General features: G+C 44.5%; 9 protein-coding genes and 3 long non-coding RNA genes across 54 annotated transcripts; 8 read left to right on the forward strand and 4 right to left on the reverse strand.

Moving 5' to 3' along the window:
* Positions 1-334: 334 nt before the first annotated feature.
* CCR8 (C-C motif chemokine receptor 8) lies at positions 335-99791 on the reverse strand. Of its 14 annotated transcripts, XM_064496706.1 has the most exons (13): positions 99648-99791; positions 97391-97497; positions 43707-43928; positions 43281-43401; positions 41953-42048; positions 40510-40624; positions 22384-22554; positions 17520-17654; positions 12828-16070; positions 8769-8888; positions 7986-8080; positions 7352-7459; positions 335-3559 (listed from the first exon to the last, which is right to left on the reverse strand). In XM_064496706.1, the coding sequence occupies exon 13, from the start codon at positions 3527-3529 to the stop codon at positions 2465-2467; it is 1065 nt and encodes a 354-aa protein (XP_064352776.1). In that variant the 5' UTR covers positions 3530-3559; positions 7352-7459; positions 7986-8080; positions 8769-8888; positions 12828-16070; positions 17520-17654; positions 22384-22554; positions 40510-40624; positions 41953-42048; positions 43281-43401; positions 43707-43928; positions 97391-97497; positions 99648-99791; the 3' UTR covers positions 335-2464. The 14 variants fall into 14 exon arrangements, with proteins under 14 accessions (XP_064352776.1, XP_064352783.1, XP_064352778.1 ...); XM_064496713.1 differs by lacking the exons at positions 7352-7459; positions 7986-8080 and having other exon boundaries at positions 12828-12871; positions 99648-99786; XM_064496708.1 differs by lacking the exons at positions 7352-7459; positions 7986-8080 and having other exon boundaries at positions 12828-12980; positions 99648-99786.
* On the forward strand, positions 48125-61701 carry CX3CR1 (C-X3-C motif chemokine receptor 1). Of its 2 annotated transcripts, none has more exons than XM_010974799.3 (2): positions 48125-48754; positions 58737-61701. In XM_010974799.3, the coding sequence occupies exon 2, from the start codon at positions 58746-58748 to the stop codon at positions 59820-59822; it is 1077 nt and encodes a 358-aa protein (XP_010973101.1). In that variant the 5' UTR covers positions 48125-48754; positions 58737-58745; the 3' UTR covers positions 59823-61701. The 2 variants fall into 2 exon arrangements, with proteins under 2 accessions (XP_010973101.1, XP_064352770.1); XM_064496700.1 differs by lacking the exon at positions 48125-48754 and adding an exon at positions 54485-54650.
* A 13837-nt stretch (positions 99792-113628) lies between the features above and the next one.
* XIRP1 (xin actin binding repeat containing 1) lies at positions 113629-122162 on the forward strand. Of its 3 annotated transcripts, XM_031469988.2 has the most exons (3): positions 113629-113690; positions 116630-119984; positions 120412-120475. In XM_031469988.2, exons 2-3 carry the CDS (start codon positions 116634-116636, stop codon positions 120418-120420), a joined length of 3360 nt encoding a protein of 1119 aa, XP_031325848.2. In that variant the 5' UTR covers positions 113629-113690; positions 116630-116633; the 3' UTR covers positions 120421-120475. The 3 variants fall into 3 exon arrangements, with proteins under 3 accessions (XP_031325848.2, XP_010973107.3, XP_010973108.3); XM_010974805.3 differs by having other exon boundaries at positions 116630-122162; XM_010974806.3 differs by having other exon boundaries at positions 113632-113690; positions 116633-122162.
* Positions 122163-125795: 3633 nt separating this feature from the next.
* Positions 125796-145171, reverse strand: LOC116158193 (uncharacterized). 5 transcript variants are annotated; one of them, XR_010384933.1, is made up of 6 exons: positions 144981-145171; positions 144457-144694; positions 132192-133961; positions 128357-128697; positions 127473-127921; positions 125796-126508 (listed from the first exon to the last, which is right to left on the reverse strand). It is a non-coding gene; the product is annotated as an uncharacterized LOC116158193 (long non-coding RNA). The 5 variants fall into 5 exon arrangements; XR_010384935.1 differs by lacking the exon at positions 125796-126508 and having other exon boundaries at positions 127644-127921; positions 132192-132497; positions 133793-133961; XR_004142367.2 differs by lacking the exons at positions 125796-126508; positions 132192-133961 and having other exon boundaries at positions 127644-127921.
* On the forward strand, positions 144195-157295 carry CSRNP1 (cysteine and serine rich nuclear protein 1). Of its 6 annotated transcripts, none has more exons than XM_031470000.2 (5): positions 144195-144303; positions 151873-152124; positions 154000-154259; positions 154725-155039; positions 155147-157295. In XM_031470000.2, exons 2-5 carry the CDS (start codon positions 151911-151913, stop codon positions 156125-156127), a joined length of 1770 nt encoding a protein of 589 aa, XP_031325860.1. In that variant the 5' UTR covers positions 144195-144303; positions 151873-151910; the 3' UTR covers positions 156128-157295. The 6 variants fall into 6 exon arrangements, with proteins under 6 accessions (XP_031325860.1, XP_031325858.1, XP_064352799.1 ...); XM_031469998.2 differs by lacking the exon at positions 144195-144303 and adding an exon at positions 145360-145505; XM_064496729.1 differs by lacking the exon at positions 144195-144303 and adding an exon at positions 148812-149325.
* Positions 157296-159176: 1881 nt separating this feature from the next.
* Positions 159177-191267, reverse strand: TTC21A (tetratricopeptide repeat domain 21A). 15 transcript variants are annotated; one of them, XM_064496719.1, is made up of 31 exons: positions 191035-191267; positions 189614-189743; positions 188726-188836; positions 187849-188015; positions 186186-186308; positions 184186-184343; positions 180294-180378; positions 178484-178582; positions 177321-177513; positions 173792-173889; positions 173420-173620; positions 172627-172756; positions 170750-170907; positions 170342-170557; positions 167977-168215; positions 167107-167179; positions 166902-167012; positions 166480-166618; positions 166198-166301; positions 164794-164982; positions 163793-163903; positions 163056-163137; positions 162099-162249; positions 161710-161871; positions 161380-161563; positions 161008-161281; positions 160528-160648; positions 160320-160387; positions 160136-160234; positions 159838-159866; positions 159177-159367 (listed from the first exon to the last, which is right to left on the reverse strand). In XM_064496719.1, exons 1-31 carry the CDS (start codon positions 191059-191061, stop codon positions 159344-159346), a joined length of 4056 nt encoding a protein of 1351 aa, XP_064352789.1. In that variant the 5' UTR covers positions 191062-191267; the 3' UTR covers positions 159177-159343. The 15 variants fall into 15 exon arrangements, 14 of the variants coding, with proteins under 14 accessions (XP_064352789.1, XP_064352790.1, XP_064352786.1 ...); XM_064496721.1 differs by having other exon boundaries at positions 159206-159367; positions 160351-160387; positions 161057-161281; XR_010384932.1 differs by having other exon boundaries at positions 159352-159367; positions 160351-160387.
* On the forward strand, positions 191260-201941 carry GORASP1 (golgi reassembly stacking protein 1). 3 transcript variants are annotated; one of them, XM_031470005.2, is made up of 9 exons: positions 191262-191424; positions 195276-195356; positions 195923-196126; positions 197342-197428; positions 197578-197708; positions 197946-198168; positions 198898-199048; positions 199461-199613; positions 199855-201941. In XM_031470005.2, the coding sequence occupies exons 1-9, from the start codon at positions 191362-191364 to the stop codon at positions 200106-200108; spliced, it is 1347 nt and encodes a 448-aa protein (XP_031325865.2). In that variant the 5' UTR covers positions 191262-191361; the 3' UTR covers positions 200109-201941. The 3 variants fall into 3 exon arrangements, with proteins under 3 accessions (XP_031325867.2, XP_031325865.2, XP_031325866.2); XM_031470006.2 differs by lacking the exon at positions 191262-191424 and adding an exon at positions 191652-191953; XM_031470007.2 differs by lacking the exon at positions 199855-201941 and having other exon boundaries at positions 191260-191424; positions 199142-199604.
* On the reverse strand, positions 201942-240272 carry WDR48 (WD repeat domain 48). 2 transcript variants are annotated; one of them, XM_031469997.2, is made up of 20 exons: positions 240207-240272; positions 229729-229869; positions 227764-227842; positions 226971-227053; positions 226724-226853; positions 224690-224778; positions 224192-224293; positions 219996-220220; positions 218248-218322; positions 217255-217357; positions 216319-216416; positions 215097-215204; positions 214688-214784; positions 211968-212063; positions 209695-209800; positions 208679-208766; positions 207900-207935; positions 206184-206260; positions 204564-204756; positions 201942-203946 (listed from the first exon to the last, which is right to left on the reverse strand). In XM_031469997.2, the coding sequence occupies exons 1-20, from the start codon at positions 240252-240254 to the stop codon at positions 203851-203853; spliced, it is 2070 nt and encodes a 689-aa protein (XP_031325857.1). In that variant the 5' UTR covers positions 240255-240272; the 3' UTR covers positions 201942-203850. The 2 variants fall into 2 exon arrangements, with proteins under 2 accessions (XP_031325857.1, XP_010973113.1); XM_010974811.3 differs by lacking the exon at positions 207900-207935.
* Positions 240273-240311: 39 nt separating this feature from the next.
* Positions 240312-363971, forward strand: SCN11A (sodium voltage-gated channel alpha subunit 11). The gene is made up of 32 exons (XM_064496730.1): positions 240312-240393; positions 241514-241752; positions 244771-244888; positions 271168-271322; positions 286194-287653; positions 289243-289377; positions 296534-296807; positions 300160-300278; positions 301521-301619; positions 304775-304903; positions 306169-306263; positions 309971-310147; positions 310912-310975; positions 313199-313340; positions 313954-314151; positions 315042-315215; positions 317839-317968; positions 318997-319235; positions 322720-322908; positions 324943-325290; positions 326526-326957; positions 334607-334720; positions 335431-335545; positions 338199-338353; positions 341959-342132; positions 346594-346695; positions 347174-347443; positions 348138-348191; positions 350787-350928; positions 355938-356038; positions 358318-358588; positions 361503-363971. Exons 5-32 carry the CDS (start codon positions 287583-287585, stop codon positions 362525-362527), a joined length of 5538 nt encoding a protein of 1845 aa, XP_064352800.1. The 5' UTR covers positions 240312-240393; positions 241514-241752; positions 244771-244888; positions 271168-271322; positions 286194-287582; the 3' UTR covers positions 362528-363971.
* Positions 363972-365253: 1282 nt separating this feature from the next.
* LOC116158195 (uncharacterized) lies at positions 365254-370140 on the forward strand. The gene is made up of 3 exons (XR_004142369.2): positions 365254-365284; positions 365846-366064; positions 370023-370140. It is a non-coding gene; the product is annotated as an uncharacterized LOC116158195 (long non-coding RNA).
* A 17933-nt stretch (positions 370141-388073) lies between these two features.
* Positions 388074-389435, forward strand: LOC135323317 (uncharacterized). Its single transcript, XR_010384719.1, has 3 exons — positions 388074-388178; positions 389005-389174; positions 389303-389435. It is a non-coding gene; the product is annotated as an uncharacterized LOC135323317 (long non-coding RNA).
* A 17300-nt stretch (positions 389436-406735) lies between these two features.
* SCN10A (sodium voltage-gated channel alpha subunit 10) lies at positions 406736-483089 on the forward strand. The gene is made up of 27 exons (XM_031469976.2): positions 406736-407416; positions 408805-408923; positions 412620-412700; positions 425884-426012; positions 426615-426706; positions 429191-429382; positions 429815-429881; positions 433314-433455; positions 434071-434268; positions 434963-435133; positions 437696-437989; positions 440415-440523; positions 446456-446694; positions 449279-449452; positions 456133-456492; positions 457823-458269; positions 459634-459774; positions 461394-461517; positions 462425-462579; positions 465639-465812; positions 469633-469755; positions 471024-471308; positions 472076-472129; positions 472927-473064; positions 473307-473411; positions 478943-479213; positions 481882-483089. The coding sequence occupies exons 1-27, from the start codon at positions 407147-407149 to the stop codon at positions 483087-483089; spliced, it is 5862 nt and encodes a 1953-aa protein (XP_031325836.2). The 5' UTR covers positions 406736-407146.
* Positions 483090-501841: the final 18752 nt, after the last annotated feature.

Raw genomic sequence — 501841 nt, forward strand, 5'->3', positions numbered from 1 at the left:
AAAAGCCTCAATTAAATTTTACAAGAGAGAAACTTTAAATATAGGAAGATAGTTGGTTTAAAGTAAAAGAAGATAGAGAAACACAGACATCAATCAAGAGAAAGCTGATGTGGCTGTGTAATGCCAGTCATAGCAGACCAGAAGACAAGAAGTATTACTGGAGGAAAAAAGACATTTCATATTGACAAAAGAGTCAATTCAATAGAAAGGCATACAATCCTATATTTGTATGCACCTAATTACACAGCTTTAGGATACAGATAGCAAAAATTAACAGAATTAAAATGAAAAATAGACAAAATCAGTTACAATTAGAGATTTTAATATACCTCTCTGAGTCACTCGGAATAAGCAAACAGAAAAAATCAGCAAGAATATGGAAGACTCGAACAATCTGATTAACCATCTACAGCCAACAACTGTACAATATATGCATTCTTTTCAAGTATATATGGTACATCTACCATCATAAACCACATGCTGGGTCATAAAACAATTCTCAATACATTTCAAAAACTGAACACATATGTGTGTTCTCTGAGAACAGTGGAGGCAAACTAGAAATTAAAAGATAAAGATAACTAGAAATCCCCAAATGTTTGGAAAATTTTAATTAATTTCTAAAACAACTCCTGATTCAAAGAAGAGTTCACAATAGAAAATAATTTAATTGAAAACTAATGAAAATGTGTTACATCAAAATGTACGGGATGCAGTCAGAGCAGTGCTGAGAGGGAGTTTTGAAGCTTTAAAGACATGTTTCAGGAATGGACAAAGGTTGTCAATCAAGAATCTAAGATTCCATTTTTAAGAAGCTAGAATAAAACAGTAAATTAAACCCAAAGAAAGCAGGTAAGATAAAGATCAGGGCAGAAATCAATGAAAAGACATAAGCAGAGAATCAATAAAGCCAAAAGCTTGTTGTTTGAAAAGATTAGTAAAACTGATGAACCCCGTAAGACTGATCAAGGAAAAAAAAGAGAAAATACAAATTACCAATATCAAGTATGAAAAGAGACATTACTTCAGAGCCTTATGATATAAAAAAGACTATAAAGTAGCAGATTAGCACAAGGAAATATATTCAATATCTTGTAATAAACTATAATGGAAAAAGAATAGGAAATAAAAGACTATAAAAAGATATTAGGAACAACTTTATTCTAATACGTGTGACAATTTAGATAAAATGGGAAAATCCTTAAAAATCACAACTTTCCAAAACAGAGACAAGCAAAAGTAAAAAACTCTGAGTAATTTCTGTGAAAGAAATTGAATAAATAATTTGAAATCTTCCTGTAGAGAAACCCAGATGAATTATAATGAATTGATAATGAATTTTATCAAGCATTTGAGGAAGAAATAATACCCAATATTTTATACAAACTCTTTCAGAGATTAGTATAAAAAGTAGTAGAAAAAGGGGTACTTCCCAACATATTTTTGGAGACCAAACCTGGCCAGGACATTATAAGAAAGGAAAATTACAGGACAATATCTCTCATGAACACAGATATGAAAATTTTAAGAGAATTCAATTCTTTATTAAAATGATCATGACCACGAGGAAAATACGGGTTGATTTAAAATAAGAAAACCAAACAATGGAGTTCACCAAATTAACAGAAAAATGGAGGAAAACTTCATGATCACCTCAGTAGATAAGGAAAAAACATCTGATAAAACTTAAACTGGTATATGATAAAGACACCAAGAACTAAGGGGAAAAAAATCCCCATAGTTAAGGTTACAATGGATAGTGAAATATATACATTCTTTTCAGAAAATAGTAAAAGTCTTTGAGAGTTGAGAAGATTAACTTGCAAGAGTAAGTATTCATTTAACATCATGTAATAGGTCTTGTATCTGTGACACAAAAAATACTGTAAACCATATCAGTAAACAAAGAATGCTGTAACCAAGTCATCAGCGGCTGCCGCCACCCTCCCAGGGAAGACAAGCCTGCAGTCCGGCCTCTGCAGCCACTCACAATGGTGCATTCTGAGCGGACTCAGAAAAATAAAGGACAAGATAATGGCCCTAGATAGCTAGATGCTTGTCAAAGGAATGAATTCAATGAGCCCAAATGTTTGCTTCCTCCCATATATAGAAAAGTACTAAATTCTTTAACTTGAGATGCCTGGTTTTCTTTAGATAACAAGTAATCTTTTATTGTTCGAACTACCTGGTCTTTGTTGTAAAGCTCCTATATATCCTAGCTCCTCCCCTACCTCTTCAAGCAGTCCCTCAGAGCGATCTGAGAGGCTGTTGTCCTGGCTGGAGTCCTACCGCCAAATAAAACATAACTTTTAACTTGTAGGCTGCGCATTTATTTCAGTCAACATGTCTATAACCGATTTTCTAAGAGTATCACTCATGTAGCCTCAGACTCCAATGTGAATCATTTTTGTCTCCCGGAGGAGGTCTGGTGACAGAGGCAGTGGTCTGCTTTAACGCATCGTCCTCACAAAATGTAGTCCACACTGGAGGAACGGGAGAAGTACTGGCAGGAAGATGACCTCTCCCAGGCCTCCCCAGAGATTTTTCTCCCTGTGTAGATGAAGATGTGGCTGCGAATTTTCTGAAAGATTTCTGAGAGGTGTTTCTTGAACTTCTCACCCATGAAAGCATAGATAATAGGGTTGACACAGCAGTGGGTGAAGGAAATGGTTTCTGTGACATGGGTGGCATAAACCAGCCGCTGGCTCATGACACATCCATCCAAGATGCGCATGCTGTGCAGGGAAGAAAGGAAGAGGACCGCATTGAAGGGGACCCAGAAGAGCAAAGAGGCCACCACCACGATGAGCACGAGCTTGACGGCCTTGGTCTTGTGATGGTTCTGACACCTCTTCAGCTGGTACAGGATGCTAATGTAGCAGAACAGAAGGATGGTGAACGGGATCAACAGGCCTAAGATGTTCATTTCAAAGTGGATGAAGAGCTTCCACTTCAAAGTCTGTTGATCATAAAAGGAGTAACACTGTAGAGTGCCATCTTCAGAGGCCACTTGGTAAAATACTAGGAGTGGGCTGGTAGCCAAGAGAGCAGTCAGCCACACTGCCAGACTCAGGGCTGTGCCTATCCTGGCTGTCCTCACCTTTATGGCGTGTACGGCGTGGACCACAGCCAGGTACCTGTCCACACTCATGAGGGTGATGAAGAACATGCTGCTGAAGAAGCCAATGTAATAAAAGCCAGAGACCGCCTTGCACATCACAGTCCCAAACACCCACTGGTCTAGCTGATAGTGCGTCTGAAACGGGAAGGAGAAGACAAAAAGCAAGTCGGACAGGGCCAGGTTCAAGAGGTACACATCCGTGATGCTCCTTAGCTTCTTGCAGGCGACAAGGACCAGGATGACCAGGCTGTTTCCCAGAAGACCGAATACAAACAGGAGACAGTAGAAGACGGCCAGAAGCAACTTGCTGTCTCTCTGGGTAAGTTCCCCATCGCAGGGGCTTGAGATGATATCAGGATAGTAGTAGTCAGTTACTGTTGTCACATTGGGCTCCAGTGTAGAATCCATCCAAGCAGAAGGGTCTGGTCACAAAGGTACCTAAGAGAGATTCATTTCTTCAAAATATTTTTATTTAAAAATATGGACTGAGGGGGAGAGAAACAGCTTAGTGGTAGAGAGCATGCTAAGCATGCATGAGGTCCTGGGTTCAATCCTTAGTACCACCATTTAAAATATATATATATATTTTTAAATAAATAAATAAATATGAACTGAATTGGGCCCCCCACTCCAAACCCCTGTTATGGACTAAATGTTTGTGTCCTAAAATTTGTCTATTGAGACCCTACCCCTGCCCACTGTGATGGTATTAGGAGGTGAGAACTGACTAGATTAGATGAGGTCATGAGGATGGGGCTCTCATGAATGGGGTGAGTGCCCTCGTGAGAATCACAAGAGAGCTTGCTTCCTCTCTGTGTTTTAACGTTTGTGAGGATACAGTGAGAAGTCAGCAGTTTGCAACCTGAAAGTGGGCTCGCACCAGAGCCTGACTGTGCTGGCACCGTGATCTTGGACCTCCCAGTCTGCAGAACAGTGAGAAATAAATTTTTGTTGTGTATCAGTTACCCAGTCCATGGTATTCTGTTATAGGAACCCAAATTGACCAAGAAACCCTCAATGTCACTATATTTGGAGACGGGCCATTAAGGAGGTAATTTCGGTTAAATGAGATCATTGGGTGGGGCCCTCATCCAATCAGACTGGTGTCCTTGTAGGAAGAGGACAAAATAAGAAGGTGGCCCAAGGGTCTCACCAGGAATCCAATTTATCAGCACCTTGCTCTTGGACTTCTAGCCTCCGAAACAGGGAGAAAATAAATTTCTGTCATTTAAGCCACCTAGCCTGTGGCATTTTGTTATGACAGCCCACACAGGCTGATACAGGCTATATGGGACCTCTGTGACTTTTCTACCCAAATTTTCTGTGACTCTAATGCTTCTCTAAAAAGTCTAATATGGATCAAGAGAATAGAATAGAGAGCCCAGAAATAAACCCGCAAATTTTCGGTCAATTTATCTTTGACAAAGGAGGCAAGAACATACAATGGAGTAAAGACAGCCTCTTCAGCAAATGGTGTTGGGAAAACTGGACAGCTATATGTAAATCAATGAAGTCAGAACACTCCCCCACACAATACACAAAAATAAACTCAAAAAGGCTTAAAGACTTAAACATAAGACAAGACACGATAAACCTCTCAGAAGAAAATATAGGCAAAACATTCTCTGACATAAATCTCAGCCATGTTCTCCTATGGCAGTCTACCCAGGCAATAGAAATAAAAGCAAAAATTAACAAATAGGACCTAATTAAACTTATAAGCTTTTGCACAGCAAATGAAACCATAAGCAAAACAAAAAGACAACCTAAAGAATGGAAGAAAATATTTGCAAAAGATGAGACTGACAAAGGCTTAATTTCCAGATTATATAAACAGCTCATACAGCTTAATCAGAAAAAAACAACCCCATCCAAAAATGGGCAGAAGACCTAAAAAAGCAATTCTCCAATGAAGACATACAAATGGCCAATAAGGCACATGAAAAAATGCTCAACATCGCTAATTATCAGAGAAATGCAAATCAAAACTACAATGAGGTATCCCCTCATACCAGTCAGAATGGCCACCATTACAAAGTCCACAAACAATAAATGCTGGACAGGCTGTGGAGAAAAGGGAACCCTCCTACACTGTTGGCAGAGATGTAGTTTGGTGCAGCTGTTATGGAAAACGATATGGAGATTCCTCAAAAAAGTAAAAATAGACTTACCATATGATCCAGGAATCCCGTTCCTGGGCATATATCTGGAGGGAACTCTAATTCTAAAAGATACATGCATCCCAGTGTTCACAGCAGCACTATGTACAATAGCCTAGACATGAAGCAACCTAAATGTACATCAACACATGACTGGATAAAGAAGCTGTGGTATATTTATACAATGGAATACTACTCAGCCATAAAAAAGAATACAATAATGCCATATTCAGCAACATGGATAGACCTGGAGATTGTCATTCTAAGTGAAGTAAGTTAGAAAGAGAAAAAAAAAAATACCATATGATAGCACTTATATGTGGAATCTAAAAAAAATTGACCCAAATGAACTTATTTACAAAACAGAAACAGATTCACAGACATAGAAAACAAACTTGTGGTTACTGGGGGGAAGCAGGTGGGAAGGGATAAATTGGGAGTTTGAGATTTGCAGATACTGACTACTATATATAAAATAGACAAGTTTATACTGTATAGCACAGGGAACTGTATTCAATATCTTGTAGTAACTTATGGTGAAAAGGAATATGAAAACAAATATGTGTATGTTCATGTATGACTGAAGCATTCTGCTGTACACCAGAAATTGGCACAACATTGTAAACGGACTATATTTCAAATTAAAAAGAAGTCATTCATCATTTCATTGTTAAGAGCGCCCCCTGGTGTGATTGTACAATCATGTTTATGAGAAATTTAGGCACTATTTTTTTTAATTTTTAAAAATACTTATTGAATACTGTTCTTTTTTTATTGAAGTATAGTTATTTACAATATTATATTATTTTCAGTTGTACAGATAAATGATTCAGAATTTTTTGTGGATTATACTCCACTGTAAGTTAATACAAGATGACGGCTGTAGTTTCCTGTGCTATACAGTATATTCTTGTTGCTTATCTATTTTAGACACAGTTTTTAACATCTCATTGTGCTATTAGATAGGCCTTCTTTTTATACTATATTGACCTGGTCAGTATGCTGTGTAACTACCTAGAAATATGAATTTAATTTTTTTCCTTGCCCTTATTCATGATTGTATCTGGAATCAGTTGTTAGCTTGAAAGTAGAATTTGAGAATACTAATACTCCTTCAGTTCAAGTTGATGACCAATAATATACCCTTCGGTCAACATGAAATTATACACTGAGATAAAATTGTACAGGATAATCAAATTCTTCGGTGGTAATAACTTTGTTAAGTGGCAAACTGCTGTGAACACTTTCTTTTTGGTAAACTCATGGGCATTTTAATGATTCAACATGAGAATACAGACATTAAAAAATAAATAAATAAAGTCTATTAGCTTTTTTTTTTGTTAAAAACTGCTCAGGCTAACACCGAGCGGTTGGGTTGGATAAGAAAAGCCAAAATTTGCAAAGAAAACTTAAACACCTATAGTTCCACCTCCCAGAATTAGCAACTGCTACCATATTGACACGTTTGCTTTTGGTTCATTTTCTTTCCCATTCCTTCCACTCTTCCTCCCTCCCTCCCTCCTTCCTTCCTTCTGCAATAGAGATAAAGCGGAAGTTCCCTTGACAACACAATTTATCCCCACACCCCAGGGAATTCTGTAGTTTAGCAATTACAACCCACTTGGTAAGTATCATTCCAAATGGTTTCCCCCTTTACCTCTGCACATTTACGTGTCTCCAGAAACAATATATAATACTGTTTTGTGTTCGCTTTTAACTTACATAAATGGCCTAATATCACATCTCTCATTTTATATCTTGCTTTTGTTCTCCCAGCCTGCTGCTTCAGAAATAGAGTCACATGATACTAAAAAGTTGAGTTCAGGCCTTTAACTGCTATCATAAGCTCCATAAATACCTAATTTAAACACGCAACAGAAAGCATGGTTCCATTTCATACAAGCAACAAAAATTACTAAATTCCCAAGAATAAGCCCGATAAAAACAGCAGTTCAATTATGCAAAATATTATAAAAACTTTGTTAAAGGACATAAAGGAAGACACAACTAAAATGAATATATATTATATTTATGGAAAGGAAGACTCAACATTTAAAACAGGATCACTTGCCTCAAACTGATAAACACATAGTCAAGGCAATTTCAGTCTAGACATCTTATTTTTCCAAGGCACTGGACTGTTGAATGTTCAGACATCTCTATCCACTATGCCACCATTCTATAATTTAAAATGCCAAGCAAGTTAGCCATTTTTTATTCATTAATTTAATTTATTTATTTAATGGAGGCACTGGGGATTGAACCCAGTACCTCCTGCATACTAAGCGTGCACTCTACCACTGAGCTATACCCCTCCACCAAGTTAGCCCTTTTCAAATATATCAATTTCATTTAAGTATGTACTTAAAGTAGGTTTTTAAAACCAGTTTCTGAAGTACGGAGGTGGGCCTTTTTTTTTCTTTTTGTGGCCAGCATTTTCAAAACAAGTCTCCCCTCCTACATCTTCCTTCCTACTTGTCTTTTACAGTTATTTTTTAAAACAAGTTTCAGCTCAACTTTCTTCTGCCCTGCTCTCCTAATATCCTGGAATAAGCAGAGGTCTTCAACTCATTCTCTTCCCCAAATCCTTCTTACAGACCCCCGATCCACACGTCCCCTGTCCTCTTTTATCATTACAACCTGTGGACAGTATCAACAATCGCTCCCATTTATTACAAGTAGACCAGGAATTTTAGACGCATCACCTCATTTATTCCTCTTGAATCCCTGTGAAGCAGGCAGTAATATTTCCTATTTCTGGAGTTGCAATTATACCTGAATCTCAGCTTCTGTCCAGTGCCTAAAATTACACAGAAAGTGAGGCAACAGAGCTAGTACGTGACAAACACACCTGTTACTCCAAATCCTTGTTCTTTTCTATATTTGTTTGGGGATGGGAAAAAAAAAAAAACCACAAAGAAAAAAGCTCCAATCTTTTGGAATCTAGACCACTTAACTTCTAGATTACTTTATAGCAGAGTAAACCTGGGCTGGGTTTTCAAACTGAGTTTCAGGCTCTCCTCCTATAAAAAGGGACTTAAAAATGCTTTTCAGGCTTTGTTGGCACATGCCTGGGATCATTTAAGTTAGCATCTAGTCAGGGCTAAACATGTGCTTGCCAGCTTTGTTTCTTGAGAATAGCCAAGTGTCTTCCCGTGATCTCCGAGAAGCACAGAGACAGATTCCCCCCAGACGCCTGGTGACGGGAGAGATCTTTTCTGATCTATCTTCCCACTCTTGGAGGAGCTTTGACACCCTCCTAGCATCCACCAGAGAGAATGGCATGGCTTGCTTTTCTCTGCCAGAGCCAGGGGCAGCCACTAAGACATATGCAGGGTTTGCAGACTCTGGGGGTATGCAAAGGAAAAAAGTCACCTCTTGTGCCAGACTTCTGAAATATTGGCTTTCCCTTTGCCTCTCCTCCAAGGACATAAAAGTGTCCCTGCTTCTTATGTCCTTCTTCCCCAAGGATGTTTATGAATACATACCTTAATGAGAGCCTTCCTTCTGGAGGTTTTCAGTGTTGCTCATTCCTTTCTCTCAGAGTCTGCACTGTCGTGTGTGCACAGCTCAGTGGAGAACAGATCCTCTGTAGGTATCTTATCTGCCTGTGGTGAGTGACAGAATGGGGGTTGGTCTACTACTGCACCTGAAAGCGATTTTAAAAGTTAAAAAAAAAAGATCTCATCTAAACAGTACACTAGTGGAAGAGGGAAAAGGTGCAGAGCAAGAGAGGGGTAGCGAATTAAGAGGTGCGAACTATTTGGTATAAAATAAGCTACAAGGATATAATGTACAACATGGGGAATACAGCCAATATTTTATAATCATTGTAATGGAGTATGACCTTTAAAATTTGTGAGTCACCATATTGTACACCTGTGACTTACACAATATTGTACAACTACACTTCAATTTTAAAAATGCTTTAAAAATCATGTATAGTGAAAACACATGCACAAAAAAACACAAAAAAATTAAAATTAAAAGCAAAATAATTGATCACACCAGAAAACACACACAGATGGCAAATTAGCATATGAAAAGCACGCTCAACACATTCTCTCCTTAGGGAATGGTAAATTAAACCAACAGTGAGTTACCACTACACACTTGTTAGAATGGCTAAAATCAAAATACCCAATGCTGGAGAGGAGGTAGAGTAAAAGGAACTCTCATTTATTGCTGGTGGGAATGCAAATGGGTACAACCACTTTGGAAGACAGTTTGGTAGTATTCTTATAAAGCTAGAATAGGCTTACCATATAATCCAGTAATCACACTCCTGAGTATTTACCCAAATGAATTGAAAACATAGCCACATACAGACCGGAGCATAAATATTTATAACAGCTTATTTATAAAGGCCAAAACCTGGAACTGATCAAGATGTCCTTCAATAGATGAGTGGATAAACAAACCAAGGTCATGTATACAATGGCATGTTATTCCCTGATTTTAAAAAACCAGCTATCAAGCCACAAGAAGACACCTTAAGTGTACATTGCTAAGTGAAAGAAGCCTGTCTGAAAAGGCTACATGCTATATGATTCCAACTATAGGATATTTTGGAAAAGGCAAAACTATAGAGACAGTAAATGATCCAGTGGTTGCCTGGGGTTCAGGAGGAAGGGGGCTGGTTCTTCCAATTCAAGAACATGAGATATCTTTCTTTCTTTGAGCCATCTTCAATTTCCTTCATCAATGTTTTATAGTTTTCAGAGTATAGGTCTTTTATCTCCTTAGTTAAGTTTATTCCTAGGTGGGTTTTTTAAAAATATACAATTTTAAATGGGATTTTTTTGTTTTTACTGTCTCTTTCTGAGATTTCATTTTTAATGTGTAGAAATGCAGGAGATTTCTTCTTTACAGTGACGAGAACAGGCGTTTCAGGAACAGAATAGTGAAGTGATGAACACATGGTTTATTTCTGCTGGTTGAGACCAGGCCAGTGGGGTAAGTTCGGTTCCCTGCATAGAGGTCAGTCAATCTCTTGTCTCAATTACAAGAGTCAAGGACCTAATTGAGCCTGACAAAACCAGACCCACTTGATCAACTTACCACAAAGCCACAGGCACCCTTACTGCGGGGTTCAGGCCATCCCAAGAAGGCAGCAGAGATGGGGCCCATCCCTGGTTTATGCAGTCTAATAGATGACAAGTGACAAACTCTCCCCACCTGCCAATCAAAGGAGCTCATCATCCTCCAATGAGGAGGTGGGACCAGAGCTGTTCTTTCTACTACTGCTCCTGGAGGGATGTGGAAATGCCTCATGGAAACACAGGAAGCAAGGTAAGCATTCACACAAGCAGATGACACACCTTTCACTACACTTCAACTTCTTTCTTTAGATGCAGTTTAGAATGGTATGTATTCCTCTAAGTCTTGTTTCACGTCCTCCAAGTCTAATCTCTTTTGCCTAACAATTTTTCTCTCTTTGAAATATCTGTTCACTATTTACAATAGCCAAGACATGGAAGCAATCTAAATGTCCATCGACAGATGATTGGATTAAAAAGCTATAGGATGGTATACACACACACACACACACACACACACACACACACTATGGAATACTACTTGGCCATAAAAAGAATACAATAATGCCATTTGCTGCAACATGGATGGACCTAGAGATTGTCATTCTAAGTGAAGTAAGCCAGAAAGATAAAGAAAGATACCATATGATAGCACTTATATGTGGATGGAATCTAAAAAAAAAAAAAAAGACATAAATGAACTTATTTACAAAACAGAAAGAGACTCATAGACATAGAGAACAAACTTATGGTTACCCGGGGGGAAGGGGTTGGGAAGGGATAAACTGGGAATTTGGGATTAACAGATACACACTACTACATATAAATCTGAGAAACAACAAGTTTCTACTATAGAGCACAGGGAACTATATTCAGTATCTTATAGTAACCAATGATGGAAAAGAATATGAAAAGGAATATATGTATGTACATGTATGACTGAACTGCTAGGCTGTACACCAGAAATTGATGCAATATTGTAAACTGACTATACACCAATTAAAAAAAAAAAAGAAAAGGGAAAAAAAAGAAGAAGAAGAAAAAGAAATATCCGCTGGTGGTTGAGTTCATACCTGCCTAGGTAACTCCCCTCACCCGCATAATTCATGCGCTGACGCAGTTTGGGTAAAACCTCAGATCGTCTATTAGGGTTTTAAATTTGATAAGCAAAGATCAATGGTTCACAGACAGTGAGACTCAGGGCCCAGAGATACTGCTGATTCATGTCACTACGGCGGAAACTACCACACCAGTTTCACCCAAAGTCGTTTAAGGAGCCATGCACCCCTTCCCAGCTCGGCTGAGCAGGCCTAAGGGACTAAGTAGAATTCCCACAAACCCAATTTCCAGGTTGGGCTAGAATTACAGCACAGGACTTGGCAGAGAAGTCCTTACTTTGTGCAAGGTAGCTGAGTAGGGGATGGAGGGAGGTCAGAGGAGTGGGCTGGCTTCTGTCTTGAACATTTCCTCAACTCCACAATGCTGAGCCACTTGGGAGAGGCTGAGTTTTACTCAGAAACCTGACTTGTCAGGGGCAAGGCAGTCAGCAGAGGTGATTCTGGGGCTGATTTATACCCCAAGGAGTCTTTATTGTGAGGCCCTTGAGATCCTTTTATCTGCTGCTCCTCCATACTAGGTTCAGTGTCTGGTACCCTGCCACTTCTCAATTAATTGTTGAATGGTATATGAGGCACAATGAAGATGTGGGAGGCAGGTGTAGAGCTGGGGAGAGGACTGCACAGCCTGAGCTGAAGGATGCCCCTTGTTGTGGCTCCTGGACAATTGCACAGGGCTGGCATGGGCCCCTGTAGACCTGTGTCTGCCCCTTGCCCTGGGTCACAGTTTACTGAGGCTGAGCCTCTCCAGGGTTCTCAAGGAGAATCCTTCCTGGCCTCGTCCAGCTCCTGGCGGCTGCCCTGGCAATCCTAGTCTATGGTTACATCATGCCTATCTCTGCCTTTATCTTCACATCCCTTTCTCTTCTGTGGACTATCACAATCTCCCACTGTTTCTATCTTATAAACACTCTTGAGATTGCATTTAGGGTCCACCCAGATAATTCACGATAATCTCCCTCTCATAAGATCCTTGACTGAATCACATCTGCAAAGACTTTTTTTCCAAATAAGGTTACATTTACAAATTCCAGGGATTAGGACTTGATATTTTGGGGTGACCTTTATCCAAGCTACTACATTCTGGCTCTTAAGACACAGACTGTGATGTAGTTAAAGAGAAGCCTTGGGGGGAGAGATGAATTAGAAGTTTGGGATTAACGTACACACACTACTATATATAAAACAGATAAACAACAAGGACCTACTGTATAGCACAGGGAATTATATTCAATATGTTGTAATAACCTATAATGGAAAATAATCTGAAAAAGAATATATATATTTATCAGTGAATCACTTTGCTGTACACCTGAAACTAACACAACAGTATAAATCAACTATATGTCAATAAAAAAAAAACAAAAACAGAAAGAGAAGCTTGGTTCCTCACCTTTGGGCACACAGCAGGGATACCAGCACCTCAGAGGAAGGCGGCTAGACCAAACAACACAGCCAAAGTCATGTAAGACCCTCAGAATCAATGGTCTCTCCAAGTCTACTTTCTCCTGCACAGAAACTTTCACTGCATCCTGGAAAGAATGCCCTCAGGGCCAGACATGTTTTAAAGCATATTTTTCATAACATTTGCAACTTCTATTATTGATACAATTCCCAAGTCTTTGGGGAGAGTCTTAATTGAAATCCATTACTTTTTTTTTTTTTTTTTAGCTAGTCTCCAAAACTTAGAAAACTCTATGAATAGTTCCAGTAATCACCACATGTGAAGCTTAATTTTATGCATCAATTTGGCTAGGCCATGATCCCCAGATATTTAGTCAGATATTCTGCGAAGGTATTTTTATATATGAGATTAACATTTACATCAGTGGACTTGGGGTAAAGCAGATTATGTCATAATGTGGGAGGGCCTCATCCAATCAGTTGAAGGTCTTAATTAAAAAAAGACTGACTTCCCAGGAAGTAGAGGGAATTCTGCCACCAAACTGCTTTTGAATTCAAACTCCAACTTCCCTGGGTATCCAAGATGCTGGCCTACCCTGAAGATTTTGGGCTTGTCCAGCCTCCAAAGTCACATTAGCCAATTCCTTAAAATAAATCTCTCTCTTTGTATATCTATTCATCCAGTTGGTTCTGTTTCTCTGGAGAACCCTAATATACCAGGAAAACCATAAAACAAACACCATCATAATTAGTGGGGTCAATAAACAGGCTAGATTAGAAAGGAGTAGTTTTGAGTCTCTTAGTATTGGGTTACACATCTTATGATGAAATGCACCATTACTTTGAATCACCAGCAATCCCTCTAAAGAAACAGCTCCAGCTCAGCCCTGTAGCTGGTCTGACAACTAAAGAATGCTGCAGAGCTCAGAGTACTCTCTTCACAGAGCATATCGACTTTTCTGGTTGGGGTATCTAGGAATTTCGTAGTCTTAAGGTGCAAGACTTTCAGCACCTCAACATTGTGTGGAATGTGAGATGGTGCTTGCACCTCCAGCTTCTATGATATGAGCATATGTGCTTTACATAGTGAGTTTGGGGCCAATATATCCTAATTTTTTGCAATTTCAGAGACCTAGCCTGTCAGCCACATCCTACAGTTTGGTGGGACGTGACTTGCTGGAATTCGGAGCACAGGGTTGATACCTCCAAGTACTTCCTATCAGTGATTTTTTAAAATATCTAAATTATACTGGCATAATGGGGTGCTGTATCCTAAGATTTTTTGAAATAATTACGAGAAAAACTTTGAAGAACTGGCATTTAAATATTTCAAGCTATTTCATTTCTAGAATTAATGACTCCTTTCAGTAATTCATTTTTTCATTAATTTTATAAATACTTATCCAGTGCTTAGCATGTGAGAGTCTGTGCTGGACCATAAGGATCCAGGGGTGGATGACATAGCCAGGGCTCCTGTCCTGTAGCGGGACGGGCAGTGGTGGCAGAAAGGCAAACAGCTAATCATGTGAATGTTTGATATTAACTGTGATAAGCTGACTAGGCAGTGCTGGTACTAAGGATGCTTAGAACGAGTGGGTTCCTGTCTGATATGCGTGTATGTCTGTGTGGGGGTGACCGGGGAAGGTCTCCTTATCGGCTTGAAGCAAAGTCAACAGCTGAGCAGTTGTCACTAGGTGAAGGGTGAGGGTAGAAGGAAGAGTATTTTTTTTAAAGACCCTAAAGCAAGAAGAAGCATGAGAACTTCAGGTGAAGAGGGCAGACTGAACATAAAGGTCTAGTTTTGCTCCCTTGGGAAACACTCTGAAACAACAATGCCTTTTTGTTTTATTTTTAATTAAGGCATAAAGTCACAAGAATGGAAAAAAATTCGAAGTCGTCAACAACAGCAAAAGTTTAGAACCAGGAAGGTAGATGGACATGTGCTAACTGACTTGGCAAACCCCAGAAGGCAAATGCTAAGCTAGGAGCTGGTCCAGTTTATTTTACGGAGTTTTCAGAAGGCTCTGGAAGGGACTGGACCCAGTGTCTCTGAAAGGTGCCTTCAAGGAGATGAGGGGATAGTTTTAAAGAGGGGAATTGGTACAAAGCTGTTTAAGAAACGGTTTCCATCCCTGGGTTCCCTTCCCTATTGTGTGCAGCAGGCAGCTGCCCCTCCTTCACCCCAGAGAAGACTGGGATTCTCTGGAGAAGGGATTAAGTGACCACATGCACACACAACCAAGGCCCCTCTTGCTTGCATCCTTCACTCAGAAAACCAGCAGTCAAAAGGAGACTGGGAGATCTCCAGCATAGAATCTGACTGGTCTGAGAGGAAACAGGCAAAGCCACTGGCATTATGGATCTCCCTGCCCCAGAGTCCAAACCGGCAATATTTAGTGAAGCTCACAGCTAACAAACCCCTGCCAAGTGCTCAGAGCTTCCAACAGAGTACTGAGAACCCCAAGACATGAAAGGACAGCCTCCGGTGTGAAAGACAGAGATCAAATGGACTGACAGGAAGCAAGGATTTCGAGGAATCAGAGGCTAGGCAGAGAGAAGAAAACTTCAAAAATATAAATGCTACTGTCCTCAGATAAAAAGAGAAGATATAGGACATGCCTGAAACAAGAACTGAATGCTAGCAAAAGGAACATTTATAGTACAAAAAGAGCTCCGGACATTAAAAGCCTGTCAGATTTTAAAAATCAACAGGGGTTTAGAAAGTGAAGTTAAGGCCATCTCTGGTTTAAAAAAAAAGACAAAATATGGAAAAATGAGAGAGAGGACCATTCCTAGGGTCCAACATCTACGTTTTAGGAATTCGACAAAGAGCACAGAGAAAATCAAAAGAGAAGGAATTATCCAATAAATAATTCAAGAAAATTTCCCAGAATGAAATGTCACCAGCTCCCAGATGGAAAGGGCTCATTGTGTGCCAAGTACAATGAATGGAAATGGACCCAAATTAAGGTGGGGGAGGATTTCACGATCACACGAGCTGATACATTTAACTGGCTTCAGCTGAGCTTCTGTCTCTTACAACTGAAAGAATTCTGATCAATACCCTGACCTAGAGGTGATCGGATTCCACTGTGGTAGGTGTTTGCTTCGTTTGCTGTCATTGCTGTTTCTGTGTCCATCCAGTGTCCACTGTCCTTCTTTTAGTATGAAAACTCTCCTTTTTCTTTAGGGGGCCAGGAGACTCTGAATTGTTGGGCCCCAGTTCCTTCACCTCAGAAAGAAAAAACAGATTGATAAAGGAAGCTCCAAAAGTCTTTACGAAGTGCTGAGCTGGGGACTGACTCGAGCTGAAGTGGGCTCACTGCACTGCCATCAGTGGGGACAGGAGGAGCCGGGGGTGTCTGGGCAGAGCAGCAAACTACTGTCGCTATTATGCAGACTGTGGGATGGGCACAGATTGGGAGATAACGTGTTGGGCTGATGTCTCTGGCAAAGCAGTTTAACCATGGGATTCACAGGAACGAAATGATGCGCAACCATGGGTACCCTACTTTATCTGTGCTTCCAAGGAAATCTATCTGGTGAAGAGATCTGGCCTGACCTTATGTCAGAGATGCAATCATGCAGTCCCCACATGTGTGTCAGCACAGGGTTGGAGCTCCTCTAAAGTCAGGAAAGATGGGAGGACATTTTCCTAAATGTGAGTTGTCTTCCTAGACTTCTGAGACCCTTGGACAGCTGGTTTCCCCAGAGCCTCCTCTGCTATCAGAAACCACTCCATCTCCTCTGGCTGAATAGGCTAGCCCTGTCTTGCTTTAAGATCTTATAATAACCGCATCTAAGGCAGCTACCTTGCAAAACGATGTCTGTTCTCCACCTTGGCAAATATTAAATCACAGCACCTTCTATATCCTTTCCCTTAAAATGAAAAGATTACGTTGACATCGACTCTCAGTGTAAAGGTAGAAATTCCTACCGTCACAGATACTTATCACAGAGCATTGGGCAGAAAATGACCCAAACTCTTTCTTTATAAACAGGAGTATTTTAGTCCAGAGAGGTAAAAGAACACCCCCCAAAACATGCCGTAAGTTGGTGGCAGAGTCAGAACCGAAAAAAACCCAGGTCTTCTGAAGCACAGCCCAGGGTTCTGTTCACATGATGCTATATTTTTTAAATTCTCATATGACAATATTACAGAGTTGTAGATAAAAACTTGGGGGAGTCTTTTTGGATTTTCTACATTTTCCAGCTATAAGTCCACCAATGATTTGCAGGATACAAAAGCATTTACTTAACAAAAAGTGGTAGACAGAAGCCTGAGTTTAATAAAAGCATATATGTTGTTGATAATAAAGCCGGCTTATCAGAAAATATTTTGGCCATCTATATCATTTAATTCCCCACGTAAATTACTCTGCCACCAAAAGCTGCAATAAACAGATTTTGTTTCTTACCGCTAAATATTTATTTCCTGTGCACGAGTGGTCAGGAACATTGCCTGTATACAATCAAAGGTATAACCACAATATTGCTTTGAAGGGTTGAACATGGAGACAAGTGTGCGGTTAATAGCATAATATTTGTATTTTTAGTTGAAACTTATGCTACATTGTAGGCAAGAAGAACTGATTAGATCTCAGCCTTTTACATGGTCTTTTATTTTCCCAGAATTTATCTTCTACTAACATTTTTTTTTTCCAAGGCTACAAATACTTACTGAGGACCTTGCATATTCCCAGAACTCCTCTAGTCATTGGAAGAGATGAAAAAGTGAAATTACAGGAATTCCCCGCTGAAGAGGCTTAGCAACCAACGGTATGTTCATCACAGGAGTCCCAGGAGGTAATGCTCTCTGAAGAATGACGAATAATGAAAGGAAAAAAATCATTGTGAAAACTACGTAGAAACCCAGAAAAATCTCTAAGATCAAAAAAACCAGAATAAGGTGGCAATATATACTAAGATTATCTGTGCCAAGACACAGATGCATGTGATCACATTCCAGAATGAAACAGGCATAAATGAAAACAGTCAGATATCAGACTATTCCTCTTTATTTTGAAAGTTGCCTTTGATAATGACATGTTTTTTTCAATAGTAAGTTTTTAGGGAATAGAAAATGGCAATCAGTGACAAATTCAAAGCAGAGAAGTTTCCATTTTGTAGACGATTTTCTGATTAAATCGTAGATTAATTTACTAGTCCACACCTGGAATTCTCTCCCAATGACTTGGAGAGCAAAAGGCATCTGCGTGACAAAAAGCGGTACACGGGGAGTCTGAGATGAACATTATTAATCATACTCTGGGCAGAAAAAGCTTCCTCTACCTCTTATATTCAGTAATTGGGGGTCTGTGAATTAAACTGACAAAAGACAGATTAACAGGAGAAAAGACATAATTTTTACTAATGTCCGGGCGCATGGGAGTTCACAGAAAAAGACTGAAACTCAAAGAAGCAGTTAGACTTGGGGGCTTACATACCATTTTAACAAAGGAAAGGAGGATTGGGCTTCAAGGGGTGATAAATCATGGGGAAGTGACAAGGAAACATATGAGAGAACTAATGGAAGTAAGGTCTGTTTATGCAAACTCATCTTGGTGTCAACATCTCATCTTTGATAATAAGAGTCACTTTCCTTTTCCTGGTACGGGGTGGCCACATTTTATCCCTGCTTTTGGGACATTTATCCCCTGCTTTTGGGACATTTATCCCCTGCTTTTGGCAGGTGAGGGAAGGGCAGAGAACTCTTTCTGCACTGGTTGATTCTCAACTGCCTTTAGCTCAAAATAATCCTTATGCCAAAGTGGTGCATTTTGACTTCACATAATAATGATACTCTCCATCGTGTGAGTACCCTTTGTGGGCCAGCCATTGCTCATATATTGGCCCCCGGTGGGGTTATGGGAGCGTCCTGGGCTCCTCTCTTAAGCTGTAGTGGCCTGAGGTTGGGTCTGTCCTAGGTCTGAGTACCAGCTCTCAGGCAGTGGGCATTTCCACCTCTGGGGAAACCTGTGCTCAGGCTGTGTTGACTTAGGGTGGGCACCTTTGTACATCTGTACCTATTGGTATTGTCTGATCTATTGATTCCAACTTCTGAGGGAGAAACCTAGAGACCAGGGTGTCTGGTAACAACAGTATGCTTCAGAGCTCATGGGCATCTGAACAACTCTTAAGGCAATGCTAGGAGGACTTCCATCTCTACCCCAGGAAAACACTCCCAAGTTAAGGTTGAAGGTAGAGCGTTAAGATCCTTCTCTTGGAGGTGGAGGGTATAGCTCAGTGGTAGAGCGTGTGCTTAGCATGCATGAGGTTCTGGGTTCAATCCCTAGTACCTTCATTAAAAAAAAAAAATCTAATTATCTCCCCTCCAAAAAAGAAAAAGCAGTGCGATGTAAAATTTAGTTTTAAAAAATTATGCTTCTCCTTTTCTCTCCTGACACTATTCATCCCTGTTCCCTGCATACAAAAAGAGTTTGTGAAATAATCTATTATTCCTCTTTTTCTCCCCTGTATTATTTGAGCTTGGTTCAGAATATCCATTTTGAAACCAGGCTTGGGGACACCTCTGTCCTGGTTTCCTTAGTGACCAGAAGACACAGGAGCATCAGTATAATCACCACCAAACTGTCTTCTTTTTAGCTACTCCTAGGTCCCCACAAAGCCACAGCTCCTAAAAAAGACCCTGAACCAGCCACATGAACATTCCACTTACACTCGATCCAGTTTCCAGATCAACTCTGCAGGTATTTTAGACAATTTCTCCAAGACCTGCACGGCTCCCAAGAGGCAGAACTGGTACCAGTCCAGGTTATAACGTCCACTCGGACGCGGGGGCCCTCTCCCTTACCTCCGTCAATCCCCATCAGACACAGAGTGAGCTACCTAAGGCTACTCAAAGCCATCGTGGCAGGCAGAATCAACATCCTTCACATCTGGGCTGCCAGAAGCTCTTGCTTCTCATGGTAGATCTTGTCCACATCCACCATCCTGTTCTTTGGGCTGTCCTCCCCACCAGACTCTACTCCCATCTTGGTTTTTTTTTGTTTTGTTTTGTTGGTCTCCACCCACTACATCCAAGGCAGTGCCTGGCATGAGGTAGGTCTCAGAAAACTCAGGATGAGTTAACCCAACAGCTCAGAAGAGGACATAAATGCCACCGTCTCTGCTGGTCAGTTTTTGTCAGGGTCACATACCCAGGAATTTGTGGCACCTGAAGGCTTTGGAGTCACACAGACCTCGGTGAAATCCCAGTCCTGCTGCTTATTTGATGGGTGACCTTGAGTGTTTTATTTCACCTCTGTAGACCTCATCATTCTCATCTGTACACATGGGGTGATGATCCTTTCCTCAAAGGGTTAAGAAGATAAGCAATTTCCTCTCAAGGTCTCCAGCACCAAGCATGTGTTAATAACTACACTTTATATTTCTAACCACCAAAGTGATCCTTATCATTTCACATTTGTGGGTTTTCATTTGCTAGACAGGGAAGTACTTTTTAAACTTACTATTTTGAGATAATACCCAGAAAAGAAAAATTGCAAGAATATACAAAGAACTCTCCCAGATTGACCAAGTGTGAACACTCTTTCTCACTCTACGTATGTGATAGATACAACTTTTTTTTCTGAATCAATAGAGGAAAATTATAGGCATCATATTCCTCTATCCTTAAACCCCTCAGTGTAAATGTCCGAAAGACAAGGACATTCTCTTATGTCACAAGGGCACCATTATCAGGGTCAAATTTAACATTGACCCAATATTACTCTCTAAGACGTCTATTTTATAACCTCACCAACTATCTCAGTCACGTCCTTTACAGCCCCTGGTTCAGGATCCAACCCAGGATCACACATTGATGGTGCTGTCAAGTCCTTTTACTCACCTTTGATCTGTAACTATGCCTCTGCCTCCGTTTTTTTTTTTTTTTTTTTAAGACATTGACATTTTTAAAAGAACTCAGACCAGCTACTTCTCAGAACGTCCCTCAGTTTGGATTTTTCTGATATTTCCTTGTGATTTTAGCAGACACATCATGGAAAAGGTGAGTCCTTCTCAGGGGACATGATGTCAGTGAGCCCCAGGGTTGGTGATATTACCCTTGTTCACTTGATTAACATGTCTGTCAGTGGTAAAGTTGCTTTTTTCCCCCTTTGTTATTAATAAGCTGTTTGTGAGACATTCTTTGAGACAACGTAAATATCCCATTTCCCATCAAACTCTCAGGGGCGCTGATCTGGAAGCTTTTGTGGAAAAAGTTCTCTTGGAGATGCCACACTGAAAAATGTCTGTCCTACCTTGTTTCAAGAGGCATGAATTCTCATTTTTACCAATTTCCTGTGTGGGAGTATTGTGGTTAGTGACTGGGGAGGGGTGGGCGAGTTGGAGCCTTGTGATCCGGGAGCTCTCCATCCTGCACCAGCACCAGAGAAAGGGTGGGGCCGGGGGAGGCCAGGAGAGGAGCCCCCAGCAGCAGAGTGGAGGCAGAGTTAGAGACAGCTAGTGCCAACACGGCAGAGTGGGCCTCAGGTTCATGAATGCAAAGGCTTTCTTCCTCTGCCCCTACAGTCGCACTCTCCATCCACTCCTTGTGAGTGTGTGAGAGCTCATGTGATCCGGGGGCTTTAGCAGACATGCACACAGCACTAAAGATTCCTGGGGCAGGAGGTGGGGTGGTCAATGTAAGAGCCATGCTTCACTCTCTGCCTAGGGAATCCTTAGGCCAAGTCCCTGTCAAGTGAACAGAGAGAGGATCAAATCTGCAGTTTTCTGAACAGTATGGGAGAATCTGGGAGTCAGAGATTGTTAGAGATGGAGGCTGTGAAGGGTTTATCTTAGCATTCATAACCTTTCAGGAAGCTAGGGTCATTGCCAAATGAAAACTAGAGTACAACCCCACCAATGAAGACAGAGGTAAAATCCTACACAAAATAGCAGCACACGGAATCCAACAATGTACAATTTGTACATCTTGACCAAGTTGGATTCTTCCCAGGAATGAAAGGGTCCTTCATCATTAGGAAAAATTATAAGCATAATTCACCACATTAATAGATTAATGGAAAAAATCAGATGATCCCATGGTCATCTCAATAGATGCAGGAACACTGATAAAATTCAGCATGCATATAAAGCAAGTGAAACTCTCCAACTCTCCTGATGGGAGCGTCAACTGTTGCAGCCACTTTGGAAAATGGGGTGGCGTTTTCTGCTGAAGTGGAACATGCACATAGTTTATGGTTTATCAGTTTACCCCTAGGTCTATTATCTAACATATATATTTCACAAAAGACATGTATTAGAATAGCCATAGCCGCACTGTTCATAATAGACTCCTGGGAACTACCTAAATGCCCATCAATAGCAGGATAAAGAGATTCCAGTACATTCACACCATGGAATACACTATAGCAATGAGAACAGATGATCTACAATTGCACAAAAAGAGTATAGATGAATCCCACTAACATAATGTTGCACAGAACACTTCAGACACACAGACAGCATACTATAACCCCACTTATACAAGGGACTAAAAAACGGGTAAAACTAACCTATGGTATCAGAAAATTGGTTACCTCCATGGATTGAGGGATAAGATGGAAAGGTGGCCTCTCAGGAGCTGGCGACAAGCTTTCTCTTGATCTGGGTGCTGGTCACACGATGGCTTCAGTTTGTGGAAATTCATATGTTTATGATACAGGCATTTTCCACGTATGTTCTTCGTTCCACGTCTGTTCCACTTCATTCTTAAGAGAAAAAAGAAATCAGTATCTCTTCATGAAAAAGAATTCTTAAAGATGAGACTTCTTTAACTTGCAAATATAGCTACAAAAACCTACATCAAGAGGCATCATCAATGAGGAAATGTCAAAACAAATCCCTCTGAAATTAGGAGTAAGAAATGTATGCCTTCTCTAGCTATCTGGATTGTGGTGGTGGTTTCACAGGTGTGAACATCTGTCAAAACTCATCAAATTGTACATATGAAGTATGTGTAGTTTACTGTACAGGAACCACACCACAATAAAGTTGTCACACACACAAAAAATATGCCTTCTCTATCACGACTTCTGCCTGCTACTGGAGATACTAACCTGCATAATAAGCCAAGTAATAAATGGCATACGGGTCAGCGAAGAAGAAAGCAAGAGATCACCATTTACAGAGGAAGGGATGTGGGGGAGAAAAACCCAAATGAATCTGTAAGTGAAGGAAATCCAAAAGAATCTACAGACAAAATATTAAAGTTAGCAAGAGAGTTTAATAAAGATGCTGAATGGAAAGCTGGTAACACATGATTCCACTGCATTTCTATGTCTCAGCAACAAACGTATAAAATATCATTCTTCAAAAACAAAGATTTATTGTATTATAGAATTTGTAAATATAAAATTTTGGTACATAAATCTCACAAAATGAACAAGAACCTTTATAGAGAAAAAAACTTTATTAGATTAAAAAAACTTTATTAGAAGACATTATTAATAAAATTTATTAAAAGAATTTCTAAATAGCTGTAGAGAAATTTCATGTTCACATTTTAGAAGATGAAATATCAAACGATGTGAGTTCTCCCCTGAATTGATTTAAGGATTCCATATAATTATAAAAAAAAAATCCTCACAGTATTTTTTGTGATTGACAAAACAATTCCAAAATTTATTTAGAAATTTATAAACAGTCAAGAAACTGCTAAAAAAGATAAGAGGGTCTCACAATAACTGATAACTAGTAATTATTATAAAGCTGAAACCTGTGAGAAACAGACACAGCATTTTTTAAAAACAGGTAAAAGAAACTGAAGAATTGTGCTCTACACTGGAATTTGACAGAACATTGTAAAATGATTATAAATCAATAAAAAAAAAACCCAAAAAACAGATAAAAGATCTGAATAGGCTCTTTTCAAAAAAAAAAGAAAGAAAATTCAAATGACCGATAAACAGAGGAAAAGGTGCTTAACCTCTTTAGCAGTCAGGGAAATCAAAATTGAAAACATACTGGGGTGCTATTTTACACTCCCAAGATCATCAAACATTTCAGTCTGACGTTACTAGGTGTTGGCAAGGATTCTGTAGCTTTGGGAACGCTCCAGTAGAACTAACTGGTGGAAGTGTAAGTTTGTTCATACCTCTGGGAAAGAGTTTGTCCTATCTAGTAAAATTGAGTATAGGCATCCTCTAGGACCGAGCAACTCCATGGATGGACATGGGTGAGACTGGTCACTGCAGCATTGTTCGTATCAGCAAAGTTCTCAAGACAAACCAAACATCCACTGGCAATGTAATGGCTAAACAAATTGGGATAATTGTACAAGGGAATATGCCACAGTGAAAATGAAAACATCGCACTGCACTCCTCGACGCGGATGTTGAGCTCATGAAGCAAGGTGCAACATAATACATGCAGTATCACTCCATTTACACATGCGGTAAAACTGCAAGGGAAAAAACAGGAAGGCTTCATACCAAAGTCTGGCCAGCTCATCTCTGAGTAGGGGCGAGAAGGGGATGTATTTGGGGAGAGGCACCCAGAAGACAGAAGGTATTTTGATGTTCTGTTTCTTAACTTGGATGATGAGTATATCGGTGTTTATCTGATCATTATTTTTTTTAATATACATTTACATTTTCATGTTGAAATATTTAATACATAGTATGATTTAAAAATTAAATAACAAGTAGAAACAAAAAGGAATTGGACTGGATAATATTTATGAACTTCTTCAGCTCTCATTCATTCATAGGAGAAATACTTTGGGAGCACTGGGCTAGGTCCTGGGGCTTCCAAGAAAAATGAGAGACAAGCTGTCCTCTACCTGTTACTATGCAGTCCCGGGGGCCTGCTGAGGCCTCACACCTCTCTGGCACCGGTCAATTCTCGGCTTCAATGCGTCACTCCAAGCCTCCACTTTGTGCAAAACACAGCCCATTCACCGCAACACACACACACACACACACACACACACACACACACACACACACCCAGCCAACCACCAAACAAAATACAAAAAGCAATCCATTCCAACCAAGAATTTAGAAATTTTACTGTACCACCTCTTACAAGATTCTGGTATTCTTTCCTCCTCTCTCTCTTCTTCCAATTTCTCTCCCTACCTTGGTCCTCCTCATTCTCAGGACCAACACAAACTCCTCCTTTTGCACAATAGGTTGTTCCCTTTGCTCCCCCATTGCTCAGGTATGCCCCTCAAGTGATGTACGTAGCTCTTCCGGACAAACCCAGTGGCCGCCCTAGAAGACATTTGATTCGATTTTCTCCACCTCGTTACAAGGCTCAGTGCATTCACTACTGGGACAGAGGAGCCCACCCAGGGCTTCAGGAGCAAACGCAGGCTCTGCTTGGGTCTTCAGGGTGAGAATGTGGAGGTGGCTCAGGAGGGAGCTGACTTAATGGATGGGTATGCCTTCAAGCAGAGAGTGGAACATTATTAAAAGAAAAGCATTTTTCTGGGAGGCTCAGAGCCTGGGTTCTTGTCCCAGGTGAGCCACCATGTTGCCCTAGAATTCTAGGAAAGTCACTGAATCTTTTTGAGTTTTAGTCTAGGGCTTCCACACTTTAATGTGCACACGAATCACCTGGGAATCGTCTTAAACTGCAGGTCATGATTCAGCAGTTCTGAGCCTGGGATTCTGTAGTGTCTAACCAGCCCCCAGGCAATGCCAGTGCTGCTGTCTGCAGATCACATCTAGACAAGGGATTAGGATCTTCATCTGTAAAATGGGCACAAAGCCTCCATGAGGATGCTGTGACTTTACGACATAATATGTGTGACTGTGCTTGGGAAAATTTAGTGCTCCTTAAAATTGTGATGGGTTGTTATTATTGTGGAGCTGGGATGTTACAAGTCTTGTCCAATAAACTGGGAGTGGGATCCCCTATATCTTCACTGCCTGACACCTGAAAGATGGTCATACCCATCAGAAGTGTCAACTGTGCCAACATGAAAAGATGCTCAGTATCGTTAATTATTAGGGAAATGCAAATCAAAACTACAATGAGGTATCACCTCACACTGGTCAGAATGGCCATCATTCAAAAGTTCACTAATGATAAATGCTGGAGAGGCTGTGGAGAAAAGGGAGCCCTCCTCCACTGCTGGTGGGAATGCAGCTTGGTGCAGCCATTATGGAAAACAGTATGGAGATTCCTCAGAAGACTAAAAATAGATTTACAATATGATCCAGCAATCCCACTCCTTGGTTATATCAGGAGAAAACTCTAATTCGAAAAGATACATGCACCCCAATATTCATAGAAGCACTATTTACAATACCCAAGACATGGAAGCAACCTAAATGTCCATTGACAGATGACTGGGTAAAGAAAATGTGGTATATATACACAATGGAATACTACTCAGCCATAAAAGAATGGAATATGCCATCTTCAGCAACATGGATGGACCTAGAGATGATCATACTAAGTGAAGTAAGTCAGAAAGAGAAAGACAAATATCGCATGGTATCACTTATATGCGGAATCTAAAATATGATACAAATGAACTTATTCACAAAACAGAAACAGACTCACAGACATAGAAAATACATTCATGGTTACCAAAGAGGGAAAGCAGGTGGGGAAGGGATAAATGAAGAGTTTGGGATTAGCAGATACAAACTACTATATACAAAATAGATAAACAACAAGTTTATACTGTAGAGCATAGGAAACTATTTTCAATATCTTGCAATAATCTATAAGGGAAAAGAAATAGAATTAGATATATGTATATGAATAGATTTATATACATATGTATAATTGTCACTTTGCTGTACACCTGAAACACATTATAAATCAACTATATATTTCAATTTAAAAAAAATAAAAAAAGAAGTGTCAACTGTGCCAGGAGGACATACCAGCCCTCAATGGAGAGGTCCCTGGAGAGAGCAAATCAAAGATGTGACATGCTGGCTGGCAGATCTGCATGAGGGCCCAGTGACTTCCAGAGCTAATAGGGTGGAGAAAGAACCTGCAGAGACAGGAAGTCCTGCAGGACAGCAAGGCAACACACACACACACACACACACACACACACACACACACACACACACACACACTGTCTCAAACCACAGAGGGGCTCTTCTGTTAGTTTCACATTTTCTTTAAAGGCCAGAAGCCAATTAACCGTTGGTAGATCCACAGAGAGCTTTGAACACAGCCTGGTAAAATTAGAGCAGGTGCGCAGAGGGGCAGATGGTGGGGTGGAGCAGGTGAGCTCAGGACCACTTTGGTACTGGACTCGGGACAGGGCTGCTCCACAGCCCACGCACCTTCTCACCCGCCAGGCCCTGGGCCTCCACTTTCCACACTGGCATGTTGCTCTTAGATGCTGCTCATCCTTGAGTAGGCAGCAGTGTGAACCACTCGACGGAAAGCATTTTAAGTGGCTTGCCCAAGTCACAGTGGAGTTCCTGGCAGAGCTGACTTGCAATGCTCCCACTCCAGGTTGCCCATCAGAAATGCATGGGTGGGTTATCTGGGCTCTGCTTAGGGAGTACGAGAAATTGCTAGCCCCTGGAGTGAGGAATAATGGAAAAGGAACTCATTCGTTCATCACCTGTGCTGTTATCAGGTACAGGCTATATGTTAACTACTGTATCCTCACAGCTTCATGAGGACGATATTTCTGTGAATCCAATAACATCTCTAAAGGCTCTTGTATGGTGTATCACACAGAAGAAAGTGCCCACAGATGTTTGATTATCTCCCCTACTGCCCCATTTTACAGATCATGCAACCCAAGAAAGTTAACCAAAGTCACACAGCTAAGCGGAGAAGCAACCTCAGGTCCACCAGGCTCCACGTTCTGTTACCATTGCAGTGCACTGCCCGAGAAGTTGCTGGAAAGGGAACAGGGTGGGCTCTGGTGTAAGACAGAGGACTCTCATTTAAGGGTCATTTCGCAAGGCACTTGGACAAGGTGTTTCTAATATGTATCTGTGATACCCTTAGGAGTCTTTCCATGTTTTGGTTTTTTTTTCCAGAATCTTTCCATCTTTAGGTAAGAAAAGTGCACTGGATTGGAGAGTATCTTCCCCCAAATTCATGATCTTCCCCAAATCCCAGAATGTGATCTTATTTAGAAATAGGACCATTGCATGTGTTGTTAGTTACGATGAGGTCATACTTGAGTAGGGTGGTGTCCTTAGAAGAAGAAGAAGAGGACAGACACAGGGAAGATTCCGTGATGACGGAGGCCGAGATTGGAGTGATGCATCTACAAGCCAAGCAAAACCAAGGATTGCCAGAAACCACCGGAAACTAAGAGGAAGACATGGAACAGACTCTCCCCCAGAGGCTTCAGAGACAGCACGGCCCTGTCAACACCTTAATTTTGGACTCTGGCCCCCAGAGCTGTGAGAGAATAAATTTCTGTTGTTTTAAGCCGCCCGTTTTGTTTTCAGCAATTTGTCAGAGCAGTCCTGGGAAAGTAATACATAAAGCACTGAAGAACTTTACAGGGTGACTGTTCTCAAAGTATTGCCATCAACACCTTGTGGCAAATGAAAAACAGTACTTTTTAAACTGTGAGACTTGAGGAAGGCTTCACGTACCAAGGGCATTTCAGTCAGCGTGTTCGTGCAGAATGTCCACCGCAGATGCGTAGATGTCTCTCAAGCCTACGCACCCACTTGTACCCTTCCTCCCCTCCTGCACAGACGATTCAGAGCAACTACAACCCATTCAGTGGGGCCTTTCTGGATGTGATGAGGGTGGAAGGGCAGCTTTATCAGCAGCCACTTCCTACAATGGCATGAGGTACCAGGGTGTAGGCGGGGTGATACTTCCTTGGCGTTTTTAATCTCACCTGGAGAGAATTAAATGAATCATCCTTTGTCCATGCAGGCATTAACTCCTCAGCCACATTTATCGTCTATAAATCAATAACTTTGTGAAATAAATAACAATTACGATTCTTATTATTATCAGTGCTTCTCAATCTTAGCAGTTTATAGAATTATAGGGGAGTTTTAAAAATATCAGTGTCAGGGTCCCACTACAGACCAACGAAATCTGAATCTCTGAGGGTTTTTTTTTGCACATTTCCCCATGTGATTCTAATGTGCAGCCAAGGCGGAGACCCGCTGTTCTGGGTCTCTGCTACTGGCAATGTGGTCCATGCACCAAAGTGCTGCCATCACCTGGGGGCTACTTAGAAATGCATAATCCTGGCCGCACTCTAGATCCCACTCTGCATTTTGACAAGAGCCCAGGTGATCTATGTGCACATGAAATTTGCAAGCCCTGAACTAGACTATCCTTTCCTTCTATTGTCTCGAGTGAGAAGAGTCCCTTTGGCACCCAACACTGAGCCGTCAACAAGCATGTGGCGTCCAGCTTTTCTCAGAGACGGTATTCAAACTATTTCATGGGGATGCTGGCCACAGACAGCTGGGACGGCAGTAATGGTGAGCCCTGGATGAATGTCAATTCTAGTCTTACTATTAATATTCTAGTTCTCAGAGCTTTCTGTCTTGGCTACTCTAATTGTATCTCCACCTCTGGGGCCTCTCTGGGGGAGACGCTGCAGCAGGCACAGTTGGGGTGGCTCCTCAGTTCCCAATAGCCCCCTTGCTTTGAAAACAGCAATCAGCACACAGGCGCTGCACCCTCACTGGCTGGGGGTGGAGACCGGGGGGAACCGAGGGTGCCAGTGAACCAACCTCTCTTTCAGGTTCTGAATAAACCTTAGAAATATGTACAGAATTTTTAAATAGGGTCATTTTGGCACATTTGGGCAAAGCTAGAATGGAGGACATAGGTTTATTGAGTGAATGAACCCAGGAGGACAGTAGCAGAAAGTGACCTTTTTCTCTCCCACCACTACCCCTGCAGACACATACTGCTGACTGTTGACGCATCCTGCTCTACACGGATGACTGCTCAGGCAGAACCCACAACTTTCTGAGTCACACTTCGGTGTTAATACTTCTTTTTTAGGTATTTTTAAGAGTTCAGTCCAATCAAATATCATTGATCTCTTATCCATTTAACCTTTCCTGGCCCTGCAGCCTGGGCCTCCCTGGGCTGAGGAAACTGCCCTGGGGAATGGGGAGAGGATGGCTTTGCCTCCTCATCCTTCCGTTTCTTCTCCCCACTCACTCTGCTGCCCTCCCTCCTCTAGGGCTGGGTTGGGACGGGAGGCAGGGTGGGAGGCAGAGGGTGTATCGGGTTGCTCTGGTAACAGCCTGGCAGGGATGCCCTCTGTGTGGCAGTGCCCAAGGCTGCGTCTTTCCCATGGAGCATCTTTGTGGATGTCTCAGAAAAGGTCCCCCCGAGCTCCAGGCCCAGATGGTGAGGGCCCAGCCCATGTCCTTCAGTTTTAAGAAATAAGCCCACAGCGGAGGTGGACCCAGACCGGGAGGGGAGTTTTCACATAAGTGTTAATGCTCTGCCTTTGGCTCCCTCCTTCCTGGCACTCCTGCCCCCATAGTTTCCAGTTTCTCTGGAAGTCCTGAGCTCTGACCTGTCTCTCAGCCCAGAATACACGATGCCAGCATGACAGGAGCAGGCACAGCCCCCGGGTCCTCATGCCTACCCAAGAAGGAGGGCCTTGGTCTGGAGACTGGGGAGCAGAGGAGAAAGTGTGGGCATGACTTCCACTTGTGGAAGCATATGGGCTTGAGGCCCAGAAGATGCCATGTGCAATTATAATTTTGCAGAAAACAAGGAATCCAGGGAAGGGATGATTTTTGAGTACTGGTGTGGTTTTCATGCTCTGCCAAGAAAACCAGTTCCTAAAGGCAATACATCTCAGCGTCCACCTTCGTGGCTCACTCCCAGAACCAACCAATGCAAACTGGGTTCCCAGTAGCGACTCTGAGAGGGAGGTGAGGGTGAAGGGAGTTGGATGCCCTCAGGGACAGCATCTGAGGAAGGACGGGAAGGGGATAAGAACTGGGGAGACAAAGAGGTCGAGCCCTGAAGGCCTCAGCTCACCCCCCAGGGAGCTCAGAAACTGGAATGACCCTTCTGAGATGGCTCAGTTTGGGTTGAGAGAGTTGGGCCTTTACAGCCTGGAGTTGACCAGTCACTGGACACAGGCTGCCTCAAAAAGGAGCCGGACTTCTGGCTCAATGGCTACCTTCAGCCATAGCATTTCCTAAGGGGGCTGATAGCAGAGGGCCATCTGCCAGCTGTGCTCCCCAAAGCTGGGGGAAGGTGTCTGAAGGGAGACAAGGAGACAGGGGGCACATCCCAAGGTCCACCACACCCTTCCCACCTGAGTCAGCCGGTCTCCTCCACCAGACGACAAGCTCCTTACAGAAGACGGCAAAGGGAACGGCTCAGAGACCACCCTCACCTCTCACAATGGACCCCATCACTAGTAAGCCTCGGACCACATTTGTTGATCGGTGGACCAGTTGCAGAACAGAACTTCCTCTGACTTCAGTGAGCCTGCATTCTAAGAAAATCAGCATGGCGTTAGCATGCAGGCAGGAGTCTTTGTCAAACACAGAAGATCAGTATGACTGTACCTTTGAAGTGCTGGGGCCAATTCTTCTGGCTGAGCTGGCTTGTGGGCTTGGTTTCTCAGGATAAGAAACTGAAGGAGAGCGCAGGAGAGGAATAGGAGGAGGATGGCTGAGGTCCACAGAGGTGAATGTGGTAGGCAGGGAGATAGATAGGGAGCAAAGAGATAGGGAGGCACCAGTGAAAACTCAACCAGCATTGAAAACAGTACCAAGGTCTGTGGGAGCAGAAAGGAGGCTGATTCAACGAAGCCACCTCTTGAACCTCCCGCCATCTCTCTTTCTTTCCCACTCGCCCACCTGAACCTCAACTCTCATAAACCCACCTTCTTCCTGTGCACACAGCAGCTCCTGGTTGAAACACACATTACCTCCTACCTGGCTGCACTTCCGTTCCTGACAACAAGCCTCATTCAGGCTTTCCACATTTTCAGGTGATTTCTATTCAATGTCCCTGGTCAACTCAGCCTCTCAGCTTCCGAAACAACAATTTCACACAGATACTCTGTCCGCATTCTCAGCCAATGGCCTTGCTTCTGATTTCACTGAAAAACCAGAATCGACCAGAGGAGCTGTTTCACACACTGCCAGCCCTTAGTCAATTTCAGTCCCTGTCAGGAGGCCCTGGGCTCAGCCCAAGCCCGTGGAACTCGCCTCTGTTCTGCCAACCCCACCAGGTACAGTTGTTCATTCCCACAGCTTTAACACCACCAACAGGCTGGTGATGCCCACGCTCCCCTAGTCTAGTCTGTGTTTCGTCCTGGAACTGGATTTGTACACACAGCAGCCTACTCGGCAATTCCATTTGAGGCATCTGAGTGTAATATATCCCAAATAAAACTCTTGATCCATGTTCCACAAACCTGGCCCTCCGCCTGGGATTTGCCTTTCAACAAATGACATTTACATCCCCAGCTGCTCAGGCCCCAAACCTAACTCATCAGCTCCTCTCTTTGCCTCATGCCACACATCCAATCCATTAGCACGTCTTGTTGCTTCTACTTTCAAAATATATCCAAATCCACCAGCATCTCTCACTCGAACTCTAGCAATAGCTTCTTCACTCTCCCCAGTCACTCATTCCTTGACAGTCCCCACCCTGGTGACCCTGTCTACTTTCTGGTCTGTCCTGCACAGGCTGTTTCACGGGGAGGTGGCGTCAGGCAGAGGTGAGGGGACACACACCGGAGCCAGACGGCCTGCTTCAAAACCCTACCTATTATTAGCCATGTGCCCTTGGGCAAAATTACTCAGCCTCCCTGTCCCTCACATTCCTCACTTGTAAAGTGGGAATAACAAATATGGATTTGCCTCTTGGAGCTTTTAAGAGAATTAAAGGGAGCCCTCTTCCCTCATAGCTCAAAACTGCAATCATTTACTAAGCACCTGTGAGAATCCAGTCTTTCTGCTCAGCACAGTTGCTCAAAGTGGATACACATATACCCGGTGACAAGTGGCAGTGGGCCAGGGGCACTCTAAGCCACAAGGCAAATTAAAAAAAAAAAAAAGATTTTGCATAGAGTTGACAATGGAGAAAGACATTTTCAGGAAAAGGGACCACTTGCGTAAAGGCGTGGAAAAAATAACAGCAAGGATTCAGCACTTAGAGTGCCAGGCATTATTCTAGGAGTTTTACAAATACCAACTTATTTAACTTTCTAACAGGTCTATGGAGCAAATGCATTACTTCCCCTCACTTTATAAATAAGGAATGTGAGGCAGAGGAGGCTGAGTAACTGGCTGAGGTCACCTGGCTAATCTAGACAGGATTCTGAACCAGGCAGCGTGGCCCCTGCGTGTGTGCTTCTAACCTCCACCTTACACCGCCCTGTAGTGGAGCAGCTGCCCAAGGACGGGCCTGAAAGGACACAGGTTTCACCGGAAATGAGCAACTGGAACAAGATGAATGGGCAAGAAACGAGGTGGGAATGAAGAATCAAGGCTTCGGGTGCCACTTGAATCCCAGCTCTGCCACGTCCCACCTGTGGGGCCTTGGAAGCCAGTACACGTGGTCCTCACCTGTAAAGTGAGTTCGCACCTGTATCGGAGTCTATCAGTACAGGAAAAGCACTCGCTTCTTACCCTTCCTTCTTCTTTAGGACTGTCTTCCTATAAAGAAGTTAAAGTGGCCTGCTTAAATGCATCTACACTTCTGCTGCAGGGAAGGTGCAATGAGTGTGCTTTTCCCTATTCCTCTCACTAAAGACAATGAAAACTCCTGGGCACTGCATATATCATCTAAAACGTGGGGTGAAAAATGCAGACCAGGTAGGCACTTGGGACCCAAGGTGTAACAAAGCAGTGGGAGAAGCAGCCAGTTGCCTGGAAACTCCAAGAGGAGCAGACTTTTTTGGACTCCCCACCTGGACAAAGGCAGTGTAGTTAGCAAGACGGAAAAGGTTTAGATAATAACCTCTCTAATCTGACCAATACCTGCAGAAAAAAACTGTGGCCCAGTCTCCATCCACTCCAGCAACGGTAGGGTCTTAAGGGGGGCCTAGGCGTTCACACATTCGAGGCTATAATGAAGCACTCCGACCTCCTTCTGACCGCCCCCTCCCCAAGCCCCCAGGGTGATGGCAGAGAAGCTGGTGGAGAGGCAGGACTTCTGTAATAACAGTAGCCCAGCAGTAATGAGGCCAGCATCTGTGGTGTCAGTGGAGGCCACACAGGGAGCAGTATCTAGGCATTCCTGCCCCGCCCGGCCAGGGTGGTCTCAGTGGAGACCTTGAGGAAAGCCAGAGCTCCCACCCCCACCCAAAGCCAATGAGGAGCCCAAGTAGACCTGGCCGTCTGCCCCCACCTGGCAGTAAGGAGGCAGCATTTTCCTCCCACTGCCAGGGCAGTCTCAGAGGAAACCAGCTGAAACGGAGATTTAAATAAGGACCACATTCCCACAACATAGTATCCAAAATGCCCATATTTCAATAGAAAATCATTTGTCCTAACAAGAACCAGGAAAATTTTAACCTGAATTAAAAAGGCAATGAATAGACACCAGGACTAAGATTACAGAGGTATTCGAATTACCTGTCAAAGATTTTTAAAGCATCCATCATAAAAATGCTTAAATGAGCATTACTTGAAAGAAATGAAAAAAATAAAAGCCTCATCAAAGAAGTGGAGGATATCAGAGGAACCAAGCGGAAATTCTAGAAGTGAAAAAATACAACAACAAATTAAAAAACTCAATGGATGAGTATTGAGGAGGCACAGGAAAGAATGAGTGAACTCGAGGACAGAACAAAAGAAACTGCCCACAACAGAGAGGAAATAGAAAAAAAAAGAACAGAACCTCAGGCAACAGTGGGACTATAACAAAATATTTCACATTTGTGCCATCAGAGTCTCGGAAGGAGAGGAGAAAGGGCACAGGGAAACTGAAAACGTATTTGATGTAATAACATCTGGGAACTTCTCAAACTGGCAAAAGACACAAACCTGTAGATTCAAGAAGGTAAGTGAATCCCACACAAGATAAAACCAAAGAAACCCAAACCAGGATGATACCTCACAGCTACACTCCTAAAAATTAAAGACAAAGAACTAACCTTGAACTCGGTAAGAGAGAAATGACACTTTACCCACAGTGGAAAAACAATCTGAATGACAGGGAATTTCTCCGCAGATACCATGGAGGCCAGAAAGAAGTGGCACAACATTTTTCAAGTGTTAAAATCAAGTCATAAAAATGAAGAAAGAGGACTAAGAGAATTTTTCACCAGCAGAACTGCCCTAAAAGAATGACTAAAGGAAGGTCTCTAAAAGGAGAAACCTTGAGATGTCTGAAAGGAAGAAAAAGAGAGAGAGTAAAAATACGGTTAAATACATATTCCTTCTCCACTTGAGTTTTCTAGGTTGTTTGATGGTTGAAGCAAAATTGTAACACTGCCCAATGTCCTTCTAAATGTATATAGAGGAATGTTTAAGGCCATTGTATTATAAACAAGGAGAGTCAAAGGAGGTGATTTCAACACTTCACTTGAACCAGCAAAACGCTGATACCAGTAGATTCTATCACCTGGTATAAACATTTAATCAGCTATACAACAAGATATACTCAAAACCTCTACAATATAAATCAAAACAGAATTCTAAAAAATGCTCAATTAACCCATAGAAGATGGGTAAAAGAAAACAGGGAAACAAAATAAATGAAACAAGCAGAAAACAAAAAATAAAGTGTTTAATAAACCAAACACTTAGCCCTTAAAATATCAACAGTTATATTGGATGTAAATGGTTTAAGTACATCGATTAACAGATAAGCTAAAAAAAATGACCAAACTATATGCTGTCTGTAGGAAACTCACTTCAAGCATAGGTAGGGTGAAAAAAAAAAAAAAAAAAGGATGGATTAAAAGTAAGCTATGCAGACACTAATCAGAAGAAAGCAGACAGGCTTCATTAATACCGGATAAAATAGACTTCTGAGCAAAGGAAACCACCAGAGACAGAGAGGGCCTTCACATAATGATGGAAGAGTCAGTCCTCCGAGAAAACATGCCATTTATAAGTGTGTATGTACTAATCAACAGAGCTGCAAAATGTGAGAGCAAAACCTGACAGAACTAAAGGAGAAAAAGACACATCAACAATTATAACCGAATGGGGGCCGGGGTGGGGGTATCTCAGTGGTAAAGTGTATGCTTGGCATGCACGAGGTCCTGGGTTCAATCCCCAGTGCCTCCGTGAAGGGGAAAAAAAACATTTTAAAAAGCCAATTATAATTGTGGACTTTAACAGCCCTCCCTCCATGATAGATACACAACTAGACAGGAAATCAGGATAGAGGAGAAATCAACCCCACCATTAACTAACAGGATCTAATTGGCATTTATAGAGCACCCGCCAATGGCAGAAAACACATTCTTTTGAAGTGTTCAAAGATCAAATACTAATAGAGACCATATCCTGGGCCATACAATAAACCTCGACAAGTTTAAAAGAATTTAAATAATACAGAGTGTATTCTCTGACCATAATGAAACCTAACTAGAAATTAATAGCAGAAAAAGAAAAATTTCCAAACACCTGGAAAGTAAACAACACACCTCTAAATAACCCATGGGTCAAAGAGAAAATCTCAAGGGAAATTACACACACACACACACACACACACACACACACACACACACACACAGAGTCAGTACCATTTCATGCTAACTGCATGATTTGCAAAGGCTCAACATTGTTCTTGTAAATAATACGGATCATAGCTAATTCATAGACCACTACAAAGCCGTACACTACATGCACGGTCACACACACTGTCCTCACCAGACTCTAAGAAGGATGGGTTACTAATGTTATTCCCACTTTGTTAAGGAGGAAGCAGAAGCTTAAATCCGCTAAGTAACTTGTGGTAGGTCACAGCTCTAATCAATGGCGAGATCAGCTCAAGCCCAGGTACCATTCTCTAGGGAACCTGCTGCAGATTAGAACCCTGACCCTAGCCAACTCTTTTACAGCGAAGTCATATCTCAACCCTCTTCCCAAAACACTGCCCACTGTCTGGGGTGGAACAGGCATTCTCTCCAGCCCCCGATAACTGCCAGGAGATGGGAAATTCAAAGAAGTGAGGGGAGGGCTACAAAGTCCATCAAATGCGCAGGAGAGGGCTAGAAATCTGAGGTCATAAACGCTAATACCTGTCTAGGTATGAGTCAGAGGGTTCACTGAGAACGTCAAAGCAGTTTTATTTCCAGATAAACATCAGAACAGAAATAAAAATAGCTATCTGACCTATGAAATACATAAAGGTTAGCTCATATACTTTTTCTGAGGTGGAGGGGAGAAGCGGTAGGCAGGGGATTTTTAAATTGTAATTAGTTTTTATTTTTAGCTCAGTAATATAAGCCAAAAAATTAAACAGTGCTCAAAGATTATAGCAAAACATAGCTATCCCCTGTCCCGAACCCCTGTGCTAGTCCCACACTCCAGAAAAGATCAGCCAGAATACTTCTGGTTGTTTTTCCCCTCTGGTATTTACCATCCAAATTTCTAAATAGTAGGCTCATCCTACTATTTCTCAATTCACAACTTCTACTTTCTACTGATTCATTGTTGGGATGGTTGAGGACTTAGTTCTCTTACCCTTCCCCCCTCTAACCTCACATAACATATAATTATGTTACAATTACAACATAAAAAGTGTTGTTTACTGGTGGGAAATGGAGTGGGAAGGGATAAATTGGGAGTTCAAGATTGGCAGATACTAACTACTATACATAAAGTAGATATACAAGTTTCTTCTGTATAGCACAGGGAACTATATTCAATATCTTGTAGTAACCTATAATGAAAAAGGCTATAAAAAGGAATAAATGTGTATATATGTACACCTGAAACATGCTGTATACCAGAAACTGACACAATATTGCAAACCGACCATACTTTCAAAAAAAAAAAAAGCATTGTTACATTTCTTTTCTTAAACCATTTTTTTGTTTTTCCTTTATTGGCTATCTTGCTTTTATTCATTTGCTTGGTCTTCTACATGCCTACATTTTCAAATGTTCCTATCAATTAGCTATTATGCATTAAAATGGCACTAATGAGGAAATTTTCAATGACATTTAAAAATTCCTAGGACTTAGAAGTCTGTATACAGTGTGTTGTCAACTTTGAGGGGAAAAATAGCCACAAAAAATACACTGGATGGTGTAAGATCAAATGCAAAACAAAAATAGAGGGTTAATTCTCCTGGTTGCAAGTAAGGGAAGAGACTTTCCTCCTTTCTCCATTTTGTTTCAGAATTTCTTTGTCCTTTTCAAATGTATTTAAGTCTTTATAATGACCAGTCTCACAACTGAAGATTACTTCCTCAAGGACCTGGGGACGATCTTTCTGATTTCAGCCATCTTTCTGAAATGCAAACTGTCTCCCAGTTTCTGTCAGAGGATAAGAACCTCCTAATTTGGTGGTCCCTTATTCCAATTTGCAATGAGAAGTTTGTTTCTCCTCTGGATAAAACCAACACAAGGGGTCTCCCCAGTTACTCTGGGAAATTTGCAATGAACTACGTGTGATACAAGGTGCTACTGAGCCCTTTTACTAGAGGACTAGTTATTGTTCACCTTGAGAACGTGTATGTAAGGTGCTATACTGCTTGGCTATGTAAAGGGTGGGATTGCTTTCCTTCTTTGCAGTCTCTTAGTGGATTCCCTGTGATGCAATCATATTCTGGTTTAATATAGTTTATTCAATAATAAAACTGTTTTCTTCCTCTGCTACCTTTGTGGAGTGGTTTTCTGGGTTGGGAGAAGATTCTGCTTTTTTAAACTATATTCTGTCTGCAACCGAGACCCCATGGGTCCTTCCCAGGACAGACCCCTTGCCCGAGGTTCTCTGCTTTAGCTCCTCTCTGAAGTACCTAAACAACACTATCCGATGCACAATTCCTGAGCTGTTTTACAGATGCTAAAACTCACACCAAATGGAAGAGGTTAACTGCTTGATGTAGCCCCCAGACCTACTGGAGCCTGATTGATAACATTTACATTCCCCTGCCTCAACCCGCCCATCTCTGACACCGCCCTGTTACCTCACCATCAACCGGTCAGAGAACTGTGCATGACCTGGTCACCCCCTCCCGGTACCTCTACTTGTCTGTTCATTTGTAAATAGCCCTTTACAAATAAACCATCTGTTTCCATAGAGATTCCACACTGGGCCCAGCTTCCTTGCCTCCCCTGGACTGCTCAGCACTGCCGGCCTTCTGAACATTGGCTGCTTCCTGGCCAGACTGCCCCAGCGGGGACACATGCAGTGTCCACCATTGAAAAGCCTAGGCCTCCACCTCCGAGCCCCAGTTCCTAGTCCTGCTGATGTCTCAGCCTCCCAAGGGACGAGGGGAAGGCCATAGGGCATCCCTCGTCATCCCCACAGCACCGGGAGACGTGACGGCTCTGGTTCTAGGTCTGATCTGCCTGCATTCACGGAGCCTCCAGCTTTCCCAGCAGCTGCCCGGAGAGTCCAGGTCCCACAACCCAGAAATACAGGAAGGTGAGTGCCCCACAGGGGAGATGTTGACCAAAGAGACACAGGAGAAGAGAAAGAGCTGGGGATTAAATGGCTTGCTCTCTGTCCCTGACTGCTCCAAGAGGCAGCGGTCCCCTGGGTCTTCAGCAGAGGTCCCGCGTGACCAGGTGACCAGCCGTACCCTCTCATGTAACTGCGGCCAGCTCAGGAATAAACCATCTTTCCTTTCCCAGCCTCACTTCCCTTTTTCCTTCACTTTGTTCCCTTGAATTCCACATCCCAGCACGGCATTACTGCACAGGCTTTGCCTCAGCCTCTGTTTTCTGGGCAAGGAGCTAAGACAGGCATTGAGGGGGCTGCCTTTCGGGGAATCTGGCTTTGTGTCTGCTTCAGACAAAGCTCCCACCCTTCCCACCCCAGACCTAGTCTCCATCTTCCTCACTGCAGGGGCACCAGGCTTCCAGCCAGAGGGGCCATGGCGTGCCCCAGATGATGCAGGCTCGGCCTCCGTCACCTTTCTGGATTTGCATAAGTCATTTTCTTAAAAAGGTGTTTTAAAATAATTATCCAGCACCTTAGCTGTTCTGTACCAGGAGGATGCCTCTACATTTTCTCACCGCTTGTATTACCTGGAAATTCTCCTTCCTTCTCCTTTATTATTATTATTTTTTTAATTTATTTTGGGGGGGCAATTAGTTTTATTTGTTTCTTTCTTTTTTTAATGGAGGTACCAGGGATTGAACCCAGGACCTCATGAATGCGGAGCAGGCGCTCTACCACTGAGCTGTGCCCTGCCCCTCTCCTTTATTTTTTTCTCTCTTCCTCTTTCTTTTCCTCGGCCCACTGTCTTTCACCGCTCCCAGGATTTGACAGAGGTGTGTCTCTGGGAAGCCTCCAGACTGAGTCTCTGGGATTCAAAGTTCTGCACCCCTCAGCCCCAGCTCAGGGCTCCTTGTAGTGCATTTACAAGAGATTCTGATAAACCTGCTAGAACTGGGTCGTCAGGCAAAGAGCGGGCAAGTGCATCCTCGGAGGACGTGGCCCTGCCTTCCCATTGTGCAGGGTGGGAACCGGGCAGGCACGCGTGGGCTCAGCCCTCCAGCCAGCCAGCGCTGCTTCTCACACACAGCTGGAGGGAGGGCTGAAGGAAAGACTCGAAAGCAGTTTTGAAATGGCTGCCCGTGGCCACAGTCAGTCAACCGACCTGTGGCTCCGACTTACCCTGCAGAGAAAGTGCAGTGTGTGCCCTCTGGTCACCGCGAGGCTCCAAGGGCCATCATGGGTGAGACCCAGCATCAGCCTGTGTGCTGCACACCTACTGCTCAGAACCGGCCACCTGGCAATGGAGGGTCAGAGAAAAAGCAGGTGTGAACAGAGACACAGGAATGAGCAGTTTCATGAATCTTCTGTGTGCAGCTGCCTGCCTTTCTGAGGGCCTTCCTGACTGTTCCTCCAGCCCAGGTGTCACTGGAATGGGTATCCTTCCGGGGCCTGGTCACCCATCTTTGGGATGGGGGTCCCAGGTGCACAACTGAATTCGAGGTGCTTTGAAAGTGGTTCAAGCAGCTTTTCCATGGGGGCCTCCAGCAAAAACTCCAGACAGGACAGGGGCGGGTCTTGGCTCCTGTGCCTGGCTGCCTTGCCCCTTGCTGTGAACAGGAGTGGACCCTGGATGTTCCAAGGGCCCCGGAGAGCCGGCTGGCGGACCGCACAACCTCAGGCTTCTCCTCCCCGCCAGACTTTTCAACGTCTGTGTGCCTCCTCTCCTACCCCATCTCCCCCCTCCCTCTGTCCTCAGCAGATCCTCTGTTTACTCTGAAGCTTCACCATTTTCCTTGTTTGTGGCAAACCTGACCATGTTCCTGTGGTGTCTGAGTGTTTCGGTGCCAGGAAGAAGCCTAGCCAAGCAGGACTTGTGGTTAAAAGACGTGCATGAATTCAGGCCTGCCTGCAAAGGCTCCCAGCTGACAGCAGGGGTGGGAGGGCGCTCGGTGAATTAATTGTTCTCCTGAACCTTCCCTCAGGGCACCCCCTCAGCCTTCTCTCACTGATGTCCTTTCAAGTCATTTTCTCTCCAGAAGCCCCGGGTTCCCTCATTCATGCTCCTGCCTGTCAAACTTATTTCCCGCCAGCCTGTCTGTCTGTCTGTCTGTCTGTCTGTCTCTGCACCTGCTTCCTTCCCCTGGAGATAGGGGAGATAGGGCGAGGTGAGATGGGCGCCTCGGAACAACATGGGCCCCCAGGTCTGGGCCTGGAGAGGAGGGAGGGAGGGGCTCCTGCTTCCCAAGTCCCCGGCCTTGCCAGGCTTCTGGACCCTTCTGAGCAGAACAGCTCTCACTCGTCCACCGGGTTGGAAGGAGCCCCAGGCTTGAGGAGTGCCCCCGACCCCTGCACTCAGTGCCTGCAACCACCAGCAGTCTGGCCCCCGACCTACTGTGGGGGCCCCAAGACAAGCACAAACACTGAGATTTTAGCGCTTGGATACTGCCTCCCAAGAAGCATGGGAGCCCCCAAAGTACGGGGCAGAGCTGGGCTTGACTGGATGGCCACAGCCTGGCTGAGATGGACGCTGGAAGTGCGGTGGGGAGGGGGCGCTCGGTGAGGCCGAAGCCCAGGGTGTGGGAACCCGCCAGATCCAGCTTCCAGTGCCTGTCAGGCACTTACCATGTGGTGACCTTGGGCAATGGCCGTCCCCTCCGAGCTGGGGTTGTCCTCCACAGCGTGAGGGTGAGGGGGCTCCATCGGTGGCGGGGGGCTGCCCTGGGAAGTGATGACAATATCATAAAGGGCCCAGCACTGGGTGGACGCGAGGCAAATGGCCACTTCTCCCTTAATTGTGTGGGCAGTCGGCGACAGATCCTCACTGAGGGGACCATGTTGGCACCAGGACACAGCAGTGGACGGACACAGCCCCGGGCCTCATGAGGCTCCTTTTAATAGACAGACAGACATCAGACACACTCCACACCCAAGAGGGTGGTGGTGACATGTGATGGGTCCTGTGAAGAGGAAATAATGGACTGAGAGAAGGGACAGGGTTGGGGGCCTAATAAAGCTGAGTGGGTCAGGGAGGCCTCTGTACAGGACCCAGTTGCCATCTGAAGAGACAACCGAAGAGGGAGAGGTGGGGGCCGGGGGAAGGGCCAAGACTAGAAAAAGACTCAAGAATCTTAGGAACTGAAGTGAGTTCATAGTGGCTGGAACGCAGTGTAACATAAATTTATATATATATAGATATAGATATAGATATAGATATAGATATATATATAGATATAGATATAGATATCTATATCTATATATATATATTTATATTTTAAGTATTCTTTCTTTTTTGTTTTTTTTTGGGGGGGTATGTGGAATAATTAGGCTTATTTATTTACTCATTTTAACAGAGGTACTGGGGATTGAACCCAGGACCTCACGCGTGCTAAGCACACGCTCTACCACTGAGCTACACCCTCCCCTGTGTAACATGAGTTTAAACCAGGGATACTGCCAAGGTAAGAAGGGTAGTTCACGTATAAAACAAGAATTTCCCCTGCTCTCCTGTCACCAGGCTGCAGGGACTTGTCAGTTTGCCTACTTGGCAGAGAGACAAAGCCTTCAGATCACCTCTCCCTGACCCCCACTTCACCAATGGCTGCCTCTAACACCTCCCAGAGAGTGGGACAGCTCTGAGGGGTGTCTGGCTTCCAATATCTGTCATAAGCAAATTCACCAGGACCAGAAGCTTTAGATCAGTGCCATCCAATAGTGTCCAATAGCAATAGCCACCCACACAATCTTCCAGTCATGATTTTAAAAGTAAAGAGAAGCAGGTAAAATTAATGTTAATAAAATATTACATTAAACCCAATACTTCTAAAATATTATCATTTCAAAAGTAATTAACATGAAAATTAGGCATGAGATATGGTACATTCTTTTTTTCATGCTAAGTCTTCCAAAAGCTGGTAGTTTCTATCTACACCCCATTGGCAATTGACACTAACCAGACTTCCTGGGCCCCGAGCTCCTTGCGGCCCGTGGACACTGCATCGGATGGTGCGGCTCTAGACATGGCAGTATCGAAACCACAGGAGAGACCGGCCCACCAGCACAGGTTCCTGTCACCTGCCAGAGAAGCTTTAGAAGAAGACTCAGGGAGGCAGCCAGCACTTACAGCAACCTGTATGGAATTACAAGGCGCTCCCTACTCCAGAGAGATGCAGCCAGGTTCACTGGTGAGGAACTGGCCTGCAGCACAGCCTAGACCTCAGTTCCCTCTTGCAGGGCACCCATCAAACACCCCTCCCGGGGGCCCTGAGTTGGCCCTCATTTATCCTCCCAGCATTTTCTATCTCCCCAAAGAATTGGGTGAAACTGGTCTTTTTTTTTTTTTTTTTTTTTTTTTTTTAAGCTTCCTCCTGTATTATTACCTGCAGGTGCTGAACCAGGACATCAGAGCCAGTGTGATGTGGCAGAAAGAACACTGCCCAGGGCATCAGAGAAGACAGAATCCGTTCCTGCCCATCTTTTATCCGACCTGCGTTCACATGTCAGTACAGTGTAAGAGGCAGGTAAGAGCTCAACTCTAAATTTAGTCAGGCTGCAGCTCCAGTTTCTGGACTGGGCATTTTTCCGTGGCTTTGCATCCTCATCTGTAAAATGGGAACCACACCAGTCTGAGTGTTAAACAAGGTAACAATTGCAAAGCGCCTAGCACAGAGCTTGGCACACGATAAACGTTAATAACTAGGATGATTTACTGTCATGTCTTACCTGTTACTATCCCTGCTCCCCTGTTTCCTTGGGTGCAAAGTGGGGATAATCATGCTTCATGAACCCGCTTTATAGGGCTCTGTGAGGCCTATGAGAAACGATGAATGTGAAAGCACCCTGTAAAACTGGGAAGCCCTTTATCAAGTCCAAACAGGACCCGTCAGTCCCACAGCCTAGCTGAGGGTCTGACTTTAAACAGCCTTTACAAATTCAGAGTTGGGAAGGGGAGTCTGCGTGATACCTGTAGCTCCAACCCTGGATGAGGCGAGGCTGGAAAGCCCAGTTTCAGCACTCTTTTCTGACTTCAGCTCTGTTTTGTCATCTCTGTGAAGGGCTGAGAACACCAAGTTCGCAGGTCAACGGGTTGAGGGTCAAATGAACCCTGGACAGTGGTGTGCTTGGCACAGGGCCTGCCCGACTCAGGGCAGCGGAGGGGACCTTGCTGCCCACACCTGCCTCAGCCAGGTCGGGGCCAGCAGTTCATCTCACAACCACAAGAGGGAGCCCTAAGGCTTCCGTTTAGAAAATGGTTCACCACCAACAACAACCCTGGCCTTTCCCCAGATCCCCCTTGTCTGCTGCTTTCCCAGGGCCGGGACGAAAGCCTTTCAGGAAGGGGTGATGTTTGTCCACCCTGAGTCTGCCCAGAGGCATCTGCTTTGGGGTCAGCAAACAGCTAGACACTGCATGTATGTAAATTTCTGACCTGAGGTGGACTTCCTGCTCGCCTCCTCAACCTTCCAGCTGAGTAGCCTTGGAATTACTTCTCTAACTTCCTTGGGCCTCCGTTTCCTACCCTAAAAGGGAGCCGGCACCTGTGGGAGAGCTTTGTAAACTGTGCCCTGAGCTGCCTGCCCATGCACATCATGGCCGTCCTTTCCACTGTCCCCATTATGGGATTGCCTAAGACAGGAAAAGAGGACAAACTCCCCTGCTGGCTGCCTGACTGGGAGGTTCCTACCTGAACATCAGAGATGCTCAGACACAGCCACTCCACAACAACAAAATGACCATCTACCAAGACAGTGCTTGGTGGACTGAGGCAACACAGACCGCTCCCCCTTCCTTCTGATAACTGCTTATTGCTCAGTGTTCCCTGAGCTGTCTGGTTTTGCAATCTTGAAGTGTAGAAGCCAAATTGGGACCAAGACTGTGGAGGAACATGGTAGAGACCCTGCCCCGTTCATTTTTATGTCGCAAGCAACTAGCCCCATGCACAGGGCAATGGCATGCAGTAGGTGCTTACTAAACACCTGGTGGGTGACAGAGCGAACAATGAGTCAGGCTGATGAGGCGCATTATACGTACAAGCGTGCAGCGCTGCATGGTGGCTGCTACAGAAACAGCTTAAGCGTTAGTGTGCAAGCAATGACTTGTTTTGGAATATTAGAGCTCTTTTGCTTTAGTTTGCAGTGAGCTTGTAGGACTTCTGCTTCATCCTACTGAGATTTAGAAATAATTCAACCCAAATGAGACTCCTGGAGGAGAATGACAGTTTCTTTTTAAAATTTTTTTCCCAGTATTTCTCTATTTCCAGCTTTACTGAGTATAATTGACTAAGCACAGGCAGCCGAGCATGAAGATGAGAGATAAAGGAACGGATCTGACACCAAGTCAGGCTTGTTCTTCTCTGGTACAGTTCCCCGCTGCCAAAGTCCATCCTACAGTCTTGTGGGAAAACGGACACTCCAGCTACTTCCTGCTGAACAAGGGCGATGGGGGGACGGTGCTGGGGTGGAGTGCAACTGATCAACTTAGGACTGGAAGTATTGCCGAGTCCCAGGCTGGGCATGAACAGTTTGCATTATGAGGACACATCCCTTTTTTATGACCCTGTTGCAGCACTCAGACAAGCACCTGAACGCACTCATGAACTCCAGCACTTTGGATGAGGATGCCCAGATGCTCTGCTCTGTGCTATCTCTGTCTCCTGAAAGTGGGGTTATTTCCCCTTTGACCACATTCTGAGATCACCTGCTTAAAGCACTTCCTTTCCAACCAGTGGCTGTCACCAGTAGTGAAACACAAGAGAAGAGCAAAAGCCATCATTCCTTATCTGGTAGGAGGCTGGGCTCGAAACAGCAACTTAAGATCCTCTCATGGCGCACAAGATCAAGTCTGATTTTCTTCATCCCATCCCCTTTCTGGAGGAGTGAGTTTCACTCAGGTATGGTAAACCCACGATCGTCTCTGGGCTAATTTATCAGAGGGTGTTCAGCAGTACTTCCTACAGTCCTGTCCCCTTAGCTGCAAGTTAATGCCAGGGTCCTTATTCTCGCCAGGTTTTGAGAAGGACTTGATCCCCAGGCTGGTAGGGGTGCAGGACCACCTCAGGGGGAGGTGGACCTATTGGAAGCAAACTCATGAACAGAAGCTTAGAGAGTCCCTAAAGTCTTAACATAGTTGGCAACTGCTAGGTCCTTTAAGACATCTACAGATTCTCCTGCTCGGGCAGACAGGTGGAATGACCTATCAAACAACATTTCAGGAGGGCCTAATTTAAGCCTGCTTCTGGGAGCCATGCTGATCTGTAGCAGGGCAACTGGCAAGGCCTTATCCCAAGTTAAATTAGTCTACTAACATATTTTAACAACACTCTTTTGAAAGAAAAATACCACGTGGTATCACTTACTGTGGGATCTAAAAAAATGACACAAATGAACTTATTTACAAAACAGAATCAGACTCACAGACACAGAAAACAAACTTATGGTTACCAGGGGGGGAAGGAGGTGGGAAGGGATAAACTGGGAGTTTGAGATTTGCACATACTAACTTCTATATGTAAGACAGAAGTTATACTGTAGAGCACAGGGAACTATATTCAATATCTGATAGTAACCAACAATGAGAAAGAATATGAAAATGAATATATGTATGTATACGTATGACAGAACTATTATGCTGTACATAAGAAACTGACACAACATTGTGAACTGACTATACTTCAATTAAACAACAAAAGTTAAAAACAAAAAACCCCAAATGCTCTTTTTCAGTATGTGATTCATTGTCTCAGTTTTTCTTGTTGATTGTGGTCTCCAGGGTGAATGCAGTCACCAGTCAACATGCGATGCTTTGGACACCAGCCGGGTTACACAGAAGACAGAAGCAGGCCCAACGTCACTTTGAAGGGCGTTAGGCAATCCAGCTGGGGGAACAATTTCCTTAAGGAAGGCTGTAACTATGTCAGAGGCTTTTTTCTGTTGGGATGGGTTATGCTTCCACCCATCCTGAAACGGTGTCCACTAACACTAACAAGTATCAGAAGTTTCCCGTAGGCTTTTGAGTAAAGTGGGTTTGCTAATCCTCAGTGAGGCAGGCTCTTCCATTTTGAGTTCCCATTGTTGGGGTGGGGGCAGGTCTAGCACCAGTCTTTGGATTATTTTTAGCACAAATTTTAGCCTGGCCAAAGGCAGGGAAAGGTGGCCTGACTCGGAGGCCGGGGGAGACCAAGAATGGAAACTGGGCAGTGGACGTCCTCAAACGCCAGCAGGCCACCCAGCCTGCGGCTCTGCAGTCCCACCCGCAGCTCGTCCTGGCCAGCGCAGCAGGTCTGCGTTGGACATGAGGAGGAGGTGAGGAGGGAGCATGCAGTGGGCACCCTCTCAGGACCACAGCAACTAGAGCCAGGGGCGCACTGGGCACAGGCTACAAGAAGGGCAGTGGGGAGCCAGGGAGGGCCTTGGGGGACTCACTGACCACTCAATAAACACGTGTACTGAGGGCCCACCAGTCACAGACCCTGGCCAGGCCCTGGGATAAGGACGGACCAGAAGGAGTCCTCACCTTGAACATGACTCGGGCAGGTAAAGAAGTGGTAAGAAGGCAGTGCGGCTGTGGTTTGAGATTCGAGTTGCAGTCAGAGAACACAGGCTGGGGCAGGGATCAGGAGCTAGATGTCAGGACCTAGCTGGGCGCCACATCCCAGGGAGCAGCCTGGGCCACTTCGTGGGTGAAGCCGGTGTCCATCGGAGACGTAACTGGGGCTTGACTGCAGGGTATAGGGAACCACCAAATGCCTTGAAGGAGGGACGGGAGGGGAAACGTAATTATTAAGCAACTACCAGGGGACCAAGCATTCACTAGAAGTTTTCTGTGCCAATACTTCTCAGACTCCATGTGTTTACCAATCTCCTAAGAATTTCATTAAAATGCAGTCTAACTCGCGGGGTCTAGGGCAGGGCCCAAGGTGTTGCATTTCTAATAAGCTCCCAGCTGAGATCGCACTTGGAGGAGAAGAGCTGTAGGTCATTTATTCTGCAGCTCAATGCTATCCAGTGAGTGTTACTGGCTCCCTTTTATGGGCAGGAAGACTGAAGCTCAATTTCTGGGCTTGCCTGAAGACACCATTAATGAGAGTTGCATTGTTCCCTGTCCTCTACCCACATCGGGGGAGATAACACACAGCCCTCAAATTACCACTCCCACCAAGCCCCTCTTGCTCTGCCCCCGGGCTGCGGTCTTCCAGGTCTGTGACTTCAGACCCTCCTGTTGTCAGCTGGCCTCCAGCCTGGAGCTTCTGAGCTTGGCTGCGGCAGCATCTACAGACAGTCTACCTCACAGGAAACCAGATACTATTGGCTAACTTTGCAAATAAAGATGCTCTTGGAGGAAGGGAAAGGGAAATACTCCCTGGCAGAGTCTGCGAGGGACAGGGCAGCTGACTGGCACCTCCTGAGGTCCCCTTCCCAGGTCCTGCCAGGTAGGAGCAGAGGACCGAGTCGGCACCTGTGGGTGTGCTGGGTGGGGCCCTGTGGTCAGATGTCAAAGTGAGTTAGTGATGCTGGCTTGTTTTACATGCCATCAAGGGAGATGATTGTCCTGGGGATGTTACACCCTAAAAGTCCAAGGGGCTTGTGGGGGGGGCAGTGAGTGATAAGATCATTTATGGTGATACGCTTGACATGACAGAATATGATTAGAAACGTTAGCGATTACATTTCAGGGACAGGGAGAAATGCTCACTTTGATATTAACTAAAGCAAGCATCATTTAAAATTGCATCTGGATGATACTGAGGAATTATTGTTAACGTCTTAAGATGAGAAATAGTAATGAACTTACTGTTATTTTTTTTAATAATTTTATTTTTGTCTTTCTTATTCTTTTAGAAACACATTTAAACTATTTATGGGTGAAACATTATGACATCTGGATTTAGTTTTAAACTATCCAACAGGGCATGCAGTGGGGAGTAGACGAAATGCGGGTCGTGAGTTGCTAAGTGTTGAAGCTTGAGGGTGGGTGCGTGGGGGTCTCTGCTTTTGTGTAGGTTTGGAAATTGTATAATGAAAGTTATTAAAATAATGTTTGCAATTTTAATATAAATATACTCAATCAGAATATAAAGATATGCATAAAGATTGGGTGGAAAAAGCTAAAAGCTCACTGTGGTTGATTCTGGGAAGTTGATTGAAGATAGTTTTGAGGGTTTTTTTTCATTTTTCTTCCATGCTTTCTTGTGCTTTTTTTTTATAATGAGCATCTATTCCATTTATAATGAAAAAATTTTTTCTCTTTTTTAAAAATGTTTTTTATTGGGGGGGGTAGTAATTAGGTTTATTTATTTATTTATTTTATGGAGGTACTAGGGATTGAACCCAGGACCTCGTGCATGCTAAGCACACACTCTACCACTGAGCTATACCCTCTGCCCTATAATGAAAATTATTTTAATAACAAATTGCTGACGTAACTTTATATTCAACATTAATAATGCTGTTATATAGTCATTGTGAGGACGTTCGGGTCAGAAGGTTTGTGTCATTGGAAAACACAATTTTCAGACAGAAATTATGAGTGGACGACAGACACGTGGGTGCAAGATGGAGGGAAGTACCTCCGGGGCTACGTCTGGCTGAGACCTGTCCTTTCTCATTGCTTGACCTGCATCTGGCCGTCACCCCCTCACAGGACTCTGCAGTGTCTGCTCTGTGTGTTCACAGCCCAGCCCAGAGAACGGTGGGGAATTTTAGGATTTCTCTCCCCCAAAAAGAGGTTCTTTTTCTTTTTCAAATACTTGAGATAGAAAACTTGAGGTAGAAAAAACTTGAACGCAAAGGAAAGAAGAAGACTGGACTGTGAGTAGAAGCAGGCGTGAAGACTTCCCTGTGAGCCAGGGCTTCTGGAGGGCACCTGGGCTCTGAGCCTTGGACCACCGGTGGGAGTGGGTGGCGCCCAGATGGGTTCCCATCCTTCACCTTCACCTCTTGGTTTGGCTTTATTTTCACAAAGGGATGGAGGGCAGGAAACAGTGTCAGCACATATTTGGTGCTCAGGAAACAGTGCATGCTGTCATTACGGGAAACTGAGGCTCAGAAAGCGTATGCATCTTAAGATTACTGACCACTTTCAAATGGGGTTGTGAGGGGCAGGAGAAGAAGGGACATGCCAGAGCTGACCCAATTCAGGACCAACTTCCATCCCCCACCTCCCACCTCCCCAGCAGGCACCCTATTCCCACCCTGACCGGGCTGCGGAAGAACAGCCATATCACCTGTGGTCCCACAACAGAGCCTTTGGCCTCAAAGGACCCCTTTCCTGGGATCTGGGACATTCAACTGCTCCTCCCCAGCCTGGAATGGAGTCCTCAGCTACCCCCGTTTTAATCAGGCTCAGACTTTCTCCCTCGAAGGAGACAGTCAGAGCCAGCACCTGCAGCCGACGGGCTAGACAGGGAGGGGCGCTTCTGGGACGGGTCAGAGTCAGGAGGCGCCAGAGCCAAGAGGGCAGACACCAGGTCTTTGCCAGCTTTTCTGGGAACCTGTTCTGATTCCTGGCAGCACAGTCCAGGGATTCCAAGGACTTGAGCTCTCTTGTGTCACTCTGCCCAGGAGAGCCAAGGGAGGTCAAGGCATCTAGCTGACTCCTGCTACTGCTTGCCTTCCCTGGGCTCAGGATGCTCTGACCGCCCCGAGGGCTGGAATCCCCCGTTCTCTGGCCACAGTGGGCACTTCAACCACCTCATCTTTTTGTCTGGCCAAAGTGCAACTATTTTGGATTATGAATCTTGGTAGGGAAGAAAACCTATATCACATCTCTTTAGAGATCTTCCCAGGCACTCTTTGTCCTTTTCCTTACACCTGAGTTCACTGGAAAACATAGCACTCTCAAAGAGCAATGTGCAGGTGGACAGCTTATAAATATCTCCCACTTAACCACCACCTAGGCAGCAGGAGTGAACCGGGCCAGCCCCTGGCAGCCTCCCTCAGGTCCCTTCCTGACCACCTCTCTGCCCTCCCAGAAGTCACCCCAATCCTGACTTTAATGATCCTTGCTCCCTTCCTTGTCTTTGTAGTTTTACTACCCAGAAAGGCATCCCCAAACAATACGGATGATCTTTGCCTGTTTCTGACCTTCATGTACATGGATTCATATAGTAGGTCTGCTTTTTTGGTTTGCATTTTTTTAAATGCAACCATGTTGTAGGAGATATAGATGCACACACACAAAAAGGTTCATGACAGTGTCGCTCACAGTGGCCCCAAATGAAAGCCCCCCCCACCCAGGGATGCATCAGCAGAGCATAGCTAATAATCATGGGACACTCACACAGTGCAATGATAGTCAGCAATGACAGTGGACAGACCGCAGCCACAGAAATAGTATAGGTGAGACATTCACAGAAATGCCGAGATGAATTTACAGATAAATGCAAAATCGGTCCATAGCCACATCAGTTATCAGATGCACCTCCACCAGACACAATTTCTGTTTCCGTGAACAAGAATGATCGCGCTGCCTGGGTTGCCTACACCTCACAGGATTGTAAATTAGCTCAATGAAAGGGGGAGATGGCCCCAAATGGTGTGCTAGACAGGACACCCAGTAAAGGGTTTTTTGTTTGTTTGTTTTTGCCATTTAAAGTCTTTTGTGGGGGAGGGTATAGCTCAAGTGGTAGACAGCATGTTTAGCATGCATGAGGTCCTGGGTTCAATCCCCAGTACCTCCTCTAAATAAATAAATACATAAATAGATAAATAAATAGACCTAATCACCTCCCCCCACAAAAGAAAATAAATTAAAAAAATTTTAAATTGAAATAAATAAAGTCTTTTGTAATTTTTCTTTATAGTTCTTCAGTGTGGAATCCGAGGCCCCCCCTGTTTACCCCTCTTCTGTCTTTTCTCTGCATCCTTTCCTGAGCCTTCCAATCAGCTTAAACTGAACTTTCCTGAAAGTTCTGGGAACAGGTTGGCCTCCCCTAACCCCACCACTCTCACTTCCTTCTGTTTCTGTATATTCTCTGCACCCCCTTCTACCTGGCTGTGGCCCCAGGAATCCTCCCTATGCTCAGACCCTCAGTGCCTTTGGCTTCAAACCACAACCCTCCCCGATTTCCACCGCCACCTTTGTCTACCTGGGAGACCCTCCCAGCCTTTAAGACTCAGCTTCACTGGTCTAATCCTTGGGTTTCCCACAACTTTTCTTATATTCTGTCACTAAACAATACTAAAAATGTACAGAGATAGTATCTTAGACACTTTTACCTCCACAGAATTGAACACAATGCCTAGTGTTGGGGAAACAGAATGAAAAACAAAATCTCCAACCTAGAAAATCCTCTCCACAACAGCAGAGATAGTAAAGAAAGAGGACCCTTTTATTATTAAATAGGCATTAAACGTGATGTGCATCACAGGCCACCTGCTAAGAGATTGTCAAGACACAAAAAACCTGACCCTTGTACATAACTAGATACAAGCCCTTACACACACGTTCTCAAGATAAGTAATAACTAGTCCCCAAGTAAGGGAATGTGTCACACAGAGTTCATCCCAAATCTCCCACTGTCACGGGGGTCACCATCTGTATTAGCTGATTGGCTTCATCCAAAAGAGAAACGATTTTCTCGTCTCTTTATGATCGGAGGTAGTTGTGCGATTTGGAGCCAGGTTCCTGCCCAAGCAGGCTACTGCCCTCCCACAGGAGCCCAGGGCACCTCGATGTTTGCAACTCGAAGCGATGGCTCCCTGGTCCTGGAGAGCAACAGTCCTGGGTCCTGAAGTTGACGGGAGAACCTGTCACACTCTCAAAAGGATAGATACCCACATTTCAAAGAGGGGAGAAGATCCTCACAGTTATATGTTTTCTAAAGTAAATGCTCTAGGAAAAAGGAGGCAAGGGGACTCTCTTCCCTTACTTTCAACAGGGAGAACTGAGCCTCTTATTTTTAATTTTTAGTTGTCCTTATATCAGCATGGGGTGAAGACACATAACGGATACTGGCTTAATCAACAATTAATTAATAAGGTCCATCTCTTTTTCAACTATTAAAAAAGAAAAGCCAAAAGCATTTCCTCTCTAAATGATCACAGTTTACTCTGGCAGAGATAAATAAATACCATAAAATTCTCTGAGGAGGAAGAAAGGGCAGGAAGGCGTGTGAAGCTGAGAACAAGGGCAGGTTCTGTGAAGGGGTGGCTCACGCAAGAGCAGAGGGACCTCACCCAGTGTAGTTCTCTCCCGTGGCTGGCCTTCGTTTGGGGGGTGTGTCTGGCCCATATAAATTGCTGGTCAGTGGGTCATACGATTTGTTTGAGGCGAACACGTTGCTGTAGGAATAGCGACTCGGTCTATTCACTTGCACGGGGGGACAGAGTACAAGCTGTGAAATGTGCCCTGCTAGCTCCTTAGCGTGGAATTCAAGACCCCTCCACCTGCCCCTCTTCTGCCTTCTCAGCCTTAGCTCTCTCTGCATCCTAAGGAGGGTCTCTTATAAAAATAGCTGTCATGGTAAATGGGAAAACCATCAGGACCTTAAAACTCAGGGGCTCAAGCAGCCAGGGGGTGTGGGCTTGGGGCCAGACTGAGCATATTCTTCCTACATAGCCTAACGTGAAGTTCAAGACTTTGTCAGGATGCAAAATCACCTACTGGCTCTCTGTCTGCAAACAGAACCTCATTGAATGCTGGCCACCCGTGAGCCCAGAAGTTTCATGTTTCCCGGGCAGGCTGCTGGGCAGCCAGTCTGTGGACACGAGGCCACACTCCCCTGACCCAGGACTCACGCTGCTCTTTAAGACTACTTCCTTCTGTTTGGTCCTTGTCAAAAAAAAAAACAAAAAAAACTGAGCATCCAAACCTGGCCAGACCCTTAGAGATGGTCTGGTCCAGGGTTTTCATGACACACATCAAGAAGCTGAGGCAGAGCTGGGAGTGAGCTGCCTGGGTCCTGCCAGCCGTCCTCGGCGGGTGTGGACCGTCATGAAGGACGCGGCTCTGAAGCACATCACTGGATACTTGAAGGCAGGCGACAAGCCAACCCATTAGCCTTCAGCTTTTTCTTCTCCAGAGAAAACAGCTCTCTGATGAGAGCTAGATTCTGGGCATCTGGCAGTGAGGACCACCTAGTCGTGGCTGGAGAGGCAAATAGCAATCCGCTCTCCCGGCCCCATCTCCTGCCTGCTGTTTCACAGAGGGTCAGCCTACTGGGTTCTGAGTCTAGAAGGAGAAGCCCGGGAAGAGTGTCCAGGGTCACATCATGAATCTTATCCTTTTCAGGAGGGGTCACCTCTACTTTTTCCCACTCTCATTCTAGAGCAGTGGCCTACAGTAACCTGAGGGATTCCCCTCCAAGAGGAAAAGCACGGCACGGGGTAGGTTGCATGGCTTTGTGGAGAGACGTATCTAGATTGAAATCCTGGCTCTGTGGCTCCCTCGGACAAGTCACCCAAATCTCTCCGTGCTGCTGTTGGTTATTTTGCAAGGGAGGTAGTCATTTCCCTTGTGAGGTGTGGCAAGAATTAAATGGGATCTTGTGTGTGGAGCGTGACACTTAGCAGGTACTGGGGAACGGGAGCCCCTCTCCTTCTAAACAGGGCTGTCCAAGGAGGACCTCAGGTTCTGGAACCGCAAAAGCACAGTGGCTCCCCTATGGGGAAAGTTGGCATCTGGGCTCAAGAAATTCCCGAGTCTCGTTTGGTCCAAAGGGGAAAAAAATTAAGCTTTACAATATTCTTGGCAAAAGACTGAACCTCAAACCTGGTCTGTAATCAAGGACCTAAAAAAGCCATAAAAAGAGATCAAGTAAGGTAAGAAAACAAACAAAAGAAGACACACCAGATTTAGAAAACAGAAAGCAGGATGTGAAGCCCTTTTGACTCCTTTTTTAGAGGAAGCCCCTCTTCTGGGGGGGAAGAAACATGAAAATGATGTCGGGGAGAAGAAAGTGGATGGGGGCCACCTAGTGAGAGGGGAAGTGTAGAAAAGGGAAGCTGCTTGGAAACAGTGGGTAATGATGACAAAAAAAAAAAAATTAAAAAATAAGTGAGCAGTCCTGAGAAAAGGAAGTGGCCAGAGGAAGTGGAACAGGGTCGGCAGGACAGGCAACCGGGTGTTTTTTTTAAAAGCGGGGGTCGACAAAATTCATTTCTACTTGGGTTTAAGACGCACGTGCACCCAAAGCTGAGCTTCGAGGTTCAGCTCAGACCCTCTCAGCTCAGCACCATTTAGTGAAACGCTGGCTTATCAGAACAGAGGGTGGGGAGGCCCGAGGACAGCTGGGAGGTAGGTGTGAGGTGTAGCCTCAGCTGATGGGACCTGTGTTAGACACCCATACTCCTCCCGTATATATGAGACCTGCAAAGGGGGAACAGCTGTAATACAAAGTTGGAAAAAATTGCCGACACTGTCCACATCTGGGCCTGAGCTGAGCCCTGCCATGTGCCAGCTGTGTGGCCTGCAGCCAGTTCCTTACTCTCTCTGAGTACCTCCACTTGCCCATAAAGCAAAGATTGTAATCCTCTTATGTGCTGGCTACCATTTATTGAGTGTGCACAACTTGCTGCCAGTTACTATTTTAGGCTATTTGCTTATTTATTTTGATTTTTTGTATAACTCATATTATAGAAATGTATTACGTCTTAAATTTCAAGTCAATTCATGAAAACTTTTTCTAAAATAGGTAATATGTGTACGTGACAAAAAAAAAAAAAATCCACAGGTTTGCAGTGAAAACTGTCTCCCTTCCCCTGGAACTCACATCCTGATATCCTGGGACATCTTGGCCTTCTCTGCACTCTTGTCCCAACCTTCCCTGTCTGCCCGTCATGCGTAACCCCGGAGCCCTTCATTAGGGCAGTGAATTAAATACAGGACTCTCCTTTCAGAATTGCAGAGATTAAATAAATAATAACATGGAATGTTTAGTAATGAGCCTGACAGCTTAACAAAAGCTCAGTAAAAGTTGGCTTACTTCCCATTTTTCACCTCAAAAAAAAAATCTTAAAACAAAACATTTTGGGGTTGGTGGGTATAGCTCAGTGGTAGAGCACATGCTTAGCATGCATTGGGGTTCAATCCCCAGTACCTCCATTTAAAAAGAAAATAAAAGAAAAAGAAAATATTTTTATTCCAGGGAAAAAAACCTTTATAGACCAAATTCCCACAATGCCTAGAGTGGGAGTGAAACATGAGGGTCCACAGGCAGCCTGGATGATTCCTGAGGCCCAACGTGCTTCTGTGTCCTCATCTGATGCATTTATTAAGCACCTGCTCTATGCAACGCACTGTACCAGGTGCTCCTCTCAGAACAGTGCTGATAGAAGGCATGAGAATGGATCCCGATCTTACACATGAGGAATGTCAGGCTCAGAGGCTCCAAGTTCACCCAAGGTCACTGGGCCAGGAGGGCAGATGTGGTTTGCAATCTCAAGAGGGCCTGAGCCTGCAGCCCATCCTCTTCCTGCCCACCTCCCTGCTTTTCCCCCTCAATGATCCAGGGACACCTGCCCAAAGGTTTGTAGGAGGTCCCTGTGTGTAAGGCACTGTGCCTAGAGTAGAAATGGAAATCAAAGCCATGTCATGCAGATTTGGCAAAATAAGCCCACCCAAAAGCACAAAGTCCTCGGACAGAATACAGATCCAAAGAGATGCAAAAGAAAGAGATCTTGGCCTCCCCTCAAGGTCAGCTCTACCAGCTCAGTTCATGAGGGAGGGGGTGGGGAGGGAAGGATGCCAGCCCCAGGGGCCCTAACTTAGGACCACCGGGGCTTGACTGTTCACCTTCCTTCACAGCTGCCTGCCTGGGAAGAGGGCTTCAGCAATAAGCCACTCGCACCAAGCCTCCTTGCCTCCCCACATCTCAGCTGAGCCATTTGAAACTGACATTTGTGTCGCTTGAAAATGGTTGCCTATCAGCCATTTTATATGGTTCAACCTAACCATCATTGATCAAGGTCATAGCCAGAGGCTCCTCTCCAAGATAAGGGCCTTGCAGCCAAAAACAAAGCACATGCTTCCCTGGGGTCGAGAGCTCCGTCCCAGCCTGAGACAGCCCAGGTCAAAAAGGCTTGATCCACTTCACCTGGAAGAGTCTGGGTAAGAGGCAGAGGTGGGTCAGGACCCCAGACGGAGGCTGGGAAAGGAGCAGCAAAATCCTGGCTGGGTGGGCCCTCGGCTCGGCAGAGACACCATCTCAATGCAAACAGCACGAAAAGGATGTAGCCGGGTGTGGAAACTCCCTTGGTTAAAGAAGCATGAGCTTTGGTTTTCGTTGTGCTGGGTGTGGGGCAGTGACAACCAGGAGGTGTGCTCTGAGGTTTCTGAGGGCCCGTCTTGTGGTATCACAAGGAGTGTGGGGTGGGACGGGTGCCAGGGAAGCAGGGTGAAAGGGCTGCCTTTGCAGCCTCTGGAGTGAGGAGGGACTGAGTCCTGGCTGGGAGAAGAGGGGATGGACAAAAGGCACTTCCCAACCTGTGCAGAATAGTCTTGACTTTCCATTTTTGTCCAGAAGGAAATAAGAAAGGAACAGTGGGGGAGGCCAGTCCACAGTGATGTGCAGGGCTGCTAATTATCAGGTTAAAGCAGCCTAGCTGATCACAGTCTTCCATCTGGGAGCCATCCACCCTTTCGTGACTGCAGGAGCCCGGATGATGGAGACACGTCCTCTGCACGTGGACTTGACGGATGACCGACCGTCCGGGTTGGCTTACAACTGACGGGTTTCCAACATGTGAGACTTTCAGTGCTAAAACCAGAAAAGTCCTGGGCAAAGCAAGGCAAGGCAGTCACCCTAGAGTGCCTGACTCTATGTCTTATCCCTTAAAGAAGAGAAAGACTTAAGTTGATTCCAAGAGGAAGAGGAAGAGAAATGTCTCTCAAAAACAAAGACGAGGCTTCTGGGTGCCCAGGGCTCTGTAGTGTCTGAGACCTCTCTCTTCAGTATTGGCTTCATGCAGGAGAAATTAGGGACCAGAGGGTGGAGAGAAGGGAGTAAAGGCAGGGTGTGTAAAACTGCTTTGGGGAAGTTTGGCCTGGAAGTGCGAATTACGGTGGCTCTGCCCCCACCCCTTCCCTCTCCTTCCCGCCCGAGGTCCTCTCTCCCCACCCTAGTCAAGTTAGCTACCTTTCAGATAGACTTTAGAAAATGAAAGGAAAAAAAATCTATCTCAAGCCTCAAAAGGCTTAGATTTGAACACTAACTGAGCCATTTACTGCTTAGTTTCTGGCAAGTCGCTGAGCCTCTGAGAGACTGGCTTCCTGTCCGTCAGAGGGGTCTGTCACAGCCTCCATCAGAGAGACTGTTGTGGGGATTAAACAAGATGGCAGACGTGACACTGGGAAATGTACTGGTCAGACATCCAACCAACGTCTGCTTCTTGCCGTCGGCCTATGTAAAGGGCAGACTTCCCACTTTGTTTCTCGGAGAACTAATGCGTTACTTGTCTTCCTTCCTGACCCAGGTGCTCACCATGCCTACCAGCTTCCCTGAATCAAGTTTCGAAACCTTGACGTATGATGACTTTGCTGAAGCCTGTGATATGGGGGACATCGTGGCCTTTGGAAAAGTCTTCCTGGCCGTGCTCTACTCCGTTGTCTTTGCCTGTGGCCTGGTGGGAAACCTGCTGGTGGTGTTTGCCCTCACCAACAGCCGGAAGCCTAAGAGCATCACCGACATTTACCTCCTGAACCTGGCCTTGTCCGACCTGCTCTTTGTAGCCACCTTGCCCTTCTGGACTCACTATCTGATAAACGAGCAAGGCCTTCACAACAGCACGTGCAAACTCACCACTGCCTTCTTCTTTGTCGGGTTTTTTGGAGGCATATTCTTCATCACCATCATCAGCATTGACAGGTACCTGGCCATCGTCCTGGCCGCCAACTCCATGAACAACCGGACCGTGCAGCATGGTGTCATCATCAGCCTCGGTGTCTGGGCAGCAGCCATCCTGGTGGCCACACCCCAGTTCATGTTCACCAAACGAATAGAAAACGAGTGCTTCAGTGACTACCCTGAGGTCCTGCAGGATATCTGGCCCGTGCTCTGTAACCTGGAAACAAATGTTCTCGGCTTCCTGCTCCCCCTGCTCATCATGAGTTACTGTTACTTCAGAATCATCCAGACACTGTTCTCATGCAAGAACCACAAGAAAATGAAAGCCGTGAAGCTAATCCTTCTGGTGGTCATGGTGTTTTTCCTTTTCTGGACACCCTACAACGTCATGATCTTCTTAGAGACGCTCAACCTCTTTGACTTCTTTCCCTCCTGTGCCATAAAGAGGGATCTGAGGTTGGCCCTCAGTATGACTGAGACAATCGCATTCACCCACTGTTGCCTCAATCCTCTTATCTATGCATTCGCTGGAGAGAAGTTCAGAAGATACCCTTATTACCTGTATCGGAAATGCCTGGCTGTCCTGTGTTGCCATCCCGGTCACGTCACTTTCTCCCCCTCCCTGTCTGAATCCCAAAGGAGCAGGAGGGAAAGTGTTCTCAGCAGCAATTTTACTCATTACACCAGTGATGGAGATGCATCCATCATTCTTTGAAGGGATCCCCGAAGCCCTGTCCTTCCAGCAGGCCGGGAGTTCCTAAGTCTGACACTGAATAACGAGGACAGATTTTTAAAATTTCTTACATGCAAGAAATGACGGACCCAATGTCCCCAAAACAAGAGGATTGTGCTCAAAATGTGAACAATAGGCACATCTCTTACTGTAAATATCTGGATTTTTGGTTTACAAATGACAAAAATTCAACTCAGACTAATTTAACCCAAAAGGAGGCGGTATCGTTCACTTTGTGGTGAGGGTAAGGGGGTGGCAAGTCCTCAGAGTGAGTGAAAACTAGAGCTGGAATCTAGCTAGGATTTCCTCTCTCTGACTCTCAAATATGAGTGGGGACAGAGCTCCCAGATTCATATATCACAGCTTTGTCCATCAGAGAGGGACTGAGACCCAGTCCCCTCTGGTCCCAAGGTCAAAACTCCCAGGGAAGGGCTGTGATTGGCAAAGTTTTTATCAAACGCTCATCCCTGGACCAGGCAGCGGTACCCACAGGGCAGGGATAAATAAGATAGCAGCTTCTGTTCAAACTTGTGGCTAGAGGTACAGGAAGATGTATTTCCAAGAAGCTAGCAGAGTGGGTGCTGCTTTGATCAGACAGAACAAGAGCTGTCCACCAACTTTACCATTTGTCTGGTCCAGCCTCCCTGCGATCATACCAGCCAGCACACACTGTCAGCCTTTTCTTCATTAAACCCCCTTCTGTCAGGTCCCTAAACCTACAATGGTTTCCTAGTACCCACTGCATCAAGTCCACGTTCAAATACCTGGCCTCTGAGAGCCTCCATCATGAGGTCCCACCAACAGATTCCCCAGTGCCTCTCCTTCCTAAAGGACTCCAGCTGCTCTGTCAGCCAGGTCTCTTCCACTCGGCCTCATGCATTGCCACCTGCCCCCGGGCCCAGGGAGATAAACAGGAGAAACACTGGCCCAAACTGAGAAGGCATGGTTTCCAATCCCAACTCTATCACTTGCCCCTTGGGTAATTTGGAGCCAGCTGAGCTTCAGGGTCCTCACCTGTAGAATGGAGATAAGAGCACTGTTCACATAGGAAGCACCCCTTCCAGCATGAGGAGCCAGCCTCCAACTCTTGCAGATCCCAACCCTCTCGTCTGGTTCCCAGACTTCAGCTCTTCCCCCACGTAGCACCGTGCTTCAATGGTGCTGTTGACAGAGCTTGGAGGAGCCTCTCGGGCTCTGCTGCATGATGTAGCCCCGAAACAGAGGAGGCTGGTTCCTACGGTGGCTCTCAGTGGATGCTCCTAGATGCACAGATTGACAGTCCTCCCTGACCCAACCCTCCCAGACTGCCTGGATACCGCCTCCCAATCGCCTGGTGACAACCCCTGTCCATCTGGAGAGAACCTCCATCATTCATGCCACTGCCAGCCTGGAGAACCAGGGTCCCAGGAGAAGCTTCCTTTTCTCAGTAAACATTTGGAATGGTCTAAAACTTTAAAGCTTGAAAAACAATTGCAGTGATGCTAAAGAAGACGTCATCTGTGATCTATCCACACAATATTTTCATGTGCCCATTAGACATGGTTCACACCATCACGTGTTTCGAGTTGCAATCATAATATACAGTTATATCATCTACTTTTTTCCCTCTTAACATGAGGCCACAAATAACTCTCTCTGTTTCTCTAAGTTTTGTAATGATCTCTGCCAGGTTGTGTACTCATCGAAGGCATCTGACTCATCGCTACATTTCTCACTCCTTGGCAGTCAGTATGTTTGTTTACCCAGTGAGAGAATGAATCATGTTCCATCGAGATCATGTCCTGTAATTTACTCTCCATTACCTTGTTAACAGACATTCTACTTGTTTCCAATATTTAGCAAATACATATTTTAACAGCAATTTTTTCTGTGTCATTTCCTTTCTCCTCTTCAATTATTTCCTTTGGATAAATTCCTTGCCATGAAGATAGCTGGGTCAAAGGGCACAGGCACTTTTTAGCTTTCGACACATACATGTGAAACTATGTGTATGTTATATGCAACATGGGAGCGCAGATCCAGAGCTGCTCCAGGGTGAGTGAGAACAGGCCTCTGCCCTCAACGCTCAAGCAGTGCTTAACATTTAAATGCAGAACTTAGAAATTTTCAAAAAAGCATACTTGGCATTAACTGGTAACACAAGGGCAGTGACATCTGACCTGAGTCTTTAATGGTCTTGAGATACCTGACTTGAGCCTTAAGGCCTTAAGAGAAAAGCCTGAGAATATTGAAAGGCACTGGGAGCAGCGTGTGGAGAGGGAATCCCCTCAAACAGCCAATGGAGGAGGGCATTCTCAGGGGGTTCACAGTTTGCTGCACTATTACCCTGATTCTTGTTCCAACTGTTGAATCATAAAGGTTTTAATTAAACTTTTAGCTTCTTTCTGGACTCCCAAGAAAAGAGGAAAAAAATATTTTGGCTTGAGAAACAAAGAAGAGAGACAAACGCTTTCCTTTCTAGAATAAAATTAGATTTGTATCCTAAGAAATGTTCATTCATTCATTTTGCTGAATAACACAGAACAGGGAGAAAATAAGGAAGTTCACTGAAAACCCTTAGAAATGATGTTGTTATCTAAATAAAGGAAGGCACATTTGAAAAGGACAGTTGGTATTAAGGGCACAACTGGATCACACCCACCACGGCTTGTGGGCTCTGGGCTTCCCAAAAGCAGAAGGAAACTCCAAAGGCAGAGAGAGAGCTTTGACTGAGTCCCAACATATTAACTCTGTGACTTTGGGCAAGGTGTTTTGACACCTCTGAGGCTCAGTTTCCTCATCTGGAGAAGAATAAAAATAGTGCTCACATCCTAGGATTATTATGAGGATTTAGTAAGATTACCTCTACAAAGCTCACAGCAAAGCAAAGCAAGCTCAAGTAAATGTGCCAACTCTTCTGATCCTTTTTTGTTTTTATTGGATTGAACCTTTCCTAGTGAGGAAACTCATACTGTTTTGCCCTTGCTGTCTTGCTTTTTCAGTCCCATAATCACAGAATTATGGGTGATCAGAGATAGCTGGATCCAAACCCACGCTTTGCAGGTAAGGGAAAGGAGGCCCAGAGAGGGTCAGAGGCTGGCCCGAGATCACACAGTGAGTTCATGAAAGAGGGAGATCCTTTGACTCTCAGTCTACTGATTCTTTCCTCTTCTTGATAAAAATATAGACCAATCCCTATGGTGACTATAGTTAACAATATGTGTTGTATATTTGAAAGTTGCTAAGAGAGTAGATTTTAAAAGTTCTCACCACACATAAAATATTGTAACTATGTGAAGTGATGGATGTGTTAACTAACCTTATTGTGATAATCATTTTATACACATATAAAATTATATGTAGAAAACCCTAAAGACTCCATCAAAAACCTGTTAGAACTAATAAATTCAGTAAAGTTGCAGGATACAAAATCAATACACAAAAATCTGTTGTGATTCTTTACAAAATAATAAGCCATCTGGAAGAGAAATTAAGAAAACAATTCCATGAATAGCTGCATCAAAAAGAATACAATACTTAGGAATAAATTTGCCAAGCAGGTAATACACCTGTGTATTGAAAACTACAAGATGCTAATGAAAGAAATTGAGAAAGACACAAATAAATGGAAAGCTATTCCATGCTCATATATTGGAAGAATTAATATTGTTAAAATGTCTGCACTATCTAGGCAATATATAGATTCAAAGTAATCCCTACCAAAGTTCCTTTTCACGAAATAAAACAAACTCCTAGAATTTGTATGGAACCACAAAAGACCCTCAAATAGCCAAAACAATCTTGGAAAAGAGAGACAAAGCTAGAGGCATCATGCTCCCTGACTTTAAACTATATTACAAAGTGATAGTAGTTAAAACACTGTTGAATTGGCATAAAAACAGACACATAGATCAATGCATCAGAATAGAGAGCCCAGAAATAAACTGACATATATGTGGCCAATTAACAAAGAAGCCAAAAATACACAATGGTGTATTTTTGTCTCTTCAATAAATGGTGTTAGGGAAACTGGACAGCTACATGCAAAATAATGAAATTGGACCACTATCTTATACCATGTGCAAAAATTAACTCAAAATGGATGTATGACCTGAAACCATAAAACTCCTAGAAGAAAACAACAAGCAGTATGACTATGTGAAGACCCTGGCAATGATTTTTTGAATCTGACAACAAAAGCAACAAAAACAAAAATAAACAAGTGGATGACATCAAACTAAAAAGCTTCTGCACAGCAAAGGGAACCAGTAACAAAATGAAAAGTCAACCTACTGACTAGGAGAAAGTAACTGCAAATTATACATCTGATAAGGGGCTAATATCCAAAATACAGAGAAAACTCATACAACTCAATAGCAAACAAGCAAAACCTAAACAATCTAATTTTTAAATGGGCAGAAGATCTGAATAGACACAATTCTAAAGAAGACAAACAGATAGCCAACAGGTACATGAAAAGACGCTTTAACATCATTAATCATCAGGGAAATGCAAACAAAACCCACAAATATCATCTTACACCTATTAGAAAAGGTGTTATCAAAAATACAAGAAGTTATCAAAAGACAAGGTGTTGGCAAGGATGTGGAGAAAAGGGAACCCTTGTGCGTTGGTGGTGGGAATGTAAACTGGTGCAACCTCTTTGGAAAACAGTATAGAAGTTCCTCAAAAAATTAAAACTAGAGCTACCATATGATATAGTGATTCCACTTCTGGCTATTTATCTGAAAATTTTTTTAAACAATAATTCAAGAATACACACACACATATACACATGTTCATTGCAGCATTTACAATAGCCCAGATATGGAAACAACCTAAGTGTCCATTGATGAATGAATGGATAAAGAAATTGTGGTAAATATACACAGTGGAATACTATGCAATCATGAAAAAGAATGAAATCCTATCATTTGTGACACCATAGACAGACCTTGAGGGCATTGTGCGAAGTGGAATATGTCAAGCAGAGAAATACAAACACCATACCATCTCTCTTATATGTGGAATTTAAACAACAACAACAACAACAACAACAACAACAAAAATGAAGCTCATAGATTCAGAGAACAGACGTGGTTGCAAGAGGTGGGGTTAAGGAGTGGGAGAAATGGATGAACTTTTTAAATTTTTAAATAAATTGAATTAAAAATTTAAAAAACAAAAATAAAATCACTATGTTGTACACCTTAAACTTATACAATGTCATATGTCAATTATGTCTCAATAAAACTGGGGGAAAAGTACAGATCAGTCCTGCCTCTAAGAACAGAGAACATAGGGAGGTAATGGAAAAACCGCCAAAAGAGGATCTGCAGACAAATGATTTAGGCAGAAAGGAAAGTTCTACCCTCCAGAATGCAGAGTTTCACAGAATCAGTCTGCTCATGGTTGACAGGTGCAGCCTGGGTGGTTCAGCCTTTGACGACAGCTGTTCTGTGACATCAGTATCTCTAATGAAAGATGGTGAACAGACAGGGACCCACCAGCCAAGGGCACCAGAATTCCCAGAGGCAAATGCTATGGGCCGGCCCCAGCAGGACCTGGGTGGGTGGACCAAGCCTTAGGGAAAGAGGCCACTGCAGAGGGAAGGCCACATTCTGCGGCTGCCCTAGTGCTCCGGGAAATGCCGGGTCTCTTCCAAATAATCCTATTCACTTTAGGCTGATTCTGTGCTCATTAAATGACCATCTGAAGGAGAAGACGACTTCCCAGGGATCTTGCCATCAAGAAAGATGGAGAATACATGCTTTTGGTTACTGGGAAGCGCAATCATTCCTTATAATCCACTGCATTTGGCATGCCGATAGGGTCTGGTGGGCTTTTCATCATCCCTCTCCGTGGGACGCTCACTGTCCCTCAGGCCCAGTGGGAGAATTCTCCTCTGGCCTCAAAAGGCTGACAACCACACTGGGGAATTTGGCAACCTAACTCTGAGAGGTCCACCTTGGGTACCACCTGGCCCTTAGACGATGTCCCATTAGTGCCCTCAAAATTGGAGCAATCTGTCTCAACTCAGAAACAAATTTTCTTTCCCACCTGCAACCCACTCTCCCAGCCCATGGGGACCACTTCAGTTTCAACAAGACCTGTAATACTGTTTGCTTAACTTACTGAGTTTGCAACTGCATTCTGGGCTACCCAAGAGCAGTATCATCCAAGAGCAACTGAGAGAAGTCAGTCTCTGCAAATGTGGAAACACCTGGTCTCTCTTCAAGATGCCCTCCATCCACAGGAGGGCCAAGATGTCTTCCTGAGGACATAAGGTGCCATGTCTCTATTTCTGTTATATGAGGCGTGCTGTTAGGCAACAAAGTTCCTCCACAGACACACCCTAGACAGCGCTAGAAACCACAGACACACTCAGCAGAAAAATTACTGTTTTACCCCATGACCCCTCATTTATTTGGGTAGAAACAAAAATAAAATTTCAATTTGCATTTCTCTGACTACAAGGTAAGACTGTTCAGTTTTCAAAGTGCTTGTTCTATACTCTTTATGTCTTTTTCTGATTATCAAAGAGATGCACAGTCTTAGAAAACACCAAAAATAAAGAAATGTATAAAAGTTTTAAATTACACAATATTCCACTTCCTGTAGATAACCACTCTTTGACACTGAGGTAGTTTTCCACCATGTCTTTCTCTGAAGATACGATTTTTTTAATAAAAAGATTTGAGATCCTAATGGTTTTAGATAGTTGTTTTTTCCACTTAACATTATTGCATAGACACTTTCCCATGTATTAAAGTCAAACATGATTTTTAATGATTGCACAGGAGTCTTTATGTACTTTATCTAGCCAAGCCCCTACTGGTTTACATGGATCTAGAAAGGAAAAATCCAGATTTTTTCCTCCTTCTGTGTAGGGAAAACTCCAATTCTTCCGCACTGTGTTTGCCACCTGTGTGTCTCCTCTACCGCTCACACAGAACATTTCATTTCTGACACCTCTGATCACCCAGTGTGTGGGGAGCTTCCTCCACATCAAACAATTCTCTGTGACACCAGCTGGGTGTCCTACAATCTAACTCCATTCTGACACTATCTGCCTGGAGATCTCTCCCCAGAGATAACATCAGATCCCATGAGTTAAGGACTCAGTTCCTCAAGACTGCTCCCACCCAACATCAGATGCTGATCACAAGTAGTAGGTTCCCAGGTTACCCACAACTCCTGTCTGAGCTGATTACAAACTGGAGATTCCCACGACTCCTTCTTTGGTAGGATTAATTTGCCAGAGCAGCTCAAAGGACTCAGAAAGCATGTCTGTTTACCCGTTTATTAAAGAATGTGATAAAGGACACAGATGAACAGGCAGATGATGGGATACAGATGGTAAGGTTTTTTTCAAAACTGATTCTGCACCAGACTGCTTCTCACCACTCCCACCACTGTCCTCCCTCCAACACATCACCTCCTTTCTCCTTCCTTCCTAGACAACTCCACTCTCCTCCACTGCCCATTCCCTGCACCACCCCCAGGGAGTCCTCTTAATATCCAGTCAGATCATGGCACTTCTCCATTCCCAGACTAGCCAGTGGCTCCCACCTCCCTGAAAATGAACCCAAGCTCTCTACTGGGATCTACGAGACCCTATGTGATCCTGCCCTCACCTCCCGTCCCGAGTCTCGTATCCCAAGACTGGCCTCCCATACTCAATTTCGCCACCCAGGCCTCTTAGCTCTTCCTGAAACAGGCTGAGCTCTTCTCTTCCACAGGCCATCTGCACTTGCTTCTTTCTCTGCCTGGGCCCCCCTTCCCCCCCTTTTTTTTTTGATGTAGGGAGCTCTTTTATCAGAACTATGCATGGCCCAGCCTCCAGCTTCACTCAACCTCTGCTTCAATATCATCTCTGCAGACAGACCTTCACAAATCGCGCCACCTAAAACACAGACCCCACCCCCACCTCATTCCCTACCCCTATTCCTGGCTCTATTTCTTTTCTTATCCCTTATCTCTTCCTGCCATTATATTACATGTTTGTCTGTTTCTTTTTTCTCTTCCCCATTGCCATGTAAGGACCAGACTCACAGCACCGCAAATGTACCGGACATGTAGTAGGAACAAACATTTACCGACTAAATTAATATATTTCTGTGTGAATTGCCTCCTGGTGTCTTTTGCACATGTTGGTATGTTTGACATTTTAAAATTAATTTTTAAAGACAAACGAACTTATTTATAAAACAGAAACAGACTCATAGACATAGAAAACAAACATATGGTTACCAGGGGAGGAAGTGGGTGGGAAGGGATAAATTGGGAGTCGAGATTTGCAGATACTAACTAATCTATATAAAACAGATAAACAACAAGTTTATACTGTATAGCACAGGGAACCATATTCAATATCTTTTAGTAACCTACGGTGAAGAAGAATATGAGAACGAATGTATGTATGTTCCTATATGACTAAAGTATTGTGCTGTACCCCAGAAAGTGACACAACATTGTAAACTGACTGTACTTCAATAATAATATACTTAAACATTTTTTTAAATAAAATTGATTTTTAAGAGCTGACTGTAGAGGAAATAAAATAATCTTTTGTCTGTCATACATAATAAGTATTTTTCCTGTCATTTTCTACTTTTCTGTTTCATAAAACAGAACTCACAGCAGTTTCTCTTTAAAAGTGACTCTACCTTGTAGTAAATGCAGGTCCCTCCCCAGTTCTGTTGGTTGCTTTTGGTCTTAGTGGGTAACATTATCGAACATTTTCATTTTTACCTATGTGTTCACTAGCACTTTAACAAAACACTGGAAGCGGCTGCCCAGAGGCTGCTAGCCAGGTGCTATTTAATCCTGAAAGTCAGGGACATGACTTAGCTACGACATATTTACTGCAGTCGTTAATGTGAACTGTTCGGAAGGAGCAGAAATGACACTGCATAAACTCCTCATTACTCAAACCACAGGCAGCTATTCACAGGCTGGGGAAATCATAGGCAGCTGAATCTGATGCCAGTTCTTTGGGTATGTATCACATTCAATTTGGCTACTCCCTAGAGGCATCCAGGTGTCTTATCTGAAGAGGCATGAACCAGTAAGATGGCCCAGAGCCTTAGAGAAGCGCGGGGTTTTGAAAATGCTTGGTCTAGGGATGACACAATGGCCACAACGAAGAACTGAGATTATGTCTGAAATCTCCTGTGCTTTTACTGGCCAAAGAGGAGGTTTGAAAACACTATGTGCAGACCCTATATATGGCATCAGAACAATCTTAGGAAAATAAGGAGCCCAGGTTATCAAGCTTGGTCTTTCGGGAAGTTCTATTCCACTCACCCTGGTCACCACTGGTCACTCTCAGGCTAAGGGAACACCTGCCCCACAGGCTCCCGCTTTCTTCCAAGTATTACAGATCTGCCAGCCCCTGAGCCTGGCATCTATGACTTCACAGGGCCTTCAGCAAGGCCAGAAGGACGCCGAGACCATCCTGCCACTCTCTTGTTCATGAAGGTCTACCTTCCCCCTACAGTGAGCCTGGACTCGGAAGCTAGGCATCCCTGCTCTGAGAGTGCCGGTCTTTGGAAATTACTTAATTGCCTTGGGCCTTTTATTCATCATAAAAATGGGGTGGTGATATTCATATTCAGAGGAGAAAATGAGAGATTGCAGTCAAAGCAGCTCCCACTGTGTCTAGCACAAGGCAGGAGCTCAACCCAGGTTCGCATCCCTTGTCCTCTGTCTGCTGCCCCAGAGTTTAAGGACGCCTCCTCCCAAGCCCTGCTGGCCTTAATTCCAGTGTCTGGAAACCTGCCCGTGAGCCCTTCAGTTATATTCCCTCTTCATGAGTGGAATGGGGTGAAGGTTCATTAGCTTGAGATCTCACATGCCCAGGTATCCCAAGTAACTATGGTGATTCCCAAAGTGTCAGAGCGGCATATGCAGATTTGGACCCAACATGGGCCCTAAGTAGAACCTGAACCTTTATATACATTTTCATGAACCCAGTTTTGCTTACCAGAATATGGAGGGTGTAGAGAGTGAGGATGCAAGAAGTGGTCTTCTGTTTTGTAGTTAACACGAGTGAAATATATGCCTCGGAAATATATGACTTCTGTGCTTAGTGACATGCGCTGGGTGATGTCAGCAGCTGCTATTCAGAATGTGCAAAATATGAATAAAGAAGTAAAGGTTTACTGAGGTAAAATTAATGGAGCAGTGGGGAGGGTATAGTTCAAGCAGTAGAGCGCATGCTCAGCATGTACAAGGTCCTGGGTTCAATTCCCAGTACCTCCATTAAAAAAAATAATTAAATAAATAAGCCTAATTACCTCTCCCCACCCCAAAAAAATTACTGGAGCAAGAAAAAATAGTGATTAACCAATTAAAAAATGGGCAAGGACCTGAATAGACACTGTTCCAAAGAAGACACACAAGTGGCCAACAACATAAAATGGTGCTCAACATCACAAACCATCTGGGAAATGCAAATCAAAACCACAATGAAATATCACTGCACACATGTTACAGTGGTTATTATCGAAAGACAAGAGATAAATGCTGACAAGGATGTGGAGAAAAAGGAACCCTTGTGCAGTGTTGCTGATAAAGTAACTGGGTACAATCATCACGGAAAACAATCGGAGGTTCCTCAAAAAATTAAAACTAGAACTACCATCTGATCCAACAACTCCACTTCTGTGTATGTGTGTAAAGGAAATGAAATCAGTTTCTTGAAGAATTCTGTACCTCCATGTTCACTGCAGCATTATTTACAATAGCCAAGATGTGGAAACAACTCACTGTCCATCAATGGATGAATGGATAAAGAAGATATGGTATATACAGTCTATGGAATATTATTCAACCATAAAAAGGAAGATCCTGACATTTGCAACCATATGGGTGAAGCTTGAGGGCGTTATGCTAAGTGAAGTCAGTCAGACAGAGAAAGACAAATACTGTATGATCTCACTTACATGTGGAATCTAAAAAAGCTGAATTCAGAGAAACTGAGAGTAGAATTGTGTTTACCAGGGCCTGTTGGGGGTAGGAAATGGGGTGATGTTGCTCAAAGGGTACAAGCTTCCTGTTGTAAGATGAGTAAGTTCTGAGGATCTCACGTACAGCCTGGTGACCATAGTTAACAATACTGTACTGTATACTTGAACGTTGCTAAGAGAATAGACCTTAAATGTTCTCACCACCCACACAAAAAGGTATTTATGTGAGGTGATGGATGTGTTAACAAATCTAATTGCAGTAATCATTTTGCAATATACACGTATATCATGTCATCATGTCGTACATCTTAAACTTACACAATCTTGTATGTAAAATTTATATCTCAATAAAGCTAGGGGAAAAAAATTAAAACAGAGACTAAGTTTCCACATTTGGCTGAATAGGAGGCAACCTGAAGCTGGAGAAGTAGCTACAGTTTGCAGTGCGTCGATGCTTGCAAGCTGTATTTAAACATATCTAAAGAAGGGTGCATTTCTTCTGTATTTATGACCGAATTTTTGAGGACAGATCATTTGCATGAATTAAATTTATTTATTAAATCAAAACCCGGAATTTGCTACCTTTTTCCCCTAATAACAGGATGGTAAAGAAGGAAGGCATAAGGCACGTGGTACTTTGGGCTGCCCACCCTGGACTTCCGTGTGCAGAATTCACAAAGCCTCCCACTGCCCACCAGACGGCCCCCTCCCATCTACACACCAGCCACTGAGCTTCTCGGATGACCTGAAGTAACAGAACCCTTATACCAACTATCCCAGGTACGTGCGTACGCGCGCACGCACACACACACACACACACCCCTTCCTTGGGGCAAAAAGAGGGGCCAGCTCTGTAGAGGACAGCAGTTGTAGCTTAACAACCCAGAAATGTGTATTTTGTGTCTGCAGAAGAGGAAGAAGGAAGCCCCAGGAGAACTCGGGGGCCGCTGGGAGAAGCCACCAGCCAGTAGAGAAGGTTGGTGACTGCTTGAAAGAGCAGTGATCGTGAAGGCTCAGAAGGGTCCTGATGACGTGTGGGCAAAGGCCCCCAGCTCTCAGGTGGACCCTTCCCCCAAGCAGCCCACCCAGCCCAGGCAGGCCAAGCACACGCCCCCTGGCGTGCGGCCACCCAAAGGCCCTGCTCCTGGGGTGAACCTGACTTCTTTAGTGATGCGCCCTCCCTCCTGTCTCCTTTTCTCTCCTCGTTCCAGAGCATCGCTGTCCCTGTATCCACTCGTCACACTGCGTCCTAGTTTCTATTACCTCCCTGTCTCCCAGGTCCCTCCATCTGTGATCAGAAGAGTGGGGCTTCTGCACTCAGAGGCAGATCCACACTTGCGTCTCAGCCCAGCACTTCCCAGCCCCAGATGTGGGCTGTTCCCTGGTCAGCAGGCTGTTGTGTTCTTGGAAGGACTGGTGTGTAGATGTGGGAGCTACTTCTGGGCAGAGGTTCCTGGGCCCCGAGATGTGAAAGGCGTGGAGGAGAAGCAGGTGGCGTCAGGCCCCAGCTCTTCCTGGGAACCTCCCAGACCCTTTGAGGAGCAAGATCATCTCCCCAGATCCACACAGAAGCCACCAAGGCTGCAGCTGTTTGGAGCCTCCAAGTGCACCCCTGACAGCTCCCCAGGAGACGTGGATGCTGGGCAGGAGACAGCTGATGTATGACCAACATGGGGGATGCCATCAGAGAGCACAAACTTGTCCCTGACACCTGTAAGCTGCCCCTGTGACTCCAGAAAGTCACAGGGAGATGTCCTCACCCAGGGGACCCCTGGGCCCCAGACAACAGAGGGTTGTGTTCACTGAGTCTCATATGTTTCCTGGGCCACACTAGCCAAGTGACCATGAGTTCATCTCCGAACTTGTCTCAGACTCAGCTGCCTCATGAATGAAATGGTAACAGAGCAGCATTGTGGTTAAACAGGTGGGTTCAAGTCTCAGCTCCTCCACATACTGGCTTTAAAACTTGAAGGAATTCACTGTCTCTCTCTGTGCCTTGGTTTTCTCAGGCGTTAAAATAAACATAACACTAGTACTTAGTGTTAGAGTTTCTGCTACTTCAGGGGGTCACAGAAGCAGATGCTAAGACAGGAAGGGATTAGACGCAAGAATGATGTGTTAGGGAAAATGCCTGTGAGGGAGGTGGGGGAGACATGGGGGACTGGGAGAGCCTTCGGAGATGCAGGTGTGTCTCCTGAGCTGGAGAGAGGGAAGGACAGTTTTGGCAAAGCCACTGGGGTGTCATGGAGCCAAAGTCACTACCAGAGGAATCCTGGGAGGTGGACCTGCCCTGTGTTCCTGCCACACTCATCACTGGAGGGGGCACCACACAGAGCACGGCGGTCAATTCATGTCGTAAGAATTTAAGAACTGCTTGATTCTGATGAAGGTGCTTAAAACAGAGCTGGATTGAATCACCACAAATGTCCCCAACTTCCAGCCCTCTGGGACCCTTTCCTTCTTCCCACTATCCTGTGCTCCCTCTACTGAAATGGCCCCCCTGGTTTCATTCTTTTTTCTTTCTTCTTTTATCTTTTTCCTTTTCTCTTTAAAGTCCCTTCCCAGTTCTGCCCTTCAGACACAAGCCCCAGCCAGAAACGCTGCAGAGGGTCAGGGGAGAGGAATGGCAGGAAGGGCTCGGAGGGTCCTGATGGGAAGGGGGAAGGCTTGGACAGGCTGCCCCGCGCCCCTTCCTCCCCTTAGACACAGTGTGGTCCAGGGGGAGGCTGCCCCCAGAACGGCAGCCACACCCCCACACGGAGCACTGGCACCTGGATTACTTCCCTTAGGGAGAAAATCAGCACCCAGCCCTCACCTGCCAGTCCTTCAGCCGAGAAGGGAGGGAAGCTGGGCGCCTTCAGTCCCCTCGCTCCTCCTCCCGGCAGGATGAAGTTCTATTTTAGTTCCTACTGCCTGTTGTTAGTCACCAGTGCGATGGGGTGACATTTGTCTCCATTGTCAGGGGGAAGCTGAGGAAGCCAATACTTCTCCTTTGGGCTGGAAGTTGCAAAACCCTTCCTCAATCCCCGGCATGTTAAATCCTGCTTCTGTTTTCACAGCTAGGGGCAAAATCCAAATAGTATCTTTCTAAAACTAGACGAAAGAAGCCATGACTTAGCCTGAAATGAGTCTAAGACCCTCGGAGGAGAGGACTGAGAAGGGCTATTCCAGCAGGGGCACCTCTGTAATGGACGGCTTTCAGTCTGCAGGACAAGCTGACACCCTCCTTCGTGTTTCTAATTCAAGGAACCCAGCTGGGGTGGAGTAGTCTGGGACTGATGCATACACAAAGAGTGGCATCACCCCACTTCAGGAAATGCCAGCGTCTTAGTACAAACCAACTCAAAGAAGGGAACTACCATTTGCGTGTCTGCTACACAGAGGCTCTAAAGTACGTACTGGTGGCGAGGCTGTCTGCAGCCCTCCACAGCCACTGGCCTGATCAGTACTCACCACAGGGCAGCCCCCAAAGTCTAAGAAATCACACACAGTGTCCTTCCAAGTCAGAGTCACACCATCGTGCAGGTTGTTACCTGCCAGAGGCTAAGAAACAGGGTTTGGGGTAGAACATCAGGTTGACAAAGTCAAGTGTGTGATCTGTGATCTTTCTCTGAGCTGCTTTCCCTCTTGACCTGTTCCTGCCCCAGCCCTCCAGGCAAGGAGCCTTTCTGGCTGAGCTGACCTGAAACACACCCTGGGTGTGCGCTGCTGCTGTCAGTGGAGGAGGGGGACAGTGAGCAGCAGAGAGACGAGCAAGAACCCAGGTTCTCACAAGGAGGGGGAAGTTCAGGCAGGGTGGCTCCTTGGAACCTGCTGGCTGACCCGCCTGCCACCCAGAACTGACTGTGACAGAATTTTATTTCCATCTTTATAAAGGATCTCCCATTTTGTGGATGGAGATTGTTTCCCTTAAAAGCTGTCCTTACAGACACCACCTGGAGAGGCCCAAGAGTTAAGGGTAACTCTAGGGTTAACCTAGCGCACGCTCTGCCTGAGGGCTTTAAAGGTCAGTATCCTTGTGAACCGGCCCCTCCTCAAAACCCAGCCACCGGCCAGTTGCCTTTAACCACAACTCTTCTTTCTAAGGCCATGTCTGAAAGGCTATACGGTACAGCAGTGGCAAGTGAGGGCTCCAGAGAGACACAGCCTGGTGCAAATCCCAGCTTTTCACCCACCAGCTGTGAGATACGGGGCAAGGTCTTAACACCTTTGGACTCCGTTTCTTCCTCTATAATGAGAACGACGCTAATAGCTCACCTCATAATTAACTGAATTAAAAAATTAAATGAATTCATATCTGTGAAGTTCTTAGACCCGGACCTGGCCCAGAGCCAATGCTCCATGAATATTATTAGTTGTGGAGGTGGTGGCAGTGATCATTATGGGATGTGTCCCAGTAGCAGAAAGCGGTCAGGCTGGGAACTGAAGCCACACTCTTCAAGCCACACTCCACAAGCCACACTCTTTCCAGGAAGCTGTATTTAATTTGGGAACTTCCATTCCTTAAAGTTCACAACTAAACCTTAGGCACTCAAAAGAAATCCTCTCTCATGTTGTTAGCGTGTAACTAGAGGTTTTTAAGTCATGGTAACCTTCCTTTTCAGCCCACTGGTTGGTGTTGCCCGGGCCTCACCTGGGCTGAAAGCACTCAGCTGTCTCCTCCTCAGACAAGAATTAATGTTCTACCCACGGAAATAGGAAGATAATGTCAGAGGAACTCAGGGAAAATGCACTTAAAATTTTTTCACCTTCAAATTCTGAAAAAGTTAAATGAACCGTTTGAAGCAGCCTAGAAACTGACTGCTGGAATATTTAACTAGATTAAGTTAGAAGTAAGAAAATTTCTTTCATCTTTCCCCCCCAACTTTTTATTTTGAAAAATTTCAAAGCTAGGAAGTTAAATGGGTACTACAATAAACATCATACGACCTTTATCTGGATTCACCAGTTTTAACCACCTGCCACATCTGTCCAGTCTCTACGGAGACAGAGGAGAGAGTGAAAGAGGCACCTATCGGATGCCCAAGTCAGGTGCCAACTGTCCATTTTTCTAAGTCAAAGAGCCAGTGTTTTCCCTATTGCCTGTGTGTACTCTTTATATCTTAAGACTATACTAAGACTAGTAACCATAAATTTGGCAAATATTTTTGTTCCATTTTCTGTTTTCACTTTTTTTTTGTTGTTTATCATAAATGTTAACATCCAAACTCTTAATTTTCAGTTCGATAAATCGGTTAATTACTTCCTTTGTGAGTTCTTTTATGTCAGAAAGTCAGGAAGGACCTTGATGTACTCTAAGCTGTCCAGAACTTGGAGGGACCCCAGTGGGGAATCCATCATATTCCACACCTCTGGCCCCAGAGATCGGAGTAAACAGCTGCTCCGAGATGGCAAAGTAAGAGTCAATTCCAGGACATTGTGGGAACTGCTGGGAAGCAGGTACTCCCTCTCTTCCTCTGCTGGGGAGCCTCAGCTGGTGGGATGGCAATCTGGACAGGTTCATCACTGTCTTGCTACCATTAGGGAAGAATCTGCTAGACAATCAGGCCAACACAAAGAAAAGCAGAACCAAAAGATGATGAAAAGAGAGACACTGCTGATGACTTAGCTTTAGAATCTGGATCCCATCACACCCAAACTTTTGGCCTTTTCATTACATAAGCCAGTAAATTCCCTTTTTTATTTACTTCAATTAGATTTAGGTTTTCATCACTTGCAACTTAAAGAATTGAGCAATAAAGATCAAGGGGTGTAATCTCACCCTGAGATCGCTCTTACAGAGACTAGGACTCTCCCACCACCTCTGCCTCAAAGACCTCTGTCCAAGCTATACACACACTCTCCCTAGAGGGACTCTGCCATTGTCCAGTTCAGCGTGGCTCCCGGATGGTCTCTGGATGATCGCTACTTGGCGGGGGACCAAGAAGGACAGCAAGACAGAGGATGACAGGATAGAAGGATTGGAAGAGTAAAGAAGCCCATTTCTCCTACCCACACCTTGGTCTGGTCTCAGCCTGGGACTCAGTGTGGTGGCTCTGCATCCAAATATGTCTGTCTTCAAACAGCTGTTTCTTCTATAACCTGAATAAATTTCTTCACTTGTATTGTTTCAGCATTCTCAAGAGTAAACGGGGCCAACAGTACCTACTTCTGAGAGAACATCGTGAACATTAAATGAGATAAATTATGTTACGTGAAAGCATGCTTTAGCCTTAGTCTTAGAGTTCTCAGAGAGACAGAATCAAATAGGAGATACAGATATACAGATATATAGCTAGATTAGTTTTTATATATATGAGAGATTTATTTTAAGGAAATGGTTCATGTGATTGTAGGAGCTAGCAAGTCTGAAATCTGCTGTGTCTAGAGACAAAATTCCCTCTTCCTTGGGGGACCTCAGAATTCTCACTTAAGGACTTCAACTGATTGGATGAGGCCCACCCACATTATGGAGAGTGATCTTCTTTAAGCAAAGCCTATTGATTTGAAAGTTAATAACATTTTAAAATGAAACAACTTCACAGCAACACCTAGATAGGTGTTTGACCAAACAACTGGATACTGTAGCCTAGCCAAGTTGACATATAAAATTAACTATCATGGAACCTAATACAACATATATATTCCAATATAGGTTAGTTGATTTTAAGTGCATTCAGTTTATCCCAACAAACTCAGCAGCAGTCTTAGGGGTTGCTTTGAAGTTTAGTTTAATCATTATTTGGTAATTAACAACACAGCACTTTACAGTTGGTAGAGTGCTTTATTATATGGGGTGCCTTTGCAGAAGACTGGGTGCCTGGGGTGTGGCAGGAAGGATTACTGGCCTCATTTTATAGACGAAAACCGCGAGTTCTAGCAAGAGGCAAGCCCATAAAGAACTCACTATAGTCTCCAGTGGGAAGTGCTCTGACAGAGGTGGACGCAGGGTTGCACAGAACCCCCCGTGTTCTTGCTTTGCTTGCTTCGGCTTCAGTAAAGAAGCTTGGATGTTTGATGTCCATCCAACTCCCTTTATTATCTGTCTCTTGGACTATTTTAATAATTACCTCGAATCTAAAGATTACTTAATTAATTTTCGTTTTCCTACCAGATAAGGAGTACCCTTTGTCCTTTATTATGGGGCCCTTGAGATGGCCCAGGTGGTCCCCAAAGCCCAGAATTTTAAACTCCTTCCTGCCTGGAGGTCCCTTATCTGACCTGCTAGCCACTAAAGCAGGGGTCACAGACCCAAATGCCAACAAAGGCCAGGTAAGCGACTTATGGGAGTGAGGAAATTGGGGGGAGAAGGGGGCTGGGTCTTCAGTAAACTGGAGTAGGCGTGTCCCATCATAAGGAAGCAGCTGCCACTCATCTGTGGGACCCAGCGATTTTTTTCAGGATTGCATTTCCAAAAATTTTAGTATCTGGAAACAGGGATTTTTTTTTTTTTTTAGCAAGAAATATCCTGATTTGAATTGGCAGCCGATTCAAATTATTTTTTTAAAATACTGGGAGGGCCAAATAAAACACATCTTCAGATAATCAATCCTGCCCAGTGGTTAAAAGAGAAAATAAAACCTGCCTTCCCATGACTAGCTTGGCACAGATGCTATGTGTCCACTCACAAATGAGGGAGGCAAGAATGACTACGTTTGCCTATTTCTTGAGTGCAAGACAAGAGGAGGATCTCGCCTGGGAAATCTGGAAGCAGAGAAAATGGGGAGCTGGCTTCCCAACATTTCTACCAGCCTCTCCACGGCAGAGCTTGCTTAACTGTGTTCTACTCCCCTGAACAACTTTAAACGTCAAGTTGCTCTCACGTATTAGTCACTTTTCTCCTAGCTGGTGGAACCTCGCCCAGGAAGGTGCAGCTCAAGTCCTTCCAACCAAGAGTCTTTGCATCTAGAAGCAAGGATGCTTCACCCAGGCAGCCACACTAACCCAGGCGAGGAGGGGCGAGCACCAACCCTGCGGGGGGCGGGGGTGCCACGGGGTGTGTTCTTCTCACTTCTCAGATGAAGACACCCACTTGCTGCTGGGGTCTCAGTAGATATACGGCCCTTGGCAGGAAGCAGAACCACTCCCTCCCTCAGCTCCTTTTCAAAGAAATGTAACCCATATTCTTCAAGACAGAGGACATTGCCCTGCGGTATCACTGAGTTTTCTGGCCAGTAAGTCCTAAGGTCAACAGCTTTTCCATTTGTTTTGCTCATTTCTCTCCACTACAGGTTCTGTGATCCTCACACACCCATTACTTGCATGCCATGAAGTCACACTCCCTGCCTGGAGAGAGAAGAGAACTCTGAGAACGCAGTTGTCCACCTCTCATCCCTCGACATCCCCGCCTCTCAGAGTGCTGGGCCCTATCACCAAATCCTAGACCAGAGTTCCCTGTTTCAACAGGCATGTGTTTTACATAATCATTCGCATGGATCCCACGTAGCCTGGACGCAGAGCTAGTGAAAGACCCTGCCTTCAGTGAATTCACTGTCTACTGGGGGAAACTGACATAAAAGATGAGTTTCCATCTGGATGACCCTTAGCCCTCCAACTGGAGGGGGATCGGGGAACCTGGAGTGGGGAAGAGGTTCCTGCCAGACAACACCAAGGGAAATTAACAGAGGGGATTTGTAAGGTAAATCAAGTGGGTGTAGCAGACAGAAACTCTTCTAGCATAAAGTCAAAAAATTATACTAGCCTGGGAGATTATCAAGTATGTATGAATCTTTTTGAGTAGTGACAGAAGATCAGTCTAAGCAGTGAGATGTCCGAGTTTTAAAGAAGAAAGGTAGAATGCCGAAAAGGAAAGCCTTCCTCCCCTCGTCCTTCAATATGTAAAGCCTCTCCCTGCCCCCACTTCCCAATGGTCTAGGGAAGGGGAGGGGAGAAAGGAGCTGTGATGAAACTAGTCAAAGTCTGTGCAATTTCCAAAGATGGAAAAGGAGTCTGAAGGCTAGCAATTTCCAGGTAAAGAATCATAACCCAGGTAAAGAGGGAATCTAGGTACTTTGGGGACTCCAGGCTTTAACCTTTCTAACGCTGAAACAAGCCCTGCCCTCCCACCCCCATACCCCGTGGTGTTAGTGGAGACCAAATGGGAGCCTGGACTTCCACTCCCACCAGGAAGTAACGAGGCCCCCTCCCGCCTCCCCAACACTGGGGTGGTGTCCATGGAGGCCAACCGGAGAGCCAGGACTTTGACCTCTGCCTGGTGATGAGGCCACTCACTCCCCGCTGTGTCAGTGGAGGTCACCTGGGGAGCAGTAACGAGGCACTCCCATCTCTTCTACTCCTTCTGGACAAAGAGGTATCAGTGGAGGCTGGGTGGGAGCAGAAACCCCATCAACACTCATCAGAACCAAGGAGTTTCCCTCCTCAGGTGTCAACAAGAGGGACACCTGGGCTTCTACCTTCACCAGCAATAATGAGGCAACACCACCCCTTCTCTTGTTTGAGGGGTGTCAAAGGAAGTCAGCCAAAATAGAAGGTTTCTGTAAGATCCAGAGTCTTATAACAGAGTACCCAAACCCTCCAGGTTTCAATTAAAAACCATTCATCTCACCAAAAACCGGGAAAATCTCAACTGAACAAAAAGAGTATTGATGGATGCCAACACCAAGATGCCAAAGAGCTCAGAATTATTAGATGATGGTTCAAAGCAACCATCACAAAAATGCTACAAGAAGCAATTACAAATGTACTTGAAACCAAAGGAAAAATAGAAAGCCTCAGCAAGCAAATATCAAGTCTCAGTAAATATATAAAAGTTGTAAAGAAGATCTAAGTGGAAATTTTTGAATTGAAAAATACATTAACCAAAACAAAAACTCAGTAGGTGAGCTAAACAGAAAAATGGAAGGGACAAAGGGAAAGAATCAGTGAACTTGAAGATTAAACAACAAAGAGAAAATAAACTGGAAAAAAAAAAAAAAAGAGTCCCAGGGACATTCAAGTTATAATAAGAGATCTAACATTCACGTCTTCTTCCCCAAAAGGAAAGAAGAAAGGGGACAAATATGAAAAAGTACTTGAAGAAATAATGGCTGAAAGCTTTCCAAATTTGGCACAAGATACAAACCTATAGATTTAAGAAGCTGAGTAATAAAAACCGACAACATAACGCCATTTGCAGCAACATGGATGCTCCTGGAGAATGTCATTCTAAGTGAAGTAAGCCAGAAAGAGAAAGAAAAATACCATATGAGATCGCTCATGTGTGGAATCTAAAAAACAAAAACAAACAAACAAACAAACAAACAGAAAAACAAAGTGTAAATACAGGACAGAAATAGACTCATAGACATAGAATACAGACTTGTGGTTGCCAGGGGGGTGGAGGGTGGGAAGGGATAGACTGGGATTTCAAAATTGTAGAATAGATAGACGAGATTATACTATATAGCACAGGGAAGTATACACAAAATCTTATGTTAGCTCACAGAGAAAATAATGGGACAATGAGTGTGTATATGCCCATGTATGACTGAAAAATTGTGCTGACACTGGAATTTGACACAACATTGTAAAATGATTATAAATCAATAAAAAATGTTGTTAAAAAAAAAAGAAGCTGAGTAAACCCCAAATGGGAGACACCAAAGAAATTCACACCAACACATGATAGTCAAACACATGATAGCCAAACAAAACTAAAGACAAAGAAAACAATCTTGAAAGCAGCAAAAGAGAGCTAGAGCTGACAACTTACTGATGAGAAAAAGAATTCAAATGCCCATGGATCTCTCATCAGAAACCAAAGAGCAGAAGGAAAGTGCTGAAAGACTCTGGACCCAGAATCCTACACCCACTGAAAATATCCTTCAGAAATGAAGAGGAAATCAAGACATTGTCAAGTGAAGATAACCTGAGAGACTACGCTGCCTGCAGACCTACCCTAAAGAATGACTAAAGGAGGTTCCCTAAAGAGAAAAGAAGCAATGAAAGAAAAAACTTGGGAACATCAAGATGGAAGGAAAAATATACTAAGCAAAAATTGGGGTCAATATATTTTCCTTATCTTCTCGAGTTTTCTGAATTATGTTTGATAACTGAAACAAAAATTGTAACACTGCCTCATGTGGTTCTCAATGTTTGTAGAAGAAATATTTAAGACAATTACATTACAAACCGGGAAGGGTAAGGGATGTAAAGAGAGGCAAAGTTTCTACACTTCAAACTGGTAAATGTCAACACTGGTAGACTGATACCTTAGATGTATCAGGTGACCCCTAAAGCAGCCACTGAAGAAGCTTTACCAAAGGATAACCTCAAAAGCACTATGAATAAATCAAAATTAATTTCTATAAAGTGTTCAAGTAACCAATTTCCACAGGAAGATAGTGAACAGAAAACAGAAACAAAGGAGAAAGAAAACAAGATAAAATTGCAGACCTAAGTCCTGACCTATCAATAATTATATTAAACGAAAATGGTCTAAAAACATGAATTAAAACACAAAGACTGGCAGAGAGGATTTTAAAACTTGACTAAATTATATGCTGTCTACAAGAAACTCACTTCAAATATAACCTAAGTCTCACACCTTCTACAAAGCTTAACTCAAAATAGATCACAAACTTAAATGTAAAACATGAAACCATAAAGCTTTTAGGAAAAAAGCCTAGGATAATATTTTCAGGATCTAGGGCTAAGCAAAGAGTTCTCAAATTTGACACCAAAAATACAACCCATGAAACGAAAAATCAATCCTACACATTGGACATCATCAAAATTTTAAATTTTGCCCTGTGAAAGACACTGTTAAGGATAAACCAGTCTACACAGTGGTAGAAAATATTTGCAAACAGCATATCCAGCAAAGGATTAGTATCAATAATATGTTTTTTAAGCTCTAAAAACTTAACACTAAAAAAGTAAAGAATCCAATCAGAAAATGGGCAGAACACATGAACAGACATTTCACCAAAGACAAACAGAGGACAAATAAGCACATGAAAAGATGTTCCATACTGTTAGCCAATAGGAAAAATACAAATAAAAGCCACCGTGAGGTGCTACTATATATCTATCAGAATGGCTAAAATAAAAAACGGAGACACCAAATGCTGGCAAGGATGTGGAGAAACTGGAACACCCGTGCATTTCTGGTGGGTACATTCTAAAAAACAGTTTGCAATTTCTTTAAAAACTAAATATGCAACTACCATATGGCCCAGTAATTGTACTCTTGTGAATTTATCCCAGAGAAATGAAAACTTATGTTACAAAATATCTGTATACAAACGTTTACAGCAGATGTATTAGTGATCACCAAAAACTGGAAACAACCCAGGTGTCTTTCAACAGAGGAATGGTTAAACCAACTGTGGTACCTCAATACCACAGAATACTACTCAGCAATAAAATGAACAAACTACTGATACATGCAACAACCTGGATGAATTCCCAGAGAACTACGCTGAGTGAAAAAAAAAAAAATTCAGTACCAAAAGGTCACATACTCTATGATTCCACCATATACCAACATTCTGGAAATGACAAAATTATAGTAACGGGTAACAGATTAGTGGTTTCTGGGGTTAAGGAAGAGGTGTGGCTCGTAAAAGGCAACATCAGGGATCCTTGCAGTGATGAAAATACTTTGTATCCTGTCTCCTTGGCTGTTGCCGTTTGGGGAAATCCGGTAAAGGGTAATGATCTCTCTGCATCATTTTTTATAACTGCCTGTGAATCAACTGTTACCTCCAAATAAAAACTTCAATTAAAAATACTAAAAAAGGAAACTGACAGGAAAAAAATTGTGAAACATTAATTTTTAAAAATGTCTCTTGATACCACTTCCCCCTTCTGTACCACAACCCCATTTCCCTGTTCTCCTTCACAGAAAAACTCTTTAAAAAAAAAAAAAGTTTTCTTCTCTGCTTATTGACTTCAATTCCTCTCTCTCCATTTTTTTTTTGAAATGAACTCCAATCAAATTTTTGCCCCCATGGTTTCACCAAAATAGCCCTGGCCGAGGTCATTTACAACATTGCTAATCTCCATGGTCAAGGCTCAGCCTTACCTTCACCTACAAACAGCATTTGGCACAACTGAGGAGCTCTCTGCTCCTGGACACACTCTTCTGCCTTGCTTCCAGAACTCTTCATTCTTTTGGTTTTTCTCTTCTCTCACTGGATGCACTTTCTCCATTTCCATTTCTGGCTCTTTGTCACCACAATCTCCTAATGTTTTAGCATTCCAGGGCTCTGTCCTCAATCTTTCCATAGTCTATCTCTATTCACTCCCTAGATGCTCATCCAGCCTCATGGATGTAAATATTATCCATCTACTGATGACTCTGTTATTTATGGTCTCAGCCTGGATGTTTCTCCCAAACTGCAGGTTTGTATGTCCAGTTGTTCCCCTAATATCCCCCTCTGTTGGTACATTAATAAATATCTCAAAATATGGTGAATAAAACTGACCTCCTGACTTGCACTCAAAACCAGCTCCTTCTCAATATTCCCCATCTTGGCTTAAGGCATCTCGAGCCTTCTAGTCGCCCCACCCCCAAGCTTGGAGCATCCTAGACTCGTCTCTTCCTGTCACTCCTCCCATTTAATCCATCAGTAAATCTTTCTCATTGTACCATCAAACTATGCCAAGAATCCAACACTGTATCCTGACCCTTAGCCATAACGGCTGAGAGCCACAAAGGATTTGGTGTGAACTCAGTCGGCCTCCCTCCTCCCTGTGGGTAACTGGGCTGCCTCCTATAGGCAGGGGTCTGCCTGAATCCCAGCCCCCAGTCTGTGACTTGCTTCCTGCTCCAAGGTCCTCGGAGGCTTTGGTGTACTTGCATCAAGATCTGCCTCCTCCTACCTTCTCCATCTCTGTTCTTCGGGCTTCAGAGCTGGTGCAGGAAATGCATGTGACCCAACCTGGGCCAATGATTGAGAAAAGGGTCCTGTCTTCCCACAGGAGTTTACTCAGCTGACAGCACTACATCTAGAGAGGCCTGTGGCCATATGTGCCACAATTTAGGAAGAGGTGGCCTGGGAATGAAGGCGATTTAGAAGAAAGCAGGGCCAAGGAATGGAGAGACAAATTCCTGATGGAGTGTTGGAATTCCTGGATCCAGCTGCACCTGAAGCCAGACTAAAGCCTGGACTTCTCAGTTATGTGAGCAATTAATTCTTTCCCATCCCTACAGTTTGAATTTAGTTTCTATCCCTTGCAACCAAGGGTTCTAACTAATTCACTCTCTCCCCGTCTCTCGCTCTAAAAATTTGTCTAGGCATTTTCAATGACTGATAGAACCAGGTTGTTTGCCCTGGGCCATCAGCACAACACATGTTGCAGCTGGAAAAATTCATAATATCAAGAGGTCCAGGTTATACAGATTCAGCACCCATTTCCAAAATCTGCATGCTGTTATTTCTTAAATAGGTTATTCATTTATTCAGCAAATATTTTTTAAAAACCTACTATGTGCCACATACTCCTCTAGGTGCTGAGGATACATCACTGAAAAAAAGCAAGCAAAACTCCTTGCATTCATACAACTTATACTCTAATAATAATATAATCAGAAATTGATTTACTATATTACAAGCAGAGTTGATCTTCATCAGGCATGTGCTGGCAAGTCAGAGCAGTTGAAATATGCCCCCTAGCTTCCCTGGCCCTTCCCAGAAACACCATCTCCCGCACCATCTTCCTATGATCCAGTGACCACAGGGTTAATGCCCTGCCCAGGAGGTGTCTCTAGGATCTATGTCCAATTCCACTCCCTATACTTATGGTATGGGTTGTTCAATATTTTGGCTATCACTCCTGCTAAGAAGATGCTCAGTGCTATGAAAAAGAAAAATGGAGCAAGACAATGGGGTAAGCGCTGCAATTTTTTAATAGGATGGTCGGAGTGAGTTGCGTTGAGAATGTGGCATTTGAGTAGAGACCTGAAAGAAGGTAGGGAAAGAGCCATGCAGTTATATGGGAGGGAAGTCAGAGGAAGAGCCAAGAGGGGCGGAGTAGGAGATGAGATCACAGAGGTGATGGGGTTCCAGGTCCCACTGGACTCGTAGGTCATTGAAAGGACTTGGAAATTTACTCTTCTGAATGCAGTAGGCGTCCTCAGAGGGCGCTCAGCAAAGCCAGGACATGATGGTATAGATACGGATATGGATATAGATATGGATAACTTCAATGCGATGGAATTTATATACCACACAGCTCACTCACTTAAAGTGTGTACCTCATCGCTGTAGACTATATTCACAGAGTTGTGCCAACATCGCCAGAGTCAATTTTAGAACCTCTTCATCACCTCAGAAAGAAACTCCTTCCCCTTTTGATAGCACTTCCCAACCTTCTCACCAACCTCCATGCCAGGCCTAAGTGACCACTAACCCACTTTCTGTCTCTGTATATTTGGCTGTTCTGGAGAGTTCATATAAATGGGATCATATAATCTGTGTTCTTTTGCAACTGGCTTCTTTCACGCAGCCATGTTTTCAAGGTTTACCCACGTTGTAGCACACAGCATCAGTGCTTCATTCCTTCTTAGGACCAAATAATTTTCCATTGTGTGGATATACTACATTTTATCTGTTCATCAGTGAATGGGCTTTTGGGTTGTTTCCACTTTCTGACTATCATGAATAATGCTGCTATGAACATTCATACACAAATTTTTATTTGAACATGTATTTTCATTTCTCTTGTGTATATGCCTAGGAATGCAATTGCTGGGTCAGATGGTAACTTTATGTCTAATTTTTTAATGCAACTGCCAGACTGTTTTCCAAAAGTGGCTGCACTGTTTTACACACCCACGAGCAATGTTTGAGGGTTATTCCTCCTCATTCTCGCTAACACATATTATCTTATTTTTATTCTGTTCATCACAGAACAGATGGGTGTGAAGTGTTATCATGCTGTGGTTTCGATTTGCATTTCCCTGATGACTAATGATGTTGATTATCTTTTCATGTGCTTAGTGGCCATTTGCACGTCTCCTCTGGAGAAATGTCTATTTAGATCCTTTGTCTATTTTTTAATTAGGTTATTTGTCTTTTTATTATTGAGTTGTAAGCATTCTTGCTATTTGTTTTTCTTTTTTTAATGGAGGTACTGGGCATTGAACCCAGCACCTTGTGTATGCTAAGCATGCACTCTACCACTGAGTTATACCTCTACCACCTAAGCATTCTTTATACATCCCAGATTTGCAAATATTTTCCCCCATTCTGTGGGTTCTTTTTGCTTTCCTGATAGTGTCTTTTGAAGCACAAAAGTTTCTTTTTTTTTATTAAGTCCTAGTGATCAACCTTTTTCCTTTGTTGCTTATGCTTTTGGTGTCATAGCAAAGAATCCATTGCCACATCCAAGGTCATGAAGATGTACACGTAGGTTTTCTTTTAAGAGTTTATAATTGTGGCTTTTATATTTAGGTCTTTGATCCATTTTGACTTAATTTTCATACATGATGTGAGATAGGAGACCCAGCTTCATCCTTTTACTTGTGGCTATCTGGTTGTCTCAACATCATTTGTTGAAAAGACTATTCCATCCCCATTGAATGGTCTTGGGACCCTTGTCAAAATTCAAGTAACTAGAGAAACATGGGTTTACTTATGAACTCACAATTCTATCCCATTGATCTCTATGTCTGTCCTTATGCCAGTACCACATTGTCTTGCCTTGTGCAGTAAGTTTTTGGAATTGGAAAGTGTGAGTCTTCCAACTTTTTCTTCTTTTTCAAGATTGTTTTGGCTATTTAAGGTTTCTTGAGCTTCCACATGAATTTTAGGATCAGCTTGTCAATTTCTATAAAGAAGCCAGCTGGGATTCTGATAGGGACTGTATTAAATCTATAGATCAATTTGGGGAGTACTGCTATCTTAACTATAATACTCTGTCTTCTGACCTATGAACATGGGATCCTTTCCCATTTTTGTAGGTCTTCTTTAATTTCTTTCAACAATGTTTTGTAGTTTTCAGAATATGTTTTAGATTTCCTTTGTTAAATCTATTCACTAAGCATTTACTTGTCTTGAATCTATCATGAATAAAACTGTTTAATTTCATTTTTGGATTATTAATTGCAAGTGTATAGAAATACAGTTGATTTTTATATATTGATCTCATATCCTGCAACCTTGCTGAACTCATCAATTAGTTCTAATAGTTTTTTTTCAGAATTTCTTAGGATTTTCTATATATAAGATCATGACATCCACTAGCAGGGTGTATGTATCTTTTTTAATTAATTCTTATTTTGTGGTTGATTTTATTTCTTTGATAACTATGTAAGTTTAAAAAGCTAAAGCTCCACACATTCTTAGAAACAATGAACAGTACATATATGTAAATTTTAAAAACATGTGCAGTATATTGTGTCTATGTATTTACATACAATATACTGTATATGTGCATTCTGATTGTAACAATTCTACCTATTAAAACTGAAAAATGGAAAGACAAGATCATGACATCCACAAATAGGGACAGTTTTATTTCTTCCTTTCCAATCTTAATGCCTTTTATTTCACTTTCTTGCCTGATTTATCTTTTAACAAGTGCCTCTGGCTGCCTTGTCGAGAATACACCAAATCAGGGTCAAGAGTGGATGGAGTTAAGAGTCCAGGTGAGAAAGGGCTGTGCCTTGGACCAGGTGGTAGCAGAAGGAAGGTCACAAAGCAGCTCAGGGTGTTTCTCTTTTGTTCTTCTCTTCTTTATCTCTTTTTTGTCCTACTGACCATCTTGGTGATTTTTTTTTTTTTTGTCTCAACCAACAGCAAAGGCAGTACCAACTTTCTTAAAATCCTCTTGTGTTTGAAAAAAAAAAATCTGCATGAAGGAAGCAGATACCAGACAGGAGACTAGAGAGACCCAAATCCTACGTGTCCCATTTCTGCAAGAACAGACTATACAAGACCGACTGGACTGAAGGTCTATTTTTATGAGAAGAGAAAAGAGAAGTATTCATCAGTAGGTCTCAGAAATGCTGCAACCCTCAGCAAGTAGCTAAAGATAACCCAGGCCAGGAACTCTGTGCCAAGACTTGGGGGGCCCTCAGTGCTCTGGGTACACAAGCTCATTCAGGCTTCTCCAGTGATTGACCATCCCAAGATGCCACCAAGTTCATCTTGGGGAAGTTCGCTTAACCAGCCTTCCCCAGGAGCTTACTTCTCCCTGAAAGTAGCAACACAGGAAACCTCCCCAAAAGTCCCCCTCACCCAAACCCTCCAAGCCAGACATGATCTCTCCCTCTTGGGAAGCAGGACCCTGGAGTTTTCATCTGGGCTGGACCTAACGTAAGACCAGGGAGGTACTTAGGGCACTTGCACAACTCTGAGACTAAGGGCCTCCTTAAATTGTGCACCATAGGGCCCTTGCGCACCTTTCCCTAGTGCCAGCTATGGTTCTAATCCCAGGTCTGCCACTGACAAACTATGTGGACAGAGACAAATCCCTTGTCCTCTCCGGGCCTCAGTTTACTCATCTGAGAAATCAAAGTGCTGGACTTAGATCAGTGTTTCTGTACAATGCCCACAAACCCAAACAGATCCTTAACGTTCAGATCCACAAAACCCTTTCCAAATGTCCTCATTTCTTAAAATCTATAAGCCAGTAAAAAAAGAAAAACTGCCCTATAAGAGTTTAATATGTGACTACAGAATGGAGCAGATGTGTTCAGGGTCCCTCCATATGACCCAATCTTCTTAGAGAAACTGCTTCATCTTATCTCCAGCCTGCAGGGCCCTCCCCGGGAACTGTTGTAATTCTGCTCCCTACTCTGACCGAAGGCGATTGGCCCAGACCTCAGACCCAAGGTAAACCAATCTAGATTGAGACAGGCAGATTAGTCCTCTCAAAGCTTGGGCATTGTAGAGATTCTGCAGCCAAGAACGGTGTGCAGTCCAGTGGAGGAGCTAGACAAACTGAGCCTAGGGGCCACTGGGCCCACACGCAAGCAGAGCAAGCTACTGAAAAGGAAGAGGAGGAAGCAGAGAGAAGCAGCGATGAGTAAGTCCTGTGGCTCATGAGAAATGAGAAACAGCTTGGCTCTTGAGAGATGCAGAGTGCTCTCATGTTTTACTTCCCTGTTCTGGCACCAACATGAGGCATGAACTATCCTTGCATTCTTTTTTTTTTTTAATTTATAATCATTTTACAATGTTCTGTCAAATTCCAGTGTAGAGCACAATTTTTCAGTTATACATGAACATATATATATATTCATTGTCACATTTTTTCTCTGTGAGTTACCATAAGATCTTGTGTATATTTCCCTGTGCTATACAGTATAATCTTGTTTATCTATTCTACAATTTTGAAATCCCGTCTATCCCTTCCCACTCTCCGCCCCCTTGGCAACTACAAGTTTGTATTCTATGTCTATGAGTCTGTTTCTGTTTTGTGTTTATGCTTTGTTTGTTTGTTTGTTTGTTTGTTTTAGATTCCACATATGAGTGATCTCATATGGTATTTTTCTTTCTCTTTCTGGCTTACTTCACTTAGAATGACATTCTCCAGGAGCATCCATGTTGCTGCAAATGGCGTTATGTTGTCGGTTTTTATGGCTGAGTAGTATTCCATTGTATAAATATACCACCTCTTCTTTATCCAGTCACCTGTTGATGGACATTTAGGCTGTTTCCAATTTTTGGCTATTGTAAATAGTGCTGCTATGAACATTGGGGTGCAGGTGTCATCCTGAAGTAGGGTTCCTTCTGGATACAAGCCCAGGAGTGGGATTCCTGGGTCATACGGTAAGTCTATTCCTAGTCTTTTGAGGAATCTCCACACTGTTTTCCATAGTGGCTGCACCAAACTGCATTCCCACCAGCAGTGTAGGAGGGTTCCCCTTTCTCCACAGCCTCTCCAGCATTTGTCGTTTGTGGATTTTTGAATGATGGCCATTCTGACTGGTGTGAGGTGATACCTCATTGTAGTTTTGATTTGGATTTCTCTGATAATTAGTGATATTGAGCATTTTTTCATGTGCCTTTTGATCATTTGTATGTCTTCCTTGGAGAATTGCTTGTTTAGGTCTTCTGCCCATTTTTGGATTGGGTTGTTTATTTTTTTTTTCTTATTGAGTCGTATGAGCTGCTTATATATTCTGGAGATTAAGCCTTTGTCGGTTTCATTTGCAAAAATTTTCTCCCATTCCGTAGGTGGTCTTCTTGTTTTACCTCTGGTTTCCTTTGCTGTGCAGAAGCTTGTAAGTTTCATTAGGTCCCATTTGTTTATTCTTGCTTTTAGTTCTTCTAGGAGAAAATTTTTGAAATGTATGTCAGATAATGTTTTGCCTGTTTTCCTCTAGGAGGTTTATTGTATCTTGTCTTATGTTTAAGTCTTTGATCTATTTTGAGTTTATTTTTGCGTAGGTGTAAGGGAGTGTTCTAGCTTCATTGTTTTACATGCTGCTGTCCAGTTTTCCCAACACCATTTGCTGAAGAGACTGTCTTTATTCCATTGTATATTCTTGCCTCCTTTGTCGAAGATTAGTTCACCAAAAGTTTGTGGGTTCATTTCTGGGATCTCAATTCTGTTCCATTGGTCTATATGTCTGTTTTTGTACTAATACCGTGCTGTCTTGATGACTGTAGCTCTATAGTATTGTCTGAAGTCTGGGAGAGTTGTTCCTCCAGCCTCTTTCTTTCTCTTCAGTAAGGCTTTGGCAACTCTAGGTCTTTGATGGTTCCATATAAATTTTATTATGATTTGTTCTAGTTCTGTGAAATATGTCCTGGGTAATTTGATAGGGATTGCATTAAATCTGTAGATTGCCTTGGGCAGTGTGACCATTTTAACAATATTGATTCTTCTAATCCAAGAGCATGGGATATGTTTCCATTTTTTAAGTCTTCTTTAATTTCCTTCATCAATGGTTTATAGTCTTTTGTGTATAATTCTTTCACCTCCTTGGTTAGATTTATTCCTAGGTATTTTATTACTTTGGGTGCTATTTTAAAGGGGATTGTTTCTTTACTTTCTTTTTCTGTTGATTCATTGTTAGTGTAAAGAAATGCAGCTGATTTTTGAATGTTAATCTTGTAACCTGCTACCTTGCTGAATTCTTCTATCAGCTCTAGTAGTTTTTGTGTGGACCTTTTAGGGCCTTCTATATATAGTAACTGTCGTCAGTATATAGTGACACTTTTACCTCTTCTTTTCCAATTTGGATCCCTTTTATTTCTCTCTCTTGCCTGATTGCTGTGGCTAGGACTTCCAACACTATGTTGAATAGGAGTGGTGATAGTGGGAATCCTTGTCTTGTCCCAGATTTTAGTGGGAAGCTTTTGAGTTTTTCACCATTGAGTACTATGCTGGGTGTAGGTTTGTCATATATAGCTTTTATTATGTTGAGATATGTTCCCTCTGTACCCACTTTGGTGAGAGTTTTTATCATAAATGGGTGTTGAATTTTATCAAATGCTTTTTCTGCATCTATTGAGATGATCATGTGGTTTTTGTCCTTTCTCTTGCTGATGTGATATATTACATTGATTGATTTGCGTATGTTGAACCTCCCTTGTGTCCCTGGGGTGAACCCCACTTGGTCATGATGTATAATCTTTTTTATGTTTTGTTGGATTCTATTTGCTCATATTTTGGTGACGATTTTGGCATCTATGTTCATCAGTGATATTGGCCTATAATTATCTTTTTTGGTAGTGTCTTTGCCTGATTTTGGTATCAGGGTGATGGTGACTTCATAGAATGAGTTTGGGAGTATCCCTCCTTTTCAATCTTCTGGAAGAGTTTGAGAAGGACTGGTATGTTTGGTAGAATTCCCTGGTGAAGCCGTCTGGTCCTGGACTTTTATTTGTAGGGAGGTTTTTTATTGCTATTTCGATTTCATTTCTAGTGATCGGTTTCTTCAAGTGGTCAGTTTCTTCTTGGTTCAGTCCTGTTGGACAGTATGTTCCCAGAAACTTGTCCATCTCCTCTAGGTTATCCAGTTTGGTTCCACATAGTTTTTCATAGTATTCTCATATGATATACTGTATTTCTATTTTATTTGTTGTAATTTCTCCATTTTCCTTTCTTATTTTGCTAATTTGTGTTCTCTCTTTTTTCTTTGTTGTGAGTTTGGCCAGAGGTTTGTCAATTTTATTTACTTTTTCAAAAAACCAGCTTTTCGTTTGATTTTTTTCTATGGTTTTTTTAATCTCTATTTTATTTATTTCCTCCCTAATCTTTATAATTTCCTTCCTTCTGCTGCCTTTTGGGGTTTTTTGTTCTTCTTCTTCTAGTTCTTCCAGCTGGTGGGTTAAATTGTTTATTTGAGATTGTTCTTCTTTTTTGAGGAAGGCCTGTATCACTATAAACATCCCTCTTAGCACTGCCTTTTCTGTGTCCCATAAATTTTGTGTGGTTGTGCTTTCAGTTTCATTTGTCTCAAGGTATTATTTAATTTCAGCTTTGATTTCCTCATTGACCCATTGGTTTTTTTAATAGCATATTGTTTGATCTCCATGGTTTCCTTTTTTTCTCCTTTGTTTCTCTGTTGTTGATTTCCAGTTTCATGGCACTGTGGTCAGTAAAGATGCTTGAGATAACTTCTATCTTCTTAAAATTGTTGAGGTTTCTTTTGTGCCCAAGTACATGATCAATCCTAGAAAATGTTCCATGTGCACTTGAAAAGAATGTATAACCTATTTTTGGGGGGTGTAATGCTCTGAAAATATCCACCAAATCTAATTCTTCTATTGTATTATTTAATTTCTCTATTGCCTTATTTATTTTCTGTCTGGAAGATCTGTCTAGTGATGTTAATGCAGTGTTAAAATCTCCAACTATGATTGTATTCCCACCAATATCCCCCTTTATCTCTGTTAGTAATTGTTTTATGTACTTAGGTGCTCCTATATTGGGTGCATATATATTAATGAGTGTAATATCCTCATCTTGTATCACCCCTTTAATCATTATAAAATGTCCTTCTTTATCTTTCTTCATGACCTTTGTTTTAAAGTCTATTTTGTCTGAAATCAGTACTACAACACCTGCTCTTTTGGCTTTTCCATTTGGAATATCCTTTTCCATCCTTTCACTCTCAATCTATATGTGTCCTTCTCCCTAAAGTGGGTCTCTTGTATGCAGCATATTGAAGGTTCTTGCTTTATTATCCAGTCTGCCACTCTATGTCTTTTGATTGGAGCATTTAGTCCATTAACGTTTACAGTAATTAATGATAGATGTGTGTTTATTGCCATTTTCAACTTTTCTTTGCAGTCGAATTGGTATTTCCTCTTTGTTCCTTTCTTCTTTCTTTTGTGGTTTGGTAATTTTCCTTTGTATTATCTTGGATTTTACTTAGTTTTTGTGACTCCCTTGTAAGTTTTTGGCTTGTGGTTACCCTTTTTTGTAAGTCTGTTAGCCCATTGCTATATCTCGAACCCATCCTACCAAAAACAATTTAAAAAAGAAAGAAAAAAATACTCTATATTTTCTTGCTTCCCTCTCCCACTCTTAATGATTTCAATGTCTTCTTTTACAATTTCATGTTTATTTTATTTGTAATTCATGAGTTATCACCTTTCCAGTTGTGAGTTTCTCATTTCTGTAGCATCCTGCTTCTTTTCTATTTAGAGTAGACCTTTCAGTATTTCTTTTAGCATGGGTTTAGTGTTGCTAAACTCTTTTAGTTTTTGCTTGTCTGTGAAATTCTTTATCTCTCCTTCTATCCTAAAGGATAACCTTGCTGGATAAAGTATCCTAGGCTGCATCTTCTTTTCATTCAGGACTTTGAATATATCTTGCCACTCCCTTCTGGCCTGTAGTGTTTGTGTAGAGAAATCAGCTGAGAGCCTTATGGGGGTTCCCTTGTAACTAACTCTTTGCTTTTCTCTTGCTGCCTTTAGGATCATTTCTTTATCCTTGACTCTGGCCATCTTGATGATGATATGTCTTGCTGTGCGTCTGTTTGGGTTCTCCCTGTTTGGGACCCTTTGAACTTCCTGTATTTGGATATCTGATTCCTTCTTTAAGTCTGGGAAGTTTTCAGTCATGATTTCTTCAAAAACCTTTTCGATCCCCTTTGATCTTTCTTCCCCTTCTGGGACCCCTATTAGGCGAAGATTGACACGCTTTATATTATCCCACAGGTCCCTTATGTTGCTTTCATTTGTTTTTATTTGTTTATCTTGCAGTTGTTTTGATTGGGTGCTTTCTGTTGTCCTGTCTTCAAGGTCACTAATTCGTTCCTCTGCATTATCTAGTCTGCTTTGCACAGCCTTTAGCTTCATTCTCATCTCAGCCAATGAGTTTACCAATTCTACTTGGCTCTTCTTTATAGCTTCGATTTCATTTTTGACATATTTTATATCTCTAAACACTATCTCTTTTAGTTCCTTCAATACTTTGATCACTCCTTTTTTGAAATCTTGATCCAGTAGGCTATCGATGTCTATTTCATTGGTCATTCTTTCAGGGTATTTCTCTTGTTCTTTTAATTGGGAATGGTTTCTCTACTTCTTCATCTTGCTCATATCTCTCTGGCACTGTAGCTTATGGAGTATCAGTTATCTATTGTGGTCCTTAAAGGAGTTTGTTTATTTATTTATCTAATGCCTATGTAGGAATAAAACAGATTTTTGGTGTCTTTGTCTTTTGAAGAGGACAACATTCTGTCAGAGTTCCACAGGTGCTCTGGTTGGCTGAGTGGGTCCATGGATGTGAGTCTTGGTGTATCTGTGGGAGAGGGTGAGCTACGAGCGTCCTACTACTCCGGCATCTTGGCCTCATCTCTATCCTTGCATTCTTGAGTTGTATCCTTACACAAACCACAGCCAAAGGAACTGTGACTTTAGTAGAGGAAAGGACAGATTCTTCAACAAATGTAATTGACTCCCATGCTTGGGAGAAGATTGAGGGAGATTCTGCCTCATACTGTAAAGAAAAACTTCCAGAAGGGTTTTTCTCCCCCCCAAATAATGTTTAAAAAGAGAACTTAAAATGCATATTCCTTCCTTCCCTCCTTCGGAATAAGTTAGTTTTCTCTTCCTTTCCCTTCCCCTCTCCTCTCCTCTCCTCCCTGTCTCTTCCCTCTGCTTCTTTTAGGGGTGGTTGCAGCCACAAAGGTAGCAGCAGAGGGCTTGGGAGCCAAGGAGGTGACCAGCATGGTAGACATTACTTACCAACAGTGAGACTGAGTACATAAATAACCATACAGAAGATAATGAAAGCTCTTCCTGTTGTCAGAGAGGGATTTACATATATGGAAAGGGGAAAGGCTAAAAATAACCATCAATGGAACTGGAGGTACCAGGGCAAATGCATGGGCCTTTAAAATCTATTGAGATAGATACAGAAATAGTTGTTATGTAGAGTACACACACACAGCACACATGTATGTGTACATGCAGACATGTCCTAAGTCTGCATACAGAGAAGGCCTACAATTGATGACACCACAGAATCAACAAGCAACTGAATATCCAGACTTTAGTTTCCAAACATCGTTCTTCACTCCAGGACTCCTTGGAGAAATAGTCGATTCCAAGGCTGAGGCAGGGAAATTACAAGATGAGCCTGGAACATTTTCTTATGCCAGAAAGTAAAGAATCATTCCAAAAATTATGGGGACATAGCTAAAAGTCACAGGAGCCAATTTTGATGAGGTTCTCCTGCTAGCCAAATCTGAAATGATTTGATATAATGATAATAATGGATTAAATCTATTGAATAAAATAGGAATCCATGAGCCTAAACTGATATAAGTAAATGAAGGAAAAGGGACATCTCTTCTTTATAGTAGAATTGTAATCAAGCAGGACTTTATCCTGGGACAGACCTGCCCCCACCATGCCCTCCACCTGCCTCTTGCCTGTAGAAACACTTTAGTCTCCTAGACTTCCCCAAGTTCCAAAAAAGTGCATTTAATCCAAGAAGTGAGAACATGTAGAAAGAAAGGAAAACAGTCAGGCAAGACAAAAAAATAATACTAGTTTAGCCATTAAACAAAGTCAAAGACCTTTAGTTCCCCATCAAGGACTACAGATAATATTCTGAGCCACATCCTTGAGCTCTTTTACAGATACTGAAAACTCCACCAGGTGGAAGAAGTTAACTGTATGCTGACCACAAGCATGGAGACCCCAGACCAGTTAGAACCAAAAACTTTTACGTTGACTCCCAATTATCTCACCACCAACCAATCAGAAGAACGTCGCTGAGCTGATCACACACGCCACAACTCTCCTCCCTCCGCCTGTCTTTAAAAACCTTTCCCTGAAAGCCTTTGGGGAGTTCAGGTCTTTTGAGCACTAGCTGCCCTGGACTCCTTGCTTGGCTCCTGCAATTAATGCTGCACTTTCCTTCACCACAACCCCGGGTCAGTAGGTTGGCTTTACTGCACGTGGGCAAACAGACCCAAGTTTAGTTCAGTAGCAGAATGCCAACTAATTAGTGTAGCAGGAGTGGTGGTAACAGAAAATGGCCATTTGGTAACCACCGTTAATGGTGGTTAATTCAGGCAGGAATCATCAATGGCTATTAAATCAAATGAATGGAGGTTTAATGAAACACAGGACATTGGCATAGTTTGAGAGTACATTTCACACAAAATACTTACCAATTACAAACAGGACAATAAGGACTTAACTGTGGGGAAAGCTGGCAGACGCCAGACCAAGTGATGGAGACGAACCTTACCAGCAGTAGAACAGGTCGACATCATGAGCCTCCTGACGCGATGCAGCGAGGAGAGCGTAGCACCGCTTCTGTGTATTCCTCCCAAGGACGCATGTCTGAGTCCCGCCCTGAGGAAGCATCAGTGGAACCAGGCTGAGCTCTAGCCCACAGAACCAAAGACCTGTACTCCTTAAAACTATGGAGGTTGTGAAGATGGGGAGAGACTAGGAATCTGTTCCTTACTGAAGGAGACAAAAGAGATGTGATGATCAAGTGCAAAGTGTGATCCTGGACCAAACAGGAAAGGGACGTTGTGGAGATAATTGGTGAAATCTGAATAATGTCAGTGTTATACCAGTGCTGATTTCTGATTCTCTGATTTGGAGGGTTGTATGCAGGTTATGTAGAAGGGTGGCCTTGGTTTGGGAAGATACACAATGGAGATTTGGGGACTTTAGGGCATCATGTTGCAAATTATGTTTATATATTTTGTATTTTAAATAACATTTAAGTAAATTTTATGTATTTTGCCTGTTTATTGATTATCATTAGTATTCCCAGAAAGAGATTCTGCAATTTTATCTCTCAGTCCTACTATTGATTTTTTTTTCAATTTAACTAATGTTTATAATTTCCTAGAACTCTTTTTTGCAATTTTTCAATAACCATCTGCTCTTGTTTTACTAACAAAATATGCTCTCAATCCGTCCTTCTGATCTGGACGTTGCCAGCTGAGAATTCCACAGGTACCTCAACATCAGCCTGCTCAAAATCAGCTCTCCATCTTTGCCTACAAGCCTGTGGACCCCGCAGTCTTGCAGGCCAGCAGTAGCTGTTCTCTCTGAGTGGTATGGGGAGCCACTGAAGTGTTCTGAGCAGAGAAGGAACATCATAAAATTTGCCTTTCAATGAATATATGTATATTCATGTGTGACTGAAGCATTGTGCTGTACACCAGAAACTGACACAACATTGTAAACTGACTATACCTCAATAAAAAAATCTTTTTTTTCCTTTCCAAAGAATCACCCTAGCTCCATTGAGAATAGACCGTAGGAAGGTCACAGAAGAAACAGCCCAGTTAGAAGCGGAGTGAAAAACTACCCTGGTTTCCCCCAGAGCTGGGGGGTTCTGAGACGGGACTTTTACTGTGAAAACTGAAAACTGGGAAAGCACAAGGCAAACTGGGAGGAGCTGGTTATCCCAGTTAGGAGGTTATTCCAGAAGGTCCAGGTGTGAAATAATTGTAGCCTGTGGGCCAGGTGGAGGTGATTACCAGATGTCACATTCTGGATATCTACAGATATATAGTATACAATGTATGAGATGTGTCATGTGAGGAAAAAGGATTCTCATGTCCTCGGAGCACTGGGGGACCTGACTTATCATTTACTGGGGGAGGGGGAGGACTGGGGGAGGAGCTACTTGGTGGGGGATGGAACTCAGAAGCTCAGCTTTGAACTTGCTAAGCGTGAGGTACCTATTTGACATCTGAAGGGAGATATTAGATTGGCATTTAAATACACGAGTCTTGAGATCAGAGGGGAGAAGTTAGGGATGTAGATACTGTATACAGATGGCCTCTAAAGAGACAAAAGAAGTTCATGATGAGTGTCGATTAAAAAGAGAAAAGGTTCATGGTCTGAGTCCCGGAGACAAGATTTGTTTTGGTAGAATGATGAGAGTAAAATCTTGATTAAGAGAGAATAGGAGATGAAGAACCGGAGGCAGCAAGTGTAGGCAGGATTTCCAAGAAGTTTCTCCGCAAAGGGAGGAAGGAAGAAAGGCAGTAGCCAGAGGTGGAAGCAGAGGATTATTTACTGTCTTTTAAGATGTGAAAAATAACAGCATGTTTGCAGGTAGATGGGAGTGATCCAGTGGGAGGCAGGACTTGGGGGAAGATGATGCTGGAGAGAGTGGGGAAGCTACGTCCTTAAGGAGGAGAGAAGGGATGGGTGGGACAGGGCGTGGTGGAAGGAGCTGGGCTTAGTAGGGACAATTGCTCCATATATAACAGGGAGGAAGACAGAGTACACAGCACCAGATCGAGTAATTGGATAGATCAGGTGATGGGAACTTTGGAGAATTCTCTTCTGACTCTTTTAATTCTCAGGGAAGTCGAGGTAATCAGCTGGGGGTGAAGTTGGGGAAGGCCACATGGGAGGCCCAAAAAGAGAGGCAGAGATAGAAAATCATCATCTAAAGGAAGAAGGGAGTGAGTGAATAGGGAAAAGAAGGATGACTACCGAACAGCCCTCACTGGGGTTTCAGGACTCACGTAGATTTAGAGACCAGTCGGTGCTTTCTCACTTTCAGTTCCCCGAATTATATATATATTTTTTCCTGTTTGTTCATCTTGATCCTTCTCAGTTTTGCTGTTGATTCTGCAGAAATGTCTGGTGCCTAGTGGTTGTCCACTCATAAGTAATTGAGGGTCTGGATTAATTCGGTGACTGAAGACATGCTCCTCGGACGGAAAGCACCCTCCACGTGCCGAGTAGACTACATGGAAAAGGTCCACAACCAGACACTTCTTGTGGCCAAGTTTCAGAACCAGGAACGAAGAGGCTTTGGTGTGAAAACACAACTGGTAGCAGTAGTCAAAGCTGTCACCTGCAAAAGAAGGAACACTGGAAGGTCATCAGCAACCCCAGGGACTAGAAGACAAAAACCAAGGCTTCAAAGTTCTAGAGTTCCAGACCCAGGCTCATTACCAACGCAGCAGGAGGGTAGAATAAACACACCATCCATTTATTCAGGATGTATTCCAACAGAAGAAGGGAATAAACAGAGAAAGAAAAAGGCAAGAGCTGGTGAATCCATCTTAGAAGAACAATAAAGGGAAATTCTAGGCCAGAGGTTTACTCCCCTTTCTCTTCCCACATGGCTTGAAGTATTGGAAAGAAAGGCATGCTTACTTCCTTATGAATTTTTCACACCAAACCTCTTCCTTTTTCATTTCATCAAAAATATTTAGATTTAACTATTTATAACCAGTTTCATTGTTCACCATGGCTCTATAAATAAACACCTCTTTATTCCCAAAGTTGGCTTCATTTTCATTTATTTTTCATTTGGCTGAATTATATGGCATAATTTCTCAGGTTACACATTTTCTTCAACCTAACTCTAAAACAATGCTCAGCTGATTTCTTTTGTTTTTTTTGTTTTTTTTTTAAGGGGGCAGGTAAGTCGGTTTACTTATTTATTTACTTTTAATGGAGGTACTTGGGCTTGAACCCAGGACCTCATGCATGTGAAGCATGGGCTCTACCACTTGAGCTATACTCTCCCCCTGATTTCTATTATTAAATTAAAAGAGGGTTTATTTCCCTGGCTGTTCAGTAGAATTCATACAAATGCACACTCCAGGAACTAAACGTGGTCAGTAGTATCGAATTCCATGAGCTATGCCCAGACGGAGCACTCATCTTAACGGCAACCATAAATGTCCTAACACTGAGTACTGAACACTGAAGCCGAAACCCCAATCGTAGCCCAACTCTAATCCTAGACTAAACAAAAGAAAGCTCTCAGGCTCACCCTAATCCCAATACCCAACCCCAGCCTAAATCTTACCCTAAACCTTCATCCACATGCTGTACTTTTAAAACATGAGATTTTGGCCCCTGTGCAAAGTGGTTTATCAAAATAGTGAGTACAGGAGGAATCTCCTTCCACGTTCCCCGTTGCCGGCCCCTGCTCCAGCCCCCTGGCCTCCCGCTATCCCCTCACTTCCTTCAGGTCTTTACTCAGACGCCACCATCCACACAGCACCGAGGGCCACCTGTCCCCACCAGAGACCACCCTCACTTCTGCAAGTTCAGGGGTCTCCCCCAAACCTCCCTGAGGTTTGATAATTTCCTAGAAGGACTCACAGAACTCCCTGAAAGCAGACTGAGCCACGGCTATGGTTTATCAGGGAAGGGATACAGGTGGAACTCAGCCACGGGAAGGGCACAGGGCAGAGTCCAGGAGGGGCCTAAACAGAAGCTCCCTGCCGTCTCCCTGTGGAGCCACGGCTGCTGCGTGACCTCCTCCCAGTCACAAAATGTTACAATACACACACGGTGCTGCCAACCAGGGAAGGTCACTCGAGCCTTTGGTGTCCGGAATATTTAGTAGGTTCTGGTCACATGCTGCCCATGTAGCTGACCTGCCGTCCCCAGCCCTTTCCGGAGGAGCTGGAGGTCAGAAGCCCCCATCTTAAGTCACACTGCTTAGGCTGTCCAGTGGCCAAACTCCCCAGGCAAACAAAGACATGCCCTACAGGGGCCTAGAGACACCAACCAGGAGCCAAAAGAAAAGCCAGACCCCGCTCTGGGTAAGGCGAATTCTTCAGCGTGACTTTCCCTATAGTTTAAACATGCAACTTCCGCTCCAAGAATCCACGTCACCACTTAACACCATCAGGCGCAAAGTTCATTTGACCTGTTTGTGCGACGTCTCTCCTCTCCATTAGGAATGTATGTTACGGAGGATGGGGGGGGGGGTTGTCTGCTTTATTCACTGCTATATCACCTGCTCCCAGTACCATCTGATACTGGAACACTGACCACATACGGCAAGTTAGCACGCGAAGAGTGACTAGCCCAAACTGAGATAACGCATTAAGTGTAAACTACACGCTGAATTTTAAAGGCATCGTGTTAAAAAAAAAAAAAAGGAATGTAAAGTATTTCATAAATACTGTATTATATTGGTTACAAGTTGAAACATATTAAAAGAGGGTTTATATCCCTGGCTGTTCAGTAGAATTCATACAAATGCACACTCCAGGAACTAAACGTGGGTTTACACTGGGTTACAAAAATACATTATTGAAATGTATTTCACCTGTTTCCATTTTGTAAACTTATTTAATGTGGATACTAGAAAATGTAAAATTACATATGTGGCTCAAATCTGAGGCTTGCAATAAATGTATATACATATATGTTTCTATTTCATCACTGATTTAGAAGAGATGTCCGCAAACATCTTCTGTAAAGGATCAAATAGTAAATATTTTAGGCTTTGTGGGCTGTATGGTGTCTGTTCAACTCTGCCAGGGTAGCATGAAAACAGCCATAGAGAATATTTTTTAAAATAGGTGCTCCAACAAAGGTTTATTTATAAAAACAGGCAGCTGCATCATTTGGCCTTTGGGCCACAGGACCCCAGATCCAGATCATTGTTTAGTCAGTAGAAAATATTCAATAGGTATTTGTTGGGCGAATGAATAGAAGGCTAATAGGACAGCACAGTGAGCTGGGCGGCACTGTTAGATAATGTCAGAGGTAATCAATGGCCAGAATACGTAGGGGTATTGCCCATGAATTTTATTGTAAGTACCTGGAGGAATGTAAGCAGGGTTGTGATAAAATCTATCAGAGCTATTATCTCTGTGATAGATGACATCCAGTCCTGCCCCTTCACCCCTTTCAAACTCATCCACCCAACTACTGAGAATGTTGGTGGCTGAAAGCTCTCAGCTGAGTGTCCCTCCAATGGCTGCTCAGGGCCAAAGAAAACTGCCTTGCCGAAGGTTGCACCCACTTCCAGGAGCCAATCACAGTCAGTGACTCCCCAACCAAGGGACATAAAGGCCTGGCCCTCCCGCCCCACATGCAGACAACTCGGAAGAGCTGCTCCAGCCCCAGAGCTCCTCACAGGATTGGCAGCTGTGACCCCTGTTGTGGCTGCAAACTTTGTTGCAACTGCAACTTTTGTTGCAACTGCAACCTTTGTTGCAACTGCACTGCTATTCAGCTGTGGACTCCACTCCTCACAGGAGTCCCTCTCCTCTCCTCAACCCCAGGGCTTGATCCTGTGAGTACTCCCCAGAAAACTTCCTGCCGGCAAATCTGCAACTCAGCACCTGAGTCTTAGGGAATCTGACCTGAGAAAGCTGATACCAGAAGCAGACTCTGGAAACAGGATTTGGGAGCTGGTCATCTGAGCTAGCTGGCAGTGAGAACCCCGTTGCCTAGCCCCTGGCAAGCTGCGGCAGTGCAATTGTCAAAACTGTCACTGGTGGAGAACTGCGATGCTACATGGAGGAAGAGGATTCCCTAGTGGTTGCAATGGAGCAGGACTTTAGAGGGCATGTATAGTAATTAGAGGGACAGCAGAAATGCATTTGGCTGCTGCTGAGACACTGAAACATCAGAGAAAGGCAATGCCAAGAGTGAAGGCCAGAGGGCAGCATATAGTAATCTCATCTCCTGCACCCCAGAGGGCAGAAAAGGCTGCAGGGCCAGGGTAGACAGCGAGCCCAGTAAGCAGGCCTTTGCATCAACCCAGACAAGGGGTGCGGCTGGCCTGGCCCAGGATGCCACGGGCACCCCTGGGAAGCGGTCAGAACCTGGGTGCACTCTGAAGATAAACCCAACATAATTTGCTTTGGTATTTGCATCAGTTTCTTCTTACTGTATAACAAATTTTCACCAATTTACTGGCTTAAAACAACACAGATTATTCTCTTACAGTTCTGAAGGTCAGAAATCCGAAGAGTCTTGGTGCTAAAATCAAGATGTCAGGGCTGCTTCCTTCTGGAGGTGCTTGGGGGAGAGTCTGTTCCCTTGCCTTTTCCAGCTTCTGGAGGCTGCTTGACTGGGGTATTGGCTTGTGGCCCCTTCCTCCATCTTCAAAGTGCATGACCCCACTTTTTTCTTCCATTCTCTCATCTCCTTTTTCTGACTTTGGCCCTTCCTGTCTTCCCTGTGGTTATATGGGGGCCACTTTGATAATCCAGGATAATCTCCCCATTCCAGCATCCTTACTTTAATCACACCTGTCCCTTTTGCCTTGTCAGGTAACATGTTCACAGGTTCCAGGGACGTGGATGCAGATGTCTTTGGAGGACCATTATTCAGCCTACCATGAGGCGGGAGGTGCTAGAAAGAGAAAAGCCAAGAATGGCCTCAACGTTTGGGGGCTCAAGCATCTGGAGGGAGGAGCAGTTATGACCCAAGATGGGAAAGACATGGGCTCCGAGATTCAGCGGGGTCCCGCCGCTTCTCCTCCCAAAGGCTTCTCTGTGGTAAAAGATACACTTCAGAAAAAGGCAAACTCATGACTCTCAGCACAGCTGTTAAAATGAACACCTGTTGAGGAATTTATTTTACTCATATGATCTGGGAAAACTGGGCAGACATTATAACCGATTCCAAGGAAAACTCAAAACAGCAAAAGGAATTTTGAGATGCATTGCACACAGGGACAAAACTGAACAGGACTAGAACCTGAAGACCCACAAAGCTGTGTTGCAGATGGTGCACAATTTTTCTATTGCAACACAGAATTTTTTCCTACACCTGGTTCTCCTGTCACAGTGCTCAAGCATGTAAGTCCCAGGGAGGATGGGTTGAGTTTCTCGTAGCAGGAGAATAAGCCTGGATGTCTGCTAGCAAGATCCAACAAGAGAGGGGCAGAAAGCAAAACAAAAATGACACATTTCAGCACAGACCTGTTGCACTGGATACATTATGATACTTTTTAACTGGTTAGTCCTCCTTTGTAGAGAAGCTGTTCTAGACTAACGTTTGTGTCCTCCCCTAAATTTGTATGTTGAAGCCCTAACCCCCAATGTGATGGTCTTCGGACGTGGGGCCTTCGGGAGGTGATGAGGTTTAGCTGAGGTCATGGGGATGGGACCCCATTGATTAGGATTAGGACCCAGTGAGGTCACAGTGAGAAGGCTGACATTTGCGACCTAGGAAGCCGCTTTCACCAAAGAACCAAATCAACAGACACCTTGATCTTGGGCTTCCAGCCTCCAGAACTGTGAGAAGCAAATTCCTGTAGTTTAAGCCTCCTGTCTAAGGTATTTCATGATGGCAGCCCAGCTGACTAATACAGAAGATGTTGATTTTTTTTTTCGGTCCAGTCACTGTGTAATCAGCCCCCTGATAACATTTACATTCCACTCAAATGCAATTACACCAGACAATGAAAACAAACATCACACATCCACTCTCTAAGCCATTAATGCTTTGGAACCAAGAAAGCATTCCTTCTGTGCAGCTGCTCCCCAGCACACATCAGCCCTTTGCTATTGTTGACTAAATGTTTATATGAAAAAGTAATCAATTTAGCAGTATCATCTACTACATGTTCTCTTTTTTCCCATCCCTTCTTCCAGTCCAATTAACAAGCATGGGAAGTGCGGGGGGAAAGGAGTGAACTTTTTGCTCTGCATTGATACTGGCAGAGCGGGAAGATAAACTCCAGGACCAGAGAGAAAATCTCAGGCAGTCACCTACACTCTCGTGGTCAAAAGAAGAATACATTGGGGAGAAAAAACTTTCCTCTAACAACTTAGGTTCAGTGGTTGGGGGCCTGTGAATTAACTAACACCAGGCAGATTAACAGGAGAGAAGACAAGTTTATTCATCAGGGAGCCTTCAGATGAATGGGCTCCCAAGACATCCAAAGATGGAGGTTTATAAACCTACTTAAGAAAGAGGAAGAGAGGCGGGAGAAAGGGCTTCTGTGGAAGAATAAATGGGAAGTAGGACAGTTTCAGATAAAGTCTGTTTAAGCAATTACTCATCCTTATGATAATGGTAGTCTTCTTTCTGGCTGTAAACCTGCCAGAGAGAGGACTTATAGCAACCATATTTTCCAGGAGATCCTGCTTAAGTCAGCAAAAGAAGCTGAGATAAGGTTTTTTTCTGTGGCTGCTGTTGGTTCAGATGTTTTTGGCTTAAGATAATCTTTATGCCGTTGAGGTACATTTTGAATCCCTGCAAGTGCAAAACTATTCTTCATGTAACAGGATTTTTCAAAGGGCATTTTCTCTCTCAAAACTCCAGAGGTAAGAAAAAATGCACCCAAGTGCCCCACAATCTGGAGTGAAGCATAAGACTTACAGAAAGATGGCAACCAAATTGGTTCTTGACCTTTTGCCCATCACCCACCACCAGGCAAGGGACTGGGACCAGGAGTGCAACTGGAAAGAGGGTTACTGGAAGGAAAGGATTGTTCTTCCTCCTGCCTCAAGTCTGATAGGGGGGGCTTCAAGGGAGCCTGGTCTGAGTTCCCAGGAGCTGACTAGGGTGCAGGCATGAAGAGGTCTGCTAAGGTTTGTCAGGAGGCCACTTGAGAGGATGCCAGCAGGGCAGAAGGGGAGATGTCATAAACAGTCAACCCAAGGTTATGTCACTCTTGTCAGGGAATGGTGCGCCCCTGGGTGGAGTCTCCAACGCACTGGCAGAGAAGCCCACAAGAGGAAGAGCCAGCCTCTGGGCATCTGACACCCCCCAACCCCACCACCAGAGGGTGCTACCCACACTTTTTTTCCCCTTGGTCTCTCCTCTCCTCACCCAAAATGAGTCCAGAGTAACATCATAAATAGGTGAAGGGCAAAGAGGACTGAGAACAGGGAGACAGATTTGTGGGGAAGACAGCCACACCTCCCTCCCCACTGAGTTTCCAAGCTGAGCCAGGGCAGCCTGCCAGGGCCCCACCAGCTCACCTCCACTGCCTGCCCAATTTGCCCATCAAGGGTTCTGACCCTTCTAGAGCCTAGGCTCAGAAGTAGGGCAGGAGAAGAGGTAAAAGGTGGGAGCTGGGTTGCCTTTTATGACCCAGCCTCAGAAGTCATGACGTATCCTCCCACTATGGTCACCAGCCTGCCTGGATTCAAGGGGTGGCACAGAGACTCCTTCCTCTCAATTGGAGGAAGGTCAAACTCACACTCTAAGAAGTTCATATGGGATGGGAGATAGTGCACCAGTCATCTTTGGAAAATATGTACAATCTGTCCCATGAATAAGCAAACACATCACGGAGTGGTGGACCCAGTACATGAACTCGAGTTCTATTCAGTATGCTTTGTTCAAAGAAGGAGGAATATATGTCACACATTCTAGAAAGTTTCTCCTGCAACTTGGAGAAGATAAAGCTTTGGAATTTAGAGGGCTGACTGACAGGTATGAAAATAATTCACTTGTATTATCTGCCTCTTTAAATAAAATGTGTGTGCCATGAGGAGAGATGATAGATTGATAGATAGATAGATAGATAGATAGATAGATAGATAGATAGACAGATAGATAAAATCTCCAGTGCTTAGCCCAGAGCCCAGTACATAGTAGCTGTGCAAAAAATTCTTGTAGAATAAATAAATGAAATGATGAAACACAGTACTTGGTCCTGTGAGATGGTGTTACTTGATGGGGTGCTGCCACCTTCTGGTCACTGGGGGTATGACCAGTCATTTCTAAAGCTGTTTTCCCACCTGTCTTTGGAAAGATTCTGCCGCCCACCCCCATCTCTTGCTAGATGTTCCTGATGACTGATTGATTTCTTTTCTTAATAGTGGCATTGACTTTATTGTGTTTGGGAGGCCTGGAAGGGTGATTTGGGTTTTAACAGCAATCCTGACTCTTGTGTTGATTCCATTTGACTCATGAGAACCATGAGGACCAGAGGAGTTATTTATCATGCTCACCTGGACCCTACCTCAGCCCTCCACAGCCTGGCATTGCTTCCTCCACCTCACTGTGTCTGTTCTGGCCAAAGTTCTCAAGGGAGCCCTTGTGAAACACTTTCCCACTCATCTCACTCTGTGCAGCACCGGACACTGTCAGTCTCTTCCCTCCTCAAAATATGCTCTTCCTTCAGCATCTTCCCCTATGAACTCCTCTTCTGACGTTTCCCCTGCTTCCCTGCCAGCTGCTTCTCTTCTGCCACTAGTCCACAGCCCACCTTCTCCAGGGCTGTCCTGTACCAGCTTCTCCTCACAGACCCTGGGAGATCGCCTCCCTCGCAGCCCCGATTTCTGTCTGCACACAAATGGGCAACCAGTTCTCTGTTGCCAGCCCAGTCTTCTCTCCCAGCTCCAGATCATCAGGCCCCCTGAAGACTGGCTCTGCCTGCCGACCCTGCACCTCATGTATATCTCGTCCAAAGTCAACCTGTCCTCTCCCTCCTCTGCCAACCACCCTCACTCCCATCGCTCAGCCCAGGGAATGGCATCCCTACCCACTCACCTCCCCAAGCCAGACAGCCAGGCACCACCCCAAGAGCACCCTCTCCTCACGGCAAGTCCAGTCCCTGGTTAAAACCCTTCGGGTTGGAGCCCAAATTCCTTGCCTGGAATCAACAGCTTGGCTCCGACTACCGCCCAAGACAAACCTCCACCCTCTGCTCATCCACCCTGCCCTCAAGTGACACTGCACATGTCACACCAGACACACCTGTGTGCCTCTACCCACTCTCTTCCCTCTGCCAGGAATACCCTTCTCTCAGCTGCCCATGTCCAAAGCATCCCATCCCCATTTTACAGACAGGGAAACTGAGGCTCAGAGAGCTGACCCAATTTGTCTAGGGTTGTAGAGCTGGGAAGTGGTGGCATTGGGGTTCCGAAGGAGGATGGCCTGAAACCAGCTCCTTTCACAGCTCCAACGCATCCAGGCTCTGCTGTGAGCCTCGGTTCCCCCAAGTGTAAAATGGGAAGAATGCAAGACTATGGGCTCTTCCTTCTCTGACTTTCCCTAATCAGGATTTCTTGATTTGGAGATGTTCGGAGGCCCTCTGGCGGTGACCTGGGGGTACTGAGCACGGCGGCCGAGCATCCCCCAGCCAGCCACTTGGTAGGGAATGCCTGGGCCAAGCTCCAGGCTGACAGGTTGACTATCGCAAGTGGACAGACAAGGTCTCCTGCCCTCCTCCCTTAGCTGCTCCAGTTTCCATTCTGTATTAGTTTTCTGTAGCCACGCAGTGAAATATCACAAACTTAGCAGTTTAACAATACCCATTTGTTAGCCTATAGTTCTGTAGGTCAGAAGTCTGACACAGCAGGGTTGGCTTGTCTGCTCAGGGAATCATAAGGCTGAAACACAGAACACAGAGGATTTTTAGGCCAGTGAAACTATTCTGAAAGATTCCACAATGATGGGTACAAGTCATACATTTGTCCAAACCCACAGAATGTACAACGCCAAAAATGAACCCTAATGTAAACTATCAACTTTGGGTGACAATGATGTGTCAGTGTAGGTTTATCAGTTACAACAAATCTACCATCTGTCAGGGAATCTTGATAGTGGAGGAGTCTGTGCATTGTGCGGGGATGGGAACTCTGCACTTTGTCCTCAATTTTGCTGCAAACCTAAAACTACTCCACAAAAATTAAGTCTATTAAAAAAAAAAAAACCACTGGATTTTGAAGACTCAATTCAAAATAAAGAATGTAAAAATATCTCATTAATTTTATCAATTCATGAACATACGGTAATATTTTGGAAATCTGAGTCAAATGAAATAAAATATATTATTAACTTTAATGTCATCCCCCCTTTTTTTTAATGTGGCTACTAGAAAATTTTAATTGACTTCTGTGGCTTGTGACTTCTGTGTTTTTCTGTTGGACAGCACTGGTCTAAATCTTCAAAGTAACCCGATGACATAGGTGATTATCATTTCACTGATGGGAGAACTTACAGTAGCAGATGCTGCCAGTGTCCCCAGATCCCTTCACAGGGGTCACCTGCAGCTTCAAGGGACAGTCCCTGTGCAGGCTCAGAGTCCTCAAACACATGCATCTTTCTGCCTGAGGGGCAGACCAGAAGTACAGGGAGCTGGTGCTTCTGGAACCAGCCCTCAACCAGAGAGGGTGAGGATGGGTGGATAAACACCCCAGCTCCCTCACTCCAGTGAGGCGTGTTCTACACTAGCTCTCCGAGGGTCCCCAGTGGGATCCAGCCCCAGCTGTCCACAGAAGTAACCTGCTTTCCTCCTGCACCCTCTTCACTTCTTTACTCCCCCACCATCTTCCTTCCCTCCCAGTGAAATCACCTGCACCCAGATGCTCCTTTCAGGTCTGCTCTTGGCAGATCCCAAACTAAGACACTAGACTACAGAGAGCTGGAAGACTCTCAGAGGTCATATAAATAGGAAGAGACAGGCTGGCAATTTGATCCCAACAGCCTGACACCAGATCCCACATTCAAAAAACACGTCTTGCTGCCCCGTGCACCACAGCCATGACATTCCTTGGGCAGGAGGGTGAGACTCTCCCCTCAAATCTGCCCACTTTTGAGCTGACCCATGAGCAGAGCAGAAAGTCCTTCCCTAAGTTCAGATGATTTTGTCAAGAGGCTGAGTAGACCTGTCTCCCACAGACCTGGAACAGACCCAGCCTGGCCTGCCCAGAGCTGTCCCCTGGCACGAGTGCCTGCTTCCCAGCTGGAGGGAAGCCAGAACTGCCAGCCAGTGCCTTGAGGGCATTCATTTTTGGACCAAGAGGACACACTGGGATCTGAGACCCAGGGAAGCTGGGAGTGGCAGGGATCCAGGGAAAAACTTACCAAGTTTACTTATTTATTGAGCTTATATATGCTGGGCACTGTTTCAAATGTGCTGTGTGTGTGTGTGTGTGTGTGTGTGTGTATAATAAACATATATTCCTCACAGCAACCCATTGAGGTATGCACTATTGTTGTCCGCATTTTATAGGTGAGGAAACTGAGGAACAGAGAGGGTAAGTAACTTGCCAAGGTCACACAGCTAATAAGTGTCACAGGTAGGATTCACACTCAGGCAGTCTGGCTCTTAACCATCCCTGCATCCTGCGTCTCCTGAAGCTTCAGGTGAGTCTACTGCCAGCTACTCATTCTGAGTTCTGCCACCAAGCGCCAGTTCTTTGGGGAGACAGGGATGAACTTCTGACCAATCTCCAGCTTTAGCTGAGACCCACTTATAGGGAAGAGTTGGCAGGGGAAGGTGCCCCCAAGACTGGGAAGCAGTAAGCTCTAGAAGGAGGGACCGTAATCGCTGGAAAACAACACCCTTCCCTCTCTGCCCCCGTCTCCAGGGCCCCTCTGCCTTTCCACAGAAATCAATTAATCAGCACAGCCACTTGACCTCAGTGTAATTACTCATCCCCAGCCTCGTTCCCAAAATGATTTGAGAGGGCTTAAAAAAGATAAATGCACAGCATCTTCTACAAAGATACTCTGATAAATAACACCTGGTTACTGCCTCAGTGGCCTTGTCGCTCACTGACACCTTGATGATGTGACGCTGTCAGATCATTACACATAGGGTGACCAGCTCATCCTGGCTTTCTTAGAGCCTTCTCAGGTTTAAAACGGAAAGTCCCTTGTTCTGAGAAACTCCTCAGAGACAGACAACAGGGACAGCTGGTCACCCTCATTACACACAACGCAGCCCACGAAGTCTACTTGCTAGAAGACTAAAAATTTAGCTCAGAGCTTCCTCAGAGCCAGGGCAAAGAGGGAAACACCATCCATTATGGGATTTTCAGTGTCTGTAATGGTCCTATCAAATAGAACTTTCCACCATGATGGAAATGCTCTTCACTGTCCAATATAGTTGTTACTAGGCACATGTTTCTACAGAGCATTTAAACTGTGGCTAGTGTGATAGAGGAATAGAATTTTAAATTTGATGTTATTTTAATCCGTTTAAATGAAAACAGTTACATGCGGCTAGTGGCCACTGTACTGGACAGCACAGTTGTATTCGATAAAAACAAACCAGGTGGTCGGGGAAAGCCTCTTTCTTAATAATGAAGCCTGAAACATTTCTACCACAAGTTATCACGCTGGAGATGAATACAAAGGGGGTTCCGCCGGGCACTTTTCTTACGTATGTAACCACAGCAGGCCCTTCTATAGCATGTGCTCTGTGCCACGCACTCTCAGAAAACCTTCTCATACATGAATTCATTCAATTCTCAAAGCCACACTAGAAGGCAGGCACTAAGACTTCTCTTTCCTGGCCTGAGAGGAAGCGTGTCTCCCTGCCCCTCCCAGGGACAGCCAAGCAGCCCGGGGAGTAGACAGAGGGATAGGAGGGAGGGCAGGAAAAGCAGGAAGAGGGAGGAAGCCAGGGAGAGGGGGCCCCCAGACACCCCCCTCTCCCTACCCCCAGGCCAACACTGCCTGTCTGATGGTGACTCATGGAAAGAGTGAGCTGTGCCTGGCATCACTCCCTGGCACCAGGGGACACTCAGGATGTCAGAAGGAAGACCCTGTTCCGTCAGGTGACGGAATGCACCTGCATGGCCTTTGACACAGAGCCTGGGCAGTGCCTCCTTCACATGTGCCCTGCAAGGTCCCCTGACGCCCCTCACCATGCTGCCCTTCCCGGCCTAAATGCCAGGGTCTCTTGAGCCTACTGAGCCCCATGGACTGCGCAGCAGGCTTGAACCCCCCCGCCTCCATCTGTGACTGGGAAGCTGATGACTCCAGGGTCAGAAATAACCCCGCAGTCAGCTCCCTGTGTGCCACCCCTCCCCTCCCGTCCCTTCCCAGAAAGTCTGGGCCTTGAGTCAGAGGGAAGAGCCCGAAAGTAAGCAAGGACCCAGATAATCTGCCGTGAATGCCACAGTGGAATTCTCTGATAAATCAGGGACCTAAAGAAGAATAGAGGCCTGGCAGGGGGTGGAGTGGGGGGTGGGCAGAGTATAGCTCAGTGGTAGAGTGCATGATGGTTCAATCCCCAGTACCTCAGTCAAATAACAAACAAATAAACAAACAAATAAGCAAAACAAACCTAATTACCTCCCCAATCCAAAAAAAAAAAAAAAGAATGTAGGTCTAGAAACTCAGATGTCTTTGCCCCAAACCAAGCTGCACTCAGAGCTGAACACACCTGTGCTTCGGAGGACAGGAGGGATGGGGGGGATGGGGGGGATGGGGGGGATGTCTTTAGTGCAGATGGAGTGCGGAAGAAGGAGGGCTGGGCCTTGCTCTCAGAGGTACCCAGGCCAGGAACCGAGGGGCCCAGGTCTGCCCTCAGGGGGCCTCCAGTCTCCTGGTAAGGTGGACACACACATTGCAGGTCAGGAATAGTCAGAGGCCAGTAAGGAGTAGGGAGGTGGGGGCTCACAGGATCGGGGGCAGGGCTACACAGGTGTCAGATGCCCCTCATCATTCACTCCCTCAAAATAGTCTGGGATGTCCGCACCCCACACCCCAGTGGCTGAGTCACTGACCTCCATCCTCAGATCAGACTCGGATGAATGAAGCTCTCCCCCTCACTCTGCTCCCCCTCCTCAGCAGAAAGGACATGTAACCGATGCCCCGGATGGACAAGTAACTTCCACAGGCCCTAAAAATAACTGAACCACTTCATACTCTGAACTTAGCCTCCCCTACCCGCCCCTACCTTGGCCCACCCCCTAGCCAGCCAGATAAAAGCAGCTGCCCGAGCTGGCAGGGGACAGAGACCCAGAGCCAGGGCAGCGAGAAAGCATCTGACAGAGTCAGCAGAGCAAGACTCGCCTCCAACAAGAGGAACGACAGACCCTTAGGCCAAACCTGCCACAGACCCCAAGCCCCCAACAGACAAGCAGGACCCTCAGGTGAGTAACCTGCCCCTGTGTCTCTTCATGGCAGGGCTGGCTCTCCAGGCGGGGATCCCCTCCGGACCCGCTCGGGGTAGCGTGTTTTAGGGGAGGCTGACGGGGGGAAGGGGGTACCGAGTATCTGGAGGCAGGGGAGTGGAGGGGCCTGATACAAAGATTCCACGAGAAGTTAAGGGAGAGTTACATGAGCCCCTGAGAGCTCTCAGAGTGGCTGCCACAGGCCTGAGGCCTGCAGAGGGACAGGTTCTAGCCGGCCTGGCATAATACAGAAAGGCTTTCAGGAAGAAATGGCCTGGAGTTGTGACTTTTAAAATACAGGTATGGAGCTCCTCAGGCTCCATGGCTTCTTCCCAGGGAAGCCCCAGCTAGGCCCAGTGTCTGGGAGAAAGCGGACAGAGGACGGGGGGAGGACGTGGGGGTTGGAGGGTGGTAAGCAGGCCCGACTCTGCACTGCCAGGACAAGCCCCGTGCCCCACTGTTGTGGGTGAAAGTCCTGGCATATCTGGCCCCAGGAATGTCCCCCCAGGGCTGGCCTGAGCCCAGCTCCCCACATACCATGGCCTTGGGCCTGCGATGGCATACAGACCACCGTCTTGCCCAGTGGGAAAGCCCTTGGGGAAGACCTGCGGGGCACAAGGTGGGGAGACTAGATCTGAGTCTGGTGGCTGGGCCAAGAACGAGCAGACCTGGAGGCAAAAGCGGGGGTCGCCCTGAGAGGCTGGCCCAGCCCTAGGAGGACAAGCTCTGGGACACTCCTTAGGGCTCAGGCCCTTGCCCTAAGTCTGGTTCCAGTTCTGAATTCTGCCCTTGCCTTGCCCCTGTCCCTGCCCCTGAGAAACTGAAGCCCCAGGGGTCCCAGGCCAGGCAGGGGTGGGCTGGGAAGGTCTTGCCACTGCTTGGCAGAGTCTCCTGGGTCAGCTCCTTCCCCTCTTGGGGCCTGTTTCCCCATCTGAACCCTGAGGGGGTTGGGCTCAGAGATCTCGGAGGGTCCTCAGGGCTGCCATCCCTGGACTCCGTGACTCTGATGACTTGTGACCACAGCAGGGATTCTGGAGATTCCTGGGGGCGGGGGTGGGGTGGAGCTGGTGGCCTGTACATGCCATCTGCTCAGGCCACACTGGTGACAGGACAGGAAGGACATGGGGACAGTCAAAGTTTGCCTTTGGCAGGGGGCCCTCAACAGAACTCGGAAACTCAAGGAACCACCTAGAACTTGTGATGAGACTCAGGCTGCTGGCTTTAGAGTTCACACTCCTTGGGGCTCTGATGCCTTTGGTGGACATGCTGGGGTGGAGGTGAGGCAAGCAGGGCTCAGTTTCCCCCTCTTCTGAGGTAGCCATGAGGAGGAAGGCCTTCCCCCACCCCCAGGTCCCTTCGGCCAGGGGAGGGTTCTTCCGGCAGGTCAGGGGCCTGACACCAGCTCAGGAGGCAGAGGGCAGGGTCAGGGAGCCTGGGTCAGAGAAGGAGATGAGGTGGGTAGGGTGCCCAGGGTCCCACTGGCTGAGTCTGACCTCCCTCCCGAGCCCAGAGCTGCTGTGCTGAGGCCAGGACCTCGGCTATATTTAGCACTGAGTGTGGAGCAGAGCAGTGGGTCAGGGGCAGCAAGAGGGGAGGACATGCTTCTCATTCTTTCCCTACTGGCCTCTGGGGACTGTTAGTACACCTGTCACAAGACAGATAAGACACAGAAGACAGAGACCAGAGAAGGGCTTGAGCAGAGGGAGGCCGTGGGGTGGGGGGAGGCAGTGTTTTCGTGGAAGCTGGACACAGAGGGAGGAAAAAGAGGGGCGCAGAAGACTGGCCAGCTGCACACAGTTGGGGATGAGGCTCCCTGAGCAAGGGGGTGGGGCCATCCCTGAAGGAAGGCCCTCGGTCCCTCTGCCTCCCCTCCTTGTAGGTGTCACCCTCACACCCTCTTGGGGTGCCTGCTGGGGAACAGACGGACACCACAGCTACTCAGAAAGCATCACACTCCCTACCTATAAGGTGTAGGAACCCCGAGCCAGCACTGCCTGCCGCTCATTCACCAAGATCTGACTCTGGGCCTCAGTTTCCTCATCTTTTTTTTTTTTTTAATTGAAGTCAATTACAATGTGTCAATCTCTGGTGGTTTCCTCATCTTTTTTTTTAATATATATATATATATAAACATTTTTTATTTCCTCATCTTTAATTAAGAGTGGTCAGGCCAGAAGAAACTTGAGGTGCCTCTAGCTCAGATCTTCTGAGTCTTGGCACAGAAAACCCCTACCTAGAATTCAGAATCAGGCTCTGCCTAACCAGGAGATACCTGGTGAACAGCTGGCCCTCCCTCAGACTTGACTGCTTCCACTATAGCACGGGTTGCTGGCCCCTGCTTTGCCTCCCTGGGTTGGAGGGTGAATGGAGAGCCAGGAACTAAAGGCTGGGCAGGTTCCCGGGTGAAAGTGACAAGCACGCCCTCTGGTGTTAAGAAAGGAATTTCCTCTCCATGGGAAATAGTCACCAGTCTAGGGACCCACCTGTCACTGGCTGGAGATCCCTTAAGTCAGAATTCCCCCAGGCCACTCTCCTGGAAGTCTGCCAGGGAAAAACTGATTTTAGCAAAGGCAGGCGAGGATGGGGCATGTCCAGCTTGCCCACTGGAGGTTTGGGCATCCCTTGTGGGGCTGAAGGACAGAGCTTCAGACAGCAGTATCCTGCTTGCTCCCTAGGAACCCAGGTGATTCTGGGGAAGTAGGGACCAGCCTGATGGATGACTCCATATGCCCTAAGTTCAAGACTTGTCACACATCAACCATGCTGGTGGCAGGGTGAGACCCAGGTGAGGTCTGGAAAGGGAGGAGGTCTCTAAGCACATGCCCCTGGGCCCTGCCTCCTGCCATTTCTCCGAGCAAACAGCCCCCATCTCACCTAAGGCCCCCAGCCCCATCCTCATCTCTGCCCCCTCTCCTCAGAAGGATGGCCGACGCCCAGACACAGGTGGCCCCCACATCAACCGTCCCAGTGGCAACTGCAGAGGACCTGCCCCTCCCTCCACCACCTGCCCTGGAGGATCGGCCAACCCCGCCACCCAAAGAGTCCTTCTCCAAGTTCCACCAGCAGCGGCAAGCTAGCGAGCTCCGCCGCCTCTACAAGCACATCCACCCTGAGCTCCGCAAGAATCTGGCAGAGGCTGTGGCTGAAGACCTGGCTGAAGTCCTGGGTTCTGAGGAGCCCACCGAGGGTGACGTCCAGTGCATGCGTTGGATCTTTGAGAACTGGCGGCTGGATGCCATTGGGGACCGTGAGAAGCCACCTGCCAAGGAGCCCGTGCCTGGAGGCAGTGTGCAGGCCACCTCCCGGAAGTTTGAGGAAGGCTCCTTTGCCAACAGTATAGACCAGGAGCCAGCCGGACCCCGGCCATCCAGAGGGGACGTTCGTGCAGCCCGCTGGCTGTTTGAGACAAAGCCTCTGGATGAGCTGACAGGCCAGGCCAAGACAGCGGAGGCTACAGTGAGGGAGCCTGCAGCCAGCGGAGATGTCCAGGGTACCAGGATGCTCTTTGAAACACGACCGCTAGACCGCCTGGGCTCCCGCCCCTCTACCCAGGAGCAGAGCCCCTTGGAGCTGCGTTCGGAGATCCAGGAGCTGAAGGGCGATGTGAAAAAGACTGTGAAGCTGTTTCAAACGGAGCCGCTGTGTGCCATCCAGGATGCAGAGGGCACCATCCATGAGGTCAAGGCCGCCTGCCGAGAGGAGATCCAAAGCAATGCGGTGAGGTCTGCCCGTTGGCTCTTCGAGACCCAACCTCTGGATGCCATCAACCGGGATCCTAGCCAGGTGCGGGTGATCCGAGGGATCTCCCTGGAGGAGGCTGCCCGGCCCGATGTCAGCGCTACTCGCTGGATCTTTGAGACACAGCCCCTGGATGCCATCCGGGAGATCTTGGTGGACGAGAAGGACTTCCAGCCATCCCCAGACCTTATCCCTCCTGGCCCAGATGTACAGCAGCAGCGGCATCTGTTTGAGACCCGAGCATTAGACACTCTAAAGGGGGAAGAAGAGTCTGGAGCAGAGGCCCCACCCAAAGAGGAAGTGGTTCCTGGTGATGTCCGCTCCACCCTATGGCTATTTGAGACAAAGCCCCTGGACACACTCAAAGACAAAGTCCAAGTGGGTCACCTGCAGCGGGTGGGTTCCCCGGAAGGTGAGGGGTTCATGTATGAACATCTACCCAGTGATAGCTCCTCAGCACTGTCCCTCTCTCAGAGTGCCCCCCAGAAGGATGGGGTGAAGGGAGATGTGAAGGCCTTCAAGAACCTTTTTGAGACCCTTCCCCTGGACAGCATTGGGCAGGGTGAAGCTTTGGCCCATGGGAATGTAAGCAGAGCAGAAGGAACTGATTCTGCCGGGCAGTCTCAGGACACAGGATCCCCAGTTTACGCCATGCAGGATGGCAAAGGCCACCTCCATGCCCTGACTTCTGTCAGCAGAGAGCAGGTAGTTGGAGGTGATGTGCAGGGCTACAGGTGGATGTTTGAGACACAGCCCCTGGACCAACTAGGAAGAAGCCCCAGTACTGTTGACGTGGTACGCGGCATCACCCGACAGGAAGTAGTGGCTGGAGATGTGGGCACTGCCCGGTGGCTCTTTGAGACCCAGCCCCTGGAGGTAATCCACCAACAGGAGCAGCAGGAACGGCGGGAAGAAGAAGGAAAGCCTCAGGGAGGCCCTCAGCCTGATGCATCCCCCAAGGGTGATGTGCAGACCATCCGATGGTTGTTTGAGACATGCCCGATGAGTGAGTTGGCCGAGAAGCAGGGGTCAGAGGTCACAGATCCCACAACGAGGGCCAAGGCACAGTCCTGCACCTGGATGTTCACACCCCAAACCCCGGACAGGCCAGAAGGCTCCAGGGAGCAGCACCTTCGGGTTAGCCAGGTCCAGATGGGGGAAAGACAGACAGACAGGCATGTCTTTGAGACTGAGCCTCTGCAGGCCTCAGGCCGTCCCTGTGGAAGACGGCTTGTGCGCTACTGCAGCAGAGTGGACATCCCTTCAGGGCAGGTGTCTCGTCAGAAGGAGGTTTTCCAGGCCCTGGAGGCAGGCAAGAGGGAAGATCAGGAGTCCAGGGTAATCCCTGAGCCCATCCCAGCGGGCTCTGTGCACAAGTTCACCTGGCTCTTTGAGAACTGCCCCATGGGATCCCTGGCAGCTGAAAGCATCCGAGGCGGCAACCTCCAGGAAGAGCAGCCCATGGGCCCCTCAGGTGACGGGGCGCTGGAGAGGCAGGAGACTGCAGCTGAGGGGACCCTGCGGACTCTGCACGCCACGCCTGGCATCCTGCACCACGGAGGCATCCTCATGGAGGCCCGAGGGCCAGGGGAGCTCTGCCTTGCCAAGTACGTGCTCCCAGGCCCAGGGCAGGGGGGCCCCCATGTACGGAAGGAGGAGCTGGTGTCTGGAGAGCTTCCCAGGATCATCCGCCAAGTGCTGCGCAGGCCAGATGTGGACCAGCAAGGGCTGCTGGTGCAGGAGGACCCAGTGGGCCAGCTTCGACTCAAGCCACTGAAGCTGCCAGCACCAGGCAGCAATGGAAATGTGGAAGACATGGATCCTGAGTTCCAGCAGTTGCTGGCTTGTGGCCTTGGGACCTCGGTGGCAAGGACAGGGCTACTGATGCAGGAGACAGAGCAGGGCCTGGTTGCACTGACGGCCTACTCCCTGCAGCCCCGGTTAACCAGCAGGGCCCCCGAGAGGAGCAGTGTGCAGCTGCTGGCCAGCTGCATAGACAAAGGAGACCTCAGTAGCCTGCACAGTCTGCGGTGGGAGCCACCAGCTGACTCAAGTCCAGTGCTGGCCAGTGAAGGTACCCAGAGGCTGCCCCTGACTGACAGCATCATCCATGTTCCCCCACTGGACACAAACATGGGAATGGGGCATCTGAGAGGGCCAGGGGTCACCCCCTGTCCCCCACAGGCCACTAAGGCAGTCCCTCAGGCTGGAGAAGAAAAGCAGGAAAGGAGGTGCACTGGGCAGAAAGGCATGGCAGCTTTGGGAAAGTTGAACGGAGCCACGACTATGCCCCCAGAGACCGGGGCCCCAGACCTCCAGGCCGCCATGCAGAGTCTGCGGATGGCAACAACTGAAACCCAAAGCCTGCACCAGCAAGTTCAGAGCAAGAACAAGCAGGGCTCCGCCCTTGGAGCCGCCTCTATGCCCTTCCAGGGTGGGTTTCTGCAAGCACCGGCCACGGCCATTGGGACTGCCCAGAACAACATCAGGCCTCTGGCTGGAGGCGACCCCAGGATCCCAGCAGCCCCCAGAAAGGTCAGTGGGGAACAGAAAGCACTGCCTAGAGGGCTGTCTGGGGGGTGGGTAACTATTCAGGATGGCATCTACACTGCTCACCCCGTGAGGACCTCTGACCCGCCCGGGGGTATCCGAGCTTCTGAGAGAGAACCCCTGCCAAGGAGCAGGGAGTCTGCCCCCTCAGCCCAGGCTCTCGGCCCACTCCCGGAAGACCCAGGTCAGGGTCTTGGGCCTGGGCAAGAGGAGCCTGGGGGCCACACACAGAAGGCCTGGGGGCCTCCAGAGAAGGTGATGGCAGGACTTGGCCCAGGGGGCCTCCAAGCTGCAGAGAACACCTTGAAGGCTGCCCCTTTAGCCCACCACATTCTGGCCTCTGGGCCTCAGGCTGCAGGTGCCAACATGCATTCCCATAATGCTTCTGTTCCTCCTCCTCCTCCTCTCCCAGCTGCTGTGACAGGACCTGATTTCCCAGCACAAGGCGGCCATGATGAGGACACCACCCACCAGGCCTCCAAGCCCCAGCAGGACCCTCTTCTCCACTCCCACAGCAGCCCTGCTGGCCAAAGAAGTCCTGGGGAATCACAGGCAAAGACCCTGAAACTGGAGCCCACCACACCCCCAAGGAAGAAGCCCCAGCTGCCCCCTAAACCTGCACACCTAAGCCAGATCCCCCTTCCTCACTGGTTATCCAAGCCCTCAGCCCTCTCTCCCAGCTCCTCTAAGGAAATAGGACAAGGAAAACACAAACAGGGTGAAGCTGGTACAGCCAACCATGATCCTCAGCCAACCAAAGTCCCCACTATTGCAGGCCAGGGCCCAGTATCTCTGGCTGGATGCTCCACTGGACAGAGCCATCCCAGCCCCCAACATGGCCCTAGCATTATGGCTTCCAGGCCCACCAAGAGTCAGGCTCCAGGCAGCAGTGACCAGAGCCCCAAGCCCCACAAGCTCTTAGCTCTCAGCAGTGACCTCACCTCACTGCAACAGGGCCCCAGCTTCCCAGAAGAGAAGTGCATGGATGGTTCCCAGCAAGGGGCCCCTGAGAGCCCCAAGATTCTGCAGGGAAGCCAGCAAGAGCTCCAGGGCCTCCTGAGCCAGGTGCAGGCCCTGGAGAAGGAGGCTGAAAGCACTGTGGACGTGCAGGCGCTGAGAAGGCTCTTTGAGGCTGTGTCCCAGCTGAGAAGGGCCCCCCAGGCTCCTGCTGTTCCCTGCAAGCCTGAGGTCTCAGTGGAGCAGGCCTTTGGGGAGCTGACAAAAGTCAGCACAGAGGTTGCCCGGCTGAAGGAACAGACCCTAGCCAGGCTGATGGACATTGAGGAGGCTGTGCACAAGGCCCTCAGCTCCATGTCTAGCCTCCAGCCAGGGGCTAACACCAGAGGTCATTCCCAGGCGACCCCAAAGGACCACGGTGCCCGCAAGATCAGTGTTACAGATAGCAGTAGAGACAAACCTGACTATACAGGCCAGGAGATCAGGGTTCAAACTGCAGTCAAGAGCCAAAAGGAGGTGACATGCCATTCTGAGGTCCAGCATCAAGCCAAGGTCAGAAATCACACAGAAGCCAGAAGTCAAGCAGCCCTGACCACCGCTCGCACCAGAAGTCTGGAGACACTGAGAGAAGATTCCGGCCTCCCTCGAGTGTTACCTCCCAGCAGAGATTCACCCTCCTCCTCAAGCTTCATTTCCATCCAGTCAGCCACAAGGAAGCTTCCAGAAGCTCCCAGCCCCAGAGGCAGCCCGGAAATATCAGTGAAAAGTGCACACCTCACCCAGGTTGTGGGCCAGGCTCAGCTTTACCAGAAGGGTGTCCAGGACAAGGCTGGGAAAAAAGAGGTCACCCAGTGCTCTGGACAGCCCGAGCCTGTCCCTACCTCAGCCAGCTCCCTGCCCACCAGGCGGCAGAAGAGCGTTCTGGAGCTGCAGACCAGGCCGGGAGGCTCCCAGTGCCACGGAGCCACAAGAACGGTGACTGAACAGTACGAGAGTGTGGACCAGTGCGGGAACACGGCGCTCACATCACCCACCATGGTCACTGAGCCTACAGAGTCCCTGAGGGGCCCAGGCCCCCACCCCGGACTCCATGCCTCCCCCTTGATGCGACAGTTCCTGCGCAGCCCCGCCGGGCTCAGCGGGGGCCTGGCAGAAGCCGGGATGGTGCGCGTGCCCTGTGGCCACTCGCAGCCAGCGGCCCAGTGAGCCGCTCCGCCTCCCGCCACGGCCTTCCACCCATCCCCAGCGCCTGAGGACGGAGGTGGGTCCCTACCTCTCACACAGATGAGAGGACCAAGAAGAAAGGGCAGCTTCCGAGACTTGTGGGCAGTGTCCCTTTTGTCGGCGGGTTTCTTGAAAAAGGGGGAAGGAAAAGTTGAGATGGCGCGCCTGAGGAGCCGGAGCACAGGAGCTCGCGGCGACGTCATACGTGCAGACGCATGCGCTCCTTGCACAGGCTTGGCCCGCGCGGCGACACGAGCGCACCCGCAGGAAGGAGCCCCCCCACCCCCGCGAGTGACCCTCTACTTCAGCCTTTATTTCTTTTATTATGAGTCTAATGTTCTCAGTCTTCTGCCCCTTCACTGCTGGAGAGGATAGGGCTGGTTGGATCCAGGCCCCTTCATCACTATCTCCAATGTCCAGCGGCTCATCCTGGCAGCCCAAAGATCACAGGGAAAAGGCCAGCGATCAGCAGTGTCCCTAGAAGCTAAAGGTACTGCCTCTCCACTCCTACTGCCCCTCACTTTGCACCCCAAATGGGAAGGATAGAGTCTGAATAAACCCAAGTTTTAGTCTCTCCTCTTCGTGTCTATTTGTGCGGATGTCCCAGAGTCTGGGTCCTCACTGTGGGGGAAAAACAGCCACACCTCCAGGTGCTCCTTTTTCCCAGCCGCAAAAGTGTTGGAAGGCTCTAAAAAGCCACACCTTCTACCATCTTGCTGGGAACCAGAAAGGCCTGCCCATCCCCTGTTCTCCTTGCTCCCCAAGCCCCATACATACACACACTGCTGCCTCTCTATCTCTGATTTCCCTCCTGGAGGTTCTCAGGCAGCATCCTGGAGTGAAATCTGAACAGATTCCTGCTCCAGAGTGGACGAATGGCCCAGCCAGGCCTGGGAAGGAGGGAGGGTGACAAGCCAATAGAACTCCAGTAGCCAAGATGGCTGGACCACTTCCTTCGGGTCTGGCCAGGTGCAATGTGCAGAGCAGGGGTTCCTGGGAAGGGAAGAGCATAGATCCTGGCCTAGGAAGTCAGAATGACTTGGTGAAGGGTCCTTTCAACACTCTCAAAAATTATTGAGCGCCTGCTGCATGCCAGGCCTGTAATAGGCAGCAGGGACCCAGAGGTGAGGTCTAATGGGGTCATGCTCTCAGGGACCTGACTTTCTAGGATGAAAAGGCAGAGAGACCATGAGTAAACAGGAAAAATCCGATCAGGAATAACGGCTGTACACCTGACTAGGTACATCTGCCACTCTAGGGTAGGGGTCTTAAAACATGATGATGTGACAGTGATGGGGGTTGCCTTAGAGAATGTGACCAAGGCAGACCTCTGCAAAGGGAAAAAAAAAAATTCACCTAAGATCTGAATAACAAAGAGCCAGTTATGGGAAAAATTAGGGGGAAGTCCCTGCTAGGCAGCGGGACAAGCACCTGCAAAAACCCAGAGGTGGGAGTAAGTGTAGTTCCTGGATTTCTTAGATACCCTTCCATATAAGAAGGGGGTTTACCAACTACGACTGTCCACTCCTCTCACACATACACACATCCTGTCCCCCACAAGGTTAGGTGGGAACATGCCCACACTTTGCTTCAGTTGAACAGGTAGGCTTCCATCCCACCAGCAGCCAAGGGCTCAGCCCTCCATCCCCCTCCCAGGCCCCTAATTGCCTGCTCCACTGACATTCCCCTAGGGCAGCAGAGTCTGAGCTGGAAGCAGCCTGTCCCCTGGAAGACTGTGGTGTGTGAGAGCAATTAAGATAGCAAATCTACCTACCTGGGCTTGTTACACACCTTGCTATCACCCCCTCACCACATGTCCCTGCCCTCTGTGGAATCTCACTTGATTACAGGGCCCAGCAGCTTATAGCATGACTGTTCCCAGTGTTCTCATTTGTAAAGTGGGCACAATTATAGTGCCTACTATTGTGAAGATTACGTGAACTAATATGTGTAAAGTGTTTGGAGCTAAGCCCAGCATCTGGAACTCAAGGATGTTCACTTTTAGTATTGTAATTATTAGTTTTACTGTATCTCTTTTCTCACCTCCAGGTGGAGTCCCTGTCTTGGTCATCTCAGTGTCCTTACTGCTTATCACAAGTGCCTAGAAGCACTGCATAAATGTCAAATAAATGAACCCATAGATAAGTAAAATGATGGAGTGAATTCACTGATTCAGCTAACTAACATTTATTGAGCACCTACTTCGTGACAGGTTCCATCCAGGGTGCTGAGAATAGAGATGAACATGGCAGAATTTATTCCTGACCTCATGGAACTTAAAGAGGACAGTATATTATAAGCAGATAAGTTTAGAAGGGAGCGATAATGCAAAGGAAACAAAAACAAGGTCAGTCCACGAGAAAAGGGTTGGCAGTTACTTTAGCTTTGGTGGGTGGATAAGGCATCCCTGGGGAAGTGACCTGAATGACAAAGGAGCCAGTACTAACGCCTGGAGGTGGCGGCCTAGGAGGAAGAGTGGGGAGAGGTTGGTGTGCGGATGCTGAGCGCGCCAGCAGGCAACTCGCACCAGGGAGAGCAGCGGCCGCTTGGTGACGCCTCGCCCAGTGCCCTGTACACCTGCTGTCACACCTACCTCTAAGGCCTAGGTGCTGCCTCTCCTCCAGCCGGGGAAGGGGTGGGCCTTGAAGCTGCGGCGGGAGGCGGAGCGTGCGACGCCCAGACTCCGCCCCGGAGCCGGGGGGGGGAGGGGGGCGTGTTCCCGTCCTCCGTCGCCAAGGTGACGATGACGTCACAGGGGCCGCAGGGTTCGGAACATTTCGGGCGGCGGCAGCTGTTGCTAAGAAACGCGGGACAGGCGCGCAGCCAGCGGCCGGCTCCGCGAGGCAGACGCCGGACGCCAGTACGCGCCGTCCTGGCCGGCCCTTGCTCGGAGCCTCCCTCCCGGATTCCAGAAGGATGCCGGTTCCGGCCCTCACCCTTGTCGCGGCCTCGCCCGGCACCGTCCTGCCTGCCGGGCGCCTTCTCCCTTCTCCTAAATTTCTGTCACTGCCTCTGCGTCCCAAGTGTGTCTACCAGTCCTGGCCGCAGGTCATCATCCACTCCCCTTTCCTGGACCACTGCCATAGCCTCCTAAGTGGCCTTCCTCCCTTTGCCCTGTCTTTACAGTCTGTCATCCACCTGGCACCTAAAGACGGTGAAGAGTTTACCAGACCAAGTCACTTGTGTATAATACCCTTCACCGTCTTCCCAGCCCACCCAGTCTGAAATCTAAATCTTCTCAGCGGCCTGTATGACTAGAATGACTTGCCTCTACCTTCCTCTCCAACTTCTTTGCCCCACTCTCCTCACCCACATCCCTCTAGTTACACTGGCCTCCCAGATCTTCACTGAACGCACCAAGCTGATTCCTGTTTCAGCGCCTTTGCACTTGCTGTACCCTCTGCCTGGAAGTCTTTTCTCCCAGATCTTTAGTGGCTGGGTTCCTTCTCACTCAGATTCCAGTTCAAAGCCTATCTCTCTAGAAAGGCCTTTCCTGATGCATACCTTCCCTGCCTCGCCCACCTATCCCAGCACTACCCCCACCCACCCCAATCAAAAAGAAACCTTCCTCCAAGTTATCGTGCTGTTTTTTGTTTTCCTGAGGGAGGACCTATCACAATATGAAATTATTTCGCTCACGTATTTGCTTGTTTATTGTCAGTGTCTGTATACTATTCTTGCATAGCAAACTACCTCAGATTTAGTGGTTTAAACCATTTTATGATGCTCATGAATTCTGTGGGTCAGGAATTTGGACAGAACACAGCAGGGATGGCTTGTCTCTGTGCCATGATGTGTGGGGCCTCTGCTGGGAAATCCCAAAGGCTGGGGATAATCCGACAGCTAGGGCCTGCAAACATCTGAGGACTCACTCACTCAAATGTCTGGCGGTTGATGCTGGCTATTGGCTGGGATCTCAGCTGGGCTGTCAGCCAGAACACATACGCAAGGCCTCTCCGTGTGGCCCGGGCCTCCTCACAGTATGGCAGTCTCAGGGTGGTTGGACTTCCTGCATTTCATCTCAAGGCTCCAAAGGCATGTGTCCCAACTAACAAGGCAGAAACTGTATCGCCTTTTATGATCTAGCCTCAGAAGTCATGCAAAATCACTTCTGCTGCATTCTGTTGGTTACAAGTGACGTACAAGTCTGTGTAGTTTGACTGGAAGGAGAATTAAGGACACCACCTTTTGATGAGAAAGAGGCAACATTCTGGAAGAACATGTAGCCGTCTTTGGAAAGTGCCATTTCCACAGCCAAGTCTTCCCCCACCAGAATATTATCTCCATGCCAACGGCTGCTCACTTGTTTACTGTTGCATCTCCAGTGCCTAGTATGGTACAGAAGCACATAGTAGGGCTCAAGCCATGATTTAGAGTGAGTAAATGAAGGTTTGTCTTTTAAGAAGTCATCTGAGCCCCGCTCTTCTCCCTGTAAGTATAATTCCCATGCCAGCCCTTGATTTTGGTCTGGCTTGCTTTGGAGGAAGCCCAGTATTTGCACTGGAAGGTGGGAGTCAAGTATAGTTTTTGTTTGTTTTTTGTTTTCTGGCGGGGAGTGGAAGGTAGGGGAGAAAGGGCAATTATTGGAGACTGAGAAATGTGTAGCCAAATGAGGTTCTGGAACAGTGTTCTACTGTAAGGGGTGTTGAAAACCCAGTCTGTTTTTTCTCATTCTGAACTCTGGAAATGCCCAGGTGAGGACTGTGGTTTTGTCCTCTGGGCCATGGGGTGCAGGAAAGCAGCCTGGTGGGAATGGAGCTTTGGAGAGGTGCCTCGGGCAGCAGAGAGGGGGTTGGAATAGCTCGTAGGAGCCACTGCAGAGATCTGGGCAAGAGGTGGCCCTGAAGCCGCTCACATGCCTATTAAGGTACTCAAACTCTCCCTGCTTTGTTATTGGTGAAGGATCTTCCATTTGATCTTCCCAAAGTCCTGAAGCCTGAAGTTTCTCCTCTTGTTTTCTCCTTTTCCATGAGGGGCAAACCAGAGAAGTCAGCCCAGGTTTCTCCTGGCCCTACCCCCTCACATCTATCTGTGGCTTCCCCCTTCCCCTCCCTTCCATCTCCGCTGTTGCTCGGAAAGGGTTTGGATGTCATATTTCAGCAACAGTCATCCCAATGCCCTTCCCACCTCCAGTGCCACCCTCAACTGTCAGTCCTCCAGTCCAGCCCTGCAGTGGCTCCTCACCACCTCCGCCATAAAATCCACACTCCTCAGGTCATTCAAGGCCTTTCTTGTGCAACTGTAACCTGTGTTTATAGCCTCTCTTGCTCCATTCCCCCAAGAGAATCATACCTTCCAGGTCCTTTAGTGTTGCATCCAGGCCACGTCATACCACCCTGGTTTTGTGAGGGCCACCTTACCCACTGGGCACAGCAGGTGGGGATGGAGCCTCCAGCCCACAATACTTCAGGGGTCCATGAAAATATTTTAACTTCTCTTACAACAAGAAGAAAAAAAAAGAACTTTTAGGCAGAAGAAAATGCTTTAATTTATAACATGAACATATTCCTCTTTATACCATCACAGTTGTAAGATATTTTAAAATATTTTTTTATGGAGGAAGAAGCCCATGTAGGCCAAAGGGCCTAGGGCTTACAAAAGTCATAATGCAGCTCCCCTTTTAACCCCCTTGTCATTTTTGGAAAGCTTGGTGTTGAAGACTCAGCTCTGAGGCAACCTCTTCAAGGAAGCAAAAGCCATAGAGAGTGTCCTTTTCTGACCTCTCAACCTTATGCAGTTTCCTAATTTGGAAAACAAAATATTCGGTTTTGTGCGTCGTCCCCCTCCCCTACTTCCCGTTAGTACCTGCAAGTCAGTAGCCCTTGTACACACACGCACACCCCCTTTTCCTCCATCCTGGGAGTACCCGCTCCCCACCTGTGGCAGAGTTGCCAAATTAGACGACCATCTAATTCCCAAAGAAAACTGGCAGGCAGAGGCTCAGCCTAGCGGCACCCGGCAATTGCCCCCTAGTCCCAAATCAGTAGCCAGGGGCGCTGGGGTCCGCGTCCCGGGGGAGGTGTGTGCCGGGCTGCGGGCCTCGGGGGCGGGGCCTCGGGTCCGCGGCCAGCTCCACCCCTCCCCATCCGAAGGAGGAAGCTGGCCCCCGTCCCCCCTCCCCCGCCCCGATGCACCCTCTTCCTCCTCCTCTCCCGCCTCCCCGTTAGTTTTCTTACGAAAAAGTGCTGCTGAGAATTCCCAGAAGGTTCCGGATGTGAAGTCACCGGCGTGAGGTCACCGAGCCTGGTTCCAGGAATCTGAAGCTTGTGGGGGAGGAAGGAAAGCGTCGAAAACAGGGGAGCCAGAGGAGCGAGAGGAGCCGTGGGTGTTGGCGGCGGGGCCGCCTGGCTGGGCTGAGTCCCACGCTCGTCTCCTGCCTCGTCTTCTGACCCCAGGAGAAGGTCCAAGGGAAAAGATGCTTCACTACTCCCACAGAGTAGAAATGCCATGTGAAACCAACATACTGATCCAAAAGGAGTACTCATCCACTGTTGGCGACTGGAGTGAAGTGAAGAACCTGGCAACAGGATCAGGCTTTTAAATGTACATACTCTTTGACCTAACGATTGCGCATATAGGGATTTGTCCCACAGACAAGAATACAAGGATTAATGTGAATACAAGGATAAATGCAGAAAGTGGACAGCATTGTTTGAAATACTGAAGATTGGAAACCCTCCTAAATGTCCATCTGTAGGGAACTAGTGAAATAAATGACAAGGTCCTCTGTGCCCTGGGATACTCTGCCTTATAGAAAAGAATGAGGCAGTTGTTTATGGACCAAATGTCCAGGATATAGTGTTAGGTGAACAAAACCAAGGAGCATCCTCTAAACTCCTGTCTGTGCTCCCCGTTGTGGTGATTTCTTAAAGACAGCTATTCATTTAACAAATATATATTGAGCGCCTACCAAGTACTAGCCATGTTGCAGATCCTGGGGATGTAGCAGTGAGCAAATCAGACTAAGGCTCTGATTTGTGCAGTTCATGGGAGGTGGGGGTAACAAATGAAATGCATTGGGTGTGGATAAGCACCATAAAGGAAAATGAGGAGAAAACACAGTTCAGAAAATGTTGGACACTGTGCTACTTTAGATGATGGTCAGGGAAGTCTTCTTGAACATGTTAGCATTTGAGCAGAGAATGGGATGAGAGAATTTCAGATATCTGTCAGGCAGAGAAAGTGCAAAGGCCCTGAGGCTGGATTTTACTTGAAGCATGAAGAGCAGTGAGGAGACCACTGTGGCTGAAGCAGAATGGGCAAGGGGCCGAGTGGTAGAAGGGACTATGGCCAGGTTGGGAAGGTAAGGGAGGGAAGCCACATAGGACCTTGCAGGGGCTTTGGTTTTTAGAGTGAGATGGGAAGCCAGCGGAAGATCTTGAGCAAAGGTGTGACATAATCTGACTTAGGTTCTAACAAATCACTCTAGTTGCTGAGTGGAGACAGACAACAGAGGCAGAAGGGTGGACTCAGGGAGCTCAGGGAGGAGGCTATTGCCTCCTGGTGAGACACAAGAGTGATTGGACCAGGGCGGTAGAAAGTGTCAAGCAGTGATGTGCTTCTAGATAAATTTTGATTGTAGAGCTGACAGAATTTGCTGAGAGGCCAGATGTGAGTGTGAGAGAAAGAGGAGTCAAGAGTGACTGTTTAAGGGAAGACTTGTGCACTGTCAGTGGGAAAGTAAATTGGTGCAGTCACTGTAGAAAACAATAAGGAGGTTTCCCAAAAAACTAAAAATAGATTTACCATAGGACCCAGCAGTTCCACTCCTGAGTATATATCAAAAAAAAAAAAAAAAAAAAACATTAATTCAAAAGGTCCATGCACCCCAATGTTTACAGCAGCATTATTTACAATAACCAGTATATGGAGGCAAACTAAGTGTCCATCAACAGATGAACAGATAAAGAAGATGCGGTGTACATATACAATGGAATAGTCCTCAGCCAAAAAAAAAAAAACAAAAGAATGAAACTTTGCCATTTGCAGCAACATGGATGGACTTGGAGGGTATTATGCTAAGTGAAATGTCAGAGAAAGACAAATACTGTATGTTCTCATTTATACATAGAATCTAAAAAATACAACAAACTAGTGAATGTAACAAAAAAGAAACAGATTCACGGATAGTAGAAAACAAACTAGTGGTTACCAGTGGGGAGATCAAAATGAGGAAGGGAAATATAGTGGTAGGGGATTAAGAGGTACAAACTATCAGGTATAAAACAAGCTACAAGGGTACACTGTACAGCACAGGGAATAGAGCCAACATTTTATAACAACTATAAATGGAGCATAACCTTTAAAAATTGTGAATCACTATACTGTATACTTGTAATTTATATAATAGTGTACATCACCTATACTTCAATAAAATAAATAATTTAATTTAATTTAAAAAGAGTAACTGTGTAACTACAAGCTTGGAGTTATCATTTACCAAGATAAGGAAGACTGTGGAGGAGCAGGCTTTTTAGAGAGTGGGGTGGGACTTAGTAGTCTGAGCTGCTAATTATGTAGGTCAGGAGTTCAGGGGTCATAGAAATAAGAGAGATGTTTGGAATTTGTAGCAGAGAAGGTCCCAGAGGGAAACAGCTGGCACACTTGGATTGAGAAATTTGAGGAGGGTTTAATAAAAGGACTCTTTACAGAAGCGTAGCAGGGTATAAAGAAACCATGAGGAACAATGTAGGACCCCAGGGTTAGCAATGGGGGCTTAACCATCTATAGTTCTGAAGGGGTGTAAGGAGGGAGTTGCTGGAACCTGGGCTAAGTGGAGAGGACAATAACCAAGCCTGGGTGATTTTGTCCAAGGAAGATTTATTTTTGATAGAAAAGTCTGGAGGTTGCCAACTGACAGGCGCTGAGGCCTTTGGTGGATGAGTGCAGCCAGTCCAGGGCAGCCCTACAGGGAAAACATACATCCTGACCTCTTCCTCCCTTCCTCCCTTCCTCCCTCCCTCCCTCCAAGCTCAGCTCATGTCTCTGTGGGCCCCATGGGAAGCGGGAGGGCAAGGGAGCCCACGGAGGCGGCTCACACAGGTCAGTCCCCAGGCACAAAGCTGAAAGGAGACAGTGGGAGTGGGTCTGGGGCGGAGAATAGAAGATGCCCAAGGCAAGGGTCAGCAGTGAGGATGATGTGCAAAGCCATGGCTGGAGAAGGGGCCACTTAGAGAGTGAGCAGAGGTAGAAAAGGGGCAGAGGTCACTGCTCTGGGTCCCTCTGATGTTTAGAGATTGGGAGATAAAGTAGAACCAGGATAGGTTCCTCCAGAGGAGCAGTGGGTGAGACAGGAGAGCAAAGGGAGCCATGCCCACGACCACGGGACACAGCATGTCCAGAAGGAGAGAGGGAGGGAGAGGGCGGGCTGGGACACATGCTCCCAGTAGGTCACGTAGGATGAGGGATACGTGCGTGGTGTGTGTGTGTGTGTGTGTGTGTGAGAGAGAGAGAGAGAGAGAAAGTTAGAGAGAGAGAGAGAGAGAACAAGGTGCATACACTGTTTCTGCAAAGAGATACCTAGGGTAAGCAGAAGGAAAGGAGACAGCTTTTCCTTTGCTTCCATTGTGGATATTTGTAATCATGCACACATAAGAATTTTATCAAAGGGAAGACCATATAGTTTTTTTTTTTTTTAAGACTCTCCCATGGCTGGAGAGATACAATTTTACAGAAAGAGCAGATCCACAGTTTTCCCTAACAAACTGGAAGACATGCGTGGGGTGGCACTGCGGCTTGAGGAGGACAACTGATGCAGTCTGACTGAGAGTGCTGCTGGAAGAATCTCTTCCTTGAGTCAATCCAGCCAATGGCTTTAGGAGCAGTGGCCTCAGAAATCCATCTTGGACTGTGTCCTGTGATGTGCTATAATCTTCCTGAGTTACTTGCCCCAACTCTGCCCAATCTAAGACCTCAGGAAAACTTAATTATTTGCATCTTAATATCTTTTAAAATAATTGTACATGTCATGCTTTATGTATTTTTAATCTTGTATATATAAAAAACTAATACCCTTTCTTGGATGAAATCACACAAACTTGGATGGTGTCCTCTTGGAAGAGACTGATCCTCATAGTTTTCTTTCTGATGAAGCTGTGCCTTGGACACGGTATTTCTTCTCCGCAGAGCAAAGAATCCTTTGGATTAGAAACTTTTCTCTTTTTTTTTCAGTTAAGAATCAGCTCCAAGTGGAAATTATTTCAGGATTGTGCACTGATTCTTATCTTTGTTGCTGATCATGAGGATGGGGATCTAGTTAAGCATCCCAGTGGAACCAGCCTCTCAGGAGCCTCAGACCAATTTGAGGAAGCTTTTTACCTAGAGATGGAGGGAGGGGAGTGGGAGGGAGGCTGGTGGAGGCAGCATTAGGTAACTCATGTGCCCTCCTTCCTGGGGCTCCTTCCTTGGGCTCAGAGGGGCCACTCCCAGTCTAACAGACCTGAGACTTTTCTGACTCAAAGTTCCCCCAAAGGGAAGGACCAGAGAGGGAAGGGAGTCACCAGCCCATCTCCCCTCCTGGGGACTGACTATGACATGTTAAGTCTGGGCCCCACTTCCCTCTCCATCTCTCACTCCCAGAATAACTCAAACTTCTCAATATGTCCTAAGCCTTTGAGTCTCTCTGTTTCTGTCATGCTAAAAAGAAGATTCCATGAGAGCAGAGCCCTTGTCTGTGTTATTTGTCATTAGTGATCAGAGACCAGAACAGTGTTTTGTACATAGTTTGGCAAACAGCACGAATGAATGCCCGAAATGACTGTTCTGCAGCTCAACCTATCTTTCAAGAAAGACTCTCCTGATCATCCCTCACTACACACACTGTCTCCATCATCTCCTAAGAACCTGCTTCCTGGGGTAGGCAGTCTCCACCCAGCAGTGCCCTGGAGCCGGCACAAACTGCCTGGAGAGCACATCTCTTCCCAGTGGGTTGAAATCAGCCATGGTGGGAAAATTTACACCATGCAAGTTGGCGAACACTGCAAATCATGACTTTTTTTTTTTCCCAGAGGAGAACTGGTTGTTAAATGTTTACCAACATACTGCAACTGCCTCCAGCCCCGTTTCTTGCCACCTACAAGCTCTATGACTCAGACAAGTCACTCAATCACTCTCAGCTTCAGTTCTCCGTAAGGTGGAGATAGTCTCTGCCTAGTAGGAATGTCTGGAGGATTAAGTGTGACTATAGCCCTGTAAGGTGTTTAGTACAATGTTTGGCTTCTAGTAAATACACAATACACTTTAATATGGTTCCAGTTATCTATCGCTGCATCTCAAACCACCTCCAAATTTTAATGGTTTAATACACAACCTTCATTTTGCTAATGAATCTATGATATGGGCAGAACTTAGTAAAGCTAGCTCACAATCAGAGAGGCACGAAGGCTGGGGACTGCAATCATCTGAAACCTTGAAACCTTGCTCACTCATACTTCTGACTTTTAATGCTGGCTGTCAACTGAGAACTTAGCTGGGCTATTTTTTTTTTTTTTAATTTGTACTTTTAGTGGAGGTACTGGGGATTGAACCCAGGACCCTGTGCATGCTAAGCATGTGCTCTACCACTGAGCTATACCCCCTCCCCCCAGGCTGGGACTATTGATCAGCACATTTACCTGTGGCTTCTTGTAACCTGGGCTTCTCCCAGTATGGTGGCTGGGTTTCCAGGGTGAGTGTTCCAAGAAAACTCCAGGCAGTAGCTATATCACCTTTCCCAGCTTACCTTGGAAATTACACAGCATCACTTCTCCTACATTTTGCTCATTGTAAGTCTCTAAGGCTGGCCTATAGTCAAGGGGAGAGGAATTAGATTCCCTGTTTTGATAAGAAGAATGTGAAAGGATTTGCAACTATATTTTTAACCCATCACAACTATTATTACTGTGGCCCTTAGTAGACTCTAGCTTCTAGTAAGTGGACTATCTCACTCCCTATCTATAAGCTCCATGTGGGAGGGCAAGGTTTCACTGGATTCATTAAGGTCCCTCCCCTTCATCGCTCCCAGTGACCCTAGGGCCCTGTCTGCCGCAGAGCTCAGTAAACAGTATAGAAGTGAATTTCCTCTTGCAGGAGCTGGCCCTGGATGTGGTGCTCCAGTTCCACAGGATGGTATCACTTTTGGTCCCACAGAAACTGAGGTGAGGGAGCTGGGCAGATGGTTTTCCAGCAGGACCACCACCTCAGCAGGTTCTACTCATCCTGGGGTTGTGGGTGACCTCGAGGGTAAATTTATAGCTTAAACTCCCTCACAGGCCTGCTCTGAAGATAGGATGGCCAGATCACTGTCTGGGAGTCAGATCATGGGCTCATGATACAACTTCTGCCTGGGTCTTAGGTGTCCCAGTCTGTCAAATGGGAATAAGGAAAGGTCTGTGGGTAGAACATTTGGAACAGATCGCCATATTATTTAGAAAGCTGGACTAGAAGGCAATTTCTTCTGGAAATGGATCACAGGGTCACAAGCTTCTCTCATAAGAAAAAGGAAAAGGTAAAGCAGAGAGAAATCTCCCTTCTTCTATAGGACATGAATCCATCTCACAGTGTCTTTGAGATCCACAGAGCTGGAGTCTAATCCCAGAAAGAAGCAAGTGTGTGTTTATACGGGATGTTGGGAGGGGTTATCCAGGAAAGACCCCGAAAAGCTTTCATTTCAGTGGTGGGAGCAGGGAGTGGGAGGACACAAGGGCTGGAGAACAAGCGGGGATGGGCTCAGGGGAATGAGGATGCATAGAGGTCGGACCCAGCCCCTCAACTGGCCGCAGTCCCAACCAGCCTCAGCTGCCGCTTCTCTTACTTCTCTTCTGCCCCAGTTTATGTGAGCAGGCTCCTCTCCTCTCACAGAGGGTCTTCCAGGTAAGTCTAAGAAGGGTCGAGGCCCCTGAATGCCATGCCTTGGTGAGAGAGTCCTGGTCAGACCCTCCAGTACAGCTCCCACGAGAATCAGGACCCCTGCCTGTGCTGAGAGCGTCACAGGGAACTCCAGGGCCAACTGGGCTGCCTCTGACCACAAAGTGGCCCTGGGCATATCAGGTCCCCTACTCTGAGCCTCAGTCTTCTCATCTGTAAAATGACCAGAGTTGTCTAGAGCAGTTTTCCCTAAAGTGGCGTTCATGAATCTCATGGGATATTTCAGAGTTCATCTCTCACAGAAGTGGACCCTGAGACAAAGATCTGAATGCAAATGTTTCACTTGGGAAGTGACCCCAGGAAGTACTAGTAGAGAGAAGGGAAGGAGGGGAAGGGTGTGTTGATGAGTATTTGCCACTCTGGGAGACTGGGCCTCAGTCCTCCTGAGACCTCTGGGATGCTGTGCGGAACATGCCTCAGAGTGCCCCGCCCCGGCCCACTGCAGGTTAAGGGCTGCATCCGGTCATCAGCTCCCTGGCCCTCCCAGTTTACACTGTGTGCCAGGTGAACATGGTCCTGTGGCCAAAGAACTGCCCCAGGCTGGGAGTCGCATGTGTTTGCAGTGAGAAGCCATCAGCACATGTGAGAACTGTGAGTCGGAGGGGACGTGAGCAAGGCATGCTACACAAACAAGCAGTTTTGTTCATGTACATTTCATAAGTGTGAGGTCAGTAATCATTTCCACAGAAATCCCATTGCCTCTGCAGTCTTCATCCTGGTCTGGTAGGTGCACCTCTGCCACCAAGAGTGAGTCAGGCCAGTTCAGCTCAGCTCATAGTAAAGAGAATGCCACTGACTGTCGTTCAACTTGCTAAAAGATTTTCACATCCTTTTCTTGTGATTGTTTATGTGTGTCATAGTTCCATTTTATTGTTCCTGTAGTATTCTAGTATGGCTCCAAATCATAAAGATGAATCAGTAGTTCAAAAGAGGTTCATTAAAGTGTAAAAGTGGTATTGAAAATATTAACAAAAACACTGCAATATACAACGTGATCACATATGCCCAGGGTAAATAAGTATGTAGAATGAGATAATTTTACACAAGGAGAAAAAAAAAGTGTGACTCAGAAAGACAGATATGGGAAGGAATATCTAAAAATGGAATTTTGTTAGTTGGTAATCATTTCCTCTAGTCCCAGAGGCATCATCTCTTATGAAACTTTGTCAAATACTGGCAGGAAGCCCACTGAGACTTTTGCATCATCTCACATCAGGTCCTGTAAGCTTGTTAGAAACCTGATCACATCTTTCCATAACATGGGCAAAATAATAATGTCCAGTGTGCTCAAGATACATTTGTCACAAAAGGCAGAGAAAAGATCAAACCCAGAGAAGCATCATTAAAACTACCCAACTTACAGTGAAAACTAGTTCTAGCTGTAACTTGTAAATTGAGTCAGAGGCTACCGTGGAAAGCAGAGCAAGCTCCTGGAAAAATTACTTGATCAAACAACACTTCTGGATGTCACATAAAATCAGTGGCACGTAGTATAAAAGAGCAGTGGCTGTCCTGAGTGAGTGCTAGCAGACAACTGGCCTTATTGTTGCATACAAACCACTTGTGGCAAGCCTTGTTCATTGTTGATCCAGAATTTATTCCATCCCTTCTTTCTTGGTAACAGATTCCTGATTTTGATCCATGCACCAAAGTCTCCAGTCTCAGGCAATCAATTGCAAGTGGTCTAAATCAATCACGACCAGTCTATTTCCCACTTTCCCAGTCTCCCTTGCTGCTATAGGAGATCCAGTTCTGACCAATGAAATATGATGAAAAGTCTGCTGAGGGCACTTCTATGAAAATACATTTTTTTAAGAAAATGGGCATACATGCTGGTACTCCTTTTTCCCCTTCTTCCTAACTTAACCATGGTCGTGATGCCTGGAGCTGGGCAGCCATGTTGCAGACATGAAGCAAGCAGCTCAAAGGAAAGGCTGAGAGGATTCTAGAGACACCAGCACTGACATTATTGAATGTCAGTGGCTTCCTACTTCCAGCCTTCTGGTTACAGTACAGAAGTAAACTGGGCTGGATCCTCTATGACTAGTAATTGAAAGCATTCCTAATGGGTTACCTCTGATGAGTCAGCTCTCCGCATATTTTCCAAAAACACACGAGGGCAATGTACCTGATGACTTCTTGCTCTATTTATCACTAATGCTTTTACAAGCTTCTAGTAGGGTTCAGCCATGGGGAGCCCCAGTAGGGAAAGGAGAGGGAACAGAGAGAGATGAAAGCATTTAGTCCTTTGGTCTCCTGCCTGTGTGTCTCCATGGGTTGAATGTATCCTCCAAAGGAGGCCACTGGTCCTCCTGAGGCAGCCATCCCACTCAGTTCTCCTCCTTCTAGTGACCCTCCCTTCCCCTTTTCCCTTCAGGCCTATTGGTGGTAACAGCTCTGCTGCTGCTTATCCAGGTTATTGTACCATCCCTTGGGGTGCCCCTACACCCACAGGTTTGTAAACAGTCCCTTTGTAAATAAGCTTTCCTAAAATGATTCTATTTTGAGTATGCCATTATCTGTTGGTACACTGACTAATCAACCAGCATCAGGTTTAAAAGAAAACACACACACACACACACACACACACACACACACACACACACACACACACACACACAAACTTGCATCTGAACGCTAACCACACACCACTGTATTCACAAAGACCAGCTGTCAGGCAACAATCTGGCTCCTGATCTGGATATGTGAAGAAACAAACAGCAAGAAGAGTCAATGCCCTCCATTCACGGCCTCTCCGACTATGCCTTTTCAGAACACTGTGCAGAGAAATGGACAGCAAGTAAAAGACACTGTTGAACAAAGGAGGCTGGGTGTTGAGGGAAAGATATTCACATGAGGTTTTGAAATAAGAGATGAGATACAGCACCCCTTTGTGGCTCCAAGGGCCCTTCGCTGTAGGTGGCTTGCTCACTCAAGAACCATCTCAGTGACACATTCAGTATCCTGATTACCCTGGCCCTTTGGCTTCAGGGCAAGACCATCACCATTTTTCATGTTGAGGGTATCAAGAATCTGAAGACCAAACAGTGGTGCCAAGGCTCAGCCTGTGAGAATATGACTCTTTCCCTACATTTGAAGGTCTCTTGGCAGAGAAATACATCAATATAAAGGCAACCACTAGAAAAATTAAAAACAGACTATAAACCTTCAAATCATCAGACAAAAATACAAACACATGCATGCGAGCACACATGCATATCATAAGAAAAATAGACATGTAAAACATAGAAAACTGAGGAAGCATTAAAATAGAAAACATAGCAGAAGGTAAGATGACAGAAGTAAGGCCAATATATGCTACGTCAACAAATGTAAATAGGTTAAACCCATCCTTGTAATAGAAAAAAATCTCACATCAGATGAGAAAATAATGTTGTATGTTGTATAGAAGAGATATATCTTTACCAAAATAACTCAGAAAAGTTAAAAATAAAATATAAACCAAGATATACAAGAAAATACTGAGCTGGGGCTGCAATGTTACCATCAATCAAGGTCAAATTCAAAATAAAAATGTTAAATGAGACAAACGGAAGTTAAACAGGAGAGAAAGCAGTATCCACATTAAGAATCTAGTCTTACAAATCTCTATGCCCCAAATGGCACAGTTTCAAAATCAAGAATAAGATATGAGAGCTAAGAATAATGTATGTAAAGAAAATTCAAGTAAAATTGGACAAGACATGAGTACATTTTAATTGACCTCATCAACTCATGACCTATTTAGAAACAAAAGATAAGGAGGAATGTAAAGAATCATAATAGCAATTAAATATCACAGAACAGGAGGTGCAAAGATCTTAAATAAAAGACTAGCAAATAAAATCAACAATACCCTCAAAAGATTATTTATCATATCCAAGTAAGTTCCTTCTAGTAATGCAGGCGGTTCAATATTAGGAAATCTCTAATAAAATTGACCCTGTTAATAGATCAAAGGAGAGCTATGTAATGTCTTCTCAATAGATGCCAAAAAGACATTTGACAAATATCCCACATCCATTCCTGCTTAAAACAAACAAAACCACAACAGAAAGGCAAAGTTATGTATAGATGATTTGACTGAAAAATGCACAACTGTTACAGACAATAGGAGAATTCAGGATGGTGGCAGTTTACAAAGGTTAATGTACAAAACTCAGTAGCCTTCCTTTACATTAAAAAAATACAACTTAACAAAAATATTATAGAAACTGCAGTTACAATAGCAATCAAAAGATAAAATATTCAGAACAATATTTAAAAGACATATAAAGGCCTTTATGAATACTGTAATTATACAGGGAACATTCTACACTGTACTTTCGAAGAGAAGGGTGCAATATTATAAAACTGTCAATGCTCAATTAATATATCAATTCAATGTGACTCTAATTAAAATACTCGTAGGATTTTTGTGTCAGGTGGGGAGCTTACCAAAAAATGATATGAAACTCAAACTGGGAATTCAATAAGGAGCCTGAAAAGAAAAGTAACATGATGGGCCTACACCTATCAGATGATAAAACACGTTATGAAATTGTAATGTGTAAAGCAATTTGGTACCCAAAGAGGAAACAGACAACCCAGTCGACCAGAATGGAAAACCAGAAATAGATCCCACTACACATGAGAATTCAATTTCTGTTTAAGATGACATTTAAATTAAAAGAGAAAGGTGGGAGGAAAGTTAACTGATCATTTGAAAGAAAAAATAAAGTGGAAATCCTATACCATTCCTTAAGTCAAATAAATTCCGAATAGATAAAGGATTTATATATTAAAAATAAAACCATAAAACTTTAGAGAAAAGAGTAGGTGGATTTGTTTGTAATATTTATGATAGGGAATGCAGCACACGAAGCCAGGATCCCTAAGTTAAATACTGAAGAAATTTGACTACATAAAAATTTAAAACTTCTGTATGATAAAACATATTATCAACCAGGGTAAAAAACAAACCAGATTAAGTGCCACATGTGTGATAGTCAGAAGGGTTCACTTCCCTAATCCTCAAAGACCTAAAACAACACAATACAAGATAAATAAAGAGTATAATTCAGGGGTTTAGAGGGAACCACAAATGGCTTATAAGAGCCTCAGCTCCACTCATAATTAGAGCAATGCAATTAAAACAGTAAGATCTCTTCTTGGCTTCTCCTATCAGATTGGCAGAGGTCAGTAAGTTTGATAACATTCAGTGCCAGGGAGGCTACTGGGAAAAAGGCAAGCTCAAATACTATTGGTTGAAACTGAAAATGGCACAACTTTTGGGAGGGTGATTTGGCAGATACCGTTAAAATCCTTTGACCCAGAACTCAACCGCTCAGATTTTCAATCGACAGGTCTACACTAAGAAGTCTTCACTTTAGATAAACAAGGATGTTCAAGAAATGTGCTTGAAGACAGTTCCCTCTCCTGCGTTTTGCTTTCCACAGACTTAAGTCAGTGGGTCTCAATCTTTGATGTGCATCGGAATGAATGGAGGGCTTGTTAGAACACAGGTCGCTGGGCCCCGCTGCCAGACTTTCTGATTCAGTGGGTCTCGGGAGGACCCAAGAATCTGCATTTCTAACAAGTTCTCAGGTGATGCTGATGCTACTGGTCTGGGAGCCACACCTTTAGCCTGTTTCAGGGACTAGGGTGGGTGGTGAGATGGGGGCTTGGAGAGGTGAGTTCCTTTGAGGGAAAGGAGGAAGAGGCACGGTGGAGAGGTACAGGACTCTCCCCAGGACTGGGAAGAGGAGGAGGGTAGAGTGGGATTGTCCCCAGAGGGATGTTTGAGCCTCCTAAGGGGATAAGACCTTAGTCCCTGTTCCCAGCATCACTAAAGACTCCTCCCTTCCCTCCCCACAACCAAGGGTGGCTCAGAAACAGCAGAGCCCACCACCTACTCTTGGTGAATCCACAGGCATTTACAAGGGCATGTTATCACGAGCAGACAACCTGGACAGAGAGCCAGGCCATCCTAGACAGAGGAAGCCGTCCCCATTCCTCAGACAAACCCCGGAGGCAGCACATGGGAGGCTGACGGAGGTTGGAGGTCTTCTGGGGACTTAGCTGTTTTGATTTGATTTTGAAAAATAGTTTCTTTTCAACACAGGATGCTGGGAAAACTAGATATTCACATGCAAAGGAATGAAGCTGAACTTTGACCTTATATCATATACAAAAATTAACTCTGAATCATTCAAAGATGTAAATGTCAGAGCTAAAACCATGCAAAACCACGCAAGAAGTATGAACGTCCCTGCAACTAAGAATCATGGTGGAATAAAATTCTTACACTAATTTTTCTTAAGTGGAGAGAAACCCAAACTGCTGAACTTGACCTTTCAGCCTCAGGTATCCCTCACTGGTCAGGAGGCAGACTTACTGGTGGAAGCCTGAGAACAGTGGCATCCTTTTCACAGTTATAGCACCATGATTGTCACCCCCTACTCCCCTCCTTTTATCAAGGTAAGACTTACATACAGTGAACAAATCTTAAGTATAGGAGTTGAATTTTTACATATGTAGTGTCCAAGCACTGTCCAGAACAAGACATGGAACGTCTCCAGCACCCCAGAAGGCTTTTGTCACCTTTCCCAGCCGATACTCCTGAAGGTAATGTTATCTATCACTATGCATTTGTTCCACCTGTTTTTAAACTTCATATAAATAAATGGAATCATAGTTATTCTTCTTTTGTGCATGGATTCTTTTAATCAACATAATGTTTTTTAAGATTTATCCCTGTCATTGTATAAGGCAATCATTTGTCCTTTTTCATTCCTGTATAATATTCCATTATATGATTAAATCACAATTGTTTTCACTCACCTATTAGACATTTGGGGTGTTTCCAGTTTTAGGCTGTTATAAAGCTGCTTGTGTCTTTCAGTGGACATAGGCACATTTTTCTCTTTGGAATATACTGAGTAGAATTACAACATTATAGTTTGGCCTTGGTAGGTACTGCCAAATTATTTTCCAAACTATCAATTCACCCTCCCACCTACAATGTATGATAAAATCTGGCGAATTCTCAATCTTGCCACATTTTGTTCCTTAAAAGAAATTGTTCTTTTAATTTTAGTCATTTAGATGGAAATGCATCATTAATTTTTAATTTTTAAAATGGTTTATTTAAAACTAGTAGTAATTTTTTATGTACCTAAAAGTGGGTGGTCTGTGGACACTGAATGTTTGAGAAACTCATCAGACTCTCCTAAGTATTCAGAAATTCCCTGAGGATGTGTGGGTGTGTTTTTGCCTATGTATGTGCCATAGTCACAGATCGATGCTGCTCCAGACCCCACCCTCCTTGCCTTGGAACAGACCCTTCGTTTCCCCACCAACAGGAAGAGCTTAGTTGGGATCCCAGAGGAAGATGTTTCCCATCACCAGCAACATCTGGGGAACATCTGGTAAGCCCATCCCAGGACAGGGTGATGCTTGTCTAGAGAAAACACATCATTTCTTTGATTTTTTTTTTACTTGCCTATATTTGCCCTTATTCTTTCCTTCTCTTCCTGCCTCCCAAACCCCATCACCCACTGGGCTCCCTGCTCTAAGCACCCCCTCCAGCTCTAGCCAATTCCCTGCCCTGGATTCTGTCCTGTCTGGTTTCCCTCATACACAGCCCAGCAGGATGCAAACCGAGGCAGCCTGAGAGACCCTCATAAACTCCAGTGCTTAACCCTGCCCAGTTCCCTCATTAGCAGGCAGCATCTTCTAGAAACTAACTCAAGGAATGTTGAAGGTGGGGTGGGGTTCACTGGTCCAGCGTTCCCATTTTACAAATTGGAAGACTTAAGAGAGAGAGAGAAAGACAGAGAAAACTAAAACTTCACTGTAGGTCCCAGAGACTCGCTCTTTCTCCTGGGGACCTAGCTAGCAGATTAGAGGCAGGAAGGAGGAGGCAGTGGAAGAAATGATTCCATGGGACCAGTTAGGTCTGCAACCAGCAGCCACAGGGGACAGCACAGCTGAGTATTTGACGGGGGGGGGGGTGAGAGTGCGTGGGTGGCCACCAGCCTCACAGCCCTTAAGGGCTGAGTCACCTCTAGCAACGGACACTCAGCTCTGTAGACCTTAAACACACTCTTGAGCTGTCTCAGCCACACCCATGGCTTCACCGGCTGTATGCTGATGACCCTGCCATCTCCACTTCCAGCCCTGCCCTTTCCTTGAGCGTCAGCTGCCTTGTACATATGTACTAGGCAGACTTAATTTATTCAGTACATTCTTAACCAGCACAGAGGATAACCAGACACAGCCTCTGCCGTCCCAGTGCTCACGGACGACTCACAAAGAAATGCACAAGGAAACCATACAACTAAGTAGGTGCAAGGCAGGTACAGGCTGGAGATAAGCATCTTTGGAAGTTTAAACCAGGATGAGCAGGACACACCCCAAGAACTGACTGCTGGCAATCAGGGCTGGCGTGCAGTTATCAAGGGTGTGGGGTAGGAGGGCAGAGGTAAGGGTGGAAGAAACTTAAGGCGGTACAGAACAGAATACTCCGTGTGCAAATTAAAACCACGTGCAGTTGTACAATGTTAAAGCACAATGTACAAATAAAAAGATCTGCACACATTAAAGATGTTAAAACGGAAGAGCAGGAAAGGGAGTGGGGGATGGGAGTTTGAAGAGCGGGAGGTGAGGCCGAAAAGGTGGGGAAGGGATAGATTATTCTGGCTTTGTAGGCTCCACGGAGTTAAGACTTCATTCTAAGGGCTCTGGGAAGCTTAGCTTCAGCTGTCTGTCCAGACACCACCCCCTGCAGGCCCCCCAGGTACACATTCAAAGCTTTCTGGAGGGACAGGAGCTGTAGCGTCCCCCAACCTGCATTTCTCCTATGGTTCTTCCTTGGAAAGGTAAGGGGCAGGCAGACCCCTCCTGGTCCCCCTCTACATACACACCCGTGGCCAAAGAGGGGCCCTCACCACTATCTCTACCCTAGATGCCATCCACGCAGGATAGGTCACCTCCAACCCCCACCTGGAGTTAGGTAGAAAGGAAATCCCGAGGGCTGGGCTAGTCACAGACAGCATTCATCTAGGACAGTCAGAGAAGAACCCAGAATGCAGCGGGAGCTCGGCTGGGAGGGGGAGGATCAGACTCCCACGAAGGCTCCCTGGAGGAGGCAGTGCAAGCTGAGACCTTAAAGGCGATGGGATTCTGCTAAGCGGCGACAGGGCAAGAAGGTACCCCAGACGAGAGAACAGCAGCAAAGGTGTGAGGGTAGAAACGCTCAGGGGACACGGGACACATGGTGGGTAGGATCTGACCAGCCGTTGGGTAGAGGGGGAAGGGTGGGGGTGTGGGGTGGGGGAGGGTGGGAGTGGGGAGGGGAGGGGGGGTTGCTCCTGGGCCAGAACTCACTGACCTGCCGGCGCATGCACACACTTTCCCCGGCGCAGTAATACAGTGAGAGTTGGCCTCTAGTCAGGAAGGCCTTGGCGGGAGCAGAGAAGGCAGTGGGCCATTTTAAGTGGCCAGGGTCTGGCTCAGAAGAATCCAGCCGTTTTCTTCTTTTTTAGGGGAAGGATGGTGTGGTGGTGCGGAGTGATGGGAGTAAGCTGGTTCCAGGAACCCCAAGCTCAAGGCTTCTGTAGAGTCTGGCCCTTGGGTAGAGGTGAAGGTCAGACTCAAGGAGGACCTCCTCCCCCTACCCCCTCCCTGAATCCCCACCCCCCACCTCTGGTTCATCTCTTGTCAGAGTTTACTTTCCTGGAGGATCTGGGAGTGGGTGGTGCGGCGCTGGCGGAGGAAGGAACGTTTTGTTGGGATTATAGTACACTGTCTCGGACGGGGTGAGGGTTAGGGCGTGCAGGAGGCCTCGGCTCTGCCACTGTCTCGCCGGGGGGCCTGACGGACGCTCCGCGCTGCTCCGGGCGTCAGTCTACCCACCTGTAAACAGGGGCCATGAGGTGAGGGGGGCGAAGTTTGCGACCCTGTTCTGCCGGCCCTGAGCGTCGGCGACTCTCGGAAGGTGCGCGGGAGAGCACCGGGGAGGGCGGCGGAGGGGCGCGGGAGGGTGCTGGGGGCGGAGAGGCCTCGGCGCTGGCGCGGGGTCAGAGTCCGCCCGGAGGCCCTGCGGTCGCTGCGCCGGCTGGGGCGGAGGAGGGGGCGGTGCCTCCGGGGCGGGGCGGGGCGGGGCGGGGCGGGGCGGCGGGCGGGAGGTCCGGCGTGCGTCAGCGCCGTGAGCCCCAGAGTTTTCCACTGACGAGGAGGGCGGAGCGACGGGCGGGGCCGGGAGCAGCCAGTCTCCCGCCGCCGCCGCCGCTGCCGGACGCTCGGAGCGAGGGGCTGCTGGGCCGACGGCTGCCGGCCCGGCGAGCGAGCGAGCGAGCGAGCGCGGGGTCGCGGCGCGGGGGGCGTCCCCGGCCGGGACGCGGATCGCTGCGCTGCCCTTGGCGAGTGTGGGGATCTCAGGTAAGCACCGGCGGCTCCGGGCCCGCGGGACAGGACTTTGAGGAGGGGGCGTCCCGCGCTGGGGGCTCTGCTCTCCAGCCCCTGCCGTTTGCCCCCTATCACTCTTCGTGGGCGATGGGGCCGGGCAGCCCGGCCCCGGACTGCGCGCCATGGCCAGAGTCCGGGCAAGCAGCCCGGGAGGCGACAGTCGCGGGTTTTCCGGTCCCCTCCCCCGCCCCGCCTTCGGGACCCCGAGAGGTCCGAGCACCCCGAGCGCCGGACAAGTGGCGGCCGAGTCGGGATTGCGCGCGGGTGGCGGGGTGGCAGCGGGCGCGTGTCCTCGGGTGAGTTCCCTTTTGACCTAGTTGCCTGAGAACTTTTCAGAAGTTCCTCGCGTGGCCGGAGCAGGTGACATTTGTCGCCTTCCTCCTCGGGCTCCCCCCGGGGGCGGGTGCCGGGGCTGCGGCGAGTGCCCGGCGCCGGTCAGGGAGGGAGTGGAGGGATGAGCGAGGAGTGAGGCTCCGTGAGTCATGGACCCCAGGAGGGAGGGAGGGAGGAGGAGGGATTGTGTCGTACGCTCACCTGTTTGTCAGTCACCGTCACACGCAGAGGCCACCGCTGTGAGTCACGGGCGCAGCTACACCGGCCACCCGCGGGCACACGTAGGCTTCTCCCACGCGCGGCCCCCTCCCCAGCACGTACGTCCTCCCTGTCCTCAGTTTCCCCTCCCCGGGGGCCCTTTCATCGGCACGCGCAGTAGAGATGCCCAACCACAGCAGCCGTCACACACTTAGTCACTCCTGCTCCCTGGCACAGTCACACACAGCCCACACTCCTGACACGGGAGGGTCCCTCTTCGGTTCTACTGCCCACCCGACACCTCCACTCAGATGTCTCATAGTCCCGCGAGGTGGAACTCATCACTAGCCCCCAAATCCTTGACATCACTGCCCTCTTCTGTCCCTATATCCAGAGGTCACCAAGTTCCTTTCCCCTTTCTCCTAAGCCTTTGGCCTGTCATCTCTCACCTAGCTCTGGCAGCTCGGTCCAACCGGTCACACCCCCTCCTGTCCCAGTGCTGAGCCATCTTTTTAAAATGCAAATCTGGTCTTGTCACTCCCTACTTAACCCTTCTGTGGCTTCCTGTGCCCTCAGGGTAAAGCCTGCTTCGTCAGCGCTGGCTCCTGAAAAAACCCCTTCCCCCTCACCTCTCTGGCTCTCCCTTCTCAAGTCCCTCGCACCTGCTGTGTCCCTCTCTCTCTTTCTAGAACTTTTCGCACATCCCATCCTTTCCTCTGAGAGACCAGTCTTCACCCCCAGCTGTACCCCTCCTGCCCTCCATCCCAGCAGTCAACAAGATTCCTAACTCTGATTATACTCCTCCCCACTAAACTCAAAGCTTCAGGGTGGCTGCAGGAATGTATGTCTTGCTCCATGTGTGCCCAGGTGTCTGACACAGGGCTTGGCATATCATGGGCCCTCAATAAATGTTTGTTGGGAATGAATGAATGAATGGAAGTGAAGGAGTCTTGGTGGGGGAAGTAGTGGCTGTCAGGTGCAATTTCCCTTCTGCAGGAGCAATTGCCTTATGTAGCCAGCAAACATTTGGCACCTCTCCAGTGCCAGGCCCTGGACGCCAAGGCTGAGGAACTGTCCCCTCCCCCAGGGATCACTTTCAGAGGGAGGGGTGGGGGAGGGGTGTGCCAAGGCTTCCTATCTGCCCTCTCTGGGCTGCCCTGGCTGTTTTTCTAGCCAGCCCCCATGCCCACCCCACCTTCTCCCAGGAAGGAGTTCCTCGGGTCCGAGGTCATGTGACCCCAGGTGTCGGGGGGGGGGGGGGGGGAGGGGGGACTGACCTGGCCAAGGCCTGGGGCTGTGAGGTTAAAGGACACATTCTTCAGGTTCCTGAAAGGGAGTGGAGGCAGCTGAAGGTGCCCCACTTCCCAATAGCAGCTCTGACTGGGTGCTGGGGCTTTGGGACTGCTGAGGTTGAAGAGGAGTTGGTGTGACAATTCAGAGGCCTGAGGATCTCCGCACCCAAATAGCCTTTACTTGCTTGGTGTCTAGGATGAGGTGGCCTTCCCTGAGTTCACAGAGTGTGGTCTGAGGGTGTAGACAGTGGTGGTGAGTTGGATGTGGGGGTCACCCCCTCATCACAGGCTGTCAGCTCCTGTGTGTGGTGGCAGTAGGGCGGCCTGATTCTCAGGGCTCAGGCAGATCCCGGAAGAAGCCTGGTTCTCCTTGATTCAGGGCCTGTCTCCGGGGCTCCTCGGGGGTGTGGTATTTCTGTCTGAGCCAGCTCCTGGGAATTGCTTTTCTTTCCTCCAGGACCCTCGGAGGGGGCTGTGCTCACCCTGGGAACAGTGCCACTGTCAGGAATCTTGATTCCTGGGTAGCTGCTGAGGGCCCCTCCCCCACCCTCTGACTCACTGTCTGACACTTTTCTTGGACTCTTTCACTATCTTTCATTCCTTTTCTGACTTGGCCTCTCCTTGTCTCTGGCTGAGGCTTTTTGTCTCATCTGCCTCTGCCTCTCTCAGCCTCTGGATTCCCAGGTGGGACAGCCAAGCACAAGACCCAGGGGCTCCTCCTCCTCCCCCAGCATCAGGGAGGAGGTAATTTCTCACTTCCAGTTCTGCAGATTTTGCTAGGGGCTCATCACTAGAACCTGCATCATGGCTGTGGCTTCCCTGTGTCCCGGTTTCCCTGTCTACAGCCTTGGAGTTTATAACCCCCTCACCTTAAGCTCTCACTCTGTAGACATCCCTGAGGCAAAGCCAGGGTGTCTGGCTTGAACCTGCATCCTAAGATACCTGTGTTGGCACCTGCTTGCAGCCTGAGCTTCCTGCTCCTGCCCTGAGGGCTGCCCCCTTCTGGGTACTCTTCTTGCTGAAACCTTCTGGCACAGGCTGGGGGATGAGCATGTGCCCTGCCTCCAAACTAACTGTGAAGGAGCAGGAGAAGGGCACACTGACCAATGGCCCCCAGAGCCTGGTGTGCCTAAATCTTATCTCTGTTTATACCTGATCTGCAGTGCCAGCCTGCCTACCCTTGATGGTCCTCAGGTGCTTTGTCTGTGCCAGACTCCATTCCAGGCACAGGCACAGTGACAGCCAGGCAGAAAGGCCCTCAGCCTGGTGTGAGGAAGATGAGCTGTGAGGCCGTTGCAGGAAGGGGCCATAAGGGCTGTGATCGGGGAATCCCAGGGCCCAGGGGAGCCCAGAGAGGCATGTAGTGGGGAGGAGTGAGGGTTTCAGGGAGGTCTTCTTGAAGATGACTTCTAAGGGGGGGGGGGTGAGGCAGGGTTCCAGCTTGTGCAGAGGCCAAGGGTTGAGCAGGTCATGGCCATCAGGACAACTGCAAGTTCAGCTGGAGTGTAAAGTGAGGGGGTCGGGAGAGCCTTGCATGATGAGTCTGGAGGGGAGGCAGCAGCCAGATGTGCTTTAGCTTCTCTTGGAATTCTGGGCTTGATCCTGAGGGCAAGCTCCCCTAAGGGGAGCTGAGGAGTGATTCTAAGCCTGAGAGTGGCAGGTAGATATGTGGTTTAATAAGATCACTTTGGCTGCAGGGTAAAGAATGGCTGTGGGGAGAGGACGAGAGCAGAGGCAGGGGACATGGGTAGTAGCTGTGGGACAGAGACATAGGGGTAATAAAGCTGCAGAATTGAAGGTGACATATGTAAATGCATAAAGTATATGAGTCCTGTGTGTACAGTGAGATGAATTTTTACAGTTTTAGACACCCACGGAACTACCACCCGGATCAACATAGAACATTTCCAGAGCCCCCCAGAAGATTCCCTTCCGACTGTCCCCAGTGCATGCCCTTCACAGCTGTCGGGGTAACCACAATTCTGACTTGTATTGTCACTGATTGGATTCGCCTTTTCTTAAACTTCATTCACGTGTATTCTTGTGTCTGGCTTCTGTCACTCAGCATAGTATCACAGAGAGTCATCTGCGTTGTGTGTATCCAGAAGCTCGTTCTTTTTTCACAGTGTAGAATGACACATTCACTAAGCAGTTACCACTGTTCTAAGAACTTGACATGTATGGGTTCATGTTTACCTCCCAACCCTATAAGGTTGTAAGACAAAGAATTGAAGACACAGGGGAATTAAGAAACTTGCCCAGGGTCATCCAATGAATTGAGAGCCAAGCCAAGGTTCAAATGGCAGCAGTCTGATTCTGGAGTCAAGTTTCTTAATGCTGGGTGGCCTCCATGATTCCTGCCAAGTCTGTGCCTGGCCCTGTGTGGATTAAATGAGCTAATGTGTGCTTCCAGGACCCGGTGATTGGATGTGGATGGAGGGAGACAGGAAGGGGTTGAGGATGACTGCAGGTTTCTGGCTTGAGTAACTGGGTGGGTGGCAGTGCTGTTACTAAGATAGGGAACACAGGAAGAGGAACAGATGGCATGGGGGGTGGGGAACAGAGACAAGGGGTTCGATTTGAGGCCTGCAGAATTTTGTTTCTAAGGGATGACCAGGCAGAGACCAAGTGGGCATCTGGTTTGGGGGAGTCTCAGGCATGTGATTAGGGAGGCATTCAGCATCCTGTGCACAGCATCTGGAGTTTAGGAAAGGATGGGGTCTCCCAGCAGGATTGTGGTGGGGACGAGATGTGTGGGTGTGGTTTGTCCAAGCGTGTTTGTGCGTCTCAGTGCCTCTGTGCTCTGTCTGCATGTGTGTATATGTGTGCCTGCCTCTGGGCCATGCATTCCCCCATCTCCTGGGAGAGACTTCAAGGTCAGCTGAGAGCTGGGTTGTTTTTGTTTGTGGTTTGACCCTGGGGTGGGGGGTGCCAAGCCTGAGAAACTGCTGAGAAGCCCCCGGAAACACCTGTGTGTCCTCTTCCCCTGGGCCCAGCGTTATTGGAGGATTGGCAAGCCAGGGAGCTTCTCTGGCTGCTCTTGTCCCTGTGGGGAGAGGCTGTCCCTGGGGTGAATTCCATCCAGTAAGTCGATTGACAGCATACCACCCCGGTTTGGGATCCAAGGACTTTGTGGGAGGATAGGCAAGGAGGGATAGGGGTGTTTAGAAAGGACACCTGAGGAGGGGAGATGGCCAGCCTTCTTGTTGGTTTTTCCTGTTCTCTCTCATTTCCTGTGATGGCAGTGGGGGAGGGGCTCCCAAGCACTGGGGCCTCTGCATCGTTTCCCCTTCCTCCTGGTGACCTCCTGGGGCCCAGCCCTGAGTGCCGCAGGACCACAGAGAGACAAGGTAGCTGTGCTCAACCCTAAGGACCGAGTCCTTTGGGGATTCCCAAGCAGTGGGAGGGGCTATTATTTGCTGCAGCATTTAGTGGAAGGAACCCCAAGTCCCCTCCACTCGGAGGAGGCCAGCCGGGCTGTGCGAGTCTCTGGTTGTATTCCCATGGAAGGCTGAGACCCTTAAAGGGAAGACACAGCAAGCAGTGTGTCCTGGGGTCACCCAGCTACAGACAGGAGAGAGTGAGAAATCATCTTGGCCGGTCAGTTTCACTAGAAGAAGGTTTGTTGTGTTTTTTTTTTTTTTTTAAGAGAAAAAATAATTTCCGTAGGAAGTTTGTAATTCAAACTAACAGGGTTAGATATTGGGAGTGGAGGGCAAGGTGAAGGTGAATTTCGAAGATCAAACAGGAGATACTAAAGAGACACGAAGCCCAGGTGGCTCTGGTCCCACAGTCAGGCCTGGAGGCAGGGGACTTCTGTGTGTGGGGGTTTCTGAGGGAAAGTCTGAGCAGCAACTTCACTGGAGAGGAAGGGCTCAGGAAAGTTCTGCGTCTGGGAATCAGGGCCGGTGTCAAAGCCAGCCTGTTCCCTGACGTGCCCTGGTCAGCCTGGCCCTGAGCAAGGGCCCGCCGCTGGTGTGTGCAGGGTGGCTGGTGTGTGCAGGGTGGCGTATCTGTGGGTGTGCGGGGGGCAGGAGGAGGAGGAAGCCGAGTCACCGTATGAGGGCTGTGCAGGCTGTTGGCGCGCAGACGGCCTCACACACACAAAGGCACACAGATGCAGCCGTGTGAATCACCCAGCCCGTGAGTCAGCCCCCAGGATTCCTGTCGGGGAATGAGTGAGGCCAGGCTGAGGTCTGTCGGTCCATCTGTCGGTCTGGTGTATGCAAGCGTGTAGGTGGGTTGGAGGGGGTTGTGGGGAAGGTGCCTGGCGCTGTCCCAGGAAGGCTTTGGAGCAGAGGTGGCTAGAGTCTGCAAGTGCCAGAATGTGGATTTGGACCTTTGTGCTCTGTCTTGTGCAAAGAAGGAAGCCTCCTGGAGATGGGGCCTGGCATGCAGAGCTCTCCAGGGAGGCCTGGGCCACCTTGGAGGGTGGGAGGGAGAGGTGACAGCAGGGGCTGGGCGCCCACCTCCTGTCCTCAGGCCTGCCATCTAGAGCTTACCCTTTCCCATTCCAGGCTGTGTGTGCCCAGACCCCAGAGCACCCCTCGCCACCATGACCGGGCTGCTGAAGAGGAAGTTTGACCAGCTGGATGAGGACGCCTCCTCGCTCTGCTCGTCCTCCTCCTCTTCGTCCTTCTCCGGCCACCACTCTCCCTCCTGCTCCCCGAGCTCGTCAGCCTCCCCCGCCTGGGACTCCGACGAGGAGAGCCCCTGGGATCAGATGCCCCCACCCGATCGTGACTTCTGTGGCCCGCGAAGTTTTACCCGTGAGTCCCTCTGCCCCTGGGGACCCTGTCACACACCTCCTTCCTTCCTGAGGCCGAAATCAGGAGGCCCCGTCAAAGTCGTCCCAGCCTCTGGAGGTCGTGTCCCCATGGCTTTAACTCCCCTACTTGGCTCTCCACTTCCTCCACTTCCGTCGCATGGGTCACTCAGGAATGCCCCCTGTCCAGAAGCACTTGGGCCCAACTCAGTTCACCTTTGACCTTGGGACTCTCCAGCTTCGAAGTCATCTGTTCAGGGCAGGGCTGCTCAGTGGCCCTGGGGCCTTCCCGCCTGGTTCCGTCTTTTAGTTCTAGTTTCGTTTCTCCAGCTGGAAGGAACCCTTTCCTCTACCAGCTGAGCTGCCCGAGTCCCACGCCTCATGCTTCTCCGCGTTGGGGCCTGTCAGGCTAGTCCCTTGCCTGTCGAAATGCTGTTCGGCTTTGCCTGAATGCAATGAAAAGGTTTTTCCCTAGTTATTTTTCCAGCTTGCATAATTCTGATTCCAAACTGACAAAAGATGGCCCTAGAGTAGTGTTTCTCAACCTTGTTTTTCATTATTGCACCCCCAATTTCAAGGAGCCCAATTAGACATTTTTTCCCTAATCATCCCCACCGTGACATCTTAATATTATGGATATGTCTGTTTATGTACTATATGCATATCTGTGCATTATACGTAGAAAAGAGTAATTTTTAGCAGATAGAATGTAACAGTACGTTAACTGACTAAACTACTATGGGTTTTCTCTGGAAATATAAGGATGTTTAATACTATAAAATCTAATCATATAGTTTACTGTGACTGTGTCAGAGGAGGGAAAATAGGAGAGCTGCTGTAGATACTGAAAGAATATTTTATAAAATGCAACATTCCGTCTAGATAAGACCCTCGCTAGGATAGGAAGAAGAGAATTCTATGCTAAATGGTTAAAAAAAAAAAAAAAGAAGAAGAAGATATGTCTCAACCCCAAAACTGGCATTGTGATTAATGAGGAAATACTGGAAGCAGTGCCACTAAGTCAGGAACAAGATGAAGACACTGTCACCACTGTTAGTTAACCTTGTTCAGGAAGTGCTGGCCAATTCAGTTAGCAGAGAGGATGAGAATTAAATATATTGGGTGAGGACAGGCAGAATTGCCATCATTTGCACATGGTTGACTACCATGTGGTGAATTTAAGTATATGTATACAGGAAACCTAGTAAAGGGAATTCCTTCAAGTAGCTGGATATAATATTAAGTTTAAATATATGGAATTGCCAAGATTTGATTATTTTATGGTAATTTCTTATGGCTCAACCTAATAAAAATCAACAAATACCAATATGCGTATTGAATAAACCAATACATAGCTTACTAATCAATATACTTAATAACTTATAAAGGGTAGACCTTTCAAGGCCTGTTGCAAAATGCAGAAGCCATAAAGGAAAAGAGCAATATATCTTTGATTACATAAACCTTAGAAATTATTTTGTAAAAGGCCATGAGCAAAAATAAAAGACTGAAATATTTGTGTAGATAGGTTAGACACATGATTACCATGTCTAATGTAAAAGCACCTACAAATCCATTTTTTTAAACTATAGAAAACTGTACAAGGGAACTGTAAATGGCTACTAAAGATGGGAAAGATGTTTAATCTTACACATGCTCTCATTTGGACTGATAAATAGCAATAAGCCAGTGCTGACAAAGGGTGATACTGGATTTTATCAGCTCCATTCTCAGCCAGGTTGGCTCCTAAACTCAGGTCCATTTCTTTTTTGGGAGGTGGGTGGGGTGGAAGGAGAGATATAGTTCAGCATCATCTTCTAGGGGCCAGGCCCTGCCTCACAGAGAACTAATGCCTGCCCCTCCCCTGCCTGCCCTCCAGCCCTGTCCATCCTGAAGCGGGCTCCCCGGAAGCGCCCAGGCCGCGTAGCCTTCGATGGCATCACCGTCTTCTACTTCCCTCGGTGCCAGGGCTTCACTAGTGTGCCTAGCCGTGGCGGCTGCACTCTGGGTATGGCCCCTCGCCACAGTGCCTGCCGCCGCTTCTCGTTGGCTGAGTTTACGCAGGAGCAAGCCCGGGCACGGCATGAGAAGCTGCGCCTGCGCTTGAAGGAAGAGAAGCTGGAGGTGCTACGATGGAAGGTGGGGAGACTCTCCGTGGCCCACGCCCCGGGGCAGCTCTGAAGTCCTGGCCTGGGTGGGGGGAATGGGCACAGGCGTGGGGAGGTGGATGCTGATTTGCTCGTTGTGTATGTGGGGAAAGAGGTCTGGGGGGGCTGTGATTGGCTTGATCAGGGTCTGCTGCTGAATTATCTGCAGACAGATGTGTTTGCTTGCTGCAGGGCAGGGGGTGTAGTGCCCGAATCTGTCTGACCTCACTGGGGATGGGGAGTGGATAGGACTTGGGGGTTGGTGTATCTGTCTGGCTGTGGGAGGGGGTATGTCCATGAACTGGGGAGTGACAGAACGGGAAATCTCTTTGCAAATGCCCCGAGGGTGTGCTTTTGGCTCTTCGTTTTGCCATGGCATCCACAAGTCCCCAACCTGGGGGGCATTTAAGTGACCGATGGCGTGCCTCTCAAATCCCTCCTGTCTCCCTGGACACAGCTTTCAGAGGCTGGGGTACCCAAGACGGAGGCCGGCCTGCCGCTTACAGTGGATGCCATAGACGATGCCTCTGTGGAGGAGGACTTGGCAGTGGCCGTGGCAGGCGGCCGGTTGGAGGAAATGACCTTTCTACAGCCCTACCCAGCCCGGCAGCGGCGGGCTCTGCTGCGGACTGCGGGTGTGCGGAGGATCGATCGTGAGGAGAAGCGAGAGCTCCAGGCTCTGCGCCAGTCCCGGGAGGACTGCGGCTGTCGCTGTGACAGGGTCTGTGATCCTGAGACCTGCAGCTGCAGCCTGGCGGGCATCAAGTGTCAGGTACGGGGGCCGGGCTGGGCTGGGCTGGGAGGGTGAGCCTGAGTTGGGGGCTTCTCCGAGCTCCACTGGATCCTCACCCTACCCCCACACCTTTGCTGTCTTTGCAGATGGACCACACAGCATTCCCCTGTGGCTGCTGCAGGGAGGGCTGTGAGAACCCCAAGGGCCGTGTGGAATTTAACCAGGCTCGAGTTCAGACCCATTTTATCCACACGCTTACCCGCCTACAGCTAGAGCAGGGAGCCGAGAGCCTTGGGGAGCTGGAGGCCTCAGCCCAGGGTGGTGTACCCAGCCCTGGGGAGCAGGCCTTGGCCTCCACATTCCCGCTGGCCAAGCCCCCCGTGAGCAGTGAGCTGGGAGACAACAGCTGCAGCAGCGACATGACCGATTCGTCCACAGCCTCGGGCACCAGCGAGGCCCCTGATGGCCCTGCCCACCCGGCCCTGCCCGGCCCTGGCTTCCAGCCCGGTGTGGACGACGACAACCTGGCTCGGATCCTGAGCTTCAGTGACTCTGACCTGGGCGGAGAGGAGGAGGAGGAGGAGGAAGGGGGTGTGGGCGGCCTGGACAACCTCAGCTGCTTCCACCCAGCTGACATCTTTGGTACCAGTGACCCCGCTGGCCTGGCCAGCTGGACCCATAGCTATTCCAGCTCCAGCCTTACATCAGGCATCCTGGATGAGAACGCCAACCTGGACGCCAGCTGCTTCCTCAACAGTGGCCTTGAAGGGTCAGGGGAAGGCAGCCTCCCTGGCCCCCCAGTGCCAACCAGCACGGATGCCCACCAGAGCAGCTCAGTGGACCTCAGCTTGTCTTCCTGTGACTCCTTTGAGCTGCTCCAGGCCTTGCCGGACTATAGTCTGGGGCCCCACTACACCTCCCGGAAGGTGTCTGACAGCCTTGACCACCTTGAGGTGCCCCACTTTGCCTTGCCTGCCTTTTCTCCCCCCGGGGATGCCAGTACTTGCTTCCTGGAGTCCATCATGGGCTTGTCTGAGCCAGCTGCGGAGGCCCTGGCTCCCTTTGTGGACAGCCAATTGTTTGAGGACACTGCCCCGGCCTCACTGGTGGAGCCTGTGCCGGTGTGAGGGCTACAGTGCCTTTTTCCGGCGCCAAGAGTCCTGTTGCTGCTTCATTGTAATTTGGGGGCTCCCTGAGGTCTTTCTGTATGTATTGGCCGGCTCCCATGTGGGCACTCCTAATTTTCGTGCAACACTCTGGATTGATTTATTTATTTTTGTAACTTTCTGTGCTGAGGGGGGTGGGGGGGGTCCCCTTTTGGCTGCCCAGCCCCCCTTGCCCACACCATCTCCTCCATTTCTACGGCACGGGCCAGGAAGAAATGTGGCTCCCCTGGAGCTTTGTAGACTCCTCTTCTGTCTTGTATAATGTTCCTCAGCCCAAAGACAGCCAGACGGGGCTGAAATCAGCCACTTCTTATGGCTTCTCCTGCCACCCTGAGCCCTAGACCCATGGGTGGCTGAATCTTCTGGACTGTGAAAACTGTAATTTATTTCCATAATTTATTTGGAGATTAGGTGGTTTTGGCCTCTCCTCTCTGACTGGTGGGCAATGCTGGGCTTAGGGTGGGGCACAGACCCCCTGTGAGTCTTTTTGCCTTGTAGTCCTGCAGCCCTGCCCTGCCCGGGCTTTGGGGTAGACCAGGCGTGGATTTGAGCCCTCTGTCTAATATGGCAGCTTCCTGGCTCTGGATGGCTGAGCAGGCAGGGGCTGGCCCGGGACAGTGTCTGGGCAGGGGGAGGGGCTGGGCTGACCAACCGTGACCAAACCCTCTTCTGCCCCATGCAGCCCCCTCTGCTTCCTGTCCTCGGCCCTGCCTCCCTCCTTCCCCACCAAAGTCCACAGCCTTTATCCTGAGCCCATCAACGCAGGAGGGGGAAGCAGGAGGCCCAGAGAAGGTAAGGGGCTGCCTCAGGGCCCATCGCACACCCCTCAGGGCCTTCTGGGCACTGCACTCCAGCCTGGTCCACCTGCCTGCACCCTAAGGCCAGATGGCCGGGGCGAAGGGTGACTATGGCTTTTATGCCATTTGTTTGCTGATGTTGAATTTTGCATCATAATTTCTATATTGTCCCTGAGTATTAGAACTATAATTTATTCATTTTTCTGTGTCTGTGCCAAGAAGCCCAGGCTCTGGGCCTGCCCTCTTGCCCAGGAGGCCTTGCCAGCCTGTGAGCTTGTGGGAACACCTTGTACCTGAGTTTACAGGTACCAATAAAGAGACTCTATTTTTAACTGTGGTCTGCGTTTGTGGATCTGGGAACACATTTTTGGGACTGGGAGCACGGGTACACCCTCCGGAGGCAGTGGGGAGAGACGGAGAGGCAGCGGAGAGGGAGAGGGAGACAGGCCCTGCAGGGCAGTACAGACACTAAGGCTGTGTTGGGGACAGAAGTGGGGGACACAACACATTGGGCCTCTTCCCATGCCAGTCAGTTAACTTGGAGACAGGAAGCCAGCTAGAAGAGGCTGGCCAGGCAGATGGAGCCGTTTTCCCCTTGGATGAACCCATCTCCAGTGGTCACCTGGGCAGAGGTAGGGAGCAGCAGCAGGGCAGTCTTCTGGGACAGGGCTACCTGCTTGGGATGGGTGAGGGCATACTTGCTGCTCACCCACACTGAGCTGGGTCCTGGCCCTAGGATGAAGTCATACCCTCTCGGTGGGGGCGGGCAGTGGGATTGTGGCTGGTGGAGGCCTTGTGTGGGACTGAGTGGCTGAGGTCCCTGGGGACTTGAGCACCGGAAGCAGCAGAACCTCATCCATCTGCACCAACCAGACCTGTCTGACCTGTCCCTGGCAGCTCGGGCCAAAGGCCAGAAGAGCAGGCTGCACCCTGCCCTGGGGAGCCCCAGTCTAGGGGCCTGTGGAGCAAGGTCGACCTCCCCTCTAGGAATGGTCGTGATTTATACAAGCACTGGGAGGGGGCACCAAAAAGAGACCTGACTTGGGTCTCCATTTCTTGCTCTAATTACCTGCCTCTGGCCTGTGCTGGGCTCCCCTCATTTCTTCTCTATGGATTACTGGTTAAGAGCAGAGATCCAGAGTGCTGGGGTTCAAATCCCAGCTCTTCTACTAACTAGTGAGGTGACTTGTGCAAATTACATCCCCTCTCTGTTCCTGAGTGTCCCCAATATTGTCCAAATAATCACACTGCTCACCTCATGTGCTTGCTCAGTTCATACGCACCCAGCACTCAGAGGAGGCCCTGGAATGTGCAAGCCTCATGTGCATGTTTGAGGCTTAAGTTGTTTTCCTGTGTCTGCCTCTGTTTCTATATGTTTTATCCTCCTCTTTGGCAGTTCTGTCACCCTTTAGGTATCTATCTCTTGCCATGGTCACATGGCCATATCGTCAGTGGCCATTAGAGAGCTCAGGGCTTGGAGTCTGGCCTGTGGTGGGGCAGCCTGTCCCTGTAACCAGCTTGGGTGGGGACAGCCGGGTCTTAGGCTTCTCAGGGTGGAGTACCTCGGTGCATCAAGCTGCCTTGTGTCCCATCACACTGATCCCTGGGAACTCTTTTGCAGAGATTGCTCCAGCATGCATATTCCAAAACCAGCCTGGGGATCTGGGCGGCAGCCCCCCACAGCTCCAATACCCTAGCAGGAAGCCCCTGCAGGCTCCCAACCCAAGGACACAGCCCGTGGCTGGACTAAGCCTGTCCGCTCCCCATCTAGGGCCACAGGATCACTTCTTGTTTTTTGTTTTTTTTTTCTCTCAACAGAACCCACTCTAAGAAACTAGGCTGTAAAGCAGGTCATAATTAAGGCAGCTGGCTTCCCATAGGAATGATGGGAGTTACCTGGGGAAAGAGTTCCAGATCATTGACTCATACCAAGAGGCCATGTACCTGATCAGCAATATGTTACAAAAACACAGCTCGCAGCCATCAAGGACAACTCGGGCTAGAAGGGATCCTTACCCGTTCACTGTCACCAAACCTTCGTCACTGGACAACTTTGCCACATCTGCGTTCTACTCATACTAAGTATTTTACTTTGTATCAGTTTTATCAATATGCTTAAAAGTTAGAACCATTCTATGCCACAACACCCACGAATTCTCAAGTTTGTTGTGCTATTTTTCTCTGTTATATAAAGAAGATACTTAAACACACAGTTATTAAACTTAAAAATGTTTGCTGGATATCACTGGCAGGGATTTGTCATGATTGGGAACACACAGACCTAGTCTAATTTCCTGCCATAGAGGGGGACACAGACCCAGAGGGGAAGGTCACCTGGGGAGACTCTAGGCCTCCCAATTCAGAGTTCCTTCCCATGAGATCAGACTGGCCCATTACTGCCATCCTGAAAAACAGGAAGAGAGGTATTGGGAACACAGCAAAGGTGACTGCTGTCACCCTCTTGTCAGTGACAATCAACATTATTCATCTAACTAGGGACCACTGGTTTTGTCCCCTTAGGTTTTAAAAGGGTTTCTGGAGGATGAATTAGTTGGTCACTGTCTTTTACAAAAGCTGAAATGAGAACTAGTTTTCCTTGGGATGTATGTTCCTGCCCAAAGCAAGAATAATCAGGTTTGTCCCAAACTGATAAGGACCAGCAGAGGCCCGCTTAAGACATGGGGAGGAGGAGACAGAATGTATGGACAGAGTAGGACTTCTGGGCCACTGCCAGGAAGGATGCAGTGGGCAGCTTGGCAGGGAGAAGCGGTTGCTTCTTTAATCCAGGATTCTGGGGACCAGACAGGAGAGGGGAGGCATTTATGGGCTGACATAAAAATATTAAAATAGCTGTAGGGTATTTTTTTTAATCACCTCTTTGTTCCTCTCTGCTCCCTGAGAGTCTGGGATAGAAGGGGGGCCCATTAGAAGTTGTCCAATAAGCCCAGCAGAAGCTAAGGTGGCTGATCTCTTTCTTCCCCAGAGCAAAACTGCTTCTTGTGCCTTAAAAACACAAAGCCTTGGGGTGCCCCTTAGACCAGATGAGGCATGATTCAAATTAACCACACACAATAAAGAAATGGGGAAGACTATGTTATTCTCTGAACCTCTCTCCCCTGACCCACTTCCCACTCCTCCATGAAACTTCTGTAGGTTGATGGCTTCTACCCACCCTGGTTCCCACTGACCACATCTATGGCCGCAGAGACCCTTGGGCCTTTTCCAGAATTTCTTCTCTGATTTTGGGGTAGTGGGGGTGCTCCCTGAGGACCTGGGACAGAGAGAGAAGGGGTGTGAAACATCAGGCAGGGGGCCCCGCCGCTGCACCAAGCCCCCCGCCACTGCCAGCAGCTCACATTGTGGCAGACTTCGATGGCCTCCACGAACCTCTTGTCCTTCAAGTAGTTGAAAGCGAGTCTGAAGCCTGTCCCGGGGCAGGGAGAATACAGATAAGGGCTGGCACCTGGATGACCCGAAAACTCCTCGGGTTCCCACAACAGTCAGAACACAGGCTTTGTGCCCACCTCCCTCCTGTACCAGGTACACCTGGCCTGGCTGCCTTACCAATGGTGGGGTTGGCGTGATGGCTGTACTTCCAGGCCAGCTCGTAGTTGGTGGCTGCATCCTTGTAGGACTGCTCCCTTTCCATGATGAAGCCCATGTACTCGTAGGCCTTGCAGCAGGACTGCAGGGAAAGCCGGTCAGAGCCTCCGCGGAGGGGAAGCCACATCCCGTCCCAGCGCTGGGGTGGGACACAGTGGGAGCCAGGGATGGGCAGTGGGCTGCATTAGCCCAAACCACTAGGAGACCCCAGCAGCACCTCGCATTCTTGGCGAGGGGTGACCATGAGCCCCCTTCTCAGTTATTCTGAAACTAGTGTGTCCCGTTCTGACCTGCCAAAGCCTCTCCAGGCTCCACCCACCCCTCCCGGCAGGCCCCTCGACCTTGAGGCCCTTTCCCATTTCTCTTCCCCTTTCCCTGTCCCTGGTCGGGGGCTACCTTGCTCCCCATGCTCTGAGGTGCATGTGCCCCGGCTTGTCCCACCTCTTTCATCCCCAAAGCCCACTCGTCCCGATGGCGGCGCACTCCTCGCCTTGTTGTACTGCACGCAGCGCCGCAGCAGCTCCGAGGCCAGGTCGAACTTGCTGCCCTGGCAGTAGATGTCGGCCAGCAGGAGCCAGCTCTTCTCCAGGTCCTCAGCCTCGGCCAGTGCCCACGGAGCCTTGGCCAGACGCTTCAACTGCGTGCGCGCCTTGGGGACCTGCTTCAGCAGCATGTAGGCCTGCGCCATGGCCAGCAGAGCGGGGACGCTGTCCTTCTGTGGGGGTGGGAAGCAGGCGTTGTCGCGCCGGGCCCTGGGACCCTCCCCGCCTGCCTGCCCTCCTGCCTGCCCTCCCTTCCCAGTAGCCCGCGCACCTCGGCCTGGGCCATCTCAATGAAGGTGCCCAGGGCCGCCTCCACATTAGCCTTCTCCCTGGTGGCCAGCAGGCACAGGCTCTGCAGCAGCCGCAGCTGGGTCTGGCCCCAGGCGGAGTGCGGGTAGAACTCCCGCAGCAGCTTCTCTGCGGTGCGCACGCCGTGCTGCTCCCATTCCTTCCTGCTGGTGGAGCCGCAGGCATCAGACGCTGAGCTGGAGGGCGTCAGCCTGCCGTTGTGACCCTCACCGGGCCTCGACCCAGAGGCCATAGGCTCTCCGTGCCTCCCCCAGGGTCCCGCCCCTGCCTCGCCGCCCAGCCAGGCCCTCACTTGCTCTCAGCCACCAGGTTCTCGAAAGCTTCTCCACCCACGATCTCGTTGTCTGGGTTCAAACAGATCTGCACCATGTAATAGGTGGCGCTCTGGCCCCAAGTGCTGTCCCTGCGCGCTTTGTTCAGGAACTTCAGGGCTTCATTGGGCTGCCCTAGGTACCTGTGGTGGACGAGAGAAGCACCAAGAATCAGATAGGGAATCTGGCCTGGAGACTGCAGGGACATACAAGGCTCACTCTGGGAATCTGCATAAAGCAGGGGCAGGATCGCTGGTCTCCCTACTTCCAGATCTGGAAACTGAGTTTCTGCTTCCCTAGCAAAGCCCTGTACGTCTGTTAGGGAGAGCCTCCTGCGCATAACTGCAGACACCGCCCCCCTACAACCCACCAGCAGTAGATGCCCCTGCAGTAGTTGAACCCTGGCTCCCAAGGCACCCGGCTGGACATCTTCTTGGCCAATTCAAAGAAGGCAGGGGCATCTTCAAGTTTGCCACTTCTTCGCAGCAGATCGATTAGTTTGTTCAATACAGGAAAATTGTCTAAAAGAAGAGAGCAGAAATCTCCAGGCTGTGATAACCAATTGCTAATTCAGGCAGGGTGCTCTGTGACCTGGCAGGGAGAGGGGAGGGAGGACCAGGAGACACTACTCATCTGAACTGAGCAGGGATATCCCAGCAGCTCCAGTGTCTCCACTGGTCTCCAGTGAGACACAATGAAGTAAGTACTCTTATTGTCCCCATTTTACAGATGAGGCGACTGAGGAACAAAGAAGTGCAGCAATCTGCCAAAGGTTACATAGCTGGTAAGTGAAAGACCAGGATTCTTACCTAGCTGGTCTGGCTCCAGGACCCACACTGCTAACGGCTACAATCTGCTGGGCCTCTGGGCGACTCTGCTGTGGGCCTGACTGGGGCTCCAGCCTGAGTCTCCTGTTCGGCCCAAGCCTTCTCCAGCAAGAAAAGGTGGTTTTATGCTGCAGTGAGTGGGAATGGAGCTGTATATCGAGGTAAATTTCTAGCCACCTTCAGGTGGCTGTGACCTCAAAAAGGGACTTCTGTTGAGCCCCAGTGTCTGTGATTTGGGGACAGACAGGCTGTCTCGGGTCCAGTGCCAACTGCTGCCCTGCCTGAGACCAGGAACTGGCCCCTTGGACTTGGGAAGGGCCAGCATGTTCCACTGGGACTTTATCAGCTTCCTGCCTCTCTGGGAACAATCAGAGAGGAAGGGGCTTCCCTGCCCGGTCAGGAAGGAGGGGAGAGGGCCCACCCTTCTAGGAGAGAGCAGCCCTGGCTTGGTGGGAACTGACACAGGCAGTCTCAGTGGGCAGCTCCAGGCAGGCAGTTACCTGGCGCTTTCTCCAGGACTTGGTGGTAGAGATTGATGGCAGCTTCATATTTCTGTTTTCTAAACATCAGGTCAGCCATCATCTATCAGAAAAACCCACAATGCTGGGACAGCCACTTGCATGGGCGTGTTGGGGAGGCTGTGGGGAGCAGTAAGGAGGGAAAGTGGGAGAGGACTTCCTTCCTGTCACCTCTCTGGGCACTGGGAGAAGCTGCCACAGGAGAAGCCCAAGAGGCGGGGCGGCCCTGGGGAAGGGGAAGGTGGGTGAGGATGGAAGTGGGAAGGAAAAGCCAGGGGTAGACACCCACGGAACCGGTCCCTCCGCCCCCATCTGAGAACTGCCAGCTCCAGGTGATGAGGTGGAATGGGGATTCTCCACCTCCGCTGGGGCAGCCCTGGAGGTGGTCTGGGTGACCAGGGAGAGAGAGGTGGCACTGGGGAGGGCTGTTCCCACACACTTCCCGAAGCCCCAGGAACCTGGCCCACCCGTGCCTTCACCCGTGGGTGTGGTTTCCCCTGGAGTGAATCAGCCTCCCCACCTTCCCTCAGAGTGGCCTGGGAGGTCGATGCTGCCCCCTGCTGCCAGCCCACCCCTCCTGTCTGAAGGACAGCAGGTCCAGTGCTGAGTCCACTTTTGGGGGCAGGTCAGCCAGGCATCTGGGGTTATGGGGCTAGGAAGTAGCCGGCATGTGGTCACAGGGCTGGGGAGGGCAGGGAAGAGGTCCCGGAGCCTCTCACCACAGAGGCCATCTCATGGTTGTTCTCGGTCTGCAGGAGGATGGCGCACTGCTGCTCGCACAAGTCCAGGTGCCCCTGCAGGAGGTAGAGCCGTGCCAGCTCCAGCTCCACCTGGACAAGATTGGATATGATAACTAAGCAATGAGCATCATGGGAAAACTTGGGGACTGATGCCTTGTTCCTGCATCAGCTCTGCCTTCCAAATATGTCTTTGATCTGCTAGGAAAATGTCTCTGGTCCTCCTAGTCTCCCACCCAATACTCCAGTCACACCAGGCCTTTTACTAACCTCTGACAGTCAGGATCTGGTTAACTCATACTCATCCTTCAGCTTTAGCTCTGACCTCACCTCCTCCAGGAGGCCCTCTGAGACCAGACTCTGGGACAGGTGCCCCTCTTCTGAGTTCCTATAGTGCCCTGAGCCCCCTGCGGGTATCACATGGTATTAGAACTGTGTATGTACTTGTTTGTACCCTGTGCCTGAGGGCAGCCTGTGGGCAAGGAGTAGGTACAGGGCCTAGCACAGTACCTGGCACACACCGGGAACCTGTTCAGTGAGAGCATATTAAATACACGAGTGGGTCTGTCACTAAGCTCTTCATCTACTCCTTAGCGTGAACTCCAGCTACCTGAAGCCACACCTGCTGAGCAACGCCAAACCTCCTTGGAAGCTTAGCCTGGGCTTCACACCCAAAGAGCCCCTGCCAACTACCCTCTCATCGTCTCTCCACCTATAAGGGGGACCTGAAAACGCCAGACTAACCTGCAGTGTCTTTCAGTAATGCCTTCCCTGCTCCACCCACCACGTATGGCTGTCCAAAGATGGGCTTCCAGCCTTGCTCTGAGGGCTGCAGTGGGTGGGGGCCCAGGGGTCCCTGCCCCTTGCACCTGCAGCTCCTCAGGGAGACACAGAGAGGGAGCTGGCCTCCACTCCTGGACAGGGAGCTCTGCAAGGCTCTGTGCCCCAAGAGACGGAACAGGGTCTCACTCTAATGATCCCACCTTATTGTCAGTGGGCGAGTAGGAGAGGGCGTCCTTGTAAGACCGCACTGCCTTGGTGAACTCCTTCTCGGCCAGGTAGTACTCCCCAAACTGGATGCAGATGGAGGCTGCTAGTTGCTTCTGGGAGGGGATCATTTCCGGTTGCTCCAGGGGGACACGCTTCAAGATCCGAGACTGGAGGTCCATGGCCTTGGGAAACCAGCAAACTCAGCATCAGAAACCTGGAGCCTGATGTGCCAGATCTCAGGCCAATTCACAGTAAGTCCCCAAGCTCTCATCTCAGGGCCAGCCGTCTTAGAAGGGGCATCTCAAGGGCGCTTGAGCAAATGTAGGTCACTCCGGACAGGCGAGACCACTGGCTGAGTACTCAGGAGGCGAGCTGGCACTGCCTCTGGGGCAGGAGCAGAAGCAAAGGCACTTGAACAAAACACTCTATTGTACTCAACTTGTTTACCTGTTTCCATCACACCTTGGCACTCATTGCGTCTAATTTGCTTCAGCTGTCCTACAGGCTAGACCAAGCACACAGTAGGTACTCAACACAGGCTGCATTTTGATGGGTGTATTCATTCTGAATAATGCCCTGCTTGGGATCTGAGGCAGCCCCCACCAATGTGCACGACATACAATGATCCAGTGAGTAAACAGAGAGCATCAGGGCAAGAGGAAATGATGATGCCAGCGTTAAGTTTTGGGAAGCGGGCACAAGTCTGCCCTTGGTTCACCGAGGGCCAAACAGAGGAATGGAAAGCCAGTGGGAAACAAAAGAATACGTCATCTCAAGCAGAGATGTTCTCCAACCACAGAACACACCCCAGGGGTAAGTGCCAGGCCACATGCTCAGATAGAGGAGTGAGGAGGGCGTGGCAAGAATGGCCAGGAGTCTCCCATCAGGGGCAGCCCAGTGGGGAGAGTGTGGGTTGGGACAAGCCAGACCCAGTTCAAATCTCAGTCCCACCACTTACTAGCAGTGACTTTGGGTATATTTCTTAACTTCTTTGAGCCTTACCTGTCAAATAGAATGTCACAGAGCTCATCTCAAAGAGCTACTGTGAGAATTAAATAAGAAAACAAAAAGCCGAGTACAGAACTCAGCACAGAGCATTCAGTGCAAGGGAGCTGCTGGCATTGTCTGTTACCATCAGCATCAGCATCCTTGAGGACAAAGGCACTGTCTGACCCCCTGCCTTCTCCAGCCCAGCTCAGCTGGGCTCAGAGGACTTGAGTGCACCATCAGTAAAAGAGCAAGGGCGGGGGAATGAATGGAAGGTGGAGGGCAGAGTGGTAACCTAGATCCTCTTTTGAGGACCAGGCCTGGAGCCTTCCAGTCCTATCTATTCTATCCTATCTTCAGCTCCCATCAGGAAATAGCAGATAAAGAGCTTGCATCTACTTGTCAATTACCTTGTTCAAAGTTTCTACCACATCTTCTTTTTTATGGCTCTTGTAAACCTTTGCCAGCAAAAGTAAGCACTTGACATCATTCATCATGGATGGGATGTCTTTGACTGCAAAATGGAAACTCAAATTAGTGCTTTCTGGCCCCTGGGAAGCGGGGGATGGACCAAGGAGGGGGGCTAGGTTCAGAGCCCGTCCCCTGCACCATTCTGCAGGAGAAGAGGGTGTGGGCCGAGGGCAGTCTGTCTGCTCCGAATGCTAGGGGACTGAGTTACAGTGCTGCCTCACCAAAGTCATGATCCAGTGCCTGCTTCAGAATTTTTTCTGCTTTGTTGAACTTCTTCAGCTTCAGAAGCAGTTCAGCCAGATCACAGCACAGAAAGTCCTGTCCACTAATCTTCTGAGCAGCCTCATAATAATTAATTGCCTTGGTGCCAACAGGAAATGTCGGCATCAGGGCTGGTTATACGCTTGAGCACCGCACACTGCGTGCCCCTCCAGAACACAGAAGCCTCTGAGGTGAAGGCCTCCTGGCTGGCACATGACTCAAACCTCAGCCTCAGTACGTGGGGGTGGGGGGTGGGGAGTTGCTGAGTTTTCCCCTTGGCACCCAGTTCAGCAGGGTCTCCCCTCCCATGCAGCCCCTCACCCATGCACCCTCCTCCATCTTCCCTGCTGGGCTGGCCCTCCCCACCCGAGTCCAGCCTGACCTTGGTGTACTGGTGGGTCTTCACGTAAGCTTGCCCAATCCTGCTGACCAGCGATGCATCGTGTGGGTTCTTTCTGTAGGCTTCGTTGTAGACCTCCAGGGCCTTCTCAGGCTATGGGGGAAAGGGTCAGGGGTCTCTCTCGTCTCTCTCATGGGAGAAGTGAGACTGGGGGTCCACTTGGCAAGGCCATGAGGCCTTCACTCACCTCCTGAATGTTCATGAAAGCATCACCCAGTAGCAGACTGGTGTGGGGGCTGGGCAGATGTTCACAGAGCTCCCTGCAAAAGTAAGCACCTGCACTTAGACCTGTGTGTCCTTCCTATTCCTGAATCCACTGCCTCCTCTTTCCCGTTCATTCTGGCTGACATTCATTCATTCATTCAGTCACTCATTATCCAATACTTATTAGCTCATATGAGGCAGGTGCTGGAGCCCTTCGTCCGGGCTCCCCTCATCTGTCATCTGGACCACTGCCAGCACTTCCACCCATTCCTCTGACCTCCGCTCCCAGCCCCTCAACCCTCTTCACGAGGCAGCCTGCTCTTTCTAAACCTCCAGTGTGACTGTCACCCCACTGTTTATTGGTTTCCCACTGCTCTTGGCATCACCTCCCCAATGCCCCAGACAGCACTCCCCTTCCACCTGACCTGCAGAGATGGAGTTTTGCCTGAGAAAGGGGACAGGGAAGGGACCCTTGAGGTCCCAATGTCAAGTCGGAGAGGCAGCAGCTTGGGGCTATCCACCCGTGCTCTCCATCCTCCTTTGCTCACATCGGTCACATCTGAGTTGCTGAACATTTCCTCAAGGAGTAGTGGGGCCAGGGGCCAGGGCAGAACCATGGTTCCCCCAGGATGTGAGACATGGTGGCATGGGCAAGCATGACTCAGGGCAGATGCAGCCCTGTATCCTCACAACTCAGCAGCAAGGCGACAGGACCGACCCATCACGCTCAAATTCTAACCCATGGGAAAGTCCATACTTTCCTCAAACACACTCTGAAGACCCAGATTGCAGGGGACAATCTGGAGAAAACACTCCCTAAGACGCTCCTGGGGCGGAGGCTGTCAGAGCTCACCGGTAGCACCCGATGTAGAGGCGGACGTCCTTGCGCGTCTGCAGGTAGATGCTGGCCATCTTCTCCTTGGCCTCCGTGTAGCAGGGCTGCTTGGGTGTGACGTTCCTCAGCACGCTCAGCGCCAGGTCCACGTCCCCCTTGCTCAGGGCCAAGTCCACGTTGGCGATGGTGATGCGGATCTCCTCTGGCGTACCGCTGAACTCGTTGATGGCGTCCTGCATGATCTTGGTGGCCTCGTGCTAAGACATGGGGAGCCAACAGACCTCCATCTGCCGTCACCCACCACATGTGGCCTGACAACACTTAAAACCTCTTCTGGGAAGCTTAAAGCCGCCCTCCCGTTTCCACTCTTGCCCCCAGAGAGACACGGGACACGGAGACAGCTGGGAGCTATCCTGCAACACAGAAGCCAAGACACAATGGCCCACCTCCACCTCAGAGCGGCAGGAAGGAGAGAGAGCCCTTGCGTGTCCATGGCCACTGTTCCTGGAGGGTGGGGTCAGCTGGGGTGCACCAAAGCCCTGACTGTGAGCACCTGCCCTGGGCATCCCAAAGTCTGTTGTCAATTCAGCAAGGGCAAGCCTACTTCCTAGGTTTCTCAAGGGACTGCATTTTATAATTTTATAATGCTATCATTGTTTCCTGGGGCTGCTTTCTTTAACTCTGCCAGCTGACCTATCATCTTTCCCTGTTTTACTAGGACCCCTCTGTTGATCTCTTATGCTCTACTTTGAGCTGGTTTTACAAGATTCCATGTTCTTTTTATTTTCCTTGAGTGCAGAAAAGTTTCCTGAAAAAATATTTCTTCTATTTTTTATAGTATTCTTTCTCCCAAAGTGTAATTTCTACTTGTCTTTTTCTTGTTATTTCTCTTTCCTTTCTCTCTCTTCTCTTGCCTTCCTCCCCTCCACCCTCCCTTCTTTTTCCTCTCTTTCATTTCTCCCATCCCTCCCTCCCTCCCTCCCTTTCTCATAACCATCTATAGTTCCATGTTGGACCCCTTCCCATCACCACTCATCCTCTAAGGGGAACAGCTCCATCTAACCCTGCCCTTTTCTCAAGAACCAGGCTGGGGAGAGAGCGCCCTGGCACAGCGGCCCTGGGAGCACATCTTCCCTTAGCTTTCTGTGGGTCCTCCCTTTGGCGGTGAGAAGCTGGGCTCAGGATGGACCCCATGGCTCCCAGGGAAGGCCACAGCTCACAGATCTGTTATTTTAGCAAAGCAAGCTGCAAAACTGGTTTTCAGGTTACTTCCCTCCTTTCTTTCCTCTGGCCCATCTCTTCTAGACAGGGGCCCAGGGCAGAGAAAACCACGGACACATTTCAACAGGGAGTTCCTGGTCAGTAACCCTCCCTGGAGCTGGGTTCCTTTAGGGATGCCCCTGTTTTTCCTGGTGTGACCACATCTCCAGTTCAGAGTTTCAAGCAAATGCAGGAACCTCACTCCCCCTCACTGCACCCTGACTTCTCTCTCTTCCCCTGATGGGAACTTGTGAAAGGATAGGACTCTTGCTGGCCTGTTCTCCTTTACCCCCAGGCCCCACCGCAGCGCCTGGCATAGATAGCAGGCCCTCAATCAACAGCTGAATACATTTTGTTACAGATGGAGATTCCTTCTCTACTCTTAATTCTTGTGTTCTTTTTTTGACAGATTTAAAGGAGGAAAGTACAATAAACAGGCTTTCACACTCCCATCTTTGCCATTTTTAACTTTAAGGAGAAAAGGCCACATGGGCTGGTTTCTTCTCTATGCCAGGATCATCACAGGAGAAAGTCCAATGTCCCAGGAGCTCTGCTGGCAAACACCCTCCCGGTGAGCAGGTGAGCAGGTGAGGCCAGTGAGGCCAAGGGAGTACGTGGAATCCAGCTCCCCTAGGCTTTGCCCCTGACTCTGTGTTCCCCATTGCTCCTGTGTACCAGCATAGGATGCCCAGGTGCTCCCCGCCTTTGCTCAGCCATTCCATCCAAGGCCCCAGGGCTGCCTCATACAGTTGAGCAGGCTGTACACTGCAAAATTCCAAGGGGACACAACCGGCATCCACTGGAACAGTGTATTGCCCAACCTGCACAACCATCTGTGGTGGCCCTGATGGGCCTGTGTGCTCTGCCTCCCTGAGATCCTCATGCGGACAGTGGGGTAGGCAGGGGACAGATCATGCAGGGCTCAGCAGGGCGTGGACTTGATCTTGAGGTCAATGGGAGTCACTGAAGCCTTTTAGGCAGGGGAGAAATAGGCTCCCAAATGAATAAAGACTCAAATAAAGCACAAGGAGACATCAGCCAGAATCAAAGAGCCTGGTTCCCAGGCCCACTCTGGACCTCCAGCCTGCCCGAGCACCAAGGAAGAGAGTGTGGCATTTCCTACCAGTTCCCCATTCATCCGGAGGGCATCTGCCAGTTCCAGTAGGATGGATACCCGCTCACTGGGCCGCACCGAGGGCCCACGGAACTTCTTGCTTTCTTCCATCTTCTGAGTTGGTAATTTTACGATCATCTTCAGTGCCTTTATGGCTTCTGGGTAGTCCCCAGACTTGTTGAGGGCCCTGGCCTTGATGAAATGGTAGAGGGGGTGGTCTCGGACCTAGAGGAACAGAGCAGAGGTGGGGCTCCAGCACCCAGAGGACAGAAAGCCACAGGGGCCCACAGAGCCTGTGCAGCAGAAGGGACTGGGGGATACAGGCAGCTTCTAGGGCTGCTTTCCCAAGGCAAGTGAAGGCTGCAGCTAACTGAGCTGTGTGACGCTGAGTGGGTGACAGGGCAGAGGGGTTTGCACCTGGAAGTTGTGGCTGATGCCCAGCTCCAAGCAGTGGGAGCACATGGCAAAGTTGCCCTGAGCCAGGTAGATCTGGGCCATGAGGAGGTGGGCGTCCACGAAGGTGGGGTCCAGCTCTAGGCAACGCTGCAGGATGCTCTGGGCATTCTCCAACTCTCCTAGAAACAATAAACAAAGCTCTACATCCAGGGATGCTTGGGGACTCTCAGGACTGGATATGTAAAGGCAGAATAAATTTTACATGTCCTTTTCCCCAGAAATACCCAAGTTGGGCATTTTATCCAGCTCTGTTCTGCTCCACTTAAGAGGTCTCTTCCTAAAATTAGAACTGCACAGTTTTTGCCTTGACCCAGACAAAAGCCAGGAAACTCAAGCCTTGGTGTGACCCCTCCCTTCTCCCTGTACCCTCAGGGAGATGGCTAAGTCACTGCACTGCTCCATCTGGAAGCTCGGGGAAACACTTAAGTCTCGATTCCCACCCCTAAGAGCAGAACAAAACCTAATAATAATAGCAACTATAATAGCCACAACCGAAGAAACACCTGCTCTGTGCCAACACAGGCAAAGCACTTCAGAAAGGCTAGTTTAATACCTGCCTGTCACTCACTGCAGGCTTGGTATTACCATGCTTGTCTTTTACACGTAGGACTGAAACTTCAGTGATGTAAGTTACTCTCTTAGAAGGGACAAACTCAGCAGTTAAATCCAGGGCCACTGGCTTCTGAAGCTGAGCTCTGAATGCCTGGGCACCATGGGCTGAGAAGCCCCCCCTGCAGCCTGGCTGGCCCTTCGCAGGCAGCAGTGGCAGCCCAGGGGTCAGGTCCAGTGAGGTGGTGGGAAAGCCCTCCTCTCTCTGCAGTCCGGTCCCTCAACAGCTCCTGCTCGGGGTCTATAAACCGGGCACTGGCTTCTGGGTCCCAGACTCCCTGCTCCTTCCTTGTGTACTGCAGAAATGTGAAGATGTCACCATGGCAACCTAAGCAGCTGGAGACCTTGCTTTGTCCCTAAAGCTGCTGGCAGCTGGCGGCACCCCTGTGGGGTTGGGGGGATGGAGGGTGGTGGCAGGGGTTCTGTCCTTGCCTTGTACCCAGGAGACCTTGAAGCTGTGGGTAAACCTGGCACCCAGATGGATACTGGGAGGACTGAGGGTGAAGACAGGGGAGCTCTTAGCAGAGGGCAACCCACACAGAGCCAGAGCACATAGGCACGCCACAGCATTCTGGATTCTTTGGAAGCCTCTGGACAACAGAGATCAGCTTGGCTTTCAGGCAGACAGGGGTAAAAGGCCGAAGGGAGAGAGTATTTCAGAGGGTAACAGGAACCCATGGAAGGCTCCCCTCTCCTTCTCTCTCTGGGATCTGGGCCTTGATATGAGAGGGTGGACGGGTACCATTCTGGCTGCTGGAGGCTCTGAAAGTCGAATGGTACAGGGTCTCACTTCCCCATGAGACCTTCCTGACCACCTTTTAAAAACTGCAACCCTGTCACCCCCGCACCCCTTCCTCACTTTACTTTTCTCTAGTGCAAGACTACGTTTATTGTCTATGTCCCCTACATCCTTACATGGAGGATGCAAACTCCATGATGAACTTCTTGCCTGTTGTGAGTACTGTTGTAGCCCAGGATTAGAGCAGTGCCTGCACCTAACGCAAGTTCAGTGATTATTACCTGGCACAGATCAAGTCAGCAATCAGCAAAAGGGCTGAGTGGGACAGACCCCTGCTGGTGGGGAGTCAGGACGGAGTCTTGGGGATTGGAGGCTGGAAGGAGTGGGCAGGTCTGGTGAGGGTGAGGGTGTGTGCGTGGAGTAGCCCAGGCATGAAGCCTGTGGACGCTAACCCAGGGGCCCCACTGGCCACGAGGGCCCACAGGCTCACCTGAGAGATACTTGACCTGGGCCATGACATACAGCGGGTCGATCAGAGCTGGTGCTGCCTTGACTACAGGATTCAGGATCGCAGCAACTTGTTTAAGAAGCGGAGACACGATCTGGCCTGGCAACCGGGGCTGTAGGAACACGGGGGTCTGGCTGCATGGTTTCCACTATGCCAAGAGAGACTCTTGGAGCACTCAGAAAACAGCAAAGGAATTTTACTTTATTCCACACATATTCATCATCCACTCTGTACCATCTCTCGTACATTTGCTAGAACATAAGCTCCAGAGAATGAGGACTTCCTTTTGTTCACTGTGTGTCCCCACTACCTGCATGGCGTCTGGCACATGGTACTGCACTCAATAAATATTTGTGGAAAGACTCATTATAAGGCACTAGGGGGATATTAAGGCCTGTAAGATACGACCCTTGCCCACAAGGAATCTCAACTGGCTGGGAAAGCAGGACAAACAAGTAAAGACCAATATATTTCTTAGAAGACGTCTGGGAAAAAGGGAGCCCAGGTCTTCTTTAGGATAAATGCAGGGGCCTGGGCCAGTGCCCTGCTCCTTCACGGCGGGCCCTGAACCACAAGCATCAGCATCACCTGGGAGATGGAGGGCTCGCACGCTGCTTCCCAGAAGCTTGGCGCGCTGCACCTGTGAGTGTGGAGAGCACTGGGCTCCCCAGCCACCTGAGGCTCAGAGCAGCCAGGTGTCTGGCAAGGTGAGGTCCTGCCTCTGTCCAGACCTCTCCTCCAGACCCCTCCCCATGAAGAAGTACCTTCCTCTAACCTGCTTGGGGCAGAAGAACAAGTACTCCTTGGCGATGCAGACCAGGAAGAAGGGGTCGAGCCTTTCGAAGTACTCAGGGCCCAGGGGGAGGGCCTGCATGTTGGAGAAGTGCAGCTCGGCTGCCTCCTTCAGCAGCGCTGTGGTCTCCTGCTCCCCCTTGTGCTTCCTGGACGCCAGGAGGGCTTGGAGGAAAACCAGCACCTGTGGGAGGCAGGCCCTGGTCTTGCAAGCCACGCCCACTGGGCAGAGTCAGCAGGCCCGCAGGGCGAGGGAGACGCCTAGGCCGTCTTGGCTGCTCTACTGGAAGCTGGGGTTGGGAGGAGGGAGGGCGACACGATCCTGGAGCAACCCAGGCCCCCAGAGAGCTCTGACCTCAGACTTCCCAAGGGACTGCTGCACCTCCTTCAGGAATTCCAGCTGGTGCTCGGCCTCCTCCAGGTGGCCCTCTAAGATCTGGCCCCAGATGATCCCTGGGAAGGGGACAGAAGAAGGATGAGCATCCAGCTCTGAAGCAGAGCCAGCAGTCCAGCAGGCCAAGGTGCAGGGATGAGACAGCGGACGGCAGGGGAACTTCCAACATCTTCATAAAGTTAAAGAGTAATAAATGCTTATAGTAAAGAATTCAAATAGTACAGGGAACTATATTCAATACCTTGTAATGGTTTGTAGTGAAAAAGAATATCAAAAGGAACACACACATATATGTATGTGTATATATATATGTGTGTGTATATATATTTATATATATATATATGAATCACTGTACTGTACACCAGAAATACATTGTAAATTGACTATACGTCAATTAAAAAAAAAGAATTCAAATTATAAGGCAAGAAAAACACCCCTAACTCACGCTCTGGCTTTAACCGTGTCTCTCTCTAGAGGAACACTATTAACAGTTTGAAGATATATTCCTTCAAACATCTTTCAAGGCATTTCACATTATCAGTGTTTACCACATTTTCCCATCTGTTCATACAAATCTACCCCATGCTCTTTAATGATTTAATATTCCACTGTGGATGTAACCATTTATTTAACTATTGCCCTTTTGAAGGCCTCCTCATTTCATATTTGGTTTGTCTTGCAATGCCATGGTCAGCATTTTTGTGTGTTCTGCATCCTGAAATAGAGTAGGCGGGTCAAAGGGCCCGCGTATCTAAAACGTTGCTACGTGAGGTCAGCTTGCCCTCCAAGGATATTTGAATTAATCTTACTGCCGAGAATTTGAAAGTGTCCTTTCTTTTCCCACAACCTCACAAACACGTTTTACTCTTTACCACTCTAAAAAGTGAGTAGTAACTCATTTTAATTCATTTTACTTTTTATTTATTAGGGAGAATGAGCATCTTTTCATATACTTAATAGCCTTTTCTTTTCTACTGTGAATTTCCTGTTCATAGCCTTTTTTTTTATTCTGTTCTTTTTTTTTCTGTTCTGTTCCTAGCCTTTGGCTGATTTTCTCTGGACTGATTTCTTTCTCTCTTTCTCTATACATATATATACACACACACATGTATTTTCTTTATATATATGTATATTATATAATAAACATTTAATATTTTATATGTAAATATATAAATGTATTATATATATTTATAAATGTTTATATTCTCTTTATATATACCTTTTATTGCAAACATTTTCCATTAGTTTGCCATTTACCTTTTAACTATTTTTACAGTATATTTTGCCATCCATTGGTTTTACATTTGACATAGTCAAATTAGTAAAATATTTTCCTTTACAGCCTCTGAGTTTGTGGTCAGGCTTAGAATCCCCCAGGGACACCAAGTCCAATTTAATGTTTATGTTTAAATGCCTAATTCATCTGGAACTGATTTTTGAGTATGGTGTAAGAAGGGCATTTACCTTCATGCTTTTCAGAAGGATAGCCAGGTGTCCGACTACGAGTTGTTGGAACTCCATTGGTTTGAAATGTCATTTTTATCATAAGACCTGTTTCTGTCCCATTTATCTATTTGTTTATTCCAGCGTTGACCTCAAACTGACTTCACTACTCTTGTGATATGTTTTGCTGTTGGGGAGGACAAATCCCTTCTGCCCCCACTGTTCTTCTTTTATAAGATACATTCCTTGGCCATTTTGATGCATTTATTCCTGTCTTCCTAATCACCACCTTGGTTTTCGATTGTATCCGTCCCACTATTTGGCTCATCTATGGAATTTTTTACTTTGCAGTCTCATTTTTAATCTCCAGCCACTCTTTTTTGTGCTCTGTATATTTTCATAGACGCGTGTTCCTTCCACACTGACATCACAGCCTCTCGAGCCAGCCAGCGTGGGAGGTTTTTCAGGGGAGGGGGGCCTTTTCTGTATCTGGCCTTAACTTTGCTCCTCAGATGGCCACTGCTTTGCATGTTCCACTCGGCCCCTCTCTCAAACTGCCAGCAGATTTATAAATGGACTAGAGTGATGAGTATTAGCAACCGGGCCAGATTTCCCAAACTATTAAGGTCACTGGTTTCCTCAGCCAGGCCAGATAAGATGGGTGAGCCGCGGATCCCCTCCATGCCTGGGCTGGAGTGTGTGAGGCAGACGTTCTGACCAGTGGACTTCCCTCCTGGCTGGCCAGCTGGGGCTCTCCCTTGAATGAGGAAGTGGCGAAGGTCTCAGCCTGGTGGAGGAGTGTTTCGGGGGATTTTGCCTCTGTGTCTTTTTGTTCTTCAAGTCCCTGATGGCGGTGGAACGTCATCAGGGGCTCTGTTCTGCTGCCTCCTGCCCCATCACCCATAAGAGTCCCCTTGGCCCCATCCTCTGACCTGCAATAACTCTCCTGTTGTCTCGTGAACTGCCCCACAGCGTGTTCTGCTCCCAGTCTCTGGGGACCCTGAGCTTATGTTTTCCAGTTTTTGTTTTTCCTGGAGCCCTTTGGGGGAAAGCTGATCTACTCATTTCTTTAGCTGACCCAGCTCTGCCCATGCTGGCTTATAAGTTTCTAGCCCTGCTTGAGGTTTCCATGTGTTGGGTGCAATCTGCTTTATCTCTTCAGGAAATGCAAAGTTCTTCAAAGTTTTTGGTGCACTGAAGGTACCTTGTCCTCTTCCTGGGGCTGCAGTGGGGACTTATTAACTTTTTAAAACGTCATCCATCACTTTGGTGGGATTTGGGGAGGGAGGAAAAGGCAATGACTGAGGAGTCAGCCTGACGTGCTGAACCAGGAATCAAGACCAAACACTCTGCTGCACAGATGGGGAGCCTGGAGCATCGAGAGAAGTCACTTTTGCAAAAAGACCCAACTCCTCAGAGCCAGGACAAGAAGCTGGCCTGCCTGGAGCACTGATCATAAGGCTACCTCCATGAAAATCAAACACTGCTGGTTCAGGATTTACCAGAGACCACAGATTTGAGGGCTGTGTGTAAAAATGAAAATTGGACTCTGGAAAATTCATTTGACATTTATATAAAGTGAGGGGTGGGTGGGGGAAGCATTGGGACAGACAGGGAAGTAAAACTCTCAAAACTACTAACTCTGATGGCCTTTCAGCTCAGAGGCCTGCAGAGGGAAACTCTACAGAGGTGAGGCTAGAGGCTTTGGGGAGAGGGTGCCCTGGGAGCAGGACTATCTCCAACATTGGCCTGTGAGGCCTGAGAAGAGGCAGAGCTGACCAAGCGTGACGGGCAGGCCATCGGTCTTCTGGGGGCTCAGAGTGTGGATACTGGAGGTCTGGTGTAGATCATAATGGCCTTGAGCACTTTCAAGAATTCCTGTGCTTCTTACGTCTATACTTGTAGATTTGTGGAAAGACACCCCATCATACAATGCGCCCCCAAACTCACACACTCTCTTAGGAGAATGCTTTCTAGCCTCTCATCTGGACCCATGGAGGCCACCCTGCTTGGATCCTGTCCCCTACCCTGCCCAGCCTGCACAGACCTGTCAAGGCGGCCACACTGCTCACATCCAGTTTCATGGCCTCCGAGTACCACAGAGCCGCCTCCCTCACTTGGTCCTGCAGGATGAGGAGATAGCCCAGCTCGGTGGCCACGTGGGCGTAGGAGGATGTGGCCTTGAAGTTTCGCTCAATGAAGCTACACACTAGCTGCAGAATCGTCTGGTGCCTCCCACACTGCAAAGGACAGAGACAGGAATGGGAAACCAGTCAGTCCAGCCTGTCTGAGCAAGGCCACGTCACCAATGGGGGGCACTTTGGCAGGCCTGAGGGGGTTCCCAAGAGGTACCCTAGTTTGGTCAGCTGGGTCCGAGTAGCTGTTTAGCTCTCCAAGATCCCCCACTGGGCACATCTGTGGAAGCTGCCTCCAGCCACGGGGTCCTCCAAGGGGCCCATCCCTTGTCTGGCCATAGTCATTGGTCTGAGTCACCAGGAGGATCTTCACAAATTGAAGCTGGGTGCGAGAAGCTCTTCATGTCCCACTGGTGGGGAGTGGCCCTGAAGGCTTCAAGCAGCCACATTCCCTGCCATGTGTGGAAAGTGAGGCAGAGAGAATCAGACACAGATGTGGAGGGAGAGGTGATGTCCCAGTGGCTTCGACTCCCAGACCTGCCCTTGTTCTTATGGCAATTCCTTCCAGTAAATCTTGCTCTGGGGCTGAAGTGTCAGATAGAGACAGACGGTTTGGCAGACTGGTCTGTCTGCACTTTGCCTGGTGTTTGAGAGGCCTAGGCAGGCCAGCCTTCCCAGCTCACTTCCACAGAGAGAATATGGGAGTCCGGTGCCCCAGCACCCCTAGGCTGGAGCCGGGCGTGGCTCTGCTGGACCACAGCTGTGACACTGCCCTCCTTCCTCAAACATGGCGCCTCCGACTCTGAAAGGGCTTCTAGACCTCATCTCCTGGCTCTTCATAGCATCTCTGAGGGGCATGTGGACACAGGATACAGAGTCCACAAGATACAGTTATTGACCAGGGGCCAGCAGGGGCCCTGGGGTCTGGGCCATCAGCCTCAGAGGCCAAGTTTGAGCTAGAGAGTGGAGGGGCAGGGTCCTCAGGGAGCTTCTGATGAGGGGTGGGGGCCCCCAGGTCTCCCCAAGGAACTCAACGAGAGGCTCTAGTTCAGAAACCAGGAAGGAACCTTCTTACCAGTCTGCCCACTACAAGAATTTTTTTAAGATGGAGGCTTGGATTTTGGGGCTCTCTTGTCTCCAGCGCCTTAATCAGATTTCTAATGTGCTCGGCAGCCTGCAGGGACAAAACAGACAATATCAAAGGCAGTATGTACCATAGAATTGGTTATTAACCCTAGCTTCCCACAAGCAGCAGCTGGGAGATTTTAAAAACACCTGGGCCCATATGCCAGCCCCAGAAATACAGATTCAACTGGCCTCGGGGGGGGGGGCGGCTTCAGGATGACGTTGGAGCCCCATAGGTGGAGCTTTCAGGAACGTTATTCCCCCAAGAGCTGGCACTGCCCCTCTGTTCATGAATGCGTGAAGAGCAGTTACCCTTTTGGACGCACCAAGCTGGGGCAGGAGCCAACTGTCACTGTGCCCACAGCACAGCCTACTAAGCTGGCTGCAAAACACCTGGGCTGGCCCCCGGAGCCAGTGGTCAGGGCAGGTCCCTGGCCCCAAACCTCTGCTCCGTTTTGACGTGAGTCACCACATCGGTGCCTCTCTGTCATTCTGGCGAATCCTCCCAAGGGCCCTGTAAGTCAGTGTAACAACCCGCATTTTCCAGTCCGGCAGAGGAAGGGTCAGAAGGGTTAGGTAAATCGCCTGAGGTTACCCAGCCAACTAGGTGGCTGACTTGAGTCCAAAGCCTGTGTTCTTTCCAGTGGCCTCACCTGCCTGCTCTCTCTGCAGGGGTAGGGAGCTCTTAGTTCCCAGATGCAAAGAAGTGTCACAGGAAAGACCTGGATCGGGTGGAGCCTCTCCGCTCAGCAAGCTGAGTACTGAGCAGCAAGGCCGGGCAAGGGGAGCAGAGTCCAGGGATTGAGGTCGGGGGACGAAGGAGGGGCATTAACTACTAACTCCGCCCTTGGGACTAACCCTCAGGCCAAGCCTTAGGAAGGCCTGCCCAGGGCTCTGGGATCTCAGGGAGCTGAGGACAGGCCTGTTCTCTTATTCCTCCCCAGAGACAGTGTCAGGGCTTTTTGAGGGTTCCTCCCAAAGACGGACAGTGCCCTGCACCTCACCCCACCCTGCAAAATCCACAATCTCAGAGCTGGGCAGAAGGAACCAGAAACATCCTCTTCCCACCATGACCCCCGAAGAGCCTCTTGATTTTTCACACTTTCCACAGAGGTGATATATTTATTCAGAAGGCAATGCTTTGGCTGAAAACAAAGACTCTTTTTGCAAATCAGAACCTGTCTGGGCATTGAGGTTTTCACTGAGAATTCTAGGTCTTGCCAACTGCATCTGAGGGCTGTTAGGGGTTTCTTTGGAAAACGACAAGGCTTAGGAGTAAGTTTGGGGCCAGGTACTGCCTGGTCAATAACTGAGCAACTCCAATCATTCCCTTAAAAGAAAAAAAAGGGCATTTCCAGAAATCTGAAGCAGAATTGTGACGTCTATCAGTTAACATGGAGCCAATTATTTTAGTGTAGCGGGCACTGTTCCAAGTTGTCCCACCTGTCATCTCATTCAGTCCTTATAACAACCTCACAGAGTGGGTGGAATGATCTGCATTTTACAATTGCAGATCTGGGCTCATCCAGGTGAAGATACCTGCCCAACCGGGGTCACATAGCCTCACTACCTGCCTTTGGAACCGTGTGGCTCAAAGGCCAAACAGGAGGAGACCTCCTTGGCCGGCAGTGTGGGGGAGTGAGAGGGAGCTGAGACCCAGGAAGGGCCCTCCAAGGCCAAGGGGATGGAGGTGCTACGAGGGGTTCCTCCTTGGCTGTGTTTGTTCCCAGGCTCAGCTTCTGAGTCTCGAAAGCACTTACCGTGGTGATGTTTCCTTCTCTTGCAAGCTCATGCAGAGCTAGAATTTGGCAGGCATCAATATTGCTTTCATCCTTTTCTAGGATTCTGAAACAGGGAGAGGAGCCACATGAATTGAAGGTTTTCCTAGGCAAGGCTAGGATGGTGTGGTGGCAACTTCTAATTGTCTTCTTTTTGTTTTAACTGGATGAAAGATTTGTTAAACTCTGTAGTGCTTTACAATTTTCAAGTTTCACCCACATGATTTCATATAATCCCATACTACCTCCTTTTTCTCCTCCCACACCTGTATTGCCCCTCCCCCTCTAACTGTCTTCTAATAGCTGTTCGCCCCTTCTCCTTTTAATAATAGAACCCCCAAACTGGTGGGACACATGGCTACCAGAATAAAGACTCCATTGCCCAGCTTCCCTTTGTAGGTGTGATCATGTGATTAAGTTCTGGCCAATAGGATGTAAGTGAAAGTGCCCAGTGTGTGTCCAGTGGTGCCCCCTTTTATGCTCTTTTATGCTTCCATTTATTCTCTTCTCTCCTTCCTGAAGGCTGGAATGCAATATCCTAGGAATAAGAGAGTGTGAGACAGAAAGGGTCTGGGACCCTCCAGAGGTAAGCTGTTATCCCAGCCCTGGCCCAGCACCCAAACTTTTCCCTGAGAGAGGGGTAACCTCTTGCCATTTAAGTCATGTATTTTGGGGTGTCTTTGTGACAGTAGCCCATTTATAACCCAACGAACACAGGCATGACCATGACACCATGGTCTGGGGGGTGGCCAGAGCACTGCTTAGGGGAGGAGGGTGGGCAGTCTGAAGCTGTAAGATGGAAAAGGAACCTTAGTTTCCATCATGTGTCATTGTGAATCTGCAGCTTCTGATCACACAATGGAGTTTTCAATATTCTGTATCTTTATAGGAAATCTCATACTTTTCAGCCTGGTCAGGGAAAGGCCCTTCTTCTTAACAGAGGGTTACTCTAATTGACGTGTAAAATTCCAACATGATTAGACACAGTCAACATTCAGAGTTCTAAGCATTTATGATAATTTTGAAGGCACTGTGAAGCTCATACTTTGGAAATTAAAAAAAAAACACTTTTAAATGACATATAGAGCAAAATAGAATCAGAATGGATATTAGAAAATTCTTAGAGCCAAATGATACTGAAGACACTACACATGCAAATGTGTAGGTACCATTAGATGGGACCTCAAGGGCCATCCAGAGACTTCAATGCTTATATCCTAAAGAAGACTGAGAATGGATGGGCGGGCATCCAGCTTGAGAGTCAGAAAATAACAGCAGAGTCACTCCACAGGAAGTAGTTGGCAGAAAATAATAAAGAACAGAAACGAACAAATTAGAAAACAAAGATATAACAGCATCAACAAAACTCAAAGCTGGTTCTTTAACAAGACTGACAAAAGAGACGAATGATTTCTGTACTGGTGAAGAAAAACAAGGGAGAAGGGAAAAATAAGCAATATTAGGGATGAAAAGAGAAAGACACATAGAGAGAGCAGAGATTTCAAGGACGTTAAATTTTAAGTTAAAGGGGGAACTCTGAGCTGTGAAAGCCTCCGTTGGGCCTTGAACTCAATTTGCTGGCACAACATCGTCTCCCTGCAGGTGGGGGCGGCAAGGCCTGGGAGAGGGAGGACAAGCACACCCACCGATGGGCATGGCCTTCAGCCAGGTGCCTCCAGGTACCCTGTGGGCCCCAGGCGGGGCCTCCAAGGCAAGCTCTTGACCCAACTCCTGCCAAGGCGTAAACTGTGAGGGAGGGAGTCTGATGGCCCAGGGCTGACACAGGCTGGAATCGCTTCCAGTCTCCTACAGCACCCCTCAGATTCCAGGTCTCGTCAGAGGAGTTATCATCCCTCCGCACCGAAGGAAGACGTTTGTTTGTGTTTCGGTTTTTTTCCATACCACTTAGTAACAATTTGCAGTGGTGACTTGTCGTCACTCAGAAGAAAAAACATAGTCCATTGACTCTTTTTAGGAAGAAAATCAGTACTATACATTTGAGGGTTACTGGGATAAAAAATAGTTAAAGCTTTAGAGTTTAAAGAGATAAACTTTAGTTATCCAGAAAATTCCATTTTCAAAAAACCCTCCATCCCTCCTCCAAAGCCATCTTCATCTCTATTCACAACCAAAATGCTTCAAGATCACCCTCTACTTGGCGTCTGGCTTCCAAAAGTCCCAGTTTCTCCTGAACCCTCTGCTATCTTCCTGATGCACCCAGCCTGCAACTAAAGTCTTCTCTCGGCCAGTGATGACTTTTGTCCCCTGAAGTTTGTAGTCCATCACACCCATAGTTTTTTTAACTGTGTTTTATTTATATATTTATGTGTGTATATATTTATTTCTTAAATTGAAGTATAGTTGATTTACAATGTTGTGTTAGTTTCAGGTGTACAGCAAAGTGATTCAGTTATACCTATGTATTTCAGAATCTTTTCCATTATAGTTTATTACGAGATACTGAATATAGTTCCCTGTGCTATATACAGTAGGACCCTGTTGTTTATATGTTTTATATGTAGTAGTTTGTATCTGCTAATCCCAAACTCCTACTTTATCCCCAACCCCATTTTCCCTTTGGTAACTATAAATTTGTTTTCTGTGAATTTGTTTGTTTTATAAATAAGTTCATTTGCATCATTTTTTAGATTCCACATATAAGTGATATCATATAATATTTTTCTTTCTCTGTCTGACTTATTTCACTTAGTATGATAATCTCTAGGTCCTTCCATGTTGCTGCCAATGGCAGTATTTCATTTTTTTTTTTTTAATGGAGGTACTGGGGATTGAACCCAGCACCTTGTGCATGCTAAACATGCACTCTGTCACTGAGTTATAACTGCCCCCTGCCCATTTCATTCTTTTTTGTGGCTGAGTAATATTCCATTGTGTATATATACATCACATCTTCATCCAGTCATCTGTTGATGGACATTTAGGTTGCTTTCATATCTTAGCTATTGTAAATAGTGTTGCTATGAACACTGGGGTGCATGTATCTTTTCAAATTAGGGTTTTCTCTGGATATATGCCCAGGAGTGGGATTGCTAGACCATATGGTAACTCTATTTTTAGTTTTTTAAGGAACCGCCATACTGTTTTGCATAGTAGCTGCACCAATTTACATTCCTACCAACAGTGTGGGAGGGTTCCCTTTTCTCCACAGCCTCTCCAGCATTTATCATTTGTGGACTTTGGAATGATGGCCATTCTGACTGGTGTGAGATGATACATCATTGTAATTTTGATTTGCATTTCTGTAGTAATTAGTGATGCTGAACATCTTTTCACGTGTCTGTTGGCCATCTGTATGTCTTCAGAGAAATGTTTATTCAGGTCTTCTGCCCATTTTTTGATTGACACCCATACTTTTAAAAATTAAATAATACAATAATCCCTTTCTCCCTTTACTCTCCCCTCCCCTGCACTCCTCAAAGACAACTGCTTTCCAGCCTGTAACTCTTGTTGCTTTGGGTTCCTTTGGTAGTTCCCTCCATCTCTCTCTTAAACACTATGCTTATACCTCTCAATATGCCTATTTCTTTTTTTTTTCATATTTATTGATCCTAATTTTATTTTATGCTAAATATTTATTTATTTATTTGATACCCCTATTTCCTGACTCTGCCATCGCAGGCCTCTGCTGCTGGCTTCCTGCTACAACGGGTTCTCGTTCACATCCATTCTCCCTCTCCTGTCCCTCCCAGTATGATCATATCACTATTCCTAACTCCTCTGGTGACAACACTGACTTTTATGTCTCGTTTCATCAACTGCACAGTATCTCCCATCCCCCACCTGGTAAGATGGGAACCTATTAGCCCCCTAGGCTGGCAAAGGAAGGAAGCAGCAGGTGGGCCCCGTCCCTCACCTGTGTCCCATTTCTACCGTCTGGTCCCAGTCCTGCCGAGCCAAGAACAGCCGCATCTTTAGGACCAAGGCGGGCAGGAAGCTCCCCGAGATGACAGTGATCTGGTTCACCACCTCCAGAGCCCCTGAGTAATTCTGCAGCATCATGAAGTAAGTTGCCTGTCAAAAGCCAACAAGAAGAGCCCTGTCAGTGCCCAAAAAGGATTGGGGGTTGGGTGGGCAGTGTCAGTGTTCCCACCAGGACAGGAGCAGGGCCTGATACACGGGCAGGAAGTCATCACTCTGAGTGACAAATCAGGGTCCACGGAGGTCTTGGGTTCCTGCACAGGCAAGGCAGGGGCTCCAGCAGACAGCTGAGCCCCAAGCCCACCTAGGATAAAGCAAGGCTATTGGGGGGATGGGGAGCAGGGAGAGCCACCTCTGGCGGGGAAGATGGGGTTGCTGGGAAATTTCCAAGTCCACAACAAGACCCTCATCCCATTTGCTTTTCTGAAGTTCACTGAAAACTCTCATCGAGGCCAGTGCAGCAACTCGGAGTCAGTTAGGGTTTGCAGGTAACCCCCTCCCCGCCATAGCAAAGCTGCAATACTTCCCCCCAACCCCGTCAAGGCCCACCCGGCTGGGGTCATGGCCCTTGCAGGCAGCCAGCCAGCAGGCTCTCCTGGGTGACTCATGACACAGATGCCTGAGGGGCAGAGGACAGTGTTCACAAAAGGCTTGAAACTGGACTCTGAAAGGATGGTTTAAGCCTTACAGTCAGCTTCCATTAAGAGACATTAAAAACCAGAGTAAGATTCTTCTCAATAAAGATTTATGCACAGAGGTGTTTACTGTAGCACTTTCTACGTGTGGGACTGAAAACAATTTCAATATCTAAAGGGCAGGCGGTTAGGCTGGCAAGTCACATTAGGCCCTCACAGCAGGAGACCGGCTTCATATAGAAAGTTCAAAATGGCATGTGCTTATGACAGCACCTGACACGAAGAGAAAGAAACTAAACTGTAGGACACCCCCGTGATTACAACTAGATGAAATAACCACACTATCTCCCATCCACGGTGCGGCTGTGTGTGAGCTCCTTCTGGACCAGGGGAGTTGGCAGTTTCTGGGATCACCCGTGGCTAAAGGGAGCTGCCTGGTACCAAGTCACACCCCTCCCCCAGGGCACCCACAGCCAGCATCTTGCCTGTGAGGGCGTCAGTGAAGGGCCATCCCAGCACCACAATTCCAAGAAGAGTTGGCTGCGGCCTCTGCTGGGACTGCTTCACTGCCCAGACTCTCCCTCCACCCAGTCCTACTCCTTTCCCTTTCCCCACAGGTGTTGGTCCCAAGAGCACAACCTGCTAAGCCTCCTGCATGATAACCTCACAGCCTCTGCTTCCCAGAAAACCACCTAAGCACACCCTGAACCAATGCGGAGAAGAAAGACTCCGAAACAGTGCCCTCCAATATTAACAGGGGTTATTAGGGGGCAGTAGGGCTAAGGGTGCCATTTTAATTCATCTTTTGACTTTTTTAGACTTCTGGGTTTTTTTTTTTATGAGTACATATTCATATTGTATGAAAGTTACATACAAACAGAAGTGAATAAGTGGATGGTTTTTCTCTCATAGATTGATTCAATGAGGGTCATATCAGAAAAAAGGAACTTACTTTAAATTAAGATCAGAAAATACAAGACCTCCCTTCTCTTACGGCCAAGTATGTGGATTTAACAAGTGAGATGAGAGAGTATGAAAGAAGGATGCAGAGAAAAGGGGCAGTGGGTGAAACCAGTAGGCAAAGAGGGAAAGCCCCCAAGAGCCCAGAAAGCCCAGCCCCCGAGAAGACCCCACACAGAAGAGGATGGAAACTCCAACAGGGCAGGATGCAGGGAGGACTGGAGTGGGCCCGGGGCTGCTCTGTGACCCTGACTGTCTCGGGATCCACCAGGTGGGAGGCGTGGAGACTGAAGTCCCAGGGTGGGGACACTACCACTCCATCCCCTGCACCAATGCCCACCTTTCCCATCAGCCCCAGCACATCGTTGGTGTCCTGAATTCCTTGCTCCAGGTACTTGATAGACTTCTTCACTGTGTGAGGCTTGTCCGAACTGAGGTCCACCCAGCCTCTGAGCACACAGCCCTGGCATAAGAACAAGAGGAAATATGACGTCCTCCTTACGCCTGCCTCTCCTGCCTCCTGTCCTGCCCTTTGTCACTCCACTCCCCGAGGCCCTGCCAGTAACCAATGCTCCCAGATCCTAGGGCAGCCCTGCTCTCTCACTGCCAGGCATTTGTACCTCATGTTCCTTCACCTGGGATGCCCTGCCCAGCACATGCCGCCGCAAACCAAATCCTGTCATTTGATTAACTACCACAGTCTTTCAAACTCAGCCTAGGGCCCCTCCTATAGGAGGCCGTCTTTGACCTTCCTTGACCTTCCAGGCTGGGGCTGGGCCCTCCCCATGACCCGCCATAGTTCTCTGGACCCTTACAGAGATGGTACCACCTGTCTTGTCATTGCCAGTTTACTTTACATTGGGGTCAAGAGGTCAACGCAGGGCACCAGGGCAGGGCTGCCCCGGCTCTCTCCACAGTTTAGACCAGTGCAAGTCCCGGCCTGTCCAGGAAGCCGGGAATGCCCTGTGGGTGGGCAAATGGCCTACCAGACTCCTCTGTCTTCATCCTTCACCGCCTCTCCCGGCAGAGGCAGGTGCAGGTGCAACAGGTGCAGCAGGCCAGGCCTGGGAGGTAGGATCAGAGGGGCCTCGGAAGACCCTGCCCTCAACCATCCCTCATGGCCTGGAGCATGTTTCTCAACTCTTTTCCATTACTGCCCTCCTAAGGAGCCTTTTTAGACATTCCTCCCCTAATCGTTCCCCCTCTTCTCCTAGAAATGTTAATAACACAGATACATGCTTTCTGTGCTGTATGTATATCTGTGTTTTACATATAAGATTTTTTCACCCCCTCCTCCAAGAACCAATTTTCACCCCCTTGGCAGGGGTGTGGGGATGGGATGTGATATGTCTTCTGCTGAGATGTATGCCCTAGAGAGGCTTCAAATTCTACCATTAGTACAATTCTACCACATAAGAGATCTACTGTATATGACTCCACCACATATGAGATCTACTGCAGTGCACTCCACTGGTACCGAGAACATCACTGCATGAAGGGAATGCAGGCCCAGTGGAGCCAGTTCATCTAGTTTTTAAAAAGAACCAGGACATCTGGAATTTTAGGCAAAAATCTGATTTCTAAAGGTCAGCAACTAATTCAAGATTCTAAAAATATATAGTGCAGACTTTATTTTCTTAGTGTGGGAGTTTATTTTTGCAAACACTGATGAATATGGCTAATTTTTCACTGTTTCTCTAACTTAAAATATCTTTACTCCAGTTTGAGATCGAATAAAACTGCTTTGAGCATCTGTGTAAAACAGACACACACGTATATATATATAGAGAGTGCAGGCCATAAAACACCTATCCACAGATCATACTGTATGGAAAAAGGCCAGTGTGTACTCGGCCAAACCCAGCCAACGTGGGTCTTGTCGGTGCCTAGGTGTGGCCCTCCCCCAGCCCCAGGGCCCTCCGTGGGGCTAAGGGCCACCCTTTATGATGTGTTTGGAGGCTGCTTTCTTTGGCTGTTACCCCTACAATGCCTGTGGCAGGTACCTCTCTGGAGCTGCTGGAGATCTTCAGCATGCGGTCAGTGTACTCCTTGGCCTTGTCATGGTAGCCTATGAGCCAGAGGAAGAGGCCGGCATAGTACAGGGCAGTTCTGCTGGCTGTCTTGCGGGTTTCCTTCAGGCTGCTCTCCAGCTCCTGAATCTCTTTTTGGTCTGGGAATCCCAGAGAGGAGGAAGTAGGCAAGTTAGGGTGAGGAAGTCTGTCTGGTCCTGCAGGGGACACTGAGGGCCCAGGGAACTGCCCCTGGACAGTCTGGGCCTCCCTGTACACATGTAGCCAACTACCCCACAGCCCAGGGCCTGGGAACCAGCAACACTAGCTCCTGCGATGTCAGGGGCTGCCCATGCCTGGACTTGGGTTTGCTGGCTGGGATTTACCTTTTCTCCTCTCGGCTCAGCAGTTTGCTAAGCAGACAGATCAAACCTGAATCCCCACCTCAGGCCCAGAGTCTATTTTGGGTAGTGAAACAGTCTGTCCACAGTCTCTTGGAATCTCTCCCTGACTCCAGAGGGGTGGAGATTAGGGGTAGAATTATTTCTATCAGCTTAATTTTTCTTGACAATATCCTGGCAAAGGAAAGCAGGGTGTCTCCCCAGTCTTTGGGATCTGGAAGGAGGCCCCCCGCTCTCTGTTATGCTCTCTGCCTGTGGCTCCCATTCAATTGGGCCCAGGCATGGGGTCTTTTCTGAGGTCTCTGGGGTGGGGAGGGGAGCGCAGCCACTCCTCACTACTGGCCAACAGCATCTGCAGTCATAACTGCACACACATCCTGAAGTAGCCTTCAGCGGGGCTATGTCTCTGGGGTGGGGTGGGCTCTGTTTTCTCTGCTAAGCCAGGCCCAGCGGAGCGTGGCTGCACTCACCAATGGTTTTGCAGCACTTGTGAGCATAAATAAGGGCCATGATGGAGCACAGGGACACATCTGGGTGATTCCGGATGCTCTCCAGGCTGCTGATGGCATCCTGGATGCGCTCTGTGGAGAGAGCCCACATGGTTATGCTCTTGGTCTCCATGCTCAGAGGGCAGGAGGCTCCATGGCAGACACAGGCTGACCCAAGACTTGGACTAATGGGTCCAAAAGGTCCCAAATGGCTCAAATTCCCTGAAGACTGAAGCTTCCTGAAAGGGCTGCTAGCACCATGGTCCGGGCTGCCAGGGGATGGAGGGCTTGGAGCTGAGAGATGTACCTGTGAGTACTTGCAGGGATACCTGTGGGTCGGTTCTGAAGAACGACCTCTGGGCATTCCAAGCCAGCTGCTCAGAGCCACCATTTACCTTTCTCCTTCCATGTCCACTAACACTGGCCATGGACAGCTCAGCTGCCTGCCACCCCCAGGACTACCTTCTGAATGTCAGTGAGTCAGCACCTGCATGGGCCCCACTCCTCTCTCTGCTCCTGTCCCATATCTGCCTGGATTCACACCCATCACTTCCCCTTTTTCTGCACTACTGGCTCTCTGTTTCCAAGCCTGGGATTGATTCAGTAACTGCAGTCATCTCTCCACCAACTCATTTTACACACAGGGAAACTCAGGGGCAGAGCAGGGGTAGTGAGCTCTCTAAGGTCTCAAAAGTCAACTAGATATGGATCACACAGCCTTCTGTGGATTAACCTGGGAATCTAGCCACTGAGTGTAAGACTGTTTCCATGGGAACACAGCTAGGGTAGAAGGAGACATCCAGGTGGAGTCAGCAAGTCAGTGCTGGGCTAGCGCCTTGGGTTAGGAGGCCAACACTGATAAGCCCTTACCTTCCCCGAGGACTCCATAGGCTTTAAAGAACTGCAGCACGGGGTCATTGCTGAATTTTTCCAGGCCCATGGCTGCGCCTTGCTGCACATGGCGAAAGTACTTTTCTCGGCTGTAGTAAATGATCCCAGCCTGCGAGGAGAAAGACATAGTTGCGATAGCCCCAGTTCCTTCTCTGTCTCTGTTCTGACCTGCCCTCTCCCCTATTCTCTGATCCTCCTCAGCTCTGTAAAGAGAAGAGAAAGACTATTCAGGCCTCATCCTGCTTTTCCTCAGCCCCAGGAACAACTCCAGAAGTTTCCCTGGGAAGGAGTCTGGAGATGTTTGTTTTGGAATTATCCAGATTCTGGTTCAAAGGTGATGGAGAATTCAACACAGGTTTTGCCTTAGGAAGGAAATAAGGGGAAAGAGAGAGGACCAATAATGAGAATCATTGCACCAGTAGTTTAAGAGTTACAAGTTATTGTGGGCTAATCACCCATTGGAAACTGTATCAAGGGCTTTACACACATTATCTTATGCATTATCCTCTCCATATCCTTCAGAGTTAAGGAAGCCAAAGCCCATGCAGACAGTGGCTTGCCAAAGGTCATGCAACAATAGGGGCTGAGATTTCCAAGCAAAGTCTCACTTCCCCTAAGGTTTGTGGGTGCTGGGGTTGGGGATAGATGTGGTTGGATTGTAAACTGCCTTGTGGGCCATATGAAAGGGCTCAGACATCATCCTGAGGCTAACAGGAAGCAGTTGGAATGGTTTTGAGTGTGGAGGCAGTAGGGGTATGGGTGTGTTCAGAGGGGTGTTCTTGCAAAAACCTCTCTGGCTGCTGTGTGTGTGTTGGGGTGTTTGGTAGTGGTGGGGCGGGGTCTGCAGGTGAAGACAGCTGAAGCAGAGAAACCAGTTAGGAGGGGAACTGTCGCAGGTGCCCAGGGAGGATATGGTGGTGATCCTGGGCTATGAGATAAAGTGGGTGATCTCAGGAGGACATTTAGGAGCTGACATTTCCTGCCGATAGACAGCATCTGGAGATGGGTATGGGGAAGAGTAATGGCTGGGGGATCAAACGGTGGTGCCATCCACTGGGGTGAAGGATACGAAAGAGGCACAGGCAGAGAGGGGAGATAATGGCAAGATGGTGGAGGTGGGTTTTGGATGCTTTGGTCTGGGGAAGCTTGGAACGGACTGGGTGGGGATGACGACTGGGGGCTCAGGGTTCACACAGAACACTAGAGAGGATGCAATTGCCAGGGAGAGTGAGGCGAGAAGGGACCAAGACCGCTTGCAGCGGCCGGGGACAGCAAAAGGCGGGCAGAGGGGACAGCAGGAGCGGTCAGAGTGGTGGCAGGAGAGCTGCAGGGCGCGGGGGTCACCGGACAGGGTCGAAGAGTCCCGGAGGGAGCAGCTGGGCAGTGCCTGGGCCACGCACCATAAGGGAGGAGTCATTGCTGCCCATCTCCGGGCGTCCCGGCTCGTCCGAGTCTAGGTCTGGTGGTGCCGCGCGGAGCGGGATTCCCAAGTTAGGGTCCTGGGCACGCCTCTCGCGGCCGGAAGTTGGAGGCGCGCGCGTCCTTGGAAACGGAACTGCCACCAGCTGTCCAGAGCGTCTCTGTAAAGGGTGGGCGTGGCCATGCGCTCACGTGACAAGGCGAGGGTAATCGAGCGCCGAGAGGGCGAGTCCGCGCTGGTGGCGCTGGGTCGGCCTCCCCGCTAGGCGCCGCGGTCCCGGGCACAGGTGCCGGAGCCGGCGGTGACCATGGGCCTGGGCGCCAGTGCCGAGCACCCTGCGGGCGGTGCCGAGGGCTTCCACCTGCACGGGGTGAGTCGTCCCCGCGGCGCCAGTGACCTTGGCCTGGCGCCGGCACCGACGAGCTGGGACTCCCGATTGCCGGCCGGGGGGCGACAGTGGCGGGGTCCCGGCCCTAGTGCGGCCGCCGGGGGAGACGGTGGTGCCACTTTCCGGTGGAAGCCACGGGCGAGAGGCGGTCCCGCGGCACTTCTGGGCCCCGGCCCGTCTGTGGCCGCTGTCGGCCCGGTGCCAGCCCCGAGTGCCAGCTCTGCAGGAAGCGGAGCGTTTCCTGGTCAGGTTGGGCCGCCCCGGAATGGCACTTATCCCGGGTGAAGAGTGAGTGCACCAGGTCCAGTCGATACGCCTTTATGCACTTGAGTCACATTTATGATCGCCTGCTGTGCACCGCGCTCCGCACTGGGCCTGGGGAGAGAGCCGACAACGCTCAAGTCCCGGCCTTGGATCCAGGGGGTCGGGGTAGCCAAGTGGACGCCACCTTTTAGGGGAGCCCGCTGGCGCGTATCCCGCCCATCGTGAGGTCGATAGCATCTGGAGATGGGTATGGGGAAGAGTAATGGCTGGGGGATCAAATGGTGGTGCCATCCGCTGGGGTGAGGTAGAGGATCAGGGAGAACCATCCAGAGAAAATGGGAGCAGGAGAGCCAAGAGAGTGCGATAGAGGGTTCGGAAAGAGAGTTTGCATCAAGGGGAGGGTCCCTAGGTGGAACATTGCGGAGAAGCGCGGTAAAGGTCTGCGGCTGAGAATGTGCCCTCGGTGTCGCCACAGAGAGGTCTAGGTGAGCAATCCCGGGGAAAGTGGAGATGCAGTGGGTTCCTAGAGTACGAAGGTGAGGAGAGGGGCCTGCGTCCAGATGGAGATTTGGGGTGCTTTGTACTGCTGAGAAGGAGGGCCTATAACGTAGATGAGAGGGGCTGGAAGGTCTCTGCCCCTAGAGCCAGGACTCCTTTTTCTCTTTTGCATGGTGGATGGCTGCAGAGATGGGCATAGATAGGCTGTCAATTTGGTGCCTGGCTGTTGAGTGGTCTCTGTATTGTGATGGGAGGCTCTGTTACCAACCAGGAGATGGAGGCTGAGGAGCTAAAGAAGGGGTTTTCTAAAAGGAAAGCCAGGATGGCTTCAGAACCCAGAGGTGACAGGATTTGTGCTCCGTGATGGACTTTCCCTAGTGGACATCATGGAGAGGCACCAGACAGCAAAGGTGGACAGGGGAATGCATGCGGCGGAGAATGTTTTCCAGGAAGGCAAATTGAGGATATTGACAAGGCTTGGGGACCATGGTGGGAGTGAAGACAGGAAGGGCCTGTTGGAGGGGGACAGAGAGGAGAGATTGAGGGATTGGAGGTCTTCGTTCACAGAACAGTGATTTTTGAGCACATACTCGGTGGTGGGCAGCGTTCTAGGCCCCGGAGATAAAGCAGTGAACAGAACAGACACTGTCCCTATTCTCATTTGGATGCTGGCAGGGAGGAAAGGGAGGCAGACAAGAAATAGAAATATATGGTAGGTGGTGATCATTGCTAGGGAGAAAAATAAAGCAGGTAGGGGGAATCCAGAGTGATGAGTGGGTGCTGTTTTGGATAGAGGGGTCAGGAAAGGCCTCTGATCAAGTAACATTTGAACAGACACATTGCAAGGAAGAAAGGAGTGGACAGTACAGATATTTGGGGGAAGAGCATACTGGGCAGAGGGAGGCCCTGAGGTGCAACTGTGTTTTCTGTGCTTGAGGAGAAGCAGGGACGTGGGGCTGGTGTGCTTAGATGGCGTGGCCCCTCTGAGGAGAGTGGTAAAGGACGAGGCCAGGTTGTGTTGGGCCTTGCGTGCTGTTCTGAGGATTTAAGATTTTATTCCAAGATGTGGAGTCATTGGAAGGTTTTAAGTGGAAGTATGACATTACCTACTTAACGTTTTTAAAAACCAAAGAACACGTGTGCTGCCTTCTGTAAATATTGGCGTTCCCACTGTGTCCCAGGCATGCTGGCGACGTCCCTTCCCTCAGCAAACTTAGAACAGTGGAGGATTCACCAGGAAACGGCTGTTCCTGGGGGCTGTGGGCAGGAGCAGGCTCTGGATCATATTTCCTGGGGTCAGATTGTTGTTGAATAACTGAGTACTTTTCCTCCTGTGTCTGTTGGGGTTAGTGAGAGGGTAAAATGACAGAAGAAGCAGGTGGTGCAGGCTCTGGCGCCCAGCCAACCCTCAGGAAGTGTAAGCTGCTGTCCTTGTTAATCAGGTGCCCTGATGGGGAACTCTAGGGGAGTGCTATGAAAGCAGCATGTGTTGTGGGGCTGCGGGGTTGGGTGTAATGGGAGCCCCCATGGGATAGCCAGACAGAGGGCGGTGCTGGTTGGAGGCCTGTGTGTGCAAGGAGGCAGTGGCATAGGTGATTTCTGCTGTGGAGACAAGAGTGGGCGATGACAAGGCCCACGACAAGAGTAGTGGAGTAGGGCCAGACCGAGGACTAGGCCACAGGAGAGGGTAGGCAGAGGCGCTGGATGGGCTGGGAGAGGGCCGGGCATGTGCTCTGGACTCCGAGCTTCTGGACCTCATTAATGACAGGGTGACTGACACACGGCACTGAGGAGGGTAGAGAGCTAGCAGGGAGCGTCTCCCTGCTAGCTCTCTCTGATTAACTGTCCTCTGATTTTCAAAAGACACCTCATCCCGGCTTCCCTGGAAGAGACAGGGCAGGCTCTGAGCAGCTGCCCTCCGGGCCAGGCCACCTAGGGCTGGAGTTGGTTTTTGAACTCATTCTCAGTGGAAGCCGTGACAGCTTCTGGAGATGGCAGGGAGGGGCTCTGTTGCTGACACTGCTAGAAGGAGTCCCGATTCCAGGGGCAAATTGGCCTCTCCTTCTGTCTGGGGACTCCAAGACTGGAGGGGCTGGTGGTTGGCAGAAGCCATGGGCCCTTCCCCTCAAGGAGGCATCCAGAACCTGAGGCCACATGAGCCCTGTGCCCTGTGGGCCGGGGCCTGGCTGAGACCTGACCGGCAGGGCATCAAATGCTCACAGCCAAAGGCCTGAGGGTGTGGGGCCCACCTTCAGTCCAGACCTGAGGATAAAGACCACATTGTCTGAGCAGGGCTCTGTGAATGGGGCCTTTGAGATGGAGTTCCACCATGGCTACAAGCCTGGTTGTTGTGCTTTTGGAGACAGCAGTGAGTTTGGGAGTTGAGGGCAGGGCAGAGAGCACCCTTGGGCCAGGAATGGCTCCTGGAGGAGCCGTCCTGTGTAGGATGAGGTTAGATTGTGAGGGGGACTTGGCGCTACTTCCGGGCTGCAAGCTCCGTGGCTCAGACTCATTCCAGACCCTGGGGTCTGCTTTCCTTAGCCTCCCCGCCTCAATAGCTCCCATCACCTGCAGGCCTGAGCTTGAATCTGTTACCACAGGGTCTGGGGCCCTCTGGGATCTGGCCCCAGGCTGCCTTCCCCATTCGGTCTTTCTGGGCACAGCCCTGGTTCTGTCCATTGGGGTACTCCCTTCCTGTCCTCATCTAAAGCTTTCTGGTCAACCCCTCTGGCTTTCTAGCGGCCCCTGACCAGCCCCCCGGGGGAGTATCTGCGTTGCCCTGTCTCTGTGTGGCCTACTGCCCTGGGCTGTCCTTGGAGGCATCTCTGGAAGCATGGTCTGTGGAACAGGTTCAGGAAAGAGTCATTTTCCAAAAGAGGAAAACTTGTGCCAGGGAAGGTAGTGAGAGGATGGAGTGAACTTTGACCACACCCACATGTGGCCTCCTCAGAACAGTTCATGCCAGTGTATGTGTCTAGATGTATGCCAATGTATGTCTAGAATTTGAGGGCTGGGGGCTCCTGGGAGAGTCTTGGGCTGGGTGCAGTGACTGTGGCCTCTGCCCGTTGCAGGTGCAGGAGAACTCCCCTGCCCAGCAGGCAGGCCTGGAGCCCTACTTTGACTTCATCATCACCATCGGGCACTTGCGGCTGGTGAGGAGCCCCTGTCCTGCCTCTGCTTTGCTTGTGTGTGTGCATGTGTTTCCTTCTGTCCCTCAGGGGGCCCCAGCACCCTTTTCTGCTGGAGGGAGGCCGAGCCCCATGTCCCCTTCTCCCAGGGCATCACTGAGCCTGACTGGGGTCCGGCCTGGAGCTCAGCTCCTGGGCCCTTGGGAGTGGACTGGAGGCAGATGGACTCTTGGAACTGGCTGCAAGGCCTATGGGGCCTGCCAAGAGGGGCCTGAGAGGTGTGGGGACTCTGAGACGGGCAGTGCCTCAGTGCTCTAGACCCAGGGGCTCTTGGGTTATGTTGTGTTTTCTGGCAGGGGACTGAGGGAGGAAGGTTTAGCAGGGCTTAGGGGTGCTGGGGGTCACAGTGGCCACAGGCCCAGGCCCGACCTGTGGACCGGGGGCCCAGCCACTGCCCCGGCCCAGCCCTGCATCAGGCCCTGCAGGGGCAGCTGGCCACCAACGTCCTCACCCCATCTCAGACCCACACTCGTCTGGGGGGCCTGGCTGGGTGCGGGGGTGCCCTGGAGTCAGCCCCGCTGCCCCTGCAGAACAAGGAGAATGACACGCTCAAGGCCCTGCTGAAGGCCAACGTGGAGAAGCCCGTGAAGCTGGAGGTGTTCAACATGAAGACTATGAAGGTGCGCGAGGTGGAGGTGGTGCCCAGCAACATGTGGGGCGGCCAGGGCCTGCTGGGCGCCAGCGTGCGCTTCTGCAGCTTCCGCAGGGCCAGCGAGCACGTGTGGCACGTGCTGGTGAGTGGGGGCGGGGCACGTGGGGGTGGGGCGGGGTGGCACCTGGGAGAGGCCAACAGCCAACAGGTCTGTTAAGAGGGTTGGGAGGGGCAGGTGTGGTCTCACCTGCTCCAGTGTCCCAGAGAGGACAACTCACTGTCCCCTGAACAGTGCACGCTGCTTCTTGTTTGCCCTGTGACTCTGGGCCGTTTCTTGCCCTCTAGAGCTTGGTTTCTTCTTTTGGATGGTGGGGGTGCCACCTCCTGGAAGCATGCTTGTGCTGCCAGAATGCTGCTACTGCTGCTAGGAGTCTTTATCTGTAGTGTGCTTTCTGGTATATTCTATGGTAGACCAGTATCATGGTTCTTTGGGCAGGTCCCCCGAGAGCACCTTTGGGCACTGGGCTGGTGCCTGGGGCCTGAACCTTAATGAAGCTCCATGACTGGGTTGTCCCAGATGTGTCTGTTAGTGTCTGTTCATCGCACATTCACTGATGGTCCCCTAAGTTCTCGAATGGTCAGTCCCAAGGCTTGGTGAACAGAGGATGCCCTGAGCTGGAAATTGATTTGGTTTCTAGCCCTCACTATTGCTTGCTGACTTCTTGCCAGAGACTTCTCAGCCTTTTCAGCCTGCCTCAATTTGTCCATGAGTGCAGTGGGAGTGATGATGTAAATCCCTTTACATTTCCCTGGGAGACTGGGAGTGGTGGAGCTTCCCAAGGGAGAAGGCAATCCTCGTACCCACTTCTCACTGTCCTCGCCTCCAGCCTCACCCGGGGGTCTTCAGCCATATGCCTGCGGCAGTAACAGCAATGCAGTTGGGTACTTACTGTGGGCCAAGGTGTGGCTTTCATTCTGGACATATATACATATATTTTTTTAATCTTCTCAGCAACCCTGTGAGTAAGTACTATGTATCCCACTTATAGTTGTGGGGAAACGGAGGCTGAGGGGTTAAGTGTTTGTCCACAGCACCCCAGCGAGCAGCTGGTGAAAGCTGGAGTTTGAGCCAGGTCGAGTCCGGAGCTCAGCACCATGACACAGTGCTGCCCTCTGCTGGACAGGCTGTGGACCTGGGGGAGGCTGAGGAATTACGCGCTAGTGGGAGAGTCAGAGTTTGAGATCCTGGCCTAGGGACAGAGGACAGGTGTCTTATTTACCACCTGGGGAGGCAGCTCCCCCAGCCCCTGTCCCCCAGCAAGGCTGATGATTTAATTGTTCTTGATTCTTTCCTCAGGATGTGGAACCCTCTTCACCTGCCTCCCTTGCTGGCCTGCGCCCCTACACAGACTATGTGATTGGCTCAGACCAGATCCTCCAGGAGGTGAGGAACCTGTGGCTGGCCCCCTCAGTCCCTGGCCCCTTGGATGGGGCATGGAGAGATGGGTACTGTCTATGAGAACTGTCTTGTTTTGCTGAGGCTTCCAACCCCAGTGTCGGGAGCAGGGCTCAGGCGCCATGTGTCTGTTGTAGTCTGAGGACTTCTTCTCGCTCATTGAGTCCCACGAGGGGAAGCCCTTGAAGCTGATGATTTATAACTCCGAGTCCGACTCCTGCCGGGAGGTGACTGTCACTCCCAATGCAGCTTGGGGTGGAGAGGGCAGGTACTTCCTGGGGTTGGAGGGCTGCAGGGTGGGGCCCTGGTGGGGCTGTGGTGGGCCTGGCCATTGGGCATGGACCTTGAATCCCACAGTAGGGGTGGAGGGCTGGGTCCTGGGCCCAGGGGTCCTGAGGTTGACTGGTGGTCTGGGAGGCCCCTCACTGCCAGTGGGTTGGGGTGGCAGTGATAGAAAGGGCTGTAGGACAAGCCCCTGGAGCGAATGTTTTCTGGCCTTTGGCAGTCTGGGGTGCGGTATTGGCTACGGGTATCTGCACCGGATCCCAACCCAGCCCCCAAGCTACCACAAGAAGCTAACTGGTGCCCCACCACCTGGTGCCCCGCCACCTGGGACCCAACCACCTGGGACCCAACCACCTGGGACCCCACCACCTGGACCCACCCCGCAGGACTCTCCTGCCCCTCCTGGCCTGGAGGCAGGCTCCAAGCAGGGTGACTACGTAGAGGTACATGGGGAGCACCTGCCAGCTGGGGGAAGAGGGAGCTTCATCTGGGCAGAGGAGCCTACAGCTGGGAAGAGAGAAGACTCTGGAGGCTGCCTCACCAGGGGCCTGTCTTTGGAGCCCTTGGGAGGCCCAGCTGCTTATGGGAACCAGTGGGAGCAGATATACCCCTCCTGGGACAGCTGAAACCTACTTTGGTTCTCCTGCCACTTGGGTCTGGAGATGAGGGCACTGGTGAGGTGCTGGTTGTTATTTTCATTTCACGAGTGGGAAACTGAGTTTCAGAGGTGGGCAGAGCCTTGTTCTCTGCCTCCGTGTCTTTGGTAAAGTTGGGCCAGGGTCTGGGTGTCCAGGGGTGGTCTGTCTGGCCAGGTCTCAGCCTGGTCATGGCTGTTGAACAGGTCCCTTAAGTCCCCCCTGAGCACTGGGCTGGTGCCTGGGGTCTGCACGGAGGGTACCGGAGGACTGCTCCCCAGGCATGGACTCTCCCTGTGGGCCCCTGGGGCTGTTCAATAGAGTGGACAGAGTGCCCCCAACTGTATCAGCACCACATGGGAGGTCAGCCAGGCCCCTCTTGCCTGATTTCACACCCATTGTAGAGGAAGCAACACCACGGCTGTGTGCTCCCTCCAGCTGAGTGGTGCTCTGGGGTGGGTGTGGGCTGGGGGTGACGTGAGACTACACTGTCTCGATTGGCCCCTCCTGTTCCTCTTTTCCCCTGGCTCCCCGCAGGCCCTACTGCAGGCACCTGGTTCCTCCACGGAGGAACAGCTTCCTGGGCCTGAGAGTCCCAGCCATGGTGCTCTAGACCTTGGCGATCTTGCACGTTCCATGGAGATTCCTCTCCAGCCTCCGCCTCCAGTGCAGAGAGTCATGGACCCAGGTACTGAGCAGGCCGAGAGGAGGCTGAGGGGCCCTGGGCTCAGGGCTGGACTTGGCCGGATCCGCTGAGCCCTCCTATCTCTTACCTGCCAAGATGGTTGCAGATGATCTGACCAGTGTATGGATGGGGAGACTGCCATCCAGACAAGAGAGGCGGCCTGCTTAAGGTCACACAGCACACTGGGCACAGAGTGGGGTCTGGGCCCTCTGCCATTGGGCTATCCCCATGATACCCAGCCTCTTTGTTTCCTCAGAAACGAGCAGTGGGAAACCTCTGGGGTTGTGTGGGGGCATTGCCATGGGCTGAGGAGATTACAGTCCCCTGATGCCCCGGGAGCAGGGCAGAGTGCAGGGTGCTGGCCTTCCCACGGTGAGGGATTTGTGCTGGCAGAGAACTGCGCCCCCTCCCCTAGGCTTCCTGGACGTGTCGGGCATCTCCCTCTTGGACAGCAGCAACACCAGCGTCTGGCCCAGCCTGCCCTCCTCCACAGAGCTGACCTCCACAGCGGTCTCAGCCTCAGGCCCGGAGGACGTCTGCTCCAGCAGCGGTTCTCACGAGCATGGCGGTGAGTGGCCGGCACCTTCTGAAACCTTCTGGGAAGGACCCCGGGTTGTGGGGAAGGCTGCCCTGACTCTCAGTGGGGTTAGAGACGGGCCTGCGGTGGAATACAGCTACATCAAGGCATCTGTACACTAGCTCTCCCACCCCCCATCAATGCCAGGGGTGGGAGCTGCAGTGGGGTTACTGGCCCAGGCCACACTGGCCCTGTTCTGCAGGCCTCCTCAGCCCCACCCTGTGTGTTTCAGGTGAGGCCACATGGTCTGGGTCAGAGTTTGAGGTCTCCTTCCCAGACAGCCCAGGCGCCCAGGTGCCGCTGGACCACCTGCCTCAGCTGACACTTCCCGACAGCCTCACCTCTGCAGCCTCACCAGAAGACGGGCTGTCTGCCGAGCTGCTCGAAGCTCAGGCTGAGGAGGAGCCCGCACGCACAGAGAGCCCAGATTCTGTGGCAGAGGCTGAGGGGGCAGCCAGCCAGGCCCAGCTCTCCACCCCTCAATGAAACCCTGCACTGTGACACGGTGGGCTTTGATGGCATTTCATGAGGCCTGGCAGCAGGGAAGCAGCTCGCGCCACACTGTGCGGCCCAGCCCCCTGCGTTAAGCTCCCCAGGCTGCGGCTGCGAGGCCGTGCAGGGGCTGCTGCTGGCAGGGGGTTTGTGTCCACTCAGACTCTACTGGTCTCCAGCAGATGACCTTCCAGCATTATTTTGCCTGATGGTCCTGGCTTTGGGGTATTGGGCACTTGTTTGAGAATCTCAAACAAGTGCTTTTGGGGTGCTAGGGGGCTGGGAGCAACTCCCAGAGTAAGTTAGTTTTCCAGGAGCTAGGGTAGGAAAGGATTCTTTGTGCTTGGGTGGGGCATGGAGCCTCAGTGGGAGAGTAAAAGAGGGCCTTGAGGAAGGGCATCTTTTGGCCATGGACCCTCAGGTCCAGTGCTTGCTCCTGCTCTGGTCACTACGGCTGCATGGGAGGTGGCAGAGTCCAGGCTGGACCAGGTGTGAAGATGGGGTAAGGGAGGAAGGGGTTGGTGTGGGGTGTTTGCCTGGTTGCTTTGTAGGGCTTGCCTTGATTCTTCCTGCGTAGCTCAGCCAGCCTGAGCTGTAATGGAAGGCACCCCCAAGCCCTGGGAACCTCTGTGGCCCCATCCCTCCGCTACACTGCACAGTTGGCTCAGGCTGACTGCAGATTCCAGTTGCGGTTGGAGGAGAAAACTTGCCAACGTCTCCTGAGGGAGGAGGGCTGGAAATTCTAGGCCCTTTAGCAGAGACTCACCTGCGCCTGGACTGCAATGCTGCTTCTTCCCCAGGGTTTGCATCCCTCAGACCTAGTATCCCCAGCTGTGATTCCTGTCTGCTCCCAAACTTGGTTGTAACCATCTCTTCTAAATATACAAGTCAGCCAGCCAGCCCCAGTGGTGAATAAAAGTTACAAACTTAAGTTCCCCATCCTAAGCAGACGCTCAAAGCCAGTCCTCCTGACAGGGCCTCTTTACAAAGAACTCCTACCCCAAAGGGGACGCAGGGCCTGGACAAGAGCGGGTGAAAGCACTTTCCCACAGCAATGGGGAAGCCTTTCCCTTCACCTCCAGTGCTGCGGAAAGCTAAGATTAGGTTGGGTCTTCTGCTCTGCCTGGTTCCTGCAGGAAGAGGAGGCTCCAACCAAGGATGGCCCCTCACCAAAGTCCTCTCCTCTTTGGCTAGAGTCCCTCACCTTCCCACACCCCTTGCTGATTACCATGAAAGCTGCCCTTGGCCTTGCCTTCTAGCCTTGGCCCAGTCAAATGTCCCAACTTTACCAGTTGTTTTGGAATGTCTACACTTACAGGGAATTCAGAGCTCTGTTAGGCTCATAGGACAAGGACTGCTGTGGGGGGCAAAGACCAAGTATATGGAAGGAGGGCACCAAATTAGCCAACACTTCAAGTTTCTAGCACTGTGACTGCATTTAAAAAGCAAGCCTTTGTCAAGTCTACCAGAGCAGCTGATAAGCCTGCAGAACAGAGAGGCATTGTGTCCAAGCCAGTGCCGGAGCCTGGTTCCTGGATTGTCTGGGAGCCCGGTGTCTGTCTGCAGGAATCCAGGAAGCAGAATGGAATCACCACGGGACTGTTCTGAGGCCAGCTTCCCTTCACTGACCCAGAGTCACTCTCCCCCAAGAGACCTGGTTCTTTCCTCCCTCACTTTTACACCCGCCCTTCCCTAAATTGGGGGATAAAATGGATACCAATGCTAATTATTTCCAGGGTAAACCAGAAGTTTCTTACTTTCTCTGTAACCTGCTATGAAGGAAAATGACAAATGAAAAAATAAATAAATGTGTACTACACTCTGAAATATTTTAACTAAAGCCTTTATTCTATACAACTGTGAAATACAGATTTTTACCCTTTTGGCATTGCAGACTGTCAGATTTTCTGGAAACTATTACTGGTTTGACTGGAACAACAACAAAAAAAAATCACAACCATGCTTGGGGGACAGAACTATGACAGAAAGGGAGCGTGGCCACCCTCAGGATCAGCACACAGGCAGCATGGCCCGGCCAGACCCATTCCTTCAGCCCAAGGGCCCCTCATGCAAACACAACTCAGGGCTGGTAAATGAGGTGTTTTTTTTTTTTTTTCTTTTTTTGCCATTAGTTCACAACTATTGCTAAAAAATGTGCACCAAAAGTACACTGTTGTATTCAACAGATAGAAAGTATTTTTAAAAAAAGAAGCCGGTTGCTCTCTGCGTAAGGGAGAAAGACTCACTGGAAATGTGGTGTGTCTTTGCTCACTTCATCGAAGTGCTGGAGGCAATGACTTGTCCACTTTCCAAAGGAGGCTGACCAGCAGTGAGGGAACCCTGTCTCTACGGTTGTGCGGATCAGAGTATCTCAAATAGTAAGGTCTGGACCCAGGTCAGCTGCCTCCAGCTGAACCTGTAAAGATGTAGAAAAGGGAAAGCCTGCCCCACCCCCTCCTTCCCCAGTCCCTGCTGTTGTAGGGACAGGCTGCACACAAGCTGGGGAGGCAACTGGTCTGGAATAAACTGCCCTCTGAAGGCACTTGTGCTTCTGGCTTCATACAGGAGGCTTGTCTTATGTAGTTTTACGGGGGTGGGCCATTGTTCTCTCCCAAATACAAATGACCTTGGGGAGAATCCAAAGTATTTTTTTCTGCCAAAAGTTGAAGTGTTTATACCCAATAAGTTATATTCTGTACAAGATCCAAATGATTCTATGAAAGCTTTAGATTGTTAGAAAGAACAGTGAAAAGAAATCTGGATACAGGTACAACAACAACAAAAACCTGCATATAAAACTGGAAAAAATAAACATGTACACTTTCAGAATATGAATATCAAATCAACCCACTATGAAATCCTTTCAGTCTGACACCATAAATATTAGGTAGCATTTCAATGAAATTAAAATTTCACCATGGTCTTAAGTTTGGATGGTATCAAGCTGCTCACCAGAGCAAGAGCCTGTGATGTCACCTGGCTCTGCCCATAAATAAAACGACACAGTGGAGGAAGGAGTCACACAGCCGCACCTCCCTGTGGCTGCCACAGCCTGGGCACTGTTGGGGGCGGCATCGCTGGGCGTGCTCTAGTCTGGCAGTCCAAGTGCTACGATCCCGCACCTGGAATTCCAACGGGTCTTCCTACAAGAACATATCTGAGATACAATATTAAAAAGAAGCCCAACAATAATCATTTATTATTAAATGGGCTGGCTCTCGAATTGTGCAGCAGTAAATTCCTATTAAAAATAACTGTCTTAAACGGCAAAAACAACTTTTTTTTTTAATGACAAACTTGGAAAAAGCCTTCATAGATACTGCATGAATGGAATGTACTCTTAGAAAAGCTAGAGTGTATGGGTTCAGAGTTGAAACACAGTGATAGATGTGGCCCTACCAGTGTGTCTCTAACAAGTGCTAACAGATCAAGATAAGGTCCTTTGAAACAAAAGGAGGAAGCAAAGTCTGTCCTGGCCTGTCGTCAGTTCTCTGTACATCACAAGACACAGTCTGCTCGGGCACTCTGCCTTCCTGGGGACAGCTTAATCTACACATGGAGACTGGTTTCTATATTACATCTCGATTAGTCACTTCAATTAAAAAGAATCTCGGTCCATATCACAACGGCCGTTAGAAGTCTTGTTCCCGCTGGGGCTCAGTGGGCTTCCTAGGACTACTCTTGGGGCCATAGAGGAAGGTCAGTAAATGAATAGCCAGAAGTGTTTGCCCACCCTTCACGTGGACTTCTGACGGTAATGGAGGGTGAGGTCACCACCACTCTTCCATATGAAGTGTTTCACTGTTCGAAGGTCCATATTTGGATCCAAAACCTGATTAGCAAAAAATAAATAATAAAAAAGGTATCTAAGAGCCAACAGTTATTGTTAACTCTGGCACTCTCCTCACCTATGCCTGGTGGCCTGCTCCTGTTGACACAGCTGCCTTGCACTCAGGCATGAACCTGGGTGCAGTGAGACGTGCAGCTTGTGTGGCTAAGCCAGACACACCGTGTTCAGCCATTCCTCTGAAGAAATGCACTGAATGCATCCTCATTTACAACATCTCCACCACTACTCCACCCACCACCACTTCAGAACTTCAAAACTAACACGGCAGACACTGTTCTGCAAATCAAGACGAGCATGCGTTTTTCTTGTCAGGCAAAAAATGTCACCAGCACATCCACAATGGTCTGTGTGTACACTGAAATCTCCATGTCCCTTTCCTGAAAACTGCCCTGGGGTAAATAGAAGCTTTATGGTGGGCTGAAGAGCCCCTCAAGAAGGGGCCTCACAAATGGGTGGGAAAGACCCAGTGCTCCTTATAGTCTCTCTAAAAGCAGAAACCCCCCAGAGGCAACAGACTTGGAAACCACAATCCCACTACATGATGAAATTCTGAGAACCAGCGCTGGAAAAAATGGGGCAGTGTCCTCAAGTCCACTTACCTGATCCTGGCACAGAAGTTCAATTTTCTCCTCTGCCAACACAGCAATATCCTCTTCTTTTTCCTGTTCTCCTGGTTTTTCATTATTAGAAGAGCTAGTGGTTTGAGACTCATTATCCAAATTGATGATTTTCTCATAGACATGTTCCATTACTTTCCGGACTTGAAGCATGTCACTAGCAGAAAGTCTGTCTCTGTAAAAAGCAAGGGCAGATTGTGATATCAGGAAATCACTGGATACTATCTTTTCCATATTCTTTGGTGTTAACATTTGATAAAGATAAAACATACCACAGAAACATAAACCATTAAATGTTCTCAGTCACTGCTTCAATCCATTATTAGAACTGCCAACAGGTTTTCTATAGTGTCCTAAGACACAAGTTACGTGCAACTAAGTGAGATTAAATACACATTCTTAAACCCTACATATACATACAGAATAGGCTTCTGGGTTTTATTCCCTTAAAGACTTTCCCAGAGCACGGGCAAACTAAACGCTCCTGGAAGGGAAGGCAGCCCCCAGTGCTTACCAGGCTCCGATCATGCATGTGCTCATTTCTCACAGGGCTTTCTCCTACACCTAAGACCTTCAGTTTCAAATGCCTGCTTGATCTCCAGACCAACAAACCCAAAAGCTGGCTGGGCATCTCCAGCTGGATGTCCCAAGGGCATCTCAAACTCTACATGTCCAAAACTAGATTCAGCAACTTCCTTACCCCTCAACCTACTTCCCTATTTTTTGACATCAGTTAACAAAGTAGCTCAAGCTCAGGAAAGCCACCTTGAACTTCAGTCATTAAATCTATTTGAAGTGATACTTGGAATTTGCTTTAAAATAATCCCGTGTGTGCATGTGAGTGTTTGTGTGTGTAGGTAGGTGGGCTCAGTGGGAGGGAAGGTAGGTAGAGGTATAGATGAAACAAAATGTTTAGCCATATGTTGATAATTACTTAAGCTGTTTGATGGGATAATGGGGGTTCATTCTCCCATTCTCTTTTTTTGCATACATTTGTACATTTCCCTAACAGAAGGTTTTCAAGTCTGGTTGACTTTACTTGCTGGGATACACATCAATGAAACTTTTCCTTTCCTTTCTGACTGCCTTCCTTTCGGCCACCCCTCCACCCTATGCTGCAGCTACATAGGTCCTCGCTAACTTATCTTATGCATGCTCCTCCTTCCATATCCCCGATCAAACCATTTTCTAGACCTGGAATATTTCTCTTTTGAAGTTCTATCCATCCTTACACGTCTAGTTCAAATTCCATGTCCTTCAAAAAACTTTTCTGGAAAGCACCAGCCAAAAATTTATTTCTTTCTCCCTACTTTCATCATTCTCTAAGTATTCATAAAAACAGAGTTATTATACACAGACTGTGTCCTAACTTACGCATTATGACAAGAGACAAAATCTATGTCTTATTTATTTTGAACATCTGTAACCAGCCACAGTAGGTACTTGGTAAATGGTTAAATTATATAAACTTTCAATATTATGAACTTAGCCTTAGATCTTGTACTTGTCTCCTCTGCTATAAAAGCAACTATAGGGAATTTAAACAAATCTCTCTGGTAATTAATTAGATCAAGGTTATCACATGACACTCCATTTACTTACTTTTTTAAGGTTTTTGCTCCTGAAGATGCATGAGGTTGGAGGTAGAAAGGAATTTTGTTGAATTTGGGCATATTTTTCTGAAATATTAAAGTGAAAAAAGTGTAATAGTTTCTATTAGCTGATAAAATAAAATGATGTCAATAGGAAAATATGATTTACAAGTTAAGTTATTTTACAATTAAAAGTGACTTTCTATTAAATTTATAGTAAGCTATCAAATTATCTACATCAGCCTTAGAGAACAGAAAAGTATAATGTTTCATTTTGTAGTAAAAGATAACATAAAGACAATTATATGCATTGTCAGTCAATATGAAATTGCAGCATCGCTATTCTCAAGTAACAATTCAAAGTATTAAAGGGAAACAAACTTTATGAATTAAATGAATTATTTAAGCCATACAAACCAAAAATCTCCATTGTACAATAAATGCCCAAATAAAAAAGTAATTGTCTTAGAGAAACCCAGAACATTCACTTTTGAGCAAAACCATACTCTACACTGGTGAGGCCCATTATCCAAAACTGAAAAGGCCAATCAAGTCCTCTCCCACTTTCTTCCCTCTGACATCAGAGTGAGGTCTGAAGTTTAAACAAGAGTAGAAACTTCAACCAACCATCTAGATGTCTACCATGAAGTAAACAACATAGTTAGATGAAGGATAAAATTAACTGGTCATCTTTTCTCTGGGTGTTAATCTCCTCTGAGCCTCCACGTCATATCCTGTCTTTGAATGTCTCCTCTGAGGAATAAGCCACAGGCCTAAAGTCAACAATGCATCCTAGGTGAGTTTTACACTCAAAGGAAGTAGTGGTTTATGGGCGACTCGGACTTAGAGAAGACTATAGAATATCCATCAGGTGTCAGACTGGTTTTAAGTTCTTGGAGGTGTATCTGGGACAGAAAACAAATTTTCTGAAGGTTCTAGAGATTAAATCTCTTTTCATATGGCTTTAGAAATTTAAAAGATAGGTCAACAGCACAAAAGAGAGTCTAGAAACAGACCCGTGTGTACACAGAAATTTAGTATATGATAAAGACAGCATTTCTAATTAGAAGGAAAAGGGCAAATTATTCAGTAAACTGTTGGCACACTGGCTATCCATTTGGAGAAAGTTAGCATCCAACTTTACACCAATCATAATGAATTCTAATAGATTAAAGACCTAGATGTAAACCATTATCATAAATATACTAGAAGAGAATACAAGAGAACATTTTTGTTACTTTGGAGTAGGAAATACCTAAGCAAGACATGAAACTCAGAGCCATAAAAGATCAATCTGGTCATATAAAAATTGAAAACATTTTGCCTGACAAAAGACACTATAAACAAAGTAAAAATTCAATTGAGAGGCAGGACAGTAGTCAAAGGGTTAATATTCAATACAAAGAACTCCTACAAATCAATAAGAAGGATAAATAACCCAACAGAAAACTGAGTAAAGAATACAGACAATTCACAAAAGAAATATAAATGGCCAATATGAAAAGGTGCTTAACCTCATTACACACACACAAAAATAACAACCCCAAAACACACATTAAAACAATGAGATAATATCTGCCTATCTTTCAGCAAAGATTTTAAGTATCCAGCGTTGGTGAGGGTGTGGGGTACTGGGTACTCATATACTGTTGGTGAGAGTGGAAACTGATACAGCCTTTCTGGAGGGCAATTTGGCAATATCTATCGAAATTTAAAATGTGCATACCCTTTGATCCAGCAATTCCACTTCTAGGAATTTATCCTAAAAAGTACACAAAGATATATGTACAAGGGTGTTCACTGAAGCATTGTTTGTAATAGAAAACATTGGATACAACCTAAACGTCCATTAATAGGAACTGGTTAAATAAATCATGGTACATTTATACAATGGAATACTATGCAGTCATTAAAAAGGAATGATCCATATACAAACATGAAAAAAAAGTTCAAGATGTTTTTTAAGTGGAAAAAAAAAAAAACCCCAAAAAACCAAGTTGCAGAACAGTATAATATACATAATATAATATATATTATATATTTATTAAATACATGTATTAAAAATCTATATATAATAGATTTTGTACAAAATAAAATGAGCTATACACACACACATATATACACACATTAATAATATATGCTTGTGTAGGCATAGAAAAAGGTACTAGAAGCTACATATTAAACTATTAATAGTTATTACTTCTAGGGAGAACAGGGAGTGAGTAGAATAGAAGGAGTGATTGGGAAAGGGATGGGAATTTCACCTTATTCATTTTTTTTCTTTGATAAGCATATATTATTTATATGATTAAAAGTAAAGATAAATATAATCATGAATACTTCTTCTGCAACTTTGGAACTGCAGGGAAGCAGAAGAGGATTCCACTTGGCAGCCTAGTTTTCATTAGAACTAGAACTCCAACTAGAACAGTCTAAAGCAGTTCTTAATTTTCTTCATGGTTTGGAAAAAAATAAAAGGGCAAAATGGGAGTGGAGGACACTTACATCCACAGTGATGTCAATTACCCATTGTGGCACCGTCTCATTAAGAAGCATGGACTCAGTCTCACCCCCGGAGTCTCGGCAGAGCAGCCTAAACATAATTCATCAGGTAGTAAGTGACACAAACACAGATAACAAAGTCACTGTCAGCCAACATTGGAGGGAGGGACCCTTACAGAGTTCATTTAGGATAACCCCCACCTGACAGCTGAGGAAACAAAGCACAACCAGGCAGAATGACTCACTGTGTTAAGAGAGCGAGCAAGGCCCTAACACCCAGGCCCCCGATTCTGAGGCCAGGCATACAGTGCAGCTGCCTCTCTGAGGCCCTGGGTGATGACAGGAAACCTGGGTGGAGGCAAAGCACTCAAGAAAGGTCGCCCGCCAGTGCTACAGTGCAGGGCACAGGCCTCCACACGTAATGGGTCAGGATATTTTTGGTAACCACACTCTCAGGAAACCACCATAAAGGAAGAGAATCCTGGCCTCAAGGGCAAGACAAACATTTTTCGTACTTCTGGCCCTATAGACGACTCTAGAAGGCTCTCCCCTATGACTCTCCCTGGGCCCTGCTGGCAACCTGGACGGGAAGCCAGTCCAGCTCTTGCCTGTAGGGCCTCACAAGGACTGCCTCGCACCTCAGGCTGGTCTACCGTTGGGCACAACAGTTCCCAGGAGCAGCCCAACCCATCTTACCTGGCCCAGCCTGAGGGAAATTATCTACTCTGATGCTGTCCTGTGGGTGGGGACTTCTGGTGATTCTATCTTTTCCCTGACCCTGGCAGTTATGCTGGCTGTGAAAAAATGAGTTTCTTGCAGTAACTGCTAAGAAGCTGCTTTGAGGCAAGGTTCAATTAGAATGTGACCCAACAGCATCAGACACTTAACTGTTTCATGAAGCTAAAAATGCTTCCAAACCCCTGACACCCCTAGAAGTTGATGATAAACAATGTGTAACATCTGCTTGAATCAATACTTCTTGGCAAACAGGATGCATTCTTAGCCTTCATGACCCATACCTGAACAGGGTGCGACCTCCAGCTTCACCGAAGATCACAGGGGTGTGTGGGGGCACTTGAAAATAGCCATTTCCCTTCTGAACTCGGTTCTCCTGCTCCCCATTTACTAGGAAAAGGTACAGATGGTGTCAGTACCCAGAGTTAGTGCTAAAAACACAGATTCTAAATATTTTGTTTCCACAGAGTTCAACCACTGCAAGATTTTTAAAATCAAAAGCCCTGTAAGTCAGCCAGAGTCAGAAACAAAGGCCAAAAAAAAAAAAAAAAAAAGCTGAATTCCTGAAAATAAGAAATACTGCAACTTGCGATGCACCTCTTAAGAAATGACTACATTTTAGAGGATTTTAATAGAAGAGATCAATGTTTGAGATTTGAAACAAAAACATAACCATTTCAGCCACAGGGATGTCTAGGGCAGCCTCTTTATAAACGATGATCTGCTTCTTTTGGGGCGGTCGGTGGGGGGAGTTGCATCAAATACCAAGCTCAGAAAAGTTTCTTGTGCCAGAAAAAAAAAATTGTGTTTACTGGCAGCCATAACTAATGGCAGAGGTGTCAGTAAAAAATAAAAATCTCAAAGCAGTCATTATCTCATTTTTACTGTTCTGTAGATTTCATTCCACTCTGCTGCCTTTGTAATCTCGTGAACCAAGTGCAGGGGACCCCCCAACTCAAGCACCAATTTGTTCACATTTCCCTAATGAATCTGGAAACAACCTCACTGTCTGAAATCCCTCCTACAGCACTCTCAGAACCTCTCTCATAGCACCAACCCTCTCATCTCAATGCTTGATGTAAGCGGCCCTTTGCCCAACTGGAAAGCCAGTCTCTGAAGGATGGGGTCCTTGCCCATTTATCTTTTTTACCCCCACCTGCAACTCACTACAGGACTCTGAATACTTGAGCAGCTCATCAAGTACAATCTAAGCAACTCTTGAGTATCCACTGAGTACGGGGCAGGAGTAGCAGATTACTGGACAGGTACGGCATGTGGTGTCCTGAACTCTGCCTGGGATCTTGGGTGGGCCCTGCCCTGCCTTTACTACGGCAGTTTGATTTTAAGGATGATTTGGGGTTTCCCGTGACTTCTTCCTTATTCCCTGAACCAAAGCCTGGATCCAAGAGGTGCTGTTTTTTGATTATTTAATCTATTGGCTACTTGGGCCTCTGAGGGCACCCTGTCATGTTACAGATGGAGAAAAACAAACCAAGAACAGGAAATGACATGCCCATAGCTATACAGCTGATAAATGGCAGAGCCCATACCAGAATCTAGCCCTCTCAATCCTCTGTGAAGAGACCTTACCATTGAGTTTCTCTGGCTCACAGTCTGCAGTACAATTCTGAAGGGAAATGAGGTGGGCCAGGTGACATAAAAGAAAAGCCATCACGGGAGGGGTCAGTGTTCTCTCTCTGAGATCAGGAGACTGGCTTTCAAAGAGCCATGTCATCCTTGCAAAAGAGATTTCAACTACAAAAATCATTATGGATGAATCAGTCAGCCAGAACAAAGTCTCTGGCAGGAGGTCCTTGTCACTGTCACAGGTGGGCAATCAATCTTCAGCAGAATAAGTCCTCGGTGGGTGGGACTCAAGGACTCTTCAACCAGCTGTAGGTAACATATGACTTCTGAACTTTTAAGTTTTTTTCCCCCCCGTTCTTTAATCAAACTGAGCCAAACTCATACGTTCAAAATTCTCCTCTGCTGCCCAGAGAAAGGTACTGCCACTGCCTGTGGTACACACAGCTTTTGAATGTCCTCAATGACATGAATTCTTTATACATACTCATTTACCTACCCTGACAATTCTGAGTTGGGGATCTGATTTTTTGAAACATTCAGAGCCAACATCAGGTAGATTATAGAGTAGGTGATATCTACATTTCAGGCCAATGTGAAGTATGACCACACAAGGACAAATCTGGCTTTCTGATGCAGCTCGTTAGCTAGCCTGGAGGTAAATCCAGCAGGTCCACCTTTGGAATAAGCTGGCTAAGCTGCCTTCTTCTAAGGACAAAGGTCATCTGAATACATAAGGTTTATTCTATACGTCCTGTGTAGTCTCACTAATTAAAAGCTCTCTTGGAATCTCAGTCAAGACTGGATGTATGTTCTTACTTTAGGAAGGGAGGGCTTAATAAACTGGAAACACCACAAATACTGTGTCACACTTTAGCAAATGCTTAAAAATTTTTTAAACATTCTCAGGATAATAATAAACATTACTTCTAAGTAATTTTTAAATCAATTATTGTGATATAAAAACACGAACCATGGTTTACTTCATTTTCTTCTTCGTCCATTGGATTCACATGTGTTCTAGGCCAATATTCTAGAAGTGCCTGGAGTAGAAGTCCACCTAAGTTCACTGCAAAAGAGTTATTAAAAAAAGGAAAGGAATGGAAAAAAGAATTATTAGCTTTAACCTAAAAATAGAGGGAAAGAAATAAAAATTAAAAGTTTCCACATACTCTTTTTTGCGGGGGTGTAATTAGGTTTATTTATTTATTTATTTTACTGGAGGTACTAGGGATTGAACCCAGGACCTCGTGCATGCTAAGCATGCTCTCTACCACTTAAGCTATACCATCCCTCTAAAAGTTTCACGTATTCTGATGTTACGTTCTTAACCCAATGCCAATGATGTTTAAAAGACTTCAGAGATTTTATGTTTATTAAATTTTATCTTAGAATGTTTAAAGCAGTGATAACATGGAGCAAACATATATTCCATTTGGTTGTTCAGATGTAGTCATTATTTAAAAATGAACAAACAAAAATAGCAATTATATTCTTTAAAGAGCTATTTCCATATAAAGCCACTAAACTACATTTATATACATCAGGTATTTCTACATGCTACATTCTTAGAATACAGATCAAAGACATAATTGACAAAATAAAGTAGACTCTTAAGAAGACAAGTCTCTTCTCACTGCACACAAAAATTAACTCAACATGAATTAAAGACTTGGATGTAAGACCCGAAACCACAAAACTCCTAGAAGAAAATGTGGATGGTAAGCTTGCTGACATTAGTCTTGACAATGGTTTTTTTGGATCTTAAACCAAAGGCAAAAGCAATGAAGGCAAAAATAAACAAGGAGGACTACATCAAACTAAAAAGCTTCTGCACAGCAAAGGAAATCATCAAGAAAATGAAAAGGCAGCTTACTGAATGGGAGAAAATATTTGCAAATCATTTATCTAAGAAGGGTTATAATATCCAAAATATATAAAGAACTCCTACAACTCAATAGCAAAAAACTTACAAATCCAATTAAAAAACAGGCAGAAGATCTGAATAGACATTTTTCCAAAGAAGACAAACAGATAGATAGCCAACAGGTACATGAAAAGATGCTCAACATCACTAATCACCAGGGAAACGCAAATCAAAACCACAATGAGATATTCCCTCACACCTGTTAGAATGGCTTTTATCAAAGAGGTAAGAAATAACGAATGTTGGAGAGTATGTGGAGAAAAGGGAATCTGTTGCACTGTTGATGGGAATGTAAACTGGTGCAGCCACTGTGGAAAACAGTATGGTGGTTCCTCAAAAATAAAACTATCATATAATCTAGTAATTCCACTTCTGAGTATTTATCTAAAGAAAATGAGAACACTAATTCAAAATACTATATACACCTCCATGTTCACTGCAGCATAATTTATAATAACCAAGATATTAGAAACAACCTTATTGTCTACTGATGGATGAATGGATAAAGAAAATGTCACACACAGAGAGAAATATTATTCACTTATAAAAAAGAATGAAGTCTTGCCATGTGTGACAGTAGGGATGAACCTTAAAGGTACTATGTTAAGTGAAATAAGTCGACGTTAGAAAGACAAGTATCATATGATCTCACTTATATGTGGAATCTAAAAGCAAAAAAAGCAAAAAAAAAAACCCCAGAAAAACTCAAGCTCATAGATATAGAGACCAGATTGATGTCTGCCAGAGATGGGGCCTAGGGTGATAGGCAAAATGCGTGAAGGGGGTCAAAAGGTACAAACTTTCAGTTATAAAATAGATAAGTCAGGGGGATGTAATATACAGCATGGGTGACCATAGTTAATAACACTATATTGCATATTTGAAAGTTGCTAAGAGAGTAAATCATAAAAATTCTCATCAAGAAAAAAAAATTTTCCTAACTATATATGGTAATGAATGCTAACTAGACTTACTGTAGTGATTATTTTGCAATATATACAAATACTGAATCATTATGTTGTACATCTGAAACTAGCACATATCAATTACACTTCAATACATTTTTTTTTAAATTGGGGAAACTATTTTCCAGCTTCACTTTTCTTAACTGAACAGATTTCCAGAGTGGTTTAAGGGTAGAAAGTTTGCTGCATATTTAATTGTTAAAGGTAAATCACGATTGTGAGAAAAATAAAGATCCCCAAAACATTTAAAATGGAATAGTATTTTCCATTTCCATATGAGAGAATATATGGATTTCTTTCCCCACCCCACCCCCAACTATGACTCCAAGTATGGCCACTTGAGCTCTATGTGGAACCCTTAGGCTCCAACATCCAGGTAGAGAAACACTAAAAGAGAGAGAGAAACACTAAAAGAGAGAGAGAAACACAAAGTGATGGCCCGCACAAGATTTACTAAATAACCGTGGCAAATTTTAATTATGTACAAGGACACAGTTAAGTGAAGAGAAAAGAGACCCAGACTCTATTTCTTTGCATTTTTCCATAAACCATATACGTATAGAGAGGAGCACTGGGGAAGAAGGAAACAGTTGAGGGGTTGGCTCTCTGTAGGCTGGAGGAAGCAGAATTAGGACTACTTCCCTTTTTCTGTCTTCAGAGAATATATAGATTTCTTGAAAAATGATTTTTTTAAACCCCAAATATTATTTAAAAAAAAAAAAGATGAACACATAGCAAAAAAACAGCAAAGATACACCTTCTGTTTTGGAAGGAGGAAGTGAAGGAAGGACACAAACTCACACTTTGGATCTGAGCCATCGGGGCTGCTGAAGCCAGCATCTTTTGCAGAAACCCAAGCAGCAAAACAGTCACTCTCATCCAAAGTAATTGTCAACATCTATCAAGAGAAAAAATTGTTAGTGGCATTCCATTTGAATACATTCTTGAAATAAGTCTCTAAACCCCCCCTTATTTATTTGTACTATTTGACTGAAGTGCGAAGCCACAGATTCAGAACCAAAATGTGTTTCATGTGATTCAATGCAACTACAATTTAATATATTGGGATACAAAGAGGCATTAAAACTGCATAAGATTTTTTTCCTTTCACACCTAAATGTAGGTCTGTGTAACTATTAATACTTGATTATGAGCTATATTAGAAATTTTCAACTATCCCAAACTGCACAAGTATCAATTGCTAACTTACCCCAGTTTTTAAGTCTACTGAGAACCAATTTGGTACGTATACCATCTTAAATCTTTTCTTAATTTCATCTTCAAAATCCACTTTACCCAGATCTTCAACTTTACATGCCTGTACATCAAAAAGAAAGTAAGATAATTATCAATATTAAGTGGTCTACTGATTTGATTCTGACTTAGCTACTCAAAATTTTATAGATCTGTCTAAATAATATGGACTCTAAAATACATTTTAAGAAGAATGTGGTCAAATATTTTTATCTTAAAGCATTTACCCTCAAATAACTACCTCCTATTAAAGTTTTAAATTAAACACAAAATGTTCTTTTTTTGGAAACTGTAATTTTGCTGAAATTGATATACCACATGTATCTGGAAGCAAAAAAATCTTCAAGGAATAAATAACAATTTCTAAGCACTTTAAGAGAATTGTGACGCTACCTTCAGACAACAGCTATAACATAGGCAGCAATTTTAAGTTTCTCTTTCTTGACCATTGTAATCTTTCTTATTCATTCCCTAAATATGTATGCTTCCCAAAAGTATGCCATGAACTTTTCTTGGTGCCACAGAACATTTCCAATCCCAGTACATCTCAATCTTGAACTGTATCACAGAATGCTCCCTCCACCTCTTCATCCTAACAGCAACCTGGCTCTTTCCTGATGGTCCTACCTCGTTAGTCATCTTCTCAAAGGGTGACTTTGTATACTTATTCTTCCTTCATCCCCCAAATATCTGGCAACGTCTAGAGACGTTTTTGGTTGTCACAAATTAAGTGGGAGGCGGGGATGAAGGTGGTTACTTGTATCTACGGGGTACAGGCTAAGCGATGTTCCTAAACATTCTACAATGCACAGAACAAACCCCGCTCCCCTCTCCTACCCACAACAAGGACTTATCAGGCCTAAAATGTCAATAGTGTCAAGGATGACAAACTCCGACATATTCATTTTAAGGGAAGGCAGCATAACACAGTTTTATAATACACTAAATAGAGAACATGGTTCCATTCAAATTATAGGTAACTAAAAAGATAAACCAAGTTCTCATCTAATATTCACATAAAAAAGTATCCACCCCAAAATTAGGCTGCAATTAAATCTTTATATATTTACTATCCTGGTTATTATACACACACACATATACAACACACACAAATTACAATAAAAAATAAAGGGATATATAATCCAGTAACCTATATTTAATTACAAAAAGATACTCACCTTCAATACATCCCAATATGCCACATTATTATTGGTGTCTTTGGTTAATATATGCCTCTTATCATTAAGAATGTGACACTGAATAATACTAGCACCCCCTAAAAAAAAAAATCCACACAATTAGCAAACCAATCCTACACTTAACATTAGTGCAGTACTGTGAATTTAACTGGCATGTAACAGAATGTAAACCATACTAGCCTCCAGAAAGAAGGTAAATCAGAAGACTATATAATTATATCTAAGTTATATATATATAAAATAATAATATATATTTTTATATATATATAAAAATTTAATATATATAAAAATTATGTCTAAGGCAATTGACTCTTTACTTCAAGGGACTACAAGTAGAAAATTGTTAAGGGCAAACAGTTTTATCCACTGAAAAAAGTCCAAATGATGACAGGAAATCTCTGAATTAGTCCCATCTCTTACCAGTTTTTGCTTTCTATCTTCCTTCTCTTTTTTCCTTCTCATTTATGTCTACTAAATGGACATCCTGTCCTAAATGCACTGACATCTAACTACAGATAAATGTGTCATTCAATACTCTAATTCCAGACTGTGACATTGAAGTCAGAGCTGCCACTCCCAGTTGTAACGTGCAGAATTCTAGGACCAGATCTGACCCTTTCTCGTTGTGCCAAAAGACAACATCAAACTTTACACCTTTTACAAAGACTTTTACCAAGACCATGATTATCCTAATGCTGGGCAAAAAGGTTAACTCAAGAAAGCTCAACTTTTAAAGTCACTAAAAAGCATTAAAATTTTTTTTCTTCTATTAAAAATATACCAATATACTATTAGTCTTTTGTTGACATCAGAATTACACTTAAAAGAAGGTCATCTCCTTTATTTTTGTCAGTCTCTTAGTAACTATAATTAACCTCGATAAAAGGTACAATCCCTCCCAATACCCTTACTTACCTTTAATAACCTGGTCAGACTGTGTACAAAGGGGTGTTATAGGATTTGTACAGTCGTTGTCATAATCTCCAGAGGCTCTAAAATTATGAATTCCCTTCAATATCTAAAGGAATAAAATTAATTATTTAATCATTATATACTTTATAAGCTTTGCCAATTTGTTCAAAGTGGCAAGAAAAACAAAGAACAAATGAGAAAAACCCAACAATAACAACATTAATCAAAAAAATAGTCACAAAGTACAACTATCTACCGTGATTGAAAAAATATAAAAAAATATTAAAAAGGGAATATTGTCTTTTTGGAGAGAACACTAGGCATTCTTTCAGGTAAAGCTATATTTATCTCAAACTGGCACAATGAAATTTAGAGAGGATATATAGCTTTTCTTTTAATTACAGGTACAGAGAAAGACAACCTGATTGGTATATAAACAGAAATGAATGCAAACACTTTCTCTTCTGCTTTTCATAAGAAGTCTGTTAAGCAAGAAAATGTAAAATCTTTAAGATTTAAAAATTAATAGTACTTTTGATGACTTCTCTCTATTTCTATCCCTGTTCTTTATGCTACGAAGAAAAAGGAAATGAATTTGAAAAAACAATTTTCTGCTTTCTCTTATGTTTAGAAAAACAGAATCCTAATGAGTCTCCCTGCCGTGCTGGTACTCGGCCTGCCTCTTTTCAAATGCAGCTTCGTGAGGTCAGAAGCTGTACTAGTCTTCGCTGGCTTTATCAAGGAACAGTGCCTATTGTGAGCACATCAAACGTATATCTTGGCTCCTGACAAAGAAGTCAGAAGCTGCATTTTGACTAAGACCTTAATTTTTGTACAATTCTTAGGATTATACCTGCATTCGCTGGGGCTTTTAGATCTTTGCCACAGCCCAAAACCATGCTGAAAGTCAGGCTTATACTGAGCATTTGCCACTGGTACCTAGCAGGCCTGTCATAACAAACCATGTTTAAAATCCTCTGCTAGTGGTTCACTTACCCATTTATTTACTGTAGACTTCGTTGTTGCAACCCAGATTGCAGGAGGGGGATCAGCTGATCTATCAAGCTCCATCTGAAACAAACCACAAAAATACTGCTTTGTGGAATATTCGCTCTTTGACATTTGTGTGTTGACTATACCATGGCATGTGTTAACAGCCAGGGATGCACAGAAAAATGAGAGTCTCTTTGCTAAAGGAACTCATAGCCATATAAACGTGTAATAGAGGTGACTTTTACCAAAGACAGTAGCTTAGAGTTTTAAGAGTGGTTAATTTAAGGGTTCTAAATGGGTACAGTGAAAAGGATGACTTACCATAACTTTTTGGCTTTGCCATCCTTTTGTTTTGTTTTTATGCTTTTAGTAACAAGGAAATATGTTTCTTTTTTCTTTGAAAATGTTTGTAGCAAAAAAGAAAGAAAGAAAAAAACCCCCTCAAAACCCAAAACCATTCTAACAATAAAGCAAAAGTAAAAAGTACCAATAAAATTCACCCCCCCCACCTTGTCTCAGGAACACAACTGCACCCTGTAGACAGTTTATTATGTCCTCCTGTATTTTTAATATACTATCAATATAAAATATACATATACCCATGTATATATCACACAGATGGAATCACTCTGCACTTGCCCACCATTCCTCCTGCAACAGGAAACTGCAGGTTTGGAGACATGGGGACAGGGCTGAACCACTGGCAAGAAGGAATCCTCTTCAGTTCAAAGGGATGTTCCTTGTAACATGGTTATGTCTACGCTAAATTCTTCTAGTCTTTTTCTCCACAACCAAGAGATCCTGGCAGCTGCAGGAGTCAAGACACAGTGTTTCTCCGCCACACTTATCTCTCCCCACCAGCGTGCTTCCTGCACACATGCTGTGTCTGTGTGACTGCAGCTTCAACTCTCCTGTTTCTCTAAAGGATTATTGCTTGCGTCTATTAGGTTGTGTCATCTCTTTTAAATAACTTACTTGGCCAAGTTTATGTGAGCTCTTAGACCACAGGCATCCTCTCAATGCCTCATTTGACCTCCACTCCCCTTTAGCCCTTCCTTCTACACTGTGGTCTGGGTTTCAGATGTCACTTAGTTTCGTAGATGATGGGTATCTGCAGTTGTTTCTTGCTTTCCTTGTTTTCAGATGATTTCTGAGAAGAGTGAATACCGCTGTCTTCATGCCTCCATTTTAAATCTGGAAATCTCCTCACTGTTGTTTTAATGTACAGTTCTGTGGATATCAGTGAGACTGAACATCTCGTCAGATGATGACTGGCCAAGTTTTAGTCTAGGCTTCATTTTTAGGAAGTGTCAACATGGATGGCTTCTCAAGTACCCTTTTACCCACCTCCCAGGACTACTGTGAGGCAGCAGTGGTTTGGAATATGAACCAGCTCGTTCTCCCTTCTTCAGGAGCAGTCCTTCACATCCTCTTGAGGCAGTGGACACATTTCTGCTTTGCTGTCTGCTCACAGACACCTGAACTCCTCACACTCCTGCTCTAAGGCCAGGTTAGAAGAGCCAGGGAGCTCAGGAACACTGTGGGGCCACCTCACTAGGATTTGCCAGTGGGGGAGCCATCCATCCCTGATGTACCCAAGAAGTCAACATTTCTTCTACAGGTGACTAATAATTATGTTAAAGTATCTCTCTTACAACCCCACAGTTGACTTGTGTTTTTAATATTGATTTAGCTGTATTTGGCTAGCACATGTAACAATCTTAATTGTAAAACTAAAATATATGACATACCTTGAGAACTGGTGCTTTTTCTTCACAAATCAGCACCCGAATGTCAGGGTTTCTTAGGTCTGTACAATAAATCTTCCTGTCCCTTCCTCCAGAGTAAACGTGTGTGAAGGCGTCATTGACCTGCAGAGCCCAAACACCTTCGTCATGGACTCGGTACGTTGCTATACATCTCTGCTGGCCAAGGGACCAAAGGCGAATTGTCCCATCAGAACTGCCAGAAAGGCACTGGGAACAAAGAAAGCTAAGGTTAGAAACCTGCCCAGAAGTTCCTGCTTTCTTGTGTTTTGCACTTGGCTTCTCTCTTGACTCCATGTCGTCAACACAGCTCTAACAACCTGTACTCCTGCCTCCGATAAAGATTTCTGACAAGCATGTACCACAGACTGAAATGACCAAAGGCAACAGCGTAGGCTCAAGGAGGGGAAACCTCTGAGCCAACCTCCTTTATGCTCTGTATCTGGCCACCAGCAGCATCAGCATCCCTTGGGAACATTTTAAAAATGTAAATTCCTGGGTTCCATTCCAGACCTATTGAGGCAGAAACTCTGGCAGGGGTCCAGCAATCTGTGGAGATTCTGACACTCTCTCCAGGTATGCCAAGTCTGACAGGCAGTGCACTAGACCACAAACCTTCTGGAGCTCTGAGTCACAACTCTGTCTCATTCCCTCCCTCACGGCTCTGGATTCCTGATGGCCTGCCAGGTCTCTTAGGTTACTGACAAAAGCCAAAAGCAAAATCCAGGCTTACCACTCACTCTCTGTGACCTTGAGTACTTCCCTTATAAGCCTCAAGTTCAACATCCATTAGTACAAAGCGTGGACCCTCAGCATTCAGAGTTAACCCTGACAATTTTGACAGCTTCTACAGGCTCAGCAGCGTTAACTACATGGAAGTCTCCGGCTCACAGTCAGGACTGAGCACACTGTGAGTCTGACAGAGACAGACGGAATCCGCCACCCCACATTCACATTCAGCATACCTGGTGTTCCCTACCAGTTACTCTGGTGACTTGAAGAAGAGGACAAAAACTTATTTCTTTGGGGAAAACATGGCCCCGAGGAGAAAGCAACTGCTGGTGTTGGCATATGAAATTAAGTGGGCAAAGATTTTCAAAGGAGAGAAGACAGTTGAGGGGTTTGGAGATCTGGACAGTGTTTGAACAGATGAGGCCTTCAGGAATATTAAGGATTTACTGGCCTGCTCTGTGACTTGAAGGTGCCTTCAAAACTCTGGCCATGTTTAATTAAACAAACACTTACTAACAGACTCCACCACAAGCTGTCAGGATCATCAGTGTTTTAATCACCTATTACAACTAGTTCACAAGAGAACCAAGAGACTAACCAATGAAGAATCTGTCAGGAGTAAGGTCACAATCAGATCTTCATCATGTGTGCAGGAGCACTGTGGCAGGCTGATGGGGAGAAGGCAGGAGCTCTCCATTCCAGGAAGAGATGCTACTCTGTGGTGGCAAAGCTATGAGTAAAGCTATGCTCACTCAGACCCTAGACCATGTAGCTACAGGGAGTAGGGTCTGAGAACTTTAGAACAAGGAAGGCAAAGATGATGGGCTGGAAGTCCTCACAGCCTGGGTGACTTGCAACAATACAGAGCTAAGTCCCAAACCCAGAATACATAGCTGAAAGTGGATGAAGAAACACAGAGTATATCAGAGTTCTGTATCAATATTGATACAGAACACAAAATAACCTTTGATGGTAGTCAGTATTCTAAGACTGCTAAAAATCAGGCCCACAAATAGATGGTAATCACTTTTAAAACATAATGTTGGCGAACATCTTCGCAGCATTTGGTAGTATAGTTGAAGTATGTGTCTATTTTATAGGCTTTCTAGTGCCTGATATTCTGTAGGAGCTAGAGGAATCATCAAAACATTTCCCACCCCCTCCACCCTTCCACTGGATAAACGTGAAGACCCCTTCATTATGGGGTGGCTTTTGGGACTAAGACAGAATGCCCTAAAAGGTTCTGCTAAGTCATATGTAGGGGAACAGACTCTACAGCCTGATCAGGTGCTCTGTGTTTCTGCCAACAGAGATGAGTGGTACCAGGGTATTGGGGCCAGGATGCTGTCAATGTACACAAAGTGTTTGGGATGGTCACTCATACACGACTGTAAATGCCAATAGTGAGCAGCCCAGTGGGCAAATCAGGGGCAAGGAGTGGCCTAATGCTTAGAGACCCCCAGACCCAAAGCTAGGATCAGCAGGACTTGTCCCACCAAGGAAAATATTGTGAGTGACACACAAGGACGTGACTGACTCAGGGCAAGATGGTAGGTTGCTCCAGCTCCTCTAGCAACAGCCCAAGCAGGTACTGGCTCAGCCCGGTAAAGCTGGCACCAAGCAAAACAACTACAACGGTGACAGACCTCAAAGAGTAGGATTTGCTAAGTATCTTACTACGACAAAGGAAGTGAGGCAATAGGCTGACACCCATGGGATTCACTGGCCTATTATACGTATCTGATCACAAGTCAGATACGATGCCATCAGAGACCCTACATGAGAAGCTTGCAGGCAACTCTGCAGGATGCAATATATACTCTGGCCCAGTAACTGATAACTATCTCTTCTGTATTACAAGACTTTCAGAATAAGTAAGTAAAAATTTCTTTCTCCCTCCTCTCTTTTTCCCAATTGAGTAGTTACTATTTTCTTGATCAATTCCCTAATGTAAAAATGCCCTGTTATTATTGGTGGTTAAATTTACATTTAGTCTCTAGTTGCCAGTAGGGAAAATGAATGGAGGAGGAAACAGAGGAGGAAAAAGGTAAAAGCATATTCATAATTGTATGTACAGGAAACAAGGCATGGAGTGTAGCAGACAGGAGGAGATTTAAGAAAGCCCACCAGGCCCACAGCCCACTTCTGGAAACCATCTTGTCTACAGCCCCTTCTTAAGGGCAGTCCCATGGAGATGGTATGACACAGATCAACCCTGGACACAGCTAACAGAATATGGCATGGATGACCATCTCATGTGCAGTGTAGCAGCTACTACAAAACAGTGAGGAACTGACTGCACTGGGCTTTTTAGACTCAAATGAAAATGCTGCTGCAAGGAAACTCAGGAGCTTTAGAAAATGCTGTGGCTTACAGATAAGAATATACCTCTTACTTCCACTCCTCTCACCAACCATACTAACTAAATACTATGATTCCCACTTTGCAGATGAGCAATCTATGGACAAGTAAAGAAGAGTCCTCTCCTCAAGGCCACACAATACATTAACATCAAGACCCGCCCACATCTCCAAAGACCCCTATGGGCATCTTTAAGCCTCTCTGCCTGGTTCTGAGAAATGATTTCCTTCCTTTAGCTAGTTTTTCAAACTTTCCTTTCACCTCTGGAGACAAAGGCTTCTCTAACTCATGTGTGAGGCAATTTCCATGCTGTACTTTCCACAGGAGTAACGGGCTGACAGCGTTTTTCATCTCATCACATCCCTACCCTCCTTCTTCTAACCCCATCACAATCAATTCCAAGTATCCCTGTCCTATGAAAAGAATGGCAGGGGCACATGTTAGAGGTGTGTCATAACATTAAATGGTGCTCAGTTTTTGTTTTTTATTATCTACACTGATGAAAGATAATTTTGTCTACTGCTACACAACAGATAGAACTGTGATTTATAATTCACAAATTATGTGGCCAACAGAGTGCTAATACATGTTCAAACATGACTTGAATGTTTTTCTTTGAAATGTTGGCTCTAAGTACTGTTTTAGACAACTAAACTTATAGACCATATCTACATAGTCAACAGACAAGATCTGCCCCGAAACCAGACCCACTGAGGAAATCTTCCATTTACTACACTGCCAGAAAGCACTCAATACCAGTTTCCTTCTGCTTTACACAAAGGAACATTTTAAATTATTTTAGTCCATACATATCATAATTGCACATACTCACCTGCATAAAGAATTATTCTTAGGAAATTCCTTATTTTAGGAAATTCCTTTGTTTAAAAGTGATGTAAACAGAGTAATTTCAAAATGTGGATTATTATATGTGCAACTGAGTATTTTAAGGATTTAAAAATTAGACCACAGTTTATGTGTGGCTTTTGGTTCAATCAACTGTGCAGCAATATAGAAAGTGGGGGAATTTCTGCCATATTAAATTTTTGACAAGGTCAGTAGGTAAGTGCTCATTTAACACTGCCTACCTGTGTGCCATCTCTGTTCAACAGCAATGCTTTCACATTATCTGTGTGCCCTTTCAGCTTCATCAGTTTTGCACATGTTCTTGGATCCCATACTCTTAACACCTGTGAGTTTTAACAAAGTATCACACAAACTGAGCATATACATGATCAAATTTAAATAACAGATGGCTTTTATAAATCAAATGACAACTATTAGACTCTGAAAGGGAAGTAATACTTCTGCCAATAGACAGTGTCCAAGGGTCCTAACTTTTTCAGGTAGGAAGAAGCGTTTTTAATGTCCAAAAATGCACAGGCCACCCCTCCACGCCATCCTCCACACCCATCACCACACATGACAGTAATTATACAGTTGTACTCTCATTTGTTCAAATGAAACCTTTCTTTTAGCATCTACCAAGCAAAAACACTGTCTATGTATTTTATAATTACGTAGATCAAACTATTTTGGTTTCTTTGTTTTCTAGTGTTAAAATACACCCTTTAAGCTCCTCTTACCTTCTCAGTGGACCCTGATACAATGATTGTTCCCAGTTGATTCATTGCCAGGCTATAAATGGAATCTTTGTTTCCACTTAAAGAAGAAGCTATTAAAAATAAATGGAGCTAAATGTTAAAGTCATCAGCTGCTGAGCAGCTAGTCAGCACAAACTGCAAGTTTATTATTTGATTTAGAAAATCTTATCTTTATGAGTATTTCTAAGGAAAAGAAATCTATCTATAATGGGGATAATTCTAGATAATATTATTGTTAACCAAACTTACATCTCTTCTGGATTTGAGAATACACATGTGCTCAATAAATATTTGTTAAATTCAATTGCACTGCCATTTAAAAACAATCCACGTAAGTCATGTATTTTTAAAGATACACATGTGCCAATAAATATGAAAACTATGGCTAAATGCACTATTTACAAGAAAACACAAATCAAAATAAAAATACAAGTTTCACCTACCAAATCAGATTAAAAAAACAAAGCAATACTTAATTCTTAAAAAATAGTTAAAATGGCACTCTCATCTATTACTTGTGGAAGGATAATTTGGTACAACACCTCTGGAAGGAAATTAGACAATGTATAGCAAGAATCATATTCACGCCCTTTGATTCAGAACTCAATACCACTGAAGTATGTATATAAAACTCTACATAGCATGATTCTAATTTTACAACAAAGAATAAGTACAAACAAACAAACATGTTAAAGAGTAAAGGAAAGTACATGTATTTAGAAAAGTAACTGCTTGTATTAAGTCCTCAATAAATGTTAGCTATTATTATTATTCCCATAATTATAAAAAATTGATTTGATATCTTCTCTAAACAAGTCTAAGCAAAACATATCTGTTGCAGAATCTATAACCACTAAGCCTGATCTCTGACCCTGGCACAATCCTGCTTTTTTGTTTTGTTTTGTTTTGTTCTCTCTTACTAGTGTCTCTTTCAGGCAGGCCTTACATCTAGAGAGAACTAAATGATGTATTGTGACAGCCCCCAGTAGGCACCAGCTGCTGAATCTCTGAGATTGTGTACAGGTGAAAAATCATGGAGAACAAGGTGTTCAGACTTTCATGTATTTCTTGAGAAAAAGGGCAAAATAACATTCAAGATATTATAAACCCCAGTCTCCCAACCTGCCCTTCGTGGCATATACTAGGTTATATTAGAACCGTTAGTTAATGTCAATGTGAGTATTCCACAGAGTCATGACAAACTGGACCTATTATGTAGGGATCTAGATAGTTCAGGCCCATATCCTGAACACAGACCTTTTAGGCCAGGCTTAGCTGAACATGTGCTCTTAAAGTCTCTACCAACACCTGGCCCAGAGAACTCCAGTAGGCTGGGCCAAGTGTGAGGCCGAGTTTCAAGTCTAGACCTGTCTCGGTCTAACTGGGTAATCTGAGATCTCCTAGCTGATGAGGTAGCCATGCTATTAAGGTGCTGTGAATGTCTCTGAATTGCCTCTAGAAGCACCCTGGCCTCCCTGAATTCTTCTGTGATTGGCTCAATTCCTTAGGGCTGCTCTGAGATGCTCCCATAATATTGGCACTAAAAATCTTTCTTTGGGTGTTTTCCAACTTGGCTATTAACTCAAAGGCTCCTAGTATATAGTAGCACTTTTAAAAGTCAAAAGTTGCCTACTTTGCCAGGTAATCACCACTTCTATCAATAATATCTGTCTAGAATGTGGCTTTGGGTTAGGCAAAACTGTGGGGGATACAAAATAGTAATAAGACAGACACTTCTGCCCTGTAGGAGCTTACACTTTAGCTAGGGAGCTAATACATGCACATTTTCAAAAATAACCAGGTTATACCTGGAGAAGTTACCCTTTTTAGACTATAGTGAGGAACTAGCTCCTTGTTGTTCAATCATACTCTTGGGGGCTAGAACGCTGTAGGTAGAAGCACTCTCAAAATATGAACCACTGTCTTGATGCAAACTTATCAAAGATGTTTTATAATCCATTCTTTATTTATGTCAATTTGGATCACTTTCAATGAAATATTCTTCAAACACCTTACTTGTGACAGTGTTATTTGAGGCAGTCAATGCTGTCAGAGTATTCACATCCCACAGGAATATTTGTCTGTCCAACCCAGCCGATGCTACCAGTTCTTTATCCTTGGCATAAGCTAAGGCCTTTACGTAATCCTGTAACAGAACACAAATACTATAATCTACTCTGTAGATATAATCAAGTGAGCCACATAAAATACTGAGATCCCAGTATTACATTAAAGATATTGCAAACTATGTTAACTGTTTTACCTTATGTGTCCTTAATGTTGACATGCAAAATCCCTTATGTGCATTCCATACTTTTACTGTCGTGTCAGAAGAAGCAGATATTACTAGAAGAGGCAAAGAATTAATAAACCCCTTAGTAGTGTGACTTATCACCATTTTAAAGACTTAAAACAATGTAACATTGTCTCAAACTCTCATACATACATACAAAATGGTCATACATAAATATATATTTGAGTATTTATAATTTATTTATAATATTCCTAACATTAATTCAAACATTTTAATATTCATACACATACGTACACATATAGCTAAAAGCTCTTTCTAGAAACCTATTGTATTTTGTCTCAAATATTTTTTGAAATAGGAAGGGAAAACGTTTTTAATGTTCCAGTTGAAGGCACAACTAATTTGAGAAAAATTGCTCTAACACAGACTGCAAAACCAGTAAGTTGATCTTACCATAATAACAAAAAGATACTAATAAGGCTAAAAGAAGAATACATACTGTACGAGTCTATTTATATACAGTGCAAATGCAGGCAAACTAACCAAGAGTGTTTAGAAGACATGAGAGCGGTTATCTTGGGGCAAGGAGTAGTGACTGAAAGGGCAGCATAAAGAGGTTCTGATAATCTGTTTCTTAATACGGGTGTTCACGTTGTAAAATTTTATTAAGCTGTACTCTCAAAGTTTGTGTGCTTTTCTGTATATATGCTATACTCCAATAAAACACTCACATGAAAAATAAAAAAAAAATCAAATTGAATTAAAAACTTCCAGAAGCCCAATAATCCAAAGAAATACTTACATGTTTTCCCATTACAACAGAGAACAATGTCATTTACCCAATCAGTATGGTGTTCCATAGATGCTATATATGGATCTTGCTGAAATTAAAAATCATAAGAATGTCATTAGAGGATAAAATATATTACCAGATATAGATAGAAGTTTAGGTTCTTCAATTAATGTGATACATTGCTCTAAGGTCTTAAAACCGACAACTGAATTCAGAGTAGAATTTCATCGAACAATTGATGCTTCCAATATGACAGATGCAAATGGAAGTTTTGTTTCAGGACAGTTTTATTATGGACGAAAGTCTAGGTTTCCAGGACAAATGCTTAATTTTTAATGCCTTGAGTTAGTAAAGGTAACAAGACCTGGACTACACATTGTGTATGAAACAGGAAAGGGTTTACTAGAAAGGACAGGACAGGAACAAATCTTCAGGCTGGGGGGATATGAATCAGCAGTGATAAAGGCTCAGAGCAGACAGCAGGGGCAGAAAGGAAGCTGATGAGAGCGGTGAGAAGCCTCTAATGGTTGCAGAGGGAGATGCACACTTCTGCTCTTAGCTTCTTATTGCTGTTTCTACCTGTGAACTTAATGTTTTCTTCACAGTATCTACAGTCCTTCTGAGAAGAATGGAAGCCAAGGGCTAAAGGATCACCATTTCAGTTCTGTAACTCAAGATTTTTCTATTCCTGTCACTTGGCTTAACTACCAGGAGAGGCCTTTTAAAGAAGAGTATTTAGTTACCTCCTACATCTAAGACAGGCACATTCAAAATGCTTCATGGCAAAGAGAACAGCTCTCTACAAGTCTATTTGAGAAATGATGCTATTCAATCTTGTCATAAAATGAAGACCAGAAAAAGAGATGTCTGAAAGCAGGATAGGCAGCTTTCTAGATTCTTTCAGGTTAGCTCTTGTGAGTGCTTTCCTTAATTTGTTTGAAATACTGTAAATGCCCAGAAAGGTGACTTTCCAATTCAAATATAAGTTCCAAAAAGCATTTCAGAGCCATAGTTTTCTTACTTTCCATGTTTTAAACATTATGCCACTACTGTTTCCACTGCTTAAAGAATTCAAAGCCCACTGGACTAAAGTCCATTTAAAGAAACCATCCAGCAACTGTGCAAAGTAGTGGTTCTTTTTTAGACTGAACATCAGACTTGTAGAGCTTGCTAAAGACACAGACTTTTAAAACAAGGTCTAGCATCAGGGTTTCAAGGTTAGATTGGGTTCTAACTCTCTGTCACTAAGTAGCTATTTAACCATGGGTTTCTCTGAACCTGTTTTCCCATCTATGAAACTGGATCATAAGGATTATTTTGAGAATTAAAACCATACTGGACATAAAAGTGCTAAGAGTGTCTGGTACATAGCTAGGAGTTCAAGAAATGCTCCTTCTTCCCTGAATCTTCCTTTCTCTTGTCATTCATGATACAGGCAGTCAAACAAAATACAAAGAGAGTTCCTTTCCACTTGACTGGGGATTTATCTTTACATATACTTAAGTCCTGCTCCCTGTTTCCATATTTTTTACACCAACTTTATACTACATAATAAGGCCCTATGGGTTTTGTGGGCACTCTAATCACCTTTAAATAAAAGTTCAAGATTAATTATAAATGTAAAAGCATATACAGTCTTTTTTTAGTACCACTGGAAAGGGTTGCCATGAAGCTTTTTGGGCACACATTTAAAACAGAAAAACTGTTGAAAAAAATCCCCCTACCAGATGAATCTCTTTGTTCCTTTGTAGCAAAGAACTCTTACTGCAAACCTAGTTTACGGAGTCCCTGCCTTAGCTAAAACACTTCTGAAACTCTCCTAGGAGTGTTTTCGCAGAGGCTTACTGAATTCTGAGTGTACCACATACCTCAGTGCTCAAAGAAATTAAATCTGAAACTGTGAAAGGCATTGTATTAGACAGACCAAAACTTACTGAGTAGAGATTTAAAATATAGACTCAATCCCTGTCTTACCTTGTGCTGACTGACACTCCATATTCTTATGATGGAGTCTCGACCAGCCGTGAAAAGTCTGTTTAGCGCTGGGTCCAGCTGCAGGGCATTGACTCCATTTCGGTTGTACTTCTCCACCTCATCGCGAATAACATAGGAGACCTGACAAATATGTCAAGATTGGCTGTTCATGAAGTTATAAAACATGCAATAATAAAATGTAGCCTACTAGTGGCCCATTTGAAATTCAAAATCCCATGTTTTCCAATACAAAACTTATTCCCCAATCCAATAAAAATTTTTGTTTACTCCATAGAGACTGAAGGGCTGAGGAGAAAACAAGGGTGACAGTCATAACAGCCTTGCCCAAGACAAGCAAGTTTGAGGCTAAACTACTACAAATGCCTCCGAACTGGACTCCTCTCCCATCCTTGCTTGTCTTTAATCCATCTTCCACAAAGCAGCTGGATGAATCTTTAAAAAACAGAAACAGGAATGTCTTTAAAAATTGTAAATAGTGATGTTGTCATCGTCCCCATCCTCCTCCATCAAAAAGCCTGTCTGGCTGCTGACTCTGCTAGACTCACAATCTGATTTAAATCCTCAACAGGGCCTCCAGCCCTCTCCTGACACTCATCTTTGCTCACTGCTTCCCATCCTTGCACACACTGTGCCTCTGAAACGGCACATGCGCTGGTCCCCTCGTCTGGAAGCTCTTCCTCCCACTCTGTCTGGCTAACTCCTACTGCAGTCTTTAGATTTGTTGAAAAGATGCTTCCTCAAAAAGGCCTTCTCTGATCTGCCAAAGCAAAATGAGATTTTGTGCTCCAATAACACACTAAACTTTTCCTTCAGGGTGCTTTCCCCTACTTTGTTATTGTCGGTAATCTCTGTCTGCTCCACTTGAAAACTCAAGAGGACCAACCAAAAGCAATTATAATTAAGAAAAACTCAACAAGCTGACTGGCAGCCAAAACCAAAACTTTTCTATTCTAATAAAATAATCAGGATATAATGGGGGGGGGGGAGAATTAAAAACAGCAACAAAAATAAATATCTAGAAATACACTTTGTAAAGAAGATACACAATCAAGGGGACAAGGTACATAAAAGAAAAACCTGAATAAAGGAGACATGCCATATTGGGGCACAGAAAATTCAAAATAAACATTTTTTTCCCCTAAATTTGTGAATTCAACCCAACTTTAGTTAGAGTCTCACTGGATTTCTTTCTAGAAGTTGACCAAATATATAGTACAATCTTTGAGGGAATACCCAGTCATTTTTTTAAATGAAAGGATAATTTTAAAGATCTTAAAAGGTATTATAAGGTTACCAGAATTACAATGGAGGACCACAACAGGAATACATAAAAGGATCAACAGAATAAAACAGAATTTGGAAACATTTTCCCATGATACATTTTTTATTTTGATATAAACAGCATGTCAAATCAATGAGGGCATAATAAATTATTTAATAAATTATTTAGGAGCATCTAGTTATTCTACTGGGAAAAATTATATCCTTTCTCCAAATCGTAAACCAAAATGAATTTTCATATGAACCAAAGATCAAAATTTAATACTCTAATCATACAAATACTTTAAAAAAGACAGACAAGTATTTACATAGTCTCTACATAGAGAAGGCTTTGGTAACTTGACAAGAAAGTGATCTTTATGAAGGAAAAGAGCAAAGTTGATCTGACCAAACACAAGCCAAAACTCTCTGTACATACACAAATGTTCACTGCAGCATTATTCACAATAGCCAAAAAGTGGAAACAACTCAAATGGCCATCAACTGACAAAGGATAAACAAACTGTGGTATACTCACACAATGGAATATTACTCAGCCATAAAAGGAGTGATACGCTGATAAATGCCACAACATGGATGAATCTTAAAACAATATGCTATGTAAAAGAAGCATGTTACAAAAGGCCACATATTTTATGATTCTATCTATATGAAATGTCCAGAATAAGTAAATCCACAGAGATAGAAAGTAGATTAATGGTTACCAGGCTTGGAGGAGAGGAGAATAGGGAATGACTACTACTGGTATGGGATTTCTTTTTTGGGGTGATGAAGATGTTCTGGAATTAGGTGATTAACACACTTTGTAAAAAGCATCAGTGAATTGTACACGTTAACAGGGTGAATTTGTGTGAATTTTATCTCATTAAAGCTGTTATTTAAAACAAAACCAACTTCTGAACGTCAAAAAATAATGCAAGGTTACAAGGGAAACATCTAACTGGGAAAAAAAAATGAAGTAAATACAAAAGACAAAAGTTTGCTCTGACAACACACAAAGATTTCTTAGAAAACACTAAGAAAAACTTAGTCAAACTCTCCAACAGAAAGAGGAACAAAGATTATGAAGAGGAAATTTTTTTAAAAGAAAAGAAAATGGCCAACAAACACATAAATAATCAGACATAGAAAGGGTCAGAGTTGTAAACACAAAGGCAAGGATGTTATCTTAACCAAGCCTTTTGTATGCAAGTAACTGTAACTGAAATCTACTCAAACTAGCTTAATTTTTTTTTTAAAGGAGAATTTAACAAGGATATCTCACAAAGCCCAAGGGCAGGAAATACTGTCATGACTCATAAGGGACATTTTAAAAATAAAATCATGACATTTCTTTGCTGAAGCTTTTCACTGCTCTTAGAGTCAAGTCCAAATTCCTCATAGGCTTTGGTTCTGCCCTGCATCCTCACACTAACCTCCCCTACCCTCTTTCATGACAATCACACCAAACTCCTTTCTGTTCCCTAAACACATCAAGCTCTTTTCCATCCTAGGGTCTCCAATTTACTCTTCCCTGCGCCAAGAGGATTCCTCACCTCTCCAATCTCCACAGCAATACTCTTCCCCCAGCATTTATTTTGTCTGGCTCACCCTCACCCTCCAGGTCTTAATAGAAAAGTCACTTCCTCTAAAAGCCCTTCCCCATTTCCTTCCCCTACTCATATCTTTTACAGTTCTCTCACCACACTCCATGGTTATCTTTTTTGTAGTATCTTCTCCATTAGAATAAAAGCTACAAGAGGGCAAGGAAGTTGTCTGCCTTGTCCCTCCCACCACTGTACCCTAATTATAGTATCTGGCATATAATAAACATTTCATAAATATTTCTTGCGTGAATCTGATATTGAAAAGCCATCAGGAAACAAGCTGGTTTCAATGCCAATTTTAGTCTCTCTCAATGTCTCTTTCTCTGGGGCTTCAAGGCCCCCTTATCTGTTGTTTCTACTAGACAGCTACAGCATTTCTTTGAATATTGTGTTATTCTACAACTTTCTGGTTTATCCATTTAGACACTGCCTATCTGCTCAAGCTATACTAGATTAGGATGTCTCTCTGACACTTCCCTCAATAACTTCCCCTCTCTCTTCTAATATAGATAGATCTATCACTATTTTGGTTAAATAAATAATCAATGCTACACTGACTGTAACTGCTGTCTACTGTCTAGCCAAGTACTATATTACGAACACATTTTCCTCCTCAGAGAGCCCTTTGTTTTCCCTAGAGTTCCTTCTTTTCTTCAATGATTTCCTTTACTTTAACTTCAATTTTCTTTAATTGCTGGACCATATTAGACAGTCCAGCAAGAACTCATTTCTACCCTCCTTTTCCCAGAAGGCTTCCCCTTCAGAATCCTTCATGTTCTCACTCCAATCTGGGCTTGCTGCCCTCTCAGTCTGTTAGCACAGTTGTCACCTCTCGTGTGTCCCTTTACTGCTTTACTAGGGTAGAGCCATTGTTTCCTGAATTCCAGTGTCTCCATTCTTTGTTCACTTCTCAGTTTGGCAGCAGTACATTCCCAGGACCTTAAGAAACTAACCTGAAGAAGGTACATGGAGGGGAGTTAGCCCTTGCATGTCTGAAAAGGTCTTTACCTTTACACTTGACTTGGCAGAATAAAGAAGTCCATGCAGAAAAAACTTAGCTTTTGGGGGGAGGGTATAGCTCACTGGTAAAGTGCATGCCTAGCATGAGCGAGGTCCTGGTTCAATCCCCAGTATCTCTATTAAAAATAAATAAACCTAATCATCTCCCCTCCAAAAACAAAAAACAAAATAGAAAAAGCTCAGCTTTTGAAGGCTTTACTCAAACTTCCTCTAGCATCAGTGCCGCCACTGAATTCAGTGCCATTCTGTTTCATTCATCTATAAGGTGATCCCATTTTTATTTTCTCCTGCACCATCACCTACACACCCTTCCCCAAGATTTTAGGATCTTCTTTTTACTTGGTGAGTTTTTTTGGGGGGGCGGGAGTTCTTTATCATTATCATTTTTGGTCATTTTATCATTAATTTTGCTATGCATTTTGAAAGGTCTTTCAATCTAGAAACTTGCAGCTGAGGGAAATCTTCTTGTATCAATTCATTAATAACTGTTTTCTTTGCTCCTTCTTAACTCTTATCAGTCATGTGTTGGAACTTTCAAACTGATTCTTCATCTTTTACTCATTCTGTATTATCTATCTCTGTCCTTTTGCTTACTTTTGTAAAACTTATTTTCCTTTTCCTTTACTATTTCATAATTCTATTAATTTTTAAAGTAAATTTTAGTATGATGGACAAAATAACAGTATCTTCAATAAGGAAATGGCTAGATCAATTACAGTACATCCATTCTACATGATTATTAGAGAATGAACTACATACAATGGTATATTCCAAGACATAACTACATTAACAACTTGTTAAAGAAACAAAAATTTGGTTGTAGACAGAAGAAAAATAGGATTCAAGCCTTTCAACAAATACTGATTAAGCATCCCCAGTTGCCAGGCTCTATTCTAAATGCTGAGGATACAATAGTGAGCACAGAGGCCCTCCTGGAGCTTTTATTATAGTGGGGGAAAGAACATAACTAGGAGTGACAGCAAGTTTTTTTCCTTCTTCTCAAGATACAGGCGAGTTTTGCAGGCAGAAGATATGGAAGTAAAAGAAAAAGAAAAGTCGAAGGTGCTGGAGACAGAACCAATAGATGAGTGAACAAAGTTCTGGAAAAACTTCATTTAGGCAAAGTTAAGAGTACAGGCAAAGCCAGAGGAGATGAAGATATACCTGTTTTGATTTGCTTTAAAAAAATTTTTTTTAAAAGGAAGAAGGAGAAGGTACTATAGGGAATCTGCAAAGCATGGGAAGCCAGACCTTCAGCATGAAGCATGTACTTGGAAGAGACAATTAAAGGGATTCTGACAGGGAGAAAAATAACAGGGCAGTCCCCCAGCAGCAAATATCCAGTTAGGTTACACTGGGACAGCCTGCTTTCAAGCTCATCCAGCTTAGTGGTTGAATTCAGCTCCCTGTAGTTGTAGTTGTAGGTTTGAGGGCCCTGTTTCCTTGCTGGCTGTCAGCTAGGGCTCGATCCTTGCTCCCAGAGGCTGCCTGCAATCCCTCTCATGCTTTCTATGTGCTCTCTCTTGCAACAGACGGTCCCTCTCATGCCTCATATCTCTCTGATTTCTGTCTCCAGTGAGAAAGTTCACTGCTCTTAAGGGCTCATGTGATTAAACTGGGCCCACTGGGATAATCCAGGATAATCCCCCTATTTTAAGGTCTGTAACCTTAATTACACCTGCAAAATCTTTTTTTTAATCATATAACCATAACATATTCACAAATTCCAGGGATTAGGGCATGGGCATTTTGGTATGGGGGGGCATTCTGCCCACCATAGTAACTAAACAATTTTTTGTATGAAAACAAATGTGGATCTATTATGGAATGAGTCCAAAATCACAATATTTTTAAGAAAAGAAGGGAGACTTAAAAACATTTCAGCCTCACAAAGGGGACACTCTGGGTTATTTCCACAGGCTTTCCGGAGGTGTGCATTAACTCATTAACTCGTCCCCACATGGGTGTCTAACAGACATCTTAATCACGGCACATCCCAAACTGAGCTCCTGATAGTCCTCTCCCAATAAGCTTTTCCTGCAGTCTTCCTTGCTGATGGAGTTAATAGCAACTCCATTCTTCCAGTAGCTCAGGCCCAAAACCTTAATGCCATTCTTACTTCAACTTCTCTCATCCCACAACCTGTCAGCAAGTCTTGTCATCCAGAACTCAACCACTTGTCACCACCCTGGGTGGGGCCACTATCATATAGCATCTGGATTTCTTACATAGCTACTGGTCTCTTTGCTCTGCCCTTGCTCACCTGCAGTCAGGTGATCCTAAAAAAAAAACATTTTTTCTGCTCAAAATTCACCAGCGGCTTCTCATCTCACTCAAGAGTAAAAGCCAAAGCCCGTACTAGGGCCTACGGGACTCTACATGATCTGGCCTGCAGTGACCTCTCTGATTTCATCTCCTACTCCTCTTCCCATCACTCACTCATGGAAGCCACAAAGGCATCTTCATTGTTCCACAAACAGGCAGATACATTCCCACCTCAGCACTTTTGCATTTGATATTCTCACTGGAATGCTCTTCTCCCAGATGGCGATCTTGTTTCCTCATTTTCTTCAGGTCCTGACTCAAAAGTCAGCCTCTCAATAAGGCCTTCTCTGGCAACAGCTAAAAATTCTCTTCCCCAGCCTCTGCTGCCTATCAGTATCTAATCATTTTTTGACCTCTAAAGGTTATTTTCCCCCAATGTTTTATTATGAAAAATTTAGAGCATATACAAAAGTTGAAAGAATTACACAGCAAACATCCATGTACTCACCACGTATATTCTACAACGAACATTTTCTATACTTGCTTATTGCATACCCATCCATCCATTTGATCCATGTTATTTTTTGATGGCTTTCAAAGTAAGTTGCACATCATAAATAACATTTCCCCTTAAGTACTTCAGCATGTATATCATTGACCAGAGTTCATTATTTATTTATGCCTTTCTTAAAGGTAAAATTTACATACAGTGAAATGTAAAAAATTTAATATACATAGATAATTCTGACAAATACACCCGTGTAATACAAAACCCTACCTAGAGATACAAAACATCAAGAACCTTAGAAAGTTCTCTCATCCTCTTCCCAATCTCTATACCCTACCCCTTGACAATCTAGAACCGACTTTTTTCACCATAGATTAGTTCTACCATAGATTAGTTCTGCCATAGATCTAAGAGTCTGGAAATAGAAGTAGACAACTTGTAGGCAGCCCAATGGTAAAGATGACTTTATATCACTTCTTAGGGTAGAGAGTCATAGTGAGTCTGCTGGTTCAAGATTTGCATGAAACTAGCACCACCTCTTGAGTTATCATTCACAAGAGCCAATACATATCTTTATTATGTGAACCTGGTTATGGTGGATTTGTGGTCATTTCCAACCAAAAGAATCCTCCAGTTATGAAAGACTAAGTATTTCTATTCTTGAACTAACACCGAGTAGTAGGGCATGGTTACTACTCCCAAACCAGGAATACTAGTGACTTTGGTCCAACTCCATCCCAACAGTTCTGAAGCAAGAAAGGAAAGAGGCCACAGTTGAGTCAAAGATGGAGACACAGGAGTTGACTAACAGACCCAGATTGTTGGAAAACCATAACGCTAAAGGGATTGCCAGGGAATGAAAAGACTTTCTCTGATATCTTGATTACCAGGAGAAAAGCTGCATTATATACCTAAATTCACACAATTGTCTGATCATGTTTCTGACAAACACAAATCCACCCCACCTCCTTATACTCACCTCCAGCCTCCTTAGAAGTTGAAGACGGAAGGACATGTGCTCATTCTTCATTATGTCTATAATTGATAAGTAGTATGTTTGGACCCTTCTCCACTGGTTATTTATCAATATTATAAGTCTCAAGGGTTCTTTCTAGCCTACTATTTGATAATAGAGCTCAGGGCTACTGCCTCTTGGTACAAGACACAGAGAGCCAAACAGCAAAATATATATCTGTGTAGCCACATATATTTTTTCCAAAATGGATTTATTTATAAGCGTGAAGAATATTGTAAAAAGTTAAAAAAAAAAGGTTTATGTAGTTTAAAGTAAAAGATACCCTCTTTCCTGCCTTACCTATAATCACACAATCTAATAACCCAGAAATAATCACTATTGATATCCTTCCAGACTTTGAAAAGGCATTACTTCCTTTGTGGAAATGGGACTATGCTATGTTAATTTCCTATTTTGACTTCTGGGTATCTTTCCTTTTTAATAATATAGATCTAGCTTATCTTTCTAACTGCAAATTAATCTATTATATAAACGTACCTAACTTATCTACCACTTGACTTCTGATGAAGAACATTCCTATAATAAACACCCATGTATAACGAGAGAAAGATAAATGCATATGTACTTTTGTAAAACAATTTTTTTAGATAAGGAATTGCTGGGTCAAGAACGTGTATTTAAAATTTTGACAAACAGCAAGACGTGAAACTGAATACCATGACTCTATTCAGAATAAAAAAATCAAATAAGCCTGGTACACAAAGAGGTACAGAACATTAGTTTTCAACCAGTGACAACTCTGCCCTCCAGGGGACATTTGAAAATGTCTAGTCAATTCTGGTTGTCACAACTGGGAAGGTGCCAACGTCTAGTGGGAAGGTAAGATGATGCAAAACAACAGCCCTCCCACCATCAAGAATAGTCTGGCCCAAAATGCCAAAAGTGCTCAGAACAAAAAACTCTGGTCCAGGATTATATATCACTGTCCACGATAGTTTTCTCTGAAGAGTTAAGGACAATTATCATTTATACTTTTGTATTGTTTGGGGGGGGGTTGCACTGCAAGTTTAAAAAACACTGCCATAACGAAAGTTCTCCCTCATGTTGAGGTAAAATCAATCTCTATGGCTTCCCATATTAGTTCTATTCCTTAGAGATCAATTCTGAAACCAGCTAACAAGACTCAATAAATCTTCCCTTCAGCAGGCTGGTCTTAAGACAGTTCTTCTGAATGCTCTTCCTAAGAAATAGCTTCAAGTCACTTCACCAATCTAATTGCTACACCTATTAAGAACAAGGTGCTCAGTACTGATCCCCAAACTCTAGTTTTTCACTCTGATCAGTGAAGAGTGAAATTGTCATCACCCTCATTCTGCATACAATGGCTCACATTCAGCTTATTAAAATACTCAGTTTTTCCACACATGCTGCAGCTAATTTACATTTTCCCCATCCTGTACTTTTAAACTGCCTTTTAAGTCTAAAGGCAAAAAAACTAAGACTAACTCTTCTTACTACCTACCACTCTAGCGTCTAGAATACAATTAAGTTATGATTTTGAGTTACATTTTAGTCAGGAACAGACATTTTCACCACCTGACTTGGATGCTGGGATTACTTAATCTCCTCACTGATGCACTTAAAGTCACCTAACAGAGTAAGCTATTTTAGATTTTTATTCATGTCACTCAATTCAACAAACATCTAGTGAGTGCTTAGTACACTGTACTGATCAATGAGATCAATTAAAAAAAAAATGAACTGGCCAGAAGACTTTATAACCCACAGCCAAGTCCTGGGTTTTACCTCAATGGAGGAATTCCTTGTCTTGACTACCTAGTAAACACTCACTGATTTCAACGTGTAAAACTACATACAATGCTGTGTTTTATAAAGAAAGCCTGGGTGTTACTGATTCCTACACTCTCAATTCTTTGCACATTTTAGAGCCTAAACTAAGTACTCAGTAAATGTTTAATGAATAAGTGCACCATACTATCACCACGACATACAATATACATGCAAATAAACACCTGTAATAGGGTTTTTCTCCCTGTATCGCTGAAAATAATAGGCAGCAATAACTCCTAAATGTATCCAAAACAAAAATGGATTCACGAAGGCATAAAGCACACCCATAAGGGTTATGATAACTCTTTACCTATGGATAATACATTAGAGAAACAAAAAGATTCAAGGATGCACACTGAAGATGGAAAAACGGTGAAGACGAAATTAAATTCCAAGAGAATGAAAATAACAATTCCCCCACTAGCACCAGCACACTCCCACGTCGTTTCCACCTCACCCGCGAGCAAGCTCCAGCATAAAAGAAGGCCGGGGCTTCCACGTGCAGAACACACCGCAGGAACCCCACAGGGCTCAGTCGCCCCACCACGCCCCCGCACTGGCCCACCCACGCCGCGCCAAGCGAGAAAGCGCCTGGAGGCCTCCGCTCCGACGAGGCTAGTGCCGAGCGCTTTGGAGACAGCAAGGGAAGGGGGAGGTAGGTGGGAGGGGAACGAGCCCAGCCCGACCCCGCAAACCCAAGTCTACGAGAAAGCGGGCAAACTGCAACGCCGGGCTCCCAACCGCGAGCCCGAGGGTCGCAAGACTGGGCCCAACAGGTCCAGTCGGCCGCCCTCCCGCCCCTTCCTCAAGCCGTTAACGCCGCGGCCCCACCCCTCGCCGCCGGCCGCGCCCCGTCCCGCTCGCGCCAAGCCGCTACCCTGGTCGACCACTGCCCGAGGCATCTACTCGCTCGAGGTGGGCCTGGGGCTGCCAGCCACGCCCGGGAGGTCGAGGAGCCGGGCTTCGCTACCTGCACTTTCCTCCGCCCTGCCGTGTTCTGCCGGTGATGAGCCGCCATCTTGCATGTTGACACTCCTACGTCACTTCCGAAAGTGGCTCAGACCGGGCGGATGTCCCGCCTCTTCCTCGTTGGCCAAGGGCAGGTGGTGTGAGGCCCAAGGGCTGTCTGTCGCTGTGGCCGGAGGCCTTGTGGTGAGGTAAAAACACGTGAAAACTGTTGCTTGCATATAATGCTGGCGGAGAGAGAGCCGATTTTTGAGCCGAGGGAGTAACCAGAATCCACTTCTGTTTGGGCCTGAACCCTGGCTTGCGCTGTTCTCCTAGCGTCTCCTCCTGAGGCCCAAGCGGACAAAGGAAAAGCGCTGACAGAATTAATAATGTTAGATACTGGCGTCTTGGACGCCAGCCCGACAAACTTTATTAGGCAGCCAAGGGAATCCCCATGAATTTGCCAGAAGTACTTAAAATTGCGGCGAATTTTAAATTGGCCTGGAAGGAGGAGAAATGGAAGGGTTTGCAAAGGAGGTAGCCCCGATGTTCAGGAGGAGCGAAGTATCCACATAAATAAATGGATGTTATAGGAAGGAGAAAAAAACCCCACACTAGTTAAAATTGTTTACAGAGGCAGTTTTCTAAGTTCCAGGTCCTTAAGGAGTTGGGACTCACTCCCATGTCGTTTATCTGATACCTGGTTTAGTTCATCTCTCTCTTTTTAAAGAAATTTAATTATTCTTTTTGAGCATTTTTTTTTATAAGTTCACATTTTCATTTTTTGGGAGTAGGGAAAGAGGTAATTAGGTTCGTTTGTTTGTTTATTTACTTATTTATTTAGTAAAGTTAGATTTATTTAGAGAGATACATACTGCTTAGAGTGTAGGCTGTTCCAAAGGCAAGATAAAGGCCACGAGGTGATGCATTCCATAGACTGAGTGAAGTTGGCGAGGCAGCCAGGTTATTATTTATTTTTAACCGGAGGTGCTAGGGGCTGAACCCAGAACCTTGTGCATGCTAGGCATGGGCTCTACCACTGAGCTATACCTCCCCGGCTAAATCATCTCTTATACTGGGGCAGTTAGACCTTTCTGGATGAAGGTTTGGCTTGAGGAAGTTTTCCTGACTCTAATTATAGGTCTTGGGTTACAAGGTCCAAGGTTAATTTTTTGGCCAGTTGATCAAGGACTTGGAAAGAGCAAGACTGGAGAACTGGTGACAAGGGGAACTTGGGAAGGGATAGGGTGGTGGACTTTGCAGAATGAATCTTAAGAATCATGGATGAAATGAACCGTTTTGTGGATTAAACTCAGCCTCCTTTTCCAGGCTCAGTGCTTGCTAGTGGAATCATGAATGAAGTGGCGGTGAAAACAAGATTGGAGCTATACATAGATCACCAAGCCACTGCTGAGTGTTCAGGTTGCTCGCAGCAGTGACCAGACCTGAGTTGGTGATGTACCTCATGCTCCAGGAGGCTCAGGCAACCACTTGGAGGCGAGTGGCTTTCATTGGCCCACCTTGATCACTGTGGAATCCGTATTTGTCCTCTCTGAGATACACTTAGAGTAAGTTTAGGTTTGCTTTCCCTTCTTGCTGTGCTCTGTCAGCACCACCTTCTGGGGACTTACTGAATGCTCCTTACACTGACATTGTGTCTGGCTCTATATTGCTCCTGACCAAGAAGCTCACTCTACTGAAAGAAGCAATGCAATGGGCTATTGCCCACAGAATTGATTGGTCTAATTGAATAGTCTATCACCAAGAAGCACCTGGTCTTATTGAAGATGTAGTTATGGTGCTTTCTGGGAGATAACCATTTTTGATGCTGTCTTACAGGATACAGTATGTGCTTTGAACTAGTGTCCAATATTTGGTGCTCTTCCTGTTCCTTTTATCTGTTGCTGTATAACCACCCAAAACTTAGTTGTTTAAGACAACTTCAACATTTACTTTGCTCACAAATCTGTAATTTATGTAGGGCTTAGTGGGGACAGTTTATCTCAGCTCCACTTTCCACTTGACGCCAGTTGGAGTAACTAAAAGTTGGGACCTGCAATCATCTGAAGGCCCACTCCTTAACATGCCTGGTGACTGATGCTGAATCTGAGGCCAGAACACCTACTCATGGCCTTTCCACTGTGCTGTTTGCTTCCTCCGCATGGTAGCTAGGTTCCAAGGGCAGGCATCCCAAAAGAGAGAAATCCACGTGGAACCTGTAATGTCTTTTTTTTTTTTTTTTTTTAAGTAGTAATGCTTTTTCTAAACTAATAATGGAAGTCCTGTTGGTGTCACTTCAGGCCACATTCAGTTCATTAGGACTTAGTCACTAAGGCTGCTTATATCTAAGGAGACTCCTTTTTTTCTTTAATGGGAGAAATGTGAAAGACTCTGTGGATATGTTTTGAAAGTACTACACTTCCATAGGTAAAATTAGTGGATTTATAAACAAAGGGAAATTATACCCAATGACCCCCCCCACTTTATTTTTTTCAACTGTTATTCTCTGAGATTCTGGGCTTTGCTGGTTTAAAGGTTAGCCATAAAAGGAAATCTACCAACAAAGTTGAACAATGGTTCCATTAATTTGGAGCTGGGACTGCCATCTCACCATTTTGTATGTCTTGTGTCACTGACTAGGCAAGAGGAAGAGAAGAACAAGGTTATGATTTTGGTGGGAGTAATTAACCCTGATCATTAAGTAGAAATAAGTTTGTTGATATAGCTTTAAACAGGCCTATCAAATAGATCCCTTAGAAATGAAGGTGTTGGTTGAAGGTAAAGGGAAAACAGAGCAGCTGGTGGAAAAGAAGTCATGGAGAGAAGTGAAGTCCTCATGATCAGGGGAAGAAACAAAAGCAGTCATCTTTCCTTTCTTGGTGTGTCATGTATACTTTTAAATGTTTTAACTTTTATTTTCTTTCTTTACTCTTTATTTCACTATTATATGTGGGGTATACTATTGTTGGTGAACTTCATTATTTAGTCCATAAGTTGCAGAGGAATAAATGTCAGCTAGAGGTTCTAGACTTAGAAATGGGTGATAGATGTGGTAACTGCTGAAATACTGAGTTGACTCTCTTGGAGGGTGACAGAATTGAGGGCATCTTTGACCATGTAAATGATAGTTGCAGTATTTTAAGTGGCAACTTTTTTTTTTGAAGTGTAAGCATTGAGAGCAGTGGTTATATTGGTGCTGGACAGCCAGAGGTTTGAATTTATGTTTGACGTTTTTGTGGTTTTGTTTTCTGCTGTCCATCATTCTCTTTCTGTGTTTGGGGAATTCCCCACTGTGTGTCTCAGTGGTGGTGAGCACTGCTTACAGAAAATGAAAAAAGACAGTTACTCAGTTTTTCTAGCCTTCTTATAGCGAGAGTGTGTGCATGTGACCTTGACTTGATTAATCAGATGACATCCTGACTGTCACTTGATGAGAAGCTCTGAGCCAGCACTGTTCAGTTAAACTGCTCCCAGATTCCTGCCACTACAGAAACTGTGTAAGATAATAAATGTTTACTGTTACCGGATAATTGTGGGTTCATTTGTTATGCAGCAGCAGATAACTAATCACTCTCCCTTCTCCACCAGAAGAGGAAACATCACAGCACTTTCACAACTTTACAAAGATATTCTATCAGCTTCTTCAGTCTCCATTTAATTCTTTGTCTTCTCTCCTGTAATTGTCAGGAGGCTTATTCTGGCAGAATTCCTCCATCAATCTCTCAATTTCCTACACAGGAAGATTGGCATCTTTATTCAAATTTAAGAAGCCTTGACACCTACTATATTGTTCTCAGATTTTGAGTCTGTTTAAAGTCCTACACAACATGAAAACTTTAGTATCCTGAAAAAAAATCAACACACATATTAAATTAAAATACAATCAATTTAAAAAGTAAGTAAGAGTTCTGGAAGACTTCTACTTCCAAATAAACCAGACTTCTTAAATCTTGCTCTGGAGGTTGACCCTTTGCTCTGCGAGTTACTTGAACAAGTTAATTAATTTCTGGCATCTTCAATTTTTTAATGTGTAAAATGGAATAGCAACAGTAACCTATTTCATATAGTTTTAAAAAATTTTTTTATTGAAGTATAGTCAGTTTACGATGTCTTAATTTCTGCTATACAGTATAGTGATTCGGTTATCCATATATATATTCTTTTCCATATTTTTTCATTATAGACTATTACAAGGTATTAAATATAGTTCCCTGTACTATTCAGTGGGACCTTGCTGTTTATCTATTTTATATATAGTATTTAGTATCTGCAAATTCCAAACTCCCAATTTATCTCTCCACCCCTCTTTCCCTCCTAGTAACCACAAGTTTGTTTTCTGTGTATGTAATCATGTGGTGCTTATAAAATAATCTTAGCACAGTACTTAGTAGGTAGGAAATATTCAGTATATTTTAGGTATCATTTTTAATGATCACCTTGCTCAGGAAACATTGCCAAGGTATTATAACACTGCCAAAGTGCTGTAATTTCCTAGGGTAGATGTCCTTCTAAGTTTTATGTAATGTAGCCTGTATCACTTTTTAAAGTTTGAAATTTCATCTTTTGTTCTTGCTTCTTGTTTTCAGCAGCCTAGAAAAAGATTCATGAAGTGATAAGGCCTTTTAACAGATTGTCCACATGCTGAAATACATGTTTTCTGGCTCCGTGATCAATCCATTTTCTGGTGGAAGTGATGGTGATCTGGTATGTACCATACCTCAAACTTACCCTAGACCGCCACTGGGTGGGAGACGTGAATGTTTTCATGTTTTTTGTTTTGATTGTTTAAGAGGAATTAATATGGTTTGAAAATTTATTTAAAAACATGCAATCATGTAGAGTCTTGGTTTGCAACTACTACTGTCTGCTAAGGCTTAAATGCATTGATTTGGGTATTTTAAAGGTGAATTTTAAAAAGAATAGAATTTTAAGCCTCATGTAGGTAATGCAGAAGTGATAAATAAACTTTTTCATGCAAGCCTGTCATGATACCAACCAGATTTCATGGAGAAATTGAAAAGCTGGATAATTTCCATATAATTCTTCGATGATTCCCTAAAACAGTGCTTCCCTAGAGAAATTGGGTGTTATATGGTAGATTACAAGAGCATAATTAAATAAGTATGTATAAGTGAAGCAGTATTATATAAACATAGAGGCTCAGAATGCTTAAGATGCTTATGTCAAAAGTTATATGCTATTTTGTGTCTTGTCAGCAAATCCTGAGGTTTAATTACAGTCTTGTAGAAGGCATGGTACTAAATGACTCATTACTCAACATTAACTTATTTCTCAACACACTAGGAAATAAATATCCTTTAGTTCTTTTTGTCTCTTTCTGTCTGTATTTTTACATGCCAACATTAGAAATGCAAACCAGTCTTTTCCATTCCAAAAATGTTTTGACCTCTATCTCGCTTTCCCACTGGAGGGCAGTAGAGAACCATCCAGGCCATCCCTGATTTTGAACCTCACTGACTCTAGTGTGACAAGTCAGACCTTAAAATTCTTAATACATATTTCCTCCTGATAAAATGTCATAATCAAAATGCCTTTTCAGGAAGCCTGTTCACTCCTATAAAAAACACATAATTGATTGTGAGAATAAAAATAAAACAAACTGTGTGCATTTATAAATATTTACTAAATAGGCAAAAAAAGAAAATTAAAACTACATCGCAAATGTTGTTTTTTGTGGTGGGATTTTTTTTGTATAGGAGCTGAACTGACTGAGGCTTCCTAATATACTAGTCCAAAAAAGTACAGTGGGTGTGATTCTTACTCCAAGACTCTGATAATATATCATGTTAGATTATTAAAATTAAATTAATTATAATTTTGAGCTTCTCGATGGCCAAAATGATTGGAAAGTCAACCTCAGTCATTGGTAAGACTCCCCTGACTACCTTGATCCACCGTAAGGTCACTCGTAGATCCCATGGGTCGTACACTGGGAGGCACAACGGTCCTCAGGCCACAGTGGTTAGGGCTGAGGTATCCAGTGAGCTTTGAAAGTGGCCAGGCCTCTGTTCTGTACCTCCATTGTGACTGGGGTTTTTTGTTACAGTTGAAAATCCCAGTCCCTAGGGCCCCACCTCCGTAAGATTTCCAGCCACCATTGACCAGTTTCTGTCACCAACCAGGATGCTTTTAACAGTGGTCACAAGTCTTCACTGCTTGCAGAACATTTCCTCCTGCATTCAGTGACTACTTCTTGGCTCTACAAAGAGAATGCATTTTTCCCCTGGACACCCTTTCCCACCTAGACTCCTAGCTTAATCTCTTCAGTGAGCTTGGACTTTCACTAAAGGCAAAGCCAGAGGTAGATTTAGGCCCACCATTATGAACTGTTCTTGAGATCAGCAAGCACTATAGACTGGCAACCATCAGCAGAAGGTGGAGGAGGGAAAATTGCAGCAAAAACAAAATACCCACTAATGTCTCAACAAATTACCCTGTGCAGAAGCTGGAACCCAAGACAATTCTTTTCCTAGTGATCTTCCTATAGAAACCACAGGTATTCTTTGTGCCTCCAAACACCTTTAAACTGCATTCAGAATTAGGGTTGTGAGTCTGGTAATCTTCCTTTGATAATTTGTTGTACATGAATGCCTGCAGAAGCCTTTGAATGGTGAATGCTGTGGGAGGAGCTGTTTCCATGGTAACTTTTCAATGCACCCCTTTTCTTGCACTTCAATTAGATCTTCATTGCTGAGCTGCTGTGAATGAGTAGGTAACAGCTCAGTTAAGGCCAGAGGAGATGTGAACTACAGCCTTTCTAGAAACAGTGCATTCTGAATCCACTGAGTTGTACTACACTTGTCTTGCCCCATCTCTTCATGGTAGCCCCATCATGGGAAAATATATTTGCAGCACACATGACAAGGGACCAATTTCCTTCATATACAAAGAGAACTTACAAGTTAATATGAGCAATACCAAAACAATAGAAAAAAGTGAGCAAAGGACACAAATAGGCAGCTTACAGAAAAAGAAAATTAATGGCTTATATTGTATGAAAATGGTTTTTAATCTTATTCATGATGAAGGAAATGCATATTTAAATTAGATTCCATTTTTCACCTACCAGATTGGAAGAGATCTAAAAGTTTGATAACGTACTCTGTTCAAAGAATGTGGAAGACCCATCATTTTATAGTGGGCTTTTAGTGGGAGGGTAAATTGGTATAATCTCTTTGGAGAGTGATTTAGCAGTTTCTTTTCTAGAAATTCATCCTATAAGTATAATTACATTTGACTTAAAAATACAAGTAAAAGACTATTGAAGCATTGTTGGTGCAAATCGAGTGGGACAGATTAAGCAAGTTATTGATACATCCAGACAGTTGTTCACACTAGACAATGAGAGACAAAAATAAAGTTGGGTTTTCCTCAAATCCCAGAGTTGTATGTTCAACCTATTTGCTAAACATTGTTAAAGGGTAACTCAAAAAAAAAAAAAAAAAAAGAAAGAAAGGAAAAGGAAAATCATGACTCTCATACAGATGTAAAATGAACAAGTGTTAAAGATTTCATTTTGCTCGTAGTGAAGGAACTGTTGTTGAACCTAATTTTGTGTGCTCAACACACAGTGAGGCCAGACAAATCAAAACATTGGCATTTGGAGCAGAGAAAGGTTTATTGCAAGGGCCAAGCAAGGATATCAGGTGTTTAGTGCTCAAAAGACCTGAATTCGCTGATGGCTTTCAGGCAAGGGTTTTTCAAGACAGTGTTAGGGGAGAGGGTCATAGGATGCCCGATCAGCTTATGGACCTTCTTCTGATTGGTTGGTAGTAAGGTTACATGGTGATGTTTCCTGAGTCTCAACCTCTGGTTCCAACCAGACTGGGGTCTGTGTGCTTATGATCTGCATGTAGTCACCATCCTCTACCTGGGTGAGGGTCTTAGTGTCTGCAGAATAACTCAAAAGATATGCATCAGATTGTTGTCTGTATCCAGTCAGGGGGTCCTGTGATTCTATTGTCCTAATCTTTAACTGCTTGAGCCTGCCCCTTGGAACATCGGGAAGGCCTAGGAGACTGAGGCCTTTTTTCTACAAATAAGAAACGGGGACACAGAAAGACTTTTGTACTTAGGAGGGCCCCGCAGGGTCCTGCTAAGTTTCAGAACTAGGCAGATATCATAACTGGCTCAAAGGACAAGTCAAAGAAGTACAGATTTATGTGCTGTAAGGAATGTTGAAATCAGTGTGCAAACAGGGGCCAAACTGGTTTTTCACAGGTTGGGGAGGTTGTCTCTGCACCTGACAGAATTGATTTGCATGTCTATAGACAGGAGTTATTTTGCCTTGTTTTCAGTTATCTGTAATTTGCAGAGTTGTAAGATAGCTTTCATAGAAACAGAATCAGTAATGCTGCAGGGTTGACCAAAGTGTGTAGTGTTCCATTGAAGCTATTTTCTATATAAGATATAAGTGATAAATGCAAGGAGTCTAACAGTGTAAAATCCTGTGGTCCCAATTACATACATTAAAAAAAAAGGATGTTCAAGTATATGTACATCAGTATGGCATTGGTGGTATAGTGGTGAGCATAGCCGCCTTCCAAGTATATGTATGTGTGTACATACATATGTTCACATACACATTGACTATTCCTTGGTGGAGACAGAAGAAATTAGTAATTGTGTCTGGCACTCTGGAGGGGACTGAAAGTTGGGAATGAAAGGGAAATCTGTTTTTCATTCTATACACTTTTATACTGCTTGATTTCTTTTGTTTTGCCATGAACTTTTTTTTTTAAGGAAAAGGAAATCTTTCATAAACTTAGTGTGACAAATAATAAAGCAATGAATTATATAAATCAAGCATTGCAGAAAATACAAGAAGAAATGGATAGAAATGCAGTTGCCATGGGAGGAGAGCCCTTAGGAGACCTCTTTCAGGTCTTGGCAATTGAGCAGGCAAAAAAAATCATTAAGGCTGTAATATGCCGTTTTTAACATGTGCTGCCTATTAAGAACAATGAGGGAGCTTAGAAGAGCTTTTTTATTTCAAACATATGCAAGAGTAGACAGACCAAGCTAATGAACCCACATGACCCACCACCCAACTTCAACAGTTACCAGTTTATGACCAACTTTCCTCTCTTCTGTATTATATGAAAGCAAATCCCAGGAATTGTATCATTTAACCTATAAACATTTCCTCCAGTGAGTATCTCTAAAATATAAGGAATCTTTTTAAAAAACATAACCACAATACCATTATCACTTTTTTAAAATTAAAAATTCATAGGCACAATATCATTATTCCACCTAAAAAAAGCAGTAATACTTTAACTTCATCAAAGATTCAGTATTAAAATTTCCAATTATTTTATAAAGATCATTTTTACAAATAGTTGTGTTTGAATTAGGATTTGAATAAGGTCCATGCATTTTGCTTAGGTGATGTGTCTTTCAAGTCTCTTATTATAATCTATACATTACCTGGGAATTTGTAGAAATAATGTAGTCCAGGCTTCATCCTGACAATATTGAATTTTGCCTGAGCCCTGTGCTCCTGGAAAACGGTGACAGTTAAAGAAGTACACACACGCACACACACATGCACATGCACATGCACATAGAGCCTCTTCTGTGTTTTGGAAAAAACTGCAAAGAATAATCATCTTCCATGTGACTTAGGTAAGACTCATGTGTGCCCCCTTGTTTACCTATGACAAGACTAGACACAGACTCTCTAAGTTCCCATTTTTGGCCTCATAAATGATTAACTGAACTGCTTATCCCCATTGACCAATCAGAACAAAATTCTTGTTGACCAAATATTGGTTAAGATTCTGTCCTTCCAGGTCCCTGAGCCCACCCCCAGGCTGAGCCAGCACACAGCTCCTTGTGAACTAAAAAAGAATGAAGAATGTCCCTCACCATCTGCTTCTACAAGGGTTAAGTCACAGCCCACTGCAGTCACCTACCTATAATGCGCCCTGCAGGGAATTAGGATGAAAAACCAAAATGAGGCATTCTGTTCTTTGAATAAACATAACTGGGCCCCTAGATAGTTAAGATGCATATCTCAGGAAGAAATTCAGCGATCTCAGATTCTTGCATCTTCTTATATATGCAAAAGCACTGAAATCATTAACTTGATTTTGTTTGTGATTAGCACTAATCTTTTAGAGAGATGTATGGTTGACTACATATATTTTCTAGCCAAAAAATTTAGAAAAATACTGGCTCCTCCCCTACCTCTTTGGAGCAGAGCTACTGAGTGGCAGGCTCCCAGCCTATAGTTCTCAGTGAGACCGTGAAGAAAACTTAAACTCACAAATCTCATATTGTGCATTTTTCTTAAAGTCAGTATCCTTAACAACCTCTCCTGAGAAAAGGCTGGCTTCAGGGTACAACATTCTCTGATCTACTCCCATCAGGTCATTGTTGAGGCCCAGGGCAGGCTATCCCAAAATACACCCCAAATGGCATATTGATTATTTTGAATTAAACTTACCTAAGGAATGGCCAGGGCAAAAGGGACACTGACCCTCCTCTCTGTCTCCCTAAAAACAGGAAATAATTATCCTTATGAAAGTTTCCCTCTCTGTACCAGTAGGTAGAAAGGGAATCCTTATCATTAGAAAGAGAGAATTTAGGACTGAGAAGCCTATGCAAACAAACTTTGTTACTTCACTAATTTACTACCCAAACCCAAACTATGCTTAAATTCCTTACTCATTAAGGCCCCAAAGCCCAAGTTTCTTTGTCCTGTCAAATCCTCACAAATGTATTATTTCTCTTTAAAAAATATCAAAGCTGCCTGCTTTGGCCACTTCTTAGATCCCATTTCTATGAGACCTCCACGTGCACAAATTATAACTGGTTTCTTTTTCTCCTGTTAATCTGTCTTGTGTCAATTTTAGTATTAGTCCAGGTACAGGGACTCAAAAGGGGTAGTGGGGGAAATTTCCCTCTTCCCAGCATCACTCTTTCACCCCATTTTCCCACACCTGGTTCTTTCTAGACTTGTTTACTCTCCTCTATAAAAGAAAAACTCTTTTTGCCTAACCCTTGAGATCTTATGGTCAGAGCATCTCCCTATTCTAATAGTTCTCCTCCCCTTAGTGCAAAGGTCTCTCCCACCCACCTTTGCAATAATCCTTTTTTTAAAAAAAATTTTGTGTGTGTATTTGTACTGAAGTATAATCACTTTACAATGTTGTGTCAATTTCTGGTGTACAGCATAATGCTTCATTCTTATATTCATTTTCATGTTCTTTTTCACCATAAGTTACTACAAGATACTGTAGTAACTGTGGTATACAGTATGAACTTGTTTATCTATTTTATTTATATTAGTATCTGCAAATCTCTTAACTCCCAATTTATCCCTTCCCACCTCCTTCCCTCCCTGGTAACTATAAGTTTGTTTTCTATGTCTTTGAGTCTGTTTCTGTTTTGTAAATAAGTTCGATTGTCTTTTTTTTTTAAGATTCCTCATATAAGTGATATCATATGGTATTTTTCTTTCTTTTTCTGGCTTTCTTCACTTTGAATGACATTTTCCAGGTCCATCTATGTTGCTGCAAATGGCATTATTGTATTCTTTTTCAAGGCTGAGTATTCCATTGTATAAATATATCACAACTTCTTTATCCATTCCTCTGTTGATGGACATTTAGGTTGTTTCCATGTATTGGCTATTGTATATAGTGCTGTTATGAACATTGGGGTGCATGTATCTTTTTGAAACACAGTTCTCTCCAGGTATATGCCCAGGAGTGGGAATGCTGGATCATATGATAAGTCTATTTTTATTCTTTTTAGGAATCTCTATATTGTTTTCCATAATGGCTACACCAAACTACATTCCTACCAGCAGAGTAGGAGGGGTCCCTTTTATCCACAGCCTTTCCAGCATTTATCATTTGTGGACTTTTGAATGATGGCCATTCTGACTGGTGTGAGGTGATACCTTATTGTAGTTTTGATTTGCGTTTCTCTGGTAATTAGTGATATTGAGCTTTTTTTTTTTCAATGTGCCTTTTGGCCATTTGTATGTCTTCATTGGAGAACTGTTTATTTAAGTCTAATGCCCATTTTTGGATTGGGTTGTATGTTTGTTTTCTTCTTAAGTTGTATGAGCTGTTTATATACTGGAAATTATGCCCTTGTCAGTCTCGTCTTTTGCAAATATTTTTTCCCATTCTGTAGGTAGTCTTTTTGTTTGCTTATGGTTTCCTTTGCTGTGAAAAAGCTTATAAGTTTAATTAGGTCTCATTGGTTTATTTTTGTTTTTATTTCTATTGCCTGGGTAGACTGCCCTAGGAGAACATTGCTAAGATTTATGTGAGATAATGTTTTGCCTATGTTTTCTTCTAAGAGGTTTATAGTGTCTTATGTTTAAGTCTTTAAGCCATTTTGAGTTTATTTTTGTGTATGGTATGAGGGAGTATTCTAACTTCATTGATTTACATGCAGTTGTCCAGTTATCCCAGTACCACTTGCTGAAGAGACTACAGTAATCCTTTACATAAAGTCTCTCTTTACTAAATCTGGATTTATCTTTTTATTTGACAAGCCCCAGAAATTTTGATATATTTTTCACCAGTTGATTATAATATGAAATGAGATTTGAGAACCTCTCCTTAGAGGATGTGAACAATACAATTACTAGGATAATCTAATACATATGTAACTGTGTTAGTCTGTGTTCCTCCAGAAGGCAGATTCTGTGTGAGGTCTTAGTGCAACTGGTTTATTTAGGAAGTAATCTCAGGAAGCACAAGGAAAAGAGCATGGATAGTAAGACAGAAAGGAGGAAAACCCCAGCCAGAATTAAATGAGCATGTTTCCTCTGTGGGTAACTGAAGCTTAGTTCCTCTGGGGATTCTCTGAGGAACATATGGTATGCACCTTAACTTTGATCTATGAAGGGACAGCAAAGATGGGGTATTTGTCCAATTTCTCCTGTCCCTCCTTGAGTGAGAATTATTTCTAAGGGTCTGAAGTCCCAAACCCTGCTGGATAGCTTCAGTAGAGAAGCAAGGATATATAGGTCCATGAAGGGACTGTCAGCACACTGTCCCCTACAGCTGCAGGCAAATTCAGAGAGGGCCAAGGGGCTATGGAGCTGGGATCAAGACATGTGCTGCCAAATTGAATTTTACACCTACAGAGAACATCCTTTTTCGTAATTCTTGCAAGTGCCACTTGAACAACAAAAGTTAATTACAAAGAATCCCTCTATAAATTCCCCCAAATAGAATTAACTAAGTTTTGTTGAACACTTACTGTGTGTTTTACATGAATTATCATAATTTAACTCTCAAGGCAACCATCTGAGGTAGGTATTATTATTATCTCAATTTTACAAATGAAGAAATTGAACCTTAAATTAAATACTCTGCCTAAGGTCATAGCTAGAAAAAGACGGAGCAGGAATTTAAACCCTAGCGTTCTAACTCAAGAATGCAAGCTGCTAACCACTATGGGATGTGCTTCCCCACAGCCTTTAATCATAATGTGGCTTTCCCACATGTTAATAATAACAATGATATAAATGATCCACCAATAAATATGCCAACCATTTGGGAATTAAAGAATTTCTCTACAGAGAAAAATAGAAGCAATGATAAGAAAAACCCTACATGGCAAAATTTATGAGTTATTGTTAAAGCTGTGATAAAAAAGAATATCGTTATAAATAACAGTGATGTTATATGAATTAAACATTCTACTCAAAAGTTTAGGAAAAGAACAAATTAACCTTAGACGTAAGGAAGTAAGAAATTAATACAAATGACAAAAGAGAGGACTTCTAATTCGGGTCAAGATGAAATAACAGGAAATGAATGTAATCTCTTGCGTGAACAATCAAAAAACAGACAAAACATTAAACAGTGGTTTTTAAGATACTCAGTGTCAGGCAACAAAGGACAGGAATCCCTGATGGGAAACAGGAATTGAGCCTTTCTTTGAATTTCCAGGTATTGGTACAGGAGGGGAACCCAGGTAGAGCCGCAGACTCCTTGAGTTGAGGAGAAGAAACTTATAGTTTGAAGGAGAATAAGACAGCAAGAGTTCTCAGGACAGGCTCCCAAAGAGGGGAGAACTGCACACAGAGAGAAACCAGAGGCTTGTAGAGGATTCTCTTCAAGTATTCAGCAGAATACTGATCAGCGAATGTATGTGAAAAAACAACCCGAGGCCAGGGAAAGAAGTACCAAAGAGGAGGAGAGGTAACAATGCCCAGTGCTCAAACAGAGCCAGGAACAGTGTGTGTTCCCACCAGCCAGACTAAGAAACTTCAAAGTTCAGCGGGCACTGGGTAGACTACATAGAAGAATCTTTCCTCAGTAATGACAGGAAATAATTAGCCCTAAAATGAACACTGTTAAAGTCCCACCTAACAAATCTTAAAAGCGAGACCCAAAAGGATCAAACTCTTTCCAGGTTACTTAACAGTGTCTCAAAACAAAACACAGGGATATTTATAGAGAGATAAATTTCCGTACTTTGTTAGGTAAATTCTACCATATCTGCCATCCTATAAAATGTCATCAGGCAATGCAAAGAAGTAGGAAGATATGACCCATAATGAGAAGACAAATTACTCAGTTGAAATCACCCAGAATGGGCACAGACATTTGAATGAGCAGAAAGGGTATTAAAAGTTATTGACAGTGTACATATATTCAAAAAGTTAAGTGAAGGCATGGAAGAAATTTTTTTAAAAGATGTAAACAGAGCTTTGAGAGTAATGTAGGAGGATTGTAGAACAACTTCAAGCAGCCTAATATAAGTATAGTTGGAGTCCCCAAAGGAGAGGAAAGAGGCAAAGACAGAAAGACTATTTAAAGAAATGATGGCTGGAAATTTCCCAAATTTGATGGAAACTGTAAACCTATATATTGAAGAAAGTCCACAAGTACTCAAGCACAAGAAACATGAAGAAAACAACACTAAGGCACATCATAATCATATTGCTTAAAACCAGTGATAAAGAGAAAATCTTAAGAACAGCCAGAGAAAAAAAGGCATGCTACATTTAGAGAAACAAGGATTAGAATAACTTCAGGCTTCTTGTTGTAAACAATGCAAGTGAGAAGATAATGGGGCAATACCTTTAAAGAACTAAAAGAAAAAAAACCCTATCAACCGAGAAATCTATACCCAGTAAGAATCTTTCAAAACTGAAAGTGAAATAAAGATGTTTTCAGACTTATACAGGCCAAAAGAATTAATCACTACTGCGTAACACAAATGTTAAAAGATGTCCTTCAGGTAGAAGGAAAGTAATATGATAGAAATCTGAATCTATACAAGAGAATGAAAACCACTAGAATGGGATTCTTTTAATGCTTGGTTTGGGTGCACATCTCTGAGCTGACGTGGGTGCTCAGGCAATGCTTCATACTTACAGCTTCATCAGGATGATTACCCTTGAGCAATTGAAGCTATTTTATCCAGCGGTGCCTGGGAATTAGTCTGCCTTCCCTACCCTGGTAGCCCATAGCCAATGTAAAAGCCCTTTCCTTTGGCTCAACGCGGGAAAATTCTCTGGTACAATTTACCCCTCAGAGCTCCCCGTGGGATCAGGACAAAGCTAGGCTTCACCTGAAACCACATTCTTGCACAGCTCCAATCCCTTCCCTATTCTGCCTCCCTCACTCCCTTATAAGACTCTCCTGAGAGTGCTCTAAAAATATATCACGATATATGAACCTCTGTCTCAAGCTCTACTTCTGGGAAACCTGGCCTAGGAGAGGCACAGAGTATCAAGTTGTCTGTACCCAATGTAAATACTGGCCAAAAAACATTTATATCAATGGAGCCTCACAGTAATGTGGTGGACAGGATGATCATCCTGTGGATGTAATTTAGTTCTCTTTTTCAGCCACTCTGTTGCTTACTCAGATTTATGAATAAAGTGGCCATGACATTAGGAATGCAGGCCATGCTTGGGCTCAACAGCATGGACTTTCTTACACTAAGGTTGATCTGTCTACCACTACTGTTGAGTGCACAGTATGCCAACAGCAAAGGTCAATTCCGAGTCCTTCATATGGCTTCATTTCCTTGGGGACCAGCCTACCACCTGGTGGTAGGTCAGGTACATTGGAGCCCTTCCATCATTAAGTGGGCAGCAGTTTGCCCTCATTGATTTTTTCTGAACATAGTTTATTTTTCTTTGTCCGTTAGCTTCTGCCAGCACCATTATCCAGGGACTTATGTCATTCCCATTCATCATCACACAACATTGCTTCCATCCAAAGAACTGTTATCATAAGCAACTGCAGCAAGAGATTCAACTAGTCTTTCCATGTGTCCCCAAATCTAGAAGCAGTTGGCCTAATGAAATGTTGGAATAATCTGCTGAAGACTCCACTGTGGCACCTTACCAAGTTGGGGTGTTGTCTTATAGAATATGATTTGAACCAACAAATACATTGCATCTCTCATGGCAAGAGCACATAGATTGGGAACAAAGGGATAAAAGTGACAGGGACTTCTCACAGCTAGTAACCTATGTGGAAGAGTTTGGCTTCTCATCTCTGTGACCTTGGCTTCTCTTATCTAGAAGTCTTTATTCCCAAAAGTGAAATGCTTCCATCAGGATAAACAACAATGATTCTATTGATGTGGGGGAATTTATATACTATGGAGACAGATAAGGCTGTGTCTGGAATCAGAGGATTCATTCACTTCTTAGTATTTGCATTTCAATCAGAGAGAAGAGAACCTAGGCTCTGTCTTTGTTAGGGTCTCATGGTAGGGTGCCCAGGGTTTCATGGGTTCACTCTTTGTTGGCTAATTTAAAGCACAAGAGTAGGAAATAGGGCACGGGAAGGGAGAAGCAGGTCACTCAAGTGGTCAGTTACCTAGGTTCTCTGGGGCTCTCTGAAAGAGGGAACTTCATGGGTGGTGGTAGCCTATCTGGTTGTTATCTGGTTATCTGGTTGTTTTGCCAGTAGCTGTGTCATACAACTGGCAATATGCTTATTCAAGATGTATATCTTTTGAAATGGATGCCTCAGCGATCAAAATCCTAATGCCAGGCACTTAGACTACAATTAAAAAGCCTAATGTCGGACACTTAGACTATCGTCTTGTGTTAGGCAGAAGCACAAAGTCGTTTCAGAGAGTTAAGTGTGGGTAGAAGGATGAGGGTGAATGCTGAGTAGCCAAAGGGGTGGCCTGTGCGGATCCTGTGCTTGTTTATGCCCCGCCCTGATTGACTGGGATTCCCCGCTGCAGGCTGCGTTTTCCAGAATCTCTTGTCAGCTGGCTTCTGGCTGGGGTCAGCACTACCAGGAAACTGGAGAAAAAAGAAAGGAAGAAGCCAAGGAATTTTTTCCTTTCTGTCCTGAGCATCATCTCTGGTAAGGGCTGTGTCTCCACCATAGGTCAACTATGGCACATACAGAGTTTTATGCATGTGAAAGTTTGTGTGTGTGCTAAGACTTTGAAATGTGTCTCTAGGCCACTGTGCTTGCTATAGCTCCAGGAGAAGGAATGGAGACACTATTAATGATGTAGTCTATTAAGGGTGGTTTTCTCCAAGTGGTTAGCATTATTGATGACTTTTCCTCATTTGGTTATTTTTAAAACAGAAAAAGAAATATGTTCTCTCACCTTCATTAATGCTCTTTGATGAATAGTGCAAACTATCACCTGGTATTTATTTTCATGAACCCCTAATTGCAGCTAATCAAGCATTTACCTTGCATTTACAAGCTCTTGCTGCAGGGGCATTTTAAGGCATCTGTAGTAAAGAAATATAAGTGTAGTGGATCACAGAAATGAAAAGAGAAAAAGAAATGAGTGTCATCACTTACTGCTTAAGCATGATTCCTTTTTTTCTAGCCACATGGAGATCAAGAAGAGAAAATAACATCTAAATAGAATTTATGAAGCAGGGAAGCTGTTGGCAAGGAGTAAAATAAAAACACCATAGCATTTTCATGTAAAGAAACTATCAAGTACAACTTATTTTATTCAACAAATAGAATTATATATTATTTAACTGATAAATCTCAAAGCCCAAATCAAATATTATTTTCTTTTCCAAAATGTTTTTATTTCTATTTTAAGGATAAAAATTTCCTTGTCTAGATCATTCTGACTTGCCTTTGCCGTTCAGAATATTGGTAGAACATAAAACAATTTTTAGACTTAATTGTAATCTTAGTGACCATCAAGTGCAACCCTCTCCATTTAATAGGAAATTGAAACCAAATGACTTGGTTTGGTGAGTAATTGGCAAAACCAGAACCATAAACCATCCTCTTGACTCTACCTTTTTTGCTTCCTATAAATATTAGTGGTTCTTAAACAGTGGTTTTCTCAAACTACAGGTACCCTTGTTCAACATTCTTGTAATTCTCTTATGTTCCCTCCTCCAGTTGAAAACCAACATTTTATAATCTTCCATTTCTCAAATCAAAATGTAAAAATCCCAAGTTAACTATGATGGTAGTCTCTGCATCGTAAGATTAAGCTGCTATCTCTTATGAACAAATCAATCCCATTTTCCAGATTCTATTCTTTTTTTCCACAGAAAAATACATATGCAAGATATAGAAATAACTTGATCATCTCCATGTTAATCTGAAACAAATTGGATCATAGCTGCATGATAGGGGCTATAGATAACTTGAAATACCTTTTCTTAAGAAAACTTGTATTTATCTGTTTCTTTTCATTCATTTCCTAAGTTTACATTCATGCCCCAGGCTCTGTGATGGGCTCCAGAGGCACAGATCCTGCTGTTCATTCAGGAGCTTATATATGCAGAGGTTTTCAAATGGGGGTCAAGAAAAAAACACTAAAACTTCTACTTGTATTATCTTCTTTCAATTTTCAGTTTTTATCTTTAACAAAACTATGCATGATTAGAATCAAAGAGTCAAATAGCTCCGCTGGGCTTCTTGGAAAAATTGTTACTGAACCAAACTTGGGTTCATTCATCCATGTGCAGGAAAGCCAACCTGTTGACATAGAGTTGCAGAAAAGAAAGTGCAGCATTTACTACAAAGCTCAGCAAGGAGTATGGATGGCTAATGCTCAAAAGATTCAAGTTCCCCAATGACTTTCAGGGGAAGGCTTTTAAAAGATAAGATGAAGGAGAAGGTCACAGTGTGCCTGATCAGCTCATGGATGTTTTTCTGATTAAGTGGTGCTGAGGCAATTGGGAGTCAACATCACAGCCTAGTTCCAACCAGTCTGGGGTCTACATGCTGGCTCTCAGCATGCAGTTAACTCCTTCCCCCTGGTGGGGGTTTTAATATCTGCAAAACAGCTCAAGGATATGGCTCAGAATATTATCTACAGTCCATGAGAGCACTTAAAGATCTTTGATTTTGTTTTATGATTATTTTTTCCTTTTCTGTTCAATTCAGTTTTTTTCCTTTCCTCTGGAGTTTTAATTGTCTTGTTTGTTTTATTTGCTTAGGTCTGCTTAACACAAAGTCAATCCAAACACTCCATTCATTGTCTGAGTCAGCAGTTCTCAAACTTTCTGGTCTCAGGATCTTTCCACTGTTAATATTATAGATGATCCCAAAGAGTTTTTGTTTATGTGGATCATATCTATTGACATGTACCATAGTAGAAATCAAAACTGAAAAAATATTTAAATATTTATTTATTTATACATTAGAACAGTAATAAACCCATTTCATATTAATAATAACATGTTTATGAAATGTAACTATATTTTATAAAACAAAACAACTTTAATAAGAAGAGTGATACTGTTTTACATATTTCCAAGTCCCTTTAATGTTGGGCTTATTAGTAGATAGCTGGGTTCTTATTTCTGCTTTTGCATTCCATCTGTTATATATATGTTCTGTATTATGTGGCCTCTGGAAAACTTCACTGTATGCTTATGAGACAATGAGATATGTGAAAATGCATACTATTGACCTTGCAGATTGCCTGACAGGGTCTTGAGGACCCCCTAGGGTCACTGGACCTCACTTTGAGAATTACTGATCTAAATATATTTAGATACAACAGGTGTTCTAACAATTTAATCTTTTAGAAAATTGCTTTGAATCCTTCTGACTGGTCCAGTGTGGACTGGTTTCCCTCTATATCTGGTGCCCAGCTATTATCCTGGGATTTCCCTTTACCAAAATCCAAGGGATTCTCTTCACTTCTCTCCTGTTCTGTATCCTCTGCTTCCTAGATTCCAAGAATTTCTCTATCTTGCTTTGGTAGAGTACATTTTGCAGTAGCCTTCTGTGAAATGATTTCATGGAAGATAACGCTTTTCCAAATCTTGCATGTCTGAAAATGACTTTATTCTTATTCTCATACTTCATTGAGAACTTGGCTGAATTTATAATAACTTGAAAATGATTTTTCCATCATTATTTTGAATGCATTAATCCATTATTTTAGCTTCCTATGTTGCTGTTGAGAAGTCAAAAGCTATGTTGATTCCTGGTCCTATTTATTTTACTTTAGAGAACCTTGTTCTCAGTGTTCTGAAGCTTCACAATGATAAATCCTGGTGTGAGCTCACTGTGCTGGCATTTTCTGAGTCCTTAATTTCAGAAATTCTGTCTTTCTGTGATATTGTGATATAATAAATATATATTTGATCTTCATCTCTGTTTCCTGGCTCAGAGCTTTTAAAACCTTTGGAAATTCTTGAACAGTAGGGTTGAGAGGAACATCTTTTGTTATTTGTAACAAATCCTTTTCAACCATATCTTAGTTTGTGCTGATGTAGAGACTCTTGAAAGATGAGGGCTGATTGCCAGAGGAAACCAACCATGTGATTATAGGGTTGGAACTTTCAGTCTCAACCCCTCAACTTCCTCAGAGGGGAGAGGGACTGGGAATTGAGTTAATTACTAATGACCAATGACCAATTGTTTAATTAGTGCCTATATAATGGAACCGCCATGAAAACCTAAATGAAGGGGTTTGGAAAGCTTACTCATTGGTAAAGCTGAGTGGGTGGTGCACCCCAAACTCCATGGAAACAGAAATTCCTTGGGATCCTTGTGGACCCCACTCTATGTACCTCTTCATCTGGCTGCTCATTTGTATCCTTTGTAATATCCTTTGTAATACACCAGTAATATTAAGGAAAGTGTTTTCCTGAGTTCTTTGAGTCATTATAGCAAACTGTCTACTCTGAGAAGAGGGTTGTGCAAACCTCCAGTTTGTAACCATATCAGATAGAAGGATGGGTAACCTGGGGACCTCTTCTTTGTGACTGGCGTCTGAAGTGGGGCGAAGTCCTGTGGGATTGAGCCCTTAACCTGTGGGGTCTCTACTGACCCTAAGTACTTAGTGTCAGAATTGCTTGATGTGATGAAAAAACACACACATTTGATGTCAGAAGTGTTGGGAGCGTGGAAAAACACTTTTCCCTTTATTTTCCTTTCTGTGAAATATTCTTGAATTTTTCCTTTGTTGATAGTCTCACATAAATCTTTTCTCTTTCTGAAACTACTGTTCAGATCTTGGGCCTTCTGGGCTGGTTTACTAATCATCCTCCCCTTCCATTTTTTAGAAATATCTAGTGTATTTTTGTTCTACTTTTTAAAGATTTTCTCAATTTTATTTTTCAATTCTTCTATTGAATTAAATTTTTTATCTTCTAATTGCATTAAAGTCCTCTGAATGTTTCTTTTTAAAATAGTGTATTTATATTGTTCCTTGGCTACAATATCTTCTCCTAGTGTTCTGATGATATTGATGACTTTTTTTTCCTGTTTTCTTCTCCCTTCAGAATCTCTCTTTCCTCTAGTTTTTTTATTTTTTATTTTTGTCTCTATCTCTCATGTTGAAAACTCTCTCTAGATGTCTGGTGATTCTTGGTTGGTTATATAATGGTGGGCCATGAAAACCCTTGATCAGACATTTCAAATGTGGGCTTCACTGGAGGATTATATGGCTGGGTCATTTGTCAAGGAAACCTCAATGTTGGTATCATTAAATCTTTCTTATTGGGCTGATCAGATTCCCCAGAGAAGCCTCTTTCAATCTCCTGCCTAGAGGGTTGTAAAGGAAAAACATTCCTTGCTATGGTCTAAATGCTTGTGTTTCTCAAATTCATACTTTGAAATTTTAGCTCCCAGTGTGATGGTATAAGGAGACTAGGGCCTTTAGGAGGTGATTAGGGCAGGGCCCTCATAAATAAGATTAATGCCCTTATAAACGAGGCCCAGGGGAGCACCTTTGTCTCTTCTGCCATGTAAGGGTACAATAAGTCTGGCCTGGAAGAGGACTCTTAGCAGAACCCAATCATGCTGGTTCTCTGGTCTCCAGCCTCCAGAATTGTGAGAAATAAATTTCTGTTGTGTAAGCCACCCAATCTGGTATTTAGTTATAGCAAAACAAGACTAATCACTCTTCTTTTTCCTTTGCTATTCTTGATTCTGGTCACCAAGTGTGTGGGTTTTTTTTTTTTTTTTCCACATCAAGCAATTTTCCAGCTCTTTGCTGGAACTGACTGAATGTCCTATGACTTAACTGAATTCTAACGCTATCTACCTGGAGATCGTGTCAGATCACACAGGTTAAGGGTTCAGTCCCATAAGACTTCCTGTATTAAGACTCCAGTGATAAGTCCAGGTTGTCCAGGTTCTGACATGCTATAAATTGAAGGTTTCCACAACCCCCTCCTCAGGTTTGATTAATTTGCTAAAGCAGCTCAGAGAATTTAAGAAAACAGTTTACTTACCATTACCAATGGAAGAGATGCATTGGACAAAGTATGGCAGAAGGGGTGTGGAGCTCCATGTTCTCTTGAGGTGCACTCCTTCCCAGCAATTCTAGGTTGTTAACAACCTGGCAATCCTCTGAACCTTGTCTTTTTGAGTTTGTATGGAGACTTCATTATGTAAGCATGACTGATTGAATTATTGGTCATCAGTGATTAACTCGACCTCAAGTCCCTCTTTGCTATATGGACGTCAGGGGGTGAGGATGAAAGTTCCAACTCTCTAGGTGCTCCCTGGCAACCAGCCCCTATCCTGAGGCTATCTAGGGGCTTTCCAAAAATCACCTCATTAACATAAACTCAAGTGTGATTGAAAGGAACTTGTTAGGAATGATAAAAGATATCCCTTTCACCTATAGGGTTAATAGCTCCCTTTGGAACTATTTTGGGAACCAAGGACAAAAGACCAAATATTATAGTTAAAGATGCTACCATCACTCTTTGTCACTTAGGAAATTACAAGTGTTTGAGGAGATCTGTGTCAGGAACAGGACAAAGGTCAAATACATGTTTCTTATTATAAATCACAGTCTCACAAGAGTATAGATCTGGCTACCAGTGTTCTGGAGCACCACAGAAGAAGCCCACTAGAAATCTTAGCATTCAGCAAGTAAATATTCAGTCCTTCTAATTTGAGGATGGTGCCTATTACAGGTACTATCAGTCCACCCAGTACCCCTCAAATATTTTTTTTAATTTTAAAATTTTAAGTAAACTTTATTTTCTAAGGTTCACAGCAAAATTAAGCAGAAGGTACCCAAATACCTTTTGCCCCCACACAAGCATAGCTTCTTCCACTATCAACATCCCAAACCAGCATGGTACATCTGTTAAATCAATGAACCTACACTGACATATCATTATCACCCAAAGTCCATAGTTAACACTAGGGTTCACTCTTGGTAATGTACATTCTATGGATTTTGACAAATGTATAATGTCATGTATTCAACGTTATAGTATCATACAGAATAGTTTCACTGCCATACAGATACTCTGTGCTGGATCTAGTCATCCCTCCCTGACTCCTAACCCCTTGCAAACACTGGTATTTTTACTGTCTTCATAGTTTCACCTTTTCCAGGTTGTCATATAGTTGGAATTGTATAGTTTGTAGCCTTTTAGATTGGCTTCTTTCACTTAGTAATATGCCTTTATATTTCCTCCATGTCTTTTCATGGCTTTATAGTTTATTTCTTTTTAAATACTGCATAATATTCCATTGCCTAGATGTACCACAGTTTATTTATCCATTCACCCACTAAAGGACATCTTGGTTACTTCGAAGTTTTTATGGTCCTTTTTGCCCATGGGCTTTTGCTTGAATGAATCATCCCAGCTGGTGAAACTCAGCTCTCTTTTTACTTCACAAAAATATTCCATTTACACAAAGTATCTGTGAGTAAGGAAAATTTATCGTAGCACTGGTCATGGGGCATATTACAGACAAAATAAACTTACAAGTACACATTTCACAATATTTGTATCTCATTTAGACTTCTTTGTACCTTACTGGTTAATAATCATTGGTCAGATTTCAAAACTTACTGCATACTACAGTAATCAAAATATTGTGCTAATGGTAGAAGGATGGGCATAGAGATGAATGGAATAGAATTGAAAGTCCATAAGTAAATCCATATATCTGTGATCAGCTGATTTTTGACAAGGATACCAAGAGTATTCATTGAGGGAAAAAAATGACCTTTTCAACAAATGCTGCTGGAACAGCTCAATAGCCCCATGCAAAATAAGGAAATTGGACTCCCTACCTCATGCCTTTTATAAAAATTAATTCAAAATGGATCAAAGGCCTAAATGGAAGTAGTGAAACTATAAAACTCTTAGAGAGTAGCATATCTATAAATCTTCATGACCTTGGACTGGGCAATGATTTCTTAAGTATGACACCAAAATCACAAATAATAAAAAGAAAAATAGGTAAATCGGATTTCCTCAAAATTAAAACTTTGTGCATTAAAGGACACTACCAAGAAAGTGAAAAGGCAACTCATAGAATGGGGAAAATATTGTAAATCATAGGATCTGATAAGGGTCTCATATCCAGCTAAACAACAAAGAGACAAACAGCTCAGTAGCATTTCTTCTAGGAAGATATACATGTAGGGGAAGAAAAGTAATTTTCCCTCTATGCTTCTAGGTTTTTTCTGACACCCTCTCCCATCCCTCCCATCCCCCTGGCAATAAGACAGATTAACAGGAGAAAAACAAATTTAATTAAGTATATATGTATGAGAACTCCACAAATATATGAGACTCAAAGAAGTCACCAAAGGAAGAAGCTCTTATATCTTTTAGACAAAGAAACAATATATCTTTGAAGAATTGACAAGACAAAGGGGTTTGGCCTAAGGGTAGTGAAATGGTGAAGAAGTAACAAGGTTTGTTATAGAGCCCCCTTGGCCCTAAGTTCCCTGTCTTGGGTGTTAAGGATGTCTTCTACCCTCCTGGTACATGGAGAGTACCTTTCACCTGAGAGATTTATCTCCTGCTTTCAGGGGGACAGAGGAGGGTCAGAGTGTCCTTCTTGCACTGGCTGTTTTTCAGATACCTTTAATTCAACATAATCAGTATGCCAAAGTGACATATTTTGGGGTGACATATTCTGAGCCGACATATTCTGAGCCCCTACATACAAATGGCCAATAAACACATGATAATGCTCAACATCGTTAGTCATTAAAGAAATGCAAATCGAGACTGCAATGAGATACCGCTTTATATCCACTTGAATGGCTATAATCCTAGTGCACAACATTGTAAATATACTTAAAGCCATTGACTGTACACTTTAAAATGATTTAAATGGTGAACTTTACGTCATTAAAAAACTAAGTTCGGGAGGCTGATGTAACCTTGGGTCATTTGACATGAGCATGGTGTTTATTCATTCATTTAATAAATGTTTAGTGAGTATCTTCAGTGTGCTAGGTAGTGAAACGCACATACTAACAAGGTTAAATCATGACTGTTGTACCCAAAAAAGGTTTAGTCTAGAGGAGGAAGTGACTATTAAATAATTAAGTTGCATATGGTAAGTGTTGTAATAGAACCGAGTAAAACTTATCCAAGCACAGAAGAAAGGGCGAACAACTTTGGGGAGATTGAGAAAGCCTTTCTAGAGGAGACATTTGAACTTAATCTTGAAGGAGAACAGTTTGCCAAGTGGAGAAGTGGGTGAGCAGTATAAGGAATATGTGCAAAGTCAGACTTAAAAGGATGAACCATATTCCAAGAATGAATTTCCCAATTACTGTGCAAGCCTTGAAGACTTGTAGAGCCAGACCTCACCCAGTCCAGGCCAAACCAGACACAAATCCAGAATCTCTCAACAGGAAGAAGGGCTTTTAAGCCTTGCCAGACCTTGCAAAGCTCTTCTGACCTGTTTAGAGCTAAGCTAATGTATCCAAGTGATTGGACTGCAATGCATTGGTCCCAAGAGTCAGTTACAGTGTCAGTAATAGTAAAATTGGAAGTGAAGCTTAATTTCAGTAGATGGCAGTAGTGACAAAGCAGATATTTGTATTTCTTTTCAGTTATTTTAGCTTTAGGTGTTGACCACAGCTTTAGGGCTTAAGTGCACTGGGTCTGGAAGCCAGGGCCTGTAGGGACCTTAGTCAATCCTCAGCCAGCATCACAAAGTTTACAGTTGACCACCTTCATCAGTGGTAGTCTCATCACACTTTCCCCAGTGGAGTCTTTTCACCCAGAAACTACAATACTAATTCCTGTTTTTGAGTGCAAGGGAACCTCATTCCCAGAGTACTTACTGCTGGAGTACCCATAATTACAAGTTGGGAAGTAAAGTCCATCATAATATGAAATGTTCACTATTAAATCAATCCATATAAAGATAGTCCCCATTCACACCTCCTCTGGTTTAACACTGGTATCTACCCCCCACCCAACATAACTGTCAGATGTTGTCACTGTGATTACCATGCCAACCAATTGCAAAGTGAAATTGCCAGTCTTGCAAAAGATGCAGGATTTCATAAAAATAATGAAAGTGATGGTAGAGGACTGATTCAATAATTGTCAGAAAACCTCCAAGAAATGATAATGTGGCAGAGTTTGTCTGGTTACAACTGAAAAAGAGAAAATCACCAAAGATGATGATATAATAGAGGTTTCAGAAGGAGATGATTGGAAATTCAAAAGGTTCAGAGAAGTCCTGGGGAAAAGTGATGAACCCCTTGACTATTTTGCAAAATTTGCTTCTTAAAAACCTTTCTGTGACGGTCAAATGAAAAGTGATTGATGTCATATTTTGCTGTGTTACAATTTTTTTTTCAGGAAAAAAGCATTCCCCAAACGAGTCTTAAATCATTTTTCTGTTCTAAGAATTAGTCCATTTTTTGCAGTTACAATCAAAATGTAATCCAATATAAAAATAAATTTACTATCATAATTTTTAGTTCTTTTTAAGATGAAATCCCAATTCACACTCCTTCTACTCCCTCCCACACTATTTGTTCTAAAATGTTGCTTCTCATTTAAGTGGATTCACTTAAAGTGACCTTTCCCCAGGGTTAATTATCCTCAGAAACTTTTCTTCTAAGAACTCCTTAATTCTACCCCATATGAGCTTATAAGGTGCACATGTTCCATTGCAATGTGATTATGCAGCTTCCTCCATCACCAGAAATAGAATCTGTTTCTCTAACTCTTATATCTGGGCTTGGCTATGTCTTGCTTTGACCAGTAGGACATTGGTAAATGTGATACAAATAGAGGTTTAAGAAATGTTTGCACACTGGGGCTTTCTTTCCCTTGCTGAGCTGGAAATCTGAGACCACCATGTGAACAAGCTTCAAGCTAGCCTCCCAGCAAATAAAAGGCCATCCTCACCTCAGCTGATAGCCAAACAGTTGCCAGATATATGAGTGACATAATAGTGTCAAACAGATGATCTGAGATCATCCAGCATCCAGCCAACCCAACAGTTGATGATAGCAAGCCCAGGAAAGGTCAGTCAAACCAGCCTGAGAGATAAAGAGGTGCCCCAGGAGAACTGAATTTTCCTTTCCTCTTCTCATTGCAGCCCATTCTCTGGGGCTGGTGGGCCAAGTGCAGCATTATCCACTGCTCCTGAGAATCAACCAAACTCTCCCTGTCCTTGGAAATCAAGAAAAAGCACCGGATGAGAGTCAGGTGCCAGCTGGGCTGTGTGATGCTTGACAAGTCACTTAACCTATCTGTGGATTGGTCACCTAATCTCAAAAGTAGTGACTATGCCACTCTGATGGGGTTTCTGTAAGGAGTAAGTGAGATTAAAGGTGTGAGAGTTTTAGCAGGACACAATGACTGTAAAGGTTTTTTTTTTTTTTTTAACTATTTAAAAGGTATCAGGTAGAAGGTAAAGGAATTCCTCCTTTCATTGAATCATGTAGACTGTGTGAGCAGGAGAGGGATGTAATGGGAAGTTGAATGTCAAGAAGGGGAAGATCAACCAGCCAGAGGGATGCAGATGGTCTGTAAGACAGATACAGAAGTCAGTAGTCATATTTAGTAAAACTATAGGCTGAGGGGAGAGCTGTCTGCTGTCTATCAATGTTTTGAGGCAAAAATCACAGCACGTTCTTGACGAAGATTGAGTACTGAGCTCCATGAATGATTTGGCCACAGCCAGTCCTGGATGGGTTGAAATCTAGGTCTTTATTCTGTTACTTAACTATGATGAGTCAGTTCATCAGGCCTTCGGTGAAAAGCTTCACTGTTAGAGCATGTGTGAATTGCAAAGGCTGTGTTGGACTTGGTTTCATCACTTAAGGATCTTGGGGAGAACAGAACTGTGAAACAACTGGAGATTATTTTGCAGTCTAAACCACAGACCGCAAGTTCAACTGCTTACCGGGACCCAGCAGGTGATGTATCTAAGGAAGCATGCCAGTTGTAAGAAAACAATTGCATGGATGGAATCTAAATGACATTGGACCTTAATGTGAAAATATCAGGAATGGTGAAGACAGAGCAAACAGAGCTTGAGTCATGTCAAAGGGGCAGTAGCCCCAGCTCAGCTTCCAAGTTGCTCGGAAAGAATGCAGACTTAGAATTGCCAGATGATCTGGTTTGGTTTAAAGAAGAAAGAAATCTAGATGTTTACATGGAATTTCTCAATTTTTTACAGCTCTTTAATAAAATGGCAAAACATGGATCTGCAGCTTTCTTTGTGACCTCTGCAAACACGGGGTGATGGGTGGAAAGCTGGGGAAGTTCAGAGAAGAGATAAGAGAGGGTGGCAGTGAGCCTGGACTCCTGGGCCTGAGTGATGGACACTTCCTGTCAGGAGGGCTGGTCATCGGCTCTCTGTGGATGGAGGACAGGATGTAGAGGTGCGTCTTCCTAGCACACTCCTGTAGCCCAGGGACTGGCTCTGACTTGGTCTGCTCCCTGCACATAGCAGCGATTTCCTTGAGGGAAACAGTGGGCACATGGAGAGAAGAGTCTTTCCTTTGTTTATTTTTTACAAAACAATGTGGAATTGTCAAAGTGATTCAAGGCAACATTTTCTAACATTTGGAGAGTAGAAAATAAAAAGTGAGAGCTCTCCTCCCATCTCTCTCCTCCTCTCCATTTCCATTTCTAAGAAGTAATCACTGATAACATTTTTTGTCTATTATTCCAGAAACTTTCTAAGCATATAAAACCCTACACATGATTTCTTTTTTTTTTTTTTCTAGGAGGCAGAGGAGAAATGTGATAGGCCACTGAACAGAGAGCACAGTCCCATCTCTGTGTCTTTATGTCTATAGTGTCTCCTGCTTGGAAGGCCTCTCTCCTCTTCTCCTTGCGTGAATGCCTTTAAAGGCAGCGCAGTGCAGAACACATACCCCAAGTCAGACTTTCTGGCTCCACATCCTGGCTCTCCCATTTACTAGCTCAGTTTCTAGCTGAAATTACTCATGCCATGATTTTCTCGTCTATGAAAAGGGCACTGAAAGTAGAATCTGTCTCAAAGGGTTGTTATTATATTGAAATTAAATGTGTTAAGATATATGAAGGGCTTGGGGCAAGATTTGGCACAGATCAAGTGGTGTATGGGTGTTTACTATTATTATTGTTCTCAAAGGTCTAGCATTTGTTTCCTTTCTACTACGAAACCTTTCTCAATCATCCCTAGTTCTTGCTCCTCTCTCCTTCTCCACCTTACCTCCTTTAGGACTAATTATGCCACCAAATTTTCTCAACATGGGTCATATGTGCCTGCGCATTGTTGACCTGTCGAGGGCAGGTGTCATGCCTCTCACTTCTTTGTGTCTTTGCAGAGGCATTGCATGAACAGAGGTGGGGCAGGAATGTAGGTGCGAGGACCTCCAGGTCTGTGTCCTGCTTGCTGGCTTTCACTGAGAGGTCAGGGAGCTCAAGACCCAGCTGCCCCTCCCCTTGGTGCTGAAGGGGAGAGGGGAATCGAGTGCTTCCCTTGCTTTGAGCTCCTCTTTATATTCCCCACAAGATGCCTTGCCAAAAGTTAGAGCAGTTTTAGAAACTCTCTGCTAGTAACAGGGCCCTAAGGGTGACAATGCTCGGCACTTTTCCTCTCCCCAGGGAGCCTCTGAGATCATCTCAGTAAAACTTTAATGCCTGGAAGTCAATTAGAGTGGAGAATTCTCCTGTAATCAAAAGAGGCAAGGCTTTTATTGGAAAGGTGAAAACAAGAGGGGAAGGATGGCAGCTGTGTGAGGCTCTGCAGAGCTAATGGCTTGGGCTGGGAAAATTATTTCAGCAGAGTCAGACCATATCTACCAGGCTTCAAGGCAAAAGGAGGGGCTGTGGCGTGGGCAGAGAGGGGAAACAGGCTATAGGTGGCCTTCATTATTATCCTTAAAGTGTGCTGAAGGGTTCTCAGAGCAGGTTTACGCCTTTGCTTTCCTAGATCATCCAACAGATCCATGCAGTAAGAATTGCTCTCCATCTCTCATTTTAGAGAGGAGGCCCAGAACTTCAGAGAGTTTAATATCACACTGGAATTAACACCCTAGCCTGTCCACTTCTTTCAGAAAGCAGACCTGGCTAAAGTGAGGAGTGTGGATGAGTAGGGAGGAAACCCTGCTCTAAGCACATTCTCCAAAAGTGGCACCTCCTTGGTTCCTGGTAAGAGAATTCTGAAAAGCTGTTAGAGGAAGTCATGTCAAATTTGTGACTTCAATATTAGTGGACAGATGCATGGGTTGTATGTGTCTGTTCCATTTACTGCTGCATAACAAATCACCCCAAAACTGATTGTCCTCCAACAACCATCTTATATTCACAGATCCTGTGAGTCGGGAATTCAGGCAGGGCAACAATGAGGATGGCTTGTCTGCTTCATGATGTCTGGGGCCTCAGCTGAAAGGACATGTATTCCCTGCTTGACAGGGTTCACTTGACAGCTGGAGGCTGGAATCTTCTGGTCTTTGCATTTTTAAGGTAAGACTCAGTAAAGCTGATCAATTAGCATTCACTAAAATGTCAGTGCACAGAATGAGTTTGATGGTTTTCATAGGTTGACCAACTTGGGGGTGAAGTTAGAGTCTTTCAGATGACATGGGCAGATAGCTGCCTCCTTCATGTGAGGCCTGGTCTTGGGAGGCAACTTTTGAGTCTCAGAGTTGGGGAGATCACTTCCTTCTTCAGTAGTCAACCCACATTCCTTCATGAGTCTCTGGGAGAGTTCAGGCGTTGGAGAGACCCTGTCATGTAAGGAAAAAGCCATAAGCTAGGGATATGGACCCCAGGCACGCCTGTACCACTAGCCAGCCCAGCAGAGTGACAGTGATCCCTGTAAAACAGGAGGGGTGTGTGTGTGTGTGTGTGTGTGTGTGTGTGTGTGTGTGTGTATCAGAAAGAAAGAGAAAGAGAAAGAGAGAGAGAGAGAAATGCTTGCACCTTGACAATGATTAGTAGCCTTGGTCAATTTCCTTTACATCTTTAGCTGGAACTTCCATTAATTCCTTTTCCTTCAATTGGTCATGTCGCCCATTCATTAACTCTGGTGGGTCCCTTTGTACATTCTGAACTCCAAGCAGGAATCTATGAAGAGTTTGAAAAACAGGGCAGAAGCAGGGTCTGTCCAGCCAAACTCTTCCTTGAATGGGGAACATCTAGCCCCACTGAAGTCTATTCTACACATCTGGAACCACTCCCTTGGACCCATTTGTACCTCTCAGAACCTCACCACTCCACTTCAGCCCTACCTATTCTCCACTTTCTCTCTGCTGGTCGGGTCCATCTGACACACCTACTGGCTGTATCTGCACTTCCTTCTGGCATCTGTGTGGACAGTGTGGGAGCCAGCCACCAGATAGCCTCTAGTCATTCTTGCCCCCTGGGATCACGCCCCTGTGTAGTCTCCTCTCACACTGAATAGGGCTGAGCTGTGTAATCAAGAGGAAACTGTGGGAATAACAAAGTGTGACTTCTGAGGCTAGGCCATAAGAGAGATTGTGGCTTTTCCTTACTTTCTTACATCATTTATTCTGGGTAAGGCAGCTGTCATGTGTGTGGACACTCAAGCAGACTGTGGAAAGATCCAGGTAGTGGGGAATCGAAGTTTCCCACCAACAGCCAGCACAACCTGCCAGCCAGTGAGTGAGCCACCTGTGAAGCAGATCCTCCAGCCCCAGTCAAGACTTTGGATGACAACAGCCCATGTCTTGGCTGCAGCCTCATGAGAGACCATGAGCTAGAAGCACCTAGTAAGCCACATTTGAATTCCTGACCAACAGAAACTGTGAGATAATAACAGTTGACTGTTATTTTAAGCCTCTAAGTTTTATGGTCATTTCTCATGTAGCAGTAGATGACTAATACAGACTATTAAATGATGTCTATCTCGCCCACAGTTTTTCCCATCTTAGCAAATGGCAGCTCCATCTACTTCAGCAGTCTACCTAGATCCTTCTCTTCCCCTCACATCCCACATCAGCAAGTCCTTTAAGACAGCTTTTCCTGAAAACTGCATTATAAGTCTGTCTGCTCTTCTCTACCTTCACTGCCATGGCCACTGTCACCTCTTGCCTGGACTCCTGGAGCAGTGTTTTCATTCATTTTTCTATTTCTACACTTGTCTCCTGCAGTCAGTTCTCAAGACAACTAGCCGGAAAGATATATTTTTTAAAAATCAGCTTACATCACTCCTCTGTTCAGGCCCTCTGGTGGCTAATGCCACATCATAAAGCAAACTCCTCACTGCGGCCCAGAGACACTCCATGATTCAGTTCTTGCCTAGCTCTCTGCCCTCATCTCCTAACCACTTTCTTGCTCCCTCACTTGGCTGTAGCCGCATTGGCCTTCCTTACTGCTCCTTGACTATCCCACCTCAATAAATTTGCATTTGCTGTTACCTTCCTAGAATGCTCCTCCCCAGGTCTTCATCTGCCTTGTTCCCACATTTTATTGAAGGCTCAGCATAAATTTCACCTCCTTAGAAAGGCCTTTCTCAACAATTCAATATAAACACTTCCCTTTCCCATCTACTCCCTTGCTCTCACCACTGAGGTACCATATCAGTTCTTGCGTTGCAAACAACGGAAACTGACTCTTTCCTATTTAAAATAGCAATGGTGGAAAGATGGGAGAAGAGTTCATTTGATTGAAGGCAATGTTGAAGAGCCAGGAAAAGCCAGATAACAGGCGGCTCTGAACATCTCTAGCTGGACATGGTACCATTCCAATGGGGGGACTTCAGTTGAAGAATGAGTAAGCCCAACTTGGGGAGTGCAGTCTGAGAGCTCTTATTAAAAAAGACCTGCTGGTCACAGAGCAGGACTACTCTGGGATTCCTCCTATGGCCTGGTGGTCAAGGAGCCGACACAGGCAGGAGGAAAGAAGAGCTTGGAGAAGGATGACTCGTGTAGAAACCTTCCCGAAGTAATTAGACTAAAAAGAATTAGAAATGTGATGAGCAGGACTTCATTTTACCCCATTCTCCTGGGAACAAATCAATGAACTGATCATTATCTTCACCAGAGGCCCATTTAGAAACAGAACATAGAAAAAGCACATAGAACCAAAGGACATGTAATGTGTAAATATATCTCTAAGTAATTTCTGTCTTTAACTTCCTGGTGGGTGAAACCCAACACAAGCTTAGCTTAAGCAGAAAGTGGCTTTGTTTTTTAAATAGAGAGAAATCATTCTTCCATGAAACCACTGGTCATTCATAATGGCCAAAGGCTAGAACCAGAAAATTCAGAGTCCTTAGTAACTCAGAGGGGTTCTACTCTATTTCTCACAACCCCCCTGTGAGCTAGGAGCTATTATTAACTCATAGGTGAGGAAACTGAGGCATAGAGAGGTTAAGTAATTGCCTTTTCTTGCTCCTAGAATAGATGGGTTATCATTTGTCTGAGCCTAGCCCTTGGGGGTTTCAGGATTTCCTTGCTCATTCTTCCATTACTTCCTTTCTCCATTCGAGTGAGACTCAAGCTCCCAGCACAGGGGAGGGCAGGCTGTAGAGGACCCAGTGTCCACTGAAACTATCTTATAGGGCACAGCAGTGCCCTTCTCAGTCCGCAGTGTTTCTGCTTCTTGGGAGTCCTCAAGTGGGGGAGTCCAGTGTCCTGTGCTCTTTGTCTGAGGCCTGACCACTCTGGACAAAGTGACACAGAGAAAAGAGCATCAGCTTTCATGGAGGAGAAATCACTGAGACCATGTAATCCGGGGGCCTTAGGCCCACAGGCTGCAAGAGCCACTCAGGTACTAAGTGCCTTGAGCAAAATAAGCGGGACAAGAGGCATGTAAGGGCTGCGGCTGATGGCCTCATCTAAAACAACCTGGCTTCTGCTCAGCGCTGGCTTATTCTGCCATGTTGGACTGGTACCCAACGTTGTCAGATTTTCTGATTTTTCAAGAGAAGCCAGACCTTTTTTTCTCCTACTTCATGAGATTATTCTGACAATTAAATGAAGTAATCCAGCTAAAGTACTTGGAACATGCATGTGGTATGTTGAGGAAGGTCTCAGTAAGTGTTGGTTCTGTCATTATTATTGCACTTCATGGATATGGAAGCCAAGGCCCAGAAGGGACTCCACAGGTTCACAGTGGTAGATACTACAGGTTGGCCCACCCAGGCTTCTGACCCTGGGCTGGGGCTCTTCCTTCCTGGTTTCCCTCTCCTGCCCCAACTCTGTCCTGGGCCATCAACCACCTTCATTGTGTAGCATGACACATTTAGGTAACCACATGCTACTTGCCACTGTATTTCTGCTGATTTCCTATTTTTAGAGAAATCTCCTTCCCTGAATAAACGAAACCTTTCTTTAAATTTGTTTCAGCAGACAACCCGCAAAGTTCTTTCTTCTGCCTTTAAGTTCATATAGGACTATCAGCTTTGAAGCACCTCCCTCCCTATTTTACTAACTCCAAGGGCCTATATTGTACAAACTCAGACTTCTCTATTTAAGCCAGGGGCTCACCTACTGTTTACCCAGGGCCATTAAACCATTAAGAAAAATGCTGCTTCGTGGGCTAGGACGATTTATGCACTTTGTTGAGAGTGAAGCTAATTTCCTCTTGCTCTGTGGAAAATGCTGTTTACACTCATTAAAGGTTCCGGGACTTCTGCATCCTGAGCTCATCCAGGTGTGGTCCCAACAGAGCAGGCAACAGGACTACCATTTCCCCCTGAGCACTCGGCTTTTTGGCCCTAACAGCTCCAAACAGGACCTAGTATTGGCCTCAGTCTCTACTTTTGACCTATACTTATTCTTGTGGTTCTGAGCTAATGCCACCTCACTTTCTCTCCCTGTCAGATTCATCTCCCTCACTAGAACGTCTCAGGTTGAATGGGAGCACTCTCTGCCCCTCTTGGTTTTTGAACTGGAATTCTCCCTGTGGATTGCCCTGTTGCCTCCTTCTTTGCCTTGCGGAAGGCCACCATGGCACTTGACCCCCCCCAAATCTGCCATAGTCAGATGGCCTGCTGCCCTTTCCAGAGATGAAGAGTATAAGAAGAGAACCTGAAGACCTATCTCTAAAGATACCACATGGTGCTGGGCCCGGTAGCCACTGGTTTCCCCTGGTTTTCAAGTTTGCCACTTTTTCCTCAGCTGGCAGAGCTGTATTTCCTATTGGAGCCAACTGTAAGCCATTTTCCAGGTCTGTTTTTCTGAACTACTTCTGGGAAATGTAATTTTGGTGGAAGGGGAGACAGCTGCACTCTTTGCATTTGCCCATCAGGTCAGGAAGTGACATTCTTGGATAATAAGAATTTCCATAATAGATGGAAGGTCCAACTCCAGAGAAGGCTTGTGGTTGATGAGATTAAGGTTTTTCTGAATGAGAAGATAAGGAGCCACATAAAGTGAACTGTAACGTTGGAAATTGTGACGCACGCAGACAGATGTAGGGAGAAGGGTGGAAGTAGACAAAGGAAGACCAGAGATCGATCAGTGTCAAGTTTTGTTCCTCCCTGCTAGACACAATCACCTACCAGAAACGCAGAAAACCCCCATAACTCTCCTGGGTTCAGAGACACCTGAAGACTCTCACACGTCTCTCCTTGTCCTCTTGCCTTTCCCATGGTGTTCAGTTTGTAGTCTCCATACTGCAGACTTGGAGAGGGAAGTGGCCTGCCTGGGCTCCTGCTGTCAGCACATGTAGTAGCTGCATCTCCTGATTCCCCTTAATGACTGAGATCACTGTACACAGTTGACTGCACTGGTTCTGGGTATTTTGTTGCACTGCTCACCCATTAACTTCTCTCCTTGGAAAGATGTTTAAAAAACCACTTTGCCTCTGGAAGTGGGCTATTGGCATGCTGCAGGCCTGGGTTAAATCTCAGGGTGACCACAGAACAGCTTTCTTATTGAGGAAAGAGGCCAAGTGGTGAGGTTAGTGCCATGCTGAGGAGGATCTTAAATGTTTGCTGGGGAATTCTTGAAGAGATTTTGTAGTGAATTGGGAGACTTCCGTTTTTTTAGCTAAGCGATAACCTGCCCATATATGAATTTTTGACTGTGTAGAGAATCGATCAGAGAAGACAAGGGCTGGAGGGGTCTATTATAATGGTCCATATGCCAGAGGACGGGAGCAGGATTGGCACTGGTGATGGAGAAAAAAAGTTAGAAGAGATTTCAGAGGAGCTATATGCAGACTTAGCAGAGAAGTATTTTATGAACGGTGAAGTTTAAAAGGTTGATGGAAGTCCGTTGAAAATTTTATTAGTTATGTGTTTATTTTTATGTGTTGAAGTCCCTGCCTGTCATGGTCTCACATGAATGACATGGTGGAGGTCTGCTGAAAATGGATATGGAAATGATAGTGTCTCGAGTACTCAAAAGGTTCAGAAAGCTCTGATTCTCAAAACCTGGGAGCAGCACACCCTGCTGTGCCTTTGTGGTCCCAGGAAGCAGTTCTGGCCTCACTGAAGAAAGCTTGCAGTATCTCCCATGCCTCATTATCAAAATGGAAACAGAGAGGCTGAATAAGGAAGATAAAAGTTATATCCACAAGGAATTGCAGGACTCTACAACTTTATATCTCAAAAATCTAAGATTCATTCACTCATTAATTCATCCACTCATTCATTCATCCACTCATTCATTCAACAAATACCATCAAGTGCCTACGAAGTATCAGGCACCGTGCCTGATTATGGAAATTTAATGGTGAGCAAAACCAGGAATGGTCAGAGCCCTCGTGCAATTTACATAATCTGGAGGGAAAGACAGATGTTAACCAATCTCATAAACAAATGGAAAACTGCCATTGGGATAAGTTCTAGGGGGAGACTCCCAGTGCTCTAAGGTCTGAGAGTGGGAGGATTTGGCCCAATCAGGGAGGTCTGTGAAGGTTTTCTCAAGAAAATATCTTAGACTGGAAGGAGTTCAGGTGAGCTAAGAGGGTGGGAAAGAGGGTTCTGAGGTTGGGGTGGGGGAACAGCGTGTGCAAAAATCCTGTAGAGACTTGGAGAGCAGTAAGGACAGAAAGAAAGCTGTTGTGGCCAGAGTGGAAAGGGCAAGGGGAAGAATGAAGGGACAGGAGGCTGGAGAGGGCAGGGCCAGACCCCACCAGGCCTGTGAGCCACGATGATAAGGGGCTTGTCTTTATCCTTGCTCATTGTGTTTAAAGTCTGATCACATCATGTTGTCTTCACTGTATTACTTTTTTTAGGATTACTTTCTATTTATGGCAAGTATTACTGGTTTCTAATGGATAATGGTGACATACAGATTCTTTAGAAAAATATATTTAAGATGGAAAGCTGACTTGAGTTAAGTAAAAATAGTAAGCTAATTGTTATATGGGTGGCAGGCAGAACTGGCAAGAATCACAAACGTGGCACAGAGAACTCTTGTGGAAGGACAGTGGATGCTGGAGGGAGCAGGCCTGGTTTGAAATCCTGGCCCCTGCACCACCAGCTCTGTGACCTGGGCACTGAGCACCAGTTTTCTTTTCTGTAAAATAGGGATGATAATACCTGCTTTGTGTGAGTGGCTGCGATGAGTAATGAAACATTGTAGAAGGTTCTCACAGTGCCTGGCACATCACAGACAATCAGAGAATGTTCTTCGAAGGAGAAAAAGTTTTCTGGAAGCATCCAGGATGGTGATGGTGGGGAGAGGCTGAGGGCAGTTTGACTATTCACATATTCCTGGAAAGAAGTGACACATTGTGACACAGGGTGGTAGCAAGAAGAGGAAAGACTGGAGAGAAGGTAACACTGGAGTTATGTCTTTAAAAAATGGCCAATCTGCTTGTTAATCAATATGTAGAGAGAAAAAACACCCTGCATCCCAAGTGGAAGATACAGTGAGTACAGGTGCAGAAGTGCAATCATCGGCACGTTCAAGGGAGTGGAGATGATCCAATTTGGGTTAGAGTGGGAAATGAGTCCAGAAAGGCAGGTGAGGGTAGAGTCATACTGTGCAGCTTTATCTGAAGGGTAGGTAACTATGACCAAAACAAGACTGAGCGAAAAGAAAAATAACACTAACAATAGTAATGGCTCACATCTGTGGAGCACTTATGATGTGTCAGGCAATGTTCTAAATATTTTTCAAATATTAACTCTTCATTCTCATATCAATCTCATGACCTCATGTCAATGACTGTTTTCTCTAATTTACAGATGAGGAAACTGAGGCACAGAGAGGTTAAGATGCTTGTTCAAGATTATGTAACTCAATCAGTAGCTAATGGGGAGTCCTCCAGGCCTTCTGAGCAGCTCTGGTCTCCGAAGTGGCATGTGCAGGGTGGATGGAGGGCAGGAGGATTGGGAGGCAGGCTGGCCAGAGAGGCAACTGTGGTAACATTTCAGATAACTTATAAGAACCAGTCTAGGCTGGTGGAAATTCAGAGTGGAGCAGAAACCCACTCTTCTTTTTTTTCTGTTTTTATTTTTTAGTAACTACTATGTACTCAGCAACAATTCAATAATTCCTTTTGTTGTCTCTGTTATTGAACAGAAATGCTTTATGGATCTAAATTCACCATAGGACATCTTATCTCTGAAGAGAAACTTTTAAGGGAGCTTATATCTCATTCCTGGTTTAGGAACCACTGCTCTGAAATGATCCACACTCTGAACAGATATTAAATATCTCCCTGGCTACTCCTAGTCATACATGTAATGATAAATCACTACCTTCTGAGGAGCAAGGCTCTTGGTAAGTAAAAAGCCTGGATTTGGGTAGAGAGCCTGGAGAAAGCTGAATTGCTCAGCATGAAGAGCAGGAAGAGCTGATCCTGGTGCAAATGAGACAGGGAGATAGGAGAACCAGGGAGATCGTGTGAGATGGGGGATTTGGGGAAGGTGACCAAAGAGCTGTTCAGATCAGGAGTGTGCAATCTTTGATGTGAAATGGCTTGTTTTCCTGTTACATAAAACCCCTGCCCTCGTCTCTCCAGGCCTTCAGTCAAGTCCCCTGCATTCAAAAATGTCTTACATGAAGTGTGAGTGGATGGTTTTGAGTGTGTGAAAATGGAAACAATCCTCATAAATATGGGAACTTGGTTTATGATAGTATATGTATTTCTGTTGTTTAACTTTCAGTATTTCTGTTTTCTTTTAGTTATATCTCATAACAAGCATATAACTGGACTTTTTACTTTAAATCTAATACAATGTTATTTGAAACTGGAGAGTTCAGCCTATTTGCCTTTATAGTGGTTACTGATAGACTGATATATTTCTACTAATTTATTATGTTTCTTTTTATATTGCACTTTCTGTTTTCTTATTTTTTAAACCAACTCTATTGTCTTTTTTTAAAAAAGAAAAAATTGTGGTAAAATACACATAACAAAATTTATCATCTTTTTTATTATGTAAGTTTCAGGTGTACAGCATTATAATTCAACATTTGTATACAGTACAAAGTGATCACAAGTTTAGTTACCACCCATCATGACACAGTTGACCCCTCTCACTCATTTCACCCACCCCCAATCCCCTTCCCCTCTGGTAACTATTAATCTGTTCTCTGTATCTGTGAGTTTGGTTTTGTTTTATTTTGTTTGCTCAATTTTTTGTTTGTTTCTTTCTGTTTTTAGATTCCACATATGAATGAAATCATATAGTATTTGTCTTTATCCATCTGACTTATTTCACTTAGCATCATGCCTTCAAAGTCCATTCATGTTGTTGCAAATGGCGGGGTCTTCTTATTTTTTTATGGCTGAGTAGTGTTCCATTGTATATGTACCACATCCTTATCCAGTCATCTATTGATGGGCTCTTAGGTTGTTTACATATCTTGGCTATTATAAATAAAAGTTATAAGTTGCACTTTCTGTGTCTATTTCTTTAGCAAGTTATTTTAACATTCCTACACTAGTCTGAAGTTAACATTTTAATCCCCGTGCTGAATTAGACAATGATCGTCTCCCAGTTATCCAATGTTTTACTTCTAGCCTTCCTTTTCACCCCTCAAATTAGGCATTATTATTATTATTATCATCATCATTATTATCATTAGCGTTATTATTAATTTCAGAGTCAGTGTTTGCTTAGTTAAGCCACATATTAATATATTTTTACTTATCATTTTTACATGTGTCTTAGCCTTTCTATCTGGGAAAAATTTTCTTCAGCTTGAAGTGTATTTTTTAGGATTTTCTTTAGGGAGGATCTTTTTATGATAAACTTTTCTTAGTTTTTGTCTGAAATTGTCTGTATTTCACTGTTGTTCTTGAAAGATAGTTTTACCAGCATAGAATTTTAGGTTGACAGGTTTTTGTTTTTTTTCTCACTCTCAGTGCATTAGGCATTTTATTCTGTTCCCTTCTGTATTCCTTTATTGCTGCTGAGGTGTCAGCCATCAATTCAGTTGTCCATTCATTGGTACATGATCTGTTTTTTCTCTGTGGCAGCTTTCAAAACCTAGTTGCCTTGGATGTTGTAAAGGTTTTTTTTAAAAGATTTAAAAATCTTTCTTTGGATTTATTGAGCTTCTTGGACTCAAATATTGTGTTTTTCTAACAATTTTGGGAATTTCTCCGTTATTATAATGCACTTTGTTGTCTTTTTATCTTTGTCTCTATTATTTCTTTTTGGAACTTTGATTGGAATTAGGATGTGTAACTTCCAAATAAGTTGAGGAGAAAATGATGGTAAGAAAAAGAAAAGGAGTAAAGAATGGAGATTGTTGGACATTATGCAAAGTGAAATAAGCCAGTCACAAAAAGACAAATGCTGTATGATTCTACTTATATGAGGTACCTATGAGTAGTGAATTTAGAGACAGAAAGTAGAATGGTGGTTGGCAGGACTGGAGGGAGGGGAGAATAGGGAGATGTTTAATGGGTACAGAGTTTCAGTTTTGCGAGATGAAAAGAATTCTGAAGGTTGGTCTCACAACAATGTGAATGCTTAACACTATTGAAATTTGTATTTAAAAGATGGTAAATTTTCATTCACAATAGCCAAAATACAGAAATAACCTAAGTGCCCATTTAATTGGACTAATATTAGACTTTCTTGATCTATCTTCCATGTCTCTTAACTCCTCTTTTTGTTTTGCATCATTTTGTGTTCCTGTGCTGCACTTTGGTTTAATTTCTTTATATTTACCTTCCATTTAAAAATTTGTCTCTGCTTGTGTGTCTAATCTGCTATTTAACCTACATATTCATTTCTACTTGCAGTTGCTAAATATTTTAAATCCTAGTCATTCTATTTGTTTCACTTTAAAATTTGCCAAGATCATTCTTTACAGTCTCTTGTTCCCTCATATGCTTTCTGTTAGTTCTTAAATTTTCTGTCTGATAATTCCAGTACCTGAAATCTTTGTGTTGTCCATTGTTTTGACTGGCTCTCACAAATGGTGACTTATTTCCTTCTATGTTTTATGATTTTGATTGTGAACTGCTAATTTTTATTAAAACTTTATTTGTGGGAATTGCTTGAGGTCGGGATAAAAGTTGAATTTCTCCAGAAAGGATTTGTTTTTGTGTCTGCTAGCCTCTTTCTAGAGGCAAATTTTATCTCTTGCTCACCTTATTTTGTAGGTATGGCCCTTTGATGCTCCAGTTTTACACAGTGGACTCCTCTTAAACATCCCACTTTAGAGGGCCCCAGACCTTCTGTCCTGCTCCACACTCTGTGTGGTCATCTAAATGGACGCATAAGGTCTTGAGGGTGTGGCAGAGACCCTTCCAGTAAAAGGTAGTGCCAACACTCTCTTCCATCCAAGGCCTTCTATTATCTCTTTACCTCTAAAGTTCTCAGAGCTTTTTAAATGTTTTAATTCTTCATCTTTTAATATTTTATCCAATATTTTAGTTGTTTCAATTGCAAGAATTATTTAAGGTATCTAACTCTCTATACTGATGGAAATGTCACTCCAGGGTCATCTTGAAGCTTCACATTTTCTTTATATAAAAGCCATTATCTCATACTCCTTTCTTTGTTAGCATTTTGATTTGAGATATGTATATATGTATACATATAGTTTCAGTACTGACTCCTGACTTTAAGAAGAACCTGTGAGCCTCTAATTAACAGGCTTGTGAAAAAGTTTTTTTCTCTTGAGAGTACATTTATTTACACAAAAGCTTCATGGAAAGGAATATAGCAATTAATTTTTTGTGTGTGTGATAAAACTGAAGGTTGAGAATAGTCTTTAAACATAAAATTAAATATAAATTTATATGAGTGTTTAGGAAAAGGAACATGGCCTTCAAACTTCTACCTGTGCTATGTCTTAAAACTCTCTTTTTCTAGTTCTGTAATCATAAAAGTGTCTTTTGCTAATGTTTGTTAAACTGTCTCATAGACACGTGGACTTCCACATTTGAATGTCATCTGCCATATCATGTAACTGTAACTCTCCAGGTCTTGCTAATAACTGTCGTATAAGCATTACTTGTGAAATCCAGGTCTGTAACAGTTCTATATGTTTCTTAATTTCTTTCTTTGTTGATGGTGTCAGATTCACTTTGCCTCTTCTGTCTTTGACCATGGAAATATTAATTTATTCCCAGACTATAACACATTCTTTGTCATAAAGTGAATGTTTGAAAGGTTTTTTTTTTCTATGCAGCCCACAGTGAGTTCAATATGCTTGTATATACCCTCTCAACTGAGTGAAGATAGAAGCTGTGTTTTACTCATTTCTGTGTCTAAGTGCTTTATAATTTAGTAGGAACTCATGAATATGATGAATAGAATAGAAACATAAGAAGAAAAACAGAGTCAAAATCCAAGTTTTTGAATAGTAATTAAATCTGCTATTGAGGCCACTTGGCTTTCTTTAGGGTGCGAGACATCTGAGTGGGGCCCAGCAGCGGCAAAGCTGGTGTTCAAAGCCTGGGGAATCTTGAGGTGATCTCCTGCCACTCAGCCCACCCCTCTGATTCTCTCTCTCTTAGGCCACCTGTCTGCCAACAGCCCCAGCCAAAGGGGCATCGGAGTGTTGGTAAATGGGCCTTGGCCACTGCAGGGGGCTGGGGAGGGAGGTTGGCCCAATACCTGTCATCTCTGCATGATGGCTTTGTGGTCCTGGAGAAGCTACAAGTCTGAGACTGCTCCCACCTCCCCTCCTCATTCAGGCAGGCCCAGCATTTTGTTCCCTCCAATTAACTGTACATAATAACAAGGAGTGAAACCAAGTGATTTAAGTAATAATTTATCATATTCAGTTCACCATTAACAGCCATCTAGTGTTTCCTTTGCCCTTTTAAATGAGTCTTTGTTCTGATGCTCAGCTCTTTTGTGTATTCCATAAGCTTTTAGCGAGTGTTTTCCCTCCCTCCCTCCACTTTTCCTCCCTCCTCCTGCCTTCTTGAGCTTTGAAGCACTGGTGTCTTTCTGGAAGCAGCTGAGCCACCTCTCCTCTAGCATCCTTATCCCATTTAATAGGGAGCTTAAGTGTTAATTTATGAGCATGAACTCCAAGCTGGGTGCTGAGAGGTGCAAGGGAAGAGGGTACTGTCTTTACCCTGGACCAGCTTTCAGCCTAACTGGGGAGATGAGACTTATCCAACACGAAGCAGTCAGAGGAGGACGGAGGGGACAGTATTTGTCAGTGTCAGCACAGTAAGGCTGTGAGAAAAGCTCCCTGGATGAAAGGACTGAAACTGAGTTCTGAATGTCATTGTGGATTTGGGGAGGCAGTAGAGGAGAGGGCAGCCTACGCAGGGGCCCTGTGGGCACACAGGTGTGGATTTGGGCAATCTGGCATGAGGGCAGGTAAGGTGAGGTCAGGGATGTGAACCTTATCCAGGCTAGTGCTTGTTAGGGGCCTTTTGTCTGCCTGCTTGCTAGTTTATCTTATCTTTGGGATCACCTGACCTGTGAGCCTTCTTTCCTTAACCCCAAGGTTTCTAGGGTGTGGACAGCCCAACCTTGCAGAGGAAGTCAGGCAGTGGCCCCAGTGAAGTTTTAGGTCTTCTGGGTCTATTTACTTTCAGTGCTGTATTCTGCTGGGCTGTATGTAGTTGCATGTGTGTGTGTGTGTGTGTGTGTGTGTGTGTGTGTGTTTGTGTGTGTGTGTCTGTGTGTGTCTGTGTGTGTGTATGAGTGATCGAGTGCATATGAATGCACACCTTGACTCTCAGGGACTCTCATCACACACTTGTGTTTCTGGATTTGAGGCTGGAGTGGTAATAACAGAACTGGGGCAGCAGGGACCATAGCATTGAGTCACTGAGGCTATAAGACCCTGGGTCCCCAAGAGGCCCTGATAGCAGGCAGATCTGTCTCTACCTGCAGCCTGGTCAGCTCCCCGATGGTGGAGTTTGGGGCTCAGGATGGGGAGATAGGGAAGCCTGGACCTTCAGAGGGGCTGGGGGAGCACCCAGTGCAGATCCCTCCTCTTGAGCAAGGTCCCAGGGCTCGGAGGGCACATTTAAGATCCCATGGTCAGTGTGCCCATAGCCCAGCACGATGACCCCTTTTCAGAAGGAAACAATGTGCTGGGGGAGGGGTCCCACTGGACTTCCAAGGAGCCAAGGCACTAAGAGGCAGCACTGCCCAAGACACAGATCATCCCAGAGAGTGAGCTGAGGAGGGAGAAACTGTGGACAGACCTCAGAGGTCTGACTCTCCAGGCATCTAGGAGCCTGTACTCATGTTCTCACTTCAAGGTGTCTCTTGGCTAAAATGTCTTAAAAATGAGGCCTCAGAGGGAAGAAAAAATTAAGATTTCTGGTATTTATTTTAATTTCTAAAATTAAATGTAAAATTGAGACCAAATAAAAGAAGACAACATTCCCTTTAATTCAAAATTATGGGAATCCAATGAAGTGGAGACATATTTCTTTACTAAAATTTCTTTTGGGGAAAGCATATTATTTATTTGAAAAAAATACTCAGATAAATTGCTTGAGATGGCAGTTAAGACCCCAAGGGCAGGCATGTAAAAAAATAGAGAGGGGCATCTTTGAAGCTGTTACACTCAGACATCTAAAGAAGTTTTTCTCATTTCTGAGAGGAAAGGCAGTAGGAAATTTAGATGAATAGAAAGAATTGAGGGTCCAGTGGTGTCAGGGAAGGCCAAGAGAGCTCCTCCAGGGCCAGAAGCAAGGGGCGGCAGGAGTGGACACAGGTGACAGCAGAGGGACAGGCAGCTAACACAGGCACTACAGATAAAAGGACACATTCTTTTAATGTAATAGATGGCCACAGGTTCAAGCACGCCTGGGGGTTTTGGTTGAGCCACCTTACATGGAGGTAGCCAGGGAGGTTTTGTGCTCGTGGAGAGAGAACTGAGTCTCAGCCAGTTTAGGGTTTTGACTTGAAGCAGTTAACCTGGGGCCACGTGGTGAACTGAGGAGGAAGGTCTTCCGATTTCTGTGACGCCCAGTCATTCTATTTCTGAACTTGAGCCTCAGCAGATATTGTATCTCTTCCAGGTACATTGTGAATTCATTTCCAGAAGACTTTGAATTTGCTGTAGAAATAGCAACATCCACTTTCTGCCTCATCAGGAAAAAGCAGAGAAAGAAAGCTGACATGTCATCTCAGGGGACACTGAACTGCATCCCCTGGACCACCTTCAGCCTCCAAGGGATGTTGGGGAGGGGGCAGAGAGGGAGGATGGGAAGGAGGAGGTCAGGACAGCAGCTTCACAGTCAGTTCAGATGTGTTTCTTCCTGTCACTATAGCTCAACTCCCTTCCTCTGTGTTCCCTAAGGAGTGACTGTGCAGATATCTGATGTCACTGCAAGCCACTGAGTTTTTGTTCAAAACCTAGACCCATTCCTCCCTTTTACAAGCTTGGTGGTGCTGCTTCTTTAAGACTTTATGTTGTCTTTTCCTCTTCCCTTCCTCCCCAACAAGAGCAAACGGAGAAGAATGAAGCCAGGGTAAATTGAAAAATGTTTGAAACCTATTAAGCGTGGCTACAAGTTTATTGTAATTCTTAAGTTAATTATATCCTTTTTGACTTCCAGCCAGTCCCTTCATTGGCCTTCCTTATAGACTTGGCCACCTATCCCAGCCTCAGGCTGGCGGCGTGCCTATCTGCCTGCCTTGTTCCTTCCCTCCCTCCTCCCCACCACCTCTTCCCTCCTCCCTCCTGCACAAGTAAGTCAGCAATCCTCTGTAGCTACGACCTCCTAGAGCTTAAATGTGGTTGTGGCTGTGGTGGGTATAAAGAATTTGGAGTGTGTGTGTATTTGTACGCATGTGAAGGATAGGGACATGGTAGTTAGTGGAAGATGCCATATATAAATGCTAACTCTTACTGCAGACACATGCATTTATTTCAGCTTGTACCTTACAAAGTGTTATCTCCTGAATATTTTAATCTCACGAATCCTTTGTGCAGTAGGTTTTATCAGTTTCTGGATGAAGAAACTGAGGCTCAGAGAAGTTTTACAAAAAGATTGATCACAGATCTATTAGGTGGCAGAACAAGATGGGATTCAGACCAAGTCTTTGATTCTAAGATGTGTGTGTGTATGTGTTTCCTCTCTACACTATACTGGTTCTCAAATAATAATAGAGCTGTACTTTTGTATAACTTGAGTTTCTCTCTGCTCCATGCTCTGAAGGCCTCTGTTTGCATCTTGCTTTCAACTCCCTGATGCTCTCTTTCTTGCTTTATAGTTCTGTGTACACCTTTCTTTGTCATAAAGAGACTGCAGGCTACTCAAAGGTTCAGGTCTTGTTTTGGTATTGCTCTGCAGTAGTGGAGGTTCAATGTCATCTTTGCTAAATCAACAGATGGGAGGCGTGGCTGCTGCTGAAGCCGCTGCCCCATACTTGGCCACTGATGCTGAAGTTGATCAGCGTATCAGATGGTGGTGAGACTGGCAAGGTCTTGCTGCCTGCAGCACTTGAGGGAAGCGGCGATGCTGTATGGCTTGAGGTATGCAAATGTGGGTGCTCTGGTGTTGGCATATCTTCCAAGGAGGATCCAGCACAGGTGCTCTGCTCCATCTTTCAAATGCATGTTTGCCTTCCCTAAGTTCTCCATAGGAGAGGGGAGTCTGGGGAAAGTCCTGAACGCAAACCCCAAATGGCTTAGGCAGCCTGTGTTTTTGTATTACTCTTTGTCACTTCAGTCCTTACATTTCGAATCATTTTCACTTGCTTGAAGATGGAGCTGGAAAGATTCTTTTAAACTTCAGAGTGGGAAGTCTGAATCTGACTTAATAGCTTAGGAAAATAATATTTGCAAAGAGTTTATATTAAAAAAAGGTCAGGCCTCTTAAGATAATGGATTTAGAGGCCTCCTTTACCTCTTCAAATGCACACATTTTTATCCATGTAAAAAATGCTTATTAACTCTAAGTATTTCGCTTATTCTTTGATCTTCCCTTATTCCGAGAGTCACCCTGAAATCAGACAAAGGTTTAGAATTTCTGATCACTGCCTTAAAAAGTCAGGTCATATACGCTGTGCCAGGCCTGGTTCTAATCCCATCCGATGTCTGTGATTTCATCCTTTCCATGGGGTCCAGATGTTGAGTCAGTAGGGGGAGAAAAGCAACCAGGCCTTTTCTCTGTTAAATTAAGGTACTTATATCTAGTGCTTGCAAAGTGTTTTTACAGCTGTTATCACATTTGCTTCTTAAGACTAAGGTGATTTGAAAGATTATCCCATTTTATAGGAAGAAAATTAAGGTTCAGAGAAATTGAATGATCCTTCCAATATCACACAGCTTACAGTGGTAGAGCCCAGTTCTTTTGACTAGTATTCAGTGCCCTTTCTGGCAGGACCAAAATCTGCCTGTGATTCCAATCCGACACTCCTTTAAATACCTACTTCCTACCTCCTGACTTCTTATAAACACACGTCCTCTGTCTTTTACCTCAGTTGGCTTTCAGCTAGCCTCTGGAAGGTGACGTGGTTGAGAATTTCTTATGCTTACACTGCCCAGAGAAATTTCAATTTTCCCCAAGAATTAACAAAACAGAAGCCTACATGGGAGAGTTTTGGGTATGGTGACAGGTCCATTGCAATGTTGCTTTGGTGGCCAAGGGGTCTTCTTAGTGTCCCTTACGACAAACACATAAGCAAACATGTATTTTCATAGGTCTGAACCCAAGTGTTGATGGCATAAGAAAAAAGCAAGGAGGAGGAAATGAATGGGTGCTTTGTGAACAGTTTCACATTGTGGACCTTGGGAGGTCCTGGGGGGCAGGACCCTAGGGGGCCCCGAGTTAGGCAGCCTGCAGACTAAGCTGAATACAGAAACAGCATGGCTTTTCAGATAGACTTTTCTGTATTTTCGCACCCACTTGGATGAGACCAAAGGAAAAAAAAAACAACCTGTTTCTTTATTAATGATGCTTTCTGCAGAGTTAGATTAAGCACTGATTAAAGGCAGATGCTTCCAAAGTATAAATGTAAGTACCATCTCAGTCACTTCTCCAGTTACAGGGTTTCCTACACGATTCTTTAAAATCACTTTGGCTCTCTTCCCATCTGCCCTCCTCCGTGCTCTCCACCCAGCTTTGGAGCCGCCCCTCCTAGAAGGGCTTCAACTGCCAGGAGCAGGAGCTCGGACTCCGTGAGGGACTTGCTCTGCGGAGAGTTTCACGAGGTACACCCAGGGCTGCTGCCTGGAGCCATCTTACCAGAAGGCAGGTAAGTCCTCTGGGCTGGGGGCACCCCTGTTCTTCTGTCCTTCCAAGGCTGGACCTGCCACTATGGAACTTGCTCTGTTTTTTCATTTGGATGGAGTACAGGCCTTTTGTAACCTTTTCCTGTTCAAATAAGAGGCAGAGAGCAGGTACAAGATATGTGGCTCAGGTGATGAGGTGGTTTTCCTCCTTTCAAATGCATGAAGGCATGGAGACCAGATGGCTGGCCTGATAGGTGCTCGCAACCCTGGACTTTGTGTCAGGAATTGCACTTTTCTAGAAATGATGTGCTCAACTCTTGTCTCCATCGGAGGCTGTAGTGCAAATCCTCCAAATATTTTCTGAATTCCCTGTGGCCAGTTAACTTAATCAGAAATTTATGTATGCAAGGGTTTTTGTTTGTTTGTTTCTTGTTTTGTTTTTCTGAAGAGCTAGCAACCTAATCTTGGGATTGGCTTTGGACTGAGATCAAATTGTGTTAAAGTCTGTTCATGTTCCTTTGCTTTCTGATTTTCTTTTGGGATCTATGAAGGAGGAAGAGTATATATATATATATTTTTGTAACCCACATTAACAAGCATGGCTATGTGTCACCAAAATTAGGAACGTGTTATACAAACCAGCACCCAAAAATGGATGAAGGATTTGGATGGATGGATGCCCCTTCCTGTAGGATGCATCCACCATTGGGCTGTCTGGCTTGGGTGAGTGGGAGGGTGACATGGTGGGGCCAGTGGAATGCCTGTGGGAGTGACATGTGGATGGGGAGGTGGCAGCGACGCTGATGTCGAGGGAAGAACATCACCCCCACCGAGGGTGCCATCAACCCAGCCCAGCCCTGCTGGAAGCTGTGTGGCTTTCTCCTCCGGACTCCCTCCTCTCACCTCCGTGGGATGTCTTAGCTTGAGTATGAAGAACTAGGCATGTAGGTGGAATTGCATGGTGGTGATTGTTTGGGGTTGAGATGCTCCAGCACTCACAGGATCATAGGCAAGTGTCTCCATTTCTCTAAGCCCTAGTGTTTCTCTTCTGTAAAATATGGGTGATGTAATAATATCTACCCTGTAGCTTTCTTGGGAAATTGTGAAAGATAATCCATTTAAAGCGTTTGACTCTGCTTAGCCCATAGCTCAGAACTCTCACTAACCTCAGCATGGACCTTGGGCATTTTGGCTTGTGACGGCCGGATCCATGCTAAAACGTTTTGGCTGTGCAGGTATAATCCTTTTGTGACTTTCCTCACCGGTTAGGGTAAAGTGTAAGGGTCAGGTTGTCTAGTTTGGCTCCTTGCTTGGAGGAAAAACTAGAGCAAAACACTAGTAAAAGGAAGATGTAGGGTTAATTTACCTCTGCCTCTTAGGAGAAGAATTAACCTTAATTCCAGTTGAGTATTTCCTTTCAGAAATCCCCCAAGGATAATATTTATCTCATGAGATTACTCTGAGGATTAAATGAGATAATATATATCAACACACTCAAGATTTTGCCTGGAACAGGGTAGACACCGTTAAATGACATCTATTATTGTGAAAAAGTTTGTGATTAATTAATCACAAGGTAAAATTGCATATGCATCACAAATGACAGTTATATAAACATATTCACGAAAAGACTATGGAAAAGTACACCAGAATGTTGTAACATGAATGTGTTAGGTAGCTTTGTTTTGTGGGTGATCATTTCCTTTTCTTGTTTTCTAAACTTTATTTAATAAATGATTCTATCAGCCAGGGCCCTGGCAGGAAACATGTGATGCATTCAAACTGGGCATTTTGAGGATGTTGTATTGAAGGATATTTTACAAAAGTTGAAGCACAGTTACAGTAACAGAAATAAATGAGAGTGCTATTCTCAGGGGTTGTGGGAGTGGGGTGCCATTACATCCCACATGTGAAGGGGCAGGGGAGGGAGCTACTAAAGAACTGGAGAGAAAGCTGTGTGGACGGGCCATCTGACAGGAGCTGTGGCACAAGGCCACCATCAGGAAGAGAGATGGGAAAGAGATCCCTGACCTCACTCCCCACCATTCTCTGGGTCTCTTTCTGGTGCCTCCCATCAGCCAAATTCAACCAGAAGCCAGAGTTCAAGGGGCCCCAGTGAGGCGTCCATGTGAATCAGCTTCACAGGCACTCATGGAGAAGGATGGTGAAGAGATCTGGAGGGCAAACTGAAGGTGGCCAGCACAGTAAGGTTATGTAACTTTTGTAATTATAGATAAAGTCATAAATACGAAACAAAAGCCCTTTGCTACGCTCAGTGCTTTCATACATGCATACACCTCCCTCTCTCCTCCCAGCTCAGTGACTTCCAGTCTTCATAACCATGCCCTTCTTTGCACCACAGCACTCAGTGCTTCCCTAGTGCAGCCACACCCATTGTGTGGTTTCATCCATCCTCCCTGATTTACCTGATTCCCCATAAGTGTTTGTTTTCTGTCTGTTCAGTGGGAAGTGGACCCGGGAGACTGCTGAGCCCAAGCCAGTCCTCAGAGAAGCATGGTAACAGGTAGTTTCCCCACCTCCCTTGCAAGTCTAGCCCATCACTCCATGTCTCCATGATTTCCAGTGTCAAATCATAATTCACATGCCACTGGCCTCCTGGCTTAGGACTGCAAATAGCTTGTTTCCTTTATGACTCAAAGAGATTTAGAACCTGTCATTATATCTGATATTTTGACTCTCTACTTTTTTTTATTTAACCGGAGGTACTGGGGATTGAACCCTGGATCTCGTGCATGCTAAGCACACACTCTACCATTGAGCTATATCCCCACCCCTCAACTCTACTTTGAATCAGAGGATGTTCTGAGCCTTTGAAGGATTTTTACAATCCTTTTGCAGTCCTATAAATGTGACATGTACATGCAGGTAACTCAAATAGCTCAGATGGGGAAAATGTTGGGAAGGATATAACATAAAAAATAAAATATCTCCATCTTCACCTATATGCCCAGTCCCATTTTAACCATTTGAGTTTTCTTTCTTCTGGTCATTGTCTTGCTAACTCTACATGATTCTTTTATACTTCTATTTATTGATTTGTCAAGTTTAAGTAGAAGTTACTGAATTGTCTGTATGTGAGATGAGTTTAGCTTATTGACAGCAATCTTTCTGCCCTCCTCATGATTTCTTCCAGTTTTTGTTGCTTATACTTCAAATTTGGTTTTGCACTTGATTACCTTATAATTTTAACAGATAGACTTACACCTGTATTGCTTGATCCATTGAACTTCCATAAAATGTCTTGATTCTCCAAGTGTTTAAGATGAGGAAATTGATGCCTCTGAACTTCCCTTAATCTTTTCTCTCCAACTCTGGCTTGCAAAACAAAATTTTATAACATTTATAACAGTTGAAGTATACTCTGTAATTATAATTAATTCTTTATCTATCAGATGATTGTTAAAAATCAAAAACTAATATATAACCTTTATGATACAATGGCTTTGTAGCTACTAGTCTCTAAAACCAAGTACTATATTTGGACCCATAAACAAGGGGATGGATTCTGATGTCAGTGACCTTCTGCTGCATAAGGGAGAATGTTCTAAGTGTGAGGGTCAAGTGGACTCTCTTCTTTTCCTCTTCTTATATTCCATCAACTGCTCAGATTGTTTAGTTGGCTTCATATGTAAAACATGACTTTCTGAAGAACATTTTGTTTTCATGGAATTTCCAATTACCTTTCTTTTTTCACCTGTTAAGAAATCAGTTTCTTTGTTACAGAAAATTTACTTTATTCTTGAAGAATTTTTCTTGGGGCTTTCTGACTTCTAATTCTACTTGGATCAATTGCTTTTCAGGACAGTTGAGGTGCTGTCACCCTGGAATATTTTTAGTGCACTCTTGGATTGGGTACACTATGTCTTGGATTCCATGCATTCTCCATTTTTTGGATTCCCTTATCATTGTTTAGGAGCATATGCGCAAATAATTTTTTTGTAAAGAGACATTTAGTGTCTGAAAAATTTGCCTTCATATGTGAGTAATAGTGAGGCTTAGGAAATAATTGCACTTAGCCAATTTAATTGTGTAACTAATTTTCCAAGCAATGCAATTATTTTCTGTACAGAAATTTTCAGAATTAAGTATTTATGTATAAATTTCACAGTGAAGATTTGAATATTTCCAAATGTTATCATTTACAATATGTGCCATATTGATGCTTATTACTTCATTAATTTAATTTTGCATGTGCAGCCTCTATTTCCACAGTCCAGTTTTCCCGAGTCTACTTTTATTAAAAAAAATTTTGATTCTTCTATCAATTTTTTTCACTTAATTGGAAAATTTTACTCCATGTGATTTTATTTTGTCAGATTCGAGTTGATAATTTTATAAAGTCCTCGTTTCCCTGGGTCAATTTTTGCTGTTTTCAGTGTTACCTTTAAGGTGTGGTTCTTTAGTTATGACATCATCTATAACAAATTTTTGATGTGTGCAGTTTCGGGGGTTGTCAGTTTTATTTTGCGTTATTTATTTTTATCGAGTCTCTTCAAGAACCCAGGCAGAATACCCCAGGGTCAGAACAGCAGGGTCAGAGTGTCCAGTTTCTTTTCTAGTGGTCTCATTATTGTGGCAGCAGCCCTCCACTGGATTCCTTGCTGCAACTTAGCATAAAGTCCAGTTTTTACTATTCAGGTTCTTTCTAGGCTCATCCGTTTTAAAGGATCAGCTAACATTTCTATGCTGCTTACTGAAAAAGACTTCATCCTTGTCTTAAATGTCTTTTATGAGATCTAGAGCCAAATACAACAGAGTCTCATTATACCCTCACTTCATTTATACAAATTTAATTATATATGTTTAAGAGAGAGAGAAAGAGAGGAGTGAAGTGGAGTGGGAGCAGAATGGAGGAGAGGGGAATGGAAAGCGAGTAATTTACATAGTATGGCCAATTCCATCATCCAGGCTCATCCATTAAGAGCTTGACCCTGAATGAATGCAGGATAGAATGCACTGAATCTGCTGTCCCATATTTGATTTCTGTTGACTTGCGGCTCACACATTGCGACTATCTCATTACCCTTAGTGCGTTTAAAGACACATATATTGCCTTTATTATAGCCCTTAAACACAGTCCAGCTACTTTGAGGCTTCACTAAAGAAAGAGTGACTGGTTCTGGCACTGGAAGAAAAGTTGGCTGTATTGAATTTGTTGACCAGTTTGTTGGGATGCCTCTTCAGTATGGTGCCTTCCTGAGGGATTTGCAAGAGAAGTTTTGATTATGTTTTTGTTTCTGTTTTTTTCTTACATGCTGCTTTCAGAGTCTAACATGTATAAGCTGTGATTTCTCATATTTACGTGCCTCCTGGTTCTCTCCACTTGCAGATTCCATCAGCAGCTTCAACTCCATGTGTTTTAAACTGAATCCCTTCCCCCAGAGCTTCCTCCTTCCCTAGTGCTTTCTATCTGAGTGAGTGGCACAACTGCTGACCCACTTGCCCAAGCTGGGAGTCTTGGCTCCTTCCTATCCCTCAGATCCCTCCCTTCTCGTGAATCCCACTCATGAAGGCTGTTTTTTAGTGGGTCTCAAATCTGTCCACTCCATTAGGTTGTCCTCCGTGATTATGATTTTTTGCAACTATTTCCAAGCTCATTTCTCCTGTTGTAGCCTCCTCAACTCCTTCATTCCCCTATCCCAAGCCCTACCCATTCGCACCAGTAAGTGGGATATTTAAAAAATGATAATGTTACCCCTCTCTAATAATAATAATAATAGTAATAACCCACCCTTTAGCAATTTCTTACTACCCTCAGGGTGTAGTGCATTGTCTTTGCTAGGGATTACAAGCCCCCATATGCTCTCATGCTGACTGGAGCCTTATCTGGACATTCTGCTCCACAAAATCTCCATTTTGGGCAAACAAAACCTGTTGATGGACACCACGTTCTTTTTCACCCATGGATCCTTGTACATGTTCTTTGCTCCCTCTGCAACACTCTAATGTCCCCTTTTTTTCTTCTCTAAGTCTTACATCTCCTTTAGGTCTCAGCTGAGACATTAAAGCTTTGGCAAGCCATCCCTGATTCCACAAAACTGGTTAGATGCTTATCCTATGCACAGACATAGCACCCTCTATTTCTTCCTATAGTAACGTTTGTCTTACTCTATTGTAACTTCCTGTCTTTTATCTGTCTTCTCCACTATATCAGGGCAGCATAGCTGTAGGGCCCAGAGAAGTAACTATGGTTTTTTCACCCATTAGTGCCTGGTAGCGCTGTGCCTAGAACAGACACTGAGCACATGGTTGTTGAATGAATAAAACCAGTCGCATGTTGGATTCCCCATTGTAATTCTCCAGAGTGGTTTGGGAGTCAATCCTAGATTGGCATTCAGTAAATTAGAAAGGAAGAGGACTCCTGGCATGGGGAATAAATGCATTCAACTTCAACATTACTGCTTTTTCTCAGAGTCTAGTTTTAAACCTGAGACTGTAGAGAAAGTCCTTGTAGAAAGGAAAGGGGTAGAGACTGGGAGAACTACTATCCCATGATAGAGTGACCATATTAGCCTTGGCAAATCCTTTCTGCTTTCTTGGGGTCTCACTTCTGCCAGGTCTGGGTCTCATAAGTAAGGGAGCTAGCATAGGATCATAGATGCTAATGTAAATGTTCATTTTATGTTTATGGATCTTTTGTTTCCGTTCCATCACATTTTAAGAACTTTGCTGACCAAAGTTGAGGAAAGACTCATGCACTCATAGTTTTGATTTTACAACCCACAGCTATGGCTCACTTGATTCCCTATTTCTTCCCCTTCTGGTCACATTGTGGCCATTTGTCTGCCATCTGCAGGTCCCATTTTATATTTCAGCTTGTTCAGCCTTATTGTCTTGCTCAATGCTTGGGTCTCAGTTTTAGAGACTGAACTTCTTCTGCATATTGACCTTGAACTCAACTTCCCACCTATACCCAGGTCTTCCAGGAATGATGCCCTGCTTTGGTCTTGCCAATGCCCAAAGTTCGTGCTATATCCACAGTGGTGGCCACCTCTTCTGACTTTCCCCATAGCTAATGAGCTCCCAAGCTCCCTCACCTCAGTCTCAACTCTTTTAGACTCCATGATATTGTCCTTGGAGAGTGGAATCCCAGGGCAGACAGTGTGATTTCTACCACCCAGAGCTCTCTGAGGGTCTGCTGGTTGTCTCTGCCCCAAGGGAGAAGATGGACGAGAGGTGCTACCCAGTGATCTTCCCAGATGCACGGAATTTCCGCCCCTTCACTCCTGACTCTCTGGCTGCAATTGAGAAGCAGATCGCCATCCAAAACGAGGAAAAGAAGTCCAAAGACCAGAAATCAGCAGAACCCCAGCTTCGACCTCAGCTTGACCTAAAGGTCTCCAGAAAGTTGCCCAAGCTCTATGGAGATATTCCCCCTGAGCTGATAGCAAAACCCCTGGAAGACCTGGACCCATTCTACAGAAATCATAAGGTACCTCTGTGGGGAGTTTGGGGTGTTCTAACCATGTTCTAACCACCGATTATAACTGGTGTTACAAGAATCTCCAAATACTGATCTTGGGGTATAGAGAGGTCAGACCCAGCTTCTCCTTTGCTATCATCCCCTGTCATTGCTTTCATAATTCTTAGAACAGCTTTCAGTACTAATTTTCTCTCTGTAATAATGTGTGTCTTGGAGAAGAAGATGAGGACTAGGAGCAGCAGAGAGATTAAAAGGAGAACAGATAAAACATAAAATGGTGTCAGGAAGGAGGATTGGACTAGCAGTCAGAAAAGTTGGGTGTAGTCCATTTCAAGTGATTGGATTTATAACTTTGGGTGAACCACTTCACTAATTCTCACTTTTCTAATCAGTAACATGGGAATAATGCCTGCTTTCCCTACATTACAGTATAGACATATTGTGGAGGTACTTTATAAAGTATAAAGCATTATACTGATATGAAAGACTAATATCACTGTCCATGAATGTCTGTTTCAGGAACAAGCATTTACCTTGAAAAACTCGTAGACAATAGGCTTTTTAGGCTATTAAATGAGATTTATGAAGTTTAAAGTCCTAGACCAACACTTGACACACAAGAGGAGCTCAATGAATGAAGTTTAAAAATATTGTAATCAAGTGGGCATGTGCAGATTATATGTAAACCACATGCCAATGTGTGACAGGCTTGCTGTTTTATCTACTTGGATGTAGGGAAATTCTCATAAAAGTTCTTCAGAGGGGCTCCTGGGTGAAGAAATGTGAGCTCAGGCTCTCCTGATAGCTGTTTGAAAGGCTGAGATAGTGAGAACAGCCCTTTACAGACCATCCCCTTTCAAGAAAGACTCAGAAGACCGAACCATCATCATCTTACTATGTGATCCAGCAGGGAATGGAAAACCTACTTAGCCAGACTGAGGACAGAGAGGAAGGAGGCTGGGGAGTCTGGGGCAAGTTTTGGAAGATATGGGATACCCAGAACATCCTTCGCTGGCACCAGTGGGAAACTGACCTCTCCAAAGAAAGATTGCCTGGTTTGTATGTCATTGAATTAGACCAAGCCAAATAGGGACTGTGTGTATAGAGGGAAGTGGGGGATGACTGGGAAGGACAAGAAAGGGGAAAAGAGATGAAGGAGCAAAAACACTCCAATGCTTCTCCTTTTCCTAATGCCCCAGATTCCAGGGGCTTCTTGGAGGCAGAGCTTTTAGAGGTGAGTTAACTCTTAGAGGCTTCCTTCTGCCTCATGGTTGGGCAGGAGACCCACAAGGCAGGCAGCCTAGTGCATTGTGGATAGTCCTGGGAGGACAGTCTCTTTTCCAACCAGGGTGGATGTTCTAGGACCACCTCTTCTCAGCCTGGGTTCTCCCTTTAAATTAGGAGACATGATACTTGTTCAGAGCTCTGCATACCCATGACCTCGCATGGCCAGTGCTCTAGCAGTTATGTGAGCTGTGTGTAGTGTCGTTAGCACCTTACAGATGAGGAAACCAAAGCCTAGTTGGGAGTGGCTTACACCCAGTCAAACAGCCAATCAGTGGTGGAGCTGGACTCAAACCCAAGGATTCTTTCTGCAGTCGCAGTTCACTTCCTTTCTTTCCAAATTTCCATTTTTGAAGCGCTACAAGGAAAGGGGTGGAGAAGTGTCAGCAAGCAGACAGGAGGAGCTGATACCTATCATTTAGATCATTAAAACCCTGGCAAGTGTAGTTAAATACACCATTAGTTGAAATATTGAAAGCAGTCAGAGGAGGCATTAATAAAATATCAAAATCAAAGGGCACAGAAGCAGAGCCATATCATGCTCCCTATTAATCTGGGGTGACCTCTGTCAAGGAGAAGTTTGCTGTCTGCCCTAAAATCGTCTTTCTAGCCAAAGGAAGGGCATAGGATTCCCAAAGTGAGTCTTGGGCCCCTGGGCTCATAGCTTTTAAAGAACCCTGTGGCCCACTTCATTTTGTTATGGAGGCAAAGGAAAATATCCTAGTTCACATTTTCCCTGCAGCCAGGTGGCCAGCAGACAAGCAAAGTCCAGCAACTCAGTGAAGGAAGGTTTGAGGCCTGGCAGTGACTGAAGTTCTGGTACCTCAGCCAAGGCTGCAGCTGCCCCACTGCTTCTGTGCCTGGGTGACAGGACCTGTCTCTCCTGTCTGAGAACATGCTGGATTCTGTGTCAAACATTACTTTTTGCAAATCTGAAAGGACCACAGACACAGGAGATAGGAACGACCCTAGTTCTGTGAAGATTTTTGTAACTAGCAGCCTTAGGGATGCATAAGGAGACAGCCAGATGACAGTTCAATGGAAAGGGGGAGATCTGAGGGTTGATGTTAGAAGTCTGTGAGGGCTAGGTTGTTGTCCAGGGGCAGCTCATGCCCAGAGCCCAGGAAGACATGCAAGGAGGAAATGGCACAAGTTTGGTGTTCTTCATTGGGGCCCAATTAGACACTTTGGGTGGTCAGTGCACCATTTGGCAGGTCTGTCCTGGGTTTGGCATCCCTGGATGTACCCACCAAAGGCCAGTAGATCCTCCAGTGTTTGTGACAGACAACCAAAAACACCCACACACATTTCTAGATGCCTTTTGTGGGGCCTCCCCTTCTGGTTGAAAACTACAGGCAAATTTGCCTATGTCCAGTGGGGAATGGGAGAGCAAGTCTGGGAACCTTGATGACTTTTTTTATTGAAGATCCTCAAGGTTAGAATTGATAGGCAGACTGTTTCACGTAGAACTGCCCAGGCATAACAATATGGACTCTCTAGTTCCCTCACTATTCTAAGATTCATTACAAAGTCTTTATTAGTAATCAAAATAATTTTTAAAAATCTGCCAAATGTGAATGTTCAATTCTACTTCTGTCTCTTTAACTTCTCTTCTAGTCCTTGTCTTCATAAATATCTGCCATGGAGTACAGTACAAAGGGTTTTGTTTGCCACAGTTATTACTCTTCACCCCTACTTTTTTATTTGCAGGGCCCATGTGCTTCATTTCTGGGGCCTCTTGAGTATTCACTGGGTGAACAGTCCACAGCTCAACAGTTATTTTGGGAGTGAGGGCTGCCTTTCAATAGATCAGAGTCATGGGACTCTTGAGTCCCAACACTTACCTTGGGACTCTGGGTGAGACCTAAGCCACTTGGGGGTTCTGTTGGCTTCCATAGTAACAGTGGTCAGAAACTACCTCTGGCTTCAGAAGACAGCTCTCCAATCAGAAGTCATAGTCATCATAATGACACACTACGCTTCAACCTGTGGTCCCACCGTATTTTCTCTAAATGAACTCGTGGTAAATATTGTTTTGTCATTGCATGTAATTCCTATTGTGTTTGTTTTTTTGCAGACATTTATGGTGTTGAACAAAAAGAGAACAATCTACCGCTTCAGTGCCAAACGAGCCTTGTTCATTTTGGGACCTTTCAATTCAATCAGAAGTTTAGCCATTAGAATCTCAGTCCATTCATATCCTTTTGTTGCTTCTTTTACTAAGTCCAGGTCAGGTGAAGCGTGCACAAGCCCCAGGGTGTTCACATGTTTGTTGAGTGGAAACAGCTCATTCTTACAACAAGTACGGTTGAGTGCCCCTGCTGCTCGGCAGGGCTGTGCTGATGCTGGTTGTGAACAAGGCGTGGCCCCCAGCTGGGACCCTGTGGCCTCAGAGAGAGACAGGTCAAAAGGCAGGCAGTTTCTTTAGTGAGATGAACAATCTGGAAGTGGGAGTGAGGAGAGGTACTGCTGTGCTTTGGAGACATCAAGGATGGCTTCCTGGAGAAAGAAAGATCTAGGTTGAGACCCAAATGAAGATTGAAAACTGTCAACCTGTATACCATGTTTAGCCAATAAATGTGTTAGAACTACAGTCTTTAAAAATATTTTGAAACAGTTTCTAGTGTTAAAAATCTAGATTTCCAGCTTCTCTTGAAATATGGAACCTCTGGCAAGGCTAGGCCTGTATTCCTGCCTGGCAAGAATGGGTGCGGTGAGAAATGGCCGCCTCTTTTAGAGGATGTGCAAGCTCCATTTCACCACATCTCCACCCTCCCTGTGACCCAGCATCAGTCCATTTCTCCCATTTCTGTGATTTATCAGATTCCTGAGACTTTAAGTTTGCAACCGCAATCTTAGAGGATAGAGACAGGTAGGAAGTCTTAGGCATTTCTTTTGTGTGCAGAAGGTGGGAGACAGTAGGCAGTTTTAGACTGGGGGAAGTGAAAAAGACATGGGTTGGTAGACATAATGGAGTACTCAGGAGAACAGGAAGGAACAACTATTTTAAGTTGGGTTCCCTAGAAGCAGAGCCTGAGATGAGATTTATTTAAGTGATTTAGTAGTGGGTTTGGGGGGTGGTGCTCTCTGGAGAAGGAAAAAGGGAAGCAGCATGGAGCAAAAGGAGGAGCCAAGCAAGGGCAGGGTCTCAGCTGAGCATGCATCAGGCATCAACCTAAGCCCATGGGGAGCCCTGGAGCCGCCCGGCTTGAAAGCCAGAGGCCAGAGTGTGTAGCCCTCCGGGGTTAGGAGACTGTCATGTAGCCAAGGACAGTTCTTCAAGGGCGGAAACAGCTGTGAGTTGTTCTTAGCCAACACTCACAGAAGACAGATGCTTCTGCAGAAAAGGGGCCCTGCAGGGACACCCACAGCCTCCACTACAATGACTAATGACACGTGCCATCCTGCAGTTTACCTGCCTTAACAGACCCCGGTCACATTATTCAGCATGTTCATCATCTGCACCGTCATCATCAACTGCGTGTTTATGGCCTCAGCTCGCGGGGACAGCAGCAATGTAAATATTGAAAGCGCTGAGTAAGTGTTTGTCCTGCACTCACCTGTCCTACGTTTTTAAATGAACAGACCCGAAAGAATTGTGATTACATCAGAGTTTAGCTGTAGAGAAGAAAACGTGACCCGTGATCCCAATTCCCCAACACAAATGCTGGCAGAGTCAGTTTCATTTTTGTGTGTATATATTTACAACTGTCTTTAGAAAGGCCTTTTAAGAAATAAACAGCACACATTCAAATTTTATGTCTAGTTTTAAGTGGTTTTCTTTGTGCTTATATAGGCTTTATAGGAGTCAGTGTTGATGCCTAAACAATATTTTATCTGATGACTGAACCATAATTTACTTATGGGATCCTGTGGCCTCAGAAGGAGATAAGTCAAAAGGCAGGCAGTTACCACTCTTATATTTTACTACTATAAATAGCATTGCAACAAGCATCATTTGGCATAAAGCTTTTAAAAAATCATTATTTTCTTAGAATGGAATCTTAGAAAAGGGTTTACTAGCTGGATACCCATGGCCCTGACTAGATACCCTAACTGTGGTTGAACTGACAGTTACACACTCCAGAGGGCCTGATTTGCCTGGCGGGTTGAGATCTCCCTATCACGGAGCTTCCAAGCCCTGCTTCCCGCTGGTGGGCATGGTTGTACTCCACATCAGATGTCATCTTGGTCTGCATGTCCCACCAGTGGTCAGGCTTCTGCTGGAATAGAGAGAATGGTAGGAGTGGGAGATGGAAGGTTAAGATGGCCAGCCAGAAATTGCAGTCAGAGTTGGCTGACTCATTTGTTTGAGATCTAGATGAAGACTTGCAGAATCCCACACATCTGCAATTACAGACTTTTTTCAAGATACCTATAATTTTATCAGTTATATCTGAATTTAAAAGACGGCATTTCAGGGCAGACATTAGTTAATCTGCTGTGTTTATTTGTCACCTAAAAAGTGAGCAGCTTAGAAAAAGGCTGAAGCAGAAGTAGCTCTTACCTGCAGCAGCCTCATGACCATTTCTGCTCTTGAACGTGGCTGCTGTGGGATTTTTCAAGTTCCCAAGACCTTAATTCTTTAGTTTTGAGAGCTAACAATGGCTGGATACTCTACCAGAAAAGGTCTACTTCCTTTACTCTGGACTAACAGATTGTTTGAATTGTTTTTGTCCTAAATGTGGAACCTGTGTGTGTGTGATGACCCAGCATTTTTTATTGGGATCATAACAAGAGAGATAGAGTATTGTTTTTTGCTTTTTTGGAGAAGGAGGAAGGAGAAGAAGGGAAATAAATTAGAGGACAGACAATGAAGGACTAAAGGAAGAAAATGGGAATCATTTTTTAAAATTGTGATAAAACACACATTACATAAAATTTACCATCTTAATAATTTTTATGTGCACACATCAGCGGTATTAAGTATATTTACATAGTTGTGCACCATTACCAGTTTCCACCTCCACAACTCTTTCATCTTGCAAAACTGAAACTCTGTACCCATTAAACAATAACTGCCCATTCTTCCCCCACCTCCAGTCCCCCGGCAACCACCATTCTACTTTCTATGTATTCAGTTACTCTAAGTGCTTCATGTAAGTGGAATCATAAAATATTTGTTTTTGCATAACTAATTTATTTTCCTTAGCATATGGCCTCAAGGTTTATCCACACTGTAGCATGTGACAGAATTTTCTTCCTTTTCAAGGTTGAATAATATTCCATTGCATGTATATACCACATTTTATTCATCTATTCATATATCCATGGACATTTGGGTTGCTTCTCTCTCTTGGCTATTGTGAATAGTGCTGCTATGAAAATGGGTGTGCAAATATCTCTTCAAGACTGTGCTTTCTGTTCTTTGTATATATAGCCAGAAGTGGGATTGCTGGATCATATGGTAATTCTATCTTTAATCTTTTCAAGAATTCCCAATTTCTTTTCATGGCAGTTGCACCATTTTACGATTCCACCAGTAGTACATAGGATTTCAATCTCTCCACATTCTCACCAATACTTGTTATTTTCCAGTTTTTTAAAAGTATAGTGATAGCTCATTGTAGCTTTGATTTGCATTTCTCTGATAATTAGTGATAATGAGCATCTTTTCATATGCTTGTTGGCCATTTGTATATCATCTTTGGAGAAATGTCTATTCAAGTCATTTGGCCATTTTTAAGTTGAATTATTTAATTTTTTGTTGTTGAGTTGTAGGGGTTCTTTATATATCCTGAATATTAACCTCTCATCAGACATATGATTTGCAGATATTTTCTTCTATGAGTCTTACAGCTTCAGGTCTTACATTTAGTTCTAATCCATTTTGAGTTAATTTTTGTACGTGGTATAAGGGAAGGGTCCAACTTCATTCTTTTGCATGTGACTATTGAGCTTTCCCAACACCATTTGTTGAAAAGACTGTCCTTTTCCCACTGAATAGTCTTGTTATTCTTGTTGAAAGTCATTTGACTGTACATGTGAAGGCTTATTTCTGGGCTCTCTGTTCTATTCCAGTGGTCTGTATGTCTGCCTTTATGCCAGTACCACACTGTTTTGATTACTGTAGCTTTGTGATAAATTTTGATATAAGAATTTTGATTTAATTTTTTTCAACATTGTCTTGGCTATTCAGGGTCCTTTGAAATTCCATATGAATTTTAGGACAGATTTTTCAATTTCTACAAAAAAATTCCACTGGGATTTTGATAGGGATTGCATTGAATCTTTAGGTCACCTTGAGTAACATAAACATTTTAACAATATTATCTTCCACTCCATGAGCATGAGATGTAGAAAGATCTGGTTTTTAGCCTTGTCATTTACTCTTTTTGTTCCTTTGCCATTGTCCCATTGTGTACATCAGAGAGACAACTCTAGAATAACGGTGACAAACTGCAGCCCCCAGTCCTAGGGACCCCTGTTGGCTAAAACTACTCTCAAGAATATAGCTATGAAGCAAAGCATTGAAAATCAGCTTTACAACTTTATCCATGGGACTGTTTCTCAGAAATCCCAAATACCAGAACTTACTTGAGGACCTTACCTTTCTGAATTCTGGTATGTTAAGACCAGAATGTTAAATGTCACACAGTAAAACTTCATGAAGATCAGATCAGATAGATGGGCTCTCTGTTTTTCACATCTCTTATCATATTTCTTCTTGTTCTGAATGATTTGCTTTGTAGGTATGTCTTCATGGGGATTTATATATTTGAAGCATTAATTAAAATATTGGCAAGAGGTTTTATTCTGGATGAGTTTTCTTTCCTTCGAGATCCATGGAACTGGCTGGACTCCATTGTCATTGCAACAGCGTAAGAATGTTAAAAGACTTTTACTGAAGAGACTTGGGGTAGGAAAGAAGCCCTTTGGCTTTTGATGGGGCTCTATGTGGATCCACATGAGTGGCTGAGTGCAGCCAGGTAAAGCCTAGAACTCTTGAGTGCAGCATTGGTTGTTACTAAACTGTACCATGTAGCCAACTGGCCAGAGGCCTTCACACAGACAAATCCATTTCTAGGCCAACATTCATGGTCTTATTTCTTCAGCCATTCACTCATCAAACACTGTCCTGTCATGGGCCAGATTCTCTGCAAGATACAGGGGTTATGATAATGACAAAAAATCATGCATGGTTCCACCCCCTTGAAGCTCATAGTCCAGAGAAGAAGTGAGGCAATAAGTGACCATTGTAACCTGCTACAGTGAGTGCTAGGATAGGAGCTGTGCATGTACCTGACAGTCAGTGTGTAGGAGGAACCAGGGAGTCTAAGATGTCTTTGTCTGCTACAAGGTCACAAAGAGTTTCTCTCATGTTTTCTTCTAGAGATGCTATCATTTTGGCTCTTATGTTTAATTAAGTCCAGATCCATTTTGTTTCAATTATTGCATATGGCATGAGGTGAGAGTTGAAGTTCTTCCTGAAGGAACTCAATTTGGCATCTGAATGATGAGATGCCAAATTTATGAGTCAGCAAAATAAAGAGCAAGAGGAGCAGTGGCCCATTGACAGCACAATAATAGTAAACCTAACATTGTTTAATTTGTGGCAGCCATTATTTTAAGCACTTTGCATATATTTACCTATTTAATATTCACGAAAGCTCTTTGATGTAAGTGCTGTTAATTTCAGAGTTTACCATTTGAAGTTCAACGGTTGTTGAAAGGTGGTGCAGTGCAGTGGTGAAGATGGTGAGCCCTGGAACCAGATGGCCTAGGTTCCTCCTGGGCTTTGCCGCATGGTGAGACCTTAGGAAAGTACACTGGGCCTAGAACTAGGTAGCAAGTCATAAACATTTAAGTTGATTTCTGTTATCCATGGATGTAGCCACAATTGTGGTGACTATTTCAAGGAATCTTCATCTATGTCCAAGTATAAAGATGAGCTGAGAAGAGATTCCTGTGCAATCTAGAGTCCATAGCAACAGAGAGTGGTATTGCCAAGTCCTAAGATAAAGGTGGGGCTGGGAGGTGAGGTTGCGAATTTCCCTCTGGGGGACACAGGCCCCAGGCTGTGCTTCCTTGACGCCTTCATGGAGATGTTCACAGAACTAAGCAAGCCCTGTGCTTTGTCTTGTAGGTTTATATCATATTTGCCGAATATCAAGGTCAGTGTGTCATCCCTGCGTACCTTCCGAGTATTCAGAGCTTTGAAAGCAATTTCAGTAGTTTCAGGTAAGACACCCGAACTTTCAACACTGGTTCTTAGCAGAAGAGAATGTTTATTTTATTATAGTTAAAGTTTTTCAATATGTCATACAAACAACAAACTAACAAACAAACCCTGCTTTATTCATTTATTTGCTCTTTCAACAGCTATGTATTGAGCACCTAGAATGTCCAGGCGCTGTGCTGGCTGCTTGGGATATAGCAGGGAGCAAACAAAGATCCTTGCCCTCACGGAGTTTACATTCTAGGTGGGGAGCTGGGAGACAGACTTAAGCTGTAACTAAGTAAATTGTATAGCATGCTAGAAAGTGATATGTGCCATGGAGAAATAAAATGGAAAAGTAAACAACATAGGGACTCTTGAAAGTTACAGTGGTTCAGGGAGGCAGGTTGCAGTTTTCAGTGGAGTGGTCAGGATAGGTGTTATTGAGAAGGTGAGATGTGAGCAGATTTGAAGGTGGTAAGGGAGTTTCAGAAGCAGATATGTGAGAAAGAGTGTTCTGAGCATAGGAGGCAGCCAGTTCAAAGACAGAAGAATTAAAAAAGCTGTGGATGGGGCTGGAGCAGACAGAGCAAGGAGCCCGGTGGTGGAGGCAGGACCACAGAGGTGAAGGGGAGGCATAGAAGCACCAGGAGGACTCGGGCTTTGCTCTGAGAGAAATGGGAGCCAAATGAGGGCTTTAGCAGAAGAATCACATGGTCTGACTCAGGTTTTAAAAGGATTACTCTGGCTGTTGTGTGGGGAACAGAATGTGGGGGAGCAAAGGTAGGAGCAGGAAGACCTGATAGGAGGCATGGTGGTCACTATGGAAACGTGCTGCTCACGTCTCCTGCCTCAGGGAGCACAACTGACTAATGGTCGCAGCTGCCTCCACTCTGGATTCATCACTGCAATCATGGTCATACCAAGATCATGCTTTCCCTGCATGTGGGGAGGACAAGTACTGGCCCCACCCTGAAGGGTATGGGACTCCTCTGTGGGGGTACTTTGGCTCGGGAGCTCCCCAGCAACCTGGTTGAGGCTTTCTCACAGTAGCACTACAGTCTGAGGCTCTTCCTGTCTACCCTGCTTCCTTCCTCCTCTCCTTTCCCAGGTGTCAGCCCTGTGTCACGATCTGAGGCTCTTCTGGCCTCCTCTACTCCCTCCCCTTTATTCTTCACAGGCATTTCCCCAAGAAATGTCTTGTACATCGGTCCCAGAGAATCTGCTTCTCAGGGGAACCAGACTGACACCCACGACTACTGCCATAGTCCAAGCAAGAGGTGGTGGTGCTCTCAGATCCGGCGGTGGAAGAGGAGTTGGTGGACAGTGGTCAGATTTTGTATAAATTTGAAGGAGGAAACAATAGGATTTCCTGACAGGAAATGATTGTATACATTATGTGAGCAAAAGAAGAGTCAAGGATGAGTCAAGGTTTTTGTCTGAGTGACTAGAAAGATGGAAAAGTAGTCAGTGAGAGAAGCAGGCCTTGGAAGTCAGATTAGGAGTTAGCTTCGGACAAGTTCCATTTGAGATGGCTCTGAGACATACAAGTCAGAGTATCCAAGAGGCAATTAGATATACGAGTCTGGAGTCCCAGGGCTGCAGATATAATTTTTGGAGATTACATGACTATAGATGCTATTTAGAGCCACGAAATCTGATAAAATCACCCAAAAAATGAGCACTGATGGAAGTAGAAGAGGACCAAGGGCTGAGTCCCTGGGTATTGCAACCTTAAAGGGCAGGGGAGAAAGGGAAACAGCAACGGAGACGACTAGGAGCCACTTGTAAAGTTGGAAGGAGAGCAAAGGTGGTCTTCCAGAAGCCAGGCAAGGAAGGGGCTGTGTGGATCAGGATGAAGCCAAGGATGGGTTGTGAATATGAATTCCAGTTTATCAAAAATGAGGTTATTATGGCACACTCTTCTCCTTCCCCTTTCCTCTCTTTCCCTTACAAAAATTTTTTAATTAAAAAATGTTCCCTCCCTGGACTACATTCTCCCCCCTTCTTTTTGTCTTCCCTTCTAGTCTCTTCCATCAAAACCCCAGGCAATTTGGATCCTTTCAATCAGAGGGAGTAGGTTATTTTTGGAAACTCCAGAAGAACAACTGCATAATGATAAAGAAACTGGCAGTCAGAGGACCCTTTATATAGAATTTGTCCCTCTTCTTCTTTCTCTTCCTTTTTGGCAAGGTGGACCTTGGTTTCCCAGGTGGACTTAGAGGCTTTCTGCCTGAGCTGAGTCCCTCGTATTTCATGCGGGTAAAATATACATCCAGGCAGTAACTTTACAGCTTCCATGTTCCCTTCTTTATCTCTAAATGAGCGAACATAGTCTCCATTTTGACTCATGAAACACATGAGATCACTTGATGCTTTTTGGAAGTAAGGGTATGAGGAACAATCTTTTATGGGACTATGTAAAAATTATTCAGGAATCGCAACCATCTTTCATATAAATCATCTCGCTTTGTAGAAGACTTAAGCCTCTCGTGATAGGTAAAAATCAGGCTTAGATGAGGTTAAGAGTGTTTTTGTGTTTGGTGCCCCTGACCGTGCAGGGAAAGCGTGATCTTGATATGGACACGAATGCAGTGGTGAAACCAGGGAATGTCCCAGCTTGGCCCAAATGTCATTCTCATGGGGCATCACCCTTGGCAGGAAGGTCATCAACTGTGGGCTTGGGGATGGATGCTGCTCTGTGTTCTCAAGTCTACCATTCATGGTTTACGCTGATCAACTGAAACTTTGTCACTTAGTGTCATGCCCCACATTACAGACCTCATCTGGTGGTGGATCTCTCCAGCCGCATTGAGAGCAGAGCCGGTGACTTGGTGGGGCTGACTTGTCCTGGCTCCCCGGCACTGTGCACGTCTTTTTCTAATGCCACATCTAGGGATGTCATGTTGGTAGCTTGAAACCAGCTGGGGGAGAAGGGTGTATGGAGGGAGAAGGATCTACACTGTGGATTCAGCAAACAAGGACATCTGTAAATGCTACAAATGAGGACTTTCCTTGCACCCCCCTCCTCCCCGCAGACAGCTGATTTTAAACATTTACCAGCATACTACAAGACTGTGTCCTTTTTATCTTGTAACTTTGGCAGCCTAACAGTGTACCATGGTCACAATAGGTGCTTAGTAAGTATCTCTTGAACGAATGAAAAAAAAATCCTTATTGTAAGTAATAATCTGAGTTTTTTTTCCTCGGACATTCTTATTATTTGGGTTCAGACAAAGTTCCTCCTTCCAACTCCCTACCCCCACCCCCCCAATTTAGCTATAGCTCATGGTGCCTGTTGTACCTTGTAGTAGGTAGTAGCCATGAAATGTACAGCTCTAGTGCCTTCTCTAGGGAGGCCTCACTTTGGCCTTAACTCTGCCTGTGACCCCCCAGCTGTGGGGGGGCCGGCACAACTGTAACCAAGTTCTGTCTTGTGTCTGTGTGGCATGTGTGGCTCATAGTCTTCTCACCTGCTCTTCAGAGCAGCCTTTTGGCAGACTTGGGGCAGGACAAAGAGACTGAGTCCTAGACTGGTGGCCCACTCTGATGACACACAGCTTCTCAGGCACAGGGTTAGAACTAGGACTTATGGCATCAGAGTCCCAGGTCAGGCCAGTCTCCAGTTCCTGCCCCAGTGAGACAACTTTCGAGGCCACACTGTTTCATCTCTGCTCCTTGTCTGCATCTGGTGTGAGTGTGTGTCCTCCACACCTGTCCTCCTCCTCAGGTCTGAAGGTCATTGTTGGGGCCTTGCTGCGCTCTGTGAAGAAACTTGTCGATGTGATGATCCTGACTCTCTTTTGCCTCAGCATCTTCGCCCTGGTAGGTCAGCAGCTCTTCATGGGAAATCTGAACCGGAAATGTGTCAGGAAAGGCATGAAGGACTGTGACTCTAACAGTAAAGGTAAACACCTCACCTTTCAGTTCTTGCTCTGTGCATGGTTAGCTTTTATTTATCCCCACTCATACTAGCTACAGATCTGCATTAAAGAGTCTCTTAAGAGCAAAGGGTGACTTGATCCCTCCAGGGTTCTCATGCAGGCAAATGCATTTCTGTAAGAAATTCTTAGCCTCATTTTTTAGCCTCATTCCCTGGGTTTCCATGGAGAAGGAAAAGCCTGAAGCCACATTCAGAAGAGGGTGTCACCTTCCATCTCTGCCCCTTCATTGTCATGTTTTGCAGAAGTCTTCAGAATGTCTGGATTTGGCCAAAGGGAACCAGCAACTTCCCAGCCCTGTTCTCAAAATATTTTCTCCAATGATATCACTTCTTTTATGTTGCCCCCTCTCTGCACTGAGGTCGACCCTATCTCAGTTTCATGTGTCCTGAGTCTCATGTGGCTACACTTTCTCCATATCTGTCTTGGCTTGTGAGTGTCTCATGGGCTGACCTTGTGTCCAGCTTCCCCCAGTGGGTGGTCTCTGGTTCAGTTTTATGTCCTGAGAGGCAGAGTGGTGCTGGTCTCACTGCTTCCTCCTCCTTCTTCTTTTCCCTTCTTTCCTCTTGCTCCTTTCTGAGGGCTTAGGCTCCAGTTCCTCTCTGGACACCCACTTTGATCATTTTGGAGGATTCTGAACCATCTGTTTCAAGTATAATCTGGCATATTTGCTATTCTCTTTTCTTTCAGTGTTTTTTTTTAAATCTGAATATGATTCTTTCCTTCTCAGAATATTGCTTTGAAAAGAAAGATTCCACTGAATTCAGAATGTGTGGTCTCTGGATGGGTAACGGGTAAGATGTTTATAATATATATTAAATAAAAATATGTATATTTTTCTCCTAAGCAGAATACAGCTAGACCTTTTGACATGATATGGAAAACAGTCTTATGGAAGCGGTGGCGGTAGTTCTCAAACACTGCTGATTATTTCATGTGTCTAAGCAAGTTTAGATGGGCATTACTAAATTAAAAATTATTTTCAAGAGTTTAGAGAGGATTTCTCCCCTAAATTATGTTGAATTTCTGTTTGATAAGAAGCCTACTGAAAATTATAGTGATATTTCAACTTTATGGAGTAAATATTCAAGACTATCAAAGGTAAGAAATGAGGCTGTAACTGAAAGCCCCATTTAGACCTAGTTCCTGTTCAGTGGCATGGCTCTGATGCAAGACCACATGTGCACTTCCGTTTGTTGGTCTGTGACCGCTACCGCCTCTAATTATGCACACTGTTGTATGTGTGTTCATACACATTCACCTCAATAGCTAGTAGCCCCCTGGCCCTTTGGGATACCCTTCCATACCCTTCCCTCTTCCAGGATATCAGTGCTCTCTGTGGTGAGATTCAGTGTAGATTTGTTGAGTGTATTTCAAATTAAGATAATATGCTAGTCACTCTGATGAAATCGACTACAGTCATTCCTTAAAACAAGTATCAAGAGCCAATAGTGTGCCAAGCTCTGTGTTAGGCCCGAGGAATCCGAGTACAAACAATGGAGTGCTGCCCTCTTGAAACTGACATCTTTCAGGGAAGAGAGATGTACAGTAAACCCTTGAAAGTGTGATGAGTGTTACAAGAGAGACATGTAGATAGTGAGGGAGATAACAGGGATGTAACCCTATCTATAAAATGAGGGAAGTCTTCTCTAATGCCACTTGTGGTGGTCACAGGTTTGGGTTAGGTCAAACTCCCAGCACTTATTAGGCGTTAATCTAACACAAGGTTTACTGAGCTCTCTAGAATGACCCTTGACAGGACACACTGCACCTACAGTGTTTTCATTCAGTGAGGGCCCAGCAGCTGTCACAACAGTGCTTCTGTCATCCATCATCCATGCAGAGCCAGTATGGTTACTGTAAGCAAAATCTAAGGTGGGTAGGCCTCCTAAGCAGACAGATGCAGAAGCCTTGGTTTCCAACCGATCTTGATAATGTTCTCATCTGTCTAAGATTGTGTGCCAATCACAGCTCTCTCAGTATAGGTATAGTCTCAAAGCTCAGGAGTTTTATAATAAACCTGCTCCTAATACATGACCTTCCACATTGATCATAACACAGTAGTCTCTAAGGAGATGGCAGATCTGAGGTCACCTTCCCAGGCAGGCTTTTGTCTATTCAGGGCCAAGTCCTGGTTTTCAACCTTTGCCCACTGCCTCCTTCCCTGAGGACTGGCTGACAGGTGACTACAGGGTGGATCTGAAGCATGTGTGGGAGGTTCTTGTAGATGAGGAGATAGAGCAGACAATTCCAGACAGTACAGATAGCAAGGGTGAAGGCCTTGGGATATGGGGACATGTCAGGGATAGTAAGAAGCCCAGCAGCAGACAGGAGCCAACCACGCAGGACATGGTAGCCCATCACTGTCAGAGATGTTGACCTCGATCATAAAGGAATCAAGACCTGAGCAGATTAGGTATTTTTCAAAGTCACTTATGGCTGCTGCTTGGAGAACAGATGAATAGAGTAGATTAGACAGCCACTTAGGAGGTTCTTTTAATACAGATAAGAGTCACAAAGCTGTTTAGCAGAGATGAAGAGAAATGGATGGATGGATCCCAAAGACATTTGGAGGCAGAAAGAACAAGACTTGTGGGTTAAAGAGGGGGTGTTGGCATGTATATGTGTGTGCAAATGTACGTGTAGGTTAGTCGTCAGAAGTGCAGTGGAGAGAAAAGTATTATCCATGTTTCTGGTGTGAGTGACTGGTGATACCTTTGCTGAGATAGGAACGCTGGAGGAGAGACATAACCACCTGTATCCAGAGAAGGAGACAGAACAAAACAAGCTTGTATTTTGAATGGTGACCAGGAAATGAGGGAAATCAAGTGTGGCTATAGGCTGGAAGGCTTGGAAGACGGTGGATGGCCACTCTACAAATATTCTCTTCACCAAGGACTTTCGGGTGTGAGCCCATGGTTCTTGGAAGAATCAGTGCCTTAGACGGTGGAGGGAAGGGGGAACCTGGGCAGCAGGGTATGTAATTCTTTCTCTGTTCCTTTGTTCCCAATATCTAGAACTTGTTCTGAACAATTTGAATGCAGGCACACCACGACAAATCCTGACTATAATTACACGAATTTTGACAACTTTGGCTGGTCTTTTCTTGCCATGTTCCGGCTTATGACCCAAGATTCCTGGGAGAAGCTTTATCAACAGGTTATCTATTTATTCATTCTCTCTCTGTCCCTCCCCTCCCTGCTCGTCTCCCTCCCTGCTTCCCTCTCCCCTCTGCATCGCTTATCTGTCCCTCTTTATCATTTTTATAACCTACCATCTCTCCTTCACCTTTGTCATCTATTTCTTGTCTTTAACAGTACTGTTAAATTCTGTTTTAGAAATTCCATTAGAAACACCAAAAAAAACCATGAATGTGATATTTGGAAGAAGAGTCCAAAAAAAAAAATCTCCTCTTCCTAGAAATATCACTCTTCTCCAGATTCCCCACTGATGAAAGTTCCACCACTAGTGCTTCAGTTTTCATGCACATTGCTATTTCTCTTGCCTTTTTTATTTAAAAAAAATGCAAATACCCTTGAGAAGTTCACAGTAAAGTCACTAGGACTTCCACATGAATGTACAGATGGCTTGCTGAGGGATAGGGCATCATGTGTTCCTGGGTGACTGGGGAGGCAGTAGATGATGCTGTGGACAGCTGAGCCAGCAGGTGCTGGGGAGAGACCAATCGCTACTGTATAATCTCTGCTCAGGATGAAGTCGCCCCTCTGCAGAGGAGGGCTTCAGATGCAAGCGTGTGCTCTGTCCTTTGCAGACCTTGCGTACCTCGGGGCTCTACTCAGTCTTCTTCTTTGTGGTGGTCATCTTCCTGGGCTCTTTCTACCTGGTTAACTTAACCCTGGCTGTTGTCACCATGGCTTACGAGGAACAGAACAAGAACGTAGCTGCTGAGACGGAAGCCAAGGAGAGGATGTTCCAGGAAGCTCAGCAGCTGTTAAAGGAGGAGAAGGAGGTAGGGGCACGTGGTGTCAGACAGTGGGTCTGCTGTAGGGACCCCAGAGGCCATAGAGTCTGATATCCAAAGTTTCTGTACGAGGCCTGGCCTCAGTGCTTTCCCTAACGGCACTTTTCTGAGAGTTTAAGCCCCTTGCAGACTGATTCTGCTGCTGTTTCTCATTAAGATGTCCAGGCACAGGGCTCTTGAGAACAGGGACCCTTGATCTTGATGATCTTTGAGCTTCTAAAACCTGAGCCTTCAAAGACAGATTCCCAAATTGCTGGCTAGAGGATAAAATATGGGTTGATGGAAATTAAGACTCTGCTCCAATCTTTCTTGTGGGAATCTGGAGATGTTCATGTTCAGGGACTTGAGAATTTGGGAGAGCAATCATAGTGGCTGTAGAGATAACAGTTGTGATCATCTCTCCCTTCTTATAATTCCTGTTACATTTACAATCCATTTTTACTATTTCCCTGGCATCTTTACATTTTTTTCAATTCTAAGATTCTAAAATTCAGTTCTAAGATTTCAGGGCGGGGAACCATGTTTTATACTTTTTCTCATCCTCCACAGAGTTTTTTCAGGAGGAAACCCATCCTGAATGCTTAATATCTGCATCATTGAGTGCCTAGCACATGCTGGACCCTGTGCTAAAAGTTAGTGATACAGAGATATGGAAGAGTCAGCCCTGCCTTTGAGAGCTGCCACCTCGTGGGCAAACAGGACATGTTCCCCAAGATAAACTAGGACAAAGCTAGCATATTCCTATTGGGTGATGAGCAATAGAAATGGTCTGATGCTACCAGAAGAGAGGAGAGAATGCTCACCAAGGTCGAGGTCATTTGCAGTGTTCCATAGGGAGGTGGAATCTGTCCATTAATTGTTTTTGTTCACTTTCTCAGGCTCTGGTTGCCATGGGAATTGACAGAAGTTCACTTAATTCCCTTGAAGCGTCATCTTTTTCCCCAAAGAAGAGAAAGCTATTTGGTAATAAGAGAAGAAAATCCTTCTTTTTGAGAGAGTCTGGGAAAGACCAGGTTTCAGGATCAGATTCTGATGAAGATTCTTCAAAAAAGGCAAGTTTTGGCCAAAGGATTAGTGATACTTTAGCACTGTTCATGGGGGACAGGTCAAGTTGTCAATCTGATTGAAAGGATTCATTCATTCATTCACTCATTTATCCATTCATTCATTTGCACATACTTCCCTGCATCCATGTGTCTATTCAGTTATCCATTTATTTACAAATATCTGTTTAAAGTATTGACAGTGTTTACATCTACTTGGCACCAAGATAGGTACTGGGGATACATGAGATATACAGACATCTAATGAAGACACACTGATCAAGAGGCAGTTACTGTCCAACATATTGACTGACATGATGGTCACTGAGGGAGAGCAGAGGAGGAGCAACGTTTTAAGAGCAATGTTTGTTCCTCCAAAGCAAACCCTGAGACATTAGAGTGCAAGTAGATTATTTGGGAAGTGATCTCAGGAAACACTGAGAGGGGAGGAGACAAGTGATAATGGAAGAGAAGGTGCCCAATTAAGATGTATTATTAAGCCAGTTACCACTGAAGGTAATTGGAGCTTACTCTCCCTGAAGTGAGGGCACTAGAGTATTTATGCACCAACTTTGGTCCATCATTGATTCAGGACTCCTAGGGTCAGGAAACAATAATTTTTCTATTGTGTGTTAGGGGAAAAGTGTTTGGGTTGCCAGAGAAAGCCTGAGGACATATGGATGGGGCCAGCAATAGCACTAGCTTCAGACTTGGTGGAGGCTGGGGAAAGAGCAGTGGATCAGGAAAGAGCTCCCCGAGGAAGCAGCGTATAACTGAAAGGATGAATTAACCAGGTAAAAGGAAGCATGAAGCACCACAGGGAGAGAGAACAGCACGTGCATAGGCCTGGATGCAAAGGAGAGCAGAAGAACATGACCCAGGAGAAAACGTGCGAGAGAGAGAGAGAGAGAGAGAGTGAGTGAGAGTGAGTGTGTGTGTGTGTGTGTGTGTGTGTGAGATGAGGTTGGGGGGTTGGCAAGAGGCTCTAATGGTAAGATAGGGGCCATTGCAAAAGGCCCTGAAGCCAAGCTCAGGAGTTCATTCTTTATACTGAGAGAGAGAGGGGTAAGAAATATGGAAAGGTTTTAAGCAAAAGGGTGTTACGACCAGATTTATATTTTGGAAATCCTGGGTATGTTGAAGAGAGGGGATTGAAGGAGGGCGAGTCTGGAGGCAACCAATTAAGAAGTGGTTGCGGTGATACAAGTCAGAGGTGAAACTGGTTTAAAACAATGGATAGGGCAGTGAGGCTGAAGAGAGATGAACTGGTTGCAGTGATCTACAGAAGACAAGATTTAGCAATTGACTAGATGCAGAGGGTGGGAATGACACTGGTGTATGGCTTGGGCAGCCAACTTGACGGTAGGTAATTTACCGAGATGGAAGAGGAGTATGTTCTGGGGATGGGGAGGATGGCAAGTCCAGCTTCGCACATGCCAGTTTTGTGGTGGCTGTGGGGCATCCAGGCCAAGACACTGAGGAGGCAGCGGGATATGCAGAAATGAAGCTATGAAAGGATGTGCAGTAGGGGAAAAATGCTTATTCTTGTCATTGAAGTGGGGGATGTTGGAACCTGTTTTAACTGGGGAGAGAGAAATCAGAAGAGAGGAAGACGCTGGAGATATGGATCAGGGAATGATGGCCTGTGTCACTTTCCTGAGGCAGGAGGGAGATGATGTAGGCAGAAAGCGGGTGTGCATGCCTGAGAATGGAGTGGGGAGAGGGAGTTCAGGGGCCTTTGTAGACGTGGATGGACAAACCTCACCCTCTACTGTGAGCAGCTCTCCGGTGGAGTGACAGGGAAAGATCTTATGGTTTAGGGGCTTCTTTGCTGTCAGACTGCAGCATATTGAAGAGACTGCATATATGTTTTTAACATTTTGAAAGTTTTTCCTCATTTCACAAAATAGACAAAGACCCAGACATCTAATATAAAGTGTCTTTTCCCTTAACTAGGCCATAAAATATCTGTACCAAGGCTACAGGCTACCTTTGAAACAGCTTTCCACAAAGGGACAGTTCTCCCTGGTTGGTCAGAACTTAAGGGGAATAAGTCATTAAAAATGCCTGAGTTTTCTGCGTAGCTGAAGGTTTATGTCCTTTAGTCCCTAGAGGCTTTAGAATTGTAGGTAAGAATCAGTTAACTCTCAGACACTGAGAGAGTACTTGAAGTTTAGTATATAGATTTGAGGATATTTATTTTGACTATTCTTTTTTAGTTACTGATTTTTTCACAATCTTTTTAGGCAGCCACTCAAAGCATTCACTGTCTGGCCCCAATCCACCTTTCTAAATTTATCTCCCACTTCACCCCTTGCAGACATTGTTTCTAAACTACTCTTTTCATTGCTTTCACACCCTGAACCATTGCTTATTAGTTTTTGTAAAATTTTGTTTGCTCTTTGTTGACAATGAATAAAACACAGAAGCATGCGTACATAAGAAATATGAATGTTCAAACCGTATTTCTCTTATCTATTAAATGTGAATTAAGAAAACTGAACATTTGGCATGCCACGAAGTTGAAGTGAGGAGAACATCTTCACTGCATGTGGCATTGGAACAGAGTAGTTTGTCAAGTTTTGAGGAGAGGATGCCCCTTCCCTTAGAAGGGCCACGCCTTCTCTTATAGTCACACCTCCTAGAGCAAACCAAACGACTGTCCCAGAATCTGTCAATGGACTACAGTGATGAGCACGGAGACCCCTTCCAAAGGCAGAGAGCTCTGAGTGCCGTCAGCATCCTCACTATCACCATGCATGGTAAGTTTTGCCTCCCAGGCCAAGGGGGAGCCTAACTGCAATGATGTCCTTCCCTTCTTCCTCTCTCCAGCCCCCGAGAAACCTCCTGCAGCCCACTGTACTTCCTGCTAAGTGTGACTTCCCATGCTTCTTTGGAGCATGTGAGCAAAATGGCTTGGAAGAAGTGGACCTATCCTGTGGGTCCACCCTTAGCTGACACTTGGGTAGTGGTGGGACCAAGAGTACCACTGGGATTTCCTGATCAGGCCAGGCCATCACAGGAGTTCTCAGTGACAGTGATGGTCAGCCAAAAAAGAGAAGACATAGAAGTTTCCAGGAGGTGACAGTTGTCATTGAAGTTAGAGTAGGAATCTGGCATGGACAATAGAAGACTTGTGTAGACAGGCTGGAACCATCTGATGGACCTGATTAACAACAGCAGCTAACAAGGACTCAACTAAGGGGTTGGTGTTTAACGGCAAGACTCAAGTCCCAGCAAGGATAGGGTTAAATAGATTCTTAGCACTTTTGAGCCCATTATATCACCTCATTTGTCCTGTGTAAGTCCCTGAAATTGTGGGGAAGTTAGGGGTGCAGCTGCTTTCTGGCCTGAACTCAACCAGCTGATAGAGTGCCTTTTGTTTCATTGCTTACAGATACCCCTGCCTGAATGTCTCCTTGTGCCCGGAGCCCTGGTAGCTTCCTGTGGTGTGGTACAGCCATCACCATGGTCTGCCTTGAGTGAACATAACTTGGGCTGTGTTTATCTCTCTTATGGGTTCACAGCCAGTCAGTGTTGACTTCCCCATCTATATCTCTCACAGTGCAGCCCAGCTCCCAGATGCTCATTATAAGTATAAAGACTTGATGAACTTGCCACATGGAAGTTGTATGTAGGAAGCCTGTCAGCTATACCACTCAGTGCCCTTCTTGACTGATCACGTTGTAGTGATGCTAGGGAAGAGGGAGGAAGCAGTGCACTCAGGCACAGAGGAGCCAGACTGGTTCAGAGCTAGCTCCTCAAGTGCTCTTTCATTCTCCTTCTCCAGAACAAGAAAAATCACAGGAGCCTTGCCTCTCGTGTGGAGAAAACCTGGCATCCAAATACCTCGTGTGGGACTGTAGCCCCCGGTGGCTGTGCATTAAGAAGGCCCTGAGGACTGTGATGACCGACCCCTTTACTGAGCTGGCCATCACCATCTGCATCATAATCAACACTGTCTTCTTGGCCATGGAACATTACAAAATGGACCCGGGTTTTGAGAAAATGTTGTCCACGGGGAATTTGGTAACTTCAGGCTTTTTAAAATATAAAACATTCAGAACTTTGAATATATCTTGCCACTGCCTTCTGGCCTGTAGTGTTTGTGTAGAGATTTCAAACTTTGAATTATAATTCTTGTTAAGCCTAAACATTTTGTGAGTGGCCTAACCTAACATAGGTCTTTGGTCCCCTTAAGTGGAGTAGAGGGAAGAGATGACTGTTAGAATTTTATTTTTACCCAGTTCAGTAATTTTCCATGGGCCTGTGTTGGCCCTCTAATATTAAAGAGTCATCCTGTGGCGAGCCAGAAGCAAGGAGACTTGTTAAAGGTCAACTATTTCAGATAATCAAGAAAATATTGACCATATTCAGAGACCCATGACGATGAGTACCATGAGCCCCAGTGACACTGATGACATCATTTGTCACAAAATAATGTGAATGCCATTACTACGTGTTACTCCCCTGGAAAGAGTCCCCTAGAAGCAGTAAGAGGTTTACTTTTCTAGAAGTGGGGGTTTGAGGCCTGTGGGGTGGGGTGAGGTTTCAGACTTGAGCCTGCTTCGATATATTTCTCATTGGATGGATCTAGTCTCAGTTAAATTGGGGAAACTAAAATAGGGTAACAGACTTTTCAAGAACTGTTCGCTTTAATCTATAGTTCCCGCAGAAGACATTTCCCCCAAGGGAAAATTAGTCTCCCAAATATCAGAAATAACAAGTAATTACCCAGTGAATGTTCTACCCTAATTTTCTAATGAGTTAATTAGCTAAAAATCTTACCAGAATATCTAGCCCTTTCTTTAAAGTTTCATTTTTCTGATTTAAAAGGCAGTGCTTGTTTTTTTAAATTATTTTAAAAATAAGGAAAAATACAGATAAGGGAAATACAAAGAAGAAACTCGTTTCCTGTGGTCTTACTAGCAAAGATGATCATTTTTTAGCATTGCAGAGTATTTTCAGGCAGTATGTATATATGTATGCATTTTTTTTAAAGTTTTTTTTTTTTTTACATTGACAAGAACCCATTGTATCTATTGAATCAGAAGCTGATCCACAGAGCTACTTTCATGCATCAGTTTTAGGATGGTGTAGAACTGTAGATAGGTGCATGTCACCCTTGGTTCCACATCCCTCCCAGGAGGAGCAGGACATATTGGGATTGCAGTATAAAGACCAGGTTGGGTCTCCTTACAGACAGTCTGCATTTAATTTCCTTTCTCCATGCTGCCTTTGGGAAGAAGTACCCTGTGGGTGTACATTGGTCAGATTCAATTCCATGTTGCACCATAAACCTAACACATGCAGTACCTTCAAACAGGCGGGGGTCTTCTGGGCTCCAGGCAAGTGTGTTCAGCTCTCTCCTGTTGAGGTATCCCAGAATGGCCTCTCCGTGTTGTTTCACTTGGAGGCACAATGCTGTGCCCTCAGGGCCACTGTCCCAACCTCAACAAGTTCGGCAGACCCATCTTTTATCACCTTCTGGTAGATGGAGTTACTGGATAAGTTCCAGAGAATAACCAAAGAACCCAGAGACATCCCCCTGGGCAGGGCTTCCAAATTGCAGAGGTGGTCTATCCAGTCACTTCGTCTGCTGGTCCAACTGTGGGAAATGACCAAAGCGCCCTCTCAGATTTCCCACTGACCAGGCGTCCTGGGTGCTGAGGCGAAGTTGTATTTTGCAGTTGAAACTGACTAATTAAGTGACATTCTTCTTCACCCTCTCCAGATACAGAAGGAGGCATAGGGACATTTGGTATCTGAGGACACAGGCAGCAGCTGGGGTCCTGAAAACTGAAGAGTAACACACAGAGCTGCTTACATAGCCTATGCTTCCACACCATGTGCCCCATTCTCTAGACATGCACTAAAAAGTAGCAGCCACCTCATCTGTTGTGCCCCCGTAGTGGTGGTGGATGGAGGCCTTGGAGCCCTGAGCTCCAGAGAACACATTCAGACCTCCCTCTTCTGATGAGTGCATCAGGATTAAGCTGGTCTGTGGAGATCTATGGACTAGATTTAAGAATGGACTCTGCAGACTTTGGGATTGTTTGAATCAGGGGAGTATGTTGAGCTCTCTAGAAGCTATAAATAGCAGTTGAGTTGGATTGCAAAACCAATGGTCCCAAAGCATCTGGGGATGCTGTAGGGCTAAGATACCTAAAGCCTAAAGGAGACAGGAGGAGGAAGAGCGAGTCAAAAGGGGATAGGGATCAGTCCAGCCCAATTAACCGGAACAGGGAACTCCATGTGCTTTTAGGCACAGATTGTGGCATTGGGCAGGGGTAGGCAGCAGTGTTTAAAGGGAAAGTTTAAAGCTTTGAATTTTCTTTGCCACCCTTGATTTCTTTTTATTTGCCTATCCTGGATTTATCTTTGCCCAACCTTTTATTTAGCTTGTGCCATTTTATTTTACAGATATGTTTTATAAATAGTAAGTCATTGAATTATTTATAAAACTACATCATCTGTTACTTTTAATAAGGAGATGTAATCATTTATGGGTTGTTGTTGCTTTTTCTAGAACTGAAGAGGAGAGTCTTATAACTGACAACATTTTTAAAGGCTTTAACCTTTTAATATTATCATATTATTGTCATACTATCATTTTTCTCATTTCTGTTTAATTTGTGTGTGTGTGATAGAGAATGTGTTATTTGCTATGAAGAAATGCTTTGCTTTATCTTCTGCAAAGATAACAGATTCAACATTTTGCAAATTTCTTAAGCCTGAATTTATCTAATTGTTAAAGACAAAAAACTAATTTTTCCCAAGGAAAACACATAGTTTAGTACTTTTTAAACGCTTGCCCTTCCTTTTAATTCTTTGATATTTTGTTCTGGCATGATGTGCCATGCATTCTAATGAGTTTTTAGGATTATATTCTGACTCACTAATCCTCTTTTCAACCATAGCCAATCTAGGATTTATCCTATGTATTAGGTTGCTCAAAGACATTTTTCTGTCCTTGGTACTATTTTTCAGTTCTCTGCTCTGGGCCCTTTTTAAATTTTTTTCTGATCAAGCGGTGTTGAGATTGAGTGATTAGGTGAACTCTTCCTGGATTCTGGTTTATGGACAGTATTTAAATTTAGTTTCAGGGCTGTTATGTACACCCCCTGTTTTGAAGTTTTTGTTAGTATTTTGAAGAGAATTCAGAAGAGGAATTGCTTGACACTTTCTATTATTCTTCCATCTACCAAGAAGCCAATTTTGCTTCATTTTCAACAAAATGGGAAATAATATTTATTCTCCATCCTGATGTTTGTGAGCTTGGTGACACTGGAGTGGCACCGTAGAAAGGGGATGGAGAGAGGAGCAAAGGTAGAGTGAGGTTCATGCTATAGTGGTAAATGGTTCTTTTTCATGAATTTCAGGGTGTATTGTATCAAGCATAAGAATACATTTTATTTCTTTGTAACCTCTGTAATTCCCTTGGACTGTTCTTAAAAGTGTATCTGCAAGAAGAGGTAACTTCCTGTTCTCATTTTTCTTTGTCTCACTGTAGGTTTTTACTGGCATTTTCATGGCTGAAATGTGCCTAAAAATCATCGCACTAGATCCCTACCATTACTTTCGCCGAGGCTGGAACATTTTTGATAGCATTGTTGCTCTTCTGAGTTTTATAGACGCGATGTTAGCTAGTACAGCTGCAAGGAAACGAAGTTGGATGTTATTCCTTCGTTCCTTAAGAGTGGTAAGGCACTACTTTCTTATCTTACTGAATAACTTAGCTGCCAGGATTTGGAGAGTCTTGAGTAAGTTCAGTGGTTATTTTGGATAAAACTTTACCATCTTATCTTAACCTGAGAACCAAAACTGCACTCCTCCCACCCAGGTCTTTAATAACCCTTTTGAGTCCCAGGGTGTCTTCTACCAGCTGAACCCCTACTTTTTCCACCTGCCTTCTGTAACACACAAGATAACCCTTCAGGCAACCCGATGCAAAGTTGTGTCTTTCAGTGTCAGGACTATGCTCCTTGCTTTGTGTACAACCCCTCCAGTTATCTCTTCCCCAATGGAGCCCTGAGCTAGGCACCCTCTCGGCGGGGTTCATCAAGGGGTGTAGCCTACAGAAGCCTACGAGGGGAACCAGTGCTGCCAGCAGATACTGTCTCTTAAGGTCCCTCCTCACTGCTGCCACTGTCATGTTCCTGTTCTGCAATCTTTGCACTCCATCTGTTAACCTTTGGAAGCATCAGGGCAACCTTTGCGAGTACCTGCTGTGAGCTGACACAAGGGGAGGCTCAAAGATGAGGAAAGCACTGCCTTCAAGGAGTTTGCAGTCTAGGGAAGATACAAGACAGGCCCAGAAATGACCATGAGGCACAGTAGAGTATGGCAGACCCCGCAAGAGGTATGGATAGAAAGCTACAGAGAAATCACATCTGAGAGGGGACTGGGGAAACTGTGAAAGGTGGCCTTTTGTCCTCTTTCAAAGATTTACTTTTTTTTTTTCTAATGTGGATAGGATTTCTAAGCCTGTAGAATAATCACTTATTTGATTCAGTTACCTAAGCATATATTTTATACTTGGCATATGTTAGAAAATCACACTGCTTAAAGTCAGGCATAATTAGGCTGTTCCCTAAACTTTTATTGGTGCTTAGGTGAGCAAAATTACATTTGTATTACTATTGTTTAGGCTCATTACAGCCATGCTCTGAGGCAAGGAACTCTGGTGTTATCTGTGTATGAGAACAGAACTATGATTTCTCCCTGAGATGCCCACCGCTCTCCTCTGAGTAGACAGTGGTGGTCCTTCTCTTATGATATAAGTCTTACTGACCTGGAATATTTCTAGCCCTAAATAGTTGATATTTAACAGGAGTATACTTTGGGGTGAAACCACGGTTTACATTGGAAGTTAATATCAGAAAGAATCTATGAAACTAGTTGTTGTGTTTTTTCCTAAGGTTATTGTCTCCTATGAGGTCTGTCAGTTTCCATGGAGAAAATTTCTCCTTGGAAGAAGAGCATGTCTTGAGTAGCTGAGTGCCTTTTCTCTCTTAGGTACAAAACATCATGTTACTCTCATTATTGTTACAAAGTCTATATTCAAACTTGTAACCTTAATTATATAATCCAAGAGTTAGCAAACTTTGTCTGTAAAAGGCCAGATCGTAAATATTTTCAGCCTTACAGGCCACATGTTCTCTGTTGAAACCATTCAGTTTTGCCATTGTTGCACGAAAGTAGCTGTAGACATCAGAGAATAAATGTGTTCCAATAAAACTTTATTTATGGACATGGAAATTTGAACTTCATATAATTTTCATGTGTAATGAAATATTTTTCTTTTGATTATTTCCAATCATTTAAAAATGTAAAAAACACTCCTACCTGTCAGACCATATAAAAACAGCCAGTAGGTTGGATTTGACACTGGGGCCAGAGTTTTTGACCCTTGGTATATTATATAGGGTTCCAAAACATTCATTTTATTTAATAAATATGTATGCTGAATTCCACCGTTATGATCCTAAAGTGTTTATCATTAAAAAATTAGACCAAACTATTCCATTTTTAAAACAAAAAGTAGATACAGGTGAATATTATATTAGGACATGGTGTTGGTGACAATGTTTAAGATGAATTTGGCTTTGAAAAGATTTTTGATAGTCATAAATGCTGTGTTTTGGGAACATGTCATTTGAATTATAGCTGAGCAGATGGAATTTGTCCTTAACTGGCTTTTCTTCCACTTTTTGTTTATTGTCTGTTTTTACAGCTGAGGGTCTTCAAGTTAGCCAAATCCTGGCCAACTTTAAACACACTGATTAAGATAATTGGCCATTCTGTTGGGGCCCTTGGAAACCTGACTGTGGTCTTGGGCATTGTGGTCTTCATTTTCTCAGTAGTTGGCATGCAGCTTTTTGGCTCTCAATTCAGTTATAAAAAGAGTAATTCGGAAGAACCCCGACGCTGGCACATGGGGGATTTCTACCACTCCTTTCTGGTGGTATTCCGCATCCTGTGTGGGGAATGGATCGAAAACATGTGGGAATGTATGCAAGAAGCTGATCGATACCTGTGCGTTATTGTCTTTCTGCTGATCATGGTGATGGGAAAACTCGTGGTGAGTGTCTTAGTTTTGTTGTTGTTGCTGTAGTTAATACATGAACTAAAAAATGCATTATCTTCTTTTGCAGCACTTCACTAGTGAAAATTGTTATTCTAAATATGGAACTATAAATTTATTGTATGTAAAAATCTGCATTTGAATTTGGTTTGAGGGAACTACAGTAAACATGAAACAAAACCTTATCACGTAGTACTCATGAAGACTAATGCCCCAATGTCTATTCTACGCTAGGTAATTATTCAAAAACCATTGATTTGCTGATTTGCTGAGGTAGGGGTTTTTGACTGAATTTGGTCAGTAAAATGTAAAGAGATGTCCCCTGAGGAAGGTTTCTTGTTCTTTAAAAGAAGATGATGATGGAGGAGAAGGAGGAGAAGGGATAAGGGGGGAAAATGGTCCTTTTTACCTCCTCTGGGCCTTTTATGACTGTGGTTCCTGGTAGAACTGCAGCCATTATGGGACCATTAGAAGAACCAAACTAAGACGAAGTCAACACTGAAGAACATAGAGGGAAGGTGGAACAAACCTATCGTCAGGTCATAATTGGTCCCCTGTTTTAGTGTCAATCATCTTGTCATGTTACATTTTCTTATTGTGTAAGCTGTGCTAAGTCTGTTACTTGCAGCTGGAAATGTGGATATTTATGGAGAGGCTAACTAGGCGTACACCAGTGAGGGTGTGAGGAGACAGGAGACAGACAGGGATACCTGAGCACAAGATCTTCAGAATCAAGTTGGGGCTATAATGCAAATCTATCCATACATAATAGCTTTATCCTAAGTACCTTATAAGTGTTGTTGATAGACAGTAAGAGATACAAGAGATCAGAAGATCAGATATCACCCAAGGGAGTGGAAAGGGAGCACTAGGAAGACATGGTACTTGAGAAGGGCACTTAAGTAGCAAAGAGGACTTAGCAAATAGAGGCTCTCTGTACTCCTTAACTTCAGTTTTTCTTCAGTCTTATCTTGATGTCTCTAAACTTCCTCAGTCTTCTGTCCTCTTTATTTATTTTATAGATGAACTTTCTTGGAAGACAGAAGGACAGAGAACTCTTATTTGACTTTGTTTTGGGTCTTGGGGAAAAGTTCTGGAAACCTACTTATTCTTTCCTTTGCTAATTTTTTTTTTTAATAGTGGAGGTACAATTGAACCCAGGACCTTGTGCATGCTAAGCATACACTCTACCACTGAGCTATAACCCACCCCTCTCCTTTGCCCCTTCCCAGGTACTCAACCTCTTCATTGCCTTGCTGCTAAATTCCTTCAGCAATGAGGAGAGAGATGGCCACTTGGAAGGAGAGGCCAGGAAAACCAAAGTACAGTTAGCCCTGGATAGGTTCCGCCGGGCTTTTTGTTTTGTGATACATACTCTTGAGCATTTTTGTCGCAAGCAGTACAGGAGGCAGCATTTACCAAGGCAAAAAGAGGTGACAGGAGGCCTTGCTGCAGAGAACAAAGACGTCATTCCCCTGGTTACAGAGATTAAAAGGGGCCCAGAGACCCAGGAGGAGTTTGGGGTACTGACTTATGCACCAAAGACCTTGAGTATCGGACATGATCGGACTTGGTTGGCCCCACTTGCAGAGGAAGAAGATAATGCTGAATCTCCTGATGAAGATAAGACACAGTGTGTCACACAACCTGAGGCTGGAAAACAGGTATGAAGGTTCACACGTAGACTTAGATGTTGTCTAAAGCTAGAGTTGCCATGGGGCACCGGGTTGACTGCCCTGTTCTGAGCACTGTGCAGAGATGATAAGGGTATAAAATGTACCCTTAGTTTGTTGAGTGGCTGCCCCTCAAGACCAATATACACATCCCAGGGCTGGTTCTAATCATGGTCGTGCACATGTGGTACAGATGGGAGGTGTCAGGGAGATTCAGAGGGGAGCAAGATCAGAGTGGGCTGGGGCAACAGGGGAAACAAGTGCCTTTGGTTGAGCCCTGAAAGAAGAAATATAGAGTTTGAATTGGCTGAAAGGTGAGGAAAGGGAATGTGGAAGGTTAAAAGAGTAGCATAGCGAAAGAGACAGTGGTGGGAAAAAAACTTAGAGTCTCTGCAGGGACCAGTGAGGGGCTCATGGGTGAGAAGTGGTGAGAGATGAGGGCTGTCAGGGAGTGGCAGGTGATGGATGTCCTAAATGGACACCTACAGACTTCATTCTGGATGCAGCAGGGCTGTTTGTATATTCCTGAGGTTTCCATAATGGTTGTAACATACTGCATTCCCACCCACCAGCAATGTACAGGAGTTCCATTACTCCATATCCTTGCCAATGTTTGATGTCATCAAACATTATGTTTTAAATCCCTTTTAAAATTTTAACCACTGTAATAGGTTTGTAGTGGTACCCCACTGTGGTTTTAATTTTTATTTCAATGACAAATAGTGATATTGCATAATATCTTCATTGGTGATGTATCTATTGCTCACTTTTATTGAGGGATTTGTTTTCTTATTATTGAGTTGTAAGAGTTTATTACATATTCTGAATATGTGTAAGTCCTTATTCTGATATGTATATTGCATATATTTTCTGTCTGTAGTTCACCTTTAATTTTCTTAATGGTATCTTTCAATGAGCAGAAATTTTCAATTTTGATGAAATATAATTTATCAGTATTACCACTATGGTTCATGTGTTTTGTTTCCATTCCAAAAAGTATTTAAAAAACCTAAAGTTTCAAATGTTTTCTTTGAGGATTTTATAGGCTTAATTCTGAGGTTCAAGTCCATAATGCATTCCAGTTTAATTTTTATAAATGGTATGAGTTGAGTCATTTTTTCCCTGTATATATATTTAGTAATTCTAGTACATTATATTGAAAAGACTATTCTTATCCCAATGAATCAACTTATTATCTTTGTTAAAAATCAATTGTATGTACAAAAACTACTAGAATTAATCAAAGAATTCAGCAAGGTTGCAGGTTACAAGATTAACTTTCAAAAATCAGCTGCATTTCTTTACACTAATGATGAATCAACAAAGAATTGAAAAGAAAGTAAAGAAACAATCCCCTTTAAAATAGCACCCAACATAATAAAATACCTAGGAATAAATCTACCCAAGGAGGTGAAAGACTTAAATACGGAGAACTATAAAACATTGATGAAGGAAATTAAAGAAGACTTTAAAAAATGGAAAGATATCCCATGCTCCTGGATTGGAAGAATCAATATTGTTAAAATGGTCATATTTAATGCCCAAGGTAATCTACAAACTTAATGCAATACCTATCAAATTACCCAGGACATATTTCACAGAACTAGAACAAATCATAATAAAATTTATATGGAATCACAAAAGACCTAGAATTGCCAAAACATTACTGCAGAAAAAGAAAGAGGCTGGAGGAATAACCCTCTGAGACTTCAAATACTACATAGCTACAGTAATCAAAACAGCATGATATTGGTACAAAAACAGACATATGGACCAGTGGAACAGAATAGAGAGCCCAGAAATGAACCCACAAGCTTTTGGTCAACTAATCTTTGACAAAGGAGGCGAGAATATACAATGAAATAAAGACAGTCTCTTCAGCAAATGGTGTTGAGAAAACTGGACAGCAGCATGTAAATCAATGAAGCTAGAACATTCCCTTACACCATACACAAAAATAAACTCAAAATGGATCAGACTTAAACATAAGACAAGATACAATAAACCTTCTAGAAGAAAACATAGGCAAAACATTATCTCACATACATCTCAAAAATGTTCTTCTAGGGCAGTGTACCCAAGCAATAGAAATAAAAGCAAGAATAAACAAATGGGACCTAATTAAACTTACAAGCTTTTGCACAGCAAAGGAAACCATAAGCAAAACAAAACGACAGCCTATGGAATGGGAGAAAATATTTGCAAAAGATGAAACTGACAAAGGCTTGATCTCCAGAATATATAAGCAGCTCACATGACTTAATAAGAAAAAAACAGACAAGCCAATCCCAAAATGGGCAGAAGACCTAAACAAGCAATTCTGCAGTGAAGACCTACAAATGACCAACAGGCACGTGAAAAAATGCTCAGTATCACTAATTATCAGAGAAATGCAAATCAAAACTACAATGAGGTATCACCTCACACCAGTCAGAATGGCCATCATTCAAAAGTCCACAAATGACAAATGCTGGAGAGGCTGTGGAGAAAAGGGAACCTTCCTACGTTGCTGGTGGAAATGCAGTTTGGTGCATCCACCGTGGAAAACAGTATGGAGATTCCTCAAAAGACTAGGAATAGACTTACCATATGACCCAGTAATCCTACTCCTGGGCACATATCCAGAAGGAACTCTACTTCAAAAAGACACCTGCACCCCAGTGTTCATAGCAGCACTATTTACAATAGCCAAGACATGGAAACAGCCTAAATGTCCATCGACAGAGGAATGGATAAAGAAGTGGTATATTTATACAATGGAATACTATTCAGCCATAAAAATGACAACATAATGCCATTTGCAGCAACATGGATGTCCCTGGAGGATGTCATTCTAAGTGAAGTAAGCCAGAAGGAGGAAGAAAAATACCATATGAGATCGCTCATATGTGGAATCTGAAAGAAAGAGAGAAAGAAAGGAAGGAAGCAAGGAAGGAAGACAGGAAGGAAGGAAGACAGGAAGACAAAAGAAAAGAGAAGAAAAGAAAAGAAAAAGACAAATGAACATAAATACAACAGAGAAACAGAGTCATAGGCATAGAATATAAACTTGTGGTTGCCAGGGGATTGCGGGGTGGGAAGGGACAAATTGGAGTTTGAAATTTGTAGATACTGACAGGTATATATAGAATAGATGAACAAGATTATACTATATAGCACAGAGAAATAGATACAAGATCTTGTGGTAGCTCATGGTAAAAAAGTATGCGACAATGAATATATGTATGTTCACGTATAACTGAAAAATTGTGTTCTACACTGGAAATTGACACAACATTGTAAACTGACTATAACTCAATAAAATAAAATTAACAAATCAATTGTGTGTGTGTATATATATAGATATATACCTTTTTATGAACTCTTAATTCTGTTTAATTGATCTGTGTATCTATTTTATAGCCATACTGCACTGTCTTTATTACTGTAGATTTATAATAATTTTTTAAAGCAAGTTACATAACTTCACTCTTTATCAGATTTATTTTGGCTATTGGGCTGTTGTAGTCCTTTGCATTTCCTTATGCATTTTACATTCAGCTTGCCAACTTTTCATAGGAAAGACTGCTGGGATTTTGTTTAGAATTGCATTGAATATATAGATCTTTTTGTAGATAATTGGCATCTTAACAATATTGTATGTTCCGATTCATGAACGTGTATAGTTCTCCACCTATGCAGATTTTCTTTGATTTCTCTTAACAATGTTTTGTAGTTTACAGTGTAGAAGTCTTGACGTATTTGGTTAAATTTACCCCTAAGTAGTTAATGTCTTTATGATATCTTAAATGGTAATTTTTAGAATTTCAATTACCAAATGTTCATAATTAGTTCACAGAAATGTAATTGGCTTTTGTATTTTGACCTTGTGTCCTGCAACCTTGGTGAACTGACTTGATAATTCCAAAAGCTTTTTTTATAGATGCCTTAGAATTTTCTATGCATATAATTATTTCATCTTCAAAGATAATTTTACTTTTTAAAACAATTTTCTTTTTCCTTGCCTTATTACATTGGTTAGGGCCATCAGTTTAGTGTTGACTAGGAGTCATGAGAGTGTATATATTGCCTGGCTCCTGATCTTAGGTGGAAACATAAAGCCTTTCCCCATTAAGATCTTAGTTGAGGAAGTTCCCTTTATTCCTGGTTTGTTAGGAGGTTTTTTTTTTTTAAACCATTAATACATATTGAACTTTCTGAAATGCATTTCCTATATTTATTGGTATAATCATAGGGTTTTTTTTTCTCATTTATTTATTTTTAGTAGAATTGAGAGTTGGGGCAATCTTAATTTTTTTATGTATTTATATATGGTATATATATATATGGTCTGTCTATGTATATAGATAGTAAACCCATATAAATTATACATATAAATATAAATCAATAGAAAATAAATCGAAGGCTACACATAAATACAGAAAATGTAAATTACCAATAGGATATTCAGTCTCACTAATAGTTTCTTGTTTATTTTGAATGTTAAATCAACTGCGCTTTCCTTGGATTATCCCTACTCAGTTAAAGTATATTATCCTTTTATATATATTTGGATTCAGTTTATTAATATTTTGTTAATAATTTTGCATCTCTAGGTTTTTCCCTTGTAATGTGTCTGCCTGGATTTGGTATCACGTTAATATGGACCTCATTAAATGAGTTGAGAAGTCTTCCTCCTCTTCTTTTTCTTTTTCCCCCAGCTTTATTGAGATATAACCACCATAGGACCTTGTGTACATTTAAAGTGTACAACACAATTTAGTACATATATCTATTACAATATGATTACCACTGTAGCAGCAGCATTAGTAACATCTCCATCATGTCACATAATTATCATTTCTTTCTTTGTGGTGAGAACATTTAAGGTTCACTATATTAGCAACTTCAAGTATATAATACAGTATTGTTTACAATAATCACAATGCTGTACATTAGATTCCCTGACTTATTCATCTTTTAATTGGAAGTTTGTACTTTTAACTAACATCTCCCCAATTCCCCCACTTTCCAGCCCCTGGTAACCATGATTCTACTCTCTGTTTTTCCAAATTCTGATATTTTAAGATTCCACATATAAATATCATAAAGTATTTATCTTTCTCAGTCTGACTTATTTCACTTGAACATAATGTCCTCAAGGTCCATCCAAATAATGTTACAAACTATAATTGAGATTTAATATTGTTTGGAAAATTCTCAGTTATTATTGTTTCAAATATTTGTTCTGTTCTTTTCTTTCTTCTCCTTCTGCTATTCCCATTATAAGTATATTATATCTTTGTAGTTTCCCTACAGGTCTTTGGTATTCAGTTCTGTTTTGTTCTGTGTTTTTTCTCTTTGCTTTTCAGTTTTAAAGGTTTCTATTGAGCTGGCCTTGAGTGCAAAGATTCTTTCCTCACCGGTGTCCACTCTACTAATAAGCCTGCTAATGGCATTCATTAGCTCTGTTAGAGTGTTTTTGATCTCTAGCATTTCTTTTTTATTCTTTCTGAGAATTTCTGTCTGTCTGTTTAAATTGCTTGTATATTCTTGCATGCTTACATTATCCAGTAGAGCCTTTAACATTTTAATCATAGTTATTTTAAATTCCTAAAGTGGTAATTCCAACATCTCTGCCATATTGAGTCTAGTTCTGAAGCTTTCTCTGCCTCTTCAAACTGCATTTTTTGCCTTTTGGTATGTTTTTAAATTTTTTCTTCATTGTCAGACTTGATGTACTGGATAGATGGAATGGCTGCAGATAGGCCTTTGGTAATGTATTGGTAAGGTGTGGGGAGAATGGAAGAGTTCTGTAGTCCTATGTTTAGGTTTCAGTCTTTTAGTCACTTGTGCTTCTGGACTGTGAACTCCACAGTGTTGCTCAGTACCCCCCTCCCACCCACCACCTTAGGTGGGACAGAATGGCTAGAGTGACCTGGAGTTGGATATTTCCCTCCCTCCATGTGGAAACCTAAAGCTGGCTGCAACTGGGTATTTCCATCACCCAGGTCAGACCCTGATAAAACCCCAGCAGGTTAGGCACTAGTTAACTAGTTTCTTTGGAGGGCAGACCTTGTTAAGAACAGAACGCTCTCCCATTTTTTGAAGCGATTCCTTTTCTACTCCCCTTTACAGAAGCACGAGGGGATTTTTCTCTGATATTCGCTGTGAGAACCTGGTAGAGCTCCAAGAAGTAAAACCCACAAAACTGTGGTGGCCTCCTGAGGGCTGGGTCCCCTGGAGCTTTTTTATCTCTTAGACTTGTGCATACTGAGCCACTGGCAATTTGTCAATAATAGTTCAGGTTTCCCTATCCTGACACTGGTTCCCACAGCTGGTTTTGCTCTTGGGTTTCTGCTCCAGTAAGTTGTGATTCTCTGTACTTGCTTGTCTGTCTTTCCAGCTTGGGAGACAGCAGTTTGCCCTGGATCTCACTTCTCTTATGAATCTAAGATTTGTTGATTTTCCAGTTGTTCCAGCATTTACATCTTAAGGTAGAGTGGAGACCTACATGTCTTCTTACATGTCAGACCAGAAACTGGAAGTCTCTATGGGAAGATTTTAAATTACAAATCCAATCTCTTTATTTGTTATATGGCTATTTAGATTTCCTATTTCTTCTTGAGTCTGTTTTGGTAGTTTTTGTATTTCTAGGAATATGTCCATTTCATTGAAATTATCTAATTTGTTGACATACAGTTATTCATAGTATTTCCTTAAAGTCTTCTTGATTCCTGTAAGGTTGATAGTAATATCCCTTCTTTCATTCCTGATTTTAGTAATTTGATCTTCTCTCATGGTCAGTTTTGTTAGTTTTGTCAACTTTTGTTGATCTTTTAGAATAATCAACTCTTGGTTTTGTTGATTTTGTCTATCTATTTTATTTTATTAATTTCTGCTCATGCTTTTTTCTACTTGCTTTGAGTTTAGTTTTCTCTTCCTTTTCCAGTGACTTAAGATAGAAGTTTAGGCTATTGATTTGAGATGTTTCTTTTATTAAATTACAGCTATTTATAGCTATAAATTTCCCTCTAGGCACTGTTAGCTGCATTCAACAAATTTTGGCATATTGTATTTTCATTTCCATTTATCTTAAAATCTTTTCTAATTTCTTTTGTGATTTATATGACCTGTTGTCTATTTAAGAATATTTTAATTTCCACATATTTGTGAATTCTTCAAATTTTTGTTGTTGTTGTTCATTTCTAATTTTAATTCATTGTGATCAGAGAACATACTCTGTACAATTTCAATCCTTTCAGATTTATTGAGGCTCCCTTATGGCCTAGCATGTTGTCTATATTGGAAGTATTTTATGTGCACTTGAGAAGAATGTGTATTCTGCTGTTTGGGGTTGAGTGTGAGTGAGGATACAGTAAGTTTCACCTCTTAATTATCTAGTGAATTTGGTACCCAAACCATATTGTTTTGGTTATATTACTTATGAGTAAGTTTTTTTTATCTGTTTTGTATAGCCGTTTTCCCAGAATTATTATATGTTCAGTTTTTCCGGGAGCATTTTTAAAAAGTAAAAAGAAAAAGATTAATAATGTCACAATTTTCATAACAAACAGAAAACCAAAAGGAATTTAAACTTGTTTCATCTCAAGTGAGATGTCCAGGAGGAATATTAATTCTATTCTGGGTTTCTCTGTCAGGCTTATGAACTACATCAGAAGAACAAGGAGTCCACCAGTCCAGGAGCTCAAAGTGTAGAAATTGATGTATTCTCTGAAGATGATCCTTATCTGTCAATACAGAATCCCCAAAAGGTAATTTCCCCAAGGTATTCCCAGACGAAACATGGCTCATCCATAACCTTCTCTAAGATAGTCACTATGGGAAAATATCAAGATTTGTGCAGAGCAAACTGCCAGAATTAGATGTTAAGTACAGCTCTAGGCCAGAGTTTCTCAGCCTCTCTACTGTGACATTTGGATAATTCCTTATTGTGGTGGACTATTCTGTGTGTTGAGAGTGACTAGTAGCACCTTGGCCTCTACCCACTAGATGCCCATAGTATCCCCCCCCCCAATTTTAAAAATTTTAAAAGTGTCTTTAAACATTGTCAGAATGTCTCCTGGAGGTCAAGATTCCTCCTGCAGGAAAACCACTGGTCTAGGCCTATTATTCTGGGAGTTGAGGTAGCTGATAATTTCAGTCTCAGTAAAGTGGCCTCCTCTTCTTCACCTGGCTTCTGTATTTAAGATTAGTGGATCAGAGGTAGGATTTGGATAGAAGGAAGTTGAGATCTTCATGTGCCTTGCCTTTCATCAGCCAAGCAAGAGCAGTTAGAGAATTCTCTCCTGAACTCAGGGCTGGTCAGAGCATTAGGAAAGGATCTAACAAGAGGGATGCTTTCTAGACAACCCTCATAAGCTAGTTTCATGCCTAAAAAGTCACAAAATGAAGTATTAGGTACTACCATGGTGAGGGAGGGTGTTGGTAAATGATTCCTCCTTTCCTTTGTTCTGCTGTACAGAAGTCTGATGATACCAGTGTCCTCTCAGAATGTAGCACCATTGATCCACAGGATCCTTTCAGGCAGATATCTGACATGGTTTCCAAGAAGGAACCAGAGAGATGTTTGCCCAAAGGTAAGTGGCAGTATTTCTACATTCAGTTAATGGAATATTTGGATGGTATTCTGTTATTCTTTGAAGCTGTATAGTTTTGATAGATACCTTCTTTCTACTTCTCCTGGAGACAAAAAAAAAAAAAATAAAAAAATAAAGGCCTCCCCTGGATTATCAGGTCCAGGCAAAAAGGATTTTAGGAAATTCTTGATTCAAGTGGGCTCAACTTATACAGCCCCAAAACCAGGGTAGAAACTCTAGAAATTTTCCCTGGAAAACCTACTGGCCAATATTGCTGCCACTTTTTGTAGTCCCCAGGACATCAATTGTCAGGATGTACTTGAGGTCACAGACCAGGAGAATTTGACCATAAGTCTGGGGTTGGCTGGAGTTCCTACCAGGCCCTCAACTCATCCCTCAAGATTTTTCTCTGGGAGAAGGGGTCCAAGATGGTGATGTAGGAAGACTCTGAGCTCACCTCCTCCCATGGACACACCAAATCTACACCTACATATAGATAAGTTCCTCCTGAAAAAGAAGTGTAGGCTGATTGAACAGCTATTACATATAGAAGGACCACATAGAAGCAGGGCGGAAATATGGAGACATGGTATCCATGGGAACACCACCCCCAGTGTAGTGATGTGCAACAGGAAGGGATATTACTAAGGGGCCTGAGTACTGGCTCCCACCTTAGGACACAGCAAAAGATGTCCTAAATGACATCTAGCCTATACTGGAAGGAAATCCATGTACTAACCCTAGAGCTTCTGCCAAATGGGCAGGGAACTGCTGGAGCCCTCTGTGGGGTCCGAGGTACCAGCAAGAGCCTTTGTTTGCTTCCCCCCAGAACTTCGCCCGGCCCTCACTCACTCCAGCTCTGTGTATGCCACCAAGGCAGCCTTGGGCTCAGCACTCCCCAGGGACTGCCCTTAGCCTAGGCCTGCCCAGCCTCAGCAGTCCCACCAAGGTGACCTCAGTGCTCCACAGAGACTGACCCCAGCTCAAGCCCACTCTAACCCTAGCTGCTCTGCCTATGTGGCCTTGGGTTGTAGTGCCCCAGGCATGCTCCAGCCCCAGTTGCCCTGCTAAAGCTGTTAGGCATAAGCAGTCTACACAGGGGACACACCCACACAAGTCCACTCCTTCAGGGCCAGGATAGGTAGCTGTTTCACCTAATTCATAGAAGCAAAAACTAAAAGTCAAACAAAATGAGGAGGCAGAAGAATATATTCCAAATGAAAGAACAAAATGAAACCCCAGAAAAAAAACCCTAAAGAAACAGAGGTAAGTAATTTCCCTGATAAAGAGTTCATAGATATGATCATAAGAATTCTCACCAAACTAGGGAGAAAGATGGAGAACTTAATTCCAGGAAGAACTTTAACAAAGACTTAGAAAATGTAGGAAAAATACACTAGAGGGAATTAACAATGGATTAGAGGACACAGAAGAACAAATTAGTGGTCTTGAAGACAGGGCAGTGGAAATCACTAATCAGAACAGCAGAAAGAAGAAAGAATTTTTAAAAATGTGAAGCGTTTAAGGGACCCCTGGGACAACATCAAACGTACTAACATTGGCATTATAGGGGCCTCAGAAGGAGAAGAAAGAGAAAAGGGACAGAAATGTCATGTGAAGAAATAATGGCCAAAAACTTCCCTAATCTAGGGAAGAAAACAGACATCCACGTCCAGGGAGCATAGTGATTCCTAAACAAGATGAACCCAAAGAGATCCACCTCAACACACATTATAATTAAAATGTCAAAAATTAAAGATAGAGAATCTTAAAAGCAGCTGGAGAAAAACAATCAGTCATATACAAGAGAACCTGGTACAATAAATTCAGACTAGCTTTACAGATGGTTATCCACTACCTTTACTATATGTTTGCCTTTACCAGTGAGGTTTTTCTTCCATAATTTTCTTGTTTCTAGTTATATAGCCTTTTCTTTTTTGTTTAAATAAGTTCTTTAACATTTCTTGTAAGGTTGGTGTAGTGGTGATGAACTCCTTTAGCTTTTGCTTGTCTGAGAAACCCTCTCTCCTTCAATTCTGAATGTTCGCCTGCCAGACAGAGTATTCTTGGTTGTAAGTTTTTTCTTTCAGCATTCTGAATATATTATACCAGTCCCTCTGCTCTATAAAGTTTCTGCTGAAAACTCACCAATAGTCTTATGGAGGTTCTCCCTATAATGCTAATGTTAGTATGCTTGATGTTGTCCCAGGGGTCTCTTAAACACTCCACATTTAAAAAATTCTTTCTTCTTTTTTGCTGTTCTGATTGGGTGATTTCCACTGCTCTGTCTTCCAGACTGCTGTTCTGTTCCTATGCATCCTCTAATCTGTTGTTAATTCCCTCTAGGGCATTTTTAATGTCAATTATTTGTCAGTTATGATTGGTTCTTTTTAATATTTTCTGTAGTTTCTGTGTCTTTGTTGAAGTTTTCACTGAGTCAGACCTGGCACATTATGACTCCTACTCTGCTCTATTGGCCAAATTTTGTCACATGGCTGAGCCCAGATTCCCAGGGTTGGGAAAACGACACCACTTCTTTAGCTGGAGGATTTGTGAAGTCACGTGGTGTGTACAGGTAGGGGTGTGGAGTTGGGCTATGAGTGCAGATTTACTACAGACACTAATGATGATGTGCTGGTCTAATTCCTTGCAGGCCTGAATTGCTGCTTTCCATGCTGTGCTATGGACAAGAGAAAGTCCCCTTGGATCATTTGGTGGAACCTACGGAAAACCTGCTACCAAATAGTGAAACACAGCTGGTTTGAGAGCTTTATTATCTTTGTGATTCTGCTGAGCAGTGGGGCACTGGTAAATTATCATGGTTTTTTGGGGACACTGGGGATCAAGTCAGCTGGGAGGCTTCATTCTGACTTGGCCCCTCATGGGGCTGTGAATGTGGGGAGACCAGGCAGAAGTGGGATCTCTGTTAGTGGATCCACTTAGGCAACAGGATTTTACACAAGTTCTGGAGGCATGCTACAACTGGGAAGTCCCCCAGCCAAAGATGCTATATCTGTGGGAAGCATGACCCACATCAGCACTTTAAAGTGGCTGTTGGAGCCTAGCCCTGGACTCCAGATCTGTCCATTATTCCTGGAGGATTTCTAGAAATTTTCACCATATCCTACATGTTTCCTCCTCTAGACAGCAATGTTCTTACTCTCTCTTTTCCTGAAGACCATAGTGCTGCTTTCTAAAAGGTAAAACATTAGATTTGAAGGCTGCAGGGACCAGATTAGGATATAAGTTACCTTGTTATTTTTTCCACTCATGATCCCTTGAGGGGCAGGACAAAGAGATATTGCTTTCTGTGCGTGACAGATCCTTCCAAAACTGAGGTGTGGTGTGATTTCCAGTGAGGCTTAGAAATAACTGAATCCATCAGCCTTCCTGGCCATATAGTCGTAAACTCCTTTCTGCTCGTTCTCCTTACCTTTTGGTCCTTCTTTCCCCTTCTGCACACACACACCCCCACTTTGAACAACAGTATCATCTCTCTTATCACCTACATGTTTCTCTCTCTCTCCCTCCCATTATGTCTTGTGTCTCCTCTTAAAATGGCCATAAGATAAAACTAAATTCCCTTACTATTTTGTCATGTCAAGTGAATAGAATACTGATTCCCCCTTATTGATTTAGAGTCACAGAACATTTCACAAGAAGTTGCTAGCAGGGGCCCTTTTTCTCTCCCTCCTCTTTGGAGACGGCCCTCACTGTGTCTATGGAGTGTGTACCTACTTTTACTTTAACCTGAGCACCCGATTCCCACACCTCTTTCCTTGCCTTTCTCTTGCCTTACACTCTATGCAGTATGTATCTCTCTAAATAAATCTACCTTTACTCAAAAAAAAAAAAAAGTTGCTAGCAGGGACAATGAAATGTCTTGCTTCTGCACCCCTGCCTTCCTGGTAAGTGCTTTATACCTTTGTAACTCTAGGTGAAAGGAGATGGGCACATACTGGGGCCCACCAGAGCCTGTGATCAACAGACATCCTCGTTTACCTACTTCTGCAATGTAAATTATTCCTGAAACAAAAAAGCAAGTTTCTCTAAAACTATCCCAGAGAACTCCCTTGATTAATTTTTATTGGTAACCCTCAGTCTAGGATTCCCTGTAATCTTCTGGTCATTACATTTCTCTAGCTGTCTACTCTTTCAAGTGATAGGGTTCTTGCATTTATTCCACAAATGGTAATTGTTTACCATGCCCTGTACCAGTCAGTGTGAAAGCAGTGGTGTTGTCAAAAGGTCACAGACACATGCCGCATGGCACCCCATGAGAAAGCATATAATCAGAGAAGTAGCAGAGGTCACACAATCCTCCTGGCTCTTATCTGCCTTCAGATGAGGCAAGCACAGGCTGGGCAGAGTGAGACTGAACACACAATGTAGAGGGTTTCAAGAGTGGGAACCAGGCCCTGTTTCATTGTACATATTTGTAGAGAAAAGGAGACAAAAAACATCCAGTCCCCTGCCACCAAATGTGGTAAATGGACCGGCAGCCCCAGTGCCACCTGGTAGCTTGTTAAAAATGTACAGTCATGGGCCCACCCCAGACCTGCTGAATCAGAACCTGGGTGATTTGGGGCTCATTAGAGGTTGCAAAACTCTGATTTGGGCAACTAGGTAATAATAAGAACTTCCTGGATTAGGAAATAGCCTAGTTATAAATGTATTATAACTAGTTATAGTGTGGGAGCCTCCAAAGCTCAGTTGCTAACATCAGCTCTTCCACTGAGCAAACTCAGATGTGCTGTGACAGCCTGTTGCTATGTTTCCAAAATTAGAGAGGAAATGAGCTTCCAACACCATTCAGATTTGTCTCTCCTAAAGAGAATCTAAAAAACAAAAACAAAAAACAAACAAACAAACAAAAACAAAGCATAAATACAGGACAGAAATAGACTCACAGACAGAGAATACAGACTTGTGGTTGCCAGGGGGGTGGAGGGTGGGAAGGGATAGAGTGGGATTTCAAAATTGTAGAATAGATAAACAAGATTACACTGTATAGCACAGGGAAATATACACAAAATGTTATGATAACTCACAGAGAAAAAAATGTGACAATGAGTGTGTATATGTCCATGAATGACTGAAAAATTGTGCTGAACACTGGAATTTGACACAACATTGTAAAATGATTATAAATCAATAAAAAATGTTAAAAAAAAAAAAAAAAAAGAGGCGAAAAGACAACCCCTGACCTGAGTGAGTTGGGAGGCTAGTAAGGAAGACAGGTGGCGTCTAGGCAGTAATAGCCCGGGGCCATAGTGATACACTCAGAGAAGCAGTGGGGGACATGGGGCCATGCAGGATGGCGTCTAACCCGTTCCTGTGGAAGGACAGTTTCCTATAGAAGATGTGAGCTAAACTGCAATCTAAAGGCAGGCGAGGAGCCAGTGGGGGAGATTAAGGGTCTTCTTCAGTCAAAAGCCCACTTGGGGGTTGGAAGTGAGACTGTTTTATTCTTTTGCAGTATTTTTCCCTAGGGTCATGGGGTTGTGGGACATCCTTAGTCCCTGACAGCAGGGCTGATTTCTTTCTTGCCTTCAGAGTTTGCCCTAATGTCTTGGCAAGTTTAGTGCCCAGGCCCCTTCTCTCCTTTATTTCATCCTCAGTAACACTGTAAATGCCAAAGGGACAGCTTATACCCTAAGTCATATAGACCCTGAGGAACCACACACATGAACACATACACACACTTTGGGTGAGAGAAATGTTTGTATGTATGTGGAAAAGGATCTCTCCAAAAGCTAGGTTGTCTTATTTTTGTAATCACCCTTAATGAAGGTTTAATAGTGAAAATAATTTATACTGGGAGCTCTAGCCCAATGCTTCTCAAACTGTTACATATCGTGGTCCACATACAAAATGATCAGATCTGTAGGAAACACTGGGGTAAGTGGATAATGCTGTCTGTGGTGGACGATGATGAGCCTTAGGGTTGGCAGGATCTAGAGTGTGGGCTAAGGCATTTGAACTTGATGTTATAAGCAATGGAGGGCCACAGAATAGAGCCACTTAGGTAACTGGGAGGATGAAAGAGAGGGTATATGCCACTGGGAGGTTCTGGAAAAATTTACAAGATATTGTTGGCAAGAGTTGAAAGGATTAGAAAGACCAGTAAGTAGTGTGGTTGTCCATTAGGAAGATTATTATTATTTTTAATTCTAGAGGTTAGTGATGAGAGCCTGGGAAACTATAGTGGCAGCAGAAATCTAGAAATAGGATTTTCATTCTTCTGGTTTTACTTAATGAATTGTTTCCATTGGAAAAATTCAGCATTAATACTTTTTAAGTAAAACCTCATCACCAAGAGAGATACTAGTTTATTCAAATAAGGAAGAAAAATAATAAGTAAAGCCAGCAGGGAATTCAACCTGGCCTGTGGCTGTGCCTTATCATTTCAGGTATTTGAAGATATTCACCTTAATGGAAAACCTCAAATCGAAGCATTGCTTCATTGTACTGACAATATTTTCACATACATTTTTATCTTGGAGATGGGTCTGAAATGGGTGGCCTTTGGATTTGGGAAATATTTCACCAGTGCCTGGTGCTGGCTCGATTTCATCATTGTGATTGTAAGTTTACCATCTCTGTGTCTCAGGTAGGCAGTGGGTGCGGGGTGGGAAGGGATCGGGGAGAGGATCATGTGGGAGCTGCTTTTCCTGTGTGCCTCATATGAGTGCCTCTCCAGAATAGTTTTCTTCATATTTATCCATCAGCAATCCAGCCTTCCCTGTGTCCCATTCCTCATGCTTCATACACTCACCACCCCAACCCTTTCCATGATAGTCCTCATCCACTTCTTTCCATAAGCACTGCTTATGTCTGATGTACACCCAGAGTAACTTTACATATCCTTGAGTTTTCCTTCTCCTCCCAACTTTTCATTTCCTTTCAAGACTTCTCAAAGCAGGTTAGCAGCCAACAGACTAGACTGGTCTCCATCTTGATTATAAAGCAACAAAAAGATTATTCAAATACATTTTTTTTTGCATTTAATCTGTACAACAGTGTTTCAAGTTAAGCAGAGTTATACCTACCATATTACATACACACCTACCATATTACAGACAAGGAAACCTGAAACTCAGAGAGTTAGCAACTTGTTTCAGGTGAAATTGGAATTCACACCTCACTCTGTATGACGCTAAGGCCAGTAGTCATCATAGTAGATCGCATTTTTCAACTGCTTTCTCTATAGCATGTACTCTGCCATGTGCCTATGCATTCTCTATTTTAATTATCACAGCCATTTCATATGGTAGGTAAACTAAGTAAAAGAGAGGCTAAGAAACATGTTCAAGATTGTCCAGCTAGAAGTGATGGAGATGAGACTCAAACCTAGTAAGCCTCACTCCAAAGCCCTTGATTTAAATATCTATATCCTTTTTCTCCAGGAGCTAATTAGACTTTGTCTGTGCTATTTAAGGAAGTAGATATAACAAGTGCATAGCATAAGCCATGTGGTCAGCACACCACATGGAGAGCCATAATGCTGTTGGAGGGCACAAATAGGCCATGTGGTTTAGGCATTTTAGAAAGGTGTCAGTGCCATGGGAGCTCCAACACAAGCATCCCCATGTTCATTGTGTGGCACCCTGTCAGTTTCCAAAGTGCTAATTACTGCGCACCAATTGTCTTATTAGATTATAGTGAAAACTCCATAAGGTGATGGACAGATTGGTGTGTCTATTCTAGGGACGTGGTTTACTGGCCTAAATTTAGGAGACTGGTCCTCAAGTTCCTTTGTTTGCTCTCTTTCTGTGTAACCTCAAGCAAAGTGCTTAAGGTTTTGACGTAAGTTTCCATATGAATAAAAATGAGAATGTGGGCTATAAATTACCCAAGTTTGACTAGATACAAAATAGATAACATAAATCTAACAATAACTATTTAAAATATCAAAACAGTAGCCCGATACTACACTGTCAAAAAGGGCACAGGCCCAGGTGGTTTCACAGACAAGTTTTACCGAACTTCCAAGGAACAGTGTTACAGACTGAATGTTTGTGTCCTCTAGAAATTCATATGTTAAAACCTAACCTCCAGTATGTTGGTGTTTGGAGGTGGGCCATTTGATTAAGACAAGAAGGCATTCACAGACCCTCACAAATGGGGTTAGTGATCTTGTAAGAGACCCCACAGAGCTTCCTCACCCCTTCTACCATGTGAAGACTTAGCAAGAAGATGGCTTTAGTGAACCAGGAAGCAGGCCCTCAACCAGACACTGCCAGCACCTTGCTCTTGGGATTCCCAGCCTCCAGACTGTGAGAAATGATACTCTGCATAAGTTTATACATCCAGGCTATGGTATTCTGTTATAGCAGCCTGAACTAAGACAAGCAGTTAACTCCAACCTTATTTAAATTGTTACAAAGAACAGAAAAATAGAGGAGGCTTGCAAACTTACGTAATGGGACTAGCAAAACCTTGATAATGGTGAATGGAACAAAAATGAGTAGAACAAGAAAAGAAATAATCTTATAATGAGATAGCTTTGTAAATCCCAAAGAAAGCACTCAGAGTGTGGTGCACCATTACTGTTGTTAGACTTAGCATCCAACAGACCCAATTCCACCTGAAAGAAGTTGATCCCCTGTGCTCAGGCTTCCTTATCTACAACGTGGTGGTGATGTGTAACACTGCTTGATTCAGAACATTACTGTGCTGATTAAATGAGAGAGAATGTATGTGAATAATCCTTTTATGTTGCTTATTAGTTGAGATTGCATAAAATGATCTTTATAATTTTGGAGTAGAAAAATGTAAAACATAACCACAAAAACTGTATATATAAGTTCAACTATATTAAAGTGTAAACCTTTGTTTTTCTATTCAGCAGTACTATAATTAGAGGTAAAGACAGGCTAGGCCCTGAAGAGAGTATTTGTCATATACATAACAGATAATTATAATCTACAGTATATAAATACTCCCTACAGATCAACCAGAAAAAGACAACCCAGTGTAAGAATGACGAGGATGCAAACAGGCAATTCACAGAAATTCGATTTTCTAATAAATGTGTGAAGAACATATGCATACTAGTTATATCACAAGCTAGCACAGAACTGCATATTAAAATGAGAGACTTCTTTTTACTCATCAGATAGACAAAAAATTTTTAATTGGATAATATCTAATACAAGAAGGATTTAGAAAAATGGAATCTCTTATTACTGCTAATTATTGTTATAGTCAGTTTGGGGAAAGTTTTGCACTATTAAGTAAAATTACAAATGAGCCCAGTTTGCAATCCAGAAATACCACTTCTAGTTATACATCTAAGGAAAACTCTCATGTGTGTACCCAGGAAAAATGCACACGTCCATTCAGTTTGCTGTTGTCCATAGTAGCGAAGAAATGGAAATAACTTAGATATTCACCAAAGGGGAATGGATCCATAAAATATGAATGTTTATATACAGTAATATTTCATAACAGTTAAAAAGAATATATATCAACATGATAAATCTCAAAAACATAATGCAGAGTGATAAATCAAGTCAGGTAGAAATAAAACTAGCAGAAGACTTCCCACCCTGAATAATGTTGTAGAGTGGGAAAGAGTGTGGATGTTTTTGTATCTGCCTGTCTCATCAATGCCTCAGAACTGGAACAGAAACCAGGGGTGAGGTTCCTGATGAAAGTGTACAGTGTCCTTCTAGAAACACTTCTTTCCCACCCATGGTAACAGTCACTTGGTAAAGTCAGAACTGCTAAGCTTTGCCGTTCTTTACCCTCTGGCTAGGAACAAAGAAGGAGTATTTGGAAAAGCTGCTTAAGTAACTCTCCCTACAGACAATACTGTCACAAACCAAAGAACAAAAAAAGCCTGTTTGGAAAAAAATAATAATAAATAAAAACACTTTGAATTGGTGGTGATTTTTAAAAGTTGATTACAAATTTTTAAATCTGGCTATTCTGTCATATTCACTCAATTTCTCTCAGTTTGCAAATATTTTACTACCACAGTGAGATTGGCAGGATTAGTAGGGAGTATTTTTAGATAATAGTGAACTTTGACATCAGCTTAGTCAGGAATATCAGTAACTCACTTTCTGTCCTGCTGAGCAACTCCCCTTCCAAGCTGAGCCTCTGAAGGCTCTGCATAATCGGTAAGAACAGCCAGAGAGCTGCAAATAGTGGTCTTCAGTTTAAGCTCAGCTTATTTGTTAAATTTTAATCTAATGTGCTCACAGAGTTTACCCATCCTCAGTTCTGTTCCATTGGGAAGAAGTATGTTGGGAGAGAAAATTGGATTCAACTTCCCAAAAAGGAGCTATTTTGAGTGAGGGGAAATATTAGCAAAGAATTATTATTTCTTTGTAATTTCTTATTTTGATATCATTTCAAACTTACAGAATAGTAGCAAGAAGTAATGTAAAGAACCCCTTATACTCTTTCCCCAGATTCACCAGTAATTAACTTTCACCCCATTTGCTTTATCATTTTTGCTCTATTGTTTTCCTAAACTGCTGGAGATTAAGCTGTATGCACCATGCTCCTTTACCCGTCAATATTTCAGTGTATATTTCCTAAGAACAAAGATACTATCTCACACAGTCTCAATACAGTTATCAAAATTAGGAAATTTAACATGATCCAATACTAAAACCCACATCCATTTTCAAATTTGGTGAGTTGTCACAAGGTCCTTTATGGCCACTTCTCCCTGCCCACCCACCATCACCTTTCACCCAACCCCAATCCAGGATTCAACTCAGGACCCCTCATGATGTATCATTGTCGTGTCTCTATGGTTTCCTTTAATTCACATCAATTTCTCAGCTTTTCTGTGTTAAACAAATAATGTAAATGCATTCTCACCTAGATGGGCAGTAGCTTTGCCAGACAAGGAGAAAATTAGCCTCTCTACCTGCTCTCCCCTTCCAGCAGGGTCTGGCTGGTTTCTGTGTCTGGGTAATCCACTGTGGCCATAATGCTTTTGCCTCTCAGACAGAGGGTTCTCAGCCCCCTACAGGCTTTTCTGGGCATCAAGTTGGGTGCACTACCTGTGACTTCTTTTCCACCAGGTCTCTGTGACCAGTCTCATTGATTTAAAGGGCTTGAAGTCCTTCCGGACTCTACGAGCCCTGAGGCCCCTGCGAGCACTGTCCCAGTTTGAAGGAATGAAGGTACATTCTTCACATGGATGGGAGGGAGATCAGCTAGCAGAGAAGGGAGAAGAGTCTGATCGCTCTTCTTGGTCTGGACTCCTTAAATTGCCAGACTTTTCCTGGACCCTTCCCAACCAGCCCACTGCTTAGAATTTCAGGGATGGAGAAGAGTCTAAGACACAGCCTTCATCCTAAAAGCACTTCTGTGACAGCTGAGACAGTCTGTGGCCTCCCTTTAACCCCAGAGCAAGTGTCCCATAAATCTCCAACACTGTCATCAGAGTACAATTCTCAAGTGATCCTCAGTGGCAACAGAAAGGACCCGTGACATATGGAGCTGAGAGCAGGGCTTTCCTTGGGATGGGTGGTCAGGGTTGGAAAGTAAAGATGAAACTCCAAAAGGTCCAGTCCCACACATCAGGGCTATCCTGGGAGGTCAAGAGCTTGGTGAGTCTCACACACCTATTATGCTTTTCTTCTGTTTTGTTTCCTTAAGGTGGTAGTTAATGCTCTAGTAGGTGCCATACCTGCCATTCTGAACGTTTTGCTTGTCTGTCTCATTTTCTGGCTCATATTTTGTATCCTGGGAGTAAATTTGTTTTCTGGAAAATTTGGAAGATGTGTTAATGTAACAGGCGCAAACTCAGTTATAGATTACAAAATTGTTGCAAACCGAAGTCAATGTGAAGAAAAGTACCACTACTGGAGCACCCTGCAAGTCAACTTTGACAATGTGGGAATGGCTTACCTCGCCCTGCTGCAAGTGGTAAGTTCTGTTGATATGTGTTTCACTTTGGGGAAAGAAACCTTTAAAGAATCATAATCATTCCTCAGCTAATAAAAATACAGTGGCTCTATTGAGATTCCCTAGAAGCAAATCCCAATTTTTTTATTTGGAAGCTAATACCCTCTGGAATTGTTCCCCACTGAGCATCTCCAACTTTATTGTCTACTGAGCCTCAACCTTCAAGTGATGCCCTCTAAGCACCCTGTATATGCCACCTGTACCATATAGCAGTTCCTTGCTCTCCAGAGCTCCAGCCAGAGAACTGTGGAACCTCAGATACTAAGCCATGCCATTAGTAACAGTTCCCTGTTGGAAGTCGGTCCCAGATCAAACCCTGGTCTCAAAATTTTGGACAGATAGTGCAAACAGATTATGGCATCAGGAAAGAGTCTTAATCAGGCTCTTTGCAGCAGTTGGTCCATAGCTTCTCTAGCAGTTTTTAAGGCAAAAATTTCTCTTGTTTTTAAACTTTTTATCTTGCACAAGTGAAGAAGAAAACGAATCCAAGGCACCTATCCTTGAATTTCCTTCTGCTTTTCTTTTATGTGGATATTCTGTCCTGGAAAGGTAGAACATCATCTTACATGCATCTGCCCACTGGCTTTTGCATGACACTTGTCTGGTGATGGCAAGTCTATATAATTGTGTTGATATTTCTCTGCTTTTGTTGTAGGCAACATTTAAGGGCTGGATGGAAATTATGTATGCAGCTGTTGATTCCAGAGAGGTGAGCCTGTGTTCTACCATGTTTTAGAGTGCTAGGATCAAATCAAGAATATCATGATGACAAGGACAGTCCAGAGAGCTTCCTGTATCATAGTTCCAGTGGGCAGCGTTCTTTATCTTGTTTTCATTAGGCCAAACACTATGAAACAGTGATAAAAAAGGGTGTTCGTCCTGCCGTGAGTATTACATGCTCGCATGCTCCAAAGTCCAGTCTTCTTTCTCTATAGTGACCAAGGAGAAACCACTCGTGTAGGAGATGGAGCCAGAAGCAACAGAATTACAGGATGCCTTTATTTCCCTCTCTCACCTCTTCTTCAATTGAGTGGACAGGCAGAAGCCACATTTCAAAGGGTACTTGCTCTCTTAAGGTGGCAGAACCTTAAGATTGGACTCAGTCTGAACAAGAGGGACCCTTCCAATGGCTTCAGGCTGCCCAGAGACTAAGGGGGTTTCTAGTAATTGTCAGCTGTTACATCCTAGTTAAATAAAAAGTGATCATGGATTCCCAAAGTTAGAAGAGTACTCAACAATCTAGTACATTTCTATTTCCCAGTTGGGAAAACTGAGGAATAGAAAGAGAGAGTGCTATCTGAAGTCGTAGTGCTAACAAATGGTAAAATCAAGAATGGAACCAGCATTGTAGTTTGTTTTACTATCATCACACAGGTATATGCTATTGTTTGAGAGTGTGCCCAGTTGATGGCTGGCACATAGTAGGTGTTCAATACATGTGAGCTGATAGTGGCAGTAGAAGTGGTATAGGTGTGTTATAGTAGTAGTAGGGGCAATTTATAACAAAGGAAATATTTTAAAATATTAATTTGCTCATTTTTTGTCTAAATACGTGATTTTCATCCTTAATTTACCTTAGACATCCATCTGCCTTGAGGCAGAGATGGGGGATGGGGAGGAAGTCTTCTGTTTGATAGAAGTAGTATGTGTCTTACATATGCTCTCTGAATGAATGATAGGTGGGTGGAGGTGTGCCTATCCTGATGCTGGTCCTGGGACATTCTAACTGGTGTGTACTGGCTTTCAGCATGATGGCCCTTGTCTGTGTAGTCACAGAGCATCCTGGTGGTAACAAATACAAGCCTTTCTCCTCCTTCAACTCCTCCTGGTTTCAAGCACTGTCTTTCTGCCATATTCTTCACATGGTCCCTTGGCCCAGCAGTCCACTCCTATCCCTTGCTTTTAAGCCATGGCAAGCCCATGGCTATCAACTCCATGTCCAAGCCATATGAGAACTGAAAAAGCTTCAAGAGACCTCTGTCTACCCAATTATGCTACTCCATCCTCTTAAGTCATCCTGCCTGCCCAGTGTATCCCAGGCCTTCCCAGCAGTACTTTTCTCTTAGAAAAATACCAAAGTTGAACCAGAAAACACACTCTTTGCCCTCCATGTTCCCCTCAATTTACTAGACCCCAAGTTCCCTCTCCAAACCCAAAGAAGGAAAAGTCTCAGGACGCACATCTCGTAGCTCTGATGTTCTCTGCCTCTCTGTTTCTCTTTCTGACAATTCCCTGGGTACAAGTGAGGTCAGCTTTTGTCTGTTCCTCTTTCTATCTGAATCTCCCTTTGCAAGATTACTAGCCTGCTGCATAATCTTATTTTAAATGTCAGATGCTGAATATTAATTCTTTCTTCCCATTACATTATTTCTAGACTAATGCTTACCCTTAATTCAAACAAGTAGATACCTCAAGCCAACTGGGACTAAAGTCAGGTACTCTTCAAGACAAAAGAGAAAAATCATTGTTTCAAATATTTAACTCTATCACACTAGTCTATGTGGTGAATTTTGCATAACATACTGTAAGTACATTCAACAGACGAGAGAGCCATCAACACTCATCTCTATCTTTGAATGTGATCAGGGGAAAGAAAAGAGAAATGCTCCCACCACCTATCCCCAAACTGATTAAAACCAACAACAATGTGAAAAACTTGGACAAAAAAGATCTCAGATGCTGTTGGTCACACCTTGACCAAGGGAGCTTGGTTGTAGTCCATTTGTGTCCATTCTGGAGCTTGATGATTCATTCATTCATTAATACATTCATTCAATTTGTATGGAGAATCTACATGCCATCAGCTAAGCCAGGCACTAGGAGTTCAAGAGTGACAGGACACAAGTGCAGACTAAATACAACAGTGGGCTCTGCATGAAGGACGTAGCCATTCAATAAGAGTTGGTAGTCAATCTCCTCTGCCTGAGGTGAACATGCCCTTTCTCTGGTGGCCATCTCCAGTCTGACTCCCTCCAATTATGTGTCCCCATGGACATCCTAGAGACCTTTCTGAAGATGACTGTGCCACTCCCCTCTCGCACAACCCTGCAATGATTCTCCATTGCTTGGAAGAAAAAGCCTAATCCTCTACCACATCCTCTCCCCACTGCAAGATACCACTCAAGCTGTGCAGGGGGAAACTAAAAAAGGGAAGGGGGCTCCCTGCAGGACCACAGCTAACTGGAGGAAGCTCAGTGGTTAATGCTGCTGAGAAACACTTTGATCCTCTGGACCAGGCAGTTCGGATAGCTTATCTTTTTCTCTAGTAATTGTTTTCTTCTCTCATTTAAAACACCCCAAACAGGAAGGACAGCAGCCAGCGTTTGAGGTGAACCTATATATGTACCTTTACTTCGTAGTTTTTATCATCTTTGGCTCATTCTTCACTCTGAATCTCTTTATTGGTGTTATTATTGACAACTTCAACCAGCAGCAGAAAAAGATAAGTATGGGGATTGTCGGGATTTGGTATTTTCGCCTCTCTTCTCTGAAAAACTTGAATGGAGCATAAATCTGTTCTAGGCTGTTGTGCAAAGCAGAGTTTATCATCTGCATGACAACAGAGAGGGAGCCTTCTGGAGCAGATTCTTGAAGATGTAGCTGAAAAGGGACTGAAAACAGCTGGGTTTTATTAAATCATTGTTTTTACTCTCCACTCTACCCTCTTAAACCAAGGACACTCTTGAATCCTAATTCAAAAACAACTACCAGGATTAGTATTTATGACATAGCAACCTTTCAAGTGTACCTTTGTTATCTAGGATAAAAAGCAGTATAGATGACCCCCAACTTAGGATAGTTCGACTTAGGAGTTTTCAACTTTATGATGATGCGAAAGTGATATGCGTTGAGTGGAAACCTTACTTCAGAGTTTGAACTGTGAACTTTTCCTGGGCTAGAGGTATGTGGTACTGTCCTCTCTCATGATGCTGGAAGGAGCAGCCACAGCTCCCAGTCACCCATGCGATCACAAGGGTAAACAGCCAATACACTTAAAAACAACATTCCTATACCCATACGACCATTCTGTTTTTCACTTTCAGTTCAGTATTCAATGAAGTGCATGAGCTATTCAACACTTCATTGTAAAACAGGCTTTGTGTCACATGATTTTGCCCATCTGTAGGCTAATGTGAGTGTTCTGAGCACCTTTAAGGGATGCTAGACTAAACTGTGTTGTTCAGTAGGTTGTGTATTAAATGCATTTCCAACTTACAATGGGTTTATTGGGATGTAATCCCATTGTAAGTCCAGGAAGATCTGTAAACTCTTTCAGTAAACTTGTGTCCCATGTTGAGATTACATGATATTTTTAATTTTGTGGTTTCTCCTCCTCCCCATTAGTTATGAGTCCATGTCATGAGATCATCTTTGTTATGAGAATTTTAGGGGCTGAATTCCATCCCATGTTATGGATAGGTCATAATTTGTCCTAATCATTCCCCCCATCTTAGGGACCCTTAGGTCATTTCCGAATTTTTTGCTCCTCTAAAATAATCATGAACATTCTTGAAATCCTCTCTGTGTATCTCTGATTATTTCCTTGGATAAATTCCTAGAATTTAAGGCATTAAAGATATATTGTCAAATGCTGTGCTTTTGTAAGCTGTGAAAGCTATGAAAAGCTCCTTTTATAAGCTATGAAAATGCTTGTTTACTCTCTTCTCATCATTCTGATTTCTGTAATTTCTAATTGTCTTTTCTACCTTAATGGGTCAAAGTGTTACCTCATAGTTTTACATTCATTTATTTATTAGCTTATTTGTGAGGTTCTACACATTTTCATAGGTTGATGGTCATAAGTATTTCTTCCTTAAGCGTTATCTGGTTTTGGTCTTTATCTCTTTAAAATTGACATTATCATCTTTTTCTTATGTTTTTTATATAGTAAGTCCAGTTTGTGACTTGCCTCTTATGTTTTTGTAATGACATTTTTGACTTACATGTTTAGCATTTTTATGGAATCAAACTCTCAATCTGGTCCTTCTTGGCTTTTTTTCCTTGCATTTATATACTAATGGCATTTCTTAATCTTAAAATCAGGTAAATATTCACCTTTGATTTTCCTAATTGTTTTGTGGCTCTTTTTACTTTCTTCTGGTGAGCTTTTTTAATACATCTAAAATGTACCTTGCTACTGCTCAGCTCTCTTAGTGTCTGCTGGGAGAGTCACAGTCCTTCAGCAATGATATCGCTACTGTGACTCGGGAGTGTGCTATGAAGAGCCACCTCTGTAATATGCAGCTTGATTGCAATCAATACCTGCAATTTGAACGTCAGGCCTTGTGATTTTGGATTTAACCTTACATTTGAAATCACTGTTTTGATCAGTCCATAGCATCTTTGTTCTGTTTTGGTTTACTTTTTATTACAGAAAATGTCAAACATGCGTTAAGAGTATGGTAAAATGAACCTAAAATATCCTTCACTCAACACAACATTTATTAACTTAAGAACATCCTTATAGCATCTGTGTCATTGCCCAATCCTGCCACTGTATATTTTATAGAGCAGATCCAGGACATCATATCATTTCATTCACAAATATTTCAGAACATATCTCTTCTTAAACATAATTACAATGCCATCATCACACCTAAAAAGTTTAATATGAATTCTCTAAATTCATCAACTACCTCTAGTCTTTTATGTCCTTCAAATATTAATTCTTTCATTGATTGACATTAAAGTTCGTTTCTGTTCAAATCAAGATTCAAATGAGTTCTTCCCATTTGATGACTTCCTTGCTGTCTGGAATGACAGTATGTTCTAGGCTTAGTTTGTATCCTTCCTGCCCCAGATCTGGAATCAGCCATCTCTTTAAGTAGTGCTGGTTTTGCTGCAGGGGGTGGTGTTCCAAGACTACAGTCTGGAATGCTCATTGTCATTGTTCTGAGGCTTTTTCAGTGGACAGAGCTACTTCAAATTTAGGTCTGCAAGGAAATATATCTGTGGAAGTATGAATACTGATCATTCAAATTCAGGACTCAAGGTTTTCACTTACCTAATACATCTGTATATCTTCTTTTCCTCACTGAAAAAACTGGTTCTCATGGGTACAGAAGGTGAATTTCCATAATTACTCATTTTCTTTATCCCACAACGCACACATGGGACAGTCTCAGAATAATAGTCTTAATATTATCAAGATGCATATGGTTACCAAAGACACTTGTGTCTGCCAGGCATCTTGAAAATACCTGGTTAATTTCCAGGGCTATATTTTTTTCAAAAAGATTTTTTCTTACTGTGGCAAAATACTCATAAAATTTATCATCTTAACCATTTTTTAGTGCACAGTTAAGTGATATTAAATACATCCCAAATGTTGTACAACCATTATCACCATCCACTTCCATAATTCTTCATCTTGTAAAACTGAAACTCTATACCCATTAAACAATAACTCCCCATTCTTCCCCCCAGCCCCTGGCAACTTCCGTTCTGTTTTCTGTCTCCCATGATTTTGACTATGCTAAGTATCTCATGTAAGTGAAATCATACAGTGCTTGTCTTTTTGTGACTGGTTTATTTCATTCCACGTAATGTCTTTAAGGTTCATCTATGTTGTATATTGCAGAATTTCCTTCCTGTTTAAGACTGAATATTCCACTGTGTGTATGTACCACATTTTGCTCATTCATTCATCTCTCAATGGACAATTGGGTTGCTTCCACATTTTAGCTATTGTGAATAAAGACCCTATGAACATGGATGTGCAAATACCTCTTTGAGACCCTACTTTCAGTTCTTTTGGGTCTGTACCCAAAAGTAAAATTGCTGGATCATATGGTAATATGTACAGTGTACAAAGGTTCTAATTTCTCTACATCCTCACCAACACCTGTTTTCTCTCTTTTTTTTTTTTTTAATAATTGTCATTCTTATGGAGGTAAGGTGTCTCATTTTGGCTTTGATTTGCGTTTCCCTAATGATTAGTGGTGCTGAATATTTTTTTGTGTGTGCTTATTGGCCATTCATGTATCTCCTTTGGAGAAATGTCTATTCAAGCCCTTTGCCCATTTTTGAATCTGGTTGTTTGTCTTTTTGTTGTCATATTTTAGGAGTTCTCTCTATATTCTGGGTATTAATCTCTTATCAGATATATGATTTGCAAGTATTTTCCCCATTCTGTGGGTTGCCTTCTTATTCCGTTGATAGTACCATAGATGCACAAAATTTTAAAATTATTATGAAGTCCAATTTGTCTATTTTTCCTTTTCTTTTGAGTCATATCTAAGAAATCATTGCTAAATCCAATGTTGTGAAGCTTTTGTTCTGTGTTTTCTTCTAAGAGTTTTATTATTCTAGGTCTTATATTTATGTGTTTGATCCATTTTTTAGTTAATTTGTGTATATAGTGTTAGATAATCATTCAGCTTCATTCTTTTGCATGTTGATATCCAGTTTCCCTAGCATCATTTGTTTAAAAGACTGTCCTAGGACTGATTATTTTCGGTTCGAACTGGTAGCATAAATTCAAACCCCACACCCTCATCAAGGCAGGCTTGGATTCACAAATTATTAAGAAACACTAGGTTTTTACCCATAGTACAGACTGAAACAGTTTCCTGGTTGTCTTCCATTGCCGACAGATTTGGTTTTCTTCTTCAGCCTTTAATGGCAGCACTTGGAGAGTCCCAAACTCACTCAGGCTTCTTGGCCTAACCCCACTGCCTTTTCCCCATGACCCCATGTAGTTATTAAGCCCCAAGATTCTAATTTTTATAGAGATTAGCATATGCTCTTATGCCAACCATGGCTTCAGGACTAATTTACTACTCTGCCTTTTTGATCTCTCTTGATTTTCAGACAATGGAGATTTTCCTTACTTTTGTGCAAGTTCAGCTATATATTTTAAAGGAATTCTGTTCTATTTTATCCAGCATTTCTGGTTATTTCCCACCCTACACCCAAATTTCCAGAAATGAAAATCCTAGCTCATTTTTCTATTTTTTCTTCCTCAGTAGTGAAAACATTTAAAGCTCTGTTTTTTTTTTTTTTTTCTGAGAGTGGCTCTGGACAGATTTTATTAGTATTGATACATGCATTCACATATTTAGGAGAATTTTTAATTGGTAGTTTGGAGGATTTTTTTTGTTTGTTTAAATTTTTGTTACTAATTTCTGTTTTTGTTGCATGGTGGTTTGATTTATGCAACTTGAAATGTATTCATTTTTTGTAAAGATTCTGTGATGTTTGTGAAAAATTTGTAATCTTTGTTTATATTATAAAAGTGAAATATAACTGATAAAAGTAACATTTCTCCCTTATTCCATCATTTAAAACCTGTTTCCTTTCAGCCCTCCCTTAGAGTCTTTTTTTGCTTCCCATTGGAATTTTAGGAATTGTTGATAGAAATGTAATATGACTTGAAAACTGTTTCTGAAAATTCAAAACTTATTTCCAAAAATCCATTAATGATAATTAGCGCTCATCTTCTCCATATACTTAGGTGGCCAAGACATTTTTATGACAGAAGAGCAGAAGAAATACTATAATGCAATGAAAAAACTAGGATCCAAAAAACCTCAAAGGCCCATTCCAAGGCCTCTGGTGAGAGCACTTAATTCTAAATACATAGATGCATTAAATGGTTATGAGGAACCCAGATATCTGCAGTACCAGTCTTCTTTAATTTTTAAATTTATAGACTTTATCTAAGAACTCAATAGGAACCCAGATACACTGGTGTACGGCTCAAGTAGTTAGGAAAATTATACATTCCAATTCAACAGTATGATCCCGGGCAACAACTTTAGTTTGGTTTTTAGCAAGCACACAATAGGTGTTTAGTATATACTTATTGCAATGATGTGAATTTAGCAGTTGGTTTTAATTTAATCTTGGCCAATTTAAAATGCATTTATAAGATCTTTTACCAGCTTCTTCTGGTGTGAAGTTGAGGTCATGCATACTCACTTCTACTTCACAAGTACTTATGATAAACTTTCTAGATGAGGAGCAGACAAACTTTTTCTGTTAAAGGTCAGACAGTAAATATTTTAGGCTTTGCAGGCCATGTGTTCTCTGCTGCTGCTACTAAACTCCACTGTTACAGCACAAAATCAGACATTGATGATACAGAATAAATGTGCTTGACAGTGCTCCAGTGCAAGTTTATTTATACACACTAAAATTTGGATTTCATATAATTTTCATATGTCAAAATTTTATTCTTTTGAGTTTTTCCTCAAACATTTAAAAATGTAAAACCCATTCTGAGCTCATGGGTTACAAAAACAGGTGATAAGCTTTAGGGCTCCTGGAGCAAAGTTTGAAAGACATCAACTTCTACTGCAGTCCCTACCTTCTTTCTTCTTCTTCTTTTTTTTTTTTTTAATTGAAGTATAGTCAGTTTACAATGTGTCAATTTCTGGTGTACAGCATACCTACCCTCTTTCTCCTCTTTGCCCTTGCTTTCTCTGACTGCTGTGATTCACTCTCTGATTTTAATTCGTTTCAGTACTGATGCTGTTGAACTCCACATCTGCATTCCAGCTCTCTGCTTGAGCTCCAGACCTACACCTCGAACTGCCCATGTCCCTTAGATGTCCCACTGGCACCTCAGACTCCAAGTGCTTGGGACAGATCTATCCTCTCCCCCCAAAACTCCTCATCCTCTGTTCTCTGGTTGGTTGAATGCTCCACGAACCAGAAATGACAGCCTCAGCCTTAACTTTCCCATAACCTACTCCATTCAAACAGTCTCTGACTCCTGCTTCTACTTCCATATTAGTTCTTAAACCTAAATGCTCATGTCTTTCCCCATTGTTAACCACCAAAAACCAACATCATTTTTTGCCTGGATTACCTTAACAGATACCTGGGATTATAAAGGTGAATTCTTAGGGGTTTATGAGGTTTCTAAATAGAATACTGTATGTTTACTTAGATTGGATAATATATAATATAAAATAGTGTAATATATACATATATTGTAAAAATGTATATCCAAGAATGCCATACAATATCAGTGTCTGAGTTTGTGTTTAAGAACAGTTCTCCACCTAAATAAAGAACAAAGTAGTACCTTATAGAGGTTAGATTAAAGAAAATAGTGGAATAATTGAGTCATTTCACTGCACATGGTAGATTAGACAGACAGATTTGAGGTAGAACCTGTACCAGAGCAATCAGCACATCCTTAGCTTGGAGCAGGCCATCCATGCACAAACCAACATGCAAGTTTACCAACAGTGATAACGTGAAATAATCAGTTTTTCTGTTTCCATTTTTAGTAATCATTGAATCATAATCCCATTTATCTAGCTTTATCTTCAAGTGAACAAGAATTAGAAAGCTGGCATTCAAGAATTGCTTGAATACAGGGTTTTGGTTAAGTATAAAGTCTGATTATTCTGAACTGACACATGGAGCTTTGGAGATGTTAATTCCATTTTGCCCAACATAATTATGTCAGCAGATAGTCTTTGTATTAATATTATTGAAGTCAAAATATAGAAGCAGATGAAGTATAGAGACTAGAGTTCCTTTTTTACTAATAATTCAACATGAGCTGTTTTATTTCAGCAAAATGATGTCATCCACCACATCAAAGTTGTGTTATTACTAAAAAAATTTTTTTTGCTTTTTGTTTTAAAATGGAATGAACACAATAAGCCTACAGCTTAAAACCAGTAATCTGATTAAATTTAAATGAAAAATATATATATAGAAGAATTTCCTGCCCTTTAAAAGGGGTTTGTACATTTTCCAATAAACTGCTTTAATTGTAAGAGAGGACAGGTTCTGTTATATGTGCCTTTTATGTATGTGATTTCATTTCTACAACTCAAAATGATCTATGATTCCTTTTTATTTTTTTCCCTCAGAACAAATGCCAGGGTCTTGTGTTTGACCTGGTCACAAGCCAGGTCTTTGACATCATCATCATCATCCTCATTCTCCTCAACATGATTAGCATGATGGCTGAATCATATGGCCAGCCCGATCACAAGAAACTCATCCTTGAGCATCTCAACCTGGCCTTTGTGGTCATCTTTACAATTGAGTGTCTCATCAAAATCTTTGCTTTGAGACAATACTACTTCGCCAATGGCTGGAATTTATTTGATTGTGTGATCGTGATCCTTTCTATTGTTAGTAAGTAAAACTGGCAGCCAAAGGGCTTTAATTTGAGAATCAGAGGTAAACTTGTAAATCTTTTCATTTGGAAGTGTGTCCAAAGTATCCACAAGGCAGAAAATTAGGCTTAATGTGATTTTTGTAAAAATAGGTGAACTAATGCCATTCTCTTCTGGGAAGTAGCTAGGAGGTACGGTGATTTCCATTCCCTTGACTGTCTACCCAGTTGAAATAGAGTTAATTAATTATGTGCATAATTTATTCAATGGAGACAGACAAAATTAAGATGACTTAAAAAGTTTTATGGGGGTACTTGCTTTATCCATGGAATTGAGTCAAGATTCTACCTTCCTTGTGCAACTATAAGCCCTAATGAGCATTTTGTTTGTTTGTTTTAAGAATTTGGCATTTAATTTCCATGTTTTTGCATAGTTCAAAATCCGTGTGGGTATCAGATCACAATTATTGTGCCCTATGACATTGCCAGGACTTCCTTTACCTCCTCCTTGTGCAGGGCCTTCAGGACCCAACCTCAGTTAGGCTCCCAAGAATGTGTCATAAGGACAAGTAATGCTTTCTCTTTATTCTGTATCCCAAGCCAACTTAAACCACAGGGTGAACTACACTTGTCTCAACAGCTTAGACCCTATTCACCAACCAGCCTCACTCTATAATCAGTATATTTTTCTCAACTGCAGACAGGAATTAACTGTAAGGTTTATAGAAGAAAAATAAAGGAAAAAAGAGGATTATTGCCATGTACCTTTCTATAAAACAGACACACACCAACTTTGAAATTGAATTCTTTATGACTAAACTATACAGTTTTACTCTGGGTTTTTGACGTCTACTTTTAACTAAACCAATAATTTGACTTTTTTTTTAACTATGTAAAACTGCCCAGGGGCCCTTCTCATAGTTCTAAAAGCAATGGAGACAATGAAAACTGATTTCATAAGTGGAAGGTCTTGGGCTAATCTCAGAAGGGTTGCATTAAACAGATAAACTGGATCAAAATATTTTGGTTCCTATTGCTACCACAGCAATGCAGATGTTTCAGAGATCAAGAAAATGGTACAGTTCATGGTCTATTGTGGTTTCTAAGCCATGAAGTTTATGTAGATAAAGTTTAGTGATAGATGCTTCCACATGCTTATGATTAAATAAGGCTGTTGTTAATCTTTAGTCAATTCCAAGCAAGTCCTGGTGAAATTGACAGCAGGAATAAAGTTAGAAAATGATGATAGGATGAGTTTGAGGCAGCCCTCAGAGAGCTTAAAAAGCTCTCCCTCCAATATGCAGAGAACAATTCATTCATTCCACTATTTATTGAACTCCTTCCAGGCAGTGCCAGGCATTGTAGAGTTCATGGAACTACCTCTGACTTCTGTCCTTTGAACAACTTCTAGGCAATTGCAGCTGCACTGCATAGCACTGTACAGCAGCTTGCTCCAACAGATGAGAAAATCCACACATTATGCCAAATCCTACTCACCAACGTGGACAGCATTTTATATGCTTTTGCCAGATGGTCTGCTATCCAACACTTAGCCTCTCTGCATTTTTTCACACTCTCTCCTAAACTTTTAAAGAAATACAAAATGAGTGGAAGTGAAAGTGAATCTCTCTAGGAATTAAAAATCCAGTGGAAGTATTAAGATCTACCACCTTAATGGGTCAGAAAAAGAGAAGTTAATTGAACACAAAATCATATGTTACACAGAAGAATTGAGCTCAGAGGAAGGACAGATTACTGTGGACTTGATTACTCAAAAAAAATTCATGGAGGCAGTGGACCTTGAAGGATAGACCTCCTCCAGTTGTTACTTAGTCGATACTTAGTAGGTTCCACATCTCATCAGAGTTGGCTGCCCAATGAGCATATGAATTAAACTTCCTTGGCACATTTGGGCAGCCAATGAAGTATATCATCAACTAGTTCTCTTCAGTCAACAAGTGATGGCAGATAGTTTTGGCTAAAGTCATTAGAGGATCCTCAGAGCAAGAACAAGGCCAGATCTACACAAGGCAGGCGTGCTCCAGCCATTCTGTAATATTTGGGCCAAAATGTGAGTTCTTTTTAAATCCTTGTATTACTTGCTTGCAGAGCAAGCAATGAGAAAACAAGATGACATTTTAGGCCAAATATTCAGCAGTCTGCCAAAACCTCTGCTTGAGGTGTCATTTCTGGGGTGTCTGCAACAATGGAGAAACTATCTCCAGTTTAATCCCTTAAGCTTTTTGACTTTGGACTTCCAGGAGTCCTTGGAATGAGCATATTGGCAAATATGAGAGATTCATGGCAGCTTCAGCCAAAAGATAAACATTCCCAACACGACCCTCTTCCTCCAGTCCTGTCCTCTCCTGCAGCAGGCTGCATCCAAGTCCCTCTATAATAATAAGAACTTGTTTGTTTAAGAAACTTTGGGGTTAAGGGCTGTACAGTTTCCACTGATAGCTCAGGCTCAAGCCAACCTTCAGTAGCAGAAATTTCTTCTTGCATTCTAACCTAAATGACTGCATCCGTAGTTTATCTGTTTTCCATTCTGTTTATATAATAAATATGGAAAACTATTATATTTGTTACCCCATGAGTGACTTTAAATGCCCAACATAGACAAATGTACTTCAAGTGCCTAAGATAACTCACAAAATAGCCTTTCATAAACTGTTTCATTTCTTTTCCTTGGATGTCGTCGGTACTTTAGACCTGTCTCATCTAAAACAGTATGACCCTTGGAAATTATTTTCCACTTTTAAGGCACAGATATATATATTCCCTGATATGGGTAAAATTTTTAAAATTTTGTACAGAAATTAAAACGTAATGATAAAAAGTTAGTTCCACTCATTATCCATGATAGGAGAGACAGGCAAGGTCTAAAGCCAGTCGACATGCTGGAAATTGATCGAACCTTCTCCTTCTCTTAAGGTACAATGATTTCTGCCTTGGAGAACCAGGAGCACATTCCTTTCCCTCCAACACTCTTCAGAATTATCCGCTTGGCCCGGATTGGCCGAATCCTGAGACTCGTTCGGGCAGCACGAGGAATCAGAACTCTCCTTTTTGCTCTGATGATGTCCCTTCCCTCTCTATTCAACATCGGTCTTCTACTCTTTCTGGTTATGTTTATTTATGCCATTTTTGGTATGAACTGTTTTTACAAAGTAAAGCCAGCGTCTGGAATTGATGACATATTCAACTTTCAGACTTTTGTAGGCAGCATGCTCTGCCTCTTCCAGATAACCACATCAGCAGGCTGGGATGCCCTCCTCAACCCCATGTTGCAATCAGAAGACTTATGTAACCCTAAGTCAGAAAACTGTCACTTATCTACCATAGCCATAGCCTACTTCGTTAGTTACATCATCATCTCCTTTCTCATCGTTGTCAATATGTATATTGCTGTGATTCTAGAGAATTTCAATACAGCCACTGAAGAAAGTGAGGACCCATTGGGGGAAGATGACTTTGAAATGTTCTACGAAGTCTGGGAAAAGTTTGACCCAGAAGCAACACAGTTTATCAGATATTCTTCCCTTTCTGACTTTGCTGATGCTCTTCCTGAGCCTTTGCGAGTGGCAAAGCCAAATAGGTACCAATTTTTAGTAATGGACTTGCCCATGGTGAGCGGAGATCGCCTCCATTGCCTGGATATTCTCTTTGCTTTCACCGCTAGGGTACTTGGAGAATCCAGTGGCCTGGATAGCATGAAAGCAGTGATGGAGGAGAAGTTCATGGAAGCCAACCCTTTCAAGAAGTTATATGAACCCATAGTCACTACCACCAAAAGGAAGGAAGAAGAACGATGTGCTGCTGTTATTCAAAAGGCCTTTCGAAAGTACAAGATGACCAAGTGTGCCTTGGAAGACAGGCCTCATTCACCACTCCAGGTGCTCTGCAATGGGGACTTGTCCAGCTCTGGGGCCACCGAGGGCAAGGTCCACTATGACTGAGCCCCTCACCTCCACCCCTACCTCACAGCCTTGCCTCCAGCTTCTGAGCTCCAAGGGATCCACAGCTCAGTGTGGAACAAACAGTGGACTTACTGAACTAGACATTCCATTTTTTTCCAGGCTAAAAGAAATGATATTTCAGGATTCACTTCAAATGGTTCTTATAGAGACTTCCTGACTATAACCACTGGTACTGTTTTAGTAAGGAAAAAGGCCCTAGAAAGGGCTGGAGAGGACACACTAATGAGAGGATTGAAACACAGCTCAAATTATGGCAAAAGAAAAGGATAAGAAACCAAAACAAACAAACAACACACACATTAAATTTTTAAATTGTGTTTTTCCAGATGCTCCTTAATATCCAATACCTTTGCCTGATGTTTTTCCCAGTAAAAGTATGCGGCTTATCACATGTAACTCTTCTGCATGCTAAGTGAAAATTCAAAACCTGCCAATAAATAAATAGCTTATTACAGATTTTTTTTACCAACATTAAATACTTCAGGTTTGGTTTTTTTTTAAGCCTCCTAAAAGCATGATCGTGACTTATCAGTACCACTCTATCTTTCACCAGCTGCAATCTGTTATATATATTTGGAAAATAAATAAATAAATGAGACTTTGGGTTTGCAATTCATTCAGATTGCTTAGTGGCTCTGCGAGTAGTAGTTTAAATGTGGTGCTTTGCTTGGAATTAAACGTGGGAGCCAGTGACATGTGGGTAAGAGTATAACAGTTGCTCTTCAGGAAAAAAAAAAAAAAAGCCATGATTTGTAGCATCTACTGATTTCTATGGTGAATGCTCCCATCACAGCAAATTTCAAGCTACCAACGTGATGTTTCTGAACGTAGAGTTGGGAAGAGGCGTCCACCATCAGTTCTCATGAGCTGGCTCGAGCTGGCTCAGCACACCGCTGGCTGGAACCAGAAAGATGGTCTCACTTGCCTCTGGTTAAAATATCTGCAATGGGCACCTTGGATGGAAAGAGCACCCTCTTAGAACACCTGGACCCCACAGGTGGGAAAGCCGTAAGATGTACTGCGTAGCCAGTAATCTCAGCCATTTGATGAGCCGTACACTCAGTTCTGGCTGAATGTCTGCATGAAACTCAGCCCAGAGAACAACCCAGGTATAACAGAAGGGCCTGGCACCAGGAGCAGCCCAGCACCTCTCTAAAAATTGGAGATGCCCAGAAACCAAACAAGACATTAGGCTGTCAGCCCCCAAAGAGACTGGATTGAGGGCAAAGAACTACATTGTGATAATTTAGACACAGAGGAAAATCCTGCAGAAATAGCCCTGTATCTCAGACAGGCTAGAGGAGCTGATGTGTCTGTCAGCAGCCTGGAGTCTGAGGCCTGAGCCTCTGACCTGCTTCTCGCTGTCCAGTGGAGGGAAGACCAGTGCCGGATGCTGTGGTGCACTGAGGGAGTGGTAATTTCCAATGTGTATAGGATTGTCATGTGTAACTATGACTCAGTGTCCAGGCTCTGAATTAAGTCTTGAGTTCTGTGGGCAGCCTCGTGCTCTGGAGCACTGGCAAAAAGTATTAATATCATTATCTAATCACTATCAGTATCTAATTTTTACTTAGCATTTGCTTTGCATCAGGCACTGGCTGAGCATTTGCCCTGCAAAATCTCATTTGTACCTCACAATAACTCGGTCAGTATGCAGTCACTCACCAGGTAGACCTGAGCCTCTGTGCTGTGCTGGGGCAGAGGGAATGGATGTTCCCAGAACGAGGGTACTTTTGAGACAGGGTCACAGGGGCTCCCATGCAGGGCTGGCTGCAGGAGCCTTGTGGAAATCACCCGTTCTAAAGCCAGAGCCAGTTGTGCTTGAGGCACTGGGGATTACCTATGGCTTTCCTAAAAGATGCCTCTGATTCTGAACTCTGGATATTTTATGGATCCCTACCAAGTTTTCTGGCAAAGATGGCTGGCCATCATTCCAGTAGGGATAACTCCTGGCTGGAGATAAAGGAGGATTTGGAAGGGTATGGTCTTGCCTATTTCAGATTACAGTTTAGGGGCTTGAATATCTTCTGTTCTATGCAGTGTCTTCGGCCATTCTCACACATACCTGTCCACCCCCATGTGGTCCCCTTTCCCCAGTGCTGAATTCTTGGAGCCAGCTCCTGAGGTGAGCACAGGATCTGTTTGGTATTTGCAAGAGACTGAACCATGCTTCCTTCACTAGATGGCAGCAAGTACCTGACACATTCTTTTTTAGAGCTACACAGTGTCTATCTGCAGCACTCAAAGAGCCACAGGGCTAAGGGAGAAGACAGCCAAGGCAGGAAGTAATGAATTACCCCTGATGGATGGTAGAAAACTCACACTCCCCAGAGATAGCTCTCACTGTGCAAGGACCCAGGATACCCCCCAAGAGGCAGAGATGTTGGTCTGAGCTTCATCCTCCTGGGGCCGTGCTGAATGTCCATGGCGAACAGTCCCACAGGCACATGAATCCAGTCCTGTCTTCTGAGCCTTCTTTTCTCCAGGCAAATCAGCCTCTGCTCAATTCAATCAACAGACAATTTCCTGAGAGCCGATGCAGTACCACCTTATGCAAACTGCTTCTAACAAATGGCTCTTCACCTCAAGAGTATATATGCTAATTGAGAGGAGAATTAGATGAGTGTTCATGGGATGATAGTACAATACGAAGTAACAAGTGCATAAATCAGGACACAGCTCTGCTCTCAAAGTGTGAGTGAAGACAGGCTCTTCGGACAGTTTCACAAGAGAAAGGTGGGGATTGTGACAGGTGGAGATGGTTCAGGAGGGTGTTTGAAAGGGGGGAGACGGTATAGGCAGCACATCAAAGGGTAAGGAGCGTAGACTGTGTAAGGGAGTACGAACCACCCAATTGACTGGACTCAGAGCAGCAGAAACTGAATCTAGAAGTGGAGTGTTTTGTGGAGAGTGAAGAGTAATAACATACTTAGATAATAAAGAGCAATTGGTGGTGCTTGAGCAGGGGAGGAAAACTAACCGGACGGAGTGTTCAGGTGAAGTGGGGGAGAAAGAGACCAGAATCCTGATCCTGGTGTGGAAGAGGCACTGAGTGAGGAGGGAGGCAGGGGGCAACGTGGAGTGACTAGGATGCTTGTGCCAAACGCCTGACTGTGGGGGAGGAGACTAGGGGGAACCTTAGGGTTTGGGGCCAGGGTGACAATATAGATGGCAGTACCAGTTACCAAATTAGTGAGCATAGGAGGGACGAGTGTTTTTTGCATTTATTTTTGTTTGTTTTCATGGCTAAGACAGAAGAAAATCTAAAAATCAATTCCCTTTTGAACATTTTTGAAGGTTTAAGATGCCAGGTCCAAGTGACATTGTTCAGCTGGGCCTAGAACTTGAGGACATGGCCTAGACAAGAGTCCTCAGCACAAGGGTGACGTTTGAAGCCCCAGGAGCAGGTGAAATCATGGAGGAGTGAGCATCCCCAGCTCTAGATGGAGGCAGAGGACTCAGCCTGGGGGCATGCTTTCAGAGGATAAAGATGAGGAGTGAGGCGGTTCAGAGAAGGTAAGTGAAGGTCACACCACGACAGGCAGCATGGACACAGAACAGAATGTGAGAAATTCACAGGTAACGAGATGAGACAGGGTCCCACCTTTTCATCCCTTCCACTAAGAAGCATACAATGACACAACATTGTAAAATGACTATAACTCAGTAAAAAAATTAAAAAAAAAAGAAGCATACAAGAAGCCAGGGTGCAGCATGGTTGTGTTCCAGGAAGGTATCTCACTCCCTACCCCTCTACCTTTTCATGAACAAGCGTGAGAGCTTGCCTTCTAAAACAATCCAGGCTCATGGGCCAGGTGTTCCGGGGAGCTGTCTTGGAATGTCAGCTACTAGCGCCCAGTGCCCTTGGGGAGGCTGAAATCCTGTACAGCATCTCCTGCTCAGGGAGAGGGAGCCGATGATCCCAGATGGTTGTTGCCTGGCAACCCAGATAGAAACTCCAGGGTCATTCAGTGGGCAATCCCGTCCCTCCCTGTACAGGAGTAATCAAAGAGGCAGTGAGAAAACAAGTGCGAGCATTTATTGAGCATTTAGTCTGGACTCAGTAGCCACTTTCCCAGTATTACCTCGTTTAATCTTCACAACAGTTCTATTAGAGATCAACTGTTTTCATTATTCTGATGAGAAAAAAACAGAGGGATGTAGAGGACATAAGAGGCTTATTCAAGGCCATGGAACCAATAAGTGGCCCTGACAGCATTCAGACCCCAGCAGTCTGGCTCCAGAGCTCAGGCTATCACTGCTACACCACCCTGCCTACAGACAAAAAGGGATAGTGTGACTGAAGTTAAAGGGAGGGTACAGAGTTTTCCTGGTTACATCTGTGAATCTTTTACCATCCATTTCTTCTCCTTTGGAGACTACGCCTGTCTTCAAAGTTTTTACACTGTGGAAACATCCTCCATGTGGGAGACACTGTGCTCCCTCTCCAAATTTAACACCGTCAATTCTGTCAGTGTACTCAGTTCCCTCATATTTTGATGTAGTTTCTATCCTTTGACTATTTTCTCCCCCTTTCTCCAGGCAAACTCTGGTTAATCTGTCTCCTCTAGCACCTGGTGCCCAGGGGGAAGGAGGAGGCTCTCCCCTCCTTTTGGACACTATACTTGTATTAGTGTAGATTTCAAGTGTGATAGTCAGACAGTGGTGGTATCAAGATCTTTGGAAATGAAGGTGAAATAAAGACATTCCCAAATAAACAAAAGCTAAAGGAGATCTCCCCTTCATTTCTGAACAGAAATTTTGCTGAGGGTAGTACTCTTGGATTTCAGAATGAAAACATTTTCTCTTAAAAGACAGTCTTAAGAAAATGGGAAGATAAGCCACAGCCTGGGAGAAAATATTTTCAAAGAATATGTAAGACAAAGACTTGTATCTGGAATATATGAAGGCTCTTCTGACTCAATAAGAAGAAGAAAAACAATCTAATAAATGAATGGGTAAAATGTTTGAATAGATGACAGGAAAAGTACATGAAAAGATGCCCAACACCACTAGTCACAAGGCAAATGCAAATTAAAACCTCAGTGAGATACCACTGCATACCTACTAAAGTGGCCCAAAGGGGGAAAAAGAGAGAGAAGAGGAAAAAAAAAACTGACAGCATCAGGTTTTGGTGAAGCTGTGGAGCAAATGAACTGCCATACATTGCTGATAAGTATAAAATGGTGTGAACACTTTGGAAAATAGTTCAGTTATTTCTTACAAAGTTAAACATACACCTGTAACACAACTCAGCCATTCCACTCCTGTGTATTTATCCAATAGGAATGAAAGCATATGCCCACGTAAAGACTTATCCACAAGTATGAATAGCAGCTTTATTTTTAATAGCCCCAAACTGTGAACCACCCAAATGTCTATTAGCAGGTGAATGGATAAATACATTGTGGTTATCCATCCAATGCTATGTGACTCATTTCAAAGAACTATTGATGCATGCAATAACATGAATGGGTCTGCAAAGAATGGGTATGCTAAGTGAAAGAAACTAGGTAAAAGCAAGTATGTGCTATATAATTCCATTTATATAAAATTCTAGAAAATGTAGACTAAACTATAGTGACAAAGTATATCAATAACCTGGGGATGGGGGAAGTGTTGGTAAAAAGTGAGGAAAAAAGGGCATGAAGAAACTTGAGGGGATGGTGAATATGTTTACTATCTTGATCACAGTGATGGTTTTACAAGGGAATAATTATGTCAAAATTTATCAAATTGTATTCAAGTATGTGCAGTTCACGGTATGTGAAATATACTTCAATAAGCCTGTGGGGGAAGAAAAGCCCTTGAGTTTTTTAATCTAAATGGAAGTCTCAGTAAGCCTCTGGATCTCTTATTTTAGCACTGAAGTCTGAAGGGAGAGGCTGCTGTTGTTCTAGGGATGGCTTCTAAGCTTTGGCACCCACCCGTCTACCTGGCAGATACATCAAACCAAGGTGATCCCCTGCCTGGGGGTGAGGAATGGCTGCTGCAATATTTGGAAAGATACCCTGGGATAAGAATTGGTATAACTCCCTCATTAGGGAAAGAAAAGCTCAAAAAATTTCAAGACATCATCTTGTCCAGCTCCTCATTATACAGATAAGAAAACTGATGTCCAGAGATTGGTAGGGATTTAAATCAGGTTCATGATTGATGGTTGGACAGATTTAGGGACAAAAGGTGAGTGAACATGGTCAGGGTACAGGAGCTGTCCCTGCGAGCAGGGACTGAGTTCTCTGTCTCTTCTCCCCACCCCTGCAGTAGTCACTCCCTGCACAGACATCGCTGCTGGAGGGCTGTTGAGTGGGTGGTCTTAATCCCTGTCTCCCACACACCAGAATTAGTGAGGACCAGTTGGCCACCGAACACTCAGTCTGCAGGCTCTCCTGGGGCCTCACCCCTCTTCTCCCTCCCAGGGGAAGGCTCCATCCTGCCGCCTGGAGGATGGGCTCTCTGTACCCCAGATGCTGCCCCGAGAGGCAGGAAATGCCAGGCACTTTCCTTCTCCCTGAAGACTTTGTGAGCTCATTCTGGTAAAAGTTTAATGCCTTAAAGTCAATTACACTTAAGAATGCTCTGCTGAGCCCACAGCAGCCTTTTCTCAGAGCCACTGGGGCTTGCAGCTGCTTTCCCGCTCCCTCTACAAGATGCTGAGAAAACCTCCCTGCCTGTCCTCACCGTGCAGAGGGAGCCTGAGCTCTGCTTTGCCACCAACTTGCTGTCTGACCTTGAGCAAGGCCCAGCCCTTTCTACAGGCCTAACTTTGACATGAATGAAAAGGAAAGGCTGCCTCAAAGGTTCTGAGGCAAGTGCTTAACTTCTTCACAGCCCTTCATCTCTAGGTGAACAGAGCAAGAACAGCAATTGGAGGAGACCTATAAGGGGATGGTCAGAGGCAGAAATGCCAAAAAAAAAAAAAAAACAGGTGTTGGAAAAGAGAGAGAAATTCTGCATGGGTTTCTGTTTGTTTAGAGGGTGAACACATTAGAACTGACGTGCCAAGAATTTTGCAAAGCGCAGTCCAGGTTACAGCGACCTGGCCACCCTTCCTGTATGGCGTCCAACTCCATCCATTGCTGCAGACCTTCATCAGCTGGCCCTAGATGTAGCACAGCTGTCTTCAGGCATGGGCCAAGTGACTCCGGCAGGCCCCAGGGAGAGGAAGAGTGAAGGTTCCTGGGTCTTCTCGTGTAGTCACGATGGACAATTTACCTCTAATGGACCCACCCACTCACTACTTCTCATTCAGGCCCTGCCAGCCCTCAGGCTGATCATTGCAGAATCCTGGTGGTTTCTGCCCCAACATCTTCTTCCATCCAATCCCCTCTGCTAGAATGCCCCCTGCTTCTTGTCCCCTTCCCAAAGCAGCTCTGGACTCGACCTCAGGAAGCCTCTCTGCTTAACTTCATGCCAAGATGACTTAGAAGATCCCTGCCTTCTCTCCAAACCTGTGTATCTTGTCACTATGCAGGGAACAGCTTAAACACGGGGTGGAAGAGGCTCTGTCTGGGAACACGAGCTCTGTCTGCTGCCCCCAGAACTGGACCCTGCCCCTGTCTTGCCACTGGAGCCCTACACAGCACAGCAAATCACAGGTAAAATTCTGGTGGCCCTGAGAGATTTATTCCAAATCCAATAATGGAGCTCTTTTGAGACAGGGGAGTCTTTCCCCATGGACAGAAGAGCTTGATTCTGCTGCTGGTTGAGGCTGCTTTAAAAATGTGGAACAGTATGTGAACCAGAGGTTCTCCCCTTTCCAGACAGAACTCCCTTATTTAACTTCCCATGGGCCGTCATTCTCCACATTGGTTAAAATTAATTCTTTTGCTGTCTATTTTGGCTTCGAAGTATTTACCCTGGTAAGACTTGGGCATTGATCAAACAGAATGGATGTCACTGAGAGGGTCCTTGGGAGTGGCCAAAGTGGAGGTAATATGGGGGAGGATAAGAGGGATGGCCAGTGTGACTCTTTAGTTATTGATTCACAAGACATATGGTGGGTGTGGGGGTCCCAGGGGAGTAGCCAGGGCAGCTTGGGCAGCCAGAGGTCATTTGAGGGTGCTGGTTAGAATCCATTTATCCACATGCCCACCTAAGATCCATTCTCTGCCTTTCTTCTCCTTGATCAGTGTCCAAGCAGACAGAGCCCTTCAGGCTGCATCAGTCAGACTCACTTGTCCCCTGACTTCCACTTGGGTTCACCCAATGGGAGGCACCAAGATGAGATTGAAGAGAAGAAAGAGGAAGCAGCCAGGGTATTCTTCCCTGCTTCCTGCTTGCTCAGAGCTATACATCTAGCAGTTCCTCGAATGTGATAGCTCCTGCTGTGCACTCCTCTTCTCTGTGGGTCTAGCCCTCCCTAGGCTCTGGTAACAGTAGATTCCCTTCCCTCTTCAGGTATAGGAATGGAAATGCTTCCTGCCATGGCTGATCCCTGAGTGCTTCGAGATTCTTAACGCCTGTGGGAGCCAGACACCAGGATGGCTCCAGTGATCTTTGCCTTCAGATATTCATCCCTTGAGTAGTCCTCTTCCACCTTGTACCAGGTTTGTTTTGTGGATTTGTTCCCACTATAGCATGCGGCAGAAGTGGTGGTATGTCACTTTGGGGGTGAGGTTACAAAAGATGACAGATCTTGTCTTGGGTCCCCTCTAGGTCTCTTTTGGGTCATTCATTCTTGGGGAGGCAGGCTGCCAGGTCATGAGCAGCCCTACCGAAAAGCCCACCCTAGTGAAAAACTGACGTCTCTCACTAATAGCCAGCAAGAAAGAACTGCAGCTTGCCAACAATCCCCTGCATGGGCTTGGAAATGGTCCCTGCATCCCCAGCCAAGTCTTGAGATGACTGCTCCCCTATGAACAGCTTGGTTGAAACCTCTTGAGAGACTTGAGTCAGAAGAATCCAGCTAGGGTACTTCCAGATTCTCATCCCTAAGAAACTATGTGAAATCATAAATGTGTATTGGTTTAAGCTGCAAAATGTTGGGTAATTTGTTACACAGCAATAGATAACTAAAAGCAACTCATCCACACCTCTGTCCTGCATTCCTGTTTCCTGAATCATCTGAGGTGAATTCTGCTCTCTGACTAGTACAGGGGCTCAAGGCAGCAGTCAGTTCACAACCAGCACAGAAAAAAATTCAATATCTGAACCATGGTGTGGTTGTACTGATGGGTTCCATCTGAATATCTTCTAGCCCATCCGTCACCTGAAGATCTGGGCATCTGCAGTTGAGCCGCTGTCCTTAGTGCGGGTTTGGACAGGACAAGACTGGGGATTGTGGAGGGGATAGGGCCTGGGGGACAAGGTGGGTGGAGGGAGAAAGAAAGTGGAAGGGAGGCAAATAGGGAGCTAGATGGCAGAATAGAAGATTCAGGCCTGCGTTAGTTGACAAGAAACCAGGAAGGCATCTTCCCGGTCTCCATCTGCTCATCAAATGGGACCAGGGTGAGAGCCAGAGAGTCCAGTATGGATAACAGTCCCTGGACTGGCAGTTTTGTGTGGTTAAATTGGCATTATTTCAAGGTAAGTTTTTCTCAAGGCGCCAAATCCTGACTCTGTCAGGCCCTCAGCCTCACTGTGATGTTCTGTCTCTGCGAGCCAGCGTGCCAGCATCTCTGGGCCCTCAGAGAGCCCCAGCCTGGAGAAGACAGCTTCCCCTGCCGTGGGCGGGGCACTTTCCTCCCTGCAGTGGGCCCGCAGCCTCGCATTACTGCGCAGGGGGCCCCTTTGTACAGCTGAGTGGCCTCGGGGCACCCTCTGTGAGTCATTTCCTGTTATTCTCCCCGGAGAAGTCCTGCCATTCTTTAAAGCAAGATTTGACATTTTTACAGGACTAACTTCTGGGGCCTTTTGGTCAAGAAAAAAGCAGGGATCCTTTCTTTTATATTTACAAAGCCATTAATTGGCTTCTTTATAAAATTAGACTCCATTATAAGCTCAATTGGAGTGGGAGTACAGCTTTATTTTGTCCAAAACATCAAACAGTCTTAAAGGATTTTTTAAAATAACACAGTGCTCAGTGGCAAGAAGGCTGGTGAGGTAGGCTTCACCTCCTTCTCCTGATGAAAACCGGCAGCAATGACTCCATGGTGTCCTCATTGCTCACCTGTGCAACTCAGGTGTGCCCACCTCTGCCCTGGAGAGAGAGAAGGGGAGGAGGGAGGCGTGGTCCAGAGCCATCCCCAAAGCGCTGCCTGTAGCTGCTGCTTCGGGCTCCAGAGGAGGAATGCCTGATGAGGAACCCCCCAAGCCTGATTGACCCTTGCTCCAGACCTAGTCTAGGTACCCACAGTACCAACCATGTGGCTCGCTACCCTGTGGTCTGCCAGTCACTGAGCTTTCAAATGGAGTTTATCTCCACTCAGCTCAACCCAAGAGGCTCCAGGAATCAGTGGTCTTCCATCATCCACATCCTGGTCTGAGACCCTAGGACCAGTTGCCTTAATTACTTTGATTTCTCACTTCAGAGCACACAGAACATCTAGTACAGGGTTTCTCAAATGTTATTTTTAAAAATTTATTCTTATAGAAGTATAGTCAGTTTACAACATTGTATCAATTTCTGGTGTACAGTATGTTTTAGTCATACATATACATACATATATTCATTTTCATACTCTTTTTCATTATAGGTCATTACAAAACATTGAATATAGTTCCATGTGCTATACAGTAGGACCTTGTTGTTTATCTGTTTTATATATAGTAGTTAGTATCTGCAAATCTCTTAAACTGGAATACATAGATGCATCACCTGGGGAGGTTGCCAAAGTGCAGGTTCTTATTCAGTCACTCGGTGGAGGAGGGGGTAGCTGATATTCTGCACTTCTACCAGGGTAATGCTGATGCTGATGCTGTTGATCCAAGACCACACTTTGTGGAGCAAGGGTCTAGTACATATCCTCCTCTAACTGGGGGGAAGACAGCACGGAGGTGGGGCATGACTTTCCCAAGATACTTCATCAGGCTAGAGGAAGTGTCTCAGGCCAGTTTACCTGTCTCCTGTCACCTGACCTCCTTTATGATTCAGGCCCACAGCTCTAGAAGAAAGTGCTTCTTAAACTTTAACGTACACCTGCAGCCAGGTTGCAGTGCAGATTCTGGTTCAGTAGGGCTGTCGTGGGACTGAGAATTTTCATTTCTAGCAAGTTCCCAGCTGTGATGCCAATGCTGTTGGCTTGTGGGCCCCATTTTAGTAGTGACGTCCTGGATATCATAGTTTATAAATTGCTGTTATGTGTATTAGCATCCCTGAGGCTCATGGCAGCCATGGGACATAGTTAAGTCAAAGGTATTTATTCTCCTGGGATATACAAGATATCCGCACTGAGGCCAGCCCACTGACTGACAGGCTGTGCTACTGAGGCTGCTAATGGGAAGGGTTTAGAGCAAGGCCAGACTCACCCCAGGTTTCTGATGACCAGGCCACTCACAGCTTAGTCTCTATGAAAGTGCTCCCCAGGACTGTCCTTAACTACTGGGACCAAAGTAGCCAAGACAAAGTAAAGCTGTGGCAGAGGTGATGAGGGTCCCACCCAATATCCAGTCTCCTGTCCTTAGTAAAAAATGCGATTTTTGTCAGCCCACCTTAAAAAAATACGGTTTTAATTCTCCCTTGAACCTAGGGGTAGACTTTCTCTAAATTCTAGCCAATGAGTTATAGTGGACATTGCTGGATGAGGCTTCTAGAAAAGCTCCTTAAAAGAGGGGGCTAAATCAGTTGATATATGCCTTTTTATTCTTTACCACCTCCTCCTTCTTCATACCTGGAATACAGATGTGATGGTTGGGCTCCAATAGCCATAATGTGACCATGAGGCACACTAAAGAATGGAAGCCACAGCCTCAGGATGGCAGAGCCGAAAGATGGAAAGAGTGTGAGACCTGAGGGAATCATGGCTCTGCTGCACTAGCTCTGAACCACCTACCTTTGCACATTACATTATGTAACAGAAAAAGAGATTCCAATTCTTTAAGCCAATCTTTAGTGAGTCTGTTTCAAGTGATTACGGGGAATTTCTAACTGATAACAATGGTTCTGTCATCAGCCTTAAAGGGTGACACAACATTTCCTATGTATTCCATTCCCAGAATGAAATAATGGAATTTAAATTGGATTTAAAATGACCAGAAATAGATAAATTTGAGTGGGGTGAGCTAGAAAGGGTGCCACTGGGTCTGTGAATGCAGTCGGCTCCCAGCCCTGTACCACCCTCACTGCCAGGACTCTTTTACTCTCTCTGGGCTGAAAACATGGCAGGCAGTGGAGGCTATTTGGATGGGTCTCACATCCATGCTACCCAACAGCAGCAGGTTGACCTTGGACCCAGTCCTCAGTCTCTCTGAGGCTCTAATCACTTAAAAAATGGAGACGATAATGGCCCTACTTACTTCATGAGGAGGTTATGATCTTTAAAAGAGATATGACTCAATTAATATTATTATTATTACTTTGTATTAAATATTTATTGAATGAAATGAAATAATATTAAATGAAATATTTATTGGTTAGATTTTGAAGGGTTGGGATGGGAGTACAAAGATGACAGAAAAGTAGTCCTATTCCTCCAAAGAATCCCCAATCTCATTCCTTAAAGATGGTTGTTGCCTGCCTTGATTGTTATGAAATCATTCAGATGCTGCCAAAGAAAGAGCTCTGTGTGTGAGCCTGTATCCTGGGACCCAGCCCCGCCAGCCTCTGGGTGGACACTTTCCCTGGAGTCTGTTTTCCAAAGTCCCTTGGGACTCTGCAGGGTGAGTTCTGAATGGGTTTTTCATTGGGTGCTCTGAACAGTGCAGAGGTCTTCAAGGAACGGCCGCCTCACGGTCTTGCCTGGCCTTTCCATTTTTTTTTAAACATTTTTTATTGATTTGTAATCATTTTACAATGTTGTGTCAAATTCCAGAGTAGAGCACGATTTTTCAGTTATACATGAACATATATATAATTCATTGTCACATTTTTTTCTCTGTGAGCTACCATAAGATCTTGTATATATTTCCCTGTGCTATACAGTATAATCTTGTTTATCTATTCTACATTTTGAAATCCCAGTCTATCCCTTCCCACCCCCACCCCACCCCCGCCCCCTTGGCAACCACAAGTTTGTATTGTATGTCTGTGAGTCTGTTTCTGTTTTGTATTTATGTTTTGTTTGTTTGGTTTTTTTTTTTTTTTTTTTTTTTAGATTCCACATATAAGCGATCTCATATGGTATTTTTCTTTCTCTTTCTGGCTTACTTCACTTAAAATGACATTCTCCAGGAACATCCATGTTGCTGCAAATGGCATTATGTTGTCGGTTTTTATGGCTGAGTAGTATTCCATTGTATAAATATACCACATCTTCTTTATCCAGTCATCTGTTGATGGACATTTAGGCTGCTTCCATGTCTTGGCTATTGTAAATAGTGCTGCTATGAACACTGGGGTGCAGGTGTCTTTTTCAAGTGGGTTCCTTCTGGATATATGCCCAGGGTCATATGGTAAGTCTATTCCTATTCTTTTGAGGAATCTCCATACTGTTTTCCACAGTGGCTGCACCAAACTGCATTCCCACCAGCAGTGTAGGAGGGTTCCCTTTTCTCTACAGCCTCTCCAGCATTTGTCATTTGTGGATTTTTGAATGATGGCCATTCTGACTGTTGTGAGGTGATACCTCATTGTTGTTTTGATTTGCATTTCTCTGATAATTAGTGATATTGAACATTTTTTCATGTGCCTATTGATCATTTGTGTGTCTTCCTTGGATAATTGCTTGTTTAGGTCTTCTGCCCATTTTGGGATTGGGTTGTTTGTTTTCTTCTTATTAAGTTGTATGAGCTGCTTATATATTCTGGAGATCAAGCCTTTGTTAGTTTCATTTGCAAAAATTTTCTCCCATTCTGTATGTTGTCTTTTTGTTTTACTTATGGTTTCCTCTGCTGTGCAAAAGCTTGTAAGTTTCCTTAGGTCCCATTTGTTTATTCTTGCTTTTATTTCTATTGCTTGGGTAGACTGTTCTAGGAGAACATTTTTGAGATGTATGTCAGATAATGTTTTGCCTATATTTTCTTCTAGAAGGTTTATTGTATCTTGCCTTATGTTTAAGTCTTTGATCTGTTTTGAGTTGATTTTTGTGTATGGTGTAAGGGAGTGTTCTAGCTTCATTGCTTTACATGCAGCTGTCCAGTTTTCCCAACACCATTTGCTGAAGAGACTGTCTTTATTCCATTGTATGTTCTTACCTCCTTTATCGAAGATTAGTTGACCAAAAGTTTGTGGGTTCATTTCTGGGCTGTCTATTCTGTTCTATTGGTCTATATGTCTGTTTTTGTACCAATACCATGCTGTCTTGATGACTGTAGCTCTATAGTATTGTCTGAAGTCTGGGAGAGTTATTCCTCCAGCCTCTTTCATTTTCTTCAGTAATGTTTTAGCACTGGCCTTTCCCTTTTGATTTAGAAAAATTTGTCCCTAATTCAGTTTCCTTGGTGTTAATATGAGAAAGATAAAATCACTAGTGACTCAGGGATGCTTTGAGAGCTCAGGGAGGCTTGTAGGGGGAGGGTGGGTGTGCTGCCCGTCACCTGGTAAGAGTTGGTGTCCATCCTCCTTCTAGTAAGTCAGCCTGTGAGTCCAGGCCCCAGCCTGCCCTCCTTCTCGGCACCTCTCAGACTGAGGGGTCCACATACCAGTACCCACTGCTGCCGCCCAGAGGGCTGGTTATGGACAAATTCAGTAGCCCCCCTTGGTGCTGGACCTGGAGGGACAGGAAGAAGGGGGAATCACAAGAATAATTATGATAAACTGACGCTTACACAAATAAACAAGTCACTCCCTGGCAAGGCAGTGAGGGCAGTGCTGCCTCTAACGTCTGCCTGCCTGAGACCTGTCTGTGCCCACCCCAGCATTGCCTCCTGGAGAAATACCTGCAGAAGGGAATCTTTCCTCCCCTCTTTTCCAAGAGCTGCCTAGTTCTGCTCCTAATGGCTGGTGGGGCCCCTCCCAGCATCAGCCAGGTCAGGAAGAGCTCCTCAGGTACCAGGTCCAGGAAGGAGGGGAAATATGGTTTGGGGGCCATAATCAGTCTCCTTCCCTTGCTCTCTATCCACCCTTGTTGTGGAGCCATGGCCAGCAGGACACACACACACACACACACACACACACACACACACACACACACACACAGACACTTGCTTTTACCAACCAGGGTGGCTGATGGCTGAAGAGTTTGGGGGTGAGTTCAGAGGTAGACTCCAAACTCGCTTAGAACATTTTCATCAGAGGGACCACTCTTGGGGCCACTCTTGGTTCTTCCTCTCCCTCGTGCCTCACATTGGTTCCTCAGTTAGCTTTATCCATCCCAGCCTCCCAAACGTCACTCGGCAAACCCCTTCTCCTCACCGGCAGCTCCACCACCTTTGTCCTCACTTGGTTCTGGGAATTAAGTGGGATAACCACGTAAGGCTCTTGGCCCATTACAAGCACCAATAAGAGTCAGCGAGTATCACTGTTAGCAATAGTGCTGCTTCCCCACCTGAGAAACAAGAAAACAGGTCAGATAAGCTCTCGGTTCTCTCCAGCGCTGACATTCTATGGTCTGTTTATTCTTGTGGAGACACTCTGGAATCCTTTTGGCCCCATTACTTTTCAGATAATTAGGAAATATGCCCCAATGGTTCTTTGCTGCCTTCCAGGGCTGGGTGATACTGCATATGGTTCCCTGGCTTCCAGAAGCCTGAACACTCCAAGGGAGCCAAGAGGGGTAGATCATTAAACTCTGCAGAGCAGTGTTTCTCCGATTTCAGCGTTCACCAGATCACCAGGTTTCACCTCTTCTTATCCAAGCCCTGACCAAGGAATAGGGACAGCATTGTTCCATCACAGGCCTCCTGGCACAGATCATGGGGTCCCTCCCAGGGCAGCGAGGCATAGGGTGGTGTAGGAGTAATGGCCTGGGTCTAAGAATGAAGTGTACATTTTCTGGAACCAGGAAGGGGATTTTCTTGAGCACTAGAGACCTCAATGCTTTGCACACTCTATTCAGTTTAGCTGGGGAGAAGTTTTGAGCTAGGACTAATGAGGGTGTTCAGGGGTGAGGGAGAACCAGAGCACAATAGCCTTGTGATGTTAAAGGGAAGCTGCGTTCTAAGTTCTGGGTGTCCCAGCCCTGGCAAAAGATGTCTTGCCATGCAGGGTACCATGCAGTCACTTGCCATCTTCAAGAGACCACACAGGTTTAGACAACGAGCAAGCCTGCTGCAAGCGGTGTGGGCGCAAGGTCAGTGCATCTTCCCCAAGTATCCCAGTCCTTGTCAGGAAGGCCTGGAGAGCCTCACTAGCCCCTGGGAGGAGGTAGGGAGAGGAAGAGCCCCAGGGATGACCGAGATGAATTATCATTCCTTAAAGGTGTGGGGGCTCACAGACATATGTCATTTAATTTTAGAAAAATAAAGTCTCGTAGCATAACTTGCACCCAAGCATTGTAGAGCAGCAAAACCCCTGCTTACTACACGCAGATTCTCAAGTGCTCTGAAACAGGTGGCAGTATTGGCATCAGTCATTTCCCTGCACAAGATCCTTTGCCAGAGTTTTGGCCTGTCTCAGTAAACAGCCTCCACCATCCTCTGCCATGTATTCAAACCCCACTCCCTTTCCACAGGAGTGGTACTGGCTGAGGATTGGTTTATGTCCCCCCAAATTCGTGGTTTGAAACCCTACCTCCCAATGTGACTGTTTTTGGAGACAGAAGATAGTTAAGAAGATAACCAAAGTTAAATGCAATCATAAGGACGAGGCCCTAACCTGACAGGACTAGTCTTCTTATAGGAAGAGGAAGAGACACTGGAGATCACATGGGCACAGAAGACAGGCCGGATGAGAACACTGAGGGGAGGTGGCTGTTGACAGCCTGGAGGAGAGCTCCCACCAGAAACCCGATCCAGCCAGGCTTGACCTGGGACTTCCTAGCCTGCAGAACTACAAGAGAATAAACTTCTGTTGTTTAAGCCACCCAGCCTGTGGTATTTTGTCATGACAGCCCAACGCTAAAACAGTATCCAAAGTGTTGTGCCTGACATGCTGCATCAGAATCATCCAGAGTACTTGTGAAAAATGTAGATTCTTGGAATCAACTCCAAACCTACAAAAAAAGGAAGGAAGGAGAAGAGAAAAGAAGGGAAAAGAAGAGAAAAGAGAAGAGAAAAAAGAAAAGAAAGGAAAAGAAAAGAAAAGAAAAAAAGAAAAGAAAAGAAAAGAAATCTCTAGGAATGGGGCTCTGGACTGCGCATTTCAGAACCACCCAGGCAATTCCTGAAGTTGGACAGATGCTGCTGGACAGAGCACTCCTGCCAACAGCGTTTAGATGCCCCTCTGCTGGGTCTCCACCCATGCCCCCATCCCCTTCCCATCCAGAGCAGCCCAGATACAGCCTTGCCCCTTCCAGGAAGGCTCCAGTCCACCCTGACCCCACCCCCCTCCAGTGAAAACCTTGAATGGATTTTCTGCTCTGAGTGCTAGGAAGCGTGCCCTAGGGAGATCTGAGAGGATTTGTCATGTTCCAGTCGTTTCTGACCAGTGAGAGAGGTCTTGGGCCAGGACCCACCATTCTCCTTTGCATTAGCAGCTGTTTCTTAACCGACACGGTTCCCACCCATCTGCCAGCTGTTTTTCTTCAGCTCCGCTCTGGCTCTGCTGTTTTATTGGCCACAGACATAGACAGGTTGCTCCAGAATTACATGTGCCAAGTGCATGAACTATCACAGCCAAAAGCATGAGTTTGTGGAGGGAGAGGCCGTCTGAGTACCTTCCCTGGACTGCCAGCTCCACGCACAGCTCCTGACACAGAAAGACTCGGTCCCAGCCAGTTCACCATCCCAGCCTTGCTGACCAGCATCTTCCATCATCCTTCTCTCTGGGTTGGGTCATGGGTCAGGAGGGTATCATCTCTGGCCTGGGAGAGTGGGTATCTTACTACCCATCCCAAGAAGCTCTCCCCTAAGAGAACAGATTCCTACCCAGGCCCTCCCACCAAGTTCTAATCTGTGAAAGTAATTTCTTTTCACTGGAGAAAACCTGGAAAGCACAGGAAATTAACATTATTAAAAGGACATTTTCAAAAACCTCCTTTGCCAATTTAAATTCATTCATTCAATCATTCATTCAGCAAATCCTTGAGCTAACAGTTCTTTCCCCAAGTAAGCAAGAGAGAGGGAGAAAAATGAAGGTCACAGAGCAATTCTCTATCGGTATGGAATTGCTAACATCATTTTTGATTTAAGATACGTAGTTCATTTCAATTAAATATATATTATGTTGAAATGCTCCTTGGACTCATATTTCATCTTGGATTGAAATATCCATTAACATCCATCCTGTATTTCCTTTGTCCATTTAGATGAAGTTGTATTCCGAGCTCCCGAGTCTCCAGGGCACGGCACAGCTCTTAGAACACACCCTGTTTCTTCCAGCCCAGCTCTGAGTTTTTCCTCCAGCTAAGGGCTAAGAGGTCTGAGATCCCAAATGTTTTCTCTTCTTAGAAAAATAAATCTCTTCAGCCAACTTCTACTGAATCCACATCAGGTAATGTGTTTTCCTCTGAACAGTGTTCTGTAAAATGGAATTTACATTTTTACATTTTACATTTTTTACATTACAGGAAATTTTACAGGAATGTAAAATGAAGTGTCATTGTTTTAGGCTGGCATCTCCTGATTTCACTGCCATCGCTGATTTAGGCCTCTTTTCTTCTACCTATTTTTTTTTTTTTTTGTCTTACTTTGAAATTGTGAAAACAGGTATCAATTATGACTCTAAAACAATTGTCATTTTAATGAACGTGAATCTGTTTTAAAGATAATGTGAGCGGTAACGAACTCTCCTGCTGGTAACACCCCCATCTAATCCTTTTGTAGCGAGGAGCTGGGGGTACAAAATAAAATTACACCTCCTTTAGTATTCAGACTCATATAACTCCATGCTCTGTTCTGTTCCCCGTGAAGGTGTCTTTCTTCCCTAGTAACGTCCTCTTATGCAAAGCTCAGGAACTGAAATGTTGTGTTCACTGTATTCGGTCCATCCATGTCCTGGTAAGTTGGGGTCCAAGGGGGAAGCCATGGTATCAATCTATTTCCTCCCAGAGGACTCCGTGACCCTATGCAAGGTGTCCTTCTTTCATCCTAGTGACCTCACTGTGTCAGGATTTTGGGGTGGGAGGTGAATCAAAGAATCTCGTGCCTGCAGAGCCCCAGGTCTCCCAGACCAGTATCCTGTTATACCTCCCACAGAGCAGTGGGCATTCCAAGTCCTGAAGAGTCTCACATGAGTCCCCTTAGTGCCTGCAACCTCATCCCCTTGGTTCTCAGCTGAGCTCCAGGATTTAATCTTGGCTTTAGCACTTACTGGCTGTGTAACCTCTGGGGCCACCTCTCTGAGCTCCAGGCTTAGTATCTATAAAGTTGGCACAAAAAGCATGTTAAGAGTGGCGGCCACTCTCAGTCATGGCTTCTGGAGCAAGATGGTCCTTTCTCTCCTGCCTGAGTCAGCAGTGGCCATCCCTAGGGAGAGGGGCCCTGCTTGGGAAGCTGAACTCATAATCTCTGGGATGCCAGGGGAGGTGGTGCCCACGGAAGCCATCACACCAGTGCTCCTCACAGCATCAGCATCCCCTGCACTAGGAATGAAAAACATCCCCCACCCCCGACCTCCCCTCTGGAGTCAGAGCCAATGGGATGGAGCCAGGGATGTGTTCTAACATGCTCTCCTGGTGATTTGAATGCACACTGAGATTTGAGAACCATGTTCTAAACCATTCCATCTCATCTTCTCCCTACCCCCACCTCCCTGGTCATTTTATACCAAGGAACCCTGAAACTCAGACACAGGAGACCAGGTCTCCTGAGTCCCCAGTGGGCTATCATTCAGCTTTGCCTTTAAACCCACTCCAAGATCACCCATAATGGTCACCAAGCCAGCTCATCTAAACTGCCCTTTTCCCACAACTCCAAATCCCCCCAAGATTCTGCCCCAGAAGCTCCCCTTGCCATGGCTTCTAGAACAACCAGCCCCAGCATCCCTGTGGGTCTGCATGACTTTCCACTCCTTCCTACTATGGCCCACGAGACTACATCCTTCTGTAATCCTGGCCCCTTTATCCAGACTCTCTCAATCCCCTCAACACTACGGTTGGGCAGATAGACTGGTTAGATTCAAGTCCTGCCCCATAATGGCTGTGACCCAGGTGAGTGATTTAATGCATTTGGGACTCAATTTACTCCTCTGTGAGATGGGGATGTCAGCCCCTGTCTCCCAGGGCTGTCATGAGAGTGAGATGAGGTCCAGGCACAAGCCTGGCATGTCCTGGCCATTCAGTGAATGGAGGTGACCGTCTTGCTAAGGATAGCTGTCTGGAGGTGGAGAGAGGAGCAGAGTCCACCTCGTGGACAGAACTTATAAGAGAGGAGAAGGGGATGCAGGTGCTGGGGGAAGATTACAAGTGAATTACATCTAAGGTCCTCAGAGCTCAGCTTCCCACCCCTCCCCCTCTTTCAGTGAATGGATTTCTGTTTATAAACCAGACAAGTGTATTTCTCAGTGAGGGCAATATCTTTTCTTTTAGGTGTCACTGCTTCATTCCCAAGGCCTGGAAGACAATCCTAGGCCCTAGCTGTGGATGCTTAAGTAGACAGTGGGTGAGTGGGAAAAGGTGCTGCAAGCCTCACCCTGGTACCCAGGGCTCCTGGCAGGTAGCGATACCTCGTGGACTGGCCCATAATTGTATGATGGTCATGTAGTCACCTCCTTCCTGCACGGCCATGTGAACTGCAATGAGGAAGGAAGCCGTTCTGCCTGGAGGTGAGACACTTGGCACAGGGGCTGGACTCTGCCACTTAAGTGCTGTGGACCTGGGCATTACTTTATCTCTCGGACCCCTGCATCCTCCTCTACAGAATGAGATAACAGGTGTGCCTATCTCATAGGATGAAACGAGAGGATATTAAGTAAAGTCAGTACACATGTTGTAGGCACTCAGCATATGATAGTTATTTTTGCTATTAGTACCATCTCCCTGACTTAAGAGACACCCAGGATTAGAATCAAGCTTGAGAGAACTTTCTAGATCTCCTGGACCATCCATCTGCCAGTGGGGAGAGCTGTACAGGGCCCCACAGCAAGCAGGGCAAAGTTGTAGGTGTGGACTAACTGTGCACAAATCCCCTGCAGTGAAGACTCAGCGCCTGGCTCTGGGAATGCTGGAGGCGGACACAGCTGCCAGCACTCGGGGACACACTCAGTAGCAGGTAGCGGCTTCCAGGCCCTGTCCTTCTGGGCATGCCCATATCCATGACCCACCAAGGCGGGGATGTTACAGCCCAGCCACCCACCTGCCACAAGACAGCTCTGACAGGCATCTGAGCTCCAGAGCTGCCTGCTGGGTCGGTCACAGTTGACCTTTCTACCTGCCCAGTCCTGCCACTGCCTTTCCCTCACAGGTGCTGACCCAGGATGCTCCCTAACAAACATGACCTTGGCAGGCCACCCTCCCTGAAAGTCTTCTGGACCCAGGAGAGCAGGTGAGTGGGGCAGCTGTCAGCCAGATCTCCTGTCTCCTGCCATTTCAACATGAAGGTACCAGACTGGATGCCCTTAGCCACACCTGGGGGAAAGGAGGCCCTGAATCTGAGGGATGAGTCACTAGCCTCTGGGACCTCACCAGGATTTCTGTAGCTACCTCGCTGTCCTCCCCACCTCTAATCTCCTCCTCCTTAAATCGGTCCCTTCACAGCATTTTCGGTGAACTTTCTAAATCCAGCTACACCGCTCTCCTGTGTAAAATGACTCTTCTTTCTCTAGAGGACACAGCCCAGCTCCGGCTCAGGACGGGGCTCCTGCACATCCCCCTCCCTCCACAACACCTGGAACTTCGCTTTTCTACACAGCAAATCCTTACATATTCTCTTACATTTTTGTAGGAATCCCTCCCTCCCTCTGGGATGCCTCCTGTTCCCCTACTGAAACTTTCCCAGAGCTGAGCGGTCACTCCTGTTTCTCGTCCTTAGTCCCACTGCTGCTGGGCCCCACTGTGCTGTAATTACCAGCTTGATGAACTGTCTTCCCCGCTCACCCCTCTTAATAATGAGGACTGTGCCTCAGGGATCTTAGAGTCCCCAGGCCCTGGCACAGAGGGAATGCCCTGTATGCGGCACAAAAGGCCCCACAGTGCCAAGTTCTTGAATCTACCTTTGGTGGGGGTGGGGGCGAGTTGAGGGACTAGGGCAGCTGAAATTCATTTGTTCTTCCAAAGGCCCTGAGCCCGAGAGGAGCTGCCTGAATCGCAGGGCAGTTCTGATCTGGGGATCTGACCGCAGGCAGCGTGTGCCCACAGCCGTCCCCATGGGAACCGTGTCAGGCAGAGCTCCAGCTCAGAATGAACAGCCTGCCTCAGGCCTGAACCTGGCGGGGGCCGACGTGGGCACAGGACTGGCTCGGGTCACCCGCAGCCCCCGCCTCAGGGGGCCAGAGAGGGGCTGCAGCTGCAGGGACTGGGTGGGCAGGTCGCCATGGAAACCAAGCTGCTCGCCTTTCCTTGGTGCTTGGAGTTCTGACAGGGATCCCAGACTCCACAGAGCGCCCTCGCCACTGGACTCCTCCTCGCCCTCTCAGCCTGTGTCCAGGGCACATCTCGGGCACAGAGATGGATGGCAGGGGCTCAGAGAAGAAAGGAGAGTAGAGAGACAAGAAACTGGCAATGATTCTCTTCCTTCCACTGCATCTTACCACTGTCATGATTCCCGGGGAAGGTTACTGCCTGAAAGGAGATGGCTTTTCCAAGGAGAGGGAACAGAAGGAGGCGGGGTCACATCTGGGGAACCTGTGGTATCAAGAGCCTTGGATTAGGGGACCTTGTGTTCTTATCCCTTGTCCTCATACTGGAGAGCCAGGGGTCACAGGTGAAGCCTCTCAGCCTCTCTACACCCAGTCTCCCCACCTATAAAACACGGACCATTTGCTCCTCCAGATGTCCATCAAGAATCATTATTCAAAGTAAAGTGTAAGCTAAAAAGCCCTCGTACGTGTAAGCAATTGGTACACTAGCAGGCTAAAAACATCTTATCCAAAACAATTAGATAAATGCAAGCCCAACAATTCGCTGATGGATGAAAAGGAGCAATTCCTTTCTTTCTTCTATTAATCCGAGCTCAAGACCTCTCTGTCCTGACAGGCATGGTGCCAGGGGCTGGGGACCCATGATAAGTCCTGGGTCCTGCCCTGGAGGGACTCCTAGCCCCACAGAAAGTGTCTTTGTTGACCTACTGTGTGCTCAGTACTGTGAGGCATGTCAGACGAGACAGTCACACTTTTCTCAAGGAGCACAAATAAAGCTTAGAGAGATGAACACAAGAGACATACCTGTGAAACACAGAAGGAAGGCAGTAACTTACGGGGAAGAAGACTTTTGTGAGGTTGAATTAAAAGGGGTGAAAAATAATTCTCTGGTTGTCTGGAGCAGAGGAAGACTCTGCAAAATATGTTACTTTCTCAAAAATATTTCTTCTTAAATATGCTAGAAGTGTCCTGAGCACCCAGTTCCAACGTGTGTGTGGTAGGGAGGTTTCCCTCACATCCACCAAGCAAATCCATGTTTGACACCCAGCAAGCTGGGTGTCTTACAATTCAACTCAATTCTGACACCGTCTACCCAGGGAAAGCATCAGATTCCACAAGCTAAGGGCTCAGACCTGCAAGACCACCGTCCTCTTCAGATGCCAGTTACAAGCACAAGTTGTCACCTGTGCTTCTGACCAACTGGCTATAAAGCAGAGGTTCCCATCACCCCTTCCTTGGGTTTGATTAATTTGCTAGGATGGCTCTCAGGGAACTCATTTGCTCACAGATTACTGGTTTGTTATAAAAAGATATAACTCAGGAATAGCCAGGTGGAAGAGATGCATGGGGGTGGGGGCATGTATATAGCTCAGTGATAGAGCACATGCTTAGTTAGCATGCACGAGACCCTGGGTTCAATCCCCAGTACCTTCATTTAAAAATAATAGTAAAAAAAATTTTTTTTAAGATGCACAGGGCAAGGTACAGGCAAGGGCCGAGAACTGTCGATGACCTCTCCCAGCCTTAGTCTCCCTGAATCTCCAGCTATTCACTCACCCAGAGGTTCCCCCAAATCCCATCCTTTTGGATTTTTATGGAGGCTTCATTACAGAGGCACCATTGATCAAATCATTGGCCGTTGGGAACTGATTCAACCTCCAGCCCCCTCTCCTCCCCAGAGGTTAAGGGTGAGACCAAAAGTTCTAATCCTTTAACATACAACCATCCTTAAGTGCACTCCAGAAGTCACCTTTAGGGGCTCTCATCACCTAGGAAATTTCAAGTTTCAGGAACTCTGTGCCAGAAACGGGGGTGAAGGTCAAGTATGTATTTCTGTTATAAATCACATCACATATGCATTCATTAGTTTCTTAACTGCTTATTTCCACCCCCAACCCCCCACCCCCTGAATGTAAGGTCTGTGAGAGCAGAACTTCACCTTTTCATTTCTATAAGCTCAGCACTCAGCACAGATGCATCATAGGTTCTTATGAAACACTAGTTAAATAAATACAGTACGAGGGCAGATAGGCATAGAACAAATGGCTTGAAGAAATGCTTTACATTTTCAATGATATAAATTGGTTGCACAGTAAAATCCTCTCATCACGCCTTAAGTGAGGCCCCAAAAGTTCAGTCATGTAGCATGTGTGTTGCGTTAACGTGAGGCTCACGAAGTGACCACGGCTGAGAGCCAATCGCTGATTGCTGTCTGTCTGGATTTGCATTATCAGGGGATATGTCATCACAAGGCACATTATCACAGCCATTTTCAGAATTATTTGTCCAATGTCTGTCTCCCGATTAGACAGTGGGCTCTTGGCATGTAGGTGGTATTCAATAAATATGTGTGGAGTGAATGAAAAAAATCCATGGGAGGGAATAACATGAGTTTGGTTTGGAGGGTCAGGGAATCTCAAGGGAGTCATGTTCAGTCTGAGAAAAAAGGATCACTAGAAGTGAGTGAGTGAAGGGAAGAAGAAGAAATGAAATATAAGAAAACAAGAAAGGACAACATCTCCAGAGTCTCCGAATTGGAAGACAGCATGATGTGTTCAAGCATCTGACAGTGGCCCAGTATCTGTGGGGCATGGAGATAGCTATATTTTTTTTATAAAGTTAGGATCAATATAGTGTCATAATCCACATAATAGAACAACCTATTACTAATACCTTTGTAGGAAAATGTTTTTAAAACATTTTGTTATAGAAATTCAAGCATACACCAAATTGGAAAGAATAGGATAATAAATCCTTACCTTCTCCAATTTCACAATTATCTATTTGTGGCCAGTCTTGTTTCATCTTCATCCTCTCCTTCTTAGACTATTCTGCAGCAAATCCCAGACATCATGTCATTCCATCCGTAAATACTCTGGAAGCTTCATCTTTTGAGGCAGTTATTCAGATGCCATGGCCTGGATGGACCACAAGCATCTTGAAGAGGTTGCTGGGGCAGAAGAAGAACCATCCTCCCCTCCTTCCCTCTACGGAGACATTGTGATGCCCAAACCTTCCAGCCTCCACCCTTCTACCGAGGTATGCCTTAGAGCAGGGGTGTCGGCCCTCCTTGGCCTGTTTCTTCCAAGGTTTTAGCTCCTGTAGGGAGAGACCAAGACTTCATAAGAGCTGATTCATAAGAACTTATTCCTAACCTGAAGAAGCTGCTTTTTGTTTGACTTGGGAAATTTTGAATAAATGAAGTTGTAATGCAATAAAACATTCAGCCAGTTTCCTACAAGGTAGACTGGCCTTGATGGATGACTCCCATGCCAGCCCAGGGTGAGCCAGGCAGCCTCAGAGTAGTCAGGATGGGCTGACCTGTCAGCTTCACTCCCCTCTGCCTTGGTCCCATGACCATGTGGACAGGTTATTTTTCTCCTGCTCTTTTCTTTTACCAAATCTGAGGTTTTAGACCTTTTTTGTAATTTCATTTCAAACCTATGTTTCATAAGACCTGACCGATTACTGAGTATACACAAAAGATGGGAGAATTACTCAAATACATTTTTCAATTAAATTTTTTCAAAATACAAGCAAAACAATTTTAAAGTTTTGGTTGGGGAGGGGGAACAATAATAAATGTGAGTGTTTGTTCTGGGACCAGAACATAGAAACAAGGAAGGCACCATATGAATGAGTGCAGCTCTGCCCTCCTGGGTCAATGGTGGGAAACTGCCTGTCCGGCTCTCCAAGGCAGCCTTGCTAGGGACTGGGACTCTATCTTGGACGCTGGAGGCATTGTAATCTAAAGTGCAGCTTCTTTGCTTCCTCAAGTTTCAGCATTTCCCATGAGATCATTTAAAATCACATTTGTTACTTTACCATCTAATCACACATAAGCATCTCCACCCCCTCCCCACAGCCCGCATCCATCCGAAGAGTGCACTTTCTAGAGCATCCGCAGCCAGGGTGGATCTCGTGACGGGAAATGGGAAGGACACCCAAGAAAGCAGGATGCCTTGCAGTTCCGTGAACAACAGCAAGGTTCCCATCAGACAGGCCGAACCACCTCACTGAGGAGGACAACCAAGTGTAAGTCTTTGCCAAACTGGGGCTCCCGGACGTGCTTCCCCTCCCAGAGTTGCTCACAGCCTCCAAGCAGACGTCAGTTGGAGTATCTTCTTGCTGTGCTTGAGTGTTAAGCTGAGCATCTGTTCCAGGAGCTCATGGTTTCCAGTGGAGGCAGTCTGGGCTAGAAGAGACGATCTCTCACCTAGAAGACAAGATTGAGCAGCAAAGGTTTGACTGTGGGACTTGGGGGCCTGTCTCTGGCTAATGGTGTAAAGATTTATGTTTGGGGCAATATGGGAAGAATTACAGGTTTTGTCCATGATCCAAAAATGAGGCATGTTCTGGAGGCTGTTTGAATCCATTCCCTTCCCCAAACACACATTGTTCTTAGAGAGTAGTTACTGTTAATTTGTTTATATTGACAACTCTCACAGATTCCCTTCCTCTGAAGGATAAGGGGTGGGGGAAATTATGGCTAAATCCAAATACGATCAAAAGTGTATGCCACATCAATGTCAAGTGTACGCTCTTCAAAGAGTCACACGGATATAAAGAGATGTTTTATTAGCATGTGTGATTTCAGAAATTTTACCAAAGCTGTGGTAACAGAGGCCAAATATCCTGAGTGTTGATGAAAACACTTAAAACTAAATAAGAAAGGACATAGAAAGTAGAGAATCCATGGTCTTTGGGTAGGAGGTGAGACATTGCTTTAGAGATAAGTTTTGCTGCAAGTTCAAGGCAACAAGTCCTTTTGTTAGAGAAATATGAGTAAGGTTGAAAGCAGTGGTTTCCACTCTTGGTCACAAATCAGAATAACCTGGAGAACTTTTTAAAAACAGACTCCTGGGCCCCACTCAAATCCTACTGAATCTTAAGTTCTAGGAGTGAACACTAGGAATCTATATTTTTTTCAGTGCTCTCCAGAACATTCTGATGGGCAAGCAGGTTGAGGAATTCCTGCTTTAAGATTGTGGTGAAAAAGACAAACCAGGTGACCAAGGGTGTTTTCCAAGCCTCTGGGGAGCATTTATACATGTTTAGAGAGGATGACAACAGGTAGATCTAAAGCCACCTCTGCTTTGGTTTTAGCCCCAAATCTGCAATTCGAAAGAATGACTCATTCAGAAATTTCTATGGTTCTGGCTCTGTTTGGCTTATTTTCCCCTCATAGTTTAAGTGCACTTAGTGTACATTTGATTCTTGATCATGATTTACTCTTTGAGATTACCTGCTTGGATGAGTGCCAGAAAAAGAGAGAACAGTCTGCTATGATTTTAAAACGCAAGCTTTATTGAACTTGCAGAATGAAGGAGGTAGAAGCAACCACACATATGTATTTTGAGTAACAGCAGCCTAAAAGGTGAGCTTCTAGCCGCCTGGTGTGGGAGGAAGGCGGAAATGACAGAGCAAAATGAATTGCTTTTAGTTTGATGGAAGAATTTGTTTTGAAATGGCGTAAAGTTGGTTTCAAATGTTAGGAGGATCTTAGACTGGTCTTAGGAAGTAATTTGCTGGTTCCCTGTCCACTCACTTAGCAATTAAATAATGGTGATGATAATAATAATAATAATGAACAAGCATTTAAAGTGAAAAATTAGCATTTTTTGCCCCAGATATATGTAAGGGTAGATATCTGCAAGGATGGTTTTAAGGAAATCATTATCAGAAGGAAATGGAAAAAGAGAAGGGTCTGTAATGGTAAATGGGGGATAAGGTGTCTTTCTCAAATAAATATTGCCAAGGAAATGCTGTTCTGGGAGGAGAAGAACCAGTGATCGCCCACTCTGGGCGTGCATTCCCTTGTGTCAGAGCCCAGCCAAGTCAAAAAGACTCCTGAGACCTCAGCTTTTTATGAGCAGCAGCCTCCTGCTTTCCATTAGCTCCCCATCTCCCAGAACAGACCCATCCTACATCCCATGTACAAACCATCACCATGTGCGTGGGGTCCGTACCTCCGGATCCCATGAAGGAAACGCCGCCCCTTCCTCCCATGACTGCTGTGCCTGTCCTCATGCGTTCCTCATCGTTGGGCTCACCCTTTCTGCCTAATCACTTCCTGCCCAGATCTCACCTGTCCTTCAAAGCCCTGGAAAGACCTCATTCTCCTAAAAGACGCAGTGCCCTCTCTCCCCTTCTCTGCTTCTGCTTCACAGCTTCATTTACATTTCTTTGTATGGTGTGTGCCCACCAGAGTGAGTTTCTGAATGGCAGAGTCTCAGCCTTCTTGATTTTTATACCCCCATCACAACTCTGTACACACCAGCAGCTCAGTAAGTGCTTCCTGAATAAAAATCATAGCTTGGGGTTCTGGGTCATATGGGAAGAAGATTCAAACATAGTAGCACCTTCTCCCACTCTCCCGCTTCAAGCAAATGTGTTCTCTCCCTTGCCTTCTGGCATCAATTCTGGGAGGCTTAGAACTCTTTGTCCTTTGGGAAGATGTCACTGTGGTCTGTCTTACTTATTAGACCCCATGGTCACTCCTCTCTCCTTGCTAGTCATTGTCATGCCTTCCCCTGGTTCTCCAAAGAGGACTGGAGTCATGTTTCATGGACTGGAGTCATGTTTCATGAACTGGATCAGAAGAGCGGGAAGAGGTAATAGTGACCACAGGCAGGTGGAGAGTACAGGGACTAAGAGCACAGGCCTCCTGGAGGAGCCAGACCTTGGATAGTGTCCCAGCTTTGCTATTTATTAGCACATTAGGCAACTCTCCCCACTCCCTTTTGTGTCTTCAGCTGTGAAATGGCCGTAATACCTACTTCATGAGACGATCATGAGGTTCAAACAGGGGGATGTATAAAGGACTTAGTAAGGGCTGTTAGTTACTATTTCTCTTATTATTTAGTCCATTGCCCTCATTTTATAGTTAAAGAAACTGAGACTTGGAATTTCAGTTTCAGTGACTTATTCTCAAAGCCCACCCATCATTCAAGGTCCCATAGCTGGTTACTGGCACAGGGAGCAGGAACCAGGTTCCCTGCCACTTGGGAGGCATTCTCCTTGCCACATGGCACTGACTGGCTCTGAGGTGACAGGAGGGGAGCTCTACTGAAATGCTTTGTTCACACTCTGCAGGGAGGGGCCGAGGCACTCAAAGCCGAGTACGAATGCATCGGCAGGTGTGAGCTTGACCTTGTGTTAGACACAGTCCTACGGAAAGGAGGTGGACTGAGTCGTGCTAGTAGTAGTATTGTTGTTACTGCTATTATTATTATTATTATTATTATTATTATTATTATTATCATTATTATCATTATTATTGTTATTATTACTCTGTGGTGCTCACAGAACTGACTGGCAGGACAAATCAGAGATGCTTAAAGGAGACAGGATTTGAGGGAGGCCCTGAAGAGTGGGTGGGCTTTTGATAGATGAAGAAGAGAGAAGTGCAGGGCAAGGAGACATAGGCAAAGGATCTGAGATACCTAAGAAAGTGCCGACCCTGATGACAGAAATCAGAATAGTGGTGAACAGGGGAGTCTTCTGGGGTGCAGGTAATGTTCTGTATCTTGGTCTTGGGAGTAGTTACACAGGTGTTTGCAGAAGTTAAAAAAAAAAGCATCAAACTGTAAACTTAAGGTTAGATCCCCTTATTTCATGTATGTATATTATCCCTCTATTGAAAGAAATCACCAGTAATAATCCCCAAAAGAATCAGTGCAAATGTTTTTTTTTCTTTACCTTCTGGGCAGAACAGATAAGAATAATGACTTAGGTCCCCAGTAGGCTCTGACCTTGGCTACGTCAACCTCAAGGCTTTAGTGCCTAATCTATAGAAATGGGTTAATAATAGGGTTATCTCTGAACGTCCAGGCTGGCCAGCTGGTTCAGCATTTGTCCAGACACTGCACTGTATCTCCTGCTCCCATCTATTCCAGTCCTAGCTCTGGAACATCAGCCTGAGGGCAGGAGAAAGGGAACCCTGGGGAAACTGACAGCGTGGGTGCCGGAATGTAAAAAGCACTGCATTTATCTGGGTTGTCCCAGCTGTGCCTCTTTCTAGCTGGAGGACTCAGGCAAATTCCATCATCCACCCGAGTCTCAGATTCTTCATCTGTTGACTAGAGATAGTTGTACTTCAAGGAGACTGTGAGGTTTGATGTGAAATCAGACGGATTGTGTAGCACTTCTGGGTCAACTACCTAATAATTATGTTCTCTTGGGAAATAATAATATTAACAGCAAAATTAATATATGCTTCCTATGTTCCAGTCATTGTTCTTAAGACTATATAGCAGTGTTGTTCTAAGCACTTATTTAATTCTCATGATTACCTCACAGTGCTGTTAGTATGCCTGTTTATGGATGAGAAAACTGGGGACACAAAAGTTCAGTAAACTTCCCAGTGTCGCACAGCTAGAAATGTGTAGAGTGGGGATTTTAACTCAGATAGTCTGGCTCTAGAATCCAAGAATTTAACCATTACACTCTGTTGCCTCTCTACATATTGGCTTCTTACCCCCCACAATGGGAAATATTTTATTATATTGAAGGAGAGGTAAAAATGCATTAAAAGTTTTAGAAGGCTCAAATAATAGATGAAATCACATAGTGCATTTTGAGAGATCTGAAACACTAACCATGTGCCATATAGGTTTTTAAGTGTGACTATTTCATTGAGGCCCCATTTTAACCTAATGACAACGTTTCATGCTGTACACTGTGCAAGGCACTGGGTGGGGGACACAGCTGTGGACAGAATGAATTTGTTTCTGCCCTCAAAGGCCTTACAGTCTACTGGGGCAGACAGATATTAAACAAACATACAAATAAGGAGAATTATAAACTGTGATAAGTATTAAGACAGAATAGGATTCTTTGGGAGAGCATCTTGAAGGCATCTAATTTAGAAAGGCAAGATCAAGGAAGGCCTCTCTGAGGAAGTGACATTTAAGCAGTGACCTGAAAGGAGATAGGCTATTTTTGTCATTTGCCATTTGAGAGCAGAATTTTAGGGCCAAATCAGAATGTGATTTGTGGACAAAAGGCGGATTCCTTCAATGTCCAGAGCCACACAGCAGCACAGGATTTTCTGAGTACCTTTTGCTTCCCTGGAATAAATGAATGGACTGCATTATATTAGTTGGCATTGGCATAATATTCACAGCGCTCTTGCCTTAGAAACTTGTCCAAAACCCATTTCTACCTGTCAGAATTTGCATATATTTTCTTTTGAAACTTAGCAACAAAAAAGGGGGATTATTGTTCACAAGAAACATATTTGACTCTGAAATAATTAATGTTTAAGAAGAAGATGAACAACCATAGAATTGCTTCATTGGAAGGGGGCCTTATATAATTACTGATGCTTTTAGGAGGTGTTCAGCCAAGGCCAGACCCAGAGAGAAAGTGCTCCAGTGGGAGCTGTCAGCCTAGGTGTGAATTTGCATATTCTTTTAGGTCCCTGAGCACACAGTGCACTTGTGCCTTTCCCAGCTACAGTATGTGACATACATACTATGACACATGCAGTCATAAAAAACACTCTACAAACAGTCTCCTGCAGGAAGCCTTCACCAGTTTCTCCCATTTATGTGATGTGTCTTCAGTACCCTCCGGCACTTGTCTTTATGGCTTAAAAGCCCATTGTCAGAACCACATAATATAGCCTATGTGTTTTTTTCTAGTTGTTTCCTAATTGTTAGGGTTTCTTTTCTCCCTGAGAAGACTCAAAAGTCTCTAAAGCAAGAAACATGGCTTTTTGTCAAGATGGAAGGGCCTCAGTGTACATCGAGACCAATTCCCTCATTGTACAAATGAGAAAACAAATCCAGAGAGAGAAGATACCTGAAGACTGAGCAAGGTTTATTACAGATCTGTGGCTGGGATTCCAGTCTTCTAACTTCTAGCCCAGTGCTCTTTCCTCTGCACCACACCATCTTCCACAACACCCGTGAGTGCTAAATGCACAGTAAGCCTTTAGCAATGACTGAGAATGGAAGAATTCTAAGTATTCCTGACTCACCTTGCAACCTCCAGCAGCTCAGCTGAGCACTTCCAGGCTATGGCAGTTTCCAAAGAGAATCCCTAAAGCTCAAAGGCCTAAGGCCATGCTCACATTTGACTGGAGCCAAGAGATCACAGATCTGTTGTCTCCCATTCCCTAGAGAGTCAAGAACCAAAATAAATAAGAAGGACAATCATCTTCTTCCTCCAGGAGTAGTATCCAGAAGGCAACTGAACAGATCAGTCATGTCAAGGAGAAGTACTTCCGGCAGGTGCATGACCAAACCCAGTCCTGATGTTTGCTGTTGCAGTCAACCTGTCTTCATGGAACCTACTTAAGCCTTAACTAGACAAAACCTTGGTTTCCTCATAAGAGCACACTCAGAGTGAGTCAAAGTCATAGCATTATTTCCAGATTCATAAGACACCAGCAGTCACAAAACTCACCTCAGAGTACTTTCTCATCTTCCTGTGTGGTAACTGCTTCTCAGAGACAAACAACAACAGCAACAACAAAAACCTCATATCAGAAACCAAGTCAGCAGAAGGTCCGGGACTGAACCCAGGTCTCCCCACTCCTAAATCATAGTTCTTTCTGTTGTATTGCAACGACTCTCTCTTGGTAAATGTAATTGAATTCTCTTTCAGTCGTCTTCTCCCCACTTCAGCCTTCTTGCCTCCACATATAGCTCCAGGCTCCTCTCTCTACACCAGAGAAGCCCAGTCAGGCTCAGCTTGTCTGGGGAGTGGGAACAATCTTTTCCACACCAAGGTCAAATCAGGCACGCTGACAACAAAAATTCTAGACTGAACAATCATGGGTCACATTCATCACCCTCCTTTAAAACAGCCTGTCTGCAAGAAAGTCAGCACCATTCACTCAAATATTTATCAAACACTTACATGTGTCACCTTATTCTAGGTACTAATAGTAAAGCAGGGGGAGAGATAGGCATGGTCTCTGGCCTGAGGGAGCTTACTTCCTAACATTGGAGCAGATGCTGAACAGATAATTACTGAAATCATTGGCAACCATGACAGTACAGGCTGCCATGCAAATGAGTGAAAAAGAAAACTAGTCTAGTCCAGAGGGTCAGGAAAGGCTGCTGTAAAAAAGTGATATTTAAGCCAAACTGAAGGAAAAATAGAAGCGAGTCAGGAAAGAAAAGAAAAAAAATTATTGAGAGAAAAAAATGCATGTGTAAAGCTATCAAAGCAGAAGGAACTTGGTGAGTTTGTCATTGAAGGAATACCAGGGTAGCTACTGGGAGGAAGGCAAGGGAAAGAGTGATGTGGAAGGAGATATGGGAAGGGACCAGACCATGCTCGGCCTTACATGTGATGTGAATGAATTTAGACACTGTCGTGAGGGCATAGGAAGCCTTTGAAAGGTGTAGTCAGAGGAGCTTATAATCAGATTTACATTTTAAAAATGATTATGATGGTTGCTGTGTATGTAGGCAAAATAGAATATTCAGAGAGACCAGATAATAACTAAGCACAGAGGTCAGATAAAAGATGGATGGGCTTAAAGAGTGAGGGAGAGCTAGAGAGCCTATGGGTTTATGATGTATGTGCATCTAGGTGCTTGATGGTGCTATTTAACAAAATAAGGAAGAGGAAGAAGCCAGTTTAGATGAAGGAGATATCCAAAAAGAAGAGGCAGGTAGTCAGGACTGGCACAAAAGAGAAGTTTGAGTGGAAGTTAAATCCATGTGAAAAGATCATATTTCCATTAGAGGAGTTACAGAAGAGGGCTAGGACAGAACCCCAAGAAGCTCCAATATTTAACAGCCAGGTAGAAAATAAGTCTTCAATGAAGTCTCAGATGGAACAAAGAGAAAGAATTTCAAGAAAAAGAGAGTGGTTAACTGTGTCAAGTCCTGCTGAGAACAAAATAAGTCAAGATCTAAAAGTTCATCTGGATTTGGTACCCTGGAGGTCATTTATAACTTAGATAAAGCTTTGGTGAAAGAGAGAGACATATTAGAGTGTGTTGAAGAGTAATGCCATGTATTAAAGGATGCATTTGCCGTGATGTCCTTTATGAAATTATGTCATCTAGTTAAGTCTGATGCTAGAAGACCCCAACATCCCTAAAAACCCTTAATCAGTTATGCAGTTGACATCCAGGAATTTACAAATGGCAAAAAATCGTCTATGTGGTGATTTTAGTATTCTTGTTGAATCAAGCTTGCACTTTATCCTTAGAAAGTGTTTAGCTTTCTTAAATATACCTGGGCATGTGTAAGCCACAGTTTTAAAAATTATGAGGACTCCCAGTGCTTGCCAGGTTCCCTCACCCAAGAATTCTGAAGGTTTGTTAATGATACACTCTGATAGAGACCTGTTGGATAGGATAAGAATTCTGTTGGGAGAGGGTATCAGAAATAGGAGAAAGATAAAAGATTTTATATGTTTTTAATAAAAACACTTATCCCTAGCATGCATTCCCTTCAAATTATTAAGTATATTGTAATTTGCATTATCTCATTAAATAGACATTTTAATTTGGGGCAGCTGAATCATATTCAAAAGTATTTATATACTAAAGGTTTGGCATGGAGAAATAAAGTAGAAACATTATGAGTTTTTTAGGAGGGAAGGTAATTAGGTTTATTCATCTATTTACTTAATGGAGGTACTGGGTGTTGAACCCAGGAACTCATGCATGCTAGGCATGCACTCTACCACTGAGCTATACCCTCCCCTCCATGAGTTTTTATATTGTGTTTAATTGTAAATGACCTCACATGTTTAGTTTGTATTCTGAGAACTAGTGGTAGGGAATTGAAATAGGCTAAGTGGCTATTGGCTATTAAATCGCACGTGTAATGGGGAATATTAAAGTTACGTTGTGCATTTGCACAGCACTTAGCTTTCAAAATGCTTTCACATATATTGTTTGATTCTCCCAACAACAGTGTCAGATTAGGAGGGCAGATGTTATTGTCTGCAGTTCACAAATTATAGAAATAAGGGTAAGACAACCAATTCCAGTGCTATTTTAACAAAATCACACTATCTCTCTGGTTTTTCTTTTTTTTAGTAGTTATAACTTGAAGTCTCTAATACTGACTCAATCCAGCATCCTGAGTTTCTGGGTCCATAACACTCCCACATCATGTGATGAAGAACTTGTTTCTTTCCTTACTGACAAAAATATTTCCCCTCATTCTGATTCTGTTTTCATTAGGTTGGGGTTGGGATACAAAGACCCTTGAGAAAAGAATATTTTCCTCCTCTTCAGCTTTGTTTGGATCTCTGTTCTAGTGGGCAGAGATGTTTTGATTAAATTATTGCTAGGCACTTTCCCCCCAAACTCCCACATTTCTTTCTTCCTTGAATTACTCCTTTATTTCACTGTATCCCCCACAGAAGTTTGATTATTCTCAGAACTTTATCCTGGCACACTCATCGAGCACTACAAACAGGTCAGTTACTTACCAAGCCTCATAGAATTCCATTCCCACTCAGCTCTCACCCATCCCCACAGGTCTTGGTCAGCACCACGGACAGCTCAAGGGCACACTCGGCACTCCCTTGCTCTTTCAGCACCACGAACAGTGCATGCCATTTTTCTCCACACTGTAAATACTTAGCTAGCTATTATCTCTCAATCATTTTGAGGTAAATTATGCTCTGCAAGGATCCCATAGCCCCATTCCTTTAGCACCAGGGGCAACTCAGGGCTATTCAACTTCAAAGACAGCTTAGACATATTTTTCTGATGTCCCAGATAGCTGAGGCTCAATCTCCAGTGACTAGGCAGGACCATGGACAATGTGGTCTCACTTTCGTCACCACAGTTTATTGCACTTTCCCAGTGGCATCATACTTCAAACTCTATCTCTTCTCTGGACAGCTTACCCACATGTCCAGTTTCCCTGTTGCTCCAATCAGATGCCTACAATTAAAATTTTCAGGGCAATGGACAGCTCAGCTGGACATATGTCAGTATCACCAACTATCTAAAATGCTGACATTTGGGGACTACACTAAGTCTTGACTAGTCTGGCCACAGCCCTCAAAACAGGGACATTTAATTCCACGCTCCCATTAGCATGGAGAGCCCAACAATATCCCCAGTGCTAAAGCTAGCTAGGCTGCTCATTCCACTAACTAAAGAGCCTAACCACACTGTCAGCACCATGCACAACACAGTTTCACTCAGATCTGTCAGTAGCTTGGTTTCTATTTCTCAGCACCAGCTTAGTCACATTTACAATCCACCCATGAAAGGTCCAAACCACATTCTTAGTCCTAGTGACATCCTGATGACAAGCTTGCTGCTCCACCAGGCAGCCAAGTCACAGATGCAGAACCTGACGCAGCTCACTATCATGGTCCTGCTCTTTGGGTACCCTCATAATTAGTTTAATCATGTTTGTAATTACACCCATATACCAACCACTCTCTTTCAGCAACTGAAGCAATCTAGTCACATTATTTCTGCTCCACAGTACTATTCACACTCCCCCAGAATCCCCATGACTAAAACCATTCCCGTTACTAGAATAAGACTCGGCAATTCTTAAAACTTTTCTTCCTGCTTTTCTACAACATTGACAGGTCCTTGTTCTTCCTTTCTGGCTACAGCACCTCTGTAATGTTCAGCACCTCTTCACCCCTACATCCCTCCAGGGTACAGCCCTCACTGTTCTCCTTCCACCTTGAAAAACAAATTTAATCAAATTAGGGTGGATTTTAGGAATGCCCACCTTAAGTTGTTAGTGAACAGAAAATGCTTTTTTCCCCAGTAACATGGTATATGGTCAGTTTCTACCCACCCTGGTCTCACAGCCCAGGTCCTAGTGCTGTCTCTTCCTTGTTTTCCTAAAACTCAATTCTGGTGGTAGATAAAAATCTCTAGCAGTGTTCTATAAACCTCGGGTACATAGCCAGTCAGGATTTATTCATTCATTTATTCCACAAATATTTGTTGACCACCTAGTATGTGCCAAACACTGTTCTGAGTGTTAATGGTTCAATAGTTAACCAAACAGACAAAATCCACAATATTGGGGAGCAAAAAAATCTGGTTGAAGGAGTTAGATTGTAAACAAATAAAATGTTAATATTAGTTGATTAAAAGTAGATTATGTGGAAACATGAAGAGAAGTAAAGGGATAGAGAGTGGCCAGGGACTGTTGTTGGGGGGGACCTGGTCAGGGGAAGCTTCCCTAAAAGGGTGATATTTGAATGAGCCATGTGGTTATAAATGGGAAGAGAATACCAGGCAGAGATAGCAGCAAAACCTTGAGGCAAGACTGTGTTCAATGCACCCAACAAACCAGCAAGGTAGTCTATGGGACTGGGCTAGGGAGCAATGGAGAGAATAGTATGAGGTGAGCGCAGGGATAAAATTATGGGAACACACTTCAGAGCATGTTTTTAAAGGATCACTCTTACTGATTCAAAAGTATAGGCTACGTGGATTTGAGAGAATGCTAGCAGTGAGACACATTGAGAAGACAGAAAAGCAGCCCAGGAAAGGGATGATGATGAATGGAGGTGGCAGTGGAGGTGGGTGATTAGTGGTTTCGAGTATGGTAGTAGCCACAGCTGTGATGTGAAGCAGACAGCTACACTTCAGAAACAGGGTTATTAGAATTTTCTGAGGGACAAATTTGAGATTTGAGAAGGAAAGGTAACAGCTAATTCTGAAGTTTCAAGACTTGGGCATGAACCACTGGAAGGATAAAGTTTTGATTTATTGAATTGAAAATGACTAAAACAAGATTATACTGTATAGCACAGGGAAATATACACAAGATTTTATGGTAGCTCACAGAGAAAAAATGTGACAATGTATATATATATATATATATATATATATATATATATATATATATGTTAATGTATAATTGAAAAATTTTGCTCTACACTGGAATTTGACACAACATTGTAAAATTATCATAAATCAATAAAAAATGTTAAAAAAGAAAAGAAAAGAAAATGACTAAGAAAAGAATACATTTAGAATAATGAAATCAATAGGTAGGCTTTATAAATCAATCAGACGTGCAGGTGAGGAGTGATGAGTGGACAGTTGAATTTAAGAATTTGGAATGTAGGTGAAAGGCCCAAGCTGGAGATAATACATTTAGATCTGTGTTTCAAATGTGACCCCAGACTACCCATGTTGTCATAATAACTTCAGTCTTATTCTTCTCTGAAAAGTGTCTGCCTGGGACACTGGCCAGAAAAGTTGGCTGAGACCCAGAGCTACATTTAAGCTCCCAAAGGTTATAGCTCTATAACTTGTTCACTTTGTATCCCCAGAATCTAAAACAGTGTCTGGCATAATGGAGGAAGACTTGAGGCAGAAAGAAGCATAAAGGAGGACCCTTAGGTTTCCATATTAGAAAAACTGTTATGTAGTTTGAGATAGGCAACACAGAAGAAGATGGAGTAGAGATACTATCCTGGGAGACAATGATTTGAGCTGTCTATAGAGCACTTAAGAGTATATATACAAAGGCATTGGATTAGTGGGTCTGGAGCTCAGGAGAAATGTGAGATTTAGGAGTCACCTGCATGAAATGATAACTTTGGTTGTATATAAGTAGATGAGAATGACCACAAGAAGCATGAGGAGATGTAATCCTATAAGGGATAGGAGGCTGACACTTTCACCTAGTAATCAGGCTCTGGAAAAACTGTAATTATCTGTTTGCCCACATCGTATCTGCCATACAGAGACAAATGCTACATTAGTGGAGAACATCCTCTATTGGATTTTTAAGAGCCTCAGTGAGCTATATAAGACAAAAAGAGGCTCCTTAAAAACCTCACCAAATCTGAATGCATTCAGTTTAGTCCCAGAGACCTCCAATGATGCCCCAGTCAGTAGGATTCCAGAGCTGCTTCAGCCAGCCAGACTGTCCCAGAAATGGGAGAACACTGGATATGGACTCAAAAGACTCAGAGACAAACTTGTTTAGTCCAGTTAGTATCTTTATAACTTATAATTAGCACAGACCCTAGTGGTTCTTCATTCTCATACAGAAGAAAATACCTTCTATCTACTCTTAAGGATTTCTGTGGGGATTAAAAGAGATAATTATGCCCACTGCTATTGTTCCTATGGATTGATGAATTAAATAGTTCTTCTCATGAGTCTCAGCCATCTTTGTGATCAACTCAGATTTGCTGTATGATCAGAGAAATATTTTTCCTAGTAAGAACAACAGAAGCTAGGAGAAAGCACACTCTGTCCTGCTAAGATGTTCTAATACCCAATTCCAATATGTGTGTGTCTGTGTTTCCAGGGAGGTGGGATGGTGTTTCCGCCCCACCACCACCAGGAGCAATTCTCCAGACACCAGCTGTATGTCCTACAATTCAACTCAATTCAGACATTATCTACCTGGAGGTAGCATCAAGGGTTAAAAACTCACAAGACTTCTTCTGCCTCCCAATCTTCAGACAACAATTACAAGCCCGGGTTTGTTACCTTGGCTTCTGACCAGCTGGCTAAAAATCAGTGGTTCCCATGACCCCCTCCTTGAGTTTGATTAATTCACTAGAGAAGCTCAAAGAACTTAGATAAACATTTTACTTACTGGATTATTAGTTTATTATAACTCTCAACCCATGAGGGGTGGGACTGGTAGATAAAACCTCAATATCCTTATCCTTCAGTGAAACAGTTCTGAGCCCTGGTTGCCCACAAGAGTAATCTGATTGTAAAAATACTGTTGGCTTTCTTCTTTCTTACCTTTCCACTCATCTTTGAGTTTCCTGGAATTAACTCTCAAACTGCTTGCACCCAAATGTCTCTCTCAGGATGCCATGTAAAATCACTGGGCAATAGGTGGAAAGAGACAGAGCACTGTGATCAAAGGATTGCAATTCCAGAGCTCTCTCCTGATTGGAAAATCTTGGGAGAAGAATTAGACCATTGTACCTATATCACATCACTACAAATTCCCACCTGTGAATATAATTCCACCTTCTAACACTGAAAACAACTGTGTCCTTGGCCATTCAACAGAATTATTACAGACATTTGGCATCAAGTCAGCCTTATGATTGAGTCTGCTTTGACCCCACGCTCCAGTTCTAGCACCTGGAATTCTGGCTTAGTCCTGCACTTAATCTTCAACATTTCATTCCAGTGTCACTGAGAGAGTTCTTGCCTTGTTCCTGTGTAACTGAGTCCTGAGATGTAAGTTTGTTTCTGACATATAAGTAGCTCTTCTCCCCTAGACAAAGAAGAGAAAGTTAGCTTAGCTCTTGTTGCTCAGAAGGGAAGAATTAAAGACACTGATGGGATTCAATCAAGTCAACACCCTTTGAGTGACCATCACATAAAAACATCACATGAATCAGGACATGAGCATGAAGCACACAGAACTTCTAGGATAGAATACAGATGTTCAGTCCTGTAATGTAGATAAACTTTGGGAAGTTCCTTAATAGATCAAGTACAAATGGGTAGAAGGCAGAGAAGTGAAAAGGAGGAAGAGAAAGTTTCCTGGAGAAAGTCATGGAAGGCATTAATGAAGAGGAGTGATGTCAGAGAATTGAGGGCTTCTCCTAGAAGCACAGTACATAGAACTGGCAGCAGTGACCAGGGTCTTCATCACAGGGATATAGTTTCAAGAGCTGTCTCTGCCAGCATCTCCTTGACTTTGGGGTGTGCTAGCCAAAAATGTCAGTAGACTCAGTAATCTCTTTGATTCCGTGTCTTCCTATGATTGGATTTGTGGGTTTTGCTGTATTTTTCTAAACAAAACAGTCTTTAGTTTTTTCAGTTTCTGAACTTTATATTCGTTTAACATTATTCATTTAGCAAATACCTGCTGAGTATTTCCTAAATGCCAGACACTATGTTAGGACCTGGAGTATCAATGCTGAAAAAGATAAATTGTTCCCTCACTGAGCTTACAATTTAGTTAGAGAAATAGAAAAGCAAACAGCAATTACAAATCACAGGTTTATAGAGAAAATGCAGTGAGTTATGGGAGCATGAAATGGGGACCCTAACACAGACTTCATATAGGGGTAGAAATAGAGGAGTTATCTAGAAACCAAGAGTTAAAGAATGACAGGGTATTAATCAGGCAAAGCAGGGTGTGGGAATAATTTCAGACAAAGGAAATAGAACATAGAAAGGTCTTAAAATGAAAAAGAATGGGTCTGGCTCAAGGAGAAACTAATAAAAATAGTATGTCTGGCAATCACAGTGCTAGAGAGTTAAGCACACAGTTTGGGTTATCTTGAGTGCTGTAAAAAGCTTTAGAAGGATTTTAAATAAGAATATATTATAACCATATATGCATTTTGGAAAGATCATTTGGTTACAGTTGGAGAAAAGATGAAAAAGCACTAAAGGGGAAGCAAAATGATGCATAGTGGGTCATTGGATGACAGTGATTGAACCACAAGTATATGATGGAGAGACTAAAGGGACATGGGGAGAAGATACTAAGGAGATGGAATCAGTGGCACTGGATGTCTGATTGGATGTGGGAATGAAATAGAAAGGACACCATGATGATACCTAGGTTGTGAGCAAGTACTGAAATAGGCTATTTGGGGCCATTCACAGAGGGAGAGAGCCTTAGAGGAGAGGCAGGTACTGATTAGAAAAGGATGAAGAGAGGATAATAAGTTCCGTTTGGGGCATGTTGAGCTTGAGGTGCCCAGTAGACATTCAAGTGGAGATGCCAAATTAGGGTCTGAGCCCCATGGACATAATGAGAGCTGGAGATAAAGACTCAGGAGTCATCTGCAGATATATGAGAACTGAAGCCATGGGTATGGATGAAATGCTCTCAGGAGATGGTGTCAGACAGACCCAGGATGGAGTACCTGTCCTGCCACTTACTAACATTGTGATCTTGGGAAAGTCAACTTTGCCACTCTGGTTTCTCATTTATATATTAGAGGTAATACCTCATTGGGTACAGTGATAATTAATATGTTAATGCATGCAAATTTCTTAATCCAGAATCTGGAACGTAGTAGGTCTCTGCAAATGCTAGGTATTATCAGTGCTGTTGATGTTATTATTATTACCATTATTCAAAAATTTAAAAAGCATAATGTAGAGCCCCAAGAGTCATAGTCACATATGGGAGAAAGTGAGGAAAAGGAGATTGAGTGTGTCACAGCAGTTGAGGACAGACTGTGGTTAAAGAAGGAGGAAGTAGTCAAAATAGCCAATAGCCCCATCAAAATCAGAACTGAGAAGTTCCCCCTGAATTCAGGAAGGTCTCTGCTGTCCTTGCAAGGAGGCATTTTAGTGTGTCACTGGACACAGAAGTCAAGCTGCTAAAACTGCAGAATGACCTGAGACAGTGAGTGGAAATGAGCTCTTTATGAAACTCAGTAGAGGATGGAAGGAGAAGAGGGAAGAACTGGACGGGCTGTGTATCAGGTAAAAGTTTTTAAAGCTGAAGGAGACTTAAGCATCTCTAAATGTTGACAGGAAGGAGCCAGCAGAGAGAGAGAAATGAGGTAGTGAGGGGGTAAGATCCAAAGCAGAAGGAAAAGATTGGCCTCAGTCAGAATGAGAGGTGATATTCTCCCGGCTGTGTCAGGAGGAAGGGAGGAAAGGAGCATGTAAACACAGGTAAGCTGGAGGCTTGGGGGGCATGAGGTTGAGGGAGCTGTGTTTCCTTTGTGAGGTAGGGAGCATGATTATTATCTTACTGCAGGAGGAAATGGGAAGTAGTAGTCAGAAAAGATGAACAGTATTTGAAATATCAGACTAGAATAAACTGTTTCCTAGAGAAACCCTATGATTCCCAAGGGGCATCGATGTTCCCCATCACCCTTCAATAGTTCAGATTCAGAGAAACCTGAATTAGACTCATCTAGATTGACCTAGACTTGGTATTTAGGGTAAGGACAGGGGAGTGGTCAAAATGGTAGACCATGGGATCTGATCTGGATGTGGAGAGAAGTATTCAGCTATGGACAAAGAGAAATTAGCCCAGGGGTCCAAATGAAGTTCAGATTGGGGGAGAAACATTGAAAATGTCAATAAATAATAGATTGGAAAAGGCATGTATGTATATGTATGCATTATGGATGACTGAAACGTGTTAATTTCTGTGCACTAGAAATGGACAATTTTTCTTTTTTTGGAACATTTTTTATTGATTTATAATCATTTTACAATGTTGTGTCAAATTCCAGTGTAGAGCACAATTTTTCAGTTATACATGAACATATATATATTCATTGTCACATTTTTTTCTCTGTGAGCTACCATAAGATCTTGTGTATATTTCCCTGTGCTATACAGTATAATCTTGTTTATCTATTCTACATTTTGAAATCCTAGTCTATCCCTTCCCACCCCCCACCCCCTTGGCAACCACAAGTCTCTATTCTATATCTATGAGTCTGTTTCTGTTTTGTATTTATGTTTTGTTTGTTTGTTTTTAGATTTCACATATGAACGATCTCATATGGTATTTTTCTTTCTCTTTCTGGCTTACTTCATTTAGAATGACATTCTCCAGGAGCATCCATGTTGCTGCAAATGGTGTTATGTTGAGAAATGGACACATTTTAAATTGACCATACTTCAATAAAATTTTTTTTAATTTAAAAATATATAAATCAATAATATAAAAATATATTAAAAGTAGGATGAGATTCAAGATAAAGTAGACCATGACCTGAAGTTTTTGATGAATGCAGGAGAGTGACTGCTGTTCAGTGGTCCTAGAAACAAGGAGAGAGGGCAGTATGGTTGAATCTGGTGGGGATGTGTTACAAAGTGATGAAGAGGCAATGACTTGGAAGCTCACAGAGAGTGTAGACATGACTCTGAGTTACCTGGAGTAGGGTGGAATAAACAGCCTCCCCCTGAGCATGCTGCAGGGGCAGTGAGGTCCCGGGGGAGCTCAGTGTAAGTTAAGGAAGTAACTGGAGACAGGTTGGGGAAGAAACTGTTCTATTCTAGCAATCAGGGTGGGAGAGATGGGAGGGAAAGGGCCAGTGGGCACGCTGTTACCTCTCTGTGGTTATGTCCACCCTCCTAAGAGTATAAATTCTTCCTGAAGAAGAATGAGAAGATGGAATTCCCCTTTGGGTCCCCGCAAGCTCCCCACTTCCGTCGATTCACTCCAGAGTCCCTGGTGGCTATTGAAAAACGAATTGCTGCCAAGCAGGCGGCAAAGAAAGTCCAAGAGAAGCCCAAGAAGCAGAAGGACCAAGAAGAGAAGTCTCGGCCACAGCTATGCTTGAAAGCCTGCAACAAGCTGCCCAAGTTCTATGGCAAGCTCCCGGCAGAGCTGGTCGGGGAGCCCTTGGAGGACTTGGACCCCTTCTACAATACACACCGGGTAAGGGCTGCTGGCCGGAACAGCTGTTCTCTGCTCTGGGAGAGGAAGCCTGGGAGCCCTCCTGCACCCTGGCTGATGTGGCTGTAAACTGGACTCCATTAATGAAAAATAGATCTAACTCACCTCCTTGATGCTGTCTTTGAATCTCAATGGTGTTTATGGTAGAGGTTAATTAAACCCCAATCCTCAAAAGCAGTGACAGCTGCTGTGGAGTTTTCAGAGGAATTTGGCTGTTTCCTTGGATGAGTTCTGGCCTCAAATTTTCAGAGGTGTTAGCTCTCTTTGCAAGCAGGGAGCAGAGGTCTTGAGGCTGGTAGGTAGTGGGTAGAGTAAGGAAAGGGAACCAAAATCAGGGTGATTTAAACCAATGGTCCTCGAAGTATGATCTAAAACCCCCTGGGGTTCCCAAAACCTTTCAGGAGTTCAAAAGTATTTCTTAACAATACTTAGATGTCATTTGTCTTTTTCACTCACACTTTTATGAACATGTAATAGTGAACACAGAGGCTATTGATGGAGGATCACATCTGTCTACTAGAATGTATGTTTGTATATGCCTGTGTTTTTAAATTTTCTATGTGTTAAATTTCTAATAGTATACACACACATGCGCGCGCTTATAGACACACACACACACACACACACACACATATACATACACACACGGTATAAGCAAAAAGGTATAAACATTAACCTTTAAAGTCCTAAATAATTTTTAAGAGTATAAAGGGTCCTGAAATCAAAGTTTGTGAACCACTAGTTTAAACAAGAGCTATTTCATGCCAATTATCCAGTTTGTGTTGTATCTTGGATGAAAACAGTGGTGTGTGTGTGTTTGGGAGTTGGGAGGGGCAGGAATGAATCACCTCAAATATGGTTTGTAGAGCAAATTAAAAGGCACTGGAATGTCTTTTCTCTCCTCTCACCTGCTAAAAGCCTGCATCCCCCTAGATGCTCAGAGGAGGGTACAGTACAGGGTGTAAAAGGGGAGACCTAGGAGGTGGAGAACAGAAGGACCATCATAGACCAGGGATGATCCACTAATCAGAAGAGGAATTACATGCAACCAGAACCCCACTCTCCTGCTGCCAGTCCTCACCCTGGGCACGATGCATCTCACCAGCCCCCGGGTCAGCTTCCTGTTCACTGGGCACTCTCAGGAGCCCACCTTGATGCAGTCAGCCATGGGGCTTGGGGTCTTGCTAGGAGGGTGAAGATATGGCTTTTAGTTCCTAATCCTCCCTAACTCCCTGCCCCTCCGTTTGCCTCTCATTGACCCATGGGTTCTCTCTTGAGCCTGAGGTGATCTCACTTATGCTGAAAACCATGGTTGGGGGAGGATGTGTGTTTCTCACTGGAGATCCACCTTCTCTTTTGTTTTGTTGTAGACATTTATGGTGCTCAACAAAGAGAGGACCATTTCACGGTTTAGTGCCACTCGGGCCCTGTGGTTATTCAGCCCTTTCAACCTGATCAGAAGAACAGCCATCAAAGTGTCTGTCCACTCGTATCCTTTGCACAGTTGCCTCTTGCATGTGTTAGAATCAGGCCTTGCCTGCTGTGTCCAGTACCTTCTTCAGGGGTTAACAATAGAGCCTTCCTCCAGTTGAATCCTAAAACAATGAGATCGTTAAATTGAAAAAAGAGTTTGTGGCTTTAATATATTCGACATCGGAATGCAGTCCCAAGACACAGGAGGTGTTCAAGCAACCCACAGGTGGGTTTGGGTTCACCTAGACTAGTCTGGACACATCTGTGGATGCACAACTTGAAAAATATCCTCTTTATGAGGGGAGATTGCTGATGCACCCAGGCACATTCTCACCACACGTGGCCTGCTCTTCCCACAAGGTAATAACCAGTAGGAGGCCCCAAGGCTTCTTTGGGCAAATGAGATGGGTGTGGGTTGTTACTCTGTGCCATTGCCATGATGCGGAGTGGCTGCTTAGTTGGCAAAAGAGCAGCTCTTCCTAGAGGGCAAAGAGAACAGACTGCAATGGGCAGAACGAAGACCATCTCAATGGGACCATATTGGTCATGGGACACTGCCTACGGCACAAGTTACCCCCAAACTACTAGCAGGTTAAACATGTCAGTAATCTGAGGTTCATGCCATTGGGGAATGTAGTCATAATTAGAGACACATTGGTCAAATGTCTGTATTAAATTAATTGCTTTAGGTAGCTTCAGAAGCTGCCTCCAGCTCTTGTTTCTCTTCCCTCCCGCCCCCAAGGCAAGCCAAACTAGGACAAACAAGAGACTTTGGCTTGGTTTCCAAGGATCTTCCCTGGTGACTGTCCAAATTGGAGGTTCCTAATAACAAGTTCAGCCCTGGCTTCTACGAGGTTGATTTGCAAGAACAGTCTTGCCTCAGCTGCCTGGCAGATGGTAGCCAGCCTTTTCTCAGGGAGGGTGCAGTTAAAGGAGCTCTCTCCTTACCCTCTGGGGCAGCTTGCTGGATCGCTGGACAGCACTCAGTGAACTAGCAGACCTGGCACAGTCATCTCACATGGAACTGCACTGCTAGATACAGTTGCATTACATTTTCCCTTTACGTGCTTTATCTTTATTGCCAACTAGTGGGAATTATATTTTCTTCATTCAGTCTTGGCTTTCCTAATGCTGTAGAAGAGTATTTAATGATAATATTAGGCTACCATTTGCTAAATATCTTCCAAGCATCAACATTGTCATAGGTATAGAAACCCCTGAAGAAGGGATTAGCATCCTCATCTTACAGATGATGAAACTGGTACTCAGAGGCGTTAAATTAATTGTCCAGGGTCACACAGCTTGTTATAAGGTCCAGCCTGCCTCTTGCTTAGAGCAGTATCAGCAATAAGGAAGTAGGCAGTTAATGGAAATAAATTAGAGTAATCTATTCTCTCAGTATGTTACCTCTACTTGGGTATTTTTAAAAATATATACAATTACATAAAAATTAGAAATAAAAATAGCAAATATACAAATACCTCTTCATCTATCCTGGTTGAATTACATCTAGTTCACTAAGAAACAACTAATTAGAAATAAAATCCCCTTAAAGAACCAAGTAACCAGTAAATATGCTTTTTGTCTTGAGACTTGATGAGTAAATAATTTCTGGGTGGAGTCACAGCCAGACAGAAAAGCTATTAAGGGTCTCCTCATAAAAATCTGCATTTATATATTTAGATCTCATGAATTTGGTAGCTCCAGTCCCCCAAAATATTCTTCAAGGTATGGAATTCTCAATGTCCTATTATTAATATTTCACCAAAATTATAATTCTAATAAAATTTGCTATGAATGTTTTCATAAGTAATATTATCAGAATAAATTATAATTCTTCCAAAGGCTTGTGGAGTTGGAGATATGATTTTAATTTAATCCTTGGGTTAACGTTTCCCCCTATGTGAACACATTTCTTAATTTAATTGCAAGTCAACAGGAAAATGTGGCTTAATTAGTAGAATTTCCCCTTTCAAAATAGATGTGTTCCTAAGTAACTGCAAAACAGGGCACATTAAAGGCATTTACAGAAACCTAAAATAGATTTAGATACTTCTGCTCAAATTGAAATTATGAAAGATGAGTAGTTCACTCTCTCTGTAGGTCAAGTTTCTCTTCAGGCATTGTCTTTCTTTAGGAAGTAACTGTTAGCACCCGCCTAGTCCTCAAAAAAATGTCCAGTGGGAGAAATTTATCTGTGGATTTTCCTATCAACATTTCTTCTCCATCTATTTACCCTCTTCCACTCACCTTCCTTTTCAGTGTCTCCTTCCCTTTCTGGTAATCCCTTTGCCCCCAACCTCTCCTGTAAAATTCTCCTCTCTTGCTATTCAGAGTTCTCCATGACAGCCTAATCCTGTTTGGAATGTTCTCCTTGAGCCAGCATTTCACTCCCCTGTGCTGCCTCTACCATTCCTAACCAGATGTCCATTTCCTTAGTGTGACTGATCTCAGACAATCTGACTAACCTAATTCCCATGAAAACTTGTAGCCCTCCCCTTATCTCTGACTTCCTAGGAGTACAGTCATCCCCTACTATCCATTGGAGACGCGTTCCCAGACCCCCAGTGGATGTCTGAAACCACAGATAGTACCAGGCCCATATATACTACGTTTTTTCCTATACATATCTGCCTATGGTAAAGTTTGAGTTATAAACTAGGCACAGTAAAAGATTTGACAACAATAACTAATAATAAAATAGAGCAATTCTAACAAAATACTGTAATAAAAGTTAGGTGAATGTGATCTCTCTCTAAAAATTTCTTACTGTACTCTACGCATCCTTCTTCTTGTGATGATGTGAGGTGAGATAAAACCCATGTGATGAGGTGAAGTGAGGTGAATGACATAGGCACTGTGACACAGCGTCAGGCTGCCAGTGACCTTCTGACCATAAATCAGAGGGAGGATCATCTGCTTCGGGTGATCCTGTATTGTGGGGACATGATGATGTTGATGGTTGGGTGTCAGAAGCAGTGTCGGTGGGGAGGGAAATAGCTCAGTAGTAGACTGTGTTCTTAGCATGCATGAGGTCTTGAGTTCACACCACTGAAAAAAAAAAAAAGAAACAATGTTGATGGTTGGGGGTCCCTGGTGGGAGAGAGTAGCATGGCTGAGATGTCATCAAGCTAACTCAGAATGATGGGTAATTTAAAACTTATGAATTATTTCTGGGATTTACCATTTAATATTTTCAGACCACCACTGACTATGGTTAACTGAAATGGCAGAAAATGAAACCATGGATAAGGGGGACCATAGCATTCTCTTTGTCTTTGAGGAAAAAAGACATTTGCAGGATGAAATTTCAGGCCATACTGTATAGTGAAATGCAGATGTCAAGGCAGAAGAACATTTTGGAACAGATTCTGTTTCCTTTCATCTTGCAGTCTGAGTCCACATCTCAGCGCCATGGTTGACTATCTGTATGACCTTGGAAAAATATTCAAGCTTTGTCAGCCTATTTTCTTAGCTCTAATGGGTAGGTAATAATATCCACCTGTAGACTTGTTGTATTGGAAGTAACGTGGATGAAGTTTTCACCCCAGGGTGGGCACTCAGTAAGTGTTAGCAGTTGTCATGTGACAAGACCATAAAGCTGATCCCGGGAAAGAGTTATGAATTTAATCAATTCAGGCGTCTAGGTGATCGTGAGTGACATGTGGAAAACATGGTGACTCTCAGCTTTTCCTTAACACAGGCCTCTCAGGTGGTTCAGTTTATTTATAACAATCACTATTTTGGTCAACTGTGTGGGCATGACCCAAACCGAACTTCCAGAGAAAATCGAGTGAGTAGATTTGCTGTCATTCTTGTGCTTTTCCTTTGTGTCCTCTCCTTCTCTTCCTTCACTGGGCGGCTTGTTTCTTTTATTCATCCTGCTGGGTCTCATCCAGGCAACGTGGAATCCTATTGCCTATTTGATTTTGTAATGGTTAAATGTCTTCTCTGTGGACTTTGTTTCATAAATGTACATCTGATTTTCAGCTTCAAAGAACTATAGATTAAAAATTCTCAACCTTGACTGCCTGTTGGAATCCCCTGGGGAGATTTTTTAAAATATGGATGCCTGGGTCCCAACCCCAGAGGGTCTGATGTCATTGTCTGGGGTGACCTGGGCAGATGAACCCCCTGCCTTCCACCCCACCCCACCCACACACACATTCACCTGCTATGTGCACACCTGAGTGAAGCTGAGGGAAGAGCCACTTGGAAAGAGAGACAGGAGCAAAAGTGAGGCAGAGCTAAGAACAAATGGTCCTGGAACGTATCAGAAAATGACCCATCAATGAAGCTGTTTAAGTTATCATGACTTGTATACTTCAAAGTGACCTTAATATTCCTGAGATTATTCTGTCTCCCTGGGTTAGTGATGGAATCTCTGTAGTTTCAGACTATGGGGCCTTTTCAAAAACATCCTGTACCAACACATCTGGGAGGGGTGCCCCTGGCCCAGCTCAAGCCAGACATATTTTTGGTGTTCTGTAGACCTTTCTCTTTTTCCAACTTCTTTATTTTTATCTTTTTCTGACTATATTAATACCTGCTACAATAGGAAATATGTTCTATTTCTATTAATCAGTTAATGAAGAAATATCAAGTGGCCATCTTGATGCTGAAAAATCATTTCATAAAGTTTGATACCTGTTTGTGATTAAAAACTCTTAGAAAAGTAGGAATAAAAGGGAATTGCTATACTATTATAAAGGGTAACCACTGGAAGAAAGGAGCAAACATCATATTTAATTGTGAAACATGGCAAACTTTCTCTTTGAGATTAGACGGGGGGAAAAGGAAAAGATGTCTGTTTCATCAGTTCTATTCAACTTTGCAAAGGAGATTTTAGCCAGTGTAGTAAGACAAGGAGAAGAAATAACAAGTATAAGAATAAGGAAAGAAATACCAAAGATGCCACGATATACACATACTATAACTGTGTGCATAAAATGGCCAATATAATCCAGAGATTAACCATTAGAATTAATAAGAGAGTATAGGAAAGTAGCTAGGTACAAATTGATACACATAAATCAATTGTATCTCTATATACTAGCAACAAACAGAAAATGAAATAGTTTTTAAAAATACGATTTACACTGGCAGTTAAAAATACCAAGTTTCTAGAAATAAGATTATCAAAGTATGAGTAAGATCTCTATAAAGAAAATTATAAAAATATTAAGAAAACCCCCAAAATGGAATGATATATTATATTCTTACATTCAAAGGCACAATATTGTAAGACTCCCCAAAATGACTAATAAATTTAATATGATTCCAATCAAAATCCCAACAGGCTTTTTTTTGTATAAATTGACAAACTGACTCTAAGATTTATATGAAAATGCAAAGAGCAAATTATAACCAAGACACTTTTGAGGAAGAAAAACAAGGTGGGAGAAAATAATGTGCTCTACTGGATATCAAGATTTACTATAAAGCTCTAATAATTGAAGCAGTGTGCCATTGGCATACGATTCGTCAGACCAGTGGAACAGAGCAGTTGGCCCGTAAATAGGCCAATGCACATACAGACCTTGAATTGGCAACAAAAGTGGCATTGCAGAACAACCGAGAAAGGGCGGTATTCAGTAAATGATGCTAAAGAATTAAAAATTCGAACAGAAAAATTACATTGAACATCCAGCTTTACACCATGCACAAGAATCAATGCTAGGTGGATTAAGATCTAAATTTCTGGGGGAGGGTATAGCTTAGTGGTAGAGTGCGTGCTTAGCATGCATGAGGTCCTAGGTTCAATCCCCAGTACCTCCATTAAAAGAAAATAAACCTAATTACCTCTCCCACCAAAATTTAAAGAAAAATTTTTAATTAAAAAAAGAATCAAAATTTCTTTGTGAAAGACAAAGACATAAAGTTTTCAGAAGGTTAAAAAACAAACAAACAAAGGAGAATGTCTTCATGACCTCAGGTTAGGGAAAGATTTATTACATATGACACAAGAAGCACTAACCATGGAGGAAAATACTGATATGTTTTAGTATGCTAAAATTAAGAATTTCTGTTAATCAGAGGACAACTTTATGAGAGTGAAAAAGTAAAGCTACAGAGTAGAAGATATTTGCAACATATATGCCTAAAAAGTGTTTATATCCAGAATAATGGCCCCCTGCAAATGAATTAGAAATATGTCAGAGCAATCAATTGGAAAATGAGCAAAAAAATTAAATAGGCATTTCATAAAAGTAGAAATCCACATGGTTGATAAACATATGAAAATATTCCTAACCTTTTTCTTAATCAAGGAAATGCGAATAAAATCACACTGAGAGATTATTACATACTCATCAAATGAGGACAATTCTAAGTGTGACAATATCAAGTATTGAGAAAGATATGGAGCCACAGAAACTCATATTTCTGGTGGGAATGTAAATTTGTACAACCTTTTTGGAAAGCAGTGGATATTATCAAGTAAAGGTGAAAACACACATACACTGTGATCCTCTAATTATACTGTTAGATACATACACTCAACAGAAATATGTACTTATAGGCACCAGGGTACAGCTGCAAGAAAGTCCATGCACCTTCCCTATAAAAGCCCCAAAGTAGAAACAACCAAAATGTTCATATATTTTTGAATACATTAAATATCTCTGTTAAATCCTTAAGAAGGGATCATTTACAGCAGTGGATATGAATAAACTATCTCCACATAAGAATGAATCTTCAGAATATAATATTGAACAAAAAAAGCCAGACACAAAATATTACAAAAATATGATTCCATTTATACAAAATTCAAAAACAAACAAAACAACTGTTTTGTTTAGGGATACATACTTAGGAGGTAAAAATATAAATTTAAAAGGCAAGAAAAAAAACCACCAAAAATTAGGATAGTAGTAACCTGTAAAGGCAGAGGAGAGAAGGGGCTTGTGGGTGCTCAAAATGTACCATTTAGTGACATGATTAGTTGTCACAGAGCTGCTGTGGACTGAATAGTGGCCTCCCAAACTCATGTATTGAAGCCCTAACCCCTACCTCATGTGACTGTACTGGAGAAGGAGACTTTAAGCAGGCCAATTTAGCTTAAATGAGGTCGTAAGGACAGAGCTAGGATCCAACAGAGCTGGTACCTTTATAGGAAGAATGGACCCCAGAGCTCTCTCTCCACCATGTAAGGGCACAGCAAGAAACTGCCATTAGCAAGCCAGGAAGAGGGCTCTCACCAGAATCTGATGATGCCAGCACCTGCCCCTAGAACTGTGAGAAAATAAATATTAGATGTGTAACCACTCAATCTATGGTATTTGTTATGGCAGCCTGAGCCGACTAATACACAGACATTCACTTTACAACTAATTTCAATTTCATGTTCATTTTCATTATGCATATTACATATCATAATGAAAAGCTTTAAAACAAAATAATTTTAAAGTAAGTGACTATTGCATAAAATGCAGAACACTGAAAAACAAAAGTCAGAAGATAGCAACTAGGTAGATAAATCGCTGTTAGTGTTTTAGTTTATTTTCTCTATATGTATGCTGAGATGATATGGCATGTAAAATTTTTATCCTTTTAAACTTTTAATGCAAAGCATTTTCTCTCAAAAGTAAGAGTTATTTTGGGGATCCTGGTTAAATGTGGAAGATAGCATGAATATTTTACCCCAGCCCTCTCAAAATGCCAATGAAATGACAGCATGGGAATAAGAATATACAAGAACAAAGAGAAGTAGAAAAGGAAGCACAGAGGACAAAAGATGTCAAAACAATCTCAGAAGACCGAAAGTGGGTGGAGGACTGGTAAATGACTCAGCAGACCAGGGCTTGTCAAACAACAGTGCCTGCAGAGAGGGATAAAAATGAGGATCAGGGCATTTTACCCCCGAAAATCCTGGAGGCCCTGAAAATGCTGACAGAGTACAAATAGCAAAAACTGGGACTAGGAAGAGGGGAATACGTGGGAGCTGAGGATGTACATTTATTGTTGCTTCTATTATAGTGAGAAGTTAAAGTGCATTCTTTAAAGTTGATGTATAAAGAAGTTTAAAATTATATTTAACAGTACAAAGGTAAGCAGGAAAAAGATATTATTAAATACAATCATATGATGGATAAAACAGAGGGAAAAGGAAAGAATTAATGAAAATTAAGAGATACTGTTTAAAGAGATAGCATCCTAAGGGCAACGTACAGAGTTCTAATTATAACTGTGCATGTATACTTTTAAGGCAACTACTAGAACTAAAATAAAAGCTTTTCAACATTCAGAATCATACAGAGGAAAAATAAAGCAAGTAAAATATACCAGACAATGAAATATTTTTTAAATGATTAAAAACATAACAGAATATAAGCAAACTTAGATCAAATAAATCTATCATGTCAATAAATATAAATGAATTTGACTCATCTGCTTAAAAAAATTCGTGTTTTATAACAAAGCAATATTAAACTGTATGTTAACTCAAAAATGTACTGCTCATAGTAATACAGAAAGGCCAAAAATTAAAGAATGGACAAAGATATAGGCAAAAGCAAACAGAAAGAGCAGGAGGCATGATCTTAATATCAGGGAAGGTGGGCTTTAGGCCAAAAATTATTAAACAGAAGAAAAATGACACACAGTAATTTAACAATTCATAAACAGTAATGTATATCTTCACAAACAAATAATGCGACAACAATGTTCACAAATCAAAACTTATGGGAATATTAGGGTAAATAGACAAGAACATTATAGAGATAGAAAAGTGTAATTAATTTCTTTCAGCCCTGACAGATCAAATGCATTAAAAGGTATATAAAGAAATAGATGACCGAAGTAACATAATTAATGAGATCTAATTAATACATTTAAAACTATATTCCCTGAAGAATAATCATATAAATCAGCCAAATATTAAACAAAAAAACCTTAATAATATCCCAAAGTAGAAATAATAAAATATCCTTTTATCTCACTGCAATAAAATGAGAAAATAAAAACAAAATCAGAAAAAAAAAAAAAAGAGAGGTCTTTCCATTTGGTAAAATTTTTAAAACCTCTCTTAAAGAAATCTTAGTTGAAAGAAAAGCTACAGACCAAAATTATAGAATTTCTAGGGTAGAAAAAATTCAAGAACACTTTAATCAGCACCTATAGGGTGCAGTTAAAGATGAGCACAGAGGATAATCCATAGCACTGAAGCATAGAATATTTATATCAGTAAAAAATGAATTACTTAACCTAAAACTATAAAAAGAAGAATACAATAAATGAAAACAGCAAGAAGAAATGAATAATTTAAAAGAAAAAATTAATTAGCTAGAAAAGAAAAGAACAGAACTTATAAACCCAAAAGTTAATGTAAAAAATATGCACAAGTCTTTTATGCTGAAAAAAATGACAGTATTAAGTATTTTGACAATGACAGAACTTTACTGAGAGAAATTTTAAAGTATCTAAATAAATTTAATGAATGAGAAGACTCACTATTGTTAAAAATGTCAGTGCTGCCCACATTAATCTATAGATTCAATGAAATCCCAATAAAAATCTCAGCAGCATGTTTTGCAGAAACTGACTGAAAAGATTTTACTTACATGGATGGTGCAAAATTTATGTAACTGTTATTCTATGGATTAGGTATTTCTGTTGATCCTAATCAACATAATCCTCATATTTTGCCATCATGATTCTTTGGTGAACATCCTTACACATGTATCTTTGCATATGCAATGTGCGTAAATGTGAGGGGAATGGGATTGCTGGCTCAAAGGGATGTACAATTTTAGTTTTTGAGATACTACCAAACTGTTTTCCAAAGTTGTACCAATTTCCATTCCCAGTAATTATTAAATCTATTCTTCAGACTTTGTATTAATTAAATTGTGACAAAGTTTCCTTTATAAACACAATTTTAAAAACAGCAAAGATAAAAATCAACCTATCTGGTCCTAGTGCTAGAAATTTATGTGACAGGTATTAAGTGACACAGAAGGGAAAGGAAAGAGAATTAATGGAAATAAGAGATATTGTTTAAAGAGATAGCATCCTTGGCCTCAAGAAAATTATCAGACTCTGGATTTTATTTTTGAAAAACTGATAACAAAACTGGTAATAGCCATGGGTTAAGTACTGTCTCTGGGAGGAAAAGAGTAGATCTCCCTGGGGTAGACTGGGGCTGCAACGATCATGCTGTGTATTTTTTAGTAAAAATTAAACTGTAGTCAGTGCAGCACCAGGAGCCAACCCTACTGCCATGTTCTTGAAACAGTCTTTTGGACACAAGTGGTTTCCATCCCTTATCTCCCCTCCTTGCCCTTTTACCTCCTTGAAACATTAACTTTGCACTGTTACCTGCTGATAAAGGTAGTTCCCTGCCTCCTGCCTGCCTGCCTATCTGTCTGCTTGTGAGAGGGTTATGTATATATTCCATTCCATGTATGTGTGTATTCCATTTTTTAAATCGCTTCTAGTGCTCAGAAAGAAACCAGAGAATCACCAGGACAAAGTGAAGAAGAAAGCTGTCTCTTTGGGTTGCTTTTCCGTCTTTCTGCCTTGTGGTCTTCCTTCTGTATTGTCCCTAGGAATTCCAAGTTCTCCCTCTGTTCTGCAGAGCAATTCAGCTCTCTCATCCCCTACAGTGTTTCTCAATAAGTGATCGAAGTATCTCAGTAGCCTCTAAATCACTTGACAGATTCAGAAGAAAAAACAATACAGTCATTTTATGCACAGATAATTTAAAAATCTGAAATAGAAGATTAATCACAATTTTCACAGAACTTCTGAATTTTTATGTTTTTAAAAGCTGTGTTTGTGCTTCAGGGACTGACTTAGTTCACACTGGTTAACCTGGAGTTAATCATGGGTAGTTGACCTTAACGATTTTATTGTCGTCTGACATCACATTCACATTTGTGGTTTACGTTTGTTAAACTTGCATTTGTCATTCCTACTTGTTGCAAAATATCACAATTCAAAAAAATGAACCATCATTTCACAGGCAGTTTGCAGAAACATAACAATGGTGATGAAAATAGAAAAATAAATCCTACAATATGAAATAAGGTCACAAATATGAATGGACTCTGTCACAAATATAAACCTTGAATCTGTATGTCATGAGACAAGTGGGCAATGGATGTGGATAATCTCACAAAGGCAGATAAAGATAAGTAAGAAAACAGGGAGCCTGACAATGAAAGATGATCATTAAATTTTATTGGATCAATGATCCGTTTTTTCTAGTACTTAGTTCATTATCTGTTAACATTTTTATGAAATAATAACAGAAAGCTACCAAAGCTTTCATATCATTTTCCAAAAAAGTTTATCACTTTTAAACCAATTGACTTTCTCTATACAAAGTAAGGATTTCCAGTACAAAATTGTCAAAATTTGATGTTAAAGGTTGAAAGACATGAAAACTGTAGCGTCATCATTTGCCCTCATAGTAAAACAAGCAAAGTTATACCCTTGCTGGTAAGATATGAAACCAGCTTAAAAACCAATGACAAATAATTATAATTGGAAAGAAAGCAGGAAATGATCGGTAGAATTCCTTTATCAGAACTACTGTATTTCTTATAATGTGACTGGCATTTAAAATTAGTGACTGTTATGTATGTAAACAAGCAGACATTTTACCTTATATCTACGGTATATACATACAACGGAATAATACTCTTCAGCCTTAAAAACGAATGAGATTCTGGTACATGTCACAACATGGATGAGCCTTTAAAACATTATGCTAAGTAAAATCAGCCAGACACAAAAGGACAGATATTGTATGATTTTACTTTTATCAGGTCCCTAGAATAGGCAAATTTATGGAGGCGGAAGGGAGAATAGAGGTTGTCAGGAATCAGGGGAAGGAGGAATGGAGAGCTGCTGTTTAATGAGCACAGAGTTTCTGTTTAGGATGATGAAAAAGTTCTGGCGCTGGATAGTGGTGATGGCTGCACAGTTCTGTGAATGTACTTAATACCACTGAATTGCATAATTAATAATGGTTAAAGTAGTAAATTTCATGTTATATTTTAACACAATTGAAGAGAAAAAGATGGTTGAATTGATACCGAGGAAGCTCCACTACATAGTTAGCAAGGAAAGGCATCGCTATACAAATATGGAAAATGTGTCCAAATGCCGGATGTACCTTACTGATGAAAACAGCAGGGGTCCATAGCACACCTCCAGGCCCTGATTTGCTGTTGAGGGACATCATGGAAGTTGTGACTACAATGTGATTGCGGTCACTTAGTATATGTATCTCCAGACCACAGGGATGAAATGAATAGCGAGTATAAGATGCTCTCCAGTGCTAAATTGCTCTGGCTGGCAAACAAAAAATGGTTTGCAATGTTTTAAATAAGGAATGAAATCTTTTTAAATGGCCATTTCTGTGAATACACATGGCATGTCTCAGTATTACACTTAAGATTTTGAATAGTATGGGTCTTTGACTTCAGGGCCAAATATCAGGATTTTTAATGACTAGACATCAGGATTTCTTAAAACTGAACAGTGGTGCAAGGGGCTCAGTGGCTGAAAGTTTCACTTTTCCCCCACACCAACGATTTTCTCCATTTATCAGGAAAAAAACGCCTAAGATATGTCGTTGCATATTAAAAATCACATCCAAATGCTGCAATTGAACATGCACAAATACCTTCGGAGCCAGATGCCACCGAAGGGAGGGTGTGACTCCATCAGCCGCTGTCTCCCATGTTGAGACCTTTAACCTTCTAGCTTTCAGTGGCACTAAACTGGGGCACTTGTCCTCTGGTGAAACACTGCAAATAGTCTTTAGAGAGAACTCTCTCCATATTTTCAGAATCTGCATTTGATCTGAAAAGCCAGAAATATCTGTCAAAGTTTCCCAACAACCTATAATTCTGAGTTAAGATTTTCTAATTTAGAAAACACAGAGTGGGGGGAAGCCCAGCAAGCTATGATAGCTGACAGCTCAAGCAGCTATCCGGCCAGATACAGATTGCTTCGCGAAAGATTTCAAACATTATTTCTCCTCTCACAGAGAGGGGAAAAAATTACTGCTATTCACTTTTTTAAATTTGATTTTTACTTTTATTTAAGGTATAGAGATCCATGGTTCAAAAGGTCACATAGTTCCATAAAGATTCTAACAAAAACATCAATTTCATGCTTCTCATCTCCTCACCCCTAATCCTGTATTTCTAGAGGCAACCACTCTCAGCTTTTTCACTGCTTTCTTCTGATACCTCCCTATCTCTAATAATATACTCAGACTACTATTTTTTTTTTATTTTTCCATGTTAGATATTATCTGTTAGCTTTTTGTTATGAGGGAAAAACTTCAGTCCACATACACACCACTCATTTCCTCTCACACTCACCTATGCATTATAGTTATAATTTTTTGTTAGATAACCTGATAACATGCACAGTCTGACTACATATATGACCATATAATTGTATTGCTAGGCAAATATTATTCACAACTGTATCGTGCAGTGTACTTTGGTTACATTTCCTCTTTGCACAGTGTTTTTACTTTCTGTGGAGTTAGGAAGGATTTCATTTCTTCGTTTGCTCAGTTTTCTATATATGTATCACTCTTTTGTACCCAAACTCTTCTCCAGTGGTTTAACTATTGCTTCAGTTTACTTGAACACATCAGGTTATCCATCAGTTTCCATTTTTCTTGGGAAAATCCCTCTTATAGTTCCCCCCTCCTGCCTCAGTCTGGTCTAGATGTTTCCTGATCCTCATTCACAGCTCTTTTATGGAATCTTTTGGATTCCATTTGTCACTCCCCCGCATCCTGTGTCTTCCTCTTTATTGGTTCTGTCCTTGTTTTTGGTGGAGCACATCCTCTAGTAACTCTGTCTTGGACGAGTAGGTGGGATGTAAATTTTCTAAGACTTGGCCTGTCTTTATTCTACTCTCATCTAAGCAGTTTAACTGGAAAAGAAACTCTATATTAGAAATTATTTTCCTCAAAGATTTCAAGGCATTGTTTCATTGTCTTATAACTTCCAAGGTTGCTGTTAAGAAATCTGTTGATATTTTGATTCCCAATCTTTTTTATATATGAGCTGTGACTTTCACTCCCTCAAAAAAAGTTAGGTTCTCTTTGTGTACAATGTTCCCAAATTTTGTGATGTTATGCCTTGATATGAGCCTTTTTCATTCATTTTCCTGAATACTTGTGGGTGTTTTTAACTGAATACTTAGATCCCTCAGTTTGGAGAAATTGATAGATGTTGCTTTTAAAGTGTGAAACAACAGGGAAACACTCATTCTGGAAGCTCATCACTTTACCCAAGGTTGCCCTATATCCTTCATCATCACCTCACTCAGCTCATGTTCTGGCTTACCCTATCCTACATTGTCCCTCTTTCTTTTGGAGAAGTTTAATTTACCAGGTGGATATGTGGGACTGGTATTCCTGGGTTTGGCACAATCTTAAGCCATTTTTTTTACCACCATCGGGTCTTCCGTATACCAAGGACACAGGAGACCACAAATGGTGTAATCAACACAGCAAGGTTGGCAGCATATGGGAATTAACCTGCATAAACCGCTTGTGAGGATCCGAACAGGTACTACAGCCACACATTGTTCATCTTCCTCTTAGGTGTGAGTTCGTAGCTGGAATCAGACCACTTATCCAAAATGCACCTCAGAAGACTTTCCTTAGGGATGTTTGAAATATTCCCCACTTTTTAAAGACAGAAATACAGGGCAAACAAAACACAAACAGTGCACACAAATGCTAGCATCTAAAGAAACAAATGAACCAGTTCATAAATCGGGTAAAAGTCTAACAACTATTTCCTCTCTCCAACAGGGTACCCCACTCAAATACAAAACAAAATTGCCTTATTCTGGAGGGGGAAAAAAAACCCAAATGGAAAGTAATGAAGCTTCCGGCTATCCACACTGAAGCGACTCACCCCACTGTGTGGAGCCCATCGGCTCCCAGATGCCAATTTCTTGCTTTAACTGCCAAGCACTGGGGCAGCCAGTGCTGCTTCCAGGAATTCTGAAGGGAAGATCCTCAGAACAGGTGGTCCCAGAAGCTGCTAGAGTCTTACTCCAAAATTGCCCAACCAGGGCTGGCTGGCCATGAACAGCAGGGCCCCCGGCTGGCTTCCCCCAAATTTGTTACCAAGTCCAAACTCTTTCTGCTTGCTGCCCGACAGGTGTTAAGGCAAGAAATAATTTTTTTTTTTTTTTTTGGAAAGCCAGGGGGCAGAGAAGTTAGGGTGCTAATGTCCTAGACAACCATCTTACCCAAGTCAGAATTCAAGTTACTTTTACACTAAAAAGGGGAAGGGGTGTGGTTGGTTTTCTTGGTGTTGGAATCCTTTGTTCTTGCAGCTGGTCAGGTTATGGTGTCCCTGTAAACCACCACCAAGACAAATACCGTTCTCTGTCCTGCAACTTTGTATCTCTATATGAATGGGAAAGTGTTAGACCCTTCAAGATCAGAGCCTTGGGAATGGGCTATCTTGCATATTCCAGGCTGTAGGCAACGTTCTTTTACAAAAGGTGCAGAGCCAGTATAACTAAGCATAAGAAACAGCCCAGGGTTAGAGCTGAAGGAACAGATCTAATACAGAGTCAGATTTGTTCTTCCCTATTACACTTCTTGTGAAGACTTTTAAACTGCCCTTTCAGCCCCACTTGCCACCATCTCCCCAAACCCCACTTTCAGAGGTGTTTAGCATCCCTAAGTCCTAAGAAGCTCTGCGGTGTGGGTTGCCTTGCTTCTGACTCCCTCCTTCCAGCTAAGGTTTCAGCTTTCTAGGGTCTGCTCTGTCAGTTACCACTCATCCGTCCTAACTCTAATTTCCAAAATGCTGTTGTGCTCTCCATTATCATTGTCTTAGTGAATGTATGCTTTTTAAAAAATTCCTGTTACTACCTTTAAGAAGGGTTTCAGAAAGGATAGAGGTGTAAATACATAAGGTTCAATCTGCCATACTTAATCAAAAGTCTTCATTTTTTATACCAGTGTTTCTTGGTATGAAACATAATACAGTGTTTACAATTTTTTAAATGTAGCCAAAATTAAGTGTGATTTATGCATGCGTCCGAATTCCTTTGGTCAGTGGTTCTAAAAGGGTAGTTCTCCAGGTCAGTTGCATTAGCCGCTGCTGGGAACTTGTGAGAAATGCAAGTTCTTAGGCCCTACCCCGGACTTACCAAATCAGAAACTCTGGGGTACAGCCCAGAAATCTACATTTGAACAAGCCCATCAGGTAGTCGGTCAGATGCAGGCTAGAGTTTGAGAACCACTGCTGTTAGTGACTGAGGGATTCTGAACATTTGAGAAATACGGCCCTCCTCTCAAGCTCAGCTTCTAATCCATCACTTCAAATCCAAAACCACAAAGTGCCCAGCACAATAAAAAGGCTGTTTTGAGATGACTTCCTCTAACAGGATCCATCTTCCTGAGAAAATGTTTGTGAATCTAAGTGCTTTTTTTCTTCCATGGCCCCTACCTGTTTACTGCCTTCTGTGGCTCTTAGACTGGGATCCCTGAAGCCAGAAATGCCGGCAGACCAAGCATGGGGTGAGAAGAAGTGAGACAGTAACGAAGTTTGGAGAGGAGGGATATAGGAGAGCCTCCTTCCTCCTTCAAATCTTCAGCAGTCAACAAATTGAGAGAGGAGCTGCCAGCTTCCCTCACTCAGGGCAGGGAACCTCGGGGAACCTCACAGAATTAAAGAAACTTTGTTCTGAACCTTGCGGTGGTTGCCGGTCATTGACCTCTGCCTACCTTCTGAGCAGCAGATGCTGCCAGTCATCTCAGCCACACCCATCCCTCCTCCGGACTCTCCAGCATCTGTGTGCCTCCTCTGAGTTCCTCAGTCTGTGTCTCACCTCCCTGCCTTCCCTTCTTCCCCTTCCCCTCCTCGGTGATAATCTTCACGTGTTTTCCTTTGGAACCATCACAGCAACGCTCCCTCTGACTTCTCTCCAAGGAACAGTTAATACTCCTTTTCCACCTTCCCTTCCAGATATGTCTTCACTGTCATTTATACCTTTGAAGCCTTGATAAAGATACTGGCAAGAGGATTTTGTCTAAATGAGTTCACTTACCTGCGGGATCCTTGGAACTGGCTGGATTTTAGTGTCATCACCCTGGCGTGAGTGTTTCTCCATGCTGATCTGTTTGTATGTCTGTGTGGGGCTTGTCGTTGTGTCCAGGCTTCCACTCTGGGAGTGTTCCCTTATCTCTCTCTGTTCAGCTTCCTTATTCGGGACTGCATGGCCAGGGGTTTCTTTGACACAGACTGTTGATCCGGGAGCCATTTTCTAAGGTTAGTCCCACACTCTCGGGGAGAAGTTGGAGACCTCAGATCTGAGCTGATAACTGGCCCGCCAGAGTGAATCAGACAAAGCTCAGCCTTGTACCTACCAGACGTGAAGGCCTTTCCCTGAGGAACCAGGGCCTGAGGAGACTGGTTGGCCACACCTACATGCTTGAATATCCATCCATCCATCCGTAGCCCACGGAGCCTCCTAGATCATAATGCATCTTTTCAAAGGGGCCATTCTGGAAAATAGTGCCATAATTAAATTAGCGTCGGCTTCAGTCTATAGGTAGAAGTGCTAGTAGATTCTCAGTGTCTGTTCTGGGTCCTTCCTAGGCTCATGTTACCCAACGTTGTTCTTATTTATTTATGCCGCATGAATTCCCCCAAGACTCTCTTCTTACAGAGTTGCTGACTGACTTCTGGTCCTACAGATACATATGTGAAGCAATAGATCGCCGAGGGATCTCAGGCCTGCGGACGTTCAGAGTTCTTAGAGCTTTAAAGACGGTGTCTGTGATCCCGGGTGAGCTGCTTTAAACCAGCATGTTTATTCATAGAGTGTGTGTTGTTTCCACAGCCTGCTTTGATTTTCACAAAAGCCCCATAAAGTTCCAGGGCATGGACTATTGTCCCCATTTGAGAGACAAGGAAACTGAGGCCCAGAGAGTAGAAAACAAAAACCCAAATCCTCATCCCTAAAGGCGAAGTATGACCTGGAAACCTCACATCCTAGTTCCTAACCAATGCTCTGTCCATAGAACACATGACCCCACCATCAATAAATGATGAGAAGGCCATGTCCTTGTTATATGTTTGCATTTGGGGGGTTCAGGCAAGCCTCTAGTCAGATTCTCATTTATACTTTATACCAAAAGTGTAAACTTGAAAACAGGGAAGGGGTGAAAAGGCAGTGTCTGGTGAGTGTCTTCACCATTTCCAAGAATCTGAAAGTTTGAGCCTCAGCCCTGTCTTTGGTCCTACAGAAGAGAAAATAATTAGGCAATTCTTGATTACAGACAATTCAGCAACCAAAGTAGTCCAGCCGGGTTCATCTTAGTGGGCGCCAAGATCTCTGTTGCTGATGCAGGAAAAACGGATGTTGGGCGTGAGTAGGGCCATGTCCCAGGTCTCGGTTGAGTCCCTGGGACGTGCCCTGCCAAGTGTGGGTCCTTGGCTTTGTGCAAGAAATAATTTAAGAGCAAGCCACAGTTGAGTAAAAGTAGATTTATTTGGAGAGATACGTACTGCATAGAGTGTAAAGCAAGAGAAAAGCCACGAGGTGTGGGAGTTAGGAGCTCAGGTTAAAGTAAAAGTAGGTACACACTCCATAGACAGAGTGCGGGATGCCTCCAAATATGAGGGAGCAAAAACAGGCAGCAATGAGGCGTGGTGTTGGCAGTTTTTACGGGCTCAGTAGCTCCACGCCTACAAGTGGGAGGAGTATTCCAGCTACCCTGTGGAAGGGGCTGGGATTCCCAGGAATTGGGCCGCAGCCCACTCTTTGACCTTTTGTGGTTAGCCTTGGGACTGTCATGGCACCTGTGGGCATGTTATTTATCATGCTAACGTGTTACAGTGAGCATATAATGAAGCTCAAGTTCTACTGGGGAAGATTCTTCATGAAGAAAATCATAGCAATGAGTAGTCAGTTCTGCTGCTTGGTGTCTCTCTCACCAGCTCTTAGCGAGGAAGACCTTGAGTATTGTATACAAGACCTGGCCTCTCCAGACCCTCCTCCTGCCTCATCTCTCTCCTCTACCCACCCACCTTGCATCACCTTCCAGAATCAGCTTGTGGTTCCACAAACACTCCGTGCCTTTGCTCATCTTCCAGCTTTTGGCCACGCTGCTCTTCTGTCAGGAGGATCCCTGCTTCTCTCTTCATTCAACCCATACTCATCCTCAGGGCTCTGCCATGGTCTGACCTCCTCAAGGAGACTGCCTGGTCCTCCCCTAACTTCCCCAAATCCCACCCCACCCCACCCCACCCCACCCCACCCCAGCCCCAGGCTTCTGTGAGCGCTGTTCCTAAGTGTGCCCACCTGCTCAGTAATGTAGTTTCCCCTCACTGCATACACCACCCCACGCCAGTGCCTTAACAATTGCTTGGCTCCCAGGCAGGGACCACATGGGCCAAGGGGTACTCAGTGGGTTATTTGCTGACCAAAATGACAAGGCAAGACTAGCTCGCCACCTGCTTCCCTGGTCAAACAGCTCTTTCTGCTACTTGTGGAGCTGCTTCCCCAAAGAAGGTGATTTCCTTTGCCAGAGCAAAAAATCATCCTTCTTTAAACAAGCAGGGGCCCCATCTTTGCTACCAGCTGTGCTCCTTCTCAGAGTCTTTTTCTGCCTCAGTGACTCTCGGTGTCTCTCATGGCCTTGCTTTATTGCTGTGTTCATCTCTCTGTGTCTTTGTGTCTCTGTCTCATTCTATCTCCCTTGTGTGTCTCTCCCTCACCCCCCCTTCCTCCCTCTCCTCCTCTTCTTCCTCCCCCTCCTTCCCACCTCTCTCTCGTTCTCACACACACACACACACGCATACATGCACTGAGGTTCACGTGTCCCCAGCCTCAAGCTGCCTCCCAGGACTGAGATGAGGACAGAAAAACAAATACCAAATGACTGGAGTGAAGTTAGTAGTCTTACCCCCAGCACAGTGCCAGGAACACAGCAGGTACTCAACAATTAGTTGAGTTGAATTGCTACTGTCAAATTGAAATTGCTACTGTCAAAAATTTATTAGCTTCAGACTGATTTTAAAAATGCATTGCCTGAATCTCAGTTACCTCATTTTTACAATGGGACAGTAATCTCTACCTGCATGCTTCTTGGGTTTATTGTAAAGTTCGGATGAGGAACTGGGCTTGGAGCTGCCAGTTTGCAGAACACCTCACACCCGTACGTGATGAGAGGGTAGGACAGCTAAGATGCAAGCGTGCCAGGCACACACGTGTGCTCTGTGTGTGGCATCTCATCCACGTGGGAGTATCACTGTCATCTTCCCACAGGGCTGAAGGTCATCGTGGGGGCCCTGATCCACTCAGTGAGGAAGCTGGCTGATGTGACCATCCTCACCGTCTTCTGCCTGAGTGTCTTTGCCCTGGTCGGCCTGCAGCTCTTCAAGGGCAACCTCAAGAACAAATGTGTCAAGAATTGCACAGCTGTCAACGAGACAGCCAATTATTCTTCTCACGAAAAACGCAAGTGAAATTTCTGTCGTAGGGACCAAGGTCTGGTTGGCCAGGGTTGTTAAGCACCTGCATCCATGTACAGACATATATTTTGATTCCTCTTTCCTGCTGAAATGCTTCTCCTGAGTTGGGTTTTACTTTAGGGGCCACCCATTTTCCGTTGCCCAGTGTCCCTTTTATAAGGAAATGAGCTGTAAATCCAGGGACAGGTCATTTTGCTTCTGCTGGAGGAGGCTCAGAGCTGAAGCCAGTCCCCAGCTTTTCTCTTCCCAGATGAGACATATTCCCTTCCCTGCATTCAAGCTTGTCCACTGAGGGCAGACAGCCAAAGGAGCTCGCCTTGCTTGGGCAGAAGACTCAGCCAGTGTTGCTTTCACCACTCAAGGCTTGACTTGAGGCTTCAAAACCCTATATGAGGCTTTCATGTCTTCCTTTATTTTGCAGATTTCTACAAAAACAAATCAGGCACCTCTGATCCCTTACTGTGTGGCAATGGATCTGATTCAGGGTGAGTGTCCAACCCATGACAAAGCACAATGCCTAGCAGCCCTTTCTTCTTCTTGTCATCAGCTCTTTCTGGGTGAAGCCTGGGTTGCAAGTCCTGAGGAAGATGTAGAAATTAATGAGTTACGGCCTCTGCCATCCCAGGCTCATGGAGAGGGAGTGTATGAGTTAGTGCTTGCTGTATAACCAGCAACCTCCAAGATTCTGTGGCTTAAAACATAAGCCATTTATTTAGCTCAGGATTCTGTGCATCTGCACATTGGGCTGCGATCAGCCTGGTGCTCTTCTAGCGTTGACTGGGCTCATTTACACATCTACAGAGTGGACAGATTAGCAGGGGTCCAACGGATCTAGGAGAGCCTCAGCTGGGGTGTCTTGTCTCTTCTCCATCTGTTCTCTCATCCCTCAGCAGACTAGCCCAGGCTTATTCTCATGGTGGAGGCAGGATTCCAAGAGAAAGAGTGGAAGTGGGCAAGGTCTCTTGAGGCCAAGGCACAATGTCACTTCTACTGTATCCTATTGACTAAAGCAAGGCACAGGCCAGTCCAGACCCAAGCAGTGGGGGAAACAGACTCTATCTCTTGATGGGAGAACCTGCAACATCTCATTGCTAAGGGATATGGATACAGGGAGGGGAATAATTGTAATCATTTTTGCAAACAGTCTACCCCAGGAGGGAACCAATATTTATTAAATATGGTTTGTGTCAGATGCTGTACGTTTAATTATCACAACTTCATCACATGGGTTTTATTATCCTCACATAACAGAGGAAAGAACACATGCATCAGACTTGGCAATCTCAAATCCTTACAGAAGCCAGACACATAACAACAAATGTGAGGAGCAGGCTGGGTGGGAACCACGGCAATGACAGTTCATGCCACATCTAAAGGGGTAGCCACTGACCAGTCCAGCTTTTGGATGTCATGTGGAAATGTGGGTCCACTGCTTCCAAACCTTCCAAATCTTAAAAGAGAGATGGGAGATTTAGAATTTTATGTGAACTCTCCTAACTATAAACATTGGCTACCAATTCCAAAAATGTCTACATATTGTGGGCCAAACAAAATGTTTCAGCAGTGCAAAAACAGCCAGCAATCTGCCAGTTTGTGAGCTCTGATGCACATACATAAAGATGCTATACTGTGGAGATCCAGGGTTGTCCTAGAAGCTCCACAGGCTGGGGAAACACAGCGAGATGATGGTGTGAAGCAGGAAGGATGTCAGGGAAGGTTTCCTAGAGGTGGTGGTTGAAGTGAGATTGAAGGGATGTCTCCAGGCTGGGTGAGCACGAGAGGGTTTGCACAGAGCCATTCCAAGTGGCAGAACAGAATGTGAGACAAAGCAAAGGGGTAGGGGACTCCTCAGGTCTGCCTGCTGCTTTGACCGCAGGTGGAGGCATAAGCAGAGAGATCAGGCAGCAGATCAGAAAGGCTCATCTCCCGAATCTCCATGGTGGGGGCGTCTGGAACCCCAAGCCCACATGACCTTGCTCCCCGAGTGGCCAACAGAACTATACTGTGCAAGTGGAGCTGGGTGGGACCTGCATGGAGTTCTGCCCTATTCAGCTCACTAGGAAAACAATCTCAGCTAGAGCTGAGCGCTGGGACGAACAGGAGAATTTGAGCATCATGGGCCCCTTGGCCTCTTTCTTCACAAATGCAGTTGGCATTTGGTTGCTGAGCTCAGAGAGAGGGCTGTTCTGAGGTCAGTTTTCATTTGCCTTTGACTTAAAATCAAAACCGAGGGCCCCTCAGTGTCCTTTTCCTGTCTGAATAATGGCATTTCTCATGAGGATGGTTCCACAGTAGCACAAGCCCTGTCTGTGGTCTCCAAGCTCCATGGATCGGTCCCTGGGATCCAAGCTCTGAGAGAGACCAGATACCCTGCTGGGTAGGCCCTGGCCACATGGGAAAGGAATGGATTGGGCTGGGATGTCAAGTAGAGGCCAGGTCAAACGATGGGCGGAGTGAGCCCTAATGGGCATGCTGTCAACACCAAACCCGGGTACTGTGCTGAGCCTCTGAAAAGCCAGAGCCCTGAGCAAAAGCCCACCCTGACCAGTGGCACTGTAGAAAGAAAATCTGGGGTCTCAAGGTGGAGAACAAGTACCAGGAAATACTTGATGATTTTCAGCATTCTTTCACATATGTTATTCCAGTCCATCCTTTTGGTAGCTTCAGGTTAAAAACACCAAGAATTTTAATTTTGCATTTTGCATATAATATTTACTGTGTTGAAGGCACTTTGCAAGAACCTTTGTACCTCAGTCTCATTTAGTTCTCAAAGCAGTTAGCTGATGATGTGTAGCAGCTACAGGGGGGCTCTACAGAAGATGTAGAAATAGGCTGCCCTTGGAGTTAATTACCAAACCTACAGGTTAACTAGCTCCTTGGGAGAGAGACTGTCTTTAAATATGGGTCCACAGAGTCTGGGACTCACAAATCTCCAACCAAGGCTGGGGATAGAATAGGGATTTGGTTATAATCAAGTTGTCTGGCCCTAATCAATTGTATGGGTCCCAAGATTGTATGTTTACGTGCATGTCTGGAATAAGATTGGTGTTGGTGGAGGAGTCCTAAAGTAGAACCCCGCACCACAAAAAAGGCATTACTGTTCCCTTAAACAGACCATCCCACTGGGGTGGAGGAGAGCACCTCACATGCCTTGAGCTTAGAGATACTTCACGACATCAACTCACCCCTTATTATGAGAGAGAGAGCAGTATGGCACTCCCCACCCCAGCACTTACCAATCATCTTCAATCTGGCCTTCCTTCATAGATCAGTCTTCATAGGCTACTTGACAGTTATAGTTTTCCTTTTAAATAAATCCATTGACATCTGTGTGGTCCTAGACAACTGACTTCTCTCTGAACCCCAGCTTCCACATTCACAAGAAAAAAAAAAGTTGTTGCGATGATTCAATTACAGCATTTGTAAAGCACTTAGGGGAGAGAGAGGCACACAGTAAATGCTCAGTAAGTGACAGTTGTTTTCTTTGTTATATATAATCGGTCACTGAACTTGGCTAATGTGAGTCCTCTTTCAAAGACAACTCTGCCGGTGATGCCAGCTGGCTCAGGTTTTAAGTCTGCATTATTGATACTGATTCTCCCTCATCTGGTATGAATTTGCGAAGAGCTTTCCACCTTATGGGATCATGTCTGGGCAGCCAACTAGCCTTCTCCAGGGCATTTCCCTCTACATGAAACCCTGAAGTAAACATTTCCTCATCCCCATTTGATGAGCAAGAGAAACTGAGACCTAAAGAGATTGAGTGACCAAGGTCACCAGCTAATAGAAGGAAGACTAGTCCCTGAACTCCAGTCTTTGACTTCAAACCCTGTGCTCTTCCCGCAGCCCTGGGCTGCTTTGCCCCTAGTAAGCCTAGGAGGCTGTGAAACTGATGACTGTCTCTGTTTTTGCTACAGCCACTGCCCTGAGGGTTATTTCTGCCTTAAAACATCCAGCAACCCAGATTTTAACTACACCAGCTTTGATTCCTTCGCTTGGGCTTTCCTCTCATTGTTCCGCCTCATGACACAGGATTCCTGGGAACGCCTCTACCAGCAGGTACTGATCTGCATGTCCCCATACAGACTGAGTTGAAGGCTGTATGCATGGCTACTTTTTTTTTTTTAAGATTTTTTAAATTTTTTTAAATTAAATAGTTGATTTGCAATGTTGCATTAGTTTCTGGGGTACAGCAGAGTGATTCAGTTATACATATGTCTGTGTGTGTGTGTGTGTGTGTGTGTGTGTGTGTGTGTGTACATAAACTCTTCTTTATATTATTTTCCATTAAAGGTTATTATAAGATATTGAAATAGTTCCCTGTGCTACACAGTAGTGGAACCTTGTTGTTTGTCATTTTATATATAATAGTTTGTATCTGCTAATCCCAAACTCCTAATTTATTCCTCCCCTCCCTTCCCTTTTATTTTGTAAACATAAGTTTCTTTTCTATGTCTATGAGTCTGTTTCTGCTTTATAAATAAGTTCATTTGCATCTTATTTTAGATTCCACATGTAAGTGTTATCATATGATACTTGTCTTTCTCTATATTACTTCACTTAGTGTGATCATCTCTAAGTCTGCTTGACTACAGTTTTCCTGGAGAACCCTGACCATGTCAGAGGCCCATGTTCTCTGGGTACATGTCTCTCTTCTTTCTTTTGAATCTTCAGACCCTGAGGGCTTCTGGGAAAATGTATATGGTTTTTTTCGTGCTTGTTATCTTCCTGGGGTCTTTCTACCTGGTTAACTTGATCTTGGCTGTGGTCACCATGGCATATGAGGAGCAGAACCAGGCAACCATTGATGAAACTGAAACCAGGGAGAAGAACTTCCAAGAGGCCCTCAAGTTGCTCCGGAAGGAACAAGAGGTCTGTTGGGGTGGATCTTTGTGGAGTCAGTTGCAGACTGTACGTTCTTGGGCAGAGATCTGGACCAGCCTCTTACATTAAGCCTGTCATTTTAGGGAACTATAGGAAGATTCATCTTAGGTTAGGTTGTCTCAAAAAAGAATATGAATGAAGAGCTTGTGGAAGTGATTCATTGAGGGGTGCTCTCAGGAGAGGAGTGAAGGAAACAAGATGAGACAGGGGAAGAATTAAACAAGAAAGTGATCTTGGCTAGAGACTACCTTCAGCCTGATTCCATGGGGAGCTCCAGGGCATGACTTCTACCAGAGTTAGCTCCACCCTGAGGCAAGAGGGCTAGCCCTTTTACCCCTTATACTGGCCCCAGCCAAATATACAGTCAAAGGAAATTGTCTGGGGAAGGCTGTAGCTGTAACCCATTAGTAGGTAATGTTCAAATCACTGGAGATGAGTGTACTTTCCTGGTAAAAGAGATCTGGGCAGGTATCAACAGAATCTACAGGATATGAATGACAGAGGTGACCCAGAGGTGGCTCTTGCTGCCATGTCTCAGTCCCACCACCACCCTGGTCTTAATCCTGACCTCCTCTGTTTTAGATGCTCTCATCTCTGTGTCACCCCAGGTCTGGGGGGGACATACATTTATGCTAAGTTCAACCAGATACTGTTGGCTACACTTGCTGTTCTCTCTCTTCAGGTGCTGGTAGCACTGGGGGTTGACACAGCCTCTCTCCAATCCTATAATGGATCACCTTTAACCTCCATAAATGCCAGTGAGAGAAGGCATATATTGAAGCCAAGGGTGTCAGAGGGCTCCACAGATGACAACAGATCACTCCAATCTGAGCCTTACAACCAGCACCGAATGGTAAGGGGCTCAGGGTTGTGCCTTAAGGATCACCCACATTTGCAGCTGCCATGGATAATACTTTGACATGGGAAGAGGTTTGTAGCAGAGATAGCTGCAGGCACAAAGACTAGGAGGATATTTTGGTAATCCAGATTCCCACCCCAAAATGGTAGCCTAAACAAGATGGAGGAAGGGTGGATTATAAAGACTTTTATGGGGGCTGAGGGGAGTCAACAAGCCTGAGACTGTGGAATGTTGAACAGGAAGGGAGAAGTCCAAAATGACTCCAGGTTTCAAGTTGGGCAGTTAAGTAGGTGATGAGTCTAAGACAGAAGCACAGGAGGAAGGTAGGGAAGGTGGGAAGGTGTAAGGAAAGTTGGTGACCTTGAACATGCTGACCTTGAGGTGTCTGTGGACGTGTGGACATCAAGGGTTGGCTTCCTTCTGACACTCTGACCAGCAGTTCTGGAGCAGGAAAGGGGGTCCTTGTTCATTGTGCTGAAATCAGTTACAAGCTGCTTTCTGACCTCATGCCTCAGCCTCCGCAGCTCAGATTCTCACCTACTGTTGGCACAAGAGATCCCAGCACACACCCACCTCTGTGATACAGTCCAGCCTAGGAATAACTCCAGTACCTCACTTCAGACCCTGTAGTGATTCTACCCAGCGTCATAACCCTCTGCCTCCTACTCCCAGATCCCTGTGCCTATCAAGCTTCCTCCTGCCAGCTCCTTCTCCCTTGAAAGTCCCGTGTACTCCAAATAGACCCTTTCTACACGCCTGAGAGGTAATAACCCCTTTGTGGTAGAGTAGGTCCCACACTAATCATATGGAGAAGGGGATCAACATGGATATTTTTCAGGCCTGCTGTTGCTCACTTCCCTCTTCCCTACTTTTTGGAATACAACCTCTAAAACCCCCAGACTGATGTGTGCATGTACGTACACAGACACGCTCACATGTGCACTGGCCTTGGTGACACCCACGCTTCAGCATTTATTAGAGTCTGTATTTGTGCCCTTCCTGGCCTTGCTCTGCCTCTTTTGAGCAGCACCTGGCATAGACAGGGCACAGTTCAGAAGCTGTTACAGAGTGGTTTTGAGTAGGGCTCTGACAATCATAGAACAGGATGAATCACAGCTTCCACGGAAATGTCAGTGACATTCTGAATTGGGCTTTAATTTCTCCCATTCAGTCAGCCCCACATAGATTAGCACTTGGATGTCCAATAATTGTTTGTTCTCTGTGTGTGTATGTGCTTGTCTTTACTGCTTAGTTTACCTTCAAAGGGAAAAAGAGGAACTGTGTCTTGTTAATTCAACAACAAATTTTTCTGCTTAGTGTCTTTATTAGTGTGCTTAGTGCCCAAGTGCAAATAGCTCAGTTGTCCCATCTTTACTAAGGATTTGCCAATTCTGTTCCTTTGCTTTAAAAGTAGGAAGGATTCATGGATTTTTATGAACTCATGGGCCATAGATATATATTCTATGCAAAGAGTGCTGTGGTTTTAATACCAAATTACAGTGTTGGTTCTCATAGAGGATTGAGGTCCCAATTATCAAGAAAGCAAACCTCAGTTATGTGGGAGAGGGGAATAAGTATGGAGGACTTTAATTGACAAAATGTCTCAACTTTAGTAATTTAGTAAATACAATGAATTAAGGAAGGGAGGGAAATTCAGCAGTATGATCAAAGTTTGATAGGAAGTCAGTGTTTAGATTTTAGAAACACTCTCTATGACCTGAAGACAGAATTGGTAACTTGTTGTGGTCAGGTTCGCACAGTGGTCACGGGAACTAGCCAACCCAGCATACTGACTCCCCAGGGGCTCTGGGCCCTATGAATTAGCTCCTTTCCTCTGGCAACTGTAAGCCACACAGTTCCCTTAGAGGAAGATTTTGATGGGAAATGTTTATTGATTGGGAGGAATGGCGCTATTCTTCCAAGAAATTAGGCTGCAACTGTCCCTTCAATCTCCCCATTGTTGACTGTTCAAAGTTTGCCTCAAGGGATCCTGGAAGCTCATTATATTACAAAGCTGTTGTCTCCTCCTTTGCGGCACAAACTCTCACACCTTTGTAGGCTAGATCTGATGAATTGTAGAACCTAATTTTCAAACAATAAAGAGCACTCAGCCATTCAACAACCATTTACCAAGCTTGTTCCTGTCCTGGTGTAATAAGTCTTCTGAGATCGCAACTTTGCATTAAAGCAGGGAACTTAAGACAGTTTGGTCCAGCCCCATGGCAGAAGGCTGGCCAACAACTGTCATCTGGGTGACAAGGTTGTCCTCTGATATGTCCTTGGCTGTGATGACCTATTTGTTGATCTTCTGCACCTTGCAGTCTCTCATCTCTCTTGGCATTTTCCTGCGCTGTATCAGGAATATTCTGTTCTCCAGTCCTCTCTCCATGTTTACCTAGAATACCCCTTAGGTCTGTGTCTGATTTTCCACTGGAAAGTCGGGAAGCTAAAGGCAGGGAAATGGGAGTGGGTGGAGGGAAGTATTGAATTCCAGGTTTGCCTGCAGGATGACCCTCCAGCTTGCCTTCTTTTGGGCTCTTTTGGGGCCACACCCAGTCTTTCCTAGGCCTCACCTCTGGAAGACGCCGAGCTAGCCATGGCAGTGTGTTCCATTTCCAGGCCATCGGCCGAGACATCTCATTCCCTGATGAGGTCACAGATGTCAGAATCTTTCCTGGAGACCGTGAAAGCCATCGGGGCTCTCTGCTGCTGGATAGGGGTGCAAGCCAGCAAGGCCCCCTCCCTGGGAGTCCACTGCCTCAAACCCTCAACCCTGGCTCAGGGCATGGAGAAGATGGCCACCCCACATTGCCCACTGGTGAGCTTTCCCCTGGAGCCGTCGAAGTCTCGGTAAGTTTGTGAATGCTTCAGACTCTTTTGGGCTGCTCTCCAGCTAGAGGACTCAGGCCAAGGAGCCCTGAGTGTCACCTGTGGACCCATCCTTTAGACATCACTCTGCCCAACATCTCCCATCTACCCTCATTTTACAGACCGGTCACGTGAGACCCAGAGGGAGAGATTGGGTTTCCCTGAGGTCAAGCAGGTTTTCTGGTTTACTCTGCACTATAGTGATACAGATGATTTTTCAGCTGATCTCATTTTTTCTCCAGTGTTTCTCTGTCCTTTCTCACTGTCACCGCTTTAGAGATAGGCCTGCCTTCTCCCTGGATGAGTATGAAAAAATTAAAGGTTCTTCTCGTTTTGCCTGTAACTGTACAAACTACCCTGGGCTTGACAGTTAAGACTCAGAGAAATCTTGGAAGGTGCCTTGGACAGATCTTAGCTGAAGCAGAGTATCCCTGGCTTTATTCGGAGAAGCAGTAAGTTGCTGAAATGCACAAATTAGACAACAGTGACTAGCTGACCAGCGCTCTTAATAGAATAATCACGGAGTGTAATGGCAATTCAGGGACTCCTCATTGGATTGGAGCTGTGATTTAATTTAAACTCTCCCTCCAGCTTCAGTAATGATGCTTCGAGTGTTTTTCTTTTGCCCTATGACCAGCCCAGGACACAGAATCGACTGCAAACAGACTTGTAGGCTGGCCATTCTGTGGCTCCAGTGACTTGGATAAGTCTTACAGAATTACCTTTGCTCCATCTCTGATTAGATGCCTGGGATTCAGGGTCCCAGCAAGAAACAGATGGAACACTCCCGTGGACAAGTGGAGAGAACTTATTAAAGTATTTACAGAGGTGTGCACTGGGCTCCAGAACTGAGAAGGAGCAGTGAGGCACTGAGAGACTAGCCACAGTGAGAAGGTGTTACAAGCCTAGGCTGAAGGAGGGAGGGGAAGGACCAGAACCCAGTGAGAACTGCCCTTGTATGTGAGAGGCAGCCTGACAGAGGTGGTGGATCACAGCCACTACTCAGACACAGCCCAGCAGGGAAGAAGCCAGCTGACAGATAGCCAGCTCCTCTCTCTTTCCAGTGTCATCTCCTGTCTGTGCCTCTCATTGGCCAAACCTGACCAGAACCAGGGGGTGAGGGTGATGCAGTTTGTCCAGGTCACCATCCCCAGGTACAGAGCAGGACAGGGATGGTAGAGGATAGACCAACAGAGAATCACCAACCCAGAGTCCTCAAGTCAAAGCCAGGCTGCAGGGCTCTCTTGGAGGTGCTTTAACACTCAAAAATGCCACATTCAAGAAAGCTTGTTATTGCTGCCTAGATTACTACTTTCCTAGATATTCCGACCTTGATTTTTTTTAGTGAAATTATTTGGCTAGGGCAAGATAACTTCTTAAGCCCTTCCGTGTCAGATGGACTGGGATTTCAATCACAGCTGTGCCATTTACCTACTGAGTTACCTTTAGCAAGTCCCTTAAATTTTTCAAGCCTCCATGTCTCCCCTGATTAAGAAAAGTTTCTAAATAGCTAAAAGGCTAATGGAATCACAGATTGCCTCCATTTATATATGCGTCAGACCAATAACAATAGCAGATGTTAGTGTTGAGTTGAGTCCTCATGGTTGAAAACTTTCCAGACTTTCTGTATATCTATCAAGCACTGACTGTATACCTATGAGCTTCACCTGTGGCAGGTGCTCAATAAATGTTTGTTGAATTTGGATTCTGGATGGTTTGTGCAGTGCTGAGTCAGCTGCTGTGGGCCTGGGACGCCCCACCTCCAGGGTGTGCATGTGACCAGAGTTAAAGGCCTAGCCCAGGACCCAGACAGAACTTCCAGTGAAGGCACAGAGAGGGAAGAGTCAAAAGGATTGTGTCAGAAACTGAGAAATGGGCAATCAAGACACAAATATTCCCTCAGAAAGAAAGAGATGGGGTGGAATTGAAACTAGGTCAGATGTTGGCGAGAGAAACAGGGCTCTTAGGAGGGAGGTCAAGGAGGCCTGTCATGGAGTAGGAATTTGTGTAATTGTCATATGCACAGCCCAGAAGAAGTCTAATAATGACCGCCTGGCCTGATCCCCCTGCAGCTCTCACCTCCCTTTGGTGGAAACCTCAGAGGCACTTGAGGCAGCCCCATCCTCACCCTGGACCCAGGTGCTTGTCCAAGGGCAGACTTTGCACGGGTCATCTGTCAGCTACGAACCCAGGCTCTGGCTGCACCTCAGCTCTGTGTCCTGCTCCTCATGTTCTTACCCCAAGTTCATGCATCAGCCCCTTTACTCTAAGCATGACTGCAGAGGATCTTAGCTTCATGGGGCAACTTGCAACCACCTGAGCCAGGCCAGTAAGAGGCTGTGATCTGTCCTTGCCACAGAAGACTTCCTGTTGGGGGAGTGTCCTGACTCTGTTTGTGTCCCAGCAGGCACTGGATGCAGGACAGAAGACTTTCTTAACAGCGGAATACTTAGACGAATCTCTTCGAGTTCAAAGGGCGTTGAGTGTTGTCAGTGTCGTGACCTCCGTCCTCGAGGGTAAGTATTGCTCATTGGAACATCCATTCTTTGTGCCACAATGATGAGTCCCCCTATGAGCAGAAGATGGAACCTCCTAAACCTGTGTCAAAGGGCACCCACCTCTGTGTCCTGAGATTCTAAATACTCCTCTTTTTTATATCCTTGGCTCTGTTACCCTTGATCAATGTGGGTGTTTTTTTAATGTGGATAAAAATTTTAAAACAATGGACTCCAATGAATGAAATGCCGTAGTTCATCTCTTGTTCAAATGAACATCTGTTTCATATGTATTCACAAAAGTAGATTTGAAAAAGTGATCCACAGGCACCAGAGATTTTCAGGCTACCACTCGGGTATGCAAGAAATTTAACAATCTTTAATTTTCAAATATAGAAAAATTATTCTGATGTATTTCATGGCTGTAACTTTTACGGTTGTAATTTAATTTCCATCTCAAGCCCCTATCATGCTGAGCATTGGAAGACAATTTAAGCAAATTAATTAGTCAATTTAACTAAATCCTTGTCAATTCAGGGTTCTGTCATCAAGTGGGAATCCACTCAGTCTTCACAGGGATGCATCTAAGTTCCAGCTGTTTACACTAAGTCAAGTGGGTGGAGAAAGAAAACGACTACATGACAATCAAGTTCCCTGAGAGCATGGCTGCATCCTTCTCACCTGAGTAAAAGACCTGTCTTCTTATCCAACCTTTGTTTTGCCCCAGTGTATGAAAAATATGGCCTTAGTCATATCCAGTTACTTACCTGCCCTAGACAAGTGTAAAATGTCCTGTGCTGGAGGAGGGAGAAGGGAGCTTGGAGGTTGGTGTGTCCCTGAGAAGGGGTTCTGTGGTCTCCCCTCCGAGCCCTGGGCTGAATCCTAACTGCAGGGCAGGGCATGGTGGACAAAAGAAACCGAAAAAGATGTTTGAGGGATTTGAAAACAGAGCCAATCTGTGCCTTAATGTCTAGGTAAATCTGGGAGTGGCAAGTCTTAGAGAGAGACCCACACGCCCAGCATGACAGAAACTGTGGGGTAGGACGTGCTAGTAATGTTCCCAAGTAGAGATGCTCTGAGGCTGTTTAGAGGGTGCCTTGCGGTCCCTGCATGACAGGAGAGTATCTGGATGATGACCTTGCTCCCACTGAAGGCTACAGAAGGAGATGAGTGAGAGCCAAAGAGGGAACCTGGAAAGGCAAAGAGGGAACAGCCATCTCCCTGGCTCTCCCACCAGCAGCCAGATGAGAATGTTGATGACTCAAGTGAAATACATTTGGCAATGACTAAGGACCAGTTCAACCCTCTATGAACCTTGAGCTCCCTAGAACTCAGACACAGTATGAATTGAATTCAGTTGTGGGGGGAAAAACCCTTAAGTTATATTTCTTGCATACCTGAGTTTGAGTTTTGAGAAATGTGTACATATTCCAGTAAAAACAATTTGTACATACTCACTTATGTTATTTTTCCTCATGGATAACTACCAATAATGACTTCTCATTGTGATGGTGTCTGCACATCTAACATTTTTCATGGCTGCGTAGAATTTCACCCTGCTACTATGCCCACAACTTTTTGTTAGCCAGGTAGGTTGCTTGGATTTTTTTTATTTTTTGATGTTAGCCCTCAAACAGTAAATGTTAAATACAAACAGCTTGCTTTTTCACTTACTCCCGAGAGCTATCAGCTCCCTCCTTCTCTCTTTTTTTCATTTATTCACCCAACAAACATTTGTTGAGTGCCTGCTATGGGTCTGGCATTGCTCCAGGTGTTGAGGATTCATTGGTAAACAAGATAGAAGCCTGTGTTCATGGAATCTCCATCCTGGGGGCTGGGGTCTACAGATAATGAACACAAGTAGATATTCAGGTAGTGATAAGACATAGGAGAAAAAAATAAAGTAGGGAAGGAGATAGAATACAGGGGCTGCAGAAGGGGTTGTTTTAGAGAAGGTGGTTGCCGAAGGCCTTGCTCTCCAAGGAGACCAGAAATCTGAATGAAGTAAGGGAATCTGCCTTATGAGAACCTGGGGGACAGGGTTCCAGACAGATGAACAGCAAATGCAATGCATTTTGCAGGAATGAGACAGGAATGAACAAAACGAGTGTCCTTTACACACTCCAACTGAGGTAAGAACTAAAGAGGTCGTGAGATGGACGAGAAGCAGCAGAGGTGGGAGTTAGGAACACAGGCCCTGGAGCCTGACTGTCAGGGTTTGCATCCCGGCTTTGCCACTTCTGCTAAGATGTGCCACCTTGAAGCGCCATCAGCTGCTCTGTGCCTCAGTTTTCTCACCTGTAAAATAGGGGAAATGTACTTACCTTGCAGTGTTGTGTTGGTGAGTTAGTGTAAGGAAGGTGCTTAGGTCCGTGACCGGCAGAGAGGAGATACTTAGCAGATACTGGCTGTTCTTCACTAGGTTATAGATTCCACAAGGGCAAAGATTTGCTCATAGCTGGATTTCTGGTCCCAGAAGAGCAGTGCATAGGCACTCAACAAACAGTTGTTGAATGAGTAGGAGGCATAAAGGTGATGTTTGGGGTGTGATGCTAATTTATAATGACTTGAGCTGATGAACAGGAGAAGAAGAAATGGTCAGATAATGTGAAGTAGGTTAGACTTTCCCTCAAGAAGATTCTGTGAGAGTAGACTAGGAAAGGCAGGGGAAACACTGACATTTTTTAAAGAATCTGGATAAAGACAACCTTAGGTTAAGTCAAAGAGATCAAAGTTTTTTGAGTAGAGGGCAGGTGACCTGCAATCTTTTGGGTTGGACATTATATCCACCACGCCCATGGAATACATAAGGGTTGCTTGATACTGTCAGAATTGTTATAGGATTGACAAAGGTCACCTCTTTGGGAGTGTTTGCGCCTGAGAAGTTCTGGCCCAAGCCAGTAAGAACTTGGCATTTCATTGAGCTCCGGGCATGTGAACCGTGTATGCCAGCATACAAACTAAGACTGGACAGTTGTCCAAACCAGACAACCAGAAGCAGGAGCACAGCTGTGAGCACAGCCCAGTCTGTACCAGTGGGAGAGAAGGACAGGGAACAAGTTATTACCAGGATGCTGAGTGTCTTGAGGGGAGAAGTGCAGAATGCTAAGGGAAATATGGAAAGTTTAGCCTGGGGTTGGGGAAGTATTTAGGCAGAAAGGACAGCCAAAGCCTGAAGCAGAAAAGAATGTAACACTTGAAGAAATGAAAAAGCCCAATGTGGCTGGAGTACAGAGAGCAAGGAGGAGAGGGTCTCAAAATAAGGCTGGAGGGACCGCCTGGGGCCAGACCCATGGAACTTCCTACACTATACTAAGGACTTGGGACTTCATCCTAAAAGCAGTGAGGTGCCATTAAAGGACTGGAGGCAGGGGCTATATTTGTGCTTTATAAAGGTTACTCTGAATACATGCAGAGAATGGAATTAAGAGGGGAAAACTGTTGGCAGGGAAACCAGTTAGGAGGAAACCAGGTAAGCGATGGCAGAGGCTGGGCTCTGGGGAAGTGGCAGAGGGGACGATGGGAAATGGAAGGATTTGAGAGCTATCTAGGGGGCATAAGATTCAGAACCCAGTAGACAATATGTGTATATACAGATATAGACAAATAAAATTGTAAAATACTTAAAGTGTACATTGAGATGATTTAAGTACACGTTGTGAAAGGATTCCCCCATCAAGTTAACACCTCCATCACCTCACATATTTATCTTTTTTTTTTTTTTTGGTGAAAATATTTATGTTCTACTCTTAGCAAATTTCAGTGATACAATACAGTGTTATCAACTACAGTCACCATGTTATACATTAGATCCTTGGACATCATTCATCTTACAGCTGAATCTAGTTTGTACCCTTACCAAACTCTTCCTATTTCCCCTACTCCCAGCCCTTGGCAACCACTTTTCTGAGTGTGACCTTTTTTTTTTCAAGATTCCACATACAAGTGATACCATGCAGTATCAGTATTGGTCTTTCTCTGTCTGGCTTATTTCACTTAGCATAACTTTGCCCTCATGGTTAAGGGCAAACAGAATTTCCTTCTTTCTCATTGCTGAGTAATATTCCATTGTGTTTATATACCACATCTTTTTAAATCATTCATCCATTGTTGGACACTTAGATTGTTTCCATATCTTGGCTACTGTGAATAATGCTGCAGTAAACATGGGAGTGCAGCTATCTCTTTGAGACAGCGGTTTCATTTCCTTTGTGTATAGACCCAGAATTGGGTCTTGTTGGATCATGTGGTAGTTCTATTCTTAACTTTTTAAGAGAGCTCCATACTGTTTTCCATAGCAGCTGCACCAATTTACATTCCAATCAACAGTGTACTATATATATATATAAAGTTTTTTATATCTCCAGAAATATATCTGCCTCATCCTTTTTCATAATGTATTTTACTAGTTTCCTTTTTTTTGTTCTTATAAACAGTGGTCCACAAAGAAAGAGGTGGTATATCTGCAGTGTGTATATCTTGCAGTGAAATTCATAGATAGACCCAAAGCTATGTAATTAACCTCCATAGAGGTGGCCCCAGTTACACATCCAAGTGGAAATTTATAGAAGCAGCTAGAGATGTGAATCTGGATCCTAAGGAAGAGATCAGAAACTTGACATATAATTTGGGAAGAATCTGCCTAGAGATGATTTATTTGTTAAGGCGGCTCAATGAGATCACCTAGAGAGAGAAAAAGAGAGAGAGAGAGAGAGAGACTAAGGAGAGAATGCTTGAGTTCTCCAACATTTTAAAGGCAGGAAGGGAAGAGGGAGACAGGAACAGAAATTGAGAAGTAGTCACTGACATGGAAGAAAAACCGAGATCATGACATCCTGGACCAGATAGACAGAAGGTTTCAAAGAGAGCATTATAAACGCTGTCATCTGCTGTGAGAGGCAGAGTAAGGTGAGGACTGGAAATTGATGGTTTGAATTTGGAAGGGATAATAGCCTGATTCCAGGGGCTGGGAAGGAAACAGGAAGTGAGAAAGTGGAGGTTAAGTGTAGCAAACTCTTATAAGGAATTTTGCTGTTCAGAGGACATTTGATGAAGGATATCATGGGGTCCAGGGAGACCTTTTAAAAAGTGGAGATAAAACTAAAACATGCTTGAATGATGATGGGAATGGTCCAGAGGGGAGAGAAGGGGGATGACACAGGCATGAGTAGGTGTGAGAATAGGGGGCCCCTACACACGTGGGAGGAGTGGAGCCAGCTCACGCGCTGGGCGGGGCATGAGGCAGATCTGGGGATGGCCTTGCAGATTGACTGGAGGCTCAGCAATAGGAAGAAAAGGAAGTCCATATGCCTGTGATTCTGTATTCTGATGGAAATCAAAGGGAGCTCATCAGCAGAGAGCAAGGATTTGAGAGGAGGAGGTGGAGGTTGGAGGAGAAGGGAGGAAGTGAGAAGTGCTGGTCTGTAAGATTGAAGGAACTGACTGAAATAGAGAAATGCGGCAGAAGTTCTGGGCAGTGACAAGCTGGGACCAGTCGGCATGGTTGTGTATTTTTTCCAACGTGGTTCAGCTGGTTGGCTGCAGGTATAGAGTCCTCTGTCTCTTGGGTTTATTCAAAGCTAGGGTTTTACCAGGCAAGCACAACGGAGAGGGGAGAGAGTGAGGGAATGGGGGAGTCAGCAAGAGTGTAAAGAGGGGTGGACCTGAAATCTAAGTTGGGGAGTTGAGAAGACATGACCTACACGATAGGCAGTTATAAAGTATAAGGTCCCTGGTTTGAAGGACTGAATGGGGACAGAGATTGGGTTGCACTTGCTAGACTACGGGAGCTCAAAAAGGAGGAACTGATCATCAGAGAGAGAAAGAGAGAGAGCTGCAGTGGAGACTGGAGTTGGCCATTATTGGGAATGACAAGGTCTAGGGGTTGGCCATGGGTTGGGCGTCTGAGTCCATGCCTGGCTAACAGCTGTCAATGACCACACCTGTGATGCAGAGTTGGAGGAGTCTAAACAGAGGTGCCCACCCCGCTTGACCAGCTTGGCGCAGAAGTATCTGATCTGGGAGTGCTGCCCCACCTGGGTGAAACTCAAGGAACTTCTCTTTGGGATTGTGACGGACCCCTTTGCAGAGCTCACCATCACCTTGTGCATCGTGGTGAACACCATCTTCATGGCCATGGAGCACTATGGCATGAGCTTCGCCTTTGACACCATGCTCCAGACAGGCAACATTGTGAGTGCACTGGCAGCCACTGCCCACGCTGTCATGGCTGGGGGGCTTTGGGGTGAGGTAGGGGTGCTGGCAGCATGCCCTCCCTCCCTGGAGTGTTGGTCAAGCTTGCTGAGAGCAGAGCAGCAGGATGGGAGATGTGTGGACACTGAGTGGGGGAAGTCAAGTCGAGGACAAGGCTGAGCTGGTGGGAACTGCTTTGGGATGAAGGAGCACAGAGAAGAGGATGGAGAGAGCCCTGACCTAGGGGCAGCCAGCTCCCCCTTTACAGAACCTACAGAATTCTCTGGATCTCAGCTGCCTCTACCTTAAAATGAATGCCACTTTCCCATCTTAAGGTAATCTATGAACTTGCAAATTTCCTTCTGGTTTGATTGCTTCTGTGACTGCTAAACACAGTGGCTCTGGCTTTTCAAAGCTGTCATTTAAGGGCAGAAAGGGGAGGGGAAGGAAGGGAAGATAATAAGAAGGGAACGTGAGAACGTGGTTGGTGTAGTAAAGGCATCAGGGAGTCAGAACTTTTTTCTTTTCTGGTTTAGACATGATGCTCCTTTAAATTTTCCTCCATTATTTTTTAGTATTATTTGCTTTTAACAAGGTAAAATCCATCCTGGATTTCACCGCATGCTGGGTAAAGTATCTGACTCAGAGGCAGAACATCTGTCCTCAGCCCCCTTAGAAACAGTAACAGTGACACCTACTCAAGACCAGACATGGTCTCAGATGCTTCTCTCAGGTTATCTCATTTTATTGTCACAAAGACCTAGTATGGCAGGCACTATTACTATGCCCTTTCACAGGTGGAAAAACAGAGGCATGGGAGGTTAATTTGCCCAAGTTCATAGAGGTAAGTGGCAGGGTTATGATTTGAAACCAGGCCAAATGGCTCTGAAGTTCACCCTTTTCAACTCCTGGGCTAAATTCCCTCACAAGACCTACTGCTGTGTGTGTGTGTGTGACAGAGAGAGTGTTTGTGTTGTGTGTGTTGTGTATATGTGTGTGCGCACACGCACACAAGAAAAGCAGAAGCTAGGAAGGTCAGGGTCCTGCCTCCATGTCCACACCATTGGCCATCTTCTGCAGGTGGTTTACTAGGTCTACCAGGACATCCAGCTCTTCTGACTCCTTGTAGGCGGTTAAGGTAGAAGGAAGGGTCCCACAGGAAATGTGACTAATCTTCTCTAGGAACCTCCCTGCCTCCCCCAGAATCCAAGGATGCCACTGTGTTCTGGACACTGTGGAGCCAGCATGTCATATGTTTCAGCAGCATCTAGGCTAAGAGATCACATTCTGTGTGGGAAAAGGGGAAATGGAAAGCGAAGAGAGAGCTTATTGCCAAGAAGTCATCATCGATCCCAGAGAGTCTTATGGAAGGGAGCTTGGAGCCCACCCCACACCTTACAGTTGGAGACGTTGAGTCAAGAAAGACCAAAGGCTTGACCGCTGTGACAGAGCACAGTGCCATTTTTAAAAAAGGAAGAAAGGCAAGCGCTGTGTGGTGCTTACAAGTCAGGTGCTTTGGAAGTGTCATCTCAGTATCACAGCAATCCTATGAAATTATCACCACCCTCACAGCCCAGAAGGGAGCATTAAGACTCAGAGGTTAAGTGTCCTGCCCAAGGTGGCACAGCTGGTGAAGGTGGAGCCAGTGGTGACCCCAGTTTGTCTAGGGCATAGGACCTCACCCCCACCACCCACCACATCACACTGATTTGCCCACAAAGGGCACTCAGACAGTTGCAGCCTTGCGGCATCAGGCAAGTCACTTAAACTCTCAGCCATATCCTTCTCTGCAAAAGGGTTGCAACTGCCTCTGTTTCCCAGGCTGGTGAGAGGCTTGGATGATAGCAAATGAGAAAAAATTGCCTGACCCTGGTCTTTGGTTTCTTCCTTGCCTGTCTCCCTTCCCTGCTGGTTGTTGTGTGACCTGAGCCTGGTCCTGACCTCTCTCAGTGTCAGAATTCTGCCCTGTTGTAGACCATTTAGGCTACTCAGAGCTGAAAGAAACTTGAGACAATGTATTATTATTGTTCTTGCTAATAGCTATTACTTATTAATGAAGTACTATCTGCCAGGACCTTTGCTAAGAATTGCATATGCATTATCTCATGTTAAGCCCATTATACAGATGAAGAAATTGAGGTAGAGAGGATGCACTCTTTGTCCAAGCTTATACAAGCTAGGAAATGGCTGAGTTGGGATTTTTATCTGGGTCTGTATTGCCCCACAATCTCTGCTTTTAAACTACTGAACCAGACTGACTTCTCATTCACAAAATTATATAATTATTATCCTAATGGTTATCCGCTTACTCCGTGTCTAACACCATTCATAGGGAAACACTGAGGCACGGAAACAGTAATGTGTATTCCCTGTGCCCTGGTCCAGAGATTTCCCTATGCTGCCACATTGAGCGTTCCCATCTCTGGTCCTTCAGGAGCCCGCAGATACCATGGAAACCGAATAAAAACAAAGTAAAAGGAGTTGCTGTTTTATAAACAGGACATTTCTCCCACCCCCACCCTATTTGTCATTGTCCCCTGACTCCACAGACCAAGCTGAGACGGATCCCTGTTTCTGTCCATAGGTCTTTACCGTGATATTTACTGCTGAAATGGTCTTCAAAATCATAGCCTTCGACCCTTACTATTACTTCCAGAAGAGGTGGAACATCTTCGACTGCATCATCGTCACCGTGAGCCTGATAGAACTGGGTACAGCTAGGAAGGGGAGCCTGACGGTGCTGCGGACCTTCCGCCTGGTAATGCGCTCTCTTGGCGAGTTGGGGAAACCACATCTAGGCAGGCTCCCCCGGAACAGACTGTCCTTTGGGGACCCTACCAGCCAGCTCTCTCTTCCTCTCCAGTCCCTGTAGGAGGAGGCAGGGCATGGCTCCTGGGACCTGGAAACTGGTGCTTTTCCACTTACTCAAAGTGAGGGTCGGCCTTCTCCTCTCCAGACCTGGGGCCCCTCATCTGCACCAAGAGGGGACTTCCCAGCACCCTCTTGTTCTCTTATCAGTAACAACGACCAACCGTCATAGCAGCTACGGTTTCTTGAGCTCTGACAATGCGTCAGACACAGAGTTAACCCCTCGACACAACATACCTTACTATATGCTTCCATCACCCTTGACAGTATTGCTTTTACTGTCCCCACAGATAGACGAGGAAAACTGAGACATGGTGGCTAAACGATGGCTCAAAGTCTCCCCGCTGCTGAGTGAGCCTCAGACCTGCATCTCTAAGCCAGGCTGCCTGACTCCAGAGTCCCAGCTCCTGTCCCAAGGAGGTCATTCCCCAGATCCCCAGATCACAGCCCCGATGTCTCACGCACCTCAAAAACTGCCTCCTACTAGCCTCATGTTTCAGGATGGTTTACCATTCTATCCCAAGGGCCTAGCACAAAGCCTAGCACATCCTAGGAACTCAATCAACACCTGTTGATTGAAGAAAGGAAGGAAAGGAAAAAGGAAGAAAAAAGGAAAGAAGGAAGGAATGAAAATTCTGTCTTCATTCTTACTTTTTCCTTCCTCTCAAAGTAGCATCGCTTCCCTCCCCATCATTTAAAGCCTGGCTCCGTTAATCCCATTGATCTGCCCTGGTACCAGTACTGCACTGTCTCCATGACTGCAATTGCCTTGAATACGTCCAGTGTCTGTAAGTCAAGTCACCCACCTTGCTGTATTTTTTCAGGAATATCGTGGCCCCTGCACTTTGTATTCGTTTCAGAATCAACTTGCCAAGTCGCACACCGACATACACACAGAATTGTTGTTGTTTTGTTTTCCTATTGGGACTGCACTAATCTATAGATCGGTTTGGGAAGAAATGTACCCGCTATGTTACGCAGTCTTCGGATCCCTGAACACGGTTTACCCTCCACTTACTTCACTCTTTCAGTCATTTCATAATTTCTCCATACGGGGCTTTCTCCATATTTTGTTAAGTTTATTCCTAGATATTCCATAGTTCATTATGCTATTTTAAATGAAATCTCTTTTTCAATGGCCTTTTCTGAGTGTTGTTTTTTTTTTTTTGCTAGATTTTGTCATTTAATGTTTTTCTATCCAGATACCTCTGTTATTAATTCTCATGATTTATCTATTTAATCTTTTACATTCGTTAACACAATTGCATCATATGCAAATGATGTGTTTTGTTTTTTCCTTTCTAATCCGTATACCATTTGGTTTTTTTATTACTTTACTGTGCTAGTTAGGACATTCAGTACACTGTTGAAAAGAAGTGTTAATAGCAGACATCCTTGCTGTTTTCCTGATCTCAAAGAAAATGCTTTCAGCATTTCAGCAAGTCTGATATTTGTGGCAGGTTTTTTTTTTTTTTTCAAGATTTAAAAAAAAGCCTCTATCACTTTAGGGAAATTCTCTTTTGTTAAGAATATTAATCATGGATGGATGTTTAATTTTATCAGATAATTGTTCTGCATGATTAAGATAATCACATGGTTTTCTCTAATCTGTTAAAGTAGTGAATTTTACTAATTGATTTCCTAATGTTAAATCAACTTTGCATTCCTGGGATAAGCCCAAGTTGATCATGATACACTTTTAATACATTGTAAGATTAAGTTTGCTAATAGTTTTTTTAATGTTTGCATCCATATTGATGAGTAATATTTGGCCTGTGGTTTTCCTTATTTGCATTGTCCTTGCTAGGTTTTGGTATTTAGTTATCAAAGTTATGCTAATCTCCATAAAAAGAGGTGAGGAGTGTTCCTCTTCTTCTCCACCCAATCTTTGGGTAAGATTGGACTGATTTGTTCGTTGTAAGTTTGGTAGAATTCACTAATTAAGCCATCTGGAGGTCAAGATTTTTCATTACTGATTTAATTTTCCTGATGGTTGTGAAACTAGTCAGATTTTCTATTTCTCAGATTGGTTTTGGTAAATTATATTTTTCTAAAAATTTTTCCTTCTTATCTAAATTTTCGAGTTGATTGGCATAAAGTTGTGTATGCTGTGCCGTTATCTTTTAATGCTCTCTATCACCTATACTTACGGTATTTTTTCTTTCTTTAAAAATAGTGATTTTTGCTTTCTCCTGTCTCTTTTTATTAGTCTTGCCAAAGATCGTCAATTTAATTAGTCTCTTCAAAGAACCAACTTTCAGTTTGTTGATCCTCTCTACTTCATTGATGTTTTCTACTTCAATTAATCCTGCATCTTATCTTAATTACATCCTCCGTTCAACATATTTTATTCTTTTCTAACTTCTTAGATGGAATTTTCAACCTATTTTCTTTTCCAGTATTTTCATTTAAGACTTCAATTGCCTTCTAAGAACTGCTGTAATATGTAGAATTTTCCTTATTGTTTGGTTCTAAATTTTTCCTAATTTCAAATTTGACTTATTCTTTGACTCAAAGGTTAATTAGAAGCCTGGTTCTTAATTTTGAAACGTTACGTGGTATGTCCAGTTATCTTTATGCCACCAAGGCCTAGCTTAATTGTATTATACTCAGAGAACATGCACTGTATGATTTTAAAGCTTTGAAATTTATTGATAATTTTCTTTTGGCTCAGTATAGTGAAAATGTTCCTATGCACTTGAAAAGAATGTGTCTTCTGCAGCTGTTGGATGTAGCACCCTGCATGTATATCCATTGGATAGAGAAAGTTCAGTGTGTGGTCCAAATATTCTACAACCCTGCTTATTTTTGTCTACTTGTTTTAGCAATTACTGAGATGGTAGTGTACAAAAATATCTCCCACTCTGTTTACGGCATGGTCTGTTTTTCCTTGTGGTTCTATCTTGAGGCTGTGTTATTAAATGCATACATATTTTAAGTTATTACATCTTCCCGGTAAGTAAAGTGAAACTTTTATCAGTAAGAATTGAGCGTCTTTATCACTAGAGAAGTTTTTTTGCTCTAAAAAATTTCTTTTGCCTAATATTAATTAAACAACTCTGTTTTCTTTTAGTTTTGAATTTGCCTGATATATCTTTATCCATCCTTTTACTTCCAGCCTTTGTGTATCATTAGAGTTTTTATATGTCTGTTATAAATAGTATACGGTCGGATTTTAGATTCTTATTCAGTTCTGACAATCTGCTCTTTGTCTTCTAACCAAAGCATTTCATCCACTTATTTTATTGCGAATACTGATATATTTGGGTATGTGTTCTATCATTGTATTCTGGGTTCTCTATTTCCTTCCTCTGTTCTAGTATTTTTGTTCTCTCTATCTTATAGACTTATTTTGGACTATTTGTTTTCCCCTGTTCCATTTTCCTCTTTTATTGATTTGAAACTAAATACTCTGTTTTTATTCTTTGAGAGGTTACCTTAGAAATGACAACATGTATAGTTAACTTAAAATCTAGGTAATATTGTTATTTCCCAGGATGACTTTTTATTCCAGTTACCCTTTTCCAACTGTTGTCTTAAGTACTTTCATTTTATCTTGTTTTTAAAAAGCTATGTGACTTAATCAATGATAAATAATCCCCGATTTGTACAAACTATACCCAAAATTCAGCAGCTTAACCCAGTAAAGGTTTATTCCGTACTCACATCATAGTCTGATGCAAGCCAGTCAGCTCTAGGTGGGACTCCTTTTAGAAGGGACTGTGCCATGTATGAAGAAGACCTGTATGACCTTCAAAGTTTGCCTTCTGCTTGTAGAAAGATGGCCAAGTTTACACAGTCAAAGGCTTTTTCAGTCAGGGGCCATCGTTTCTTTTGCAGTACAAGTCCTCCAAAACTGAGATGTCTTCAGACCTCTCTGTGTGCTTTCTTTAACAAGGTTCTCAATTCTGCCTTTATTTCCCCCTTGTCTCCATGCCTTTTTCTCTCAAATGGCAGCTATACCATTAATATGATCTTCGCTAAGATTTGCTTCATTTCATTGACAAGTTTAACTGGTCTTCAACACATAAAGATTTCATCCCTTTGGTTGCTCTTGGAGATCTAAAGCAGTGTACTTCCCTAAACCTTCAAGACTCTAAACTCCTGGATTCTATTTCCTCTTATTTCTTATCAATCAGCCAAATAGTCCCTGAGCTCATCTCGTTCTTGTAGCAATCTCGACAAACATAACCAATTACAACTGACACACAATGCTAAGGTTCTGTTTTATAGACCCTTTCCCTAGGGCTGCTGGCTCACGATCTGCCCCAGAATTATTGCAGGCAATCATTTTGCCACCACAACACAGATCACCACTTTCCAAGCCTCATGTCAGTTTCCCTGTTGTCCACCATGTAATCACAAAGCCAGTGTCATGCATTTGATGATGTTGATATGGCAATGGCTCTCTTCAGTGTACCAATTGCTACATTACTCAAGATAAGTACAAGTAGTTGCAGTGACAATCTCTAAATCTGTGAGTTAATGTAATAAAGGTTTATGTTTTGCAACATACTCAGTGCTGGTTGGGAAGCTTTCCTGATGTGTCCACTCCAAGTAGTGACTCAGGGATCCAGGATGATGTGATGTCACCATCTTCACTGGGTGGCCTCTATGGCGGCCATGGGAGGGGAGGAGAAAGTGCATGGCGTTTTATGGCTCTGCCTGAAAGTAGTGTATGTTACTTCCATCCCCATCTCTATTCCATCAGCCGGAATCCAATAATATGACCACAACTATTTGCAAGTAAAGCTGGAAAAGTCTTCTTTTGTGTCTGAGATGAGTAAATGTGCATGGGGACCATATAGGCAGGCTCTGCCCTGCCCCATGAGATTTTATTGTTGTGTCCATTCAGGGTTTGTTTAGATTCAGTCTCATACTTGGCCCTTCCTTGCTCTTTATACTTCTTGCATAGAATACCATCCTTCTGGGATCACTTTCTTTCTGCCTGAAGGACATCATTTAGAATTTCTTTTAGTGAATGCCTTCTGGCAGTAACCTCTCTCAGTTTTATCTAAAATTTGCCACTCAGTTTGCCCTTGTCTTGAGAGATACTTCTTATGGAATCTAGCCTTAATGGGGCAGGGGTAGAAATTCCTGTTTACTCTCTACCTTAGGCAGGCCCTAGGATGTGTTTCCTGCTTGCTATGCCTCATGAGGCCATTAAAACGTATGCTCAGATTCACTCAGTTTTGCAAATGTCTTCAGAGAAAAAGCTGGCCTCAGCAATCTGTTTATATTTCTAAATTCCCATAGTCACTTAATTTTTGGCTAAAGAATTACTTACTTTATTGACATATCATCAATGTGCTTAAGATTTTATTACCTAGCATTTTTAGTAACTTTCTGATGGAAAGTGGAACCCACGGGGGACCCAGTGTAGTCTACCGTATTACTCTGTCTTCTGATACTCTTCACAAGTGTAAGACTCATTTCACCATCAAGTGGTGACCTCCCCAATAGAGGACAGCTATTAGACTTACCTTGCATTCTATTCTAAAAGTAAAGCATCCTCATTAAAGTAAGTTCCAGGTTAGATCTAAAGGGAACATAGACCGCCTCCCCAATCACATCAAAAAATGGATATGGAACTTTCCGTATAAGAGGATTAAATCTCCTCCCTTGGGACTTACTCATTGCTGTGTTGGAAGATAAAACTGCTCTTCTGTCCAGCATGGCATCCTAGCACCTTGGCCAGAGCCTGGCTCTTATAAGTACTCTGTAAATAGCCCATCCATGATCGCTAAGCTCACATATTTCTTTCTAACAAATTAGAGAACTACACAAATGTATTTTTTTTTAATATTTAGACATCTCATGCATGGTGCTTTTGCTCTCTTGTGGGACTTAGCACATTTGGGTTGACAATGAAGACTTTGAGTCTTTGCCTTGTCTCTGTAACTAACCATTAGTTCCATGAGGGTAGAAGCCCATGTACCTCTCCCCATATACCTCACAGGTTAGTACAGTGCCATGCACATGCCTGGCTGGCATTCAACAAAATAGGTAGATTGGTCAATTAAACAAACTTACGAATCCCAGTTCCATGAAATCACGCATACTTGCCATTTCAGAGCTGATTAGGACAATGGATGTTGTCCGCCCTCCAGATGAAAAATGCCCTAAGATGATGGTTAGCCAATATCTCTCAAATGCAGTGGGTCATGCCCCACATGCAGGAGGCTAGCCTCTCTGCAGGTCAAAAGAGGGCTGTTTTCACACATTTGTGAGCTCCATCATACCCTACTCCACTCCACAGAATAGATCCACATTCAGGAGGCTTGTGGCTACAGAACAGAGTACATGTCACAAGACCCCCATGCCAGTATGAGACTCCTGACTTTGCTACAGACAGTGGAGCACATAGGGACCATAGAGGGCTGGTCATATTTTTGAGTAACTGGTGACATAGGAAGAAAGTTCTCTGAAAGCAGCTTCCCGGGATCAACCCATGTTAATGGAATGAGCTGCCACCTGCTTTTCCCACACCTTTGGTTTCTGGCCAAGACTTGAGATGAAAGGTGATGAAAGCAGCCTCCAGGACCTGACACAGTCTCCATTTCTCTGCAGCTGCGGGTCTTCAAGCTGGCCAAGTCCTGGCCAACCTTAAACACGCTCATCAAGATCATCGGAAACTCGGTGGGTGCTCTGGGAAACCTCACCATCATCCTGGCCATCATCGTCTTTGTCTTCGCCCTGGTTGGCAAACAGCTCCTTGGGGACAACTACAAGAAAAACCGGCACAAAATCTCTGCGCCCAACGAAGACTGGCCGCGCTGGCACATGCATGACTTCTTCCACTCCTTCCTCATCGTCTTCCGGATCCTCTGCGGAGAGTGGATCGAGAACATGTGGGCCTGCATGGAAGTCGGTGATAAATCCATCTGCCTCATCCTCTTCTTGACCGTGATGGTTCTGGGGAACCTGGTGGTGAGTGCTGAGCCCCCTGGGTGGTGAGTGCTGAGCCCCCCACTGTCTTGTGGGCCGTGCAGGAGACATCCCAGGGACCCTAGGAAGTTTTGCACATGTTCTGCCCACATCGGCCCCCCACCCCGGCTGAAGGACTCCCGGCTCCCCGAGGCCCCAGGGATGACGCATCATAAGAACTCTTGGTTGGGACGCAGCTGGAAATAGCAGATACGACAGAGAAGAAAAGACCTGGTTTAGAATCCCAGCTCCACTGCTAATAAAGCTGGGTGACCCAGCACAAGAGACAATCTCCCGAGCTTTAATTTCCTTAAAATCAAGAAAACAGTGCTTACTCATGGGCTTATTGGGAGAATTAAATTACAGGAATGATATATGCAAATTGCCTAGTGCAGTGTCTGGGCCACAACAGGCACTCAATTAACAGTAGCTGTTAGTTATTGAAGGGAGATTTCCTGTGCCCACTCTAGGGGGTCTCAGAAGACATCTTTTTCCAGGGGAGTAGGAACTAGCTGACGTCTCCAAGCTACACGGGGTCTCGGTAGGAGTAGGTGGGCAAACACAATGAGACAAGAGGAAGGAGAGGAGCTGGATCATGGACAACAGCCAACGCGATGATAATACCAAAACTAGGCTGGGGGGAGCCCCTTTGGTGACCTTTCTTCCAACTGGTCCCAGCACCCCTCCTCTGGCCAAGCCTGGCTCCACATCCTCAGCTTGTCTCTAACTCACTCAAATTCTTGGCACCCTTGCTCTCCCAGCTCTGGCCAGGGTTCAGGTGGGAGATGTGATTTCCAGGAGCCCCTTTCTTTTTTTTTTTTATTGAAATGTAGTTGATTTATAATATTGTGTTAGTTTCAGATGTATAGCATAGCAACTGGGGTTTTTTTTTTGCAGATTATATTCCATTATAGGTTATTAAAAGATATTGGGTATAATGCCCTCTCTGCTTATGGGTGACAGGAGATGTGCCCAGGATTCCAGAATAAGCAACAGAACCCAGGGTGTGGATGATGAGGGTAGTCCTGGGGCAAACCCACGCCTGCTCCTCTTTGTCATCCCTGAATGTCCCTTTGCTCAGCAGAGGTGATCCTCCTCTGTGGTGGAGAATGTGTTTCCAAGCCTTGTCCACATGAGGCAGGTCACTTGGGGCATCCCCAAGGACCCCCTCAATTGCTGTCAGAGTGTCCACTCCCCCAAGAGGGAAAGCATCCTGGGTGGGCAGGGAGAAGCCTAGGTGCGGCTGTCCTGCCACCCAGCTGCCGACCTGGTGGGCCGTGGCGGGGCTCAGCTCATTGACTGAGTGATGTTCCCTTCCACTCTTTCTCTTCAGGTACTTAACCTCTTCATCGCCCTGCTCCTGAATTCTTTTAGCGCCGACAACCTCACAGCCCCAGAGGAGGACGGGGAGGTGAACAAGCTGCAGGTGGCCCTTGCACGGATCCAGGTGTTTAGCCGTCGCACCAAGAAGGCCCTTCGCAGCTTCCTCAGCCGACCCTGCTTGCTCCCCCGGCCCAAATCAGAGCCCCAGCTGGTGGTGAAACTTCCACTGTCCACCACCAAAGCCAAGAACCACATTGCAGCAGACATGGCCGTGGGGAGTCCTGGAGGACTCCTGGCTCCCCAAGGCCCCAGGGATGACCACAGTGATTTCATCACCAATCCTAACATATGGGTCTCTGTGCCCATTGCCGAGGGTGAATCTGATCTTGATGAACTGGAAGATGATGGTGAGGAGGATGCTTGGAGCACCCAGCAGCAAGTGATCCCCCAAGGGCAGGTGAGAGTTCTACGGCACCGCCACAGGAAGCAGGGAGGGGCCTCGGGGCTGGAGTGACCAGGGGCAGTAGGGAGATTGTGATAAAGAGGTTTTCCAACCTCAGGGCTGGCACAGCCTTGAAGAGCCCCAGGCCAGCAAGGCAGAAGAGCCCTTGACGTAAGGAAGCACAAACTGTGCCAAGCTCTCTGGAGGAGGTGGCATTTAAACAGGGCCTGGAAGAAAGGGTCAGAATTCCCCAGGCAAGCAGGGAGGAGGGGTAGCGCCTGAGGCCCTGGCCACTTCGAGGTGCTTGGAATTGTCTTTCACACAGCTGCCCCATTCACTCTGCCCAAGCCAGGCTCTGTGCAGGAGATGCTAATAAGATTCCTCTGAGAACGGGATGTTGTCCAAGAGCAAGGCTCGTCTAATCTTCACCAGCAGACGAAAGAGTCCCGATCATTATGTGACTCATTCATCCAGCTTTTTGCAACAAGGGATGTCACAGGGAAATGACACTTGTTCCTTTGACACCAAAGAATGTAAAACACATTTTTTGGTAATATATATTTTTAAATGCTTTGCACAGTTCCTTACCACCTTAAGCTGATAAGTCAACCCTAGTTAACCTCATCTCAACAACTCGGGGCACGCACATCTGCACAAGGTAGGGAGACGGGGATCCCTGTAGGGCCCAGGGACACAGAGTGCTGCTGGCCAGGCCACTAAGTGGCCTCAGACAGCTGTGCCTTGAGTCTGGAGCTCTTCCATAGCCTCCTTCCCCTGCAGCTGTCAGTTCTCTTGCATTCCAGCAGCTGCTGTTATCAGCTGCCATATTTTACATGCCTTTGTCTGGGTGACAGCCGAGGGCAGGGCGTCACCATCCCCAGAATAAAGGACATGAACTCTGTGATGGCTGTCTCCACTCAGAGTCATTTTTAGTAACTTTAGGGGTTCTTGGGGTCTCCAGAGGGCCTAATTCTGACCTCTGGACAAGTAATAATGGTCACAGCTAACATCTGTGAAACCAAGCACTGCATGGGAAGTGTTTTGCAAGTATTAACATATTAAGTCATCAAAATAACCAAATGAAGTAGAACTGGCCTTCTCAAGTTTGCAAATGGGAAAAAAAAAATGAAGATAAGAGAGGTTAAATAACTTGCCTAAGGTCACACAGCTTGTAAGTAATGACACACCAAGAGTTACACACAGATCTGTCTGGCTATAGAGTTCTCCATGCTCACTCTACCCAAGTGTATGTATGTCTGTACGTTAGTTGCATATATTAGGTCCTTGGTTCTGGCAGATTGTATGGGCAAGATCTCTTCAACTTTAGTAGTCAGCTGAGGATGGGCCCAGGCACCCAAGCTGGGACCCTCTCTCACTAGCAGGAGCAGCTGCTGCAAGTTGGGAGACACGAGGATCACCTGACGCCCAGGAGCCCAGATTCTGGGATGTCCTCTGAGGACCTAGCTCCGAACCTAGGTGAGAAGCGGGAAGACGAGGCTGCTGCGCAGGGCCCTGCAGAGGTAGGTGTGTGAGCTTCCTGGAGAGGTTGAACAGTCTGCTGGACACTGACCAGTGGGATGGTGGCGGCTGGAGGATGGGGGTGGAGTATTCCAAACTGCACTCAACCACATAACCTCATGTCTCTTCCTGGAAATTTTTAAAGTCCTCCTTAACCTCTGGGCTAATCAGCATGATTTCAGCAGGAAGAGTGAGGTTCTATGAACTGGGGATGGAAGACCAGTTCCTCAACCTCTCTGAGCCTCCATGTCTCCATCTGTAAAAATGAGCAGTAATGCCTCTTGGTAGGATTCTTTTGAAGCTTAAATGAGATGCTGCTTGTCAAGTGTTTAGCTCCTGCCAGAAATGGAATAAATGCCCAGAAAATGACAACCAAGAAAAAAAGGAAACAAAAGACAATGCACAGAGAAAAGTTAAGTATCTTTCAAGAGCCAACAGATGAAAGTCAGAGTTGCTGTGAGGAAGTCTTCCCTGTAGCCACCCCCAACCCCCGCTTTCTTTTGTCCACACTGTCTTCTCTGGTCAAAACCAGACTGGTACTGGGCAGAGGCTGTCTGTACTGAACGGTGTGCTGACAGCCTTACAGAGACTGAGCAGGAAGAAGATTCGGGGTTTAGGAACATCATATAAAAGGTAAAAATAAACTTGGTAGTCTCATTACAAATCTTAAAAAAAAAAAAAAAGCTACATTGAAAGAGGTATCCATAAAGATTTAGCATCTGTAATAGCACTGTATTAAATTCAAGAATTTAACTTGACACCTAGCCACTGAGTGCTGGCGGTGACAGGCACTGGGAAAGCAAAGATAAGAAAGACATAATTCATCCCAAAGTTATCAAGCCCATCAGCTTGAGGAGTGCCAGCCACTGGCTGTGTGCCGCTGGGCAAGGCTTACCCAGCGGGGTGAGATAAGGGGTCTGAGATGGGATCTGAGGGTCCTGGGTGAACACCAGCCACTTGGGTCCAGCAGGATGAGGGCTACCACCTTCTACACATGGACAGCGTGTTTCTCCTGGGCATTCTAAGGACTCCCCTGGCTAGTTTTCTCTACTGGGTGTTTTCAGTACACAGCTGCTGGGGATTGTTTTTGTTTTTGTTTTTGTTTTTGTCCATGACCCTGGCCAGGCAGGGAGGGGCCTGACAGTGACAGATGGAGACCCACCCCTCCACTTGGGTCCATTAGCCAAGCGATCAGGTTTACTAATATGAGAGCAGCTTCAGCTCCTAATTGAATTCATCTGGAGACACGATAGGGCTGAAGCTGCCAGGAGGGCAGCAGGGCCCCTGCAGCATAGCTCCGTGATTAAATATTCAAACCCAGTGAAGGCTGAGAGTCTTTATGGGTGTAATTACGGTGTCTCGGGGCCATCGCCAGCACTCCATCAGGGGCCTGGAGGTTTAAAGCCTCTCACAGCTGAACCTCTGGGGCTCTGCAGAGAGCAGTGCTATTCTGGGGCTCAGCTGGCGAGGCACCAAAACATAAGGGACGCCGTGGTGGTCCAGCCCTGAGGGCCTCTCGCTGTGTCTTGGAGCTCTGGGCTGGTCAGACCTGCAGTGACCATGTGCAGATTCCTGGGCCCTGCAGAGAGCTGGGTTCACTGCTGGGGCTTCTGCCCTGCAGGGAGTGGACGACATGAGCTCCTCGGAATGCAGCACCGTGGACTGCCCAGATCCCCAGGAGATCCTGAGGAAGATCCCCGAGCTGGCAGATGACCTCGATGAACCAGATGACTGCTTCACAGAAGGTAGAGTGGTAGCCACAGGCCTCCTCCCCTTGACATTCCTGAGGGCCAGAATCCAGCTCCACAAACATCCCACCACCACTGTCCAGGGCCGTGGCCTGGGGTCCACAGGAGACAGACAACTTGGGCCTCTGGCTGCCTCATTCAGACACAGAGGCAAACAAAGGCTGTGCTTTCCTCATCACCCTCGAAAACACCTGAGTTATAAACTGGCCCTCTTGAGGTTTAAAGGGAAAAACAGCCACTGCCATAAACTCTTGATCTGGGACATAAAGGACTCAAAGGCAGGCCATGATGCGTCTGTGTCCCTCCATCTTTTGTGTGACTCTGAAAGGCAAACCTGCCTCTTACTCTTCTTTTTCCTGGATATTTAGAACAGCGGGGCCCATTGTATTGTCCATAGATATTTGTGCAATAAATGAATAATCATATAGTTCATACCATAAAAGTAATTTAAAAAAAAACACACACTTCAATGAGTTTCCAGTTTCACATGACCCTGGGCTGGGCTGCACCCAGACCCCATCCCAGCCACGTTGTTGACCTCTCAGTTCAGCACTGGCTCAGAACATAGCCCCTCATACAACCCCAGGCCCAGGCCCTGTGGCTTCTCAAGCCTCCAGAGAGGACGGGCACCAGGACAGGGACCACTGGTATCATCTGTAGGGAGGAAGATGGTTGGGAGGAGGTGAGACTGGGCAAGACCAGGGGGGGAAAGGGACACCTGAAGGGCAGGATGGAGAGGCTGCCTGAAAGAGACCCCACTTCTCTCCTATTCCAGGAAAGAATTCTTTTCCAAAGGAGTGGCCAGTGGATTTCCCAGCAGAGGGGTTTCCCCACCAGGCTGAAGCAAGAACACTCCTCCTTTACCAGTGGGACATCACTCACTCTCAGTCTCCTCTCCCCACAGGCTGCGTTCGCTACTATCCCTGCTGCAAAGTGAACGTCACCAAGTTTCCCTGGACCGTGGGCTGGCAGGTGCGCAAGACCTGCTACCACATCGTGGAGCACAGCTGGTTCGAGAGCTTCATCGTCTTCATGATCCTGCTCAGCAGTGGATCTCTAGTAAGGGGAGGTGGGGTCCCTGCCCCAGAGCCCTCCAGGCGGGTTCCCCCACAATCCAAAGGCCCCAGAGCTGCAGCAGTGGGCTCCCCTGCTTCCTGGGCTGAAAGTCCCCAACGTGTGGCTGGAAGTCGAGCTGCAGCCCAGCCTGCCAGCTCCTCTGAGCAGGTGTTTGAGGTGCCTGATATACTGGCTGCAAGGATTTCAAGCAATGCATGTATTCAGCCCACTTTATAGATGGGGAAACTGACACTCAGAGGGCTTAGGGGACTTGACTTGTGCAAGGTTATCCAGCTTGTCAGTACCAAAACCTAACTTTGCCCTCATTTGATCCCAAAGCTCCTGACTTTCCACCTTTCCACCTTCTGTCCTCTCAAACTCACAGACCTTTCCTGAGGGCCCAGTACAAAGACGACCATCCCTCCCTGCCCTAGCAAGCCACTTGCAAATATGGCTATTACTCATTCATAGCTCACAGCAAATCATTGTAACAGGACTTCTTAAAATTTAATCACCTGGGGAGCTCGTTAAAATGCAGATTCTGATTCAGTAGAGCTGGGTTGGAGCCTGAGAATTTGCATTCCCAACAAGCTCCTAGGTGAGGATGCTGCTGCCGTCCACAGACCGCACTTTGAATAACAAGGCCTTACCAGCCAAGAGATTCAGAGTTAAGAGACAATTCCTAAGCCCCTTGCTGAACACCCAGCTTTGTAGGACAAGGAAGGATGTTTCTCTCTGCACCATGGCTTAGGCTCACTACCCAGTCTCAACAATCTTCCCAATGAACCAAGATAGATGTAGACACAGGAAGGGACTCCTCATCCCCAGTTGTCCACATTCCATAGATGAGGAAGTCAAAGTCCAAAGACACAGAGGGAGCTGCTCAGGGTCCCAGCTATTAGTTAAAGGGAGAACTAGAGCCGTCTCTTGATTCACGGCTCCAAGTGTTTCCACTTGCCTTGCTCCCTACATGTCATTTATTCCCTGAAAACAATCTACTGACCACCTGGGCACCGCCTTTAATGCCAGGTTTCCCAGGAAGGGAGCAGAACTGCTCAGGGTGTTGTCTCAGCCTGAGGGAGGAGCAAAGGCAGGTGAGAAGAGGTTGGAGAGCTAATAGGTGGGAGGAGGACTAGGCTAGCGATAGCACGAAGCCAAGGGAGAAGAGAGTTGCACGGAGCAGGTTGATCTGCCATCTTGGCTGAGTGGAGAAGGGATGGTGGCATCTGACAGTGCCCATTGTCCACCCAGAATAGCTGCCACTTTGCAGAGCAAGAGGAGGCTGGGCAGAGCATTCGCCACACCTGCCCTTCCCTCTGTCCTGAAAACAACCTTGATCATTTAATGGGAATATAACCATGTGTGCTGGGGACTAGGTGCCTTCTTCATCACCTCGTTAGCTCCCCTGGGCCTTCTCTCCTCATTTCTCCTCTACGCTGTCCCTTACTCCCTCCCTTCTCTCTCCTTCCCTCCCCCTCCCTCCCCACAGGGAGCTCCCATCACCAGCTGCCGGCCCCGCCCCCAGCTGCTCTCCCTCACCTCCCCATCTCCTTCCCCCAGGGACTGAACAGGCTGGCACCAAATTTAGTCTTCCTTATGCTTTTACTTTGAGTACGTTTTAAAAAAATAAATAGCATGAGTTTTTATCTGACAAAGTGCGAAAAAAAAAAAACCACTTGGAAATTATGGAAAAATGCAAAGAAAGAAGTATCACCCATTTCCCTATCACTCAGTGAATCTCACTTTGAAAACATTTTGGTGTACTTCCTTCCCATCTTTCTCAGGCATGTAATACATAAATATTACAAAACGGAAGCCGCATTTGTGCATTCTGTAATTTCTCAGTCAATTTTCTCAGTAATCCAGTCCTACCTCATTAAATGGCTGCAGAGTATTCCATGACAGGAGTGTGTCATCATTTATTTAACTGCCATCCCAAGCTCTCTTCTAAAAAGGATTGAACATCCTTATATATACTCTTTGGAGACGTTGGCTTATTTCCCAACATAGGTCTAGTCTTAGGACACAGAAATTCGGGTGCAGTATGTGGAAGGTGCGCTCTGAGCTGGAGCATGTGAAGGAAGGAGGGCAGAGCAGGGAAAGGTCCAGCCTCAGCCTGATCTCATGGAAGCTCTGAAGCCCAGAGGGCCCATGGGACTGTCCCACTTTGAAGCAAGGGGACCATCAGAGGGCCTGTGGTTGCCCCCCAGAGGAGTGACATAACCTCCTAAGGTGGGGGCAGATCCCCTCAGCCCAGGGAAGTGTGCTCGGGCAATGGAGGCACTCACCAGCTACTGGCAGCCAACGGTCACAGCAGCTGGGTATGGTCACACTGGCCCCTTAAACAGGATGTGGGTGGGGCACTCACAATGTCTAGTGTCCTTAGGATACATGCTTTTTTTTTTTTTAAGTACTTGCAGTTACAGTGTGAAGGCAGAATTGCTGAGTCTCTAAAGCCTTTGAGTCATGTTACCAAATCGGCTTCCCAGAAGGCTGAACTGGTTTTCCCTCCCCTCAGCCCTGTAGGGGAGTAGCTGCTTCCCCTCAGCCACCCCAATGCGAGGGTTCCCTCGTCTCCCTCACCCATGCCTTCTCATCTTCATCAGTCTGACAAAAGAGACACGGCAGCTTCTTTTCATTTGAATTTCCTTGATTACCAGTGAGATGGAACATTCTTTTTCAGAGTTCATTGGCGAGTCTTACTTTCATTTTCGTGAAGAACATCCTTGGATGCTTTTATTTTTAAACCCAGTCACTGTTAGCGATCCCTTTGGTTCACTTCCAGAATCCAATTCGAGCAGGTTTCCTTTCTCACTTGTGTTCAGCTCCCCTGCAAAATATAAGCAGGGCTGTGTGTCCCCGTCCGCTCCGAGGAAGTCCTGGTTTGTATCTCCCAGTGCCTCCTCCACTATCTCCCCAGAGCAGAGAAAACAAAATGATGCAGGCAAGGTGGTTACCAAAGCTCTCCCGGGGCTGCAGGCAGGGCTGGCTGGTCCTTCCCTGTCCCCAAACCCTAGTGCTGTGGATTCAGGCCGCCTACCATTTTGCTCCCTTCTTTCCAGGCCTTTGAAGATTTTTACCTCGACCAGAAGCCCAAGGTGAAGGCCTTGCTGGAGTACACCGACAGGGTGTTCACCTTTATCTTTGTGTTTGAGATGCTGCTCAAGTGGGTGGCCTATGGCTTTAAAAGTTACTTCACCAATGCCTGGTGCTGGCTGGACTTCCTCATCGTGAATGTGAGTGGCCCAGTGGGCACTTGTGGGGTTTGGGGTCTTCTCTGGCTGATGGCTGCAGCTGGTGCAAAGGAAGCTCAGAGGCCTGGCCTTCAAGGGCTACTCCAAAGAGAAGTCTTAGCAAGGGGTCCGAGGGTAGCCCTGCATACCTGTGAATGATAAGGTCTAGGCAGTACATGATTCCAACACAGTGGTGACCCTCAGATGAGTCCTCAGTTCCTAGGTCTCCATCCAGAAAGCCCACTTACCGCCCTCTATATTTTACATCCAGAGCAAGATGGCACATGCCCTTGTGTCCATTGACAGAGCTTCTGGACCTAGGGATATTGAGGACTGCCCAGCGCAGAGAACCTGCCCTCCCACTGACTCAGTGGTCCCCGGTCCTGGCTGTGCTTTGGAATCACCTGGGGAGCTCTTAAGAACACAGTGAACAAACACTACTCTTCCCAGAGATTTGGGTCTTACTACTGATCCTGGGTGGAGTCCAGGCATCAGGATTTTGTAAAAGCTTCTGGGCACGTCTAATATGCAGATAGGATTGAGAACCACTGAGTTTACACTACTGGAATCTCCTCAGTGGCACTAAAAGGGGCAGAGGGTCCCTTTGCAGAGGTTATGAGCTGGAGCTCGTGTGTCCAGACTAACATGTGTCCACTAACCCTGCATTAGGGGATTTACCAGGTGCCTCCCACATGTTACACTTGAGCTTCCTCAAAGCTGTGAGGGGACCATCCTCAGTAAAGTCTCTAGGAGCCTTCCTAGCCGCCAAAGCCAGGAGTGGTCTCTCCCTCCTCTTAGCCATACAGCCCTCTATCCGTCCAGTCCCTTGCAGTCTTGGCTTTGCAGGGTGGCTGTCTGAGTTATTTGTTCACTGCTGCCCATCTGAGGGTCCCTGCAGGCAGGAGGAGGCACGTGCTATGTTTGTCTCTGCCTCCCACACTCCCGCAGTCACCAGTGCCAAGGTCTGCACATCAGAGGTGTTAGGAAATGTGTCTGTATTTGGTGCTTGCCTCCTGAAGCTGGACTGGGTCCAGTTCAGAACATTCTGTCCAGCCTCCTGTGTTGGCAGGCCCTCCACAGCAGGTCTGTGCACCCAATTCTTTTCTCTCCTGATACCAGTGCACTAGCAGCATCAGGCCACTGTACCACAGGGATTCGCTGTGAGGCCTGAAGTCTGAGTCACAGGTGATAGTTTTGTGTATATCAAATATTCATAAAAAAAGGAAATGTTTTATTCTGGCTACCCACCCCTGTTAAGGGCACAGTCACTCCTACCTAAGTAAGTCTCACTAGTTTCATTCCTGATCACCTGAAATGGCCACCCACTCATCCATCCATCCGTCCTCCTACTAATTCTTCCTTCTGATCATCCACCCTTCCTTCCATACACCCCTCCTTCCATCTGTCCAACCATTCACCTTTCCTTTTTCCTTCCTACTTTTTGATTTGTGTTTCTAACTATCCTCTCATCTAACCTTCTATTCACTCATTCAAGCATCTTCCATCCAAGCATCCTTCTATTCATTCATTTTTCATCTTTCTCTTCTTCCTTTAACTCATCCATCTATCCTTCCTTTTTTCCACCCATCTGTCCATTCATCGCTTTTTCTTCCATTCATCCATCCACGCATCCATTCATCCATCCAGTTAACCCTCCATCCATCCAGTCAACCCTCCACCCATTCTCCAGTCCCTTCCATTTGTCTATTCTATCCATCTATCTTTTCACTCATCCATCAATCATATTACCCAGCCATCCATCCCATCCATCCACTATCCATGCTTCTGTATTTTGTCCTTTCTTCTTTGCTTTCTTTCTTCCACACTTCCTTTCAACTATCGTATCTATCTTTGTATCATTTAATTCATTCTTCTATCCAACCATCCTTCAACTTTCTATCAAGATTTCTTATTTCCTTCTTTTCTTCCTTCCATCCATCCATCCCAACATGATTCCAGCTTTTCTTCAATTTATCAAATGTTTATTTATAACTACTGAATATAGGATTGTTTTATGAACTATTCCGGGAGAGATAGAAGCCAAGAAATTAAAACTCCCTACCCCCAGGGGTTTACACTTTAATCTTCCAGCAGATAAGACACACATAGAGAAATAAACATATGATGAGGGGGGATGTAGTGAGCACTGCTGGAAATAATTAGTGTCTATGAGACACAGAGACATGAGCCTCCTTCCACTCTAGGGGTTGTGTAAGGCTTAAAATGAATAGGAGCCACAAGGTGCAAAAAGGACTGGGGATGGCCAATTTTAATTAAAGAATGACCCTGGGCAAAGGCACAGACACAGGTACATTTAGGGAATAATTTGATTTGCAGGGAGGATATGGGTGAAATATGACTAGAAAAGCAGGCTGTGGCCATATAATACTGGCTCAGGAGTCTGGAGCTTATCCTGAAGATGATAAAGCATGAGTGAAGGTTGGGAGAAAGAGGGAAACATGACCATAATCAAATCTGCAGTGGGGAATGGATGGGATGGATGCAATACTGGGACCTAGAGACCGATTGGGAGGCTAGTGGCCTAAGCAATGGGAAAGGAATGGGGCTTTGAGGGGAGAGCTTTGGTGGAGAGGCCCAGCTCCTGATCGCCCCAACTGCAGATTCTGCACTTGAGGCAGCCTTCCCAGGGGCTGAGCAAAGGACTGAACAGGGGCCAGCATGGAATTGGCCCCAAACCTCCTATTCTCAGTCAGCTAGGCAGCTGGGTACCATCTGCTGGTGTCTGGAGCCTTGCCTGAATGAAGGAAGGGGGTCCTTTCTATTCTGCTTTTTTTTTTTTTTTTTCTGTCTTGGTGGAATAAGCCACTATTCAGAGAACAGACCTTGTTTGAGGCTCTAGCACCCAAGTGTAAACCCTTCCCTTTCGGAGGTTCTGGTGTCCATCCCTACCTAGCTGTCAAGCTAAGCTGAGCCTGAATTCAGCCCACCAGTCATGGTGCAGTTGGGGTCTCCCAGGACTGGGTCACAGTGTCACATTGGCAAGCTTAAGCCAATGCATATGGTATCCCCTGGCACCTTCAAAGTTCTGGGAGGTGGACCATTTTTCGATGTCAGTTTGTGTCCTTTGCAGTCCTTGGTCCGACACTTAAAAGAATGCAGAATTGACCAACCAACAGGGACTCATGACTCAGTCATTATATTTCAGCTGTCTGTCAAAGCTGGATCTCATGGCCCCATGCCAGTCATTCTTACTGAAGAACTGCAGAGCCATAAGGGCCTCGGAGTTTTCTTAGTCTGACTCCTCATTTTATAGGGGGTGAAAGTGCAACCTGGACTAGCAAGGCACTGATCCAGCATCACAATGAAATCAGGGTTTGGGGGGAACTAGACCCTACCCAGCCCAGGACTCTTTCCACTCCACTTTTTAAGCAAAAACAATTGAGACTCACTTTATATTCATCAAAATAGACTTTCAGTATAACCCCCGTGAACGACCATCATCTTTCCAAGTCTCTGAAAGTCAGTCAAATTTTCAAGGCTGTTGGGACCAGGCTGGTGCCCACAGAGGGGAAAGGGAAGGCTGATCTACTACACTGGGAGCTTGACCACTTACATACCAAGGGTGGCAATGTGGGAGACTGAGTTTTTCTTGCTCAAAGATTCAGATAATGATGAAGGAAATCTTTTATGAAAGGGAAGGGACTGGACTCTTGATCTACCTCTGGTTGGAGTTTGGAATAAGGTGGGAGCCAGGATGATGGCTCCGATAGAGTAGGAGGTGGGAGGGATTTCCTGCCTCCTTCCACCAGGGCCGTCTTTCTGGAACCCTAGGGTGATGCTTTTCCTCTCTGTCTATGCCCAGATCTCACTGACAAGCCTTATAGCGAAGATGATGAAGTATTCTGATATGGAATCCATCAAAACCCTTCGGACCCTCCGTGCCCTGCGGCCACTGCGGGCCCTGTCTCGATTTGAAGGCATGCGGGTAAGACCTATCTCCAAACCATTCTGGTCTGCAGAATTTGGTACCTCTTCCCCTCTTTATGCCTTCAATACCACTGACCCTGAGCTCCGGCCCCACCCCCACAGGTCGGCTCGGGGTCCCCACTTCCTGCTGTCATGTTGGTGGTGCCACAGTGTCCTCAGTCCCGGTTCTCCTTCAAGTCTGTCTGTAAGCCCTTCTCCCTTCTCACCTCAAAGACCACATCTACCAGGACTCAGGCCTCACTCTCTCCTGCTCTTAGTGAGGTGATCCTGCTTCATGGCTTCACAAACATCTCTTACCTCAATCTCCCCACCAGCCCTGCCTTTTGTCCTTATTGCCGAAATCTCCGGAACCCAAGCTCTTCATCTTTCCATGAAAACTGGGTCTTTCCTCTGATAAGCCATTTAAATATAGTGACATCATCAGCTCAGCCACCACCAACTGGAATGCATCTTCTGTCCAACTTAGGGCAGTTATCTGGTCCTGAGGGTTCTCCCTTTTCATCCATCCCTTTCCTCATCCTTCACTATCAGCCTCCACCTTGCTCTCACCGTTTTCCTCAGGATGGAATGCTAACAAGCCTGGCCCTTGTCTTATGGGAGGATGAGGAACTGCTAGTTTTCCCCCTCCCCTTCTTCATGATTATGAAAGCCTCCTGGTACAGAAAGTAAAGTTTGCTTTCTTCCTCCACCCTTGCTTCAAAGAAGACATCATATCTTTGAAACAAAAGTGGAGTTCTAAAATTGACTTACATCTTTACAAACGCTAGGAGCTTATGATTGAAATACTTTGATTTTTATTTTATTTCTGGGTTGCTGATTTACAGATAAGCACGATGGTGAACATGGCTTTGGGTTTTCACTGATTCTTGACCAAAGCACACCATAAACTATATGTTGTGTATTGTATTTCAGGAAAAGAAAGCAAGGTTCTAGAAGTTAGTATGTGCAAGCACAACACACGTCCTCACCCCGCTAAATGAGCATGTATGTACTTGTAAACTTGTCCATTTCCCCAAGTCTGAGGAGAGAAACTGAAACCTGCCCTAAATGAAACTGACAGAGAAGGTATAAAGCTATAAAGCCATCTTCAGCTGCCTAGGGTCTCTCAGTCTTCTGAGTTTGAATTATGGCTCTAATTAACTCACTTCTCTTGCTTCCAAATGCCACTGGCTCGTGAAGCAGCCTGCATGAGGGTAGAAGGAAGTGGAATCTGGCAAGGAGGGTGGGGTGTTTGTGGAGTTCCAGGTCTTTTTTCCTTTCTCCCAGGTGGTGGTGGATGCCCTGGTGGGCGCCATCCCATCCATCATGAACGTCCTCCTCGTCTGCCTCATCTTCTGGCTCATCTTCAGTATCATGGGCGTGAACCTCTTCGCGGGGAAGTTTCAGAGATGCATCAACACCACCAATGAAGACTTTTCCCTTGTGCCTTGGACTACTGTGACTAACATGTCTGAATGTGAACGTCAAAACTACACTGGAAAGTTCTTTTGGGTCAATGTGAAGGTCAACTTTGATAACGTTGCAATGGGCTACCTCGCACTTCTGCAGGTGGTGAGTCCTGAGAACAACCACGTCTCTTCCTTTGGCTGCTCAATAACATGGAGGGTCTGGAGTCTTCCAGAAGATGCTATGTGGAGACTGCAAGGGGTAGCACTCAGTGTGACCCGAGATCATTCCCTAGTCCTGCAGACCACACCGTGAGGCTAGAGGGCCTTACCAATGAGTGTGATCTCACAGTGGTGCAGTTAGACCAATGTGGGCTCATAGAATAGAACAAAGGGATGGCCTGCAGTGGGACTGTTTATCAAGTGAAGACTTCGAGTTCACTACTTGTGCTAATAGACCTGCTATAGCCACAGGGTCAGTCTTCCACCACAAATCATCTCCTAGAGGGTAGTAAAACTATATGCCAGGTCTACTGTCATGATAGGTAATGCTTGTGATGATGACAGTAACATTCACATTTCCTTTCATTCATTCGTTCATTCATTCATTCATTCTTCCCTTGCCTTCACCCACTTGTTCATTCAGTCCTCCATTCATTCAGGTGTTAATGCAGTTGCTTATACATTTGTCATGCAGTTACTCACAACCTCCTGCACGCCACCATTTGTTCATGAGTTCGTTGAAAAGCTAGTCCCCAAGTTGCTACGGTGTGCCGGGCGGTGAAATCAGCCCTGGGAGATACAGAAGCATGTCAAATCTGGCTCTAGGCAGGTCAATGCTCTATAAGAAAAACAGAGAAATAAGTGAATCAAGATAGAGGCCAGCGTGGATGGATGGGCAGACACTGAGCGGCCTCTGCTCCTTGTTTCTAGGCAACCTTTAAAGGCTGGATGGACATCATGTATGCAGCTGTGGATTCCCGGGAGGTGAGTCTCAGCCCACGGCGCCTGCTGCCTCCCCCTCTGTGTGTCCCGCCCACGTTCGTCTTTTTTGAAATGGAGTGAAAGTGGCCTTGGTGCTGGAAGAGGCAGTCACCCAGCCACCTGGCACTATCCCTCCCTGGAAGAGTTTTCCAGCTGGACCTCTGTTGGACGTTCAAGCTGGTCTTCCAGGCTTATCAAGTTCTTCCTCTGCTCACCGTTGAGGAAATGATCAGATAACGCCTGAAGGACTGTGTGTGAGGGTGCTCCCCGGGCAGAGGCAGGAGCGAGGGCAGTGGCTAGAATAATGGAATTTCAGGGACTAGCCTGGCAGCCAGGCGGGGGAGATGGGCGCTGCTGGGGAAGGACCCTTTCCCACTACACAGACACTGCTGATGCCCTGCCGCACCCCCGCTCAGCCCACCTCTGAGTTCACTCGCAGGCTGTGTTTCTGATTCTGTCTGCGATTTGACTTTCTTCAGTGCCTCAGATGGAGGTGCAGGTGGAGGACTGCAAGCCTACAGAGGCAACCCTCCCAGATGAGCTTTGGCAATCTTTAGATTGGAGGTACAATTCTCATGTGTGTTCTACAGTCCTGAGAGGCCATGGTGCCGGTTGCCCAGGTTGATGGTCTGCTTGACCACCCCCTTTACTGCCTTCATCCTCTTCCTGCCTCCCCTCCCCCTCCTTCATCCTTGTTTCCTGGCATCGCCTCCCAGATAAGCCACCTACACCCAGGTCCTTGTCTCAGGGTTCCCTGGAGTGAACACAAACTAAGATGCCCCCTCCTACTGTGCTCACAGGTCAACATGCAGCCCAAGTGGGAGGACAACGTGTACATGTACTTCTACTTTGTCATCTTCATCATTTTCGGTGGCTTCTTCACACTCAATCTCTTCGTTGGGGTCATAATTGACAACTTCAACCAACAGAAAAAAAAGATAAGTGGGGCTCAGGTCTTTCTGCAGTAGTGGCAAGTCTTCTACTTCCAGACCCCTGGCCTCATGACTGAAGCCAACATTATTCACAGCCCTCATGCCTTACTGGGATCCCAGTCTTGGCCTTGAGCACCAACACTGACCTTTGCCCCCTGATTGCAGCCTTCACCCCTGTATGGGGACCCCAGGGGGGTTGGCTGCAATTGAGGGCAATAACAGCAGTGTGCGTTATTCTGTCTCTGCACTTAGGGGGCCAGGACATCTTCATGACAGAGGAGCAGAAGAAGTACTACAATGCCATGAAGAAGCTGGGCTCCAAGAAGCCCCAGAAGCCCATCCCACGGCCCCTGGTGAGTCCTAGAGCTCCCTTCTAGCAGAGTGAGTCTGGAAATCTAAGGCTGGGAGGTCCGGCCAGTGCTCTCTGTGGAGGAGGAGACCTGGGGTGAGTTTGGGGAGGAGATAATGAACGTTCCCAGGCCCAAGGGATGAAAAGCCTGGAAGAAGACACTCTGGCCTTCTGGAGTGAACGTATCTCCTACAGGGGCTCCAGATAGACTGCTTGGAGAGGTGCTGAGCTGCCTAACAGGCTGAGGATTCCACACAGGTTTTGGAGCAGATTAGGCTAAATGACAGTAAGGAGCCCTGAGATGAAATGTGTGTGGTTACGCATCATCATCTAGGTTGCAAGGGATCACCAGCCTCACGCCACACGCCACCCCTTGCCTACAGGTAGACAGAAAGGAAATGGCCAGACGCAACCCCCCTGGGATCCTGGGCCCAGTCCTGGTCATGATCAGGTGACACAAAAGGAACCAAAAATTATCCCACTCTAGTGTTAAAGACTGACCAGAACTTAGATACATACTTCCCTTTGGTTCCTTCATTCACAGCGATCCATGGCATAATCCCATGAGCCCTTCCCCACACAAGGGCAAAGCCTAAGGACCTTCAACAAAGGTACAGGCCTTTCCCTACATGAATTAAGGAGACATACATTCTGTTGGCTAAGGCATTAGGATTTCTAAATCATGGCATGGGGTTTGCATCAGTTACAAATAACTTCATGAACATGAGGTTCTGAAAACATTGACAGGAGGGGAAAAAAATGCTTTCTATGACCTTTTACACATTTTACTTGGAAACAGTGGTCACAGATTTACTACTATTCTCAATTCTGATAATAAGTGTTACAATGGGGAGTGATAGGGTGTTCAGACCTCTGTAGGGGCAGAGGTCTCCTTCCAAATCCCCCATAAGATCTAGATAACTGGGGTTGAGTGAGCTTGAGGGAAAGTCCTTAAGGCTCAGGGAGTATCCCTCCAAGGTTCAATGGGAAAGAACAAGCTCAAAATTAAGAGATGTAAGTGAAAGGCTGAGCCCAGCCAATCAGTCAAGTAGGGGTCACAGGAGGAGGGTCCTAAGACCCACTGAGAAGCAAACAGCTGAGTCCCTGCTGGTCTTTACTAGGAGCTGGACTGATGTTGAACCCACATTTGAACCAGACACCGGGGAGCCCTATGCTGGGGCAACCCTTTCCCTACATACTTGCTCGATTTCTCTATAACATCTCAGCTTCTCCCCTCTCATCAGCCAATCCTACAGACCACCATAGCTTCCTCTTCACAGGAGGACGATTTCCTTTGGACAGGGTGAGCTGCATTTCAAAAAGGGACCCTGGAGAGAACACTATGTTAATTACAAAGGTAGGAACCTAATGTTGCAATTCTAGGCACTGCAGTAGGAGTAGAAGTCAGTGGTTGGGCAGGAAGACCTACAACAAGGTCATCATGTCTCCTAATTAAGCCATAACTAGGCTCCTCCAAGGCTGGTGCTTGAGGAGGTCTTCCACATGGACAAGGGAAGTGAGACCTCATAGCCCAGCTGTGTTCCTGAGATTAGCCATTCTTTCGGATGGGAGTTGGGGTGGTATATTACTAATTAGCTATCAAATCTATACTGGCTTTACTGTAGGAACATGGCTCTCTCCTTAATATTCTGGTCCAAGCAGGGCAAACATTCTTTCCTTTGCTCCCCTTAGCATAACTGAGGCAAGCCTGAAACATTTAAATGAGACTTTGAGGCTTCAGGATGCCAGAAGGGAAGCTAGCAGAGCAGGGCCCAAGCAACAATTGCACATGGCTGCTCTCCAGGGCACACAGCCTTTGTCCATCCTAACTCCTGGATTGCATCCATATGGCAGGCAGCATCTTGGCACCCACCACCCCATGAGACAAGCCTGATCATGTGTCTTCCACAAAGTCCAGAGCCAAGAAAGAAACCCAAGCAAAAAGATGAATTCCCACCTAAAACACACCTTCCCAGGTCCAGCTTCCTTTTCACCAGGTTATTGGCACAGGAATACCCACCTTCTTCCCTGAGGGGTCCCAGTGGGTCGAGCTGCTCAGGTAAGCTGAGCACAGGCTGTAGGACTGTATTCCACAGGCGCACTGGTTCCAGCTCATGGCAGGGCCAACCTCAGGTGACACAGGGACCCCCAATACAGGCATGTACATAGTACTCCTTGCCACAGGTGAAGTCCAAATTCTAAATCTTATGCTTCATTTGTAGCAAAGACTAAGGCTTAATCTTTGCTATGAATGAAGTCTTAGCCTGCCTTCCATGAGACTGGTAAATTTTATTCTATACAATTCCCTGCTATAGAAATCACTAAAAGCAGGTTTAACATACTCCACTTTATAGGAAAATAATAGGCTGTAGAATATCACATCATCATTCACCCACTTCATCATCTCCGAGAGCACTGAGGGTTGCAAAGAAGTGATCCCTGCCCACAGGCTAAGCCAGCAAGCTGCTCCATCCCCAGCAGCTGAAGATCCAGGGCAAACTTGATGCCCAGATCTTAGTAACCGTCGCCTACTCTATGTAATTAGAAGTCACATGGCCATGAATGGGCCTTTAATTTTTTTTCACCATTTTCAGTGATGAAATGAAAGCTATTAGTGGCTCTGCAATCTGCCTCTCCATCCCAGAAAAGACGTGAGCCAGCAGTTATAACTGGAGCCAAGCCCACTGGGGTCTGAGTCTTTGCTCTAACCCTGCAGGGTGGCAACCCATCTCTACCATGAAGCAGAAAGCAGGAACCAGCCTCTGTCACAGCCCTTCTCCCCTCCGCCTGCTTTTGCAGCTCCTGGGAGCTCCCTGGTGAGACTCGTAACAGGGTCCTCTCTCCCTCACAAGCACTCATGCAGAGCCCAGCATATAGTACACATTCAGCAAGTGCCTGTTGTCCAGAAGTATATTTAACCAACTGACTGGAGTGGCTTTATAGTTTCATTTGAGGTGTGGGTAATTCAGAGCTGTCCATTCCGTCATCCATTTGTTCATCTATCTGTTGAGTATCTATTGCATGCCAGGTACCGTGCAGACACTAGGGATAGAGCAGGGAGTAAGATGGACAAAGTTCCTGCCCTCACAGAGATGACAGTCCAGAGACACAGGAAAAAAATTAGCAAAAATCACACAGATATGAATTCACAGGCTGGAGAGATCACTGAGGGAGAAAGAATGGGTGAGGAGCAAAGGATACCGAGTAATGAGCCTTGAGGAGCTCTAACATCTAAAGGTTGAATAAAGGAGACTCAAAAAAGAGCATCCAAGAAGGCAAGCAAAGAACCAGCGAAGTAAGGCCTGATGGGAACCAAGAAAGGAGAGTTTCAGTGGGAGGGGTGGTAAGCCACGCCAAACAAGGGTTTGAGGATTTCGTATCACGGAGGTTATGAGTGATCTTAACAAGGACCATTTCAGTGGCAGGATGGGGACAAGAGCTGTGTTGGAGTTGGTTGAGGAGTGAATGGGAAATAGTGACTGCACACAACTCTTTCAAGAAATTTAACTGTGGAAGTGGGGAGAGGAGTAGGGTGGTAGCTGGAGGGAGATGTGAGGTTCAGGAAGACTTTTCTTGAAGTTAGGAAAACTCAGTCATTAGAGACGTAGCTAATGAAGTGAGAAGTTATAACCGAGAGTGGCCAAGAGCCTCACTCATGAGTAGTGAAGCAAAGGGACCAGGAGGTTGTTAAGAGGCAGCAAGGAAAAGGAGGCAAAGGTGGGCTAATTCGATGACACAGGCATCAAAGGAGGAAGGGTTTTACGAGACACAGGAGGAGCAAAGATCTGGGAGTGACCGTGGGGAATAGAGAGACCTCAGGCCTGTCCCTCAGCCCTAGAGTCTGTGGGGTGGGGAGAATAAGCAGCCACTGAGTAGGAGGAGAGTTTTGCAAAATCAAAGCAGAGTTCAGAAGTGTCCAAGAGAAGGTGAGGGTGGAGGGTAAATTTGGAATTAAGAACTCACAGAGCAGTAAGATGCTAACAGCACAGGAATGACTAGAGGGCCATACTAAGGAATTCTTTTTTAAACACCATAAAAAAATAGCCAAATAGAAATGATCTCTGTGTTGTCCGGACCACTCTACCTCATTACAAGAATGCAAACAACCAAGACCTGACTCCATGCCCTGTACCTGTGTTTGTTTAGACATCTGCACAGTCCCAGAAATAAAGAGAACATTTGCAGAACAATAAGGTGAATCATTACAGTTGATTTTACCCTCGAATCAATAATTTTTCAAGCAGTTCTTGAACTCTTGCCCTATGCAGTTCCTGCACTACAGAAACACAGGGTTAAATAAGACATGGCTCCATCCTCAAAGAGCTCATTGTCTATTAGAAAAAGAAAAGAAGCATGCGTGAAATGCTAGAACTCAAGACTGACTGTAAAGGCCGTGGGAGCCCAAAAAAGGGACAGAGAGATGTGGTGTGATGTGATTAAGGAAGACTTCCCTGGAGGAAGTGGAGCTTAAGAGAGATGGATTACTCAAGGCTATTGGGATTGACTGATTTATTATACAATTTTTAAAGATTGCTTTCCATTTACAGTTAATACAAAATATTAGCTCTGTTACCCGTGTTGTATAATACATCCTTGAACCTATCTTACACCCAGTAGTTAGTACCTCCCACTCTCCCATCCCTATACTTTCCCTCCCTCCCAAACTGGTAAGCAACCATTAGTTTGTTCTCTATATCTGTGAGTCTGCTTCTTTTTTATTATATTCGCTAGTTTGTTGTATTTTTTAGATTCAACATATAAGTGATATCATACAGTATTTGTCTTTTGTGTCTGATTTATTTCACTTAGCAGAACAGCCTCCAAGTCCATCCATGTTGCTGCAAATGGCATTCATTTTTATGGCTGAGTACTATTCCATTTACATATATACTACACCATCTTTATCCATTCAACTGATGGACACTTAGGTTATTTCCATATCTTGGTGATTATAAATAATGCTGGTATGAACATTGGGGTGCATGTATCTTTTCAAATTAGTGTTTTTGTTTTTTGTGTTTTTTTTGGATATATATCCAGGAGTGGAATTTCTGGGTTATATGGTAGTTCTGTTTTTAGTTTTTTGATAAACCTCCATACTATTTTCCATAGTGGCTTCACCAATTTACATTCCCACCAACAGTGTAGGAGGGTTCCCTTTTCTCCATATCCTTGCCCACATTTGTTACTTGTGTTCTTTTTGGTGATAAGGGCTATTGGAATTTAGATGGCCAAGAGAAGGAGCAGAAAGGCATTGCAAGTAGAGAAAAGAGCATGGACAAGGACAAAGTGCCTGGTGACTTCATGGGGCCAGGAGAGGCAATGAGGACTTGAATTGAGGCAATGAGGTAGAATCAACTAAGAATGAGATTTGGGGAGAGGTAAGGACAGAACTCAGCTTCTACTTGGATGTGGAGTGTGAGGGAGACAAAAGAGACAGACTGTAAAAACCCATCTATGAAGAACACAGCCTCTCCAGATGCCTGTTTATTATGTTGGTAGAAAGGCCTGATGTACCATGTCTTGTTTCCTCAGAACAAGTACCAGGGTTTTGTCTTTGACATCGTGACCAGGCAGACTTTTGACATCATCGTCATGGTCCTTATCTGCCTCAACATGATCACCATGATGGTGGAGACTGATGAGCAGAGTGAAGAAAAGACAAAAGTCCTGAACAAAATCAACCAGTTCTTTGTGGCCGTCTTCACGGGCGAGTGTGTCATGAAGATATTCGCCTTGAGGCATTATTACTTCACCAATGGCTGGAATGTGTTTGACTTCATCGTGGTCATCCTCTCCATTACGAGTAAGTGGGCATCACGTGTGGGGATGCCCAGCCTCTGCTTGGGGTTGTTTCGGCTGCTCTTTCAAATCCAAGGGGACAACTAACAAAGTTTTACAAAAACGCATGTTGTATGTTAGAGGAGCCCAGTATTTGCTCCTTCACAAGAGCAGCAGATTTAAAATGCCCCCGGGCCTCTCAGTGAAATGGAGAAGTTCCACTGACCTTCTCCACGCTGCCATGAAGTATATTCAGGCACCTATTGTGTGCACAGCCATCGCCAGAACATTGGGGCCTGAAAAGAAACAATCACTCGCCAAAGAACCTAAGATGATGGAGTTTCCAGTGGGTCTTATCTTTATGTCCTTCAAAGCAAAGAGTGGGTGGTGTGGTGTGAGGTGAGTCATAAAATGCTTTCTGGAAAAGGAGGTGGTTGCCAGAAGAGTGAGGAAAGACTGGGAGGACATTGTTCAAAGGAGATTCTTGAGTCAAGGGTCTGGAATTAAATCTCTGTATAACTGTCCACTTAGGGAATATGAGTGACAGAAAAGTCAAGGGACCAGTGCCAAGAGATCAATGCTATTATGACCTAGTCTGGGTGTGGTTGAATGACAGGTCCAGTATTTGGGGGCCAGTGGTGTTCAGAGAAAATGAATGGAGTCAGAGGCTAAAGCTGGGGCTGGAGCCACCATAATTGAATGCTAGCTGAGTTCTGAGGACTGGCCTGGGATCCATGGACCTTCACAGAAACCCTGTGAAGGAATATTACTGTACTCATTTTAAACATTTAGTACTGAGCCTCAGAGATTAAGTTATCCCAAGTCATATCGTTTGGAGCTGAATTTAGACCTGGCTAATAATGTTCTTTTTAATAAATTAACAGCCTCCCACCAACAACCAGGAGACTGTTCCTGGCCTTCATGTGGCTTAGCCAAAGTTTGGCCCTATAAAGGCCAAATCCCAGCACACCAGCTTTACTTTGCATAATAAATATATCCTGTCCTGTTATATCACGACCTGCTTACTTTTCCTGTCAGGGCATAGCTGTGGATTTCATTTTCCGTTGATTTACCATCAAGAGCTAATAGCATCTAATGCAGCGTGGCAGCACTTAATCTCCCTGTCCTGGGGCTGAAACACACAGCCCTGGGGGGCGTGTTTGTTTGGGGGGAGGTGCTTAAATTTGGTTTTGTTTTTTCGTTTTGTTTTATTTTCCCACTGCTGCTGTGGGTTTTTTGTGGGTTTTTTTTTTTTTTTGTAGGAAGTTTGTTTTGATTGTTTGTTTGCATTCCAAAGTGAGAGACTCTAAAGGCCATTTTTGGTTTTATATTAGAAGAGGGAGCTTGCTTATGTGACTTCCCATGTCAATACTATAGACATGAAATATTTCTTAAAGTACTCCATTCTATCATGGGGACACCTTAACTACCAGTTCCTATGACCTACACAGCAAAACCCTTCATGGGCAGAAATCACTCACAGAGACAGCTTGAAAACAATTGCAAGAACCCACCAACCATGCTCCTGCCCTCCCTCCCTCTCCCCTTTTCTTTCTTGCCACCAGTAAGATATGTACTGAGTAAACGTTCCAAGTATGAAGACTCTGGACTTTAAGAGAGGGGCTTTCGTAAAGATTTCATAATACAAAATTATAATTATTTCCCAATTCTCCTCTCTTTTCCTCCCTCCTTCCAACATAATACTGTGACCACCCACGTTCACACAACAAAGACAAGTAGGGAAAGAGGGTCAAGGGAGCCCTGCAAGGAGAGAGAGCCACCCTGCCCTTCTTGCTACCATACCGTTCACCATTTGTCCAGAGAGGTTCTGAATCCTGTGTGATCTAAAGGTCCTGCCTAATCTTTGGTGGTCTTAACAGGGCTCCACAGGTCCCCAAGACCAAGCTTCACAAACCTTCAAGTTAGATATCACATAGGAAGGCGTATACATTCTCCATCTCTCCAACCTTATTCGTAGTTCGGGTAGTGGGGGTTCTGTAACTGACCCTAAACAAGCTGATCTCCAGGCCCTAACACAGAGTTCAAACACAGCTGGAAATGAAAGAAACAAATAAAAGCCATTATGTAGACAGCTGGCCATTAAAGCCATTCTGCTTCAGTTGTCAGCAAGTTGCCCAACTCCTCAGGCCCCTTATAATTAATACTAGGCTCTGTACAATTATCTACAGGACCATATGCCAGGAACTAAGTCAATCTTCACAGTAGGAGATAGGGAGATAAATCATAAGGGGTCCCAGCCTTCACAAGCACAGGACTGGGGTGGAAGAGAAGGCACGACCTAAAGGCTGAATTCTTGGGGAAGAGCAGGGTCTGTGTCACAGACAGAAACAAAGCACTATGTGCGTGTGGACTAGGGTGTAGTCGCTTCCAGCCGAACTAGGCTGCAGAAGGTAGGGTTCTGATCATGGAGGTGGACTAAGAAGATTTCTGGATGGAGGGAAAGATAAGAAAACGGTAGGAAGGGTGAGCCTTGAGGGGGAGAGGGCTTATGCCGTGGACACCTACTGAACCCCTACTTTATGCCAACCCCCGTGCCAGGTTCAGAGGACCCAGAGTCCTTGAATACAGATTCTCAGATGGAGGTCCATACGGAGCGGGGGGCGGGTGATGACAGCCAACTTTGTCAGATGGTTGGAAGTACTAATTAGATCATTTCCCCTTACTTTTTAAAGGCCTGGTGTTTTCTGCAATTCTTACATCACTTGGAAATTTATTCTCCCCAACGCTCTTCCGCGTCATCCGCCTGGCCCGAATCGGCCGCATCCTCCGGCTGATCCGCGGGGCCAAGGGCATCCGCACGCTGCTCTTCGCCCTCATGATGTCCCTGCCCGCCCTCTTCAACATCGGGCTGCTGCTCTTCCTCGTCATGTTCATCTACTCCATCTTCGGCATGGCCAACTTCGCTTACGTCAAGTGGGAGGCTGGCATCGACGACATGTTCAACTTCCAGACCTTCGCCAACAGCATGCTGTGCCTCTTCCAGATCACCACGTCGGCTGGCTGGGACGGTCTCCTCAGCCCCATCCTCAACACGGGGCCCCCCTACTGCGACCCCAATGTGGTCAACAACGGCGTCAGAGGGGACTGTGGGAACCCAGCCTTGGGCATCCTCTTCTTCACCACCTACATCATCATCTCCTTCCTCATTGTGGTCAATATGTACATCGCTGTGATTCTGGAGAACTTCAATGTGGCCACGGAAGAGAGCACAGAGCCCCTGAGTGAGGATGACTTTGACATGTTCTATGAGACTTGGGAAAAGTTCGACCCAGAGGCCACTCAGTTCATTACCTTCTCTGCCCTCTCAGACTTTGCAGACGCCCTCTCTGGCCCCCTGCGAATCCCCAAACCCAATTGCAACACGTTAATCCAGATGGACTTGCCTTTGGTCCCTGGAGATAAGATCCACTGTTTGGATATCCTGTTTGCCTTTACCAAGAATGTTCTGGGAGAATCTGGGGAGTTGGATTCTTTGAAGTCAAATATGGAGGAGAAATTTATGGCAACTAATCTTTCAAAAGCATCCTATGAACCAATAGCAACCACGCTCCGGTGGAAGCAAGAAGACATTTCAGCCACTGTTATCCAAAAGGCCTATCGGAGCTATGTGCTGCACCGCTCCCTGACCATCTCCAACCCCCTAGGTGTGCCCAGGGCTGAGGAGGAGGCTGTGTCACTCCCAGATGAAGGCTTTGCTGCATTCATGGCAAATGAAAATGGTGTGCTCCCAGACAAATCTGCAAGTACATCTGTCACATCTTTCCCACCATCCTACGACAGTGTCACTAGAGGCCTCGGTGATCAAATCAACATGCACACACCTAGCTCAGTGCAAAACGAAGGTGACGCTGTCAGTAAGGAAGCCAGTAGTCCCTACTGAGGACACTTTAGCATGGGCATATCCAGTTCTGATGTGTCCTTCTGCTCTGTGACAGCTTACCACTACCACCTCACCAATGCATGCCACTGGTCACACTGTCAGAACTGGACAGGGAATGCAGTTGGTACCCACCTTTGGAGAAGCCCTCACACACCAACAGGAGTCAGAAGGCAAGGACATCTCCACTGTAATTTCCCTTTTAAATTTCAGTATCAGATGATGGGTTCCCTTGCTTTCCAGAAAATAACCCTAGTCCTTTTGATTCTGATTGTGACCAGAGCTCCTATTTACCAAGACCAACATCTCAGGACCAGACCTTCCAAAGATATATGGCAAGGATGTTGCTGAAGGTCCCAACTAGTCCTCTGTGAAACACCACACTGAGATTGGCAGTGTTATTTAGGATTTTGCATGACTGCATGTTGAGAGCTGCCACACCATTGCTCCAGCCCAAGGTAACATCTGTGGTCTATGTCATGAAAGTCCTTTGAGATATCCATTAAAATTAATATTTTTAAAGGTATGTCAAAACCAATGTTATATGTTAAAGCATCATTTTTAAAAATTATGTGATACTGATGTGTCATAAATCACATCTTCACTTTCAGGGTTCCTGATATTTTGCAGTTTGTGCTTATGGCTGGGTGGGCAGGAAGGAGTATGGTCCTGGGAGCTTGTTCTAATCCTAACTCTTCCACTGCTTGCCTGGCTGACCTGAGCCAAACTCTTTCCCCTGTGAACCTCTTTCCCCATGGTGGTGGCATATAGAGCAGATTCTCTCTGCAGCCCTTGCATTTCATGTTGTAGAACTCAGTGGGGCCCTGTACCAACTTAGATGACAAAAACACTCTCTTCTGAAACTGCAGTGGCTAAACCTTTCTGCCGTGTAGCCAAGAGGCAACTTTTGAATATATTCCAGAACCTGTTTCACATCCCACAGACTTTAAAGAGGAAGATTTTCACAGTTCTCTTGGAGCATGACGCCATAATTATAAAATCAAAAGAAAAGGGACATTTTGAGAAAATGATTGGAAGATAAAAGGTACGGCCAATAGTTTCTTTAATTCATCCTACAAAAGTTATTAAGTACCTATTACACGACAGACATTGCTCTAACTCCGTAATGGGAGTTAAGCCCCCAAAGATTAACTGGATTGATGCAGTGAATGGAGCAAGAGTTGTCAGGGGATGGTATTCAGGCCAGAGGCATGGAGCAGGTCTTAAGATGAAGGAGAGTGAAGTTCGAGCGACAATGTAGGACATAAAGGATCTAATGACAGCCATGATTTTCTAGTACCTCTTGGGACATTCTCTGCCACAATGACAAGGATCAGGTCAATTCATTGATACGTGTTTGATGGCTTCATAAGATTTCCTATTTATATAATTACAAAGCCTAGAGACTGGTTTACCTTACATGCGTCGTGGACACAGATTTTCTTGCTCTCCTCTCTGTCACAGTTGGCCCATCAGAGGCCAAAGAGGCTTTCAGAATGCTTGTTGGGGTTTGCAAGCACCCACAGATACAGGTTAATAAGATAATGATGGAATATCTGAAGGTACTGGCTGACCCAGTACAAATCAGCTATTCTCCGGATGCCTGGTTGGTATCTTAACAATGACTTTAACCAAATGGCTCTTCCTCCCTAGTTCCACTGGACCAGAGCGGACACATATTGACTGTACAGCTTCTTCAATAGTTAAATCTCATGCAGTCAATGAAAATGCCATCTGAGAGGATGCTTGCCCAAGTGTTTATAAGATGGCTGAGTAGACAGAAAGCTTGGGGACTGGCCTACTTTTACAGTGTTATGTAGAAGAATTAAACATACCCAACCATCAAACTAATTTTATTAAGTAGATGGTATTAGAAGATATTTCAAAAATATTCTTGTTACATGTTTTGCCCCAGATTGTGAGCTGAATTGTGTCCCTCCAAAAGATAATTCCTGACCCTTGGTACCTGGGAATGTGACCTTATTGGGAATAAAGTCTTTCCAGATGTAATCAAAGTAGGATGCAGTCATCCTGGGTTAAAGTAGGTCCTAATCCAATGACTGATGTCCTAAAACATGAGGAAAATGTGAACATAGACATACAGAGAAGAGGATGCCGTGTGAAGACACAGAGAAAGAGAGAGAGGACAAGTATGTGAAGACAGAGGCAGAAGCAGAAAATGATGGCCTAAAACTGTACTTAAAATCGATTGCAGGTGAACCTAAATGTGAAAGGCAAATCTATAAAGCTTTTAATACAGAAAACTATCTATCTACATGACCGTGGAGTAAAGAAAAGGCTGATAAACTCGACTACATTAAAATTTAGAACATAAACCTTTCATTAAAATACATCATCAAAAAGAGTGAAAATGCAAATTTATAGAATGGATAAAATATATAAAACACTTATATCCAGCAAAAGTCTAATATTCAGAGGAGATTTTTATTAACGTCTGCAAATCAATACATAATAGACAACACAGTAGAAAAAATGGCAAGAGATCTGAAGAGGCACTTCACAAAAGAGGAAACCTGAATAAGCAATAAGCATATAAAAAGGTGCACAACCTAATTAGTAATCAGGGAAATGCAAATTAAAACCATCGTGAAATACCACTACACATCTATCCCATCTTTAAAACTCTTATAATCTAACGAATACCAAGCATTGGCAAAGACGGAGAGCAACAGGAACTGTCACGCACTGCTGGAGAGTGTAAATTGGCACAATCATTTGGAGAACAGTTTAACTTTACTAAAAGAGTTGAAGGTATATATACCTGTGACCCAGGTTTTCTACTGGTAGGTTTGAAACCTAGAGATATCCATGCACACATGCTCTGGGAGACATGAACAAGATTTCTTACCATCATTGTTCATAATAGACCCAAATTAGAAAAAAACCTAATGTCCACCAGCAGTAGAATAAATTAATAAATTGTGGTACATTTTTTAAATGTAATTTTATGAAGTAATGAGAATGGATGAGTTATAGCCTCATACACATCTAGATGCTTCTTAGAAACATAACATTGAGTGAAAGAAGCCAGACACCAAACTATATATACTACTTAATTTTATGAGGTCCCAAAACAGGCAAAGTTAAATATATTGTTTAGGAATGCATAAAGAAAAGCAACAGTGAGTCCATAAAAGTCAGGTTGGAGGTTACCGATAGGGGGAAGGACTATGTCTTTGTGACTGTGTCTTTGGCAATGTTCTAATTTCCCAGCTAGGTGGTTCTCTTTCTGAGTGCTGTCTTTATAACCACGTATTAAGCTAAACATATATGTCTAATGCATGTTTCTATGTGTGTGTCATATCTCACAAGTTAAACATTTTGAATAGCTTAGGTTAGATTCTGCATCTTCACAGAAGCAGTTACCATCTGCTGCTTTGAATTTTAGCATTTCTACCTTGGACTTGGATTATCTGAGCTGAGTTGTAAAAGGAATAGGAGTTCGGTAGTGGGTAATAGAAGAGAAAATTCGAAAGAAAGGGAACTTTCAACTATCAGCTTTATCAAAGTAACCACCATCTCTCACCAGTGTTATTTCCATAAAGTTCCAACGTGTTCCTCATTGCTACTCTTGTCCCCAGCAGTCTACTCTGAAATACTAGCCAGAGCTCAAAACCCACCCTTGGCTTCTATACACTCCAAGTCAACATCATTACAATGGTTTTGTGTAATCTGGCCCTTCCTCCTCTCCTCATCTCCCCCCAACTCTCTGTACTTCAGCCACACTGCCCTCCTTGCTGCTCCTTAAATACACCAGGCATGTCTTGCCTCAGGGCAAAGGCCCATGGAACTTGCTTTTCCCTCAGCTGTTACATCCACGCAACTCACTCCTATACTTTCTTCGGTTCTTCCCGGACCAACCTATCTAATGACCAGCCACATCCAGCACTGATCACCCTCTGGGATGTCACATAGGTACTTGCTCATTGCCTGTCTTCCCCACTGGAAGGTAAGCTCCGTGAGGGCAAGGACTCTGCTTGCTCACAAATGTATCCCCAGCACCTAGAACAGTGTCAAAGTAAATCCGCAATATTCATTCAGTGAGTTAAGTTCTTTCCTCTTAATCAGTCCAAAGGTAGCTCCCTCATGGCCCAGTACCCAACAGCTAGCCATCCCATAGATGACAGTAGAAGATAAAACATACTAACTTCAAAAAACATCTCTATTTAGAAAAGGAAAACACATTCAGAAGTGCCAGTCCACAGGATACCCTGGAGCATGGACTGCTTGTCTTGACAGTGGAAAGATACCTTGGTCCTGCTTCTGGGAGAATTCCTCATCCACTGTTCTACTCTCTCATGAGACAGGAGCTCTGGGAAGAAATTTCTTCAGAGGAATGGACAGCTTACTGCACTTGCCATTGGTTATCAGTGAGCCCTGGAAACTGTCTTCAGGTTTGAGCAGTCATGGGCCATTATCTCCCTGGACTGAAATTTCTCTGGCCATACAACTCCCTTAAAACACTAGCATGATTTCTAGCTCTAGCATTGTACCAACTCAGTAGATCTTGTTGGGTTATGGTCCTTCGATCCAGAATTAGGACTGGATATTACTGTCTTTTAGCAATAGGCGTTTTGCCCTCCTTCACCCCTCAGGTGAATTGCCTGCCTCCTGGCCTCAGGCAGCCACCATCTATAGATATTATTGAAAAACAGCTGGCTTGAGTATAGAGGCACAGCTCACCTGCGCCTACTCTAGTCTGTATTCTATTAGAATAATCAGCATGCTGGTAAATGTTTAACAATTAGCTGTTCAGGAGAAAAAAGGAAATCCCTGATTTGTAGCACTTTCTGACTTATCTGATGTAAATACTCCCACCGTGGCCCACGTCAAGCTACTGATGTGACACCTCTGAAGGCAGAACTGGGAAGAGACGTCGACTCGAATCAGTACAAGCTGTCTCCAGCACACTGCTGTCTCCAACCTCCCTGTCTTTTCTCCACCAATATTAGCTTGGGAAAGAAATTTGCTTTTTTTCCTACTCTCCAAGGCATGACTATAAGATCTCGGGTTGCTGGTCATAGGCAGAAAAGGCCTCCCTTTCTGCTTTCATATGGGCCTGTTTAGGCCAAGTTTGTCTTTTTGTGTGTGTCTTTACTAAGTCTGCAAGAAGTAGCCCACACCTTACAAAATTCTAGAGGTTTTTCTATCAAGGTCCTTAAACTCCTGCTGCAAGAAGTAGGGGGTCCGAGTCTCCAGATATAATAGACTACAGATAAAAGCATAATAGGAATTTCAAAATTCAGACCTGGGGATAGGAGATTCTCAGTGTCTGACCCCATCTCATCTTGGCCAATGCCACACTTTAAGCTCTATTAATAGTAATACCAGTCTCCATGTATCAGTTTCTATGTCAGCAGGTGTTATTTGGTTATAAGCAACAGAAACCCATTCCAGCATAAAAAGAATTTACTGGAAGGCTATGGGGAAGCTCAGAATGGAACTAAATGCTAAACAATCAGCAAGTACAGCAGCCAATAGACAATCTCTTCATAGAGCCAGAACCAGTTAGTTCCCTCTTTTTTCCTTGAGGGTGTCCAGTTAGGATTCAGAGTCCAAGGAAAGAGCATCTGATTGGCCCATCTCTAGAAAGAAAAGGGAGGGGCATTTTGATCGACAGCTCCAACAGGACTGCAGTCAATTGCCTCTTCCCACCCCTCTGTATCTGTCCACCCCACCACACACACAAAAAAAGTTAATGCACTGTTAACAAATGAAAGAAGGAGGCTGGGCTGGCAAAAATTCATGCTTTGTAAAGATCCCTCTGGCAACAGTAATAAATTAAAAGAGAAGTTGAAGTTGGTGCAAAAGGGGAACCTAAACTATGGATTTTTGAGTCTCTCATGCACATTGACTAAAAGTCACTAAGTCTGCTCAGATAGAACCCCTACAGCATGGACTAGGGTGCCAGCTTCCATCTTCATCTCTGATGACAGGTCCAAGTTCTTTTCCTCCAAATAAATGCTCCCTAGGACCCAAATATCAGCACTGCACTCTGTCTTCAGGAAATCGATCATGCTTTCCCTGAAGTGGAAATATGTCTGAAGTGTGTTCTCCTGAGAAGCCGCAGATGAATCATCATCCAAGTGAGTTCAGGCAGAGGAAGGCAGGATTTGCCTGTGGGCATCGAATCTGTACCAAGAAAGTTCGGCTCTACTGTTGACCCCTTTAAAAGACCAGTTCTGACAAGAAGGCCAACAACCACAATAAAATTTGGTCAATATGATTCATTGTACAAAGATAACAAATTCTAAAGGGGTATGCATGAAGAGGACTCATTTTTCTTCCTGACCAGACCTGAGTTAATTGATTATTAGAAATGTGGCTGCTCTTGCTTACAGATTTAATCAAATTATAAAGCAATATAAAGGCATGTGTGTGCGCCTGCCGAATAATGATGCTTCTTGTAGTTAGAACAGGGAGCCTCAGAACCACGTGGTAGCTGAAGCTGTCTGCAAATGAGCCGCACAGAAACACTCAACTCATCGGTTAACAATACGGTGCTCTGGACCGAGCTCTGGATGAGGGCAGAAAGTCCCACTTTGATTCCAGACCTTCTCTTGCTCACATGTCACGACCTCTCTGAACAACCTTCCTTGTCTATACAATGGGAATAAAGATTTCTGCCCTGCCAAACCCACCAAAGAGGTTTAATGGAGATAAAAAAAATTTCCTCTCTGCCCACTGGAAGAAGCAGAAAAATAAAAGGGGGGAAAATTAGAGAACCCATCCTGCCACACATTGTCCCAGGGTAGTCCTCACACAGGGCAATGCTGTGCCCCTCCCCCATTAAGTGTGTATAGAGGTGTTGGGTGGGTAACACTGTGCTTCACAAGCAAAGGAGCATCTAACACATGCGGGGCCCTCCCTGGACACGACCAGCACTTTGGTGGTCAGGATGGAAGCTAGTTCTTCCAAAATCCACTATGGGAGGCCATGCTTGCATCCTACTGTTGGGTCCTACAGCAGATACTACTGGTGCCCCATGCCACATTCCTGGCCTCATCTGACTTTGGATAGAACTAGGTAGTTTTTTGTTTCAGGGCTTTCTCTAAAGCCACTGAGCTTTTCCTTACACAGGCACAGCAGCCCAGAAGTACAGAGGGAAGGGGAGATGTTGACATCCTTAACAGTCCTCAACCAACACAAGACACGAGTTGAAAGATCCATAAATACCCTAGCCTCCCATGCCATGGAGGAACAGTTCTGAGTCAAGTTTCTCTGAGAATCCATAGGAAGTTGAGCCCTCATTGTTGGGCCAGTTTTTCACAATCCTGGGAGTAAATACCCCTTACCTTTTGTACCCTAGGTGCCTTTCTGGGCTCACCTTAACCCTTTCCTGCCCAGTTGCCTACAGCACTAGCCAGCCTTTTGAGGAGTTTCTCCCCTCCTTAGCTAATTCTCTCTCTGCTTCTTTACTTTTGCCTCCTGGCATCACCTCTGAAATAAACTACCTGCTCCCAAATCCTTGTCTCAGCTCCTGATTTGGGGGAATACAAACTAAGACAAACTCTCAGGTATCCCCCTCTTCAGAATTAGGAAGCTGCTTCCTCATGCTGTCCACATGCCCATCAGCCTATCTGCAGACTTGCTATCCATGGCTCCTGGGCAAAGGTCTGCAGGAAGGGGATCATTTCCCTTAGGTTATGTGGGGTGTGCAAAGGGTCCCACCCAGAAGTGATACTGTCATCTCCCCTTCTAGCTCCTTACCTATCACCAACTTGCTTCTGACTGATGAGACAGTTAAGGCTCCTCTTCCCACCCTCTCAAGTCACTGTTGAAGGTTTTATTTTGGTGACAACAGCCTTGGGACCAAGTGGATCCTTGCCTCCCCTTCAAAACTGTTCTATAATGAATAAAAGTTTAATTACAAGCTTGTGTTTCAGTTTCTCACTGCGTCTCGTAAACTGACAATATTCTTGACAAGTCCATAACCTCTTACAGCCCCCTTTTCCATCAGTTTACTGTATTGGGTTACTGTGGCGTTCCACAATTTGCAACAAGACTCTCCAGATAGGGACTTGACCCAGAAGCTGTCATGGTGCCTTTTCCTGGCACATAGCCTTACACTATTTGGCCATCAGTTAACAGGGAGCTTGGCTTGTGCCACGCAGAGCAGCAGAGGACTATGGGAGAAACTCCCTGGCTTCCCCTTTGTTGCCCACCCAATAAAGGAGATCAATGAGCAGCCAGAGCTCTCTACTGATCTCAGAAAGATAAGGAGTCAAACTGGTGGCTTCATTCCAGTGGCAGCCTGTGCATGGACTGCCATCCACCTAACTCAACCACTACCCTGTCTTTGGACAGAGCCTGCACCATGTTTTACAAAGTTCTAAACCTCTCTGGTCTGGGATCTCTTCAAGAATAATAGAGAGCGCTTCTAGATGTCATTTCCCTGCCAGCTGAAACATATCCTACAGCAACCAGTCCTCAAAATCCCTCCCTGGATCTCTCTCTAGGGGATCTACAGACTAAGACAAACTACGCCCTCAGCACCCTGCCATGATGGGGAAAGGAACACTGTGTCCATTCTGGTCCTCCAAGAGCTGATGTCAGGTCAGAACTAGATGTGCAAGAGATTGACTGGGGCAAACATTTATGAAGAATGAAAGGAGGAGTTGGCAGGGAGAGACTCAGACTGTGATGCAGGTCTGCCACCTTGAAAAGAGAGAAGGGAAGGAAGGAAGATTAGAGAGGGAGAACCTCAGGCTAGAGTGCCTCTTGGAGAAAGTCACAGCCAAGTCGGTGGGGAGTCCCAGAATAAAGACTGCCCAGTGGAGGACTCTTTGTTGGGCAAGAATGGCCCAGCTCATGTCCCCCCACCGTCATTAGTCATGGATGGGAGAAGCACAAACAGGAAGAACACAGCTTCCGCAGGAACACTGAAGGTGCCGCTGCCGGAGCTCACCAGAGCAGATACTCAGAGTATATGGTCTGAGAATCCTGAGCTATCCTGGACCAGACGAGATGTTTCCTAGTCAGGTCCAGCAACACGTCCTCCCTGAGTGCCCACAGTCATCATGGAGTGCCCTGAAGCAGAGGCCCTGCTCAAGGAGCCCACACACGGTAAGTTAGACATTTTCCAGATCAGTGCAGAGGAGTAAGCTTACCTCCTCCCCTCTTGCAGGGTTTGTGCCTTCCCCTCTGGTTCTGTCCACTAGGGGGGAGACTAGGGTGCCCAAGCAAGGTGCCTGGGGCACAAAATTTCAGGGAACACTCCATCTCAAGTGCTGATCTTGCACTTGCATGAACCTGAGACTGAGTGCCTCCTTAAATTTTTCACCCTGACATCTTTTTTTGCCTCACCCTGGCCCCAGTGACCACTCCACTGGGCTCTGGAGTAGCATCAGCAGGGACGGTCTGAGGTTACTCTCTGCCATTTGTGAATGCCACGGCCCCTCGCTCACTGTCGGCAACCCTATTCCTGACTTCACTTCCAGAGTGATTTGTCCAGCATACAGGTTTCTCAGATCAAATGAGCATATCCTCCACCCTTGATTCACGACTCCCTTGGCCGTCATGTCCTGAAACTTGTCATCACTATTAACAACATCAGTCTTATAATTTTCCAACTACCCGCCTCCAGTATGCTTACTTTATTAATTCCACCTAAATAATTCTTCAAATGCTGTAGGTCTTCCAGCCTTTGATTTCCCATTACCCACTTTGACGTCATGGTCTATCTTGATAGTCGCATGCTTCCCAACACTTTCAAATCTTTTGCCACCTTCTCCCAGCATCCCACGTGTTCAGTAAAACCTTAAACTACTCCAGTTAACCCCAAATTTCTACTCTCTCCACTCCTGCTCCAGATAGTTGCTGGTCTCACTTCAATTCCATAACCACAAACCTTAGATGGGCTCTAAATACTGTCCATTTCCCTAGAAAGTTCATTTTCCTACCCACCAAAAATGATGTTTTTGTGACTCCTTCTTGCTTCTCAAACCTCCAACACTCCCAACCCGTGACCTCTCTCCCTTTCATTCTCAGTCTATGTTCCCAACTCTTACTTCTCTATTCAGTGATGCAACTTCATCTTTGTCATTCACTGTTCCTTAAATTTTTATTTATTTATTTTTATTGAAGTATAGTTGATGTATAATATAACATGTTATGGGTGTGCAATATAGTGATTCACAATTTTTAAAGGCTGTACTCCATTTATCGTTATTGTGAAATATTGACTATATTCCCCATGTTCTACAATATATCCTTGTAGCTTATTTTATACATAATAGTTTGTACCTCTTAATCCCCTACCCCTAGGTTGCCTCTCCCCCTTCCCTCTCCCCACTGGTAACCCCTAGTTTGTTCTGTATATCTGTGTTTCTCTTTTGTTATATTCACTAGTTTGTTGTATTTTTTAGATTCCACATACAAGTGATACCTTACAGTATTTGTCTTTCTCTGTCTGACTTATTGCACTTAGCAGAACACCCTCCAAGTCTATCCATGTTGCTGCAAATGGCAAAATTTCATTCCTTTTTATGGCTGAGTAGTATTCCATTGTATCTACATACAACATCTTCTTTATCCATTCATCTGTTGTTGGATACTTATGTTGCTTCTATGTCTTGGCAATTGTAAATAATGCCATTATGAACATTGGGGTGAATGTATCTTTTCAAATTCGTGTTTTTGTTTTTTCAGGTATATATCCAGGAGTGGAATTGCTGAGTCATATGGTAGTTCTATTTTGAGTTTTTTGAGAAATCTCCATACTGTTTTCCACAGTGGCTGCACCAGTTTACATTCCCACCAACAGTGTAGGAGGGTTCCCTTTTCTCTACTTGCTTGCCAGTATTTGTTATCTGTGTTCTTTTTGATGATAGCCATTCTGATAGGTATGAAGTGACATTTCATTGTGGTTTTGATTTGCATTTCCTTGATATTAGTGATGTTGAGCATCTTTTTGTGTCTGTTGGCCAACTGCATTTCTTCTCTGGGATACAAGTTATAATTCTTCTGAATGAAATTTTGGATTGCCCCATAACTTTTCTGATGACTCTTACATAATAAGTCCATTGGACAGGGGGTAGGAGTAGCTCAGTGGTAGAGTGTGCACTTTGCATGCATGAGGTCCTGGGTTCAATCCCCAGTACCTCCATTAAAAAAAAAAGGAAGTCCTTTGGTCACTTTAAGTCCCCAAACACAGTTGATTTGATATTTAGCATGGTAGTGCTACTAGGTAATAGCCAAAGCTTCCAACTTTGTTGGAAGTTCTGGTTCCTCCCCCTCCATCAGGCCAAAGCGGGCTGCAGCGGCCGCCAGTTCCCTGGGAAGGGCGTGTTAATTGCTTTCTCACTCATTTGCCTGCTGCCGCTCTTCTAGATGCTGTGTCTGACTCCAACAGGGTTTGGGGGCTGGAGAGAGAAGGGAACTAGAAAATTCTCCTGCTTTCTGAGCCTTGCCAACATTTAAAGATGACTCTCTGGGAGCGTTTGTGAATTCATCTAAAAGCTCTGGTTCCTGGAATGTCTCACCTGCAGTTCCTTTGTTCGGAGTCCCCTGCTCTTCTCCAGCTCATCTGCCCCCTCACTTCCTCCCACAGCCCTGAGAAACCCTCAGGGAGTCCACCTCCAGGCCTGTCTGCTGAGGGGCCCTGATACATTCAGTCTCTCTCTCATAACTCACATCTTATGCATGGGAACAGTCACAGGTCTTTTATCCTGACAAGTTCTGGAAAGGCATCTCTATCACAAAGCCACCTCTCCTTCAGCCTCTCTGCCAACAACTAGGGCAGCTCATCCTTAGCTGTTTAATGTCCCAGGTGGGAGTCAAACACCAGCTGTGGCATCTCCCATGTGCAGGGGTCCCAAAGTTGACCCCTTAAAATCCTCCTCACAAGGTTCAGATAAAAGGCAGGCTCCCCACCCACAACACCTCTCCAGTGGAGGTGGGGACGGGTCCCTGTACACTGTCTCAGTCCACTCCAGCCACTGCCCCCCAATCAAAGAACCAGCCTCAGAAATCCTTCCACCGTCATCCTGACAACCTTACTCCTTCATCCCTCAGTGTGGGTGGAGTTTAAGAGTCATGTAACTATTTCTTCAAAAATCTGCATCCTGGTCTAGCACCTCCCTTTAGCATATCAGATCGATTATTTTAGTGCCTCAATCAACACTTACAATTTAACATCCTGTTACACTTCATTGAGAGAGGAAAGTTATCAGACATCTTCCTGCTGGCAAACAGACGTCTCCCCCTACCTCTATGAGCATACTCTCTGTGTCTGCTCCTCAGTCAGTTCCCCGGAGCACATGCGTCCTCATCTCCCATATAGTTATCCCTTCCTCTTCATCATGGGTTATCATTGTTCCCATCAGCCTGCAAATGTTCTGTGTCCCCCATCTTAAAGCGCACAAGCCTTCTCCCTCCTCCCCAGATCTCCCTCCCATTCCACCCCCCACCGCCCCCACTTCCCAGGAAAATTTGGCTGAGCAGTGATCTAGCCTCACTCTCTCCTCTCACTTAACTCTTGGTTGGTTGGTTTAGTTTGGTTTGGATAGAATTTCTTTATTTCTAATTTTCATTCCAAAGTGAAAATAGAGAAAAGCACAAAGAACAGTTCCACAGACAAACCCCATCTACCCAGATCTCTGAATAACAAATGCCAGGTCTTTCGTGGTTAAGGGCAGGGCCCTGGAGCCAAGCAGCCTGGCTTCAAATCCAGACTCTGCCCACAGTGGGACCTTGGCTGAGCTATCTAACCTCTGCATGTCTCATCTTTCTCTTCTGAAGAAGGGGATGGTAATTGTACCACCCTATAGTATTGTTGGGAATAATAAGGGAGCGAATCAAAGACTCAGACCTGAGCCTGGAGTACTGTAATTGTTTAACAAAGCTTCGCCATCACATGTGCTTCAGATCTCTTCCTTTATTCTTGAAAGAATTCAAACATTAAGGATGAGTTGAAGTGCCCCTTGTATCCCTTCCCAACGCAGTTCTCTTCCCCCTCCCCTTCCCGGAGGCAACCACATTCATACATTTAGAGCATATATATATTCTTGCTGAGTTTCTATAAATTTGTTTAATGCATCGTATATGATTTCTTGGATATTTTGTAAAATTTGCATGAGTGGCATAGTATTTCATGTATCTTTCTGTGTCTTTTTCATCCAACATTAATTTGGGAACTCATCATTTATTTTAACTATTAGTTATTTTCACCTTATGACCATTCCACAATTTTATAAACTGCTTCCAATTAGTGAACATTTATCGTGTTTCAAATTTTTACTATTAAAAAAGGTTGTATATAATCCTAAGTGGTCAAACCCAGTCACACCAGCAGTGCAGAAGGTTCCTGCTTATCCACATCATCACCCATGCTTAGACGTCAGAGATTTTAATATTTTTTAATATGATGAAATGGTAAATCAATGATATTTTCATTGTATGTTCTTGGGTTTTTTTTATCAATTAGAATTTTAATTCTGTACTTACTGAAATAGCTCTTTTAGATTTCTTTAGACATGAATTATTTATCACTTATATGAATACTAAGAAAGAGTATGTAAGCAAAACTAATAATTTAAGATATTCCTAAACTTCTTCACAGAGTCAGACTCTACTGAACTGATGAAAAAACAAACAAACAAACAAAAACACTTCCCTGGGAAGTGTGGCTGATCTGGTCCCCAAAACTCCTTTCCAGTATAGTGGAACCAGGGATCCTGTTCTCTGCACCTCTCAGAAAATTATAAGGCTGCCTCCGCCAGACAGATGAGTCTAGAGCAGCTCCACACTCCCATAGTGCACATTTGAGATGCCAGGGCCACAGACCCACCCCCTAGGGATCCCAGCAACAGCCACTGCCACTTCCAGGCGCGAGGCAGCTCACTCCTTGTCCTGGGCCTGTCTCCTCACCACCCCACCCCGTGGGAGCAGCGAGAGGCTGACGGGGTTGACGTCCCCGCCCTGGCAGCTCGGATGCTCTGAGTGGTGAGAGTGGGAGGCAGCTCTTCTGTTCCCCTGTCAGTGTTCACGAAGCCTGCACTCCAGCCCCTGCCTCTTATCTCTTCAAAAGCTGATATACTCGCAGACAAGAGGCAGCTTTTGTCAGTCGCTGCCAGTTCTGAGCATTTCCTGGCCCGAAGCATTGACTTCCAGTGAAAAAAACCAATTTCCCTACAAAGTCTTCTGAATTCTCTTGTCAGGCCTGACACCTTTGCTCACCTTCTCTCAGGAGTGTGCAGGTGGTGGGGGTGGGGGGGCTGATAGGAGCTTTGCCAGCTGGGGTCCCCCAGAACTCCTGTCAGCGTTTGGACAGAGAGATGAGGGAGGTAGCCCCAGGCAGAGTCCTTCCTCGAATGCCTGTGGAGCTGTGGGTTTCCTTCCTCCCTTCCGGAGACATTCTTGTTGAATGTTAGAGAATTTCATAATCTCCAGGCTCTTCTCTCAGAGATGGGGAAACTGAGGCCCCAAGGAGTTGGGCATTTGGTCTGCACAGCACTAGGGGGAGGCTTGAATCAACTGGGGCTGCTGACCCCACATCCTCTTTGTGTTTCTGTGATGTTTCTAATTTTAGGAAACTGTGAACACCGGAGAGGGATAGGAGCTGGGGAGGTTCAGAGGTTCCCTAGGTGTGGACACTCACCAGCTCCCTCCCCTCTTCTCTACCACAGCAGCACTGGGGAGGAAATGTCTGACCAAAAAAAAAAAAAAAAAAAAGCAAAATAGAACAGAACAGAACCAAAACCCAAACCAAACCAAAAAACAACTCAGGTCTTTTGTTTCAAAGTCCACAACCTCTGTTTCTGGGCAACCAGAGCCTTCAGTTCAAGCCCGTGTACAGAACCGTGGAGACAGACTACCTTAAGTCCAAGCACCCCGTTCCAGCTCTCTGGGGCTCAGAATAGCGGCTCTGACCGTTGTCTCTTCGAGAACCACACATACCTCTTATTTCTCTTCCACTCACACACCCACACTCTCACACATTCCTGAAGGAGATACCACTTCTGTTCAAAAAGGTAAAGATGCCTCCTTCATTTTATTTTTAAATTTTTTATTTATATTTCAATTTACATTCAGGCGAATTCATCTTTTTTGGTGTACAGTTCTGTGAGTTTTGTCAAGTGCAGAGTCATGTAACCACCACCACTGCTAAGACCCAGAGAAGTTCCATCACCCTAAAACGTTCCCTCCCTCATGCTGCCCCCCTGCAGTGAACCCCATACCTCCCTCCACCCCAACCCCCCCAGCAACCACTGATCTGTTTCCCATTCCTTTAAAGTTGCCTTCTCCAGAATGTCACAGAAATGGAATTATATGTATATGTAACCTCTTGAGGCTGGCTTCCTTCACTCAGCATAACACACTGGAGATTCGTCCATGTCACGTATATCAATAAAAATGCTTCGTAAAGGTATGAAAATAAAACTGGGGTGGGAACTCCATGCCTAAGCCCAGGGCCCATCTGTTGGGGGTATCCAGCTCTGAGCATGGCTCCCCAGCACCTTGGTAACCAATGTCATCCTCCAAACCAGCCTCAATGCCATTCCTGCCCCTGACCTCCTTGCCTCCCACAACACACAGCCTACCCAGAACCCAGAATCCCCAGCCCTGCCATCAGCACCTACCTACAGATCCTAGTCCTTGTGGCCACAGGGGGGTGCTAGGGAGTCCGCATGGGGCTGCTGGGCCCACGTACAGGAGAGAATTCAAAACACCTGCAGGTGTCCTACCTAAGACATCCATAGCACGACAAACTACTAGACAGCCGGTAAGCAGCCCTCCAACCTCCCCCTGCCCCCAAAAAACTACATCTGTGGGCTGTACTCAGGGGCCCAGACTCTGGTTCAGAGCCTCTGAGTCTCTCAAATTGAACTTCTTCCTCAAATCCACCACTGCGCTGATACACAGGGTAACCATGTTGCCGTGATGAAGGTGGCAGGCCTCCAGGTGACCAGGCGTCCTCTGTGGACTGCAAGACTGGGAAGCAGGCTGCCCTACGTAGATGTGGCAGGCTTCTATGGAATACGCTTCACGCAGGTACAGCTGGGAGAAAGGGGGGCTGAATGGAAGGGATGAAGCCCAGGAGACCCCCCACCCTGGCCACAATAGTCTGGTGCTCCTTACTTCACAAAATCCAAACCCAGGAAGGGTCTTCTGTGTACAGAACCAATCTTTGGCTCTTTTCTGATACCAGGCGTATCACATCCACCGAGACCAACACAATTCCCCCACTGTATATATGACCAAGGGGAGGGAGTGCTGTGGCGAGCTGCCCCAAGCGTCTCTTAGGGTTGAGGTACTGTTGTTCGTCCAACTGCCCTTCCCAGCACTGCCCTTGCCTCCAGGGAGCTGCCTCACCAGCCCACCGCCATTGACCAATTGAGGTGCAGGTAGAAAAGCCTGCTTCTCTCCTCTGGCCTCCACTGGGGACAACTCCACGGGGTTATCCAGCTCCAGACCTCCCTAGGGCCATTGGCTGAGGCCTTTGCTGCAGCCACACTGGAAATAAATCTTTCCCTCTGCCCAGCCCTGCCTCCATCACGGACGTTGTTCCCTCTAAACGTCCCACATGTGCATCCCCATCTCCGAGTGTTTCTGGGGAACCCCACCAAAGGCAAAGGGTGAATAGGCTTCAGTGAGGACCAATGTCAAGTTCCGTCAGTAAAACATTTACTCTATTCCTCACATGTGATTTTATTTGATCCTCTCAACAATTCAGTCAGGCGGGTATATAATTATTTCATTTTGTAAATGAGTAAAGTAAGGTCCGGAAAGGTTATATGTGTAATCCAAGGTCACCGGACAACAGTGGTTAATCCGCTCTGAGCTTCCAACTCTTCAAACCTTGCTCTCTAATTCACTGCACTGGCCAGAGCTGGTGGGCGAGGGACAGCATTTTACAAGGAGGGGATAGGCTAGGTGGAGGCAGGGGCAGACTGCCACATACAGCAGTGCATCACACAGTCTTGGGGCACCATGCATATTCCTAGACATCAGAGACTTACGTCTATTTTCTCTCAACTCTCCAGCAGATGGCAGTGGAGTGTCTGGAGGAAAGGTGGCTCTTCATTCGCAGACCAACATCGTTTGGGCTAATGGGGAGCTGGCAGAGGTAAGGGGCTGGGTGTCTGACTGGGGCTGAAGGTACAGGTAAGAGACAGCAGGTCCCATCTGGCGATGGTCCCTCGACAAGAGTGTTCTCTTGTCCATCATCTTGGTATCAAGGGGAATCAGGTCGCCAACCCTTTAGTTGCAGGTCATGTCCTTGCCCTTGACCATGAATACATTTCTCTTTTTCTCTGCTCCTGCTAAGATAGAGGCACTCTACTACTCAAGCATTCAAAATAAAGCAAAGTCTCTTCTGAGGAGAACGCCAACAGTCCTTGAAGGTAACATCTGAACTACTTAAATTTACTGGGGTCGAAATTGAAACGGAGGACTTTTTTGAAAATATAGTAGATTGAAGACATCTCTTAAAATTTCACTAAAATGACAGTGAAATTACTTCAAAAGGCAGAAAACCTACAAGGGCAAAAAGTCTGGAAGAGGAAGCAACAGCAGATGTGGCAACTTCTTGGAAGTTTGAGTGGTAACTGACTTAGCAGAGCAGGGAAGGCTGAATTCAAGGAGCCTGCAGAGGATGCCCTCCTCCTCGAACCCCTGGGGTGTTTCTGGGACTCAGACACTGGGTACCTTTGGAAATGGAGGTGGCTAAAAACAAGAGGGCTGGTAAATGGCTTGTATTAAGAACACCTGGGCTTCCAGATCCCTCCCCACCCAACACAATCTGGCTGCAAATTACAGAGAATCCATCTCATCTGTTTACACAGAGACAAAAGAAGGCATGAAAGGGTGGGCTCTGTGGTTCACTATCATCAGGGCCAACAGCTGCAAATCTCCTGCCCTTACCTCCAGCATTGTGTGGTGGCTCCGTCAGCTCCAAGCATCCATCTTGAGGAGAACAGATAAATAAAGTTCAGTGGATGCACAACACAGAACGCTCTGCAGCTATCAGAAGCAAAGAACTAGCTGCCCACACTAAAACATGGACAGAGCTCAAAAGCAAAGTGTTGAGGGAGAAACACAAGAAAAAGAATGAAAGTTAGAACAACGCCCCTTTATATAAATGGGAAGCACATACACACAAGTGGCCAATAAACCATGAACAAGCACTCCATTTCATTAGTCGTCAGGGAAATGCCAATTAAAACCACAGTATGAAACTGCTTCACACCCACTCAAGTGGCTAAAATGAAAAAGATAAAAATACCAAGTGCTAGAGGATGCAGATGAAGCAGAATTCTCATACATTCGCGGCTGACGGAGTGTGTGTTGGTAAAACCACTTTGGAAAACTGTTTGGCAGTGTCTGCCAAGCATGAGCACACCCCCTCCCATGGCCCAGCAATGCCACTCCCAGGTGTGCACCTGGCACGAATGCACACATACAGTCACCAAAATTCACGTCCTGGAACCTTCATAGCTGCGCTATTCGTAGTAACTCCCAGCTAGAACACCCGTCAACCGTGGCATGGATAAGTAAGGTGTGGGATATTCACACGGCAGAGTTCTATGCCACGAGAACAAACGAACTATATAAATGACTACAGGCAGCAACAGGGATGACTCTCACAAACCCAAAGCTGATCAGAAGAACCAGACACAAGAGTTCGTACTATACGACACTACTTAAATAAGTAGTACGACTAGGCAAAATTAACCGAGGGAATTCGAGGTGAGTATAGCAGTTAACCCTAGGGGAGAAGTGCTGGTGACAGG

Source organism: Camelus dromedarius, chromosome 17 (genome assembly GCF_036321535.1).
Source record: "Camelus dromedarius isolate mCamDro1 chromosome 17, mCamDro1.pat, whole genome shotgun sequence".
In the NCBI taxonomy this organism is placed as follows: Eukaryota; Metazoa; Chordata; class Mammalia; order Artiodactyla; family Camelidae; genus Camelus; species Camelus dromedarius.

Bases quoted from the DNA above. Each gene is read 5' to 3' on its own strand.
- CCR8 (XM_064496706.1), bottom strand. From the start codon at position 3,529: ATGGATTCTACACTGGAGCCCAATGTGACAACAGTAACTGACTACTAC.
- CX3CR1 (XM_010974799.3), top strand. From the start codon at position 58,746: ATGCCTACCAGCTTCCCTGAATCAAGTTTCGAAACCTTGACGTATGAT.
- XIRP1 (XM_010974805.3), top strand. From the start codon at position 116,634: ATGGCCGACGCCCAGACACAGGTGGCCCCCACATCAACCGTCCCAGTG.
- CSRNP1 (XM_064496726.1), top strand. From the start codon at position 150,546: ATGGCCAGCCTTCTTGTTGGTTTTTCCTGTTCTCTCTCATTTCCTGTG. The intron at 150,706-151,872 runs GTAGCTGTGCTC...TTCCCATTCCAG, and splicing joins CAGGACCACAGAGAGACAAG to GCTGTGTGTGCCCAGACCCC. The intron at 152,125-153,999 runs GTGAGTCCCTCT...CCTGCCCTCCAG, and splicing joins TGGCCCGCGAAGTTTTACCC to CCCTGTCCATCCTGAAGCGG.
- TTC21A (XM_064496714.1), bottom strand. From the start codon at position 191,061: ATGGGCAGCAATGACTCCTCCCTTATG. The intron at 170,908-172,626 runs GTGAGCCTGTGG...TATTGTTTCTAG, and splicing joins CCAGGTCAAGTATCTCTCAG to GAGAGTTGGAGAATGCCCAG. The intron at 170,558-170,749 runs GTGCAAACCCCT...CTGTTCCTCTAG, and splicing joins GCATCAGCCACAACTTCCAG to GTCCGAGACCACCCCCTCTA.
- GORASP1 (XM_031470005.2), top strand. From the start codon at position 191,362: ATGGGCCTGGGCGCCAGTGCCGAGCACCCTGCGGGCGGTGCCGAGGGC. The intron at 195,357-195,922 runs GTGAGGAGCCCC...CTGCCCCTGCAG, and splicing joins CCATCGGGCACTTGCGGCTG to AACAAGGAGAATGACACGCT. The intron at 196,127-197,341 runs GTGAGTGGGGGC...TTCTTTCCTCAG, and splicing joins AGCACGTGTGGCACGTGCTG to GATGTGGAACCCTCTTCACC.
- WDR48 (XM_031469997.2), bottom strand. From the start codon at position 240,254: ATGGCGGCTCATCACCGGCAGAACACGGCAGGGCGGAGGAAAGTGCAG. The intron at 229,870-240,206 runs GTAGCGAAGCCC...CATATTTGTCAG, and splicing joins CAGGGCGGAGGAAAGTGCAG to GTCTCCTATGTTATTCGCGA. The intron at 217,358-218,247 runs GTAAGTGAACCA...TTATTCCTTTAG, and splicing joins AGTCTACAGTAAATAAATGG to ATATTGAAGGGAATTCATAA.
- SCN11A (XM_064496730.1), top strand. From the start codon at position 287,583: ATGGTGGTGAGACTGGCAAGGTCTTGCTGCCTGCAGCACTTGAGGGAA. The intron at 342,133-346,593 runs GTAAGTTTACCA...CTTTTCCACCAG, and splicing joins TCGATTTCATCATTGTGATT to GTCTCTGTGACCAGTCTCAT. The intron at 350,929-355,937 runs GTATGGGGATTG...CCATATACTTAG, and splicing joins CCAGCAGCAGAAAAAGATAA to GTGGCCAAGACATTTTTATG.
- SCN10A (XM_031469976.2), top strand. From the start codon at position 407,147: ATGGAATTCCCCTTTGGGTCCCCGCAAGCTCCCCACTTCCGTCGATTC. The intron at 412,701-425,883 runs GTGAGTAGATTT...CTTCCCTTCCAG, and splicing joins GAACTTCCAGAGAAAATCGA to ATATGTCTTCACTGTCATTT. The intron at 435,134-437,695 runs GTAAGGGGCTCA...GGCCACACCCAG, and splicing joins CTTACAACCAGCACCGAATG to TCTTTCCTAGGCCTCACCTC.